The following is a 576,716-nucleotide window of genomic DNA, read 5'->3' as shown; positions in this document are numbered from 1 at the left end:
TATCTGCTATTTCTGGTTTCAATACACTCAACCTCAAGAAGCACAAACCAAAACACACCATGCAGTTCCGTACAGCAGATGTGTGTGTGTGTGTGTGTGTGTGTGTGTGTGTGTGTGTGTGTGTGTGTGTGTGTGTGTGTGTGTGTGTGTGTGTGTGTGTGTGTGTGTGTGTGTGTGTGTGTGTGTGTGTGTACTCAATAAAAGGAATGCCATTAGAGAAAAGCTCTCTTAGACTCCATAGCTCGTTATAATATAGTATTAAAGCTCTTCAGAGCTACGGATTGAATTGAGCACTAAATCAATGTAGGAAATATCTTTGTCCCAAATGGCACCCTATGCCCTTTATAGCGCACTACTATAGGCTTTGGTCAAAAGTTATGCATTATATAGGGAATAGGGTGCCATGCTACAGGTTTGTATATCAACTGAATATTTTCTACAGATGAAGACACAGCATAATAACACTGATTCAATATACCGTACAGTGCATTTGTGCACACCGAGAATAATGAATGAATCAATTCATAATCCAATCACTCCACTAGGAAATTAAACAAATCGGGCCTAAGGTGGAAGTGGCAATCTTTAGTCAAACAGCCCCCTTAAAACACACACATACTGGGCAGCTGGGCCAAGTCACAGTGCCAGGGTTGAGCGCTCTTTGCATTTCTCCCATTTCCCAATCTCAGACCTGCATTAACACAACCAGGAAGTCCATCTGTTAATAATGCACTCACCAACCACTCGACATTCAATACGCAGGAAATGTGAACAGCTGCCATTTTTGGAGTCCCATCTCATGGAGTCCGCTTAGTCTCTGGCCTGTTGCCTTAGTATAGAGCCAGACACACACAGATATAGGAAAGAGGGGGAAAAACACTGGGTATTTCTTGATTTCATGATACGATTGCCATGGAATATCTACTGTACTGCCATCTTGCAACAGTGAAATAGACATAGACAACATAAATGGAACTATAGTAAGCCTTAACAATAAGCCTACAATTTCTGAAAACGTTGAGTATCGTAAGTGCCTTGAAAATGATAGTGTATAAAATAAGTAGGCCTTGTCCGAGCCAGGCTCATAGAGCAGAATCCAGAATCTCCTGTTTCTGTAGTGTGAGGCAGCTTGTGTACAAGCACATCCCCTGGACAGAACGCTAGTCTGTCACAGGACCTAGTGTATAGTATACTCATGTAGAACCCCGAAAAGGAGTCAGCCACTCCTTATTTCCTAGCCCTACAGAAAGACACTGATAGATGTTGGTTCTGTGGCAACACATCAGCAGACCCTGTCATCAGAGAGGATGATCAACTAATCTCTTCATCTCCCTCCGTGTTCTCTCTCTAGCCAGGCTGCCCGGGACTGGGAGAGGCATTGGATCTGGCCCAAATGGCACCCTATTCCCTATATAGTGCATTACTTTGAACAGACATCCAGCTAGCTCCAGGTATTTACCAGCAACACCACTGCAGTACTAGGGAGGGCTCGCTGGAAGGCCTGGGATTTTTGTGGTAAACCTCAGGAAGGAAACGTCCGGAGCTCAAGTTGTTGATAGAACACTTGTCTTAATCAGGTGTACTCCTCTGGAGAGCCTGTAGAGTCCTGCCATTCCCAACTCTGTTCCCACTGATCCCCGGGCTTCCGGAGAAAAACGCCCAGCGGATTCCGCAGAAATCAGGCGGAGATGTTTAAGTGAAGAATCTAAACAGGGGCATGGAGGATGGGATGCCGGAATCAAAATACCAACGGAAGGTCCACAGCCCTGTGGAGGAGCACACAGCCCTGTGGAGGAGCATACAGCCCTGTGGAGGAGCACACAGCCCTGTGGAGGAGCACACAGCCCTGTGGAGGAGCACACACAAAGGAAGGGGAAAAACCCACTGAGCGAGAACCCAGATAGACCGTCATTCATGACATGGGGCTCTCAATGGGTAGTATCATGAGGACAACAGACAGGGAATGGAGGAGTGGAAGTGGATGTACTCTGTTTATTACGCATGAATACATTATTCACAATGATGTATGCTTTACATTGGCAATTTCCTTGTGTGTTTAAATGGCTTGGTCAAGATGCACATGTGTGGGTATGATTTAAGATGATTAATGTGACCCCATACTTGTATGGCTTTTAGGAATAGGTCAGAGAAATGGTTAAAGTAGCCTAACAAATGTTTAATCATAGGCTGCGTTCACACAGGCAACCCAATTCTGATCTTTCTTCCAGTAATTAGTATTTTGATCAATCACATCAGATCTTTTCACATCAGATATTTTTCAGAGCTGAGCTGATTGGTCAAAAGACTAGTTAATAAAAAAATATCAGAATTGGCTGCCTGTCTAAACACAGCCAAAGTGAGAAGCATGTTTCAAGAAGTCTGTCTTAGCATGATGGAGTATCTTCTGGACTGTGATATGCAGTGTCTTGAGGCAGACATTTGTGAGCTAATGGAGTACAGACAAAACATTTCCTATGCTTGATGGCATTTGTTTGCATAACCTAGAGAGTTTAAGATTAGCGTTAAGAGCTGTTAGGGGAGCAGGACATTTTGTAAATGAATGAGAGTAGGTGCCTTAAAAGCCGCCTAAAAGCATCTAATGCAAACTATATGAAGAGTATGATTAAAGGGAAAACTGTTAACTTAACGTATACTTCAATTACATCAGATATGGCATGCCTGGCATGTATGAAAAACCAAACATAGATTATTTGGGTTAACTTGGAACAATAGTGCAAGGTTAAGAATATAATTTCTGAAAGTGAGGCTCTACCCAGCTAGCAAATGTGGTTCGTTAGAAGTTGTGGGGATGTACAGTATGTGTTTGGTTTCACACTGGCTTTGGGAACGAAGCCATACGTTTCCTGACCGGTAAAACTGAATGAGAAGAGAATAAAACATGTAGCCTGTTCTGGAAATGTTTATTTTTAAATTGCAGGAAGGTTCTGAGAATACTTTACTCTGGTTCCTTGAAAGTTTTCCTGGGACGTTTTGTTAACGCCCTGATAACGGAAATTATATGTTATTTTGAGTTTTTTTAATAACTTCCTAAAACTTTCGCTGAATGTTTCAATAAGACTGCTAGCTTATTTGGGGTAAACTTTTCTGAACTCCAAGCACTGATATACATTAATTTAGGATTGAGAGTTGTGTTGATGCTGAGAACAGAATGTACGTTTTTAAATTACATTCTTACAACATTCTCTGAACATTACTAAAGTTTTCTTGTGGTTTTTATGGAAAGTTTTCTTAACGTCCTCGGAACAATTTGAGAACATGACTTTAAATAGAACCATGAGGAAACCTGTATGAAACATTATGCTGAACGACTTACATTTCCACAGAAGAGCATTGTTTCTTAAAACATTCTCTGAACAATTTGAGAACATTCCTAATGTAACCATGTTTGAACTTTTAGAAAAAGTTCTGTTAAAGTAATGAAATTCCCCGCAAAATATATATTTTTTGGTCAAGTTCCTTAAATGAGATGAGAATGTTCCAAAGCCAAGCAACTGTCCTGCACCATTCGCACAATGTTGTGGGAAGGTTGTATGCAAAATAACCATAGGACAACCACGCTCTCACCAACTTGGTTCTCAGAACATTATGTGCTAGCTGGGTAACCATCATTGAACTCCTACCTCGGCAGGTAGCCTAGTGGTTAAGAGCGTTGGGCCAGTAACCGAAAGGTCGCTGGTTTGAATTCCTGACCTGACAAGGTGAAAAATCTGTTATTGTGCCCTTGAGCAAGGCACTTAACCCTAATTGCTCCTGTAGATCACTCTGGATAAGAGTGTCTGCTAATTTACTAAAATGTACATTTTGTTTTTAAAATTGTTATTTGAGAAATTATCACATTAAATATACAAAAAGTATAACTTGCTCAACTATACATTTACCCCTGCTGAATACTGGCCGCAATCCAATGCACGTCTTACACGCTGCTTGTAAATGTTCATTGTATCTAAAACATTTAATCATGCATTTATGTCACAGTAGCACCATCCTCTATCTATCCTACTCAGAGGACAACAATTGCTGCTCACCCCACACCATAACAGGCCAGTCTGAGAACCCGCCTCCTGACCCTTACTGACCCCTATTTGTCAGGTCACACACCATCTGGACATGAAGCAGTCACCGGACGGGGGGCCCTCTGCTCCAACCACTCCATCTCTGACAGCCAGCCTAGCTGCCCTCTGCTCTGCTCCTCTCTCCCCCCCATGGATGCAGCATGGCCCTGCCTGCCGCTCCTCTCCCAGCCTCTCTCCTTCCTGCTGGGAGTCAACCTGCCCTGACCTGACCTGCATCGCTCCAGTGCTGAGTGAGCTGCAGCCGCTGACCACTGAACTGACCACTGAACTGACCACTGACCATCACTAATCATCAAGTGGTTTAGCTCGGCCAGCGTGCCAAGCACGGAGTTCAAAGATCTATGTCCCATTGAAGCCCTGTTTGATACAGTACAGTGTTAACACACAGCTAGTGTTACAGTATAGATGCTCGCTCCTCTCCAGGTCTCTCTCTATGCGACAGATGACAGGTGCCCTATAACGGGACCGGCGTTGTCAATGGTGACAGATAATTAGCTGTCTTTGTTCTGAGAGGAACCTGACGTGGTTTCTGATGGCCTGCTCCACTGTGGGAAGACTCAAGGCCCCAGCCTGGAACCATGCTGCTGGAGACTGCATTGTCCCAGTACCACCCAGGGAGACAGGGATACAGAACCGTGGAAGCGGCCTGCCGAACGCTCCCCACACGCAGACAGGAAGAGTTCATCATAAATAAACAAAGTCTGGAATGATAAAAGATCCGTATCGATATATGGCAGGACCATACACAAGGAAGAGACAAAAGCAAACAAAAAATGCCACACAGTTTAGAGAATGCAGACAGACAGCCGCATGTCATGACCTCACTCACTGGTACCCACAAAGGAAGGGAATAGAAAAAAGAATCAGCCATGTAATCTGCAGTACATATCTCTTCTGCTCTCTCTCTCTTTGCCTGCTGAGATCAGTCAGACCATTATTTTCAATCTCTTTCAATAATCACAACCAATAAGATGTAGACAACACAAACTGGACACGAACAGAAAACATATCAAGATAGGGGAGGTCCACAAGTTTCAAGAAAATATTATTTGAAACTATTTGTATTTGACATTAGCTTTTTTTATGGCATTATTTTTCGTAGAAAGCAAACTGAGAAAAAGGCCAGGAAATGTTTTTCCTTTCATGGTGTAACCGTGTCACAGTGGATGAGATAATGAGTGGCCAGTCTGTCTTTGTATAACTCTGTCATTTGTTGTAGTGGGCCTCTGGCTATGTTTAACATATAGTCTTCAGGAGTTTAGTTAATTCCTTGAGGAAGGCTTTCTGCAGCGGTTATACTACAGGCCAGCATACAGTACACCCTGATGAGGCAGATGAACTGACTGGGCTGACAGGAAACCATGAGAGGTAAACAACAGACACAAGTACACTACTGTTGGTGCTATTGTCTCTCACATCTATGTCTCATATCATGGGTTGCACATCTCCATTGAATCTTTATGAGATTACACTTTGAATTATTGGATGTTTGAATGACGTGATGCCATGTTGTCATTCTCCAGACCTCTGTGAAGGGAACTGTACTTGAGAGCTGTTCTTCTCTTGAAATGAAAGATGTATTTAATGTAAGAGGTTTGTTAGCAGCCTATGGGCCCTGGTAGAAAATTGGTGCACTATATAAGGAATAGGGCGCCATTTGGGACATATGCGAAGTCCCCAGCAAACATCTGAGTGGTGTGTGGAACTCTAATTACAGCTGTTAACGGGTTTCCTCCTATCTGCAAGTTCAGAATTAATCTCATAAAGAAACAATTAACAAGCTCTTCTTTGTCCGGACTAAAACAGCTGAAGACAGTGGCTGCATTGGTAAGGTTGACCAGTAGTGCCCTCTCAGTCAGTGTATTACATAAAACAGTTGTTTGGTTGGGATCGCTAGCAAACACCATTAGGTGAGGTTGGTTCCGGAGTTGAAAAAAGGAATATTGACATCCTGATGGATAGTAGAAGGGAATTACGTTAGAAGTAGCAATGGCAGGTGTCCTCCAGCTTTCCTCTGCTGTCCAGCTGCTGTCCTCTCAAACACATAACATACATATTATGCATGTGAAGTGAAGTAAAACCATATATTCGACTGAACATAGTGATTTTTTTGATGATAGTAGTTGAAACAGGGGTTATAGCATGGGTTGTAGCCTAACAAAAGCCCCTATACTGTGGACCTCCAGGAGAAAGAGTGAAGAACACTGGTAATTTTAAGTGCTAGTAATTTTTTCTATCAATCCAGTGACACACTCCCAGAGTATTTCCTGGATAACATCATGATCTTATAACATGAAGGCCATACTGATATCAAGATATGTTTTTTTTTAAATTTTACCTTTACTTAACTAGGCAAGTCAGTTAAGAACAAATTCTTATTTACAATGACAGCCTAGCCCGGGCCAAAGGGGCGGCAGGGTAGCCTAGTGGTTAGAGCGTTGGACTAGTAACCGAAAGGTTGCAAGTTCAAATCCCCGAGCTGACAAGGTACAAATCTGTCGTTCTGCCCCTGAACAGGCAGTTAACCCACTGTTCCTAGGCCGTCATTGAAAATAAGAATTTGTTCTTAACTGACTTGCCTAGTTAAATAAAGGTTAAAAAAAAAAAAAAATTGTGCATCGCTATATGGGACTCCCAATCACGGCCGGGTGTGATGGAGCCTGGATACGAACCAGGGACTACAGTGACACCTCTTGCTCTGAGAGGCAGTGCCTTAGACCGCTGCGCCACTCGAGAACTCTGTAATCAGAGTATTCTAATGCTGGGCTGAGGTTACGTCACAAATGGCACCATTTTCCCTATAAAGTACACAACTTTTGACCAGGGCCCATAGGGCTCTGGCAAAAATAAGTGCACAAAACAGGGAATAGAATGGAATGCACCCTAACAAATGCTGCCTCCCACAAACTGCTTATTAAGTACAAGTACTAATTGTGAAACTACACTTCCGCCACTACAGTGTGTTTGGTGTGTGTTAGGATGTCATGGAAACATGTTGAAGAACTGTGCAACAGTAGTTTATTCTCAGTGCTCTAAGGAGGCCCTTATAGTATACTGATATTCATTGAATTAGCGTTTTGAAGCGTTAACTACTAACTGTCTGTATAGGTTGAGCCATGGATCACTTTCCCCCAGCTGTTCTTTGGGGCTAATTTGTCCATTCAGCGAACATGGACATGGAATAGATTTACACATTATACAATTGATTCTTCTTCCAAAAAGTTTACCACAAGCATACATTACCTTCAGAAAGTATTCACACCCCTTGACTTGTTCCACATTTTGTTTTGTTACATCCTGCATTTTAAATTGATTAAATTGATCTACACACAATACCCCATAATGTCAAAGTGGAATTATATTTTTTAGAAATGTTTATAAATTAATTACAAATTAAAAGCTGAAATGTCTTGAGTCAATAAGTATTCAACCCTTTAGTCATGGCAAGTCTAAATAAGTACAGGTCTAAAAATGTGCTTAACAAGTCACATAAGTTGCATGGACTCAACTTGTCTGCAACAATAGTGTTCAACATGATTTTTAAATGACTACCTCAACTCTGTACCCCACACGTACAATTATCTGTAAGGTCCCTCAGTCGAGTAGTGAATTTCAAGCACAGATTCAACCACAAAGACAAGGGAAGTTTTCCTATGGTTTGCAAAGAAGAGCACCTATTGGTAGATGGGTAAACAAAATTGTCTTGAATATCCCTTAGAGCATGGTGCAGTTATTAATTTTACAGTTTGGATAGTGTATCAATAGACCCAGTCATTACAAAGATACAGGCGTTCTTCCTAAATCAGTTGCCGGAGAGGAAGGAAACCGTTCAGGGAATCCACCATGAGGCCAATGGTGTTTTTAAAACAGTTACAGAGTTTAATGACTGTGATAGGAGAAAACTGAGGATGGATCAACAACATTGTAGTTACTCCACAATAAATGATAGATTGAAAAGAAGGAACCCTGTACAGAAAAAAATATAAAAATAAAAACATGCATCCTGTTTGCAATAATGCAATAAAGTAATACTACCAAAGAATTTGCTAAGAAATTCACTTTTTGTCCTGAATACAAAGCGTTATGAATACAAAACCCATCACTGAGTACCACCCTTCATATTTTCAAGAATGGTGGTGACTTCCTCATGCTATGGATATAATTGTCATCTGCAAGGACTAGGGAGTTTTAAAAAATAAAATAAATGGAATAGAGCTAAGCACACGCAAAATCCTAGAGGAAACTCTGGTTCAGTCTGATTTCCAACAGACACTAGGAGACAAATTCACCTTTCAGCAGGACAATAACCTAAAACACAAGGCCAAATATACACTGGGTTTGCTTACCAAGATGACATTGAATGTTCCTGAGAAGCTTAGTTACAATCATCTTGAAAATCTATGGCAAGACTTCAAAATGGATGTCTAGCAATGATCATCAACCAACTTGACAGTGCTTGATACATTTTTTTAAGAATAATGGGCAATATTGTACAATCCAGGTTTGCAAAGCTCTTAGAGACTTACCCAGAAAGACTGTCAGCTGTATTCGCTGCTACAGGTGATTCCAACAATTTATTGACTCAGTGGGTTGAACAGTTATCTAATCAAGATATATTTTTGTTTTATTTTCCATTAACCAAAAAATATAAACATGTTCTTCCATTTTGACATTAGAGTATTTTGTGTATATCATTGCCAAAAAAAAAACACAATTAAATGAAGAGTAAATTCACAAAATGAACGTCCACTTAAATGGACAATAAAGTCATAGTATCCTATCGTATAATTCATTTTGAGCATGACTTACAGAAGATTTTTTTCTCTGAAGTAACTCATCTGACCTCTGCTTCAACTGTCTTGGAGAGCCTGCTGAAACTGTACCTGGTTCGCACATCTATTTAAACATTTTTGCTGAGGAGGTTGAAAGATGGTAGTCTCCTAGGTTAGTGCCAGACCGACCGGAGAAAACATAACACTGATTTACGTCTCTCCTTTGGCTGTAACTAGGATTTTTGTGCAAAAGTAAAAGCAATTAGGAACAACTTGTATTTGTTTTTACAACAACATTCCAGGTTGACAAGTGGTCCCTTGCTGAAAATGTGATCGCCATGTGTGTTTCTCAGGCTTCCTCTATTTTCACAGTCCCTTGGAACATTTGTATCTTTCTACAGACATATTTCACACGTGTTTGATTTATTTTCTTCACTCAAACATATGGAATAAGGTGATACAGTTCACGGTTGTAACTCCCTAACCTGTAAACGGGTAAACTAGTGAGGTAACGTTCTAATTCAGAATCTTCAACGTGCCCTACAATGTAGCATTCTGCATTAACAGGGCCATAACACATTGTTTGAGACACTTCCATCATAAGCTACAATAAGCGCTTAAACACACACACACACACACACACACACACACACACACACACACACACACACACACACACACACACACACACACACACACACACACACACACACACACACACACACACACACACACACACACACACACACACACACATATACGATTCCAGCCACAGCGTCACATTGTCACCCTTTCCCTTAGGAAGATCACTGCTGGTCTACCGTTCATCAATCAGCGATTCATCAACCTAACAGCTGATTCCAGTTTAGAAATTAAACTATACATCCTTCAGTGTCATTTTAGACAGTGCAAACAGCGGAGAAAAACTGAAGTAATAGTTTGTGTGGGCCAATTAGTCGAGTCATTTGGAATGAACTTGTCAAAACCAAAAGAAAACCCAATCATTTGGATAACTGTGCTGGTTTCACCAAGAACCCATTTCCAGCCAAACTGAAACAAAAAATTCACATTTCAATGTAAATCTGTGGAGTTTCCCTTTGCAGTACGCCAATCAGTCTGTTTGACAGACAGCTCTCTGGCTCTGAGCCTACCCACCCTCAAATATTTATCATACAAGAACCACCCGCACCACACATCCCACCCCCTTAAACCAACACTTTCAATCCAACAATGATGTCCATTAGCGAAGCCTTCATCAGGAGCCCCAGAGGACCTGAGTATGTCTAGCCTAAGTCCCCCTCACAGTGAGCCTCCATTTTCCTCCAAGCCCCAGGTACGCCAGAGCCACTTCACGTTGGATTGTAGGAGTTTAGAGAGGGGCTCGTAGAAGAGTTTAAGCCGCCCTCTCTCTCGTCCTGCTGATCCTTTGTGTGGAGTGCTGTTGGTGAGAGGCAGGGAGGGAGGGGCACCTCTCAGCCACTTCACCTCAGCAGAGAGTACATTCAACAAAAGGCTTTCACTACAGCTCTCAGGCTTCTACTTAAATAATTTAAAAAAATACTCAAATACACAAAAAATAAGATTTAAAATACAAATACTGTACTTAAATACACATTTATTTGAAGCAAGATCTGACATCTATTGTTTTTTATCAGAGAAAATGTTTTAACTTATAACTGTAACAGTATCATATCAAGGAGGATCATCACAAGGACAAAGAGCTAGACTACAGTATGAATAATAGCAACCAACCATACCCACCGTATCTATTCTTATCCATACAGCTGAAACAAAGAAGTTCTTCAAACTGGAGTCCAATTTCCATCTGGAACAAGATTAAATGAGCAAAGCCAGGTCAGCATCCCAAATGGCACCCTATTTACTATATAGTGCACTACTTTTGACAAGAGCCCTATAGGCTAGAACACTAAATAGGGAATAAGGTTCCATTTGGAACACTACCCAGACCTTTCTCCCAGTTCTCCCATTGTTGCTCTGTTCTTAGAAGCTCTACTACTCTGATTTCCTGAAAGGCGGAGAGAAAAGGTTTCAGTTTTCACTGGAGGCCCGGCCTGCCTGCCTGTGTGGTGCAGGTGTCCCTAAGATTCTGTTTCATCCTCTCTTTGCATACTCACCATCTGCTGAGAGACTTTTATGGAAGATCCGATGATTGGAAAGCAATCTTTCTTCCTCTCAACTTTACATTTTAGACTCATGTTTCTGCTCTTTTCTTTGTTTTGTGCAGTAGGTCTACATGGGAGGAAAACAGCCTTGAAAATGAACTGTCAAGTGACACAAAATGTACATTTATTTTAAGGTGGATTTTTTTAAAACTTATTGCAATATCCTAATTAGCAACCAAAATGTAGACAACAACCAAACTCTGACTTGGTTTGAGTCAAGGGTCAAGATATCACCTGTAGCTATGAACACTGACATTCCTTTGGTGGCAGGGTAGCCTAGTGGTTAGAGCGTTGGGCTAATAACCGAAAGGTTGCAAGATCGAATCCCCGAGCTGACAAGGTAAAAATCTGTCGTTCTGCCCCTGAACAAGGCAGTTAACCCATTGTCACTGAAAATAAGAATTTGTTCTTAACTGACCTGCCTAGTTAAATAAAGGTAGAAAAAAAGCTGAACTCTTAAAACTGTTCTCATAGGTGAGGAATTCAATGTATCCAGTCAGATATCTGTTGAATGTCTATCAAAGAACTCCCAGAGGAGTAGATGCCAAACAAACTTATTCCATTGTGTAATGTTGTACATCCCAAATAGCACCCTATTTCATACATAGTGCACTACTTTTGACCAAAGGCCTATGGGCACTGTAGTGCACTATATAGGGAATAGGGTGTAATTTAGGACAACACCATGGAGGTTCTGTTCCCTTCAGAATACAAAGCTGCCACAGATATCACATCAATGAACACTGACATTCCTCTGTCCAGTATTATTAAATAAACAGACTGCAAAGCAAAGTAATGCATACAAAGATACTTTACACACACAACACACACATGCGTATGCTCACCTATATATTATGCACACACACACACACACACACACACACACACACACACACACACACACACACACACACACACACACACACACACACACACACACACACACACACACACACACACACACACACACACACACACACACACACACACACCTTGCCCTGATTTACTGAATTATAATGCATTCTGAAGAGCAGGCTGGTAACAAGGCCCCATGAGTCAACTGGCTGCATGGATTACCTTCAGCAGCAAAACAACCATTCAGTTCTGAGACATAACCTTGAGTGTATCCCAAATGGCACCCTATTCCAAATACTGTATAGTGCATCACTGCTAGAGAACGATTTGAAAACATATCAACAACATCACTGAAAAATACGCTTTGTGACATATTACTTGTAGTACTTATATAAAAGCGTGTCTTTATAAGCGTTCACAAAAACATGGCAAACACACTTCACTCTCAGGAAAGTGATAATCACCAAACCCTAGTGGATCGTTTGGCTGTTGCACTTTTCCCTGTTTACTGCACTATAATGTTCACTAGCCGTGAAGGTTTGCTCTCTCCTTCCTTCCCTCTCTGTTATACATTAATGTAGTCTAGTATCCCATGCTCTTATATTCTCACACTGAGGCCATGTTTTCAATCTTGGTTTAGCACCAAGTGGCTCATCACTGGCTTGTCTAGGACCTTATGTGTTCAGTTAAATCTATGAAAGGCCTATTCATTCCAATAGGATACCCACAGTGCCAATTCATTTTTTTGTTGCCAATAATAGGGAATTTTTTTTATTTAGAGGAAAAGCCCTTTCCATGCACCACACTCAAACAACCTCACTGTGCAAAAAAAAGTAGGTAATGTGCTCATAAAATACCATAGGCTGTTTACATTGGATGTGTAAAGTGCACAGGTATTGTGCACTATAAATTAGCCAGGGCTGTTTTTATTAACAGGCTGCAACTGTTCTCGTCTGCAGTTCATTCCACGGGTCTAGTGTAGCATTGACATGTATTGGAAACGAGGAAAAACACACATTGAGTTTTCTCCGTACCCTTGAAACAACCTTGGGCTGTCTGACTAGAGTAGGTCCAGCTAATTACTGTTGCCATGTCTTAGGCTACAAACTGACATTTGTGTTGCTGACTGCACCAACTGACAACATGCCTCCAGTGCAACCCTGTTTAGTAATGCCCTGAGGTGCTTTATTTAGTAACATTGCAGTTTGTTTTGGTGCAAGAGACAATGCTTTGCTTATTATACGTAGTGGCAGTCAATGTATCTTTGGTTTACTGACCTTTTTCTTTACACTAGCAAGTGCTAGTTATAGGATCTATTGAAGATTTTCTCTCCAATTACCAGATATGAGCTAGATAACTGTTCAAGCTATCAACCCAACGCTCTGAGATATTTTATCCCATGTTGTTTCTTCAAGTTGTGTAAGAAATATGGCCTTCCATTTCTCATTGAGCCTGCGGGAAGGATAAGGACCGTTTTTATAGTGAGAGAGGTGAATAGGACACAGACTTGAGCCAGGCGGGTTCAAGAAGAAGGTGAAAAAAGCTCCACCATTTTGAATAAGTTATTCACACATGGGGACATCCATCCTCTTCACTGAAGCATTGCATCAATGTATACTATTATGATATAGAGCAGACCTGTGAATTATTCTATACATTTCACCTCCCCTTTCCATTTTACTGAGATTGGTGCAAAGTTCAGCTATTCCCCTGTGCTCTGTGGTTGCCCTTGACAGAATGAATGAGTCCAGATGTAAATTCATGGATACAGACAGGCCGATACCCTGGAGACCAATAAACACTGAACCACGAGCACCATTGATCTGCAACATCAGACAGGATCTCCGAGCATGAGAACGTAGCTAGCTTGCTCAATCAATACCATCAACCAGCAAATAATGCTTTAAATGCTGTAATTGAATGCAGAAAAGATTTAGAAGTTTCAAAAGTTTTAGAACACCTACTCATTCAAGGGTTTTCTTTATTTTGACTATTTTCTACATTGTAGAATATTAGTAAAGACATCAAAACTATGAAATAACACAAAGGAATCATGTAGTAACCAAAAAAGAGTTAAACAAATCAAAATATATTGTATATTCTCTCAGCCAGCTTCACCTGAAATGCTTTTCCAACAGTCTTGAAGGAGTTCCAACAAATGCTTAGCACTTGTTGGCTGCTTTTCCTTCACTCTGCAGTCCGACTCATCCCAAACAATCTCAATTTGGTTGAGGCCGGGGGATTGTGGAGGCCAGGTCATCTGATGCAGCACTCCATCACTCTTCTTCTTGGTAAAACAGCCCTTACACAGCCTGGAGGTGTGTTGGGTCATTGTCCTGTTGAAAAAAATAAAAATAAAAATAGTCCCACTAAGCCCAAACAAGATGGGAAGGCGTATTGCTGCAGAATGCTGTCGTAGCCATGCTGGTTAAGTGTGCCTTAAATCCTAAATAAATCACAGATAGATTCACCAGCAAAGCACCCCCACACCATAACACCTCCTCTCCATATTTTACAGTGGGGAAATACACATGCGCAAATCATCCATTCACCCACACCGCACCTCACAAAAACTTGGCGGTTGGAACCAAAAATCTCCAATTTGGACTCCGAATTTCCACCGGTCTAATGGCCATTGCTCGTGTTTCTTGACCCAAGCAAGTCTCTTCTTCTTATTGGTGTCCTTTAGTAGTGGTTTCTTTGCAGCAATTCGATCATGAAGGCCTGATTCGCAAGGTCTCCTCTGAACAGTTGATGTTGAGATGTATCTGTTACTTGAACTCCGTGAAGCTTATCCTATGCAGCAGAGGTAACTCTGGGTCTGGATTGACTGACCTTCATGTCTTAAAGTAAGATCCAGTAATTCTGGGTCTTCCATTCCTGTGGCGGTCCTCATGAGAGCCAGTTTCATCATAGCGCTTGATGGTTTTTGCGACTGCACTTGAAGAAACATTCAAAGTTCTTGAAATGTTCCGTATTGACTGACCTTCATGTCAGTAATGATGGACAGTCATTTCTCTTTGCTTATTTAAGCTGTTCTTGACATAATATGGACTTTTAACAAATAGGGCTATCTTCTGTTTACCCCCCTACCTTGTCACAACGCAACTGATTGGCTCAAGTGCAATAAGAAGGAAAAAAATTCCACAAATTAACTTTTAAGAAGGCACACCTGTTAATTGAAATGCATTCCAGGTGACTACCTCATGAAGCTAGTTGAGAGAATGGCAAGAGTGTGCAAAGCTGTCATCAAGGCAAAGGGTGGCTATTTGAAGAATCTCAAATATAAAATGTATGTAATTTATGTAATTTTAACCCCTTTTTATTCCCAATTTTGTGTTAACGATCTTGTCTCATCCCTGCAACTCCCCAACGGGCTCCGGACAGGCGAAGGTCGAGTCATACGTCCTCCGAAACATGACCCGCCAAGCTGCGCTTCTTAACACACGCTCGCTTAACCCGGAAACCAGCTGCACCAATGTGTCGGAGGAAACACCGTTCAACTGACCACAAAAGTCAGCCTGCAGGCACCCAGCCCTCCACAAGGAGTCACTAGAGTGCGATGAGCCAAGTAAAGCCCCCCGGCCAAACCCTCCCCTAACCCGGGCGACACTGGGCCAATTGTGCGCCGCTCTATGGGACTCCCGGTCATGGCCAGTAATGACACAGCCTGGGATTGAACCCCAGGCTTTAGTGACGCTGCAACACTGCGATGCAGTGCCTTAGACTGCTACGTCCATCGGGAGACCTGGCAATATCATTTTTATCCTAGCAATGGGCTGTTTCCCTAATGGCACCCTATTCGTTATTTATACAGTATGTTTAAAAAAAGTAGTACACTAAATACTGAATAGGGTGCCATTTGGGACATAACCATAGCCCGTGTGTTGGCAATATGGCAGTCTTGTTCCATGTGTGCAGAGAGCCAGCGAGGAGGGCAAGACGTCTCCAGGCATTAGAAGCCTGCTGTCTGGTCAGTGATTGATGGTGACTAGTGATGAGAGCTCCTACCACAGGATGCTAAGTGGCCTTGGAGAGCCTCAGCCTAATGCCTACACTACATTCAATTACACCACCACCCACTACACCACCCCTGTATACTGTGTCCCAAATAGCACTCTATTCCCTATGTAGAGCACTACTTTTGACCAGTAAAGATCAAAAGTAATGGTGACTAGTGACATAGGGAATAGGGTGCAATTTAGGATGCAGACTTGGTCATTGCCCTGCCAATTAAACCAGGAATCATTAGAGGAATTAGGGGGAGTATTTCTCAGGGCAGGATTGTTAATGCACTGAAAAAACGGGACAAGGTGGGCTGTCAGATTTACAAAAACATATTATGTGTGATTTACTCAAACATGTTTTGTTTCTCCTCTCAGCGCGATTTCATTGCTTGCAATCAATGCAACATGAAGCAAAATCAGATCTACAAGATTGAATCATGTAGGGGGACTGTGAACCAATAAAGTTAATTCATGATGAGTAACAATTCAAACCACGCGAGAGAAGCATCTTCCAGAAAGAATGCTGGCGCGTTAGTGGAGAAGACAGTACCTAGAATCTTGGTCAAGGTAAGCATGGTGCTAGATTTTATTCAACGTTTGTCTATGTGGTTGTAATCAGAATTGTAAGCAGTAATGTCATTAGTGATTGCTCCATATCCTCATTTTGTGCTCGAGCCTGAAACATACTTGCATGTCAGCTAAAGGTAAAAGACGATGTTGCCAGCTAGCTTCTATGACGAGTAAAACTGGACTAGGTCAAGATTTACATTTTTCAAGGAGGTAAAGTTAGTTGGCGAAATATCATGATGTTTACCTATTGTTCAAGAACTTAGAATTTACCAAGCCAAGAACTAATTAAGGTTTAAAGGGGAGTGCACACCGCTTGAGCTAGCTAACATGCTAGCTAACTTTCTAGCTAACTAATGCTTTGGTGCTTGTGCACGACATCGCCTGCAATCACTTTGCAGCAGCATTTAGTGCGCCATTTTTTTTCATGTGAGGTAAAAGTTTAAAAAAATTAAAGTTAATGTATTTGCATCAAACAGACATTTAAAAAAAAAAATACATATTTAAGATCTAATGATTATACACCTAATCCTATGAGATTGGTGCTTTCATGTAGTTCAACAGTTTGCCCATGGCTGCCTCCATGTTGCAAAATGTGGTGCAAAGGTGACTTATTGAAATGGGATGTGGAGCAAATTGTTTCACTACTTTATATTATCAGTGTCCATTTATCAATACATTTAAAATGATTTGACAAAAATAAAAACAATTCAATGTAGGTGCATATGAGTGGATGCATGCATAAATCCATAGATAATTGAATCAAGCATTTCATAATGAAACAAATAATAATTTCATGAACAAAATGTATATTTACAGGTCCATGGTGTTTTCCTACTACATGTGTGCTGCTTTGTCTACCCATTCAAATGCTATATAGTGTTGGTGAGTACTGTTATCAGAGGTTGTTTTAATACCACCCCAAAAATTGCTACGAATGTCAGTCTTTAGGTCTCATGGTACTTCTGTTCTATTTTTCCAGTGTTGTGCAAATGTGATGTCACGCCCTGACCGTAGATTGCTTTGTATGTTTCTATTTTTAGTTTGGTCAGGGTGTGATGTGGGTGGGTATTCTATGTTGTAGGTCTAGGTTTTCTGTTTCTATGTGTTTGGCCTGGTATGGTTCTCAATCAGAGGCAGCTGTCTATCGTTGTCTCTGATTGAGAGCCATACGTAGGTAGCCTGTTTTCCCACTTGTGTTTATGGGTGGTTGTTTTCTGTTTAGTGTATGTCACCTTGCAGAACTGTTCGTTTATCGTTTTTGTTGTTTTGTTCTAGTATTCGTATTCATTAAAAGGAATTATGAATACTTACCACGCTGCACCTTGGTCTTCTCCTTCTCCGCTATACGACGATCGTTACATGTGGAAATGTAAGAGGTGTTCAGAATTGGTTTCAAGTAGGTCCTAACTTTTGTATCATTACAAGTTAAAGCACCCACATTACGGCCATACTGTCCGTTACCCATGTACATACATTGACTGTCCATGCGCATTTAAGGCCTGGAATGCCTTAATTGTTCACCAAAGTAAAGTCCACTCAACAGAGGTTACTAAAAATCTGACTTAGAAATGTTCCTTCACTGTATGTGGAGGATGGAAAACCAGTTTGAAATACAAACTGGCAAACTACCGCACTCGCCTGAGAAGACTGGGATGTCCAGGGGTGACGATAAACTCCTTGAAACACAAACCTGCAGGGAAGTCAAGTGCAGCCTATGGTGTTAAAAAGCCAAAGAGAGCAGAAGTGAATGTTTGCCCCACATATCCCTCAGGAGAAACAGAAGAGAGCCTCGGGGACATGCGGAAGCTCTACTGTACGACGTGAAGAAAAGGAACAACAGAGACACAGTGAAGTTCAAAATGGAGAAGATGTTTGTATACAGGACACATGAAGTTGTCCATGACGCACCCATGGTAGAGGACTTCATGGCAAGATGGCCTGCGCTCTTTGAAGTCATTGAGATAAATTAGCCATGCGTGTCTTATTGTTGATGTACTGGGTATGTTATTTGGGATTTGTTGGTGAAGGTAGAAGATTTTTATCCCTCAGCTTGCCACATAAGTGAGCCTTATTCAGAGTTCTCACCATTTGTGCTGACTGCCTAGTTATTTCTCTCCCTGTAGAGAACCCTCTAGATTGCTGCTTGTGTGATCATCCTGTCTATTTTCCTTTCTGCAGTTTTTTATCTAATTTGTTGAACTACTATTTTCAGATCAATGTTGAGTTTAAGCGAATCACCACAACCCCACTCCAGTCCAAATTTCTTTCTCAACTTGATATACACTCAGATAACCTGCTGAAGTTGTTCTGAAGAAGAGGAGGACAGCTGGGCAGAAGACTCATATCAATCATGGCACCTGTGGCTGATGTAAGAATTCCTTATGCTTCAAAAACACATTCACATGTGGTTCTACACCAAAAGTTGACTGGGCTTCAAAATAAGACATACATTTCAAAAATCCTTCTCTTTTCTTAAAATAGCAACATAGATGTCGGATGAGAGTGCATCATAAAGGGAGTGTCTGTGTATATGGGTGAAGACCCAGAAAACCTTGTTTAGGAATGTTAATAGATTGTTAATAGATTGAAGTGTTTCCATCTTCTGTCCTTTTTTCTTTCTCTTCCTCTCCTTTTCTGTGCCACCATCATATTCTATCACTATTACTATGTCATCTCCTCTGTCTTCCATCTTATTTCATTAGCTGCGGTTAGATGCACTCTTTTTTTCCCTCCAGAATTGTATCATTCAGATTAAAGACTCCATGTCTTTTGTTTTTATGAATGCTGAATAATACAGTGATCAAATTGGTTATGTCTCAAATGTAATCTGAATAGAATGGAAATCTTGGTTAGAACCTGTCAGATGTGTGCGTACTGGTAGCGAAGTCAGGTGCAGGAGAGCAGAGATTTGTGAACAGGCGCACACTTTATTAGGCAAAAGTGCAAAATGCGCAAAACAGTCACAAGAATTATGTTTAACAATAAACATCTTCGTGAAAAATAACACGGAAAAAACAAGCCATTTTGGCGCGTCAACAATACACACGTAACAGAGGAATAAATACATGTAGATTGATTGGGGAATGAAAACCAGGTGTGCAGGGAACAAGACAAAACAAATGGATACATGAAAAATGAACAAGGAGAGGAGCCGACTTCGGCGGAAGTCGTGACAGAACCACTTAATTTTAACCTTGTAATAGGAGGTGTTCAAATATTACCAGCAGTTCTTGATTTAGTTGACATTTAAAAGGACTTCAGTCTTGACTTATTTCTGTCTGTATCATGCTCTTATGATTCACGAGCTGTACTTTTTGCATGGACAAAGTTCTACATAATTATGAGTAATATCATCAATAAAATAATGTTAATTATTAAGTAGTGAACAGGTATAGGGAACATGATCAAATCCATTTGAAGCTACACATTTAATTAAAATAAAATTAGCTTTACCAAATCATGTTCAATTGATTATGTTCCATTACAATGCATTTACTTCAACAAATTATATTTGCTTGACAAAAAGAAAATAAGTAAACTGAAAAATAAAAAATGTGTGTTTATCTAACATGTTTCATTCATGTGGAACCGATGTACACATTTTAATTAAGTAAATTCAAAGCACCCTTTTTTTCAGTTAATTATTTAGGTCTCTGGTGAACATGCTCCTTCATTTTCCTGCCTGGATGCCCAAGGGGAGTTTTTTCTGTGTTGACATCATGATACATGCTGGAAACACATGAGCTCCCTCTGAAACCATTGAAAGCAGTACACCATCATGTCTTCTCCAGCGTTGTCCTCTAATGATTATTACAGAAATGTGTCCCCTTCAAAAAAAATATCCATGTACGGCTTTGCCGATTTTTTTATGACGGTACTTTCTCATTTGAAAATAGCTTGCTTAAGAAATAAATGGACTAGAAGCAGGCCACACTTACCCATAATCCTCAATTTCATGTCGTGTGCCCAATGGTGTAGCGCATAAGATTTTTTAGTTTGGATATTTTTTTGCAATGCGACAGAGAGAACAATGTTTCTGTTTTAGAGCTCAGGGATTCTTGAAAGATGGGACAATCTCAACTTTTTTCCCCACAAATTGTCACATCTACTCCCCCTCTCCGGTGTTTGACGTCGTCGGTTTACTAATCACTGGCTTTGACAACCATCATTACGAATACCTGGCACAATCGTTACGTGCACCTGCGCCTCATCATTAGACACACCTGGACTCCATCACTTCACTGGGTACGGCTATGGAAGAGGTTCTTCTCAGTCTTCAATGTCTCGAACATACCTGAGAGCCGTTGCCTTCAACTAGCGGAGGATACTCTGCCACCAGTTGACCCAGCGAGCCAGCACACCAGTCCATTCAGCAGTCTGCCCAGGTCAGCGATGCCCGTTTGTCCCTCCCGGAAAAATATGACGAAACCACATCAAAATGCCGTGGCTTCCTACTCCAGTGCTCTTTCTATTTTGAGAATGAGAGATCCAAGGTTGCCACAGTTATTTGGGCGGGCTTGGGGTGGACTACGGCCGTCTGGTAGAGAAGAGAGGAGGAGCTGGCTTCGTATGAGTGGTTCTTTGCTCTGTACAGAGGTATCTTCGATCATCCACCGGAGGGCAGAGAGGGGGGTGAGCACCTACTCCAACAACATCAGGATGGCCAGACCGCTGCCGAGTACGTGCTCACCTTCCGGGCAGTAGCAGCATCCAGCGGATGGAATGAGCCGGCGCTCCTTATGCTATTCAGAAGAGGTCTGCGCGAGGAGGTCCAGACGGAACTGGCATGTCGAGATGACAACCTCTTCTTGGACGCACTCATCGCGACGGCCATCCGTCTGGATAACCTACTTTGGGAGCATCGGTACCCTCATCGCTTCTCTCCCTCCCTCAGTGAAAGCTCTGTATCAGAGCCTGAACTCACGGAGGTAGGGGTCACCCGCCTCCCTGCGGTGGAGCAACGCAGACGTAAACAGCTGGGGCTCTGTCCCTATTGTGGCCAAGGGGGGCACTAGCTTACGCCTCAACTCGGGATCCCTGAGAGCAGAGGGACGGTCACGTGATTTTCCACCTCCTGGGGCAGGTGTGAGTATCCCATCTTCATCACCCTTTTTAGTGTCGAGCACACTAGCTGACTGTTCCTCATGTATTGTTTCTACAGCGCTAGTGAATTCCAGGGTGCTCCAACGCCATAACCCCACCCTCTCATGGTCGAGGATGAAAATCACGATCTAGGCAGCCGAATGTCGATCTAGGCACCCTCTGTCGGTGGCTGAAACCAAGGTCATGGAGGAGTACATCTATGAGGCACTCCAACAAGGTTTCATCCGCACGTCCACGTCTCCTGCGTCAGCAGGCTTCTTCTTCGTGGCGAAGAAGAATGGAGGATTACACCCATGTATTGATTACCGAGGACTAAATTAGATCACCAAGTATTGTTGCCCTCTCCCGTTGGTGCCGGCAGCTCCGCGGGGCCCAGTTCTTTACCAAATTGGACCTGCGGAGTGCATACAATCTCATCCGCATTGATGAGGGGGATGAATGGAAGACAGCTTTCAGCACGATGTCTGGTCACTACGAGTACTTGGTGATTCATTTTGGCTTATTTTTTAAATCTATTTAACCTTTATTTAACCTGGAAAAGCCCATTCAGACCCAGAGTCTCTTTTTCAAGGGAGACCTGGCCACGAAGGTAGAAACAATCAATACATTACATAATTAAAACATACAACAATACAACATGATCCAGCCTAAAAAAAAGCATTTACACTCCTCTGTAACACAGTCTTCCATCAATATTTTAAATTCATTCAGTGGCACTAACATATCTTGATGAAGCATGGATTGTAGACTATTCCATGCCTCTGGTGCACAAGAAGAGAAGGCAGTCTTGCCTAATACTGTGAATGTCCTGGGGACTTTAAGTAGCAACCAACTAGCAGACCGGGTATGGTAACTTCTGGTGGTGAAGGAGACCAGACTACAGAGGTAAAGAGGGAGTTTGTCCAAAAGAGCTTTGTAGATGAACACATACAGATGTATCTTTCTGCACATATAAAGTGAGGCCCAACCTACCATTTGGTACAATGTGGAATGGTGGGTGAGTGACTAGGCATTTGTAATAAAGCGCAAGGATGCATGATAAACAGAGTCCAGTCTCTGTAAGACGGAGGAGGTTGCATGCATATACAGCAAGTCACCATAATCAATAACAGAGAGAAAAGTGGTCTGAACAAGCTTCTTTCTAGCCATAAGCGGCAAGTCTTATTACGAAAATAAAAACCCAATTTCAATGTAAGCTTTGTCACAAGATTAACCACATTAACTTTTTGTAGGATAACACTTTTTCAATAGATAAGCTACCAAATGTGACAATGCTAACGTTCTCTGGCAGAGTTCTAGCTCTGGTAAAGGTCAGGAATTTAGTTTTTTGTACATTCAAGACCAGTTTGAGACCATAAAGGAAGGCCTGCAGTGACTGAAAAGCAGTCAGGAGCTCTTCAACAGCCTGAACCAGAGAAGGAACACATGAATATATGACTGTATCATCTGGATATAGATGTAACTTTGCTGGTTGCATCCCATTTCCCAAATCATTAATACAAATTGAGAACAACACAGGAGCTAAATATATAGGTGTGCCCACACCTCTATTAATCTCAAGAAATATATACATTGTATATACACATTGTGTTCTGTTTACCAATTTACAGCCCCTTCACTGAGACCAATGTTTCTGAGTCTAGCTAGCATCAATTCATGGTCAACTGAATCAAAGGCCTTTGATGAATCCACAAACAGAGCAGCACAATGTTGCTTTTTATCAAGTGCATTAACGATGTAATTTGCCACTGCCATAGCTGCAGTTGTGGTGCTGTGCTCCGATCTAAAGCCAGACTGAACCCCGCTCAGTATGTTCTTTTCAATTAAGACGTTTTTTAACTGAGTTCATTAGGGATTCATAGACTTTGGCCAGGATAGGGAGTTTAAAGATGGGACAATAGTTATTAGCATCTGAGGGATCTCCACCATTTAGCAGCGGGAGGACATAAGCTTATTTCCAAATGCTGGGTATGGAATTGGTCAAGAGACACAAGTAGAAAATGTGAGCCACAGGTTCAGAAATAATACTAACTGCTAGCTTTAAGATGTACTGTAGGCATCCAGGTTTTCTGGATTTGCAGTCTTTCTAGTGTCTATAGCCTTTAGTGGTTTATAGACCTCAGTATAAGAAACAGGCTCAAAGTTAAAATGGTTCACATGAGGACATATTTTATAGTCGACTGTAACAGAGTTTACATTAGAGGCCTGGGCCCCACCAACTGAACCAGCAGATATGAAGTGCTTGTTAAAAAAAACTACAATATCTGCTTTATCTTTCACTTCATTAGAATCCATCATTAAATGGTCAGGAAGGCCAGAGGAGACATTAGAACCTGAGACTGATTGGATTAGCTTCCAGAACTTGTTAGGGTTGTTTAGGTTCTCTGTGACTGCATTTAAATAGTAATCTGATTTGGACTTCCTGATCAAACCTGTGCATTTGTTTCTTAGCGCTCTGACGGAGACCCAGTCAACAGGGGCATTTGTATGTCTAGCTTGAGCCCAAGAGATATTTCTCTTTCTAATTAATTCTGCCAAGTTATCTGAAAACCAGGGATTGTCCCTTCCACTGATTCAAAATTTCTTCACAGGGGCATGCTTATCACAGATCGAGACAAATTTCATATAAAATAGTCTCAGGCAGTGTCAACATGGAGAATCAGACTTACTCTGTCAGTATTATGGTACAAATTATGTAAGAACGCTTGCTCATCAAACTGTCTAAAATGTCTTTGGCTTTGGTCATTTTTGTATTTCTAACACAAGCAATTGCACAGTGATCACTGGCATCATTACAGAATATCCCAGTCGATGTGTATTTGTGAGGGGTATTCGTTAGAATAACGTCCAATAGCGTTGATTTGTTAGGTGTTCTGGGATTCGGCGTTGATTTGTTAGGTGTTCTGGGATTCGGTCTCTCTCTCTCAGAGAGTCACACAGTTCTTTAAAAGAGTCTGATACAGATGAAAGCATGTAACAGTTCAAATCTCCTAAAATAATGAATAGTCATTTAACTTGTGCAGGACATCAGAAAGAGAGCTTAGTGCGTCTCCCGAAGCCGAGGGCGGTCTGTAGCAGCTGACTACAGTGATGTGGGAGTCCTTATATACGTTCACTTTAACCACAAGTGGTTCAAAATGTTTGGCTTTGGTAATCGAGAGAATTTCAGAGGTGATAAACTCGGATTTCACATAAATTGCAACCCCTCCTCCTTTACTCATCCGATCCGTTCTAAAAACCGTGTATCGATCAATATAAATCAAGTTATTTGGCACAGATTTCTTTAGCCAAGTTTCTGATAAAACCATTACTTCTGCATTTGTCGTTTTGGCCCATATTCTAATCACGTCTATTTTTGGAAATAGACTTCTGACATTAACATGCAAGATGCCAAAACCTGCTCTGTTTTTAAAATCATAGGGAATCGGTATCTACCGGTATATACCGGCACAGGGTTTGGTCGCACATTACCAGAGATCAACAATAAAAGCATACAGTTGAAGTCGGACGTTTACATACACCTTAGCCAAATACATTTAAACTCAGTTTTTCACAGTTCCTGACATTTAATCCTAGTAACAATTCCCTGTCTTCGGTCAGTTAGATTCACCACTTTATTTTAAGAATGTGAAATGTCAGAATAATAGTGGAGAGAATTATTTATTTCAGCTTTTATTTCTTTCATCACATTGCCAGTGGGTCAGAAGTTTACATACACTCAATTAGTATTTGGTAGCATTGCCTTTAAATTGTTTAACTTGGGTCAAACATTTCGGGTAGCCTTCCACAAGCTTCCCACAATAAGTTGGGTGAATTTTGGCACATTCTTCCCGACAGAGCTGGTGTAACTGAGTCAGGTTTGTAGGCCTCCTTGCGCGCACACTCTTCTTCAGTTCTGCCCACACATTTTCTATAGGATTGAGGTCAGGGCTTTGTGATAGCCACTCCAATACCTTGACTTTGTTGTCCTTAAGCCATTTTGCCACAACTTTGGAAGTATGCTTGGGGTCATTGTCCATTTGGAAGACCCATTTGCGACCAAGCTTTAACTTCCTGACTGATATCTTGAGATGTTGCTTCAATATATCCACATCATTTTCCTACCGCATGATGCCATCTATTTTGTGAAGTGCACCAGTCCCTCCTGCCGCAAAGCACCCCCGTAACATGATGCTGCCACCCCCATGCTTCACAGTTGGGATGGTGTTCTTCGGCTTGCAAGTCTCCCCCTTTGTCCTCCAAACATAACAATGGTCATTATGGCCAAACAGTTCTATTTTTGTTTCATCCGACCAGAGGACATTTCTCCAAAAAGAACGATCTTAGTCCCCATGTGCAGTTGCAAACCGTAGTCTGGCTTCCTTTATAGTGGTTTTGGAGCAGTGGCTTCTTCCTTGCTGAGCGGCCTTTCAGGTTATGTCAATATAAGACTCGTTTTACTGAGGCTATTGATACATTTTTACCTGTTCCCTCCAGCATCTTCACAAGGTCCTTTGCTGTTGTTCTGGGATTGATTTGCACTTTTCGCACCAAAGTATGTTCATCTCTAGGAGACAGAATGCATCTCCTTCCTGAGTGGCTGCGTGGTCCCATGGTGTTTATACTTGCGTACTATTGTTTGTACAGATAAACGTGGTACTTTCAGGCGTTTGGAAATTGCTCCCAAGGATGAACCAGACTTGTGGAGGTCTACAATTATTTTTCTGAGGTCCTGGCTGATTTCTTTTGATTTTCCATGATGTCAAGCAAAGAGGCGCTGAGTTTGAAGGTAGGCCTTGAAATACATCCACAGGTACACCTCCAATTGACTCAAATGATGTCAATTAGCCTATCAGAAGCTTCTAAAGCCATAACATCATTTTCTGGAATATTCCAAGCTGTTTAAAGGCACAGTCAACTTAGTGTATGTAAACTTCTGACCCACTGGAATTGTGATACAGAGAATGATAAGTGAAATAATCTGTCTGTAAACAATTCTTGAAAAATGACTTGTGTCATGCACAAAGTAGATGTCCTAACCGACTTGCCAAAACTATAGTTTGTTAACAAGACATTTGTGGAGTGGTTGAAAATTGAGTTTTAATGACTCCAACCTAAGTGTATGTAAACTTCCGACTTCAACTGTAACAATATATCTCAGTTGCCCACAGAAAAAAAGTAATTCAATAGTTTGAGACTTTGGAAGTATGCCATCAAGTGTAGGTCCATTTGCGTTTGAGAGTGGTACAAATGCAATTGCAGAGAGAGACCAAGTATCTTGTGGTAGTGACATGATGGTCTCGTCGGAGTGTTTGCAAATTGTAGGGCATAAGGCGAAGATAATTCACTCACCCATTGATCATTCAGCCTATTAAATCCAGGATGGCATTGAGTAAAGAGCAGGCACAGTAACAGATACATAATGTCATTTTTTAGAGGTATTTCAGCACAGGTTTGCAACGTCCAGTAGACGTTGTGTAAAACAACATAGATTTTCCCACGGCCCACGTTGTTTCAGGTTTTCCAATCCGATAACTGCTTCTCCGCTCCTAGCCTTCAGTGCGCACCTGCGCTCGCGTAGCTGGCCTTGTGCGCAGACAGACACCTTCTCAATCAGAAATCTTTGTACAAGTAAATAATAGAATACAAATAATTGTTGTTATATACAGCATCCACCTTCACATAAAAATGTGTTCCTTCTTTGAACAGGATCAGGGTCATTAAAACATAAAAACATGGATCTCAAGGATCACACATACAAACGGACAGACTGATTGGCAACCATCTTGGATTTTCTGTGTGTTTGCCAATGCTCCATCAGTGTTCCAGGCATTCATCAACGAGGTGTTCCGGGACATGCTCGGATGCCAGGTGGTCGTGTAAATCGACGACATCCTGGTCTACTCGGCTACCTTGGAGGATCACAACGCTCACGTTCGAGTAGTCCTGGAACACCTCCTGGCCAACCAACTATATGTCAAGGCAGAGAAGTGCCAATTTCATCAGAAAGCTATCTCCTTTCTAGGCTACAAGATCAGCCCGCAAGGAGTGATGATGGACATTAAGAAGGTAGATGCGGGCCAGACCCCGTAGGTTGGTGTGGAGTCCAGCAGCTGACGAGGCCTTCCGCCTACTGAAGGGACGTTTCACCTCCGCCTCATTGCTCAAACACCCAGATCCTACGCTACCCCTTGTGGTGGAGGTGGACGGTTCAGAGGTGGGCGTGGGAGCTGTCCTGTCTCAACAACAAGGTAATCCACAAAAATGGTATCGTTGTGCGTATTACTCTAAGAAACTGTTTCTGCAGAGAGGAATTATGGCGTAGGCGATCGAGAGCTCCTGGTGGTGAAGTAGGCATTAGAGGAGTGGAGACACTGGCTGGAGGGTGCTAAGGATCCATTCGTAATCCTCAACGACCATCGGAACCTGGAGTCCATACGGACAGCGATGCGGCTGAACCCGCGCCAAACAAGGTGGGCCCTTTTCTTTACTAGATTTGACTTCACGCTGACCTATCATCCAGGTTCAAAGAACACCAAAGCCGATGCCCTGTCCCATCTCTACTATTCGGGAGAGGGTCCTGTCCTGAATGCATTCATAATTCCTCCCTCTCGAGTCGTAGCCCCTGTGGTCTGGGACGTAGATGTGGACATTCGCCAGGCTCTGGAGAGGGAACCCGCAACCACTACTTGTCCTCTTGAGCGCATTTACGTTCCCACGGGGATAAGGGATCGGCTGCTGACCTGGGCGCACACAACTGTCATCGCTGGACATCCAGGTATTACTCGTACTACTCAATCTATCTCCGAGAAGTATTGGTGGCCCACATTGAGTTGCAAAGAAAAAGCCATATCCCAGACTGGCCAATAAAAAGAAAGGATTAAGATGGGCAAAAGAACACAGACACTGGACAGAGGAACTATGCCTAGAAGGACAGCATCCCGGAGTCGCCTCCTCACTGTTGATGTTGAGACTGGTGTTTTGTGGGTACTATTTAATGAAGCTGCCAGTTGAGGACTTGTGAGGCGTCTGTTTCTCAAACTAGACACTCTAATGTACTTGTCCTCTTGCTCAGTTGTGCACCGGGGCCTCCCACTCCTCTTTCTATTCTGGTTAGAGACAGTTTGCGCTGTTCTGTGAAGGGAGTAGTACACAGCGTTGTACAAGATCTTCAGTTTATTGGCAATTTCTCACATGGAATAGCCTTCATTTCTCAAAACAATAATAGACTGACAAGTTTCAGAAGAAAGGTCTTTGTTTCTGGACATTTTAAGCCTGTAATCGAACACACAAATGCTGATGCTCCAGATACTCAACTAGTCTAAAGAAGGCCAGTTTTATTTATTCTTTAATCAGGACAACAGTTTTCAGCTGTGCTAACATAATTGCAAAAGGGTTTTCTAATGATCAATTAGCTTATCCAAGTTTATAATTTTAAAAGGCTAACACAACGTGCCATTGGAACACAGGAGTGATGGTTGCTGATAATGGGCCTCTGTACACCTATGTAGATATTCCATAAAAAAATCTGCCGTTTCCAGCTACAATAGTCATTTACAACATTAACAATGTCTACACCGTTCTGATCAATTTTAAGTAATTTTAATGGACAAAAACAAGGATATTTCTAAGTGACCCCAAACTTTTGAACTGTAGTGTATATCTTAAGGGGTTTAGTCATCAGTGACGGAGTTGACAAGTCATTGACGGAGTTAACAACAGATAATCAAAACAGACATATTTTTACCTTTAAAAATACAAGTTTGATACAAACATTTGTAAAACATGGAAAATTCTTCATTTGGAAATCCCCAATAAAACACTCTCAGATCTTTTAGCACTCTGAGTTTCACGTTAGACAAAAAAGAGTTAATGTTTTACGGAATTGACAAACATTTGGTATACATTCAAGTGGTATATGCAGTAGCAATTTTGTTTTTTTCCTCAGTTGCTTAATGACTATAAAACCAAATTAAATGTAACATATTTGAACCAAATATTCTATCGTAATCTATCATGCAGATGGAGTTGACGGTTTATGGTTGTGAAAATGGAGATTCTAATATTGTTTGTTTAAATCTATCAACATTTGAGAACTTTACAGACCATCAGTGGTCTTATTACACTTCATGTAATGAGAACATGAATAAAGAGTCCTTAAGGTATAGCTGACCCTGCTCATTCCTCAACTGTTCTGCCTGCGGCTATGGAACTCTGACCTGTTCACCGGACATGCTATCTTTTCCCGGACCTGTTGTTTTTGACTCTCTCTCTCTGTACTGCACCTGCTGTCTTGACCTCTGAATGACCCTGCTGGTCATCTATGAATGTTTGAACATCTTGAAGAACAATCTTGCCTTAATGGTCATGTACTTTCTCCACCCGGCACAGCCAGAGGACTGGCCGCCCCTCAAAGCCTGGTTTCTTCCTAGGTTCCTGCCTTTCTAGGGAGTTTTCCCTAACCATCGTACTTCTACATCAGCATTGCTTGCTGTTTGGGGTTTTAAGCTGGGTTTCTGTATAGCACACTGAGACATCTGCTGATGTAAAAAGGTCTTTATAAATACATTTGATCGATCGATTATTAATTTCGGGGGGGGGGGGGGGGCTATGCCAGTGTTTGTGCCTTAAAACCATCTGAAGAAAATTCCAGTAGAGATTTATCCATTGGCTTTACTTCTGTTCTTCTTATTTAGTTAGCATAAACTGACCCATAACAGTTTGAGGTGACATGCTACAAGGACACAAATAAGTTAGTATAGCACACATTTCTCACCTCTGGTGAAATGCACACCACATTCAAATATCTTAATTTCACCCACACATCAATGGATGTCACCCAAACCTGACAGGCATAGAAAGTACAGACATGAAACACTACTAACTCCCAACAAACGTACCCCCACTCTCTGTACACAATCACAGACATACAACCCATAGAAGACAAGGCTGGGGTCCCAGACCACCTCACCCTCATTCATGACAGGGGAGGGAGGCAGGGAGAGCAGAGCGGCCAAGGAGACTTGGTTGGCTGGGGCTGGAGGAGAGAGACTGGGCTGAGGAGAAAGGCTGGGGAAAGGTCTATGGGCTGGCTGCTGCCTGCAATTCAAACACTGAGTAAATTGGGCTCCCGAGTGGCGCAGTGGTCTAAGACACTGCATCTCAGTGCAAGAGGCGTCACTGCAGTACTTGGTTCGAATCCAGGCTGCATCACATCCGGCTGTGATTGTGAGTCCCATATAGTGGTGCACAATTGGCCCGGGGTAAGCTGTCATTGTAAATAAGAATTTGTTCTCAACTGACTTGCCTAGGTTAAAGGTTAAATTAGAAAATTAAATGGAACAGAGGAATCCATGCAGAAACCCAGAGAGAGCTTTGACTATGTACAGACTCAGTGATAATAGCCTTGCTATTGAGAAAGGCCGCCGTAGGCAGACCTGGCTCTCAAGAGAAGACAGGCTATATGCACACTGCCCACAAAATGAGGTGGAAACTGAGCTTCACTTCCTAACCTCCTGCTAAATGTATGACAATATTAGAGACACATATTTCCCACAGATCCACAAAGAATTTGAAAACAAACCTGATTTTGATAAATTCCCATATCTACTGGGTGAAATACCAGTGTGCCATCACAGCAGCAAGATTTGTGACCTGTTGCCACAAGAAAAGGACAAACACCATTGTAAATACAACCCATATTTATGTTGATATATTTTCCCTTTTGTACTTTAACTATTTGCATATCATTACAACACTGTATATAGACATAATGACATTTGAAATGTCTTTATTATTTTGGAACTTCTGTGAGAGTAATGTTTACTGTAAATTTTTGATTGTTTATTTCACTTTTGTATATTATCTATTTCACTTGCTTTGGAAATGTAAACATGTTTCCCATGCCAATAAAGCCCTGAAATTGAATTGAAAGAGAGTGTGTGAGGAAGAGAAAGAGATACAGCAGGAAGAGAGAACCCCCCCCCACCCGAGATCTTAAAACCTGAGAGTTACCTCTATTTTACCTCCACGCTGATGTTGACTTCTTTATAGCAGGAATTACACACCAAAAATTGGCCCCAGCTGAAAACCTCCCCTCCCACGGCCACTCTCTGTGGACCCAAGTTTATACATCATATTTCTGCCCCAAAGTAACCCATAATGGGGGCACTGTATTCTGGCTTCAATGTACCACTATCTTATTCTTCTACAATTCCTCATTAAATATAGCCGGGATACAGAGTACTCCATGTTTCAGGCAGCAGAAACCTAGTTACCACATCTAGTTACCACATTTCCTCCATTGCCCAGCTGATGAAAATGTGTAAGTGAAAAACAGAAAGTAATTGAATCTCTGTGCCCTTGTTAAAACTGCAGCTGTTGATGGCGAGGAAGTGTGTGAATTCTTGTGTCATGGTGCAAGTGGGGAGCTTGTCACATATGTCAGCTATCAGCACTCTACTGTATGTGTGGTCTCAAATAGCACCCTATACCCCTATATAGTGGACTACTTTTGACCAGGGCCCTATGCACAAGCAGTGCACTATAAAGCAAATAGGGTGTCATTTGGGATGCAGACTTGGCCTGTAGAGTATGGCTTTATGCATGTATGAACTAACAGCTCAGCAGCAAACCTGCCGGGCCAAAAGACAGACAGACAGAGAGGGGCTTGTGCATTACATCACCCTTTTATTAGGAACAGTCACAGGTCTCTGGTGACACCAACATGCAGCATTTGTTAAAGGGGCAATCTACATCCATAGAATATAACATAAATGCTGTCAGTCCTTGCATCCATAGCTCGGTCTATGAAATTGAGAATAGTTACATTTCTCCAGGCCCATCCCTCAGCTGTTTACTAAAACAGTGACTTTGTGGCTTAAATACTAAGTCTGAAAGGAGAGAAAAACTCATACCTTGGTTCGACTCCAGTAGGGTCTTGATTTTTTATATTCATATTTTATATTTATTTAATTAAAGACAGATCCAAATCCATTTGTCGTAAACACACAGGGGGAATAGAAACATTAAATGTTCACAGCTCTTGCCAAGACTAACATCCTTGGCTCAATCATCGACAGTGCCAGTTGGTCTGTTCTGTGGTTAAACTACCCAGGAGCCTGACCGGAACTCTGTCTGCGTCCAAAATGGCACCCTATTCCCTACATAGTGCACTATATAGTGAATAAGGTGCCATTTGAGATGCAGTCTCTGATATCATTCAGTCAAAGTGTATTGAGCCGTCAAAGTCAGCCTCCTCACAGCAGACGGACTGCTCCCAGGAGGAGCACCAGCAGTGCAGCAGATAAATCACTCCCTCAGCATCTACAGCATCAACAGCTACTACAAAGCTTAGACATTACAGGTCGCGTACACACACACACACAGAACATACACACACTAAAAAGCTTCTATGTTAAAGATCAGTGTCTCCAGGAGGAGCCAGGGGGCACAGTAAGTGCATAGACTTCATAATTGTTATCATTACTATAACTATGTATGACTGTGTGTGCGTCCCAAATGGCACCCTATTCCCTACCGTATGTAGTGCACTACTTGTGACCAGGGCCCATCAAAAGTAGTGCACTGTGTAGGGAATAGGGTGCCATTTGAGACGCAATGTTTGTCTGCATCTGGCAGACACCTTGGACAAGCATTTCAGTGAATGAAAAAGCCTAGCACAATGTAGAGAGAGAGAGGATAGGAATTGCTATGACTGCCAAGGGCCAAATGTCAGTGAATAAGCTGAACAGGAAATACTCAATACAGGAAACATCATATCCCTGTTGTAGCCAATCAGCAGAAGAGTTGATTATTAATCCTGGCATATACAAATAATTAATTGTGTTGATCAAATATAATTCAGTTATGTCTCTTGAGTCTCATGTTGAGTCCATCTCATACCATGTCTCATACCATCATATGAATCATAGGGTGCCAAACAAAAAAAGCCCCAAAACAAGTGCAGTGCAGTGTATGGTTAACAACACACATAGAAGCACACCAACACCTTTCTGCATTGAATGGTTTCCTTGTCTTTCTCTACTTAAACTTTGTGGAATTAGCAGCAGCATCAAGCTAAGGATCACCATGACAACTCTCCGCCAAAAATAATGGCTTTAGCAAAGAGCAGCGGAGAAACCAAAACATCCTGCACATACCTGCAGTGCATATTACATACACAAACAACTGGAGCCAGGTTCACTGGGAGAGTTTACACATTCAGTCAGTAGGGGATCTGAACAAGACAAGGATAGATAGCTCTCTTTTATAATCATTCTGTGTTTGTGATTTTACAAACATTCACTGCTTTGTTGATGTTGGACTGGACCTGCACACCGTGGAGACCTCAGAGTCAGCATGGAGTCAGCATGGAGTCAGCATGGTCTCCCAGTAGCTGGAGTTGTGGCTTCCTCTCACAATCTGCTGTGTTACAGAAGGTAGACCTGATCCCAAGGAACTTCCTGACCTCACCCTCTCAACCATCATCCATCATGGTTATCTTACAATGCCTCCAAAACCATCATCCACTGCTACTTCTCAACCTGTGCATTTAAACTGTCACAGTGCTGGAAACTCTGTATTCTGCCTCGTGACACAGCACATCCTCCTCCCTAGGAAGACTCACAGTGCTTTAAGTGAGATTTACAGTCCCTGTCCGATGACATCTTTATGCTGTGCAGAGACTCGACTGATAGCCACAGCCGTGGCTTTCCTACATGGAGGATGTCAGGGGAAACAAGCAAAGTGATCCAGGAACAGCTGTTTCTGTATGTGTATGCGCACAGTGCTTGCGTGTGTGTGTGTGTGTGTGCGTGCGTGCATGCATACATGCGTGCGTCCGTGTGAGTATGCAGCCAGGGACCTCTTCATCGTGTGTATGTGTGGTTTATAGGAGAGTGGCGTGACCTTTGTGCCCACAGTTTGTGTTGTCAGGGGGTGGGAAGGCAGGGAAAGGGGGGGGTCCGACCCCGGGTGGAAGGCCAGGAAGTCAGGGAGGTCCACTTGGCCATGAAATTAAAAAGCAAATGGAATTGGATCCAAGGTAAATAAACCCAGAGAAATGCCTTGACTCCATATGAACGGACAGTCCTAGCTGGTGATTATTGAATTGTGTTGATTGTTTCCTGGCTCCCTGACTTCAGGCTGAGACGAGCCCCCGTCTAGTGTCCTAGAAAGTGCGTAGAATTAGAGCTTGCACAGGAGATGTTTTGTCTATATCTACATTAAAGCTCCATAATACACACACACTTTGACACACATCAAAAAAATGTATACCTCTTCTTACTTTTGTGTCCACCAATGAATGTCTATGGCAGATGAGTTGAGCAAAGTAGCACTCTATCAGACACATACTGTGGTGCTTTTTTGGACTACAATGAAACACCCAAACTCCTGATCCTTAAAGCCTCTCCATTTCCAGCCAACCATGGCAGTGCAATCGCTGTTGCATCCAACCCAATCCCTACATCCCTACACAAACACCAGGAAGTCCCGTGCTCTCAGGAGATATCCTCCATCCTTCAACACAAGGAAAGACAAACAGATACCTTATTTAGAGCACTACTTTTGATCAGGTACACATAGGGCTCTGGTCCAAAGTAGTGCACTATAGGGAATAGGGTGCAATTAGGGACGAACTCTGAGGTTTTGGGTTGTCTTTTTAGTCTAATCTGGTAGCCTAGGTTTAGCTAAATGTTTAAACACTAATATCATGAGTTCATTGACATCAGTACTACAGCCTACAATTCAGCCATCTTTATGTATACTATACTGACTTTTTTTGGAGAATATATTGTATAGGCAACAAATTAGTCTATTACCCCTCTAGGTGCTCTAGGTGTGTCAAAAACAGCAAATCTCACCATGACCCTCACACAAGGTCAAATAAAAGCTGTCATTCCCTACCACTCACCAATCTCAGCTACTGGTTGGTTCATATTGGTGAATCAATTCTCAATGGCTTTTATCCTTTAAAGGTTGTTATCTGTTGACTAGGTATGTTGGGTATGTTGACTGGGTACTGTCTGACAGATAAATAGAGGTGTCAGGGCTGAAAGAGGTCAACTGAACAACAGCAGACCAGAAGATTCAGACAAGGTGTACATACTTTTACTAGTGCACTATATAGTGAATAGTGCCATTTGGGATGCAACCAAGAACTGCACAAATGCAACAGATACTTCTGTTTCTGACTCCCTCGAAATTCCCTCAAACAGCCAGCCAGTATTTCACTCCTGCTCATCTCTTTTTCTCCATCTCTCCCTCCCTGGGTCTCCAGTGAGTCTGCGAGCAAACTGGTATGGAAAAGGTTACGTTTGCCTGCTGCAGCCTGGCCTTAAATGGTAAGCGGGGCCAATGTAAGCAACAGGCCTTTCCTCAGAGAGCCTCGGAGCAAATTGGTCCTCAAGAGGAGGTGGTTGACTTTCTTTTCGTTCTGAGACCACACTATCCCACCCGCCTGCTCTGTGGCGGGTTTCCATACCAACAGAGGCCATGGCCAATCAGCTCTCTATAGCTACAAAATAGCTATAGCATAGTGAGTGTCTGTGGATTGGAATACAGACTTCATATGCCTCCAGCTGTGTTTGAGGTTACGATGCCACTCAAGCCTATCTACTTTTATTAAAGCAGCCTAAGAATGAATGGTGACATTCAACCACTTCAGAACAGCTACCACATTCATTTGAATTAAAAGTGACAAACCAATTATAAAAATAGGGGTAAATCAACACAAAATGGATTACCAGTGCACACAGTACACTTACATAGTCCTATTTGCACTGTAACTAACCTTGGATATAATATGAGGACATTGAAGAGTAAATGTGTGAAAATGAGTGAACACTTAAGCCTGTAACCTATGCACAGAGGGATATGAGACCAGCGATCTAACAGGAAATGTCAACAATACTGCAAAAGGCTCTTTGCCGAACAACAATGGCTGTCTTATCTCCTTCGTCAACGCTACTTGATCCTACCTCAAAGCTACTCAAGAGGATGACGCAGAGAAGTAAAAAATGTACATCAAAGCTGTATTAAACCATGTATGACCCTTCAAGGCAAGGCGTTGATGTTTTAAAGCGGCCTATACCATATGTTGTGATGAACTTGACTAGATGATTTTTCAACATAATTGTCAAAGCATTGTAAAACAGTCATGGAATATGACAGTAACAACTCAACTGAAAAGCAAATCAATGACAGCCAGAGTCAATGGAAATCAGCCTGAATCCTTCCAGTCCACATCTTTTGCTTGTTACAGTAGTGATGTGATACTTCCATTTGTACTCCGTTCGTACGCAGCCTCATTGCACATGCCCCTACAAAGTGCACTACTGTTTGACAAGAACCCTATGGGATATAGCACTAAATAGGGAATAAGGTGACATTTGGGACACTTCCCAGTTCTCTCATTGTTGCTTTGTTCTTAGAAGTCCTGCAACTCTGATTTCCTGAACAGCGGAGAGCCCATAGGCCTCTGGTCAATAGTAGTGCACTTTGTAGGGAATAGGGTGCCATTTGGGACACACAACAGGTATCCCTGCAGGCCTTAGGGGGTCCATACTGAGAGGCTGGGAGGGACGGAAAGAATGTATCAGAAGATACATACATTACTCCGATTCCAGCTTAATGTGTAGAGTGGCTGTAGCTGCACTCCACTCCAACAAGGTGGGAAAAATTCAACAAGACTAAAACGAGTCTTAGGATTTTCACAGATCTCATTGCTTTTGGAAGATAAGCGAGAAATTACCAGCCAGCTTCACATGAGAGAAAATTGCATGGGAAACATATCACCTTTGTATGGAAGATGTGGATCAGAGGAGGCTTAAAGCAGCAATCAGCAGATGAAACAATAACAAAGTGTACTCCCTGCCCCTGTTACATTAAAAAGCTGAGGGATAGGGCTGGAGAAATATAACCACTCTCAAATTCATAGACAGAGCTATGGATGCAAGGACTGACCATCCATGATATACAAATGATAGTTTTAACTATGTTTCGAGACTATATCGTGTTTGTTTACATTTACTTTGTTTACAAACATTGAAGTAAAACAGGCGTATATTTTGGGTTCTGATGGGGTACAACAGTTGAACTAAGCTCATGAGGCATTTATAAGTTATATTCTTCAAGAATCAATGTGTACATATCATTCATTTATAAGTCCAAAAATGTAGGTAGCAACTGCAGATTGCTCCTTTAAGAGGAGTGGAAGGCAGGCGAGGCTGTCGCCACAATGAGGAGAGGAGTGCTCTTGATCTGTGCGTTGTGTACCCTACTTTTGGAGCTGTATTGCAATCTATTGAACATTGATTTATATTTACTTCCAGTATTAGTATTACCATTCTAGCTAGACAAACAGGCTGGGTTTTAACCAATGGCCTCAATACAGACACAAAATTAAACAGACAACGTTATCAAAAATAATGATGATAAAATGAGACACAATCAACAACCTTTGCAATTAGTTGCCATTGTTTTTTAAACTAAGATACAAAACAGAAACATCTACTCTTACTAGGCTCATTGAAAAACTGTTCAGGGTGAAAATGGCGCCTGCTCTATAGTTTAGTCAACCACAGCAACACTAATATATTTGTCTATGCAAGATGAGTTAACATGTTCATTTTCAATGCTTTCAGTGCTTATAAGGCTTTTCATTATAACACAGCTGCGCAGAATGAATTTACCATCAGGTTTAATGGTCGTGACAGGCCATCCTGCAGTCTGCCGGGGTCCTTGAAGTAGGAAAAGTCTTTCCTGCTGCTCTGCTTTGCGCACGCACGCACATACACAGCTATTAATGAGAGTAGATTTCACAGTCTTCTAGGTCCTAGCACAGCCCGTCCGTACTTAAGTCTGAAGGTAAAAAAGTCCCACACTGCTCTTCCTTTGAGCGCTGACAGAAGTTTTTGACAGTGGCAGTAAATTTTGTTCCCAGACGTGCTGGGATGCAGAGGAACAGAGAGGAGCAGTGTGTGCGTGTGCGAAGCAGAGTAGCAGAAAAGCCTTTCTCTCTGTGTGTGTGTGTGTGTGTGTGTGTGTGTGTGTGTGTGTGTGTGTGTGTGTGTGTGTGTGTGTGTGTGTGTGTGTGTGTGTGTGTGTGTGTGTGTGTGTGTGTGTGTGTGTGTGTGTGTGTGTGTGTGTGTGTGTGTGTGTGTGTGTGTGTGTGTGTGTGTGTGTGTGTGTGTGTGTGTGTGTGTGTGTGTGTGTGTGTGTGTGTGTGTGTGTGTGTGTGTGTGTGTGTGTGTGTGTGTGTGTGTGTGTGTGTGTGTGTGTGTGTGTGTGTGTGTGTGTGTGTGTGTGTGTGTGTGTGTGTGTGTGTGTGTGTGTGTGTGTGTGTGTGTGTGTGTGTGTGTGTGTGTGTGTGTGTGTGTGTGTGTGTGTGTGTGTGTGTGTGTGTGTGTGTGTGTGTGTGTGTGTGTGTGTGTGTGTGTGTGTGTGTGTGTGTGTGTGTGTGTGTGTGTGTGTGTGTGTGTGTGTGTGTGTGTGTGTGTGTGTGTGTGTGTGTGTGTGTGTGTGTGTGTGTGTGTGTGTGTGTGTGTGTGTGTGTGTGTGTGTGTGTGTGTGTGTGTGTGTGTGTGTGTGTGTGTGTGTGTGTGTGTGTGTGTGTGTGTGTGTGTGTGTGTGTGTGTGTGTGTGTGTGTGTGTGTGTGTGTGTGTGTGTGTGTGTGTGTGTGTGTGTGTGTGTGTGTGTGTGTGTGTGTGTGTGTGTGTGTGTGTGTGTGTGTGTGTGTGTGTGTGTCATGGAGTATATCTCAGCATGACAGTTCACCGAGCCCTGATTCAGGCACAAAGACCCAATAGACACATTTCATCAACTATTCAAATTCTAATTTTCACTTACTTAGACCCAACTGCGAATGTTTTCCTCGTTTAGTGAAAGGCAAGGGTAAGACAGGTTAGTTATGAGATCATGGATGAGCTAATCTGTGTGTGCATACTCTCACGTCCTGCTCAGAGGCACCCAAACATAAAGGTGACAGGAGACAGAGCGACGACACTGGTTGCAGGCTCACAAAGGCCTGAACAGGCAGCCTCCATTCACATGGCTCTATTTAAAACCACCATGTGGTTTCCACTAGTGGCCCTGGCCTGAGTTGGAACATGACAAACCATTCACACGGGACAACGCTCAGAGAACGCCAACGCCACTCACAATGTCAAGGCATATAGGCAATAAAACGCTTAATATAAAAAGCCTTAACAAGAGGCTTTAAGGGTCTATAATTTATGGCCTGCTCAAAAGGCATCTCTCATGTATTGTTACTTACATAGGGCCGATGCTTTAATCCACAAGTCTTTAGAGAACTTGTAATCTATTCACAGTTACACTTTGTGTTCTTTACAATGATAGATAAAGGCAAGCAAGCGTATAGAGATAAAGACAAGCAAGCGTCTTCTGCACATCTATCACTTCAGTGTTTAATTGCAAAATTGTAATTATTTCGCCACTATGGCCTATTTATTGCCTTACCTCCCTAATCTTACTACATTTGCACACACTGAATATAGACTTTTCTATTGTGTTATTGACTGTACGTTTGTTTATTCCATGTGTAACTCTGTGTTGTTTGTGTCGCACTGCTTTGCTCTATCTTGGCCAGGTCGCAGTTGTAAATGAGAACTTGTTCTCAACTGGCCTACCTTGTTAAATAAAAGTGAAATTTAAAAAAATTAAAAAGAGAAAAAGAACATCACATTTGTCATGGTGTTGGGAAAAAAGTGAAAATAAAAGGTAAGCTACAGTAAGCTATGTAACTAACATTTCACAATACTCTAAGACCTTCAAACTCAACCCTGGACCTCAGTCAGTTCCACTGCATGTTTTCATTGTTCCCCTCTAATTAGGGACTGATTTAGACCTGGGACACCAGGTGGGTGCAATGAATTAACAGGTAAAACAGAAAACCAGCAGGCTCTGGACCTCGTAGGGTAAGAGTTGAATACCCCTGGTCTAAGATTAGTTAAATTGCATAAATTCAATTAGTTCATGTTAAATTGAATAACATCTTCTGAAAAGAGTGTCTCTCCAACCCTGTTCCTGGAGAGCTACCGTCCGGTAGGTTTTAACTCCAACCCTGTTCCTGGAGAGCTACCGTCCTGTAGGTTTTAACTCCAACCCTGTTCCTGGAGAGCTACCCTCCTGTAGGTTTTAACTCCAACCCTGTTCCTGGAGAGCTACCATCCTGTAGGTTTTTGCTCCAACCACAGTTGCAACGTACCTGATTCAGCTTTTCAACCAGCTAATTATTAGAATCGAGTGTGCTAGACTAGGGTTGAAGCGAAAACCTACAGGACGGTAGCTCTCCAGGAACAGGGTTGGAGTTAAAACCTACAAGAGGGTAGCTCTCCAGGAACAGGGTTGGAGTTAAAACCTACAGGACGGTAGCTCTCCAGGAACAGGGTTGGAGTTAAAACCTACCGGACGGTAGCTCTCCAGGAACAGGGTTGGAGTTAAAACCTACAGGACGGTAGCTCTCCAGGAACAGGGTTGGAGTTAAAACCTACAGGAGGGTAGCACTCCAGGAACAGGGTTGGAGTTAAAACCTACAGGAGGGTAGCTCTCCAGGAACAGGGTTGGAGTTAAAACCTACAGGAGGGTAGCTCTCCAGGAACAGGGTTGGAGTTAAAACCTACAGGACGGTAGCTCTCCAGGAACAGGGTTGGAGTTAAAACCTACAGGAGGGTAGCTCTCCAGGAACAGGGTTGGAGAGCCCTGATCTATCTGAAGTGATGTTATTTCCAATGTTGTTTCTCAGTTTAGTTTAGACAGTGATTAAGGAGTTGGCCAGCCAGGGCAGAAACAGAATGGCACCTACACTGGCTACACAAATGTTTGTCTGTGTCAAAAAGTTAAAGTGTGGCATCTGCTCTTGTCTGCCTGCCTTCTCCAAACATTTCTAACAACATTTCTCCAGTGTCTACTAACTTGCTGTTTTTGGCTCAACCTCTCCTTCCTGCTCCGAGCAGCTTCAGTTCAGTCCAACATCTGCTATTGGAATTAGAGAGAGAGAAATAAGTAATGTCATGGAACATTTATCTGTCATCCTAACCCTGCATCATGGCTGCTTCTGAAATGGCACCCTATTCCCTATGAGCTCTGCTCAAATGTAGTGCACTATCTATGGAATACATTTGGGACACACCCCACAAATTTAGATATTTCAAATATGTATGGTTGTGTGGATGATAATTGTCCAATGGGAAGCAATACAATCCCATCCAACGTTATCTAATGCATTCAAGTAAAAATAAATAAACATGCAACAATAGCATTATTATTATTTTTAAAGCTCATAAATGCACTCACTTTAAATGGCAACGCTTAACTGCACAAGGTTGTAGAAAGAAAAATAAAGAAATAAACATATAGCCAAGTGTCAGCTTGGGTCAGAACACACCTTTATTTAAACCCTGTCAACGCTGTCCCCTCCGGCCCTCCCTCTGACCCTAGCCCCTCCTCAGTGTGTAATGGAACAATGGCCCGCTGTGTGTCTCTGTTATGAGGAGCGAGCCTGGGAGAGTGCTGCACAGCCTCCACCACCGCTGCTAGCATTCAGGCCATGGAGCGAGGGGGCGAAGGGTCCTGAGTCCCAATTCGCACCCTCTTTTGACCAGCCCTGTAGGAGAGCCCTATGGGACCAGGTCAAAAATAGTGCACTATATAGGGAATAGGTTGCCATTTAGGACGGAACCGGGGTGTGTGGGAACGTAGCCTCAGCTCGCCTGTCGACTTGTGAAAGGCCACTGCTTTGCCCAATTTGCAATTCAGATTCAGTTTGGGCTTTGGGAGGGAATCAATGGCCGCGAATCAGGGCTGCTGATGGCAAATGTCATTCCCATTTTGATTCTTGACCCCCTTTTGAACTCTGCCGTCCCCCTGAAAACTCCCCTGCTATTGTCTACCAAGGCGCTACCGGCTTTCTGTTTCACTTCTTTTTTGGTAAATGTCCCACATTAACAAAGAAAATATATAATGAGTCTCAAATGGCACACTATTCCCTATATAGTGCACTCCTTTTGACCAGAGCACTATGGGGCTATGTAGGGAATAGGGTGCCATTTGGGACACATCCCAACAGTTCAGGGGGCTTTTCAGTTCAGGAGCAGTAATTGTCATTCACATTCAGCAGGTTGAAATATGTCACGATAAGAAAGAGAGAAAAGAACCATTGGAAATTCCCAACCTGTTAAGAAAAGTGGGCTATGTTAACTATCGCGGTCATTATCATTACCACTCTAATTTGTCAGTAAGCCATTTAGCGAGCCCTGCTAAATAAATAGATAGGTAACCAAGCAGGAGCAGGGCTGATATTGCTGGTAGAGAAAGAATGGGCCTTTCACACAGCATTTCTCCTGAAACGCAAATAAAAGGTCAAAATGGACAGGAGCTAAATCCCACTATTCCTCCTCTACACTACACAAGCATTTTCTCTGTCTGAGACACACACACAAATAATTCAACTCAGCTTTGAGTAATATAAAAATGTGTGATATAAGCTACTTCCCAACGAACATCAATGAAAAACTAAAAACAATGCAGCTAGCTAACATAGTAATTTCTGAAAAAGGCGCTGTTTCTAAGACCTACAGCTTTCTCACAATGTGCCAGTTATATTCAGAAATGTACTGCAGTCTAGTTTGTGCATAAGAGAAAGTATCAGTTAGATTAACCAAGTACCTCACTACCTGTCACGCCCTGACCTTAGTTATCTTTGTTTTCTTTATTATTTTGGTTAGGTCAGGGTGTGACATGGGGGATGTATGTGTTTTGTCTTGTCTAGGGGTTTTGTATGTTTATGGGGTGTTTACTAGTCTAGTTGTTTGTATGTCTATGGTTGCCTAGATTGGTTCTCAATTAGAGGCAGCTGTTTATCGTTGTCTCTGATTGGGAACCATATTTAGGCAGCCATATTCCGTTGGGTATTTCGTGGGTTATTGTCTATATGTAAGTTGCCTGTGTCTGCACTTGTTTAATATATAGCTTCACGTTCGTTTGTTGTTTTGCATAGTTTGTTAAAGTGTTCTTCGTTTCGTTAAATAAATAGAAGAATGTATTCTTATCACGCTGCGCCTTGGTCCTCCTCTCTTCTTCCAAACGATGAACGTGACACTACCTCTCTGGAGCTCCTACTGTATGTCTGTAGAGACACAAACCAGTAAGCTGGTATAAGAGTGTGGGCACCAAACCCTGAAAAGTAACAGTATAGTGAGCTGGGATAAGAGTGTGGGATAGAGAGGGGCTTCACAGAAAGCTGCAGACATGAGTCCAGGTCACCCCTGAGAACATGGTGAACACTGGTTGCCACATTATCCATTCCCTTTTTCAGAATGAAGCAAAGCAAGCATCTGAAACTCTGGACATCCTCAACACCACTGGCTGTAGCAGGCCACTCCAGAGTCTAGGAGCGCATCCCAAATAGCATCCTATTCCCTTTAAAGTGCACTTCTTTTGACCAAGGCCCATAGGCCATTTGGGACGCAACCTATAGGGTGGTTTGTTCATGGTCTAATGACATGTCTGTAGACATTTAGAATGCGACAAGTCAAAACTACATTTAATTTATATACCGGTGGAATGTCTGTAGACCGTCGGTTTCTTTGTTGCAGACATGAAAAAGGTTAATGTCTCTGCGACTGTCGCAATGTCCTTTGTCGTGGTTACTGGCCTGCTACAGCAACAAGACCAAATCCATCTGTGACAAGACTGTGCAGGAGTTCTACAATTCTCAGATAGAATGGCCTACTTTTATTTCGTCACACACACAACCTTAAGCTATTTTAAATAATGATGTGGTTGTGGTGGGTTTATTTTCCAGTAATAATGAATACAAAGTAGCCAAAGTTAAGACGTCAGCTATACTCTGGTCATTATTTGAGCTGACTAGCTAGCTAGCTAGCTAAGAAGCTAGCAATGAACCAAAACATTGCTTAGAAAATTGCTTTTAGTTGCCTGGCTTGCTAGGTTGACATTTATTAAATTCATTTTTAAACTGATGGGTTTATTGGTGTTAAAATGAAGCAAGTATGTTATTTGTAGCACAGAGATGCTGATGTGTTTATACTTTTTCTTAACGACAACGACAAGTTTGATGTCAGATGACAATAGAATGTTCATGATGTCACTGCGACAACTGTCTAGACATGTCGATAGACCAACTGTAAACCAGCCTTAAGGCTTTCCCTAGTGCTGGGTGTCCAACAAGTTACACCATTGCAAGGTGGGCGTGTAAAAAATGTGTAGACTAAGAGAATAGTAGATTAAGTTATACTGTACATGATTAGATAACGTTCGTTTTTTTTTCTCCTGAGTTTCTTTAAATTCTAAACACAAACACGGTATATTAGATTTTTTTGTGGTATAAAACTACTGGACTGTACAGACACTGAGGGAAGATTTATTTGCTTAGCTAGGAGTTTATATATATGAAAGGCTATATCAACAGGTTCTGTCATTGTTATTTCAGCACAGTTTAATTTGAATGTCCTTTCTCACCATGGAAACCAAGCTTTCCCAAGGATACATTACAGTACATGGCCTAAGCTCCTTTATTTTCATTTCAAACAGTTTAGATTCATTCCTTCTAAATCCCCAGAATTAGATCTCTGGGACAGAATCTAATCAATAAAAACATGGTCTGGAACCTGGGCTTCTCAGTATATTAATATATTCTAATATTCAAATTAATGATTTTAATAGATGCCTGGCGAGGATCATCATTTAACTAACATGAGTAGTGAGTATAACGTACATGTATAGGGTTCATTACAGAGTAAAGATACTGTGCTGTGTTAAATCATTATAGAAAATTTGATTAGTTTAAACTTTAAATTCCCACATAGTAATCACAAGTAAATGTTCCCGTTTACTCAAAGAATAAAGCATATCTAAGCACTGTCGGGCCACAAAGTCCTCTTTAGTCCCCTTTTAGATGTGCCATCTCATAGAGGGTGATGGTGGTACACATAAGCTGCGTCTCAAATGGCACAATATTCCCTATATAGTGCAATACTTTTGATCATGGCCCGTAGGCCACTAGAGTATATAGGGAATAAGGTGCCATTTTGGACACAACAAGCAGCACCCTGGTGAGAGTTGTGCTGTGGCTTGAAAAGCTGTTACCACCAGGAAGGAACTTTCTTTGCTAAAAACATTTCATCATTCCACTGCTTCATTATCATATTATTTTCCAGTGTTTGAGTCATTTCATGTTTTCCTTTGTTTACTTAAGTTACTCTCACAGCAGTGCCTATAAAGCAGCAGAGAATTGGTATGGTATTTTTAAATACCCTTTAGCATCTATAACAGCAGGTTAGATTTAATTATACTGAACAAAAATATAAAACGCAACATGCAACAATTTCATATAAGGTTCATATAAGGAAATCTATGGATTTCACATGACTAGTCAGAGATGCAGCCAAGGGTGGGCCTTGGAGGGCATAGGCCCACCCACTTGGCAGCCAGGCCCAGCCAATCAGAATAATTTTTTCCCACACAAAAGAGCTTTATTAGAGATAGAAATACTCCTCAGCACAAAACTGTACATTTTAAAGGGGCTTTTTATTGTCCACAGCACAAGGCACACATGTGTAATGATCATGCTGTTTAATCAGCTTCTTAATATGCCAAACCTGTCAGTTGGATGGATTATCTTGGTAAAGGAGAAATGCTCACTAACAGGGATGTACTGTAAACAAATTTGTACTCAACATTTTAGCGAAATAAGCTTGGAGTGTATGGAACATTTCTGTGATTTTTTGTTTCAGCTCATGAGACATGGGACCAACACTTTACATGTTGCGTTTATATTTTTGTTCAGTGTATATGTCTATATCAATCAGCAGACAGACCTGTAGCTGAGTCCAGGCTATCGTCGAAAATGTATAAATATGAAATAAAAATCATCCTTAAATCTATACTTGCCTTGTCAGTTCTCCCTCTTTCTCCATACTGGTTACTGGTTCTGAGTAAGGTACAGTAACTCATTATACAGTCATCTTGTCATACCCATAAAGTTTGAGTTAGAGTTAAGTGATAAGAGAGATTGAGACTTTACCGAGTAGCAGAGTCAAAATGCCTCTGCAGTAAATAGCTCACATACTTTACTTGTCTAACTCTTAATGCTACTGTGCTGCTGGTGTAACTCAATTAAGACAACATCTTTCTCCAATTCTACGCTTCAAATTGAGCATTTCCCCAGATATTCCAGGAAGGGGGAATAGTGTGGACTATTCAGTGACATCCATGTAATTTAGGCCTTGTGCATTGGGATCATGTGAGTGTTTGAATATGGGGTGGAACAAATCCAAATTGAAGCAAAAGGGGGGGTGTCATATCTCGGATGAGAGCACTAAAACCTGAAGCATTTGTCAAGCACACTGACATAATGGCCCTTTATGACCTCTTTAACAGGCGAATCACACTGGAGCCAGCAAGACAGCAGTAAAAGCATCAGTCTAGTAGGACAGACATGGATAAGTCAAGAATAGCATTGGAGAACCACAACCCTGCTAGAGGACTGGACACAGTCTCATCCCAAATGGCCCCCTATTCCCTATATAGTGTACCATTTTTTAAAAACCAGAATCCTATGTGCCCTAGTGGACTAAATAGGGAATAGGATGCCATTTGGAAAACAGCACTACTACCACAAAGAGAAAGCCACTGTCCTCATCCATGATGACCAATGAAACAAATTAGCAAATTCCATAAATTGTGTAGCAGCCAAAATATACTAGTATTGTTGTATCGCTATTCGTGCCATCAAATGACAGTAAAATATTCACACATTTTCACTCCAGACCCCAAAGTGTAAAATTTGTTTTAAATGGTGCCTTGTGTTCGATGGTGCGGATAACAAAAATAGCCCCGTTGGTAAGTGACAGCGATTTGTGTGTGGCTCATTTCTATGGCACAAAGTGACTATGTCTGCAAACCCAAGTGGCACCCTATTGCCTAGATAGTGCATTACATTTGAACCAGGGCCCATAGGGCTCTGATCAAGTAGTGCACAATGTAGTGAATAGGGTGCCATTTGGGATGTAGCCTGGGGCTGGCTTGTTCACAGGAAACTGGGAGTTCTCCCGGGCTTTCTCTGGTCCAAAATGAGGGAATACTGCAAGTCTGGAATAACAACCCCCTGATTTGATCCAAACAGCCAAAAATAATATGGTCACTGGGAACCTTGGCTGGCCTCCAATGCTAACAATTAAATTGAGCAATGTGTTAAAAAGCATACAGCAGGAGAGGTGGATAAGGCCCATCGATTTACAGTGACGTGAGCTCAGTTTTAAGGAAATCAAATATATAGCACAGGAGGTTGGTGGCACCTTAATTGGGGAGGACGGGCTCGTAGCTGAAGGCTGGATTGGAATTTGGGGAATTCGCTCCGTTCCAGACGTTATTATGAGCCAGCCTCCCCTCAGCAGCCTCCACTGATACACAGTCCCAGTCAACATTTTGGACACACCTACTTCTTCAAGGGTTTTTCTTTATTTTTACTGTTTTCTACATTGTAGAATGATAGTGAAGACATCAAAACTATGGAAGAACACATATGGAATCATGTAGTAACCAAAAAAAGTGTTAAACAAATCAAAATATATTTTAGATTCTTCAAAGTAGTCACCCTTTGCTTTGATGACAGCTTTGCACACTCTTGGCATTCTCTCAACCAGCATCACCTGGAATGCTTTTCCAACAATCTTGAAGGAGTTCCCACATATGTTGAGCACTGCTTTTCCTTCACTCTGCGGTCCAACTCATCCCAAACCATCTCAATTGGGTTGAGGTCAGGTGATTGTGGAGGCCAGGTCATCTGATGCAGCACTCCATCACTCTCCTTCTTAATCAAATAGCCCTTATACCGCCTGGAAGTGTGCTGGGTCATTGTCCTGTTGAAAAACAAATGATAGCCCCACTAAGTGCAAACCAGATGGGATGGCGTATAGTTGCAGAATGCTGTGGTAGCCATGCTGGTTAAGTGTGCCTTGAATTCTAAATAAATCACAGACAGTGCCACCAGCAAAGGACTACCACACCATCACACCTCCTCCTCCATTCTTCACAGTGGGAACCACACATGAGGAGATCATCCGTTCACCTACTCTGCGTCTCACAAAGACACAGCGGTTGGAACCAAAAATGTCAAATTTGGACTCATCAGATGAAAAGACAGACTTCCACCAGTCTAATGTCCATTGCTCGTGTTTCTTGGCCCAAGCAAGTCTCTTTTTATTGTTGGTGTCCTTTAGTAGTGGTTTCTTTGCAGCAATTCGATCATGAAGGCCTGATTCACAAGGTCTCCTCTGAACAGTTTATGTTGAGATGTGTCTGTTACTTGAATTTCTGAGGCTGGTAACTCTAATGAACTTATCTTATGCAGCAGAGGTAACTCTGGGTCCGGATTGACTGACCTTCATGTCTTAAAGCAATGTTGGACTGTCATTTCTCTTTGCTTATTTGAGCTGTTCTTGCCATAATATGGACTTGGTCTTTTACTAAATAGGGCTATCTTCTGTATACCACCCTACCTTGTCACAACACCCTACCTTGTCACAACACAACTGATTGGCTCAAACGCATTAAGAAGGAAAGAAATTCCACAAATTAACTTATAAAAAGGCACACCTGTTAATTGAAATGCATTCCAGGTGACTGCCAAGAGTGTGCAAAGCTGTCATCAAGGCAAAGGGTGGCTACTTTGAAGAAACTCAAATATAAAACATATTTGGATTTGTTTAAGACTATTTTGGTTACTACATGATTCCATGTGTTATTTCGTAGTTTTGATGTGTTCACTTTCAATTATTCTGCAATGTAGAAAATAGTAAAAATAAAGAAAAACCCTTGAATGAGTAGGCGTGTTCCGACTGTATATGTTTAGGGATATTGGGTATAGGTTTCGGTAACGAAATGCAATATGGCCCCCTGAATCGAATTAATGAGACACATACAGCTGACACAAATATCCCAATTAATGGACATTTTCATGCACGTTTGCTTTATTGCTTGCATGTGATATGTATTGAATATTGAATATCAGTATCACCTTCAAAAAATATTGTAGACCTGAAAATAAAACTCTGAAAGCTTAAAATAAACTGTTAAGATGTTACTTGACAGTCTCACCATGATATGTATATTGATTGGCTAGAATCGTGTGCGGTCAGAGAGACTTAGCTTTGAGGAACAGCGTTAACAAATTGATTCTAACTAAAAATGATGCATCATCAAGCAATATCCATGCATGTTACATGAGAAGTAAGAGGATGCCTTGTTTCGAGCTCTTTTAAGTATGGGAAAATGTATTTTCAAAACATATATCTAGGGGTGAGAGCATACAAAAATAAAAAATACAATAATCTCTTCTCGGTTTAGTGAAGAACCTTCACATGTCTCAACGCTGCACGAAGAAAAACAATACCACAAATAGACTATAGTGGATAGAAATGGTGCAACGTCAGCAGAATATGGGCCCTTTGACATTAAAGAGTCTTTTTGGTAGATCATTGACAATAAATTACGATTAAATACATTTTAATCCCACTTTGTAACACAATACAATGTGAATAAATCTAAGGGGGTGAATACATTGAGTAATGTCAATGTTAGAGGCTGTGCCAGTGCCAGATGGGTCTGTAGACTGGGGTTGTTGAGATACAGTATACAGGATCCTCTCTCCAGGTGTCTCTGTGTGCGTCTCAAAATGCACCCTATTCCCTATTTAATGCACTACTTTTGGCCATGACCCTGGTCAAAAGTAGGCCACTATATAGGGAATAGGGTGCCATTTAGGACTGACTGAGTACAGACATCTGTCTGGCTCCCAAGGCAACCAGCAGAACATGGAGACATGCCCAATGAAATATGCATGAAACACAAGCATGATACAGTGTCTTCGGAAAGTATTCAGACCCCTTGACTTTTTCTACATTTTGTTACGTTACAGCCTTATTCTAAAATTAATTAAATTGTCCCCCCCCCCCCCCCCCTCATCAATCTACACACAATACCCCAGGTTTAGAAATGTTTGCAAATGTATAGAAAAAAGAATGGAAATATCACATTTACATAATTATTCAGACCCTTCACTCAGTACTTTGTTGAGCGTTGCTGCACAGCTATTTTCAGGTCTCCAGAGATGTTCGATCGGGTTCAAGTCTGGGATCTGGCTGGGCCACTCAAGGACATTCAGAGATTTGTCCAGAAGCCACTCCTGCGTTGTCTTGGCTGTGTGCTTAGGGTTGTTGTCCTGTTGGAAGGTGAACCTTCGCCCCAGTCTGAGGTCCTGAGTGCTGTGGAGGTTGTTTTCATCAAGTATCTCTCTGTACTTTGCTCCGTTCATCTTTGCATCGATCCTAACCAGTTTCCCAGTCCCTGCCGCTGAAAAACATCCCCACAGCATGATACTGCCACCACCATGCTTCACCATAGGAATGGTGCCAGGTTGCCTCCAAACGTGACGCTTGGCATTCAGGCCAAAGAGTTCAATATTGGTTTCATCAGACCAGAGACTCTTGTTTCTCATGGTCTGACAGTCTTTAGGTGCCTTTTGGCAAACTCCAAGTGGGCTGTCATGTGCCTTTTACTGAGGAGTGGCTTCCGTCTAGCCACTCTACCATAAAGGTCTGATTGGTGGAGTGCTGCACAGATGGTTGTCCTTCTGGAAGTTCTTCCCGCTGCACAAAGGAACTCTGGAGCTCTGTCAGGTTGACCATCGGGTTCTTGGTCACCTCCTTGACCAAGGCCCTTCTCCCCCGATTGCTTAGTTTGGCCGGGCAGCCAGCTCCAGGAAGAGTCTTGGTGGTTCCAAACTTCTTCCATTTAAGAATGATGCAGGCCACTCTCTTCTTGGGGACCTTCAATGCTGCAGACATTTTTTGGTATCCTTCCCCAGATCTGTGCTTTGACACAATCCTGTTTCGCGCTCTAAGGACAATTCCTTCAACCTCGTGGCTTGGTTTGTCCTCTGACATGACCTGTCAACTCTGGGACCTTATATAGACAGGTGTGTGCCTTTCCAAATCATGCCCATTCAACTGAATTTACCACAGGTGGACTCCAAGTTGTAGGAACATCTCAAGGATGATCAATGGAAACAGGATGTACCTGAGCTCAATTTGAGTCTCGTAGGAAAGGGTCTGAATACGTATGTAAATAAGCTATTTGTTTTAAGTTTAATACATTTGCAAAAAATTATAAAAATCTGTTTTCGCATTGTCATTATGGAGTATTGTGTGTAGATTGCTGAGTAAAATGTTTTATTTAATCCATTTTAGAATAAGGCTGTAACGTAACAAAAATGTGGAAAAAGTCAAGGGGTCGAAATTCTTTCCAAAGGCACTGTATATCAAAATTGAGGGAGGATCACAGTCTACTGCCTAGCGCCTTACTGCCTTCCCTTCTTCCCAGCCACCTCAGCTGTTCATTCATTATGCATGTTGTTGCACTGTGCACTGCCAGTTCATGCATATATATTGATACTTACTGGTTTTCCACAGTGCAAAAAAATCAAGGGTGCATCCTAAATGGCACCATATGGGCAATAGTCAAAAATAGTGCACTTTGTATGGAATAACCCAAGAAACTCAAATGTCCAGAAAATGGAGTCTGTTTACATGGAAGACTATCCTCAAGCGTTTTTGTGTGTCTCTCCCCCACTAACCGTTTCTCTCGCTCCACCTCTCTCCCCCTCTCTCTCTCTCCATCTACATCCAATTAATTTCATAGAGAGAGGTTATACAAGATGCTATCTTACAACCCCAAGCAAGAACTATTTTACTGCAACTTTATCTTTCAATTAGATTTTTAATTTGTCCATTTGTAATGACTTTTGTCGGTGGAAAGAGAGGAGGACCAAAGCGCAGCGTGGTACGTTTCCATATTTATTGGAATACTTTTTCAATACGAACAACAACAATAAACAGACGAAAACCAACGAAGCTACAGTCCCGAACTAGAGAACACAAAAACAGATGAACGCAAGAACAATCACCCACAAACCAACAGTGAAAACAGGCTACCCTAATATGGTTCCCAATCAGAGACAACGTAAAACACCTGCCTCTGATTGAGAACCATATCAGGCCAATAAGACAAACCTAAACAAAGAAACACATAACATAGAATACACCCACCCAGCTCACGTCCTGACCAACTAAACAAAGACTAAACAAAGGAAATAAGGTCAGGAACGTGACACCATTAGGGTAAATAGGTAGATAGGAATGTTCCAGCAAAATGAATAAGACAAGCTAATCACTAATCTGACCGCTCAGGATGACTGTCAAATGTTGAGATGGAAATTAGCCAGTTCACGCACTTAGGCACCCCTTAATTTGATAACCCTGTTGTTGCAGGACATTTCCAGCATGTATTCAAGGTTTAAAAAGGCTTCTAAAGTTTGTAATTTCCACTCTAACATCTTAAACTTGATTTGCCCTAACAGAAAATGTATCAACCCCTACATAAATGTCCATTAATTATAATCCACACAATAATGTACATTTCCTGTTGCTGCAGGATTATTTTCCTGCTGTGAGACACTGGTCAAATTAAAATCCTACACCTTGAGTGTGTGAACTGGCAATTTTAGCATCCATTTCGTTTCATTATGGATTGATTTGAGACTGGTTAAACCAGCAAGCAGACGCTAACATTAGTTAATATTGGTGCACATTTAGAATTTCATAAATACTGATTCTGCAACCAGAAAACACTTTAGCTAGATGTAGAATTCGGTAGTGAAGACTTGCTACAGGTATTAGCTACAGGTTTATAGTTTTTTGGTAAGATTAACTTTTTTTGAGGATGAAAGGGATTTCAGAGGACGATGACGCCTTGGTAACATTTTCAAATGTTAGCACAACACAAACTTCTTTTTAGCTATCCCTTGACTGTTTGCGAGTTATCAGATAGATCAGTAGATCAGGGTTTTGTCAAGAAGGGATGCAGCTTTTTTTGCCAGTTACTTTTCGTAGTAGATTTAGGAGAACTTACACGGCAGGTTAGGATAAATAAAGTAGCAGGTTAGGATAATTGGGTTAGCATGCTAGTAGATACCCATAGACTTCCAGTCATTGCGCTAATGCCTATAGTGGACACAATCACATGACAATGGTATCCACAAGTTCAACTGACTCTGGGGAAATAGATAAAGGGCATCATTGCCAAAATCCTGAAATATCCCTTTAAATCTTCCTTTTACTTATGAAGTTGAAGAAGTCAATGGAAAAGTGTGTCTTCAGAATTTTGGGCAGCCCCCCCCCCATCTGTCATGTCATCATGTGTGATAGGGAATACGGAGCTTAAGCAAAGCTCTTCCTGTCATCGCTGTTGCTACGGTGAGATAACTGCCGCGTGGCCAGCTGTTGCCAGTACTCAGGGCCAGTACAATGGAGTCCTGTGTTGGTTGGTTGGAGAGCATGCGCACACACATGCACACACACACACACACACACACACACACACACACACACACACACACACACACACACACACACACACACACACACACACACACACACACACACACACACACACACACCATGGACACAGCTGTGCTGCACAGCAGAGCTAACACCATTTCATAACAGAAGGAGGGGATGTAAGGGGGCAGTAAGCTAGTAACAGAGATATAAAACGCTACATTAACAGATTTCTTCAATTGCAACGGCCAAAGCAAAGTGAGGGTTGTTATTGCATGTCTAGTTCACTTATGCATGCCTATTTTCTATTCCTAATCTAATGGCAATAACAGGATAATGTTTTAGACCACAGCATTAAGAACGTATTTGCCGATAGTTATGAATGGATGACAAATCGCTGCCAATTCTGATCACACCTAGCAGGACATAAAAAGCGTGGACTGTAACATTTGAATGAAAGGTTAATTCGCTTTTAAAAGCACCACTTAAAACATGTGTTTCTGTTAGAGTACTGGACATCAAGTTCACATGCACACATTTGAAAGGGTTATGAGAGGCCATAGGATCCACTCTAAATGTAAATAAGTGGTGTTTTAAATGGTCATTTACCCATGGTTGATGGAGAATGAGAGATACCCTGTTGGTAATGGGGTCAAGTCCTTCATTAACCCAAACGCTACAGTGATGACTGAAACTGCATCCCAAATGACACCCTATTCTATATACAGTGGGGAGAACAAGTATTTGATACACTGTCGATTTTGCAGGTTTTCCTACTTACAAAGCATGTAGAGGTCTGTAATTTTTATCATAGATACACTTCAACTGTGAGAGACAGAATCTAAAACAAAAATCCAGAAAATCACATTGTATGATTTTTAAGTAATTAATTTGCATTTTATTGCATGACATAAGTATTTGATACATCAGAAAAGCAGAACTTAATATTGGGTACAGAAACCTTTGTTTGCAATTACAGAGATCATACGTTTCCTGTAGTTCTTGACCAGGTTTGTACACACTGCAGCAGGGATTTTGGCCCACTCCTCCATACAGACGTTCTCCAGATCCTTCAGGTTTCGGGGCTGTCGCTGGGCAATACGGACTTTCAGCTCCCTCCAAAGATGTTCTATTGGGTTCAGGTCTGGAGACTGGGTAGGCCACTCCAGGACCTTGAGATGCTTCTTACGGAGCAACTCCTTAGTTGCCCTGGCTGTGTGTTTCGGGTCGTTGTCATGCTGGAAGACCCAGCCACGACCCATCTCAATGCTCTTACTGAGGGAAGGAGGTTGTTGGCCAAGATCTCGCGATACATGGCCCCATCCATCCTCCCCTCAATACAGTGCAGCCGCCCTGTCCCCTTTGCAGAAAAGCATCCCCAAAGAATGATGTTTCCACCTCCATGCCTCACGGTTGGGATGGTGTTCTTGGGGTTGTACTCATCCTTCTTCTTCTTCCTCCAAACACGGCGAGTGGAGTTTAGACCAAAAAGCTCTATTTTTGTCACATCAAACCACATGACCTTCTCCCATTCCTCCTCTGGATCATCCAGATGGTCATTGGCAAACTTCAGACGAACCTGGACATGCGCTGGCTTGAGCAGGGGGACCTTGCGTGCGCTGCAGGATTTTAATCCATGGCGGCGTAGTGTGTTACTAATGGTTTTCTTTGAGACTGTGGTCCCAGCTCTCTTCAGGTCATTGACCAGGTCCTGCCGTGTAGTTCTGGGCTGATCCCTCACCTTCCTCATGATCATTGATTCCCCACGAGGTGAGATCTTGCATGGAGCCCCAGACCGAGGGTGATTGACCATCATCTTGAACTTCTTCCATTTTTTTATAATTGCACCAACAGCTGTTGCCTTCTCACCAAGCTGCTTGCCTATTGTCCTGTAGCCCATCCCAGCCTTGTGCAGGTCTACAATTTCATCCCTGATGTCCTTACACAGCTCTCTGGTCTTGGCCATTGTGGAGAGGTTGGAGTCTGTTTGATTGAGTGTGTGGACAGGTGTCTTTTATACAGGTAACGAGTTCAAACATGTGCAGTTAATACAGGTAATGAGTGGAGAACAGGAGGGCTTCTTAAAGAAAAACTAACAGGTCTGTGAGAGCCGGAATTCTTACTGGTTGGTAGGTGATCAAATACTTATGTCATGCAATAAAATGCAAATTAATTACTTAAAAATCATACAATGTGATTTTCTGGATTTTTGGATTTTCTGGATTCCGTCTCTCACAGTTGAAGTGTACCTATGATAAAAATTACAGACCTCTACATGCTTTGTAAGTAGGAAAACCTGCAAAATCGGCAGTGTATCAAATACTTGTTCTCCCCACTGTATAGAGCACAACTTTTGACCAGGGCCCATAGGGAATAGGGTTCCATTTGGGATGCAGCCAGCCTCATCTCCTCACTCCATTATGTAGAGACAGACAAGTAGTTGTAATTCTGAATGACTTCTTAATAATTGTGAGTGCCTACCAGAGTTGGGGTCAATTCCATTTGAATTCCAGTCAATTCAGGAAGTATACTAAAATTCCAATTCTCTCTCCAATGTTTTTCAATGAGGAAAATGTGGAATTTGGTTTACTTTCTGAATTGACTGGAATTAAAATGGCATTGACCCCAGCCCTGGTGACTACAAGAGACAACACTTTGCTTTATCTGTTATTCATTCCTCTTGTTTTCCTCTCAGCAAAGTACAAAATAAGGCGAATAACATTATTTTAATGGCCAAGGCTGCGGGTCCGTAGGTAACCGCCCCGTCCCTCCCCCATGGATCCCTTTTCCCAGAGCTGAAGTTCTCAAATCACGTTCTGCGCATGTGTTTCTTTACCTCTTTTTTACACCCAAATGTTTGTGGTCACCCTCCCTTCACATTTCTCACTGTGAATTGTGAATTCTTCACGTTTTACCGGTGAAATATCCACGTAGCATCTGTATACCAACCATTTGATCTCAATCAGTTTCATGGGGATATGCATTAGATCTTGAGTTATACTGTAACGGAGACGCAGGGAGTCAGGAGGCAGGTGAGTTGAATAGGAACGAACATGGCATGAACACAAAACAGGAGTAGCGTCTAAACATGAAAACAGGAAACAATACTACCTAATGTGTGATACAACAGTGATAGATAAAAGCAGGGACGGAGTAAAAAACAGCCCTGGACTTTGATACAGACCGGCCCACCAGAACCAGCCCCCGTATACTCCACCATGGCCACCCTGCTAATGCACGTACGTACACACACGACCAGCCCCTAATATAACTGCCTAACTACATCACAACCATTGATCACTATTACAGTACTACTTTAAAAAGGCTGCAGAACACACACACAAACGCTGCACATTGTTATAAAACTTCTACAGAACACACTGAATTTGTCATGATTGAACTACCTCACATCACCTGAAGCCTAGAATGAAAAAGAGATTCTAAAATATCCATAATGCTCACTGACACAGAACTGTCGAACTGCTGCTCAGGGTCAGCTGGCTGGCTTTAAGTCATGGGAGTACACCTTCTAAAAAACAATGGTTGAGCACCTCTCCAAACATAGAACGTAACCTGTAAGAGAGCAGCACAAGCCATCATGAGTCATGATTCATCTACATCACCTGAATCCTGGCGTAAAAAAGAGATGCTATAATAACCACAATACTCACTGAGACATAGAACTGTCTAACTGCTGCTCAGGGTCAGCTGGCTGGCGTCACTCTGTCAAAGTACTGGACAGCAATATTACAGACAGGAAAAAGGGACATTAGAAATGTAGAAGTAAAATAATGGTAAGTAAGCAAGTTATAGGAAATATGTCGCAACTACCTGATTGGAGGAGCAATTTTCTCAACAGCTTGTTTTTCTCTTCAACTCTATGGATCCCCATGTCAGTATCCAGGACCATTAGGATGTCCTTCTCAGTAACCATGTCAGTATCCAGGGCCATTAGGATGTCCTTCTCAGTAACCATGTCAGTATCCAGGGCCATTAGGATGTCCTTCTCAGTAACCATGTCAGTATCCAGGACCATTAGGATGTCCTTCTCAGTAACCATGTCAGTATCCAGGGCCATTAAGATGTCCTTCTCAGTAACCATGTCAGTATCCAGGGCCATTACGATGTCCTTCTCAGTAACCATGTCAGTATCCAGGACCATTAGGATGTCCTTCTCAGTAACCATGTCAGTATCCAGGGCCATTAGGATGTCCCTCTCAGTAACCATGTCAGTATCCAGGGCCATTAGGATGTCCTTCTCAGTAACCATGTCAGTATCCAGGGCCATTAGGATGTCCTTCTCAGTAACCATGTCAGTATCCAGGGCCATTAGGATGTCCTTCTCAGTAACCATGTCAGTATCCAGGGCCATTAGGATGTCCTTCTCAGTAACCATGTCAGTATCCAGGGCCATTAGGATGTCTTTCTCAGTAACCATGTCAGTATCCAGGGCCATTAGGATGTCCTTCTCAGTAACCATGTCAGTATCCAGGGCCATTAGGATGTCCTTCTCAGTAACCATGTCAGTATCCAGGGCCATTAGGATGTTCTTCTCAGTAACCATGTCAGTATCCAGGGCCATTAGGATGTCCTTCTCAGTAACCATGTCAGTATCCAGGGCCATTAGGATGTCCTTCTCAGTAACCATGTCAGTATCCAGGGCCATTAGGATGTCCTTCTCAGTAACCATGTCAGTATCCAGGGCCATTACGATGTCCTTCTCAGTAACCATGTCAGTATCCAGGGCCATTAGGATGTCCTTCTCAGTAACCATGTCAGTATCCAGGGCCATTAGGATGTCCTTTTCAGTAACCATGTCAGTATCCAGGGCCATTAGGATGTCCTTCTCAGTAACCATGTCAGTATCCAGGGCCATTAGGATGTCCTTCTCAGTAACAATGTCAGTATCCAGGGCCATTAGGATGTCCTTCTCAGTAACTATGTCAGTATCCAGGGCCATTAGGATGTCCTTCTCAGTAACCATGTCAGTATCCAGGGCCATTAGGATGTCCTTCTCAGTAACCATGTCAGTATCCAGGGCCATTAGGATGTCCTTCTCAGTAACCATGTCAGTATCCAGGGCCATTAGGATGTCCTTCTCAGTAACCATGTCAGTATCCAGGGCCATTACGATGTCCTTCTCAGTAACCATGTCAGTATCCAGGGCCATTAGGATGTCCTTCTCAGTAATCATGTCAGTATCCAGGCCCATTAGGATGTCCTTCTCAGTAACCATGTCAGTATCCAGGGCCATTAGGATGTCCTTCTCAGTAACCATGTCAGTATCCAGGGCCATTAGGATGTCCTTCTCAGTAACCATGTCAGTATCCAGGGCCATTAGGATGCCCTTCTCAGTAACCATGTCAGTATCCAGGGCCATTAGGATGCCCTTCTCGGTGGCCATCAGCATGAAGGCCTCTAGGTGTTCTTGTGAGAGAGTGCTCCTGAGTCTGCTCTTGATATACTTTAAGGTAGAGAAACTTCGCTCACAAGCTACCTGGGTAACTGAGAGGGTGAGTAGGAACTACCTGGGTAACTGAGAGGGTGAGTAGGAACTACCTGGGTAACTGAGAGGGTGAGTAGGAACTACCTGGGTAACTGAGAGGGTGAGTAGGAACATGTATCCAAGGATATGGTATGCATCAGTCAGCAGCTGGTACATGTTGGACATTCTTTTCAGGATGAGCTGCATTTATTCTTCATTTCCACCTCATCTTCATTTACATCAGGGCCATCCTCCACTGTCCTGGTCATGTATTCTTCATTTACATCAGGGCCATCCTCCACTGTCCTGGTCATGTATTCTTCATTTACATCAGGGCCATCCTCCTTCTCATGTTCCTCCTATCCTGAACTTTTCAGGCTTTTCTACTGTACAGCGAGGCTCCTCAGCTCACACTGCAAATTGTCAACAGTTGCTTGGCTATCAAATCGAAGCAAACATTTGCTGATCTTTTGAAGGGCTGTCTCTGGAAGACCACTGGATGTTATTTGTGAGAAGTTTCTAGGGCCCAGAAGGGCTAGGTCAGCATATAGAGTGCCATGAGACAGAAATCGCCTGTGGATACTATCTGTGACTAACCATCATTTGATTATGGACTTGAACTTTATAGGCACTCTCTGCCTCTGTCAAAGCTTCATCTTGAGCCATCTCTCCAGACATGATTTTCTTCTTTCTTGCCCTTTTCTGTGGCAGAGTGGCTTCTACCTCCTCAAGCTCTGTGTCCTCATCCTGTTCTTTGATCTTCTTATTTGCAAACTGAACAAATGTGTCTGTAACTGCCTTAATGGTGTCAAAGTCTCTTGACATGCCTTTCAGGGTTTCCTGTGTAGCCACAACCATTCAATGGGCAGACAGAATGTCCATCCCACTTGTCTGCAGGTATTTGGACAGTGGTGACGTGTTCTCAAATATCAGAAGAAATAACTGTCAGTATTGTCTCATACTGGAGAAGAGCCTCAGTAAATCCTCTTGCCTTCACCCAAAACAGTTGTCTTCATGTTGGCCTGTCCTTGTATGGCTGATAGTGTGAGGAGTACTTCAACATTGAGACCCTGTACTGGTTTTCCAAAGGATCCAAAGACCTTCTTCAAAGCACTATCCTTAGCCCACCAGCGTGTTTCTCTGATTTGAGATAGGCGTCTGTGTTGCGTGTCCTGGCTCTTCTTCTCCCACACATCCATCCATTGGTAGGATTCACAGAGTAACACAGCAATGTTGTTAAGGAGAGCAAACAGTGACCCACTTGTTAAGACAATTTCAGTTGTGTCAGACAAAACCAGATTAAGGACATGTGCATAGCACCATACATGCACTTGATTGGGGGACTTTGAGGATAACAGAGTAGAGAAGCCCTTATATTTGCCCTGCATATTGGATGCTCCATCCGTAGCATTGCCAATGCAATTGCTCATGTCTAATTTTTGTTTATCCACAACATCTGTCAACAACTGGACAAAGTACTGTTCACTCTATGCCTCACACTCCACAACAGCCACAAGCCTCTCTTGTACAACGTCTGCACATATCTCACAATGACAGAACACTGGTCTTGAGTTATGTCCTGAGTTGTGTCAATCTGGACAGAGAACATTCCAGCATGCTCAATTTCACTTGACATGGTCTCTTGGATAATGCTCTGAGTTGTGTGAATGACGGTGTTGACAGTATTTTGAGAGAAGTGTGATTAGAGAACCTCTGCGTCTTGTCCCAGACTGATGTAGGTTCTTGCTTTTCTCAATGCATTCGGTGAGATGTTCTTTCAAGCAGACGTCATACTTTCCCAGCAGTATTATCATCTCCAAGAAATTACCATGAACATATTTCCAATCCATTATTCCACTCATAAAAATACTGCTGTCAATAGGCTTCGCAAATGCCATACAAATTGAACAGTATAACGCATGGCTTTCTTCATTGTATGACAGCCATTTCCGATTGGTGCCGTCTTTAAAACAGAAAACCCTCTGTACCACAGAGTTTTTTGATTCCTGCATAGGGTGGAAACAAAAAAATGTTTTTACGTCATCTGACTTGGGTCTCTTGAAATAATCAAAAGTTGGTCTGGCATCCTGGCCTTCCCTGACTCTCTCTTCCACTGAAACTGGACTGGGCCTGTCATCAACAGCCATGTTCACTTCCACTGAAACTGGACTGGATCTATCATCAACCTGGATATGAATAAAATAATATATAAATTAACTAATAAAGGCCTAATTTTGAAAACCTACAAAACACAGCTGCAGCCCCACTATTTCATATCAAGTAAATGAATGACAACACAACACGTTTTGTTGTGTGGCTTTACTTGCCGTTCACACCAGACTGTTGGCATGATGATGAGTTTCAATGCATTGTCTAGTAAGAGGCAAAGTGGTAGGAAACGTGGCGATGAGGATCATTGCTAGAAAATCACTGTAGCCATATTCTCCCGCACAAAATATGAATTTGAGAGGGAAAGGACTTGATTGGTTTTACAATATGTATACTATTTGCAACCACTGGCTGTATAGACATGAAATAAAATTAGCTAATTAACGTTTGTATATGTCTAATGCAATTTAGCGTTTAGAACGACAAGGCAAAAGCAATAAGAATCAAAGGAAAATGCTTATTTTAGTTCAGTAAAATTATACGACATTAAGTCACTGATACTCATGTGATTGCCATTTCCCACAAAATCCCCACAGGACGCTGAAATCTAGGCATTCAGAGCTTTGCTAGGCGTCAAGTTTGAGTTTTCCGCTAGCCGGTTTGAACACCCAGTAACTGTACATCTTTACCTCAATTCTTTCTTTATGGTACATTTACACAGCAGTAGCTGACCAATAGTATTTGCATTTCACTCATAAATTCTGTTATAACATGTTATATTTGTAACACATTTAGGCACATATCTACTGCTGTGGCTGCACTATTTTTGGCTTCGCTGTCCTCTCCGTGTACTCTTTTACCCGCCAACCGGGTTGTGGCGTCTTCCTCTTGCCGGTCTAGCACTTTGATGTTAGCGTCGGTGCCACTGGTACTAGTACTACTACTACCGAATAAGTTGGTTAGTTTTTTACATTTACTAGCATTTTAGTAAAGACTTTTGACTCTTTTGTCTCTTAACTTTTCAGCCCCACCCTTAGGTTTTTTACTCTGCTTTCCCATTTTCTATTGTAGCTAGTTTTCGAGCTGTCACTGTCAGTGTCAATGTGTGTGTGAGCGAGACAAAGGGGGCGGGGCTAAGGGTCGCATAGACGTTCGTTTGGAATAGACCAACAGGCCTGGGGGAAAGGGGGGGTTGGCCCGTGTCGCTCAACCTTCTGCCAACTTTTTTATTAGTAGTAAAAAATGTATAAGGCAGGCAGCCCACCAGCCCAGAGGTTGACCAGCCCACCAGGAATTCTCCCGATACTCCCGTTGGACAGTCCGCTACTGGATAAAGGGGAAGTAATCAGGGAGTGATGAAGTCCAGGAGTGCCTCATGATGGGGAGCAGGTGTGCGTAATGATGGTTACCTGGTGTGCGTAATGATGGGTTGTCAGGACCCGTGGTTAGTAGACCGGCGAGGTTGAACGCCGGAGTGGGGGAGTGGGAGTAGACGTGACATTTACAGTGTTGTTTTGAATTATGCACACTGAGCGATTTGTAGAGCAGATGATGTAAGCAAACTGTAGCATAGCCTACCTGTGTTTAGTTTCAATCAAAACACATACAATATTTGGCCACATGAGAGAAAAATGCGACCATTCGCACAATCATCTTAAAATCTCATAAAAAATGTGGTTGTATTTTGTGTCTTACAGTAATTTTATACTATGCTATTAAATGTGGTTCTGTTATGTAGAATACTATCATTATGTGATCTTGTAGACATTGATTCAACTTTGATCTAACTTTATGAATCGAGCACCATTTGCCAGAGTCACCTGTTCTCTATGAGTAGAGCAGAGACGTAAAGTAGAGAATCCTACACATGCTCAGAAGCTTTGGGACCTGTAGCTATTGGGAAGAGGGGTCCAGAAAGTCAGATCCGCAACCACTCGATGTTTTAATAAATGTAACCTACTGTTCAAACTGAGTATAAAAAACAGAGAGAACTTGATTAAATCATTCTGACCTGGAACTTCACATTTCATTCTCGTCTAGGATGTGGACTAATAGCATCAGGCCTTCAAGATTCTGAAAAACTATATAGGTTGTATAGGTTCAGCCTTCATCCACATTGGGTCACATGGCCCTCCCACAGTGGAAGTGTATCAGGGAGGTGAAAGGAAAAGCAAGGAGAGGAGAAAAGAGGTGAAACTAGGGGAGGGGAGAGGAGATGGGAAGACAGAAAAATAGGAGAAAAGGGAGGACTCGGAGAGAAGTGAGGAGAGGAGAAGAGGGAGAGGAAAGGAGAAGGAATGGTAGGCAGCAAGGAGGAGAGGGGATGGCATGCTGTGTTCTGCTACCTTACTGCTCTCTGCTGTTCCTCTCCCCATCCCCATGTAGTGTTCATTCTGCAAGCACAGTCAGGGGGAGATGAGCTGCTACGAGGCACAGTGGCCCCCAGTTGCAACGACAAGTTCTGTGGGCCTCCCTCTCAGTAGGGGTCTCTGCATCATGCGGCTCCCGACAGGCTCAGCATGGCCTGGAGCTAACACACACACACTACAGCGGCAGCCTGACAGGAACAAGCTGATGTCTGTGTCAAGGCCCTGTCTCCCTCTCTTCCCTCTCTTCCTCCCCTGCTCATCAGTATGACTAATGGAGTCCTTGCAGGAGAGAGAGAGAGAGAGAGAGAGAGCGATAGAGCGAGAGACAAAATACCACAGCGTGCAATCACAGCAGCAAGATGTGTGGTCCGTTGCCATGAGAAAAGGGCAACCAGTGGAGCACAAACAACATTGTGTAAATAGCACCAATATTTATCTGTTTATTTATCTTCCCCTACTATTCGTACTAAAACTATTTTCAATTTGCTTAAACACAGTACATACACTGAGTGCACAAAACATTAGGAACAGCTTCCTAATATTGAGTTGAACCCCCTTTTGCCCTCAGAACAGCCTCACAAGGTGCCAAAAGCGTTCCACAGGGATGCTGGCCGATGTTGACTCCAATGCTTCCCACAGTTGTGTCAAGTTGGCTTTATGTCCTTTGGGTGGTGGACATAAAAGCCAGAGTTATTTTTTTTTTCAACAGGCCCCTCCGTCGCGACGTCCCCTGAATTCCCATTTGTTAGCCTGCTAGCCACGGCCCTCTAGTTGTCTAGAGCATATTGGACTGTTAGCTGAAGAGATCCATCGGCCAATTTCTTGGGCCACTATACCTATTTTGACAATTGGACTGGACCCCGTTACTACACGGAACCCTACTAATCCATCACGACTGGTCTGCCGACGTAACCGCACGAGGAGGCTCCGCACGAGGAGGCTCCGCACGAGTTGGCTATAACAGACTTCTTCTGTCGCGACGTCCCTCTAAGGCCCTTCTGCTAGCTTGCTAGCCCCGGCCCGCTAGCTGTCTGAATTGTCGTGTCTCTAGCCAGCCTAACTACTCACTGGACCCCTATGATCACTCGGCTACGCATGCCTCTCTCTAATGTCAATATGCCTTGTCCATTGCTATTCTGGTTAGTGATTGTCTTATTTCACTGTAGAGCCTCTAGCCCTGCTCAATATGCCTTAGCTAACCCTTTAGTTCCACCTCCCAAACACGCGGTGACGTCACCTGGTTTAAATTATGTTTCTAGAGACAATATCTCTCTCATCACTCAATGCCTAGGTTTACCTCCACTGTATTCACATCCTACCCTACCCTTGTCTGTACATTATGCCTTGAATCTATTCTATCGCGCCCAGAAACCTGCTCCTTTTACTCTCTGTTCCAAACGTACTAGACAACCAGTTCTTATAGCCTTTAGCCGTACCCTTATCCTACTCCTCCTCTGTTCCTCTGGTGATGTAGAGGTTAATCCAGGCCCTGCAGTGCCTAGCTCCACTCCTATTCCCCAGGTGCTCTCATTTGTTGACTCCTGTAAATGTAAAAGCCTTGGTTTCATGCATGTTAACATCAGAAGTCTCCTCCCTACGTTTGTTTTATTCACTGCTTTAGCACACTCTGCCAACCCGGATGTCCTAGCTGTGTCTGAATCCTGGTTTAGGAAGACCACCAAAAACCCTGAAATTTCCATCCCTAATTATAACATTTTCCGACAAGATAGAACTGCCAAAGGGGGCGGAGTTGCAATCTACTGCAGAGATAGCCTGCAGAGTTCTGTCTTACTATCCAGGTCTGTACCCAAACAATTTGAGCTTCTACTTTTAAAAATCCACCTTTCCAGAAACAAGTCTCTCACAGTTGCCGCTTGCTATAGACCACCCTCTGCCCCCAGCTGTGCCCTGGACACCATATGTGAATTGATTGCCCCCCATCTATCTTCAGAGCTCGTGTTGCTAGGTGACCTAAACTAGAACATGCTTAACACCCCAGCCATCCTACAATCTAAGCATTGATGCCCTCAATCACACACAAATTATCAATGAACCTACCAGGTACAACCCAAATCCGTAAACACAGGCACCCTCATAGATATCATCCTAACCAACTTGCCCTCCAAATACACCTCTGCTGTCTTCAACCAAGATCTCAGCGATCACTGCCTCATTGCCTGCATCCGTAATGGGTCTGCGGTCAAACGACCACCCCTCATCACTGTCAAACGCTCCCTAAAACACTTCAGCAAGCAGGCCTTTCTAATCGACCTGGCCCGGGTATCCTGGAAGGATATTGACCTCATCCCGTCAGTAGAGGATGCCTGGTTATTCTTTAAAGGGCCTTCCTCAACATCTTAAATATGCATGCCCCATTCATAAAATTTAGAACCAGGAACAGATATAGCCCTTGGTTCACTCCAGACCTGACTGCCCTTGACCAGCACAAAAAACATCCTGTGGTGTACTGCATTAGCATCGAATAGCCCCCGTGATATGCAACTTTTCAGGGAAGTTAGGAACCAATATACACAGGCAGTTAGGAAAGCTAAGGCTAGCTTTTTCAAGCAGAAATTTGCATCCTGTAGCATAAACTCAAAAAAGTTCTGGGACACTGTAAAGTCCATGGAGAATAAGAGTACCTCCTCCCAGCTACCCACTGAACTGAGGCTAGGAAACAATGTCACCACCGATAAATCCACTATAATTGAGAATTTCAATAAGCATTTTTCTACAGCTGGCCATGATTTCCACCTGGCTACCCCTACCCCGGTCAACAGCCCCGCACCCCCCACAGCATCTCGCCCAAGCCTCCCCCTTTCTCCTTCACCCAAATCCAGATAGCTGATGTTCTGAAGGAGCTGCAAAATCTGGACCCCTACAAATTAGCCGGGCTAGACAATCTGGACCCTCTCTTTCTAAAATTATCTGCCGAAATTGTTGCAACCCCTATTACTAGCCTGTTCAACCTCTCTTTCGGCGATGTCATTTACAAAATAGCCTCCAACACTCCAACACTCAACAAACTGGATGCAGTCTATCACAGTGTCATCCGTTTTGTCACCTTAGCCCCATATACTACCCACCACTGCGACCTGTATGCTCTCGTTGGCTCGCTTCATACTCGTCGCCAAACCCACTGGCTCCAGGTAATCTACAAGTCTTTGCTAGGTAAAGCCCCGCCTTATCTCAGCTCACTGGCCACCATAGCAGCACCCACCCGTAGCACGCGCTCCAGCAGGTATATTTCACTGGTCACCCCCAAAGCCAATTCCTCCTTTAGCCGCCTCTCCTTCCAGTTCTCTGCTGCCAATGACTGGAACGAACTGCAAAAATCACTGAAGCTGGAGACTCATATCTCCCTCACTAACTTTAAGCACCAGCTGTCAGAGCAGCTCACAGATCACTGCACCTGTACATAGCCCATCTGTAAATAGCCCATCCAACTACCTCATCCCCATACTTGTATTTATTTATTTATCTTGCTCCTTTTGCACCCCAGTATCTCTACTTGCACATTCATCTTTTGCACATCTATCACTCCAGTGTTTAATTGCTATATTATAATTACTTCGCCACCATGGCCTATTTATTGCCTACCTTATCTTACCTCATTTGCACACACTGTAAATATACTTTTTTTCTACTGTATTATTGACTGTATATTTGTTTATTCCATGTGTAACTCTGTGTTGCTGCTTTGCTTTATCTTGGCCAGGTCGCAGTTGTAAATGAGAACTTATTCTCAACTAGCCGACCTGGTTAAATAAAGGTGAAATAAAATACGTAAAAATAAATTATTGATACATAGGGGAAACTGTTAAGCATTAAAAAAACAGCACCGTTGCAGTTCTTGTCACACTCAAACCAGTGCACCTGGCACCTACTACAATACCCCATTCAAAGGCACTTAAATCTTTTGTCTTGGCAATTTACCCTCTGAATGGTACACATACACATATTTCAATTGTCTCAAGGCTTAAAAATCCTTCTTTAACCTGTCTCCTCCCCTTTATCTACACTGATTGAAGTGACATGCATAAGGGATCACAGCTTTCCAAGAGTGTGCCAAGCTCAAGAAAAAAGGGTGGCTACTTGAAGAATCTAAAATCTAAAATATATTTTTTGGACACTTTTTGGGATACTACATGATTCAATATGTGCTATACAATGTATAAAAAATAAAGAAAAACCCTTGAATGAGTAGGTGTTCTGAAACTTTTGACCGGTAGTGTGTGTGTGTGTGTGTATATATATATATATATTTAGAGAGAGCGAGAGCGAGAGAGAGCGAGAGCGAAAGAGAGAGAGAGATGGATATATGGAGAGAGATGGAGATATAGAGAGATATATAGAGAGAGATGGAGATATATAGAGAGAGATGGAGATAGAGGGGAGCAGAGAGAGGGAGAGACAGAGAACATGAGACCAACAGAAACAGAGGAAGGGGGGCAGAGAGAAAGAGAGAGAAAAGCCTCCCAGCCTTCCACAGTGGCAGAGAGAGAGGTAGGGTGATGAGGGGCAATAGTGAGGGGCCCATACAGGCTTGTGTACATAGAAGATGGGTGAGGCAGACACTGAGTAAACACCCCCGCCCCTCCCCTCCCTCCTCTTCCCTTCCCCCCTGAAGAGGACAGGGCAGGGCTGTTTACCACACAGATAAAGCTTGTGTTCGTGTGTGTGTGTGTGTGTGTGTGTGTGGGGGGGGGGGGGGGGGGGAGGCTAAACCACTGAGAGGGGAATGCCAATTAACATTGACTCGATGCTTTCACACAGACCTGCTTTGGGTTGTGTGGACTTGAACCTGAAGAGGTAAGCCAGAGCAATGTTTTTGCCACTATTTCAGACTAAAGCATGCACAATCTGTGTCTAGGGCTTAAAAATCGGCTTAAAAATCGTTCTTTAACCTGCGTCTCATAGGGCTTTAGTCAAAAGTAGCAAAAAAAAGTAGGGAAGAGGGTCCCATTTGGGATGCAACCATAATTTCCTATTAGTGCTCTTACAGACCATGTCTGATTCTCACTCAGCAGCTCTGTCAACCCAACTGCTCAGCTCCTATCTGTCTGTCTGTCTGCCTGTCTATTTGCCTTTAGACAATGTGTTGTTTAAACCGGCTTCATCTGAATAGAATGCAGAACCTACCTCCGCTCCAGAGAGGGGATTGAGAAACTGAGATGGTCTGGATTAGTGCAGTGTGATGTATGCAGATTGTCTCCGGTGGGGTCTGGCTCCCACTTGTAATCTCCCCTGTCTGACAACGTGAAACTGTAGCTCAGCCCTCCATCCTTTTTAATCAGCAAATGGACAAATAATCCCCAATTTGCTTCTTCTCCTCCTGGACTAGGCTCCACCCTGAGCCATCTGGGCCTTTCAATGCAAATGGTGCCTAAACAGATGTGATTTGGCAAACAGAAAGAAGACCCATGTGTGGCTGCTGTTAAGTTATTGCAAAGGTGCAAAACACACACAACTCCTCAGACTGATTGGATTTTGAATGTGACCCACCACGTTGCCACATAATTGATTGGTTTACTCCAGACCTGTTTTAGGGGTGAAAGACAGTATTATCTTTGGCTAATGGAAAAGCTAGAGCATGGTCAGTGGTAAAGCTGTGGACCACAGGGTTTGAGATTTTTCGGTTTGAAAAAAGAAGTAGCCATCAATTTCATAAAAACTACTGCTTTCCACTAATACATCTCAACAACAGACTTCAGGAATCATTATACCTGTTTTCTCTGAAACACATGTCTGTCTGGCTGCAACTCAAAAACTCCTTCAAGCTCAAAACAAAAATAAGAAAAAACGAGGTTGAATCACACATATACACTGAGTGTACAAAACATTAAGAACACCTGCTCTTTCCATGACATCGACTGATCAGTGAATCCAGGTGAAAGCTATGATCCCTTATTGATGTCACTTGTTCAATCCACTTCAATCAGTGTAGATGAAGGGGAAGAGACAGGTCAAAGAATGATTTTTAAGCCTTGAGACAAATGAGACATGAATTTTGTATGTGTGCCATTCAGAGGGTGAAATATTTAAGTGCCTTTGAACAGGATATGATAGTAGGTGCCAGGTGCAGCGGTTTGTGTAAAGAAGTGCAACACTGCTGGGTTTTTCACGCTCAACAGTTTCCCGTATGTATCAATAATGGTTCACCACCCAAAGGACACCCAGCCAACTTCACACAACTGTGGAGAGCATTGGAGTCAACATGAGCCAGCATCCCTGTGGAACGCTTTTGTGGAACACCCTTGTAGAGTCCATGCCCTGACGAATTGAGGCTGTTCTGAGGGCAAAAGGGGGTGTTCCTAATGTTTGGTATACTCAGTGTACTACAAGAAACAATAAGAGTGAGCTGCACTAATAATGTGTATTTTGCTGATGCATGTTTCATACAGCAGCTAGTTTGTTTTGCAGCTGGTGCACCTTTAGCCAAAATAAATGCACCATGGGACGCGCATGCTGAGCAGTATCGACAGTGGTTCATGTAGAATGAATCCCCCAGAGTTTTATCTGTCTGTGTTTCTGTCTAAAATGGCACCCTATACCCTTTGTAGTGCACTACTTTTGACCAGAGCCTTATGGGTAGTGCACTATAAAGGCAGTAGAATGTCATTTGAGATGCAACCTGTCTCTCACTGACTGCAGCACCATCTCCCTAACACTGTCTCTTGGTCCCTGGACACTGAAGTACTGATGTACTTCACACAGGTAGGAGAGGAGGCCTGTTGTTGCTGGTCCTGATCTGCTTCATACAGATGGGATGGGGGATTGAATTATCATTTCAGTTTGGAGGGTTGGGGGATTCTTTCTCTCTTCTCTCCCTTCTCCTCGTACTGCCTCTTCCCCTCTCTCTTTCACTCCCTCTCTCCTTCCCTCATTCTTTTCTGCCCACTCTCTTTCTTTCTCCTTCCCCCACTCCCCCACTCGCCACATCCTTCATCCCACTCCCTCCTCCTTCTCCTCCTCTCTCTTTCCATACCCTATCTCCCCCCATTTTTCTCTCACCATTCCCACTCCCCTCCCCACCTCTCTCTCTCCCTCCCTCATTCCCTCCCTCCTCCCCCTGAGAGGCTGTGCCTCTGCTTTGTGCTGCTGTTCAGGGTCAGTGACATCACGGTGGGAGGCTTCAGTCTGAGTGTACCTGGCGGCTGGAGATGTTATTGGTTTCCCCTGACCTTTAAGACGTCCTGGCTACACTCCAAATGACAGTCTATTTCCTACATAGTGCATTACTTTTGACTAGGGCCCAAAAGTAGTGCACTGTGTAGAGAATAGGGTGGCATTTGGGAAGGAAACCTTCTCTCAGCAGCCCACCTCAGCCTCGGCTAGGCAAAGCCGTGAAAAGACTCTTCTCTCCGCGGCCCCTCACACACTGCAACTGAATTGAGACCGTAAGGAGAGTCCTTAACCTTACGGCTAATTAATTAATGCATTTTAAAAACGATGCAGTAAGGTCTTCTACCATATGGCTGGCTGACTGGCTGCTGTTACAGCTGTCTTTCAAGAGGGCTGGCTTAGCCTACTACTCCAAATATCCAACAACAGTGGGTGGCCAGAGCTCAGTTTTTATACAAAACAAGAAACATTTGCCAGTAGGAATTATTCAAGCAACGTACAGTGTTTGTGGCTCACGGTCTCATGTTTTTTATAATTTTTTGTGTGTGTTTGATAACTCAAATCAAATCAAATCAAATCAAATTTTATTAGTCACATACACATGGTTAGCAGATGTTAATGCGAGTGTAGCGAAATGCTTGTGCTTCTAGTTCCGACAATGCAGTAATAACCAACAAGTAATCTAACCTAACAATTCCACAACTACTACCTTATACACACACACAAGTGTAAAGGGATGAAGAATATGTACATAAAGATATATGAATGAGTGGTGGTACAGAACGGCATGGCAAGATGCAGTAGATGGTATAGAGTACGGTATATACATATGAGATGAGTACTGTAGGGTATGTAAACATAAAGTGGCATAGTTTAAAGTGGCTAGTGGTACATGTATTACATAAAGATGGCAAGATGCAGTAGATGATATAGAGTACAGTATATACATATGAGATGGGTAATGTAGGGTATGTAAACATTATATTAAGTGGCATTGTTTAAAGTGGCTAGTGGTACATTTTTACATAATTTCCATCAATTCCCATTTTTAAAGTGGCTGGAGTTGAGTCAGTATGTTGGCAGCGGCCGCTAAATGTTAGTGGTGGCTGTTTAACAGTCTGATGGCCTTGAGATAGAAGCTGTTTTTCAGTCTCTCGGTCCCTGCTTTGATGCACCTGTACTGACCTCGCCTTCTGGATGATAGCGGGGTGAACAGGCAGTGGCTTGGGTGGTTGTTGTCCTTGATGATCTTTATGGCCTTCCTGTGACATCGGGTGGTGTAGGTGTCCTGGAGGGCAGGTAGTTTGCCCCCGGTGATGCGTTCTGCAGACCTCACTACCCTCTGGAGAGCCTTACGGTTGTGGGCGGAGCAGTTGCCGTACCAGGCGGTGATACAGCCCGACAGGATGCTCTCGATTGTGCATCTGTAGAAGTTTGTGAGTGCTTTTGGTGACAAGCCGAATTTCTTCAGCCTCCTGAGGTTGAAGAGGCGCTGCTGCGCCTTCTTCACAACGCTGTCTGTGTGGGTGGACCAATTCAGTTTGTCCGTGATGTGTACACCGAGGAACTTAAAACTTTCCACCTTCTCCACTACTGACCCGTCGATGTGGATAGGGGGGTGCTCCCTCTGCTGTTTCCTGAAGTCCACAATCATCTCCTTTGTTTTGTTGACGTTGAGTGTGAGGTTATTTTCCTGACACCACACTCCGAGGGCCCTCACCTCCTCCCTGTAGGCCGTCTCGTCGTTGTTGGTAATCAAGCCTACCACTGTAGTGTCATCCGCAAACTTGATGATTGAGTTGGAGGCGTGCATGGCCACGCAGTCGTGGGTGAACAGGGAGTACAGGAGAGGGCTCAGAACGCACCCTTGTGGGGCCCCAGTGTTGAGGATCAGCGGGGTGGAGATGTTGTTACCTACCCTCACCACCTGGGGGCGGCCCGTCAGGAAGTCCAGGACCCAGTTGCACAGGGCGGGGTCGAGACTCAGGGTCTCGAGCTTGATGACGAGTTTGGAGGGTACTATGGTGTTAAATGCTGAGCTGTAATCGATGAACAGCATTCTCACATGGGTATTCCTCTTGTCCAGATGGGTTAGGGCAGTGTGCAGTGTGGTTGCGATTGCGTCGTCTGTGGACCTATTGGGTCGGTAAGCAAATTGGAGTGGGTCTAGGGTGTCCGGTAGGGTGGAGGTGATATGGTCCTTGACTAGTCTCTCAAAGCACTTCATGATGACGGAAGTGAGTGCTACGGGGCGGTAGTCGTTTAGCTCAGTTACCTTAGCTTTCTTGGGAACAGGAACAATGGTGGCCCTCTTGAAGCATGTGGGAACAGCAGACTGGGATAAGGATTGATTGAATATGTCCGTAAACACACCAGCCAGCTGGTCTGCGCATGCTCTGAGGACGCGGCTGGGAATGCCGTCTGGGCCTGCAGCCTTGCGAGGGTTAACACGTTTAAATGTTTTACTCACCTCGGCTGCAGTGAAGGAGAGCCCGCAGGTTTTGGTAGGGGGCCGTGTCAGTGGCACTGTATTGTCCTCAAAGCGGGCAAAAAAGTTGTTTAGCCTGTCTGGGAGCAAGACATCCTGGTCCGCGACGGGGCTGGTTTTCTTTTTGTAATCCGTGATTGACTGTAGACCCTGCCACATACCTCTTGTGTCTGAGCTGTTGAATTGCGACTCGATTTTGTCTCTGTACTGGGACTTAGCCTGTTTGATTGCCTTGCGGAGAGAATAGCTACACTGTTTGTATTCGGTCATGCTTCCGGTCACCTTGCCCTGGTTAAAAGCAGTGGTTCGCGCTTTCAGTTTCACGCGAATGCTGCCGTCAATCCACGGTTTCTGGTTTGGGAATGTTTTAATCGTTGCTGTGGGTACGACATCGTCAATGCACTTCCTAATGAACTCGCTCACCGAATCAGCATATTCGTCAATATTGTTGTTGGACGCAATGCGGAACATATTCCAATCCGCGTGATCGAAGCAGTCTTGAAGCGTGGATTCAGATTGGTCGGACCAGCGTTGAACAGACCTGAGCGCGGGAGCTTGTTGTTTTAGTTTCTGTTTGTAGGCTGGAATCAACAAAATGGAGTCGTGGTCAGCTTTTTCGAAAGGGGGGCGGGGGAGGGCCTTATATGCGTCGCGGAAATTAGTATAACAATGATCTAGGGTTTTTCCAGCCCTGGTAGCACAATCGATATGCTGATAGAATTTAGGGAGTTTTGTTTTTAGATTAGCCTTGTTAAAATCCCCAGCTACGATGAATGCAGCCTCAGGGTGTGTGGTTTCCAGTTTACAAAGAGTCAGATAAAGTTCGTTCAGGGCCATCGATGTGTCTGCTTGGGGGGGAATATATACGGCTGTGATTATGATTGAAGAGAATTCCCTTGGTAGATAATGCGGTCGACATTTGATTGTGAGGAGTTCTAGATCAGGTGAACAGAATGACTTGAGTTCCTGTGTGTTGTTATGATGATCACACCACGTCTCGTTAATCATAAGGCATACCCCCCCGCCCCTCTTCTTACCAGAAAGATGTTTGTTTCTGTCGGCGCGATGCATGAAGAAACCAGCTGGCTGCACCGACTCCGTTAGCGTCTCTTGAGTTAGCCATGTTTCCGTGAAGCAGAGCACGTTGCAATCCCTGATGTCTCTCTGGAATGTTACCCGTGCTCTGATTTCATCAACCTTATTGTCAAGAGACTGGACATTGGCGAGTAGTATGCTAGGGAGTGGAGCGCGATGTGCCCGTCTCCGAAGCCTGACCACGAGACCGCCTCGTTTGCCCCTTTTACGGCGTCGCACAGGGTCGCCGGCTGGGATCAGATCCATTGTATTGGGTGGAAGGCAAAACACTGGATCCGTTTCGGGAAAGTCATATTCCTGGTAGGAACGATGATGAGTTGACGTTAATCGTATATTCAGTAGTTCCTCCCGACTGTATGTAATTTTTACATTTACATTTAAGTCATTTAGCAGACGCTCTTATCCAGAGCGACTTACAAATTGGTGCATTCACCTTATGATATCCAGTGGAACAACCACTTTACAATAGTGCATCTAACTCTTTTAAGGGGGGGGGGGGTTAGAAGGATTACTTTATCCTATCCTAGGTATTCCTTAAAGAGGTGGGGTTTCAGGTGTCTCCGGAAGGTGGTGATTGACTCCGCTGACCTGGCGTCGTGAGGGAGTTTGTTCCACCATTGGGGTGCCAGAGCAGCGAACAGTTTTGACTGGGCTGAGCGGGAACTGTACTTCCTCAGAGGTAGGGAGGCGAGCAGGCCAGAGGTGGATGAACGCAGTGCCCTTGTTTGGGTGTAGGGCCTGATCAGAGCCTGAAGGTACGGAGGTGCCGTTCCCCTCACAGCTCCGTAGGCAAGCACCATGGTCTTGTAGCGGATGCGAGCTTCAACTGGAAGCCAGTGGAGAGAGCGGAGGAGCGGGGTGACGTGAGAGAACTTGGGAAAGTTGAACACCAGACGGGCTGCGGCGTTCTGGATGAGTTGTAGGGGTTTAATGGCACAGGCAGGGAGCCCAGCCAACAGCGAGTTGCAGTAATCCAGACGGGAGATGACAAGTGCCTGGATTAGGACCTGCGCCGCTTCCTGCGTGAGGCAGGGTCGTACTCTGCGAATGTTGTAGAGCATGAACCTACAGGAACGGGTCACCGCCTTGATGTTAGTTGAGAACGACAGGGTGTTGTCCAGGATCACGCCAAGGTTCTTAGCACTCTGAGAGGAGGACACAATGGAGTTGTCAACCGTGATGGCGAGATCATGGAACGGGCAGTCCTTCCCCGGGAGGAAGAGCAGCTCCGTCTTGCCGAGGTTCAGCTTGAGGTGGTGATCCGTCATCCACACTGATATGTCTGCCAGACATGCAGAGATGCGATTCACCACCTGGTTATCAGAGGGGGGAAAGGAGAAGATTAATTGTGTGTCGTCTGCATAGCAATGATAGGAGAGACCATGTGAGGATATGACAGAGCCAAGTGACTTGGTGTATAGCGAGAATAGGAGAGGGCCTAGAACAGAGCCCTGGGGGACACCAGTGGTGAGAGCACGTGGTGCGGAGACAGATTCTCGCCACGCCACCTGGTAGGAGCGACCTGTCAGGTAGGACGCAATCCAAGCGTGGGCCGCGCCGGAGATGCCCAGCTCGGAGAGGGTGGAGAGGAGGATCTGATGGTTCACAGTATCAAAGGCAGCCGATAGGTCTAGAAGGATGAGAGCAGAGGAGAGAGAGTTAGCTTTAGCAGTGCGGAGCGCCTCCGTGACACAGAGAAGAGCAGTCTCAGTTGAATGACTAGTCTTGAAACCTGACTGATTTGGATCAAGAAGGTCATTCTGAGAGAGATAGCAGGAGAGCTGGCCAAGGACGGCACGTTCAAGAGTTTTGGAGAGAAAAGAAAGAAGGGATACTGGTCTGTAGTTGTTGACATCGGAGGGATCAAGTGTAGGTTTTTTCAGAAGGGGTGCAACTCTCGCTCTCTTGAAGACGGAAGGGACGTAGCCAGCGGTCAAGGATGAGTTGATGAGCGAGGTGAGGTAAGGGAGAAGGTCTCCGGAAATGGTCTGGAGAAGAGAGGAGGGGATAGGGTCAAGCGGGCAGGTTGTTGGGCGGCCGGCCGTCACAAGACGCGAGATTTCATCTGGAGAGAGAGGGGAGAAAGAGGTCAAAGCACAGGGTAGGGCAGTGTGAGCAGAACCAGCGGTGTCGTTTGACTTAGCAAACGAGGATCGGATGTCGTCGACCTTCTTTTCAAAATGGTTGACGAAGTCATCAGCAGAGAGGGAGGAGGGGGGAGGAGGGGGAGGAGGATTCAGGAGGGAGGAGAAGGTGGCAAAGAGCTTCCTAGGGTTAGAGGCAGATGCTTGGAATTTAGAGTGGTAGAAATTGGCTTTAGCAGCAGAGACAGAAGAGGAGAATGTAGAGAGGAGGGAGTGAAAGGATGCCAGGTCCGCAGGGAGGCGAGTTTTCCTCCATTTCCGCTCGGCTGCCCGGAGCCCTGTTCTGAAATGTAATGAAACCTAAGATTACCTGGGGTACCGATGTAAGAAATAACACATAAAAAAACAAAATACTGCATATTTTCCAAGGAACGCGAAGCGAGGCGGCCATCTCTTTTCGGCGCCGGAATTTTCAGATGACCAACTCATAGAATCTCTTGCGAATATACTTTACATAAACAAAAGTATGTGGACACCTGCTCGTCAAACATCTCATTCCAAAATCATGGGCATCAATATGGAGTTGGTCCGCCCTTTGCTGCTATAACAGCCTCCACCCTTCTGGGAAGGCTTTCCACTAGATTTTGGAACATTGCTGCGGGGACTTGCTTCCATTCAGCCACAATATTAGGCCTGGCTCAAAGTCGGCGTCCAATTCATCCCAAAGGTGTTCGATGGGGTTGAAGTCAGGGCTCTGTGCAGACCAGTCAAGTTCTTCCACACCAATGTCATGATATACTGTAGCGTTAAGATTTCCCTTCATTGGAATTAAGGGGTCTAGCCCGAACCACGAAAAACAGCCCCAGAGCATTATTCCTCCTCCACCAAACTTTGGAGTTGGCACTATGCATTCGGGCAGGTAGCGTTCTCCTGGAATCTGCCAAACACAGATTTGTCCGTCAGACTGCCAGATGGTGAAGTGTGATTCATCACTCCAGAGAACGCGTTTCCACTGCTCCAGAGTCTAATGGCGGCGAGCTTTACACCACTCCAGCCAACGCTTGGCATTCCGCATGGTGATCTTAGGCTTGTGTTCGGCTGCTCTGCCATGGAAACCCATTTCATTAAGCTCCTGACGAACAGTTATTGTGCTGACGTTGCTTCCAGAGGCAGTTTGGATCTCAGTCGGCTGTCCAGTTCTGTGAGCTTATGTGGCTTACTACTTCGCGGTTGAGGCGTTGTTGCTCTTAGACGTTTCCACTTCACAATAACAGCACTTACACTTGACTGGGGCAGCTCTAGCAGGAAGAATTGACCTACTCTTCCGTGAGGCCATTCTACTGCCAATGTTTGTCTATGGAGATTGCATGGCTGTGTGCTAGATTTTATACACCTGTCAGCACCGGGTGTGGCTGAACTAGCCAAATCCACTAATTTGAAGTGGTGTCCACATACTTTTGTATATATAGTGTATGTGGTTCATAGAGATAGACAGAGGACTCATCTTTGTATCTGTGCCATTATAGCATCTGTGACAGCATGGGCAATGCCATTGAGGCTTTCTCCACTTCGAAATAGTACATTTTCTTCTTCACGATTGGCTGATCTCTCCTGATAACCCTGGTGGAACATGACTCCAACAGGGTCACCAGGAGAAATCAGCCAATGAAGTTGGAAGTCCCACACAGTTGACTATATTAAAATGGTAGACGCCCTCAATGGCGCTGCCCATGCTAACATGGCCTTTTGGTCACTAGAGCCTTCTATCATTCTCTATGATCTAGTTCCTTGACCAATGGAGTGGCAGAAATGCAGTAATAATTTAGTCGACTAAAATATTAGTCAAACACCTATTTTTCAGTGGCAATTGAAACTGACAAAAAATCTATTACTAAATGAAAATGAGACAAGACTAAATTATCTCTGTGACTAAAATCTGACTACTAAGGGGACTGGACAAGAGATTGAGACCTTTTCAGTGAATCACAATTAATATTAGCAGCACAGTTCTGTTCAGCAGCAGCACACACAGCCTACAACAGCTGGTGAGCTGGGGGAGCAAGTGATGTGAGTGTGCAGACAGGCAGGCAGACAGGCTCCGCCTCCGATTATACACATCGCGCAGGTCGACTCTCTTGCTTCTTTGTAGCTAACCATTAACAACCAGCCTTTTATTTAGCTACCTTTGGCCTGGTTAAGAAACACAAGCTGATTTACAATAGCAGCATTTTGTTTAATACTAAACCAACAGTCTAGCTATGTTTTTCTCTACCTTGAGGATAGAAAAGTAGGCTGTCTTTGAATTTGTAGTCTCGCTCAACCCTTCCACTTTCCCCACTGCATTTACTAGCCAGGTTCTGTAGCCAACATAGCCAAATAAGTCTCCCTATTTTCCTCAGAAAAAAATGTATGTTTCTAGCTCCTACCATTGAAAAGATATGAGCCATAATATCGGCACTACGTTTTTTTGGCAGGCTGCATTTTACATAAAAAAACTGGGCTACTTGCGGACCGGATCGTTAACCATTTGTTTGGGCTACACCTTGTTCAGTCATGTTACCTCATTAGCTTTCTATAGCTGACAACCTGGGGCACATTCAGTAGGATGTAACGTTTTGCAACATTCAGATAAAAATATGCTATGAAGAACAAAGATGCCTCTCTGACATGTTGAATAAGGAATAATGTAGGCTCTATTCATGGAATTTCTATCTGCAACGTTCGACAACGTTTTGCAACTGAACGTGGACCTGGTAACACTACCAGTAGCCTATATGCAAACATTTGGTGGCACAGAAAGAAAGGGAAAGAGATAGCAAACAATTTATTGACTAAATTCCTCTTGCCACTACACTATATCTGACTGGGTAAATACAGTTGAAGTCGGAAGTTTACATACACCTTAACCAAAAACATTTAAACTCAGTTTTTCACAATTCCTGATATTTAATCCTAGTAAAATTCCCTGTCTTCGGTCAGTTAGGATAGCCACTTTATTTTAAGAATGTGAAATGTCAGAATAATAGTAGAGAGAATGATTTATTTCAGCTTTTATTTCTTTCATCACATTTACATACACTCAATTAGTATTTGGTAGCATTGCCTTTAAATTGTTTAACTTGGGTCAAACATTTCGGGTAGCCTTCCACAAGCTTCCCACAATAAGTTGGGTGAATTTTGGCCCATTCCTCCTAACAGAGCTGGTGTAACTGAATCAGGTTTGTAGGCCTCCTTGCTTTCACACTCTTCTTCAGTTCTGCCCACAAATTTTCTATAGGATTGAGGTCAGGGCTTTGTGATGGCCACTCCAATACCTTGACTTTGTTGTCCTTAACATTTACATTACATTTAAGTCATTTAGCAGACGCTCTTATCCAGAGCGACTTACAAGTTGGTGCATTCACCTTATGATATCCAGTGGAACAACCACTTTACAATAGTGCATCTAACTCTTTTAAGGGGGGGGGGGGGATTAGAAGGATTACTTTATCCTATCCTAGGTATTCCTTAAAGAGGTGGGGTTTCAGGTGTTTCCGGAAGGTGGTGATTGACTCCGCTGACCTGGCGTCGTGGGGGAGTTTGTTCCACAATTGGGGTGCCAGAGCAGCGAACAGTTTTGACTGGGCTGAGCGGGAGCTGTACTTCCTCAGAGGTAGGGAGGCGAGCAGGCCAGAGGTGGATGAACGCAGTGCCCTTGTTTGGGTGTAGGGCCTGATCAGAGCCTGAAGGTACGGAGGTGCCGTTCCCCTCACAGCTCCGTAGGCAAGCACCATGGTCTTGTAGCGGATGCGAGCTTCAACTGGAAGCCAGTGGAGAGAGCGGAGGAGCGGGGTGACGTGAGAGAACTTGGGAAGGTTGAACACCAGACGGGCTGCGGCGTTCTGGATGAGTTGTAGGGGTTTAATGGCACAGGCAGGGAGCCCAGCCAACAGCGAGTTGCAGTAATCCAGACGGGAGATGACAAGTGCCTGGATTAGGACCTGCGCCGCTTCCTGTGTGAGGCAGGGTCGTACTCTGCGAATGTTGTAGAGCATGAACCTACAGGAACGGGTCACCGCCTTGATGTTAGTTGAGAACGACAGGGTGTTGTCCAGGATCACGCCAAGGTTCTTAGCACTCTGGGAGGAGGACACAATGGAGTTGTCAACCGTGATGGCGAGATCATGGAACGGGCAGTCCTTCCCCGGGAGGAAGAGCAGCTCCGTCTTGCCGAGGTTCAGCTTGAGGTGGTGATCCGTCATCCACACTGATATGTCTGCCAGACATGCAGAGATGCGATTCGCCACCTGGTTTTAAGCCATTTTGCAACAACTTTGGAAGTATGCTTGGGGTCATTGTCCATTTGGAATACCCATTTGCGACCAAGCTTTAACTTCCTGACTGATGTCTTGAGATGTTGATTCAATATATCCCCACAACATGATGGTGCCACCCCCGTGTTTCATGGTTGGGATGGTGTTCTTCGGCTTGCAAGCCTCCCCCATTTTCCTCCCAACATAACGATGGTCATTATGGCCAAACATTTCTATTTTTGTTTCATCAGACCAGAGGACATTTCTCCAAAAAGTACGATCTTTGTCCCCATGTGCAGTTGCAAACCGTAGTGTTTTTTTTAATGGCGGTTCTGGAGCAGTGGCTTCTTCCTTACTGAGCGGCCTTTCAGGTTATGTCGATATAGGACTCGTTTGACTGTGGAAATAGATACTTTTTACCTGTTTCCTCCAGCATCTTCACAAGGTCCTTTGCTGTTGTTCTGGGATTGATTTGCACTTTTCGCACCAAAGTACGTTCATCTCTAGGAGACAGAACACGTCTCCTTCCTGAGCGGTATGACGGCTCAGGAACCCCCACCTGTGGACGTCGGGCCCTCATACCACCCTCATGGAGTCTGTTTCTGACCGTTTGAGCAGACACATGCTGGAGGTCATTTTGCAGGGCTCTGGCAGTGCTCCTCCTTGCACAAAGGCGGAGGTAGCGGTCCTGCTGCTGGGTTGTTGCCCTCCTACGGCCTCCTCCACGTCTCCTGATGTACTGGCCTGTCTCCTGGTAGCGCCTCCATGCTCTGGACACTACGCTGACAGACACAGCAAACCTTCTTGCCACAGCTCGCATTGATGTGCCATCCTGGATGAGCTGCACTACCTGAGCCACTTGTGTGGGTTGTAGACTCCGTCTCATGCTACCACTAGAGTGAGAGCACCGCCAGCATTCAAAAGTGACCAAAACATCAGCCAGGAAGCATAGGAACTGAGAAGTGGTCTGTGGTCACCACCTGCAGAACCACTCCTTTATTGGGGGTGTCTTGCTAATTGCCTATAATTTCCACCTTTTGTCTATTCCATTTGCACAACAGCATGTGAAATGTATTGTCAATCAGTGTTGCTTCCTCAGTGGACAGTTTGATTTCACAGAAGTGTGATTGACTTGGAGTTACATTGTGTTGTTTAAGTGTGAAGGTGAACGGAAAGGCTCTGGAGCAACGAACCGCCCTTGCTGTCTCTGCCTGGCCGGTTCCCCTCTCTCCACTGGGATTCTCTGCCCCTAACCCTATTACAGGGGCTGAGTCACTGGCTTACTGGTGCTCTTTCATGCCGTCCCTAGGAGGGGTGCGTCACTTGAGTGGGTTGAGTTACTGACGTGATCTTCCTGTCTGGGTTGGCGCCCCCCCTTGGTTTGTGCTGTGGTGGAGATCTTTGTGGGCTATACTCGGCCTTGTCTCAGGATTGTAAGTTGGTGGTTGAAGATATCCCTCTAGTGGTGTGGGGACTGTGCTTTGGCAGAGTGGGTGGGGTTATATCCTTCCTGTTTGGCCCTGTCCGGGGGTATCTTCGGATGGGGCCACAGTGTCTCCTGACCCCTCCTGTCTCAGCCTCCAGTATTTATGCTGCAGTAGTTTATGTGTCGGGGGGCTAGGGTCAGTTGGTTATACCTGGAGTACTTCTCCTATCTTATCCAGTGTCCTGTGTGAATTTAAGTATGCTCTCTCTAATTCTCTCGTTCTCTCTTTCTTTCTCTCTCTCGGAGAACCTGAGCCCTAGGACCATACGTCACGGCAAACCGGGCATGATGACTCCTTGCTGTCCCCAGTCCACCTGGCCTTGCTGCTGTTCCAGTTTCAACTGTTCTGCCTGCTGTTATGGAACCCCTACCTGTCCCAGACCTGCTGTTTTCAATTCTTAATGATCGGCTATGAAAAGCCAACTGACATTTATTCCTGATTATTATTTGACCATGCTTGTCATTTATGAACATTTTGAAAATCTTGGCTCTCTCTAATTCTCTCCTTCTCTCTTTCTTTCTCTCTCTCGGAGGACCGGAGCCCTAGGACCATACGTCAGGACTACCGGGCATGATGACTCCTTGCTGTCCCCAGTCCGCCTGGCCCTGCTGCTATTCCAGTTTCAACTGTTCTGCCTGCGGTTATGGAACCCCTACCTGTCCCAGACCTGCTGTTTTCAATTCTTAATGATCGGCTATGAAAAGCCAACTGACATTTATTCCTGATTATTATTTGACCATGCTTGTCATTTATGAACATTTTGAAAATCTTGGCTCTTTCTAATTCTCTCCTTCTCTCTCAATTTCTCTCTCTCGGAGGACCTGAGCCCTGGGACCGTGCGTCGGGGCTGCCGGGCGTGATGGCTCCTTGCTGTCCCCAGTCCACCTGGCCTTGCTGCTATTCCAGTTTCAGCTGTTCTGCCTGCGGTTATGGAACCGCCACCTGTCCCGGACCTGCTATTTTCAACTCTTGATGATCGGCTATGAAAAGCCAACTGAAAATTATTCATGATTATTATTTGACCATGCTTGTCACTTATGAACATTTTGAACATCTTGGCATAGTTCTGTTATAATCTCCACCCAGCACAGCCAGAAGAGGACTGGCCACCCCTCATAGCCTGGTTCCTCTCTAGGTTTCTTCCTAGGTTTTGGCCTTTCTAGGGAGTTTTTCCTAGCCACCGTGCTTCTACACCTGTATTGCTTGCTGTTTGGGGTTTTAGGCTGGGTGTCTGTACAGCACTTCGAGATATTAGCTGATGTACGAAGGGCTATATAAAATAAACTTGATTTGATTTGATTTGTTCCCTTTATTTTTTGAGCAGTGTACATCCACAGGTACATCTCCAATTGACTCAAATGACGTCAATTAGCCTATCAGAAGCTTCTAAAGCCATGACATAATTTTATGGAATTTTCCAAGCTGTTTAAAGGCACAGCCAACTTAGTGTATGTAAACTTCTGACCCAGTGGAATTGTGATACAGTGTGAAATAATCTGTCTGTAAACAATTGTTCGAAAAATGACATATGTCATGCACAAAGTAGATGTCCTCGCTGACTTGCCACAACTATAGTTTGTTTACAAGAAATGTGTGGCGTGGTTGAAAAACGAGTTTAAATGACTCAAACCTAAGTGTATGTAAACTTCTGACTTCAACTGTAGTTTATTTTGAGGTAATGTGGAGCCAGTAACTCAGGCTTGAGAAGCTGGACCAGGACTCGAGCACTGGGGCTCGTACTTCAGCCATAGGGACTCTTGACTCGACTTGTGACTCGACCATTGGTGACTCGGACTTGAGCACAGGGGACTTAGTGACTTGACTACATCACTGGGCGAAACAGTCATTATCTCCCGTTCAAAGTCATTAGCCCCCGTTCTACTTCTGAACATCAATGTGGCTGCGGCGTCTGTGGAACATTGATAACAATGGCAATGAAGCTACCATACTTTGTGGCACCATCTGGTGATTGTACCTCTCTCTCTCTCTGAATGATGGAGGTGCAACCCATACTACTTTGCGGCACTATCTGGTGATTGTTTCTCAATTTAATTCAGTTAAATTTGTCTCTCTCTCTCCCACTGTTTGTTTTGTATGTAATGTGCGATATCTATGCAGGCTGAAATAGGAATGTACATGGCCAGATAATTATTGTATGTTTGTCATATTTTTGCTGTTGGGAAGAGAATAGGATGTTATGCTGAAAAATATGTTGGTAGGACTTGGCTATGTATGTTTGTGCACATGGAAGTGGCAGATCGATTTGATTGGTTTGCAAAGCTAGCTAGCTATAGCTAAATGTCTACGGTTAGCATTCAAAAGATGAATTCAGCACCGGCTTCTAGTTTCACCCACCCAAAGCGAGAGGACTGCAGTGTGGAGATGACAGAGGGTTCCCTAGTAGTGAGGGTGACTTAATTTATACACTGAGATTTTAGTGCCCTTATCAGCATCAGAAGAAGCATCACCATCACCATCAAATCTGCTCCTCCATCGTACCATCCAACTCGGCTTCCAGCAGTATAGAGGCCTTTACCAAGAGCAGGCACCACCCGAAGCTGTATATCTCCAATTTATTAATGTGAAAGCCTGCTCCTCCCAGTCTGGGATGGGATGAGATGGAGAGACAGCCTGTGGGTGAGTATTAGAGGTTATTTACTGAAAGCACTAATCTCCTGTCTGCTGGGTGGAAACTATGTTGGATCCTGCATCAGGTGCTTCCATAGAGACGCAACAACCCTGGTCACATAACTGTGTGGTCCTCCGCGGCTGGGGTTTTCTCCCTCTGTCTCAGACAGCTGAACTACGGAACGGAAAGTTCTGGCAGCAACGCTCTCCTCTCTAAACACAAGAAGCACAACCTACGGTCCAAAGAAAACGGCCTCTGTGTAACTGAAACCATCAGTCACAATCCCCCGAAGAGCCAGAGAGCAAAGTTATACAGAAGTTCCCCACAGTGTGCATTTTACTACCCAATGGAAGAGCATATTTGGGTTTTTAAAAAGTGCTATAGAAGACCTACAGTTGAAGTCGGAAGTTTACATACACCTGAGCCAAATACATTTAAACTCAGTTTTTCACAATTCCTGACATTTAATCCTAGTAATAATTCCCTGTCTTAGGTCAGTTCGGATCACCACTTTATTTTAAGAATGTGAAATGTCAGAATAATAGTGGAGAGAATTATTTATTTCAGATTTTATTTCTTTCATCACATTCCCAGTGGGTCAGAAGTTTAAATACACTCAATTAGTATTTGGTAGCATTGCCTTTAAATTGTTTAACTTGGGTCAAACATTTCGGGTAGCCTTCCACAAGCTTCCCACAATAAATTGGGTGAATTTTGGCCCATTCCTCCTGACAGAGCTGGTGTAACTGAGTCAGGATTGTAGGCCTCCTTGCTCGCACACGCTTTTTCAGTTCTGCCCACAAATGTTCTATAGGATTGCGGTCAGGGCTTTGTGATGGCCACTCCAATACCTTGACTTTGTTGTCCTTAAGCGATTTGCCACAACTTTGGAAGTATGCTTGGGGTCATTGTACATTTGGAAGACCTATTTGCGACCAAGCTTTATCTTCCTGACTGATGTCTTGAGATGTTGCTTCAATATATCCACATAATTTTCTTTCCTCATGATGCCATCTATTTTGTGAAGTGCACCAGTCTCTCCTGCAGCATAGCACCCCCACAACATGATGCTGTCACCCCCGTGCTTCACGGTTGTGATGGTGTACTTCGGCTTTGAAGCCTCCCCCTTTTTCCTCCAAACATAACGATGGTCATTATGGCCAAACAGTTCTATTTTTGTTTCATCAGACCAGAGGACATTTCTCCAAAAAGTATGATCTTTGTCCCCATGTGCAGTTGCAAACCGTAGTCTGGCTTTTTTATGGTGGTTTTGGAGCAGTGGCTTCTTCCTTGCTTAGCAACCTCTCAGGTGATGTCGCTATAGGACTCGTTTTTACTGTGGATATAGATAATTTTGTACCGGTTTCCTCCAGCATCTTCACAAGGTCCTTTGCTGTTGTTCTGGGATTGATTTGCACTTTTCGCAGCAAAGTATGTTCATCTCTAGGAGACAGAACACATCTCCTTCCTGAGCGATATGACGGCTGCGTGGTCCCATGGTGTTTAGGTCTTGGCTGATTTCTTTTGATTTGACCATGATGTCAAGCAAAGAGGCACTGCGTTTGAAGGTAGGCCTTGAAATACATCCACAGGTACACCTCCAATTGACTCAAATGATGTCAATTAGCCTATCAGAAGCTTCTAAAGCCATGACATAATTTTCTGTCATTTTCCAAGCTGTTTAAAGGCACAGTCAACTTAGTGTATGTAAACTTCTGACCCACTGGAATTGTGATACAGTGAGTTATAAGTGAAAAAATATGTCTGTAAACAATTTTTGGAAAAATTACTTGTGTCATGCACAAAGAAGATGTCCCAACCGACTTGCCAAAACTATAGTTTGTGGTTGAAAAATTAGTTTTAATGACTCCAACCTAAGTGTATGTAAACTTCCGACTTCAACTGCATATTTCATTGTTATTAATAACTGAAATTAGTGTCAATTCAGTTTCATTACAAAAGAACGGAAGAGCACATGGACATCTACAGTGCCTTCGGAAGGTATTCAGACCTCTCAACTTTTTCCATATCTTGTTTTTGTTACAGCCTTATTCTAAAATGGATTTAAAAAAATGTAATCCTCTGAAATCTACACACAATACCCCGTAATGACAAAGCAAAAACAGATTTTTTGAAATGTTTGCAAATGTATATAAAACAAACAGAAATAGCTTATTTACACACCTATCTATATAAGGTCCCACAAAACCAAGCCATGAGGTCGAAGGAATTGTCCATAGTGCTCCGAGACAGGATTGTGTCAAGGCACAGATCCGGGGAAGGGTACCAAAAAATGTCTGCAGCATTGAAGGTCCCCAAGAAGTGAGTGGCCTCCATCATTCTTAAATGGAAGAAGTTTGGAACCACCAAGACTCTTCCTAGAGTTGGCCGCCCAGCCCAAACTGAGTAATCGGGGGAGAAGGGCCTGGTTGTCCTTCAGGGAGGTGACCAAGAACCCAATGGTCATTCTGATAGAGCTCCAGAGTTCCTCTGTGGAGATGGGACAACCTTCCAGAAGGACAACCATCTCTGCAGCACTCCACCAATCAGGCCTTTATGGTAGAGTGGCCAGACGGAAGCCACTCCTCAGCCAAGCGTCACGTCTGGAAGAAACCTGGCACCATACCTACGGTGAAACATGATGGTGGCAGCGTCATGCTGTGGGAATGTTTTTCAGAGGCAGGGACTGAGACTAGTCATGATCGAGACAAAGATGAACGGAGCAAAGTACAGAGATCCTTGATGAAAACCTGCTGAAAGATCCTTGATGAAAATCTTAGGACCTCAGACTGGGGGTGAATGTTCACCTTCCAACAGGACAACGACCATAAGCACACAGCCAAGACAACTCAAGAGTGGCTTCGGGACAAGTGTCTGAATGTCCTTGAGTGCCCCAGCCACAGCCTGCACTTGAACCCTATCGAACATCTCTGGAGACCTGAAAATAGCTGTGCAGCGACGCTCCCCATCCAACCTGACAGAGCTTGAGTGGATCTGCAGAGAAAAATGGGAGAAACTCCCCAAATACAGGTGTGCCAAGCTTGTATCGTCACACCCAAGAAGATTCGAGGCTGTAATCGCTGCAAAAGACGCTTTAACAAAGTACTATGTAAAGTGTCTGAATACTTATGTAAATGTTATTTCAGTTTGACATTTTTTATAAATTAGCAAACATTTCTAAAAAACGAATTTTGCTTTGTCATTATGGGGTAATGTGTGTAGATTGATGAGAGAAAAAAAACAATTTAATCAATTTTAGAATAATGCTGTAACCTAACAAAATGTGGAAAAAGTCAAGGGGTCTGAATACTTTCCAAAGGCACTGTATTCAGCAGCTAGTTGTTAACATATTAGATAAGCTATGCGTGCCCTCAAAGGATAGTTAACCCAAATTACAAAATGACATATTGGTTGTCTTAGCAGTCTAAGGACAAGGTAAGACATCAATCCATGCTTTGGTTTTGTTTACCTGGCCACTGTTTCAAATGCTTTTTAGCATTTGTGGCACAAATCCAATGCAAGTCAATTGCATCTATATTAGCACTTCATGTCCCACACACACACGCACACACTTTAGCCTACTGTTTAAGCTATTATGCATATTTTCTCTTAAACACACAAGGACTAATTTGTTAGGGAGTGAAAGATAGTGCTGATGAAGATGGATAGCGATACTAAGGTTATACAGGCCTCCAGGTAATACTGCTGTGACAGATTTATATACCACAGACCAGGGAAATGAAAGGTGCACAACATGTTCTCTCCAGCTAGCCCAGGACATCAAGTCATTTGGAAGGAAACTCCCTCATACCATTAATATCATTCTGTTTTCAATGAACAGTCACTTAAAGTTACAAAGGCACATTTTTCCTAAACATTAAAATGTAAGTGCTCTTTGTTGGGGAATATTGTGCATTTGGACTGGTATGTTACCAAGAGATAAAAATAGAAGTCAGTGCTCTCTTTATGACCACAGCATTGAACACTAACATGACATTTGTTACTGGAATACTAAAAATAACTAAAATCACTAACATTGCTGTATTTCCCATTAGACTAAAGCCACACCCTAATGTGCTTGAGGGTAACAACAGAGACTACTGAAGTGTGCATGTGTGTGTGGCATATTTGCACATGCGCCTCTAGCTCCCAACAAGGATAATCAGAGGGACTTTTCATTATGAGAATATTCTCATCTGGAGCCTAGTAAAAACATGTTATTAAAGGGAACTGCACCCGCTGATTTGTCCTCGTTTTTTGGCTTGCTCCTCAAGAAATGCTGGCGGCCATGACAGAAGCCAAACATGAGATGGCTTGGGGGTGGGGTTGGATGTGGGTGTTTCTTGGGTGTTTCCTTGCCACCAACAAGACACACCAATCTGTCAGAACATTGCCCGCAGCTGTTTGACCCCGCTCAATCACAACAAACAAACCTCCTGCAGGTTGAGTTCCATAACTACAGACAGATGTATGGAGAGATGCCAAAGGAAGCTTTGACTAGGTCAGTAGCCTACAGAGCAATATGAGAAGAATGCTATTGCTGAATTTATGTGGATATTCTAAACTAAGTGATTTGATAACTTTTAAATGTAGTAACAGGTCCATGTAGAAACACAACCCTTTACATAATACCATAGAAGCAGTGTTCTGCTAATATAACAACGTGCACCTTTCATCTTTCATTGTCATTCCCAGCCGATACAGATACTCTGCCTATCGGCAGTTTGTCTGGTGGTAATGGAGCTACCTTGGCAAACATGTCAGAGTAGTCATACAGTGCATTCGGAAAGTATTCAGACACCATGACTTTTTCCATATTTTGTTACATTACAGCCTAATTTTTTTAATTAATCAAGTTACTTTTCCCCCGCATCAATCTACACACAGTATCCCATAATGACAAAGTGAAAACAGGTTTTTAGAATTTTTTTCAACCATTCCACAAATTTCTTGTTAACCAACTATAGTTTTGGCAAGTCGGTTAGGACATCTACTTTGTGCATGACACAAGTAATTTTCCAAGAATTGTTTACAGACAGATTATTTCACTTATAATTCACTGTATCACAATTCCAGTGGGTCAGAAGTTTACATACACTAAGTTGACTGTGCCTTTAAACAGCTTGGAAAATTCCAGAAAATGATGTCATGGCATTAGAAGCTTCTGATAGGCTAATTAACACCATTTGAGTCAATTGGAGGTGTACCTGTGGATGTATTTCAAGGCCTACCTTCAAACTCAGTGCCTCTTTGCTTGACATCATGGTCAAATCAAAAGAAATCAGCCAAGACCTCAGAAAAAAAGTCTGGTTCATCCTTGGGAGCAATTTCCAAATGCCTGAAGGTACCACGTTCATCTGTACAAACAATAGTACGCAAGTATAAACACCATGGGACCACGCATCCGTCATACCGCTCAGGAAGGAGACACGTTCTGTGTACTAGAGATAAACGTATTTTGGTGCGACATGTGCAAATCAATCCCAGAACAACAGCAAAGGACCTTGTGAAGATGCTGGAGGAAACAGGTACAAAAGTATCTATATCCACAGTCAAACAAGTCCTATATCGAGATAACCTGAAAGGCCGCTCAGCAAGGAAGAAGCCACTGCTCCAAAATCGCCATAAAAAAGCCAGACTACGGTTTGCAACTGCACATGGGGACAAAGATCATACTTTTTGGAGAAATGTCCTCTGGTCTGATGAAACAAAAACAGAACTGTTTGGCCATAATGACCATCGTTATGTTTGGAGAAAAAAGGGATGCTTGCAAGACGAAGAACACCATCCCAACCGTGAAGAACGGGGGTGGCATCATCATGTGGTGGGGGTGCTATGCTGCAGGAGAGACTGGTGCACTTCACAAAATAGATGGCATCATGAGGAAAGAAAATTATGTGGATATATTGAAGCAACATCTCAAGACATCAGTCAGGAAGTTAAAGCTTGGTCGCAAATGGGTCTTCCAAATGTACAATGACCCCAAACATACTTCCAAAGTTGTGGCAAAATGGCTTAAGGACAACAAAGTCAAGGTATTGGAGCGGTCATCACAAAGCCCTGACCTCAATCCTATAGAAAATTTGTGGGCAGAACTGAAAAAGCGTGTGCGAGCAAGGAGGCATACAAACCTGATTCAGTTACCCCAGCTCTGTATGGAGGAATGGTCCAAAATTCACCCAGCTTATTGTGGGAAGCTTGTGGAAGGCTACCCGAAACGTTTGACCCAAGTTAAACAATTTAAAGGCAATGCTACCAAATACGAATTGAGTGTGTGTAAACTTCTGACCCACTGGAAATGTGATGAAATTATTCAAAAATTATCTGCCGAAATTGTTGCAACCCCTATTACTAGCCTGTTCAACCTCTCTTTCGTATCGAGATTCCCATAGATTGGAAAGCTGCTGCGATCATCCCCCTCTTCAAAGGGGGAGACACTCTAGACCCAAACTGCTACAGGTCTTCGAAAGCCAAGTTAACAAACAGATCACCGACCATTTCGAATTCCACCGTACCTTCTCCGCTATGCAATCTGGTTTCAGAGCTGGTCATGGGTGCACCTCAGCCACGCCCAAGGTCCATCGATAAGAGACATTACTGTGCAGCCGTATTCATCGACCTGGCCAAGGCTTTCGACTCTGTCATTCACAACATTCTTATTGGCAGACTCAACAGCCTTGGTTTCTCAAATGATTGCCTCGCCTGGTTCACCAACTACTTCTCAGATAGAGTTCAGTGTGTCAAATCGGAGGGCCTGTTGTCCGGACCTCTGGCAGTCTCTATGGGGGTTCCACAGGGTTCAATTCTCGGGCTGACTCTCTTCTCTGTATACATCAATGATGTTGCTCTTGCTGCTGGTGATTCTCTGATCCACCTCTACGCAGACGACACCATTCTGTATACCTCTGGCCCTTCTTTGGACACTGTGTTAACTAACCTCCAGACGAGCTTCAATGCCATACAACTCTCCTTCCGTGGCCTCCAACTGCTCTTAAATGCAAGTAAAACTTAATGCATGCTCTTCAACCGATCGCTGCCCGCACCTGCCCGCCCGTCCAGCATCACTACTCTGGACGGTTCTGACTTAGAATATGTGGACAACTACAAATACCTAGGTGTCTGGTTAGACTGTAAACTCTCCTTCCAGACTCACATTAAACATCTCCATTCCAAAATTAAATCTAGAATCGGCTTCCTATTTCGCAACAAAGCATTCTTCACGCACGCTGCCAAACATACCCTCGTAAAACTGACCATCCTACCGATCCTCGACTTCGGCGATGTCATTTACAAAATAGCTTCCAACACTCTACTCAACAAATTGGATGCAGTCTATCACAGTGCCATCCGTTTTGTCACCAAAGCCCCATATACTACCCACCACTGCGACCTGTACGCTCTCGTTGGCTGGCCCTCGCTTCATAATTGTCGCCAAACCCACTGGCTCCAGGTCATCTACAAGTCTCTGCCAGGTAAAGCCCCGCCTTATCTCAGCTCACTGGCCACCATAGCAGCACCCACCCGTAGCACCCGCTCCAGCAGGTATATCTCACTGGTCACCCCCAAAGCCAATTCTTCCTTTGGCCGCCTTTCCTTCTAGTTCTCTGCTGCCAATGACTGGAACGAACTGCAAAAATTACTGAAGCTAGAGACTCTTACCTCCCTCACTAGCTTTAAGCACCAGCTCACAGATCACTGCACCTGTACATAGCTCATCTGTAAATAGCCCATCCAACTACCTCATCCCAATACTGTATTCCAGTGTTTAATTGCTATATTGTAATTACTTCGCCACCATGGCCTATTTATTGCCTTACCGCTCTTATCCTACCTCATTTGCACATGCTGTATATACATTTACATTTAAGTCATTTAGCAGACGCTCTTATCCAGAGCGACTTACAAATTGGAAAGTTCATACATATTCATCCTGGTCCCCCCGTGGGGAATGAACCCACAACCCTGGCGTTGCAAGCGCCATGCTCTACCAACTGAGCCACACGGGACCATATAGATTTTTCTACTGTGCCTATCGGCAGTTTGTCTGGCGGTAATGGAGCTACCTTGGCAAACATGTCAGAGTAGTCATACAGTGCATTCGGAAAGTATTCAGACACCATGACTTTTTCCATATTTTGTTACATTACAGCCTAATTTTTTTAATTAATCAAGTTACTTTTCCCCCGCATCAATCTACACACAGTATCCCATAATGACAAAGTGAAAACAGGTTTTTAGAATTTTTTTCAACCATTCCACAAATTTCTTGTTAACCAACTATAGTTTTGGCAAGTCGGTTAGGACATCTACTTTGTGCATGACACAAGTAATTTTCCAAGAATTGTTTACAGACAGATTATTTCACTTATAATTCACTGTATCACAATTCCAGTGGGTCAGAAGTTTACATACACTAAGTTGACTGTGCCTTTAAACAGCTTGGAAAATTCCAGAAAATGATGTCATGGCATTAGAAGCTTCTGATAGGCTAATTAACACCATTTGAGTCAATTGGAGGTGTACCTGTGGATGTATTTCAAGGCCTACCTTCAAACTCAGTGCCTCTTTGCTTGACATCATGGTCAAATCAAAAGAAATCAGCCAAGACCTCAGAAAAAAAGTCTGGTTCATCCTTGGGAGCAATTTCCAAATGCCTGAAGGTACCACGTTCATCTGTACAAACAATAGTACGCAAGTATAAACACCATGGGACCACGCATCCGTCATACCGCTCAGGAAGGAGACACGTTCTGTGTACTAGAGATAAACGTATTTTGGTGCGACATGTGCAAATCAATCCCAGAACAACAGCAAAGGACCTTGTGAAGATGCTGGAGGAAACGGGTACAAAAGTATCTATATCCACAGTCAAACAAGTCCTATATCGAGATAACCTGAAAGGCCGCTCAGCAAGGAAGAAGCCACTGCTCCAAAATCGCCATAAAAAAGCCAGACTACGGTTTGCAACTGCACATGGGGACAAAGATCATACTTTTTGGAGAAATGTCCTCTGGTCTGATGAAACAAAAACAGAACTGTTTGGCCATAATGACCATCGTTATGTTTGGAGAAAAAAGGGATGCTTGCAAGACGAAGAACACCATCCCAACCGTGAAGAACGGGGGTGGCATCATCATGTGGTGGGGGTGCTATGCTGCAGGAGAGACTGGTGCACTTCACAAAATATTATTGTATTATTGTATTATTGTATTATTGATTGTATATTTGTTTATTCCATGTGTAACTCTGTGTTGTTGTATGTGTCGAACTGCTTTGCTTTATCTTGGCCAGGTCGCAGTTGCAAATGAGAACTTTATTTAACCAGCCTACCTGGTAGTAAGCACTAATGGTAGTTTAACCAGCCTACCTGGTAAGTAAGCAGTAATGCTTCCCATCCAACCTGACAGAGCATGAGTGGATCTGCAGAGAAGAATGGGAGAAACTCTCCAAATACAGTTGTGCCAAGCTTGTAGCATCATACCCAAGGCTGTAATCGCTGTCAAAGGTGCTTCAACAAAGTGTTGAGTAAAGGGTCTAAATACTTATGTAAAAGTGATATTTCCATATTTTTCTAAAAACCTGTTTTTGCTCAGTCATTTGGGGTATTGTGTGTAGATTGATGAGGGAAAAAATAATTTGATCAATTTTAGAATAAGGCTGTAACGTAACAAAATGTGGAAAAAGTCAAGGGGTCTGAATACTTCCCAAATGCTCTGTACCTTCTTGTGTGGTGTCCCGTATACAATATGCGTTCCCTGATCCTGGTGCAGAATACACAGTGTTTCTCCCAACCCATATTGAGTGATACCATTCAATCATTTCAATAAAAAAATGACAATATAAGTCAAAGTTGTGTCTAGTAAACATTTTATGCAGAGTGCCCGGTTGTTTCTTTCCATTCAGAGACATCAGAATCAAGCCCGTCTGTCAGTCTGGACTTCATCACATCATCTTGCAAGTATTAATGTGCTGGCTCCATACATGTTTCTGTGAACACATACACACTAGGGTTGAATATTTTCCCGGTATTTTACAAATATTCCCGACCCGAGAATAAATCACTTTTCTCCTGGGTAACCCGGTATTTCCCACCAAAACCAGAAGTGTTATTCAAAAACATTATAAAGCACATACATAGACCTATGTCTGGATTTGATTAGAGCTTTGATCGAAGATTCAAGCCTGATGCTACCTGAGCCTGATGAGACTTATATTCAGCCCTACATTATAGATATTTAATGAGCCCAAGCCTAAAAAAGCCAAAATGATTGTGGGCCGTTAACCAATACAAATATGATATATAGGTTACTGCACATTACGCATGACAGAAAAACATAACAACCCATATACTGTATGTAGCTAGCTTTACGCTCTCTTGGGTAAATACATGAAACAAGCTCCAGTAGGCTAATCTTTTTGAGTGTGAACTGTATTACCGTACTCTATTGTATTATACTGTACTATATGGACTGGAATTACACACCTCATTCAAACCATGATAAAGCAGGGAGAGAACATGCGATTCTGGTGCAGTGGCCTTCAAATTTATAAGTACAGCCTTGCGAATTTTATTTTAATATTGAAATATAATTGGACGTATTTGTATAATTAGTAGGCTGACGCATATATACCTTTCATAATATTTCCCCTAATGTTATTAGCCTACCTCCTCCTTCTCTCTCTAGTGTTTCTTCAGTCCTTCCTCGCTTTCAACAGTTAAATGAAACAAGTTTTGTTGTCCTTATCTTCAGCATTCTAATGACATGCTTGAATAATATAGGACTTGAATTAGATGCAGAAGGCTGTCACTTCTCTTCATAAAGATTGAATGGTTATGGATAAATAACTGCTATAGCCTACCGCGATCGCGTATTTGCTCTTCTTTCAAACTACCTGTGAGTTCTATTGGCTTCTGTATTTAACATTCAGCTAGCAAGAGCTTGCATCCCTCTTCAAATAGTCTATTGGTATAAGAAATGCCCAAAAGATTATGTCCAGCAAGCTATTCTAGTCTAGCTTTTCCTGCATGGGACTCCAAGAGCTAAGTAGCGTTTTTTAAGGAGAGGCCAGTGAAGCGCAGGTGCGTGCGTATTGCGCAAGAGACAGAGGCTATAAGTTAGAAGCATATTATGCATTCCCTATCATTCATTAACTAAATATAAGGCTAAAACTGCATTGAATTTATTACCTGAAAGAGGTAGGCTAGGACATCTATATATAGGCCTATCAATCTTGAACAGTATTATCTATTTTGTATGCAATTTGAACAGCATTGATGGAGAGAAACACTGCGAGAGAGTGCTCATTTATGCACTGATTTAAAGCAATGATATTCTAGTGATAGGCTGTTTTAAAACTGTGCAGCTGCAATTAAATTTTTTAAAAATATCTTTACAATTAAAAAATAAGGTGACCCCTGAAATCCAGATTTGTAAATTAGTCGTGCATTCGGTCTTTATATTAATGTAGCATAGGCTATGCTGCAGAAAATGTAGGCCTACTTGCCTGTCACAATAAAAAAATGAGATGAGATGATAGGTCTACATGTATTGTGAACTGTGCGCCATACTGAGATGGGCTGTCTGTCACCACCCTGAGAGTTGGTGATTCATCATGCAGAGCAGAGAGAAGGCTGTAGAGAAGCTAGATATAGACATCACATATCATTTAAGTTCCATTCCATTTCACGTCATGCTTTTCATTTAAATAATTTATAATTACCGCTCTCCCTGAGTTATTTACAACGGGAAAAGGGAGTGGTTTTGGACGGTAAGTCTCGGTAACCGGGTTCCCGCCATTCAACCCTAATACACACATGGTCACTGTTCTATTACCAATGGCAGTTAGAATGGGTAATATCTGACATACAAACAGGTACTATGTTGAAGTTTGAACAGGTCAGATAAACCTACCCAATTATGGTCTCCCCATCAAACGACTGAGGCTGCCGCCTGGCAAAAGCATCTCCAGTCCATCTGTAGAAATAGGCAGAGTTCATCAGTGACACATGGAATGAAAAGGGTGTTGCTATTACTGGATATTTGTGCTGTACTATTAGTAATCACCTCATTGTGGATGTGTTGATTGGATGTGTTGAGTGCCAGGTCTCTCTGCATCTCATGCATCTGTGAACACATACACACAGTCACTGTTCTATTACTAATGGCAGTTAGGATAGGTGATATCTGACACACAAACATATACTATGTTGAAGTTTGAACAGGTCAGACTAAACCTACCTAATTCTGTTCTCCCTATCAACGACCATTGGAGTGCAGGCAAGAGGTGGGGCTGGAGGTGAGGTCTTTGCCATAAAATGTGAAGTGAAATAGAATGGGGAACACAGCGATCAGGCTGGTTCCACCAGACTAGGTTATGCCCTGGACATTATATGCCTCTAAGAAGTAGAAAATAAGCAACAAATAATGTCAGTTTACATAAATAATGTTTCCCATTTGGATTATCAAAGTATTTAAGTGGGTTACCTTCTGTATTTGATGATGAGCCTGTGGAAGCTGTTGCTGGCCAGATACTTGCCAACATGTGGCTAACTGTTCCATTCATAGGAATGCTCACAGGGAGGGCATGTCTGCATGATGCTGATGAGAGCTTACTTGCTGGTCTTCTCTATGCTGCATGTTTGGCTGCAAACTGGGCATCTCTTGAACACCTGCTGCAGGCAATCTTATGAGGTGGTGTTGACTGGGAGGGCCTGTGACAGGGTGAAAGACAGCTGAGTGGTAACTTGCATTTTGTTTTAAAGAAATTACAGCTTTTTGATAATGCACTTCACAACCAAAATTACTATCTGCTTGGCTGTATCTGCTTGGTTGGGGAATTAGTTTATCAAGCCGGGTATTATTGAACACAACTTTTCACATAACACACATTACCTGTCGTTGATGATGAAGCTGTCTGTGTCCTCAGGGCAGTAACTTGGGTCACTATCAGAGGCATCATGATGGCGTGTCCTTTTCATAGGAGTCGAGGGAGACTCTGGTAACAACGGAGGTGGTGTCACAAGGGTACTTGTGTCGCATGACACACTTTTATTGTAAGGTATTGCCTGACAAGCTGTGAAAATACCAAGTGAACAGTGAAATATATTATGTAGGTCACAAAACCATTTCAATCACATTACTGGACATGTTAAGATACCCACCTTTGCTCCTTCTGGTAGGCCCTGGGTTGTGTTGAGTTTGTTGCTGCTAGTTAGTACACTGTTGTAGTCAGAGATGAGTTAGCTAGTACACACCATAGCTGCACACAATATTTATTTGTGCCCTAGACATGGGTTGCATCTCGGAGGCTAATGTGACTGTTTCATCAAAATTACATTAATTTAGAGAGGCCTGGAAATACAATGACTTTGCTAAAGTAGGTCAATATTATTATGTCGTCAAATTTACTTTAGAGAGATGGCAATGTTGCCATTACTGTTACTAGCAAAGTTAATAAAAAATAGCTAGCAATGTTAATGTTAACTGGCTAAAATACAGCTATGCTAGCGATGATAGTGATAATAATTATAGAAATATACAATACCAGATACATAACCTGCAGTCTATTGTCTAGCTACCGGTATACTACAACACCACTTGGGACCAACGAACTCCAACCACCTATTTTGCATGATAGGGTCCTTTGGCAGGGCATGCAAACCAGTTGGTTGTGCATCCTGCTTGAACCATGCATTGCATGGTTAATCAGTATAGGGCTATTCAGTCTCAAACGTCCGTGATCCTTTGAGTGCGTTAGGGGCGATGAAACAATGAAGGAAAGCAAAGTGGGCAGAGGGGCAATTTGCACGTGGAGTTTGACAAAATGGGGCATGATTTCTTTACATAATTGTAATCCTAACCCAACCTTCATTTACTTGTTGTGATGCACTGAGGTTCCAAACTCCGTTTTAGACGAGACTGACCAAAATGATCCTATTTACACTTTGCAGTCAATTTCGACACCAGAATAAATGCTTCTGACTCATATTTATTTTTTCACCTTTATTTAACCAGGTAGGCCAGTTGAGAACAAGTTCTCATTTACAACAGTGACCTGGCCAAGATAAAGTCAAATCAAATCAAATCAAATGTATTTATATAGCCCTTCTTACAACAGCTGATATGTCAAAGTGCTGTACAGAAACCCAGCCTAAAACCCCAAACAGCAAGCAATGCAGGTGTAGAAGCAGTGCGACAAAAACAACAACACAGAGTTGCACATGGGATAAACAAACGTACAGTCAATAACACAATAGAAAAATCTGTATAATTACAATTTAGCAATTAACACTGGAGTAATATATGTGCAGATGAGGATGTGCAAGTAGTGTGTGCAAAAGAGCAGAAAAACCAAAACAAATATGGGATGAGGTAGGTAGCTGGTTGGATGGGGTATTTACAGATGGGCCGTGTACAGCTTCAGCGATCGGTAAACTGCTCTGACAGCTGATGCTTACAGTTAGTGAGGGAGATATTGATGCCACTTAGGCCGTTTTGAAAGAAATTCGTTGGTTTTTAGGGGCAGTCAATCTTTAAAAAGCATTCAGATTTAATTTGCAACATTTCATTTTACCTCCCAAATTGGCACTTACAGCTGAATAATAGTTATTCAGTGATTAATATAGTTGAAAACAAATACCAAGATCTGCATCCCAAATGGCACCCTATTTCTTATATGGTGCACAACTTTTGACCAGGGCCTACGATGCACCCATAGGTGTAGGGAAAAGCGTGCCATTTGGGACGTAACCACCATGTTTTTGAGGAATTAAAAAGTGTATAATATACACCTGTGTTTAGTCAGGAATTCATCCGCTGGTTTGTTTTCCCGGCTCACGCTGGCATTTTAGTCACATTCTTGGCAGTAGTACCACAACAGACAGACAGCTGCCTAGCTAGCTATGTACACCAGGATGGATTGAAACCTGCCCAGACATCTATCTAGACTACGTCCCAAATGGCACCCTATTCCATATACAGTAGAGTGCACTACTTTTGACCAGGGCCCAACTGGTGCAATATATAGAGAGAGAGAATAGGGTGACATTAGTGCCCTTTATAGAGTGCCATTTGGGATGCAAACTATTACCTTCAACAGAGATTGAAGACCTGACTTCAACCCAGCAGAGGCAAAACTCTCTGTTTGTCTGTATACTCTGCAACATATCATTCCCATGACACCTGGCATGATAGGGAGGTTCATGCTTAATCTGCCTCCGCAGCCACTTCATCTAACATCAGGATTAATTTCAATACAATGTGACTGACAGACAGAGGCGTGTGCGCAAACACGTACACACGTTGACAGACACACACACACACACACACACACACACACACACACACACACACACACACACACACACACACACACACACACACACACACACACACACACACACACACACACACACACACACACACACACGTTGACAGACCGACAGACAGACACAGACAGAATCATAGATGAGAGATGAGAGCAGTAGAGGTATTTCTTTGCAAACCTTAGATGATAATGACCACTTCTGACCACGATAGTACACCTACAATATTCAGTTGGACCTGGGAACATTTTCAGATATATTGTTATGACACCATTTTAAGATTCCACATCTAACACTTTCCAACAGCTCAGGAAAGTTTAGTTAATTCTATGTTGTTTTTCCTGAACTGGTTTCCACCCTGGGCAAATGTACAATGGCTGGGATCAGTAGCAGGACAGACCTCAGCCTCCAGCCCAGAGGGACCACATTACTTGGTGTTCTGGCTAGCATACAGTATAAGAAGATAAGTGTTAAATTGAAGCAATTTTTCTCTTAGAGATTTAACGACCTCTGGTTGAACTAAATAATCCAATGCTGATCTATCGGCTTGGGCCGATCCTGGTGGCGGTGCATTCAGAAGGTCTATGTGAATATTTATCCTGCACAAGGCATTGTCTGCACCCTATTTCCTATGTAGTGCACAAAAGTAGTGCACCGTATAGGGAATAGGGATTAATTTGGGACTTGTGGAGTTGAGCCCACTGTTAAAGACTGGATACAGATGGTGACATCATGCCCTGAGGTGAGTTGGTTACACACACTTCACTCTCCACTGCCAACAATTAAGACCATGTGGCTTCTGTCGTCAGGTAACAGATGAATGGTTGTACTAGTCGTGGCACGCTCCTGCCAACTCTGAGGGAGGACTATATTCAGTGTGTGTGTGTGTGTGCGCGTGTGTGTGTGCCTGCGTCCATGCGTGTCTGCTTATATTTGCATCCATGGTGAAGCTATGTGTTTTTGTTTCTGTTTGTCACATAAAGACATAACCTACTGTCAATGTGCCATGGAACCACTGCCAAGGACAAGGGAAAGGAAACCCTAAACAGCAGTACTGTTAAGGCACATATGGTAATTCCGTATCGAATGCCTCTTTCTCTAAACAGTAGAGTGAGTTAACCTATTATATGTGATGCTGACATGTCAAGGTAACTCTAAAAATAATATACTTCCAGGGACTGTCCAGTCCAGGACTGCATGGGTTATTGGGTTACTCCTCGGCAGACTAACGCGCAATATCCTCAGAGTGTATTTCATTTCCATTTCCCATTTCACCAGCAGTGTGATTAGGGAGAGGGGGTGGGCATGTAGCCAAGGGTTACCAGTTTCACAGCAGACAGACAGAGGCTGGAATACAGCTGCTCTGCAATACGGTAGGTGAGAAAAGTGCCAAAGCAGTTTCACTGAGGATCCGTCTCAAATGGCACCCTAATACCTATGTATAGTGCACTACATTTGACGTTGCCAAGTATTTATCCAGGGATTATTGGAGGCTGTTGAATTAAATGAATTCGGTATTCAATCTTTTTTTGCATGCAGGCGGGTTCTGTATGCACGTGGATTTTTCTTATGGCAGTGTGTTAGGTAAAGGGGGATAGCTAGTCAGTTGTACAACTGAATGATTCAACTGAAATCTGTCTTGCGCATTTAACCCAACCCCTCTGCCTTAATCGACATCCACGTCATCGGTGCCCGGGGAACAGTGGGTTAACTGCCTTGCTCAGGGGCAGAGTGACAGATTTTTACCTTGTCAGCTCGGGGATTCGATCCAGCAACCTTTTGGTTACTAGCCCAACGCTCCTAACTGCCAGGCTACCTGCCGCACCGTTAGTAGTCTGACTGCCGTTTGGGTTTGTACATGCATTAAATACACATGAAATTACGTGAATATTATCTAGTTAGTGCTCATGTTGATGTTTGGGCTTTACCGTGGATACTCTCTCAACAATCCTTAGGTCAGCGATGGACTGGGAATACAGATATGCATATGTTGGTCACAGACGCCTTAAAAAAACAAGTAGGGGCATGGATCAGAAAACCAGTCAGTATATGGTGTGACGACCATTTGCCTCATGCAGCGCGACACATCTCCTTCGCATAGAGTTGATCAGGCTGTTGATTGTGTCTTGTGGAATGTTGTCCCACTCCTCTTCAATGGATGTGTGAAGTTGCTAGATACTTGCAGGAACTGTCGTACACTTTGATCCAGAGCATCCCAAACATGCTCAATGGGTGACATGTTTCGTGAGTATGCAGGCCATGGAAGAACTAGGACATTTTCAGCTTCCAGGAATTGTGTACAGATCCTTGCGACATGGGGCTATGCATTATCATGCTGAAACATGAGGTGATGGTGGCGAATTAATGGCACAGGAGCTTCAGGATCTCGTCACAGTATCTCTGTACATTCAAATTGCCATCGACAAAATGTAATTGTGTTCGTTGTCCATAGCTTATGCCCGCCCATACCATAACCCCACCGCCACCACGAGGCACTCCGTTCACAACGTTGACATCAGCAAACCGCTCGCCAACACGACTGCCATCTGTCCAGGTACAGTTGAAACCGGGATTCATCCATGAAGAGCACACTTTTCCAGTGTGCCAGTGGCCATCGAAGGTGAGCATTTGCCCACTGAAGTCGGTTACGATGCCGAGGACGCAGATGAGCTTCCCTGAGATGGTTTCTGACAGTTTGTGTAGAAATTCTTTGCTTGTACAAACCCACAGTTTCATCAGATGTCTGGGTGGCTGGTCTCAGATGATCCCGCAGGTGAAGAAGCCGGATGTTGAGGTCCTGGGCTGTCGTGGTTACACCTGGTCTGCAGTTGTGAGGCCGGTTGGACGTACTGCCAAGTTCTCTAAAACGAGGTTGGCGGTGGCTTATGGTAGAGAAATTCTCTGGAAACAGCTCTGTGGACATTCCTGTAGTTAGCATGCCAATTGCAACTCCCTCAAAACTTGAGACATCTGTGGAATTGTGTTGTGTGACAAAACTGCACATTTTAGAGTGGATTTGTATTGTCCCCTGCACAAGGTGTATGTATGTAATAATGATCATGCTGTTTAACCTCTACGGGATGGGTGTCCACCCCACGGGACGGTTGAGCGAACGTGCCCAGGACATAGACATATCTGATATGGGCAGAAAGCTTAAATTCTTGTTAATCTAACTGCATTGTCCAATTTACAGTAGTTTTTACAGTGAAAGAATACCATGCTATTGTTTGAGGAGAGTGCACAGTTATGCACTTGAAAATGTATTAATAAACCAATTAGGCACATTTGGGCAGACTTGACACAACATTTTGAACAGAAATACAATGGTTCATTGGATCAGTCTAAAACTTTGCAGATACACTGCTGCCATCTAGTGGCCAAAATCTAAATTGTGCGTAAACTGGAATAATACACTGTGGACTTTCTCCTGCATTTCAAAGATGATTTTAAAAAAAACTTTAAAAATGTATGTTTTATCTTTGTATTATCTTTTACCAGATCTAATGTGTTATATTCTCCTACATTAATTTCACATTTCCACAAACTTCAAAGTGTTTCCTTTCAAATGGTATCAAGAATATGCATATCCTTGCTTCAGGTCCTGAGCTACAGGCAGTTAGATTTGGATATGTCATTTTAGGACGAAAACTGAAAAAAAGGGTCCAATCCTTAAGAGGTTTTAATCAGCTTCTTGATATGCCACACCTGTCAGGTGGATTGATTATCTTGCTAAATGAAAAATGTTCACTAACAGGGATGTAAACACATTTGTGCACCAAATTTGAGAGAAATATTATATTTGTGAGCATTGGAAAATTTCTGGGATCTTTTATTTCAGAAACATGGGACACTATACATGTTGCGTTTATATTTTTGTTCAGTGTATTTTTGTGGTTCACTCAAGTAGGACACACCAAACTCGATAGCATGGCAATGGCAACTGAAAAAGAAAGTCCCGAATATGGAAGGATGGAGGGTGAAATGGACTTGACGAACAGACTGGAGACTTCACATAAACCATTTCCCCAGCAGTTCTCAGTTAACTCTCACATAAGCCTTTTCTCCAGCAGTTCTCAGTTAACTTTCATCCTTTCTTTCTTTTCAGATGCTTTTACAGTGACGCTGTGAAAGCAGTCTTTGTTGCCACGGTCTGCAGCATATGAAAGGAGCTCGAACAAAACCCCAAGTGTACTGAGCCCCCAAGACTGGGCCTGAATTAAATTCTTCCCTTGACTTCTCTGCTCAGCCACACAATGAGAAAACACTCATTTTTTGTCAGCTTGCACTAATGGATAAGACAATATTTTCCAGAAAGGTGGGGTGGGACATGGGCAGGAGTTCACACTCATTTAGGCAGAGTGAATCTATTTGTTTCCAGAAATACACAAAAATAAAAGAATGCTTCAGTTGCATCTCAAGTGTTGGCCTGTTTTATTTTCCATTCCATTCTAAATGTGCCCTCTCTTCTCTATTCAATCCATTCTCAGATGACTTAGGCTCGATCAGACTGAGAAAACTAGAGCTACTTGAAGGTACATATCTCAATATCAGTGCCATGCAGGTGCACTCTTCAGATGGAAGACAAATTGTGTTTTATACAAGTGCACCAGGTGTTGTTTACTTCATGCAAGATTTGTTTGATGGAATTGTTTATGTCTTGCAGCTACTGATAGTATACACCATGGACTCCTGTGTGGCCTTATCCCATTTCACCATAAAAAAAGTAAAACTAGTCTCTCTGGCTAGGACCCTTCACAGCTGTCATGTCAAGCCATATTTTTTTAATTGACCAAAATAATCAACAACAAGAAATCACTTTCAGGAAAAGCCTCAGGCTAAAATTCCTCTTGCTCATGAGTGAGATCAATGCTCAGCTGCTTTAATAGAAAGAGCTTTGACTGAAAAGGGATCTGATGATGTTGGTGGAGGCCATCCCCATACAGAGTGATAAACATCAAATCTAGTATAGACATCTTTCCACAATATAATTTTCTTAAATTGGGTGTTATACAGTGGGGAGAACAAGTATTTGATACACTGCCGATTTTGCAGGTTTTCCTACTTACAAAGCATGTAGAGGTCTGTAATTTTTATCATAGGTACACTTCAACTGTGAGAGACGGAATTTAAAACAAAAATCCAGAAAATCACATTGTATGATTTTTAAGTAATTAATTCGCATTTTATTGCATGACATAAGTATTTGATCACCTACCAACCAGTAAGAATTCCGGCTCTCACAGACCTGTTAGTTTTTCTTTAAGAAGCCCTCCTGTTCTCCACTCATTACCTGTATTAACTGCACCTGTTTGAACTCGTTACCTGTATAAAAGACACCTGTCCACCCACTCAATCAAACAGACTCCAACCTCTCCACAATGGCCAAGACCAGAGAGCTGTGTAAGGACATCAAGGATAAAATTGTAGACCTGCACAAGGCTGGGATGGGCTACAGGACAATAGGTAAGCAGCTTGGTGAGAAGGCAACAACTGTTGGCGCAATTATTAGAAAATGGAAGAAGTTCAAGATGACGGTCAATCACCCTCAGTCTGGGGCTCCATGCAAGATCTCACCTCGTGGGGCATCAATGATCATGAGGAAGGTGAGGGATCAGCCCAGAACTACACGGCAGGACCTAGTTAATGACCTGAAGAGAGCTGGGACCACAGTCTCAAAGAAAACCATTAGTAACACACTACGCCGTCATGGATTAAAATCCTGCAGCGCACGCAAGGTCCCCCTGCTCAAGCCAGCGCATGTCCAGGCCCGTCTGAAGTTTGCCAATGACCATCTGGATGATCCAGAGGAGGAATTGGAGAAGGTCATGTGGTCTGATGAGACATTAATAGAGCTTTTTGGTCTAAACTCCACTCACCGTGTTTGGAGGAAGAAGAAGGATTAGTACAACCCCAAGAACACCATCCTAACCGTGAAGCTTGGAGGTGGAAACATCATTCTTTGGGGATGCTTTTCTGCAAAGGGGACAGGACGACTGCACCGTATTGAGGGGAGGATGGATGGGGCCATGTATCGCGAGATCTTGGCCAACAACCTCCTTCCCTCAGTAAGAGCATTGAAGATGGGTCGTGGCTGGGTCTTCCAGCATGACAACGACACGAAGCACACAGCCATGGCAACTAAGGAGTGGCTCCGTAAGAAGCATCTCAAGGTCCTGGAGTGGCCTAGCCAGTCTCCAGACCTGAACCCAATAGAAAATCTTTGGAGGGAGCTGAAAGTCCGTATTGCCCAGCGACAGCCCAGAAATCTGAAGGATCTGGAGAAGATCTGTAGGGAGGAGTGGGCCAAAATCCCTGCTGCAGTGTGTGCAAACCTAGTCAAGAACTACAGGAAACGTATGATCTCTGTAATTGCAAACAAAGGTTTCTGTACCAAATATTAAGTTCTGCTTTTCTGATGTATCAAATACTTATGTCATGCAATAAAATGCGAATTAATTACTTAAAAATCATACAATGTGATTTTCTGGATTTTTGTTTTAAATTCAGTCTCTCACAGTTGAAGTGTACCTATGATAAAAATTACAGACCTCTACATGCTTTGTAAGTAGGAAAACCTGCAAAATCGGCAGTGTATCAAATACTTGTTCTCCCCACTGTAGGTTCATAATAACACTCTGATAATTATCAGGGTGCTGATTATAAATGTAGCCATGTGTATGGATCGTCACCATAGAAATCTCTTCAAATGCAAATCTGTCATGACTGAACTATTGACTTGTACGCCTAGTCAATGCCTCAAATGAACTAAACATGAAAGTTGCAGATTACGGTATTAAAATGAATAGAATCTTTTGCTAGTCGAGAGTGTATTCACCTTCTAATGCTAAAGAGTAACTGGCGCACAAGACGTCGAAAAGTTTCAATTGCTGCTTTTTGTCATTGTGTTTTTGATGATGATCGGGAAAATGCTTATTATTAGTAACACACGTATCAAGGTGTTAGCTGCTGTTTTTGTCATTGATTAAAAAAAATGTCTGATACTCAGTATGTACCTGCTTTTAATGGAAGAGATGAAGCATGTTTCTTCATGTGTGGATATGTATGATATGGACATTCTTCAAGAATCTGTGTGGTTGTATGTGTGTGTGTGTGTGTGTGTGTGTGTGTGTGCAGTTGTTCATTACAGCAACTACATCTATCCCATCTGTTCTACAACTGTATTCTATCTCCAGTCACTTGCTCAACCCCTCCCGTAATAGTTTATCACTGGAAAATTCATAAATAAATAATTTTGCAGCTTAGCTCAAGTTCCCATTTGAAAAGAGCAACCAGTCAGTCATATTTTCAAAGAGATGATGAGAGGAGAACATCTCTGGAAAAATGTGTCAAACCTTGCAACCCTGGAAAACACATTCACCCACAGGGAAAGAAGTTACTTTTAGTAGAAGTAGCTATGTACATCTCTGCTGCATATCCACTCCCCTGCCATTTCACTGTAATTGTGTTAAATTACAGAAGCTTGCAGAATATAAACTTAACTGAATGGAATGTTCTGTCTGTTCTCTATGTTCAGAACCACCCTGATGTGTCTATATATTTCAATGCTCTGTATGTTGTTGTGTTGCTCTGTATGTTTTGCCTATAGATACTGGAAAGTGGGAAGTTAAATATCATACTTATCTGACATTTTCACAGAACTCTAACTGTCCAGGATCTCCTGGGGTCAAGACTCAAAAGCTTAGATAATCAGCAATGTAAAGACACTGTTCTCTAGAAAGGAAAAAAAAATCATTATATACTGGGGCGGCAGGTAGCCTAGTAGTTGAGTGTTGGGCCAGTAACCGAAAGGTTGCTAGATCGAATCCTCGAGCTGACAAGGTAAAAATCTGTCGTTCTGCCCCTGAACAAGGCAGTTAACTACTGCTCCTAGGCCGTCATTGTAAATAAGAATTTGTTCTTAGCTGATTTGCCTAGTTAAATAAAGAAATAAATATACATGGTTTGAACCTGAAAGATTATGCCTACAGTGTTGGCTTTTCATTGTGTCTCAATGTATACCATGATAACTATCAATGTATAAAATTAAGAGCTAAACTCTAGTCTCTGTGGTTGTCAATGACAAGAAGACAATGCCTTTAATTTTCTGATATAAAGTAATGGTACATGACATGTAACAAAAGATACAGACCTCAACACACCAGTCATACACACAGAGACACACACACTTTACATGTCACTCCTTTAATTACGTAATGATTTGTTTGACTCTGTAATTGAGGAGGACTTTGGGTGGTCTAGTCTGTGTGACTCTCTGCAGCATAATCATAGTCTGCTTCTCAAATTGCATCCTATTCCCTATATAGTGCACTTATTTTGACCCTGGGCCCTGGTCAAAAGTAGTACACTACGTAGGGAATAGGGTGTCATTTGGAACACATGCATAAGCACCCAGAACAGAGACCTGGGACATGAGTCACTCCAGTTAACATTCCAATCTAAAGAGCAAGTATCTGTTCTCTATACTGAAGAACAAACATGTCACCTTCAAAACCTCTCTTGTGATCATTGACACATTAGACATAATCAAGTCTTTCAAATGAAATGTCTTTATATATAGTATATGATTGGAGACCTATGGGCATCTTTGTCCAGTCAGTGAGGTTACACATGTAACAATGAATAGTAATGGGCCATGTCCAGTACTCGTAGGCATACTTGCATTCTAAATAGTAGGCATTTTGGGTATACAAAAATAGAATGTTGCATTTAGTATATTTTTGTTCAGTATAGTACACTATACAGTTGAAGTTAGAAGTTTACATACACTTAGTTTGGAGTCATTAATACTCGTTTTTCAACCACTCCACAAATTTCTTGTTAACAAACTATAGTTTTGGCAAGTCGGTTAGGACATCTACTTTGTGCATGACACAATACATTTTTCCAAAAATTGTTTACAGACAGATTATTTCACTTATAATTCACTGTATCACAATTACAGTGGGTCAGAAGTTTACATACACTAAGTTGACTGCCTTTAAACAGCTTGGAAAATTCCCGAAAATTATGTCATGGCTTTAGAAGCTTCTGATAGGCTAATTGACACCATTTGAGTCAATTGGAGGTGTACCTGTGGATGTATTTCAAGGCCTACCTTCAAACTCAGTGCCTCTTTGCTTGACATCATGGGTAAATCAAAAGAAATCAGCCAAGACCTCAGAAAATAAATTGTAAACGCCTGTAGGTACCATGTTCATATGTACAAACAATAGTACGCAAGTATAAACACCATGGGACCACGCAGCCATCATACAGCTCAGGAAGGAGACACGTTCTGTCTCCTAGAGATAAACGTACTTTGGTGCGAAAAGTGCAAGTCAATCCCAGAACAACAGCAAAGGACCATGTGAAGATGCTGGAGGAAACAGGTACAAAAGTATTTATAGCCACAGTAAAACGAGTCCTATATCGACATAACCTGAAAGGACGCTCAGCAAGGAAGAAGCCACTGCTCCAAAACCCCTATAAAAAAGCCAGACTACGGTTTGCAACTGCACATGGGGACAAAGATCATACTTTTTGGAGAAATGTCCTCTGGTCTGATGGAACAAAATAGAACTGTTTGGCCATAATGACCATCGTTATGTTTGGAGGAAAAAGGGGGAGGCTTGCAAGCCGAAGAACACCATCCCAACCGTGAAGCACGGGGGTGGCAGCATCATGTTGTGGGGGTGCTTTGCTGCAGGAGGGACTGGTGCACTTCACAAAATAGATGGCATCATGAGGTAGGAAAATTATGGGGATATATTGAAGCAACATCTCAAGACATCAGTCAGGAAGTTAAAGCTTGGTCGCAAATGGGTCTTCCAACTGGACAATGACCCCAAGCATACTTCCAAAGTTGTGGCAAAATGGCTTAAGGACAACAAAGTCAAGGTATTGGAATGGCCATCACAAAGCCCTGACCTCAATCCTATAGAACATTTGTGGGCAGAACTGAAAAAGTGTGTGCGAGCAAAGAGGCCTACAAACCTGACTCAGTTACACCAGCTCTGTCAGGAGGAATGGGCCAAAATTCACCCAACTTATTGTGGGAAGCTTGTGGAAGGCTACCCGAAATGTTTGACCCAAGTTAAACAATTTAAAGGCAATGCAACAAAATACTAATTGAGTGTATGTAAACTTCTGACCCACTGGAAATGTGATGAAAGAAATAAAAGCTGAAAATAAATCATTCTCTCCTTCAAACGAGTGGATTCGGCTAGTCCACCCTCACCCTTGGCTGACAGGTGTATAAAATCGAGCACACTGCCATGCAATCTCCATAGACAAACATTGGCGGTAGAATGGCCTTACTGAAGAGCTCAGTGACTTTCAACGTGGCATCATCATAGGATGCTGCTTTTCCAACAAGTCAGTTCGTCAAATTTCTGCCCTGCTAGAGATGCCCCGGTCACCTGTAAGTGCTGTTATTGTGAAGTGAAACGTCTAGGAGCAACAACGGCTCAGCCACAAAGTGGTAGGCCACACAAGCTCACAGAACGGGACCGCCGTCTGTCCTCGGTTGCAACACTCACTACGGAGATCCAAACTACCTCTGGAAGCAACGTCAGCACAATAACTGTTTGTCGGGAACCTAATGAAATCGGTTTCCATGGCCGAGCAGCCGCACACAAGCCTAAGATCACTATGTGCATTGCAAGCGTCGGCTGAAGTGGTGTAAAGTTCGCCGCCTTTGGACTCTGGAGCAATGGAAACGCGTTCTCTGGAGTGATGAATCATACTTCACCATCTGGCAGTCTGACGGACTAATCTGGGTTTGGCGGATGCCAGGAGAACACTACCTGCCTGAATGCATAGTGCCAACTGTAAAGTTTGGTGGAGGAGGAATAATGGTCTTGGGCAGTTTTTCATGGTTTGGGCTAGGCCCCTTAGTTCCATACAGAAATGGTTTGTCGAGATCGGTGTGGAAGAACTTGATTGACTGAGCCCTGACCTCAACCCTATCGAACACCTTTGGGATGAATTGGAACGCCCACTGCGAGCCATGCCTAATTGCCAAACATCATTGACTGACCTCACTAATGCTCCTGTGGCTGAATGGAAGCAAATCACCGCAGTAATGTTCCAACATCTAGAGGAACTCCTTCCCTGAAGAGTGGAGGCTGTTATAGCAGGAATGTTATTGCCAATGATTTTGGAATGAGATGTTCAACGAGCAGGTGTCTTTTGGTCACCAAGTGTATGTAGTATGATCAGTACATACACACAATGTCATTTTAGTAAGAAGTAGTCAAGACATATTTCGGACACAGCTATTTTGTTTAGGTTGCAGGGAGAAAGAGCTAGTGAGTGGAGGTCCCACAACTAGGTGGACAAAACCCTGGGGGACAGATAAACTTCATTACCTGCATTTTCCACTGATACCAAATATTTATTCAAAGTGATACAACATGATGTCAAAATGATTTCACCCGTTCTATCAGACAAGCATGCCAAACATTCACCCCGCTATCATCCAGAAGGCAAGGTCAGTACAGGTGCATCAAAGCAGGGACCGAGAGACTGAAAAACAGCTTCTATCTCAAGGCCATCAGACTGTTAAACAGCCACCACTAACATTTAGCGGCCGCTGCCAACATACTGACTCAACTCCAGCCACTTTAATAATGGGAATTAATGGAAATTATGTAAAAATGTACCACTAGCCACTTTAAACAATGCCACTTAATATAATGTTTACATACCCTACATTACTCATCTCATATGTATATGTATATACTGTACTCTATATCATCTACTGCATCTTGCCATCTTTATGTAATACATGTATCACTAGCCACTTTAAACTATGCCACTTTATGTTTACATACCCTACATTACTCATCTCATATGTATATACTGTACTCTATACCATCTACTGCATCTTGCCTATGCCGTTCTGTACCATCACTCATTCATATATCTTTATGTACATATTCTTTATCCCTTTACACTTGTGTGTATAAGGTAGTAGTTGTGGAATTGTTAGGTTAGATTACTTGTTGGTTATTACTGCATTGTCGGAACTAGAAGCACAAGCATTTCGCTACACTCGCATTAACATCTGCTAACCATGTGTATGTGACAAATAAAATTTGATTTGATTTGATTTGAATAACCAGATATCAGGCCACTGTCAAACCAGACATTCCCTTCCCTCTCTTCTTGTGTGGGAGATTGAGCCAGAGGAACCAGTCACAGTGAATGAATGTTAGCGTCACCACTACACTACGCAACCCTAGAGTCCTTCTCTGAGGGAGAGAGGCGGCTCCCCTCCCCTTGCTCCTCTGGTGCTTTGACTCCTGCCTGACTCTAGGCCGGCTAGTGTGGTGCCTCATTCCTGGGCCTGCCTGCACCAAGACAGACAGACAGAAGTCTTCCTCTTCTACACACACACACACACACACACACACACTCATGCATGCAAGCACACACACACACATGCGTAGACACAGATACCACACACACACACAAACACACTCCTCTATACAGCCTCACATCTGATTGGTCATGCACAGGCCAGATAGTCAGACTACATGCCCTGGAGGGAAGTGGCAGGCCATACAACTCACCACGCCTCACTGGCATTCTGCTCGTGGACTGAATGCTGATTTATATGTAACAGGGGTGATATTAGAAAGTATACATGTTCTATCTAACCAATGGCTTTCTGTAGGTTACCAAAATATAATGTGTCAACCACTACTTGGTTGGTTGGCCGGTAGTAGTTGTTGTTCATGTTGTTTGTCAGTAGGGGATGCTATACACTTCTTAACACAATATCCTTCAAACGAACAGCACAGTATTCTTCAAACGAACAGCACAGTATTCTTCAAACGAACAGCACATATTTTGACATAACGTTGCATTTCATCTATACATCCAGCTGTTGAAAGACGCATCACATTTACCAGGATTGTATTCATCAACAGTAGTGATTTTAGCATTTACATCTTGGTGGGACAAAAAAAATTATGTTAGATGCCAGCAAAGTCACTACACAACACTAAACAATACATTAATTGCACTATAATGGTGACAAACGGTGCCCACAAATCGTTAGGACCTACATAAAGCTGTCCCAACAGCAGAGCTTTCTTTTCAGCACCACTGCTACACCTGGCTATCAGCAGAGCCTTGTCTGGCGGCGAAACAGTTTAAACAAATGTGGTTTTTACTGACAGTTGAGATGTACAACCTATGGCATAAGGGGACGACAAGCGGATAAGAGGCAATCCGTAATTTCGATTAAGACATTAATGAGCGAGCGAGGATGGACGTAGTCAACGTAACTATTTGTTCAGCACTTTTGAAATGTGCAGCAACAGAATTCAAAACATGGACCGTTTTTACAGTATTCTCCCTGTACAAGTCAGAACCGTAGGATAAATAAAGGGGGCATATAAGCAGACAATGAAAGCTCTTACAATATTTGATTATGACATTTCTCTAAAACAGGCTATAGGCTACATTTGCAACACCAAGTCAGAACAGTAGGCTAAGTTATGAGATGGAAAGGGACCAAATTATTAGGGTGAGGCACATGGCCTACTAACAGCTTACTACACAACATACAGTTAGTATTACTTTCTTAGCTACAGTATACATATCTCCATGGCATATTACATAATTTATGCAGCAGCATACAATACATTTTTGGACTCACCTTGTTGTGCTGTGCTCACTTGAACAGAGAGGTGGCGTGGCGTTCCTTCTTGTGGGCAAACTTTGTCATCAAAGTCTGTCATTCTCTGGATTTATGGTGCTTTCAAGACAACTGGGAACTCTGAAAAACACAAAATCGAATCATGATGTCAGTGATCTTCAAGTCAGAGCTCTAGAAAGAGGCCAGAGTTCCCGACTTGGAATTCCGAGTTGGATGACCGTTCAAAACATATTTTCCCAGTCGGAGCTAATTTTTTTCCGAGTTCCCAGTTGTCTTGAACTCACTGAAGTCTGATATTTCCCAGTTCAGAGTTTCCAGTTGTTTTGAACGCAGCAGAAGTCATGCTGGATTGACAGCATGGCCAAGGCATTCAATATTTTCTGGCTCATGGTGTTGCATGTGAATGTTTATCCTTTTAAGCTTGGAAAAGAGACACCTAAACCCAGACTTGGACCACATACCCACCCCACTGAACAGCAGGCTAGTGATTGCTTTACAACACTTGCAGTTAGCTACTGATTCCTTCCAAACCACTCATTGTTGAATTTGCAATTTCCAACTTGTTGTGTAACTTGTTGTGTAATGTTTACGATGAGCACCGATACAGCATTGATCACCAACAACGACGAGACAGCCTATAGGGAGGAGCTCAACGTGATCAAGACAAAGGAGATGATTGTGGACAACAGGAAAAAGAGGACCGAGCACGCCTCCATTCTCGTCGAAGGGGCTGGAGTGGAGCAGGTTGAGAGTTTCAAGTTCCTTGGTGTTCACATCACCAACAAACTAATATGGTCCAAGCACACCAAGACAGTCGTGAAGAGGCACGACAAAACCTATTCCCCCTCAGGAGACTGAAAAGATTTGGCATGGGTCCTCAGATCCTCAAAAGGTTCTAAAGCTGTACCATCGAGAGCATCCTGACTGGTTGCATCACTGCCTGGTATGGCAACTGCTCAGCCTCCGACCGCAAGGCACTACAGAGGGTAGTGCGAACGGCCCAGTACATAACTGGGGCCAAGCTTCCTGCCATCCAGGACCTCTATACCAGCCGGTGTCAGAGGAAGACCCTAAAAATTGTCAAAGACTCTAGCCACCCTAGTCATAGACTGTTCTCTCTGCTACCGCATGGCAAGCGGTAACAGAGCGCCAAATCTAGGTTCAAGAAGATTTTAAACAGCTTCTACCCACAAGCCATAAGACTCCTGAACACCTAATCTTATGGCTATCAAACTATTTTCATTACCCCCCCCTCCTCTCCCCCTCTTTTACACCACTGTACTCTCTGTTTTTATCATCTATGCATAGTCACTTTAATAACTCTGCCTTCATGTACAAATTAACTCAACTAACCGGTGCCCCCGCACATTGACTCTGTACCAGTACCTCCCTGTATATAGTCTCACTATTGTTATTTTACTGCTGCTCTGAATTTACTTGTTGCTTTTATTTCTTATTCTTATCCGTATTTTTTTTTAAATGCATTGTCGGTTAGAGGCTCGTAAGTAAGCATTTCACTGTAAGGTCTACAACTGTTGTAGTTGGCGCGTGTGACTAATAACATTTGATTTGATTTGACCCGATGCTATGAGACTCGAAATTGAGCTCAGGTGCATCCTGTTTCCATTGACCATCCATGAGATGTTTCTACAACTTGATTGGAGTCCACCTGTGGTAAATTCAATTGATTGGACATGATTTGGAAAGGCTCACCTGTCTATATATGGTCCCACAGTTGACAGTGCATGTCAGAGCAAAAACCAAGCCATAAGGTCGAAGGAATTGTCCATAGTGCTCCGAAACAGGATTGTGTTGAGGCACAGATCTGGGGAAGGGTACCAAAAAATGTCTGCAGCATTGAAGGTCCCCAAGAAGAGAGTGGCCTCCATCATTCTTAAATGGAAGAAGTTTGGAACCACCAAGACTCTTCCTGGAGCTGGCTGCCCGGCCAAACTGAGCAATCTGGGGAGAAGGGCCTTGGTCAGGGAGGTGACCAAGAACCCGATGGTCACTCTGACAGAGCTCCAGAGTTCCTCTGTGGAGATGGGATAACCTTCCAGAAGAACAACCATCTCTGCAGCACTCCACCAATCAGGCCTTTACGGTAGAGAGGCCAGACGGAAGCCACCCCTCAGTAAAAGGCACATGACAGCCCGCTTGGAGTTTTCCAAAAGGCACCTAAAGACTCTCAGACAATGAGAAACAAGATTCTCTGGTCTGATGAAACCAAGATCGAACTCTTTGGCCTGAATACCAATCGTCAAGGCTGGAGGAAACCTGGCACCATCCCTATGGTGAAGCATGGTGATGGCAGTATCATGCTGTGGGGATGTTTTTCAGCGGCAGAGACTGGGAGACTAGTCAGGATTGAGGGAAAGATGAACGGAGCAAAGTACGGAGAGATCCTTGATGAAAACTTGCTCCAGAGTGCTCAAGACCTCAGACTGGGGTGAAAGCTCACCTTCCAAGAGGACAACGACCCTAATCACACAGCCAAGATAAGTCCCATCGTGCTCTAGCGACTCCTTGTGGCGGGCCGGGCACCTGCAAGCTGACTTTGGTCACCAGCTGGACAGTGTTTCCTCAGACACATTGGTGCGGCTGGCTTCCGGGTTAAGCGAGCAGTGTGTCAAGAAGCAGTGCGCCCGTGTTTCAGAGGACGCATGGCTCTCGACCTTCGCCTCTCCCGAGTCCATAGGGGAGTTGCAGCGATGGGACAAGATTGTAACTGCCAATTGGATATCACAAAATTGGGGAGAAAAAAGGGGTAAAAGTACAACACAAAAAAAAGTATAATTTCAGAGCGTTCCCAATAGATTTTGCGGTGACGTAGTATCCCCATGAGTGACAGAACACTGAGCCAATCACGGCGCAACTAAAGAACATTACCAACCCCTATGCGCCGTATTTCCCGCTTGCAGCCCCACCACCACAGAAAGGGCTGAGCTAGGCTGAAATACCTGCATTTTCAAACAGCAAAAAAAGAGACCATGTTTGTATGCATCTTTATCAACTCAATTTTTATATTGTTTGCAAACTGATATGTGACAAGTATTAATGCCAAAATAACATGCAAAACAGGCAATTATATATAGAGTGGGGAGAACAAGTATTTGATACACTGCCAATTTTGCCGATTTTCCTACTTACAAAGCATGTAGAGGTCTGTAATTTTTATCATAGGTACACTTCAACTGTGAGAGACGGAATCTAAAACAAAAATCCCGAAAATCACATTGTATGATTTTTAAGTAATTAATTCGCATTTTATTGCATGACATAAGTATTTGATACATCAGAAAAGCAGAACTTAATATTTGGTACAGAATCCTTTGTTTGCAATTACAGAGATCATACGTTTCCTGTAGTTCTTGACCAGGTTTGCACACACTGCAGCAGGGATTTTGGCCCACTCCTCCATACAGACCTTCTCCAGATCCTTCAGGTTTCGGGGCTGTCGCTGGGCAATACGGACTTTCAGCTCCCTCCAAAGATTTTCTATTGGGTTCAGGTCTGGAGACTGGCTAGGCCACTCCAGGACCTTGAGATACTTCTTACGGAGCCACTCCTTAGTTGCCCTGGCTGTGTGTTTCGGGTCGTTGTCATGCTGGAAGACCCAGCCACGACCCATCATCAATGCTCTTACTGAGGGAAGGAGGTTGTTGGCTAAGATCTCGCAATACATGGCCCCATCCATCCTCCCCTCAATACGGTGCAGTCGTCCTGTCCCCTTTGCAGAAAAGCATCCCCAAAGAATGATGTTTCCACCTCCATGCTTCACGGTTGGGATGGTGTTCTTGGGGTTGTACTCATCCTTCTTCTTCCTCCAAACACGGCGAGTGGAGTTTAGACCAAAAAGCTCTATTTTTGAATCATCAGACCACATGACCTTCTCCCATTCCTCCTCTGGATCATCCAGATGGTCATTGGCAAACTTCAGACGGGCCTGGACATGCGCCTGCTTGAGCAGGGGGACCTTGTGTGCGCTGCAGGATTTTAATCCATGACGGCGTAGTGTGTTACTAATGGTTTTCTTTGAGACTGTGGTCCCAGCTCTCTTCAGGTCATTGACCAGGTCCTGCCGTGTAGTTCTGGGCTGATCCCTCACCTTCCTCATGATCATTGATGCCCCACGAGGTGAGATCTTGCATGGAGCCCCAGACCGAGGGTGATTGACCATCATCTTGAACTTCTTCTATTTTCTTCTATTTTCTAATAATTGCGCCAACAGTTGTTGCCTTCTCACCAAGCTGCTTGCCTATTGTCCTGTAGCCCATCCCAGCCTTGTGCAGGTCTACAATTTTATCCCTGATGTCCTTACACAGCTCTCTGGTCTTGGCCATTGTGGAGAGGTTGGAGTCTGTTTGATTGAGTGTGTGGACAGGTGTCTTTTATACAGGTAACGAGTTCAAACAGGTGCAGTTAATACAGGTAATAAGTGGAGAACAGGAGGGCTTCTTAAAGAAAAACTAACAGGTCTGTGAGAGCCGGAATTCTTACTGGTTGGTAGGTGATCAAATACTTATGTCATGCAATAAAATGCAAATGAATTACTTAAAAATCTTACAATGTGATTTTCTGGATTTTTGTTTTAGATTCCGTCTCTCACAGTTGAAGTGTACCTATGATAAAAATTACAGACCTCTACATGCTTTGTAAGTAGGAAAACCTGCAAAATCGGCAGTGTATCAAATACTTGTTCTCCCCACTGTATATACAGTTGAAGTCGGAAAATTACAAACACTTAGGTTGGAGTCATTAAAACTTGTTTTTCAACCATTCTACAAATTTCTTGTTAACAAACTATAGTTTTGGCAAGTCGGTTAGGGCATCTACTTTGTGCATGACACAAGTAATTTTTCCAACAATTGTTTACAGATAGATTATTACACTTATAATTCAACGTATCACAATTTCAGTGGGTCAGAAGTTTACATACACTAAGTTGACTGCGCCTTTAAACAGCTTGGAAAATTCCTGAAAATTATGTCATGGCTTTAGAAGCTTCTGAAAGGCTAATTGACATCATTTGAGTCAATTGGAGGTGTGCCTGTGGATGTATTTCAAGGCCTACCTTCAAACTCAGTGCCTCTTTGCTTGATATCATGGGAAAATCAAAAGAAATCAGCCAAGACCTCAGAAAAAAAATTGTAGACCTCCACAAGTCTGATTCATCATTAGGAGCATTTTCCAAACACCTGAAGGTACCACGTTCATCTGTAAAAACAATAGCACGCAAGTGCAAGTATAAACACTATAGGACCACGCAGCCGTCATACCGCTCAGGAAGGAGACGCGTTCGGTCTCCTAGAGATGAATGTACTTTGATGTGAAAAGTGCAAATCAATCCCAGAACAACAGCAAAGAACCTTGTGAAGATGCTGGAGGAAACAGTTACAAAAGTATCTATATCCACAGTAAAACTAGTCCTATATCGACATAACCTGAAAGGCCGCTCAGCAAGGAAGAAGCCACTGCTCCAAAACCACCATAAAAAAGCCAGACTACGGTTTGCAACTGCACATGGGGACAAAGATCTCACTTTTTGGAGAAATGTCCTCTGGTCAGATGAAACAACAGTAGAACTGTTTGGCCATAATGACCATCGTTATGTTTGGAGGAAAAAGGGGGACGCTTGCAAGCCGAAGAACACCATCCAAACCGTGAAGCACGGGGGTGGCAGCATCATTTTGTGGGGGTGCTTTGCTGCAGGAGGGACTGGTTCACTTCACAAAATAGATGGCATCATGAAGCAGGAAAATGATGTGGATATATTGATGCAACATCTCAAGACATTAGTCAGGAAGATAAAGCTTGGTCGCAAAGGGGTCTTCCAAATGGACATTGACCCCAAGCATACTTCCAAAGTTGTGGAAAAATGGCTTAAGGACAACAAAGTCAAGGTATTGGAGTGGCCATCACAAAGCCCTGACCTCTATCCTGTCGAAAATGTGTTTATACTTGCTTACTATTGTTTGTACAGATGAAAGTGGAACCTACAGGCGTTTGGAAATTGCTCCCAAGGATGAACCAGACTTGTGGCGTTCTACAACTTGTTTCTGAGGTCTTGGCTGATTTCTTTTGATTTCCCCATGATGTCAAGCAAAGAGGCACTGAGTTTGAAGGTCGGACTTGAAATACATCCACAGGTACACCTCCAATTGACTCAAATTATGTCAATTAGCCTATCTGAAGCTTCTAAAGCCATGACATCATTTTCTGGAATTTTCCAATATGTTTAAAGGCAGTCAACTTAGTGTATGTAAACTTCTGACCCACTGGAATTGTGATACAGTGAATTATAGGTGAAATAATCTGTCTGTAAACAATTGTTGGAAAAATTACTTGTGTCATGCACAAAGTAGATGTCCTAACCAACTTGCCAAAACTATAGTTTGTTAACAAGAAATTTGTGGAGTGGTTGAAAATGAGTTTTATTGACTCCAACCTAAGTGTATGTAAACTTCCGACTTCAACTGTATATATTATTGCCCCACCTGCCCTGAATGACGGGTCGCCACTGTTCATTAGGCACCCAATGGAAGAAAACAGACTGAAACTGGGAGGGACTACCTGAGCTCCAATAAGAAACGCTTGTTTTCATATTCCATTGCAAAACATATTGTTTACAATTTGCAGTAATGAATACAGTTATGACATACATACAGTAACTAAGGCAACACATAACACATGTTTGGCTCTGTTCTGTCACATGTAGTCACATTTTCAATAATATTACTAAGCACTATAATGGAAATATAACCAAACTGTTTGTTTCCTTTACAATCTCTATAATGTAATTGAATACAGCTGCTTTAATAAGAGGGGGGAGTTGGAGCTTCCTTAAGTTTGGCTGTTTGTTCAGGGGCTTGGAGGAATAGTATTCAGTGTGAATGAGAAGTCAGGGAGAATCTGCTTACATTGGGGTCAATTAACAAGACAATGGGGAGGGATTGTAAAGAATCAATGAGGCTATTTGTCAGCACACATCTGATTTGTGTAAATTAGTTCCCAAACTATAATTATCACCTACAATTAGTGGGAGGAAATGTATGTTTAGATTGTTGACAAAACCGATTAACTGGTGAATTCTCCTCCAGTGCCACCCAAAGACAAACCGCTCTGTCTCCTGCAGCAAAGACCTAGCCTGTGTTCACAATGCACCCTATTCCCTATATCAGGGCTCTCCAGCCCTGTTCCTGTAGGTTATCTAGCGCACCTGATTCTAATAATTAGCTGATTGATAAGCTGTATCAGGTTAGTTACAACTGGGGTTGGAGCGGAAACCTACAGGAGGGTAGCAGGGTTGGAACAGGGTTGGAGAGCCCTACCCTATAAAGTACACCACTTTTTCTCAAAAGAAGTATGAAGGGAATAGGATGCCATTTGGGACACACAGCAAGAGTAGTCATTACTGCCCCTCCAATACACAGCCAGCCTTTAAGACTGCAGTAATACAGAACCAACTCTCCTATTCAATTCAAAAACACATGAGGACGAAAGGAAGAGCTGTAATGTCATATCGAATAGGTTACAATACATCATGCTCAACAATAACATACAGTTGAAGTCAGAAGTTTACATACACTTAGGTTGGAGTCAATAAAACTCATTTTCAACCACTCCACAAATTTCTTGTTAACAAACTATAGTTTTGGCAAGTTGGTTAGGACATCTACTTTGTGCATGACACAAGTAATTTTTCCAACAATTGTTTACAGACAGATTATTTCACCTATAATTCACTGTATCACAATTCCAGTGGGTCAGAAGTTTACATACACTAAGTTGACTGTCCCTTTAAACAGCGTGGAAAATTCCTGAAAATGATGTCATGGCTTTAGAAGCTTCTGATAGGCTAATTGACATCATTTGAGTCAATTGGAGGTGTATCTGTGGATGTATTTCAAGTCCTACCTTCAAACTCAGTGCCTCTTTGCTTGACATCATGGGAAAATCAAAAGAAATCAGCCAAGACCTCAGAAAAAAAAATGGTAAACCTCCACAAGTCTGATTCATCATTGGGAGCATTTTCCAAACGCCTGTAGGTACCGCGTTCATCTGTACAAACAATAGCACGCAAGCCGAGGCTTGCAAGCCGAAGAACACCATCCCAACCATGAAGCACGGGGGTGGCAGCATCATGTTATGGGGGTGCTTTGCTGCAGGAGGGACTGGTGCACTTCACAAATAGATATCATCATGAGGTAGGAAAATGATGTGGATATATTGAAGCAACATCTCAAGACATTAGTCAGGAAGATAAAGCTTGGTCACAAATGGGTCTTCCAAATGGACATTGACCCCAAGCATACTTCCAAAGTTGTGGCAAAATGGATAAGGACAACAAAGTCAAGGTATCGGAGTGACCATCACAAAGCCCTGACCTCAATCCTATTGAAAATTTGTGAGCAGAACTGAGAAAGTGTGTGCGAGCAAGGAGGCCTACAAACCTGACTCAGTTACACCAGCTCTGTCAGGAGGAATAGACCAAAATTCACCCAACTTATTGTGGGAAGCTTGTGGAAGGCTACCCGAAATGTTTGACCCAAGTTAAACAATTTAAAGGCAATGCTACCAAATACTAATTGAGTGTATGTAAACTTCTGACCCACTGGCAATGTGATGAAAGAAATAAAAGCTGAAATAAATCATTCTCTCTACTATTATTCTGACATTTCACATTCTTAAAATAAAGTGGTGATCCTAACTGACCTAAAACAGGGAGTTTTACTGGGATTAAATGTCAGGAATTGTGAAAAACTGAGTTTAAATGTATTTGGCTAAGGTGTATGTAAACTTCCGACTTAAACTGTACATAGGTAGTTGGCTGATGACAAGAGAAATCAAGAGGCGAAACTAGAAAATTAGATTAACTTTGCTGAAATCATCATAAGCTGTCACGCCCTGACCTTAGAGATCTTTTTTATGTCTCTATTTTGGTTTGGTCAGGGCGTGAGTTGGGGTGGGCATTCTATGTCTGGTGTTCTATGTTTTCTTTTCTATGTGTTTGGCCGGGTGTGGTTCTCAATCAGAAGCAGCTGTCTATCGTTGTCTCTGATTGAGAACCATACTTAGGTAGCCTTTTCCACCTGTTTGTTGTGGGTAGTTGTTTTCTGTTTTGTGTTGTTGCACCAGACAGAACTGTTTCGTTTCGTTCACTCTCTTTGTTGTTTTTGTTGTTTCAGTGTTCAGGTTATTTATTAAATTACAATGAACACTTACCACGCTGCGTTTTGGTCACCTTCTTTCCAGGACGATCGTTAAATAAGCCTATTCATGCACTGAAACTAAGTCAATTCCAGTGGTTACCCAAACCTGAGAGTGGACTAAAGAAACCCCAGGGCTAGTCAATGGCTCGCAGGCTGTGTACCAAATGGCACCCTATTCCCTATATAGTGCATTGCTTTTGACCAGAGCCCTATGGGCCATATGGTCAAAAGTACTGCACTACATATGGAATAGGGTGCCATTTGAGATGGAAGCACAGGACTACTTCCAAGCCTCTGCTTTGCGAGTGGGTCTTGGCTCTACTCTCAATATAAACCACTGAGGTCAGCTGGGTAAAAACATGGCAATGAAATGAGAGAATATGAATACACAACCTTTCCCAGCAGAAGATGCAGATCAAAATCTGCTCCAAAATGGCAATGTGGTAAACAGCATGGCAGAGTTGGATAGAGAGGGGAATAGAAAACTGATCTCACTTCACTTATCTTCCCTTTAGTTCCTCTGGTGTATCTTCGCAATATTTCTCAAATTCATAAATGAAAAACCTTGAAATAAGAAAATATCAACCCACACTGAATGTGAACCCTTCAACAAAGCTAGAATAAACAACTAGCTCTTTGAATGGAATAGTGGAGGGTAAAAGGCTAAATGAATTGGTATTATAACACTGTAGATAGACATTTATAAATACTATGAAACCCAAATAGATGTTATTACAAATGTTGTTAATTCTATGGATTAACACACTACTGTAAAACAAGCAGATAGTGATAAATAAATAGAGTTTATTTCCATTAAGTTATCAAATATTCATAATCATATTTTAGTTTTTATAAATTCCAGGTATTAAACTAACCTAAACCTTTGTTAAATACATATATTTACAGTACCAGTCAAAAGTTTGGACACACCTACTCATTCCAGGGTTTTTCTTTATTTTTACTATTTTCTACATTGTAGAATAATAGTGAAGACATCAAAACTATGAAATATCACATATGGAATCATGTAGTAACCAAACAAGTGTTAAACAAATCAAATAAATATTTTAGATTTTAGATTCTTCAAAGTAGCCACCCTTTGCCTTGATGACAGCTTTGCACACTCTTGGCATTCTCTCAACCAGCTTCATGAGGTAGTCACCTGGAATGCATGTCAAATAACAGGTGTGGCCTTGTTAAAAGTTCATTTGTGGAATTTCTTTCCATCTTAACGCATTTGAGCCAATCAGTTGTGTTGTGACAAGGTAGGGGTTGTATACAGAAGACAGCACTATTTGGTAAAAGACCAAGTGCATATTATTGGCAAGAACAGCTCAAATAAACAAAGAGAAACGACAGTCCATCATTACTTTAAAACATGAAGGTCAGTCAATGCGGAACATTTCAAGAAAAGGAAGACCCAGAGGTACCTCTGCTGCAGAGGATAAGTTCATTAGAGCTACCAGCCTCAGAAATTGCAGCCCAAATCAATGCTTCAACAAACACATCAACATTAACTGTTCAGAGGGGACTGCGTGAATCAGGCCTTCATGGTCGAATTGCTACAAAGAAACCACTACTAAAGGACACCAATAAGAAGAAGAGACTTGCTTGGGCCAAGAAACAAGAGTAATGTACATCAGATTTTTGGTTCCAACCGCCGTGTCTTTGTGAGACGCAGAGTAGGTGAACAGATGATTTCCGCATGTGTGGTTCGCACCATGAAACATGGAGGAGGAGGTGTGATGGTGTGGGGGGGCTTTGCTGGTGACACTGTCTATGATTTATTTAGAATTCAAGGCACACTTAACCAGCATGGCTACCACAGCATTTTGCAGCAATAAGTCATCTCATCTGGTGTGCGCTTAGTGGGAATATAATTTGTTTTTCAACAGAACAATGACCCAAAGCACACCTCCAGGCTGTGTAAGGGCTATTTGACCAAGGAGAGTGATGGAGTGCTGCATCAGATAACCTGGCCTCCACAGTCACCAGACCTCAACCCAATTGAGATGGTTTGGGATGAGTTGGACTTCAGAGTGAATGAAAAGCAGCCAACAAGTGCTCAGCATATGTGGGAACTCCTTCAAGACCATTGGAAAAGCATTCCTCATGAAGCTGGTTGAGAGAATGCCAAGAGTGTGCAAAGCTGTCATCGAGCAAAGGGTGGCTACTTTGAAGAATCACAAACATAAAATATATTTTGATTTGTTTAACACTTTTTTGGTTACTACATGATTCCATGTGTGTTATTTCATAGTTTTGATGTCTTCACTATTATTCTACAATGTAGAAAATCGTAAAAAATAAAGAAAAACCCTTGAATGAGTAGGTGTGTCCAAACTTTTGACTGGTATTGTATATATGGGGTGTGAAGACTGTGTGACTGTTACATCACTAGAAAGAGGGAAGGCATAATTTTATGGGTAGGCATAGTTTGATGGAACAGCTATGCTGATCAAAACAGTAATTTAGCCGGTGAGATAAAATAGACAGATGTTGCAATTAATGAACGTGCCTCTATAACAACATATATTGAACGAGGTTCGAAGAGTACACCAAAGACAATTACCAAAATAATGACAAATGAGCAAATAACTGATGCACTGAAAAAATATATAACGCATTGTATTTACCAGCTACTAATGAGGGGGTCTTTGTGAAGACACATTCAAGATACACGTTGTTCAGATATGGTAGGAAGTTTGACTAAGCTAATGAAGGCTCTTTAAGTCCACATCTCTCCATCTAATGGTTCTTAAATGGAGACACCCACCACCCAACACCCGTCCCCACCATGTCTCTATACACATTCCTTGTGTTTTCGACAATGGCAACACTTCCTTTTTGGCCTAACGGGCAGGGAGTCCCAGCCATTGTGGCCTGATTAAGATGGCCCATTCCAGGCCCAGCCTCTCTAATTGCTGTGGCTTTGTGTGGCTCCGCTACTGTAAGAATGAATGAGACACAATTAATCACCCTACAAGTCCTGGGCCTCAGCAAATCCCTGAGTACCCCCATGAAGAGTGGAGAGTGGAGGGAGAGAAATGAGAGGAGGGGAGAGAGAGGAGAAAGAGGAGGGGAGACAGGAGAGAGGAGGGGAGAGAGGAGGGGAGAAAAGAGGGGATAGACGAGGGTAGAGAGTAGGAGGGGATATGAGGGGAGAGAAGAGAAGAGGAGATGGGAGAGAGGAGGGGAGAGGACGGGAGAGAGGAGGGGGAGGGGGAGGGGGAGAGGAACGGAGAAGCTCAGACCTATTGTCCAAAAAAGGGCTGTGCCGGTTTCTTTCTTAGTAATATAGGTGTTTTTACTCAAAGTCGCTCATAATTAGGCGCATGAGAGAGGAAGAGAAAAGGGGGTGAAAGGAGAAGAGGAGGGAGGGATAGGGGTGTTCAATAGGCAATTGCAAAAGGCCTGTAGGTACAAAGGCAAAATAATGACATGTCAGATGACCGGAGGAGAGAAATGAAGAGAGAGAGAGTGGTGGAGGAATGAGAGATAGAGAGGATAGGGAAGAAAGGGGACAAATAGATAGAGAAGTGAAAACACACAGCTAGCCAAAAGGAATAAAACCCTGACAGGACCTTTCCTCTTTCTGCGCCCATTAGGATATGGGAATGCCCTGACATTGAGTGATATGTATTCTGAGAGTGAAAGAAAGGCTGAAGTAGACAGCATGTTAAAGGGACCTTTGAGACCAGCCCATAGTCTGACTCAAGAGGGAAATGTTCCTGTGTTCTCCAGGCAGGAGCACGGTGTGGGAAGCAAGCTAGGCTGGTGCTGAGGAGGAGTTGGAGCATTGCTTCCAAATGGCACTCTATTCCCTATTTAGTGCACTACTTTTGACCAGGGCACATAGGGATCTGGTCAAAAGTAGTGTCCTAGGGAATAGAGTGCCATGTAGAACACACTCACATCTTTACAGAGGAGCTCTTGACTAGGACAACTCACAGCAGTGTTCCCCTGGCTGAAGTTATAATGTTATTTTTCTCTGTCATTCAAGACTGGCGATTTTGAACAGTTCTTGTGTGAAATATACATAGCTCTTCCACTGTCTGGTGGCAGACTGAGACTCCTGAGAATGACACCTGTCATTGTTAGACTTTCTGTCTATCAAATTGTATGCAAAATGCCTATCTGCTTGAAAAATATCCAGTGTCACATGCATTCTTAATCTACGTGAACAGCAAATCTAAATAATATATACAGTGGGTATCATAAGTATTCACCCCCTTGGATTTCTTCACATTTTATTGTGTTACAAAGTGGGATTAAAATAGATGTAATTGTCATTTTTTGTCAACGATCTACACAAAATAATCTAATGTCAAAGTGGAAGAAAAATCTAAATAAAACACTACTATACCTTGATTAGATAACTATTAGCCCCCCTGAGTCAATACATGTTAGGAACAGTTTTGGCAGCAATTATAGCTGTGAATCTTCTTGGGTAAATCTCGAAGAGCTTTGCACATCTGGATTGTGAAATATTTGCCCATTATTCTTTTCAAAATTCTTCAAGCTCTTTCAAGATGTTGGGGATCATGGCTGGACAGCAATTTTCAAGTCTTGCCATAGATTTTCAAACATATTTAAGTCAAAAATGTAATTTGGCACATCAGGAACATTCACTGTCTTCTTGGTAAGCAAGTCCAGTGTAGATTTGGCCTTGTGTTGTAGGTTATTGTCCTGCTGTCCTGTCTGGAACCAACAGGACCCTGAACAGCTTCTAACCCCAAGCCATAAGACTGCTAAATAGTTAGTTAAACAGTTAACCAATAGCCACCCGGGCTATCTGCATTGACCCTTTTTGCATTAACTCTTTTGCCTCATCATATACGCTGCTGTTACTGATTATTGTCTATCCTAGTCACTGTATCTCTACCTATATGTACATATCTAACTCAATTACCTCGTACCCTGCACATAAAGCAGATTGAAGCAGGTTTTCCTCAAGGATTTTTCCTGTGCTTAGCTCCATCTCATTTATTTTAATCATGAAAAACTCCCAGGTCTTTGCCGATGTCAAGCATACCCATACCTTGATGCAGCCACCACCATGCTTGAAAATAGGAAGGCATTTACTCAGCGATGTGTTGTGTTGGATTTTCCCTAAACATAAGGCTTTGCATTTAAGCCAAAAAATGTATTCCTTTGCTGTGTTTTTTTGTAGTATTAAATCAAATCAAATTTTATTTGTCACATACACATGGTTAGCAGATGTTAATGCGAGTGTAGCAAAATGCTTGTGCTTCTAGTTCCGACCATGCAGTGATAGCTAACAAGTAATCTAACCTAACAATTTCACAACAACTACCTTATACACACAAGTGTAAAGGAATGAATAAGAATATGTACATAAAAATATATGAATGAGTGATGGCCGAACGACATAGGCAAGATGCAGTAGATGGTATAGAATACAGTGTATACATATGAGATGAGTAATGTAGGGTATGTAAACATTATATAAAGTGGCTAGTGATACATTTATTACATCAATTTTTCCATTATTAAAGTGGCTAGAGTTGAGTCAGTATGTTGGTAGCAGCCACTCAATGTTAGTGATGGCTGTTTAACAGTCTGATGGCCTTGAGATAGAAGCTGTTTTTCAGTCTCTCGGTCCCCGCTTTGATGCACCTGTTCTGACCTCGCCTTCTGGATGATAGCGGGGTGAACAGGCAGTGGCTCGGGTGGTTGTTGTCCTTGATGATCTTTTTGGCCTTCCTGTGACATCGGGTGGTGTAGGTGTCCTGGAGTGCAGGTAGTTTGCCCCTGGTGATGCGTTGTGCAGACCTCACTACCCTCTGGAGAGCCTTACGGTTGTGGGCGGAGCAGTTGCCGTACCAGGCGGTGATACAACCCGACAGGATGCTCTCGATTGTGCATCTGTAAAGGTTTGTGTTTTTGGTGACAAGCCGAATTTCTTCAGCCTCCTGAGGTTGAAGAGGCGCTGCTGCGCCTTCTTCACCACGCTGTCTGTGTGGGTGGACCATTTCAGTTTGTCCGTGATGTGTACGCCGAGGAACTTAAAACTTTCCACCTTCTCCACTACTGTCTCGTCGATGTGGATAGGGGGCTGTTCCGTCTGCTGTTTCCTGAAGTCCACGATCATCTCCTTTGTTTTGTTGACATTGAGTGTGAGGTTATTTTCCTGACACCACACTCTGAGGGCCCTCACCTCCTCCCTGTAGGCCGTCTCATCGTTGTTGGTAATCAAGCCAACCACTGTAGTGTCGTCTGCAAACTTGATGATTGAGTTGGAGGCGTGCATGACCACGCAGTCATGGGAAACAGGGAGTACAGGAGAGGGCTGAGAACGCACCCTTGTAGGGCCCCAGTGTTGAGGATCAGTGGGGTGGAGATGTTACCTACCCTCACCACCTGGGGGCGGCCCATCAGGAAGTCCAGGAACCAGATGCACAGGGCGGGGTTCAGACCCACGGTCTCGAGCTTAATGACGAGTTTGGAGGGTACTATGGTGTTAAATGCTGAGCTGTAGTCGATGAACAGCATTCTTACATAGGTATTCCTCTTGTCCAGATGGGTTTGGGCAGTGTGCAGTGTGATTGCGATTGCATTGTCTGTGGACCTATTGGGGTGGGTAGGCAAATTGGAGTGGGTCTAGGGTGTCAGGTAGGGTGGAGGTGATATGGTCCTTGACTAGTCTCTCCAAGCAGTTCATGATGACGGAAGTGAGTGCTACGGGGCGGTAGTCATTTAGCTCAGTTACCTTAGCTTTCTTGGGAACAGGAACAATGGTGGCCCTCTTGAAGCATGTGGGAACAGCAGACTGGGATAAGGATTGATTGAATATGTCCGTAAACACACCAGCCAGCTGGTATGCGCATGCTCTAAGGACGCGGCTAGGGATGCCGTCTGGGCCTGCAGCCTTGCGAGGGTTAACACGTTTAAATGTTTTACTCACGTTGGCTGCAGTGAAGGAGAGCCCGCAGGTTTTGATAGCGGGCCGTGTCAGTGGCACTGTATTGTCCTTAATGCGAGCAAAGAAGTTGTTTAGTTTGTCTGGGAGCAAGACATCGTGGTCAGCGACGGGGCTGTTTTATCTTTTGTAGTCCGTGATTGACTGTAGACCCTGCCACATACCTCTCATGTCTGAGCCGTTGAATTGCAACTCTACTTTGTCTCTATACTGACGCTTAGCTTGTTTGATTGCCTTGCGGAGGGAATAGCTACACTGTTTGTATTCGGTCATGTTTCCGGTCACCTTGCCCTGATTAAAAGCAGTGGTTCGTGCTTTCAGTTTTGCGTGAATGCTACCATCAATCCACGGTTTCTGGTTGGGGAATGTTTTAAGAGACGCTGTGGATACAACATCACCGATTCACTTGCTAATAAACTCGCTCACCGAATCAGCGTATTCATCAATGTTGTTGTTAGACGCTACATATATCCCAGCTACGAACATATCCCAGTCCATGTGATCGAAGCAATCTTGAAGCGTGGAATCCGATTGGTCGGACCAGCATTGAACAGACCTGAGCACGGGTGCTTCCTGTTTTAGTCTCTGTCTATAGGCTGGGAGCAACAAAATGGAGTCGTGGTCAGCTTTTCCGAAAGGAGGGCGGGGGAGGGCCTTATATGCGTCGCGGAAGATAGAATAACAATGATCCAGGGTTTAGTTACTTTAGTTTAGTTCTTTGTTGCATACAGGATACATGTTTTGGAATAGTTTTCTTCTTTGTATTGTTCATCTTCTTTTCATTTAGGTAATTATTGTGGAGTCATTACAATGTTGTTGATCCATTCTCAGTTTTCTGCCATCACAGCCATTGAACTCCATAGCTGTTTTAAAATCACCAATGTCCTCAGTGTGACATCCCTGAGCAGTTTCCTTCCTGTCCTGCATCTCAGTTCAGAAGGACTGTATCTGTCATATGTCTGAGTGGTTAAATACATCATCCACAGTATAATTATTTACTTGACCATGCTTAAAGAGATATTCAATGTCTGATTTGTTATTGTTACCCATATACCAATCACTGCCCTTCTTAGGCATTCGAAAAGCTCCCTGGACGTTGTAGTTGAATCTGTGCTTGAAATTCAATACCTGAATGAGGGACCTTACAGATGTTGCATGTATGGGGGACAGAGTAAGGGGTAGACATTAAAAAATATTGGCAACCAGGGCCTAAAATTAATGTTTTGGTCCACCAGCCACTGTGGCATGTATACTGAACAAAAATATAAACGCAACATGCCACAATTTCAACGATTTTACTGAGTTACAATTGTTATAAGGAAATCAGTCAATTGTACTGTTAAATTCTCTAAAATGACGTTTTAGGCGGCTTATGGTAGAGAAATTAACATTAAATTATCTGGCAACACCTCTGGTGGACATTCCTGAAGTTAGCATGCCAATTGCATGCTCCCTCAGAAGTTGAGGCATCTGTGGCATTGTGTTATGTGACAAACTGCACATTTTAGAGTGGTCTTTTATTGTTCCCAGCACAAAGTACACCTATGTAATGAGCATGATGTTTAATCAGCTTTTTGATATGCCACACCTGTCAGGTGGATGGATTATCTTGTCAAAGGAGAAATGCTCACTAACAGCGATGTAAACAAATACCCTTTTTGTGTGTACGGAACATTTCAAGAATCTTTTATTTCAGCTCATGGACCAACACTTTACATGTTGCGTTTATATTTTTGTTCATTGTAGATTAAAAAAAATCTACCAGCCAAAATCTCCCAGAATCTCAGTTAAAATATTACATAAAAAAAACAGAAGACCACGCTTTGGAATGTTTCTAAAACAAGAGATGCATTAGTAAGAAGTAATGTGGTATATTTAAGCAATAAGGCCCGAGGGGGTGTGGTATACGGCGAATATATCACGGCTGAGGGCTGTTCTTAGCACGACGCAACGTGGAGTGCCTGGACACAGCCCTTAGCCGTGGTATATTCGCCGTATACCACACCCCCTCGGGCCTTATTGCTTAAATATACCACATTATATTCGCCGTATACCACAAACCCCCAAGGCTACCAACGTATTTAGAGCAGTAAAAATAAATGTTTTGTCATACCCGTGGTAAACGGTCTGATATTCCACAGCTGTCAGCCAATCAGCATTCAGCATTTCCTTTAACCAAAATATCAGAGAGAAAATGTTCAGCTGACCCTTTAAGAGTGGGGGTTACCATGGTAACGGAGCCACTCGGGTCATGTCATTGTGTCTGCCTGTGTGAGATTTTGGATCTTACTAGTAGACAGTGTCTCTTCGCTATCAGTTGAAGAAGCAGCAGACTCAAACTAACATTGAAAAACAACTGAGCTGTGAACAAAACACGAAGACGAAGTCTCACTGTTGACTTTTGAGTAAATTAGACCAAACTTTTAAGCCTGTGCGCAGCGCAGAGTCCTTGTGATTATGTTCTTTGTTAAGCCAAATGTTACTCCTGAACTAATTTAGGCTTGCCTAAACAAAGGGGGTTAATACTTATGCAACAACTATATTTTAGTTAGGTCCCATTTAATTTGATTCATTTTATATATGAAAAAAATATTTTCACTTTGACATTATGAGTAGGCAATTTTGTGTAGGTCAATGACAAAACAATCACAATTAAATATATTTCAATCCCATTTAGTAATGCAACAAAATGTAAAAAAATCCAAGGGGTGTGAATACATATGATACCAGTATGAATCAGTATGAAATCAATCCAGATTCTCCTCAATAAGCCTCTCCATTCAACTATTGTCCTTTATTTAATCATGAATTACCACAGGATATATTAGATTAGAACTATTTTAGAATTACTAATGATAACTGAAGTGAGGAGCTGAAGGATTTCAGGGTGGTATTTTTTTTACTAGCTTGGCAATGCAGTAGAGTAGAGTCATTTATTATTTTGTGTGTTAATCCCAAGACATTCAGGAAAGTAATTTCAGTCTTCTGGCTGTTATTTTATCTCAAACCCTCTCAGTCACATCTCTTGCCTTTGGCTGATCGTAACAGCGAACAAGACAATGATCTCAGTGAAAGTTCAGTCTGTCTGCAGCTCTCGCAAAAAAACACACTAGTCCCTCACACACCTTAGTGTGCATCCCAAATGGCAGCCTATTCCCTATATAGGGCATTACTTTTAACCAGAGCCCTATGGGGCCTGGTCAACAGCAGAGCCCTATGGGGCCTGGTCAAAAGTAATGCACTAAATAGGGAATAGGGTGCCATTTGAGACGTACCTTAGTGCCTGGCCAAGTTCTTTTAGTGAGTATTACCTCTCAACTCCTGACTGAACCCCCTTTGTTTCTCCTGTGGCCCTCTTTAGTGTAGGCTGCAGCCTGCAGCCATTCCACTTTGGATTTGGACCCTATCATGTATCACACTGCTAAGTAGACCAGGCCTGGGCCTCACTCCATTCAGCCAGCCAGGATGGCCAGTCAGTGCTATTAGTCTGTGCTGTCCTCCCCATACCTGTCCAAACGGAAGGGAACACTACCACTACCTCGCTCTCCAGCCAAGGTGAATTAAATGAGGAGAAAACTGAAGCGAAGAGGAAATTCAGCAACTCTTGGAGGACAGTGGAAGTGGATAAATGTGTGTCTTTATTGTTAAAGGTTTTAACAACAAAGAAGCTGTTTAATCCACTGCCACTGTTCTCCAAGAGTTGCTGAATCTCCTCTTCACTCCACATACCTGTCATCTTATTACTGCTGCCTGCCTGCCTACCCTGTCTACTCTGTCTTCCCTGTCTTCCTGCCTGCCATGTCTTCCCTGTCTACCCTGTCTGCCAGCCTGCCCTGCCTCCCCTGTCCCCCCTGTCTGCCAGCCTGCCCTGTCCCCCCTGTCTGCCTTGTCTGCCTGCCTGTACTGTCTCCCCTGCCTGCCCTTACTCCCCTGTCTGCACGGTCTTCCTTGTCTGCCTGCCTGTCCTGTCTCCCTTGTCTGCCTTGTCTGCCTGCCTGTCCTGTCTCCCCTGTCTGCCTTGTCTGCCTGCCTGTCCTGTCTCCCCTGTCTGCCAGCCTGCTCTGTCTCCCCTGTCTGCCCTGTCTTCCTTGTCTGCCTGCCTGTCCTATCTCCCCTGTCTGCCTTGTCTGCCTGCCTGTCCTGTCTCCCCTGTCTGCTCTGTCTCCCCTGTCTGCCCTGTCTTCCTTGTCTGCCTGCCTGTCCTATCTCCCCTGTCTGCCAGCCTGCCCTGTCTCCCCTGTCTGCCTGGTCGTCCTTGTCTGCCTGTCTGTCCTGTCTCCCCTGTCTGCCAGCCTGCCCTGTCTCCCCTGTCTGCCTGGCTGTCCTGTCTGCAAAACATGGCTCTCTGTGTCTCTCGCTGTCCTAGTGAAGGCCCGTCAACACAGCAGTCTGTTCACACCAATTTCTCCTAGTTATAATGTTTGAATAGTACTATTGCTTTGCTACAGTTGTGTGTCTCATTGCATTTATCCTAGTTATATTGTTTGGTTGATACTTATTGCTCTATAGTTGTGGACAAAGTGTTATTCGTCACATGGTCTCTCCTCTGTTATTGGCAACTATGATACAACAACAGTGTAGTAAATATGGCCATAAAACATCATGGCTTTTATATGTGTGAAATGACAAGCATGCCACGCTGCATAATGGTGTAATCATTAACTAAAATAAAAACATACTCTATTGTTCAAGTGCATGGATACTGTCATCTGTCACTTTGTCATGCCCTGACCTTAGAGAGCCGTTTTATTTCTCTATTTGGTTAGGTCAGGGTGAGTGTGGTTCCCAATCAGAGACAGCTGTCTATCGTTGTCTCTGATTGGGAATCATACTTAGGCAGCACTTTTTCCCACTTTCTGTTGTGGGATCTTGTCTTTTGTGTTGCAGGTTGTTGCACGCCTAGCTTTACGTTCGTTGAGTTGTTTATTGTTTTTTTTGGTGGAACATTTATTTAATAAAGAAAATGTACGCCTACCACGCTGCACCTTGGTTCATTTATGACGGAGGACAGCGAGCGTAACACACTTTCCCTGGCTGACAATGATGTACCATTTAAAAATGTGTTAACATTTACTGTTCTGTTGTTGCTTCCTGCAAATCAGGAATGCATCCCAAATGGCACCGATATAGTGCACTACTTTTGACCAGTGCCCTATGAGCTCTGGTGAAAAGTAGTGCACTAAAAAGGGAGCCATTTAGGACACAAAGCCAGTTGGTGATAAAAATAGTAGATTTACATTATGATGCACATGCATCAGAATCCAGCCACTCTATTGGACACATACAGATTTATTGCAGTTTCTGGAATTTTTAATAAAGAATTTCTTCATGGTTTTATTAGCATGTATTTCATATCTTTATATTCTTTATGCAAAGTGTTGTAAAGTTTGAAGAGCTCAACGGGTCAATCTCTATAACAAAGTGTATTGTACAAAACCTCCCTCAAAATACCATGTGTTTTCACTGCATGAGTACACATTGTACAGTATGCAAGAAAATATTTTTGCATGTGTCTGACTGCAGGAGATGCCTATCTAGTAAAACATGGACTCTCAACAGAAGCACGCGTGGACACTTAGCAAGGCAGCCACAGACAGTCATGTGCAGGACTTTTACAGGCGTACCTTCCTGGCAGGCCCAGAGGGTCCACTTTGTGGCTGAACAACATGGGCAATAAGAACGGAGTTGAGTTCTTACTACTGGCTCAAAGGTCCTTCTATAAATGCCATAAACCAAAATGACACCCACTTAATCACAGCGTGGTGTTGTTTACAATCCCTCACAACTGTAAATCTATATTGGAATATATCACACAATGATAAACCACATTTAGATGTTTTAAAGACATGCTGAAGTGTGACTGCTGAAATGGGAACTGCCTAATAATTGGGTGTTAAGTAAAAATCAGTGTGACACTAAAAATATCTATGACATCTCACAGAGGACCACAGGGAGTAATTGCATAGTTAATGTATGTTTCAACCACAGGCAGTCCAAGTCAATAGGTGTTTCTATCAGAGGCCAGAAAAGGTATTCCCTACAGGTTATTTTTTCCCTTTCTCTCTCCCTCCCCCCTCCTATCTATTTAGTCCATTTTGAATTCAGCCTGTACCAACAAAATGTGGAATAAGTCAAGGTGTGTGAATACTTTCTGAATACTATCTGTTGATAGTTTCATGGACAGTGCATTATGCTACTGAACGTACATAGCCTATGTGGAACCAGCAATAGTACTATCAACATATGACCAGATTGATTCTCTCTCATTCACAATGGGCAACGATCACTTTCAGAGTGAACGTCAAACATATGTATCTATTTCTTGGACAGTAAACACCACGTTACATCCTTATGTCAAGGATAAATATAGCACCCACTATAGAATAACAGAAACAATATCTCCATGGTAATGAAACACAGGATAGAAGCATACAGGGCTTCTCAGATTAGTAGGTACAGGCAGTATGGAATCAGACTGTACTGTATAACTTTGCAATATAATAGTTGATGGTACAGTACCAGTCAAAAGTTTGGACACACCTACTTAGTCCAATTTAAAAAAAAATATATTTTCTACATTGTAGAATAATAGTGAAGACATCAAAACTATGAAATAACACATAAGGAATCATCTGGTAACCATAAAGGTGTTTTATATTTGAGATTCTTCAAAGAAGCCACCCTTTTCCTTCAAGTGCAGTCGCAAGTACACACTTAAAAATAATCTGTCGCAATACTCCTGACCTTTGACCTAGTCTTGGGAACAGCCTCCTCATACCTTGTCTTAATGCCTGTATTGTAGGCCTACAGCCATCTCCCTCTCTCTTCGTTAGCCTATGACAACACTAATGTTATCTCACTAATGCAGGTTCTGGCATCAGAGGAAACTGCACCCTTTATTGACACTTTAACACAGCGATAGTAAGGCCTATTCTGTGGTGAGATAGCTTTAACGACTGAGCTAATGAACGCTGGACGTGTACTTAGTCATTCCTAGACTGACAGACACGTCTCTCTCTCTCACACACACTGCTCTGTGTTGGTTTTTCTAAAACACAAATTCTGTCACACTGGTTTTCATTTATCCCCTCTCCTCTGCTCCCTCTCTCTCTCTCTCTGCTTATTCTCCTGTTCCAGCCACTAGAGCCTCAGCCGTGCTGTCTCAGGCTGGTTAAGCAGGTATGCAGAACTACAACTTTTTCCAGTTTATATTAACACTTCATGATAGGCTTTCCCTTTCCTTTCCCTCTCTTTCTCTCTCCCCCAGTTCTCCCTCTCTCCCCCAGTCCTCCCTCTCTCCTCATGCTCGTCTGGGGAGGTTGGTTCTGGAGCTCTCGGTTCAATGTGAAGCTGTCAGTGTGTTAGTCTGTGGGTGTGTCCCAAATAACACCCCATTCCCTATATAGTGCACTACATTTGGCAAATGTGGTGCACTCTATAGGGAATAGGGTGCCATTTGGGACTCAATCGGTGTGTCAGGATTATTTCTCCCGTGGACCAAGGGGCTTGGCCCACAGCCGGGGCTGCCCGGTGCCGTCTGGCCTGGTCGGCTTGTCACGGCTGTGTGGAATGTGTCGAGTGGGTGCAACCCATAGGTCCCTGCACCGTGTACATGCTGAAGTAGGGCTGCTGTTAGGATGCTGTTTGGACCCTGACATGGGCAAACATAGCAGGACATCGCTGAAGGTTAAGCTGCTCGGTCAACGCCCTGGACTGCACTACCGGGGTGGGGCGTTTGTGTGCGTGCGTGCGTGTATGTGCACGTTTGTGTCTAGGTCAGGATTTTTCAACTCTTACCCTATGAAGTCCAGAGCCTGCTGGTTTTCTGTTCTACGTGATAATTAATTGTACACACCTGGTGTTCCAGGTATAAATTGTTCCCTGATTAGAGGGAAACAATTAAAAAATGCAGTGGAACTGGCTTCGAGGTCCAGAGTTGGGTTTGAGGGGTAATATGCTGAGCATTTTGATTTGCAATCTTCTCTCATGTTGTTACATATGATCTGATAACCATCTTGAATGAGTTTTCCAGTCCTGCAGCATTGGAAACCAGGGGTTGCATCCCTAATGGCACACTATTGCCTATATAGTGCACTACATTTTACGTAGTGCACTAAGTAGGGTATTGGGTTTAATTTAGGACTCAGCCCAGAGGTAAAGGGGGCAATAGGTTCACTAGTGGTAAAAACCCACAATCTACACAGAGGGCATGATGCCAACTCCCCACTTGCCTGAGAGGATGAGGGCAAGGCTTTTTTAGTTCTAAAGTGATGGGATGCTACAAATCTCCTCTTTAACCATAAAACAAAATGGCTTCCGGAGTATAAAGAGTATAAAGATTTTCCAATAGCAGTATTTACTAGTACTAACTCCATTTATCAGAAATCTGCTGTAATAAATCACATTGACTTTAGAGACTGAGGGGGCACATTATCCCAGAGGTCACTACTGTTAAATCAGGACAAGATATACTGTAGTTTAGGATCCCATTATTACTGAGCTCCTAGTCTCTCGTGGCCATCCTTCCAAATCTTGCCTCATTGACTCCACAATTCCGAACAGAGAGTGAGAAGCCTGGGCTTTCCGAGGCAACTGAAATGTAACCCTGCATAGACATTGTGTGACACAACTGTATCGTGTCCAGAACATTTTAGTTCGATTCCAAGCTGGCTGAAATCTCTACCATGCTGGGAAAAGAGAAAAGTTACATTACAAAATGTCTTCCTTTTCCACAGTGGCTTTGCCTAATTACTCAGAGAAATTATCTCAGTGAGCAGTCAAACTGCCTCCAAAATTTGACCCTATTTGCTATATAGTGCACAACTTTTTACCAGAGCCCACTCTATTCACTATATAGTGCACTACTTTTGACCAGGGCTCTGGTGAAAAGTAGTAGTGCACTATATAGTGAAATAGGGTGTGTTTTGGGACTGAGGGCCACTGAGTAGTCTAGCCCAGGCATTCCCTCAGATGAGAGGTTAGCAATAAACCATCATGAATAGCTCAAAGTGCACCAGCTAGTAGGATTCCAGCTTGTCGTCACAGTTCTAATGAATCCCTGGTTGTGTGAAGCCGGACCGGCCCTATTTACCTTACTGAGGACGTCATAGCAGCAGAAGAAAGAGTATAATTATAAACATGGCATAAATGTTTCCAGTTGTTCCCTTTAAAATAGCCCCATGCTTCAGGGTTTATTGACGTTTAGAGAACAAGTGTTAATTTAGAAGGGCACACATGGCACCCTAGGTGTGTTGGGCTCACATGTTACTAAATTAACTATGTAGACTAGGAACAGGTTCTTTATTTTTCTCTCAGAGATCCATCATTCGCTTTCCAATGGATTTGTTTATTAGCTGTTATTAATGTACCTGTTACAGTATGTTTTTCATTATGTACTTCATTATCATGTTTACCAGCCAGGTACTTTCAGAAACTACATTCACAACAATCCCATCTTTGTAAAAGGCAATGCATGCTGGCCAGCTCTTATACAATCCTACTATGTGAGCGAGCGCTAGGCCTACTCAGCAGAGTACTGTGTTCACTGACCTACTCTGCTCTGCTCCTCTCAGCACTAGATTGATTGGAGGGGTGGGCCTTCTTTGTTAAGGTAACATGCTGGAGGTAAGCTCATTCAATAGATACAACCTTTGTCACCTCAGGGCTACTGGGGAGGGAAGTGTGTGTGTGCGTGTGTGCGTGTGTGCGTGTGTGTGTGCGTGTGCGTGTGTGCATGCGTGTGTGTGCGTGTGCATGTGTGCGTAGTTGGGGGCCCAGATACACCTAAAATAAAATACTATTTTATTTGTCCCATGCACCAAATACAACAGGTGCTTACTCACAGGCTTTTTTCCCAACGAGGCAGAGTTAAATAAGAAAAATAGAAAACACATGAAAAATAAAACTGATTAGCAGCAAATCTCTGGGTATATAAAACAGACAGTCTGCTACAACTACAGGTTGGGGAGTGAATCAGCACTTGGAAAGTGTTGGTGTTGGGGGTGTAGGGTGATGTTGACCTTAGACACTGATCTTGGGTCAGTATAGCATTTTCCCCACTAATGGTTAAGGTTTTGGGGGAGGGAAAGCTGATCCTAGATCTGTACCTAGGAAGAACTTCACCCTGAAGCGAGGTGGGCAGTACTGAGAGGCACAGCTCAGTTATGTTTGTAAATTGGTTATTCATTGGGTGCAAAGAACTCAGCAACAGGGCAATATCCCATCAGAGATGAAGGGTGGCATCCTAAAGACTGTGTGTTCAAACTAAAGTTAACATTGTTTTGAGAGAGAGGAGGCTCAATCTCTTTTCAGTCCTAAATGAGATCTAGTTACTGTCAGCCCACTTTCCTAATACACATATGATTCCGCTTTACCTTAGGACCAAAATTACACGTTTATTTACTTTTTCCAGACTTCAAAAGATATTCTGAAACCTGATTTAGTTAGAAAAATAGGCCAGGATGCTCAGTTGAAAAATCCAGAGGAAATGCTAGACTAAGTGCTACAGAAATCAATCATAAATTGTGTATTTATAAATCATTCGTAACACAACAATCGCAAACAAGTATCATCCTTGTAAAATGGTCCAAATATCCAATATGTTACAAATAACTGTCATTGAGTACGGTTACATGCACAGTAATATTTCGATATAAAACTGATTATGGCAGTGGGCAGATTATGCAATAGTCATGTAAACACCTTACTCGCCTCCTTTTAATGGGCGTAAGGTCAAAATCGAAGTACGCATACACCGATTAAAACACCTGGTTTTACGAGCAATCTTTCAAATTATTAGGACATGTAAACACCTTCATCTGAGTTCCAGTTGTGTATTTGATCTGCGCTGGTGCTACCACTATCTGAGCGAGCCTCCCTCTTTAGCGCGAGTTTGGAACAACTGAATGTATGCGTCTTAGAAGTCGTTTTTGCATAGAAACTTTATATGTCCAAACTCAGAATCAAATATGCTTCCCAAAAAGAACATGGTCGCTGTGGTCTATATGTGTCTCAAATTAGTCTTATTCCTCTCTCCCCTCCCCCTCTCTTTCTCCAGTTCTTTATATGTGCGTCTCTCCCCCCTCTCTCTTTCTCTAGTTCTCTCTCTCATCCACCTCTCTTTCTCCTCCACTTCTCTCTCGTTCTCTGTGTCTCTCCCTCTCCCTTCACCTCTCTCTCTCCTCCACCCCCCTCTCTCTCTTTCTGCCTCTCTCTCTCTCCTCCACACCCATCTCTCTCCTCCACCCTTCTCCCTCTCCTCCACCCTTCTCTCTCTCTCCCTCTCCCTCCACCCCTTTCTCTCTCTCTCTCTTTCCATGTGTGTCTCTCCCTGTCCCTCCACCCCTCTCTCTCTCTCAAATCAATTCAAGTCAATTTGCTTTATTGGCATGACATAACAATGTACATGTTGCCAAAGCTTACTTTGGATATTTACAATATTAAGATAATAAGAATCAAAATTGTCAACGGGACAACAGTAACAAAAATAACCAAGGGTCAAAATAACCATACATTGAACAATAACAATAAGCATACAGTAGAGGACATGTGCAGGTTGATTGGTCTGTCAGACACTGTCCCTCATCTTATGGCAGGCAGCAATGTAGTGCGCTGCCAACCAACAGCTCTCTGCATCCTCCCTCAACAGGGCGGGTAGCCTACACTCATCAGAGAGGTCTTTGAAATCTTTGAATAAGGGTTTCAAGTTTGGGGAAATGACACTAATTGTTTTATATTTTTTTACATTTTGTCAGGAAATGCAGCTCTGTCTCAGGTTCTGCTGTTGTGCAGTGGTTGCACAGCCTTTCTTCTACAGGGGGCCAGGTTTTCCTGTGACTACCCTTCTCAATGGCAAGGTGCTCACTGAGCCTGTACTTTGTCAAGGTTTTTCTAAGGTTTTGATCAGTAACCATACTCAAATAGTTAGCCACGGTGTACTGTCGATTTAGGGCCAGATAGCACTGCATTTTGCTTTGTGTTTGTGCTTCCCAATAAGTAATGTAGTTTTGTTTTGACTGTGTTGTAATTTGTTTTATTCTGATTGATTGGATATTCTGGTCCTGAGGCTTCAGTGTGTTAGTAGAACAGGTTTGTGAACTCAGCCCCAGGACCAGCTGGATGAGGGGACTCTTTTCTTTGCTCGGCTCTTGGCAATGCAGGGCTTAGTAATGAAATGAGAGGGGGTTCACTGTATTTTAGATGTTTCCAAAACTTAATTGCTCTTTTTTTAGTTTTTATTATTAGTGGATATTGGCCTAATTCTGCCCTGCATGCATTGTTTGTAGTTTTCCTCTGGACATGTAGGAGAATCTTACAGAACTCTGCATGCAGGGTTTCAATGGGGTGTTTGTCCCATTTGGTGAAATCTTGTTTTGCAAATGGACCCCACACCTCGCTGGCATAAAGTGCAATTGGTTCAATAACACATTCAATTAGTTTTAGCCAAATTTTAATTTTAATATGTTTTTTATTGGTGTAGAATGCCTTGCGTACTTTCTCTCTCAGTTCATTCACTGTATCATTAAGGTGTCCAGTTGAGCTTATTTTTAAACCTAAGTAATTGTAGTGTGTGCAGTACTCTATATATTTTGTACCAATTGAGAACTTTGGTCTAATTCCCTGAGATCTGGATCTTCTCTGGAAAAATATTATTTTAGTATTTTTGGGGTTTACTGCCAGGGCCCTCTCGCTCTCTCTCACCCCCCCCCCCCTCTCTATGTGTCTCTCCCTCTCCCTCCACCTCTCTCTCTCTCGGTCTTTCTGTGTCTCTCTCTATCCCTCTCCCCCCACCCCTCTCTCTCTCTTTCACCTCTCTCTCTCTTCCACCTCTCTATGTCTCTCCCTCCACCTCTCTCTCTCTATGTGTCTCTCCCTCTCCCTCCACCTCTCTCTCTGTCTTTATGTGTCTCTCTCTCCCTCTCCCCCACCCCTCTCTCTCTCTTTCACCTCTCTCTCTCTGTCTCTCCCTCTCACTCTCCTCCACCTCTCTCTCTTTCGGTCTCTCCCTCTCCCCCCACCTCTCTCTCTCTCTCTCTCTATGTGTCTCTCTCTCTCTACCTCCACCTCTCTCTCTGTTTTTCTGTCTCTCTCTCCCTATCCCCCACCCCTCTCTCTCTCTCTCTCTCTCTTTCACCTCTCTCTCTCTGTCTCTCTCTCCTCCACCTCTCTCTCTTTCGGTCTCTCCCTCTCCCCCCACCCCTTTCTCTCTCTCTATTTCTATGTGTCTCTCCCTCTCCCTCCACCTCTCTATCTCTCTGTCTTTCTGTGTCTATTTTCTCTCTTTCACTTCTCTCTCTCTCTCTCTTCCACCTCTCTCTCTTTCTATGTATCTCCCTCTCGCCCCACTCCTCTCTCTCTCTCTCTCTCCCTCTATGTGTCTCTCCCTCTACCTCGCTCTCTCTCTTTCTCCTCCACCTCTCTCTCTTTCTATGTGTCTCTCCCTCTCCCCCACCCATCTCTCTCTATGTGTCTCACCCTCTCTCCCCACCCCTCTCTCTCTCTCTCCTCCACCCCTCTCTCGCTCTCCCTTTCTCTAGTTCTTTCTCTCCTCTCTCTCTCTCTCCCTGGCATCATTAACTGTGAGAGCCCTGGGAGAACAGGCCAGAGAACATAGAGTAGAAATTGAGTTTTAAACAGATGCAGTAATTCAATTTCCACCCTTTTAAATTTGGAATGCAGGGGGCCATATGTAACCCAACACTTGCTATCGCAGTTACAAACAGGGGGGCGTTTCAACAGTTGGTGGCTGGACTGCACCTCTATCTGTCTTTTAATCAATACAGGCCCTATGACTCTAATATACACAGGTTGCATCCCAAATAGCACCCTATTCCCTATTTAGTGCTCTACTTTTGGGTGCCATTTGGGATGCACACACAATCAGAGTAACTGATGCTGATCCTCATCTGATAGTCTCCATTATGTTGGCCTTTGGCCCTGAGACTGGACACCTGTTATGTTCTGCAGCTTTCACCTCCAGTTCACAGCTTGTGTGCATCCTAAATCGCACCCTATTCCCCATATAGTGCACTACTTTTGACCAATGCCCATAGGGCTCTGGTTAAAAGTACTGCACTATGTAGAGATTTGGGTACCATTTGGGACACAACCCTTGTAATGGGGGCAGGGAAGGAGGTGAAGCACTCACAGAAATCTATCAAAAAATGTCAATGCAGAGTAGCCAGTGGCTGGCGTTGGAAGCACGGCTCTGGCAGCTTTCCTTGAAACAAAATGCATGAAGACCACATAAGCGCCATACCTCAATGTTTTAAATGATGTGCATGTCCTCCTCCATTCTATGATGATAGTAGCCTATTGGAGAATGGTGGTGGAAGAGAGGAAATATGTAGATAAGACCAGGAGACTTGGGCAGTTGGTCACTGTAGTAAAATAACATTATGACTTTGCTTGAGATTACCCTAACCAATTAGTGCACCAACTGAATCACGTTAATGGCAGCCATCACATATATTTCCAATCTATCAGCTTTGTTAATCTATTTCCCCATAATCCATCTACTTAGACTATTGACACATAACCTCAGGAAGTTTGTTGGGCGTTGGCAGGCATTTCGGTAATCACCTCCTCAGCATGGGGCCTATACAAACACTAAATGAAACATTGGCACCACAATTAAGACCTCTTTCTTTAGTTTTGGACAAAGCCCTGGGGTCACCTAACTATCCCACATTAACCCCCACTGTCTCCACACTGCCCCAAAGTTCGATTAAATGTGTTCCTTGGGTCTATACCTAGCACAGTGTTAAAGGTTTCCAGGTAATGTGTTCCATTTAAAATCACAGATATGCCACACGTCATGAATATCTCCATATTTCTCAAATTGCATCCATGATTGACTGAAATGTAAATATCCTTTTGAGTGTGTAAAGGCGTCAGCATGCTTCAGTTGGGCTAGCGCCTAGCCGAACCCATCTAGCAGACCGAACGAGTGTGCTGGCATACTCCCTTAAAAGACATTTGCTATTTTTTCAAGAGAATGTATTTTCAGGGAGTATGCGAGCACACTCATTTGGTTCGGCTAGGCGCCAGCCCAACTGAAGCATGCTGACGCCTTTAGGTGTGCCTAGTACAGTGTTTCCCTGATTTGAAAATGGGGTCACATAAAAACTCTGGGTTTTGTCAGTAACATCCAGAGAGGTTTCTGTTTTCTTCCTACAAATGTGGCTCTATCTTTTGAATGGTTTAAGCTACAAAATAGTATGACCCCATAACTGAAAGATAAGACTATCTGGAACACGTGGACACGACCAGGCACTAAATGTGATGGGGGAAAATAACACCATCTCAATTATGTTCTTTTCTACACAGAATATCATAATACATTATTGCCTGATGATCTTCTGAACTTCCCAATACCTTTCTGATGCATTTCAGTCACTTCAAACCATACTTCCTTCAGATTGAAATACTTTCAAAAGTACTGTCAGAAGGATATGCAATCATCATAGCCCCAATTAAAAAAGTACATTGACCATTGATTACATTACTTTTTTTACATGGTGGGTCGTGATTTGTTTTTATACATCAAAATGGTGTCGCAGATCAAAAACGTTTTGGAACCCCTGGCCTAGTGCATGATTACACTGTAACCTAATAAGGACCCTGTCAAAGAGGCCTTCATTTACCTAACAATTATTGCAATGCAACAAATCAAACAGCAAAAATGTTTCTATTTCGGGAAGCGTAGGCCTGTGTTAGTTAATTTACCCATAACACAAGTTCATGTAAAGGTACAATTAAATTCACTGCATAACGAGAAGAATAAACAAAGACAAAGTCATTAAAAAATATTATTCTATGGAGGGGAACATGTAAACAAACACCTTTGAGAAACACATGATTGATTTACGCTAGTTCCCCGCCCCCGTCGCTCTGTGATTAGGCGCTCCAATAGAGGGAGTGACTTCGCCTCCCTCCATATATATCCCATTCAATGCATCCGCCAACAACAGAGCACGCAGAGCGATCAAAAACAATGGTGCCATTTACAAACACGGGGAGAAACCGAATGGTATCGGCGCGTAAATTATAGTCTGGCAGTCAATAGCAGACGGAGAAGCGTGGTCGATTTTTACAGAATAACGTCAAATCAATATATAATAAAGCGGGGTGCTGTGTGGATTCCCTACCATTTTATCAGACAGACACCCACAGGCTACTACTACCCAAGAACACCGTCTGCGCCAAGGATGAGTTTACCAGCATCTCTGGATTAATCGGACTTCACAGCCTACTTGCAAGCGCAAGTTCGTTGGCACTTGGAAGCAGACGAATTCAACAGTGAGTGATGATGGAGTGTAACTTGCTGGGTTTGGGGTGGTGCATGTTTTTTGCACTCGTTCTACACAGGTCGAGCTGCGCCGCGGCGAAGGAGCTACAATGTCAGGAGATATCCGTGCCCTTATGCAAAGGAATCGGATACAACTACACCTACATGCCCAACCAGTTCAACCACGACACACAGGACGAGGCAGGGCTGGAGGTGCACCAGTTTTGGCCCCTGGTGGAAATCAAGTGTTCTCCGGACCTGAAGTTCTTTCTCTGTAGCATGTACACTCCTATTTGCCTGGAGGACTACAAGAAGCCCCTGTCGCCTTGTCGGGGTGTCTGTGAGAGAGCCAAGGCAGGCTGTGCGCCTCTGATGAGACAGTACGGGTTCCCGTGGCCAGACAGAATGAGATGCGATTTATTACCAGTGCAAGGTAACCAAGATACACTATGCATGGACTACAACAGAAGTACGACGACTGTTTCTCCAGTGGTTGCAAAGCCCACACATCGTCCTGTTAAACCAGTAAACCCACGAAAGAAAAATGGACAAGGCCGTTCTAACGACCCCCGTAAACACAAACCTCCGAGTTCTCCATGCGAACCCCAGTGTCACTGCCGCGCTCCCATGGTTCCAGTCAGCAACAGTAATCCTCTATATAACAGAGTTAAAACAGGACAGATACTCAACTGTGCCATGCCTTGCCACAACCCTTACTTCTCCCAAGACGAAAGGACATTTACTGCATTCTGGATAGGACTATGGTCCGTGTTATGTTTTATCTCTACTTTTGCAACAGTGGCAACTTTTTTAATCGACATGGATCGTTTCAAATACCCGGAGCGACCCATTATATTTCTCTCTGCTTGTTACATGTTTGTCTCGGTCGGCTACATTGTCAGACTAATTGCTGGACATGAACAAGTGGCTTGTAACATGGAGCATGATACCGAACACATCCACTACGAGACCACCGGCCCTGCGCTTTGTACCATTGTATTTCTACTCATCTACTTTTTCGGCATGGCAAGTTCTATTTGGTGGGTCATTCTGTCTCTTACCTGGTTCCTGGCTGCGGGGATGAAGTGGGGAAATGAGGCCATAGCCAGTTACTCTCAGTATTTTCATTTAGCTGCCTGGTTAATACCCAGCATGAAATCAATAGCTGTCTTGGCGTTGAGTTCAGTGGATGGTGACCCTGTGGCAGGAATATGCTATGTTGGCAATCAGAATTTGGATAATCTCCGGGGCTTTGTTTTGGCTCCTTTGGTTATCTATCTTTTCATTGGAACTATGTTCCTCCTGGCTGGGTTTGTGTCACTGTTTCGGATCCGGAGTGTTATAAAGCAAGGAGGGACGAAAACAGACAAGTTGGAGAGACTGATGATCAGGATAGGTATTTTTACAGTGCTTTACACTGTCCCCGCCACGATTATAGTAGCATGTTACTTCTATGAGCAGCACAACAGACAGACTTGGGAAATAACCCACAACTGTTCATGCTTATCGGAGCGTGAAATGCGGAAGCCGGACTATGCTGTGTTCATGCTGAAATATTTCATGTGCCTTTTAGTTGGCATCACGTCCGGCGCGTGGGTCTGGTCGGGAAAAACTCTAGAATCCTGGAGGACTTTTTGTACCCGCTGCTGCTGGGGCAGCAAGGCCACGAGCGGGTCAATGTACAGTGACGTTAGCACGGGATTGACGTGGAGGTCCGGTACTGCGAGCTCTGTCTCTTGTCCCAAACAGATGCCATTGTCACGGGTTTGAAAAGGAAGAATGGACCACTAATTGTGTTGGGATTGACCATCAGCGTGTTCCAATTAGCACATTAACGAGCACCTAATGATTTTTCTTGCACAATGAGACCCGCATCCAGTTTAGAACCATATAATCAGAAGAATTAGAGGCTTTGCCTAATTTTTACGTACAAAATGAGCTTTTCACCTACAAAATGAGCTTTTCAAAGATGATTTGAAGTAGGCAATGCCTTAATGTCATACGGGTTTCGTTGGTGCTTAATGTATTTATATAATTATTGATGTACAAACATTGTAAATTTGTATATACAATTTATACGACATTGAATATATGTACAATTCACTTTGATAGAAGATCTTTATTTTGGTAATAAAAGTACTTGTATTACATTTTTACCTGTGCGTCGGGACAGTCATTCTGCGCCAAAGCTGCGCACCACTCCTATATTTTGAAATGTAATTTTTGCTTTTCTGTCTTCATGCAGTGATACACGATTTGTGGATAAGTAGAACCCCCTATTCATATTTGTCAAATAGTGATCTAATGCTTAATGAATAGAAACGTAATAGGCCTACACAACAGTTGGTTGTTGGGTTCCTTTTGGGTAGCATTCGTGGAAAAAAGTACACTACACATTGTAAAGAACAGTGGTGGTTGGCTGTTGCGTTCCTTTTTGTTATGGTGGGTATCACTGTTCGGTATTCTAGATGCGACCACAAGCAGTGGGGTACGAGGAGGATTCATAAAAACGTTGAAATGGCAGTGAAAGCCCTACATGTGGTCTGTTCGAGTAATCCTCTCTCGGGGAACCCCTCTGTGCAACAATTATGTTACAAACGCTGCATAATCTGCCCCCAATTAATACTGATGACCCAGTGAAACATGTCACACACTGACCTGCATATGAATATGAAGTCATAGGGATTCTACTACTACTCCTATTAAGGTTTGTGTGGGGGGTAGAGTTCTGAATACTCACCCTTCTTACTGTCAAGATGTCATAGGCCTTATAATTAAGATGTCAGACAGCGAGGAAGGGAGGACTGGGTTGCATCCCAAATGACACCCTATTCGCTATATAGTGCACTAGTTTTGACCTGAGCCACATGGGCCCTGGTCAAAAGTAGTGCACTATATGGGGAATAGGGTGCCATTTGCGACTCAGTAGGTGACCCTGCCCAGACTCACTAGGGGACCCTGCCCAGACTCACTAGGTGACCCTATGTGTTCCCAGTCTGGTCTCATAGATTATTCATAGTGCACGTAAATCCGAGACACTCAAATTAGTATGATATGTTACATTTGGTATGGTTTTATTTAACTAGGCAAGTCAGTTAGGAACAAATTCTTATTTAGAATGACAGCCTACCCCAGCCAAACCCTTCCGTAACCCAGACAACGCTGGGCCAATTGTGCGCCGCCCTATGGGACTCCCGATCACGGCCGGTTGTGATACAGCCCGGGATTGAACCAAGCTCTACAGTGACGCCTCTAGCACTGCAATATAGCGCCTTAGACCCCTGTACCACTTGCAAGCGATTATGGTTACATAAGACAGATGGTTACTTGTCCGGGTGGTTGGTTAGGTGTATAACAAGAATGTCTAGCAACCCAAAGGTTGTGAGTTCGAATCTCATCACAGACAACTTTAGTATTTTAGCTAAGTAAGAACTATTCAACTACTTACTACTTTTTAGCCACTTTGCAACTACTTAGCATGTTAGCTAAACCTTCCCCTAACCATAACCTTAACCCTTTTAGCTAAACTTTACCCTAACCTTAAGCCTTTAACATAACTCCTAACCTTAACCCTAATGCTTAGCCTAGCTAACTTTAGAATTCATAACATATTATATGTTTTTCAAATCTGTAAGATATTGTACATTTTGCTAATTTTTCATATTGGTACAGAATAACACAAAATGCTCTGGGACCAGGCTGCAGCTCATGGTTAAAAGGTAATTAAGACTCAGTGTGTGGTCGGTTTACTGTGTATCTGACCATAAAAGCGCTTAAACACCTGGATTATCTTCTTAACAAGCATAAAGAAACTATTGCATTTGAAAACTGCAAATAGGACCACCGCTTGTTGCGAACACACTTGTGTTTTAGAGGCCCAAGCCTTCAAAATGAGGCCTGTGTTTACTTTATCAAAGTTAAACAGTGTGTTTACCGTTTAGCCAATACCCAGATATATAATAATACCAAATAAAAATGTATTTATAAATAAATTAAAATGTTCTTATCCATTTTGGAGATTTAGAAGAGGTCATGTCCATCACAAATCATTGGCTTACCTCTTAAAACTGTCCAACCAAACAGAGACTTTACAGCATGATGTTGTTGGGACCCAGTTGTAATTGCTCTCATCCTAGTTCATAAACTGCAATCCTGACTTAATTTGACATTTATTTAAAAGATAGACTGTATCAACTTGGCTACTTCCGTCAGTGATATCATACTGCCACCTTGTGGACAAAGAATATCCACATGAGTTACAAGCTTTCAACAAACCTGTAACAAGCACTTAATAAACGTTATTTAAAAATAATACGAATGTATTAAATATGCACAATATCACATTATCAATTTAATACATTTAATTATTTCGTTTTTTCAATACCTTTTATAAAGTAATTGACGTTCCAATAAAATATAAATCAATTGGTAGGCCCATATGCTATTCTTAACAATGTATAGTGAAAAAACAGGTGGCTACAACTATGCTTCAGCTCAGAGACAAAGTTATATGTTGCTTCCCAAATTGCACCATATTTCCTATATAGTGCACTACTTTTGACCAGCCCTAGTCATTTGGGACGTAGCCAGAGATTCTTCCAATCCATCAATGGTCCTGGGGGTCCAGAGTGATGCAGAGAGGTCAGGGCACGTGCGTGTGTGTGTGTGTGTGCAGGTCAGGCTGTGTACACTCTAGGCTAAAATCAACAGAGGAAATGAGATCATGGAGGTCACGCCAGATCCACCTCCTGCCAAGATAAACAGGAAGTTTACTAGTGGGTACAGGAAGGGCCCATCACTTAGAGGACATCCATAGCATGCATCCCAAATGGGCCAGGTCAAAAGCAGTGCACTACATAGGGAATAGGGTGCCATTTATTAATAAGGGCACATTGAATGGTGTCTTTGTCTACTGATTGATTGAGAAACATCTGTTGAAATTGAATACAGAAGTAAGATGGTGCCACAGTTAAAAACTGACAGAAAATCCAAATGTATATAGAACATTGTACATCAATGTATACAGTACATTGGCTAACATCGAGATAATTCCATAAGGATTCTGCAAGGAAAATGTCAAAGCAAGTGTTTTATTCAGTTTTAGATTAACTGATTTCAGCCAGAGGGACTGCTGGCCACCCCTCGGGTTTTACTAGGATCTGTGTCCCAAATAAAATTGTATTTGTCACATGTAAACAACAGGTGTAGACTAAGAGTGAAATGCTTACATACGGGCACTTCCCAACAATGCAGAGAAAAAAATATGAAAGAAAAATAATAACACAAGGCATAAATAAACAATAAGTAACGATAACTTGGCTACAGACATGGGGTACCAGTACCGAGTCAATCCGCAGGGGTACGAGGTAATTGAGGTAGGTAGATATATGTACATATACAGTACCAGTCAAAAGTTTAGACACACCTACTCATTCAAGGGTTTTTCTTAATGCTTTACTATTTTCTATATTGTAGAATAATAGTGAAGACTACAAAACTATGAAATAACACATATGGAATCATGTAGTAACCAAAAAAAGTGTTAAACAAATCAAAATATTGTATATTCTTCAAAGTAGCCACCCTTGCCTTGATGACAGCTTTGCACACTCTTGGCATTCTCTCAACCAGCTCCATGAGGAATGCTTTTCCAACAGTCTTGAAGAAATTCCCACATATGCTGAGCACTTGTTGGCTGCTTTTCCTTCACTCTGAAGTCCAACTCACCCCAAACCATCTTAATTGGGTTGAGGTCAGGTGATTGTGGAGGCCAGGTCATCTGATGCAGCACTCCATCACTCTCCTTCTTGGACAAATAGCCCTTACACAGCCTGGAGAGGTGCTGGGTCATTGTCCTAGTGGGACAAATGATAGTCCCACTAAGTGCAAACCAGATGGGATGGTGTATTGCTGAAGAATGCTGTGGTAGCCATGCTGGTTAAGTGTGCCTTGAATTCAAAATAAATCACAGACAGTGTCACCAGAAAAGCCCCCCACACCATCACTCCTCCATGCTTCACGGTGGGAACCACACATGCGGAGATCATCCGTTCACAAACTCTGCGTCTCACAAAGACACGGCGGTTGGAACCAAAAATCTCAAATGTGGACTCATCAGACCAAATGTCAGATTTCCACCGGTCTAATGTCCATTGCTCGTGTTTCTTGTCCCAAGCAAGTCTCTTCTTATTATTGGTGTCCTTCAGTAGTGGTTTCTTTGCAGCAATTCGACCATGAAGGCCTGATTCACGCAGTCTTCTCTGAACAGTTGATGTTGAGATGTGTCTGTTACTTGATCTCTGTGAAGCATTGATTTGGGCTGCAATTTCTGAGGCTGGTAACTCTAATGAACTTATCCTCTGCAGCAAAGGTAACTCTGGGTCTTCCTTTCCTGTGGCGGTCCTCATATTAGCCAGTTTCATCATTGCGCTTGATGGTTTTTGTGACTGCACGTGAAGAAACTTTAAAAGTTCTTGAAATGTTCCGTATTGACTGAACTTCATCTCTTAAAGTAATGATGGACTGTCGTTTCTCTTTGCTTATTTGAACGGTTCTTGCCGTAATAAGGACTTGGTCTTTTACCAAATAGGGCTATCTTTTGTATACCACCGCTATCTTGTCACAACACAACGCATTAAGAAGGAAATAAATTCCACAAATTAACTTTTAACAAGGCACTCCTGTTAATTGAAATGCATTCCAGGTGACTACCTCATGAAGCTGGTTGAGAGAATGCCAAGAGTGTGCAAAGCTGTCATCAAGGCAAAGGGTGGCTACTTTGAAGAATCTAAAATATTAAATATATTTTGATTTGTTTAACACCTTTCTGGTTACTACATGATTGCTTGTGTTATTTCATCGTTTTGATGTCTTCACTATTATTCTACAATGTTGAAAATAGTAATAAAAAAAACTAAAAAAAACTTGAATGAGTAGGTGTGTCCAAACTTTTGACTGGTACTGTAGGTAAGGATAAAGTGACTAGGAAACAGGATAGATTATAAACAGTAACAGCAGCGTATGTGATGAGTCAAAAGAGTTAGTGCAAAGCAGGTCAATGCAGATATTCCAGGTAGCTATTGCGGTGATGCAGCCAGTCAAGATGCTCTCAATGGTGCAGCTGTAGAACTTTGAAGATCTGAGGGCCCATGCCGAATCTTTTCAGCCTCCTGCGGGGGAAGAGGCATTGTCGTGCACTCTTCATGACTGTGTTTGTGTGTGTGGACCATGATAATCTTGACACTGAGAATCTTGAAGCTCTTGATCTGCTCTACTACAGCCCCGTTGATGTGGATGGGGGCGTGCTCGGCCCTCCGATTCCAGGCCTACCACCATCGTGTCGTCAGCAAACTTAACAATTTACATTTAAGTCATTTAGCAGACGCTCTTATCCAGAGCGACTTACAAATTGGTGCATTCACCTTATGATATCCAGTGGAACAACCACTTTACAATAGTGCATCTAACTCAAACAATGGTGTTTGAGTCGTGCGTGGTCACGTAGTCGTGGGTGAACAGGGGGTACAGGAGGGGACTAAGCACGCACCCTTAAGCACGCACCCCCGTGTTGAGGGTCAGTGTGTCGAATGTGTTGTTGCCTATCCTCACCACTTGGGGGAGTCCCGTCAGGAAGTCCATTGATTGTGGCCTGTGGAATATTGTCCCACTCCTCTTCAATGGCTGTGTGAAGTTGCTGGATATTGGCGAGAACTGGAACATGCTGTCATACACATTGATCCAGAGCATCCCAAATATGCTCAATGAGTGTCTGGTGAGTATGCAGGTCATGGAAGAACTGGGACATTTTCAGCTTCCAGGAATTGTGTACAGATCCTTGCGACATGGGCCGTGCATTATCATGCTGAAACATGAGGTGATGGTGGCAGATGAATGGCACGACAATGGGCTTCAGGATCTCGTCACGGTATCTCTGTGCATTCAAATTGCCATTGATAAAATGCAATTGTGTTCGTCAGTCCGTAGCTTATGCCTGCCCATACCATAACCCCACCACCACCATGTGGCACTCTATTCCCGATGTGATGTTGACATCAGCAAACCGCTCGCCCACACGACGCCATACACACATCTGCCATCTGCCTGGTACAGTTGAAATCGGGATTCATCCGTGAAGAGCACACTTCTCCAGCATGCTAGTGGCCATCGAAGGTGAGCATTTGCCCATTTAAGTCGGTTACGAAACCGAACTACATTCGGGTCAAGACCCTGGTGAGGACGACGAACACGCAGATGAGCTTCCCTGAGACTGTTTCTGACAGTTTGTGCAGAAATTCTTCGGTTGTGCAAACCTACAGTTTCATCAGCTACCCAGGCGGCTGGTCTAAGACGATCCCACAGGTGCTGTACAAATCTTTTTGCCCATGCTGGCGCTACAGACTGCTAATACATTACTATTAAAGGCCCAGTGCACTACTTTTGTGAGAAATGTTTTTGTTCTATTAATATATATATTTTCTTCCAATCTTTCAGGTGTTGCTGCAGAACCCTCTGCACTCATACCTCTCATGGCTATGGCCACACCTGTCAGGTGGATGGATTATCTTGGCAAAGGAGAAATTCTCACCAACAGGGATGTAAACAATTTTGTGCACAAAGTTTGAGAAAAATACGTTTTTTGTGCGTATGGAACATTTCTGGGAAATTGTATTTCACGTAATGAAACATGGGACCAACACTTTACATGATGCGTTTAAATGTTTGTTCAGTGTATGTTCAGTGAAGCAGGCTCTCTAATTCCTTTACCACTATATCTTCAGACAGGGTTGTACATCGTTCCTTCATCACTCAAAATTAGACTAGAGGTGAGGGTTGCAAAGGTCAACGGTTATGGCTATATCCGTCAGTCCATGTTCGTGAAAGTGTGTATGTATGAGTTTGTAAGTCAATGCATGACATTTCCATTTCCATATACAGGAAAAACAACAATTCTGCATATCTATTCTATGTTGCCTCTACTCTGACAGTGTTTTCTAATTCTTCAATACACAGACAACACTAATAGCCTGTATACTGTCTCTCCACTTATTTCCCTTACACAACAGAGTCATATTCACTAGGCCCCAAACAAAGAAAACATACTAAAACAGGAAGGGACTTCCTGACTTTGTCCTGTAAGAAACGTTTGTTTCGTTTTCTGTTGCAAAACAGTTTGCTACGGTTCGCAATAATGAATGGGAATAGTCCATTCATTGTATGTAGTGATCTCTACATTTTCTCCGACATCAACATCCAAGGAGTGAGAATGGATTTTTCTGTCACCAGGGACAACAAACATATAATCCTACTGAATTCTCTACGCAACATGCAATCTGGTTTCAGAGAAAGACGTATAATACTATATGTCCTCCAAGTTGTATTATAAATTACATCATCCAATTCGTATGCTATTTATTGTATGATCAGGTAAAACATATACTATACGTCCTCTCATTCCTATGATATTGTACAACTGCTATTCCATTCATAATGTAACCTAACGTAATGTATCATACTAAATGAAGGAGAACGGATTTTCGTACACAATCTTATAAATTTGCTTTGAGGCCAGGTTGATATTTGATATATATTTTTGATGTTCTCTTATGCTCAATGCTGAATTCTCTACCTAAATTGATCTATCATTAGTTTCTGTCAACCATGAGATCTGAGTACTGTACCAATAGCATATAGGGCCAGTGAGGGTTGGATCATTTTCAGATGAACAGGGCTCTGGTCAAAAGTAGTGCACTATTTAGGGATAGGGTGCCATTTGGGATGCATCTGAACAGTGGATCAATAAGGTTGAGTAGGAGCTGACTCATTGTTGTGGTTTTCCCATGTGAACACCAAACATCATGCTTGCAAAACAAATTCAGAAAATAAAATGATTTAAAATCTAAAAATATTTAAATTACAATTTACAGTAAGGAAAAATATCTACATACAGTATGTATAGGTATTTTCAAATGGATTAAGAATTTCTAATCTCTGCCAGAGTGGTTCTTTCTTGTATCTGCACTTTCATTTATCTACCAGAGGAGGACAGTAAAGACAATGGCATACACTTATTCAGACGTTACGCGACCCTGTTGTTTCAATGGATTTAAAACAAAAATATTATTTAAATAGGCAAGTCAGAACAAATTCTTTACAATGACAGCCTACCCCGGCCAAAACCAAACGACGCTGGGCCAATTGTGTGCCGCCCAATGGGACTCCCAATCACAGATGGTTGTGATACAGCCTGGAATTGAACCAGGGTCTGTAGTGATGCCTCTAGCACTGAGCTGCGCCACTCGGGAGCCCTAAAACAAACAAGGTAATGATTATGACAGCCCCATGTGTACTTAAATGTTTAATAGTCTATACAATTACTTTAAAAAAGGAATTATATAAATGCAGAGAACTTGTCTACGAATTGAACAATGAAACAACATCCCTGTCCCAGACAATGAATGAATGTAGGCATACATTTAAGATGCATATACCACAACCCCGTTCCTTTAATTAACCTTTGACCTACCAGCATCATCACCCACTTACCCGGGGTAAGTTGTTCCAAGAGACCACTTTCTTTGGACAAGATACACTACAAAAGTATGTGAACGTTCTTTATACCACTCCAGCCGACGCTTGGCATTGCCCATGGTGATCTTAGGCTTGTGTGCGGCTTCTAGGCCATGGAAACCCATTTCATGAAGCTCTCGACGAACAGTTCTTGTGCTGATGCTGCTTCCAGAGGCAGTTTGGAACTCAGTAATGATTGTTGCAACCGAGGACAGGCGATTTTTACCCGCTACGCGCTTCTGCACTCGGCGGTCCCATCCTGTGAGCTTATATGGCCTACCACTTCGCGGCTGAGCCGTTTTTGCTCAGACGTTTCCAATTCACAATAACAGCACTTACTGTTGACTGGCGTAGCTCTAGCAGGGCAGAAATTTGACGACCTGACTTGTTGAAAAGATAGCATCCTATGTAGCTTAGTTGGTAGAGCATGGCGATTTCAATGCCAGGGTTATGGGTTTGATTCCCACGGGGGAAAGTATGAAAATGTATGCATTCACTACTGTAAGTTGCCCTGGAAAAGAGCATCTGCTAAATGACTAAAATGTCAATCCTATGACGGTGCCATGTTGAAAGTCACTGAGCACTTCAGCCAATCTACTGCCAATGTTTGTCTATAGAGATTGCATGACTGTGCGCTTGATTTTATACAGCTGTCAGCAACGGTGTGGCTGAAATAGCCAAATCCACTAATTTGAAGGGGTCCACATACTTTTGTATATATAGTGTATGTTTTCAAAACTGTTTTTTAAAATTATTTCCAGGGATACACAACATACTGAAATATATGTAAATATCTTTGTTAGAAAGAAAACTATATTTCCCTTGACAGAGTGATGCTGAATGTAACAAATGGCTCTCCCCTACACTCAAAACCACATGAAGGCTTTGGCCAGGATTCATTCCAAGGCACGTTGTAGAGCAGCACATTGTGTTTGACTTTTAAATGTAATTTACACTTGAGCTAACATCCACAGCATTGTTGACAGTAGGTGGGCTTGCATTCACCTCAACTTTTCCATCACTGGCCTCCTGTAAAGCCTCTCCTGACATTTACAATTTATTAATTTAGCAGACACTGTTATTCAGAGTGACATACAGGAGCAATTTGGGTTAAGTGCCTTGCTCAAGGGCACATCAACAGATTCTTCACCTAGTCGGCTCAGGGATTCGACCTTCGGTTACTGGCCCAACGCTTTTAACCGCTAGGCTACCTGCCACCCTGGTAGAGGAATAATGTTCCTTTGTTACCCTCAGTTCTCCAAGTGGTCTTAGCTTCTGATGAGTCGGGGCATGTCAGTCTTGTCTGACTGTTGTTTGGGAACCCAATGAAAGACCGTGTGAGCTGAACAACAGCGGAGTGCGGCCATCATTGCTCTTGAAGGTCAACTAACTGGCATTAATTGGATCACCCATTCTAATTCTGTTAGCTAACACATACAGTGAACACATTCTGTTTGTAGAGCTGAAAGTGTGAAGTCACAACAGCAAAATGCAATGTAGCCTATTATTACAATTTGGGGAAAAATGAATTTAAGTGTATGTAAAGAGTAAATCATCAGAGTTGTTGAACTAAAAAAGACAGCTCTCCCATTGTTGTGTTGCTGCCTTGCATAGAATTACATAGGTCTAAATAAAACAATCTACTTTACTGAGCATCTGATGAGGAAGAAGAATCACTGGAAGAGCTTGAGGAGCCCCTTACTTCCTGTAGGTTGACGTCGTCCAGGAGCCTATCACGGGATTCTGCGCTATCATAATGCTGCTCCAGGAGTGTTGCGTCTACCATGGTGGACTGGCCATGCCTCCGACCACTGTACATTGGTGAGGGTGTAAATTGGCGTGACACTACTACTGGGTCTCTCTCTAACCGCTGGGAGAGAGGGACGGAAGATGAATGGGAGATGTGGTTTGGATGAACGAAGCACCCGCTCCATGGAGCCCCCATAGGAATGGGGTGAAATGGCGGTTCAATCTTTGCATCCCTCCGCGGCAGCCTGCTCCCCTGCAGTGGTTGGGCAGCCACCCTAACGCGAGTCTCATCATTTATTCGGACTCTTCTGTGTGAAAGGTCACCGTTTGGGTTACATTTCGAGGTTGGTTTGTCAATGTGACTTTGTCCTCTCTTGAGGACAGTTTTGGGGGTGTTGTGGTTCTGGTTGTACAGGACTTCCATGTCCTCCCCAACCCCACCATTCATCAACCGTCTGCCCTTTCTCCTGGTCCTCTGTGTCACCATCCATTGCACAGAGCACACAATATCTGCCAAGTTCAGTAGCAGAGACAGGGAGGCAGACCACAGCATGAAGTTGAGCATGATGGTCTTCTCTGTGGGGCTGGATACATAGCACTCCACCATGGACGTACAGGGGAATTCATAACACTGGAAGCTCCTGGGGACAGAGAAGCCATAGAGGTAGTACTGGCCGGCACTGAACGCTGCCTCCAGCAGAATCCGCAGTATCACATCCAGAAGATAGGCACTAACAAAGTTAGGTGTTCCTTTTGGTAGAGCGTGTAGAGGGGTGCACAGAGTGCCTGCTCCGGTCTGACTTCTGCTTCCAGAGAAATAGTTCCCTCTGATACGGAGAGTTGACGATACTTTGTGGATGATATAAGAGATGAACATCAGGTGAGGGAGACAGAGCATGATCAGTTGGAACAGCCAGAAGCGGAAGAGGGAGAGGGGAGCAAAACTGTCGAAGCAGACGTTGGTACAGCCTGGCTGGATGGTGTTGCACACAAAGTGCTCCTGCTCGTCCCGGAAGAGGGGATAGCCAGAGAACAGGAGGATGAGTAACCTCAGGACCACCATCAAGATCAACCATGTCTTCCCTGCAGTAACAGCAAATCAATTAAATATTCACTCACACACATTTAAACATTTACATTTTGGTCATTTAGCAGACGCTCTTATCTAGAGCAGCTTCTAGTCAGTGCATTCAACTAAGGTAGGTAAGACAACCACATATCACAGTCATTGCAAGTAAAACAAACATTATTTTAGTGTTAGATACTCTTGAAAAAAAGCTTCATGTTAGTAACATTAACTATCCCATACATACAGCATCTACAGGCTCATTTACATACAGAACAGTATGTCCACATGGAGGAAAGGGAAACCTACCCAGAAAAGTGACGTTGTGATTGAAAGTAATGAAGAGTATTTCCATTAGGCCCGTCTTCTCCATGATAAAAACAACAAGCAGCTCATCCCATTGAGATCCTGTCTGTATACCTTGATCCAATCCAGATTACTCAGCAAGGGTCCATTTCAGTCCAATCAATCCAGTTCAACTCAATTCACTTTGATTCAATTCAGTCCAATTCAAATCCAAGTACCTCATTTGGTTGTAGAGAAGTGGCTCCAGAGTAAGTTCTCAGTTCCCCAGAGTGTATGTCTACTAGACTATAGATCTCTCTCAAGTGTTATAAACAGCTCAGTGATGCCAGGCAGGGTCCTCTCTCTGCTATTATTATCACATCCAAATCATGTTACCATCAAAGCATTGCTAGGATATTTCAACAAAATACACTGAGCTCAGACAACTGGTCGGGTCTACATAAAAGAAGCATAGTGATTATAGAATGTTATTCGAATTGAGGTTACCAGGTTAAAGGTTATAGGACAATAATGAGAATTGTAGCTTTGTGCCCAAATGGTGGTGATCTTGGCCTCCTGTCCATTAACCTCAATATCCAGGCTTCCTCACATTCGTTCGGAAATAGCAGAGTGATTAATGATACTTGGTGTGCATCCCAAATGGCACGCTATTTCCTATATAGTGCACTGCTTTTTACCCGAGCCGTATGGGCCATAGTCAAAAGTAGTGGACTACATAGGGATTGGGTGAGTATGGTAACGTGAGACTACATCTCCATGAAGCCATTTTAATGGTCATGTCAAGACAACAGCTGCTACATGTTGTATATGTAACAGTATGGCTTCTGTCCCTCTTCTAGCACACAGCTAACTAGCTCGCAATTCCACATTGGCTACAAATAGACTGCTAATAGGGGGATTTGGTGATTAGCATACACACATGATCTAACAAGTTCTCCACATATAAACATAAATTAATACAACAGTCAGACAAACGCTTTGGAAATAAGTGTATTTTATACTTTCATGTGTTGTCCTCTTGGATTTCTAAACTGTACAAATAGTTTTCACCCAAAAATAAATGAATCAAAATCAAAATACATTTTCTTTTATTACAAACATGGATCAACGCCTCCATATAAATATTTCAAAATGAAGTTAATGATCGCATCATCACTTTAATACTTGATTATACACTGTACAAAGTTTACTCTCTAAATAATTCATACAATTGTAGTGCTTCAGTTGTCAGTAGGGTCTTCTTGACAAATGATAAAAACACAAATAAAAGTTGATCATGAATATAACAATATTAATATATTTATAAGACAAAATCAAACTGTATAATGTTTGGAGGAGCTATGTTATATAGAAGTTGGCTCAGTGTTCAGGTTTTTGTTCTTAAACAAATAAAGAAACATTGTAGTTTAAAACATCGAGTTCTAAAACAAAAAAGTCATGCTTCACACGGTGTATCAAGTATGATAACTCATTTCTATCCTTTCATTGGTCAGCTTCTTGTCAATATAACCTACTTTGAATCCTGTGGATGACACATTCACAGTAGATAAATCACTCACATTTACACTACATGGCCAAAAGTATGTGGACACATATTAATCATGGGCATTAATGTTGGTCCCTGCTTTGCTGCTATAACAGCCTCCACTCTTCTTGAATAGGCCTGGCTCTCAGTCGGTGTTCCAATTCATCCCAAAGGTGTTTGATGAGGTTGAGGTCAGGGCTCTGTGCAGACCAGTCAAGTTCTTCCACACTAATCTCGACAAACCATTTCTGTATGGACCTCGCTTTGTACACGTGAGCATTGTCATTCTGAAACAGGAAAGGGCCTTCCCCAAACTGTTGCCACAAAGTTAGAAGCACAGAATCGTCTAGAATGTCATTGTATGCTGTAGCGTTAAGATTTCCCTTCACTGGAACTAAGGGGCCTAGCCCGAACCATAAAAAACAGCCCAAGACCATTATTCCTCCTCCACCAAACTTAACAGTTGGCACTATGCATTCGGGCAGGTAGTGTTCTCCTGGCATTCGCCAAACCCAGATTCGTCCGTTGGACTGCCAGATGGTGAAATGTGATTCATTCCTCCAGAGAACTCGTTTCCACTGCTCCAGAGTCCAATGGCGGTGAGCTTTATACCACTCCAGCCGACGCTTAGCATTGCACATGGTGATCTTAGGCTTGTTTGCGGCTGCTCGGCCATGGAAACCCATTTCATGAAGCTCCCGACAAGTTCTTGTGCTAACGTTCTTCCAGAGGCAGTTTGGAAATCAGTAGTGAGTGTTGCAACCGAGGACAATTTTTACGCGTTACGCGCTTCAGCACTCAGCGGTCCCTTTCTGTGAGGTTGTGTGGCCTACCACTTTGTGGATGAGCCGTTGTTGCTCCTTGATGTTTCCACTTCACAATAACAGCACTCAAAGTTGACCAGTGCAGCTCTAACAGGGCAGCAATTTGACTGAATTGTTGGAAAGGTGGCTTCTTATGACGGTGCCACATTGAAAGTCACTGAGCTTTTCAGTAAGGCCATTCTACTGCCAATGTTTGTCTGTGTGCTCGATTTTATACACCTGTCAGCAACAGATGTGTCTGAAATAGCCGAATCCATTAATTTGAAGGGGTGTCCACATACATTTGGCCATGTAGTAAATCATTGATGAATTTAGCTGCAGATCTGAATATAACATTCTGAGTAACTAGGGAGATATACTAGTGGAAAGGTACCCACTGGGCACAGACGTCAGTTCAAAGTCTATTTCTTATTTACATAAAAAGTTTCGGTTAAAAGTTCAGTGAAAAAATACATTTTTCACATCCAATCAGTTTTCCACATTTATTTTGTTGAAATTATGTGGAAACAACGTTGATTCTACCAGTTTTTGCCCAGTGGGTAGTAAAGTAATATGGTCAACTTGTTTGAACATGAACAAAATAATTGTGTTCATTAAGAACTAAATGTTTCTGGAATTTGAATGTAGATCTCCAGTAGAAACGCCTGCACATCTAGAATGCTGTTTTACCTGATCAAATACTGTCTGCAGGTACTTGGATTTGTCAGGTTATAGCAGTAGGCAGTGAAAACAACCTTATGAACACAAAATGAATAAAAACCCTTTCACCAAAAGCTACAGAACCATCTCCAAAGGCCACCTGTCTGTCGTGCCACGCCAGCTTGGACAGTCTAGGACCCATGATCGTATTCATTAGTGCACGCCATAGCAAAACATTTTCAACGGAAACCGGATTTTTTTTCTTAATGGACAGGTTCAGGTCTTCCACCCGTTTCAGTCCTTTTTCTTTCGTTTGGTGCGACCCAGGAAAAGAGGTCAAATGTCACTGAAATGTTGTTTTCTGACAACTTCTCTGTTGGTTTGCTGCTACAACGCATAAAGCTAATGTTGCCACAGTGATGGTTGGCTGGCTACTTTTGATGGTCTTGATAGTCACCTGGCTGCTTCTGTCCACATGTCATGAGATCTCTTAACAGTCATCTTTATGTTGTATCACAAAGAAGCTTTCATTTTTCTTACTCTTAACAGTCAGTGAACTACCAGTCCTGTAGAGAGCTCTTCCCTGTGTTACAGGAGCGGAGGCACTGTGAAGGCATCTATCTGTGACAGGGACAAGGTCGGTCTGTCTATCCAGGTTAGGTTTGCAGAATACGGGTAACCTTTCCAAAATTCCCAGGAATCCAGATTTGATGATTCCCGGAATCAGCAGGAAATCCCGGAATCCTCCAATCAGGTATTCTGGAAAACCTGGGAATTTTGGGAAATTTACCATGCTGGCCTCAGGCCCAGCCTCAGGCCCAGTCTCAGGCCCAGTCTCAGGCCCAGTCTCAGGCCCAGTCTCAGGTGTGGTCTATGTTCCTGGTTGTTAGGAAAGGATGGCAGGGACCCATCGCACCCCGACCAGATTGTCCACGCTCGCTGAGCGCTTCTTGGCAGCTCTCCTGGCATCCTTGTACTTGTCATCACATAACCTTGAGATCGCCTGCAGGAGCAACAAACATGATGAATCGATAAACAAACTCGCTTGAACGGAATTGTTACTGCCCTTCAGGCATAGACTAAAAGATGTAGAAGATGTAGTTAAAGTGTTAAACCAAGACTATTCAGAGGATCAGCTGCCATCAACACAAGCCATTTTCAGATCAGCCGTTGACACAAAGTGCTCTATAGTAACCCGGCCTACCCTCTACTGCATAGCCTCTGCTTCTCTTTCGGTCTTGGCCGGGCTACTGTAAAATCACCTTGTGACAGCTGCTAATGTAAAAAGTGCTTTCTAAATAAATGTAGTTATTGATAGATTAGATTGAGTAGATTGATAGATTAGATTGAGCTAGATTGAGTGGTGTCTCACCTCTAGTCTCTGGGCTTTGTCCCGGCTCAGGGGCTCCAGAGGGAAGCTCAGGTTGTTAGTCTCTGACAGTGAGCGCAGGTCAAAGTAATACTTGGCATAAACACTTGACGGAACGTTGATGTTGAACTGCAAAAGCTCCAGAAACTGACGCTCCAGCTCGTTCCTGTTGAGAATATATGTTTTTCACAACAATTGATGGCACTCATACAGACAGCTCACTGTCCTAGAGATCGACACCAACATATTAGGGGCACGTATCCAAAACATCAGTGTAAAAACGAATTGTTGAATGTACAGTACATGGTTTTGATTTCACAATGTGGTCTAGTGTCAGACCTACAGTAAGTCAGTAAAGCTTTAAGTCTGAGATTTCCAGAAAAACTGTGTACACACTAAATGTGAGCAGCAAAACAGGTCAGCTACAATTAGCCAGCAGAAGAGTCCCTGATTTATTTTCTTCTTACATGTCCTCCACGGTGATGTCTTTGAGGATCTGGCAGTAGTCTACATTCCAAACAGCCTGGTCGTCCCAGACCTTAGAGGCCAGCAGAATGGCTCCCAGTACCATACGCTTCCAGTTCTCTGGGCCAATGTCTATCTCGGCATACGTCAGCAGCCTCTCAACGTACACCTGAAAAACACAGTGGGAAAATGAATACTAAAGTCATGAGGTAATTGTTGTGATATTGGCAGCTTCCCAAATAACACCCTATTGCCGATATTGTATGTTCATCTCCGGATCATTCGTGGCACACACAGAGCCATTTAAAAATCTGACCAGTATCTGAAGCTTGATTCATACAGTAACCTCCTGTGAACTCCCTCTTAACCCACCTCTTCTCACCCGAGGCACACCCGCCCCCATCCCTCCTCCATCCCTCACCCCTACAGCCCCTATCCCTCCCTCCCTCTCCTCACTCCCACATAGCCCCCCCCTAATCGCACACAGCCCGCCCATCAATCCCCCCTACTCCCACACAGCCCCCCTCAGTCCCCAGGGCCATCCTCCCTCCCTCCCCTACTCCCCCTCAGCTCCCAGGGCCCTCTCAGGATGATCTCCTGAGAGAAGACAAGGATGTGTGTAAATTGAAGACAAGGCCACAACGTTGGTGCATCGAAATGTCACTTGTTGTGTGGAGAATGTGCTTCTGTGATGCTGACGTTAGCTCTGCTCTGGCTGCAGACCATCTGTGTGTTCCTCTGGCAGTAGAATAGTATACCCAGACCTTTTACTGTACGTTCGTGCAACAGAGGACACAGTGGCTAACTGGCTTTGGCCCCTGGCGGTTGGCCTAATTTTCCTCCACTGCTGCTCATGTCAGTGAATATCACAGGCTCTGAAACTGGCTGCCAGCCACACACAGACACAGGCTAGTTAGGAGGCTTCTTCTGACAGAATTGGCCTGCATCCCAATTCCCTATATAGGCCTTGGTCAAAAGAAGTGCACTAAATAGGAAAAAGGGTGCTATTTGGGAAGCAACCACAGGCTAGTTAGCAGCCTCTGACAGACTGACTCGCATGGTGATCAGCCTGAGACAGGAACACTCCAAGCCCGTGTCTGACCGAGGATAGACAGACAGGCAGTAACCAACAGGACACCAGTTGATCAAACATAAAAGCCTATAGCTAAAGGGGAGAGAATAACTTGATGGAGAGGAGTTCTGTCTGCCCTGTCTGAGAAGGTGTCAGACGAGTTGAGAATTAACTTTTCTAAACATATATGGGTCTAATTTATGACACCTCTGATGAAACAAGTGTCCCATTGGTAAGCTACCCCATCAAAAGTAGTGCACTATGTAGGGTATAGGGTCAGGTGCCATTTGGGACGCAAACAATGGAGTCAACCAGTCCCCCTCCTTTACCAGTGTAACAATGGCACATTCTGCAGTGAGCTGAGCAGCGCTGAACAGCATCCGGACGAAGCGGTAGATCTGTTTCTGCTCGGGGTCGTGTTTGTCATAGTCAGACGGCACTTCAGATTTCTGAGAGAGTAGAAGAACATGAAGGCTTTATGAACATGGTCACTGTATAAAACTAAATGTATAGATTCATACATAAAGGGATACACACACACACACAAACACACACACACACACACACAGTGGGTCAATATGAACACAGGAACTGATTGCATTGGCTGTTACCGAGAGAGGGTGAAGCTTCTCGTCAAAAATGTCTTGCCGCATTCCTCCATCTGTGTCCCTGAAACAGGTCATTCAGGAACGCTCAAATGTCAAAGGTCAAATGTTTTACTGGACTGTTACACTAGCTAACCAAACTCTCCATTCAAGGCATTGCTTGCTCACAGTGATAGGGTATTCTTACCTATTCTTTATATGGTAATATATTGCAAGAGATACACTGAAAGAAAGAAGGGTATTTGTTAAAGCATTTGTCACAACCAGTACTTTCTGTCTGTCCCATAGGTCAACCCATGTAAACGGAACTGGGACATACACTCACCATTTAATGGTGAATTTAAGATTGGGCTGACTGACTGTGTTGTCATCCAGGAAGATGGTGGAACAGGAGCTGTGTTTTCTTCTAGTTGATCCATGCTATAATAATGAAATAGAATTACAAATACACATCTCTATATTGCTGCAATTATAAAAGCTGACCATTAGTCGAGGGCATATTGATACATTAAATAAGGTTTCTACTGAAGCTACCTCCTCAAATGTAGCATGCGATGGACATGCATGGCAAATTAAGACATACTTGTGTATTCACTATTTAAAGATTGCTAATCATTGTCAATAATGCAGAGGGTCCTTCACCCCTAACATGTTACCATGAATGATGCAAGTCAGCCCTAACTATATGAATTTAACATGATGTCACTTGAGTAGCAATGAAATGGATCCATAGAGGACACACATAAATAATGTTGTACCTTACCTTTGACTCGCCAATGTGTGTTAACTTGTAAAACAATATAAAGATTTACCATGGGTAATTCATACATTATTATCAATCAGTTACAAAGACTAACTGTCCAATATAAGGAAATAATATATTAGCCTGAATCTATATTTAATACGTATTTAATACTCACATGATTGATGAAGAGGCTCTTTCTTTTTTCACGCACTAAACAGAGATAAAAAGAGAAAGATTGCGAAAGGCTTTAATCCGTTGTTATCAGCATTGTCCTAGAGCAGCGGTATTCAAAGTCGGGGTCACGAACTGCAGTGGTGTCGCCAAAATTATAATATTTTGTTTTTACAAAAAATTAAGAGTACAGGTTATTTTATAGCAAAAATGGTGAGACAATATACAAATGTTTTGAGAAAGATACATTTTGATGAAAGATATGAAAGAATGAAAGATACATTTTGAAAAATAAAATGTTATTGAGTAAATGTATTTATTGGATGATAAGAGATGAAAATGTAATGAGTTGAAGGTTATTTGTTGATGTAAAAATCTAAATGTACAGATTTGAAGGTTTTGTCATTAGATTTGGGGTGGGTTTGCGAGAAATTCGTGCCCAAAAAAATGGGGTCCCCAGAAATTCTGGTGAAAAGAATGGGGTCCCCGCTGAAAAAGTTAGAATACCACTGTCCTAGAGATTGCGTAAGCAATAGAAAAAAGCACAATGGTAGATGAGAGTTTCAGCATGATCAGCAAGACATTCTGCAGTGAAACAGCAACGCTTCTATGGACCCTACATACGTTAGTTGCAACATACTGTACAGCGAGAAGCGTATCAAAGTGTGCACAAAAAGGACAAAGTGGTTAACATCACACTATCAGAGATGATTCATTATGGTTAGGGCTGGTTACTGGTTATGAACAGAGAGCATTAGACACACACATTACTCCACAGCTAGGGGGAAACAGAAGCACTCAGTATTACTGTACATATACACTACTCACCATTTTTGCTAGACAACTCCACTGAAAAACAACCAAAAGCCGTCTACTTAATTTACCTGTTCAACTCAAACACACAACTATCACTGGCTCTCACTTTAATACAATAGTATGTATCAAATGTAGCTTATATCCTGGACAATTGTGTTACTTGCTAACCTGCTATGCTAATAGTGTCTTGTTACAGTATAACATAGCTAAGCATGACTCAAAGTTCCTAGAATCACTGTGTTGTTCTAAAATCCTTCCTAGTAAAATGGAAAGATTTATCAGCGAAAAACAGTGTGATAGGATGAGAATCCCAGAGGCTGTAGATACTGTAGTACTTCTAGGGAAACACCCCAGGGCAAGGCATACATTACCCCACAGAGCTGAGCTGTCTGTGTTCACTGGAAGCAGTCTTGTGATCTGGGAATATCCTACTTTATAACATAATACAGAGGTTATACTGTATTGCCAGTATCCATGAGTTTTCCCTGATAAACCTGTGTGTTTTCTTGGTCAGGTCACATGGTCAGGAAAAAACCCTGTTCCGTCCCCAATGGCACCCTGTTCCCTATATAGTGCACTATTTTTGACCAGGGTCCATAGGGCTCTGGTCAAAAGTAGTGCACTATGTAGGGAATAGAGTGCCATTTGGGATGCAAACCTGGTTTTAACTAAAGGCCTGAACGTCAAAGATTCATAATTTTTTATTGATTGATTGAGAGCCACTCACCATCAGTCTGAGATTTGCTGAGGAATATTGTGCTGGCCCGAGGATGGTCAGAGGGGTTGTACTCCATGTTCAGCTCTGAGAAAACAAAAACAATTATCACTCTGTCAGTTACTGAATATAACACCCTATTCCCTTCACTTTAGGGCCCCGGTACAGGGAATAGAGTGCTATTTGAGACACAACCTAAATACACTGCTCAAAAAAATAAAGGGAACACTTAAACATCACAATGTAACTCCAAGTCAATCACACTTATGTGAAATCAAACTGTCCACTTAGGAAGCAACACTGATTGACAATAAATTTCACATGCTGTTGTGCAAATGGAATAGACAAAAGGTGGAAATTATAGGCAATTAGTAAGACACCCCCAAAAAAGGAATGGTTCTGCAGGTGGTGACCACAGACCACTTCTCAGTTCCTATGCTTCCTGGCTGATGTTTTGGTCACTTTTGAATGGTGGCGGTGCTCTCACTCTAGTGGTAGCATGAGACGGAGTCTACAACCCACACAAGTGGCTCAGGTAGTGCAGTTCATCCAGGATGGCACATCAATGCGAGCTGTGGCAAAAAGGTTTGCTGTGTCTGTCAGCGTAGTGTCCAGAGCATGGAGGCGCTACCAGGAGACAGGCCAGTACATCAGGAGTCGTGGAGGAGGCCATAGGAGGGCAACAACCCAGCAGCAGGACCGCTACCTCCGCCTTTGTGCAAGGAGGTGCACTGCCAGAGCCCTGCAAAATGACCTCCAGCAGGCCACAAATGTGCATGTGTCAGCATATGGTCTCACAAGGGGTCTGAGGATCTCATCTCGGTACCTAATGGCAGTCAGGCTACCTCTGGCGAGCACATGGAGGGCTGTGCGGCCCCACAAAGAAATGCCACCCCACACCATGACTGACCCACCGCCAAACCGGTCATGCTGGAGGATGTTGCAGGCAGCAGAACGTTCTCCACGGCGTCTCCACACTCTGTCACGTCTGTCACATGTGCTCATGTGCTCAGTGTGAACCTGCTTTCATCTGTGAAGAGCACAGGGCGCCAGTGGCGAATTTGCCAATCTTGGTGTTCTCTGGCAAATGCCAAACGTCCTGCACGGTGTTGGGCTGTAAGCACAACCCCCACCTGTGGACGTCGGGCCCTCATACCACCCTCATGGAGTCTGTTTCTGACCGTTTGAGCAGACACATGCCCATTTGTGGCCTGCTGGAGGTCATTTTGCAGGGCGCTGGCAGTGCACCTCCTCGCACAAAGGCGGAGGTAGCGGTCCTGCTGCTGGGTTGTTGCCCTCCTACGGCCTCCTCCACGTCCCCTGATGTACTGGCCTGTCTCCTGGTAGCGCATCCATGCTCTGGACACTACGCTGACAGACACAGCAAACCTTTTTGCCACAGCTCGCATTGATGTGCCATCCTGGATGAACTGCACTACCTGAGCCACTTGTGTGGGTTGTAGACTCCGTCTCATGCTACCACTAGAGTGAGAGCACCGCCAGCATTCAAAAGTGACCAAAACATCAGCCAGGAAGCATAGGAACTGAGAAGTGGTCTGTGGTCACCACCTGCAGAATCACTCCTTTTTTGGGGGTGTCTTGCTAATTGCCTATAATTTCCACCTTTTGTCTATTCCATTTGCACAACAGCATGTGAAATTTATTGTCAATCAGTGTTGCTTCCTAAGTGGACAGTTTGATTTCACAGAAGTGTGATTGACTTGGAGTTACATTGTGTTGTTTAAGTGTTCCCTTAATTTTTTTGAGCAGTGTATTAACCTGTCAGATCAGATGTGTGGAGTTCCTCAAGTTACAACACAAATGTTTTGCAAGAGAGAGAAAAACACCCTCTTGTTGAATATGAAAACATTTCATTGTAGACAAACACATGCAACTTACAACTGACCGAGAAAACATAGGGGTGAGATGACATCATTTCAAAGGTTACATTTATACCCAAAGTTTCTCTCACATCCATGCTTTAGCCTCATTGTTAACTTATCCAGCCAGTATATGGCATCAGACAGAACATAGCCACATGCCTAATTCACACAATAGGGCCAAACCGAGCCAAACCAAGCAGAGCTGTACTGGCCTGATTACACATCCACGATAGTTGCTGGAAGCGTACTGGAAAGGACCGTGTGAAAAGAAAATACCCAAACCAGCACAGTACAGCTCAGATGGACTCCGTAGACAGACAGGAGGCTATATGTGTCATACATATAGAGCTGTTGTGAAGGAAGTTGTCAAGGAGATGAGTCTTTGTTTATACAGGACCTCCTGCCCTCACCTACCGTCAACCAATCATGTCAATGTGGAGCTATACGGAGCCCTCTGCATTGTTACACATTTTGAGAGGCACACGGTAGTGCGGTATGAAGCTCAATTTGGCCTCTGCATGCCTCCGGAGGCTTCGCAATTGCGTCATACCATCAATACAGAGCGTCCGACCACATTTTCGGATCAAGCGTAAATTGGCTCTTACCTGCCGACGGTGATTAATAATAATAATATAATTAAAACACTAATTAATAGCTTTTCTGAAAAGCACAGGGGACATAGTCACACAGGCTATAGGAAATGAAAGAGTGAGCAGCCTTAACAGTGAAGCGCCATAGGATGCGTCCCGAATGACAGCCTATTCCCTATTCCATAGTGCACTACTTTTGACCAGAGCCCTGTGTGTTGTTTTTGTTATCTGCTGTTCCCTCTAGTACTCATATATAAATTGTTGTTTGTTTCTCTTCACTCTCACAGAGACATTGAAGAATGATTCATGCTTTGTGATTCAGAGCATTATCTACATCACGGCCTGGGTATATGAGCTACGGATGGGCGTTCATGTCTCACATCAAACAAATAGTTACACTCATATGCTATACATATGCTATAGTATGGTAAATTACCATGATGGAGAAAAAGGTACTGAAGGATATTAATAAGCCACTATAGCTACCATTAATTTGGACTGTGCATCATAATGAAGTCTCCATGATAATGTCTGCAATGTGTCAAAATATACATTTGATACCATTGAACGCTACTCAAGCCCTCACGGAGTCACTTTTCCAGAGGCAACATCACCTCAACAACAACACCTCAACACCTCAACAACACCACAACAACACCACCAACACCTCAACAACACCTCAACAACAACACCTCAACAACACCAACACCTCAACAACAACACCTCAACAACACCAACAGCTCAACAACAACAGCTCAATAACACCTCAACAACAGCTCAACAGCACCAAAACAACAACATCACCACAACAGCACCAGGAAATGGGGGTTTCATGCTCAAACAACTGGAATATAGGTACTACCTTAAATAATAGAATAGAATAAACTCAAACCACAAAGCTAAGCCAACTTCACACTCAAGAGTGAGAAAAGTCCCTCGAAGATAGGTACTCCATTTCAGTACAAGGCTATGTGTGAACGGAAATGGAGAGCCTTTTTTGGTCAATTCTGAATAAAGAACTGCCAGGAATGCAGGGAGGTCCTCTAACTCCCACAGTGGCCCAAACAGCACCCTATATAGTGCACTATTGGGCCCTGGTTAAAAGTAGTGCACTATAAAGGGAATAGGGTGCCATTTGGTATGCACACAGCCCTACTGTATCCCTTCCCCTGGCAGGCAGACCCAGACCCAGCCAGTAGATTACAGAACAATATACCACAGAACTGGACAGTCAATGACAAGCTGCAAAGGAGTTGCTATGAGGGGTGTTAAAAGGAAAAATATTTTGTGTCATTTATTCATAGTTTTTTCTTATCATCTTGTTTGAATACAACAAATGGCTACTGTGATGGATGGAGAGACCTGGGGGTGCTGTTGCTGCTGATGAAGAGGTCTGAGGTGTTAGTCAGCAGCAGAGGGATATGACCTGGCGGCAACCCAGACAGAGGGCATGCTGGGCTGGCTGTAGGCCAACTGACCCGGAGGGGTGTGCCAGAGCTGAGAGAGGCCCTTTTGGTTATAATTTTCATTAGCTCGCTGAGACGTGGGGCAACTCTAAATGGACTGACAGTGTGGATTAGTCTTGCATAAAACACGGCCATTCCGTCAATTTAGCACACTTATGCAACAGAAGCCCAGGTTGTGTCTAAAATGGCATCCTAATCACTGTATATTGGACTACTTTTGACCAGGGCTAACAGGGTCAAAAGTAGAGCACTAAATAGGGAATAGGGTCCCATTTTGGACACAGACCCATAGTATTACAATGAGAGACGTTTCAACACATTCAGAAATTAGAACCAGGAGCTATTCAGAGGCAGAGGTCACTTGAACACAATTAGCGAAAGGGGGTCAGGCAATCCTCTGACAGAAACAAATACCCTGCAGTTCTGCACCATGGACAAGGTACCAACATGTCTCTTTTCTGTAGAGCAAAACTGTTTTTAAATAGATTCAAGTACACAATACAGTAAATCCATTGACCTTAATCCATTCATTTTATATGTAATCAATAATTTCAATAAAAGATCATTCACACTTAATTTCCCCCTTTCACTTTGCAGTACACAGTGGGTTGCATCGCAAATCCCTAGTGCACTACTTTTGACCACAGCCCTAAGTGCCATTTGGGACATATACCAGTGTAGATGAATTGGCATCATGCAGACAGGAAGGATATGAGAGCTCAGCCTTTTAATCCATGCCTGTTGATGCCCACTCACTACTACAGAGCACCACCACAGAGTATAGAACCGATCTGGGACTCGAGCGGGTCCGGATCCAGAATTCTAAATAATGTCACAGGTCTGATCTGATTGTCACGGGTCTCGGGTATGTGTAATTTTAACTGACTTGTCCGGAAGGGACCGTACAGATCAGAACGAGACTGCTGCAGTGTATAAAGAAAGAGATATTTTATAATTTATGCTGCTCCTCTTGCTTTTCACGAGAGTGGAGCGTGGCGCGTGTAGCTTGTTGTTGACCAATCGTGAGTCATCAAAGCGGCAATAGGCAACGGTCATAGAGCCTCGCTCAGTGTGTGGCAAAAATTAGGAGATATCTAATCAATAGAAGATGGAATTAAAATGATGGAATTAGAAGTTAAATGGAGGCTACAACTACCAGGAGCCAACAGGTAGGCTGCTACTTAATATTCTGAATGGAGTTGTTGTTATTTGTAACTGTAGGATGAGAAAGCACATGAACTACAGCCTCAGTTAGCCTAGTTAGCTAGCTTAACTAGCTTCTCACGGTTTGATGCAGTCCAAGACAGGTACTAGGTAAATAGTATTTGATGATAAATAACCTAGCTATGGCAGCGATTAGTCTACTATAGCATCTCACTCCCTCCTCCCCGTGTCACTCGCTCACAGTAAGGTCCCTCCCTGCCTGCTGGAGCGGCACCTCTCTCCCTCTCGCGGGTCTCTATATTTAAAAAATGTATTTATGCATATCTGGTCCAGGTAGGAAAGCCCCAGGTCCATTACGGAACGGATCCAACTTTTTGGACCTATGAAGACCTCTACCACAGAGCACCACTACAGAGCACTACCACAGAACACACTACAGAGCACCACTACAGAGCACCACTACAGAGCACTACCACAGAGCACTACCATAGAGCACCACTACAGAGCATCACCACAGAGGACCACCACAGAGCACTACCACAGAGCACTACCACAGAGCACTACCACAGAGCACTACCACAGAGTACTACCACAGGGCACCACTACTGAGCACTACCATAGAGCACTACCACAGAGCACTACCATAGAGCACTACCACAGAGCACCACCACAGAACACTACCACAGAACACTACCACAGAGTACTACCACAGGGCACCACTACAGAGCACTACCATAGAGCACTACCACAGAGCACCACCACAGAGCACCACTACAGAGCATCACCACAGAGCACCACCACAGAGCACCACCACAGAGCACTACCACAGAGCACCACTACAGAACACTACCACAGAGTACTACCACAGGGCACCACTACAGAGCACCACCACAGAGCACCACTACAGAGCATCACCACAGAGCACCACCACAGAGCACCACCACAGAGCACTACCACAGAGCACCACTACAGGGCACCACTACAGAGCACCACTACAGAGCGAGGGGCAGAGAGAGGGGAACAGCAGCCTATGCTATCACAGAGTATGCAGCCACACCTGTCTCTGGGCTCCATGAGAGAGAGTCACCTGAGACATGGCTCAACACCACTGACAACTGAACTGACAGAGAGATAATCAGCATTGTAGGTCTACCTCTTTCCCTCTGTCTCAATCTGACACTGTCCTTCCTTTCTTACTCTGAGTATAATTCTGTTGTCAGACAGCAGGTTGTCAAGCAGTAGGATGGATCTAATGCAGCTGAGACACCATCTGTGGCCAGCCTGCTCCTTCTACAGCAAGGAACACATTTTTTTTGACAAGACCTTGCAACCATGGCGAGGTAAATACCTGTCTACTTACTAAAATTACACTGATTAACACTTTAGTCATATCACTGTTTACTTATTTACTTATGTCGCTACCTACTCCAGACGACTCATTTTTTAAATTATACTTAACAAAAACATAAACCAACATGCAACAATTTCAAAGATTTTACTGTTCATATGAGGAAATCAGTCAATTGAAATACATTCATTAGGCCCAAATCTATTGATTTAATGACTGGGAATAAAGATAGGCAACTGTTGGTTACAGATACCTCTAAAAATAAAATGGGCCTCACAATGGGCCTCAGGATCTCGTTGCGGTATTTTTGTGCATTCAATTACCAAGCGATAAAATCCAATTGTGTTCGTTGTCCATAGTTTATGCCTGCCCATACCATAACCCCACCATGGGGCACTCTATTCACAATGTTGACATCCGCAAACCGCTTGCCCACACGACGCCATACACATGGTCTGCGGTTGTGAGGCCGGTTGGACGTACTGCCAAATTCTCTAAAACAACGTTGGAGGCGGCTTATGGTCGAGAAATTAACATTCAATTCTCTGCCAACAGCTCTGGTGGACATTCCTGCACTCAGCATGCCAATTAGACGCTCCCTCAATGAGAGACATCTGTGGTATTGTGTTGTGTGACAAAACTTCACATTTTAGAGTGGACTTTTATTGTCCCCAGCACAAGGTGGACCTGTGTAATGATCATGCTGTTTAATCAGCCACACCTGTCAGGTGGATGGATTATCTTGGCAAAGGAGAAATGCTCACTGACAGGGATGTAACAAACAAAACGCTTTTTGTGCCTATGTAACAGTTCTGGGATCTTTTATTTCAGCTCATGAAACATGAGACCAACACTTGACATGTTGCGTTTATATTTTTGCTCAGTGTATATAAGCAAAACATATTTATCTTTATTTGGAATGGTTAGCCAGACAAAATTAAAATGTGCTGATTTATATAATGATTACGAGTTTGGGGGGATAAAAATGATTAAATGTTAAAGCATTAAACCTCTCACTAAAAGCTTCAGTTATACTAAAGTTATACTTAAACCCAGGGGTGCATGACCCCCCCACATTCTGGGTAGGCTGTTTTCCAGTTTTAGCCAGTGGATTTAGGACAGTACAGTCACCATAGAGCTTGCAGACAGGCTGTGTGAAGGAAAAGCTTCTGAAAGGCTGGCGTATAGGACCAGCACGGGAGAGATGAACAGAGGCAGCTGCTGTTTGTGTTGTGCTTTTTCTCTGAGTTGGAAAAGAAAGCAGAGCAGAAAATGGCTACTCTTTAGTTGACTAATCTAGCTGGCAAAGTAACTGCTGTTTGACAGAAGAAGAAAAACATATTCCTCGTTCTGAGCTAGTAGTGTAACTGACATGTTACGTTAGATAATGTTTCATCACCTCTTCACTGAAGTTAATTAACTACTAGCAGCTAGTTAGCTAACTAGTAGCTACCACAGCCAGTTCAGCTTTAGCTATCTGTCAGGTAGCAGTATCTAACAGCTGTTGTTGTATGGAAATGTTTTGTAGCCTTTGTTTTGTCCCGTTTCAACAGAAGTAAATTTGATGATTTACCATTGTACCATTAGCTAGCAGAGCCAGCCAAAAGATGGCTAATGTTAGCTAGCTAGCAAATTTGAGCTATTTTTGCCTCAATCACACTAGACCTGAATCAAACGCCGCCAAACGATTAAAGACCGATATTCTGACATTTTTTTTGCTTGACAAAGAGGCACTGAGGCATTTTCATGGGAAAATCAAAAGAAATCAACCAAGACCTCAGAAAAAAAATGTAGACCTCCACATAACAATGGCTCACTGTGAACATGGGTTAACACCTTTCTATAATTAAAACATCACAAAGCAACTGTCTTGATGATGCAGGGGTTGTTTATTCTGCTCTTTGCAAATCGCCAGTAGTTTATTCTTCCCCAAGTCTTTAGTGTCCCACTCCTGATGGAAACAAAATAACACTAGAGCTAACATTAACATAAACACTGGTGACACACTGGTGCTGGGTAAGTCTCAGGTGGAAAATCACCAAATATTATGTAGGGAATATGGTGCCATTTGGGATGCAGCCTGTGTAAGAGAAGGCTAATATCGGCTGTAGCGTAGGCCTGCTGTTCTCTGATAGGCTTTATGAATTAAGAATGGGACTGTTAAACAGTGCTGTGAACAGACAGAGAGAGAGAGAGAGAGAGACAGAGAGACAGAGAGACAGAGAGAGAGAGAGAGAGAGAGGCTGAGAGCTTGGCATAAAGGAGGAAAGAACAGAGGCTGGGGCTACCACAACACAGGCCACATATCACAGTCACATGTTTGTTTGGAAACACTGGATGCCTGCAGGTGACTAGTGACAGGGGCAGGTGACTGGGGCAGGTGACTAGTGACAGGTGACTAGTGACAGGTGACTAGTGACAGGCAGGAGGGAGGGGGACATTTGTATGTTGTTTCTGTTAGACTTAACAACAGGGATTGAATAGATTTAAGGATTCACTACAGCAACAACACATTTAGATTTGGTCCAAAACAATCAACTTTCAGTTTGAAAATATTGGTATGAAGATAATGGGAGAATAATAGAGCAGTCAATAAAACAAAGTAAGCTGTAAAATACTTGTAAATGTGATTTGCGAAAGGTCTTAAGTGTGAGGCAACGCTAGAAAATCCCTGAAGAAATAACAACAACTTGTTTCCGCTGCTCTCTGTCTCTGTGGCATTTGATACTTTACAAGAGGACTCCTAAGGATCTAGTCCGGTGATGTCAACATGAGTATTTACAGTGTTGACCAGATGACTACTGCCTTACATTCTTTTGTGTGGCTCTCACTACGCTAAAAGGATTCTCTTAATATTACTGACTGATAGTTGCTGCAACTACTTTGCACATAAATGCATCTTTGTGTCAACTGAACAGAATAATTGAACAGAATGACACTTCCTTTATAAACTCCTAACCCAAAGCAAAACATGCAAATGTCAGAAGAGAGAGAATTAACAAAAACAGCTACTGCTCCTGTTACACCCCTGAAAAAGGGTAGAAAGAATCACGATAGTGATACGGAATGTTTACTCATTGAACGTTTAGTGCAATCATTGTACATAAATAACACATTTTACAGAACAACAGATCTACAGGAACGATAGGTTTTGTAGGGTACAAGGCTTATTCAAATCATAACAGTATACACTGTACATCACTGAAACAAATACTGTTTTCAATATAACTGTCAAGCAAAGCTTTAACTCAGTAAACCATAACACAATTCATCAACAGGCAACAAAGTGTTTGAAAAACAACCACACAAATAACGCCGCAAAACATCTTACCAACAGCGCACACGTTCATTCACAATCGACATAAAATGGCAGCTACGTAGCAGTACCTAGCAGTACGAAGCTAGCTGCAACCGAGCACGGCTCACATTACTCTCTGCAAACCCAACCAACTTCCTCAACATGTTACTAAACAAACCTTAAACACTCTTGACATGTTATCAAGTTATTACATTTAAATTACTCTTTTTAATCATCAATAATGTACCTGAAAAAGGGTAGAAAGAATCACGATAGTGATACGGAATGTTTACTCATTGAACGTTTAGTGCAATGAGAAAAAGACCGCGAATTCTCCGTGAACTTGAGTGAAGACCAGAGCAATCGATCTCAGGCTCATAGATTAAGAGCATTTAGTAGATCACAGATTAGCACTTTTATCCACGACAACATAAAGGAATCAACATAACGTTTACACATTCCTCTCACAATTCGTACCCTTTGTATGCTTGACGGATTTTAACAGAATTATATAAATGTTATCAATCTATCAACTAATACTGACTGCATGATCTTCTTAACCTTAGATGTTTTAAGATCCTCACATACTATGAATTTACTAATACTTTTTAATGTATAACAGGCTATTAGTATTTCCTTTAACCTGTCACACTCTCCCCGACAAAATAAATGTTGTCCCAACATTACCAACATTGTCTTCTTCAACAGTCTGTATGCACTGGACCTAGAAAATCCTCTTCTGTAAGGTAGTACTTGAGCAGAGGTCAAGGGTCACAGTTCAAATATAACTAACAAGTTATTCACAGTCCATATCTGTTGACCAGCTGTATAACATAAACAGTCCTTTCTCATACTATTGATCAACAGTCCATCAATTTTAATGATCTAAATGCATAGTCTGCAAATTGTCTCTTGTGACAGTCTGTGAAATCAGTCAGTAGTCCATGGTCAAACATGTCAACTCTGTAGCCTCATGTTTGCTGAAGCCCATACGTGTAAGGTGGCTGAAAGTAACATTGCTGTAGTGATGGCAGCCGTGGAACCAGTCCTGGTGCAGAGTAGACAGGGAACAACTGTGGCTGGATACTGTAGCAGGAAGGGATACCAAGCTGATCATAGCTGATACGTCTTGGAGGCTGTCTCTCTCTTTGTGGCAGCTGGTAGGCTGGTTCCTCAGGTTCAGCAGCATCAGTTAATGAAGGAAAGGCACTTGGTGGACGATCATCACGCAAATTTTCAGCAGGCAAGTTCATCTCCTCAGCAGGCAGGTCTTGAACTGTTGTTGTCTCCTCCAGCCGCTTTTCAACAAGAGGCTGTGCTGGTAGCGTATCAGGGACTGGCACCGCAACTGTCTGTTTCACTGGTGGGGGCCTGTGTTCCCACCCTCTCGCTGGTTCAGCATTCCTCTCCTCAGGTACTGTAGGAGATGTGGGAACCTGTAGCGGCTCATGAAGGTCATATTCATCCCCGCTGTCTTCATCAGAATCTAGAGGATGTGATGCAGGCTGATGTCTCCTTTTTTTCTGACTTTTGTCATCTTTGGTCATTTCTGGTTGCGTCTCAAAAGGTAAGTGGTCACAGGACATGAGCAGGTTTCTGTGCAGGACCCTGGAGCGTCCCCTACCCTTTTCTGGTCTCAATTCATAAATCGGCAGGTCTGAACCCATTTGTCTCACTACTGTGTGAATTGTATCTTCCCAATAGTTACGGAGTTTGCCTGGTCCTCCTCTTGGTGTCAGGTTTTTAATCAGAACTCGCTCACCAGGCTGTAGCACTGAACTCCTAACTTTAGTGTCATAGTACTTCTTACTTCTTTCAGCAGCTTTCTGAGCATTTTCATTTGCAATGGCGTATGCTTCTTCCATCCCTCGTTTCCAGTTCTCCACGTAGTCTCGATGGTTACTGGAACCTGCCTCTGAGCACAATCCAAAGAGCATATCAACTGGAAGCCTGGGTGATCTCCCAAACAGAAGATAAAATGGTGAATAGCCAGTCACTTCGCAACGGGTGCAGTTATAGGCATAAACCAGTTTGTTCAGAGACTCCTTCCAAATTTACTTTTGTGTCTCAGTTAGTGTCTTTAACATTTGCAACAATGTTCTGTTCATGCGTTCCACTTGACCGTTCCCCATCGGGTGGTAGGGTGTTGTTCTGGACCCCGCCATGCCACTGAGTTTCTTTAACTGATGGAACAACTGATTTTCAAATTCTCCCCCTTGGTCATGGTGGATGCGGGACGGGAACCCAAACTTCAGGGCAAAGTCATTGAAGATGAGATTTGCAGCAGTTTTACCTGACTTTGATGTGGTGGCGTAGGCTTGAGTGAAACGTGTAAAATGATCAACAATCACGAGGATGTACTCATATCCCCCTTTGCATCTGTCGAGATGAAGGAAGTCTATACATACCAGTTCAAATGGCTGTGTTGTCACAATGTTTGTCAGAGGAGCTCTTGCTTCATGGGCTGGCTTTTTCTGCTTGACACAGCTACAAGTTTTAGTCACATAGTGCTCGATGTCAGATTGCATATATGGCCAGAAGAAGCGGTCACGTACTAGTGATACAGTGCGGTCAGTACCTTGGTGTCCCATGTTATTGTGCAACTCTTCCATCACTTTACCTTTGTACTGCTCTGGTAGAACTAACTGCTTGCGGGCTGTAGTGATTCTGTACAGAATGCCATCACTGTCTATTGTCAATTTGTCCCATTCTCTGAATAGGCATTTTGTCTTTGGACTGAATTCCTTTTGCTCTTTAACTGGTGGTTTGGAACCAGACAATTTGAAATTGAGCACAGGACGGATGACCGGATCAGATTCTTGTGCTTCTCTTATCCCATCTTTTGGGATCGAGCTGGTTGTTGCAGTGGTTGTCTCACCTTCAGCTGACACTGACATAGCTGCAGCTGAAAGTGACCAAGGTACAACAGCCTCTTTCTGTACCTCAACTGCTTGTATCGTGGCGGCAATGGTGTCTGGTGGAAGCTCCTCAGAACATTCTCTCATCAGTGACTCTACATCCAGTGGCATCCTTGACAACGCATCTGCATCACCGTTCTCTCTGCCTGGCCTGTACTTTATTGTAAAGTGGAAATCAGCCAATTCTGAAACCCACCTGGAAGTGGTTGCGTTCAGTTTCGCAGTAGACAAAATGTAGCTGAGCGGGTTGTTATCGCTGTATACAGTGAAGGACGGAGCATAGTACAAATAATCATGGAACTTATCAGTGATTGCCCATTTTAGAGCTAGAAATTCTAGCTTGCCCGAGTGGTAGTGATAGTTCTTCTCAGCTGCTGTTAAGGTTCGAGAGCCATAAGCAATGACCCTAAGCTTCCCATCTTGCTTTTGGTAAAGAACTGCTCCCAAGCCTTGGTGTGACGCATCAGTGTGTACAACAAATGGCTGAGTGAAATCAGGGAAACCTAAGACTGGTGGGTGAAGCAAACACTCAATCAGCTGTTCAAGAGCCTGTTGATGCTGGTCAGTCCACAGGATTGGCTTGTTTGAGGGCACCACACGACTTAGTTTCTTTGTTTTTGTTTTCCGTGGGTGGTCAGGTAATTTCTTTGAATCTGCTTTCAGGAGGTCATACAGGCAGCTGGCCCTCCTAGAAAAGTCTTTGATGTACTGTCTGTAGTAAGTGAGTAAACCAAGCATTTGTCTGAGCTGGCCCACAGTCTCTGGTCTGATTTCTTTCAATGCTCTTACTGCTTCAAAATCGGCTGGGTCAACTCGGCTGCCCTCTGCAGACACTACTCTGCCCAAATAACGGACCTGGGGTTTAAAGAGATCACACTTACTTGGTTTGAGTTTAATGCCATACTCTCTGAGACGCTGCAAAACTTTTCGCACATCATTCACATGGCTGTCGAAAGTTTTACTGAAAACAAGCGTGTCGTCCAGATAAGGAATGCAGATGTCATCCCGGAGCCCTTCCAAACACTCCTCCATACACCGCTGAAAAGCTGCAGGAGCGTTCATGAGGCCGAATGGCATCCGTATCCACTCATAGAGTCCCCACGGGGTCACAAATGCTGTCAGTGGTCTGCTTTCTTCAGAGATGAACCCCTGGTGATACGCTTTTCCCTGATCTAAGAGGGAAAACCAGGAATTACCACCTAAACTGTCCATGATGTTTTGGACCCGAGGGATGGGCTGGCGGTCGGGATGTGTCTTTCTGTTCAGGTCTCTGTAATCTATACACAATCGGAGGGTCCCATCCTTCTTACGAACACACACGACAGGTGAAGAATATGAAGAGTTTGACTTCCTAACCCAGCCCTGGGCTATGAGGTCATAAAGGTAACCCTTCATCTCCTGATACAGTGGCCTGGGCACTGACATGTATGTGCGCTTGACTGGTTCAGAGTCCTTGAGAGAAATAGTCATTTTCAATCGTTCAATGCAGCCAATGTCATTGTCTGATCTGGAGAAGGAGTGACACTCTTCTCTAAGCATTTGCCTAACAACCTCTCTCTGCTCTTCGGTTAGGTGAGTTAAGCCTACTGGTGGATCCCACTGTTCAGTAGCAGTACATGGGGTTCGAACGCTGGTGTGATTCACTGTGGCTGGGGTGACAGTTTTTTCAAAGACTTGGGCAGGTAACACAGTCATAATGGTTTGTACTGTACCGATTATTGTGCGTCCTAGCAGGGCAATGTCGTGGTCAGTTGGGTTAGAGACATCAAGCCTGATAACTGGAAAAGCACCTTTCCTGACTCTGACTAGTGTGTCAAAGAACTCAAGGTTGTCTGGCCACTGCGGGTTCAGGTCTGGCTGGAAAAGCATTGTCATGTCCTCTTTGAAAGGCTGGGAAGCTACACGGCACTCAATCTGAATGCTACTGTGTTTTGGTACAGCAACCTTCTCTTTCTTGGTTTTCACTGCGTATTCATCTGTCTGTTCTGCGCTAACAGCCTGTATAAAAGCACTCACCTTGTTTCTTTTGAGGCTTGGGAAAGCTGTTTTTATTGTACTGTATCGTTTAGTCTTTTCGGTCATTGTCAGGATGTGCTCGATAACATTGAAACCTATGATGGGATGAGATAGGTGACAGCCTTTCATTACCAGCACTGGGATGATCAGTTCCTTTGTTTCGTCAGTTTCAGAGGCTAGCCGAAAAGTTGTTTCAATCCATCCCAGGTACGGCATTTCAGTCCCATTTGCTGCAGTCAACCTTAGATCAGCAGGTGAGTCCAGGATTTCTGAAACATCTCTCAGCCTTGCGTTTGGGAGAGATTCCTCTTTCCATCGTTCATCAATGACCGATACCTGAGAGCCTGTGTCCCATAGAGCTTGGAGGTGGTGGCGATTCAGGTGACACTCAATAAGGCACTGTCTGCCGACTAGCGACGTGACCTTACGGGGGTGGCGACCTTGAGCTAGGGATGGTAAGGAGTGGGCATTTTCCTCTGTGCAGGAAAACCTTTCACTGGTAGAGTTAATTTTCAGGTGAGTGCATTTTTCCTTGTGTTTAATCCAATGTTGGTTTTGACATACTTTGGAACAGTACAGTGTCTCTTTACATGATGAACATTGTTTCAGGTTCTCAAATGCATCTTCTCTGGCACAATTTGCACATTTCTGGGACTTTTTGGTAGCTACGGTTAACACTCGTCCCTCAGCGGTAACCTTTCCCCGTTTAAATGGGCCTCCCTTGATGGTCTGACTCCCCGGATTTTACATCCAGCTTGAAAATGTTCTCCACTCCCACATCGGAAGCAGTGGGTGCAGCGTGCATCTGTTCTGGCCTGCTGGCAGACAAAACACCTCCTTGGAGCTTGAGCAGAGCGGTTGGCATACCGGTTAGGTGCATATTGATGCTGCACAGGGTCAGGTGCTTGGGACTGACTGTAGTTGCTGTAATACTGCTGCTGGGACACAGGTGGCTGGGGGTCCCTATCTGGCCTCCTAACTGGAGGTGGGGCATAGCCACAAGGCGGTGACCGAAACATAGGCTGCTGTAATGTCTCCTTAATCTGAGCAATCTCTGCACTGAGACCTTTTAGAGAAGCTACACCTGTCTTAAGTTCAGCTAACTCTGTTAACAGTTCTGCGGGTATCTTAGCTTTGGCTTCCTTCATAGGACACTTTGTGGATGGCGTATCTTCAAACTGGACTACACTTACAGTTGTAGCAGGCTGTGGGGCATGAAACCGCTTTTTGTTTCGTCTTTCTATCTCATTAGCACAAGCAATGTTAAGCTTCTCTAGCAAAACCTCATCTGATGTTTCGCTATCTAGCAGGAGAGGCTGCATGTCTATCCTGATACTGTCACTCTGGAGACCTGTAAGGACTGTGTGTAAACACATGCGCTGGACTAGAGCAGGGTCATACTTAAGCCCTGATTCTGACTCCTGGGATGCAAACAGTACTTTTTGCCTCAAATCTAAGACGCGCATCAGGAAGCTTTGAGGGGTCTCCTTGCTATGCTGTGCTTCTGAAGCTAGCTGTTTGTAAAGCTCTGTTGCACTCTTCTCTTGGAAGTGGGAACGCAGGATACATCTAAGTGTGGTAAGCGTTAGCTGGGGTTTACCTTCCAAGTAACTGCGTAGCTGTGAGCCTGGAGAAATAGCCCTGACTACTGCATCTACTATTTCTACCTCAGGATAGCCTCTGTTAAGTCCGCTCTCGATCTGATGGGCAAGGCTGGAAAAAATCAGTTTATCTTTCTGGCCCGGTTCACCTATCTGACCAGAAATTTTAAACTCTTTGCGCCAGTATGAGCTGGGCTGTGCATTGGGTGAGAGCGGCACGCTCCCCTGAAGATTGGCATGGGGTTGGGGCTGACGCAGGGAATCACTGGCTTTGGCTGCAGTAATCTGCTCAGTTCCCACCCTTTGTTGTGGGGTTACAGTTCTCAGTTCTTCTATTCTGTGATGTATTCCGGCTGTTTCAATATCATGGTCAGTTTGCCATGTTTTGTTATCTATGCCACTGATCATATCTGTCATTTTGTCTTTAAGTAGCAACAATTCTGACATGCCGCCATCTTCTAACTCTGCAATTTCCTCTCTTTCAAGGAACATCATAATGTGAGTCATCAGTGATATGCGGGATTTGTCTTGAACATCTCTTCTCTGTTCGCCTGATATGTCAAGGAAATCACATATCTCTAGTAACTTGTCTTTAGTCAGGGTGCGCAATTCTCCTACTACCTCTTCCTGTAGTTCTTCCAAGGCGGTTGTCATCTTGACAGAACAGGAGGAACTTTTACTGTGCAGGAGTTGACTCTGAATTAGATGGTCCTTACTGTCTCTGATGGTCGATCAATGGCCTCAGGTGACACGTACTTAACCACCAACTTCCAGCTCTCCTCGAACAGCAACACTTTCCTCACTGCAGCCTGCCTGAGTTATTATGTGGGGATTTAGCTGGCTCGGAATTCAGCGACCAGGATGTGGAAACTGGACATCTGAGCAGCTATCTCAGCGGAGCCTCCAAAAATGTTACACCCCTGAAAAAGGGTAGAAAGAATCACGATAGTGATACGGAATGTTTACTCATTGAACGTTTAGTGCAATCATTGTACATAAATAACACATTTTACAGAACAACAGATCTACAGGAACGATAGGTTTTGTAGGGTACAAGGCTTATTCAAATCATAACAGTATACACTGTACATCACTGAAACAAATACTGTTTTCAATATAACTGTCAAGCAAAGCTTTAACTCAGTAAACCATAACACAATTCATCAACAGGCAACAAAGTGTTTGAAAAACAACCACACAAATAACGCCGCAAAACATCTTACCAACAGCGCACACGTTCATTCACAATCGACATAAAATGGCAGCTACGTAGCAGTACCTAGCAGTACGAAGCTAGCTGCAACCGAGCACGGCTCACATTACTCTCTGCAAACCCAACCAACTTCCTCAACATGTTACTAAACAAACCTTAAACACTCTTGACATGTTATCAAGTTATTACATTTAAATTACTCTTTTTAATCATCAATAATGTACCTGAAAAAGGGTAGAAAGAATCACGATAGTGATACGGAATGTTTACTCATTGAACGTTTAGTGCAATGAGAAAAAGACCGCGAATTCTCCGTGAACTTGAGTGGAGACCAGAGCAATCGATCTCAGGCTCATAGATTAAGAGCATTTAGTAGATCACAGATTAGCACTTTTATCCACGACAACATAAAGGAATCAACATAACGTTTACACATTCCTCTCACAATTCGTACCCTTTGTATGCTTGACGGATTTTAACAGAATTATATAAATGTTATCAATCTATCAACTAATACTGACTGCATGATCTTCTTAACCTTAGATGTTTTAAGATCCTCACATACTATGAATTTACTAATACTTTTTAATGTATAACAGGCTATTAGTATTTCCTTTAACCTGTCACACTCCCAAACTACTGTCTGTATCATCCATCCTGTCACTTAGCAAACACAGCATGTGTCCAAAATAGCGCCCTATCCCTTATATAGTGCACTACTTTTGACCAGAGCCCTATGGGTGAGAAAAGTAGCACTGACAGAGCCAGACTGAGGCCAAAGCACCATTAGTATGTCAATCAGATATGTAACTAATTGCTTCAGTCTTCCCCTGAGAATACTATTTCTCTGCAACTAAATAATCCAAGAATCTTACTCAACATCAGACAGGGATGTCAACTCAGATTTGTATAATTGCATTATTTGTATAATGGCAAGTGAAAATCAGATTGCCAGTAAATTATTTCCTCTGAGCACATTATTGAAGGCCAATGAGACCAATGCTTCTAAAGGGGTTATTCATGTGATGAGATGCTCACTGATGGGAATAAATGATTCTCCCTTTACTGGTCAATAAATCAATCAACCACCTCACGTACTCCTGCCAAGGCTTAATCTGCTAGAAATGATTCATTAGCAGTAAAGGGGAAGACAAAACAGTAACAGTAAGCGGGAATTTAACTTCTCTCCTTCCTGCAAACTTTGGACATTTCTTTTTGGACAGACATCTTCAATGGTTTAAGGCACACTAATTCCAGGTATAGAGATGATTGGTTTGTGATTACAGCCAATATTTAATGTAAAAATGCTTACCTTTTCTTCTCTTCAAAACCACCAGTTTTAATAGAGGGGGTATTAAAAGGAAATAGGACAGCGTCTGAGCGTCTCTACATTTGCATAATTTCAGATGAGGCCGGTGTCTACAGACAGAGAAGTAGGAAGGAGGAGACAGGAGGGGAGGAATAGGGAGCGAGTGATGGAAGAGAAGAAGAAACAGAAATGGAGTTGAAAGTGGTGGAAAATGTATGAAAGAACAGTGAGATTGACACAGTAGGAGAAACGGGGACAGACAAACTGTAACATAACAGCTAACTTATACAGTTTAAGTCGAAAGTTTACATTCACTTAGGTTGGAGTCATTAAAACTAGTTTTTCAACCACTCCACAAATGTCTTGTTAACAAACTATAGTTTTGGCAAGTCGGTTAGGACATCTACTTTGTGCATGACAAAAGTAATTTTTCCAACAATTGTTTACAGACAGATTATTTCATTTATAATTCACTACTTATAATTCACTGTATAACAATTCCAGTGGGTCAGATGTTTATATACACTAAGTTGACTGTGCCTTTAAACAGCTAGAAAAATTCCGTAAAATGATGGCATGGCTTTAGAAGCTTCTGATAGGCTAATTGACATCATTTGAGTCAATTGGAGGTGTACCTGTGGATGTATTTCAAGTCCTACCTTCAAACTCAGTGCCTCTTTGCTTGACATCATGGGAAAATCAAAAGAAATCAGCCAAGACCTCCGAAAAAGAATTGTAGACCTCCACAAGTCTGGTTCAACCTTGGGAGCAATTTCCAAACGCCTGAAGGTACCACGTTCATCTGTACAAACAATAGTACGCAAGTATAAACACCATGGGACCACGCAGCCGTCATAACGCTCAGGAAGGAAACGCATTCTGTCTCCTAGAGATGAACGTACTTTGGTGCGAAAAGTGCAAATCAATCCCAGAACAACAGCAAAGGACCTTGTGAAGATGCTGGAGGAAACCGGTACAAAAGTATCTATATCCACAGTACAATGAGTACTATATCAACATAACCTGAAAGGCCGCTCAGCAAGGAAGAAGCCACTGCTCCAAAACTGCCATAAAAAAGCCAGACTATGGTTTGCAACTGCACATGGGGACAAAGATCGTACTTTTTGGAGAATGTCCTCTGGTCTGATGAAACAAAAATAGAACTGTTTGGCCATAATGACCATCGTTATGTTTGGAGGAAAAAGTGGAAGGCTTGCAAGAAGAACACCATCCCAACTGTGAAGCACGGGGGTGGCAGCATCATGTTGTGAGGGTGCTTTGCTGCAGGAGGGACTGGTGCACTTCACAAAATAGATGGCATCATGAGGTAGGAAAATTATGTGGATATATTGTTGCAACATCTCAAGACATCAGTCAGGAAGTTAAAGCTTGGTCGCAAATGGGTCTTCCAAATGGACAATGACCCCAAGCGTACTTCCAAAGTTGTGGCCAAATGGCTTAAGGACACCAAAGTCAAGGTATTGGAGTGGCCATCACAAAGCCCTCACCTCAATCCTATAGAAAATGTGTGGGCACAACTGAAAAAGCATGTGCGAGCAAGGAGGCCTACACACCTGACTCAGTTACACCAGCTCTGTCAGGAGGAATGGGCCAAAATTCACCCATCTTATTGTGGGAAGCTTGTGGAAGGCTACCCGAAACATTTGACCCAAGTTAAACAATGTAAAGGCAATGCTATCAAATACTAATTGAGTATGTAAACTTCTGACCCACTGGGAATGTGATGAAAGAAATAAAAGCTGAAATAAATCATTCTCTCTACTATTATTCTGACATTTCAAATTAAATGTGAAATAAAGTGGTGATCCTAACTGACCTTAGACAGGGAATATTTACTAGGATTAAATGTCAGGAATTGTGAAAAACTGAGTTTAAATGTATTTGGCTAAGGTGTATGTAAACTTCCGACTTCAGCTGTATATCTCAACAGGCCTGAAGCACACAGAGCTTGTGACACATTACAAGACATTTTCTTCAAGGCATGAGCAGTGAGCAGCATCTTATATCTGATAATAAACCAGTCTATTTGACATATATAGGCAGTGATAAATGTAAGAGAGAATAAAGACAGTTGAGGAAAGGGTTTCTAGTTTTAAAAATGCTGCATCTTACTTCCTGTTGACTACTCCATGTACAATGCACACGCTAGTCACAGGGGGGGAGAGAATAACATGGCAAGGGACTCATGCAGAGTCATAATAATATATAGACAGTTTCTGACCATATAATCAATAAAGGATGTTCCTTCTGCACCAAATAATTAGTGCAATAAATGGTATCTAGCCACTACATTGATAAATACAAAGGAGAGAACATGTTTAGAACACCCCCAGAAGGCTACAGGAGTTCTTCCCCATTACATTCAAGATGATGTCACTCATCATCAATTACCTCCAAGTAATGAGCTATAAGTCGACTTCAAAGCACCCAGCATGTTAGGTCAGTGCATCCCAAATGGCACCCTATTCCCTATATATTGTGCTACTTTTGACCAGAGCCCTATGGGGAATAGGGTTCCATTTGGGACGTAAGCCGTGTCTTAGCTCACTCAACCCTGAGAGCCCATTATGGACTTAATAACAAGATACCATTACACAAACCTCAGAGAGAGAAGAGAGGAGAGACTCCCTGCATCTATAAACTTAAATAGGAGCGTCAGCTGATGCCTGCCTGGCGCCCTGGTCTGCAGAATGAACAATCATCTTAAAGCAGGATTCAGGAACACAGTAAGCTTTGTGTGACAGAGAGAACATAAGACTGCGTTGTCTCCCCCCCCCCCCCCATCTCCCTCTGAGAGTGTCTCTTTCTTTGTGACCATCTCTCTCTCTCCCTACCTCTATCTCTCTTCCTCTACAAAATAAGTTTTCGCTCAAAGATATTATTCAAATTTTAACTAGAGAGAAATTATATTTATTCTAGAATATTTCCTGAATATAGGACACAGGATCTTTGGTATTGAACATGTTGTCTTCTATACTCAGGTAATGAGAAAAAAGGGCCTTGCCAGTCGGCACCATTCTCAACAGAATAATTGTGTCCCAAATGGCATCCTATTCCCTATTACAGTGAACTACTTTTGACCAGGGCCCAGACACTTGTGAAAAGTAGTGCACTGTAAGGGGTGCGTACTGGCGGCAGAGAAGTCAGGCGCAGGAGAGCAAAAACTGTGTTACAACGGCGCAGTATAATAATAAAATCACTGTAAACAGAACAATCAATACAATGGGTACAAAACCCGTCGCACACCAGAATAACGTGCACAAGCACTTACAATAAACAATTCCGGACAAGGACATAGGGGGGAACAGAGGGTTAAATACACAACATGTAATGATGGAATTGAAACCAGGTGTGTGGGAAGACAAGACAAAACAAATGGAAAATTAAAAGTGGATCGATGATGGCTAGAAGACCGGCAATGCCGACCGCCGAACGAACAAGGAGAGGAACCAACTTCAGCGGAAGTCGTGACAGTACCCCCCCCTTGACGCGCGGCTCCAGCAGCGCGCAGTCACTGGCCTCGGGGACAACCCGGGGGGCGAGGCGCAGGGCGATCCGGACGAAGACGGTGGAACTCCTGCAGCATTGAAGGGTCCAACACGTCCTCGACCGGAACCCAGCACCTTTCCTCCGGACTGGACCCCTCCCACTCCACGAGATACTGAAGGGCCCTCGCCCGACGCCTCGAATCCAGTATGGAACGAACGGAGTACGCCGGGGCCCCCATGGGCCGCTCCTCTGTGTCATACAGCCGGGACAATGCGTCTGCCTTCACGTTCTGGGAGCCTGGTCTGTAGGAAAGGGTAAACACAAAACGGGTGAAAAACATGGCCCACCTTGCGTGGCGAGGGTTCAGTCTCCTCGCTGCCCGGATGTACTCCAGATTGCGGTGGTCAGTCCAGATGAGAAAAGGGTGTTTAGCCCCCTCAAGCCAATGTCTCCACGCCTTCAAGGCCTTGACGACAGCCAACAGCTCCCGGTCAAATCAAATCAAATTTATTTATATAGCCTTTCTTACATCAGCTGATATCTCAAAGTGCTATACAGAAACCCAGCCTAAAACCCCAAACAGCAAGCAATGTAAATGTAGAAGGGTCCCCCACGTCATAGTTTCGCTCCGCCGGGCTGAGCTTCTTCGAGAAGAAGGCACAGGGGCGGCGCTTCGGTGGCGTACCCGAGCGCTGAGAGAGCACAGCTCCTATCCCAGCCCCGGACGCATCCACCTCCACTATGAACGCCAAAGAGGGATCCGGACGGGCCAGCACGGGAGCCGAGGTAAACAGAGCCTTCGGTTGACCAAAAGCCATGTCCGCCTCAGCCGACCACTGCAAACGTACCGTGCCCCCCTTCAGCAGTGAGGTAATGGGAGCCGCTACCTGACCAAAACCCCGGATAAACCTCCGGTAGTAGTTGGCAAACCCTAAGAAACCCGCTGCACCTCCTTTACCGTGGTGGGAGTCGGCCAATTACGCACGGCTGAAATGCAGTCACTCTCCATCTCCACCCCTGAGGTGGAAATGCGGTACCCTAGGAAGGAGACTTACTGCTGGAAGAACAGGCACTTCTCAGCCTTGACGTACAGGTCATGCTCCAAAAGGCGACCAAGCACCCTGCGCACCAGGGACACATGCTCGGCGCGTGTAGCGGAGTATATCAGAATGTCATCAATATACACCACTACACCTTGCCCGTGCAGGTACCTGAAAATCTCGTCTACAAAGGCTTGGAAGACTGATGGCGCATTCATCAACCCGTACGGCATGACGAGGTACTCATAGTGCCCTGAGGTGGTACTGAAAGCCGTCTTCCACTCGTCTACCTCCCGGATACGAACCAGGTTGCAAGGGCTCCTGAGATCTAGTTTGGTGAAGAAGCGCGCCCCGTGCATTGACTCAATCGCTATGGCTATGAGCGGTAGCGGGTAACTATACCTCACAGTGATCTGGTTCAGACCTCGATAGTCAATACACGGGCGCAGACCTCCCTCCTTCTTCTTCACAAAAAAGAAACTCGAGGAGACGGGTGAAGTGGAGGACCGAATGGACCCCTGACGCAGAGATATGTTTCCATAGCCGCCGTCTCCGCCTGTGAGAGGGGATACACGTGACTCCTGGAAAGTGCAGCGTCTACCAGGAGATCTATCGCACAATCGCCGCGTTGATGGGGTGGTAATTGAGTCGCCTTCTTTTTAGAGAAGGCGAGAGCAAAATCGGCATATTCAGGGGGAATGTGCACGGTGGAGACCTGGTCTGGACTTTCCACCGTAGTAGCACCAATGGAAACCCCTAAACACCTCCCCAAGCACTCTCACGACAACCCTGTGAGAGCCCTCTGTTGCCATGAAACAGTGGGGTCATGACAAGCTAACCAGGGTAGGCCTAGCACCATGGGAAACGCAGGAGAGTCAATAAGGAAGAGACTAATTCTCTCCTTGTGACCTCCCTGCGTCACCATGCCCAGAGGAGCGGTGGCCTCCCTAATCAACCCTGACCCTAATGGTCGACTATCTAAGGTGTGAACGGAGAAAGGCACAGCCACGGGAACAATGGGGAACCCTAAACTGTGGGCGAACGATCTATCTATAAAATTCCCAGCCGCGCCTGAATCGAAGAGCGCCTTATGGTGGGAATGCGGGGAAAACTCAGGAAAAGTGACATACAAAAACATATGTGCAACAGAGGGCTCTGGGTGAGAATGGTGCCGACTCACCTGGGGTGACGCCAGAGCACCCTGCCTGCTGCCTCGATACCCAGAGAACCCATCCGGCACCGACCGGCAATGTGTCCTCTGCGGCCACAGATGGTGCACGAGCTGGAACCCCCTCCGGTCTCCCTGCGCACAGCCCCTCCCAGCTCCATGGGTATCGGAGAGGGGGTGCGGGGGGATGGAACCAACAGACCCCGATCTGAACGTCCGCGGGTAGCCAGCAGGTTATCCAGCCGGATGGACACGTCCACCAGCTGGTCGAATGTGAGGGTGGTGTCTCTGCAGGCCAACTCCCGACGGACGTCCTCTCGCAAACTGCAGCGATAATGGTCGATCAGGGCCCTGTCGTTCCATCACCCGCCGGCAGCCAAGGTCCGAAACTCCAAGGCGAACTCATGGGCGCTCCTCGTCCCCTGCCTCAGATGGAAGAGGCATTCACCCCCCGATCTACCCTCGGGCGGGTGAACTCCTCAAACAGGTCCAACGCCGCATCTCCCTTTCTCCACACGGCGTTGGCCCACTCCAGGGCTTTCCCGGTGAGGCACGAGACGAGGGTGGATTCCCTCTCACGGCCCGAAGGACCCGGGTGGACGGTTACCAGGTATAAGTCTAGCTGCAACAGGAACCCCTGGCAGTTCGCAGCCGTCCCATCGTATTCCTGGGGAAGGGAGAGACGAATCCCACTGGGACCAGGAGGAGGGGCGAGTAGTGGAGACACCGGTTGTGCTGGTGGAGGCGCTGGTAGAACTCCCTGTCTCTCCCAGCGGTCCATTGTCTGGACAACGCGGCCCATGGCGGTGCCAAGATGGTGGAGCATTGCTGCGTGCTCCCGGACGCGCTCCTCCGGGGTATCTGCTCCTGCTGACTCCATAAGTTTGGTCCGGAATTCTGTAAGGGGTGCGTACTGGCGGCAGAGAAGTCAGGCGCAGGAGAGCAAAAACTGTGTTACAATGGCGCAGTATAATAATAAAAACCACCGTAAACAGAACAATCAATACAATGGGTACAAAACCCGTCGCACACCAGAATAACGTGCACAAGCACTTACAATAAACAATTCCGGACAAGGACATGGGGGGGAACAGAGGGTTAAATACACAACATGTAATGATGGATTTGAAACCAGATGTGTGGGAAGACAAGACAAAACAAATGGAAAATTAAAAGTGGATCGATGATGGCTAGAAGACCGGCGACGCCGACCGCCGAACGCCGCCCGAACAAGGAGAGGAACCAACTTCGGCGGAAGTCGTGACAGCACTATAAAGGGAATGAGGTACCATTTGTCATGTGCATATGTGAGGCAGATCCACCCAGGAGTCATCTCTGGACAAAGTAAGACATGCTCTGAATTTCTTCAAAAGCAGCCTGCCTGCCTGGCCCGTCAGTCTGAAATCTACTCTTAGTATCAGCCAAGAGATCAGTTCATACAGGGCAAGCATGGGGTTTGAAATAGTGTCGTGATGACCCCTGCTTAAAAACACAGGATGGAGAGTCACTTTAGGAAAGGGCCACAAAGCCATAAATGGGATGTGACATAACCCAGGCTGCCTGGGTCAGACATAACATAACCCAGGCTGCCTGGGTCAGACATAACATAACCCAGGCTGCCCGGGTCAGACATAACCCAGGCTGCCCGGGTCAGACATAACATAACCCAGGCTGCCTGAGTCAGACATAATATAACCCAGGCTGCTCGAGTCAGACATAATATAACCCAGGCTGCTCGAGTCAGACATCACATAACCCAGGCTGCTCGAGTGAGACATCACATAACCCAGGCTGCCCGAGTCAGACATCACATACCCCAGGCTGCCCGGGACAGACTCAGGCTTCTCATTCAAACAGAACTAGATCCAACCTTATACAAACCCAACTTTTATGGCTTGATAAGTCTTCATAAGTCCTTTATAGACGAATTCTTCAGAAGTTGTCGGGTCGTTTTACGAAGAGTACATTTTAAGTGTCTGTAATATTTTAAGTAAAAATGTGCAGCACCAATATTAAATAAAACAATTATGTTATATTAAATGAAGTTTACTAATTATACCACGTGGAAATTCAATGAATCAATTGATTTAAATCAAATCAATTTTGTATTTTTTTTTAACACACTTAACGCCAACATTTCTTCAAGTTGTTACCATCATTGCAAAGCCCTAGTTATGTTCTTGCTTTGACAGTCATTTCTGAAGATAATTATTTATTTAATATGATTAGTGAATAATTTACATCTGTCCCTCATTTTAAGGTCAACCCTGTTATGTGAACAGAACTCTCGTTTTATTATGGTGAAACTATTCCATTTTAAATTATTTTTTCAAAAGAAAAATAGTTTAAAAAAAATGTTTTTATTTTTTTTATTTCACCTTTATTTAACCAGGTAGGCAAATTGAGAACACGTTCTCATTTACAATTGCGACCTGGCCAAGATAAAGCAAAGCAGTTCGACACATACAACAACACATAGTTACACATGGAGTAAAACAAACATACAGTCAATAATACAGTGAAAAATAAGTCTATATACAATTTGAGCAATTGAGGTGAAATAAGGGAGGTGAAGGCAAACAAAATATATATATAAATAAAAATATAAAAAAGGCCATGGTGGCGAAGTAAATACAATATAGCAAGTAAAAAAAAAACAACAACACTGGAATGGTTGGTTTGCAGTGGAAGAAAGTGTAAAGTAGAGATAGAAATAATGGGGTGCAAAAGGAGCAAAATAAATAAATAAATACAGTAGGTAAAGAGGTAGTTGTTTGGGCTAAATTATAGATGGGCTATGTACAGGTGCAGTAATCTATGAGCTGCTCTGACAGCTGGTGCTTAAAGCTAGTGAGGGAGATAAGTGTTTCCAGTTTCAGAGATTTTTGTAGTTCGTTCCAGTCATTGGCAGCAGAGAACTGGAAGGAGAGGCGGCCAAAGGAAGAATTGGTTTTGGGGGTGACCAGAGAGATATACCTGCTGGAGCGCGTGCTACAGGTAGGTGCTGCTATGGTGACCAGCGAGCTGAGATAAGGGGGGACTTTACCTAGCAGGGTCTTGTAGATGACCTGGAGCCAGTGGGTTTGGCGACGAGTATGAAGCGAGGGCCAGCCAACGAGAGTGTACAGGTCGCAGTGGTGGGTAGTATATGGGGCTTTGGTGACAAAGCGGATGGCACTGTGATAGACTGCATCCAATTTATTGAGTAGGGTTTTGGAGGCTATTTTGTAAATGACATCACCGAAGTCGAGGATTGGTAGGATGGTCAGTTTTACAAGGGTATGTTTGGCAGCATGAGTGAAGGATGCTTTGTTGCGGAATAGGAAGCCAATTCTAGATTTAACTTTGGATTGGAGATGTTTCATGTGAGTCTGGAAGGAGAGTTTACAGTCTAACCAGACACCTAGGTATTTGTAGTTGTCCACATATTCTAAGTCAGAGCCGTCCAGAGTAGTGATGTTGGACAGGCGGGCAGGTGCAGGCAGCGATCGGTTGAAGAGCATGCATTTAGTTTTACTTGTATTTAAGAGCAATTGGAGGCCACGGAAGGAGAGTTGTACGGCATTGAAGCTCGCCTGGAGGGTTGTTAACACAGTGTCAAAAGAAGGGCCAGAAGTATACAGAATAGTGTCGTCTGCGTAGAGGTGGATCAGAGAATCACCAGCAGCAAGAGCGACATCATTGATGTATACAGAGAAGAGAGTCGGTCCAAGAATTGAACCCTGTGGCACCCCCATAGAGACTGCCAGAGGCCTGGACAACAGACCCTCCGATTTGACACACTGAACTCGATCAGAGAAGTAGTTGGTGAACCAGGCGAGGCAATCATTAGAGAAACCAAGGCTGTCGAGTCTGCCGATGAGGATGTGGTGATTGACAGAGTCAAAAGCCTTGGCCAGGTCAATGAATACGGCTGCACAGTACTGTTTCCTATCGATGGCGGTTAAGATATCGTTTATGACCTTGAGCGTGGCTGAGGTGCACCCATGACCAGCTCTGAAACCAGATTGCATAGCGGAGAAGGTATGGTGGGATTCGAAATGGTCGGTAATCTGTTTGTTGACTTGGCTTTCGAAGACCTTAGAAAGGCAAGGTAGGATAGATATAGGTCTGTAGCTGTTAGGGTCAAGAGTGTCCCCCCCCTTTGAAGAGGGGGATAACCGCAGCTGCTTTCCAATCTTTGGGAATCTCAGACGACACGAAAGAGAGGTTGAAAAGGCTGAAATCCGGTGATGAAGTAGAAAAAAATCCGGTGATGTGGTAGAGAAAAAGCAGTCCTATATGCTCTGGGTTGATATCGCGCTTGCAGACTGTCAGGTATTGGCCCGAGCTGAAGCTGGCTGGTGTCCGAGTTAAGGGTGAAGACCGCAGCAGTGGCTAACTGACTACTAGCTAGTAGCTAGTTATCTGGCTAGCTTCTGATTGGGGTTACGGTTCTAAAGTATAAAAAAAATTTGCAGATCCGTACCACATTGGGTGAGGCGGAATGTATATTCAGTTCCTAAATGGAAAGTGAAATTAAAATATATACGAAATGCATACGAAAAATACGAGGACTATTTACGCGGGACAAGACGGGACAAGACAAACACACGTCCGACTGCTACGCCATCTTGGATATCTAGAATACACTAAATACACTTCTACACTAAATAATAGTGTAGAAGCTGGTTCTACTATTTTTTGCCATTTTCTGGTGTTTGAGCTGAGCGAGTTGAGCATAACACATCAACCCTGTTACCCATAGATAGGCTAGAAATATTTTAACAATGTCATTTTTGGGGTGAAGCTTGCATTCAATTGCTACTCCCGGTTGCCACAACAAGCTTCCATCTCCCCTGTCACAAGGAGATTTATGGCTGATTAAGATGAAAACCTCAACTCTGTTACCGTCAACCCTGTTAAGTTCAAACCTCGTACGTTCAACCCTGTTACGTTCAACCCTGTTACGGTCAACCCTGTTACTTTGTTGGCACTTACTATTGTCACTTTTTTTTATTCAACGCCTTGAGATGGGAAAACATGTTTTTTATGAAGTTGTGCTCATTACTTCAGAATGTTAAAATTAGGTGAAATTACGTATATTATTTTTTACCAAGTTACACTACACAAAATGTACTCTATTCGTGGAACGACCCTGTAGTTCTTTTAAAAGAGGGACCCAGAACTATTTTTACAAGAGTATTCTAATAACAAATACTGAGATTTAGTCCATGAGAGTCTTGGGGTTAACAGTCCATCCTTTCAGAAGCGAATAACCCTCTTTATAGTGTCTCATAAGACTCCCCATCTAAATGAAGGCATTAGTTTGTCTCTCTCAGTAGTGATTTGTCCCGCTGGGCATGTAATTTGCATCTACAGGCTTCAGCTGCTGCTGTGGTAAGACAGCTACAGATAACACACACACACACAACTGCTGTGGTAGGACAGCGACAGACAGCCCCGCTGATCAGTCTGCCGTTCAGAAGCACATCGCCATCCTGTCTATGACCTCACTTGCAGACCTCGTTCCAAATAGCACCCTATTCCCTATATAGTGCACTACTTTTGACCAGGGCTCTGGATGCTCTCCGACAGACACCCAACATTGTATAAACTGCCTTAATTTTGCTGGAACCCAGGAAGAGTAGCTGCTGCTTTGGCAGCAGCTAATGGGGATCCATAATAAATACAAACACATTCACCTATATGCTCCTTTCAAATCACAAAATGAGCAGTCCACAGTATCTCTCTCTGTCAGTCTCTTCTTTAATCTCCCTCCCTCTTTTTCCCCCTCACCATCCATATGTGTAGTAGAGGGATACTCTGTGTCACATTGCTCTCGTCTTCAAGCTAAATCTCAAAAGCAGAGGTGTTATTGGTGGTGTTTCTAGGGACTTGCAAGGCTGCTCCAGAATAACATGCTGGGTGCATTAAACCCACACCACCAGATTATGGGCTTGCTGTTCTGTCCATTCCAGCTCTCAGAAGTAAGAGCCAAGGCAGAGTGAGACACAGCCTATAATTAAAACTGTACAGACAGTCACATATTCTATCCACCACTGTGGGTTCACTGTGGCTTGGACATACCCAGTGTTTGAATTGGACCGGTACACACCGGTACCACCACCTCAAAATATTCTACTGCTTGAGTAACAGAATATCTTATAGAATATTGGATCAAATATTGTGGAGTACTGTCACCTAAATATATACAATACTGGGCTAGACACAAAGTGAGTACCGGCCTATATTTAAATCCACTATAAGCACTGGACATGCCCATAAGAAATAGTGATGAATCTTCAGTGGCCTGATGTCATGATAGGGAATGGTGGAAACCCCAATAGCAGTTGATGTCAAATGTGCAGACTTTGCAGTTCATGGATTTTCAGACATGCATGTTGCTGAACAGACCTTACAATATCTCATTTCAGAGAATTTAATCTCTACGGTCGGTCCAGCTTGAGTAGGTTATACCCATTTAGTAGACACTTTGAGAGTAAATTTATCAATTTTTAATATATGTTTCAATAAAGAGTGCTATACCATGCCACCGTTGGTGTGTCTTTCATGCTCCAAGTGAAAACAAAGAGAAGCATTTATGAACAGGATGTTGTCTGTTCTGGTGCACCAAGGCTGTCCCCCCAAATGGCACATTATTCCCTATAGTGCACCACTTTTGACCAGGACCTACAAGGCTCAGTCTCCGGTCAAAAGTAGTGCTCTTTAATGGGAATAGGGTGCTATTTGGGACAACCCATATTTCAACATGTCACATGGGACTGAGAGGCAGACTGGATGCCCATGCTGCCTGCCCCCATGTATAGAAATACCTATGTAATAACATTCAGATAATCAGGCTGGCCTAATATATGCATTAAGTCAATCACAGAGATCCATTGCCAGGGGGAGGAGAAAGCCCTGCATATATTATAAATGACCAATAAAGGTCCCACACTAGTAAATGTTGCCGACATGCAGCCTGGTCTCATACACTAGATGTAGCATAGTAAATATAAATCCTGGATACTAAAATTAGTATGGTATGTTACATTTGGTATGGTTATATAAAACAGCTGGTTACTTAAGGCAACAAATTAAGTAGGGTGGTTGGTCAGGGTGGATGGGTGGGCATATTACACTAACGTCTAGCAACCCAAAGGTTGCGAGTTTGAATCTCATCACAGTCAACTTCAGCATTTTTGCTAATTATCCAACCTTTCAACTACTTACTACTTTTGAGCTACTTTGCAACTACTTACTGTGTTAGCTAACCCTTCCCCTAACATTAACCTTTTTAACTAACCCCTCCTCTAACCCTAACCCTTTAGCTAAACCTTCTCCTAACTCCTAACCTAGCTAACGTTAGCCACCTAGCCAGAATTCCTAACATATCATACGAAATGGGTGATGGACATCTACAAATTAATGCATACCATATGAAACTTAAACTATATTAAATGGAGTGTCTTGGTTTCCGTACAGAATAATACGAAATACTCTGAGACCAGGTTGCAGCGACATGTTATATTTATAGCCTACTTGGCAAGCCAAACCAATAAAACATTCAGTGTGAACTTCAAAATGTTGAGTCGTGTTTCAAAACACTCACAACCATCACACGAGAACATTAAACATTAATAGGTCTACATTTGGCAATTATTTTATACTTTACCGTCGACATTCTCTCGGTCGCTGATGTGCTGCAGGTTGCAGCCCGTATCCTCCCTACTCAACTCCGGCTCCGTGTTGTACGACTCCAGCCTCGAATGAGCATTTCTTCGGAGCTTCGGACTTGAAGACACACAGCAAGAGGTCGTGCTCCCCATCTTTCCAATGCGTTACAATGTTGCTATTACCTATTGGAAGAATGACATCGGTAGTTCAAATCGCTACTGAATCGGGGAGGAGGATCAAAGCAACGAGGGTGAAACCACCGCCGCAACCAGCACATGAATACACTGTCATTGATAAATCCTCCAACAACATCTGCGACTAAGCAGAGAAATGTTTCGCATTTTACACTGTAAACTGTTTTTAGCCAGCCTACCTTCTTCTAAGTAAATCAACTAAGCTTCCACAGTCGGCCAAGACAACGCATTAACCATGCTTTTGAACATGACTAACGTTAATTTCTAAATCATCCATGCCTGATGAGGAGGAGACATCGTCGTTTTTATCAGTTGTAAAGGGAATGTAAATGGAGCTCTGCGATACACATGATCGTGAAGGCAACACAGTTGTAGCTTGAAAAGGTTCCGGTTCAAGTGGGTGGTTACAAATTAGCTCAGAACCTCCTGTCATGATCACATCAGAGACACATATTCCCAGATCACAAAGACCCACAAAGAATTCTATAAACTCCCATATCTTTTAGGCGAAATACCGCAATGTGTAATCACGGCAGCAACATTTGTGGCACGTTGCCATGAGAAAGGGACAACCAACGGAGCACAAACAACATCGTAAATACCACCAATATCTTTCTGTTAATTTAATTCAATTCAAAGGGATTTATTGACATGGGAAACATATGTTTACATTGCAAAAGCAAGTGAAATAGATAATAAACAAAAGTGAAACAAATAATTTAAAAAAATTATAATAAATATACTCAAAAGTTCCAAAGGAATAGACATTTCAAATGTCATATTATATTATACTGTGTTGTAACGATGTGCAACTAGTTAAAGTACAAAAGGCCAAATAAATAAACATTATTTATCTTTCCCCACTATTCTTACTACAATTATTTACACATTGCTAAAACACTGCACATAGCTGATATTATAAACTGTGTGGTTCAAGCCCTGAATGATGATTGGCTGACAGCCGTGGTATATAAGAACTTATACCAGGGGTATGACAAAACATTTATTTTTACTGCTCTAATTATGTTGGTAACCAGTTTATAATAACAATAAGGCACCTCGGGGGTCTGTGGTATATGGCCAATATACCATGGCTAAGGGTTGCGTCGTGCATAAGAACAGCCCTTAGCAGTGGTATACTAGCCATATACCACACCCCCTCGTGCCTTATTGCTTAAATATAACACTTGAAATGTCTGTTTTTAAACTTTTTTGAGTGCAATGTTTACTGTTCATTTCTAATACTTTGTGTGTGTGTGTGTGTGTGTGTGTGTGCAGGGGCGGACTTAGCGATTTGGAGTCCCCAGGCAAATAAAAAAAGACCAAATCAGATGTGGCTTTGTGTCACTACAATATAACAACAGTAGTATGGATAACTAATTATTCCAAAAGCCTTATACAGCCTGGAATGGATAGGTGAGGTGAGGATTGGCTCCACAGAAATCTGTCTTGTAAATCATAAACTCACTGCCATGAAGCTCGGGAACTTAAAAATATACCCATGCACAGATAAAGGATTAGACAAAAGTAACCTTATACATTTGAAGTCGGAAGTTTACACACACTTAGGTTGGAGTCATTAAAACCTTTTTTTCAACCACTCCACAATTTCTCAAAACTATAGTTTTGGCAAGTCGGTTAGGACATCTACTTTGTGCATGACACAAGTCATTTTTCCAACAATTGTTTACAGACAGATTATCTCACTTATAATTCACTGTATCTCAATTCAATTCCAGTGGGTCAGAAGTTTACATTCACTAAGTTGACTGTGCCTTTAAACTGCTTGGAAAATGCCAGAACATAATGTCATGGCTTTAGAAGCTTCTGATAGGCTAATTTACATAATTAGAGTCAATTGGAGGTGTACCTGTGGATGTATTTCAAGTTTTACCTTCAAACTCAGTGCCTCTTTGTAGACCTCTACAAGTCTGGTTCATCCTTGGGAGCAATTTGCAAATGCCTGAAGGTACCACGTTCATCTGTACAAACAATAGTACGCAAGTATAAACACCATGGGACCATGCAGCCGTCATACCGCTCAGGGAGGAGACGCATTCTGTCTCCTAGAGATGAATGTACTTTGGGGCGAAAAGTGCAAATCAATCCCAGAACAACAGCAAAGGACCTTGTGAAGATGCTAGAGGAAACAGGTACAAAAGTATCTATATCCACAGTAAAACGAGTCCTATATCGACAGAACCTGAAAGGCCGCTCAGCAAGGAATCAATCAATCAATCAAATGTATTTATAAAGCCCTTCTTGCATCAGCTGATGTCACAGAGTGCTGGACAGAAACCCAGCCTAAAACCCCAAACAGCAAGCAATGCAGGTGTAGAAGCACGGTGCCTAGGAAAAGCTCCCTAGAAAGGCCAGAACCTAGGAAGAAACCTAGAGAGAAACCAGGCTATGATGGGTGGCCAGTCCTCTTCTGGCTGTGCCGGGTGGAGATTATAACAGAACATGGCCAAGATGTTCAAATGTTCATAGATGACCAGCAGGGTCAAATAATAATAATCACAGTAGTTGTCGAGGGTGCAACAGGTCAGCACAGTTGGCTTTTCATAGCCGCTCATTCAGAGTATCTCTACCGCTCCTGCTGTCTCTAGAGAGTTGAAAACAGCAGGTCTGGGACAGGTAGCACTTCCGGTGAACAGGTCAGGGTTCCATAGCCGCAGTCAGAACAGTTGAAACTGGAGCAGCAGCACGGCCAGGTGTACTGGGGACAGCAAGTAGTCATCAGGCCAGGTAATCCTGAGGCATGGTCCTAGGGCTCAGGTCCTCCGAGAGAGAGAAAGAAAGAAAGAGAGAACGAAAGAGAGAGAGAGAGAATTAGAGAGAGCATACTTAAATTCACACAGGACACCGGATAAGACAGGAGAAATGCTCCAGATATAACAGACTGACCCTATCCCCCCAACACATAAACTACTGCAGCAAAAATACTAGAGGCTGAGACAGCAAAGCACCCCCACAACATGATGCTGCCACCCCCGTGCTTCACCGTTGGGATGGTTGGGAAGGAAGAAATCACTGCTCCAAAACCACAATAAAAAAAGCCAGACTACGGTTTGCAACTGCACATGGGGACAAAGATCATACTTTTTGGAGAAATGTCCTCTGGTCTGATGAAACAAAAATAGAACTGTTTGGCCATAATGACCATCGTTATGTTTGGAGGAAAAAGGGGGATGTTTGCAAGCCGAAGAACACCATCCCAACCGTGAAGCACGGGGGTGGCAGCATCATGTTGTGGGGGTGCTTTGCTGCAGGAGGGACTGGTGCACTTCACAAAATAGATGGCATCATGAGGTAGGAAAATTATGTGGATATATTGTTGCAACATCTCAAGACATCAGTCAGGAAGTTAAAGCTTGGTCGAAAATGGGTCTTCCAAATGGACAATGACCCCAAGCGTACTTCCAAAGTTGTGGTCAAATGGCTTAAGAACAACAAAGTCAAGGTATTGGAGTGGCCATCACAAAGCCCTGACCTCAATTCTATAGAAAATATGTGGGCAGAACTGAAAAAGCATGTGCGAGCAAGGAGGCCTACAAACCTGACTCAGTTACACCAGCCTGTCAGGAGGAAGGGGCCAAAATTCACCCATCTTATTGTGGGAAGCTTGTGGAAGGCTACCTGAAACGTTTGACCCAAGTTAAACAATTTAAAGGCAATGCTACCAAATACTAGTTGAGTGTATGTAAACTTCTGACTCACTGGGAATGTGATGAAAGAAATTAAAGCTTAAATAAATCATTCTCTACTATTATTCAGACATTTCACATTCTTAAAATAACGTGGTGATCCTAACTGACCTAAGACAGGGAATTTTTACTAGGATTAAATGTCAGGAATTGTGAAAAACTGAGTTTAAATGTATTTGCTAAGGTGTATGTAAACTTCCGACTTCAACTGTACGTTTCAATACGAAAGTGTGAACGTGATAGAGAAGTGCAGGTGTTCCCTCATTCACAGACAGAATGTCATTCGAGATGCAATCAAATATAGATGCAATATCTGTTTTAAGTTGTGACATATCTCAACCAGAGATGTTTTATTGTTATGTATGTTACAGCCCTTGTAAGTAGTTTTGGCTCAACTACATTTAAGATATTTAATGTAATAATACCCTCTGTCCACAAGAGGCCAGTGTTGATCAACTATCAGTGAAGGTAGTGACTTCAGGATTAGACCAGTGTATAACTACATTATTGACCGCTGGAGGGCGCCTTTTCCTGTAGTGGAAATTTCCACTTCAACCAGACAGGATGAACTTCAGGAAGATGTTGCAATGCTGCTAATAAAATATTAAACATACACCCACCTCAAGTTGTTCAACTTCTCAGTTTTGATAGGTCCTATCTGACGGGTGCAATCCTCATATAGTAAGCATTGTAGGCAAGCTGCTAAATATACAGTAGTTGTTGATTTTCCGTATGACAATGAAACCCTCATCTACGCTCGTACATTCACTCTTCAAATGAGCACTTTCTGTGTAAGTGAGAATTGGACATCAATTCTGAGAGAATCTATTCACATATAATCCTCTTTAAAATAACCGATCTCAGACCTTTTTAAAGTGAACTCTGTGGTAAAAATAAAAAAACTCAGTTCTCTTTGTATTCACACTGCTCTTAGCTTTGAATGAGGACTCAACTCTTATGCAGGTTCACTTCACCTATTTTGTGGTCAGAGTTCTCTTTGCGTTCACATTACTATGTTTAGAAAGGAACCAAGATCTTTTTCCAACATTCACTCAATGCATTCTGGGTTTTTACAAAGTGCAGGACCAGCCATTCCATCAGAACATGTAATCAGACAGTTATATACACCTACTTACATTTTGGAAGCGAATAGATTGCATTTAGTTAAAATATGACATAATAATTGTAATCAGAAGATACTATTAACATGTAAATATTATTGGTAACAGAATAAATAGCAGAAGAATAACTATAGATTAAATAATGCTGTAATTGAAAATTGTACACCCGATGTAGGCTACTGCCCCTTTAAGAGCTACAATAGATTGTGTATCCTATGTTGTGATTCTCACCAAATACACTACATATGCAAAAGTATTCAATTAGTTCAATTAGTGGAATCGGCTATTTCAGCCACACCCGTTGCTGACAGGTGTATAAAATCAAGCACACGGCCATGCAATCTCCATAGACAAACATTGGCAGTAGAATGACTCGTACTGAAGAGCTCAGTGACTTTCAACGTGGCGTTGTCATAGGATGCCACCTCTCCGACAAGTCAGTTTGTCAAATTTCTACCCTGCTAGAGCTTCCCCGGTCAACTGTAAGTGCTGTTATTGTGAAGTGGAAATGTCTAGGAGCAACAACGGCTAAGGTGCGAAGTGATAGGCCACACAAGCTCACCGAATGGGACCACCGCTGAAGCGCATAAAAATTGTCTGTCCTCAGGTGCAACACTTACTACTGAGTTCCAAACTGCCTCTGGAAGCAACATCAGCACAAGAACTGTTCGTCGGGAGCTTCATGAAATGGGTTTCCATGGCCGAGTAGCCGCACACAAGCCTAAGATCACCATGCACAATGCCAAGCGTCGGCTGGAGTGGTGTAAAACTCACTGCCATTGGGGCAATGGAAATGCGTCCTCTGGAGTGATTAATCACGCTTCACCATCTGGCTGTCTGGACAAATCTCTGTTTGGTGGATTCCAGGAGAACGCTACCCGCCCCAATGCATAGGGCTGTTTTTCATGGTTCAGGCTAGGGCCCTCAGTTCCAGTGAAGGGAAATCTTAACGCTACAGCATACAATGACAGTCTCGACAATTCTGTGCTTCCAAGTTTGTGGCAACAGTTTGGGGAAGGCCCTTTCCTGTTTCAGCATAACAATCAATGCCCCGTGCACAAAGCGAGGTCGATACAAAAATGGTTTGCCGAGATTGGTGTGGAAGAACTTGACTGGCCTGCACAGAGCCCTGACCTCAACCCCATCGAACACCTTTGTGATGAATTGGAACACCGACTGAGAGCCAGGCCTAATCGCCCAACATTAGTGCCCAACCTCACTAATGCTCTTGTGGCTGAATGGAAGCAAGTCCCCGCAGCAATGTTACAACATCTAGTGGAACGACTCCCCGGTAGAGTGGAGGCTATTATAGCATCAAAGGGGGACCAACTCCATTTTAATGCCCATGATTTTGGAATGAGATTTTTGACGTGCAGGTGTCCACATACTTTGGTCATGTATGTTGTAGTTCTCACACTATTCATACCCCACAATCATAAAACAGCTTATGAAGCTTTCTTAGCCTATAGATCACATATTGGAAAACAAATAATCAGAACTAAAAACACATATTTAGGAATTTCTGTGCATCCTTGACAATCGCTAATCAATATCCAAAAACAGCACACGTTGTTTTCAGCGAACCTACACATGATCATCTTCTCTTGTGGCACCAATGTGAGGGGTTATGTCAGGGGAAACGCTGTTGCAGTAGTCTAGTGTGTGGTGCGGAAATAATGACAAGCGAATCTGGGGAGCTTTGTGTTCACATTGCCCTAGAAAAGGGAACCGAACCAAGGATTTCAAGTGAACTGAACTCAGACCACCTCTTGAATTGGTCAGTTCGGTTCAGAGCCTCTTTTGAGGGGTCTGAGTTCCTTTGGAGTGTTCACACTGGACAAAAATAAACACACTGAGTTCAAACATTTGCTGAAAGGTGTGAAAACACCCGAACACATTGTACTAGATAGGCACTTGTACATTGTGTTGACATCACAGAATATAGTGGAGGGTCACAGATTGTCTTTACAATAACAGAACAGTGAGGAAAAACAGAAGTTGTTTTAATGTTTCATTCCAAAACCCCTCTGTTCACGGGTCCAGCCCATCCACTCTGCAGTGTCCACAGACCTGAACAGGAGAGAATAATGCACTACACCTTCACACTAATACTTCCAGAGAAATTAGAAATCCAAGGCTTAAAATAACAAGAAACTTGAGGGCAGTTAGAGCAGAAACAAGGTATACAACAGTATTGTTTCCTAGCTATACTATAAAGCACTAAACTGTTCTTGCACTTGAGATAGTCTGTATCAAGGCACAGGGCGAGACCCAGATGCAGACACAGGAGGCAGATGGTTGGAGTCTTACAATGTTTAATAATCCAAAGGGGTAGGCAAGAGAATGGTCGTGGACAGGCAAAAGGTCAAAACCAGATCAGAATCCAGGAGGTACAGAGTAGCAGACAAGCTCATGGTCAAGGCAGGCAGAATGGTCAAGCAGGCAGGTACAGAGTCCAGAAACAGGCAAGGGTCAAAACCAGGAAGACTAGAAAAAAGGAGAACCCAAAAAAAGAATACAGGAAAAACACACTGGTTGACTTGACTAAACATACAAGACAAAATGGCACAGAGAGACAGGAAACACAGAGATAAATACACTGGGGAAAATAAGCCACACCTGGAGGGGGTGGAGACAATCACAGGTACAGGTGAAACAGATCAGGGCGTGACAGTCTGTGTGATATCTATATTATATATATAAGAAAATCTATTTCTTATATGCATTTCTGATGCCTGGAGTATCATAATGAATTATGTTAGAGCGTCATGAGGATCTAAGGTGTCTGGTGTAACACTTCTGTTATGAAATGTTGTGATGTCAGAGTTAAGGTATTTGAGGTGAAGAGAAATGATGTTGGTTAGTATTTGTGTTCATTCTTGTGCTTGTTATTTCAGAGGTGAGCCCAAAGGCATTGTGTGGTACAGACTTCAGTCCATATAGTGTGTCGTTTTCTGACTGAGGATTCATCTAACAAATCATTTCACTATAATTCATACTGTGGTATGGACATTTTATTAGAAATAGTATATTTTGACAATCTTCAAACATAAGAGGGATCAATACACATGAGGTGAACGTCTGGTTTTAAGAGCTTACCTGTTTGACATACTTTTCAATTCTATCCAAAACTTTTACTGAGATCAAATGTATTTTACATCTCACCTGAATTATATAACCACTGGCCTGACAACAAACATACAAAAAGACATATACCTGTAAACAGAAAGGTTATCTGGAAATTGAAAGCAAGCAGAACTGGTGTGAGGAAAGAAAACGAAGCTGCATCATGATCATCATAGTCAGGTCTGTGCTCTCATGGCCATACCTTTCAAACAGAGCAGTCATGAACTCTATTTTTACATGCCAACTGGCACACTATTACCTATTTAGTGCACTAATTTTGACCTGGGCCCATAGAACTCAGGTCAAAAGTAGTGCACTATAAAGAAAATAGTGGGCCATTTGGGACATATCATATCTGTTATGATCAACTAATTCATATAAAACGTTTATAACGAGTATCAAAATACCCAAACGTCAGCTTATCAGCACTTTCAGTGGTTCTTTTGTACAGTACACTGGCACAGCACAGTACTGTTCCGAGACACAGACAAAGGGGACAACGACTGGTGAGATTCAGCAAACATCAAATGTAGCAATTTTGTGTGGTAAAGCAGTAGTCATTTCAAGATGGTCTTGGTGAGATAAGATTCCTCCAATGGCTAGAAATATATAATTATTTAATATACACTCATCCGAGGGCCACGCCATGTTAATTTTACATTTTAAATTGAACTGTGTTGTTTGAAAAGAGACCAAGTGAAAGGCTGGGTCTTACACATTGATTCAGGTAACACGTGAAGTCATTAGACAACCCCGATTGACACTCAAACGGACAAATAAAGAATTTCAAAACTCAAATTATATCGGAAAGTGTCACACTGTCCTGTCCTGAAAGAAGAAGTCCATCTGATTTAACAAAAGGTATGTTGACAACAGCCAAGGTGAGCAGAGAAGTACAGTAATTTAAGGAGAACAACTGTAGCTAGCAGTGACAAGTAAAGATATATAGGTTTAGCCTTGTCCCAGATCTGTTTGTACTCTTGCCAACTCAAATGCTTTCATTGTCAAGCCAAATGTGATAAAAAAGTAACAAGGATTTGGCATGACAGCACAAACAGACTGGCACTCAGGCTAAGGTAGGTTGGCTTGCTGGTGAGTCTGCGTGCACTTAATGTGAACTTGCTGGCTGATAGTGAGGCTCTTCCGCAGCTTCAGCTTCTCCAATGCGGTGAGCCAATGGTGGTGAGCGGTGTGCCTTCAGGAAGCATATCTACTTCCTCTTCCTCTGCAGGCTGGCATCTCATTGGCTGCCTCCCTGCAAACAGCAGAAGCAAACGCGGCTGGGCGTCACTTGTGTATTCACATACAAGCGCGAGGACAGACAGGGGTCCTGTCCGGAGCAGGACTTGACTTCAGCCCGGAGAGCACAAGCCTATGGCCACCTAACAACCTCCGGTGCAGCATCAAATTGACTGGGCCCAAACAAGCGGAGTAAACGAGAAACAAAGACAGTGAAAGTAGTTTTTGTCCCAGTCTTTTTTTTACAGCAGTCAATCTGTAAACTCCACTCTGTGCTTTCTCAGTAGGATCTCTCTCTCTCTCCTGGCACAAGGCTGAGAGCAGCTACTCATTCTTGTGGCAGTAAATGTCCTTTAGCGCTTTGAGTTCCTCAATGAGGGTCTTGTTTTGGTTTTCCAGCACGGCCACACGGTTCTCCAGACACTTGACATACTCTTTCTTTTTCTTGCGGCACTCCCTTGCAGCCTCCCTAGAGAAGACAGAGTAAGAGACGGTCAGTGGGAGAAATCCCAGCTCTAAGCACCAATCAAAAACACTTTAGAGACTTCCCATAACATCCAGTCAACCTTTATAGATCATCAATTATCAAAGGGGTGCTTTAAAATCTACAGGAAACTGAGAATGAGGACCATGAATGATTTCGAAATCTGTTCCCCTTTTGCAGTTGTTGACCAAATTCAGAGCAACAGAGTAAAACTAGTATGTGTCCCAAAAGGCACCCGACTCCCTATATAGTTCACTACTTTTAATCAGGGCCTCTGAGAAAAAGTAGTGCACCATGCAGGGAAGAGGATGCCAATTTGGGACGCAACCTGTGTCTGTCTCACCTGTTCTTCATGAGGCGGACCTCCCTTTTGCGTGTTACCTCCTCAGTGTGCATCGGGGGATTGTGCATGGACAGGGATCCTGGGGACGCAGCCATCACCAGACCCTGGGGTAGGCCCGACGAGGTGGGCGAACGGAGCTGGTATGCTGGCATATCTCCAGTGGCAGCTAGGGGACACAGACAGAACACCAGGGTTCATTTTAATAGTACTTCTTTTAACCAAGTTTATCATTTGCACAGACAGACAGGACATCAGAATTGGAAGTGATTAAGTAATTTATTCAAACAAGGTGGTCACTGGAGAACAAATTATCACTTGCATTGACCACTTACCTATATTTAGCTCACTGGGGCAAAAACCAAGTGCTGTATTTTTTTACTCCAGCCCTTCAATCACACAGATTTCTCATCTTCTATCCACTTAGAGGATAAGCGACCATAAATTAGACATAAACGCTGAACACAAATCATGTAGATGGGTCCATTTAATAACAAAAAACAACAACTGACCACTTGTTTCATGTTTTTTCTGTTAAAACAACCAGACAAGCCCAGATTCCAACGGACCGTGAATTAAGCAAACCAAACCTCATTTAAATGTTATTTTTCTACAGACAGATTTAAGATCACAGCACAGATGCCAAATTAGGGGAAGTAGGCGGTGGGGGTGGGGTGTGGATTACTACAACTACCTCCTTGACATGTCTTTGTCAGACGATGTTAAGACAATCGTCTTTCTGGTTACTGAGTGGATAACTGCCATCCAAGTGAAAGAGAAAAGACAGTAGCACTGGCTGTAGCCTACGTTTCATTATTTGGTGATGATTCACTATTGATTCATTCATTTTTGGGTCAAACAAATCTTGTACTTGGAATGTGGTTCTGATCTGACCACTAGTATGTTGATAAATGTCTCTGACGTTTTCTGATACTCCAAAGTAAATACAGGAGAAAACTATCATCCTTATATGGCAAGAATAAACACTTATTCAAAACAACTATATTTTCACAACAAAACATTTTACTATTTTTTTCATTTATGAATTTATAATAGCCCAAATGCCACCACTGCACTTGTGTTTTAACGCAAGAGTGAGCAAGTAACAGCTTGCAGATCTAAAGGGATAAACAAGGCTGAATTCTTCTCTCTCCTGTCGTTATCGGAGTGGATGACTAAGCTGGTAGCGCTGAAGCTGTGATCACTGCTCTTTCACTGCTCCCACAGAGGGCTCTGTTCTGTCTGGAATCACAGTATGACTCCCAGCTGACGTCAATGTGAGTCTCACTCGACAGTTAGCATTTTCATTTGCCTGGCCCCATCTGGTTCCAGGAAACCGGAGTGACGTCAACGTCACCCCTCCCCCTGGCTGCTCCAGAGAAGTGTTCTGTTTTGAGTGTTTTAGGGTGCAAGCAGACAGACAGGAACTGGGTTGAGCAAGCTAACTAAACACTTATTGCCATGTTCGGTTAACATAATGTCTAACTTTTCACTACAGGAATGTTGAATGGTAATTATACAGTACTCTTGTAATGTTTTCAAGTCTCAGAGAGAGAGAAATGTGGGCAGGATGCCTCTGTAGTAGCTATCTATTAACCTGAATTAGTTAGTCAGTGCACGTCATTCAGTTTGCTATTGGTTTCCTATGCTCTCTTAAAAATACAGTATCTTGATAAAAAATACTCTGAAACACAGCTTTTGAGGCTTCCAACTAAGCCAACTGCTATGACTTAATAACTATGGTAGACTACACACACTTTTGAATAAATTCTAAAAGTTCTGTAAAGACACTTAACAATCCAAACTTTCATGTAATTACTCACAAAAAAACATGTATTTAGCCCTCTAAATACAGAAACAATGCAAGTACATCTCTGAATTGAACAACAATGCAGGTATACATTGTCTATCACTGCCAGCATGATACATTTAACTTGCTATAAAAATAAAAGTGAGAAATACTGAGAAAGGAAAACAGACTAAAAGATAGTTACATACCTGATTCAGTCTCATCTCCAGTAACAGCCATATCTTCTACTCTCTAACAATCTGGGATCCACAGTATTACACACTTTCTCTCTATCTGACTGTGTGTCTTTCTCTCTCCCTGCCTGCTCTCTACATGGAGTGGACACCCATCAACTTCGCACAAAATTACAATTAAGGACACTGATATCACAATGACATCACTGGACCTGCTGATGTCAATAAGACACCCTGCCTCTAGGCCCCTCCCCTGCTCTGCTCCTGGATCAAATGCTAAAGTGGAGCAACACAATGCAGCAAGATAGGGGAGGGAGGAAGGGTTAGCTGGATATTTTTAGACCATATGACGCAACTAGGCGACGTAGAACAAACATTAGGATATTGTGCCCAAGTGACAGCAGCCGTACTAATGTGAGCACCCTGATTGAAGCATTCCCTGGGGATTCACTTTTACTACTTGATATTATTATATGATTATTAAGCTTTTCATAAATTTCTCTGAAAAATAAGGTCAATAAATTCAGCATAATAAAGAAGTAGCCTAACAGAGAGGTTAATTAAAGGCAGAAATGTTCCAGTTATTGGATTGATAAAAATACTGACATTTTACTGAAACCCCTCATGGAAAAAAAAGTGTACATTACTCTGGTGGATATTACTCTAACTAACATAATTTGAATATATTCTACTGTTAAATCATAACACTGGTTCCATAGTAACATTACAGGGTCAACCAGTCAAACTTGACACTTTTTAGAGACAAACTAGTCAAGCTCCAGCCATTTCAAGAGCTTCCTTTTGTTCATTTACCAAATTAATGCAAACCTATACGTTGATGAATCACACTTTTCCCTACATAGTGCACTACTTTTGACCAGAGTCAAAATGGAGTTCATTTAGGTACAGTTGTTCCTACCTTGTATCACCACCTGGCCACCTTGTACAGAGAAGAACTGCTGTCCTGAGTCCCCTGCCTGGGTTGCATACTGCAGGATCTGGGGGGTACCAGAGTTGGACATGGCCAGAGTCTGTACGCCCTGCAGACCCTCACTGCCTGGGCTGGCTATCTGGATGGCTCCCCCCTGGGTGATGGCAACTGAGGAGGGACACACATTTTTAGAAGTGATGGGTTACTCAGAGGTATATTGTGGATGTTTGTGTGAATCTTATTAAAAGTTATCTGACTAAAATATAAATAGTAAATATACAGAGCTAAAATGGAGTGTGCATTTCTGACCACTGCTACAAATAGCTGATTATCAGCTGCTTCTAAGCAAGACGTTTTGGTCCATTAGATTAGATGTTTTTCTTGAAATATAGGAAAGTACTGTACTTTATGGAAGGTAAGGTCACTGGCTTATTGATGCACAACTGTAACCTGGAGAATTTGGCCTCCACAATGAATCCTCTGTTTAAGATCTCTTACACAATAACACAAACTGGATATAAAAATGAATGTCAGGGTTCTCCCCAGGATCTTTTCAGAAGGTGGTGCTGTGGAGTACGGCGCGGGGGAGGCCCCGAAAAGGGCCAGTGTCACTTTTGAGTCCAAAGCATGTGGACACCCCTTCAAATTAGTAGATTCGGCAATTTCAGCCACACCTGTTTCTCTAAGAACGGGATCGGCTAGTGCTGAAAAATCGTCTGTTCTCGGTTGCAACACTCACTACCGAGTTCCAACGTCAGCACAAGAACTGTTCGTTGGGAGCTTCATGAAATGTGTTTCCATGGCCGAGCAGCCGCACACAAGCCTAAGATCACCATGCACAATGCCAAGTGTCGGTTGGAGTGGTGTAAAGCTCGCCACTGGACTCTGGAGCAGTGGAAACGCATTCTCTGGAGTGATGGATCACGCTTCTCCAACTGGCAGTCCGACAGACAAATCTGAGTTTGGCAGATGCCAGGAGAACACTACCTGCCCGAATGCATAGTGACAACTGTAAAGTTTGGTGGAGGAGGAATAATGGTCTGGGGCTGTTTATGGTTCGGGCTAGGCCACTTAGTTCCAGTGAAGGGAAATCTTAACGCTACAGTATACAATGACATTCTCAACGATTTTGTGCTTCCAACTTTGTGGCAACAGTTTGGGGAAAGCCCCTTCCTGTTTCAGCATGACAATGCTCCCGTGCACAAAGTGAAGTCCATAGAGAAATGGTTTGTCGAGATCGGTGTGGAACAACTTGACTGGCCTGCATAGAGCCCTGACCTCAACAACTTTGGGATGAATTGGAATGCTGACTGCGAGCCAACCCTAATCGCCCAACATCAGTGCCCAACCTCACTAATGTTCTTGTGGCTGAATGGAAGCAAGGCCCCGCAGCAATGTTCCAACATGTAGTGGAAAGCCTTCCCAGAAGAGTGGAGGCTGTTATAGCACCAAAGGGAGGACCAACTCCATATTAATGCCCATGATTTTGGAATGAGATGTTTGACGAGCATCACGTAGTGTATTTACACTACCGTTCAAAAGTTTGGGGTCATTTAGAAATGTCCTTGTTTTTGAAAGAAAAGCACATTTTTTGTCCATTATTATAACATCAAATCGATCAGAAATACAGTGTAGACATTGTTCATGTCGTAAATGACTATTGTAGCTGGAAACAACTGATTTTTATGGAATATCTACATAGGCGTACAGAGGCCCATTATCAGCAACCATCACTCCTGTGACTCCTGCCTAGAAGGCCAGCATCCCGGAGTCGCCTCTTCACTGTTGACGTTGAGACTGGTGTTTTGCAGGTACTATTTAATGAAGCTGACAGTTGAGGACTTGTGAGGTGTCTTGTCTATAATTAGATACATGCATTAGCATTCTCTCAAGATGCTGAAAGAAAGAAATCCTATTTTTTCACTCCTGTTTCCAAGTCAACATTTAGCCTCCATTTGGTTTATAATTTTCCTGCAAGAAATGCTTAATTCTGCAGGAGTTATTGTTAAGGCTGTGTGAGAGGTTATAGACCTACAGTCAGTGTCCAGATTTCAGTTTCCATTTAACCCATCTGAACACTAGGTTACAGTTCCCTTGACATGCTATCATCACACATAACATAACACTGCTATCATCCTCTTTTACCACTTCACCAAATCTTTACCAAACATTACTTTTCTGTCCCTCCCTTCTCTTTATTTTCAACTCGTCATTTTGCTGCTTTTCTCTTATTTAATTAAATGTCAATATTGTCCTTTTTGCATCTGTGGATCGACGTTAACATTTTCTGCCCGTTCCTAAAAGCATTTGGTGATAGGCGTGTAGTCTATTTGGTACGTGTCCAGTTTGGCCCTAAAGGTTAGGCTTACGCACTAATACCAGATAGCCTAAAATAATTTAAGAAAAACCCAAATTTAGCCTATAGATATAATTTGCACACAAATTATACATTTATGTATTTTTTAAGGTATTGTTTTCACTTTATTCAACCACACAATATTTAATAACCCTAAACCCGCCCACCCCTCAGATATAACTGCGGTTATGAGTCAACCCGTGCGTCACCAACTCTTACATTCTTTGGGGAGAACCCCGAATGTCACAATAGTGAGTGCACGTCAACATTTTGACCATAGTTGCGTCCTAACTATGGCAACCTATTCCCTGTATGGTGCACTACTTTTGACAAGAGCCTAATGAAACTCACTGTATTGGCCGCTGCTGGTCTGATAGATTGAAGTTGGCACTTGAACTGAAGGCACACTGGAGGATGGAACCTCATCTTCAGGTTTCTCTTCCTCGATTCTCGGAATTGAGGAGGAATCTGATGATAGTTCATTGAGGATTTTTCTGAAAGAGGAAAGCACGTAATAAACTACTCTGCTTCGATTGCTTTGAAATGTCATTGCTTGTTAATCAAATTACATCTTGTTCCCTTTATAGTGCACTACTTTTAACCATGGCCCATAGGTCTCTGGTCAAAAGTAGTGCACTATATAGGGAATAAGGTGTCCTTTGGGGAAAAAAATGTTTGTTTCATATTTGCAACGTTTTTATGTCTACCAACCGATAAGATGGGCGTCTTGAGAGAATCTCTCTTCTTTTCTGTGTGTCTGTGACTGCTGACTCCCCATCTTCAAGCCCAGCTATGGAGGTTATCTGGAGCAAAGAAAAACACTATGAAGTCTTAAAGTAATGCATAGATATGATCCCTGTGTACAGTCACCTCCCTCCATTTAAAATACCTTACTGAATACTGAAAAATAAAAGTCATTCCCAGTGCCGAAAACAAATTTGGACAATAGTAGAAATCTCAGGTTGTTTCCTAAATGACACACTATTCCCCCACAGGGCTCTGGTCAAAAGTAGTACACTATATAGGGAATAGAATGCCATTTGGGACATATTCTCTGTAATTTAGAGAATAAAGGACAACTAGGGTGACATCATGTGCTGATTTGTCTAATGAAAGCAAACAGTGTGTTGTCTTAGAGACAGTCAGACACAATACAACATTCTGTGTACATGAAGGTTAAACTTTGTGCTTTTGCTAACTTCAATGCTGTCATTGTCAAGCCAAGCATGTTTGGAATGACAAAGAGTGACAAGATTTTGGCATGATGGGACAAACAGACTGGCACCCAGGCTAAGAAACTACAGCTACAAGTACATAAAACCATTCTTTGGTTTTTCTATGGGGAAAAATAACTACTCAGTAAAATAACACAATGCAGATTTGACTGAATTTAGCCAAGAAGGAGTGACTTGAGGCTGTATCCCAAATGGCATATATTCCCTATATAGATCACTGGTCAAAAGTAATGCACTATATAGGAAAAGGGAAGGGATGGAGCTCTATTAGCTACCTGCACATTCTGCATCTGTGGTGACTGGATGACAGAGGCCTGAGGAGCCTGGATGACACCCTGAACATGAACTGTCTGCCCACTAGGTAACTGCACCACTGTCATGCCAGCGGAGTCTCCTGTTCCTGAAACCTAGAGGAAGATGAGAGATGTCCAATTGTTTTACAAGCAATTTAAACAATATTTGAGAAATATTTGAGGAAAGTAAACTCTATCATCAGTACGTCTAAACTAGCTTGAGTGCCAGTCCGTTTGTGCCATCATGCAAACGCCTTGTCATTTATTGTCATGTTTTGCTTGACAATGAGTTATGGAGTTGGCAAAAACACAAACAGATCTGGGACCAGGCTATTTAGACCCCGATACACATCTGAATTATAAGAGTGATGATGAGTGACATTGGCCACAACACACACTTCACAAAGTATCTACCTGAGTGATTACTGCAGTGGGTGAGTTGGATTCACTCTGACTTGGATCTTCATCAGACAGAGAGTCATCAAAACGTCCCTCCTGGTTTGACGACGCAACCGCTGTGTCCATGGTCATCGGACTGGAAATGTCAGGAAATTAGGCTAAGCACAATTAGTCTACTTCGCTTGTTTTTATAAGTTTAAGGTTATTTTAAAATACAGTGAGCTCCATAATTATTGGGACAGTGACCATTTCGTTTTTTTGACTTGGATTTGGATTTGACTTGGATATGAAATTATACAATGACTATGAGGTTAAAAGTCAGCTTTAATTATTTGAGGGTATTTTCATCCATATCGGGTGAACCGTTTAGAAATTACAGCACTTTTGGTACATAGAGGACCAAAAGTATTGGGACAAATTCACTTATTTTTTTTATTTAACTAGGTAAAGAACAAATTCTTATTTACAATGACGGCCTACCCCGGCCAAACCTGGATGACGCTGAGCCAATTGTGCGCCGCCCTATGGGACTCCCAATCACGGCCGGATGTGATACAGCCTGGATTCGAACCAGGGACTGTAGTGACACCTCTTGCACTGAGATGAAGTGGCTTAGACCGCTGCGCCACTCAGGAGCCTGCCACTCGGGAGCCTATATGTGTATTAAAGTAGTCAAAAGTCTAGTACTTGGTCCCAAAGTACACAAAGTTAGGTATTCTCCTGTGCTGTAACCATACTTTGTAACCATCATTGTAATGGTTGAAATGGAACAGAATCAAACATGTGGTTTCCATTTATTTGATACCGTTCCATAGAATCCATTCACACCATTACAATAACCCCGTCCTCCTATAGCTCCTCCCACCAGCCTCCTCTGATATGCCATCAAAGTTCCAAGAACTCTTCATAAAGTTTAAGTCAAGTGGCCTTCAAGTCAAGCATTACAAGAACACACTTAAACCAAAAGGTTGATGTGATTGTGAATCAAATGAATGTATTCGATGCAATGTAGTGTTAAATATGGCAGTTGCTATTGCTTGGACCTTGGTTCATATTTTCACTAAACTTTCCCCCCCATGGAGCAAACAGGTGCCTGTCTGAATTCGAAATGGGAGGAGTCTTGTTTCTAAGCTGTCTGAACTGGTTAGTTTGTACCTGTAGCGAGGTTGTTACATATGAAACTTTCTGCTACATCTGTAGCCATATTCAGCACCTAAAGAAGATACATTGGGTACATTAAAAGGTCTTGCTGACAACCACAATGTATTTTCTTCAGTAGCTGGCTAACGACAGAGAACGCGAATGGAGTTGCGTCGTTTAGCTATGCAGCTGTTCGATAGAAATTGCGACTCGCACCGAAAAGCATTAGGGGTGGTAACGTTAGCTTTAGATAATGTGACTAGCAGCTAGCTAGTAGAAGGGAGTTACAGAAAAAGTTAAGTAATAATATACGGTCACTGGTTGGCAAGCCAATTATCGCTGTATACCATGTCAGCTAGCAAGCCAAACACTGTTGCATTTGTTTTTGTGCATGAAGTTGTTCAGCTGGCTAGCAAGCAGGAAGTAGATTCGACTGCGAATCGAAAGTTTGTCCATGCGTCAGTGTAAACCGTGAACGTTCTGTCTGGTCTCTCCTTTTTTTCTGGGCTTGTCCCGCGAGTAGGCTACAGTGTAATAACTTACCAAAGTTATAAATTACGTAGTCAGACTCGTCACTAATTATGGTAGGAGTGGATGGCTCGAGCCACGTAGTCCCCACGTCAGTCCTGATGATGCAGCGCTAAAATGTCGACCAAGCACTCGTCCCCTCCAACTGAACACTACAGAAAAACACTACACGTGGGAGGAGCTTCACAGATTACTGTACTCTGCTACTGTAGCTAGATTGAGGGCAAATCATTCTGTTCATATTTAATGTTAGACAACAATGCACTGAATAAACTAATAATAATCTTATGATTAACCTTTGATACTGTATATTACTAGCAATACTGTGAGTTAAAAATAGTATAATAGTGTTTAGACCTACTCTGAAGTTTAAAGAGTTAGCCTAAACATTGTCATTATATTTTCCTTCTATCCCATGTGCACAGTGAACACTTAACATTGATACATTGTTCTTATTTTTTTCAGATCATGTTGTAACTTGTAATGTAGGCCAAGAGTTGCCTGGCTGCCCAAACTTCAGTTTGAGTAGTCAGGCAAAGTTTACAGTATTTAAATTTTATCTGGATGTGCTATCTAGTGGTTGTAAATGGGAAAACAACTCTGGTTTGAAATGTATCGATTTAACCTTTATTTCGACAGGGACTCATGCTGAGAGCAAGGTCTCTTTCTCAAATGAGCCCTGCATACACATAAAACACATCAGTACACCAAAAGAAAAACAATAATAGAAACAAACACATTCTTATGTAAAAAAATATATATTTCTTTGAGCTCAGCAGACTTGAAATTTGCACAGTGTTGAAAGAATTGAGAGAACATTACATATGGCTATTTAAAAATATATATTTATCCTTTATATTTAACTATGCAAGTCATTCTTAATTACAATGACGGCCTAGCCGACGCTGGGCCAATTGTGCGCCACCCTATGGGACTCCCAATCATGGCCGGATGGGATGCAGCCTGGATTCGAACCAGGGACTGTAGTGACACCTCTTGCACTGAGATGCTGGCCTCATTTACACTATCCTTCTTAATCTGGTTCCGGCAAAAGGCAAGTTTCCTCAGTACATTGTTCGTTGCAACGTCATCTCACAAGTTACATTTTTTTTTGTGTAAAGTACAACAGTAACATAACACTCACAGGAATGAACTGTTTTACATTTTGCCCATAGATAACAAAAAAATACTTCAAATGTTTTACGAAATATCCTTACATAATGGAATTTTGTACTTTGTCTCAAGAAATGGATTGGTACATTTTGTGTAGCGGCATATCTCAAAATACTAGTAAAACAAACAGTATAGTATAAATACAGTATAATGGGCCTATATTTATAAAGGCTACCATTCAATACATAGCTATACAAAGAATATGGGTATTGAATGAAAGTTTGTCAAATGGCAACGGTTTTTTCATAATAATTTTCCAAACTTACTTAGATCTGCATTTCAGCCAAAGCAGTACTGCAATTATCAACAATCTGTTTATTAGGTGGAACTGTTGAAATAGAATAAATGGATGAAAAAAAACTCCAAAACATCTAAAATACACTGCTCAATAAAATAAAGGGAACACTTAAACAACACAATGTAACTCCAAGTCAATCACACTTCTGTGAAATCAAACTGTCCACTTAGGAAGGGTTAGCCTTAGGAAGCAACACTGATTGACTTAGGAAGCAACACTGAATGACAATAAATTTCACATGCTGTTGGAAATGGAAATGGAATAGTGCAAATGGAATAGACAACAGGTGGAAATTATAGGCAATTAGCAAGACACCCCCAATAGTGGTTCTGCAGGTGGTGACCACAGACCACTTCTCAGTTCCTATGCTTCCTGGCTGATGTTTTGGTCACTTTTGAATGCTGGCGGTGCTTTCACTCTAGTGGTAGCATGAGACGGAGTCTACAACCCACACAAGTGGCTCAGGTAGTGCAGATCATCCAGGATGGCACATCAATGCGAGCTGTGGCAAGAAGGTTTGCTGTGTCTGTCAACGTAGTGTCCAGAGCATGGAGGCGCTACCAGGAGACAGGCCAGTACATCAGGAGATGTGGAGGAGGCCGTAGGAGGGCAACAACCCAGCAGCAGGACCGCTACCTCCGCCTTTGTGCAAGGAGGAACAGGAGGAGCACTGCCAGAGCCCTGCAAAATGACCTCCAGCAGGCCACAAATGTGCATGTGTCTGCTCAAACGGTCAGAAACAGACTCCATGAGGGTGGTATGAGGGCCCGACGTCCACAGGTGGGGGTTGTGCTTACAGCCCAACACCGTGCAGGACGTTTGGCATTTGCCAGAGAACACCAAGATTGGCAAATTCGCCACTGGCGCCGTGTGCTCTTCACAGATGAAAGCAGGTTCACACTGAGCACATGTGACAGACGTGACAGAGTCTGGAGACGCCGTGGAGAACATTCTGCTGCCTGCAACATCCTCCAGCATGACCGGTTTGGCGGTGGGTCAGTCATGGTGTGGGGTGGCATTTCTTTGGGGGGCCGCACAGCCCTCCATGTGCTCGCCAGAGGTAGCCTGACTGCCATTAGGTACCGAGATGAGATCCTCAGACCCCTTGTGAGACCATATGCTGGTGTGGTTGGCCCTGGGTTCCTCCTAATGCAAGACAATGTTAGACCTCATGTGGCTGGAGTGTGTCAGCAGTTCCTGCAAGAGGAAGGCATTGATGCTATGGACTGGCCCGCCCGTTCCCCAGACCTGAATCCAATTGAGCACATCTGGGACATCATGTCTCGCTCCATCCACCAACGCCACGTTGCACCACAGACTGTCCAGGAGTTGGCGGATGCTTTAGTCCAGGTCTGGGAGGAGATCCCTCAGGAGACCATCCACCACCTCATCAGGAGCATGCCCAGGCGTTGTAGGGAGGTCATACAGGCACGTGGAGGCCACACACACTACTGAGCCTCATTTTGACTTGTTTTAAAGACATTACATCAAAGTTGGATCAGCCTGTAGTGTGGTTTTCCACTTTAATTTTGAGTGTGACTCAAAATCCAGACCTCCATGGGTTGATAAATTTGATTTCCATTGATAATTTTTGTGTGATTTTGTTGTCAGCACATTCAACTATGTAAAGAAAAAAGTATTTAATTAGAATATTTCATTCATTCAGATCTAGGATGTGTTATTTTAGTGTTCCCTTTATTTTTTTGAGCAGTGTATATAGAATGCATACAGTTGCAGTCGGAAGTTTAAATACACTTAGGTTGGAGTCATTAAAACTCGTTTTTCAACCACTTCACAAATTTCTTGTTTAGAAGCTATGGTTTTGGCAAGTCGGTTAGGACATCTACTTTGTGCATGACAAGTCATTTTTCCAACAATTGTTTACAGACAGATTATTTCACTTATAATTCACTGTATCACAATTACAGTGGGTCAGAAGTTTACATACACGAAGTTGACTGTGCCTTTAAAGAGCTTGGAGTATGTCATGGCTTTAGAAGCTTCTGATATGCTAATTGACATTATTTGAATCAATTGGAGGTGTACCTGTGGATGTATTTCAAGGCCTACCTTCCAACTCACTGCCTCTTTGCTTGACATCATGGGAAAATCAAAAGAAATCAGCCAAGACCTCAGTTAAAAATTGTAGACCTACACAAGTCTGGTTCATCCTTGGGAGCAATTGCCAAACGCCTGAAAGTACCACGTTCATCTGTACAAACAATAATACACAAGTATAAACACCATGGGACCACGCAGCCGTCATACCGCTCAGGAAGGAGACGTGTTCGGTCTCCTAGAGATGAACGTACTTTGGTGCGAAAAGTGCATATCAATCCCAGAACAACAGCAAAGGACCTTGTGAAGATGCTGGAGGAAACAGGTACAAAAGTATCTATATCCACAGTAAAACGAGTCGACATAACCTGATAGGCCACTCAGCAAGGAAGAAGCCACTGCTCCAAAACCGCCATAAAAAGGTCAGACTACGGTTTGCAACTGCACAAGATCGTACTTTTTGGAGAAATATCCTCTGGTCTGATGAAACAAAAATAGAACTGTTTGGCCATAATCACCATCGTTATGTTTGGAGGAAAAATGGGGAGGCTTGCAAGCCGAAGAACACCATCCCAACCATGAAGCACAGGGGTGGCAGCATCATGTTGTGGGAGTGTTTTGCTGCAGGAGGTACTGGTGCACTTCACAAAATAGATGGCATCATTAGGGAGGAAAATTATGTGGATATATTGAAGCAACATCTCAAGACATCAGTCAGGAAGTTAAAGCTTGGTTGCAAATGGGTCTTCCAAATGGACAATGACCCCAAGCATACTTCCAAAGTTGTGACAAAATGGCTTAAGGACAACAAAGTCAAGGTATTGGAGTGGCCATCACAAAGCCCTGACCTCAATCCTATAGAAAATTTGTGGGGAGAACTGAAAAAGCGTGTGCGAGCAAGGAGGCCTACAAACCTACCAGAAATGTTTGACCCAAGTTAAACAATTTAAAGGCAGTGCTACCAAATACTAATTGAGTGTATGTAAACTTCTGACCCACTGGGAATGTGATGAAAGAAATAAAAGCTGAAATGATTAATTCTCTCTACTATTATTCTGACATTTCACATTCTTAAAATAAAGTGGTGATCCTAATTGACCTAAGACATGGAATTTTTATTAGGATTAAATGTCAGGAATTGTGAAAAACTGAGTATTTGGCTAAGGTGTATGTAAACTTCCGACTTCAGCTGTATATTTGATTTACAGTGGAACGCAAATTAATCTTTATCTCACCCTGATCGATCTGTAGAGGCTCGGGTAGACTGCTGTGCTCCACGCAACATAATTAGTTGTGTTTTGAACCAGAGATGAAGATGGTTTTATGCAGTTGGTAAGTCAAATCATGATTAGGTTTGATGTCTGTTGTCACATGTAGAGAGGTTGGTTTCCCATCCAGCTCCCATTTAACAAAGATGTCCTTGGGGTAGAAACCAGTTACCAAACAAATAATGACCCGGTCTTCTCCAGTTCTAGGTCTAATGACCACTTCAGGATGAACTGTCAATTCAAGGACAGAACATTACAATACCAAATGCCATGCACTCTGCAAGACAAAGTGAACTTCCAAATCATTTATTTCTACAATCATCAGTTTTGTACACTAACCATTGCCCACCTGCTTATAATTGTGGGTACAATACAGTACTATAGTATACTGTATTGTACTATACAAATCAGGAATTAACTTCAAATTTGGCCTAAATAGCCACATTCATATACAACAAATATTAAGTAAGATATATTGCAGTGTGTATGTACAAAGGTTGCCAATGCTGCCAAACGGGTCATACAAGAGAGTTTTTTGTTCCTACGTTGTTCCGGTGTCATTCCACTGAAATGTGGTTGGACCATCATACATTGTTATGTCTCTGATTATTTGATTAGCATCATACAGTACAGTTTGTTTGAATGCCATAAGACAACAGTTGGTATAACTAGGCCTATGATTGGAGATGGGCAAAGATACATCCAATGTGTCTTGTTACAAAATACCCTAAAGGCCAACATATCAAAATAAACTACAAAATACGGGTTCCAAAAAAATATTATACAGGAAATACATTTATAAAAACAACCTGTCTATGACCCTTGGCTAACATGCTGAACACTACCAATAGCCCAGACAATTGGCACAGTTCATAGTGTTTTGTGGCCCCTATTACTCGAGATTTGCTGCATTGGTCTTAGAATTGTAAAAAATAACTCAGTCCTTTTTAAGTACAAAATGACAAAATACAAAAAAGTTAGTATAGTAAGTATTTCAAATACATCTAACAGAAAAACTGCCTGTATTTGATCAAGCCAAAACTAGATCATATCTGCATGTGAAGACTTGCTGAACTCTTACGTAATGTAATGTACAATAGCTCTCTATATATTAATATCATGCAACTAATATTAAAAGTTGATAGCTGGAAGAGGATTTTTTATATCTATATCAATTGAACCAATGCATGGTCAGAGCCATAACATTTAATAAGTGATCTTACCTTTTCTGTTGATGGTCATCTTACTTTGTGTGTAAAAGTTCTTCAATCTTGGAACACAATCACGTTTCACATACGGCAAATTACTTTGGTTCTAAAGTTTATACCCATCCAGAATGGTCTTAATTGCTAATGCCATTGCATGGGGAACTGAGGGGCTCCAGAGCATGCTGTCATCATCCAAAGAGAGAGAGTGTATTTCCCATTGACAGAGAACTTGTACAGTTCCCTCTGGATTCCATCATGGTCTAATTCACAACCATATATTAACTGAATATGTGGACCTTAAGATAAAAAATGTATGTACATACTACATATCAATAACCTTTCATACATGACACATAGGCTGCATTCCTGAGTCATCTGTTTATGTTCTTACTGTGACAAAAATACAATATAATATGCCTATACAATGTGCAGTATATGTAATCAGATAATTATTGTGAATCTACCATTTAGTAAGGCGATGGATTGGGGCTAAGGCCCTGCAGCCGACTAATGTCCTGTCCAGGGAGTGTACTTGTACATCAAGCTGCCTCACGCTACAGAGGCCCTATGGGCTGTTCTGGCACAGACAAGGCTTACTTCTCCAAGGCTTACTTGCTTACCATTAAATCCTAGAGTGGCATTTGCATGTCTTGTGAAGGATTGAATGTAGCCAGATTTAAAACGAGTGCAGTCCTTAAGGTCCCTCCAGACAGAGGTTGGAGGAGCAAAGTGTCTCAGGTGACTGGAAAAGTTTCTTACATTGCTGTTATAACTAAACACTCTTCGGTCATCCAGCATTTCATAAGAGCTGTACTCTGGTAAATATCGGTGGCCGGGTGCAAACATCACATATATAATCAAACTATGGTTTCCTAGATGAGAAGGGTGAACATGTTTGTCATCAATATTCCAGGGTCGTGGTAGCACAATATGATCTGTCAATGCACTAGCAGGATCATGCCGTTAGTCAAGATTAACGGACAGGCAAATTGCTTCATGCTTTTTTTGTATGTAATTTAAATAAGTGCTCTCCAGTGTACAACTACAAAACCAACCTGAATAGTCATTCGTCTCTACAATGGGGAAAAGGCACATGCTAATGCCTAACATTACCTGTTGGTTTCACAGAACAACAGCTTATTAATAACCACTTTATGATTGTTCTCAACAGAATTTCTCTAAATACTGTTATAATAATAACAAAATACATTTAATCCAATATCTGTTCGGTTTAGAAATTATATCAAATAGCCCCCCCAAAATCCTAACAAATTACTAACCAAAACCTCAACGATCAGAGAAGCCATGTCTTCAACTTGTTTGGCGGTGTCGGGAATTCACTCAGAGAGAAATGGGCGTTGTCCGACATGTGACAGAGTGAAAGCAGAGAGGAAGAGGTGAAGCGAGAGGCTTTACTCAGCCCAAAATCTGTCGATAAAAATAAGCCCACGCCGTGACATATTTTCGAATGGAGGTCAATACAAGTGTCGAATTTAGTCAACAAAATGTTTTATTAGTAATTTGCTACTTGCTTATTTGATTGAATAGAAGTTTCATAATGGTTACATTGTTACAAATGCACTGATATGGGGCTCTCGAGTGGCGCAGGGTCTAAGGCACTGCATCTCAGCGCTAGAGGCGTCACTACAAAAATCCTGGTTTGATTCCAGGCTGTATCACAACCAGCTGTGATTGAGAGTCCCATAGGGCGGTGCACAGTTGGCCCTGTGGTAGGCTGTCGTTCTAAATAAGAATTTGTTCTTAGCTGACTTGCCTAGTTAAATAAATATCAGTGGCACTTTGAAAAAAAAAAAGTATTTTTTTTTAATTTAACTAGGCAAGTCAGTTAAGAACAAATTCTTATTTACAATGACGGCCTACCCCAGACAAAGCTGGGCCAATTGTACTCTGCCCTATGGGACTCCCAATCACAGCCAGATGTGATACAGCCTGGATTTGAACCTCTTGCACTGAGATGCAGTGCCTTAGATCGCTGTGCCACTGGAGCCCAAACTTTATATTGGAGTTGTGCCTGTTGGATATAACCCATTTTAGCATGGACATTGAGTGCTTACACAATTTTAAAGTAGGCCTAGTGAACTGGGTGAGTATTCCTATTAGTTGGGAGCAATCATCCAATGAAGAAGATGCCATGATGGCACAGATACTGGACCAACTCCAATTCACGTACCGCCCCAAAAGATCCACAAATGGCACAATCTCTATTGCACTCCACACCGCCCTTTCCCATCTGGACAAAAGGAACACCTTCATTGACTACAGCTCAGTGTTCAACACCATAGTGCCCTCCAAGCTCATCACTAAGTTAAGGGCCGTTGGACTGAACTCCTCCCTCTGCAACTGGATCCTTGACTTCCTGACGTGCCGCCCCAAGGTGGTGAGGGTAGGCTACAACATATCCGCCACGCTGACCCTCAACACTCAGAGGTGCTTGCTTAGTCCCCTCTTGCACTCCCTGTTCACCCATGACTGCATTGCCGAGCACAACTCCAACATCATCATTAAGTTTGCCGTCAACACGGCGGTGGTAGGCCTGATCACCGACGATGATGAGACAGCCTATAGGGAGGAGGTCAGAGACCTGGCAGTGTGGTGCCAGAACAACAACCCCCTGTCAAAGTCAGCAAGACAAAGGAGCTTATTGTGGACTGCAGGAAATGGAGGGCCTAGCACGCCTCCATTCACATCGACTAGGCTGTAGTGGAGCGGGATGATAGAGTCAAGTTCCTCTGGGTCCACATCCTTAAGGACCTACCATGGGCCAAACACACCAACACAGTCGTGAAGAGGGCATGACAACATCTCTTCCCTCCCTGGAGGCTTAAAAGATTTGGCATGGGCCCTCAGATCCTCAAAAGGTTCTACAGCTGCACCATTTAGAGCATCTTGACTGGCTGCATCACCGCTTGGTATGGCAACTGCTTGGCATCTGACTGTAAGGCGCTACAGAGGGTAGTGCATACAGCCCAGTACATCACTGGAGCCGAGCTCCCTGCCATCCAGGACCTCTACACCAGGTAGTGTCGGAGGAAAGCCCTAAAACTGTTCTCTCTGCTACTGCACGGCAAGTATACCGGAGCGCCAAGTCCACGACCAAAAGCCTCCTGAACAGCTTCTACCCCCAAGCCATATGACTGCTGAACAGTTCATCAAATGACTACACTGACTATTTGCATTGAACCCATTTTATTTGCACTGACTCTCTTGCATAGCCGAGGGACATATAATCCCTAATCTTACTACATTTACACACACTGTATATAGACTTTTCTATTGTGTTATTGACTGTACGTTTGTTTATCCCATGTGCATCTCTGTGTTGTTGTTGTTTGTGTCGCACTGCTTTGCTTTATCTTGGCCAGGTCGCAGTTGTAAATGAGAACTTGTTCTCAACTAGCCTACCTGGTTAAATAAAGGTTAAATAAAAAAATTAAAAACATCTAAATAGACACACACTACATGCGCTCAAACACACAAAACACACATGCATATTGACGTTACACACATTCACAAAGAGACACTTTCCCACCCTTTCACACTGCTGCTGCCTTGTTTACTATCTATCCGGATTACCTAGTCACTTTTACCCCTACCTACATGTACATATTCTTCTGTAACAACCAGGGGGTGGCGTATTAGCATACCTCTTGTACTATCTCATCACATGAACACTTACAAAAAAAAGACTTCTACATGTTGTATAGGTATAAGGCTACATGATGAAATAAGTTATATTGATTGTGCATTGTTATACAATGAAAAACTAATAAAACATTACATTTATTGCATACACACACACACACAAAGATGCCTTAGTACAGAGGCCAGGATGCAGCGCTTTTAGACTCAGCTTGAAATGCCTCCACCTGTGGCATCAAATGTTTATCTTCTTTGTGGAGCAGTTGTCAAGAGGGCAGCCACCTATGTTTGCGAGATAGGATCCAATATTGAATACCAGAGTGGGCTGGTGAGGAAGGAAACAGTACTGTTATTAAGCAAGCTGTGGGCTATCTGTTACATTTGACTCCCCATAAAGATGTTCATTTGTGTCTGACTGTCAGGATTAAGCCTTAAATGGTGACATGATGAGTTGTGTTGCCCAGGGCCCTAGCTGGCTGAGTTAAGGATGCATCTTAAATGGCACCCTATTCCTTATGTAGTGCACTACTTTTAACCAGGGTCCCCAGCTCTGGTCAAAAGTTGTGCACTATATAGGGAATGTGGTGCATTCTGGGACACAGACAGTGTTATGAGTTTGTTGTGATGGAGAAGCCAAGTTGCTATACAGCCCACCAGACCCTCTGGCACTGGGAGAGAATCCTGGGATGAGCCAGGCTGCTGTTTGAACATGCCCAGAGATGGCATATGCCTTCATATTGAGATGTCATCCCAAACTGATGAGAGAGAGGCCGCAACTGGAAAAACTTGCCCTGAACAGTGTGATAGAGGACATTCGGCCTATGCTTCTTACAGGTCAAGTAAGCCAAATGCAGTACGTAAGCATTCCACAAGGTGTCGCCCAAAACCTGCATGTTGACATTGCAATAAAAACAGTAAAAAACGGAACATTCAAGATGTGAAGAGTTCATTGACCCATTACAGTTATTAGTACAATTCTGTCAGGCAAACATTATTGAGTAAATGTATATCATCCCATTAAGAAATAAAGAAAAAAATATTTGAAGGTCATTTTAAAGCATTTGCACCAGTTGGCCTTTGTCAAGATCTTCTATCAGGTGGTCAATGTTGATAAATATTTACACTTTATAAAGTGTGTACAGAGATAAACACATTACTGTTTGTACTGTAAGTCCATGAACCAGTGTTAGGAAAAGTCACAAGATATTGTGAAATAGCTTGGTTTTCTGCTTTAGCTCAGGCTTTTGGGGCACGAAGTTATGCTCATCAATTCTGTGGCATAGCATGGTAGGGTTCAATTCGAATTGAAGGTAGTCAATTCAGAAAGTAAACTAAAATTACAATTAAATCATTGAAAAAATTGCATTTATTTTCAGACTTCCCAATAAACTGAAAAGTAGAAGCTAATTATTACGGTTTTACATTTCTTTATGTTAAATTCTAATCCACTTCCTGAATTGACTGCCTTCAATTTGAATTGAGCGCAACCCTGGGGCATAGGAAGATATAAAAAAGCATGTCCATGTAAGTCATATTGTAGTTAGTAGACAAATTGCCTTGTATTCAGTAACTCTTTGGTTTTCTGCCTCAGAACATGTGTGACTCACCCATGAGCCCACGCTTTTGGGACAGCACTGATCATGGAGCACAAGCCCATATAAAAAGTTAATATGGGTTACATCCCAAATGGCAACCTAATCTCCCAAATGGCAACCTAATCTCTTTATAGTGCACTACTTTTGACCAGGGCCCTATGGGAAAAAGGTCCCATTTGGTACACAGCCATGGTGAGAGCAGGTTCCTCACACACATACAGTCATGTTCTGTGGAACTGTAGCTATGTGTCAAGTCAAGGCAGCTGTTCCACAAGCTTCACACATGGATTTGCTCTGGTTTTCATTGGGACTTGGTTTCAGTTTTAGGTTAGGACACTAGAACAAAGCACCAAAATAGCATCAGGCAGGTGGAGATCAAGGTTTTGTGGCCAGAACATGTCCTTGAGATTTCTGTTATGCAATAAAACAAAAATAACTATATTCCTAAGTGCTGGATATCTTTGTTTAAGTTGGATTCATCAAAATAGGCCTACACGTGTTTATAGCGTTTGAATATATTTTTATGTTGCAGAACGCACATACACACGTATCAGAAATAAATAGTTGATAGAACAGCAGATTGATCTCCTGGAGGGTTCCTGTGATATGTCTACTACTAAAGTAGGCCTAGTTTACTGTTTAGGGACTGGGAGTAGTGTGCCATTTGTAGGGATATCATTCAATAATATTGCATGTTAAAGAGGTTCCTTTGCAGGATATATTTTTTACATTTCAAAATATTATTAAGATCTCATATATTTTTCGAAATCACCCAACTGTTCACGCACACATGGATGCAATTGCTCGCGCGCGCCATATATCACCTTCGACAGTTCCAATCTTGACCGGCGTGTGGAGGCCGTTCCCCAATCGAATCCTGATGGAGCTGTTGCTCTCTGCACTAGTCTGGGAACGTCGAAACAGAAGGAGAAAGACTAAACAGGTGGTCAGAAACACACAGCTAACAATGTCGTCCCTGGATAAAATGTGAAAGATATTTTGGTCTCATCTCTTTTTAAGGATACAAGATTCAATAACCAAAGATAATTCATGTTTCGGCTGACTTTCAAAGGGAGAATTTATCCTCGGTTTTCCTCCGAATCTGGGCAAGATCTATCGGATATTAAACTATGAAAGTGACTGTGTGTTTTGGAAGGACTAGGGTGGTGGTACCGTGCGGAGATGGAAATATCAAAATCCATATTCTCATCCAGCAAGCCGTCATGAGATACAAAAAAGCCATTGCAAAGGTAAGTCGCGTTTACTTTTGTATGGCGTGTTTGTTTCCAGTGTACCATTCGGTCTGGAAACAATGTTGCAATGCCTGGACTGGACGTGAGGCTCGCGCAAATATGGCGCAAAATTGTAAGAGATTAGCTAAAAGGAAAAATTATTGAACATTCCTTTCGTTTTATCCTGCTGACTAAAATAAACAATGCATGTTAGGCTGAGTTGATGATACATCACCATAGTTGTTGGCAAAGTCTTGTGTAAATCCAATAACTTAATTTGGGATTTCACCCTTTCCCAACTGAAGTGCATGGAAAGATGGCACATAACGCTAACTTAAGTATCTAACTAACTAACTAACTAGGATATAATATGCAAACCTATTTAGTTCTAGAAGTAAAAGGATGATATCTACCAACCCGAGATTTGACTCCTTGGAAGCTGTCAGCTGGATGCTTGCTAGTTAGCTGACTGTTTTATAGCTAGCTAGTTAGCTGACTGTTTTATAGCTAGCTAGTTAGCATCAGCAAGCTGCAGGATGGCATTCTGTTTTTGAAATGGTGATAACGTTACTGCCTAACTTAATTAAAACATTACATTTTTAAAAATCGTAACATTTCCTATCGATGTCATGCCGATTGTACCTTTTTTATTCTTATGCTACCAAGATGTCTATACTACATTTTCACCTGCACACGAGTTTGTTGACTTTGTTACCCCTAGCTAATTAGCCTATTATGTTGTTGGCATAGCTAGTTAGCTAAGAAGCGGTACCTAGCTTGCTAGCTGGGTCTGTCCTAGGTATGCGGTGCCTTTTCTGTCCCCAGGAAATTTCACTTAGTGTAAAATGTAGATTCCAAAATGCTTTAAATATAAAACCAGCTGTCATTTTACCTTAAAAACAAAAATATGGACCTTGAAAGGGAATTATATGCATTTGGAACACTTTTTTCCCCTCTCCGTAGTGGATGTAGGCGTTTTTGCCATGTCCCCCGGTGTTATTAATCCACTTCCACGAGAAATATTAATACATTTAATGTCCCATGTTAGTCTGTCACACTCATAAATGTCCACTCTGTTAGGCTAAGTTATTGAGAAAATTAACCAAATTTCAAAATATGTTTGATAGAGAAGTTAAAATCCGATTCAAGTTTTCACCGTTATGCTAGCTCAATCTTGCACACTCACAGAGCTATGTCTAATTTAGGCTCCAGATTTCCACCCTGTTAGGTTCCATCCTGTTAGGATTATGCAACTAACAGGTTGGAAAATGCACCTAAAAACAAATGTTTAAATTGACCAAGTCAATGTCTAAGTCAATGATGCCCCTTTTTCTGATAGAAATACAATTTAAAATTATACCCAGCTAGGCTAGTATCAATCAAGGAAGAGGGCTTCAAACAAAGATTGTATCTCGGGTCTCTCACTTCTACTCACATCAAACTTCTAGAATGATGCATGGTGGAAAGTCAGAATGTTTCCCAACTTGGTTTGTTTCCATTCTGTCTCAATTGTTTGAACTGGAAGTGGGGAAGAATCTTTCTTGAGCCACATGCTTCCTGAGAGCAATTTGCCCTTGAGGAGAGAGGGGAAACAGCATGTGCCCTGCATTTTTAAGAGTCGACTGAGGACAGGAGAACCTTCATTGCTGGACTTTCTTGGGCGCCCTGAAGCCTTCTTCACAACAATTGAACCGCTCTCCTTGAAGTTCTTGATGATCCGATAAATGGTTGATTTAGGTGCAATCTTACTGGCAGCAATATCCTTGCCTGTGAAGCTCTTTTTGTGCAAAGCAATGATGACGGCACATGTTTCCTTGCAGGTAACCATGATTGACAGAGGAAGAACAATGATTCCAAGCACCACCCTCCTTTTGAAGCTTCCAGTCTGTTATTCGAACTCAATCAGCATGACGAGTGATCTCCAGCCCTGTCCTCGTCAACACTCACACCTGTGTTAACGAGAGAATCACTGACATGTCAGCTGGTCCTTTTGTGGCAGGGCTGAAATGCAGTGGAAATGTTTTGTGGATTCAGTTAATTTGCATGGCAAAGAGGGACTTTGCAATTCATCTGATCACTTTTCATAACATTCTGGAGTATATGCAAATTGCCATCATACAAACTGAGGCAGCAGACTTTGAGAATTTATATTTGTGTCATTCTCAACTTTTGGCCACGACTGTACTCTGGTCATTACTTGAACTGGCTAGCAAACTAGCTAGCAACAAACCAAAATATTGTCTAGAAAATTGCTTTTATTTGCCTGGCTCTCTAGGTTGACATTTACTGAACTAATTTTTAAACTGATGGGTTTATATGCCTTGCCATTGTGATATATAGGCCTAAGGCTGAGACAATAAGAAGTGGCAGAATAAATTCAACTACACCTTTCGTTTCATCACAAAACCGAAGGGGTGCTGTTTCGCTCGCTCGGATGCTTTCTCTGGTGAGATACATTCAGCCTCGTGCGAAATGAAGGAACACTATGAAACTCGGAGACAAAATAATGTCATTTATTGGTACATTTTTGGGCGACGCCTGGCTTCCCCCATGAATACACACCACTGCTTCTAGGTGTAAATTAGGCTCAAAATGAACCCATGTATGCATTGAGCTTTGATCTGAATACCCAGAGCTTCTTGTGAACTTCTCACCCACAACATAACTTTAAAACAAAGAAACCCACTAAAGTCGTTTGCTAGTTATTGCTGCTCTCGTTGCTCCCCCACCCTGGCATTTAAAAAAAATATATTCTAGAGCAGAGTGATGTCAAGTGATCGTGTCACAGCTCTTTGATCAAATTTTATTTGTCACATGCATCGTATGTAACGGTGCAGACTAACATCGAAATTCTTACTTGTATAGTGACACAAGGAATAAATAGAGTGAATAACGAAAATAAATTAAATGACTATATAGGGAGTACCAATCCCGAGTCGATGTGCTATGAGGTAGTTATGTGCTGTACATATAGGTAGGGATGAAGTGATTTGGCAACAGGATGGATAATAGACAGTGGCAGCAGTGTGTTTGTGGTGTGTGCATAGTCGGTGCAAGAGTTAGTCCATAAAAGGGTCAATGCAGGTAGTCCGGGTAGCTGTTTAGCAGTCCTTGTTTAGAAGTCATATGGTTTGGGGGTAGAAGCTGATCAGAGTTCTGTTTGTTCTAGACTTGGTGCATTGGTAACGCTTGCCATGTGGTAGCTGATTTTTGGGGGCCTTCCTCTGGCACCACACTGCCAGGCCACTGACCTCCTCCCTATAGGATGTCTCGTCATCTGTGATCAGGTATACCACCGTCACATTGTTGGCAAGCATAATGATGGTGTTGGAGTCGTGCGTGTCCACGCAGTCGTGGGTGAACAGGGAGTACAGGAGGAGACTAACCACACACACCTGAGTCCCTGTGTTGAGGGATGTGTTGCCTACCTTCACCACCAGTCCAGGATCCAGTTGCAGAGGGAGGAGTTTAGTACCAGGGTCCTTAGCTTAGTGATGAGCTTTGAGGGCACTATGGTGTTGAACGCTGAGCTGTAGTCAACGAACAGCATTCTCACATAGGTTACTTTTGTCCAAGTGGGAAAGGGCAGTGTGGAGTGCAATAGAGATTGTCATCTGTTGGGGCGATATGCAATTTGGAGTTGGTCTGGGATGATGGTGTTGATGTGAGCCATGACCTGCCTTTAAAAGTATTTCATGGCTACAGATGTGAGTGTTACGGGCGGTCGTCTTTTGAAAGGCATTCTTGGGAGCAGGGACTATGGTGGTCTGCTTGAAACATGTAGGTATTACAGAATGGGTCAGGGAGAGTTTGAAAATGTCAGTGAAGACACTTGCCAGTTGGTCAGCACATGCTCGCAGTACACGTCCTGGTAATCCTTCTGGCCCTGTGACCTTGTGAATGTTAACTTGTTTTACATTGGCTACGGAGAGTGTCATCACACAGTCGTCCGAAACAGCTGGTGCTCTCGTGCATAGTTCAGTGTTGCTTGTCTCAGTGAGCATAGAAGGCATTTAGTTTGTCTGGTAGGCGTGTGTCACTGGGCAGCTTGTGGCTGGGTTTCCCTTTGTAATCCGTGATAGTTTGCAAGCCCTGCCACATCTGACGAGCATCCAAGCCGGTGTAGTGGGATTTGAACTTAGTCCTGTATTGAAGCTTTGCCTGTTTGATGGTTCATCGGAGGCAGTAGCGGGATTTCTTATAAGCATTCAGGTTAGTGTCCCGCTGCTTGAAAGCAGCAGCTCCAGCCTTTAATTCACTGCGGATGTAATTTATGGCTTCTGCTTGGGATATGTATGTACGGTCAGTGTGGGGACGACGTCGTCAATCCATTTATTGATGAAGCCAGTGACTGATGTGGTAAACTGGTCAATGCCTTCGGGTGAATCCCGGAACATATTCCAGTCTGTGCTAGCAAAACAGTCCTGTAGCTTAGCATCCGCTTCATCGGACCACTTCCAAATTAAGCGTGTCACTGGTACTTCCTGTTTGACTTTTTGCTTATAAAGCAGGAATCACGAGGATAGAATTATGGTCAGATTTGCCACATGGAGGGTGAGCGAGAGCTTTGTATGCATCTCTGCGTGTGGAGTAAAAGTGATTTCCCCCCCCCCCCTCGTTGGCTATTTCTCTCTCTACCATTTGTATTTCATATACCTTTTGGATGTTCTTATAGGCACTTTAGTATTGCCAGCTTAATCTCGGGAGTTGATAGGCTTGAAGTCAAAAACAGTGCTGTGCCTCAAGCATTGCTAAGAGCTGCTAGCAAATGCAGTAAAGTGCTGTTTGAATGAATGCTACCGAGCCTGCTGCCGCCTACCACCACTCAGTCAGACTGCTATATCAAATCAGACTTAATTATAATATAGTAAACACAAATACGAGCCTTTGGTCATTAATATGGTCAAATCCGGAAATTAACATTTTAGAAAACAAACATTTATTCTTTCAGTGAAATACGGAACCTTTATGTATTTTATCGAACGGGTGGCAACCCTAAGTCGAAATATTGCTGTTACATTGCACAACCCTCAATGTTATGTCATAATTATGTAAAATTCTGGCAAATTAATTACGATCTTTGTTAGGAAGAAAATGTCTTCACACAATTTGCAAGGAGCCAGGTGGCCCAAACTGCTGCATTTACCCTGAGTCTGCTTGCACTGAACGCAAGAGAAGTGACTATTTCGCTAGTTAATATTGCCTACTATCATGCATTTCTTTTAACTAAATATGCAGGTTTAAACAAATATACTTGTGTATTGATTTTAAGAAGGGCATTGATGTTTATGGTAAGGTACATTTTGTGCCTTGATTGTGCTTTTTTGCCACGCAGTCTCCTCGTAGATTGCAATGAAATCGGCCATTTTTAAATGATTTTTGTTAAGAACAATTGAAATCGGTCGACCTCTAGTCTAGATTTAAGCCTAGTTTGGGTGTTCCAGCATGTCTACCATCTAGGACCCCTGTCATTATAGTGGAATGCTTCCTGCAGAGAGAAAAACACCAGGCCTTAAATCACAACTCTGTAGATGTATCCTAAATGGCACTCTATTCCCTATTAGGGCTGACCCCAGTTAGTCCACTGGTCGATTGTTTGGTTGACAGGCTGTTGGTCGACCAATATTTTTTTTGTTGTTGAGCAGTTATTTATATATATATATAACACAAGACACATGTCTTTTTCGCGCCCATCTCAGTGAACTAATCCATTGTGGCGGCTGTGGGCATGGCACACTCCAAGAAGGGGAGTGTGGCTAAGATGCACAATGCACGTCTCTCTCCAGAATGCTCTTTCTCCCTCCAATTTGGGCACATTCTTTGTTCATAACTTAATTGTGAATTGTTTGTTTGCTTGTTAGTCTATCAATTCCCCATTACATATATAACCAGTAGTACATTTACCGTTAATTTCAATTATTTCAAATCTACAATGTTTGTTTACTGTAATTTCCGTTAATGCAGTCTATTATTCCAGTCTTTACCGTTCTCATTGTTCTCATTGGTCTTTCTCAGGTATATATATATAATTCCATTACACAAATTAATATTTTGATTAATGTGAAACTGCCTTTGATCTGCAATGCCTCAGGATGGGCATGTGAGAAGAAAGTGTTGATGCTATGGTCATTAGTATGGTGCAGTGCATCACATGTGCGGGCTACTGCTCAGCAACACTTAACTTCTTATGATCAGAGTCTATGCGGTCATTCCAATCACCACTCAAACAAGACTTTCCAAGGAAATGGCTCAGTTATGGACTTGTCCAATTTCTTGTTATGTTCAAAAGGACTATCTGAATACAATAGACACTATGGTCTTCACTTCCTACAGTACGTGCAGAATGTAATCATAGAATGAGTCCATAGAATGTTGCTAGCCTTGGTACCAGTCTGTTTGTTATCATGCCACTATTTGCCATGCCAAACAAACATGCAAGGAGTGGCATGATAGCACTAACACTGGTAACCAGGCTATAATATTGTACCTTTTGCTGCTGAACAGTGTTTGATCCTGTCACAGGGCTGTGTGAGACAGTGGCTTGGCTTCGTGCTCCAATGCTGGATTAAAAGCTAATTTGATCATGTGTGATGATCCCTCTGGCAATGACTGGGACCTTGGCTGAGGCCCAAAAGGCACTATATTCACTATCTAGTGCACTGCTTTTGACCAGGGCCCTTTTGGGTTTTGCATCATACTGATTTACACCGCAACGGCCTTGCATAAGCCGTCAGATTTGACATCTTAATGAAAAGGATACCTAGTCAGTTGCACAACTGAATGCATTCAACCAAAATGTGTCTTGCAGCTTTAACCCAACCCCTCTGAATCAGAGAGGTGTGGGGGCCTCCCTTAATTGACACCCATGTCATCAGCGCCCTGGGAGCAGCTGTTGGGAGTTAACTACCTTGCATAAATGTGTTCTTGTGCAGCCATAATCATAAAACATCTGGAGTGCTGAGCTAGGATCAGGTTTCCATTCTTTTCATTATGATTTAAACTGCAAAACTTGTCCTAGATCAGCACACTGAGACGATTTATGAATACAGGCCCTGCTTTTAAATCATTTCTGACTGCCATTTACAGGCATGTTACAGGAACTGACACAGTAGTAGGGATAAGTAGGTCTACTCCAGGGGATGGCATCTCTAAGGGCAGCAGTAGTGGCCTCTTGGAACCGAGTTAACGGGAAGTTAAATCATAACACTTCATGACATGGTGTGCTTAAGTGGTTTACAGAGTGCTATGCAAACAGATTACTTGCACCCTGGCAAAGATCCAGTCAGCTGAGTGTTGCCTACATCTACTGTATTTCACTATATATTGATGCATGGACAGGTTTGGGTTTTTACTTTACCTTGTATAGCAGTATTTCAGTGTTTGTTAAATGTTATGCCACTCTGCCGCGTGTAATGTCAGTTTAAAAAAAAAATTTGTTTACTCCGTTTGCTGCTTGTCGACTCTCTCCTTCCACACAGCCCCACCCACTGTCACTCAGAGAGCAGTTTTTGGGCTCTACCACGAGTCACAACCACTTGGAGTCTGCATGGTCAATGCTGCAGATGCAACAAGATGTTGGTGACAACGTTGCTGCTTTCCACTTTGCTTCTTTATAGAAAGTGTTATTAATATAAATCCACACTATCTTACTGTCTGCAAACATTTAGCATGTTGTGGCTAAAATAAATTGTTAGCCACTAATGCTAATCGCAAGTTAGCTGGCAAGCTAGCTAGGTAAATGTTCTTAGTCAGAGAACGTCGCTAGCTAATACAGCCTGATACCAGTGCTGGTGTAAGCCTAGATCAGAATGTTATTTTTTTTAATTTTTTTGTGCAATGGCATATTCTAAATCATAAAGGAATAGGTGATGCATGAATATTTTAGCTACATCAAGGCTGCGGTTCAAACTCAAAGCAGACAGCATCCTAAACCCTCATCCCTTGAATTACGTTTATATCGTCACATCCAGTTGTACCTTAAATGCCCCTTGCCCAAGCGAGGGGGGAATGATGATCGGAGAGTGTTGATAATTGGATATGGAGAAGGGTGAGCCGGTCAAGGATCGATTCAGACAAGGTGGTAAATTGTATGACAAGCGACAGCTTTATTTAAGAGTAAAGATATCTGGTACAAGCGTATACGGTCTCGTTCCTTCGGCTCATAGAGAACCTCCAGAAAAAGCCCAGATAACAGAGTGCATAGACATTTTATACACCACAGAAAGTAGGTTGAGTCTGGAAGTTCTGGTCCTTTGGTTGGTTCTGGACAGGTTGTTGTCTTCTCAGATTGGTCCTGATGAGCTGGGCGTCATCCTTCTGAGTCTTATAGCAAAAGTTCTTTGTTACCAAATGTTCAGCTAAAACAGGAGATTTTGTGTGTGCGTAGTCAGCCCCCTGTCCTTGGGTATGCGTGTGTGTGTCTTATTATCTCGTGAAATGCAGACCCAAGCACTCTTTTGATCAAGGCCTTTCCTGCCTTATCAGTGTTTATGAAAGGTCTGTGCCAGCCATCTGTCTTTGGGTGTGTGTGTGGTTCTCTGTATCTGTTTATGAGTGTGTGAGAAACCCTGCTTAGAAAGAAGTTAGTTATAACAATGTAATAGCAATATGCTTGTGTTATTTTAAATGGTATTTATTACAAGAGGCAATGTCCTTGGTGGAAATCTTGCAGTTGAGCTTAAAAACAACCAACCTTAAGCTATTAATGTACCTAGTAAGCTAACATATCTAGCTAGCACTACTGTCAGCTAGCTAGCTAGTTTTATAGTTTAGCCGTTTTTATTCCAATACATTTCCGGAATCCCCAAAATATGTTTATCTAGCTAAGTTTTATTGGCTCCTCACTAAAATATTAAGCCAATTTGCCAACGACAAAATATTTTTTGGGGGGTTGTTTTTAGCAAGCTAGCTTTTTTCTAACATGCTGAAAATGCAGCCTTGTTGATTCAATTTGACACTTCGCGATCACCAGAGTTTGACATGACTAGAGTTTGCATTGAATTGTGGGTCATATCAATCTCAAGTGACCAAAGTTGTTGACTCGCTCCCTCACGCTAAATCGAGGGTCGATGGGGCAACGTTAGTAAATTTGACCTCCACTTAAGATGGCAATCAAACTGCATCCGGTTTTGACAGGGATTCCCCCGGAGGGAAAGTGGCTAGCTTAAGGGCTGAGGGGGTAAATGTGAGGGGGTAATGTGTTTGGACTGCAGGACAAGTAAGAACATTTAATCTAATATCTAATTAGGGTCCACTGGGAAACACTGACCAACACTTTGGTTCATGCTGTGTCACAATAACCCCTCCCTGTTTTTTCCATTCATTGACATGTCAAACAACTCTATTCAAAGTGCCCACTATATTCCAAGTTTGTTTTATACTGTTCAATCAATCAGAATGAAAGCCCCCAAAAAACACGTAGGGTAGCAACACATACATTTTAAGGCCATACACTACTCATAAAACATATTTAGAACTTTTATTTAAAAAAATTAAAACATCATCAAATGTGTAAAATATTATGATATTTAGACCATATTGCCCAGAACTAGCAACATCCATGGCCGCCATATGTGAATCAAGCCTAGTTGCATAGCTACATATGGTCCATGCTCCCATGAGAAAACAGGCCAATGAGTGACATATCTTTTCATGTGTGCCTATGTCTAGCTCACGGGACACCAGAGGTGGCTGGTGGCACATTTAAAATTGGATCTTCGGCTCATGGTAATGGCTGGAAGGTGAATAAATGGGATACTTTTCCCATTGTTTCCAAGAGTTTGATACCGTTGCATTCATTACATTCCAGCTGTTACTATGAGCCTTCCTCCCCTCACCAGCCACCACTACGGGACACTTAACACTTTACAAGGCTTTGATGAGGTCTTGGGATGGGATGTAGGCCTAGTTTTTGGTTTGAAGTCTAATTTTTGCATCTGCTGAGAAGCTCTAGCTTAAGGTCTTCTTCCATAAACTGAGGAAGCGCCTGCATATAAACTGGTCATGACAGGGTGAGGCAGCCTTTTTTAATATTTTTTTTTATAGCTTTTATGATATCCGCTCCCTGCTTTGCTCTGAGTTTATTGCACGTCTTTGTCCACCTTTGTCAGTCTGCAGAACTTTCTTATACATGGTTGGGTGCTCAGCCTCAGATGCTCTGACCTGAGTTTATTTATAAATAAGTCATGGGTGTGTTCCTGAAGCTGGTGGTCTGTTTGGCATAACCCTGGCAAGCAGAATATGGCCATTGTAGATGCTGAAGAAACTCCCAAATGTGGCTTCTCTGCAGGGTTATTTGGTCTCCTTGAAGCATAAGCAGTGGTGTTTTTTCTAGTGTTATTTCTTTATCAATATCTAGGACTGGCCATTGGTGTTGGAGCCGGTCTCCTTGCTGACAGAAGTCTCCATCTTGAGGTTCTAAGAAATGCAACCTGAGTTTGTTGATAGAGGATCATTGTGGTTTAAGCCTCAAGAATATTCAAATTGTTCTCGAACAGTTATCTATTCTGAGGTAGCCACGTATAACTGGATAGCAGCAGCAGCATACAGGGTGTGTCCCAAATGGCACCCTATACCCATTAGGCTCTGGTTAAAAGTAGTGCACTATGTAGGGAACAGGGTGCCATTTGGGATGAACAGTTTTCCCAGAATTCACCAGAAACTTGGTTAAATATTGTATCAATGAGACCATTTTTATGAACAATGCACACGGTTGGACTCTACTTGTATCTGTGGTAACATTAAGCCAGTTTACTCTAATTAAACCAGGTGTCAGTTTGGCTTGTTGCAGCATAGGACCCTCATGAACATGTATATTGAAGACCACATTTGAAATAAGCCTTTGGTCTTTGTGTGTAATCCTCGATAATGTTAGGTTGCGCCACACTAACAGTACTATGTAGGCTAATTTTAATTATCAAATAAATTGGATCAAATTTGATCCGTTTCATTCTCCATCTCTGGTTTTGTTCCCCAGCTCCATGGCTGTGTCCCAATGGCACCCTATTCCCTATATGTTGCACTTCTTTTGACTATTATCCTATGGGCCCTGGTCAAGAGTAGTACAATATGTATAGGGAATAGGATGGCATTTGGGATGGAACCCATCTTTGGTTTTGTTTCCCCAGCTCCATAAATGTGTTCTTCTCCTCAGACGCACGTTTCTGTGGGGAGGCTGGCCTGTTCAGAGCTCTCCATAACTGAACACTCTGAAATGTCAAGGCCTGTGTGGAACACTGAGCACAGGGAGAGGATTGTTTCAGAGGAATGTCTGGCCATTAAATAAACATCTTTCCGTGGCTCAGATGTAATGTACGAATGACTCCACTCCGCAAAAATGCATTGACTCATGATATTTAATTGTTTAATTTCAAGACCCTTTGCACAGACATCACGTCTTTTTACTTCTTGCATAGACATCTTTATTCTTGCACCGTTCAGGCTAGTGCTGTTTGTTTGAGCAATGCTAGGCTACAATCAACATTCCACAACCAGTTAAGTGTTGTCTGTGTTGTGTGAAATGTGGTGCTTTAGTGATACAAATATCCAATAAGAAACCAGTGCTACAGCTAGCCTGTAGGTCCTACCACTACCAAAAAGCTTTTAAGACTGTGCTGGTTAATCTACTTTCTTTGCAAAGTAATTTTATTGAGTAATAAATAATTATGCCCTTTGAAATTGATGTCACTGCTCAGGCTGATTAGACCTTGGTTTGCATCCCAAATTCCACCCTATTCCCTATATGTTGCACTGCTTTAGACAAATTTATGGATCCTGGTTAAAATTAGTGCACTGTATAGGGAATAGGGTGCCATTTGGGACGCGCACAATATTTATCTGCTATATATAGCAGGATAACTTTTTTCTTTTCTTTTTATATAAAAAGAGCTCCTCTGACAGATACTTGATTATTAGCCTATTAAAGGGAATAGGGTGCTCTTTGAGATGCAGCCATGTAGATTTGAGATTCGGTACCCTGTTGACTGCACCTCTAAGTTTGAGTCAAGACTGCAGGTAGTAAAGCATAGCCTAACCCAGACATCTGTACAAAACCATAAATGCATGTTGATATCTGCAGAATGGTTTTCAGTGACGGTTTGTTAAGTATTAAATCTGATGTCAGGCTCTCTGAGCTAGTGAGTGCACAACAGAACAGGGCCCGGCATATTCACAAAGCGTCTAGGATCTGGTCCGCCGTTATCCATATAATCTTATTCCTTGTGATTTAAAAGGTAAAACAGACCCTAAATCAGCACTCCTGCTGTGAGATGGTTGACATACAGCCTTGATGTCCTCACCAGTGAGGGTGTACCACAGAGCTCTAGCACTGGTTGTCCTCCGTTGGGAAATGCTGTGTAAAGCATATATTCAAATCAAATTTTATTGGCTCAATACACGTGTTTAGCAGATGTTATTGTGGGTGTAGCGAAATGCTTGATGTTGAACAGGAAAAGCTGCTCCCCTACTGTTTGACCATGAGATGATGCAATGGCACATTTCCAATGAGGATTTACCTCCGTGTTTTACCCAAGGCTCAGACTTTTCTGTTTCCATCTACTCAGGCCGGCACCCGTGTTTCACTGGGCCATGGCTCCGGCTGACCTGCTCTAACTTGGAGCCAAGGCAAGACCCTGGGTACTTTTCAGCTTGCATTTACAAAACAATGACTAACTGAACTTTAACACGTTCTCACAAAACAACAGTCTTGAATGATGCAGAGGTTGCTGATTTTGCTCACCACAAGTCTGTCCATCCAGAATCACAACAACACACGGCCTTCTGCCCCATTTGAAGTGCGCACATCTTTTTCGTGAAGTTGTCAGAAGGGATCCCCCCCCAAGGCAAAAATGAATCCATGAAGCAGTCAAACTCTGTAGTCCTTGAAAAACCTGTTATATGTAAAAAAAATATTGTGCGCGGTAGCTTGGAAAATAAAGTGACTCTGGATGACAACATAATGTTTGTTTCCAACATTAGGGCGGTTTTCCTAAAGAAGTTACGTTTTTTTTTCTTTGCCATGATACTAAGGAGTATTGCAATACTACTATTGTCCTGGCTCTAGTTGTCAGCACCCAGTCTATACTTAACCACACTAACGATAGTTGTAGGTGAGTTTTGAGCAAAGGAGAGACTGAGTCTAGACACTATAGAATGTTCTGTTAATAGGCATGCTAGTATATTTTCATACAACTCTCCATTGGACAGTTTCACATATGGCCACCTACGTCACCGATGGTCATAATATATTTATTATATGGCAACTTTTGTTTTTATAAATATTTAGTTCGGATTCGGAACCGACTGTCGTCAAGTTCGCCAGTCATGAATATTTTGACCACCTGCCCCCTGGAAGGTCTGTGCATGGCCCTGAGCAAGGGACAAATTGAGCTCTCTGTATTAGCAATCCCTGGAGTGCTGTTGAGTTCGTGCTGAGGAAATGCTCTATCTCAGCTGGGGAATCGAAGTTGTGCCCCTTAGCTACCAGCCCTGGCCTGTGTTAACCCAGCCTCTGACTCCTGCCTGCCTCTCCTCTCTTCCTGACAAGATAATGACCTGTTAAGGTCTGCTAATAGCAGCTGTTTAACCTTGTGTGGGTGGAAGGAGGACTGTCAAACAAGAAACACAGAGGAAAATGCTTGTTTGGAGCAAGAGTCCTTTTTTTCCAGAATATGAATAGTTTAATTGAAGTCTAAGCTGCAGTAGTGATATGTTTTATTTGATTGATGCTATCTTACTGTGCTGCTTTATAATAGAGGCATGTTTGAGTGCAATGCAAAGTGAAACTTGGGAAGGACATTGGAGTTGTGTTAAGAGGAACATGTGTAGTGGTGTCACCAGCCCAGACTGGGAAATGATTCTTAGTCTGTCCTTGAAGCTCCTACAGATCTTTGTCCTAAATGGATTATACAAATAAAATCTAAATGTATGGGTTGCGTACACAGATTTGCAGGTGTTATAGCAGATGCAGCTAAATGCTTAATGTTACTAGCTCCAGCAGTGCAGGAGGTACATGTATGACAATGTCACCTCAATCATTCAGCCAAGGCTATTGGTGCCCTCAAAGTCTGCATCCATAAGGAGACCCGCATATATGTTTTTATTTCACCTCTCAATTCAACCCCTCACTATTACATACATGCACACTGTTATAGTCTACCTTCAGTGTATTTCACAAGCCTTTTCAATAGTCTCTGTACTACAATCTCTCAAAACACCATGCTTGTTGTAACAACAATATTCATAGCATGTAAATACTGTCTTGGCCACCAAGAAAGTACAAGGCACCAGAGCACATTCCTGGGGTTTGACCTCTGGTTTGTCTTTCTGTGAACGCCTTCTAGGATGCCCTGTAGCTACCGCTGTAGTCGTGAACCCATTAGCATCTCTTGACTAAATAATTCCTATACTGTCAAATTCTGCCAAGTGTTAACTGACTGAACAGTCTTCTTAGAAAATAGAAAGGCCCTTTTTATATACAGTATTTCTATTAATTGGCCCGGTCAATTTGAAATGGAAATCCTGACTAAGAACTGTGATGTTAAAAGTGAGATGAAGTGTTTGGTTGGAGTTGGACAGCCCAGTTATCAGTCAACATTTTACAGATGTCCTCCGAGGCTGTTTGACAGGCTTTGTATTGCAATGTTGTAGTAAGAACACTGTCCTTTTCTACCCAGGCTGCCTTTACAGGGAATGGAAAATGGCACATTCATGCCAGTGAATGCAAGACCTAGCTGTCTTACTACAGCTGGCATTAAATACACCGCACATACAGGCCCGGTGTTATTTTTTTGCTCCCGCTATTTTTTTTGTTGGTGAGGATTACGTGAACTCCAGAAAAAACTGCCACTTTGTCAAATTTGACATGGCCATAGTATAGCCTAGTACATTGTCGACATCTCTAGTTGTGGCCTTGATTTCCATGTAATTAACCATTTATGCCTCACGCATGATTATATAAAGGTTTGGCCTCAGATATGAGCTGCCTCTTTTTAGTTCCAGGCCAGTTTTCCATATGGTTTTTATGATACATTTCAAGGTGAAATTGTAGGTGACATCACCAAATGAAATTTTGGCAACAGTAGGCCTACGTCTTTTTTGGTCATGAGAAGAATATCCTTATACCTCGGGTTATTTTCAAACCCAACTACAGTTTGCTATTGAACCTGACAGTGTGAGAGACATAAAGAAGACTGGTCTGTGTAGCTAACATCCTCTGACTGTGGGCAGTATCACTCATGAATGTTAATTTATCATTCTCCTCATTCCCCTACTCCCCCCTCTCTTCTTCCAACACTACTCCATCTCCCTACTCTCTTCTTCTCCTCTCCCAGCCCTCTCAAGCTGAACCTCTGAAAGAACACACTGCAAGTGTTCATAGTAAACAAGTGTTCTCGTTAACTCCTCTCCACATAAAGATGTTCTGAAGGTCTGTGTTCTTTAGATATCAACATAATCTCCTTCTAATGATTTACACTGAAATATTGGATCTGCACTGAAATAAGCAGATTAATTTATCCGTCAATGTTAATTGCAGCTCCATGTAGCTTTAGGCTCCCTCCACTTAATGCGAGTAAGAGAACCATTACTCTCCATAGTGGTCACTTTGGCTACATCCCATTTGGGATTCAGACTTAGGTTAGGTATGAACTTTCCAATTTGTAAGTCGCTCTGGATAAGAGCGTCTGCTAAATGACTTAAATGTAAATGTAAATGTATGCCTGAGAATTTCACTTTTCTAAAACTAATGTGGAATGCCTCTCCGGGAGCATTGTGTTTTCAAAATGTACGCAGATCATTGGTTCCTTGTCTCTGGATTAAGACAGATATTTAAAACTACAAGATGTATATTTTTGGGCGACCTGACCAAATTCACATAGACCTGTCATTCTCATTGAAAGAAAGTCTGAGGGGGTAGATTTGTTCTATGTGTGCTATTACTATGCTCCCGTTAAGTTTCGTTTTTGCTCTTTTACTTTCGGTTTTGTACACCAGCTTCAAACAGCTAAAAATACAATGTTTTAGGTTATGGAAAATATATTTCACAGCGGTATAGATGGTACTGTGATTCTTTATACTAGCTTGCTAAAATTCTAATAGTTTGCCTAATTTCAGTTTGTGACAAAATAAGCATCTTTGAAGAAGGACTGTCTTAACGGCATAGGATGACTCTTGATGTTTCCCTTTTAAACTACTGGTTATAGGTTTAGAGATGTGCAATAGGTTTTCTTTCATGTACTCTGGTGGTGTGGTCTCTGACCTCATTTGAGACTGTCCTCTTGGCTGCATTTCGTGCCATTTCTTATGCTATCTGAGAGACTCAAACACTGTAACAAAATCAATGGGAGGCCCATTCAATGACGTTTTGGGAATTTTAGATTCTCCCTGATTGGGGGGGGGTATAGATTTTTATTTATTACGGTACATTGTATCGATTTTTTTTAAATATTTTTTTATTTTTTACAATATCACAATATTATTTTCGTGGTAGTTGGCTGTACCTGCACCAAAACTCCTGTATTTTTTTTCATATCTTGTTCTCAATATTTTTAAGTAGGGAGCCAATTTGTTTACAGCACTTCTATTTCCATGGCTGATCAAAACAACTTGTTTTCTCTTGTCCTTCTGCAGCAGTTATGTGAGCAATGGAGTCTTAATAAAATCAGTTTTGAATCACAATACATAAAATCCTGACAATCGCAATAAATCAAATACATTTTTGTCACATGCGCCGAATACAACAGGTGTCGACCTTACCGTGAAATGCTTACTCACAAGCCCTTAACCAACAATGCACTTCAAGAAATAGTTAAGAAAATATTTACTAAATAAACCATAAAATAACAATAACGAGGCTATATGTAGGGGGTACCGGTACCAAGTCAATGTGCGGGGGTACAGGTTAGTCAAGGTCATTTGTACATGTAGGTAGGCGTAACGTGACTATGCAGTGATAATAATAAACAGCCAGTAGCAGCAGTGTACAAAACAAATGAATTCAGTCTTATGGCTTGGGGGTAGAAGCTGTTAAAGGGCCTTTTTGTCCTAGTCTTGGCACTCTGGGTCTTTGACAATTTTTTGGGGGCCTTCTGACACCGCCTAGTACACACATTGTATCAGCACCTAAGTAAGGCTGTATGTATTGTGATATTGTTTGGTGAGGTACCTGGCAATACCCAGCCCTACTGCCTGTCTGTCTACTTTTTATAGTTTGGATTTTGTTAGTTCTCAAATAGGATCTTATAAATAAACTCCATTATCTGTTTTACATACATACTTTATCTGATTTTAGTCGTTTAAGTTTACACTGAGTGAGAGCATATGTACCATGTTGATAGATTTAAATGTACTTGTACTTTTGTCGGCCTGAAAGGAAGCAGAGTGTAGATTAGAGCAGCTGTCAAAGTAAGTACATTGGCCTGTATGTAACGTCTCAGATTAGGAGTGCTAATTTATGATCAGTTTGGCCTTTGTGATCATCATGAATAAGATTACATACAGGGGGGACCTGATCCTAGAACAGCACTGAGCTATTAAAGGAAACTCTGCCAGGACTGAGGCGTAAGCAGCAGCACAAAGCAGAATCTGAAGCAAGGCTGGACCCAGCTGTCTGTCAGTGACTGTACATCTGCCTGTCCAAACCGGTCTGTGTGTACGTCTGTCTCTACATGCTGTACAGTCAGTCTCTCCTGAATGATGCCGGCACCTGGGTCCACACCTTAGTGCTAATATTCAAAGTCTTGAGAAGAAAAACAACTTCTACAGGGAGGGCAAGCCTCCAGTACTCTGGCACAGGGACGTTACCACTGCTAATATAGAGTTATTGTTTTGGCTGTTATTGGTTGTTATTTTAAGGCCTGTCTCGGTTGTCATAAACATGTCAGTTAATATTCACTTGACCATAATGTACAATGGTAGTTATGGATTGAGCATTGAACTGCATGTAAAGGCTGTAAAATAAACCTATTATTAACATGTTTTCATATGAAGATGACTAGAGGAAGCTGTAAGGTGTTGGGATATGGACTGTCTGTCTGCAGCAGCACCTCAGCACTCAATGAAATTAATTGTGACACATCTCTCCACTTCCCAATGACCTTTCCAATGGTGAAATATTGTAGTTTGAGTCAGTCTGAGTGGATGGAGCTTGTCCGGGGGGAATATAGTGTACTATATCGGGAATAGGGTGCCATTTGGGACACCTCCTCAGTTGACTCTCCATACTGACATCCTGGCCCTGGGCCCAGGCACTCACAAAGGGAAATCACGGCCAGCGTCCTTAGGATCCAGTCTCAACACGATCTTAGATCTGTTGCAGGCGCTGGCGTTTCTCACTACATTATATACAGTGTCCTCAATGGCACCCTATTCCCTATATAGTGCACTGCTTTTGACCAGGGCCTTAAATCTCTGTCAAAAAATAGTGCACTATGTAGGGAATACGATGCCGTTTGCGGTGCACTCTCTTCCTGAGTGGTAAGATTTTAACTTTGATCCTTGGGAGAACCTTGTCAACCGCTAACATGTTTAGCTTTGTCTGTCACCGCAGCAAAATATTCCTAGTTTAGGCTACTCTTAACAGAATGATCGGTTGCTCTTATGAGTCTGCACACATGGAAATGGGCTGTGTACGTAACTGTCTGCTCAGCTGCAATTGAACTGATTTTAGCGTTTTCCAGTTTTGGGGAGTGGCACCATGTATTTCCCTGTTCCAGTCCTGTTGTTTTTACTTTAATTTGTTTGAGGGGAATATATTGAACAGAGTGAGCTCATCAGATACGCCTGGAGCACCTTTGGCAGGCTCTGCACTCTCTTCACTGGAGGGAGGTGGAGGAGAGAGGAGGGTACCCACCAAGGATGTGTCCCAAATACCACTGTATTCCCTATATAGTGCACTACTTTTGACCAGGAATTGAGTGCCCTTTGGGACAAAGCCCAAGCCTCTGCATAATCAGCTCAACACAAGTTAAATGACACCAGCTGTGCTCCGGGGCTCGACGCTGTTATTCTCTGGCCTGTGTCCCCCAAATGGCACCCTATTCCCTATGCAGTGCCTTGCTTTTGAATAGAGCCCTGGTCAAAAGTAGTACACTGCAGGGAACAGAGTCTAATTCAGACAACTCTGTTATCACCTCAGCCACCTCCGCAGCATTTCCTCAAAGGGATAGTTCACCCAAATGACAAAATTACTTAGACTGCTTACAGGGCAAGGAAATCAATTTGACAGAAATCCATGCTTTGGTTTAGTTTCCCCGGCACTGTGAAAAGATGTCATCAAGATGTCAGTACAGCCCATCTGCCAACTTCTGTCTGAACAGTTTGGGCTACACACTAATATGACCCCTCTGTGGAAAGGTGTACTTGTTCGTAAGAAATTCATGTCGGTTGTTAGGACACCCACAAGCCACTCGTCTGAAGACCAGAAACAAATAACTTTCTACTGAAACTCGTCAGTCTATTCGTGTTCTGAGAAATTGCCAAGAAACTGAAGATCTCGTTCAACGTTGTGTACTACTCACTTCACAGAACAGCGCAAACTGTCTCTAACCAGAATAGAAAGAGGAGTGGGAGGCCCCGGTGCCCAACTGAGCAAGAGGACAAGTACATTTGTGTCTAGTTTGAGAAACAGACGCCTCAGAAGTCCTCAACTGGCAGCTTCATTAAATAGTACCTCCAAAACACCAGTCTCAACGTCAACAGTGAAGAGGCAACTCCGGGATGCTGGCCTTCTAGGCAGAGTTCCTCTGTCCAATGTCTGTGTTCTTTTGCCCATCTTCATCTCTTTTCTTTTTATTGGCCAGTCTGAGATATGGCTTTTTCTTTACAACATTAACAATGTCTACACCGTATTTCTGATCAATTTTGTTATTTTAATGGACAAATAATGAGCTTTTCTTTCAAAAACAAGGACATTTTTATGTGACCCCAATCTTTTGAACGTATGCATAATTTTTATTGATCTTATCGCTCAGATAAAGGACATACACTTCAGAACAAACCTATTTTAGAATTTGTGGGGGGACTGTTCCATGTAGTGAATCTGTTATTCAATGAGCTTTGGCTAGTAAGCAGTAAGGCCAAATAACAAATGTTAATCAAATAATTGTTTTTAATATTTTTTGTTGATACTTCAAGGGGTCTTAATTCAAAATCAAATAGCTAAATCATCCTTGGTAGGACCTTCTTCTTGATAATGATGATTAACTGAAGCCATCACCCTATAGACTTTCCTTGCACATATGAAGAGATTGTCTTGGTGTACTATCTCTGATCAGATTTACTGATTTGAACTATTGTGTGTAGAAACACTAAAGGTGCAGGGGGGTTGCTTTCCTTCGCACAAACTGTTTGAGCTTGCTGAATGTTTCGTCTGAGTGTCTTCCACCAGCTACAGATGGATCTCCACCTCAGACACTGAGAATGCATCCCAAATGGGACCCTATTCCCTAATATTGCACACTTTTGACCAGGGCCCATGGAATAGGGAATAGGGTGCCATTTGGGACACAGCCTCTGACCACCTGAAGTCACTGGAGATCAGATCAGTCATTATGAAGTTGACAGCCTTAAGAAATATGAGAGGAACCCGTCTTCTCATTCTACTTGAACAGAGGGTTAAGAATCCAGGATGAAACCTGAAGAGGCCCAGAATGAAACTGCTCCGGGCCGGCACCGAACCCCTCCAACGCTGATCTCAGGTCTGCCAAAGCTTTGAGCTGCTGCCTCTTGAGCCTCACTTTGCTGAAGGTCTATAAATGTAATCCAGTTCATTGATCTAGCAGCCAGCTGTGTGTGTGTGAAAGCCATACTTGCTCTCTCTCCTCTCAGCTCTGTTCTTACTTACTTCCTGAAGTTCTTCCCAATCACTTTCATTGCTTTGTATTCTGTACTTTCAGTCAGTCTTTCAGGTATTTTTCTTTGGTGCATCTAGTTTGTTTAATGTGCTGCTATGTTGCTGCAAACTGTATCAATAACCAATGAGACTGGTGATATGATACACTACTCTATCTAATGTAGCAAGAAGATGGGGTGATTCTCAAGTTGCAGTGTGTGGCCTCATTCAGAACCTCGGGGCTACACCCCCCCCCCAATAGGAACATAACCCATGTCCCAGGAGAGCAGTACATCAGCAGACAGCAGGTGTACTGTGTGTAGAATAACAGCAGGTTGATGGGCTGTGGAAGCACCACTATGCCCTGAAGAGGGTGGAGACATGTCGGGCCTACCAGGTAGTAGTCGGTCTGTCCTTCCCCCAAATGGCACACTGAGCCCTGTTTTAAAAGTAAAAAGTAGTGCTCAAAATAGGGATAAGGGTGACATTTGGGACTCTGTGTGGCACTAACTTTTTAAGTTGGTTTTGTTTTGATTGATTGTTTTTGAAGAAATACAAGAAATCAATCTGACATAATAAGAATGTTATTTTTTTTAAAGCGTGATTAAATGCTTTAATCTTGAACAACTCAGTCCTGGGGTGAAGACGGGCGTGTATCTGAAGATCTAGCTTGACTTTTCTAGTTTGTTAATTGTAAGCTCTGTAAAATTGTGTGCAGAATAGATTGGCCTAAAGTACACTGAATTCCTTTTTGTGTAGCTTAATTTTTTAAATAAAATAAAAAATAATAATGTTTAGTGTTCTCTGCACTCTAGTCTATACACACACACATTTGTAAGTGTCGTCTTCATTTCCAGTGGATCAGAACTTTGTCTGTTCTTCTCTCTCTACTTTTACACTGAGCAGACTGTGAGCTCTGCTCGCCTGTTACTCGTCAGAGGTCATGTCCTGTCGGCGGCGACAACACGCCCACCAAGAATTATGTTCCCTGTTGAACTCCACATGACTGAATTCAGAGTGCGAATTATATAGTACTGTTCGGGTAGGGCTGGGCGACGTATATAGAATTAATTTAAATGTATGTTTTAGCGCGATGTTCCAAATGCCTGTATCGCAAGAATCAAGGTGTTCATATATTTTTATTTTCATGAGCGTTGTCTCGTCTCCTTCGCTCCTTCTGTGCTGTGTGCACTGTGCACCTTCCCAGTCACACAGACACCAAGCCCATTCCCCTGCCACTCACAACAACAAAAGATGGAAAATAACTACTTCCTCTCTGACAACAAGCAGTTTAAACTCGCTGTTTGCGTTTCGTGTTTGGTCCAACAGAATCGGTCATATGGACACCAACTCGCTTAAACATTATTTGACTGTAATAGAGGAAAAATGAACCTTTCTAACGATACCCTTTTTATGTATCAACTCAAAATGTAGAACAGAGCAGACCCCACTAAACCGAGAGTATCAATGAACGTGATTGTGGAAAATGAATGTGCCGTTTCTGTTGCGAGTGTCATTGCGGGTACTGCTAGCAGCATTTTAGCCACAGACTTATGTGCTAGCTGTCTAGTCTGTGTTTTATAAATGTGCACAAAAAGACACATTTATATAAGCAATTGGCAACTGGTTCTCATTCTGAGAAATAAGTGTCTTATCCAGGTAGGTTACCTGATTTCAATATTTTAACAAAGTAAACTGGGCACCCTATTTGATTTATTTTATTCAATTCCATCTGGTACGAGAATGGTAGTCTGGAAAGCTGAGTATATTGGCTATTGATCGGTGCCTTCAAATCTTTGGTATGTCTTACCGTATATATGGGCATACAAATTTATGAGGGCTGGCCGAGCCGCTGACTTAATTTCAAGATGGCTGCTACCTGAATTCCGGTTAGAGTTGTGAAGCCTAAACACGGAATACGTTGATGCACACCAAAAGCCGGGACTCCACAGATCATGAGGATATCTTATTTGTCTGCCTGAGACCTAACGTTATTTATCACCAGCCCCAAGAGTCAAAATGTTTATTTTACACAGCGTTTTCACCAAACAGCAAACATCTTTCAAGGCAGCTTCCAGTTGGTCTGTTTGAGCTATAGCTAAATGGGGATATGAAATTAATCATTAGGTTGGTAGGAACACATCTGGCCTATTGCCTGCTTATGCTCTGTAGGCATCCTTATCCCCTGTATGTCCCCTGACAACACCACAATGTTTGAGAGAGTTTGGTGTTATAGAAATGTAGTTTTTATAATGAACAATAACTTTTGTTAGGCACGTCCAGTGTGCAAAAACAGTGCAATTTAGGTCTCTCTTTATGTAGTGTTGTCTCGTCGTGGTGTGGTCCTTTATTTTTAATCCCAGCCCCCATCCCAGCAGGAAGCCTTTTGGTAGGCCGTCATTGTAAATACGAATTTTTAACTGACTTGCCTTGTTAAATAAAATAAATTACCACATTCAGACACTTTGGAGAAGTTGAAAGGACACTTGAATGATACCCCATAACACCCTCACAATGTTTTGAGGGAGGTTGATATTAGAGGTAGACCGATTATGATTTTTTTAAATATATATATTTGTGACAATTACAACAATACTGAATGAACACTTATTTTAACTTAATATAACACGTCAATAAAATCAAATTAGTCTCAAATAAATAATGAAACATGTTCAGTTTGGTTTAAATAATGCAAAAACAAAGTGCAATATGTGCCATGTAAGAAAGCTAACGTTTAAGTTCCTTGCTCAGAACATGAGAACATATGAAAGCTGTTGGTTCCTTTTAACATGAATCTTCAATATTTCCAAGTAAGAGGTTTTAGGTTGTAGTTATTATAGGAATTATAGGACTTTTTCTCTCTATACCATTTGTATTTCATATACCTTTGATTATTGGATGTTCTTATAGGCACTTTAGTATTGCCAGTGTAACAGCATAGCTTCCGTCGCAACTAGCCAGGCGGCCCAAACTGTTGCATATACCCTCACTCTGCGTGCAATGAACGCAAGAGAAGTGACACAATTTCCCTCGATAATATTGCCTGCTAACATTAATTTATTTTAACTAAATATGCAGGTTTAAAAAATATATACTTGTGTATTGATTTTAAAGAAAGGCATTGATGTTTATGGTTAGGTACATTGGTGCAACGACAGTGCTTTTTTTCCGCAAATGCCCTTGTTAAATCATCACCCGTTTGTCGAAGTAGGCTGTGATTCAATGAGAAATTAACAGGCACCGCATCGATTATATGCAACGCAGGACACGCTAGATAAACTAGTAATATCATCAACCATGTGTAGTTAACCAGTGATTATGTTAAGATTTTATGTTTTTTTATAAGATAAGTTTAATCCTAGCTAGCAACTTACCTTGGCTTCTTGCTGCCCTCGCGTAACAGGTAGTCAGCCTGCCACGCAGGCTCCTCATGGAGTGCAATGTAAGGCAGGTGGTTAGAGCGTTGGACTAGTAACCGGAAGGTTGCAAAAACTAATCCCCGAGCTGACAAGGTAAAAATCTGTCGTTCTGCCCCTGAACAAGGCAGTTAACCCACCGTTCCTAGGCCGTCATTGAAAATATGAATGTGGGCCTCCCGGGTGGCGCAGTGGTCTAGAGCACTGCATCGCAGTGCTATGCTGCGCCACCAGAGTCTGGGTTCGCGCCCAGGCTCTGTCGCAGCCGGCCGCGACCGGGAGGTCCGTGGGGCGACGCACAATTGGCTTAGCGTCGTCCGGGTTAGGGAGGGTTTGGCCGGTAGGGATATCCTTGTCTCATCGCGCTCCAGCGACTCCTGTGGCGGGCCGGGCGCAGTGCGCGCTAACCGAGGGGGGCGGGTGCACGGTGTTTCCTCCGACACATTGGTGCGGCTGGCTTCCGGGTTGGAGGCGCACTGTGTTAAGAAGCAGTGCGGCTTGGTTGGGTTGTGCTTCGGAGGACGCATGACTTTCGACCTTCGTCTCTCCCGAGCCCGTACGGGAGTTGTAGCGATGAGACAAGATAGTAATTACTAGCGATTGGATACCACGAAAATTGGGGAGAAAAGGGGATAAAATTAAAAAATATATATATATATATATATATATGAATGTGTTCTTAACCTTTCACGAGCCTCTACCCCGGGTCCGGGATCACCCCCCACCCCCCCCACACACTGATTAGCATAGCTAGCATAGCTTCACAAGTAGATAGTAGCATCTAAATATCATTAAATCACAAGTCCAAGACACCAGATGAAAGATACAGATCTTGTGAATAAAGCCACCATTTCAGATTTTTTAAATGTTTTACAGGGAAGACAAAATATGTAAATCTATTAGCTAAACACGTTAGCAAAATACACCACTTTTCTAACTCCATCAGTTTCTTACTCCTTCAGGTGCTATCACCAATTCGGCTAAACTAAGATATTGATAGCCACTAACCAAGAAAAAAACTCATCAGATGACAGTCTGATAACATATTTATGGTATAGGATAGGTGTTGTTAGAAAAAAGTGCATATTTCAGGTAGAAATCACAGTTTACAATTGCACCGACCATCACAAATCGACTAGAATTACTAGATAGAGCAACGTGTATGACCAATTTACTCATCATAAAACATTTCATAAAAATAGACAAAGCATAGCAATGGAAAGACCCAGTTCTTGTGATTTCAGACCATATTTCAGATTTTCTAAGCGTTTTTCAGCGAAAACACAATAAATTCGATAAGTTAGCATACCACATGTGCAAACGTTACCAGAGCATCGATTCCAGCCAAAGAGCGCTATAACGTAATCACCGCCAAAATATATTAATTTTTTCACTAACCTTCTCAGAATTCTTCCGATGACACTCCTGTAACATCATTTTACAACATACATATACAGTTTGTTCGAAAAGGTGCATATTTAGCCATACAAAACCGTGGTTATACAATGGAAATAGTCACAACTCAAGCCTCAAAATGAGGAACGTCAGCTTTCAGAGTGATCTAGTTTAATCGAAAGCTAATCATATACTTGACTAAAAAATACAGGGTTGACAGGAATCGAAAGACAAATTAGTTCTTAATGCAACCGCTGATTTACATTTTTAAAATTATCCTTACTTTTCAATACAGGGTTCGCCAAGTGAAGCTATACCAAACAAAATGGCGAAATATGCGTTTAAAATATTTCGACAGAACAACGATTTATCATATTAAATATTGTCCAATTTGTAAGTCGCTCTGGATAAGAGCCTCTGCTAAATGACTTAAATGTAATGTAAATGTTTACTTTGAGCTGTTCTTCCATCAGATTCTTGGGCAATGTATCCTTTCTATGTTATAAACGTCTTTTGGTCGATAGATGTCCTCTGTCCTTCGAAATGTCCACCACCAACGACCGACACCCCGAAACGTTTCCAAAGCTAAAAAGTGCACGACAAAGAAATTCCTCAAAATCGCACTAAACGGATATAAATTGCTATAAAACGGTTCAAATTAACTACATTATGATGTTTTTAACAACTATAACGACTGAAAACATGACCGGAGAAATATAACTAGTTAAACAACGATTTGGAATGAGGCAGGTCCGATGTCCATCTTGCTTGTGGCGCGCGGAGAAGAGAGAGAGGTCCTCCCACGTTTTGTGGTTTTATATGGGCTGGGATTGTGCAATAGACTCCATTCAAAACGTGATGACGTACAGACACCCAGAGGAAGACGTAGGCAGTGTCGGTTTCTTCATAGCATTCACTGTCGCCTTAAAAACAGACTCCAGATCAGGGGTAAAAATTTCTGAAATCTGACCCCTGTCATGAAAAGTGCTGTAGATATTGTTCTGTACCACTCAGAGACAAAATTCCAACTTCTATAGAAACTAGAAAGTGTTTTCTATCCAATAATAACAATAATATGCATATTGTACGATCAAGAATTTAGCACGAGGCAGTTTAATTTGGAGACCCAAATATGCTAATGCAGAACAGCACCCCCTATAGTCCCAAGAAGTTAACTGACTTGCCTCGCCTATAAAGGTGTAAAAAAAAAAATGTCCAAAAATACCGAGTTGTTATGAAAACTTGAAATCGGCCATTCCGATTAATCGGTCGACCTCTAGTACGGACATTGAAATTTATTGCCCTGGCCACATCTGCAGTCCTCATGCCTCCGTGCAGCATGCCTAAGGCACGTTCACGCAGATGAGCAGGGACCCTGGGCTTCTTTCATTTGGTGTTTTTCCAGTCAGTAGAAAGGCCTCTTTAGTGTCCTAAGTTTTCATTTACATTTTACATTTACATTTAAGTCATTTAGCAGACGCTCTTATCCAGAGCGACTTACAAGTTGGTGCATTCACCTTATGATGTCCAGTGGAACAACCACTTTACAATAGTGCATCTAACTCTAAGGGGGGGGGGGGGTTAGAAGGATTACTTTATCCTATCCTAGGTATTCCTTAAAGAGGTGGGGTTTCAGGTGTCTCCGGAAGGTGGTGATTGATTCATAACTGTGACCTTAATTGCCTACCGTCTGTAAGCTGTTAGTGTCTTAACCTATTTAATCCCATCGGTCACAATAGTGACCGTAAAAAACATTTTCAGTTATAAGGCTCTAAAAATTTTACTGAATGATCTATCAACGCATTCCCAGCAAATATTGAAATAATAAAGGGTCTCAATGAAAGATGTGCAGTGTCACATGTTTAGTGTGAATTGTCACATGACCAGAGCTGTTTACTTCCTGGTTGCACCATGAGAAGAGGATGGCTGCATCAAAGCTCCCAAACAAAAGGTTAGTAAAGTATGTTAACATAAAGATAGGACAAAGATTTTTGGTACACATCGTCTTTAAGGTGTCTAGTATTGATACATTAATTTGCAATTACTCAACTTTGTTCAGTGTGGTCATAGAATGTGTAAACATGTTGACGGCAACAATAGTGACCGGCGGGATAACACAGTGCGTCTAGGTATACACATAGTTATACACATACATAGTTCTTGTTTTACCTAACTTTCTACTCTGTTCTTTCTTTTAGTTTCACTTTGAGTCAAGTTCTGGATATGTTGGATCTAGGTGACTGCCCAGACAAGGCATGCAACATTGCAGTTATCCCTCAAAATGAGAAAGATGCTGTCCTGAGTGATTGTGATAGAGATGGGTGTTGAATGCATATGCTGAACATATGCAAACAGATCATGACAGGAACAACGTTATCAGTGATGATGACCCCCCCCCCCCCATCCACAACCTCCCCCACCCCCCTCCATTGTTGATAATGAAGAGCCAAGGGCCTCTACCCGCCAGAAGGTCCAGTCAGAAGAGCCAAGGGCCTCTACAAGCCATAGGGGTCAGCCAGAAGAGCCAAGGGAAAAGCTGCAGGTGTTCAAAAATAAAGATTGAATGTTCAAACGATTGAAGAGGCCTGCCACTGATGTGATTCCAAAACACATAGTATACAGCCCAAATATGCAAAAGTTTGTCACGAAACCACTGAGCCACGGAAGGAGATCTTTACTGGCTGCTACTGTTGAAGATCAGGCAAGATATGACAAAACTTCTCACTGGCCAATCAAGACGATGCACCGGTTCCAGAGAAGTCGTCATTGTAAGTCGCCCTGTTCCGCCCTGTTCTGCCTGTTGTTTCCTATCATCTCATGCTAGGACATGTCCCCCTAGCCCAACAGGCTTCCAGACAGACAAACGAATCCATATAGAAGTGATATGGTCTCAAACTGTTATCCATTCAAAATGGCCTAATCCCCTCGACGGAAGAGTGACTAAAGAATAAAGGATTTGTTTGGGTTATCACTAAAGCAGTCCCAAGTCTGCTTTCCTCTTTTTTGGACTTCCTCTCCATTCAGTTAGGTTAACGCTCTCTACCTCTTATCCACAATTTGTGAAGTTCCACTGGATTCATTTGTGTGGAGGGGAATTTTTCCTATTTATTGAACTGCCATTCAGGCTTATGAGTGTTTGCTGAATTCTGGGCTCTGGCAAACCCCTTTCTCAGTTCTGGGATAGTTTTTCTTCCACTTAGACTTCAATCTTCTTTTATTCGCCAACATCAAGCGGTCTAAGTAAGGGGTAGTGTTGGCAGTGTGACAGCCAGTGTAACTGAAGACTTTGACGTGTGTCTCCAATTTCCCTCCCATTTCTCTCTAAAAGGATTGACCTTAAATAGAAATTCTAATTGTCAGTATTTTTTTCTCTGCTCCGCTCTGCTTTCCTTTGCTGTCTGCGAAAATGTTTACATTTGAACTTACATTTTTCTGTAATTGAAAGGTGATTGCAGACTTGTCGTTGTTCGGAAGGTACTCTCCGGCTTTGGCAGTAATATTCCATAACATCAATGCATATTCGTTTTGACATGGTTGAATGAATAGCGGTAGGAGGAAACCCTGATTTTCCTTGCTGAAAGGCACTGTGCTGAAATGTTGCTTTAACAGTCACTGTGTCTATACAAATCTTGGAGTATAATACTGTACATTCCCTATCAATTTCTCATGACTGGGTTTCCTGAAAAGCAGAAATGTTTGCCCACAGGACGTTTTCTGTCTCCATACTATTCCACAATATGCTTTTGGTTTGGCTGCTTCATTTAGGGGATCGGAATGCCATTTAAATGCGTCCCAAATGGCACCCTATTTCCTATATTAAAAGTAGTACACTATATAAGGAAGGGAATAGGGTGCCATTTTGGATGCGCCTTTGTTAAAATGAGCTGTTGGCTGTGTTATCTTTCAGAGTAGGTGTAATGGAATGAAAATGTTGTCTGATAATTACGTTGACTTTAATTCATGAACATTATTGTGATTTAGATTTTGCTCATATGCTTTAATTGCTGTTCTTGCCAGTGGAAATACCATAGACTTATATAATTGCGAAATACCAAACTGCAACTTGAATTTTAAGTCTAGAATCCTAGTAGGTGCGTATAGCTTACAACTGTAGTAAAAAAAAAAAGCCAAAGCAGAACTCTGTAGGCCTACTTCAATTGCGCCATTAACTTATTTGTGGTAGGGGGCAGTATTTTCACGTCCGGATGAAAAGCGTGCCCAGAGTAAACTGCCTGCTACTCAGGCCCAGATCCTAGGATATACATATTATTAGTAGATTTGGATAGAAAACACTCTGGAGTTTCTAAAACTGTGTGAATGATGTCTGAGTATAACAGAACTCATATGGCAGGCAAAAACCTGAGAAAAAAATCCAACCAGGAAGTGGGAAATCTGAGGTTTGTAGGTTTTCAACTCTTTGCTTATCCAAGATACAGTGGAAATGGGGTCATATTGCACTTCCTAAGGCTTCCACTAGATGTCAACAGTCTTTAGAACCTTGTTTGATGCTTCTACTGTGAAGTGGGGGCGAATGAGAGGAGATTGAGTAAGGTCTCTCCCAGAGTGCCACGAGCTGACCATGCGCGTTCATGTGAGTTAGCTGCGTTCCATCGCATTTCTGAAGACAAAGGAATTCTCCGGTTGGAATATTATTGAAGATTTATGTTAACATCCTAAAGATTGTTTTTATACATTGTTTGACATGTTTCTACAGACTTTAACGGAACTTTTTGGACTTTTCGTCCGTACTTTCCGCTGGACTTGCGCGCGCGTCGTGAGTTTAGATTGTGAACTAAAAGCGTGAGGAATTTGGACATAAATGATGGACTTTATGGAACAAATACATTTTTTTTGTGGAACTGGGATTCCTGGGAGTGCATTCTGATGAAGATCATCAAAGGTAAGTGAATGTTTATAATGTTATTTCTGACTTCTGTTGACTGCACAACATGGCTGTTATCTCTTTGGCTTGTTTTGTCATCTGAGCGCCCTACTCAGATTATTGCATGGTTTGCTTTTTCTGTAAAGTTTTTTTTGAAATCTGACACAACGGTTGCATTAAGGAGATGTGGATCTAAAATTCTATACATAACAGTTGTATCTTTTAGCAATGTTTATTATGAGTATTTCTGTAAATTGATGTGGCTCTCTGCAATATCACCGAATGTTTTGGAACCACTGAACAACGCGCCAATGTAAACTCATATTTTTGGATATAAATATGAACTTTACCGAACAAAACATACATGTATGTTTTGTAACATGAAGTCCTATGAGTGTCATCTGATGAAGATCATCAAAGGTTAGTGATTAATTTTATCAATATTTCTGCTTTTTGTGACTCATCTCTTTTGCTGGAAAAATGGCTGTTTTTCTGTGACTTGGCTCTGACCTAACATAATCGTTTGGTTTTCTTTTGTCTTAAAACCTTTTTGAAATCGGACACTGTGGCTGGATTTACAACAAGTGTATCTTTTAAAATGGTGTAAAATACATGTATGTTTGAGGAATTTTAATTATGGGATTTCTGTTTTGAATTTGGCGCCCTGCAGTTTCACTGGCTGTTGACGAGGTGAGACGCTACCGTCCCACATACCCTAGAGAGGTTAACTTCTTATGGCTGCAGGGGCAGTATTGAGTAGCTTGGATGAAAGGTGCCCAGAGTAAACTGCCTGCTCCTCAGTCCCAGTTGCTAATATATGCATATTATTATTCGTATTAGATAGAAAACACTCGGATGTTCCACTTCCTGTTTGAATTGTTTCTGAGGTGGCAGATTTTCAACCAAGCTCTCATTGAAATTACAGCGAGATATTGATGAGTTTTCACTTCCTACGGCTTCCACTAGATGTCAACAGTCAAAAGAACTTTGTCTGATGACTCTAATGTGAAGGGGGGCCGAAGGAGACAGGAATTAGTAATCACTGCCATGAGGTGACCATTCATTGAACACGCGCCTTCACATGAGGAGGCCCTCCGTTCCACCGCTCTTCTGAAGTCAATCTAATTCTCCGGTTGGAACGTTATTCAAGATGTATGTTAACAACATTCTAAAGATTGATTCAGTACATCATTTGACATGATTCTACTGACTGTTATGGAACTTTTGGACATTTTGTCACGTTATAGTGGATGCGCTTTGTGACTTTGGAATTGTTTACCGCTAACGCGCTAACCAAAGTAGCTAATTGGACATAAATAACGGACATTATCGAACAAATTAAGCATTTGTGGACCTGGGATTCCTAGGACTGCATTCTGATGAAGTTCATCAAAGGTAAGGAAACATTTATCATGTATTTTCTGGTTTCTGTTTCTGTAATTTGGCTATTGTTCTGAGCTCCGTCTCAGATTATTGCATGGTTTATTTTTCCATAAGGTTTTTTTGAAATCTGACAGCGGTTGCATTAAGGAGAGGTATATCTATAATTCCATGTATTATCATCTACATTTATGATGAGTATTTCTGTTGAAACGATGTGGCTATGCAAAATCACTTGATGTTTTTGGAACTAGTGAATGTAACACGCCAATGTAAACTCAGATTTTTTTGATATAAATATAAACTTTATCAAACAAAACATGCATGTATTGTGTAACATGAAGTCCTATGAGTGTCATCTGATGAATATAATCAAAGGTTAGTGATTAATTTTATCGATATTTCTGCTTTTTGTGAAAGCTATCTTTCGCTGGAAAAATGGCTGTGCTTATTGTGGTTTGGTGGTGACCTAACATAATCGTTTGTAGTGCTTTCGCTGAAAAGTGTATTTGAAATCGGACACTTTGGTGGGATTGACAACAAGATTACCTTTAGAATGATAGACACATGTATGTTTGAGGAATTTTAATTATGAGATTTCTGTTTGAATTTGGCGCCTGAATTTGGATGCTGTCATATCGATCCCGGTAGCGGGATGCAGCCATAAGAAGTTAACAACTTTAGCTGCTGCGAGGAGCAAAATGGCCAATTTGTGAATGGCGTATGGGTTACGGCGGGTTGTGGTCAAAGTATGTGCTTGCGTGCCTGTGTAGTGCTTACGCTGACCTGCACAGATGAGGGTCTAATGGATGAATGATGGATGAATGGTGTAGGTTTACACACTAGCCCTAGCCTGCCGTCTGAGCTGGGTGTCCTGTGGCACCATCTGGCCAGCTGTCTTTCACCCACACCAGACCCTGGGTACAGATACTATTTTAAATCTTTCAAATACTTTGAGTGTTTGCCCTAGCCTGCCTGGAGTTCCACAAGATGGGCTGTGTTTGGGTCTATTCGTTAAGTCAGGAAAGTTCAGTCGAGCACAAAGTATGTGAAATTATTTCATATAGCATTTAAACCAAGGTCTGACCCACACTGGCTCAACTAGAGAAAGGGATCAGTGAGAAAGATGCCCGTCCCTCCTCCTCCCTCGTTAACACTGGGTTCCCTGTGTCCTCGCTAGGCCTCTAGGGAACACTCCTAATCTCAACACCCACACGAGGGGAGAGGATACTACTGTCTCTCTCTCTCTGTGGCTGTCTCTCTGTCTACACCTCCTTTGCTCTCACATCGTGGTGTTGAGAAAAAGCCTCCGCTGTGAAGTGCTGCTGGTTGACAGTTAATTGATTTAGCGTTCCAGGTTAGTCCCCCTGAAGGTCGTAGTGGCAGTGTGTGCTGCTCTCCAAGTCCCGTTCATCTAAAAAGCTTTTCACGTGGCCTGGTTAAGCAGATTATTTCTTTAGGTGGATTGAGATCAAATGGAGCGACAGAGGTAGACCTAGCTACTCCTCATTGCCAAGCCTCTCTTGCCCCCAGTTCAAACTCAGCAAAACCTTGCCACTATTATTGGTCAAACCATTCCAACCTGATGTGAAATGAGTAAACATCCAGTCCAAGTAATTACAGATATTTTTAGAATCTACTTTGCCTCCTGTTTTTAATCTTTTCATTCTCGATTGGATCAGAGATCCACAATTGCACTTCATAAATCTGAATGTAACATTGTGTGTTGAGAGTGGGACCCCATTCCAGGAAGGGTATGCTTGGCCCTGTGGCCGGGGGCTGATGAGGGGGGGGGGGGGGGGGAGTAGGTTTGGACTAGAGGGGCTGGCTCCTGGCTGTATGTCATGTGGATGAGGAAGCCTCTGAGATAAATAGTCCTGTCTGATGGGGCTCTGAGGATGCATTCCAAATGGCACCCTATTCCCTACATAGCAGTGCACTATATAGGGAATAGGGTGCAATAGGAACGCACAAATGAATCCTTTGTACATTACAGCAGGGTTGGCGTGCTGCTAGGACAGGAGGAAGAAGTATGTAAGGGGATTTCTCTGGATTGTATTATGTTGTAATGTTTGTTAATTTCCCCCCAGATAGTTGCAGTAGCTTTGTCTTCATTTTGTCAGCTCCCAGCCACATTGCCTAAGTAACTTACTGTCCTCCATCTGCCAACGCAACACACGGAGAGGCTCTCCCTCCATGCTTAATCCTAAATCTACAGTCACTTAATTATGCTCTCAGATGTGTGTCTGTGTGTGTGTGTGTGTGTACACGCACGTGTGTTTCCCCCTCCAATTTGTTCTCTGCATTAATTCAGACCAGAAAGAGAGCACTGCAGCAAAACTAGTTCTCATGGCTATACTAAAACCTCATGGCTATACTAAAACCTCATGGCTATACTAAAACCTCATGGCTATACTAAAACCTCATGGCTATACTAAAACCTCATGGCTATACTAAAACCTCATGGCAGTGCAAGTTTTAGTCAGTCATACAGTAAACTACATGCAAATGAGCCTACATGACCGAGGAAGGAGGGGAATGGGTTTGGCTACTAAACCTGCCTTGGTGTTATCCGCTGTAGGGATAGGGAGAGATTTGAAGAAGGATGAGTTTGGCTCTTAAACCTGCATTGGGGCTGCTGAGAGGCTGTGTTGTGAGGATGACTTCTGCCTGAGCGGAACAAATGCAGCATCAGTACTTTAATATTAATGAAGTTTAAATATACAGTGCCTTCATAAAGTATTCAAACCTCTTGACTTATTCCACATTTTGTTGTTGCAGCCTGAATTCAATGTATTAAATAAGAATCTCACCCATCTACACACAATAGCTCATAATGACAAAGTGAAAACATGTTTTTAGAAATGTTTGCAAATGTATTGAAAATTAAATACAGAAATGTCATTACATAATATTCACACTCCTGAGTCAATACATGTTAGGATCACCTTTGGCAGCGATTACAGCTTGAGTCTTTCTGGGTACGTCTCTTAAGTGCTTTGCACACCTGGATTGTACAATATTTGCATATTTATTCTTAAACCTCTGTCAAGTTCGTTGTTGATCATGGCTAAACAGCCATCTTCAGGTCTTGCCATAGTCTTGAAAATCTAAGTCAACTGTAACTCAGCCACTCAGGAACATTCAATGTCTTCTTGGTAAGCAACTCCAGTGTATATTTTTGGGCTTGCATTTTAGGTTGTCATCCAGTGTCTGTTAGAAATCAGACTGAACCAGGTTTTCCTCTAGGATTATGCCTGTGCTTAGCTCTATTCCGTTTCTTTTAAGCCTAAAATCCCTAGTCCTTGCCGATGACACGCATACCCATAACATGATGCAGCCACCACCATGCTTGAAAATATGAGGAGTGGTACTCAGTGACATGTTGGATTTGCCCCAAACATAATGCTTTGTATTCATGTAACGGCATTCATCGGAAGAAGGTGAGGACCAAGGTGCAGCGTGATACGTGTTCATATTATTTATTCGAAACTGAACACTAAATACAAAATAATAAAAGGAATAACCGAAACAGTTCTGACAGGTGATACAAACACTAAACAGAAAATAACCACCCACCACTACCAGTGGGAAAACAGGATACCTAAGTATGGTTCTCAATCAGAGACAACGATAGACAGCTGCCTCTGATTGGGAGCCATACCAGGCCAAAACATAGAAATACAAAACCTAGACATACAAACATAGAATGCCCACCCACATCACACCCTGACCAAACAAAAAATAGAAACATACAAAGCAATCTACGGTCAGGGCGTGACAATTCAGGACATAAAGTTAATTTCTTTGCCCAATATTTTTGCCGTTTTACTTTAGTGCCTTAATGCAAACAGGATGCATGTTTTAGAATATTTGTGTTCTGTACAGGCTTGCTTCTTTTCACTCTGTCATTTTAGGTTAGTATTGTGGAGTAACATCAAATAGGGTTGGGTAATATATCAAATTAGTTTAATTCTGTGTGTTTTAACACAATGTTCAAAATGTCTGTATCGCAAGAATCAATGTTTATATATAGTTTTCGTATTTATGAACATTCCAAAACTTTTTGCTCTCTTCGCTCCTTCTGTGCTGTGTGCACTGTGCACCTTCCCACTCACACTCAGACACCAAGCCCATTCCCCTGCCACTCACAACAACAACGAAAGTTAACTTCTTCCTCTCTGACAAGCGGTTTGAACTTGCTATTTGCATTTCAGATTTGGTCCAACCGAATCGGTCGTATGGACACAAACGCTTAGACATTTATTTGACTGTAATAGAGGAGAACTCAGCCCTTCTAACGATACCCTTTTCATGTCTCAACTCCCAAAATGTAGAACAGAGCAGACCCTACTAAAACGAGAGTATCAATGAACGTGATATTGGAAAATTAATGCTCGGTTTGTCAAGTGTGGCATTGCGGTACCACGTACCCGCTAGCAACATTTTAGCCAGACTTATGTGCTAGCTGTCTAGTTTGTTTGATTCATGTGCAATAAGCATAAAAAGACACATTTTATATAAAGAATTGGCAACTCGTTCTCATTCTGAGAGATAAGCAGCATTTTTATCCAGTTAGGCCACTTGATTTCAACATCTAAACAAAGTGAACAGGCTGTGTTTCAAACAGTTGGAGATGGAAAGGAGTGTGTTCATAAGTTCCACTGTTTTACGTTGTTAGCAAGCAAATAGATCCAAGTTGGCTAGACTTGATATTTAACGTTTAGCTGGCTACTCACTAGCACGTGGGCTTGTGCTTCAGAGATTGAGACCTGTGTTAATGTTCTGTAATGCCTGCTACCAGAAGTTAGTCATTATTAGTGAATGTGCCTTATGCATGTTTCTGGTTTAACAAAAAGGGCATTTTCATAGACTTGAAATCCAGATCAGTTATCATTGCAAAAAAAGCAGGTTAAACTATTTTGATAAAATAATGAATTTATTAGTGTGTCTTATTGTTGTGGAAGGCTTATATTTAGCCTAGGTATAGTTGTACATGCAATGTTTTGACCTTTTTTCATTGTGGAAAAAATATTATTTTAAAGAACGTTAAAACATTTTGAGCTGTATCGTGAATTGCCCATAAGTTTGAAAAAATCTAGATTTTTAGGCCATATCGCCCAGCCCTAACTGTCGTAGATCCATCTGCAGTTTTCTCCTATCACAGTCATCAAATTGTAACCATTTTAAAGTCACCATTAGCCTCATGGTGAAATCCCTGAGCGGTTTCCTTCCTCTCTGTTAACTGTTAGGAAGGATACCTGTTTCTTTGTAGTGACTGGGTGTATTGATACATCATTCAAAGTGAAATTAATTACTTCACAATGGTCAAAGGGATATTCAATGTCTGCTTTTTTTTTTTACCCATCTACCAATAGGTGCCCTTTGCGAACCATTGGAAAACCTCAAATCTGTGTTTTGAAATTCACTGCTCGACTGAGGGACATTACATATAATTCTGCGTGGGGTACAGATATGAGGTAGTCATTTAAGTCATGTTAAACACTATATTGCTCACAGTGAGCCCATGCAACCTATTATGTGACTTGTTAAGCACATTTTTACTCCTGAACTTATTTAGGCTTGCCGTAACAAAAGGGTCGAATACTTATTGACTAAAGACATTTTAGCTTTTCCTTTTTTTATTAATCTGTTAACATTTCTAAAAACAAAATTCCACGTTGGCATCATGGGCCATTGTGTGTAGATCAGTGACACAATCTCAATTTAATCTATTTTAAATTCAGGCTGTAACAAAATGTGGAAGTTCTGGAAGAGTGCAAGGGAGCGTGAAAGAGGGGAGAGAGTGAGACATGCTGGGAGCCAGAGATGCTGGGAGCCAGCAAGGCAGCCAGAGATGCTGAGAGAGGGGGAAAGTGGTATGCTTAGCCTTTTCACACAGTCCATCCTCCCTCCAGCCAGCCTGTTCCTACAGTACAACACTGGTCTTTGTGCATACTGCTCTTAGTGCTCAGCAGTGCATGGCGATTCAGCACACGTCATTGACAGAGTGGCCTGTCTGTGCACTGAGCCAGAACCTCCACTGCCTGTTTGAACTGCGCCCAGAACCCATGGTGCTCTGCATTATCCCAGGTAGAGGTCTACCGATTGATGATTTCTCAACGCCGATACCGATTGGAGGACCAAAAAAAGCCAATACCGATTTAATCGGCCGTTAAATTTTTTTTTTTTAATAAATAATATAATGTATATATTTTTAAATGATATATATATATATATATATATATATATATATATATATTTTAATCAAAATCAAAAATAATATATATTAAAAATAATTTTTAAGTGGCGAATTTGCCAATCTTGGTGTTCTCTGGCAAATGCCAAACGTCCTGCACGGTGTTGGGCTGTAAGCACAACCCCCACCTGTGGACGTCGGGCCCTCATACCACCCTCATGGAGTCTGTTTCTGACCGTTTGAGCAGACACATGCACATTTGTGGCCTGCTGGAGGTCATTTTGCAGGGCTCTGGCAGTGCTCCTCCTGTTCCTCCTTGCTCAAAGGCGGAGGTAGCGGTCCTGCTGCTGGGTTGTTGCCCTCCTACGGCCTCCTCCACGTCTCCTGATATACTGGCCTGTCTCCTGGTAGCGCCTCCATGCTCTGGACACTACGCTGACAGACACAGCAAACCTTCTTGCCACAGCTCGCATTGATGTGCCATCCTGGATGAGCTGCACTACCTGAGCCACTTGTGTGGGTTGTAGACTCCGTCTCATGCTACCACTAGAGTGAAAGCACCGCCAGCATTCAAAAGTGACCAAAACATCAGCCAGGAAGCATAGGAACTGAGAAGTGGTCTGTGGTCACCACCTGCAGAACCACTCCTTTATTGGGGGTGTCTTGCTAATTGCCTATAATTTCCACCTTTTGTCTATTCCATTTGCACAACAGCATGTGACATTTATTGTTAATCAGTGTTGCTTCCTAAGTGGACAGTTTGATTTCACAGAAGTGTGATTGACTTGGAGTTACATTGTGTTGTTTAAGTGTTCCCTTTATTTTTTTGAGCAGTGTATATATTTTAAAAAGTCGGCAAATCGGCGCCCAAAAATAGCGATTTCCGATTGTTATGAAAACTTGAAATCGGCCCTAATTAATCGGTCGACCTCTAATCCCAGGACACATCCTCGTAGAGAAGGGCTTTAACTACGGCTCTGGGCAGGTCTGGAGTAAGGCAACATGCAGCCAAGCTAGGTGAACCAGGGGGAACCCCAGGATCAGATCAGCAGTCTTAGCTATAGCATGCAGAGTTTTAGACTTCTCATGGAACTCTACACATATTCCCATAAGCGTAATATTACTTTCTGTACATGTTCGAGACCAGTAGGGTGTTCCTGCAGCCATTCTGACTCCAGGCCTGTTGCTGCTAGAGTCTGTTGATGAGGACAGAGCTGGAGCCTATCCGAGATGTTCCCACCGTGTGTGTGTTGAAATAAGATGCATTTTGAGTCAAGCGACTAATTGTCTCCCTATTTAGAATATGGAGAACAAGCTATGAAGGAAAAATACTGCTGTTTTGGTGCCGGTACAGCTAACAAGCGCAAAAATTCTATTGGGATATTGTCAAAAACGACACGACACGGGTGATGATTTAACAAGGGCATTTGCGAAAAAAGCACTGTCGTTGCACCAATGTACCTAACCATAAACATCAACTTCTTTCTTTAAAATCAATACACAAGTATATATTTTTAAACTTGCATATTTAGTTAGTATTGCCTGCTAACATGAATTTCTTATAACTAGGGAAATTGTCACTTCTCTTGCGTTCTGTGCAAGCAGTCAGGGTATATGCAGCCGTTTGGGCCGCCTGGCTCATTGCGAACTGTGTGAAGTCCATTTATTCCTAACAAAGGCCGTAATTAATTTACCAGAATTGTACATGACATTGAAGGTTGTACAATTTAACAGCAATATTTAGACTTAGGGATGCCATCCGTTAGATAAAATACGGAACGGTTCCTTATTTCACTGAAAGAATAAACGTTTTGTTTTTGAGATGATAGTTTCCGGATTCGACCATATTAATGACCTAAGGCTCGTATTTCTGTGTGTTATTATGTTATAATTAAGTCTATGATTTGATAGAGCAGTCTGACTGAGCGATGGTATACACCAGCAGGCTCGTAAGCATTCATTCAAACAGCACTTTCGTGCGTTTTGCCAGCAGCTCTTTGCAATGCTTCAAGCGTTGCGCTGTTTATGACTTCAAGCCTATCAACTCCCGAGATTAGGCTGGTGTAACCGATGTGAAATGGCTAGCTAGTTAGCGGGGTGCGCGCTAATAGCTTTTCAAACGTCACTCGCTCTGAGACTTTGAGTAGTTGTTTGCTCTGCATGTGTAACGCTGCTTCGAGGGTGGCTGTTGTCGATGTGTTCCTGGTTCGAGCCCAGGTAGGAGCGAGGAGAGGGACGGATGCTGTACTGTTACACTGGCAATACTAAAGTCCCTATAAGAACATCCAATGGTATATGAAATACAAATCATATAGAGAGAAATAGTCCTATAATTCCTATAATAACTACAACCTAAAACTTCTTACCTGGGAATATTGAAGACTCATGTTTAAAGGAACCACCAGCTTTCATATCATGCTAAACCCTAAACGTTAGCTTTCTTACATGTCACATATTGCACTTTTACTTTCTTCTCCAACACTTATTATTAATTATTTAAACCAAATGGAACATGTTTCATTATTTATTTGAGGCTACATAGATTTTATTGATGTATTATATTAAGTTAAAATAAGTGTTCATTCAGTATTGTTGTAATTGTCATTATTACAAGTAAATAGAAATCGGCCAATTTTTAAATCGGTATCGGCGTTGAAAAATCATAATCGGTCGCCCTCTAGTTTCCAGCATGCTACACCACCACTACTGTCCTTGTTTACTCCAGATCCAGAAACCCACTGGGAGATGTGGTGTGTTATTTACACTATGCTGTTTTTACTGGATGGACTGTGGCTTCTAGGAATGCATTTTACACACTGCTCTCTGTGTCTGACCCTGTTTAACCAAAGAAGATAGTATCCCCTCAGCAGACTACTACACAGAACACTTGCTTGAGGCCAAGCACCCTGGGTAGAAATACAAACTAGACATGGGCCAATATTCACTGAAAATCACTGATGGCTCTGGTTCAACCAGGATATGACTGCTCTGAAGCTGTGTATATAGGTGTCCTTGTAGGCAACTGAATGGCCACATTAAGGGGAATAGTAGGCCTTTTTTAATACTTTAGCCTTGAACAGACCATAAAAGGCCATACCGTTGAAGTGAGAGGCTGACGTGTGTTGTAGAAGGGGTCAAAGTAGCCTACTAGCCCCAGGGCCAGTGTGCTTACTGTGGATCATAGATCAGTTTGTACACTCAGTGTTTTAGAAAATAAATGGGCCACTTGGCCACCCACCACCTCACTCTCTCCCCCATTGTGATTTGTTTGTGTACACTCTGTGTTTGCACCCTGCCCTGAGCCATCTGACCACTAAGGGACAGGCTCTTTAAGGATGCACCGAGTAGGTCCAGCTTGTCAATTTAACTGGTTATGTTAAGGAATCCATTGGTGTAAATGTGCGCTCTGCTCTCCACTTTTTCCTGTAGTCCACTCCCTCTCTCCCTCTGACAGACTGTCATTCTGGCTGCACCCTCATTTGGAGTTACCAAGGTCGTGTTCATTAGGCACCAAATGGAACAAAACAGACAAACATGGCGGGATGATCTGGTCCAATAAGAAACACATTTCCAAACACTCAGTTTACCGTTGTATGCCCTAAGGAACAAATCTCAGTGTTTTATTGCCATCTGAGACGGGTCCTCTTTAATATGTGATTGATTGACCATAAACCGTTCCTTCAATGGGATATCAGTGGAGAGGTGCCTGTCCTGATCTTACAGTGATCCTAGATCAGCACTGCTACTTTGAGATGCTATATGAATACTGGCCCAGATGGTATCTCCAGGGGTCCAGTACTGCCTAAATGTGGTGAGTGACTTGTCTGTCAGAGTCGTAATGATCTTAATGCTATGCGTCAGCTCCAAATGGTCTCCTCCATTGTCCCTCACTGTCAGGGTTTAACACCATGGGGACACATCAGTCACGGTTACAGCATGCCGAATATATTACAGTGCCAGCCAGCCATATTCATCACTCTCTGTATATCTCTCTGCTCTCTCTTCTGTCTCTCTGTGTAGGCCTACCTCTTGGTTTTTCTCCCTCGCACTTTCTCCGTCTCCTCTCTTGATGTTTCCCAACACTCTTATTGTTGATTCTGTGGACATGTTGACAGTTTGAGAAGATACGTATCTGTTGTGTTATGGCCCTAGCCGGGCCATTTCTTGTAAATGGAACCAGAGTGTAATGCAGGTCATCCTCCCAGTATTGTGAAAGATTGTCAGTCTGTACAGTATAAATGGTATAATGTGGCTACCCTCAGGGCTGTCTTCACGTCGCTTTGCTCTTAAACCGTCTCAGCCCTGTCAAGACTGGCCCTAAACATCTCTCCCTCCTTTCTCTCATCTCCCTCCTCCCTCTCGCTCAGGCCGTCCCTCTCCTCTCCATGTATTGTATGGGTATGTTTACCAGAGACAATGGGATATGTAAAAGACATAAATGGACAATACGTGAATCTTCTTCTTCTTCTTCCCCTAGGATGCCAGCTACTGGTTACAGGTGCACCGGTTGGAGCATGGGGACGGAGGTATCCTGGACCTGGATGACGTGCTGTGTGATGTGGCTGATGACAAAGACCGGGTAAGGGAACTGAAGCATGGGGTGATCTAGCGGTTTGAGAGAGTGGGTTTGAGTCCAACCCGCTGTTTTCTAGCACTGTCTCCTGCCTGTCCTGTCAGTTGTTCACTGTCCTATAGTAAACACGTGGTTGGAAATGCTACCTCAAGCAAGGGCCATGTGTCATCATGTATAAAGGATGACATGAGAGCAAAAACTCCGGGCATAAGTAGGTGCAAAAAAAAAAGAATGCCTACACTGTACATGAACAACCCTTTTGGCAACAACACTGGTTATCTGGTTAGTGCTTGGCATTTGTTGTTTGATACAGGTAGCTAGGTAGCTGCCAAAATAATGGAAACGCATGTTCTGGGATTCATCCATTGGCATTCAGGAGTATACCACCTCAGTCACTGGCTTCATCAATAAATGCATCAACGACGTCGTCGTCCCCACAGTGACTGTACGTACATATCCTAACCAGAAGCCATGGTCTACAGGCAACATCCAGTTCTAGCTAAAGGCTAGAACTGTCGCTTTCAAGGAGCGGGACACTAATCTGGATGCTTATAAGAAATCCTGCTATCCCCTCAGATTAAACATCAAACAGGCAAAGCGCCAATACAGGACTAAGATTGAATCCTACTGCACCGGCTCTGACGCTCGTTTGATGTGGCAGGGCTTGCAAACAATTTCGGACTACAAACGGAAAACCAGCCGCGAGCCTACCCAATTACCTAAATGCCTTTTATCCTCACTTTGAGGCAAGCAACACTGAAGCATGCATGAGAGCATCAGCTGTTCCCGGACAACTGTGTAATTGCGCTCTCTGTAGCTGATGTGAGCAAGACCTTTTTTAACAGGTCAACATTCACAAGGCCGCAGGGCAGATTACCAGGACGTGTACTCAGAGCATGCACGGACCAACTGGCAAGTGTCTTCACTGACATTTTCATCCTCTCCATGACCGATTCTGTAATACCTACATGTATCAAACAGACCACCATAGTCCCCAAGAAAGTGAAGGTAACCTGCCTACATGACTACCGCCCCATAGCACTCACGTCAGTAGCCATGAAGTGCTTTGAAAGGCTGGTCATGGCTTACATCAACACCATCATACCGCAAACCCTAGACCCACTCCAATTTGCATAGGGCCCCAACAGATCCACAGATGACGCAATCTCAATCTCACTCCACACTGCCCTTTCACACCTGGACAAAGGGAACACCTATGTGAGAATGCTGTTCCTTGACTACAGGTCAGTGTTCAACACCATAGTGCCCACAAAGCTCATCACTAAGCTAAGGACCCTGGGACTAGACACCTCCCGCTGCAACTGGATCCTGGACTTCCTGACGGGCTGCCCCCAGGTGGTAAGGGTAGGTAACAACACATCTGCCACGCTGATCGTTAACACAGGTCCCCCCGGGTGCGTGCTTAGTCACCTCCATTACTCTCTGTTCACCCACAACCCCAACACCATCATTAAGTTTGCTGACGACACAACCGTAATAAGCCTGATCACTGACAACGACGAGACCGCCTCTAGGTAGGTCGGAGACCTGGCAGTGTGGTACCAGGACAACAACACCTCTCTCAACATGAGCAAGACAAAGGAGCTGATCGTGGACTACAAGAAAAGGAGGGCCAAACACGCCCCCATTCACATCGAGGCTCTAGTGGAGCGGGTCGAGTGTTTCAAGCTCTTTCGTGTACAACAAATTACCATGGTCCAAACACACCAAGACAGTCATGACTGCACGACAATACCTTTTCCTCCTCAGGAGACTGAAAATATTTGGTATGGATCCCCAAATCCTCAAAAGGTCCTATGGCTGCACCGCCTCAAGCATCTTGACCGGTTGCCTCGCCGCCTGGTATGGCAATTGCTCGGCATCTGAACTTAAGGCGCTACAGAGGGTAATGCGTACGGCCCAGTACATCACTGGGACCAAGCTTACTGCAATCCAGGACCTATATACTAGGCGGTGTCAGAGGAAAGCCCATAAAATTGTCAGGGTCTCCAGTCACCCAAGTCAGACTGTTATCTCTGCTACCGCACGGCAAGTGGTACTGGAGCTCCAAGTCTAGGTCCAAAAGGCTCCTTAACTTGTTTGGGATAGGGGGCAGCATTTTCACTTTTGGATGAATAGCATGCCCCGAGTGAACTGCCTCCTACTCAGTCCCAGATGCTAATATATGCATATTATTATTAGTATTGGATAGAAAACACTCTGAAGTTTCTAAAACTGTTTGAATGATGTCTGTGAGTATAACAGAACTCATATGGCAAGCACAAACCTGAGAAATCCAAACTCACCCCTATCGAATACACAGTGGGATGTGGGTTATTTTTCACTTCCTAAGGCTTCCACTAGATGTCAACCGTCTTTAGAACGTGGTTTCAGGCTTATGTGAAGGGGGGCCGGATGGAAGCTGTTTTACTAAGGGGTCTGCCTACAGCCTCGTTCTCAGTCACGCGCTTTCACTTGAGAGGTTGCTCTCGTTCCAGTGCGTTTCTACAGACAATGGAATTCTCCGGTTGGAACATTATTGAACTTTTATGATAAAAACATCCTAAAGATTGATTCTATACTTAGTTTGACAAGTTTCTTCGACCTGTAATAACTTTTTGAACGTTTCGTCTAAATGGACGAGATCGCGCTTTTGGATTGTTTACCAAACGCCCTAACAAAAGAAGCTATTGGACATAAATTATGGACATTATCGAACAAAACAAGCAATTATTGTGGAACTGCGATTCCTGGGAGTGCATTCTGATGAAGATCATCAAAGGTAAGTGAATATTTTTAATGCTATTTATGAATAATGTTGACTACCCAACATGGTGGAATTTCCCTGGCTGGTTTGGGCTCTGAGCGCCGTTCTCAGATTATGCTTTTTCTGTAAAGTTTTTTTGAAATCTGACACAGCGGTTGCATTAAGGAGAAGTGGATCTAAAGTTTCATGTGTAATAGCTGTATTTTCATCAACATTTATTATGAGTATTTCTGTGAATTCATATGGCTCTCTGCAATATCACTGCATGTTTTGGAACTACTGAATCTAACACGACAATATAAATTAAGATTTTTGGATATAAATATTTACTTTACCGAACAAAACATACATGTATTGTGTAACATGAAGTCCTATGAGTGTCATCTGATGAAGATCATCAAAGGTTAGTGATTCATTTTATCTCTATTTGTGCTTTTTGTGAATGGCTGGGTTTGTCTGACTTGGTGGTGACTGAAAATAATCGTTTGTGGAGCTTTCCCTGTAAAGCATTTTTGAAATCAGACACTGTGGCTGGATTAACAAGAATTGTATCCTTAAAATGATGCCTAATACTTGTATGTTTGAGAAATTAGATTTATGAGATTTCTGTTGATTTGTATTTGGCGCCCTGCAATTTTATTGGCTGTTGGCGAGAACCCCAGTCCTAGACAGGTTAACAGCTTCTACCCCAAGCTCTTCTTTGAAAACCATGCATTTCTGTTGAAACGATGTGGCTATGCAAAGTCACTTGATGTTTTTGCAACTAGTGAATCTAACGCCTCAATGTAAACTCAGATTTTTTTGATATAAATATAAATACGTATTTAGTCAAACAAAACATGCATGTATTGTGTAACTTGAAGTCCTATGAGTGTCATCTGATGAAAATAATCGAAGGTTAGTGATTAATTTTATCTCTATTCTGGTTTTTGTGAAGCTATCTTTAGCTGGGAAAAATGGCTGTGATTATTGTGGTTTTGTGGTGACCTAACATAATCGTTTGTAGTGCTTTCGCTGAAAAGCCTATTTGAAATCGGACACTTTGGTGGAATTAACAACAAGATTACCTTTAAAATGATATAAGACACATGAATGTCTGAGGAATTTTAATTATGAGATTTCTGTTTTTTGAATTTGGCGCCCTGCACTTCGACTGGCTGTTGTCATATCGATCCCGTTAACGGGACTGCAGCCATAAGAAGTTTTAAGGTCTACACCTGTTGTATTAGGTGCACTTGACAAATACGAATTTAATTGATTTGACTTTTTATTTTATTTATTTTATTTAACCTTTATTTAACCAGGTAGGCAAATTGAGAACACGTTCTCATTTACAATTGCGACCTGGCCAGGATAAAGCAAAGCAGTTCGACACATACAACAACACATAGTTACACATGGAGTAAAACAAACATATAGTCAATAATACAGTGAAAAAAAAAAAATAAGTCTATATACAATGTGAGCAAGTGAGGTGAGATAAGGTAGGTGAAGGCAAACAAATATATGTATAAATAAATAAAAATATAAAAGGCCATGGAGGCGAAGTGAGTACAACACAGCAAGTAAAATAAAAACTAAAAAAAACAATGGAATGGTTGGTTTGCAGTGGAAGAAAGTGCAAAGTAGAGACAGAAATAATGGGGTGCAAAGGAGCAAAATAAATTAATAAATAAATACAGTAGGTAAAGAGGTAGTTGTTTGGGCTAAATTGTAGATGGGTTATATACAGGTGCAGTAATCTATGAGCTGCTCTGACAGCTGGTGCTTAAAGCTAGTGAGGGAGATAGGTGTTTCCAGTTTCAGAGATTTTTGTAGTTCGTTCCAGTCATTGGCAGCAGAGAACTGGAAGGAGAGGCGTCCAAAGGAAGAATTGGTTTTGGGGGTGACTAGAGAGATATACCTGCTGGAGCGCGTGCTACAGGTAGGTGCTGCTATGGTGACCAGCGAGCTGAGATAAGGGGGGACTTTACCTAGCAGGGTCTTGTAGATGACCTGGAACCAGTGGGTTTGGCGACGAGTATGAAGCGAGGGCCAGCCAACGAGAGTGTACAGGTCGCAGTGGTGGGTAGTATATGGGGCTTTGGTGACAAAACGGATGGCACTGTGATAGACTGCATCCAATTTATTGAGTAGGGTTTTGGAGGCTATTTTGTAAATGACATCACCGAAGTCGAGGATTGGTAGGATGGTCAGTTTTACAAGGGTATGTTTGGCAGCATGAGTAAAGGATGCTTTGTTGCGGAATAGGAAGCCAATTCTAGATTTGACTTTGGATTGGAGATGTTTGATGTGAGTCTGGAAGGAGAGTTTACAGTCTAACCAGACACCTAGGTATTTGTAGGTGTCCACATATTCTAAGTCAGAGCCGTCCAAAGTAGTGATGTTGGACAGGCGGGCAGGAGCAGGCAGCGATCGGTTGAAGAGCATGCATTTGTTTTTACTTGTATTTAAGAGCAGTTGGAGGCCACGGAAGGAGAGTTGTATGGCATTGAAGCTCGCCTGGAGGGTTGTTAACACAGTGTCAAAAGAAGGGCCAGAAGTATACAGAATAGTGTCGTCTGCGTAGAGGTGGATCAGAGAATCACCAGCAGCAAGAGCGACATCATTGATGTAAACAGAGAAGAGAGTCGGTCCAAGAATTGAACCCTGTGGCACCCCCATAGAGACTGCCAGAGGCCCGGACAACAGACCCTCCGATTTGACACACTGAACTCGATCAGAGAAGTAGTTGGTGAACCAGGCGAGGCAATCATTAGAGAAACCAAGGCTGTCGAGTCTGCCAATGAGGATGTGGTGATTGACAGAGTCAAAGGCCTTGGCCAGGTCAATGAATACGGCTGCACAGTATTGTTTCCTATCGATGGCGGTTACGATATCGTTTATGACCTTGAGCGTGGCTGAGGTGCACCCATGACCAGCTCTGAAACCAGATTGCATTGCGGAGAAGGTGTGGTGGGATTCGAAATGGTCGGTAATCTGTTTGTTGACTTGGCTTTCGAAGACCTTAGAAAGGCAGGGTAGGATAGATATAGGTCTGTAGCAGTTAGGGTCAAGGGTGTCCCCCCCTTTGAAGAGGGGGATAACCGCAGCTGCTTTCCAATCTTTGGGGATCTCAGACGACACGAAAGAGAGGTTGAAGAGGCTAGTAATAGGGGTGGCAACAATTTCAGCAGATAGTTTTAGAAAGAAAGGGTCCAGATTATCTAGCCCGGCTGATTTGTAAGGGTCCAGATTTTGCAGCTCATTTAGAACATCAGCTGACTGTATTTGGGAGAAAGAGAAATGGGGAAGGCTTGGGCGAGTAGCAGAGGGGAGGGCAGTGCTGTTGTCCGGGGTGGGGGTAGCCAGGTGGAAAGCATGGCCAGCCGTAGAAAAATGCTTATTGAAATTCTCAATTATAGTGGATTTGTCGGTGGTGACAGTGTTTCCTATCTTCAGAGCGGTTGGAAGCTGGGAGGAGGTGTTCTTATTCTCCATGGACTTTACGGTGTCCCAGAACTTTTTTGAATTTGTGTTGCAGGAAGCAAATTTCTGCTTGAAATAGCTAGCCTTGGCTGTTCTAACTGCCTGTGTATATTGGTTTCGGATACAAAGTATATAGAAATTCCATCATGCATAAGGTCATTTATAAAAATGCTGGGGAGGCCATTAGTTTTGGCTAATGTGGCTATACTCCCATGGGATGACAATTTCCCCCATCCACTGGGCACGAGTGGTCACTGATTGGTTTAATGAACATGAAAATTATGTAAGCCATATGCCATGGCTGTCTGTCACCTGATCTCAACCCAATTAAACACTTGTGGGAGATTATGGAGAACTATGCCAAGGTCCATTGCAGCTGTTCTGGTTTGTAGTGCCCCAACGCCCTATTAACAAGTTATGTTGGTGTATCCTTTATTTTGGCACTTACCTGTATCATGTTAGAACAACGGGAAAAATGAGTTTTTCCTCCCAATGACCATGTAGGTCTTTCTACTTCTTGACCTGTCCAGATGTGTGAATCCATATGTTTGTTTTTCATCAATAACATAGATGCATAAATAGATTAGGCAAGCAGTAAACTGTCTGTCTATTTAGAAAAGGCTTGGGCTACTTCACTCACCCCTCTCCACAGAATAGACTATGACCGCACCCAACCCTATTCCCTATATAATGTACTACTTTTGACCAGGGACCATATGGCTCTCTATAGGGAATCAGGTGCACTTTACGACAGACAGTTAGGTAAAACCCCAGAGTACAGAGTTGTAAGCTGCGTCCATTGCCCTCTGGCCACTCGTCTCATTTCCTCATCTCTCACTGTTTCTCACCATTTTTTAAAATGAGTCTGATGGAGAGCGAATCCTCTGAGTGAGGGACAGCAGGGCTCAGAGGTCACCAAGGGTCACATTCTCAGCTGGGTCTGCTGTGCGCCAAGGCCACTGGGCTATATCAGAATCCGTGTTACCGCAATACACTGGACTGAATGTGACCACAGTAATGTTAACATTAGGATGCTGTAATGAGTTGCAGCCGGGATTTAATATGGGAATCCATGTAGGAAACCTCCACCAGATGTAGGCTTGGTACAGTGTGTATTGCATATACAAGTGATTCAATTTTAGACTAACGTTCTGCTTACACAGTGGATGTAGCAATACTGCTTAGTGTGAGTGACTCTTACCAGAGTTTACAGTCTGATTCGGGCTCTATCCAGACCATGGTGTGGGTTTGTTTGAGAGTGTATGCATGTTTCCAATCCAATTGGAGACAGATTTTCATGCAAATATTCTCAAATATGCATAAAAATAGTATGCACATTTTGCCACCAGAGATGTTACTATCAAATTGACTTGTTGAGGATAAAAGGCTGTGTGTGATGACATGGTGCACATAAAAATACCCTTTGCAGTTAATTAATAAGACCCTCTATTTATTGGAAAGGATCACCTAGCTCATAACTGTGCACTTTAATAGATGTCGACTGATTTATGATTTTTCAACACCGATACCGATTCATAGGGGGACCAAAAAAAGCCGATACCGATTAATCTGCAATTTTTTAAATGTATTTTATTGTTTTAATATGTGCAATAATGACAATTACAACAATACTGAATAAACAATGAACACTTATTTTAACTTAATATAATACATAATTTATTTGAGACTAAATTGATTTTATGAAACATGTTCAATTTGGTTTAAATAATGCAAAAACAGTGTTGGAGAAGAAAGTAAAAGTGCAATATGTGCCATGTAAAAAAGCTAATGTTTAAGTTCCTTGCTCAGAACATGAAAGCTGGTGGTTCCTTTTAACATGAGTCTTCAATATTCCCAGTTAACCTTTTCTCAATACAGGGGGTGCTGTTTCCACTTTGGAAAATATCGTCTCCAAATTAAACTGCCTCATACTCAATTCTTGCTCGTACAATATGCATATTATTATTACTATTGGATAGAAAACAATCTCTAGTTTCTAAAACCGTTTGAATTATGTCTGTGGGTGAACCAGAACTCTTTCTACAGCGAAACTCATGACAGGACATGCGAAGCTCTGAAAAATAGTCTCTGATCTTTCATTAGCTGTCCAACCTGTATTTTTTTTGTCAATCTAATCGATAAATAATCGTAAACATAGGTGCCTTTCCAAGATGGCGCCTGCCCTAATGCATGCCATGTTTTGACAGATTACATTGCATAACCACGATTTGTGATGCTAAATATGCACATTTTCGAACAAACTCTATATGCATTGTGTAATATGATGTTACAGGACTGTCATCTGAAGAATTCTGAGAAGGTTAGTGAAAAAATTAATATATTTTGGTGGCGATAACGTTATCGCCCCCTTTGCCTTGATTTAATGCTGGTGTGATGTTAGCTCATGTGGTATGCTAATATAACGATATATTGTGTTTTCGCTGTAAAACACTTAGAAAATCTGAAATATTGTCTGGATTCACAAGATCTGTGTCTTTCGATTGCTGTAGGCTGTGTATTTTTCAGAAATGTTTTAGGATGAGTATTTTGGTAATTGACGTCGGTCTCTGTAATTATTCCGGCTGCTTCCAACGCTATTTCAGATTGCAGCTGCAATGTACAACTGTGATTTATACCTGAAAAATGCACATTTTTCTAAAAAAACATATCCTATACCATAAATATGTTATCAGACTGTCATCTTATGAAGTTGTTTCTTGGTTAGTGGCTATATATATCTTTATTTAGTCGAATTAGTGATAGCTACTGATGGAGTAAAAAACTGGTGGAGTAAAAAAAGTGGTGTCTTTTGCTAACGTGGTTAGCTAATAGATTTACATATTGTGTCTTCCCTGTAAAACGTTTAAAAAATCAGAAATGATGGCTGGATTCACAAGATCTGTATCTTTCATCTGGTGTCTTGGACTTGTGATTTAATGATATTTAGATGCTTGTATTTACTTGTGACGCTATGCTAGGCTATGCTAGTCAGCTTTTTTACTGTGGGGGGTGCTCCCGGATCCGGGATGAGTACCAAGTAAAAGTTAAGAAGTTATAGGTTGTCATTATTATAGGAATTATGACGTGTCAACAATTTCTCTCTACCATTTTGTATTTCATATACCTTTTGACTATTGGATGTTCTTATAGGCACTTCAGTATTGCCAGCCTAATCTCGGGAGTTGATAGGCTTGAAGTCATAAACAGCGCTGTGCCTCAAGCATGGCTAAGAGCTGCTGGCAAACGCAGTAAAGTGCTTTTTGAATGAATGCTTACGAGCCTGCTGCTGCCTAACACCGCTCAGTCAGACTGCTCTATCAAATATCAAATCATAGACTTAATTATAATAAACTCATTAAAAAAAGGGTTCTGAAAAAGGGACGTTTCTCTCTTTCAATGATCATTTGTAATAATCAAAATATCTTCACAGATCTTCATTGTAAAAGGTTTAAACACTGTTTCCCATGCTTGTTCAATGAACCATAAACAATTAATGAACATGCACCTGTGGAACGGTCGTTAAGACACTAACAGCTTACAGACGGTAGGCAATTGGGTCACAGTTATGAAAAGTTAGAACACTGAAGAGGCCGTTCTACTGACTCTGAAACACCAAAGGAAAGAAGCCCAGGGTCCCTGCTCATCTGCATGAATGTGCCTTAGGCGTGCTGCAAGGGGGCATGAGGACTGCAGATGTGGCCAGGGCAATAAATTGCAATGTCCGTAGTGTGAGACAGGATGGACAGCTGATCGTCCTCGCAGTGGTAGACCACAGGTAACACCTGCACAGGATCGGTACATCCGAACATCACACTTGCGGGACAGGTACAGGATAGCAACAACAGCTGCCGGAGTTATCCCAGGAACGCACAATCCCTCCATCACTGCTCAGACTGTCCGCAATAGGCTGAGGCCTTGTAGGCCTGTTGTAAGGCAGGTCCTCACCAGACATCACGAGCAACAACGTCGCCTATGGGCACAAACCCTCCGTCACTGGACAAGACAGGACTGGCAAAAAGTGCTCTTCACCGACGAGTCGCGGTTTTGTCTCACCTTGGGTGATGGTCGGATTCGCGTTTGTCGTCGAAGGAATGAGCGTTACACCGAGACCTGTACTCTGGATGTTCATACAAATATTTACACATGTTAAGTTTGCTGAAAATAAATGCAGTTGACGGTGAAAAGTCAAATCCGGAGACTATAATTTCGAAAACAAACATTTATTCTTTCAGTGAAATACGGAACCGTTACGTATTTTATCGAATGGGTGGCAACCCTGAATCGAAATATTGCTGTTACATTGCCCAACCTTCAATGTTATGTCATAATTATGTAAAATTCTGGCAAATTAATTACGGTCTTTGTTAGAAAGAAATGGTCTTCACACAGTTCGCAACGAGCCAGGCGGCCCAAACTGCTGCATATACCCTGACTCTGCTTGCACAGAACGCAAGAGAAGTGACACAATTTCCCTCGTTAATATTGCCTGCTATCATGCATTTCTTTTAACTAAATATGCAGGTAAAAAAAAATACTTCTGTGTATTGATTTTAAGAAACATTAATGTTTATGGTTAGGTACATTTGTGCAGTGATTGTGCTTTTTTTCGCGAATGCGCTTTTGTTAATTCATCACCCATTTGGCGAAGTTGAAGGAAGCTGTGATTGGATGATAAATGAACAGGCACTGCATTGCATATAATCAAAGCAGGACTAGTTAACCTAGTAATATCATCAACCATTTGTAGTTAACTAGTGATTATGTTAAGATAAGTTAAATGCAAGCTAGCAACAAACCGTGGCTACTTGCAGCCACAGGTCCTTCTGTTGCTGCTCTCACATAACAGGTGGTCAGCCTGCCACGCAGTCTCCTCATGGATTGCAATGTAATCGGCCATAATCGGCGCCCAAAAAGGCCGATTACCAATTTGTTATGAACACTTGAAATCGGCCCTAATTAATTGGCCAACTTGTCTAGCGTGTTTTGTGAACATTTGAAAAGTTTACTGAAAAATGTTATGTTTCCATCAGGCCTGTCGTGAATCTATTTCGCTGACATGTACTTTACTTGCATAAAAAAGCTGAATGGAAACTTGGAAAGGGGGATCAGTTGTACAACTGAATGCCTTCAACTTAAGTGTGTCTTCCGTATTTAACCCCTCTGAATCAGAGGTGCTGGGGGCTGCCTTCCTCGACATGAACATTTTCAGAACCCACTGTTCCCCGGGTGAACTGCCTCACTGTTGTCTATTAGATTATGGCCTATGCCTGATTTTTAAAGCCTGTGATTCTGTTCAAGGGGGATGGATGATGAATGAGACTAGGATTGGAAGTGAGTGACAGATTTAATTAATCTGTAGAGGGAGATGGGCGGGGGGAGAGCAGCTTCGAGCAGTTATGGGTGTAGTTAGTAAGCATACGGTTAGTGGCTGACTGAAGCTTCTCTCCACAATAAATGGTTGGAGTCAGTGGATAAGCTTCTCTACAATGAAGGGGGTAAGTGAATGCCGTGACCTTAGTGCTGGCACAATTACCATATAGCTGTGTGACTGACGGTTATGGATGAAGACAGTCATGAAAATAAAATGTCATAACCATAAATTAAACTACAATTCAAATGAATAGCTGACTGAATGACCACAATGCTGCTGCATCAGCAGCAAACGTAGAGGGAGAGAATGAATAGAACATACTTGGAACCTCTAACCCTGTCAATTTGACTGGTAAACTCATGGGTACACTCAATGGACACCTGGTATTGTCATGCAATAATTCCATGGTAATGTCATGTTCATTCAAGTGATGTTAACCCTTTAGTCCCCAATATAATTCTCGAACGCTGCTGTAGACTTCCAAAAACAAAGAACTTGTAATTGTCATTCGTTAACTTAGTTTTAAAGAGCACAACCACTTCTTTAATGACACAACATTCATGTCGATATGAATAACACTCATTATGTCTTCCATTGTGTAGACACTCACTAACACTCAACACAACAATAAACAAGAGTATTTAAATTGTAGTACATTTTGAGTGAGTAATTTAGTCAAATTTACTAAGTATAATCTATTATACTTATAAATATGTGAAAATGTAACCGGATGACAATATTCAGAAAGTATTTCAAAACCCACACAAAGTAGGCTATTTGATTGACAACGATTCTTACTTCTGTAACAATGTAAAAATACAAACAACCATTCAGACTATTTCAAAATATAGACACCCTCAATAAGATTTAGTACAAACCAGGCCTGAAACAAAATGTAGAAGTAGTAGCCTACTTTGACAACAATTCAGTGAATGCAGACAGAGATTTCAGAGAGTAGTACAATTCTAAAAAGTACACAATTTCCCTAATACGATTTGGAGGACAAATTCATATTTCACACTGTCAAATGTTTGCATTTAGCCTACAACATGTCATGGAACTTCTGGAAGCACAGCCCCATCCTGCAAAGTGGCACAGAACACGTAGCACACTGAGGAAGTTACTAGATATCTCCAACTCTTTGCCCAGCATCCACTCTGGATGCACACCACACACTGTCTCCTACGTCCTTTAAACTTCACCAGGGAGTGGCCTGCTTTCAAATGATGAATAACATTTCGGTCGACACCCCCGAGTGCCACACTCTTGGCTCCCCGCTTCCTGCCACTGTAGCCAAGTGAATGCACAAGCTGCATTTTGAATGCCTTCAGGGGTGAGCGCATGCGCTTTCTGGGAAGGGGCCTTTGCATGGTCCCCCACACTGGTCTACTGACGCCGCCCTCAGGACGCCCTAGATGGGTAGCAATATGACACGCCACCGCTTTGAGCAGCTGTGTAGGTACATGCACTTTTCAGATCCCAATTCAACAAATGAGACAGACAAATTGCACAAAGTAAGCTGTGTGCTACAAAGGTGAATGTTAAGATTTGGGGCAAACACATTCCATGGAAACACAGGCTCCCGTCTCTGGTGCCCTTCCTCCTCCTCTCCATGTTCCTCTTCCTTGCCATGTCTCCCTCGCACCCTATTCCCTGTGGGCCCTGGTCAAAAGTAGTACGCAGTATAGGATGCCATTTGGGACACACATTACGTCTGTATACATTGATGTGCCGGTCAGTTTAGTCTGTTACTCTACAGCCATAGAAATGGAATAAGTGGACTTGAATGAATAGAGTTAATTGTGGAATCCCGTTCTACTCATTCCAGTTCTGTGGCTACAGCAGTTCTGACCTGGAGTTAATTACATAGCTGTATGATGCCATAATCGGCTACTAGCCCAATAACCACTCCACTAAACATGACTCCACTCTCCTGGCAACTCGCTCTGCATCTCTGACATGTGTGAGATGCTTTTTAAAGACTGTGGAGAAGGATTGTGTGGCATGGTGAGCGATGTGGCTTTTATTGGGTTACAGTGTGTCATCGCTGCTGCCAGGAATGGTGGCTGACAGCTCAGGGATTCACTGAGTGTTTTTTCAGATGCTGTGTGTCTTTTTGTCTGTCCCTCCCTCCATGTCCTCTTTCTTGGCCTACAGTCCAGCCTTGAGCCTTGATGGCATTCCCGTCTTTAACGGTCAGTCAATGCCTGCCCTGCCTAGTAATAATTACCCAGAGATGGAGGATAGTAGGACATTCAACACACACACACACACACACACACACACACACACACACACACACACACAACCTTGGTGTCAGGTGACTGGCGTGTCCCTGCACCCTCCTGGGGTCATGAACTCTTCAGGGCTATGCTGTTTCAACCCCACATTCTCCATGTGTCTGGGAAAGACACGCGCGCGCGCGCGCGCGCACACACACACACACACACACACACACACACACACACACACACACACACACACACACACACACACAGTGGACTCCGTGTGTCTGGGCAGGGCAGACAGCTGCACGGTCCATCTCCACTTAATCACTTCTCGACAGACACACACACTTCTGTGTAAATACATTTAAATTCAATCACTTTTTGACAGCACCCCCTTTGAATTGAACTAAACCTTTCCGTACATATTTACCCATTGTAGCGGTTCTCAGAAAGTTGCTTTTTGGACCTGAATGCCAAAACATTCCAGCGATAAAGGGACTCAAAGTTGACCTATTTTGCATACCCCAGCCCACCATACCATGAGACATCCATGTCTTCATCACTGGAATAGATAAACGCTTGTGATTAACATCTAAAAGCTGACAAACAGACTTGTAAAACTATTTTATTCCTTGAAAAGAAAAAAACATTTTCCTTAACATGAATGTTTTGGCATTCAGGTCCAAAAAGTCATTTTCTGAGCACTTCTACAAAGGGAAAATAATTGTTGAAGGTTTTGTTCAAATCAATATGGGTGCTGTCAAAAAGTGAGTAAATCCATTTTAAATTCAATCAAACACGTACATGGATGGATGAGGGCTAACCTGTCCTTCTGTCAGTGTGGTGCATGGAGGATGCTTCCCACAGTTGTCCTTTGGGTGGTGGACCATTCTTGATACACACAGGAAACTGTTGAGCGTGAAAAACCCAGCAGCGTTGCAGTTCTTGATACACTCAAACCGGTGCGCCTGGCACCTACTAACACCCCGTTCGAAGGCACTTAGATCTTTTGTCTTGTTCATTCACCCTCTGAATGGCACACATACACAATCCATGTCTCACGACTTAAACATCCTTCTTTAACCTGTTTCTACCCCTTCATCTACACTGATTGAGATGGATTTACCAGGTGACATCAATAAGGGATCATAACTTTCATCTGGATTCACTCGGTCAGTCTGTCATTGAAAGAGCAAGTGCTCCTAATGGTTTTTACACTGTGTGCAGTGCACTACTTTTGACCAGGGCCTATAAGGATAGTCATTTAGGACACACACCAGCAAGTCAAACCACTCATTGGACCCAGTGAAACCACTGTCAAGTGTTTCTATGACTGGAATCCCTGTCTGAACGTTACATACTGATTCCCTCTCTATGGCATGCTGGTCTGGATGGAATGGGGTAGGACTGACTCACTCCTGCGCTGTCCTGAATTACAGGACACCTTGCGGTGGAAGGCAGGGGCTTGGCTTCAGTGTTATTAACTTATTGAGACCGATGTGGAAATGAGCAGGGGGACAGTGGGGTAGGGAGATGCTGAGGTAGCGGTGGCGCCAGGATACGTACTCACGTTGAGGGGTGACCTATCAGGCCAATGTGCTGCATCGGGTGGTGTTACCTGCTATACCAGACTCAGGGTTTGGGCTCAATTGTACACCTGCTGAAACTGAAACAAAGTGGGCTTGTGCTCCAAAGAGAACAAGGATGGCGAGTTAACAGCCATTTGTGAAATCAAACAAATCCACGTTTATCGACAAACCCTGCAGTGTTCCCCTTTTGGGAGGGTGCTGTTCAATTGTGTTATATCCACGAAAACATAAATGTTTACATGTATTGATTTTGGGGCCTCTATATTTAGCCTGCTTGTTTGTCTGCCAAGTACATTGATTTTTGGAGCACACAGATGTTTTGATGCTATAAAAATGAGTATTGACCCCATTAGAATACATACTGGTACGTATGAGGAATGTCTTATGTATTCTAAAGCATTAAATATAAATACAGTTGTGCGGATAGAAAAACACTTTTATTTTAAAACATGGTTCAAACTGGTCATGAGTCGACTTAGACAATGCATCTGGGCTGCTTTTATCACTTTCATTAAATCGTCTCTGAAGCCATAGAGAGAGCAGGGATGCCCTAGAGCAGGGATTGGCAACTGGCGGCCCGCCAATTTATGAAATAAATAAAAATGTTAAAATATATATATATTTGAAGTTGGTCGGGGTCTCAACTTACTGTTGAGAGTTAGAATAATATTCCAAATTTGGTTGTGCATCAGTCACTCAATTAGTCTGTCAGCAATTTTTATTTTTACTTGTAAGTTAGCGACCAGCTATCTAAACTTGTAGTAAGCATGGCTGAATTACCGACCGGGGTAGGGCCCATTTCTTTATCAGTTATCATATTAAAAACGGCAAACGTTTGCCCCCCCCCCCCCCATGTCAAAATGTGTAGAATTGAAGGAAATTAAATTTAAAACGTACATTGTTTTTTCTCTTCACTGTCACAAGGGGGGGGCACTAAAATACTTTGCTTGCACTGTTGGGGGGGTGTATGTATGTGGGTACGCAGAACCACGAGCCAATGCGGCCCCTCGTGATGACTTGTTTTTTTGTGGGCCCCCACCCCCATCAAATAGTAGGTATACCTGTCCCCACCCATCACTACATAACCTAGTGGTGACCTGTGTGTGTGATATCCTTCATCTGCCTCTCCATCAAAGACCTTCAGAGGAGAGCTGTTAAATAATGACCTTCTATTCCACGCTCCTCCTGCGTCCCGCCTTAATAGGAACAGCATGGTGTCTGTAGGTTGATAGAAAGGTCTATAGATGAGGTTAACACACACTAAGGTACCATGCTTTTCACATCCATGGTGCTGGGTCTTACTGCCCGCGCGTGCACACCATTTTTACCGCTGCACATGGATTTGCTGACTTTTTTGCTGCAAGACCTTTTTGAAGACCGGGTAGAAAGGTCTAAACTCTGTTTGAGCCCCTGTAGTGGTAGACCAGAGAGTCTACTGGCTAAGACCAAGTCAAGAACATGATTCATATGATATGTAGGTAGCTGCTGCTAATCACAAGTGACCATTTAAACACTTGAAGGGGATTTAAACTGAATGGAAGCGGAAAACTCAATATTAATTATGGTTAATTGCTTCTAATGAGGTTAGAGTGGAATGTTGTGAAAGGAAGCTGTCACTGGGTATTCATCATTTGGGCACTACTCATTAAGTGTGACGCACATTTGTCAAGAAATTCACTGTACATTGACCTAGAAGTAGGCCTGTATACAGAAAAATATATTGAGTGTTTCCTTCTGTTAAGACTGACTATACCTTGTGTTTTACAAGCCACATGTTGTACTTCCCAAAAAGTGGGTGTAGTTGGTGAGTTAATGAAAGCCAGCCTTATGGGAGCACGAACGCACGCACGCACGCACAGCCTCTTATGGGAAATACCTTGCCAGTGCTCTGTGGCTCATTGGTAGCCTTCTACTGCCTTGGTGACAGTATTCCTTGTTAGCCTAGGTTTCCATGGAGCTATGATGAACCACATAAAGCAGTGTATTGTAGCAATGGTGTGTGTAGGCTACCGTTGAGTCTCACCTTCAGTCAGCCCATCCCCCATGAGAGGAACACACCCACATTTACATGAGTGAGTCATGGATAGTCATACAGTCAGGGAGATGGGGAGCAGTTGCAGGACTGTAGAGAGCGAATGAGCGAAGCCTTTGATCTACTTTGTTGTGAAGAGGCTTTTGGTTGGCTCTCCTGCTCTGTCATGGGTCTGTGGCCAGGACTGTTTTTGATAGTGTTGCAAGCCTTTTTAGGTGCACACTCTGAGACGAGTGGGGATCTGTACATGGGGGCAAGACACAGTAAGTCAGAGAATGGCTTAAGACACAAGTTTTTCTTTTGCTCCCTCTTTAAAGCTGGGATCCAAGGTGAAAAAGCGCCCCAGGCACACTAGTTTTTGTTTTTAACCAGAGGAGATGAGCATCATATGTGCGACGTCCAAAGGAAAAAATGATTTGTTGTAATATCGCAAGCGGACGTGGCCGTTTCACCGCTGAGGATTCCAGCTTTAAGTTAACATTTGTATCTCTTTCTTATACAGCCTGCTCGAGTAGGCTACGTCTAATTTGTCATCAGGATCATTGTGTGAAAATCATACCAAGATATTCAAGCAGTTTGTGATTTTCCTGACATTTACCGAGCCTTCAGAAATTATTCACACCCATTGACTTTTTCTACATTTTGTTACAGCCTGAATTGAAAATGGTTTAAATTGAGAATGTGTCACTGATCTACACACACACACACACACACACACACACACACACACACACACACACACACACACACACACACACACACACACACAATACCCCATAATGTCGAAGTAGAATTATGTTTTTAGAAATGTTGAAATTTTTTAATGGCTGTGATAGAACTGAGGATGGATCAGCATTGTAGTTACTCCACAATACTAACAAATGACAGAGTGAAAAGGAAGCCTGTACAAAATAACATATTCCAAAACGTGCATCCACTTTGCAATAAGGCACTAAAGTAGTACTGAAAAAATATTTGGCAAAAATTAACTTTCTCTCCTAGATACAAAGTGTTATGTTTGGGGAAAATACAAGACATCACATCACCAGGGATGGTGTTAACGCAGGATTTTGCCATTTTCATGCAGAAAAGGAAAGATAAAACGCAGAAAAAATATCTTGCTGGGTTTAGTAAATGCAGATCTAAAATGCTTCTTATTGTAAATTCTACTCGGCTTCAGCCACGGTCAAAATCATGCATGTAAAAGGATAATTTCCTGCTTCAGTTGTACTTCTCCACTTGGATTAAATATCTTTGCTCCCCTCATTGGATCACCAGACCAAGTTCTGACACGATCTGATGTGTGGACAACTTTTCTCCGGTACTTTCCTCCAGTGTAGTTCTTTTTAGACTGCAATTTAAAATGCAAGTTTAACTTCAAGCAAAACATTAGGGAATTTTGCTGGCTGCATTCTCTGACAAAAATGCCTTGCTTTTTCATTGTAAGCTAATGTACCTAGCTATTTGTGGCTGCTAGCCAAATGGCGTTGCACTTCTGTTATCATATGAAAACATTTTCTGCTGAATGTGTTGCACGTGTCTTACACTTGTTACAGGTTTAGGTTTTTCCATTTGTGTTTTGAGGTTGGACTTTAGCACGTATAGCTCGTTAGCAGGTAGGGCTCACTGTGTAAGTCGGTATGTGTTACACATTCGGGTGTCATTCGTGGGAAGGTGTTTCACCTGTGCTGACCCATGTGCTATTTAAGAGTGGCTGGCTCAGTGCTCCAGTTATCTTGATAGATGCGGAGGGTTAACTCCTTTTAGTTGACTACCTATTTTGATTTCTAGACAATCCTTTCTGATGTCCTTGTTTTTCGTTTTGCTCCACCTTTTTGGTTTGTTTCCTGTCTTTAAGTTTGGTGTGGATTTTTCTTTTGTTTGCTTCTTCTTGGGCAAATTTAGTGGTCGCTCATTGTGGGTGTCTTTTAGGTCCCGGTTGTTGCTAGTCAACTGTCAGTGAACACCCCCATGAGTGTCTTTCAGAACCCCTCCTGAAAACCCACCTGTTGCGTTTTGGTTGTTGGTCAGTGACTTTGTTATTTCCCTCTTCTGTTTGAGCGACATTTTTGGTTTTCTTGCTGGGGAACTATTGACGCAAAAACCCACTGTAGACTTTCAATATAAAACACAGGTCCCAGCTAGCACAGTGGATCTGGGCCGATTTCTGGCTGAGAGTCGGGGCACTCGGCTGAGAGTCGGACTCGGCTGATGTAATGTATTACTTATGTCTAGGATGTGGGAATTGTGCTCGGGCCGATTCCAGTGTGAGTTATCTGGGCCAAAGGTATTACTTGAGGTTTGGGCCGAGGCTACTCTGGCAGATGATTACACGGGCTGCTTTATATAATTAACATTTCATTATTTATTTTTACATTTTTTCTCATTGTTTCTGTGATCAAAAAATACAATTAACATTTCAATTAAATTCTTTAAGAGTCCTGTGTAGTATTGTAGTTTTTTGATACTTTGTGCAAGGCAATTGATAAGCATGAAAAACTTTGTACATGGAGCCTCCTGAGTGGCTCAGCAGTCTAAGACACTGCATCGCAGTGCAAACTGCATCGCTACAGATGCTGGTTCGAGACCCATGAGGCGACGCACAATTGTCCCAGCGTCGTCCGAGTTAGGGGAGGGTTTGGCCGACCGGGATGTCCTTGTCCCATTGCGCTGTGGCAGGCAAGGCACCTGCACGGTCACCAGGTGTATGGTGTTTCCTCCAACACAATGTTGATTTGTGGATGGGTATAATTTGTACGTGTATAATAGTCATATTTAAAATGACTGAAATCAGGTAATTCCGGTAGACTGAAACGGCCCGACATGCTTGGGCCGATTCTGGGCAGTCATTCATTTTTTTCCCGGGCCGAGTCTGGGCTGCTTCTGGGCCTATTCCTCATTGCTAGCTGGGGTGTAATGGTTTAAAACACAGATTTATTTTCAAGATACAGTATATTAGTGTTTTCCATACATTCTAACGTTTTTGTGAATTATTCTTCTACTTTGACATTAGAGTATTTTGTGTATATTGACAAAAAACGACACTTAAATCCTTTTTAATCCCCCTTTTGTAACACAACATGTGGAGAAAGTTAAGGGGTGTGAGTACTTTCTACCAGACAGTGTGGGTTTATGTCTGCTGTATGAGGCCACAGGGAAAATCTGATTATTTGTGTGTGAAGTCCACAGGAGTCCATATTAAACAGGGTGCACTATAAAGGGAATTTGGTCCCTTTTTGGACACATCCAGGCTGTAAAAGATGAAGAGCAGATGTTAATCAGATTGGAACCTCCCTTCTCTCCATCTCCCAGCTGAATATTTTTTTTATGCTCTGAGGGAATTTGGGGTAAAGGACAAACTTTTCTCCTGTGTTTCCTGAAAATTAAGACTGATTTCTTAGTAAACTCTTCAACATAAACTATTGGACATACCAGTAGTAACAATTAAACAGATATTTTTGTGTGTGCTTGTCAAGTTGACATAGTATCACTACAAACAGATCCTTAGCCAGCATGTAGTAAGTCCAGGGTCAGTACAGAGGAACAACGCTGCCCTCCTGAGGTGTACATCTGTAAGTGCAACATGTCTTTCCTTTTTCCCCTCCACTGTTTCATCTCAACTATAGCTGAATGCGCATTTCTCTTCTGGCTGACTGTGCAATTCTCACCCTGGCTGACTGTAATATCTTAAGCTTTTCAGTGATAATGTGTTGCCTTTTGAAACGGTATATTCACGTTTGTGAGAATTATTGAAGCTTGGTGTACCTTAATGATTTCCCCCTTAGCTAGAAGTCCATGAAGGAACGTAGGCCTGCTGTTCAGTTATCATGCAGTAATAGTAGTGCCTGGAAGATTATTAATATTTCTAACCTTTTGTTGACAGTTTGTGTGAATGAAAGTTTGAAAGTGTTTTATGCTGTTTTCTTAACGTAATAATAAGTGATTATTGGCACCCAAAGACCTTGACAACTGAGACTTCTGTTTTTTTAAGAGCAGCCACAATGAGCTGTTATTGGCCTACATGTTTTTGGAGCCACGACCACAACTACCCAGCAACTGCTATAAAACCAGATACGCCAACACACAATACAGCCATGGAGATGGGCAAACACTTCTTCTCCAATAGAAGTCTCTGATCACACTTGTAGGCGATGTCATGGTTACATTGGCTAGCTAAGCTCATGCGCAGAAACACTTCTTCGGGTCTAACGGCCGTTTCATGCCGAACTACGCATGTAAAAATCAAATCAAATCAAATGCAATCTTTAGATATAGTTTTTCACTAAAATGAAAACGTGTCAGTTTGTCACTCTCACGAGGTTGTAGTAATGACATGTTCGACTACTTAAGACATTAGCTCAAATCTAGGTTGTCCCTTTAGATTTGGAGAAAATTAACTAAGGAATCATTTTTCACTTCTCTCATTGACTTCTCAAACCCTAAACGCCGTCCGGGTCTTCTTGGTCTATTTCACAAGAGGTCCCGGAAGTCGTGATTTTGCAGCTGTGGGTTTAGAAACTCTGTGATACCGCTTTGTGTTGTGTTCTCAGCTGGATCCTCATCTCAGATATGGCTTAGTTACATATGAACTGTGGGATGTTTTGTTACATGTACTGTAGCCTCGCCTCCAACCGAAGGGGGTTGGTGAAAGAATGGTAAACTAACCAAAAAAATCTAACTGGAGACATTTCGTTCGTCCCCACAAGGAAAAATGCTATTTCTATGGGGATTAGGGTTTGGGGATAAAGGCTAGTGGTTAGGTTTCCTGAGTGTGAGAGATGTCTGTCACTGCAAGACACATACTGTGTCGTTGATGCTGTTTTAGGTAGAGGTGCCATCCTTGTACCTGTCTAATCGATCCAACATAAAGGAATAAATCCTTTGAATGTTCAGGCCCATTCATGAGATTAAGGTCTGTATTCATAAAGCATTTCAGAGTAGGAGTCCTGCTCTAGGATCAGTTTTGTCTTTTAGATCAGAAGGAATAAGATCATAAGGACAGGGAGGGGACCTGGTCCTAGGTCAACACTGTAATACTGCCCAGTTTTGTGTTCTCTGTTCTCTCTCTGTCAGGACAGTCTAACTTTGACCAACAGAGGTCTCCCTTGGTACATAGTCATTGAGATTGTCCTGCTCTGACATTGCTGGACTAATGTAGTCATTAGTGGCAGAATCTGTACGCGCTTTCATCGTTACATGTAACAGCTCATTGAAATGTCTCGCCTAGTAAAACAGGAAACCACTAACCCTGGGGGTTGGCTCTGTTTCCCACACTTGGCCAGTACTTGTCTGCATCACAAATGGCACCCTATTTCCTATATAGTGCAGTATTTTCTGACCAGAGTTCTATGGGCCCGGGCTGAAGTAGTACACTATATAGGGAATAGGGTGCCATTTGGGACACGTCCTTGGTTTTATGACACAGCAAACACTGGACCCTCCATGTTAATCCCAAGAGGCTGCCCTGCCCAGAGAGGAGGGCTTATTGCACACACACGCAGTGCCGTCTAGCCACCTGGGTTCCCACAGTGAGTCACCAGTGCCAGCCAGCTGTGGTTGGTTTGTGGGAAGAAATGGCTTGTCAGTGCAGTGAGGATTCAGGAAGTGGTAGCTAGGCCTACATGGCACACAATAAAATCAAATCCTAATTAAAAATGTATTTGTCACATGCTTGGTAAACAACAGGTATACACTGAGTGTACAAAACATTAACACCTGCTCTTTCCATGACAGACTGACCGAGTGAATCCAGATTAAAGCTATGATCCCTTATTGATGTCACCTGGTAAATCCATCTCAATCAGTGTAGATGAAGGGGTAGAAACAGGATAAAGAAGGATGTTTAAGTCGTGAGACATGGATTGTGTGTGTGTGCCATTCAGAGGGTGAATGAACAAGACAAAAGATCTAAGTGCCTTTGAACGGGGTGTTAGTAGGTGCCAGGCGCACCGGTTTGAGTGTATCAAGAACTGCAACGCTGCTCGGTTTTTCACGATCAACAGTTTCCTGTGTGTATCAAGAATGGTCCACCACCCAAAGGTAATCCAGCTAACTTGACACAACTGTGGGAAGCACTGGAGTAGTGCTTCCCACAGTTTCAACTTCCGGCGCCGACCGAGATGGCCGCCTCGCTTCGCGTTCCTTGGAAAATATGCAGTATTTTGTTTTTTTATGTGTTATTTCTTACATCGGTACCCCAGGTAATCTTAGGTTTCATTACATACAGTCGGGAGGAACTACTGAATATACGATTAACGTCAACTCACCATCGTTCCTACCAGGAATATGACTTTCCCGAAACGGATCCAGTGTTTTGCCTTCCACCCAATACAATGGATCTGATCCCAGCCGGCGACCCTATGCGACGCCGTAAAAGGGGCAAACGTAGCGGTCTCCTGGTCAGGCTTCGGAGACGGGCACATCGCGCTCCACTCCCTAGCATACTACTCGCCAATGTCCAGTCTCTTGACAATAAGGTTGATGAAATCCGAGCACGGGTAACATTCCAGAGAGACATCAGGGATTGCAACGTGCTCTGCTTCACGGAAACATGGCTAACTCAAGAGACGCTAACGGAGTCGGTGCAGCCAGCTGGTTTCTTCACGCATCGCGCCGACAGAAACATACATCTTTCTGGTAAGAAGAGGGGCGGGGGGGTATGCCTTATGATTAACGAGACGTGGTGTGATCATCATAACAACACACAGGAACTCAAGTCATTCTGTTCACCTGATCTAGAACTCCTCACAATCAAATGTCGACCGCATTATCTACCAAGGGAATTCTCTTCGATCATAATCACAGCCGTATATATTCCCCCCCAAGCAGACACATCGATGGCCCTGAACGAACTTTATCTGACTCTTTGTAAACTGGAAACCACACACCCTGAGGCTGCATTCATCGTAGCTGGGGATTTTAACAAGGCTAATCTAAAAACAAAACTCCCTAAATTCTATCAGCATATCGATTGTGCTACCAGGGCTGGTAAAACCCTGGATCATTGTTATACTAACTTCCGCGACGCATATAAGGCCCTCCCCCGCCCTCCTTTCGGAAAAGCTGACCACGACTCCATTTTGTTGATTCCAGCCTACAAACAGAAACTAAAACAACAAGCTCCCGCGCTCAGGTCTGTTCAACGCTGGTCCGACCAATCTGATTCCACGCTTCAAGACTGCTTCGATCACGCGGATTGGAATATGTTCCGCATTGCGTCCAACAACAACATTGACGAATATGCTGATTCGGTGAGCGAGTTCATTAGGAAGTGCATTGACGATGTCGTACCCACAGCAACGATTAAAACATTCCCAAACCAGAAACTGTGGATTGACGGCAGCATTCGCGTGAAACTGAAAGCGCGAACCACTGCTTTTAACCAGGGCAAGGTGACCGGAAACATGACCGAATACAAGCAGTGTAGCTATTCTCTCCGCAAGGCAATCAAACAGGCTAAGTCCCAGTACAGAGACAAAATAGAGTCGCAATTCAACAGCTCAGACACAAGAGGTATGTGGCAGGGTCTACAGTCAATCACGGATTACAAAAAGAAAACCAGCCCCGTCGCGGACCAGGATGTCTTGCTCCCAGACAGGCTAAACAACGTTTTTGCCCGCTTTGAGGACAATACAGTGCCACTGACACGGCCCCCTACCAAAACCTGCGGGCTCTCCTTCACTGCAGCCGAGGTGAGTAAAACATTTAAACGTGTTAACCCTCGCAAGGCTGCAGGCCCAGACGGCATTCCCAGCCGCGTCCTCAGAGCATGCGCAGACCAGCTGGCTGGTGTGTTTACGGACATATTCAATCAATCCTTATCCCAGTCTGCTGTTCCCACATGCTTCAAGAGGGCCACCATTGTTCCTGTTCCCAAGAAAGCTAAGGTAACTGAGCTAAACGACTACCGCCCCGTAGCACTCACTTCCGTCATCATGAAGTGCTTTGAGAGACTAGTCAAGGACCATATCACCTCCACCCTACCGGACACCCTAGACCCACTCCAATTTGCTTACCGACCCAATAGGTCCACAGACGACGCAATCGCAACCACACTGCACACTGCCCTAACCCATCTGGACAAGAGGAATACCTATGTGAGAATGCTGTTCATCGATTACAGCTCAGCATTTAACACCATAGTACCCTCCAAACTCGTCATCAAGCTCGAGACCCTGGGTCTCGACCCCGCCCTGTGCAACTGGGTCCTGGACTTCCTGACGGGCCGCCCCCAGGTGGTGAGGGTAGGTAACAACATCTCCACCCCGCTGATCCTCAACACTGGGGCCCCACAAGGGTGCGTTCTGAGCCCTCTCCTGTACTCCCTGTTCACCCACGACTGCGTGGCCATGCACGCCTCCAACTCAATCATCAAGTTTGCGGATGACACTACAGTGGTAGGCTTGATTACCAACAACGACGAGACGGCCTACAGGGAGGAGGTGAGGGCCCTCGGAGTGTGGTGTCAGGAAAATAACCTCACACTCAACGTCAACAAAACAAAGGAGATGATTGTGGACTTCAGGAAACAGCAGAGGGAGCACCCCCCTATCCACATCGACGGGTCAGTAGTGGAGAAGGTGGAAAGTTTTAAGTTCCTCGGTGTACACATCACGGACAAACTGAATTGGTCCACCCACACAGACAGCGTTGTGAAGAAGGCGCAGCAGCGCCTCTTCAACCTCAGGAGGCTGAAGAAATTCGGCTTGTCACCAAAAGCACTCACAAACTTCTACAGATGCACAATCGAGAGCATCCTGTCGGGCTGTATCACCGCCTGGTACGGCAACTGCTCCGCCCACAACCGTAAGGCTCTCCAGAGGGTAGTGAGGTCTGCAGAACGCATCACCGGGGGCAAACTACCTGCCCTCCAGGACACCTACACCACCCGATGTCACAGGAAGGCCATAAAGATCATCAAGGACAACAACCACCCAAGCCACTGCCTGTTCACCCCGCTATCATCCAGAAGGCGAGGTCAGTACAGGTGCATCAAAGCAGGGACCGAGAGACTGAAAAACAGCTTCTATCTCAAGGCCATCAGACTGTTAAACAGCCACCACTAACATTTAGCGGCCGCTGCCAACATACTGACTCAACTCCAGCCACTTTAAAAATGGGAATTGATGGAAATTATGTAAAAATGTACCACTAGCCACTTTAAACAATGCCACTTAATATAATGTTTACATACCCTACATTACCCATCTCATATGTATATGTATATACTGTACTCTATATCATCTACTGCATCTTGCCATCTTTATGTAATACATGTACCACTAGCCACTTTAAACTATGCCACTTTATGTTTACATACCCTACAGTACTCATCTCATATGTATATACCGTACTCTATACCATCTACTGCATCTTGCCTATGCCGTTCTGTACCATCACTCATTCATATATCTTTATGTACATATTCTTTATCCCTTTACACTTGTGTGTATAAGGTAGTAGTTGTGGAATTGCTAGGTTAGATTACTTGTTGTTATTACTGCATTGTCGGAACTAGAAGCACAAGCATTTCGCTACACTCGCATTAACATCTGCTAACCATGTGTATGTGACTAATAAAATTTGATTTGATTTGATTTGAGTCAACATGGGCCAGCATTCCTGTGGAAAGCTTTCGACACCCACCTTGTAGATTCCATGCGCCGACGATTGAGGCTGTTTTGAGGGCAAAATGCGGTGCAACTCAATATTAGGAATGTGTTCCTAATGTTTTGTACACTCAGTGTAGACTAACAGTGAAATGCTTACTTACGGGCTATTCCCAACAATGCAGAGAGAACAAAAAGGAAACAACAACTTGAGGAATAAATACACAATGAGTAATGATAACTTTGCTACTGTATATACACGGGGTACCGAGTCGATGTGCAGGAGTACGTGGTAATTGAGGTAGATATGTACATAAAGTCACTAGGTAACAGGATAGGCAATAAACAGTAGCAGCAGTGTAGGTGATGAGTCCGGTAGTTAACTATCACACTGGCAGCACGTTCAGTTCACACACCCACACACTGAGACGTCCTGACTGGGTATTCTCTTCTATTACTGTACACTAGAGGACATAGTTAGCCCTCAGTTGCCTGTTGTGACAACATATCACATTGAGGAATTGTGATAGAAATCTCTTTTGTCATACGACAGTTCGTTGGTTTATTCATATGACAGTTCATTCGTTCTCTCCCCACCTGCTTTTTCTCTGTTCTCCTGATGGAAGGCCCCCCCCCACACACACACACACACAATGAATACTCTTAACTTCCAGAAGGGGACACTGTGGTGTTAGCATTGAGATGGCGCTGGCCCTTTCTCTTCTCTGGGAGGAGAGCACAGACTCTAAACCCCCATAGACTTGCATCATGTCTTGTGTGTGTGCTGTGCAGGACAATAGAATACAGGTAGTCAAGCCATTGTTATGCTGCGCCTGCATGTACCGGTCATCCAAACAGTAGCAGTGTTGTGGTCTTGCCTGTGCCTCCCTGCGACGATGACTTCCTGCATTCTCCCCTGTCGCTGCGGAAATGCCTTGGACAGGAAGGGATAGAGCAGGAAGTGTATACACGCAGGTCAACAGGATGTGGTGATGTGATGGAGGCAGTCAGTCAGAAGTGCTGACTCGATTCCAGAAGAGGTTCCTTCCACTCTGGCTTTACTTTAATGACTGGGAAATCTTTAGAATGGGTCAGTATGGATTTTCCGCCCGTGTCAGGAAACGGAGCCTCTCGTGCCAGCCTTTCGAACTGTCATAGTGTGGTAAATGCAGTACCTGGACGCCGGTGTAAAAATAACCATTTGTGAGGTGGGTCTGAACCCACAGGTGAAAGCTAATCATATCAGAGTTAGAGAGGAGCTCCAGACCGGATTGTCCTTTTAAAGGAGAATGTATATATATTTTTTAACCTTTTTATTTAACTAGGCAAGTCAGTTAAGAACAAATTCTTATTTACAATGACGGCCAAACCTGGCTGACGCTGGGCCAATTGTGCGCCGCCCTATGGGACTCACAATCACGGCCAGATGTGATGCAGCCTGGATTTGAACCAGGTACTGCAGTGTCTTAGACCACTGCACCACATGGGAGCCCAGGATTAGGACGATCTCATAAAGCTCCATCTAAACACCATCCCCTCCAGCCAGAGAGGAAAGACCACCGCTGACCCAATCACACCAAGGAAATCTTATTTAGCCTACACACAGCCTGAGGAGGAACAGGAGAGGAGAGAGGCACTATGAACTAACCCAATACTGTACCTCCACCCACCAACTGCTGGGGCCCCTTCATCTTCATTAGGCTGCCAAGAGGAAGCCCAGCTCTGAAGTACACAACAACCCTCTAAGATGTTTTCTGGTGTTGTGATGGTAGCTACAGTAACATTGCTAGCTGCTCATAGCATTTCACTGTAAGGTCTACACCTGTTGTAGTCAGCGCATGTGACAAACAAAATTAGATTTGATAGTTCACCATCACATGTTAATCCCATACAAACAGGGAGATAAAACATGCATAAATGCTCTTAAGTTGCTGACATCAACGCAGGCTGCAGCCGCATAGGTGAGAGCCGGGACAAGAGCATTGGTTGGTAATGAGGTCAATGGAGAGGAGAAGCCAGCCAGCCACCATGGCTGTGTGGCGTGAGCTACGTACTCACAACATCCTCATTAACCAATTCTGCTTCTGTCTCTGCTCTCGCTGTTGTGGCAACCATACCTCAGAAGGTGCTGACGCCCAGAGAGGGAGAGCTGGGAAGATCTAAGGGTGGAGGCCGTGGACACGCCGCCCTACCGGATGAGCTAAACACCTTTTTCTCACGCTTCGAGCATAGTGACTCTGAGCGAATGCGGAGAGCCCCTGAAGACAACGAGGGCTATTTGCTTACGGTCTCCAGAGGACATACAGTTGAAGTTGGAAGTTTACATACACCTTAGCCAAATAAGTTTTTCACAATTCCTGACATTTAATCCTAGTAAAAATTCCCTGTCTTAGGTCAGTTAGGATCACCACTTTATTTTAAGAATGAAATGTCAGAGTAATAGAGTGATTTTATTTCAGCTTTTATTTCTTTCATCACATTCCCAGTGGGTGAGAAGTTTACATACACTCAATTAGTATTTGGTAGCATTGCCTTTTAAATTGTTTAACTTGGGTCAAACGTTTCAGGTAGACTTCCACGAGCTTCCCACAGTAAGTTGGGTGAATTTTGGCCCATTCCTCCTGACAGAGCTGGTGTAACGGAGTCAGGTTTGTAGGCCTCCTTGCTCGCACACGCTTTTTCGGTTCTGCCCACACATTTTCTATAGGATTGAGGTCAGGGCTTTGTGATGGTCACTCCAATACCTTGCCTTTGTTGTCCTTAAGCCATTTTGCCACAACTTTGGAAGTATGCTTGGGGTCATTGTCCATTTGGAAGACCCATTTGCGACCAAGCTTTAACTTCGTGACTGATGTCTTGAGATGTTGCTTCAATTATATCCACATTTTCCTGCCTCATGATGCCATTTATTTTGTGAAGTGCACCAGTACCTCCTGCAGAAAACAACCCCCACATGATGCTGCCACCCCCGTGCTTCACGGTTGTGATGGTGTTCTTCGGCTTGCAAGCATCCCCCTTTTTCCTCCAAACATAATGAATGGTCATTATGGCCAAACAGTTCTATTTTTGTTTTATCAGACCAGAGGACATTTCTCCAAAAAGTACGATATTTGTCCCCATGTGCAGTTGCAAACCGTAGTCTGGCGGTTTCGGAGCAGTGGCTTCTTCCTTGCTGAGCGGCCTTTCAGGTTATGTCGATATAGGACTCGTTTTACTGTGGATATTGATACTTTTGTACCTGTTTCCTCCAGCATCTTCACAAGGTCCTTTGCTGTTGTTCTGGGATTGATTTGCACTTTTCGCACCAAAGTACGTTCATCTCTAGGAGACAGAACGCAGCTCCTTCCTGAGCAGTATGACGGCTGCGTGGTCCCATGGTGTTTATACTTGCGTACTCTTGTTTGTACAGATGAACGTGGTACCTTAAGGCGTTTGGAAATTGCTCCCAAGGATGAACCAGACTTGTGGCGGTCTAAAATAAAATATCTGAGGTCTTGGCTCATTTCTTTAGATTTTCCCATGATGTCAAGTAAAGAGGCACTGAGTTTGAAGGTAGGCCTGCCTTGAAATACATCCACAGGTACACCTCCAATTGACATCATTTATCAGACGCTTCTAAAGCCATGGCATCATTTTCTGGAATTTTCCAAGCTGTTTAAAGGCACAGTCAACTTAGTGTATGTAGACGTCTGACCCACTGGAATTGTGATACAGTGAATTATAAGTGAAATAATCTGTCTGTAAACAATTGTTGGAAAAACTGACTTATCATGCACAAAGTAGATGTCCTAACCGACTTGTCAAAACTATAGTTTGTTAATTAACAAGAAATTTGTGTAATGGTTGAAAAACGAGTTTTAATGACTCCAACCTAAGTGTATGTAAACTTCCTACTTCAACTGTATGTAAATCATTCAAATGTGTTAACCCTTGCAAGGCTGCTAGCCCAGACAGCATCCCTAGCCGCGTTCTCGGAGCATGTGCAGACGAACTAGCTGTTTTGGGACATTTTCAATTTCTCTCTAGCTCAGGCCGTTGTTTCCACCTGCTTCAAGATGTTCACGATCATCCCCTTGCCCAAGAATGGAAATGTAACTGAACTGAATGACTACCGACCTGTAGCACTCACTTCCATCTTCATGAAGTACTTTGAGAGGCTAGTCAGACTAGATCACCTCCTCCCCCACCGAAACACTCAACCCTCTCCAATTTGCCTACCACGGCACAATCGCCATTGCACTGCACACTGCCCTCACTCACCTTGACGAGGAATGCATATGTGAGGATGCTGCTCATCAATTACAGTTCGACGTTCAATAACATAATGCTCTCTAGGCTCACATCCCTTGGACTGAACTCCTCTGTATGCAACTGGGATCCTGGACTTTAAGTTCCTCTGCATACACCTCTCAGAGGAGCTGGAATGGTCAAACCACATGTGAAGAAGGCACGACAGCGACTCTTTAACCTCAAGAGCCTGAAGGAATTCGTCCTGTCCCTGATGGCCCTCAGTGTTCTACAGGAGCACCATCGGGAGCATACTGTTGGGTTGCATCACAGCCTGGTACGGGATCTTCACCGCTGCTGACTGCAAGGCACTACAGAAAGTGGTACGCTCAGCCGAACGCACCATTGGGTGCACACTGCCTGCCCTCCAGGACACCTACAACACCAGGTGTCGCAGGAAGGCCAAGAAGATCATCAGGGACCAGAGCCACAGCCAGTTTTCCCCGCTTCAACACTTAGACGCAGGCAATACAGGAGCATCATAACTAAAACGGATAGACTGGCCAATAGCTTCTACCCCCAGACCATCAGGCTGCTGAATAGCCACGACTAGTCGGTTACCTGCCCCCGCTGGCCCCCCGGACTTCCTTAACCCACCGCTGCTCCTCTTTTGGACCCCCCTCTCAACAGACGTCTACCCTGCCCCCAACCCAATGGACATTTATCATGCTGAATAGCCAACCGCTACTCCTACCCCCACCTGCAATGTTGGAGCTGGGAGCTTAAGTATTTCACTGTACATTGCAACTACATCTGTGACCCTGTGCATGTGACTAAATGATATTTTGAATCTAATTTAACCGTATTTCATGTCATAGACTTTCTTACCATCTAGGCTAGTCATATAGACTAGCATCCTGTCCAGGGGGTGTACTTGTACATAAAGCTTCCTCACGCTACAGAAACAGGAGATGGCTTCTTGCACTATGGTCCATTCTGGCTCAGACAAGGCTTACTTAGTCATACAGACCCATATTTATGTTTTTATGAGTCCTGGTTTTGATCTGACAACACAGGCATGGGCAGTGTTTTGGCTGATAGTCAATCTGCTGCTTGTTTTAAGGATTATGAGAAGTGGACAGTTTCTCTGCTCTGTGGGGGAGAAGAAAAACAAACCCACACTTCTCGACAGACAGACAGCGACAGAGATCCTGGCATGGACTGATTTAGGTCTAATGGTTTTAACATGGGAAGACCAAGTCAGGTGCACAACCAGCCAACCACTAATCACTGCTCTCACCACCCAATGGGACTAAATGGGTCTGTATCTGTGCTCTCTATCTGTGCCCCTCAATGGACTGCAGGCTACTCGCAGATGGATTGGATCGCTGGCCGAGGCCGTTTCTCTACAATGCTGTGTCGCGCTGCGTGCATTAGCCAGTCTATGTAAAAGACGGAATTACTGGAACAGACCACAGACAGCCAATTTGATCATTTACGTCTGGTGTTTTGATGATGATGGGTATCTTGTCTGGGAAACCTCATTTTAATCCGTGTCCTTACTGTAAGTGTGTGCTGAAACTACATTTGGTCTAGTCTACTGTAGACTAGGCCCTATCATATTAAGCATATTCAATGCCTTGTTGATAAAAAAAAAAATGTAAGTAATGACTATAATGCTGACGTGATGATCATGCAATCTTTTCAATAGGAGATTGATTGGGTCTCTTCTCTTGCAGTCTATCAAAAGTGTGGCACTCATTTTGATCACAAGGGTTGTCAGCGATTTGCTGTGCGTGGTTACTGCTCTTGATACATTTTCTTAGAAGAAAATAAGGCAATTTCACTTTGCTTGTCCTTGAAACAAGGCTTCTGATTTTCAAATTGCCTGTATAGCATGTCAGCCTTTCATCAGGAGTTGGAGTGTCCGTGAGAGAGAATTTGAGATTTAGGAGGGGGTGAACTGGCTGGGGTGTTGGGCAGACCAGGGCACGTTTGACCCTTAAAATAGAGGGTGTGGATACGGACCTCTGGTCCCCACCCTCCCTGGCCATAGTTATATTTGAGCTCGCTGTCAGTATCACTTATTGCAGAGTGAGTCAAGGTACCTCTAAACATTCCCTCTCCTTTCTCTCTGGCTGTTTCATGTTGGCAGCTAGAAATTGAGGTGTCCAAGGAATTCAAGAAATGAAGAGAAATAATTAAGACATTCTAGAGCAAATATGGACCGTTTTCAGTTTCAGACCAGCTAATAATTTATAACTATTTTCCTCAACCCATGTCAACGGTATAGTACATCTGTTATTTGTTTCATCTCTGCAATAGTTCTACTGTAATAATATCACTGAAGGACAAAACTATTTCCTCTGTTTCGAGATCCCTTTTGGAACTGTAAATCGTAACACCATCATGATTGGTCCTGGACTCAATTGAAAGGATTTCTTGGAGCAATTTAAAGTAATATTTGTCTGTCTCAAAAACCTGTATTACGAACCTGCATAATGACCAATTTCTGTCAGCTTATGTCCAATTTATGACAGGAAATGTTGGTAGAAGCCAGAGATCTCCAGTCTTAATGGGCTTTAGAGTAATTTCTCACTTTCTAGAATAGGTGTCTTCTGCAGATAGTGACCCATATGAACAGTACTATGAATGGCAATCTATTCCCTTTATAGTGCACTACTTTTGAACAGAGCCTGGTCAAACAGTGCACTATACATTGTATTCGTAAAGTATTCAGACCCCATGACTTTTTCCATATTTTGTTACTTTACCACCTTATTATAAAATTGATAAAATTGTTTTTTTCCACCTCATCAATCGACACAATACCCCATTATGACAAAGGAAAAACAGGTTTCTAGAAATGTTTGCAAATATATGAAAAATTAAAACTTTAACACATTTACATAAGTATTCAGACCCTTCACTCAGTACTTTGCTGAAGCACCTATTGCAGCGATTACAGCCTTGAGTCTTCTTGGGTATGACGCTACAAGCTTGGCACACCTGTATTTGGGTAGTTTCTCTCATTCTTGTCTGCAGATCCTCTCAAGCTCTGTCAGGTTGGATGGGGAGCGTTGCTGTACAGATTTTTTCAGGACTGTCCAGAGATGTTCGATCGGGTTCAAGTCTGGGCTCTGGCTGGGCTACTCAAGGACATTCAGAGACTTGTTCCGAAGCCACTCCTGCATTGTCTTGGCTGTGTGCTTAGGGTCGTTGTCCTGTTGGAAGGTGAACCTTCGCCCCAGAGGTCCTGAGCGCTCTGGAGCAGGTTTTCATCAAGGATCTCTCTGTACTTTGTTCCGTTCATCTTTGCCTCAATCCTGACTAGTCCCTGCTGCTGAAAAACATCCCCACAGCATGATGCTAACCCCCACCATTCTTCACAGTAGGGATGGTGCCAGGTTTCCTCGAGACATGACGCTTGGCATTCAGGCCAAGGAGTTCAATCTTGGTTTCATCAGACCAGAGAATCTTGTTTCTCATGGTCTGAGAGTCCTTTAGGTGCCGTTTGGCAAACTCCAAGTGGGCTGTCGTGCCTTTTTACTGAAGAGTGGCTTCCGTCTGGCCAACTTACCATAAAGGCCTGATTGGTGGAGTGCTGCAGAGATGGTTGTCCTTCTGGAAGGTTCTCCCATCTCCACATAGGAACTCTGGAGCTCTGTCAGAGTTCCTATCAGGTTCTTGGGCACCTCCCTGACCAAGGCCCTTCTCCCCCCGATTGCTCAGTTTGGCCGAGCGCCCAGCTCTAGGAAGATTCTTGGTGGTTCCAAACTTCTTCCATTTAAGAATGATGGAGGCTGCTTTGTTCTTGGACCTTCAATGCTGCAGAAATGTTTTGGTACCTTCCCCAGATCTGTGCCTCGACACAATCCTGTCCCGGAGCTCCACGGACAATTCCTTCGACCTCATCGCTTGGTTTTTGCTCTGATATGCACTGTCAACTGTGGGACCTTATATAGACTGGTGTGTGCCTTTCCAAATCATGTCCAATCAATTGAATTTATCACAGGTGGACTCTAAGTTGTAGAAACATCTCAATCATGATCAATGGAAACAGGATTTACCTGAGCTCAATTTCAAGTCTCAAAGCAAAGGGTCTGAATACTTGTGTAAATACGTACTTTTCTTTTTTTATACATTTGCAAACAATTCGAAACTGTTTTTGCTTTGTCATTATGGTGTATTGTGTGTAGATTTGAGGGGGGATTATTTAATCTATTTTAGAATAGGGCTGTAACGTAACAATGTCGAAAAAGGGAAGGGATCTGAATACTTTCCGAGTGCACTGTAGAGTCCCAACAGACAGATCTGTTGGCGGTAGCTCTCTCTGGTCGGGACGGACAGTCTGCCTGTCATTTATTTATGTGTATAGGGACATCATACACGCATGTTGAGTTTATTATGGAGTCAGACTGAGAAATGTACTGAAGCTATGGCCAGTATGAAAATAGTAAAATACTGTAGGCCTGGTGAATTCTTGCTCAGCCTTTTAACTGTGCTTTAGTAATGCCACTCTAGTCCAAAGCAGTAGTACGGATGAGCATCTACATGCTATTTATTGAGTGAAAGGATGTAAAAATCATTATTTTTGTGTACAACATGTATATGCATTGTAAAGCAGGACTTGGAGATGTTTTCTTGTGAATGTGCTGTAATATCTCATGTTGTACAGCATTTACACAGGCATCCTTTGTCACTGCAAATTAGTTCCTTTTCTCAAGTTTTTCCACAGCTTGTTCTATTCTTTGGGACAATGTGTATTGTATCGTTAGGATCTTCTGCTGTCTTTGCTATACGTAAACGTGCTTATTTCATGCAGTACAAGGCCAGCCTTGTGTGCTGCTGTGTTCCTCTTCTTCCCCAGACACTGAATAAAGTATACGTTTCCTCTTAATATGCACGTCTCCATGGGCAAGCCTGAATTCCAGTTCTACTCCCTATTTTTTCATTTGGTAATTGGCAATAGTCTCTAGTTTAGGCTGTATAGCTTTTCCACTTCCGCTGTTGTACTATGGTAGTAGTGCCGCGGTAGTACTCTGTGTTCTTGTAAGGGAGCAGATAGTGATTGTGTTCAATTTGGGTGCAACGTATTGGCATTCCTTGTTAGTCTGTGTGTGCATGTAGTATGAATAATATTAGCAGCATCTTGCTTTAAACACCTTTTGACCTACGAGGCACCCAAAGCTAAGCATTATCAGTAACATAACGTATCATTCAATGATTGAGCCTGGCCTTCAGTTGACCTCATTGTGGCAATTCAGCATCACCGTTAACAGATTCTACAGTGTGTCTGGGTGAATATGTTTGTGGTGGTTTATCTGTTAGACTGAATTCTCCTCTACTCTCTTTGGGTCTTTGTGTTTTACTGTGACTGTCACCTCACAGTACACTGTAGGTTATGTGTGTGAAGGTTTAGGCTATCCATTGGACTTAAGTCTCCTCTCGGTCTTTGTGTTTGGTGTGGCTATTTTCTCTGGGATCTGATGTGACCATGCAGGTAAGTAATTTCCCAGTCCTCGTCAGACTGGCAGTCAGTCTCTTATACTTTTCCACAGTCTCCACCTTACTCCAACTGCATCGCATGTGACTGTATTGTGCTCTAAACAATTTTCACATGTCCATTGTGGGTACTGCACTGACCTTCTAGAAAGTTCTGTCAATATTGAACTACGGTAGCAACCTGTACTTTTTATTTTTTTTAACAAATTGAATTTTGACAGTGTCTGACTTTGGCACGGCGGTGGTGATCAGCATCTAGGAACACACTGGGAACTGACCACCTTGTTGAATTACTCAATTTGGGTCAGGGCATCTATGGTACTGTAAATGGCAGAAGATCACATATAATTAAAGTCACAAGTCATTGTCATAAGGACATGCTAAAATGTGAACAGGGACATTATGCCCTTAGTTCTAGCAAAAGGGCGAAGTGGGAACTGTGATTTGTCCCTGTGTGCCACAGTCAGTTTTGTGTCATACCCCTTCCCCAGTGTCGTCATACCCCTTCCCCAGTGTCGTCATACCCCTTCCCCAGTGTCGTCATACCCCTTCCCCAGTGTCGTCATACCCCTTCCCCAGTGTCGTCATACCCCTTCCCCAGTGTCGTCATACCCCTTCCCCAGTGTCGTCATACCCCTTCCCCAGTGTCGTCATACCCCTTCCCCAGTGTCGTCATACCCCTTCCCCAGTGCCAGAACAGCAGACTGTGCCCAGGCAGGTAAGCACACACTTAAACTGATGACTCCTGTGAAAACCATGTCTTGCGCTACGCCAGTGTCACCGGGGAGTCTTCATGTCTCAAACTTTGTCCCAAATGACACCCTATTCCCTACATAGTGCGTTACTTTAGACCAGTGCTGGATAGGGCACTATATAGGGGAAAGGGGTGTCATTTGGGATGCTACCGGTCTGTCCATCTTATTTTGATTTGTGCCAAACTCCCAAAGACATGACTTTGATTTGACAGTTTAATTTGTGCTTATTGGAGTTTAATTAGGTTTTGTGGCTTAGCTCTGGGAGGTTAGGATGGTGAAAGGAAGAGCGATGTGATTAAGTACGTTGAGGGCTCGCATTGCTCCTAGTGGTCTTCTAGCAGAGAGAAGGAAGAAAACAGAGAAGCAAGACGACCTTTGGCAGAGAGAGACAGACTGAAGAAAGAGAGCAGGAGAATTACCTTTTGCGCAGAGAGTTGTTTTTTTGGGGGGTGGGGTTCACATTTGAGTCAGAACCCAGTGCAAAATGAAATGGAGAATTTGCTGAGCAGTCTGAAGTGGACAATATGGAGTTGGCCCTCTCTTGGAACCTCTTGATAACCTAATGCATTTATCATGGTTTGTCAAGACCTTCAATGAGCGCTAATCTCCACGGATATTTCCATGTATTTGAAGTGTAGTATTTTTTTATCCAAATCCCGCCCAATGTAATGAATCCAAGGGGATACGTATACTTATCAAACTGGAGTAGGACGGTGTCCTATTTCTGACGGCATCAGCAGAACTATAATTTCTCATTAACAAACTGTCACTCCACCCCCTCAAATGTGCACTCCACCTCCAATTACAGATAAGGGTGTTTTTACACTTGGTCCCTTTCAGCCAATTTTTGTGAACTCTGTGCGGTTCTCTTAATTTTGTGTTCAGTGTGAACACTCCAAAGGAACTTGGACTACTCAAGAGCCCCTAAGCGAACCGAACTGAGACCATTCGGTTTGATTGAATTCCGGGGTCCGTTTCCCTTTTTTAGGACAATGTGAACATAAAGCTCCCCAGGTTCACTTGTCATTATTCCTACACCACACACTAGACTAGACTACTGCAACACTGTTTCCCTTGACATAACCCCTCACATTGGTGCCAAAAGAGACAAGATGATGTGCAGGTTTGCAGAAAAATAGGTGTGGTGTTTTTGAATAGGCCTATTGATTAGAGATTGTCAAGGATGCATAAAAATGTCAAAATGTATGGAGTTTTTAGGTAAGATTATTTGTTTGCAATGTGATATATAGGCTAAGAGAGCTTTATAGGCTGTTTATTTGATTGTGGGGTTTGAATAGTCTGAAGACAACATATTTGGTGAGAATCACAGTACAGTACAAAATCAATACTAGCTCTTAAGCATGAGACACACCACGAATCTCACTGCCGATAGACTGCCAAATAGATACTTATCACAGTGGGAGGCCTTTCTTTCTTTTGCTGGAACATAAGCGGTACCTGCTGCGTGCTGACCTGGTAGCGACCAACCAATCGCAATGCTCGTCAGTGGCCAACAACTTGACTTTGCGCCAATCAGAGAGCACGAACCTCCACGTGGGGGAGCCAACGTAAAAAAAAAAAAGAAAAAAGTCACATTTCATATGCCATGTAGGCTATGGGATGGGAGCTAGCTAAGTGCACAGATGCAATGCACACAACACTAAATATTTCCTCCAAGCTAGCTAACCACTGTAGCTAGTATTGACGTTTAAAATTAAATCACAATGGATTAGCTAGTTTCCATGAAACAGCTGCCTGTGTTAGCTGCCGAGTTAGTGCAGTGTCTTTTAACCAGCTAGTTAGCTACTTACAGTACCTTTCAAAACACCTACTCATTCAAGGGTTTTTCTTTATTTGTCCTTTCTACATTGTAGAATAATAGTGAAGGCATCAAAACTATGAAATAACATATTGAATCATGTAGGAACCAAAAAAGTGTTAAACAAATCAATATGTATTTGAGATTCTTCAAAGTAGCCACCCTTTGTCTTGACAGCTTTGCACACACTTGGCATTCTCTCAACCAGCTTCACCTGGAATGCTTTTCCAACAGTCTTGAAGGAGAGAATTGGCTCAGCTTTAAGTGACTATCTCACCACAGAATAGGCCTTACTATCGCTGTGTTAGTGTCAATAAAGGGTGCCTCTGATGCCAGAGCCTGCATTAGTGAACATTAATGTTGTCAAAGGCTAACCAAGAGAACGGGAGATGGCTGTCGACCTACAATGCATGCTTTGAGACAAGGTATGAGGAGGCTGTTCCCAAGACGGGGTCAAAGGTCAGGAGTGTTTTGACAGCTTCTTTTTTAAGAAGTGTACTTGTACACTTCCTGCCATGGATTAACAAGCATTGGATTGCTGTAATCATTGACTAGCTAGAGAAGAGTTTCCACCATCGTTAACTTCATGATCGGAGTTAACGGAAAGGGTGGACAATTGGGAAAAGGGTGGAGAATCAGGATGTAGACTTATGAGACACTCGTTTAACTCAGTTAGCATGGAGCCAATGCATAATTCTATATACAGTACCAATCAAACGTTTGGACACCTTTTATTTTGAGTATTTTCTATGTTGTAGAATAATAGTGAAGACATCAACTATGGAATCATGTAGTAACCCAAAGTGTTAAACAAATCAAAATATATTTTAGATTCTTCAAAGTTGCCACCCTTTGCCTTGATGACAGCTTTGCACACTCTTGGCATTCTCTCAACCAGCTTCACCTGGAATGCTTTTCCAACAGTCTTGAAGGAGTTCCCACATATGCTGAGCACTTGTTTGCTGCTTTTCCTGCGGTCCAACTCATCCCAAACCATCTCAATTGGGCTGAGGTCTGGTGATTGTCGAGGCTTGGTCATCTGATGCAGCACTCATCACTCTCCTTTTTAGTCAAATAGCTCTTACACAGCCTGGAGGTGTGTTGGGTCATTGTCCTGTTGAAAAACAAATGATAGTCCCACTAAGCGCAAAACAGATGGGATGGCATATCGCTGCAGAATGCTGTTGTAGCCATGCTGGTTAAGTGTGCCTTGAATTCTAAATAAATCACTGACAGTGTCACCAGTAAAGCACCCCGACACCATAAGACCTCCTCCATGCTTCACGGTGGAAACCACACATGCAGAGTTCTTCCGTTCACCTACTCTGCATCTCACAAAGACACGGCGGTTGGAATCAAAAATCTCATCTGGACTCATCAGACCAAAGTATAGATTTCCACCAGTCTAATGTCCATTGCTCGTGTTTCTTGGCCCAAGCAAGTCTCTTCTTATTATTGGTGTCCTTTAGTAGTGGTTTCTTTGCAGCAATTCGACCATGAAGGCCTGATTCAGTCTCCTCTGAACAGTTGATGTGTGTTATTTGAACTCTGAAGCATTTATTTGGGTAACTCTGGATCTTCCTTTCCTGTGGCGGTACTTATGAGAGCCAGTTTCATCATAGTGCTTGATGGTTTTTGTGACTGCACTTGAAGAAACATTCAAAGTTCTTGAAATGTTCCGTATTGACTGATCTTCATGTGTTAAAGTAATGATGGACTGTTGTTTCTCTTTGCTTATTTGAGCTGTTCTTGCCATAATATGGACTTTGGTCTTTTACCAAATAGGGCAATCTGCTGTATACCCAACCCTACCTTGTCACAACACAACTGATTGGCTCAAACACATTAAGAAGGAAATAAATACCACAAATTAACTTTTAACAAGGCACACCTGTTAATTGAAATGCATTCCAGGTGACTACCTCATGAAGCTGGTTGAGAGAATGCCAAGAGTGCAAAGCTGTCATCAAGGCAAAGGGTGGCTACTTTGAAGAATCTCATCTCAAATATGTTTTGATTTGTTACTACATGATTCCACGTGTTATTTCATAGTTTTGATGTCTTTACTATTATTCAACTTTATAGAAAATTGTAAAATTAAAGAAAAACCCTTCGCTATGGGCTGGCACTGGCAGGATTATGGAGAGTCAATAAAACATTTTCTTCATCTTGCTAGGTAGTTATCCAGCTGTGGCCATCTGGCTAGTAACAAGGGCTTTCTACAAAATAGCAACATTAGAGCAGATAGCTTGGAATCTAGACCGTAAGCAATACGTACGGATATACATTGCCAATCGACGCTACTGTCACCTGGTTTGGAGTATTTTAAAAAGGCTGAGTGGCTGATGACTTCCAAGGTCTATGCTGTGTGAACACAAAAGAGAGTACGAAACAATTACAACTACAGAATTATTTAATCTGCAGTTATTCTTCAGCTATTTATTTTCTTACCAATAATTTGTGCATGTTAATAGTGTCTTCTGATATACAATGATTATGGAATGGCTGGTCCTGCACTTTGTAAAAACCCAGAATGCATTGAGTGAATGTTTGGAAAAAGATCTTAGTTCCTTTCTAAACATAGCAGTGTGAATGCAAAGAGGACTCAGACCACAAAATAGGTGAAGTGAACCTGCATAAGAGTTGAGTCCTCATTCAACGGCAAGGGCAGTGTGAATACAAAGAGAACTGAGTTCTTTTGGTTGTTCTTTTTTTACCCCAGAGGACTGAGATTGGTTATTTTAAAGAGGACTATGTGAAAAGTCTAATTCCCCAAAAAGTCTCCATAGAGTGCCAGTCTCAGACCCCCCATTTTGACCTGTTGACGGGGTTAAGTGTTGGCGCTCACCGTCAGCACTCATCAATAACACAGCGTTGATCTCTTCCAGATGCATCGTGGGTCAGGACGGGGACTTATTCATCCGCTCGAACAATGACCATTAGCTGCTGTCAGCTCACTTATAAGAGGTTACGTCCCAAATGACACCCTATTCCCTACATAATGCACCATAGGGCTCTGGTTGAAAAGTAGTGCACTGTAGGGAATAGGGTGCCAAATTGACTGTTGTAGCTTAGTTGGCGTATGATGTTACTCTTTTAAGCCATAGCTCTAGCTGATTCTTCTTCATTAAGTGTGTACTGGTGTAGGCCTTGGCCTTATCAGGGGCCCTGTTACTGGATGAGTTGAGAAAAGCAGAGCCGTTGAGAGGTTAAGAGAGGCTCTGAGGGGATCCCTACTCTGCATCCCAAATAGCACTCTGTTCCCTTATTATTCCACTACTTTTGACCAGGTTCCATAGGGCTCGGGTCAAAGTAATGTACTACATGGGAAATAGCGTGCCATTTGGGACAAAGCCCTTCTTTACTGGGGGAAACGCTGACCTGGCCTCACAGGATGGGAAGTATTGGACACCTGGGACTCTTCCAGACGCTGTATGATGAAACATTTCTACTTCAGTCCTTTTTCACGCTGCTCACTTTTAATTGTACAGATTTATTGCGAAAAGCAAGGGAGCTCTTGTTTTCTTTCCTGAGTAGCCTAGTGGCAGGTAGCCTGGTGGTTAGAGCATTGGGCCAGTAACCAAAAGGTTGCTGGATCAAATCCTTGAGCTGACAAGTTAAAAATATGTCGTTCTGCCCCTGAACATGGCAGTTAACCCACTGTTCCCTGGTAGGCCGTCATTGTAAATAAGAATTTGTTCTTAACTGACTTGCCTAGTTAAATAAAGGTTCAATTTAAAATAAGTTCCACATGTTGGCTCGTCGTGTTGTGAAACACAATATAATTGCTCAACATTGATCAAGTTGAGCTTAGCCAGCTGTATCGCAACGAACGATGCAACTTCCCTTCTACTCAGCTGGCCAGGCCAGTGAATAACAGTACAGTCAGAAGGCATCTGACTGCCACTTGGAGAAAGTCATAACTTTAATTCAAAGTGTAATGTTCTCTGGCCAGACAGACACTATGGAGAAAGACTTTGGCATTGTTTAGAACACCATTTATTACTGTAGGTTTTGCAAACGTTCTCTCGACATGAGGTTATCGAGAGGAGGGAGCTCAGGATGTCTCAAGCTCCTTTTTGGAAGATGTCCCTTTTTCCAAGGAGCTGGCTGGAAAGGGCAGTCACACACATGGCATTTACCTCACTGCAGGAAAAGCAAATCGCCTTTCCTACAGTCCAGGCTAGATGTTGCACCACCTAAGAAGTGCCATGTTCTGGTGGCAGGTTCTCTCTCAAATGGCTACAACTAAGGCCCAGTGTCTCTTTGTGCAGGAAAACAAGCTACACAGACAGAATGTGTGTTGATTAACGATCCGACGGTAGCGCAGACACCACCTCATAAAAATGTTGTGGACTCACCGTGACTTTTATGAGAGGAATTGAAAAGCTATTGCTGTCGAGAATCGCCTAGCAACATGAGGGCAATGGCAGCACCTGCATACTCAAAGATCCGTCTCTAAGCTCTGTTCTCTTCTTGAACCATAGAAATAGAATGCGTAGTGTTCTGTGTCTAGAACACCTTGGCCCATGCTGGGAGTGTGAAGTAACAAACTGGCTCCATGTCCTCTGCTCTCTTGGGACTCCATAAACCTAGTTAATAACCAAACACCCACCAAATGGCTGCAGTTAACCTAAGACCTGGAGAAACAATACACTGCCGCGCTACAGTCACCATGTGAAGTTATTTACTGCCGTTTCCTTCTTCCTGTGTCTGCCAAGTGGACCGTATTATCAGCCAAGCTGCGGGGGTTCTACTGGATCTGTTTTGATGTAAGAGTTGGGTGAGATACTGTATTTTTAACAAACATCTCCATGGTGCAGCGGAAAGCACGCCGGGATGCCATTCCGACATTCGGCCATAGATGTTGTCATTGAGCCTTTTCAAACAGCCTCCTTTAAGCGCATCCTTCTCTGCCGCGACGCAACACAAATCGTTCCCAGCTAATTGAACACCCGCATTGTAAAATAAGCCCATGATGTCTGATTAAGTGTTGATTGGCTTGAGAAGCTGTTATTGCAGGCCAAACAGGAAAAATGTACCTTCAATGTGATTAAGGGTGATACTGTGTGATGCATGATTCTCATTAACTGTTCTCCCACCAGGCTTAGGAAGTTAGTTGCTCCTAATTCTTCAGACTATACTGAGGTGCTTAATTGGATGGTATTCTGTTGAATTAACCAGTAGGCCTAAAGCAATACACATGGCATAGCTCTTACTTAATGTTTTAATTTTTTACTTTTTTTTGTCTACTTGGTAAATTTTTCTTAACCAACAGTGCAGTTCAAGAAGAATTAAGGGCTTGTAAGTAAGCATTTCACGGTAAAGTCTACACTTGTTGTATTCGGCACATGTCACGTTTGATTTAAGTAGGCCTATTGTTTGTGGAGCCTGTTCTTGTTTGGTCTTTGTTCTCCAAGTCTTCTATGTGAGAATGTTAACACAAGCAGCACATGTAGGCTAGTACAGTAGTTCATGTGAGAACAAACCTTTTCAGGTCTCACGTATCTGAAAGATGTGGACTGTAGTTGAGGTTTACGTTTTTGTTTCAATTTCCTACAGCTTATGTGTAATTTCACTTTGCTATAAATGAAAGCTGTAACATAGCCTTTATCCCATGAAATGATTTATCTGATTTTTATACATTTGCATTACTATAGCTCTGTCCTGTATTACGATTCCATTATATCCCTGTAATTCAATGTACACTATATACACAAGTATGTGGCCACCCCTTCAAATTAGTGGATTCGGAAATTTTAGCCTCATCCGTTGCTGACAGGTGTATAGAATTGAGCACATAGCCATGCATTCTCCATAGACAAGCATTGGCAGTAGAAGGGCCTTACTGAAGAGCTTAGTGACTTTCAACATGGCACCGTCATACGATTGCCACCTTTCCAATAAGTCAGTTTGTCCAATTTCTGCCCTGCTAGAGCTGCCCCGGTAAACTTGAAGTGATGTTATTGTGAAGTGGAACAATCTAGGAGCAACAACGGCTCAGCCGCAAAGAGGTAGGCCACACAAGCTCACAGAACGGGATCGCCGAGTGCTGAAGCGCGTAAAATTTACCTGTCCTCGGTTGCAACACTCACTACTGAGTTCCAACCTGCCTCTGGAAGCAACGTCAGCACAATAGCTGTTCGTCAGGAGCTTCATGGAATGGGTTTCCAAGGCTGAGCAGCGGCACACGAGCCTAAGATCACCATGTACAATGCCAAGCGTCGACTGGAGTGGTGTAAAGTCGTCGCCGTTGGACTCTGGAGCAGTGGAAACGTGTTCTCTGGAGGAATGAATCACACTTCACCATCTGGCAGTTTGACGGACAAATCTGGGTTTGGCGGATGGCAGGAGAACGCTATCTGCCCTAATGCATAGTGCCAACTGTAAAGTTTGGTGGTGGAGGAATAATGGTATGGGTCTGTTTTTTGTGTTTTGTCTAGGGCCCTTAGTTCCAGTGAAGGGATATCTTAACAGCATACAATGACATTCTAGACGATTCTGTTTCCAAATTTGGGAAAGGCCCTTTCCTGTTTCAGCATGACAATGCCCCTGTGCACAAAGCGAGGTCCGTAAGCAAATTATTTTTCGAGATTGGTGTGGAAGAACTTGACTGGCCTGCAGAGAGCCCTGACCTCAACCCCATCGAACACCTTTGACGAATTGGAACACCAACTGCATGCCGGGTCTAATCGCCGAACATCAGTGCCGACCTCATGAATGCTCTTGTGGCTGAAGGGAAGCAATATTCCAACATCTAGTGGATGTTAGTCCCCCCTTTGCTGTTCTAACTCCATATTAATGCCCATAATTTTGGAATGAGATGTTTGACGAGCAGGTGTCCACATACTTTTGGTCATGTAGTGCAGGTCTTATTCAGATAAACCTTTTTCCCAGATATTTTCTATTGTTTCCATTAAGTGAAATGGATAGGGGGTTATTACAGTCAAACTGCTTCGTCCATTCTAGTCACAATTGTTCTACACTTGAACATGATTCTACATTTCGAGTGGGTTGTACGCTCTCTCTCTGACGTGTGTGTGTGTGTGCGTGTGTAAGATTTGCGTCAAGTGTGATTGTACTGTACGTCTACATTTACAAGCCATCTGTCAAGACACTGTGATTTAATGGGTGGATTAGATCAAATTGATGCCTGACTGTTTGTGTGATGTTGACCATGACTTGTCTATAGCCTATTATTATAAGACATCTCGCCCCTGTCATGCCACAAATCAAACAAAACTCATCAAATGGGCTAGGCACAGTACGTATCTCTCCAGTGTCCGCTACTGACCCTCGTGGGTTGTTTTCACCACATCATTTGAGTCTTGTTATAAGCTATTTATTTTCCTATGTTATTTTCCTTGTCTGTAGACAGTGTTTAATCAGCTACTTATGAGCATATTATTGGCCTGGTTGGGCTCATACATATTGGGTGTTGGCTTTAGACACGGCGATGGTTGGTGTTATGGGTTGCAGATGTTGACAGGGACATGGCGTTTAGTGCTGGTTGTTGACTGCTATGTAGGCCAAGGATCTGGGCCATTCCCTCCACTCGCTGACAGCTCTGCTATCTAGCCTCTAGTATTTACCTGGCATACAGGGTCTAGCCAGACAGGTCCTACTTCTACGGGTAAAGTGTGACACCTGCCTGCTCCCAGTTAGCCAAAGAACACCGTGGACTGCTCTAAGAGAAGTGGACATCTCCTGTTTGGGTTGGTTTCATTTGCAATGTCTACTGAGTCTATGTAAGTAAGCCTTGTTAACGCCAGAACGGCCCATAAGGCAGGAGCACATGTCTGTAGCATTTAATTTTTACCTTTATTTAACTAGGCAAGTCAGTTAAGAACAAATTCTTATTTACAATGACGGCCTAGGAACAGTGGGTTAACTGCCTGTTCAGGGGCAGAACGACAGATTTGTGCCTTGTCAGCTGGGGGATTTGAACTTGCAACGTTTTGGTTACTAGTCCAACGCTCTAACCACTAGGCTAGTATGAGGCAGTTTAATGTACAAGTAGACTCCCTGGACCCTGTATTTCAGATGGAGAGAAGAGAATATTAACTTGATGTTTATGGTATGATTTTAATGTGTGTCCCAAATGTCACCCTATTCCCCGACTAGTGCGTTACTTTTGACCACAACCCTATGGGCTTTGTTCAAAAGTAATGCACTACATAGGGAAAAGGGTGTCATTTGGTTTGTAACCAATAAATCACAGGGATATATCATGAGGCATTGGGAAACTCACTAGAACATGACATTGAAGAATGAAGTATATTGTAACCGAATGAGTGAAATTTGATAAAGACCTTGTTATAAAGCACTCCATATGCCTCTATCCATATGTGATTTAGTAGACAGAGTTGAGGATGGTATAAAGATATTTTGCGAGTTCATTGCTGTGTCCATTGTGGTGTTCGCTATCCTTTAGGGATGTGTAGAACCTGTGTTCAAACTGGGTAACAGAGAATTACACACATGCATGCACACTAGGGACGGGATGATACCAGTATCACTATTTTTTCCATGGCAAAAATAAACTAACACGATGCAGGCAACTTTTTGGTCCTACAAATATCTGCTCTATGTAAAATTGTGTGCTATATATTTATTTATTTTACCTTTATTTAACTAGGCAAGTGGTTAAGAACAAATCATTTTTTTCAATGACGGCCTAGCAACAGCTAACTGCCTTGTTCAGGGGCAGAACGACAGATTTTTACCTTGTCAGCTCGGGGATTCAATCTTGCAACCTTTCGGTTACCAGTCCAACACTCTAACCACTAGGCTACCTGCCACCCCTATAGTTTGGAAAATCAATAAATATGACTCTTGATGACAACAATGATATTTTCTAACAACACTGTTGTTTTCATAAAGCAGTGAAGTGGTGCTTAATGTTTTGTTTCCTTGCCATGATACAAGTATCACGGTACTGGTACCTTCCTGTCACACGCAGACACACATGCACGACATAGCAGACACACACACACATACACTCATGCATGACATATCAATCATGTAAGTGTGTGCAGAAACACACGTATACGGTCTCTCAGGGCAATCAACACACATTTGAAGTTGAACAGTTATTGTGTAGTCATCCTCAGGGAAGACCACCCCTGTTGATTGTGTGTGTGCGCGCATGTGAGTGAGTTATCTTGTGGTGGTGCCAAGTATGTGCTTGTCAACAAATGTAGCAATTAGTACCGAGGGGGAGTTTCCTGCTGTGTAGATTGCTTCACCGCACACGCGTGTGAAGTCGCCAAATACTCTGCTGCAGTTTACTGGAGAATTTGAACCATTCCATTACCTAGTTGAGGTCAGGAAAGGCAACTCTGTTCTCTGATATCGAGGCGGAGTTGCATATTAATAAGTGGTCGCACGATTTGCTAGCAACAAAATGGAGTCATCAGTCAACACTAACAATATTCTGCGGGGTGTTGAAATAAATAGTTTTAATAAACTTTTAGCGAATACAACCACCAATTGAATCTCAACTGATGTAGTATGTCAAGGCCGCTACGTATCCAGACGAGTAACACAAATGGAGAAAAAGTTGGTGGTATTGTTTTTTAACATTTTATTAAAAGTAGGTATTTCAGCACCCCGCGGAAGGACCGCAGTTGTTCAGGACACGCACAGGTGAAGATTTGACATTTTTACAAGTGTCGACTGATGGTGACTCAATGTTGTTGTTAACAAAACGCTTGACCAGTTATACTCAACTCTGCATCAATATAAGAGAACGGAGTTGAGCGTTCCTTAGCTATCCATTGACCACAAGCATGTAGAACGGAGTTGAGCGTTCCTCAGCTATCCATTGACCACAAGAATGTTTATTTTTATTTTTTATTTCACCTTTATTTAACCAGGTAGGCTAGTTGAGAACAAGTTCTCATTTGCAACTGCGACCTGGCCAAGATAAAGCATAGCAGTGTGAACAGACAACACAGAGTTACACATGGAGTAAACAATAAACAAGTCAATAACATGGTAGAAAAAAAAAGAGAATCTATATACAATGTGTGCAAAAGGCATGAGGTAGGCAATAAATCGAATAATTACAATTTAGCAGATTAACACTGGAGTGATAAATCATCAGATGATCATGTGCAAGAAGAGATACTGCTGTGCAAAAGAGCAGAAAAGTAAATAAATAAAAGCAGTATGGGGGGTGAGGTAGGTAAATTGGGTGGGTAGTTTACAGATGGACTATGTACAGCTGCAGCGATCGGTTAGCTGCTCGGATAGCAGATTTTTAAAGTTGTTGAGGGAGATAAAAGTCTCCAACTTCAGAGATTTTTGCAATTCGTTCCAGTCGCAGGCAGCAGAGAACTGGAAGGAAAGGCGTCCAAATGAGGTTTTGGCTTTAGGGATGATCAGTGAGATACACCTGCTGGAGCGCGTGCTGCGGGTGGGTGTAGCCATCGTGACCAGTGAACTGAGATAAGGCGGCACTTTACCTAGCATAGCCTTGTAGATGACCTGGAGCCAGTGGGTCTGACGACGAACATGTAGCGAGGGCCAGCCGACTAGGGCATACAGGTCGCAGTGGTGGGTCGTATAAGGTGCTTTAGTAACAAAACGAATGGCACTGTGATAAACTGCATCCAGTTTGCTGAGTAGAGTATTGGAAGCTATTTTGTAGATGACATCGCCGAAGTCGAGGATCGGTAGGATAGTCAGTTTTACTAGGGTAAGTTTGGCGGCGTGAGTGAAGGAGGCTTTGTTGCGGAATAGAAAGCCGATTCTTGATTTGATTTTGGATTGGAGATGTTTGATATGAGTCTGGAAGGAGAGTTTGCAGTCTAGCCAGACACCTAGGTACTTATAGATGTCCACATATTCTAGGTCGGAACCGTCCAGGGTGGTGATGCTAGTCGGGCGTGCGGGTGCAGGCAGCGAACGGTTGAAAAGCATGCATTTGGTTTTACTAGCGTTTAAGAGCAGTTGGAGGCCACGGAAGGAGTGTTGTATGGCATTGAAGCTCGTTTGGAGGTTAGATAGCACAGTGTCCAAGGAAGGGCCGGAAGTATATAGAATGGTGTCGTCTGCGTAGAGGTGGATCAGGGAATCGCCCGCAGCAAGAGCAACATCATTGATGTATACAGAGAAAAGAGTCGGCCCGAGAATTGAACCCTGTGGTACCCCCATAGAGACTGCCAGAGGACCGGACAACATGCCCTCCGATTTGACACACTGAACTCTGTCTGCAAAGTAGTTGGTGAACCAGGCAAGGCAGTCATTAGAAAAACCGAGGCTACTGAGTCTGCCGATAAGAATATGGTGATTGACAGAGTCGAAAGCCTTGGCCAGGTCGATGAAGACGGCTGCACAGTAATGTCTTTTATCGATGGCGGTTATGATATCGTTTAGTACCTTGAGCGTGGCTGAGGTGCACCCGTGACCGGCTCGGAAACCGGATTGCACAGCGGAGAAGGTACGGTGGGATTCGAGATGGTCAGTGATCTGTTTGTTGACTTGGCTTTCGAAGACCTTAGATAGGCAGGGCAGGATGGATATAGGTCTGTAACAGTTTGGGTCCAGGGTGTCTCCCCCTTTGAAGAGGGGGATGACCGCGGCAGCTTTCCAATCCTTGGGGATCTCAGATGATACGAAGGAGAGGTTGAACAGGCTGGTAATAGGGGGTGCGACAATGGCGGCGGACAGTTTCAGAAATAGGGGGTCCAGATTGTCAAGCCCAGCTGATTTGTATGGGTCCAGGTTTTCCAGCTCTTTCAGAACATCTGCTATCTGGATATGGGTAAAGGAGAAGCTGGGGAGGCTTGGGCGAGTAGCAGCGGGGGGGGCGGGGCTGTTGGCCAAGGTTGGAGTCGCCAGGAGGAAGGCATGGCCAGCCATTGAGAAATGTTTGTTGAAGTTTTCGATTATCACGGACTTATCAGTGGTGACCGTGTTACCTAGCCTCAGTGCAGTGGGCAGCTGGGAGGAGGTGCTCTTGTTTTCCATGGACTTTACAGTATCCCAGAACTTTTTGGAGTTAGAGCTACAGGATGCAAATTTCTGCTTGAAAAAGCTGGCCTTTGCTTTCCTGACTGACTGCGTGTATTGGTTCCTGACTTCCCTGAACAGTTGCATATCGCGGGGGCGCTTCGATGCTATTGCAGTTCGCCACAGGATGTTTTTGTGCTGGTCGAGGGCAGTCAGGTCTGGAGTGAACCAAGGGCTATATCTGTTCTTGGTTCTGCATTTTTTGAACGGAGCATGCTTGTCTAATATGGTGAGGAAGTAACATTTAAAGAATGACCAGGCATCCTCAACTGACGGGATGAGGTCAATATCCTTCCAGGGTACCCGGGCCAGGTCGATTAGAAAGGCCTGCTCGCAGAAGTGTTTTAGGGAGCGTTTGACAGTGATGAGGGGTGGTCGTTTGACCGCGGACCCGTGGCGGATACAGGCAATGAGGCAGTGATCGCTGAGATCTTGATTGAAGACAGCAGAGGTGTATTTGGAGGGCAGGTTGGTCAGGATAATGTCTATTAGGGTGCCCATGTTTACGGATTTAGGGTTGTACCTGGTGGGTTCCTTGATGATTTGTGTGAGATTGAGGGCATCAAGCTTGGATTGTAGGACTGCCGGGGTGTTAAGCATATCCCAGTTTAGGTCACGTAACAGAACAAACTCTGACGCTAGATGGGGAGCGATCAATTCACAGATGGTGTCCAGGGCACAGCTGGGAGCTGAGGGGGGTCGGTAGCAGGCGGCAACAGTGAGAGACTTATTTCTGGAGAGATTAATTTTTAAAATTAGAAGTTCGAACTGTTTGGGCATAGACTGTTTGGGCAATGTAGAACGGAGTTGAGCGTTCCTCAGCTATCCATTGACCACAAGCATGTAGAACGGAGTTGAGCGTTCCTCAGCTATCCATTGACCACAAGAATGTAGAACGGAGTTGAGCGTTCCTCAGCTATCCATTGACCACAAGCATGTAGAACGGAGTTGAGCGTTCCTCAGCTATCCATTGACCACAAGAATGTAGAACGGAGTTGAGCGTTCCTCAGCTATCCATTGACCACAAGAATGTAGTCTGTCACATACCTGGGGCACTCCGCATAGGGCTGGCACAATGCAGCAGCACACATAGCAATATAAATAATAGAACGGGCTTGGAACCTCTAACCCTGGCAATTTGACTGGTAAACGCATAGATGTGGTAAAGAGGTCAATCGAACTCGACCAAAACAATGGAATTGCCATTGAGTGGGGGAAGGGGCCGTGCGGGAAAGATTGCGAGTCTCCTCAATGCCTCCAACAAAATGATCATACATTTAGACTATGGTTTATATGTATTTCACATTATGTTGAGGTCAAAATCTGAGTATAATGCTTGTATGGATGTTAAGCCCAACACATGTTAGTCATCGTTACCAATCAACTGCATTAGTTAAAATGTACTTTGACTACCACCACTGATTACCGTATGCTTGCTATGCTACCAGTTTGTACAAACGGGACTTGAAAAGGGACAATTTCTACATGTTATGCAGCAAAAACTGCCAAATATATCCAAATTGGACTTAAGTCATTACCTTTCAAGCTTGCAAGAAAGCCATTGCACTGTAGTTGTGCATGTGACGACATTTAAAACTTGAAAATTGTGGGCCTGTTACAATCGATAAATCATGATAGATTTGACAAATATCCACTTTGTTAGATTTGTTGAATATGCCCAAACTCCTTTACCACATCTATGGGTACACTCGCAATGGCTGCCTGGTATTGTATGTTCATTCTAATTATGTTAATTTATGTGGCTCATGCTAAGTTGAATAAATATAGGTTAAGACAACCTGGTCACTAATCTGGGACCAGCGCTGCTGCTAACTAGCATAGCTGGTCCCATTGTTGCACAGAGTTCTATGATATTAGAATCCTGTTGTCTTAACCTTTTTTTGTTTTCTTTAACCTAGGGCTCATGCATTGGCATGTATTTTCTGTAATGTCAGTTGAGTTGAATCAACAAATCACAGCACATCTTGAGTACACTTCCTGTTTCTACTTCCTGCTTTGCTCCTATGGGTACACTCGCAATGGCCGCCAGTTCACCCAACTATGCCATCATTAACTTAAATGGGGACATGTTCTATTCATTTTATTTCTTTAGCAACACATGCAGTCAGGAGCATAGCGTTTGCTATTTGAGCGGTTATTACGGAGACCGCGGTCATTCGGCTGGCCAATTACCATCATCCAAAATTCAATGACAGTCACCCTAGCTCCACGCACTCGACACTAGTAGTCCCCTACCTGGAGATACAGTGAATGTGATAAGAGTGAAACGCAATACAAACAACCTGAGAGACAGTGTTGTGATGTAGTGATTATTATGTTCGTGCATCATTCTCATCCATGTAACTTACCAGTAGATATTAACACGGATCCTTTATCATAGGCCTGAGAGTGACACATTCTGGAGACTAGGGCCCTTGTCTAAACACCCACACCGTATCCATGTACCCAGTATATAGTGCATTCAGAAAGTATTCAGACCCCTCTTGGGTATGACGCTACAAGCTTGGCACACCTGTTTTTGGGGAGTTTCCTCAAGCTCTGTCAGGTTGGATGGGGAGCGTTGCTGCACAGCTATTTTCAGGTCTCCAGAGATGTTCGATCGGGTTCAAGTCTGTGCTCTGGCTGGGCTCCTCAAGGACATTCAGAGACTTGTCCCAAAGCCACTCCTGCATTGTTTTGGCTGTGTGCTCAGGGTTGTTGTCCTTTTTGGAAGGTGAACCTTCGCCCCAGTCTGAGGTCCTGAGCGCTCCAGAGCAGGTTTTCATCAAGGATCTCTGTTCTTAGCTCTGTTCATCTTTGCCTCGATCCTGACTAGTCTCCCAGTCCCTGCCACTGAAAAACATCCGCACAGCATGATGCTGCTGCCACCACCATGCTTCACCATCGGGATGGTGCCAGGTTTTCTCCAGACGTGATGCTTGGCATTCAAGCCAAAGAGTTTTCAATCTGGGTTTCATCAGACCAGATAATCTTGTTTCTCATGGTCTGTGAGAGTCCTTTAGGTGCCTTTTGGCAAACTCCAAGCGGGCTGTTATGTGCCTTTTACTGAAGTTTGGCTTCCGTCCGGCCACTCTACCGTAAAGGCCTGATTGGTGGAGTGCTGCAGAGATGGTTGTCCTTCTGGAAGGTTCTCCCATCTCCACAGAGGAACTGGAGCTCTGTCAGAGTGACCATCGGGTTCTTGGTCACCTCCCTGACCAAGGCCCTTCTCCCCCAGTTTGGCCGGCGGCCAGCTCTAGGAAGAGTCTTGGTGGTTCCAAACTTCTTCCACTTTAAGAATGATGCGAGGCCTCTGTTCTCGGGGACCTTCAATGCTGCAGACATTTTTTGGTACCCTTTTCCAGATCTGTGCCTCGACACAATCCTGTCTCGGAGCTCTACAGACAATTCCTTCGACCTCATGGCTTGTTTTTTGCTCTGACATGTACTGTCAACTGTGGGACCTTATATACAGTGGGGAGAACAAGTATTTGATACACTGCTGATTTTGCAGATTTTCCTACTTACAAAGCATGTAGAGGTCTGTAATTTTTATCATAGGTACACTTCAACTGTGAGAGACGGAATCTAAAACAAAAATCCCGAAAATCACATTGTATTATTTTTAAGTAATTAATTAGCATTTTATTGCATGACATAAGTATTTGATACATCAGAAAAGCAGAACTTAATATTTGGTACAGAATCCTTTGTTTGCAATTACAGAGATCATACGTTTCCTGTAGTTCTTGACCAGGTTTGCACACACTGCAGCAGGGATTTTGGCCCACTCCTCCATACAGACCTTCTCCAGATCCTTCAGGTTTCGGGGCTGTCGTTGGGCAATACGGACATTCAGCTCCCTCCAAAGATTTTCTATTGGGTTCAGGTCTGGAGACTGGCTAGGCCACTCCAGGACCTTGAGATACTTCTTACGGAGCCACTCCTTAGTTGCCCTGGCTGTGTGTTTCGGGTCGTTGTCATGCTGGAAGACCCAGCCACGACCCATCATCAATGCTCTTACTGAGGGAAGGAGGTTGTTGGCTAAGATCTCGCAATACATGGCCCCATCCATCCTCCCCTCAATACGGTGCAGTCGTCCTGTCCCCTTTGCAGAAAAGCATCCCCAAAGAATGATGTTTCCACCTCCATGCTTCACGGTTGGGATGGTGTTCTTGGGGTTGTACTCATCCTTCTTCTTCCTCCAAACACGGCGAGTGGAGTTTAGACCAAAAAGCTCTATTTTTGAATCATCAAACCACATGACCTTCTCCCATTCCTCCTCTGGATCATCCAGATGGTCATTGGCAAACTTCAGACGGGCCTGGACATGCGCCTGCTTGAGCAGGGGGACCTTGTGTGCGCTGCAGGATTTTAATCCATGACGGCGTAGTGTGTTACTAATGGTTTTCTTTGAGACTGTGGTCCCAGCTCTCTTCAGGTCATTGACCAGGTCCTGCCGTGTAGTTCTGGGCTGATCCCTCACCTTCCTCATGATCATTGATGCCCCACGAGGTGAGATCTTGCATGGAGCCCCAGACCGAGGGTGATTGACCATCATCTTGAACTTCTTCTATTTTCTTCTATTTTCTAATAATTGCGCCAACAGTTGTTGCCTTCTCACCAAGCTGCTTGCCTATTGTCCTGTAGCCCATCCCAGCCTTGTGCAGGTCTACAATTTTATCCCTGATGTCCTTACACAGCTCTCTGGTCTTGGCCATTGTGGAGAGGTTGGAGTCTGTTTGATTGAGTGTGTGGACAGGTGTCTTTTATACAGGTAATGAGTTCAAACAGGTGCAGTTAATACAGGTAATGAGTGGAGAACAGGAGGGCTTCTTAAAGAAAAACTAACAGGTCTGTGAGAGACGGAATTCTTACTGGTTGGTAGGTGATCAAATACTTATGTCATGCAATAAAATGCAAATGAATTACTTAAAAATCATACAATGTGATTTTCTGGATTTTTGTTTTAGATTCCGTCTCTCACAGTTGAAGTGTACCTATGATAAAAATTACAGACCTCTACATGCTTTGTAAGTAGGAAAACCTGCAAAATCGGCAGTGTATCAAATACTTGTTCTCCCCACTGTAACAGGTGTGTGCCTTTCCAAATCATGTCCAATCATTAAATGTACCACAGGTGGACTCCAATCAAGTTGTAGAACATCTCAAAGATGATCAATGGAAACAGGATGCACCTGAGCTCAGTTTCGAGTCTCATGGAAAAGGGTCTGAATACTTATATAATGTTTTTTTTAAAATATATATATATACATTTGCAACAATGTCTAAACCAGTTTTCGCTTTGTCATGATTGGGTATTGTGTGTAGGTTGAGGGAGGAAAAAAATTATTTAATACATTTTAGAATAAAGCTGTAACGTAACAAAATGTGGAAAAGGGAAGGGGTCTGAATACTTTCCAAATGCACTGTACCTCTGTATAATCACCACCAGATTGATCCCAGAGGGGGACAGTCTTATTCTATCTGGCATATTATTATGGTGCCCAAAGGGACCAGACCTTGGAATGAGTTTCACTGACTCCACTATATTGGGCACAGTTAAATATAACAACTACACTTAGGAGTTATTAGAAGGGTTATTGCATAAATATGCACCACAACGCACACATGCAAACTCACATCCTTGTCTGTCTTTTTATAGAATGGTCTGTCGGGCTACTCTAAACTGACGGTTGACCCCTGGCTGGTTTTACCAGTCATATGTGTCTGTGTTCTCCCCACGTCACAGAGACATATACTAAGGAATGTTGGTTCAGCTCTGCCGTTATTAATTAGGGTGCTGAGGAGATTGAGGGAGAGCGGGACCGTGTCCACATGGCACCCTATTGCCTAAAGTGCACTTCATTAGGCTAGAGCACTGTGGGCCCTGGTCAAAACTAGTGCGCAATATAGGGACTAGGGTGCCGTTTGGGAAGCAACCAGGGAGGGCCTATGCCCCCTAGGGGTAGTTAGTGTCTCTGCTCTCTGTTCTCATCTAAATGCTATAAAACCACAGGCTCCCAGGCTTTAGCTGCTTTAATACACGGGAACAGACCAGGGCCAGTGCCAGAGTGTGCTCTATACAGCCCACAACAATCAGATGTTCAGAAAACAAGGCAATTCAGTGGGCTTATGCCTAACGGTGCCCTATTCCCTATATAGTGCACTACTTTTGACCAGAGCTCTGGTCAAAAGAAGTGCACTTTACATTGAATAGGGTGCCATTTGGGAAAAAGACCATATACCTCCAGTGGACAGATACTGGCAGAGTGTTATTGTGCCCTCAAACTCTGCCTGACTCTGTCTCTGTTGTGGCCAGTAGGGGATTGGAGTCAGACGGACTACATTTGGTTGCCTTTGGGCCTCTGCTGTACTGCATGGTGAATAAGATCTGTTTCTAATGTGGCTGCCTGCCTGTGTGAGTGTGACTGTACTGTTAATGGCCTTTTGAACTATTTTGATCCTTCCTCACAGCACCGAACCAATAACGCAAGCCAGCTGAACACACGTGGCCTGGTGGACATCTTAGTGACGGCTTGAATGTCATATTCAATTAACTGCAAGGGTACTTGTCCTTGGAATTAATAAGGCCTCCGTACGATAGGAAGCCTGAATCATACAGTAGATAAAATCATTGGTGGGATCCATATCGACTAGTCAGACGTCAACTTGAATTCTTAACAGTCGTGTTTCTTTTTCCTCCTTTCTCTCTTTCTCTCTCCTTTCTCTCTCCTTTCTCTTTTCTCTCTTTCTCTTTTCTCTCTTTCTCTCTCCTTTCTCCTTTCTCTCTTTCTCTCTCTTTCTCTCCTTTCTCTTTTCTCTCTTTCTCTCTCCTTTCTCTCTCCTTTCTCTTTTCTCTCAATTTCTCTCTTTCTCTCTCCTTTCTCTTCTCAATTTCTGTCTCACACATTCTTTCTTGCTCTTTGTCTCTCCTTCCTGATGTATTCCCTCCATCTCTCTCTCGCTTCTTCCCGACTTTCTATTACTCCTTCACACCACACACACTAAGCTTTTCACTATTAGATACAGTACCAGTCAGTAGTTTGGACACACCTACTCATTCAAGGGGTTTTCTTTATTTGTACTATTCTACATTGTAGAATAATAGTGAAGACTTAACTATGAAATAACACATGGAATCATGTAGTAACCAAACCCTTGAATGAGTAGGTGTCAACTTTTGACTGGTACTGTATGTCTTGCTCCCAGATACAGTATATGATTTACAAAAGATAAATGTCTGTATATAATGTAATGATTCCAGGAAGAGTAGCTGCCACTTCTGCATATGCTAATGGGGATCCAAATACATGTAAATGGTCAATAAAGTAATCATCTTTTTCCCTCTTTCCGTCAGCTGGTGGCGGTGTATGATGAACAGGAACCTCACCATGGTGGCGACGGCACCAGTGGCAGCTCAACGGGCACCCAGAGTCCCGACCTGTTTGCCACCGAGCTCAACACAAGCACCATGTCTGCTTTCCAGCCCTACCAGGCCGCCAGCGAGATAGAAGTCACTCCGTCCGCCCTCCGAACTAGTAAGTTCACAAATCAAACACCCGGGTTACGTAAAACCAGCATGCTTTTCCGACATGTAGACCAAGGAATCATGTCTGCTCTATTCATGGCATTTGTCTGCAACGTTCGACAACATTTTGCATCAGAACGTTGCACTGGGTCCAAGGAGCATTAACCATTGATGGGAATTATGTAGCATACAGATATATCTACTGTGGCTATGCAGATATTTTCCTATGTGGGAGGAATCTAGTGCAGTCAGTTCTTTAGCCACATAAAATGATCACATTAAATGTTTTGGCCCGCTGGTCTTGAGTGGTTACAGAACATCAGGAAGATGCCATTAACTAACATCAGTCTAGGTGGGCTTTTGGTTGGAAACTGTTTTTGAGTGGGAGTTCTGTAACAGAATAGCAGTATGTCATCAACAGCAAACAAGACTGTGCTACAGTATATACATACATTAGTTGTTGTGTGCAGCACAAAAAGAAAAGCAACAAAGTTAAGCTCCATTCATTTTCAGCGTTCTTCTCCAAACTATGTCAGAAATCCCAACGGCTTATTTGCTGCTCCACTGAGTCCAATAAATGGACCACAACAGAGAGCGGAGCCCTGGACAAGCTGTAGCTAAGACACTGTTTTAATAAAATACCTCTCCAAGGCTTTTGAAGACGCCAAGTGTCACATTCCCATGTTCTGACCGATGGGAACGTCTCCACTATGCTGCGACTCCTCAGTGCTACTTTCAATGGCTCCTCTCCCCTGCATGTCTCCCAGAACGTTCAGTGACACATCACCACAGAGTTCTGTTTATGACTAGCTTTTTCATCCAAACTGGAACACTGAGCAGGAGTCACATGATGCTGCGCTGTGAAAGCGGACGCCTGTTCACCAGGAGCGTGAGAGACGTGTCTCTGCCTTAGTCATGGGACAGAGCATTACAGGGAGGGAGGAGAGAACTCTGTCCTAACAGGTCTGGCCTCCCCAGACTCAAACTCCCAGAGGCCTCTCTGTCTAGCTGCCTACTGGAATCAAATTGCTGTAGACAGCATTCCATTAATTGTCAAGATTATAATTAGGAATAAGAAGTTTACTCTCATATTATTCTCATTTTATTTTGAGTCCCTCCCCTATCCAGTCTTGTTAGCTGTGTATTCTTTATATTTGAAAACTGGCCAAGAGCTAATTGTCCAAATGATTCTACTGGCAAAATGTCATCTTCCATTAGAAACTGTTCCAATTACATAGAGGACTCTGTGCAGAGTCATTCAATTTATACCAGTTTTGCAAGATATAGAAATATAAAGTTAGGTCCTTTTTTTGTTGGCTGAAGACATTTTATACCGTCAGTTAAATATAGTTAGAAGAGGTTAGAAAGTATATTGCTCTAAAAGGTTATAAATTAGGAACCTGCTTGGTCTGATTATGCCGAAAATGTGTCATTATAGCATATTCACATCTAATCTCAAAAATCCAATTTAGTTGACTGACCTGCTTAGTACAATCTAATGTGAAAGCCCTCCGATGTGCGGTCGTCTGATTTTAAAATGGGGTTGCGAGAGAATTTGCGCTTGTTTCACAAACCTTCTGGTAGACGCTAGATGCCGTTGTAATAAAGAGGTTTCTGTTTTTCTTCCTACAAATGTCTCTATCCTTTGAATGGTTTAAGCTACAAAATATTATGACCCCATCACTGAAAAATGACTGTCAGGAACACGTAGGTACATAATGTTTCCCTCTACTATGCCCACAAGCCGTTAGAACCGAGTGGACAAGACCAGGCACTAAATTAGACTGGGGGGACAAGAACATCAATGTTATTTTCTACACAGAATATAATACATTATTGCCTGATGGTCTTCTGAACTTCCCAATACCATTCTGATGCATTTCAGTCACTTCAAACCATACTTCCTTCAGATTGAAATACTGTGGGACTGATTTGTAGTGTCATAGCCCAAATAACAAAAGTAAACATTGGCCGTTGATTACATACCTTTTTTTACATAGTGGGGTCACATTCTTTTTTGTATGAAAATGGGCCAAAGGTTTTGGAACCCCTGCACAATATTTTTTATGTAACCTTTATTTAACTAGGCAAGTCAGCCTAAACCAACCTCCGATAATTACTGAGCATATGCATAATAGTGGGCTCCAGAACACCAATTTACAGCTGATATTGGTGAACTCTGAATTCTAATTTTTGTTATTTCTATTGCTGATGTGTGTATTGACACAGCACTGGGTAACCCAGACTGTAATGGCTTTATAAGAGACAATCACCCACACTGCTCAGGTTCACATTAAGAATGGACTAATTACTATTGTGAGAAGGGAATTGGCAAGAACTGCTGCTGAGCATCATAGTCTGTTTGATTTGGACTACTACACACCAACAGATTCAAACACGTGTCCTTGCTGAAACTAAGGTCCTGATTAGGACCAATACACAAACCTAATAAAGTGACATAAAGCGGACATCAATATGGAGGAGCCTGGAGAGAAGGTCAACTGAATGAAACCCAGCTGTTTGCTGGAGCGATGGGCCAAAGTAAGGAAGTACATACTTTCCCAAATAAACTCATTTTGACCTTCTCTGCTGTCTCTCCCTCCTCTCTGTCGTTCACCATCTCGCACGGTCTCTTGCTCTCCTCCAGATATGCCCCTCCATGTGCGTCGCAGCAGTGATCCAGCACTGGCAACGGTCAACGGGCCATTCAGCGACCCCCGTGTGACCCTGCCGCCAGAGGAGCCGTCCAGGAAGAACCCCACCCGCTGGTCCACCACAGCTGGTTTCCTCAAACCACAACACTCTGTTGGAGACACCAGCACTGACGCCAACAGCCTGGAGAGAAAGGTTGCCAACGATCATACAACTCCCCTGTACACTATCTAAAGCAGGGGTGGGCAAACTATGGCCGTTCAATCTGACCCGCAGGAGTAAAAAAACGATAATTATTTTGGGTTAAACCACTCCAGTCCACTCTTGAACATCTACAACTAGATGGAAAGTATGTTAAATTATAATGGCCCTTTTATATTCAAATAACTTACCTTTTTTTCCTCTTCTGGCCAGCAAATGTGTTTTGAAAGAAGTTAGTGCGGCAACTCAATTTCGAAATCCCGACATGACCCTCAAGGCCAATAAATTGGCCACCCCTGATCTACAGTGTATGACATTAGCTACTTGTGTCCTCTAATGCTCTCCCCTAAGTGTACTGTATGTAGGCGTACTTAGCAAGGACCCCCTATGCTATATATTACTAATGTCTGTCAGTTTGTGTTGTAAAACTCAACTATGTTTATAGCCTTTATCTTTAAAGTGATACTTTTATCTACCTCCCCAGAGTCAGATGAACTCGTGGATACCATTTTTTTAATGTCGTTGTGTGCAGTTTGAAGGAAGTCGCTTTCTAGCTCTAGCGCAATTGCTAGCTAGCGTTAACACAATGACTGGAAGTCTATGGTATCTGCTACCTCCCTTCATACTGGACATACAAATAAAGTGATATGCACGAGTTCATCTTACACTGGGGAAGTACATAAAAGGCCTCATTGCCAAAATCCTGAAGTATCTCTTAAAGGGATGGTTTCCCAGACCCAGATTAAGCCTAGCGTATAGTAGGACTAAGGATAATCTGTGTCTGGGAAACCAGCCCTAAGATTCTTCTTTGTTCCTTTGTCTGTCCAGGGTAAGGTTGTGGACACGTACCGTAGTCTCCCCCGTGACTCAGGGACCTGGGCAAACCAGAGAGAGTTCCAGAGAGAGACGGCCCGGTCCTCCCTGAGTGCCAACCACCCCATGGTAGACCGCTGGCTGGAGAGACAGGAGCAGGTAGCACCACACACTGTACTGTACATGCAAACCTGGTCACATTAACATTACAAATATTTGAGTCATTTAGAAGACTGTATTATCCCTTGCTAAGTACGTCCTGCGCTCTCTGCGCCCTCGCTCTCTGCGCCCTCGCTCTCTGAGCTCTCTGCGCCCTCGCTCTCTGAGCTCTCTGCGCCCTCGCTCTCTGAGCTCTCTGCGCCCTCGCTCTCTGAGCTCTCTGCGCCCTCGCTCTCGGTGCTCTCGGTGCCCTCGCTCTCTGCGCCCTCGCTCTCTGAGCTCTCTGCGCCCTCGCTCTCTGAGCTCTCTGCGCACTCGCTCTCTGAGCTCTCTGCGCCCTCGCTCTCGGTGCTCTCGGTGCCCTCGCTCTCGGTGCCATTGCTCTCTGAGCTCTCGGGGATCTCTGCGCTCTCTGAGCTCTCTGAGATCTCTGCGCCCTCGCTCTCTGTGCCCTCGCTCTCTGTGCCCTCGCTCTCTGTGCCCTCGCTCTCTGAGCTCTCTGTGCCCTCGCTCTCTGTGCCCTCGCTCTCTGAGCTCTCTGTGCCCTCGCTCTCTGAGCTCTCTGCTCTCTGAGCTCTCTGCTCTCTGAGATCTCTGCTCTCTGAGATCTCTGCGCCCTCGCTCTCTGTGCCGTCGCTCTCTGAGCTCTCTGTGCCCTCGCTCTCTGAGCTCTCTGTGCCATCGCTCTCTGAGCTCTCTGTGCCATCGCTCTCTGTGCCCTCGCTCTCTGAGCTCTCTGCTCTCTGAGCTCTCTGCTCTCTGAGATCTCTGCGCCCTCGCTCTCTGCGCCCTCGCTCTCTGCGCCCTCGCTCTCTGCGCCCTCGCTCTCTGCGCCCTCGCTCTCTGCGCCCTCGCTCTCTGCGCCCTCGCTCTCTGAGTTCTCTGCTCTCTGAGATCTCTGCGCCCTCGCTCTCTGCGCCCTCGCTCTCTGTGCCCTCGCTCTCTGAGCTCTCTGTGCCCTCGCTCTCTGAGCCCTCTGTGCCCTCGCTCTCTGCGCCCTCTGTGCCCTCGCTCTCTGAGCTCTCTGAGCTCTCTGAGCTCTCGGAGCTCTCTGTGCCCTCGCTCTCTGAGCTCTCTGTGCCCTCGCTCTCTGAGCTCTCTGTGCCCTCGCTCTCTGAGCTCTCTGTGCCCTCGCTCTCTGAGCTCTCTGCTCTCTGAGATCTCTGCGCCCTCGCTCTCTGCGCCCTCGCTCTCTGCGCCCTCGCTCTCTGTGCCCTCGCTCTCTGAGCTCTCTGTGCCCTCGCTCTCTGAGCTCTCTGTGCCCTCGCTCTCTGAGCTCTCTGTGCCCTCGCTCTCTGAGCTCTCTGTGCCCTCGCTCTCTGTGCCCTCGCTCTCTGAGCTCTCTGTGCCCTCGCTCTCTGCGCCCTCTGTGCCCTCGCTCTCTGTGCCCTCGCTCTCTGAGCTCTCTGTGCCCTCGCTCTCTGTGCCCTCGCTCTGTGCGCTCTCTGTGCCCTCGCTCTCTGCGCCCTCTGTGCCCTCGCTCTCTGCGCCCTCTGTGCCCTCGCTCTCTGTGCCCTCGCTCTCTGAGCTCTCTGTGCCCTCGCTCTCTGCGCCCCCTGTGCCCCTCACCCTCTGCGCCCCTGGTCTCTGCGCCCCTGGTCTCTGCGCCCCTGGTCTCTGCGCCCTCGGTCTCTGCGCCCTCGCTGCTCCCTCTCTCTCCTCCATCTAAACCATGGCATTAGCTGTCAGAATGAGTTCAGAAGTTCATCTGTCTGTGGGCGCTGGGCCGACTGAGCTGCTCTGCTGTGGAGAAGCTACATTGACGACAACTGGTGGGGCTGTGTCCAAAATGGCACCCTATTCCATATAGTGGACTACTTTTGACCAGCTCTGGTTGAAAGTAATGTACTATGTAGTGAATAGGGTGCTATTAAGGACACAAGCCGGAAGTTCATAGCCTAGGATGTTTCTCATAATAGTGATCATCATGTAACTTCTTTCTTCCGACCGTTCATTTATTTTCTCAGCGCCATGAGATATGAGCTGATATTAAAAGGACATGTGGAGCCATGAACGATTTAGTCACTCCATTAATCAGACTGGATTGGAGAGGCGTCTCCCAACAGATGTCTGTATTGCAAAGGGCTGTAGCCATCACCGTGAAGGGTCAGTGGTTGTATCACAAATGGTACCCTATGCCCTATTTAGTGTACTTCTTTTGACCAGAGCCTTATTAAGGGCCCTGTCTAAAGTAGTGCACTATATAGGGAATAGACTGCCATTTGGGAAGAATCAAGTGGGTCTGCTTTCTCACTGCTGTAAGTGCTTGTTCAGATTTTTTTCAGAGGAAGGATGGAGGGATGTTGAAAGTTGGGTGAAATGTCTTGTTTGTCCAGTGATGGAACTCCGTGAAAGTCATTGAGGTTCTGAGAATGCTCTGAAAACTCTAACTGAGTTTGTGATGTGAATCCTGAAATGTTTACTCCTTCATCTGCTCTAGCAACAGGTACTGTTGCTGTGGCAACATGAGAGCGCAGAGATCTGTGTGTGTGTGTTCATAAATCTGTCATGTGTTTTAATGAGCCACAGCTGGCAGTGCAGGGTGTAATGATCACTTCTCTTGCCAATCTGAAGAAGGACTACATGGGCGACAGTGTGTAAAAAAAAAAAACACTTTGTAGGGTCTGTTTTTGTATGCTTGAATACACTTGTAGGTAATGACCGACCACTTCTCACAGCAGACAGAGTATCTCACAGCCAAGCTGATGGGGGATCGCTCGGATGGCAGTGTGGAGAAAACACTATGGTTGTGTCTTAAATGACACCCTATTCTCTATATAGTGCACTACTTCTGACCAGGACTCATAGGGCTTCAATACACTTTTTGGTATGCTTGAATACACTTACTATCTATAAAGTATGGGTGCATATACGTTATTGTGTGTGTGTCTGGCTCAACATAGATAGCGGAGAGTGAGACTTTCAATTCAATTAAAAAATGACATTGAACACCATCATGCAATGTGAACTGTCTCTTTGGCCGGAGTATTGCAGTAACAGCTAGTCCCCCACCCCACACACACACACACACACCCCTGCAGATGAAAGAGGAGATGCCTGTACAATATCCAATGCCCACCCATATCTTGTTCGCTGCTGTAATTGGAATTCTTTAGAAATGAATAATATAAGGAATAGGCTTTGGCCTTAATTCTCACTTGTATCAGTATTGCCTGAGGTTAGCGTGGATGTGCTTGGTTGCCCCTGGCTGTATATGCTTCACGCAGCTGCTGAATGAATGTTACACATGCAATCCATGTCAGGTGAAAAAAGATACCACCACCGTTCCATGGATTTACCTTGAATCATCATTCTGTCCGGTTTGTCCTTGTCCATTAGGCCATTGTGTGTATCCATATCCTTTGTCATGGTTGGACTTGGTTTAGTGATCGGTGCATTAGTTAACCACAGGGGAGATGAGAAGCCTGTTTCACACAGCCGTACAAACAGTAGGTTAATCATCACTGCTGGCTAACTACATGCAGTAGAAACTGCTAGCTAGGGTCCCTCCAGCACTCCCTGATGTCCTGCACACTACAACAAAGATGAGGAAGTCCCTCAGGTGGCACTGGTGCAGAACAGAAGCCTACAGTCACCTGGTTTAGTATGATGAATCATGTGAAGCTAGGCCGTGGAGCCATAAATCATGGCTAATGGAGCTGCTTCAGGAGGATGTGCTGCTGGCTTCCTGGTAGCTAGCGGTGGAGGTGTTTGTATGAGGCTTAATAAGACAGTTGCTGGTGATTGGTCGACTTCTTGTCTTAGCCACTGGGGACCACAGCTCCGTAAGCCCATACAGATACTAAAGAGGTACTAGAGTTCTTCTCCGTACGCCCATAGAGCCCAGGGCTCTTCTCCGTACGCCCATAGAGCCCAGGGCTCTTCTCCGTACGCCCATAGAGCCCAGGGCTCTTCTCCGTACGCCCATAGAGCCCAGGGCTCTTCTCCGTACGCCCATAGAGCCCAGGGCTCTTCTCCGTACGCCCATAGAGCCCAGGGCTCTTCTCCGTACCAGTAGATGCTGCTGTGGCCTCAGGATTGTGGAGAAGTACCTAATGGGGGAGTGGTATTATTTGTACTAGGTTACTCTCACTCTCTGACTCTCTCTTTTTCCTTCTTACGCTCTCACTCTCTATACTGTCTCTCTGTTCCGTGCTGCATCTCAACCCTTGCTTTTCTCTCAGAGAACCTCTCATTCGCTTGCTCCTCTTCCCCTCTCCTACCCTCATCTCTCTATGGTCTCCATGGCTGCACCGACCGTACTAGCATCTCACCGTCGTTCTGTCTCATCTTTATCTTGCTCCTCTCCCTGTGAGCTTTGTTCTCTTTTGTTTTAATGTGACACCCCCGCTGAGCGAGATGGGAGTTCCAAGGCTGGTCTCTCCCTCAGGGTCCACTTCTAGCAGAGAAAGACACCTGGGAATTTCTCCCTCCCAGAGGCATTGTGCATATTGTCGCGGCATTCAACCCCACAACACTAATTAAACCCCCTAGCAATCAATACACGGTTAATGATTTCCAGAAACCATTCTTCAGATTTGTGATTATCAATACTTGAATGAGAGGAGAACAGGACACTGTTAAATGTGAACAGGGGAACGAGAGCAGGACACTGTTAAATGTGAGCAGGGGAACGAGAGCAGGAGAACAGGACACTGTTAAATGTGAGCAGGGGAACGAGAGCAGGAGAACAGGACACTGTTAAATGTGAACAGCGGAACGAGAGCAGGAGAACAGGACACTGTTAAATGTGAACAGGGGAACGAGAGCAGGAGAACAGGACACTGTTAAATGTGAACAGGGGAACGAGAGCAGGAGAACAGGACACTGTTAAATGTGAACAGGGGAACGAGAGCAGGAGAACAGGACACTGTTAAATGTGAGCAGGGGAACGAGAGCAGGAGAACAGGACACTGTTAAATGTGAACAGCGGAACGAGAGCAGGAGAACAGGACACTGTTAAATGTGAACAGGGGAACGAGAGCAGGAGAACAGGACACTGTTAAATGTGAACAGGGGAACGAGAGCAGGAGAACAGGACACTGTTAAATGTGAACAGGGGAACGAGAGCAGGAGAACAGGACACTGTTAAATGTGAACAGGGGAACGAGAGCAGGAGAACAGGACACTGTTAAATGTGAGCAGGAGAACAGGACACTGTTAAATGTGAGCAGGAGAACAGGACACTGTTAAATGTGAGCAGGAGAACAGGACACTGTTAAATGTGAGCAGGAGAACAGGACACTGTTAAATGTGAGCAGGAGAACAGGACACTGTTAAATGTGAGCAGGAGAACAGGACACTGTTAAATGTGAGCAGGAGAACAGGACACTGTTAAATGTGAGCAGGAGAACAGGACACTGTTAAATGTGAGCAGGGAACGAGAGCAGGAGAATAGGACACTGTTAAATGTGAACAGGGGAACGAGAGATGTCCTTTATCCTTTTGTGTTTTATCGTTGGTTTAAACATGAGTAGTGCTATCAAAGGTAGCGCCAGAATGCCATCTATATCATTAGAACTAATACACACTTTGACACGATGCAGTGCCCTGGCATGATACCATTTAGTATGGGCCCCTGACTGTGTAACACAAATATAAAAACATTGCTTGCCGTTCTGTCCTTCTGATTTCCATTCTTACAAGAGCATTGCCAGTCGTCAGACTGTGTCTCCCCACAGACGGGACGAGCCCAGTAATATCTGTATCCATCCCAAATTCAATCCGCAAATGCTGGTTTTTATCCCAAATGGCACCCTATTCCCTTTAGAGTGCACTACTTTTGACCAGGACCCATAGGGCTATGGAGGGGTAGATGGCTGAGGGGGGGGCTGCTGAGGTTAAAGAGCTGCTGTCGTACCTTCACCATGGTGGGGGTCGAGGTGTAGTCAATAAACAGCATCCCTCTTGTCCTAGTTGAGGGCAGTGTGCAGTGCATTGGCGATTGCGTCGTCTGGATCTGTCGGGCGGTAGGTGAATTGGAGAGGGTGTGTCAGGGAGGATGGAAGTAATGTGGTCTTTGACTAGCCTCTTGAAGTACTTCATGATGACCGAAGTGAGTGCTACAGGTCGGTAGTCGTGCAGTTACTTCCCCATTCTTGGGTACGGGGATGATGGTAAACATCTTGAAGCAGGTGGAGACAACGGCCTGTGCTAGAGAGATTGAAAATGTCCTAAATCACAATACCTAACTGGTCTGCACATGTTCCAAGGGCGCGGCTAGGGATGCCGTCTGGGCCGGCAGGCTTGCGAGGGTTAAGATGCTTGAATGACTTCCATACGTTCTCCGTGGAGACCGTAAGCACGTAGCCCTCATTGTCTTCAGGGGCTCTCCTCGGCAGATCAGTCGTTTTTGTTCGAAGCGTGAGAAAAAGGTGCTTTGCTCGTCTAGTAGGGTGGCATTGATGTCCACGGCGTGACTGGCTTTCTTTTTGTAGTCTGTGATCGTTAGAAGCCTTGCCACATATGCTGAACTGTCTTGGAGTAGGAGTGCTGATCAAGGATCCGAGCCCCCCGTCTATGTATTCGCTACAATCTAAAAGGCACGTCTGATCCTAAATCCTAGCACTCTGAGTCTTTATGGACTCTTTGATGCTATAGCAGAACAGAACCAACTCTATTGAAAAGTGGGGAGCCACAAAGGTGAAATTCCTTCACCTTTAAACAAAGCAGATGGTACCATTATAAGTATACTATCATAAACTAGGATAAATGTGACTCCACCAGCCTTCTCTCTAATGAGGAATAAAGCTGTAGTTTCTCTATCTTCTGCTAGCTCCAAGACTGCCATGCGTCTTCCCTGCTAGCTCCAAGACTGCCATGCGTCGTCCCTGCTAGCTCCAAGACTGCCATGCGTCGTCCCTGCTAGCTCCAAGACTGCCATGCGTCGTCCCTGCTAGCTCCAAGACTGCCATGCGTCGTCCCTGCTAGCTCCAAGACTGCCATGCGTCGTCCCTGCTAGCTCCAAGACTGCCATGCGTCGTCCCTGCTAGCTCCAAGACTGCCATGCGTCGTCCCTGCTAGCTCCAAGACTGCCATGCGTCGTCCCTGCTAGCTCCAAGACTGCCATGCGTCGTCCCTGCTAGCTCCAAGACTGCCATCTCACAGGACTAGTTGTGTAAATTTGTTAGCTTTTTCTTTCTTGCGATCCCCCCCAGCTTTCAGTTGTCACCATTTATGTAGGTCTCTTATTAACCTGACATTTTTTGTTTTATGTAACATTTTATTTAACAAGTCAGTTAAGAACAAATTCTTATTTACAATGACGGCCTAACCCAGACGACGCTGGGCCAATTGTGCGCCTCCTTATGGGACTTATGGGACAATCACGGCCGGTTGTGATACAGCCTGGATTGAACCAGGGTCTGTAGTGACGCCTCTAGCACTGAGATGCAGTGCGTTAGACCGCTGCGCCACTCGGGAGCTTGTTCCTGCCTGTAACACAATGTTATTCTGATATACCACTGCAATCGACCTTTAGCAAGTGCTTTATGTTAACCAACTAACACTGAAGTGACCTTCGCTGCTTTACGGCTAATCTGTAGATTAATTTCTTAAACATGCAGGGGCAATTTCTGTTGCAGAGATCAACTAGATTCAGCCACGGGACAATTTTTGTCTTGAGCGGATTGTGGGGCCGGAACATAATTACAAATCATTTGTAGACTGCAAATAGACCACAAGAAGCCCAAACAGATATGTTTGACTAAAACATAGTTTTAAACCTTATTTACATTTTGAATATGGTCATGCGTGTGTCTAATATCCGTGGGAATACTTGGCAACAGATTTCTTCAATTTAAGTCACTTGGAGCTGATTTCCTGGTGTTTTTATGGAATTGTATGTCCAACAATGAATATTTGAAAAAAAGCAGAACTTGGGCCAAATAAAGGCCCACGGGCCGCCAGTTGGGGAACCCTGTTCTATTGTCACCTCACTGTAGTGTGTGTATTCTGTTTACATACATTTATTCCTCCTCTCCATTGTGTGAAGCTATGCATTCATTGTTCTCAGTTTCATCTTCACCTTGGCTGGCACACACAAGCCTGTTAATTCCTGTTCAGTGTTGTCAGTGTGTTCGATGTGCTCAGTGGAGTGAGAAATGGCTCCCTCCATGCAAACAGTCTCACACCAGCTTCATTACCCCTCCAGCGAGTCACAGTAGAGACACTGCATGGGTCCCAAATGGCACCCTAATCCTTTTATTGTTCACTTCTTTTGCGTAGAACCCTACAGGCCTGGTCAAAATTTGTGCACTAAATACAGAATAGTGTGCCATTTGGGACGGAGGCACAGCGGACTCGGAGACCGTAATCACTTCTGGAATTCACACATTAACAGGTGGAAACAGTGCAATACTACATTTAGCCAGGTCTAAATCAATACAGCTCCAAATGTAAACACATGATTATGGTATTTCTTTGTACTGCGCATATATAACTACATAGAGCCATGATTACATGGAACTCTATTCCACATCAAGTAACTCATGCCAGCGGTAAAATTAAAAAAAACAGATAAAACGTTATGGAACAGTGGGGACTGTCAAGCAACACAAACAGGCACAAACACACAGACGATAACATACGCACTATACACACACGTACACATGTATTTTGTGTTGTAGAGTAGGGGCCTGAGGGCACGCACTTAATGTGTTGTGAATGTATTGTATAACAGCCTTAACAAATACAAATATGTGTGTGTGTGTGTGATCCCACCCAACTTTCAGAGATGATCAAGAAGCTCATATGAAGGATCCCACCTTCCTTCTGCTCAGACTCATTAGTACCGTGTGTGTGTGTGTGTGTGTGTGTGTGTGTGTGTGTGTGTGTGTGTGTGTGTGTGTGTGTGTGCGCGCCGTGTGTGTGTGTGTGTGTGTGTGTGTGTGTGTGTGCGCGCCGTGTGTGTGTGTGCGCGCCGTGTGTGTGTGTGTGTGTGTGCGCGCCGTGTGTGTGCAGATGACATGTGTGTGTGTTCCAGCTCCTGCAGTGCCCCATGTCTCATATGTTTCCAATTACGCTGTGTCTTGTACCCCCCAAACACAACATAAACCGCTGCTATGTGTTGGACCAATTACGCTGTGTCTTGTACCCCCCAAACACAACATAAACCGCTGCTATGTGTTGGACCAATTACGCTGTGTCTTGTACCCCCCCAAACACAACATAAACCGCTGCTATGTGTTGGACCAATTACGCTGTGTCTTGTACCCCCCAAACACAACATAAACCGCTGCTATGTGTTGGACCAATTACGCTGTGTCTTGTACCCCCCCAAACACAACATAAACCGCTGCTATGTGTTGGACCAATTACGCTGTGTCTTGTACCCCCCAAACACAACATAAACCGCTGCTATGTGTTGGACCAATTACGCTGTGTCTTGTACCCCCCAAACACAACATAAACCGCTGCTATGTGTTGGACCAATTACGCTGTGTCTTGTACCCCCCAAACACAACATAAACCGCTGCTATGTGTTGGACCAATTACGCTGTGTCTTGTACCCCCCAAACACAACATAAACCGCTGCTATGTGTTGGACCAATTACGCTGTGTCTTGTACCCCCCAAACACAACATAAACCGCTGCTATGTGTTGGACCAATTACGCTGTGTCTTGTACCCCCCAAACACAACATAAACCGCTGCTAGGTGTTGGACCAATTACGCTGTGTCTTGTACCCCCCAAACACAACATAAACCGCTGCTATGTGTTGGACCAATTACGCTGTGTCTTGTACCCCCCAAACACAACATAAACTGCTGCTATGTGTTGGACCAATTACGCTGTGTCTTGTACCCCCCCAAACACAACATAAACCGCTGCTATGTGTTGGACCAATTACGCTGTGTCTTGTACCCCCCAAACACAACATAAACCGCTGCTATGTGTTGGACCAATTACGCTGTGTCTTGTACCCCCCAAACACAACATAAACCGCTGCTATGTGTTGGACCAATTACGCTGTGTCTTGTACCCCCCAAACGCAACATAAACCGCTGCTATGTGTTGGACCAATTACGCTGTGTCTTGTACCCCCCAAACGCAACATAAACCGCTGCTATGTGTTGGACCAATTACGCTGTGTCTTGTACCCCCCAAACGCAACATAAACCGCTGCTATGTGTTGGACCAATTACGCTGTGTCTTGTACCCCCCAAACACAACATAAACCGCTGCTATGTGTTGGACCAATTACGCTGTGTCTTGTACCCCCCAAACACAACATAAACCGCTGCTAGGTGTTGGACCAATTACGCTGTGTCTTGTACCCCCCAAACACAACATAAACCGCTGCTATGTGTTGGACCAATTACGCTGTGTCTTGTACCCCCCAAACGCAACATAAACCGCTGCTATGTGTTGGACCAATTACGCTGTGTCTTGTACCCCCCAAACGCAACATAAACCGCTGCTATGTGTTGGACCAATTACGCTGTGTCTTGTACCCCCCAAACACAACATAAACCGCTGCTATGTGTTGGACCAATTACGCTGTGTCTTGTACCCCCCAAACACAACATAAACCGCTGCTATGTGTTGGACCAATTACGCTGTGTCTTGTACCCCCCAAACGCAACATAAACTGCTGCTAGGTGCTGGTCCAACACATATGTCAATTCAGGAGGAATTTGTGTGATTGTTGTAAAAATAAGCAATGCAGGTATCAGGGAAGGAGTGTATACTATAGCAGGGGCTGTCTTGTGGTAGTCTGTCAGAGGAAACCGTTAAGCTGGGTTTATGTATAAACGAGCTCTCTCTACAAGGAACACTTGCATGTCGTGTCTCTCTCGTTGCAGTGTTTTCTACTTTCTACGGCCATTAAAACAGCATTTAAATCAAATTGTATTTGTCACATGCTCTGAATACCGTGAAATGCTTACTTTTACAAGCCCTTATCCAACAATGCCATTTAAGAAAATAGTTAAGAAAATATTTACTAAATAAGCTAAAGTAAAAAATATATTTTTTAAAATAAGTATCACAATAAAATAACAATAACGAGGCTATATACAGGGGGTATTGCTATGCAGATTCATATCCGGTGTGTCATGTTGGTATTTAGTCCGTCCCTCCTCTCCCCTTGCTCCGTCAGTGATCGTATGGATATCTGAAATGGATGTTCGTGAATTAAGTGGATTTACCGACAGAGTAATTTTGAGAGTAGAGACTGGAAATCAAATTTTGCGCCTCCGTATTGTTATTGCTCTGCTGCTGTTGCTCTGAAAAAGGCTTAGCTGGGTGTTTTATCTTTTGGCTGGTCCTCTCTCCACTCTCATTGCCTGTTTTATATACAGACAGTACACCAGGCAGTCCTTTGCTTTACACTCTACCTCAGACTGGGTGAGTGGGGCATTGTCCTGTCAGCCTCAGCAGTTTTAACCATCCACCAGGAAAGTGGTTTACGTGCCTAGCTAGACACTGACAGTCCTACTACACTTAGACTGCGTATCTTAAATCTCTCCCCTCTTAATTCTTAGACCGTTTATGAGAATAATTTAATGACGTGGTAGGTGTCGTTGAATGACGTGGTATAGGGCTCCTGTATGATCCTGTGGGCACCTGGGACTCTGTGTATACATATCACATTTTCCCAGAAATGGAACCAAATCTATCCTTGAGGGGTTTCCTGAGAGGGGTCACCCAGCCACTGACCCAGGACCTGTTTGTCCGGTGTGTCTCTGCCAAGACTCCGATTGTGGATGAGGAGCATTGTGCTCGCCCAGTGTTTCCTCCTGTTATGAAAACATGGCAGTGAGGCAGGATGGACATATGGGTCTCTGGACAGGACAGAAGATGTAATGGGGTTAAGTGTAAAGGACATTCAGGATAGTCACCTGGGCTAAGAGCATATGTCCAAGTTCCACGTTTACTCCATGTATTAGTCTTTCCTGTAGGTAATGTATGGGTGTTGTGTTTCTTGTGTCTGTGTCCGTAAACAATCAGCTGTCCGTTTCCAGCGGGAGCACACTTCATTAAAGTGCACTTTGGCCGTCTGCTACACGGTCCACTTCATTCACACTGAGATGGATTTTACTATTAAAATGGAATGAACCCACAGGCCCGAGTGCCATTGTGGCCAAGACGCTCGCACTAAGATGAGGAAACAAACAATGACTCAGCTGAAAAATAAAATGTGTTCTGTCCTGTGGCTTTCTCAAATGGCACCCTATTCCCTATATAGTGCACTACTTTTAACTAGAGCACTACTTCTAACTAGAGCAGTGCACTATAAAGGGAATAAAGCAGTGCACTATAAAGGGAATAGGGTGCCATTCGGGCCACAGCCTGCCCTACCTACCCGCCTGTAGCCTGTCTTCCCAGTAGCCATTAACTCCAAGCTCAGCCCTGAATTATAGATGTGATGATCTAACCACTTGGTTAGAATAGGAGGATATGTACAACCTGATGTCACAGGAGGGGGTAGTGCCATAGTGCATTTAAGTGACTTTTGAATGGTTATTTTGTTGATGTTATATTAATCAAATGTGAGATCTTCAAAGCACATCTTGTACTGTAGCTGGCTGTGTTGTAGGGGCATTATTGAATGTGTTTTAGTGCAAGCAAAACCATTTGATTCACTCAAGTCACTCCAAACCAACATGAGCTAGAATAGGCAGTTTGTGTTCGTCATGAGGCCCTATTGCCCCGAGCCAGTAGTTTACTGATGGAAAACTGCCACTGTCCCCTCAACATTTTCTGTCACCTCAGTGTCCCTGCGCCTTGCCTGGGGGGAGAGACACTGCTGCATCCCAAATGGCACCCTATTCCCTTTATAGTGCACTTTCTAGGGCGCTGGTATATGGTGCTGGTCTAAAGTAGTGCACTATAAATGGAATAAGGGGCCATTTGGGACTCAGACTGTGATGTTGGAGAGCCAAGTCGAACCCCACTGTGCAATTCAGGAAAATGGAATTGTCACTCAATGAATAAAACAAAAGTCCTTAGAAGGAGCTACTATTGAAATGTGCCAGTGTGACTTTCCTCCTGTATCTGTGGTGATGAATGTGATTCACATGCTCTTCAAGGAGCATAGTGTTGTCTTGGGGAATAGAATGTGAAGATTGTATTTTTCTTGACCTTTTCATAAATATCTCCCTTTCTATGTCCACACCATGCAATAATTGTCATGTACGTGTAACCCACAGTGTCCCAAACCGTTCTCCTCTTGTTTAGAAACCCATTCACAACCCATGACTCCTGTTAAGCATAGGACACGATTCCTATGAGACATGCTCTGTAGCCACTGTGATCCCGTTGTGAAGGAGACCAACAGGACTGGATTACCGGTGTACTGCAGCCCTCCACTGTACGCCCCCCCCCCCCGCAGCAGCAAACAGTGCACTGTCATGGCAACCGTACAGGAAACTGCGGCGATGTGTTAATTTTCATACTGATGAGGCGAGCTATTGCTGCCGTTGCCGTGGCTTCTCTGCCTTCTCCAGTATCACCATGAAATTTTAATGACCCTGTCTGGTCCACCCTCTCTTTTTCTCTCTTACTCCTTGTTCTCTCTCTTTCTCTCGCTCTCTCTTTCTCTCGCTCTCTCTCGCTCTCTCTCGCCCTCTCTCTCGCCCTCTCTCGCCCTCTCTCGCGCTCTCACAACAGGAATCAGTCCTGGACATTTTTTCAGGTTGTAATAGTTGCATAGGCTGTAATGGGTGCTCATATGTAGGACACCCTTATGTCATGTCTGCTTACCATTTTTTTGTGACTCATTTCAGCCCGTGTGGAATGGACCATCTTTCAATGTCTGTTGCGTATGAGACTCAGGGGGCTTGGTTTGATAAGATGCCCATGTTGCAGTCAGAGATCCTAGAAGTCACTATAGGAGTTCTATATGTAATTCTATGGTTGTTGTCTTGTTTTGCAGGAGGAGGGGGGGCATGGGGAGGAGGAGAACGGCAGGATCGAGCCGGTTGGCCGAGCTGACTCCTGTATGGCCCACACCACTGTGAGGTCACTGGAGTAAGTCGTCTCTGAAAGGGTCGTCCAATTAAAGATAGAGGACTACGTCCCAAGTGGAACCCTTTTCCCTTTTATAGTGCACTACTTTTGACCAGAGCCTTGTGGATCCTGGTCAGAAGTAGTGCACTATATAGAGAATAGGGTGTCGTTTGGGATTCAACCAGAGCTTCTGTCTCAACGTAACCACCTCTCTGATCACCTGACATTGATCCCTAACAAGTACAGGAATAACATTCATCTATAGCAGGAGAATGAGTACCAGTTAACTACCTACCTCTAAGCTGAACCTAACACTTCTGATATTATATTGTATTCTCCATGTAATCATTTATTGTAAAGAGTCTTCTTAGATTTAGGCCCATAAATATTGCATTCCACAGGTTTGGAGAAAATCTTTTTAAACCCCTGGCTAATGTTCTTTTAAGGAACTCAAGCATAAACCAAACATCATCATAACCATAAAAGGTACCATGTACTGATCCATTGTCATGGTGATAGTAATAACACTCGTTTTCTAACTGTCATCTCTTGCATGCCATCAGTCTAATCTTCAGGTACAGTATGTTATTGATATTATTTCACCCAATAAGGAAGGCGTCCTCGCCTCCCAATAGAATACAACTATGTTTTTATGCATATAACCTTTATCCTAAAGGTAATAGAAACACAACTACTAAGCGCCAATCTATGGAAACTCAAGGGGTTAGAGGTCAAAGAATACAAGTATAGCACTATTTTTTTTAAAGGAATGTTATACAGTTTACTTGTCTCAGATTTCCCTATAAAAATCCTATGTGATAGACTGTCTGAAGGTCTAGACATAAGATATGATATGTATACGTAGTGTGTATGGAAACCTCCCTTGACGCTCCTTAGAACTGGGTTCTGAATGATGTGTTTCTGTCACCTGGGATGTTGGGAGAAAACCTGACGTAATGCTCATCCCTAGTGGTTTATTCATTTCTGCCTGCTCTTTGTTGTTGTTTTTCTCCCCTTCCTGATTTCCACGTGGTTTCACCCCCCCCCATCCATCATTGTCTCACAGTGACATTGTAAAGCTGGTAGAAGTGTCCAATGACGGCGGGCCCTTGGGGATCCATGTAGTGCCTTTCAGTGCCCAGGACCGCAGGTAAAGCCCTCCCACTACAGCCACCACTGGATAGACAGGCAGCAAGCTACTTACGCTACGCAGGCATAACACTGCCACGATTAAGGAGAGGGGAGTAGAGAGTGAGAGGGAAGGAGGGGGGAGAGAGAGAGCTTAGTCTGCTATGGCATCTGCATCCTCATGTGACCCAGTAAAACAAACACACACACACACACTCCCCCTACACATGGACCTACGCAACATACATGTCATGCTCACATCATGAAGTGATTAGCTAGTTTACAGTGATCAATCATGATTGTTCAGTGCTTGCAGGTGACTGTCATGTTCCTCCATCACTCCTGTCTCAAGTATTTACATGATGTAAAGGTTGTACTCAGCAGTCCATATACACATTTACAGTCCACACACGTCTCCGATAGAAGATGTAATGGAATAATTGATTTAATGGTCCAGCTCTTTCACATGTCCACTAGCACAGAGCTAGGTTTACTATTCCTAGCCTGGTCCCAGATCTGATTGTGCTGTCATGTCAACTCCTTGTCATGCCAAACATGACAAGGTGTGGCAAGGATTGGAATGATGGCACAAACACGGGTACCCAGGCTAGCTTATTCGCTACTGATTCAGAGGAACTTCCAACTAGAAGTTCTGGAAAACTTGGGGATTTTGGTATAATGCGTCTGTGTTTTAACATACCTGTGAACAATAAGTACTATTTTAATAGTTCTAGCACTTTATGGTAATTTGGATGATTTTGGATGATCTACTCTGTATTTCAGTGAAGTCAGCATTGTGCAGCAGTCAGGAAGCCCGAGGCGTCTTGCTACTGTATGGAGGGTTACTGCTTTCTCTGACAGCCGTCACAGCTGAATGCTTCCCAAACTCAAATGTGATGGAGCAGCATTTCTCTAATTCCTACACGTTACTGTAGATTTAACCGTTTTCTCTGTCAGAATGCTAATGGTCTCTGTGTTTTGCATAAGGCAGCTCAGTCAGGGGTGAAACTTCGCATTCAGGTAGAGAGAACGGGCATACCTAGAGAACGGGCATACCTAGCTACAGAAACTAGACCTATGCTGTTTTAGAAGACGGACACTTTCATCTAGCCACCAAAATTACTACTGACAAACATAACGCCACCAACTTAATAATAATTGATTTGAATTTATGTAACGCTTTTCTACCAACTGAGGTACTTTAAGCGCTTTACATAATAGGGGGAATTTCACCTCATCCACCCCCAATGTGTAGCACCCACCTCAGTGATGCACGGCCACCATTTCTGTGCCAGAACGCTCACCACACATCAGCTATCAGGTGGAGAGATGAGGAGTGACATGCCGATTAGGAATGAGGGGGATGACTAGGTGGCCAGAATGGAATGTGGCCAGGTTGGGAATCTAGCCATGACAAACACAAGTGTCTCATATCTCACATCCACTTTGCACTTTGTCATGAATTAAAACCATACACCAATCAGTGTTAGCCTGTGAACTAAGTAAGGATGCAGATGACATGGAGGACATGTTGCTTATCTCTTAGTTATGAGCCTATGCATGTATCCAAAATGGCACCCTATTCCCTATATAGTGCACTACATAGGGAATAGGGTGCCATTTGCGATACACCTTATTCATGTAGAGCCTAGGTGTTTGCTGGAGCTTCAGTAGTCCTCCCCTTTCCAGGCCTGCTCTGTCTACCACAACAGCCATATTGAACCCTATGGCCTCTTCCACAGCTGCCAGCCGTATTACACCAACGTCTGCTTCTGAATGTTTCCAGGACTCTCGGCTTGTTGGTCAAGCGCCTGGAGAGGGGAGGCAAGGCGGAGCAACATAGTCTGTTCCAGGAGAATGACTGCATCGTACGCATTAATAATGGAGACCTGCGAAACATCCGCTTCGAACAGTAAGACGCCTGTACCTACCGAACGGGACCACCGGTCCTGAGCCCCCCTCCGCTCCCTGCCAGCCCTCCCCTGCTCCTCTCCCTTACTCTCCACTGCCATGTCTTCTAACTAAAGCATGGCCTCTGCTGCTTTCTGTTGCTAAGCTAACCCCATTCCTGTTTGATGATTCCTAGGTCGATCCTACTGTAGGATCTTGGTAAAATGGAGGCTGCCTGCCATTCCTCTCAGCCTCTGTCCTCTCCATACTTGCAATCCTTTCTATACCTCTATGTATCTAGCCGCTCCATCTGTTGCTCCTGGATGCTAACATCTTCCTATTTGACTCCTAGGTCAAACCTACCTCTGCTCAACTTGCTTGGCTTCTGACTTTCAGGGCATCCCCCGCTTTGATCTGTCTCTCTCCCTCAGCTCCTCAGTCTGAGCAGATCCTAGCAGTCTAGCTAACTGCTGCTGCCTCCCATTGTTCTCTGCTGCAGATACTGTTCCATAGAAATAGAATGATGGCTTCCTGCTTCATTCCTATTTTGTATGCTCAAAATGGCTGCCAGGCAACCCATTATGGTGTCATTGACTTGAATGGGGGAGGCCATTCTATTCATTCTAGTTCTGTGTTGCATGCCATTCTAGAATCCAGCTAATGCTTTTGAATACAATGTTACATTACATTCCTCATCATGCTTTATGTAATGTTCTGTATAAAGTTTGTCAGCATTAACGGGCTGCACGTGCTTTTCAGAAGCATAAACACTGGTGTACTGTGAAAAAACAGCTGTCATTTGTTTTGTGTGCGCACTTACACACTCACAATAACCTATGGCTATAGTGTAGCCTAGAGGTTGAACAGGATTCCCACGGGATTCTGGGAAGAATGGGAGTGAAGTTCTAGATTCAAGTTCGGGAGCAACAGTTTTATTATATATATTTTTTGGCGGAAATGTCATGTGGAGTACATGACATTTCCATCAAAAAAAATTATTATAAAACTCAGTTTTTAACTATTCTTGTAGACCAGTGGTACTCAACTCCTACCCTAAGACTTCCGGAGCCTGCTGGTTTTCTGCTCTACCTGATAATTCATTGCACCCACCTGGTGTCCCCACGTGGTGTCCCAGGTCTAAAATCAGCACGAAAACGACTGTAGGCTAGGCCTAATATAGTTTACTTAATAAAAAAATTGGTAATTTCCCTCCCCCTTCTGCCGGGGTCACTCCCATAGTATTACATTTGTTGTATAAAATGCTGCGGTTGAATCAAATAGGTTACCAGCTGGAGAGTGGGACAAGCAGCATTGCTGCTCTACTCACTTTACCATCAAGCCCAATTGTTTACCTATTTAACTAAACCCGTGCCATCTGAGGTGAAGAGTGACATAAAAATAGATAACCTGAGCGGCAGTACTGCATAAGTCTATTTTAAAATGTTCACATTGGAAATGTTCACGTGTGCAGTGCTCAGCTGTAGGCTACAGATTTGTGCTGTTATGTGCAACCCATACCTGCTGGGCTCTCTGCCCTCATCCTTCAGCCTTAATCGATATACATTTAGGTCATTTAGAATATGCTCTTATCCAGAGCAACTTAGGCCTACAGTCAAATTTACCAAATAAACTAAAGTAAAAAATTCTAAAAGGTAACACAATAACAAGGCTATATACAGGGGGTACCGAGTCAGTGTGGGGGGGTACAGGTTAGTTGAGGTAAGTTGTACATGTAGGTAGGGAAGTGACTATGGATAGATAATAAACAGCAAGTAGCAGTAGTAAACAAATGGGGGGGGTGTTGTCCATGTTAATTGTTAATTGTTTAGCAGTCTTATGGCTTGGGGGTAGAAGCTGTTAAGGAGCGTTTTGGTCCTAAACTTGGCGCTCCAGTACTGCTTGCCCTGCGGTAGCAGAGATAAGTCTGACTTGGGTGCCTGAAGTCTCTGCCAATTTTATGGGCTTTCCTCTGACACCGCCTGTTATATAGGTCCTGGATAGCAGGAAGCTTGGACCCAGTGATGTACTGGGCCGTACGCACTACCCTCTGTAGCACCTTACGGTCAGATGGCGAGCAGTTGCCATACCAGGCAGTGATGCAATCGGTCAGGATGCTCTCGATGGTGCAGCTGTAGAACTTTTTGAGAATCTGGGGACCCCAGATTTTCAGTCTCCTGATGGGGGAAAGGTTTTGTCTTGCCTTCTTCATGACTGTCTTGGTGTGTTTGGACCATGATAGTTTGTTGGTGAAGTGGACACCATGGAACTTAACTCTTTACCCGCTCCACTACAGCCCCGTCGATGTTAATGGGGGGGTGTTCGGCCCTCCTTTTCCTGTAGTCCATGATCAGCTCCTTTGTCTTGCTGATGTTGAGAGAGGTGTTGTTGTCCTGGTACCACACTGCCAGGTCTCTGACCTCCCTAATGGCTGTCTCATTGTTGTCGGTGATCAGGCCTTCCACTGTTTTGTCATCAGCGAACTTAATGATGGTGTTGGAGTCGTGCTTGGCCACGCAGTCGTGGGTGAACAGAGAGTAATGGAGGTGACTAAGCACGCACCCCTGAGGGGCCCTAGTGTTGAGGATCAGCGTGGCAGATCTGTTGTTGCCTACCCTTACCACCTTGGGGCAAACTGTCAGGAAGTCCAGAAACCAGTTGCAGGTGTTTAGTCCCAGGGTCCTTAGCTTAGTGATGAGCTTTGTGGGCACTATGGTGTTGAACACTGACCTGTGTTCCCTCAGGGAGACGAAAATGTCAGTGATGACACCAGTTGGTCCTGGCAACAGATATTGCGGAGCTATTTCCCAATTTCAGGCTATATCAATTCCCAGACAGGATGTAATAGGTTTCCCAACCCAGGTTACTTACTGGTGTTGAATTAAATATATAAAAACAGACAGAGTTTTCACACAAGCTAAATGGCAGAAAAGCTTCTCTGTTATATTTTTGAGGAACTGGTGGGAGGGCTACATCAGAGGTTGACATGGGAGTGAAAATTCATTCTTGTCCTGTCATTGTTGGTAATGGGCTTATAAGTACGCATTTCACTGTAAGGTCTACACCTGTTGTATTCGGAGCATGTGACAAATAACATTTGATTTGGGAATATTATTAGTGGCTGGGAATAAGGCTAGGAATTTTGGCAAGGAATTGCAGGGTCGTTGGGAGTGGGGTAATGTCTGTTAATCTGTTTTGAGAGAGGAGTTGCCTGTGTGCATCCCATATGGCAACCTATTCCCAATGTAGCACTCATTTTGATCAGAGCCCTAAAGTCCCTGGTGAAAAGTAGAGCATTATATAGGGAATAGGGTGCCATTTGGGACATATCTGAGATGTCTAGCAAAGTCAGCTTTAATCTACTGTAACAGGTGTGGCTAACAAGACTACTGCTATGGCAAGATTACACTAAATAGATGGTTTCAGTTCACATCTACACCACCTGATGTTGAAGGGGTTTAAAATGATTTTTCTCCAAACGTGCTTCAGAAAACCCATTCCGTTCATCTGAGCCATATGAGGGATTACATGATGAAACTGGCAAGCCTATTCTAAAGCTATACATTCTTATTCTCTACAAGCTTTAATCACTATGCTGTGCAGGTGGCCTACCAGTAGGGTTGATAACCACAACTAATGTAATGTGTGCTTGAGTCATAAATTGGCACCAAATAATTATTATCGAGCACTACTTTTGACTAGGCCATTTAGGACACTCCTCCTGTGCCGTTTGAGATGCAGACTATGTTGGATCCAACATCTGTGTTGAGTTGTTTTGCTTCTCCCTCCTTTCTGTCCTCAGAGCCCAGAACATGTTCCGCCAGGCCATGCGTTCACCAGTCATCATGTTCCATGTAGTTCCCAACCTGATGAAGGCCCAGTACGAGCAGCTGTCACACAGCGAGAGGAACCTCAACGTGGCCTACTCATCTGGAAGCTTCAGCCCTGACTCCCTAGCCAGCGAGAGAGGCAGCACAACCTCAGGCCTGGACCACACCCCACAGGTCTCTCTACGTTTTGTATATTGTCTGTCGAGTGTCCAGAGTGCCGCAGCGGTCTAAGGCGGAGCATCTCAGTGCTACAGGCGTCACTACAGACCCTGGTTTGATCCCGGGCTGTATCACAACCGGCCGTGATCGGAGTCCCATAGGGCGGTGCACAATTGGCCCAGCGCCGTCCGGGTTACGAGAGCGTTTATGATGCAAGGCACATTTCTTTCAAAACTGATAATGAAATGCTGTCTTATCTTATATCACAGAGGATGTCCCGTGGTCCCCACCCTCACCAGCACCCCGAGCAGGGTGACGCCTACACCTCTCTACCTCACCTCCATGGGCTTGCCCATGGGGGCTCCATGGGCAAGCCCCCATTAGGCCATGCCCCTCCAGGCCGCACCCCCTCCCCTCATAGGGTGCTAAACTCCACCCCCACGGCGGGCTTCACCAAAAAGGTTGGCCGGAGACTGAACATCCAGCTGAAAAAAGGTCAGACGACACACATACACTCCTAAAAAATACAGAAAAAGCATTGATCTAATCCTCTCCAGAACATCTAATCCTGGCCAGCGGTCTAATAAAATTGTCTTAAGGCGTTAGCATGCCTCAGTTGGGCTGGCGCCTAGCCGAACTCGGCTAACCGAACGAGTGTGCTCGTAGACTACCTTAAAAGACCATCGCTTTAAAAGAAAAGCGCCAATAGTATACACTTCCTCAAAATAGTCAGAATGAATCTAAGATAACTCGAGATGTCTATTAATTTTGATGTTTTTGCCAAAGAAATCTTACTCGCGCAATTTTACTCCTAAGATGTTTGGTACAGTATTTTTCAATAAAAAAATGTGCATGAAAATGAGTTGTTGACCAATCACCGACGAAGGGACTTAGACTTTGGCTCCAAACTTCGGCTTCGCCTCCAGAAAATGTGTGTGCCCGAACAACTGGGGGAAAAACTCGCTTAACTCCAAAACTAACAAAAACACTGCACCAAATACCCTAGTTTCAGACTCTTAATTATCCTTACACCTCTGAAGACTAGCCACTTCCATGCCAGGCAGAAGAACTTAGGTGTTTTATCTCCGAACACTCAAACTTGTTTCTCCACCGACTGTGGGATAAGAGGAACCATGGGGTGTTCAGATCCTGACTGCACGTTTGTCCATCCTGAGACATACCATGTGGTTAACCTGACACTCACACCTCACCATTGTTACAGCCCCCCCCCCCCCCCCCCTGCATTTGTTTGTTAAAAAATAACAGGTGTTCAAAGGTCAAATTATAAAATGCAACATCTCTAATGAAATAAAACGTTAGAAAGAGTGTACAAGATAAGCCAAGACGTACATAAAAAATAAAAATAAATCCCAAACCCTCTTCCAAAAAATAATTAATGAAATAAGCTAAATTAAATACCCCCCCAAAAAAGAACAAATGGCGGTTTAAAATGCAGTTTGCCACGACTACAAAGACTGTAATTGTGGTAGTACCAGTTTCAAGTAGGCTGCTTTTTAGGCATTAGGCTACTTGAAGGTGAAACTATGAGAAATCAAGGGGCCTACTGTAGCATTTGGAATTTGACAACAAAGCTTTAGTTAATTTCTTAAATTATATCAGTAAAAATGGTTTAATTATTCATCGTTTGTATCATACTTATGTTTTTTAAGTACTTTGCGTTGTACTGTGAAACTGCTTGAGGTGTTAGAATCCCTTTAATCAATGATGCCTTTGTTTTGATTATTTTATTGTTTTAAGTGTGTTGCTATTTTAAATACATTTAAAATAAAGTTTGAATTGAAGTTTGATATTGGCTCTTTAATTGACGATTGTATGAGTATAGACTCCATTAACTAAATAGTCTGTCATTCTTATTAAGACATTTTTAGAACTCGGTTATATGCCTACTAAATAAATATTTGGCGTAGGTTACCTACTGAGCTGAACTGGGCCGTGATATGAGGACAATAGACAAGGTGTTAGGGGCTATTAGTGTAAATATTTAGTGTAACGATCATGACCTTCCAGAGCCAACTAATCAAGACTGGTCAAGCTCTGATTTCTCAATACTGAGCTTCTACTTCTTATCATTACAGGTATTCTGACTGACTTGTACACACTTGGAAACAGGCCATTTTACTCAGTGTTACTTTCCCTTAGTCTAAGAATTTAGCCTCCTGGACTCTACAAATAAAATGCTGTGTTTAGGTCTGTGTGATGAGGTTGGATAAATAAATACTTGTTCTGTTTAGCAGGAACGTAGCAAATGGTTTGGGTGGAAATATATAATTATTACAGTAGCTTCCAAATAAACATATGCCAGTCTCATCTCATTGATTTATGAAGAGATGCACACTTCAGAATCATTCGATCTAGCCATAGACTTGAATAAAGATGGCCAAACAACTTCACACTTTTGCCTGAAATGGTGGACAGAAAATGTGTTACAGATTTGAGATTGAGCCATAAATTCCTAATGAAACACATTTCAGGGGTGTATGCAGTGACTGACAGCTGGACAGAGTTGGCACGACACAGGCCTCTGCCATAGGAGACACACACATACCGGTCTCTGCCATAAGGACCAGGTGTGTGTGTGTTCCTGCCAGGTGTGGTGGGCAAGAGGGCTTGTTGCTAAGCAGCCACTCTGTCTGTGTAGTGTGCACTGTGTCAAAAGCAATGTTGAAGATAGAAGGGCCCAGTCCATATGGCACATCAGCACTGTGTTGGGATGTCTCCACTGTCCTGGACTCCTGGCCTGGAACCAAGCCAGTGTACTGAAAGGCCCAGGCCAGAAATTGTGGGTGCATCACAAACGGCACTCTATTCGCTGTATTATAGTGGACTGGTCAAAATGAGTGCACTATATAAGGAGTGCTGTAGGGTGCCATTTGAAAAGCAGCCTGTAACTCCCAACCTGGTTGATTCCTGTTAATAAGATCCCCACTGACCACATCCAGGTGTCTATCATTCCATTTAGTAGGAGGACTACGTAAACGTAGCTCTGTTAATATCATCCACCAGGTTCTGGAAGACATTTCTCCTTCCATTCCTTGTTTGCTTTGGTTGAGTACCGTAGTTGCAGATTAACATTAATTTATGAGACTTGGCCTGGCTTGTTATGTTTCGAGTGCAGACTAAACCTTATTTGGATGATAGATTTACTTGGTTGGTTTGCTTGGTAACTTCGACTCACTGGCCTCTTCACAAAACCCAAGCTGTAACACAATCAATCTGGAATTAGACTCTATAAGAAATTGAGCAGATTTTTCCTAATCAGGCTAATGTGTCTTCAAAGATCCTGTGTACCATGTGAAGTACAGCGATGGTTAAGCCATTTACTGGTAAGTGTAATACGTGCTCATACTGTGGTGGGAAGTTGATTGGCTTATTGACATGGAAGGGATTTAGAGTGTTCTGAAACAGAATCCTCTGAGCATTCTGGAATCCTCTGTTTGCGTTCTGCCTTGCTTCCATTACCGTACACAGCTCAGACAGTCAGACAGAGGGATTAGGCTGGGCAGACATTCTACTGAGACATTCTGAATGTGGTGCCGTCTGGGAGAGAAGCGGTCCGATCCCCATCCTCTACACTCAGATTGAGTTGGTCTCATTAGGCCGGAAGGATTCTGCAGGTTCAACACTGCGTCTTGTCTCAACATTCCATACTAGTCGTTCAGAATCCTTCCCATGTTCCATTTTCCTCTTGGAATGCCTGTTTTGGTTTTCTATGGCCATTTGGACTATATGTTTTGTTGCTGTGTACGTCCTAATGTAGCTGTGATATGAGGGCAAGTTAAAATATAGACCGTCTCACACTGTTTCACACACTTCCATCAGGTCCGGAGGGTCTGGGTTTCAGCATCACATCGCGTGACGTCCCCATCGGCGGCTCGGCGCCCATCTACGTGAAGAACATCCTGCCCCGAGGAGCTGCCATCCAGGACGGACACCTTAAGGCTGGAGACAGGCTGCTGGAGGTGAGACCCGAGATGAAGGGAGTAGCACTCACTGCCTGATCACCCTTCCTAGATCTCTGTTTGCATTGGTTTATGTTGTGTTGGCATCATACAGTGTTACGTCTGCCACATAGACATGTTTAGGCTGTAAGGATCATATTAGTGTTCTCAGTGGGGTTTAGCGGTCTCAAAATGAATGTGAATCTGTATGTTACTAATTGCTGTTTGTCTTCCAGGTGAACGGAGTGGACCTGGTTGGGTTGACCCAGGAGGAGGTGGTCTGTCTGCTGAGGGCCACGCCCATGGGAGGGGCTGTGAGGCTTGTGGTGTTACGACTGGAGGAGACCTTCCTGCCCAGAGAAGTGGTATGTCTCTCTGCTCCCATATCACAGCAAACTCTACTTCCCTCCTCTCTAGGACCCTTAGAAAGTAGAGTCCCCATTTGTCATATGTCCCCTACTCTCAGGAAAGTCTGTGTGTGTTAGTATGTATGTATGTATGTTGTTAGGTCCTGTGGTTGTATGTGTTAGTGTGTTGTTTGTGTGTCTTATACCCTGTTACAGATCTAGTTCATCTCCCAGTTCTCCAGCAAGTCTTGTTCTCCTAACACATGACCGTTCAGCGCGCTGATTGATTGTGCTGCTCCGGCACCGCACTACTCTTTATCCTGGGGTTGCGTCCCAAATGACACCATATTCCCTACATAGTGCACTACTTTTGACCAGAGCCCAAAAATCTTGGTCAAAAGTAGTGCGCTATAGGGAACAAGGTGCCAGTAGGCTGCCATTCGGGACGAAACCCCGGATCCAGTTATTCTCAGTGGGAACCTGTAGCGCTCAGCTCCCTCAGAACAGATTAGAAAGGTGGATGGATGGATGAGGTAACAGTCAGGCCAGGGACAGACTGAGAAATACACGTTGTGTGGATTATCAATCAGATTGAGCAAGCAGCACCAACACACTCCAAACCAGTAGACCTGGGAGTAATGTTTCAGTGACATGAAATACCTCCCAAATGACCCCCTATGCTGCACTACTTTAGACCAGAGCCCAATGACACAGCCATGGTATTGTCTAGAGGGTGACTACACTGTTTCAGATTGACTCATGTAAACATTAACAGTCAAATGTAATGTACATATCATATACATGTATTGTGTGTACATAGACATTCAAGGGGTTTAATTTGTTTTAATTAAAAGGTTTTATACATACAAATGTTTCTTAAATAATACAACACATCTGGACTTTTATTAGTGTCTGAAGAGTGGGGCGGCAGTGTAGCCCAGTGGTTAGAGCATTGGACTAGTAACCGAAAGGTTGCAAGATCGAATCCCCGAGCTGACAAGGTACAAATCTGTCGTTCTGCCCCTGAACAAGGCAGTTAACCCACTGTTCCTAGGCCGTCATTGAAAATAAGAATTTGTTCTTAACTGACTTGCCTAGTTAAATAAAGGTTAAAAAATAAAAAGAGCGTTAATGCTGGAGTTATTTGTGAGGTCGAAGTCAGTTTATACGTCTCAAATGGCACCGTATGCCCTACATAGTGCACTACTTTTAACCAGAGGCACTATAAAGAGAATAGGTTATCTCCCAACTCAACCGCCAGTGTCCTTAAACACCTGTCGAGTACTGAGCTTAGTTATTCCCCCTGTTGTCATAATAATGGGAAGTGGTTTTCTCCTCTCCATTAGTGGAGCCCAGCCTTCACCACCACCACCACCCAACAGCAGGTTCAATCAACCTCACCACCCTCTGTCGATGAGTTATTACAACTGAAGACTCGCACACCATATTGGCTGGCTGTCACTCTGGGTCTATGGCTGTTCATCAGAGCCTTATCGGGATCAATACTCATCCTCTGAATAGACCAGGACCTTTCTTTTACTCAGTATTTATCCAAATGCCTCCCTATGTAGTGCACTACTTTTGACCTGGGCCCATAGGGCTCTGGTCAAAAGTAGTGCACTATATAGGGAATAGGGTGCCCTTTTGGGACGCAGACTCAATCTATTCATCTGTCTGCTGCCGTCTCATCTGACACATGAAAGGAGAGAACCTCTTCTACCCCCAGGGTTAGGGTTAGTTAAATTACACATGGGAGAGAGAACCTCTTCTACCCCTAGGGTTAGTTAAATTACACAGGGGAGAGAGAACCTCTTCTACCCGCAGGGTTAGGGTTAGTTAAATTACACAGGGGAGAGAACCTCTTCTACCCCCCGGGTTAGGGTTAGTTAAATTACACAGGGGAGAGAGAACCTCTTCTACCCCCAGGGTTAGGGTTAGTTAAATTACACAGGGGAGAGAGAACCTCTTCTACCCCCAGGGTTAGGGTTAGTTAAATTACACAGGGGAGAGAGAACCTCTTCTACCCCCAGGGTTAGGGTTAGTTAAATTACACAGGGGATAGAGAACCTCTTCTACCCCCAGGGTTAGGGTTAGTTAAATTACACAGGGGAGAGAGAACCTCTTCTACCCCCAGGGTGAACATGGGCCTGGTTCTTCTTACTCTGTAGTTGTGGGTTAGAGCGCTGGAGCAGGTCATTCCTCGCCCTAGGCAATGATTACTGATATAATGATATCTATAGAGGGCCTGTAATGGTGCGTGTAAAAGTGCAGTTTGGTAAAGAAATGCTTTCTCTATTGGTATGTGAAACACTGGTTACTGCTACCACTGTACAGTCCAGATTAATGCATGTTACTGTAGATACATGGATCATTATTAGACATTTTAGTGGTATTCAAATGAGCCTGGAGGTCCAGAACACTGCTGGTTTTCTCTTCTACCTGATGTTTATTTGCACCCACCTGGTGTCCCAGGTCTAAATCAGTCGTTGATAAGAGAGGAAGAATGAAACTCAGCAGTGGAACTGGCTTCAAGGTCCAGATAGGAATTTGCCTGATGTACTCTGTAGATGCTCCTCCCTCAGTTAGTTAAATTTGATGTACAGTGTTGCTGCAAACATCTGTCATTGACTACAGTTCTTCTATCCCTTGTCTCCCCTAGAATGCAGAACCCCAGATGCAAAGCCCCAGAGATTTGGTAAGTCATCTAAACTCTACATATACCTGTCGCCTACACTACACAGTGGAGGCTGGTGAGGGTAGGACGGCTCATAATAATGGCTGGAATGGAATGGCATCAAACATTTTATTCTGTTCCAGCCATTACAATGAACCAATCCTCTGATTTAAAGTGCTACCACTGTCCCTGGCCCACCCACCCCTGGCTGCTGCTGCTCAACACCCTGCCTGGGTCCTGCAGCATGTTATGAGCTAGCCTGCAACACTGCCAATTAGGGCTGCATGATTATCCACATTGTTATTGAAATTGGGATGCACAATATCCATATCGGAAGAGGCTGTGATATTTTGAAACGCCACTGTAACGTACTTTTTCCATTTTTCCCCCCCAATTTCGATTTATTACTCGAGTTGACAGAGTTCTCTACTCCGTCTTTCCTCTTTAGGCAGCTTCACAATCCCACCGCCCCCTGTCACTCAAGCAGGCAGTTCCTCATGCTCCAGATTCACTCAGCCTGTCACTCAGCCTGTTGCTTCCAGAGGAAGTTTGGAACTCGGTAGCGAGTGTTGCAACCGAGGACAGACGATTTTTACGTGCTTCAGCGGTCTCGTTCTGTGTGCTTGTGTGGCCTACCACTTTTTGACTGAGCCATTGTTTCTCCTAGACGTTTCCACTTCACAATAACAGCACTTACATTTGACCGAGACAGCTCTAGCAGGGTAGAAATTTGACTTACTTGTTGGAAAGGTGGCATCCTATGACGGTGGTGCAACATTGAAAGTCACTGAGCTCTTCAGTAAGGCCATTGTACAGACAATATTTGTTTATGGAGATTGCATGACTGTGTGCTCTATTTTATACACCTGTCAGCAACGGTGTGGCTGAAGTAGCCGAATCCGTGTGTGTGTAAACACACACACACACACACACACACACACACACACACACACACACACACACACACACACACACACACACACACACACACACACACACACCTACTAGCGTACCATAGATTCTAGTCATTGCGCTAATGCTAGTTAGCATCTTCCTTCAAAATGAACACAGAGACAAACATTTTCTTATCCCCAGACTATACATGTCACTTCTTGTCCAGTTCAGATTGTCCTCTGCTTTGCTGTTAGTGATGTGGTAGGTAGTTTCAGGTTTGTAAATATTGAGTCAACCATCGTCAACATTTTATTATTGATGATGGTATGCAATGCAGCCCACAGACAAATGCAATTAACTTTATTGCACAATGTCCATAAATTCTGCATGTCCAATTGTGCGCTGATTAGAAATAAATGTAATTCATTCAAGAGTTCAGTAGGGTTCTATAGAGGGAGATGTATTTTCACTACTTAAATAATTGGCTCAGTGAATGAAATGATTCAGTGGCATTAACAACCTGGCCAACTCATAATTTTACCAATCTGGGCGGTAAAGTCGTTAAAGCGTTCAATAATTAAGCAGTGTATTTCAGATGGAATCAATGCATTAGAATATACTTTGTTTTGAAATAAAGGCGATCCATGATTAACTATACTGTATTAGTCAGCCATTCGGAAGCATTATTTATCAGATAAATTTGGTGCTTCTGTGACCATTTCAGTTCGCTCCTCAATTCATACGCCTTGGTTGGAGAGCGAGGTAGCAGTCTAGAGTGGTAGTTCCCTGTGCTCCTGTGATACCTGACAGCTGCCTGCATTCATGGTTCTTATCGCAAGCGTGGTCTGTGGCCAAATGGAGAACAGTCTTGGTTATGATCCCAGCTGGCATATCGAACCAATCTTGCCTGATTATCTGACTGATAATCTAAGAATAGGTTTAGTTCAGGGTGGTCCTTCTCCAGTAAACCTGTCATACCAGGACCAGGAGATGTGTAATGGTGGTTGTTAGAATTGTCTTATGTGGAAATGGCCCGGTAGTGTGATTTTCCTCAATAACATTTTACTGGAAGTTATCGTGGTGCCTAGATGAGACACAATCCAGAGTGGGTGGCACCTTGGATCTCAAAGCAATCTCTCTCCTGTGGGATTTTACAAGCCCTCGTCAATGAATCCCCTTCTCTCCTTCCTGGCATGTTCCTACCACAATGTGAACCTACACGTTATACACCTTGGACTCATAGCAAGCTCTCTTTCGCTCTCTTTCTCGCTCGTTCTCTCTTATCTTTCTCAGTTTCTCTTTCTCTCTACTTCCTGAAATATTACCTCCATCTATCTCTCTCTCTCTCCCCTTCCCGATATATTGCATTACCATCTCATTCTCTTTTTCTCCCTTTCTCTCTATCTATTTCTCTTTTTCCTGCTCTTTCTCCTTCCGACATACTGTGTTATCTCCATCTCATTTTCTCTCTCGCTTTTTCTCCTTTTTTCCTTTCTCCTCCCCAACATTCTCTCCATCTATTTCTTTCTTTTGATCTCTCTCTCTCCTTCCCAACATATTCTCTCCATCTTGCTTTCTATATATTTGTCTTTCTATCTCTCCTTTCCAACATATTCTCTTCATCTCTTTCTATTTTTATTTCTCCTTCCTGACATACGTATTACCTCCATTTCATTCTTTCTCTCAATCTCTCCTCTTTCTATCTTTTCACTCTTTCTCTCTCCTTCCCAACATTCACTCCATCTCTCTTTCTCGACTCTTTCTATATTTCTCTCTCTCCTTCCCGACAGAGTTAACTCCATCTCATTCTCTCTTTCCATTTCTATTTCTCTCTCCTTCCTGACATATTACCTCCATCTCATTCTCTTTTTCTTTCTTTCTCTCTCCTTCCCAACACGTTCCCTTCATCTCTTTCTCTCGTGTATGAATTTACAAGCCTTGCCAATGAATCCTTTTCTCTCCTTCCCAGCATATTCCCTCCATAATGGGCTCAATTATAAACAGCAGATGTTATCTATTGTTAGAGGCTTTGTTCCACATGACTCTCAACAACACATGAACTTGACTGTTCTGTTGTGGTGCCAGGCAGACAGCAAGCAGCATTAAGGCTCTTATACCAATACAGCCAGAATATCTTTGTGCGTCTCAAATGGCACCATGGTCTCTATATAAAGCACTACTTTTGGTCAGAAGCAGTGCACTCAGGGCTCTTAATTAGAACATTTCATTGGTAGCACTGGTGCATTACATAGGGAACAGGTCAAACACTCAGACAATAGGAAACACCACATAGACCCTCCACAACAAGTGAATCAGAACTTTGCCAATGTTAATCATTAATCATCGTGTAATTGTTGGTAGTAATAGGTTATTTATCTTTGAGGCAGGAGGGGTGTTAGCCTGAGGACACAATGGGGACAGTTGCCACACATGGAATGTGTTGCAAATGGCACCCTATTTCCTATATAGTGCACTACTTTTGGTGCCTGGTCAAAAGCACTATATAGAGAATATGCTGGCATTTGGTACTGTGCCTTGGTTTACAGTGACTTGATGCTGCTGCACTTCTAACATGTTTGGCGCTGTTGCTTGAGGGGCGTTGGCAGTACCATGGCATATTGGGCCTGTGGTGATCTCTGGGAGGTGTGTGTGTATGGGGGGTAACTGTAACCGTGGGTCTGCCTGTTCCCTTCCTCCAGCGTCGCTCGGTGAGGGAGGCCGTGTCAGCCATGGAGCCCCACTGGCTGACTGAGGTAACCGCCCCCAACAGTGTCTGTGTCCCAAATGGAACCCTATTCCCTTTAAAGTCCATTACTTTTGACCAGGGCATAGGGCTCTGGTCTAAAATAGTGCACTATAAAGGGAATAGTGTGCCATTTGGGGGACAGTCTGGGTCAATCTGGTACCATGAAGCAATCAAGTAACACTGTTTGGACTGTTGTGCAGACTGAGTGAAGGTCGATTGAGCTGTTCATTGGGAATGCCTAAGTAACAGTAAAGTGAGTAGCTATGTGACCCTGAGTACAGATTACAGGTCATATTACCGTCTGTCACTCTGTACTGATCATTGATGAAGTTACTGCCTTTCACCTACCATCGCAGAGCAACACAACGTAATTATTTAATATACAGTGGGGAGAACAAGTATTTGATACACTGACGATTTTGCAGGTTTTCCTACTTACAAAGCATGTAGAGGTCTGTAATTTTTATCATAGGTACACTTCAACTGTGAGAGAAGGAATCTAAAACAAAAATCCAGAAAATCACATTGTATGATTTTTAAGTAATTAATTTGCATTTTATTGCATGACATAAGTATTTGATACATCAGAAAAGCAGAACTGAATATTTGGTACAGAAACCTTAGTTTGCAATTACAGAGATCATACGTTTCCTGTAGTTCTTGACCAGGTTTGCACACACTGCAGCAGGGATTTTGGCCCACTCCTCCATACAGACCTTCTCCAGATCCTTCAGGTTTCGGGGCTGTCGCTGGGCAATACGGACTTTCGGCTCCCTCCAAAGATTTTCTATTGGGTTCAGGTCTGGAGACTGGTTAGGCCACTCCAGGACCTTGAGATGCTTCTTACGGAGCCACTCCTTAGTTGCCCTGGCTGTGTGTTTCGGGTCGTTGTCATGCTGGAAGACCCAGCCACGACCCATCTTCAATGCTCTTACTGAGGGAAGGAGGTTGTTGGTCAAGATCTCGCGATACATGGCCCCATCCATCCTCCCCTCAATACGGTGCAGTCGTCCTGTCCCCTTTGCAGAAAAGCATCCCCAAAGAATGATGTTTCCACCTCCATGCTTCACGGTTGGGATGGTGTTCTTGGGGTTGTACTCATCCTTCTATTCCTCCAAACACGGCGAGTGGAGTTTAGAGCAAAAAGCTCTATTTTTGTCTCATCAGACCACATGACCTTCTCCCATTCCTCCTCTGGATCATCCAGATGGTCATTGGCAAACTTCAGACGGGCCTGGACATGCGCTGGCTTGAGCAGGGGGACCTTGCGTGCGCTGCAGGATTTTAATCCATGACGGCGTAGTGTGTTACTAATGGTTTTCTTTGAGACTGTGGTCCCAGCTCTCTTCAGGTCATTGACTAGGTCCTGCCGTGTAGTTCTGGGCTGATCCCTCACATTCCTCATGATCATTGATGCCCCACGAGGTGAGATCTTGCATGGAGCCCCAGACCGAGGGTGATTGACCGTCATCTTGAACTTCTTCCATTTTCTAATAATTGTGCCAACAGTTGTTGCCTTCTCACCAAGCTGCTTGCCTATTGTCCTGTAGCCCATCCCAGCCTTGTACAGGTCTACAATTTATCCCTGATGTCCTTACACAGCTCTCTGGTCTTGGCCATTGTGGAGAGGTTGGAGTCTGTTCGATTGAGTGTGTGGACAGGTGTCTTTTATACAGGTAACGAGTTCAAACAGGTGCAGTTAATACAGGTAATGAGTGGAGAACAGGAGGGCTTCTTAAAGAAAAACTAACAGGTCTGTGAGAGCCGGAATTCTTACTTGTTGGTAGGTGATCAAATACTTATGTCATGCAATAAAATGCAAATTAATTACTTAAAAATCATACAATGTGATTTTCTGGATTTTTGTTTTAGATTCCGTCTCTCACAGTTGAAGTGTACCTATGATAAAAATGACAGACCTCTACATGCTTTGTAAGTAGGAAAACCTGCAAAATCGGCAGTGTATCAAATACTTGTTCTCCCCACTGTACATAAACTCAAAAAAAGAAACTGACCTTTTTCAGGACCCTGTCTTTCAAAGATTATTCGTAAAAATCCAAATAACTTCACAGATCTTCATTGTAAAGGGTTTAAACACTGTTTCCCATGCTTGTTCAATGAACCATAAACAATTAATGAACATGCACCTGTGGAACGGTCGTTAAGACACTAACCGCTTACAGACGGTAGGCAATTAAGGTCACAGTTATGAAAACTTAGGACACTAAAGAGGCCTTTCTACTGACTCTGGAAAAACACCAAAAGAAAGATGCCCAGGGTCCCTGCTCATCTGCGTGAACGTGCCTTAGGCATGCTGCACGGAGGCATGAGGACTGCAGATGTGGCCAGGGCAATAAATTGCAATGTCCGTACTGAGACGCCTAAGACGGCGCTACAGGGAGACAGGACGGACAGCTGATAGTCCTTGCAGTGGCAGACCACGTGTAACAACACCTGCACAGGATCGGTACATCCGAACATCACACCTGCGGGTCAGGTACAGGATGGCAACAACAACTTTCCGAGTTACACCAGGAACACACGCTCAGACTGTCCGCAATAGGCTGAATCCATGTAGCAGGTCCTCACCAGACATCACCGGCAACAACGTCGCCTATGGGCACAAACCCACCGTTGCTTGACCAAACAGGACTGGTGAAAAGTGCTCTTCACTGACGAGTCACCATTGTCTCACCAGATGGTCGGATTCACGTTTATCGTCGAAGGAATGAGCGTTACATCGAGACCTGTACTCAGGAGCGGGATCGATTTGGAGGTGGAGGGTCCGTAATGGTCTTGGGCGGTTGCAGGCAATCTCAACGCTGTGCGTTACAGGAAAGACATCCTCCTCCCTCATGTGGTACCCTTCCTGCAGGCTCATCCTGACACGATCCTCCAGCATGACAATGCCACCAGCCATACTGCTCTTTCTGTGTGTGATTTCCTGCAAGACAGGAATGTCAGTGTTCTGCAATGGCCAGCGTAGAGCCCGGATCTCAATCCCATTGAGCACGTCTGGGACCTGTTGGCTCGGAGGGTGAGGGCTAGGGCCATTTCCCCCCAGAAATGTCCGGGAACTTGCAGGTACCTTTGGTGGAAGAGTGGGGAAACATCTCGCAGCAAGAACTGGCAAATCTGGTGCAGTACATGAGGAGGAGATGCACTGCAGTACTTAATGCAGCTGGTGTCCACACCAGATACTGACTGTTACTTTTGATTTTGACCCCCCCCCTTTGTTCAGGGACACATTATTCCATTTCTGTTAGACGCATGTCTGTGGAACTTGTTCAGTTTATGTCTCAGTTGTTGAATCTTATGTTCATACGTTAAGTTTGCTGAAAATAAATGCAGTTGACAGTGAGAGGACGTTTCTTTTTTTGCTGAGTTTATATACTGTATATGCCATTAAGCAAATGCTTTTATCCAAAGTGATTTAGTCATGCATGCATACATTTTTGCATTGGATGGCCCCAGCAGAAATCAAACCCACCATCCTTGGCGTTCCAAGCACCATGCTCTACCAACTGAGCCACACAGGGCCACTGATCTCATACATTACAGTAGTGCAAATCCACCGCTTATTATATCCATAATGGTTGATATTGTCACAAACTTCGTTACAAAAAATTACAACAAGTTGAAATTGAAAAACCATCAATGGCAGTTACCATGTAATGGCAAGCCACATTGATCTATGATCACACAGACACATTCCCTCTCCCTCGACTCAGTAAGCCATCTCTGATAAAGCATTAACAATAGAATGCAGTTCAGTGCAATTAATTACTGTTGAGGCTCTTTCTGTCTTTCCCCCTCTCACTCACTCACACACAGTACTATTTGTTCCGTAGTGCAGATGCGGCTGCATTCATGTCTCTCGTGTGTGAATGTATGCACTTCAGAGGGCCCAGTGAATGTAGAACATAACAAGCCCTTGCCTTAAAGGGATGTTTCAAGATGACACCTGTTCCTACACATAAAGCACACAGTGACTGCATCAGCTGCTAGTACAGGGGGGGATGGCAGTACGGGGGGGTATGGATGGCTGTGGAGTTTCATTCTAATCTCAACTAATTATAATCTAGTGGACCAACTTCTTAGGCCATCTGTTGTGTGTAATGCACCATCTGAGAGGTGGTGTGTGTGTTTAGGAGGATTTGGTAGGGAAAGTTGCTATTTGTGAATATGCCTTGAAGATGGAGATATTAAAAGACACGTTACTTGCATGTTAGCATCACATAATTCATTATGAGAGGTGATCCTTGTCTTTGCTCACAGTTCCACTGTGTTTAATCACTCACTGGCTTGCTCCATGTGTGAGGGAGTGTGTGCAGTTTGCAGTTTGTACTCCATGCTGTGAGTTTCTCTTAGTGAGCACGCATGCAGACACACGCCTCCATGTCAGTCTGCCTGGACTGCTGTCTGTCTTATCCTAGGTGTTTGATATTCATGCTCTATCAGTGTGCAGTCTCAGGCAGAGAATGAGAGAGCTGCTTTAAAAAGGGCAGCCAACAGTGCTCTCCACGCATGGGCTCGCTCCAGCAATTACATCCTCCAGTGCCTTCTCTCCTCGCTGCGCTTTTAATTTGTTTCAAGTGACTTTACAATGTCATCAAATAGACAGGTTTGTGGGAAAGTTGAGAGCGCCTCTCTAATAGCTTCAGGTGATGCTGTTCAGAGCGACCAGGGGTGAGGCCAGGGGTGTAGCGGTTGAGATTAGCGGGGGGGTGGCCTTTTATTCTCCCCCTGCTTAAGGTTGATTCACCCTGTGGAATACAAAGCAGCATGCAGTCTTGGAGGGGGGAGGAAGAGGAGGGGAGGAGAGGCAGTTCTGCTGTTGTTCAACCTGAATTCATTCTCACTCCTCCTCATCTTTCTCTTCTCTCTTGCTCTTTCCTCGCCCGCTCTCTCCCTCTCTCCACAAAGTAATCCGATCTCTCTCTGCAAACAATGGAAGCTAATGAATGTCTGACACTGAGCTTGATTATGACTGCATTCATTACACATGCACATAATTGCCAGTAGTTAAGTGTGCAGATTTATTCAAAGGACAGCTGTCAATTGACAAGGCAGAGAGAATAGCTTTTTTGTTCAATGAGGTTCAAGCACCTGTTGCATTTTGTGATATAGTGTCTGTTTCTGTGTAGGAAAAGCACTGTGTACAGTATTTAGTGCTGTGTTGGGGCCTGAAAGGTGGTCACAGAATTGATTTAATGTACACTCCATACCTATATTCTTCTGTCAATTGTGTTTCATTATGATAGCCAATGGAGCCACTGTGCTGCTACAATTGTTCACAGATGACCTATCATAACGTTAGTATGTATCCTTGGCCCAAAGAACTCTCACTGTCACATCTGTATTGTACATTTGTATCCTCTCTTCTGAAACTAACTTCATAGATGTAAGCAGGGCTTTCCGCTGCTTCTGTGTTTCTAATAGTAGATTGCACAGTAGCAACAATGACCAGTAACACTCCTCCCTCCCTCTCTGTTCTAGAAGGTTGAGGAGGATGACCTGGTGTTGACCCCGGATGGTACCAGGGAGTTCCTGACCTTTGAGATCCCTCTGAGTGACTCCGGGTCGGCGGGGTTAGGGGTCAGCGTCAAGGGCAACCGCTCCAAGGAGAACCACTCTGACCTGGGCATCTTTGTCAAGTCCATCATCAACGGGGGAGCTGCCTGCAAGGTGAGTCATCTCTCACCTTTAATTTGAACTAATGTGCAAGTTTTCATGCTCATACAAGTAATCAATAATATGGTATTTTTGGGGATAATAGAGGCCGATATTGCCACTCCTATTTGCCATATCGTTAATCTAAGCTGACTATGTATGTGCCTGCAGGGAAGCTAAAGTAATTCCCCTACCCAAGAATAGTGAAGCGCCCTTTACTGGCTCAAATAGCCGACCAATCAGCCTGTTACCAACCCGTAGTAAACTTTTGGAAAATATTATGTTTGACCAGATACAGTGCTATTTTACTGTAAAGATATTGCCAAGACACTTTCAGCACACTTATAAGGAAGAATGTTCAACAAGCACGCACTTACTCAAATGACTGATTGGCTGAGAGAAATTGATGATTAAAAGATTGGGGGAGCTGTTTTGTTAGACTTCAGTGCAGCTTTTGACATTATCGGTCATAGTCTGCTGATGGAAAAACTTGTTATGGCTTTACACCCCCTGCTATATTGTAGATAATGAGTTACCTCTCTAACAGAACACAGAGGGTGTTCTTTAATGGAAGCTTCTCCAACAAAATCCAGGTAGAATCAGGAATTCCCCAGGGCCGCTGTCTAGGCCCATTGGGGAAAAAAGTAATCTTTACTAATAACATGTCACTGGCTTTGAGTAAAGCCAGTGTGTCTATGTTTGCGGATGACTCAACACGATACACGTCAGCTACTACAGCGAGTGAAATCACAGCAACACTTAAAGAGTTGCAGTTAGTTTCAGAATGAGAGGCAAGGAATAAGTTAGTCCTAAATATTTCAAATTAAAAGCATTGTATTTGGGACAAATCATTCACTAAACCTCAACAAAATCTTGTAATAAATAATGTGGAAATTGAGGAAGTTGAGGAGAATAAACTGCTTGGAGTAACCCTGGATTGTGAACTGTCATGTTCAAAATATGTTAATACAACAGGGAGAAGTCTGTTCATATTGAAGCGCTGCTCTGCCGCCTTAACAACACTATCATTAAGGCAAGTTCTACAGGCCCTAGTTTTGTCGCACCTGGACTACTGTTCAGTCGCGTGTTCAGGTGCCACAAAGAGGGACCTCGGGAAAATTAAAATTGTCTCAGAACAGGGCAGCACAGCTGTCCCTTAAATGTACTCTGAGATTTAAAATGAATAATATGTATGTACATCTCTCATGGCTCAGTGGAGGAGAGATTGACTTCATCACTACTTGTTTTTATAAGAAGTTTAAACAACTAGCACATAGCTCAGACAGCCATGCATACCCCACAAGACATGCCACCAGTGTCTTCACGGTCCCCAAGTCCAGAACAGTCTATGGGAGGCACACCTTATGGAACAGTGGGTACTGTGAAGAGACACACACACAGGCACATACACATAAGACACTCACTCTACACACACATACACATGTATTTTGTATTGTAGAGTAGTGGCCTGAGGGGACACGCTTAATGTGTTATGAAATGTAATGTCATGTAATATTTGAAATAGTATTAAACTGCCTTAATGTTTCTGGACCCCAGGAAGAGTAGCTGCAGCCTTGGCAGCAGCTAATGGGGATCCTTAATAAATACAAATATACCAGACTAACCATCCTATTAGCATCTTATGTCTAGCAGTTCTGATAGCTGTTCTGTCTAATTTGACAGAGATACAACTTCATTGCTTTTTCTGCTATTCATTATTCTACTGCCAGTACAGTAGCCTGTTTCTGAGCTCTTGCCAACTCCTTATGGAATTAAGTGACCTGGGTGTCACTCGTTGTTTGGTGTGACAAGGAGTTGGCAAGAACACAAACAGATCTGGGACCAGGCTAACATTATAGTGCTAATGCATTGAACAGCCTGATTGTGCATGTTGACTGATTCTCATCCTACGTGTCATATCCTGCGTGAACAGGATGGAAGGCTGCGGGTCAACGACCAGCTGATAGCGGTGAACGGGGAGTCGTTGCTAGGCAAGACCAACCAGGAAGCCATGGAGACGCTAAGGAAGTCCATGTCGGTAGAAGGCAACAAGCGGGGGATGATTCAGCTGATTGTGGCCAGGAGGGTCACTAAACGCAATGAGGTAGGCCTAACCATCGCTTTATTAAAGCTGTGGAGATTATACGACTAACACCAGCCGTGGGCGGGCTCATAGTAATGGCTGGAACAGAATGAATGGAAAGGTGTCAAACGCATAAAAAACATGCATTCCTTTTTATTCCTTTCCAACCATTACTATGAGCCGTCCTCCTCCCACCAGCCTCCACTGACTAACACGCTTGTATGCTGAAATAGGTTTTTTAACCCACAGGGTGTCTGTGTGATGTTAGTCTTGTTGAAGGCTTTGGAGGCAGCGTCTGAGAGCAGTGTGGCTCCATTCTTCTTTCCTCAGTCACTGCCATTGCTAATGTATTGTTTGTTTTTTCACGTTCAATTGTCAAATTAAAGATTCATGTTTTTTTTATGACTGCATTCTGTTTTCTATATGCATTTCTTTAGCAGAAAATGGTTGTAATTTTTATTAATGTACAATATTCCTAAATAAGATAGACCACCTGTCACACTGTCATGATACCTTTTGACATTTTTCAAGACTGGTCTTTTTTTAAGTATATTTTTTTACACTTTTTCAAAAACACTTGATAGTTGTTCAGTTACCATTAACACGCACCCTCCCACATGTAGTTTCCATGTTAAATTCCAAAGCCAGTGACACATTGCCTATTCTGGACTAGAGAGCTATGTTAGGAATATGATGCAAGATCAGCTAGTCGGGTTGGGTCACAGCAGTTCACATGACATGAACTGCATCCCAAAATGGCTCCCTATTTAGTTTCCCAACTCCAGTCCTCCAGTACCCCCAACAGTACACGTTGTTGTAGCCCTGGACAAGCACACCTCATTCAACTTGCCAAATAATCATCAAGCCCTCAATGAGTTGAATCTGGTGTTTTTGTGCCAGGTTAAAACAACAATGTGTGTTGGAGGACTGGAGGTGGGAAACACTGAGGTAGTGAATAGGGTGCAATTTGGGAGACAATTGCCTCCATGTCCCGAGGCATGTTGGGGGAATTAGTGACGACTGGCCATCGAAGTTACACATTACTTTTTTTTTCATTAAAATGTTATGTTGATACACTGCAGACTCGCTCTCTGTCCCTTGCTCGCTCCCTCTCTCTTTCTCTCTACCGCCTTCCCTCTCCACATTTCAATGTCATAATATTGCTGCATGCTCCATCCTGGCTTGATCACTTATCTATTGGAGAGCTGTGTCTACTCTACAACGGTGGATTTGGTTGTTGTAGTGTGTACTGTGTGCCTCTTACTACAGTACATGTCAGACCTGTGATTTCCCATGGTGCAGCTGGTAATTGGAAGCAGAGCGGGGGCTAAGGGCTAAGCCATGCGCTACCGTTAGGTTGCAGGCTGTGCTGTGGAGAAGCCAAGGGTGAGAGCAGAGCAGAGAACACTGGCTATGAGGTACACACACACGGGAAGACTCATCAATATCTGCATCACGGATACAGCTGTGTAGGTGGCTTAGACTAGAGCATTATGGTTCTAGGTGTCTATATAGAAGGATACTTTATTGCTACATTTTTCTTGCAGTCCACTGAATGTGTGATGTATGGAACTCGACCAAGGTCATAGACATTCATGTGGCACAGCTTGATGGAAAGGTTGTACTCCTGTCTCCCATCAACTCACACCATCCCTCTCTTTCTGACTTATCCTCCTAACTTGACCTCTTTAGGGTAATAATCAGTGGCAAACTATTCTGAATCTGAACTGCTATTTCCTCAGTACTAAACCCCCACGCAGGGCTATTCTATTCAGACAAATGCCTAAATCACATTTCTGACCCAATAGAGTTCAGCCTAGCACCAGTTTAATTATAGGATGGACTATGCAATGAGTAGAGCAGTGATTTGTTGACAGGCACACACGTACAAACGATATGCCCTCCACTCTGCAGCCGGTTTCATTAACCATCTCATTTAAAGTAAAGACAGGCTGACTTCCAACAGTCTGTAGGCATTTGGCCTGTAGAAATCATTTTCCAGATCTCCACCCCCAGTCATTTGGTTCTACACCTGTTTTTACTTCTACACCTGTTTTTACTCCTACTTCTACACCTGTTTTTACTCCTACTTCTACACCTGTTTTTACTCCTACTTCTACACCTGTTTTTACTCCTACTTCTACACCTGTTTTTACACCTACTTCTACGCCTGTTTTTACTCCTACTTCTACACCTGTTTTTACACCTACTTCTACGCCTGTTTTTACTCCTACTTCTACGCCTGTTTTTACTCCTACTTCTACGCCTGTTTTTACACCTACTTCTACGCCTGTTTTTACTCCTACACCTACTTCTACGCCTGTTTTTACGCCTACTTCTACGCCTGTTTTTACGCCTACTTCTACGCCTGTTTTTACGCCTACTTCTACGCCTGTTTTTACGCCTACTTCTACGCCTGTTTTTACTTTCATTTTACTGGCTGAGGTAGCAGCCAGGTCTGCTTGGTGAATGTTGAGCAGTTTCTGCATTAAATGAACTGAACCTGTCTGTATCACACCTGTCTCTGTTATCAGCACGTCTATCAAACGTGGGAAATGAAGGCGCTGTGGGTTGATTATTCACTGATGACATTTCCTCTTGTTGTGATGCACATCAGTCTTCATGCTAATAAGTAATTTTCTTCACCTTGAGCCATGAATACAGAAACCGTTGCACTTCTATGGCTGGTTTCCCAAACACATTAAACTAGTCCTGGAGTAGGAAGTTCTTTAAATTAAGAGTCTCTCCACTGAGAATGCTTTTTACACTTGGACTAGGCTTAAAATGTGTCAGGATATCAGCGTGTATAGTTAAAATCAGTGAGACAGGAGATTCTAAGTGCAAACAATGAGGGCATCCTCACCATAGATTCTATTGATTCGATGTAATTTTATGGTCCACACACATTCAACCCCACTTCATCCCCAGCTCCTCAGTCATGTGTGTTTTAAAAGTGTCCAAGGCAGTAAATTACCTATTTGGCCAATAAACAGTGGTGTGTCAGATAGCCCCTTGAGGAAAGTGGCACCTTGCTGCTCTCCTGTGGGGGAAGGTTCTCAGCAGGCATCTTAACAGCTATTGAAAATCCATAGTCATTTATCAAGCTATCCTAACCATGGTCGTGGTGGTGCTGTGGATAATGTTAGCATGAACCTAGCCTGCCTCTACAGGTCTGTCATGTATCTAGCTAGCCTAGCTGTGGTGGTGCTGGGGCTATGTAGCATGAACCTAGCCTGCCTTTACAGGTCTGTCATTTATCTAGCTAGCCTAGCTGTGGTGGTGCTGGGGCTATATAGCATGAACCTAGCCTGTCTCTACAGGTCTGTCATTTATCTAGCTAGCCTAGCTGTGGTGGTGCTGGGGCTATGTAGCATCAGACTTGCCTGTGTCTACCGGTCCCTCACAGACGGGGTGATGGATTATCTCTAGGTTTAGCTGTAATCGCTGCTGCAATCCCACAGTGAGTGAAATAGCCATAATGGGGTTGTGGCTTTGAGCTAGAATGACAAAACACGAGCTCAAATATAAAGATTTAATCCAAATGTACTTAAGGGAGAATTTCTGTCTCATACTACACATTTCCAATATAATGAGGATTCCTTCATCCAATGTATTGATTGTGCCGGTCTTCCCAATGCCTCTGTATGTGTAGCTGGAGGCCTCTGGGAGCCCCCTGGGACCGGAGCAGACCCTCAACTCCACCCTGCTGGACGACCGGGAGCGTCGTATCTCCCACTCCCTGTACGGAGGCATAGAGGGCCTGGACGACAACCTGATGCCACGGCAGACCCTAATGGGCCGAATGATGGGTGAGTCAGGTCCCCCCAATAGCTTCTCACAGCCTTACTGCTGGGTTAGCACCAGATCTTCTCACAGCCTTACTGCTGGGTTAGCACCAGATCTTCTCACAGCCTTACTGCTGGGTTACCGCCAGCTCTTCTCACAGCCTCACTGCTGGGTTAGCACCAGATCTTCTCACAGCCTCACTGCTGGGTTAGCACCAGATCTTCTCACAGCCTTACTGCTGGGTTAGCACCAGATCTTCTCACAGCCTCACTGCTGGGTTAGCACCAGATCTTCTCACAGCCTTACTGCTGGGTTAGCACCAGATTTTCTCACAGCCTTACTGCTGGGTTACCGCCAGCTCTTCTCACAGCCTTACTGCTGGGTTACCGCCAGCTCTTCTCACAGCCTCACTGCTGGGTTAGCGCCAGATCTTCTCACAGCCTCACTGCTGGGTTAGCACCAGATCTTCTCACAGCCTTACTGCTGGGTTAGCACCAGATCTTCTCACAGCCTTAGTGCTGGGTTAGCACCAGATCTTCTCACAGCCTTACTGCTGGGTTAGCACCAGATCTTCTCACAGCCTCACTGCTGGGTTAGCACCAGATTTTCTCACAGCCTCACTGCTGGGTTAGCGGCAGCTCTTCTCACAGCCTCACTGCTGGGTTAGCGCCAGATCTTCTCACAGCCTCACTGCTGGGTTAGCGCCAGATCTTCTCACAGCCTTACTGCTGGGTTAACGCCAGCTCTTGTCATTCACACATCACACTCTACAAACTGTTAACTAACAGGGTTGATAAGAGCCAATTTACACCTGAGCCAAGCTGAGATGCTGTGTTACTTTAAAGAAAGCCCTATTAATTCAAACAGAACTAATAGGACACAATTTGATTATTCATATGGCTAAAAAAGTATTCACTTCTAACCATGGATAATATTAGAAGGCAATTCCACGGTAACTGACATTGACTCAGATCTTTGACTTTAAAATGTATGTCAAACAAAAAACAATGATTCCAAAGTTAAACAAACCATACAGCTCTGTGCACAAGGACTACTTTGAACAATTTCCATCGAAAATTGCAACGTTTGCAAACAGAATGGCGGTTTGTACTGTTTGTGCCTTCATTCTGTTACCAAACTGGGTTAGACTGGAATAGGTGCAGCACTATCTTCTGTTGTAACATCTGGCCTAGCGGTTGGTTGGCTGGCTGGTATCTAAAACCTGTGATTGATTGAATCTCTGTGGCGCAGTTGTGACTGAACCATTTAAAAGCTGTCCTCCCGTCAAACTGCCTGCCGTCCTGTCCGTCTGTCAGCCCAAGGCCATCACACACACACACACAGTACGGACACACACAGTATGGTTACACAAACAGTACTGTGCCTCTCTTTCAGGGTCAGCCTGAGGAGCTGACAGAACAGGCAGACTCCAAACAGAGAGCTCAGGGATTCACAGAGCACACACACCACTGAATCAATCAGAAGGTCTGCACTACACCATACAAGGGCCCTGAGCTGTAAATTCTGACCTTTTCTCGTACATTTTCCGAGACATTAAGATCCACTGAAAGTTGAACTCACAGCACAGTCAGTTACTCCATTTCCTGTGTTGGCAAACCAGGTGGTCGCAGATAATTGAATCTACTGTAAACACACACATTGCGGGCCGCAGGGGAATGTACTACTTTCTCTATTGGAGTAGCCCTAAACTCATTTTCTTAAAGGAAAGGTTCACCCATTTTGAATGTTATATATTGTTTCAGTGCATTTCTGAGTGATGTACTATCAATTTCCTGGGTAATTCAATGTTTTCATGTGTATCTGAGTTGTTGGCCTTCAAGCAGGGAGAAATCCGTCCTGTATGACGTAGCACTGTGATAGTCGCTCTCACTATACTGGAAGTTAATAGGAATACGACTTTTAGATCGCAAAAACGTCTATCATAGATTTCAATACTGACTGATGTCATAACTCGGGAGGATGTCTTCTGTCGAATGAGCTATTGATCATATTTTTTGCAATATTTGTCTAAAATTTTTCCCGTTTTGTCTGCCTCTTTAGTCCAGGATGCATTGCATGGTGCCGATGCCAGAGATATTATAGAAAAGAGATAGGAATCCAATGAATAAAGGAACCTATAACGCTCCACCCAGTAGACTGTCAACGAATTGTGTTCACGTTGTCATGCTGCGTCACGTGGTTGCTACGCTAATCGTTACTCAATCCCTTCTCAAAGTCAGTGTATATGTCAAGAAACGTGCCTATTTTCCTTGGAAGTACGTAATGTCATGATAGCAAGTTAATTATCTCACATCTTGGAAAAGATTTGTAATGTTTTACTTCTTGTTGATGAAATTTGTGCTAATGTTGTGTCTTTGAGCTAGTGCTCAATAGACTCCCATTCACTCCTTGAAGGAGAGTGCTCCTTGTACCAGAATCATCCAGAATGCACCGTGCAGCTCATTGACGTAGCATGGGCAGCATTTCCCATCTCCTCAAAAGTATAGATTTTCATCTCTGTTGTGTGCCTTAGAAAAGCACATGTTTTACTTTGACTTTGATTCATAGCGATGCTTATTTAGCTAAGCTTATTTCTCCATGTGTCTTGGCAGGCCTAGAGTTAGGAATTGCCAGTGAGGCTTTGTGTCAATGTCATATTGAAAGTGGTTGGAATAGAGTTAAAGCCCTTTATAAGCCAGTATTTGATTCACTGGCGTTGTTTAACAGAGATGGGATGAAGGACGATGTTTGTCTCAAATGGTACCTTATTCCCCCCAGTAGTTCAGTAGTAGTCTATGGGCCAGGAGAGACTGTGCTGCGTTCAGATTAGTCAGACCAGGCAGCAGGAATACGTGTGGACTAGCTAGTTTTAAAAAAACAATGCGTCCAAAATTCTAAACTGAATAAATACATATCATTTTGTACCTCAACACTTCTAAGCTCGACTTGATGATATTGCTAAATATATCCTGAGAATACAATGGGAAAATGAGTTAGTTGTATTGTTTTAGTTAAGACTTAACACCCGGTTTGGCTTCGCCTGATTTCTCTGATCATTTTCCCATTGTTGTGCAGGCCTACCCCACTGCTATGACAATTAGAGGATTAGAGATTTCTTAAGTAAATTATTCTCATCTTTAGGCAACGGCTCGTTCTTCAAGAAGTGGACCAAAGGCAATTTCCCTGCGTATGCTAATTATGCAGATGGACTTGGACAGTAGCAAAATAAAACCCTCCTTTTCCTGCATCCCTCGCCCAATTATTCTCACCTCCCGACTCTATCTCCCATTTAATCTGGCCTGGCATTCCTCTCAGCTATTAAATCCTGCTCCTCTTCAGTATTCACCGGCATGTTGCCACATAAAGTATCTGATAATTGCTTTTACTGAAGACGAGACAATTCTGTAAAGACGCTGCAGCTTTTGTTCCTTTGTCGCAATGTCTATTTTTATTAGGGCTACTGTAAACTGTAATGAAAGTGTAATAAATAAATCCCACCGAGTCAGGTGCTTTGAGTTCTGCTCACCATTGTTGGTAAAATAGTGACCTTGGATTGGTCTACAAAAAAATAAGTACGTCTCAAACGCCACCCTATTCTCGATATAGTGCACTACTTTTGACCAGGGCCCATAGGGTAGTAGTGTACTATAAAGGGAATGGGGTGCCATTTGGGACTCATAATAATAACATTCTTACGTATGGATGGATGCCTGCCCAAAAAGTTGATTGCTTCTAGAAAAAAGCATGAACAGAAGTAGATTTATTCATTGGTCTACTCGGTGCCTGCCACCTTCATTCCTACTCACCTACAGTCGCATTTCATTACAGAGCCATTGAGCCTTGTCAACTAATCAGCAAGCCCTTGACTAGGTGAATGAGCTAGTTCAGGGCTACAACAAAGTTGTGGAACGTCTGGGGGTCCGCGAGGAGAACGTCTGGGGGTCCGCGAGAACGTCTGGGGGTCCACGAGGAGCGGTTTTAGACCCACTGCCTTAGAAGACCAATGTACACTGCTTTAGGGCTCACGCACACCAGAGTTCCCCGAAAAGACACACACACACACACACACAGCAGGGATAGAGACGACAGGAACAACAACACTCTGAATTTACGCAAGCATGCACAAACACACACACAGTCCCTCTGCTCTATTTACATTGTAGTCATTTAGCAGACTCTCTTATCCAGAGGGACTTACAGGAGCAATTAGGTTTCAGTGCCTTGCTCAAGGGCACATCGACAGATTTTTCACGTAGTATGATCGGGGATTCAAACCAGCGACCTTTTGGTTGCTATTGAGACTGGTCAGTCTATGAACTTTCAGCACACCACGGTTCATCAATCCAGCCATGCTAGCTGGCCGGGCAGTGTGGAACTGTGGTTATATTTAGTACCACACAGATTCTCAGTGTGAAAGGATATGGGTAACAAACACTAACCCTGGCGCAAGGCCTCACGTCCTGGGTGGAAAGTCCTGTTTTCCTGCCATGAGACCCAAACAGATTCCTAACACAAACTTTTCTCTCCGTCATTGTGGAGTGCTATTATACAGCATAGAAACCACCCTTCTTCAGATGCTCAGTTACCCCCAAAGACAGGATAGCGTCATGCATTGCATAGCAATGTGTTTTTAAATCCCTCTATTGGACACAAAGAAAGGGGAAGGTTTTTTGACTTGCTCGGTGAGCGTGCCAAAGTCAATAGTTTTCTGTTTTTCACAATGCCACAGCTTGCATTAAGCACACTATAATGACACTTGACAATGTCATGCCAGATGCTGCCAAACACAGCATGGTGATTTAAATTGGAACTGATTGAGAATTTCACTCTGGGTCTGCTTTTAAATTAAAGCATGTATTGTGGTAAATTAGTTATGTGTTATATCAAAGGATCAAATGTCCAATGAATATTAAATGAGAGGATAGCGTCGTTTAAATGTGTTTATTGTGTAATGTATATCAAAGCCTTCTCCAATCATGCTCCTCCGTTTTGTCCTACAGGTAACTACCAGCTCTCCCCTACAGTCAACATGCCCCAGGACGACACAGTCATCATCGAAGACGATAGGCTGCCTGTACTTCCTACCCACCTCTCTGACCAATCGTCTTCCAGCTCCCATGACGACGTGGGGTTCCATGTGGAGGTCCCTCCCCCCTGGGCCAAAGAGATTCAAATTCAGAATGAGAGGTGAGAGGACAAAGTCCCAAATGGCTCCCTACATAGTGGCCTATGGTCCTTGGTCAAAAGTAGTGCACTACGTAGGGAGAAGGGTGCCATTTGGGACGTATTTCAGCACTGGCTCATTACCTTCTGTTACCTCAGTCAAACACACGACACACATCTAATCTCCACGAACACCGCAGAGGGTTTCTGTGTTTATCAGCTGTTAGTGTGTCACGCTTAACATTTGTTTTGATAATTGGGACCATGTTTTGCTAAGGTTTCGCAATGGAATCCTAGTATTATTTCAGTTGTAGCAATTTAGACCTAGTACTGTGTGTTCAAAAGATTCCACTGTTTCTTTCTACGCTGAAATACACTGTAGGTATATCTTTTCTTTATACTGTATGTTGAAACATAAGGTCAATGTGTCTCCTATGTTTGCTGAATCATCTGATTTTTTAAGGAAACTCAGGCACACCTACCTGCTGCCCACTTAATTGGGACTGCATCCCAAATGACACCCTTTTCCCTATATAGTGCACTACTGCCCAATGACCCTGGTCAAAAGTAGTCCTGTAAATACGAATAGGGTGTCATTTGCGTAGTAGCCTGGACGTGAAGGGCTTTTGCCACGATGTGATGAGGAGGCCCAGTCAGTCCCCATCAGTGGGGCTGGGCTGTTCTGAGTGGGTGGTGATTGTAACTGGGCCAGCCCAGTCAAATTAGTCTCTGCTGTAATCAGTTGCTCCTCAGGTATGGTCCTGACTCGAGGAGCTGCAGTGGCTTGATTTGATGATGGGAAGACATTGATGCTGACTGTTTAATTTGCACTAGAATTATCTCATCCTGTCCTTCTCTTTCTCTCTATCCTTTCTCTCTCTCTTTCTCTATCCTTTATCCTCTCCCACACCTTCACTTACTCTCACTCTTTGTCTGTCTTTGTCTCCATCACTGCCTTCCTTCCCTCTCCTCCTGTAGCCCTCTGAGCCCTGATGACACCGACCCAGACGGAGCCTTTCAGAGGGAGGGCTTCGGCAGACAGAGCATGTCCGAGAAACGGACAAAGCAGTTTGGAGATGCCAGTCAGCTGGAGATCATCAAGACACGCAAGTCCAAGAGCATGGATCTAGGTACTAACCCAAACAACCACCCATGACCCTTTCCTCCCTCTCATTGACACCCTATAGGTCAGCCCCTCCTGGAACCAATGGCACAATGTTTTAGGTCGGTTTACCAGAGAGATTCATCCCTAGTCCTCTGTGTCTGTGAAACCAGCCTTCTGAATGGTTAGGAATACCCAAATTAGGCACATACATTACATGACCAAAAGTATGTGGACACCTGTTCGTTGAACATCTCATTCCAAAATCATGGGCATTAATATGGAGTTATTCACCCCTTTGCTGCTATAACAGCCTCCACTCTTCTGGAAAGGCTTTCCACTAGATGTTGGAACATTGCTGCGTGGACTTGCTTCCATTCAGCCACAAAAGCATTATTGCGGTCAGGCACTGATGTTGGGCGATTTGGCCTGGCTCTCAGTTGGTGTTCCAATTCATCACAAAGGTGTTCGAGGGGGTTGAGGTCAGGGCTCTGTACAGGCCAGTCAAGTTCTTCTACACTAAATATGACAAACCGTTTCTGTATGGACCTCGCTTTGTGCACGGAGGCATTGTCATGCTGAAACAGGAAAGGGCCTTCCCCAAACTGCTGTAAGCACAGAATCGTCTAGAATGTCATTGTATGCTGTAGCGTTCAGATTTCCCTTCACTGGAACTAAGGGGCCTAACCCGAACTATGAAATATAGCCACAAACCATTATTCCTTCTCCACCAAACGTTAGTTGGCACTATGCATTGGGGCAGGTAGTATTCTCCTGGCATCCGCCAAACCCTTCTGGCAGATGGTGAAGCGCGATTCATCACTCCAGTTCAATGGCGGGGAACTTTACACCACTCCAGCAGATGCTTGGCATTGCGCATGGTGATCTTAGGCTTGTGTGCGGCTGCTCAGCCATGAAAACCCATTTCATGAAGCTCCCAACAAACAGTTATTGTGCTGACGTTGTTTCCAGAGGCAGTTTGGAACTCGGTAGTGAGTGTCGCATCAAGAGGACAGACGATTTTTACGCTCTACGTGCAGCAGTCCTGTTCTGTGAGCGTGTGTGGCCTACCACTTCGACTGAGCTGTTGTTGCTCCTAGACGTTTCCACTTCACAATAACAGCACTTACAGTTAACCCGGGGCAGCTCTAGCAGGGCAGAAATGTTACATACTGACTTGTAGGAAAAGTATCATCCTATGACGGTACCATGTTGAATGTCACTGAGCTCTTCAATAAGACATTGGCAGTAGAATGGCCTGTCTATGGAGATTGCTTGGCTCTGTGCTCGATTTTTAATGGCTGTGGCGTAAATTGCAGAATCCACTAATTTGAAGGGGTGTCCACGTACTTTTGTATATTTACTGTAAATACAGTGCCTTCGGGAAGTATTCAGACTTTTCCCACATTGTTACGTTACAGCCTTATTGTAAAATAAATTAAATAAATAAAAATCCTCAACAATCTACACACAATACCCCATAATGATAAGTGAAAACAGGGTTTTAGACATTTTTGCAAATTTATAAAAACAGAAATACCTTATTTACATAAGCATTCAGACCCTTTACTATGAGAAACAAAATTGAGGCAGGTGCATCCTGTTTCCATTGATAATCCTTGATGTTTCTACAACTTTATTGGAGTCTACCTGTGGTAAATTAAATTGTGGCCTCCATCATTCTTAAATGGAAGAAGTTTGGAACCACCAAGACTCTTCCTAGAGCTGGCCGCCTGGCCAAACTGAGCAATCGGGGGAGAAGGGCCTTGGTCAGGGAGGTGACCAAGAAAACCCGACGGTCACTCTGATAGAGCTCTAGAGTTACTCTGTGGAGAACCATCTCTGTAGCACTCCACTAAGGCCTTTATGGTAGAGTGGCCAGACGGAAGCCACTCCTCAGTAAAAGGCACATGACAGCCCGCTTGGAGTTTGCCAAAAGGCACCTAAAGATTCTCAGACCATGAGAAACAAGAGTCTCTGGTTTGATGAAACCAAGATTGAACTCTTTGGCCTGAATGGCAAGCATCACGTCTGGAGGAAACCTGGCACCATCCTTACGGTGAAGCATGGTGGTGGCAGCATCATGCTGTGAGGATGTCTTTCAGCGGCAGGGACTGGGAGACTCAGGATCGAGGCAAAGATGAACGGAGCAAAGTACAGAGAAATCCTTGAAGAAAACCTGCTCCAGAGCACTCAGGACCTCAGACTGGGGCCAAGGTACACTTTCCAACAGGACAACGACCCTAAGCACACAGCCAAGACACCACAGAATTGGCTTCGGGACAAGTCTCTGAATGTCCTTGAGTGGCCCAGGCAGAGCCTGGACTTAATACCGATCGAACATCTCTGGAGACCTGAAAATAGCTGTGCAGTGACGCTCCCCATCCAACCTGATCAATCTTGAGAGGATCTGCAGAGAAGAATGGGAGAAACTCCCCAAATACAGGTGCGCCAAGCTTGTAGTGTCATACCCAAGAAGACTCGAGGCTGTAATCGCTGCCATAGGTGCTTCAACAAGGTATTGAGTAAAGGGTCTAAATAATTATGTAAATGTCATATTTTAGTTTCTAATGACAATGCAAAAAACTGTTTTTCCTTTGTCATTATGGGGTATTGTGTGTAGACTGAAGGAAAAATTACATTACATTTTAGCATAATGCTTTAACGTAACAAAATGTGGAAATAGTCAAGTGTTCTGAAAACTTTACAAAGACACTACATACCCACTCATTGTTAATTGCATCTGTAAGACTTGTATTGCACACCCTGATATTTGTGATATTTTCTAGTCTATGTAATCCAAGTGTGACGCATTTCTGTCTTTTTTATGTGACATCAAACAGGCTGATACACTGTGTCTGCCACACCTCAGAATAAGGTTTCAGCTCACTTCAGATGACATTAAACCATCCTGATCGCTTTGGCTGACAGTCTTCCCCCTCACCCACACTATGTCTGCGTCCCAAATGGCACCCTGTTATATGTGTGTGTGTGGTGCACTACTTTTGACCAGTAATGCCCTATCAAGAGAATAGGGTGCCATTTGGGACACAGCCTATATCTATTCTGCTTCTGATCCCCACTGAATTATTGTAGTCCTGCACTGTTTATATCACAATAGCTCTGATTGCTATCCTAAACCCCTCCATTTCCCTGTCTTTCTGTCTCAGTGTCTCGCATGGTGTCTGATTACCCTTGAAGTTGCCCAAAGATGTACGCACTGTACAGTAACATTGCTGGAATGTTTGCATGTGGAATGTGCTCACTAACAAATCCTAAATGTTTATTGCCCCCCTTTAACAGTAGCCGACGAGATTAACCTCACCCCTCGCAAAGAGAACACGCCAGGTAAGGAGTGACACGTCACGGAGGGAGAACGGACACCTCATCCAGTCCAGTTGCTACCCACATTCCATCCTGCAAATCCAGACCTGCTTTAGAATCTACCACCTCACTATGAGAAGAGAATAGAATACAAAGAACCTTGAGACAGTTTGAGGTCATTGCGGTGGAATTGTGGGTGGGTGAATATGGACTTGGCAGTGATTTTTCTTAAGACACGGTAGCACTGCTAATTGTTCTGTGGATGGGAATGTGAGGAGGGCGAGAGACCGAGAGAGCGCGATAGATTGAGAGAGAGAAAGAGAACGCTCTGTCCTTGGCTGGGCTACAAACTGACAGCAAGTCATCCGTCATTGTCAGCTGTGTGTTTTTACAGCCACCTCTAAATAGAAGTTCCTTCGAAGGATGGGATTTAGCTGAATGGCACAGTGAAAGCAGGGGAGAGAATTGGGTTTAGCAGAATGTACGCCACAGTGAAGCAGGAAAAAGGAAGGGAACCATCAGGAAATAGAAGCAGTCTGGTAGAACTACTGTACACATGAACGAGACTAAATATATCATTAATTGTTTTCTCCAAACATTGTCTGAGCAGTCACTTGCAAGAGAAATACCTGGTTTGCGTCCAAAATGGCACCCTATTCCTATTTAGTGCACTGCTTTTGACCAGAGCCCTATGAGTCCTATATGAGTCCTATTTCGGGAATAGGGTTCCATTTGGGAAGCTGCCCCACGCTTCAATGTGGGTGGCCGTGGATATTGTGGCTGCTTGGCTGGGAGTGAGAAGTGGAGCGAAGGAGGAAGGCGGAAAATTGAATACATTGCAGCCTGAACAAGCAGGGCTGGTGCCTATTCATTTTCATCAGGCTGTCCTGTCCTCTTAACGTCTCACTGAAGCAGCGGCTGATGGGCTTTCATGCATCAAACCACATTCATTTGGTTTTAGCGTTCAGTCAGCAGCCGCACCGCACGCCTCCCAGTCACACCTCGGTGGTAGTCTTAAAAATGACATGAATTCAGACCTCTGACAGACGGCGTGAGTCAAGAACATCAGCCAGCGGTTTGTTTGAGATGGAGCTATTGGAGTTTCAGATAGTCTGACCTGGCAACCTCCAGCCTTCTACATATCTGTACTAGGCATATTTATACAGACTGCCACCCTATTCAAACTGAAGATAACACGGGTCGTATAGAGATCGGTGGTGCTCCCTTATGATAATAAATACAGGTATCAATCACCCTGCAGTCAGGAGGAATGTCAAACAGGGAATACCCTGGAATAGTTCCAAATAGCACCCTAAACCTTATATAGTGCACTACTTTTGACCAGGGCCCATGGAACTCAATGGAAGTAGTGCACTATGTAGGGAATAGGGTGCCATTTGAGATGCAATCCCTGTGTGGCTATAGGACCCACTGGAGTTGCACGTATAGGCACGTAATTGACTGGAAACGTCTTGGAAAGTTTGAAGGAATGACTGTTGCTATTGGCCATTAGGGAGCTGTATAACAGTGGGCAAACACCTCTGCATTGCCCTCTACTAACCTAGTGGACAAACATGTGGATACAGTCTGTGTCAAAAATGTCCTATAGCCAATCAGTGGAGGAGTGTGGCCCTCTGGCCCAGGCTATTGTGTCCCACCTCTCATAGGCTACGTCTATTCCCTATAGTGCACTACTTTTGACCAGAACTCAATGGGACGTCACTCCCTCTCCCAGGCTGTCACTGTGATCATTTTCCCAGGATTTGGGATTTGTTTTGGGCCTGCTAAATGGACCATGCCTCATTGCTGCTTTAGCTCGGAGTGAATGTGTAGATTAAAGGAGGAGAGTGTAGCACTGAAACGCTTAAGAAAATAGCCTGAAATCTATTAGCCTATAATAACAGTTATTAGGGTGAAATTACATTTCCACAAATTAAATTGTAAGTGGGTGGTTATCGTGCAATGTATTTTTCCAATGAACAAAAATCGTGTTTTTCAAATATTTAGTGGATGTAGTCTTGAACTGGAGGCCAGAAACAACAGGATTGCGTCCCAAATGGCACCCTATTCCCTATAGAAAGCACTACTAGTATTAGCTACCCGGGCCTCTTGTTTACCCAGTTCCAGTAGCTCTGCTACAGTATACTCTGTGGATTAGAGGGCTGTAGAGTCAGCTGGGCTGTTCCCCTGAGGTAATCCATCCCACTCTCTGGTTGCAATGCACATAGCACCCTATTCTGTGTATAGTGTACTACTTTTATAAGGGCCCTGGTCAAAAGTAATGCACTACATAGGGAATAGGGTGCCATTTGAGACGCATCCTCTCTACACCTCCATACCACTCTACATTTTATTTATCTACAATACCCCCTCAACCTGTGAGTGATGGACAAGAGATGTACTGTACACCTACAGGGGTACTCAACTCTTACCCTACGAGGTCCGAAGCCTGCTGGTTTTCTGTTCTACCTGATAATTAATTGCACCCACTTGGTGTCCCAGGTCTAAATCAGTCCCTGATTAGAGAGGAAAAATATAAAAAAGCTTTAAGGTCCAGATTTGCATTTGTGGTACTTACTCTTATCTAGGCTTTAGCCAAAACACTATCATTTGTAAAAGTGTATCCACTTTCTTCTCAATGCAACACAACCCGTTTTGGTTACATGTTACAGTGTGAGCTCCATCCAAGTTTTCATTTCAACTCACTGGTAGTCAAGTAAAATAACAAGGTGCTTTAGTTGAACACAGCCCTGCATAAAAAAAATACAAAATATCCTTTAGTTCCCTCACAGCTTAATCAAATAAGTAAGTTTGGATACTGTTGCTCCTCCCTAGGGTCTTCCACCAGGGACGTGGGTCCTTTCTTAGGCCTCAAGAAGTCCAGCTCTCTAGAGAGTTTACAGACAGCCGTTGCCGAGGTAACGCTGAATGGTGACATGCCCTTCCACAGGCCACGCCCACGCATCATCAGGGGGCGGGGCTGCAATGAGAGCTTCCGGGCTGCCATCGACAAGTCATACGACAGGCCAGCCGCTACAGAGGATGACGATGAGGACATGGAGACATGTAAGAGACTTCTGTTGGACAAATCTCCATAAGATAGACTTCTGTTGGACATACACTGCCGTTCAAAAGTTTGGGGTCACTTAGAAAAGTCATTGTTTTTGAAAAAAACGAAACATTTTGTCCATTAAAATAACATCAAATTGATCAGAAATACAGTGTAGACATTGTTAATGTTGTAAATTACTATTGTAGCTAGAAACGGCAGATTTTTTATGGAGTATCTACATAGGCGTACAGAAGCCCATTATCAGCAACCATCACTCCTGTGTTCCAATGGCACATTGGATTAGCTAATCCAAGTTTATAATTTTAAAAGGCTAATTGATCATTAGAAAACCCTTTTGCAATTATGTTAGCACAGCTGAAAACTGTTGTTCTGATTAAAGAAGCAATAAAACTGGCCTTCTTTAGACTAGTTGAATATCTGGAGCATCAGCATTTGTGGGTTTCGATTACAGGCTTAAAATGGTCAGAAACAAAGGCTTTCTTCTGAAACTCATCAGTCTATTCTTGTTCTGAGAAATGAAGGCTATTCCATGCGAGAAGTTGCCAAGAAACTGAAGATCTCGTACAACGCTGTGTACTACTCCTTTCACAGAACAGCGCAAACTGTCTCTAACCAGAATAGAAAGAGGAGTGGGAGGCCACGGTGCACAACTGAGCAAGAGGACAAGTACATTAGTGTCAAGTTTGAGAAACAGATGCCTCAAGTTCTCAACGGGCAGCTTCATTAAATTGTACCCGCAAAACACCAGTCTCTTCAACAGTGAAGAGATGCTGGCCTTCTAGATCTTCAGTTTCTTGGCAATTTCTCGCATGGAACAGCCTTAATTTCTCAGAACAATAATAGACTGATGAGTTTCCGAAGATAGGTGTTTGTTTCTGGCCATTTTAAGCCTGTAATCGAACCCACAAATGCTGATGCTCCAGATACTCAACTCTAAAGAAGGACTGTTTTATTGCTTCTTTTAAAAGAACAACAGTTTTCAGCTGTGCTAACATAATTGCAAAAGGGTTTATTAATGATCAATTAGCCTTTTAAAATGATTAAATTGGATTAGGTAAGACAATGTGCCATTGGCACACAGGAATGATGGTTGCTGATAATGGGCCTCTGTACCGTTATGGTGATATTCCATATAAAATCAGCTTCCAGCTACAATAGTCATTTATGACATTAACAATGTCTACACTGTATTTCTGATCAATTTGATGTTATTTTAATGGACAAATAATGTGCTTTTCTTTCAAAAACAAGGACATTTCTACGTGACCCCAAACTTTTGAACGGTAGTGTACCTCCGTAAGATAGACATCTATTGGACAGATCTTAGTTCAGGAGACATGTAAGGTATAATTATATTGGATAGAAATATTAGCTAACCAAAAGCCAAATACTTTCACCCATACTCTATCTTCCATTGATATCTACACACAATTAATGCTAAAGTTCAGGTTACCGGTGTGTATTAAAAGTAAGGATTCAAGATCAAAGATTCAAAGACATTTCTTCTTTAAAGATTCCGGCAATATAAAACGTTCTGTTACTATCTGTCCAGTGGAGGAGGACACCGAGGAGAGCTCTCGGTCCGGGCGCGACTCTGTGTCCACCGTGGCAGATCTGACGCCACTGCCTAACACCGAGAGACCGCTGGTCAACGGCAACCGCACCAATGAAGACGAGAAGGACAAGGGAGGGACTGACAAAAGGAAACAGAAGGACAAAGAGAAGGACAGCAAGAACAAGGCTAAAAAAGGCATGCTGAAAGGCCTGGGAGACATGTTCAGGTAGGACACGTACACACACATACACACTGTCCATCCTCCTCTACCAGTCTTTTACCCACCATTTATAAGTGGGTCATGCCTTTCATCTGATTGTCTGAGATGGTCTCTGAGATGCCAATGATGCATACATTATATATTCCTAGTGGTTTTGGCAGAGGTTATATCCCAAATAGCACCCTATTCGCTATATATAGTGCACTACCTATTTAGTAAAAGTAGTGTACTAAAGTGGTTCTGACAGAGAATGCCGATAGTGTAAAATAATAAGGAGCTCCTGTCAGACATGCAGATCAGATGTGTTTGGCCTAAAGGTTTCTGGAAGCTTGAATAGTTTGGCTGCTATAATTGCAGGGAACTTTAGAATCATTATTGACCTGAGCACTGTCAGTAGTTACACACACAAACACACACACTTTAATCAAGCCCAGATGAAATATTTGAAATTACTTTGAATACTTTTTAAACCCAGGTCTGGTTGGAGTGTGTTGCTAGTCGCTCTCTAAACAGAGACACCAGACAGAGGCTAGTCGGTGCTGACCCTCTCAGTTCTCTGGGCTCCACGCACACGCACACACACACACACACACACACACACACACACACACACACACACACACACACACACACTGCAGCCCAATCAAAGCCTCATTACCATCAGACCACAGCATCCTCCCTCTCCTACTCTACACCAATCAACAGTTGGACTCAAAGCAACACCCAATCTGCTCGCTTTGCAGCCTCCTCAAAATGGCCACTGACCAGACACACACACACACACACACACACGCGGCATTGTCAGTACGGTTGGTTTTTCAATGCTACGGTGTAGTAAAATGAAGAACTGTAGTACTGTAACTCATGAAAGGTTTCGAGCTGTGCTGTAGTCAGTGAGACTGTCAAGCCAGACCTTATCACATCAAGATGAATTTGAAATGCGTCTGTTACGTGATTGCAATGCATCCTGTCTGTCCATCTCATATCTCTGTCGTTTGATGTTAAACTGCCGTGGCTCATCGTTATCTTCTCATGGACATTCTTTATCTGAGGAAATAACTTGACCGCAAATATATAAAGCAATGCAGTCTCTCCCTTTCTCTATCTTTCTCTCGCTCTCTTTCTCTGTTGAGGCTTTTTCTCAGAACCGTTGAACTTGAAGTCTCAAGTCGCCTGCTTCTTTAGTTTAAATATCTCTAGTAAATTCCAATCTTATCAGTGGTGTTGAACTCGTGAGCAGAGAAGTGATAAGGGTTCTGTGGGCAGAATATTAAGAATATTAATGCCCTTCTGTCATGATGAATGTCCTCATCTCAAAGTTTCACTAGTGCCTCCTGTCATAAATCTCCTCTGTGTCCCAAATGGCACTTTATTCCCTATATACATAGGGGCTCCGTTTGAAAGTAGTGCACTATAAAGGGAACAGGGTACCATTTTGGAGTCCCAATTAATATTGGGACGTGGCTGGTGTTTAAGGAGACTTAATGGAAGCCACTGGCGTGGAAAGAGAAACTGTCACCCGCTGTCTCTGTGATAGATAGGACAATTCTCAATATTAACACCTACACATCACTGTCAACCACTTTATGCTACAATTGAGGCCATTTGTTGATCAATTAATCAGGTAATAGACCTCCCCCTGCTGTATTTCGCTCCACTCTGTTTCTCGCTCTCTCTCACTCTCTGAGACTCTGCAGGCCAATTTCCCTCTGAGTTAGCCTAGGAAAACTCAGTCAAGTAGAATGTAAAAGTTGAGAGCTAAACATTTTGAGTTTTTATCAGAAGAGAGTTGGAGAGAATGGCAGAGTTGATCACCATTAGTAGTTTACTAGTTATTATCTCTGGGGGAACTGTTTGAATGTGTCCCAAATGGCAATATATTACTACTTTTAACCAGATCCAATAGGGCTCTGGTTAAAAGGAGTGCATTAGGGAATAGGGTGCCATTTGGGATGCACACGTAGAAATACCCAAATCGAAGCCATTTTGGTAAAATTGTCTGCTGATCCCATTTATATTTCAGGTTTGGTAAACATCGCAAGGACGGAGAGAAAATTGAGCGTAAAGTGTCAAGCAAGTGGAGGCCGGAAGAGCTGCACGCCTCAGAGGAAGAAACACTGAGGATGAGACTGGAGCAGGAGAGGTCAGTGTCTGTCTACACACACCATTTTGTAATAGATGTTTTATTGGTATAGAGACTGACAGGACAGTTAAAAAATAGATGTTTTGTGGTGGGACTGGGATTCAATCCCACACGAATACAAGCGTAATGTGCTGAAAGGCATTGGGAGGTGCTACCCACTAGACCAACCCCAGGACACGAGCTACACTCAGTCTAATGAAGGATATGGCAGGAGGGCAATGTGCCAGTCATTTGGGCACCAGGTTATAAATGCCGAAGCGTATTACTGAACAAACACACATACATACAGTTTAAGTCGGAAGTTTACGTACACTTAGGTTGGAGTCATTAAAACTTGTTTTTCAACTGCTCCACAAATTTCTTGTTAACAAACTATAGTTTTGGGAAGTTGGTTGGGACATCTACTTTGTGCATGACACAAGTAATTTTTCCAACAATTGTTTACAGACAGATTATTTCACTTACAATTCAATGTATCACAATTCCAGTGGGTCGAAGTTGACACTGCCTTTAAACAGCTTGGAAAATTCCAGAAAATGATGTCATGGCTTTAAAAGCTTCTGATAGGCTAATTGACATAATTTGAGTCAATTGGAGGTGTGCCTGTAGATGTATTTCAAGGCCTACCTTCAAACTCAGTGCCTCTTTGCTTGACATCATGGGATAATCAAAATAAATCAAGTCTGGTTCATTCTTGGGAGCAATTTCCAGACGCCTGAAGGTACCACGTTCATCTGTACAAACAATAGTACGCAAGTATAAATACCATGGGACCACGCAGCCGTCATACCGCTCAGGAAGGAGACGTGTTCTGTCTCCTAGAGATGAGCGTACTTTGGTGAGAAAAGTGCAAATCAATCCCAGAACAACAGCAAAGGACCTTGTGAAGATGCTGAAGGAAACAGGTACAAAAGTATCTATATCCACAGTAAAACGAGGATATATCAACATAACCTGAAAGGCCGCTCAGCAAGGAAGAAGACACTGCTCCAAAACCGCCATAAAAAAGCCAGACTACGGTTTGCAACTGCACATGGGGACAAAGATCGTACTTCTTGGAGAAATGTCCTCTGGTCTGATGAAACAAAAATAGAACTATTTGGCCATAATGACCATTGTTATGTTTGGAGGAAAATGGGGATGCTTTGTTCCCAACTGTGCTTCACAGTTGGGAACACCATCCCAACTGTGAAGCACAGGGTTGGCAGCATCATGTTGTTGGGGGTGCTTTGCTGCAGGAGGGACTGGTGCACTTCACAAAATAGATAGCATCATGAGGGAAGAAAATGATGTGGATATATTGAAGCAACATCTCAAGACATCAGTCAGGAAGTTAAAGCTTGGTTGCAAATGGGTCTTCCAAATGGACAATGACCCCAAGCATACTTCCAAAGTTGTGGCAAAATAGCTTAAGGACAACTAAGTCAAGGTATTGGAGTGGCCATCACAAAGCCCTGACCTCAATCCTGTCGTAAATTTGTGGGCAGAACTGAAAAAGCGTGTGCGAGCAAGGAGGCCTACAAACCTGACTCAGTTACACCAGCTCTGTCAGAAGAAATGGGCCAAAATTCACCCAACTTATTGTGGAAGGCTACCTGAAATGTTTGACCCAAGTTTCACAATTTAATGGCAGTGCTACCAAATACTAATTGAGTGTATGTAAACTTCTGACCCACTGGGAATGTGATGAAAGAAATGAAAGCTGAAATAAATCGCACACTACTATTATTCTGACATTTCACATTCTTAAAATAAAGTGGTGATCCTAACTGACCTAAGACAGGGAATTTTTACTTTGATTAAATATCAGGAATGGTGAAAAACTGAGTTTAAATGTATTTGGCAAAGGTGTATGTACACTTCCGACTTCAACTGTATATGTGTTTTAGGTGCATGATCACTGCCCCTAAAACATGGTATTTAACACTTGTATTTCACATTATTAGAAAGTTCAGATATCGGTTTTGAGGGCGATTATTCACATTGTGATAACACCCTATAATGTTGAGTAATAACTGGTTTGACAAAATGCAACTGAATATTGCGATGTTCTCACCTATTTATGACATGTTGTTGTGTGCTTACGCTGCTTCCTCTCCTCTCCAACTACTGCATTTGGGACACAACCATGGATTCCTCAAAATAAAAATGGTGTTTTTAGTAGTACTTAGGCCCCATACAGTAAATTATACTACTAGAGGTCAAATAGGTTTTTGCACAAGACATGGCTGTCACTGAAATGTACCATTGATGCAAAACTAAACTAAAGCCATTAACAGGGCTTTCTGGTCAGTCACATAGTATTTTCTGTTTCTACCAGGAGCCAAAGAAAGTTCAAGGGTCAACATATTGGGAAGCCTCACTGAAAGAGCCTGCTCTGTCTTGGTTCCCCGGCCTGTCTTACTTTGCTCTGTCTCAATGACTCCATCCTTTTCTGTGATCCCACAAGTCAACTAAAAGCAACATCCACACATACGCAAGAGACCGGGTGAGAGTCCCAGTGGCACCCTATTCCCTATATAGTTGCCCTGGTCTAAAGTAGTGCACTATATTGGGAATAGGGTGCTATTTGGGATGCAACCAAAGAATAGAGAAAGGGAGTGTGTTGTTGGTGCTTGATGTACCCTACTGCAGCACTGAGTGTTTCCTTTGATTTACCCTCTATTAAAGGACTGAAAGTTTTGGGGGCAATCATTGACATGAGAGCTTCTTTTGAAGCCCAGATATTTAGTGCCCTGGCTGTGGGTGATAATGATCACACTCATCACAACACTTCCATTTCTACTTATCATGTCATTACAGTGCTGATGCACAGCCAATCACTTGGACATGGAGACCAAATCAAAGGAACTGCCATTATAAATTCACATCAACAAAATAGCTCCCTCTGCTTTGGGCTCTCGGCTAATAAGTGTTGCAGATTATGGATTCAGAAGGAAATATACTGCAAGGTGAATCGATGCACAATTTATTTAGATCATAAGCAATGGCTATACTTATGTTAATGATCTTGTCATGAAATACCGAGAGTTGAGACACCCAGAAATCATTATGATCAGACCTATAGGAAACACTTGTATGAATAAATCTGGCGTGACTTACTGTCAATTCAGATTTACTGTAGTAGCCATTATTGAAGATAAACTATATATACAAAAGTATGTAGATACCCCTTCAAATTAGTGGATTTGGTTCTTTCAGCCACACCCGTTGCTGACAGGTGTAGAAAATCGAGCACACAGCACGCAATCTCCATAGATAAACATTGGCAATAGAATGGCCTTACTGAAGAGCTCAGTGACTTTCAACATGGCACCGTCATAGGATGCAATAAGTCAGTTCGTCAAATTTCTGCCTTGCTAGAGCTGCTCTGACCAACTGTAAGTGCTGTTATTTTGAAGTGGAAACGTCTCGGAGCAACAACAGCTCAGCCGCAAAGTGGTAGGCCACACGAGCTCACAGAACGGGACCACTGAGTGCTGAAGCACGTAGCGTATAAAAATCATCTGTCCTCGGTTGCAACACTGATTACCGAGTTCCAAACTGCCTCTGGAAGCAACATCAGCACAATAACTGTTCGTCGGGAGCGTCATGAAATGGGTGTCCATGGCGGGGCCGCACACCACCATGCGCAATGCCAAGTGTCAGCTGGAGTGGTGTAAAGCTCGCCGCCATTGGACTGGAGTGATGAATCACGCTTCACCATCTGGCATTCTGACGGACAAATCTGGGTTACCTACCTGCCCGAATGCATAGTGCTAACTGTAACGTTTGGTAGAGGAGGAATAATGGTCTGGGGCGGTTTTTCATGGTTCGGGCTAGGCCCCTTAGTTCCGGTGAAGAGAAATCGTAACGCTACAGCATACAATGACATTCTAGACAATTCTGTGCTTCCAACTTTGTGGCAGTTTGGGGAAGGCCTTTTTCTTGTTTCAGCATGACAATGCCCCTGTGCACATAGCGAGGTCCATACAGAAATGGTTGTGGAAGAACTTGACTGAACTTGACTGGCCTGCACAGAGCCCTGACCTCAACCCCATCCAACACCTTTGGGATTAATTGGAACGCCGACTGTGAGCCAGGCCTAATCGCCCAACATCAGTGCCCGACCTCACTAATGCTCTTGTGGCTGAATGGAAGCAAGTCCCCGCAGCAATGTTCCAACATTTAGTGGAAAGCCTTCCTAGAAGAGTGCCTCTTATGGCAGCAAAGGGGGAACCAACTCCTTATTAATGCCCATGATTTTGCAATAAAGATGTTCGACAAGCAGGTATCCACATACTTTTGGTCATGGAGTATATATCTGCATCACTGTGGTATATAGGTCTCTGCATTAAACACAAAATGTCCTCTGTACATTTTTGATCACATTCATTACTAATCTCTAGATGGATCTCAAGTTACAGTAAGTCAGTGTGAGTGTTTCATCAATCATGCTTCATTTCTTATCCAGATGAAACACTTGTATTCTCAGTGTGATATCTACCTACTCCTCCACCCCTCTCTCTACAGACCATTCCTTGGTGAACAGCTAAGGTATTCATTTTAAGTGCAAGGAGGGAGTACCTCAACGAGCACATAATTACAGCTACGCCAATTATCAACCTTTAAACTAGCAATTATCATCCCCTTGCTTCTCTCTGGGCCTCTTTACTGCCGGGGAACGAGGGAAAGAGAAAGGAGGACAGACAGGTTTGTCTCGTCTAGCACTCAACAGGGAAATCTAAATAATTATGCCTCAAGAAATGTGCATAATGAAATGGTAAGTCAAAAGGGTTTTCCATTTAAGTGTGAAATAAAATAGTCATTATACGGGGAAAAATGTCTCCATAAAGGCAGTAATATTTCCCTGATGAGCTTGAAAAGAGCTCATCACATATTCCAGGCAGTCGCTGAGATGAATAGACTATGCAATCTTTTGAATAATATTATGTTTAGGATTTTTTGGGGGGAACACAGTCCTCTTATAACACATTAGCACTGTAGCCTGCCCTGAGTGAAGACACGCTAAAGCTTGTATGTAGACTCAGCGAATATCTACATTACCAGAAGGAAACGGGCTCTTGAGAGATCTTTCTTTAAACCGGGAGAAAACAAGGTTTGTGTTGGGAGTGTAGTAAGCTAGTGATGGGAAACACTGTGCTGCTGATGAGGGCAGACATGGCAATCTGCTCCCTCAGAAGCCTTTCCATGGAAGGGAGGTGGAGGGGTCACCAATGCTATGTTCTTAGCAGGCTAGCTACACCGACGGAATGAATTTGTCTCCTTACAACAGCAGCTGCCTTGACATGAAAGCCTGTACAATTTCAATCCCTACATCTTCTGAAAGAACCACTACAGCAGAATTGGCTTCCTCAAATTCAAGCTCTGTTTACCTTGTACCACAAAAATGCTAATTGTTCCCAAATCCATTCAAATGAGATATTCTATCTAGAGAATAGCAAGTGCCAACACATGTCATAATCCTGAGCCTCTATCCAAATGGGCCAGCCAGAAAGAAGGACTGAGTTAACCGTTGGACCAAACAATGGCCTCAGCCCTGACATGTTTCTGTGAGGAAACCCTCCGAGGTCTTAATGATTGGCCTTGATGAGAGATGGAAATATCTCTACTTGGCAAAGAGTAGGTGGCTAGGAGCTATAATGGGTTCTATACTAGGGAAGGAGGGGGGAGTAGATGGAATAAGAACCAGGGTTGGTGAGAGGCCTTTCCTTATTTTCCACCCAGAACACAATGTTCCATTGTGTTCACTGTGTAACGATAATGTGATGTCCCTTGGTGACAGCAGTGGAAAAAGTACCCAATTGTCGTACTTGAGTAAAAGTAAACATACTTGAGTCATTTTCTATAAAAAGTAAGTCACCCAGTAAAATACTACTTGAGTAAAAGTATTAGGTTTTAAATATACCTAGTTGCGCTAAGTAGAAATAGTTCTGCCATATTATGGTTACTAGAACTCTAGTAGTTTGCTAATTTTAATTTTGTTACAAAATAAGCTAGTATAGTGTAGAGAATCATTGTACCATCAATCACTGTGAAATATATTTTCAAAAACCAAAAATGTTGTTTTAGCTGTTTTGAAGCTGGTGTACGAAACCAAAAGTAAAAGACGCAAAACTAAAGAACGGGAAGCATAGAAATAGTGCACATAGAACAGATATACCCCTTCTTAGACTTGTTTTCAAGTAGTGATCAATCTATAACTCACATTGCTCTGTGAATTTTGTCTGATCGCCCAAAAAGTTACATATTGATTTAAGTATCAAATGTTAATGTCATTGCTAAAATATACTCCAGTAAAAGTATAAAAAAATTAAAATTGCTTATTAACCAAACGGCACTTTTTTTTCTTCTTTTTTTTTTATGGATAGCAAGGGGCACACTCCAACACTGACATAATTTACAAACAAAGCATGTGTGTTTAGTGAGTCCGTCGGATCAGTGGAAGTACAGGTGTTCAGGGATGTTCTCTATAAAAGTGCGTGAAATGGACCATTTTCCTGTCCTGCCAAGTGTTCAAAATGTAACGAGTACTTTTGTGTGTCAGGAAAAATTTATAGAGTAAAAAGTATATTTTCTTTAGGAATTTAGTGAAGTAAAAGTTGTCAAATATAAATAGTAAAGTTCAGATACTCCCCAAAAATAGCTTAAGTAGTATTTTTACTTAAGTACTTTACACCCCTGCTTGGTGGTAAAAGCTACACAATAATGATAAAACATACTGAATGAAAGGAATTTGGGATTAGATGTATACATAATATATTCCTGACAGTTGATTCACCAGACAGAAGCTTGTCGGTGTCCCAAATGGTACCATATTCCCTATATTGTGCACTACTTTTGACCAGGCCTAGTGCACTATATGGGGAATATGGTGCCATTTAGGACTCACTAAACAATTCCGTTTTTTCTGTCTAGCTGTGAAGAGAAGGCCCTGACCCTCACCTGAGGAGTAAATTCATACAGGCAGTCAATTAGAGGTGGATTTTCTCTAGCCTCTGGCCTTGACCAATCAATATGTGTTTTACCGGAGGAATTGCAAATCCCAACTGATCCTTGGGAAAGGAACTGCCATTACAGATCAGACATTGATTAGGTTAAAGTTTCTGCTTCTCCACCCTTCCCAAGGTAGCCTACTCAGACCGCCACAGAATTTCTAACTATTTCACTGCAGCAGTGGAAAGTTTACACGAGGGTTTAAAAATACATAAGTGTTATAGAAAGAAGGGCAGCCGCCTTTTACAATAAGGATGTAAAAATGTTTGTCTCAAATGCACCCTATTCACTGTATAGGGCTCTGGTCAAAAGCTGTACACTATATAGGGAAGCCTACCAGACAAGCTAAATTCCTTCAAAGCTCGCTTTGAGGCAAGCAACACTGAACCATGCATAAGAGCACTAGCTGTTTCGGATGACTGGGATCACGCTCTCCGTAGCCGATATGAGTAAGACCTTTTAAACAGGTTAACATTCATAAGGCCGCAGACCCAGACTGATTACCAGGACTGCGTACTCAAACACACCAACACAGTCATGAAGAAGGCACAACAATGCTTCTTCCCCCTCAAGAGGCTGAAAAGATTTGGCATGGGCCTTCAGATCCTCAAAGTTATACAGCTGCACAATGGAGAGTATCTATTTTATTTTTTATTTTATTTCGTGGTATCCAATTATTAGTAGTTACTGTCTTGTCTCATCGCTACAACTCCCGTACGGGCTCGGGAGAGACGAAGGTCGAGAGCCATGCGTCCTCCGAAACACAACCCAACCAAGCCACACTGCTTCTTAACACAGCACGCATCCAACCCGGAAGTCAGCCACACCAATGTGTCGGAGGAAACGCCGTACACCTAGCAACCTGGTCAGCGTGCACTGCGCCCCGCCCGCCACAGGAGTCGCTAGTGCGCGATGAGACAAGGATATCCCTACCGGCCTAACCCGGACGACGCTAGGCCAATTGTGCGTCGCCCCCATGGACCTCCCGGTCGCGGCCGACTGCGACAGAGCCTGGGCTCGAACCCAGAGTCTCTGGTGGCACAGCCTTAGACCACTGCGCCACCCGGGAGGCCCACAATTGAGAGTATCTTGACTGGCTGCATCACCGCTTGATATGGCGACTGCTTGGCATCCGACCGCAAGGCACTACATAGGGTAGTGCGTACGGCTAAGTACATCACTGGGGCCAAGCTCCCTGCCACCCAGGACCTATATGCCAGGCGGTGTCAGGAAGGCCCTAAAAATTGTCAGACTCCAGCCACCAAAGTCATAGACTTTTCTTTATGATACCGCTCGGCAAACGGTACCGGAGCGCCAAGTCTGGGACTAAAAAGGCTCCTGAACAGCTTCTACCCCCAAGCCATAAGACCACTGAACAGCTAATCAAATGGGCTTCCCGGACTATTTGCATAGATTTTTTTTTTTGTACTGGCTCTATGCACTCTGACTGGACTCTACCCACACAGTCACACATTCTACACAGTCTACATAGATACTACATATGCTTACACACACAAAACATACACATGCATATTGACTCCACACAGACACTTTTTAAAACTCTTTCACACTGTTCACACATGCTGCTGCAACTGTTTATTTGTTTATAATCTATCCTGATTGCCTAGTCACTTTTACCCCTACCTACATGTACATATTACCTCAATCACCTCAGCTACCTTGTACCCCAGCACATTGACTCTGTACTGGAAGTCCTTGTACACTGAGTATATAAAAAATGAAGAACAACTGCTCTTGCCATGACATATAGACTGATCAGGTGAATCCAGGTGAAAGCTTTGGTCCCTTGTTGATGTCACTTGTTAAATCCACTTCAATTGGTGTAGATGAAGGGGAGGAGACAGGTTAAAGAAGGATTTTTAAGCCTTGAGACAATTGAGATATGTGTGCCATTCAGAGGGTGAATGGGTAAGACAAAAGATTTAAGTGCCTTTGAACAGGGTATTGTAGTAGGTGACAGCCGTACCGGTTTGTGTCAAGAACTGCAATGCTTCTGGGTTTTTCATGCTCAACAGTTTCCCGTGTGTATCAAGAATGGTCCACTACCCAAAGGACATTCAGCCCACTTGACACAACTGTGGCAAGTATTGAAGTCAACATAGGCCAGCTTCACTGTAGAATGCTTTCGACACCTTGTAGAGTCCATGCCCTGACGAATTGAGGATGTTCTGCGGGCAAAAGGGGGGTGCAAATGTTTGGTATACTCTGTATATAGCCTCATTATTTTATTGTTACTATTTCCTTTTGTGCTCATTTTCTTTTTAATTTGGCATTGTCTGGAAAGGGCTCGTAAGTAAGCATTTCACAGTAAAGTCCTACACCTGTTGCATTCAGTGCATGTGTCAAATACATTTGATTTCAATAGGGTGTCATCCACAGTTTTCCTTTTGAATCCATAAAGAAACATTCCCTGTCTCCTTTCCTCCAGGATCCAGCTTAAGACCCAGGAGCTACGGGAGCGGCAGGCACGGGAGAGGGACTACGCTGAGATCCTGGACATCAACCTAAGCCGAGACGAGGAGCACCCCTATGCCGGCATCGGGCCCCTGGACACGTCCCTGGGCAGCGGGCACAGCCATCCCCAAAGCCCCCGAGACAACGACCACCACCACCAAGACTCGTCCCTCTACACACAAGTCGGCAAGGCCCGCAACGCAAACGGACGCCCTCCCTCCGCCGACAGGTAGGGGGCCGAGGGTCGGTCCTACGCTATGAGGGACAGAACTGGGTTTAAATACTTTGGTCATTTGCTCAATCCTACCAGGAGTGGCAGATGGGCAGGGTTGGTTTTTGAACCCGGGGCTGATGAAGAGAGGTAGTAATACCACTATCAAGCACTATTAACTAGCACTTCTGCCTGGTACATTGTTTTTATGGACCAATTCATCGTGCTAAAGACCATCGTTCAAGCCTCAGTGGTGTTGAAGAACTCATTCCGTTATAGGTAAAATAGTATCTTGCTGTGCCTAAGTAACGCTAGGCCAAACACTGTTGCACTGAAGTGTCTTAGTCCAGTCAACACACCTCACCCCAGGAAAATAACCTCCGCAATGAAAGGCAGTTAAATATCACCACTCTACTGACAGGGACTCACTGGTGATTACCTTGGTCCTGGGGGGAAGGAAGGCAACATTTCTACATTTTCACTTACATTTTCACTTCCTGTTGCATGTTCATAAAATGCGTCCCAAATGGCACCCTATTTCCTACATAGCTGCGCTTTTACTTTTATAGGCCCTGGTCAAAAGTAGTGCACTATATAGAGAATATAGTGCTGGTTTAGGACTCAGCCATACTGTAGATAAACCGTTTGGGACTCAGAATCGAAGTCTGGTCCTCAGGCTGATCCGGTTTACTTTCCTTTAGGTTTGGCATCTGTCAATCATCTCACACCATTCCCTAGACTGTTGTGGAATGGAAGATATTTTCATTTTACCAACTTCAACTTTCAACTTAATTGTCCCAGATTGGTTTTACAACAATACTCCAACATATAATCGTACATCAATGATCTGTATTCATTCATACTCAGTGTGACAGTACTGTACATCACACATGAAGCTATGAGAAACCATAAGCCTGTGTGCCCTCTGTCTACAGCAGTAGTCAGTGTCTGCGTCCCAAATGTTACCCTATTCCCTATAGTGCACAACTTTTGACCAGGTATTTGTGCACTACATCGGGAATATGGTACCATTTGGGACGCTGACCCAATATTACAGTGCCATTTGGGACGCAGCACCAGTATTAAATTGTAAGTCTGTATGGCCTGAAGCGTATTACAGAATGAATTATGTGATTTCTCTAGCCAAAGAGAATACAGGGTGTTATTTCACATGTTCCTATACTCACAGCAGTGTGTATATTATTAATGCTGTATGTAGTATTGATTTATAAATGATTGTGCTGCCACAGTATTAGTGTTCTGTTATACAGGTAAATGCCAAAATAAAGGAAACATAGTGTCAACATAGTGTCTTCATTGGGTGTTGAGCCAGAACAGTTTCAATACACCGTGGCATAGTTTCTACAAGTGTCTGGAACCCTATTGGAGGGATGCGATACCATTCTTCCACGAGAAAACGCTCTCTCAGGCACCGCTCCAGAATCTCCTATAAGTGTTCAGTTGGGTTGAGATCAGGTGACAGATGGCCATAGCATATGGTTTACATCCTTTTCATGCTAATTAAACCATTCAGTGACCACTTGTGGATGGGGGCATTGTCATCCTATGGGGGCATAGCCATGGTACCCAAAATAATGGCCTACCCAGCATTTTTATACATGACCCTAAGCATGATGGGATGTTAATTACCTTAGGAATCACAGCTGTGTAGAAGCACTTGCTTTCAATATACTTTGTATCCCTTATTTACTCAAGTGTTTCCTTAATTTTGGCAGTTACCTGTAGTTCTAGAGCGAGGATGTGAGAAGAAGTGAATAGCATTACCATGCACTGCTGCTGTTGAACGAGACTAGCAATATCATAGAGCACTTGTTCAATAAACAGTCAAGGACTTCATGTTTGTGTTCATGATGCACCACAACGATTCAGCTCCATAGAGAAAGGTGTAGAGTTCCGGGAAATTCTCTACACCGCCAATGTGGGGGCCTCTAAAATGTTATCTAAAATTCCACCAGGCCGACCGCGCCCATTGCCACGCCCACCTACTAAGCCCTTTTTTGATCGAGGAAAAAACCCTGACTTCTACTATGTAGTTCAGGGCTAATGCTATGATTGAGAGACTGATTTAGTTATTGATATGTGACCCACAATATATCTACTCATGTCCATGGCACTAATACCTACGGTATGTGTTACTATGATAATGGTGGACATTGGACAGTCATACCCTGTATTACAGTGAGGGGTGATGTGCTGTCTAAACTGCCCTTGTCCATCTCCAAATGTGAAAGCCAGAATAGTGCAGCTAGGGGCCTAGTCTCCTCCCTCATTCATTCCTCTTAGAGCTAGAACATCACCCATTGCCCTTTTTGTCTGCTTGGCAGAGAAGGAAAACAAACCTGCAGCTGCATAAATATACAGTGGAATTCATTTTCTAATTGCCTACAGTAGTTGCTTGCAAAACTACGGACCATCAGAACTTTCAATTTAACTGTGCAGCGTAAAATTAGTCTGCCAGGAGCTTCATGAAACCCAGAGGAGAAGTCAGCCATTTCCTCCACCCTGAGAACCATGACTGACTTCTGTCAACTCAATCATATTGTTGCAACAGGCGGAGTCTTAAATGGCACCCTATTTCCTATATAGTGCACTACTTCTGACCAGGGCCTGGTCAAAAGTAGTGCACTATGGTCAAAAGTAGTGCACTATATAGGGAATAGGGTTCCATTTGAGACGCAGCCATACTGGTGCAACATAGTTGAAACAGCATAGAGCTTTTTTGTGGAGTTCATAGGCATTGGTACTGTGTATTAGCCTACAGTATGGAAGTGCAACATGGCTGGGCTAGTATGAGCTGCCTGGTAAAGGATTTATAGAGTGAGTGAAAGAAAATTATTTATGTTGAATTTACTCTGTTTGTTGTGCAGTAATTGTTATTTTGGTAGGGGTCGTATATTTATTGTATTGGCGGTACCGTAGCTGTAAGTTAAGAATATTCTCTCTCTGTGAGCTAGTCCTTCATGGTCCTCTGCCAAATTGCATAACCTCTCCTGGATATTGTGGTTGGTCCTACTTGCCCTCTCCGTCTGCCAAAGAAAATATTGTGCAAAGCCCAAACTTCTCAGTAACCTTTTCCCACAATTACTGTGTATATTTCACAAGGTCTTGAGTTCAAATTTGACATCTGGTAACATTTGTCATAACCTTGTAAGTCCTAAGCCCCCAAATAGACTGAAAATGCAATTATGTACTTGGCAACAACTGTGTTGGCCATAACAATGTAGTCTACTTTAGTGAGAACCACAGAGCACTGGGAGAATTCTGGGATTTGAACAGCAACAAAGCGGTCACCCAACACTTTTTTTGGTAAACAGCTGAGGAACTGGGCTGAAGTAATGTAACAACTCTCAAATTCATAGACCATCCATGAGATCAAAAATACCCCATGTCCAAAAAAAGGATGTTCCAATCCCTGTTTGCCCCTTTAATGTGTTCAAGAGAGGTGGGCTTTCATTGGTGTATATATCGTGAATTCCTCAAATGCAGTGTTCCATCACATGATGGAGTTTAAACTAGTGAATTATCTCCTGTATCTGTATTGTGTTATCCCCTCCAGGAGAATAGAGACCCTGGTTGAATGCTCCCTCCGTGGGATTTCATGTGATTTGATTCCCCTTCTCTGTGGCTGTTATTATTGAATCTGCTCTATTATGTTCATTTAGGCCTGTAAGAAAAAGCCCTTGGAGCAAAGCAACATATAGGAGTGGTCACATCGAGTCACAAACACACCCAAAGCATTATATGAAACAGCTAGCCAAGCAGCATCTGTGAGGCAGTCACAAATGGCACCCTATTCCCTATATAGTGTCTGGTCTAAAGTAGTGCACTAGTGACATTTGGATTGTATAATGAGGTTCTGGGAGCCTGATAAGGCCCTACACTGAGTAACATCACACCACGGGGGACACTTCAACCTTGATCCGACTGCTCAGCTTTGCAGATGAATAGAAAAGGCAGTTGAATGTGGGACCACTCAGGGGGGTGTGTGTGTGTGTGTGTGTGTGTGTGCGCGCCCGCATCAGAGGGCAATTAATTCCCACATAAAACGTGGGTAAACACACTGGTAATCCCCCTTTATTCAGACAGAGTGCTTTCAGATACCCAACAGGAGTCCCTCAAGTCTCTCTCTCACACACACACATACACGCCACAGATTCTACCACCTACGATGATGGGGAAAGAATGGGTGTTGTGGAAAACCAAACTGTTAAGAGAAACCGTGAAATCGGTAAGAATGTGTTGAGAGAAAGTCACTGTAGTTGAAATAGTGTTACTAAAACAGCAGGCTGAATAAGCTGTAGACACTACACACAAACCTCATCTGTCATTTAAAACGATACGTTCATTTGATAAACTATAATCCAACGTTTGACCTCTTGCTAATGTCTTTATCTGCTGATTATCAATCTGGTTTTTACGAACGTTCCAAATGGCATGCTATTTCCAATATAGTGCACTACTTTTGCCGTGCCCTATGGGGTCTGGTCAAAAGTAGTGCAATATATTTGAAGTACCGGTGGCATTTGGGACGCAGACAGAATATATAGCTGATGTACTCTTGGACCCGTTACTGTAATTAACGGTTTATTACAGAGTCTTTACTCAGTAAACCATCGTGTGATGTATTAGGTAATATCAGTGACTGTTGTTTAAATATGTGGCTGCAGATTTTAACGATCAGCTACTATCATCTCCCATCTGCTCTTCTGTGACAGTCATCCCTTAGTTAATCTATAGGGGAGACATGCCATTCTGTTCTCTGCCTAATCCAGGGCTCCTTCCTGGCCAACAACCTCTGGGGAGGCAGGACTGGACTCTGTATGATTCTATAGAAATCCTGTCTAGGTTTGCAAAATCCTGCTTACTTTCCCAAAATGCCTAGGTTTTCCAGAAATCCTGGTTGGAGGGTTTTGGATTTCCTGCGGTTTCTCTCCTGATTCCGTAAATCTTCCAACCGGGATTTAGAGAGAACCTGGGAATTTGGGAAAAGTTACTGGAATTGTGCAGCTCTAATCCTGTCTGAATGTGGGAGAGTATAACTCTATGGCCATTGCCTTCATCTCGTTTGTTTTCACTGTTCTGGCTAGGTTGTTGGTGTTTTCTACAGCTTAGTGCCAGTACTAAAAAGGTGTCGATGCTCTTATTTACCTTGACAACATCAAGGTCTAAAGCTGAAGAGAAGGCTGTGTGAATGTGAGTGGGATGGGTGAGAATGTCACACTATTCCCTATACAGTTCACTTCTTTTGACCAGTAGTGGCACCCTATAGGGAGTAGGGTGCTATTTCAGGATGCTGCCTGTGTCTCCTATCCTTCCCTACTAACATATGATAAGCCTCAAATCTGTTTACTGTATCTGTCTGTCTGTTTTCATGCTGGATCAGAATTACTCCTGTTTCTATCACACACACAGTAATGTACAGTAAATCAGGTTAGAGCCCTCCAATATGCTGCTGTTTAGTCAACCCTGAGGTTTTTTTTTAGGATGATCATGTTAAAGGACTGGTGCTTTCAGTAATAGCCAGCTAAATTAGGACATCGCAGACAGCAATTTTTTGTATTATTTATTTAATCTAGACTTTATTGAAATGTATGGAATACTGAGATGAGTACAGTTTACCAAAATGATTTTATTATCCTAATGAAATGTAGGCTTAAGGGATGGACGCTAAAGCCCCACTGAAACTAAATGGTGGAATACCATTACAGTATGTATTCCCTCAGTGCCCGTGGATTTTCTATCTTGTCATTTTATTTGAAGGCTGCTCCATTTGTGAATGATGTGGCTTACTGTTCAGTGCAGGACCCTACCCAGAGAGACAGAACTCCTCTGGGGGTTGGATAATGCATCTGAACCCAGACATCTGATTATCAAAGAACCTTTGGCTCAGTGTGGCGTGTATACACACACACACACACACACACACACACACACACACACACACACACACACACACACAGCACAGAAAATGTTCTGGTCATTCAGGGACAGTTAGATGGCCAGCTGTACTGCCCAGTGTTGACCCTGTCTGATGTCTGACAGAATGATGTAGTCCTCTCTCCTCTCATATCTGGTTCCAGGTGGACGGAGTCCTTATTCGTGCAATAATAGGGGCTTCCCTCTGGGGTCACTGTCTGAAGGCCTATTCCACTGACACGCTAGGCTGGTGGAATAGCAGCAATATTATTACACTACTATGTTCATGGTATATGTATTTGAATCCACTTGTTTTTGATCCATCCTAAAAAACAATCCGTAAGTGGTTTCAACATTTGCATTTCCAACGTCCTAGCTGTCTTTCATGCCACTGGCCTCATTATTACTTCTGACATTATTTCCTCTTGGCTCCATCACTTCTGGATCCATCCAGCTAAAAACACATTTGGTTTGAGTTCTCCTGTGGACTGCCTGGGTTCACGTCACACACCACCACTGACCATGTAACACTGAAGCCTGCCGACCCACATTTACACCAATCACCAGTCGTTGGTGTTTGGATGCTTTTTCTATAAAGTCTGCATCAAATGGTACCCTATTCCCTACTCCTCACCCTATTCCCTATGGGCACTGGTCAAAAGTAGTGCCCTGTATAGGGAATAGGGTGCCAATTGAGATGCAAAAAGAATCCACCGCTGGAGGTTCAGTGCCCAGGCTAAAGCAAACCCTCAAAGGGAGGCTAAAGCAAACCCTCAAAGTATGTAATAGATTTCAAATACTATTTGAACCCAGGTCTGCTCTCTCCTCTGGCTAGATGTCTGGGTCTGATCATAGGGAGAGAGGAGGAGGAGGAGGTTGTGAACACAGAGTTTTTGATGGTGACACACAGTGGTATTTACCTATTTGGGTGTGCTGCAATACTGTAGAGATGAAGAATCCAAGGAGAGGGAATCTCCCTATACAATCCAGATTTGATTCCTGTTGAGAGGAGAAGGATGTAGACAGAGAGAGGCTACTGTCTGGCTTTTAAGGTGGCCTGGTCTTTTTTAGAATCCTTGATCCCATGAAGGCCTGGGCTGTATCACAAATGGCATCCTATACCCTATATAGTGCACTAGAGCCATATGGACCCTGGTCAAAAGCCGTGCGCTATATAGGCAATAGGGTCGCAGCCATTGTGTGAGTCTGAGCTTTGGAGCATGGACAGACAGCCCTTGGATGAGCACTGTTCTGAAGGTCATACTAACAAGATTATAGATTAAGTTGTCCAAATGGACACGTTTTTAAAAATCACGCAAAAATCACTATCAAACAATTAGGCTACTCCGATCAGAATTGGATCAAAGTGACCTCCGGATGCGATGTGCTGCACACTGTCCCACCAATCTCTGCAGAGCGCATTGTATAACAACCAATGCTGCAAACTATGGTTGTAAACCGTCTCTCAAGCGCTCACAATTTGCTAGGATTTTCCTCTATTCAATACTAGCCATGTAATTCTGACAAAGTAAAAACAAAAATTATTAGATTCCTAACTCCTGTGCTGTCAATATCTCCCTGGCCATCCACCAGGAGATGGGTGTGCAGGCTTTTGCTCCAGCCCTGCTCAAACTCACCACATTGTAAAAAATCAGCTGCTCAACAGGGCCTTGATAAGCTGACTAGTGTGTTTGAGCAGGGTTGGGTCAAGAGCCTGCACACCCAGTGTCTCTCCAGATGGAGGGTTGACAGATCACAAGTGTTTTGTACAGTAGCCTATTAGTGCAGTATTTTACATTATGGGGGGTTAAGTGCCTTGCTCAAGGGCACACCGGCAGATGCGTGGGATCAGAGACCAGCAGCCTTATATTTTCAATACCAGTGATAATAATGCATGTTATTTTGTGGTTTCTTGCATCATATAACACAATTTTCAGTCACCTTTTTTACCCATGGTGTTACAGACCATGAAAAAAGCTGTCCTACTTGTCCAAAGGACAAGTGTCTAAAAAGGTTCATGTCAAGCCCTGCATTGTTTGCTTATCCCTGCCGCCCGCCCAGCCGTCAACAACACTCTGCATGAATGTGTTATTTGTGGTTGTTTTCCCTCTTCTCTCCAACATGCTGCGTAATCTTTCAAATGTTCTCAGTTTCCAACTGAGATACCTGGAGCGACAGGGAATTAGAAAATCTTGCTCGATTAAATCACTGGCTGACAGGCAGGCGGTGACAGTTTTGAAAGATCACCAGTGAGAGAAACTATTATTATGCTGTTCCTGCTTTGGCAGGAATCCCCCTTCATTCTCAATGCTTCTGGGACCATGGGAAATTAAAGAACACAACCAAATCTGAGTATGAAACACCAACTTTAATCAGCTACTGTTATCAGCCATTCCCTTTCAACTGGATGTGTTACCATGTTGGTATTCCCTCAGGAACGCAGGTAGGAAATACTGAAGCAAGGAAGTTCTGTGGTAGTTTCACTCAACTCATCTTTTCATGTTTTTGTATTCAAACCTTCTGGTCTATATGTCAAAATCAGTACAAATGTTGGTTACTTTCCCACCAACAAACAATATAAAAAATGTATCTACTACACTTTTAATACTGCTAGTCTGTGACATTTATTTATGGATTAAAGTGTATTCATTAGTACAGTAGCTTCCGGGCTATTAAAATAAATAAAATGTATCTCTGTTTGAAGTGTTATGAGAAAATAATCAATGACGCCATCTCGTTAATCATTAATGATAGGGCCTCTTTAAATGAACAGCCCGCCGAGTGTTCCCTCTCTCTCCCTCCACAACATGTGATGTCTTCTGCTGCCCCAGGCCTTGTAGATAATACCAGCTGTGCCATGATGCCTCACTCTGGGATGGGAAAGATATCTTTGTAAGATATTAGAGTTGGTGACATTAGTAGCCTACATTGTATATCTTTTTTTAAATGGGACTGGCCCGTGTTTAAACCCAACTAGAGTATTGCGTTGTTTCCTGCCGCCTGTACTTTACCCAATGGCTTGAATCCATACAATGCCTCCCATTTGCAGTGATACAACAGGAAACATTCATTTCCTGCACTGCAGGTTAACGCTGTCAGGATCTTTTGACTGATGTTCCGATTCAATGCTCAAGGATACAATTTGCCCAACCTGACTATGGAACTGTAATTCTGAATTCTATCGTCAATATTTCTGGGCGTGCTGCAACAATGTTTGGCACACTGCTTGTACCAGTGATGTGTATTATGTTGTGTGCTGGACGCTGGCACACAACATAATACACATCACTGGTACAAGCAGTGTGCCAATCATTGTTGCAGCACGCCCAGAAATACTGACGATATAATTCAGAATTAGGTGGTCAGGTGACATCAGTGAAGCTGGGCAGCCAGAGTGAGATGGAGAGGAGCGCCATCTCAATTAGTCTTTCCACAATTCCTTACATCTGCCTTCTCAACCCTATTGGAAGAGAAGGTCCAAGGTCCCTCCCTTCAGTCTTTCTCCAATGCGTTTGAGACGTCGACGAGGAGAGAACATACAAGTAATTGAGGAAAGATTAATTGAGAAAGAGCCAGGGAGGGCACTGTGTGTGGTGTCCCCTTACAAGAAATGAGGAGCAGATCTGTGATCCCAGTGCCCAGTATAGCCTCCCTCCCTCCCTAGCCTCAGTTTTAACCAGGCAGGGAAGAGGGGACCGTAGTGCTACAGCTGTCATTAGCAGTCGGACAATAAAAAACTGTGAAGACTACAGCCAAAAACGCATTAAAGAAGCATTTTTATTGACTTCCACTGTCCTCCAAGACTGTCTGTGTTTCCTCTTCACATCAGCAGTCAGAAAGCAGGCCCTGCTTCTGGACCACACATTTTAATTCACCCTCATCTTCCCAACTCCTGGCTGTGACAGAGAGGGAGAACAGTCTGATGGAATCAGTCTGAATATTACTCACTGGTGGAGGAGAAATGTGTCCCGTATCTCTGCCCCAGAACCAAATCAGCTAAGACTGCCACAACTCCCTAAACCACATTACATTTCGAAAAGTACTTTGTATTTGTAAAATGTTCCCCCATTTACCTTGGTCCCCAGTAAAAAAAAAAAAAACATTTTACAGACTCAAATTCTGCTATTTGGCTCAGACTGTCATTTGAATATTAATAGTTGAGGAAAATAATGGCGCTGAAGATATTATCTATCTTATTATAATTCACTGATTATTTAGACACAAAAAAAATCAGCTTAATGAAAACTCCCTCCCAAAGCAGCCTCTGTGCTATTTGGTGTATTTCACTCACCACGGCAGAGCTGTGCAAAGCAATCAAGTCGAACATGTGAAATTAGTTTTCAGGTTTACGCAGTGGAGATAATTCACATCAAGTTTTCTTCCAAATTGAAGTGTTTACGTGCGTGTGTCACTTTTCATCCAAACTGTATTGAAATGAAATGGCCCTGGTGGTAGTTTGCATTCACAGAGCCCTCCTCTAATGAAAATAAGGTTGCATCCCAAATGGCACCCTATTCCCTATATAGTGCACTGGGGTGCCATTTGTGATGTAGCTGAAACTGTTGTGGGCTTAGGGGACCAACGTTTCACCCACTCACTTCAGAGCAATTACTTCTGTTGCCCACACAAGTTCCCTCAAAAAGTTAGTACAAAAAGTCCCCTCTTTATTTAATTAAATGAGATGATTTAACTGAAAAGGCAATTTGGTTAATTTGGAGCTGAAGTCAGAGGATCTAAGGCCCAGTGGGTTTTCATTCACAAGATTGAATACATAAAAGAAGTGCATCTGGCGTAGCAAGCGGGTTTTGGATTTTGACTTGAAGAATGTTTGACTTGAATTTCCATGTATTGATATCTGACAATCTAGTGCTTTCTTTTTGTGAGGCCATAGAAATTAGTTAGCACAAGGTTTTATGAAACTAGCATCTGCTGTTTGGAGATTGCTGAGGCAATAATTGTATAGAGCACAACCCAATCACTCCTTTCAAAACCAATCATTTTTGCTATGCTAATCTGGTATTGTATAAAGTACAGTGCCTTCAGAAAGTATTCATACCCCTTGACTTCCACATTTTGTTACAGCCTTAATTGAAATGGATTAAGTAGGGGTTTTTCTAACTCATTTACACAAATACCCCATAATGACAAAGTGAAAACATGTTTTTATTTTTACTATTTTCTACATTGTAGAATAATAGTGAAGACATCAAAAGTATGAAATAACACATATGGAATCATGTAGTAACCAAAAAAGTGTTATTCAAATAGCCACCCTTTGCCTTGATGACAGTTTTGCACACTCTTGGCATTCTCTCAACCAGCTTCATGAGGTAGTAACCTGGAATGCATTTCAATTAACAGGTATGCCTTGTTAAAAGTTGTGGAATTTCTTTCCTTAATACGTTTGAGCCAAACAGTTGTTGTGACAAGGTATGGGGGGTATACAGAAGATTGCCCTATTTGGTAAAAGACCAAGTCCATATTATGGCAAGAACAGCTCAAATAAGCAAAGAGAAACGACCGTCCATCATTACTTGAAGATATGAAGGTCAGTCAATACGCAAAATTTCAAGAACTTTGAATGTTTCTTCAAGTGCAGTCGCAAAAACCATCAAGCGCTATGTGGACCGCCACAGGAATGGAAGACCCAGAGTTACCTCTGCTGCAGAGGATGAGTTCATTAGAGTTACCAGCCTCAGAAATTGCAGCTCAAATAAATGCTTCAGAGTTCAAGTAACAGATGCATCTCAACATCAACTGTTCAGAGGAGACCTTGTGAATAAGGCCTTCATGATCGAATTGCTGCAAAGAAACCACTACTAAGTGACACCAATAATAAGAAGAGTCTTGGTCCAAGAAACACGAGCAATGGACATTAGACCGGTGGAAGTTTGTCCTTTGGTCTGGAGTCCAATTTGGAGATTTTTGGTTCCAACCGCCTTGTCTTTGAGTGATGTGGTGTGGGTGAACGGATGATCTCCGCATGTGTATTTCTCACCGTAAAGCATGGAGGAGGAGGTGTTATGGTGTGGGGGTGCTGTGCTGTTGACACTGTCTGTGATTTATTTAGAATTCAAGGCACACTTAACCAGCATGGCTACCACAGCATTCTACAGCAATACGCCATCCCATCTGGTTTGAGCTTAGTGGGAATATAATTTGTTTTTCAACAGGACAATGACCCAACACACCTCCAGGCTTTGTAAGGGCTATTTGACCAAGGAGAGACCTGCCTCCACAATCCCCTGACCTCAACCATATTGAGATGGTTTGGGATGAGTCGGACCGCAGAGTGAAGGAAAAGCAGCCAAGTGCTCAGCATATGTGGGAACTCCTTCAAGACTGTTGGAAAAGCATTCCAGGTGAAGCTGGTCATCAAGGCAAAGGGTGGCTATTTGAAGAATCTAAAATATATTTTAATTTAACACTTTTTTGGTTACTACAGTTTTGATGTATTCACTATTATTCTGTAATGTAGAAAATAGTTTTAAAAAATGAAGAAACCCTTGAATGAATAAGTGTTCGAAAACTTTTGACCTGTAGTGTATGGAACCATTTTAAAGTAACTGTTGGCCTCATGGTGAAATCCTTGAGTGGTTTCATACCTCTCTGGCAACTGAGTTAGGAAGGATGCCTGTATCTTTGTAGTGACTGTGTATTGGTATTTTATTAGCATCCTCATTAGCTGTTGCAAAAGCAGCAGCTACTCTTCCTGGGGTCCACACAAAACATGAAACATAATACGGAATGATATACAGAACAGCTCAAGGACAGAACGACATACATTTTTAAAAAGGCACATGTAACCTACATATCAGTAGATACACACAAACTATCTAGGTCGAATAGGGGAGAGGCATTGTGCCGCGAGGTGTTGCTTTATCTGTTTTTTGAAACCAGGTTTGCTGTTTATTTGAGCAATATGAGATGGAAGGAAGTTCTATGCAATAAGGGCTCTATATACGTAATAATGTACGCTGTGAATAGACCCCTGGTGGCCTGTCTGGTGGGATAAGTGTGTGTGTGTGTGTGTGTCAGAGCTGTGTGTAAGTTTACTATGCAAACAATTTGGGATTTTCAACACATTGTTTCTTATTAACAAAATGTGTTGCAGTCAGTCTCTCCTCAACTCTTAGCCAATAGAGACTGGCATGCATAGTATTTATCAGCCCTCTGATTACAATTTAGATCAAAACGTGGCACTCTGTTCTGGGCCAGCTACAGCTTAACTAGGTCTTTCCTTGTCCACACGACTGGACAATAATCAAGATTAGACAAAACTAGAGCTTGTAGAGCTTGCTTTTTGGAGTGTGGTGTCAAAAAACAGCATCTCTTTATTACTGCTAGACCTCTCCCCATCTTTACAACCATTGAATCATTTTTTATTTTATTTTATTTTTCACCTTTATTTAACCAGGTAGGCCAGTTGAGAACAAGTTCTCATTTATAACTGCGACCTGGCCAAGATAAAGCAAACCAGTGCGACACAAACAACAACACAGAGTTACACATGGAATAAACAAACGCACAGTCAATAGGAAGCTGATTCTAGATTTCCTTTTGGATTGGAGATACTTAATGTGAGTTTGGAAGGAGAGTTTATAGTCTAACCAGACACCTAGGTATTTGTAGTTGTCCACATATTCTAAGTCAGAACCGTCCAGAGTAGTGATGCTAGACAGGTGGGCAGGTGCGGGCAGCGATTGGTTTTTATTTTTACTTGCATATATGAGCAGTTGGAGGCCATTTAAGGAGAGTTGTATGGCATTGAAGCTTGTCTGGAGGTTAGTTAACACAGTGTCTAAAGAAGGGCCAGAAGTATACAGAATGATGTTGTAGAGGTGGATCAGAGAATCACCTGCAGCAAGAGCGACATCATTGATATATACAGAGAAAAGAGTCGGCCCGAGAATTGAACCCTGTGGCACCCCCATAGAGACTGCCAGAGGTCCGGACAACAGGCCCTCCGATTTGACACACTGAACTCTCAGAGAAGTAGTTGGTGAACCAGGCAACGCAGTCATTTGAGAAACCAAGGCTGTTGAGTCTGCCCATAAGAATGTGGTGATTGACAGAGTCGAAAGCCTTGGCCAGGTCGATGAATACGGCTGCACAGTATTGTCTTTTATCGATGGCGGTTATGATATTGTTTAGGACCTTGAGCGTGGCTGATGTGCACCCATGACCAGCTCGGAAACCAGATTGCATAGCGGAGAAGGTACGGTGGGATTCGAAATGGTCGGTGATCTTTGTTAATTTGGCTTTCGAAGACCTTAGAAAGGTAGGGTAGGATAGATATAGGTCTGTAACAGTTTGGGTCTAGTGTCTCCCTCTTTGAAGAGGGGGATGACCGGGGCAGCTTTCCAATCTTTGGTGATCTCAGATTATACGAAAGAGGTTGAACAGGCTAGTAATATGTTTTGACCATGACAGTTTACAATCTAAGGTAATGCCAAGTAATTTAGTCTCCTCAAATTGTTCAACAGCCACACCATTCATTACCAGATTCAGCTGAGGTCTAGAACTTAATGAATGATTTGTACCAAATACAATGCTCTTAGTTTTAGAGATGTTCAGGACCAGTTGATTACAGGTCACCCATTCCAAAACAGACTGCAACTCTTTGTTAAGGATTTCAGTGACTTCATTAGCTGTGATTGCTGATGCATATATGGTTGAATCATCAGCATACATGGACACACATGCTTTGTTTAATGCCAGTGACAGGTCATTGGTAAACATAGAAAAGAGTAGAGGGCCTAGAGAGCTGCCCTGTGGTACTTTACATGTTTGACATTAGAGAAGCTTCCATTAAAGAAAACCCTCTGAGTTCTATTCGAAAACTCTGGATCCATGACATGGCAGAGGTTGAAAAGCCATAGCACATATATTTTTTTCCAACAACAGGTTATAGTCAATAATATCAATCTTCTTATCAATTTCTTTCAACCAAAGTCTGTTAATTTGTTTACAGGGAAATAGCATTGTATTTGGTCAAACACCATTTTTTCCAACAGTTTGCTAAGGGCAAGCTTACAAGTCTACTGTTAGAATCAGTAAAGGCAGGTTTACCACTCGTGAGTAGCGGAATTACGTTGGCTTCCCTCCAGGCCTGAGGACAAAGACTTTCCTCTATGCTCAGATTAAAAATATGACAGATAGGAGTGGCTGTAGTCAGCTACCATCCTCAGTAGCTTTCCATCTAAGTTGTCAATGCCAGGAGGTTTGTCATTATTGATCGATAACAATCATTTTTCCACCTCTCCCACACTAACTTCTTTCATGTGTTTTTATGCATGACTACAATTGCTCACTGTTCGTTGTTGGCATTTCCTGCCTAAATTTGCCCACTTGGCTAATGAAATTATCATAAAAATAATTGGCAACATCAAATGGTTTTATGATGAATAAGCATCTGATTCGATGAAAGATGAATTTGTCTTTCTGCCCATAATTTCATTTCAAGAACAAGTTTTTTCCCATCATTCTTTATATCATTGATCTTGGCTTTGTAATAGTTTCTTCTTTTTGTTGAGTTTAGTCACATAATTTCTCAATTTGCAGTAAGTAAGATGTGCAGCTCCTGCTCCTTATTAGCCACTCCTTTTGCCCCATCTTTCAACCATAGTTTTTCAATTCCTCATCAATCCATGGAGCCTTAACAGTTTGAAAAGTCAGATATACCAACCAAAGTGTAATTAATAATTTCATCATGCTCAAATGGATATTCAATGTCTGCTTTTTTTTAGGTGTTCTTCTTTGCGAGGCATTGGAAAACTCCCAGGTCTTTGTCGTTAAATCTGTGCTCCACTGAGGGACCTTACAGATAATTGTATGTGTGGGGTACAGAGATAATCATGTTAAACACTATTATTGCACACAGAGTGAGTCCATATTTTTACTCCTGAACTTTAGGCTTGCCATAACAAAGGGGTTTAATACTTAATTACTGAAGACATTTCAGCTTTTCATTTTTAATTAATTTGTAAAAAATTCTAAAATCATAATTCCACTTTGACATTATGGGGTATTGTGTGTAGGCTAGTGACACAATCTCAATTTTTTAAATTTCAGGCTGTAACACAACAAAATGTTGAAAAAGCCAAGGGGTGTGAATACTTTCTGAAGGCACTGTATCTGACTAGTTCAAAGTCTGTTTAAGGAACCTTTTTTACATTGAAACATTAAATGAATATAACCATGACAAAGTCAGTGACACAACTGATAAGCTGTGTGTCGAGTCACTTGTAGTTTAGTAGCTAAGAGGTACGGATGCTGATGTTACGTTCCTTTACAGAAGGATTTGTTGGGATGAAAAAACAGGACCTGACATACTTGAGGAACCAAGTCTTTGATCCATCTGTAGCATGTACAGTAAGGGATGTGTTCCAAATGTCACCCTAGTCCTTATATCAAGCACTACTTTTGACCAGGGCCCATCGGGTTGCCATTTGGGATGCTATTTAGATGTCCAGGGGTGGTTGTAGGGGAATGTATAACAGATGACAGGTTGTCATGGTGTATGGTTATGGTTGGAGCCATTTAACTCCTTTGACAGTCAGCTTAAGGTTACAGAGCCACATCTAAGGAACATAACTTCTCTTAGAACAGAACTGAACCATTTCCCCCTGGCTTTGTAAAAACTGCCAAGCCTTGGTCACTTTTTCTTAATCTATCCCTGATGAGAGGAGAGAAGTGTGTGTGTGTGCGACAAAAGATGTATGGCCAGACCTATCCTCGATATTGGCTCTTTTGAAATGCATGCTATTCCCTATGGGCCCTGGTCAAAAGTAGTGCACTATTTAGGGAATAGGGTGCCATTTGGAACACAGACCCAGACTTATTGATTTTTTATATTTTTTCCCCCTGAGTAATGGATGGCCACTGGCCCCCACCCCTGTTCTGTTAGCACAAATAATGACTAATCAATATGTACTGGAGTCCTGGTGATCATCCTTTTAACACATGATTTATACCACACCAGCACAGAGCAGTTAGTCACTCTACTACCAGCCAATCAATTTAGCCAATCAACTAAGGGGCCCTTCATCATATCCATTATTTAAGATGCTCCGTGGGTTTTTATTGGTCCATTTGCGATTCCATGGCTCGTATCCGGGCAGATGTGACCTCAGAGACACCTTCTGATTGGGGCATATTATTTCTCTATTCTCCTATATGATATGTGTGCTTATTGAATATTAATAGCTCACTGTAGTCAGCAAGAGAGTGCTAGAGACAGAGTGGTGTATCAATGTGTCCTTTTTCTGCTAAGTACCCATCAGTCACTGTCTGTTTATCTGTGTCTGAGTGATGCTGCAAATTGGACTGTATATGTATTCTCCCTCAGTCAGAGGCATATTATAGAGTGGGTGTGAGGGGGGTGACTGCGTCTCAGCCCCAAATGGCACCCTATTCCCTGTATAGTGCACTACCCTATGGGCCCTGGTCAAAAGGAGTGCACTACATAGGGAATAGGGTGTCATTTGAGACTCAATATCTGAGTGAATGAAGGGGATATGATACCTCTCCAGAAGGGTGTCCCGGTGACTATTAGCCTGCTCAAAGGGAACGGGGTCATGCAGAGCTACTGGAGGCTACCCTGGCCTTCCCCTCTGGGCTCTGGTTCCATAGGCATATACAGGAAACCACCATTAAAACCAAGCATTTGGAAATCGCCTCTGTGTGAATTGCCCAGTTTTTGCCCAGATGAAATATTATGTGTCTATCAAATGGAACTTACAACAGTGACTACTAATAGTTCAGTAAAACTTTATGACAACGGAAAGAAACTTCAACAGAGCTTTGGTTGGTTTAGTTCTGTAGTTTTGTGTTATTGTGAGATTTTTTTTATATCTCTTTAAGTTAACTACATGTTTCTCATAGGCTGCGTTTACACAGGCAGCTCAATTCTGATATTTTTTTCCACTAATTGGTCTGGTCATTGGAATGCATGTGTAAACGCAGCCATAGTGATTCTGGCCACTAATCTTTAATAAAAGAGAAGCTTACACCTTTTTATAACATAGTTTAGGACTTTAATACCATATGTATTAGGTGACTACTTTTCTGGATAATCCTTCCAAGAAGGAAAGGATTTGGGTGTGATTGAACAGCCATTGGCTTTACTAATCCTTAAAACCTTTATCATATCCCCCCCGGTTTCTTTCTTAGTGTTATTTGTGTGGGATTTGTGTCAATGTTGCCCTAAAGCTTAATGTCAATCGGAATAATAACACTTGTGTTGGTTTACCCCCCATTTCCCTTGTGGCTTTGCATGCTGCTTGGACTTGACAACTCAGTGAGACAAAGAAGGTATTGTATGAGTACTGTAGTAGGATTGTATGAGTACTGTAGTAGTATATGAAGAGCATGTGTAGTGTGCTTTAGTTCCTTAGAGTTACTATACAATCCACTTCATGGAAATAGTAATACTGCACATTTCCAGTTTTTGACTATTTCCTTAGTGTTCCCTTTTCTACCATATCCTGAAGGCTAGTGAAGAGTGAATAAATAATAAGATACTTGTGCATGCATCACTGATTTAATGTATCTTACTAATTAATGCATTATCAATGCATTATTGTGAATAGATATGAAATATCCAGGTATTCCTCATAGATCAGGGGCATCTCTGAGTAGGAATGCTGATCTTTGATCCGGTTCTCCCTGTGTATATAATTGTATTCATTATGATCTAAAAGGCAAAAATGAACCTAGATCAGTACTCCTACTCTGAGAGAGTTTTAGGAATACAGACCCTGGGAAATAAACGGATGTGTTATGCTATGTTCTGTAATGTTAGTTGTATTGTTTTGCTGCTGTCTTGTGTGGCTGGTGGGTGGGTGGTCCCTTAGGTGTTGGAAGCTGACAGCTCAATAAGGAGGAGTAATGGGGGTGATCACAAGAGAGGGAAGGAGAGCGAGGGAGAATGGGGAGGGAGAGAGAGAGGGATGGGGTTGTATGTTCCAGGGGTTTCCTGTGGGCCCTGGTCAAAGGTAGTGGACTACATAGGGAATAGGGTCCCATTTGGGATGCTGTCTGGGGCCTGGGCTGTGATCCCTGGGCAGGGGGCCTGGGCTGTGAACCCTGGGCAGGGGGCCTGATTGGCCCCCGAGGGCCTGTGACTTATACCTGGCCCAGTGTCAGCGTTACAGGCCTACCCTAGGCCCTCCAGGTCCACACCAGGCTGGTCTGTCTGCACTTCAAATGCCCTGGACTTAGGCTACTGTGCCCCAAATGTTACCCTATTCCCTACATATTCCCCCAATGGGCTCTGGTCAAAGTAGTATATATAAAGGGAATAGGGTGCCATTGGGGACGCAAGGAGATGTAATGACAGTGGGTCCTTTGAAAGTGGCACACTTAAGAGCACCACAGAAGCTCCTCATAGTAAGGGTGTTATTTATGGGACCCTGTAAGTGCTGTATGAAACAGGCCTGTGTCAGCTGCCCTGAACATCCTCCATGGGTTAGTCCCCAGGTCTCCCCTCACCCCACCTCTCCATCCTCCCTTTTACTGACCCTTCCTCATCTTTTCACCCCAGCCCTGCCTCCACCGACCCTCTCTCTCTCTCATCTAACCTCAATCTCTCCTCCCTCTCTCTCTCAGCCTTAGTCTCTTCCTTCAAACTCTCCATTCACTCCAACCTTACCTTCCCTCCACTGACCCTCTCTCCACCATCCCAGCCCTACCTCCACTGACCCTCTCACCCCCACCCCAGCCCTACCTTCACTGACCCCCTTTCTCCCCTCCTCCCTCTGTCCTGCTACCCCCCACACCCCAGCTCTACCTTCAGAAGGGAGTCCTGTCAGGCCTCTGTTTTTTTGGAGAGTTTTGAACCGTGGAGACATGCGATGTGTGTCTGCCAAACATTTTTAATAACCTGACATGATTTCTAGAGATTTCCAGTCGTGGTGTTTGATGCTCTCCACTTGTCTCGTGTCTGTCTGGTGGGCTTTGAGTCCAGGCACGCACGCACACACCGCCTAGCCCTCTGACCTTTCAGATACAGAACAGCTGTGCTCAGGCCTAGTTTGGAGATATTTTTTAGAGGGGTCATAGAGGTGAGTCTGTGAAAAGACCAGGGAAGGTTTTTGGTTGGCTATGTTCTTAATTTATCCCCTACCCTTTCAAGGTGGTGGTGTGATAGCTAGGCCTATACCTAGTTCACCTATTAACCTACATTTAGACGACTGTTCAAATAAGATGTCCCATCATGTTGCTTTTAACATATAGCTAAGCAAATGCATCTCTATGGCTACTATATATTGCTCCTACAGTAGGACAGCCATGTCTGCTGGACAAGTATAGAATACTGTAATACATGGTTTACATCGGGAGGGGAATCTTAGTGCAGAACATCTGTACAGGCAAGAAGCAGTCAAACCCAGAATGAACAGCATAATGAACTGTATGTATGAATGGCATTGGGTTGGAAGAACCAAGGCCCTATCTCTCGACACAGCAGCACAGAGAGCAGAGCATTCCATCTTATGGCAGTCCCTGTGGGCCAGCACAATGAGAGAATAGAATGGTAGCGATGCCTTTAAAGACAGGAAGGAGACTGGTGTGGGGGAGGAAACCGCTCTACCCTACTGATGTGGTGGGTATTTTGATGGCCTCCTTTTAAAATATTTGTCTTGAGAAACTAAGGCAGGAAAGTCTTTGTGCTGTGTCCTGTGTTCAGTCCTCAGCACCTGGTTTCCCCTCTAGGCCAAGGAGAGGGTGCCTAGGATATCCTCAAGCCAAGCACTGCTCCTGGATCGAAGCTCTCTGGTCTGGTGGGATATACAGGAACTACATCCAAAATGGCACCCTATACAGTATGGGGCCCTGGTCAAAAGTAGTTTACTATATAGGGTGCCATTTGGGACTACATCTGTTCGCTGTCTGTTTTAGAATAGATGTTCATATGTGTTGTATTTGATCTAATACAGATTAGTGATCTCTAAGCTTCAGAAATGATTTGATCAAAATCACCCTATGAGCCCTTGTCCAAACAATTTAACTAATGTTTTGTCCCATACACCTGATAGGTGCAGTGAAATGTTTTGCTTCACAGGGTCAGCCATAGTAGTACGGGGCCCCTGGCGCAAATTAGGGTTTAGTGCATCGACAGATTTCGAGTATTCGAACCAGCCACATTTCGGTTGCTGGTCCAACGCTTTAACCGCTAGGCTACCTGCCGCCCTAAATAAAGTGTGCGCTATAAAGGGAATAGGGTGCCATTTGGGATGTAGCCGTTGTGAGAGAGCCAGTTGCCTCATTTCTCCTTGGAGTTTCCTAAGCAGGATGTTCTATTGAAGATTGTCCTCTTTCATTTTTGGTCATGTTTTCATTTTTATTTGATAAATGTCCATTGGATATTGTGTGAACGTGGGGTATTAGGCTTACACTGAACATTCCAATGGTTTACGTCTCAAATTCCCTATATGCTGTAGTGCTCATAGTGCTCTGGTCAAAGGTAGTCCACTATAGGGAGTAGGGTCCCATTTGGGTCAGATCCATAGTGTGTTTCCCTGCAATGCCCTCATAAAATTGACACCCCAGTCAGAATGTGTATCTTCAAAGTGTTAGGAAAGTCCATGGTTCCAGTAAACCCATGGGAACCTACACCAGGGTGAATTGAATACAGACGTTGTTTTTGTTCTTGTAGCTATAGATAATCCATCTAAAACAGCAGGCACAGCTAGGCTTTACTTTGGTTGTCTCAAATGGCACCCTATTAGCTATATAGTGCACTACTTTTTGGCCAGAGCCAGGAAATAGGGTGCCGTTTGGGACGAAGTCTGACTCTGAACTGTTCCTGTGGGATGCTGGACATACATTACCATAGCAATCATACAGCATAAAAATATGAGTTTTCCAAAAACTCACTGCACTCCCAGAACAAAGACCTTGTCTACTTTTCTACCTCCATTTTCACCTCAGTGAGAAGTCCTAGTGTGCTACCCAAATGGCCTAGATAGTGCACTAGTTTTGACCAGGCCCCATAGGGCTCTGGTCAGAAGTAGTGCACTCTATAGGGAATAGGGTGCCATTTGGGATGCTGTCCTAAACAGAGCATGCCCTGCCTGCTTCGTGATGATAATGGCCTCTAATTTGACTAAATTGTGATTTTTATCAGATGCTAGCCAGGCTTCCTCCAACTCCACAGACATTAAAGCCTCTGAAATGGGAACTATTACCTCGAAAGTGCCATCAGTCACTCCCAGTGTTTTGGACAGAGAAACACAAAAGCCATACGCCTGCTCAGATCCAGCTTCGAAATTGGACAGCTCCAATTCCATTTCCCCCTTCCACCAACCGCATGCTGAAGTTATCAGTGGGCATTAGAATTATACCATCAGTCAGGGCCTTCCCCCATCCCATTCCAGAATTCACATTATAATTATATTTATCCTCCGTCGTCGCTTATTTAACTATGGCTTCTGTCGCCTTAGCCCAGCCACGGGCGTCTTATCTGTTTCCTGTTGCTGCTTTGGAAAGGATTCTCTTTCATTGCATAGTATTGATGACTGAAATCCGCTTTTCATTTATGTGAGTAATGTGTCCCTTATTCAGAGTATATCCAGATATGCTTCAGCTAAAGCTCAGATCATGATGGATGGCTAACGCTGGCTTCATACCCTGGCTGTGGATCCTCTTCCTTTGACTGTCAGACCCTGCCGCTTGGAATGTTCACTTTGAGTGTCCACTTGGGATGTCCACCTGACCTGATCACCTATTGACTTGTCCATTGAGTCCTATATGCATCCCGTGATCCAGTGGAAGAAACATACATTTATGCCCCTGTACCCATAGTCATTTACTAAATGACCTGCGAGTAACACCTAACTGACCAGTGATCCTCTCTCAATCCTCTCACCCCTCTCTTTCTCCTCTCTCTCTGTGTGTGTCTGTCTCTCTAGTGCACTATATAGGGAATAGGGTGGTATTTGAGATGCAGATTGTGTGGTGTTCTTTTGAATCATATGTGGTGGTCAGTGTATGGTGTAGGGCATTAGAGCCCTCCTTTACTCCTCTCTGGACATGGTGAAAGAATCAGCCTGCTGATTGAGGCTCATTTCCTGTCTGAACAGTCCACCCATACTGTATGCTGCTCCCTCCAGCTGCTGAATAACCTGAAGCTGGACATGGCCCATAGACTACGTAAATGGAATCTCATTCTTTGACCTAAATGGATTAACAGTATCTGATTAACTGAAAAAAGACCTGGGTAGAACAGGGGAATATTGTATGAGAACGGGCGAGCATTGTATGAGAACGGGCGAGCATTGTATGAGAACGGGCGAGCATTGTATGAGAACGGGCGAGCATTGTATGAGAACGGGCGAGCATTGTATGAGAACGGGCGAGCATTGTATGAGAACGGGCGAGCATTGTATGAGAACGGGCGAGTATTCCATTGGGACTCACTGTGGGGTTTGGTGGTTATCTACCTCATCAGAGAATAATCATAATGTGAATTTGTAATAAAATCATTGAGTTAATGCTTAATTCAAAATCACCATTTTAATTAAACATTTAATTAAACAGATAAATTCTCTGTGATTTATACCCAGCGACGTGACTGTTTTGCGAACTACAATACGAGTATTGAATAAACATTTGCTGATGTAGTTACTGATATACCCGGCTGATGAGGAAACCGGATAGGTCCCAAAGAGATGTCATCCCCCAGCCCAAACCAAAGCCAGCAGCAGCTGTAGCTGTTGGTTGAAAAATGTTATCAGATTCATGGAGAGAAGCACATCATCTCACAAAGACAACACAGCAGCTGGTAGCTAGCTAGAGCCTCTCTCCACAGTGAAAAATGAGGCTAGCTGTTAAAACTGATAATCCAGTTGTATTGATTGAGAGCTACTCAAAACATCTACTGAGAGACTCACTGACTGCTGCTCAGTATGTTGTAGTCAGGTGCCTGGCTACAACATACTGGTTTTCTGGTTTTCATCCTCTCCTAATCAGGGACTAAGTCAGACCTGGGACACCAGATGAGTGCAATTAACTATCAGGTAGAAACAAAAAACAGAAGTGTTTCTCCAGGACCGGAATTGAACAGACTCGTTTTAGATGCTACATGTGCCTCTGTCTGTGTTCTACATGATGTCGCTAAAAATGTCATTTTTGACATTCATTAGGTCTCAGTTTACTACCTGGGATTAAAGGTAGTCTCAGGATTATCTGGGATTAACAGTGATCAAATTGCATTGATTCTTCATTTGCAGTAGAGGCTGATCAATACCAAAGTCATCACACACAGGTTTAGACTAGTAATTCAATGAAATGCAGGACATTTGAGGTAGAAACCCAGATCATACTGTGCCTGGTCTAGTTCTTCAGTGAGAGGAAAGTAGACATCTTTATTTTGATCTACAGTATATCTATTTACTCAGGGGGTCAGAGGACCTAAGGCTAATGGATTCACATACTGTCTATGACCCGGGCCAAATTAGACTCTGTATGCATGTTCCAAACCTTCTCAGGCACGACTCAAAACACACTCTCCTCAAAGGGCAGTGCCTCTGGCCCAGAGCCAACACACACTGCCAGCTCTGTCTCTCTGTGTACATCGGAACAAACACGGAGAGGGCTTACTCACAAGGATGAAACATCATGTGCATTCCAAATGGAATCCTTTTCCTTATATAGTGTCCATTGGGCTCTGGTCGAAAAGTAGTACACTATATAGGGAATAGGGTGCCATTTGGGACATAGGCTCTGCAGACATTGGCAGAACTACCAGCCAGCTCCACAGCAGCTCCTTCAAAGATTCAAGGGAGGACAATTTCTTCCCAACAACATAAATCAGGAATTCATAAATCAAAGTGATTTACTTTTAGAATTTTGTGTTTATTTACTCAACTGTATTAAATCAGGACATGACAGAATGTCATATTTTGCTTCATCACCTCTTTGATGTCATAGGGCCAGGTTTGGCCAGTGTAGGCAGTCATTGTAAATAAGAATTTGTTCTTAACTGACTTGCCTAGATAAATGAAGGTTAAATAGAAAAGTATATAGATATATAAAATAAAAATTCAGTCCGGTGAAAAAAGGATTCTGTTACAATTTCAAAGATTTGAGTGAGTTACAGTTCATATAAGGAATTCAATCAATTGAAATAAATTCATTAGGCACTAATCTATGGATTTCACATGACTGGGAATACAGATACATATGGATCTGTTGGTCACAGATACCTTAAAAAAGGAAGGGTTGTGGATCAGAAAACCAGTCAGTATCTGGTGTGACCACCATTTGCCTTATGCAGCGCAACACATCTCCTTCACATAGAGTTGATCAGGCTGCTTACTGCGGCCTGTGGAATGTTGTCCCACTCCTCTTCTTGTGACATGGGGCCATGTATTATCATGCTGAAACATGAGGTGATGACGGTGGATGAATGGCCCGACAATGGGCCTCAGGATCTCGTTACGGTGCATTCAAATTGCCATCGATAAAATGCAATGGGGCACTCTGTTCACAACGTTGACGTCAGCAAGCCACTCGCCCACACAACGCAATACATGCTGTCTGCCAACTGCCCAGTACAGTTGGTTCATCTGTGAAGGGCACACTAATCCAGCGTCAGTGGCCATCGAAGGTGAGCATTTGCCCACTAAAGTCGGTTACGACGCCAAACTGCAGTCAGGTCGAAACCTTGGTGAGAACGATGAGCTTCCCAGAGACGGTTTCTGGCAGTTTGTTACGAAATTCTTTGGTTGTGCAAACCCATAGTTTCATCAGCTGTCCGGGTGACTGGTCTCAGACAATACTGCAGGAGAAGAAGGCAGATGTGGAGGTCCTGGGCTGGCGTGGTTACATGTGGTCTGCGTTTGAGAGGCCGGTTGGTCGTACTGCCAAATTCTCGAAAACAACATTGGCGGTGGCTTATGGAAGAGAAATGAACATTCAATGCATTCCTGCAGTCAGCATGCCAATTGCATGCTCCCTCAATTTGAGACATCTGTGGCATTGTGTTGTGACAAAACTGCACATTTTAGTGGCCTTTTTATTGTCTGTTGCACCTGTGTTATGATCATGCTGTTTAATCAGCTTCATGATATGCCACACCTGTCAGGTGGATGGATTATCTTGGAAAAGGAGAAATGCTCACTAACAGGGATGTAACAAATTTGTACACAAAATGAGCGAATAAGCTTTTGGTGCATATGGAACATTTCTGGGATCTTTTATTTCAGCTCATGAAACATGGGACAAACACATTACATGTTGTGTTTATATTTTTGTTCAGTGTGATTAAGAAATGGCAAAACAAAACAATGTTTACAGAACAAAACAATGATCCAAAACGCATGTAAATGTCCAACGGTAGCCATACACAGCCAAGCTTTCCTTTGCTCCAATAGCACTATGTTAAAGTAATAGCCATTCCATGGGATGCAACCACATGTGTAACATCCTCCACAGTAAACATTGGAATCCACAGACATAATGGATTAGATTTAATTGGCTTTTCAGTTTTACAATGTCGCCATATATTTCCAGAGACACTGCTGTCAGCAGAGACTGTAATGCGATATTTGCCCGATATTTACTCACACTAAATTGTACTGTTATGGAGAGATGGTTTTTGATTTCAAAGTATGGCGCCACCAGTAGTAATAATGCGTGTAACATGGTATAGGCCTGCTTTTAATATCTGGACAATTTCATGCTTTACTAACCAATATATCAATTGTGTACTAGGTTACAACCAGCAAATACGTTGAACTGCTTGTCCTTTTGTAACAGTCTCTCCTTTTACTAGGAAGGGAGCTTTCTAAGCATGCCTTGCTATCTGTCATAAGTGCCATATCTCAAATCCTTTCTGTACCATACAGACAGTTCATCTCATGCGTACATCATTGTACTTTATAACTTCTGTTTCACCAAAGCCAGACAATAGTGAAATATCTAGGCCTCCTGCAAAATCCTTCATAGAACAGTAGCCTTCAGGCACTAGGAATCTGTTACACATCACTACATAAATACACTGAAAGCACAGACAACATGCAAAATGATAATGTGAATACTGTATTAAGTGTTCATCCCCTAGTCTACACCATCACAGAGCTCTGACATAATGTCCTGCAGTCAAGGCCATGATCGACTGGTGATGGATGGCGGTTGGGTGGCTATGAGGGGGTTGTAACAGAGAGATAAGGGTTGCGTCCCAAATTGCATTATAAAGGGAATATACTGCACTAATTTTGAACACGGCCCATAGGGCAAAAGTAGCTACAGACTGCTATATCGGTCCGCTTTTTTAAAATTCCGATTTTTCAGGGGGTGCTACAGCACACCTGGCTCCCCTACTTCCTGCGGCTATGGCCTCCATACATCACGTCAAATCATTCAATCAGTCAATGGACCAATCACAGCTGTCAGAAAGAGCACTTACTGAAATATATCTACAGCCCCTAAATATGGTTATGAACCCACCAATCAGATCTAAAGCTCTGCGCGAGTTCCAATCATAATTGCCATGCACTTCACAGCTGATCAAAAGGATTACATTTATTTAATTAACTGTATAATCTGCAACAGCTTTGTAAGGGTTTTTGGTTAACCATGTTTTTCCATTTCTAATTTCAATAAATAAATCGTCAACATCACCAACTTGTCTCTTTAAGGCCGTTAACTTGTAAGGGTGCTGTAACATGTCATAGAGAGAGCAAAATGCAGAACTGGGCTGCTTGTGTAAATGCTGCCTTTGAGATGTGTTCTCTACCTCTCAGCTTAAAGGGGCAGTGCAGTTGAAAAATGTGATTTCCTTTCTTTAAAAAAATATATATATATAGTTCCACACTATGATGTCAAAATAATACTCTGAAATTGTTAAATTATAATAATGCCCTTTTTGTGTAAGATGTTTGAAAAAAAATAGCTGGAATTTCAGCCTGTTCAGGTAGAATGTAGCATTTGTCCCACATGATGTCAGAATGTGATCTGATTATAATAGACCAATGACTGTTCATTCTTAGGTTGGGGACCCCTGCTCTAGACCATCTTGCCAGCCAACCAGGGCTGTGTATGTAAGTCTTCACATTTGTTTCCTAACGCCCACATGATCAGACTGAGCATTTCAAGGGCCAATGGAGGCTCAGGGGGAAAAAAATGTTATTTTCATTATAAATAAACACAGTGATTTTAGACAAACAGTGACGATTTAAAAATACAATTGCAAATATTGCATGGGGGCTTTAAACAGAAATGCTACTAGTGCTTTCCCCTTAAACCAACGGTACACCACTCACCACAAGGGTGTTCATCACAACAAAAACGGTCTCCATCCCAATGATCATATAATCATGTGTGACTCCTTTTGTCTGGTTTTATTTGATTGATTTATCCAGGGAAGCCACATTTAGTTGAATTATTTATTCCAAATGAGCCCTGGCCAAGAAAGCAGCATACGTTTATTTACACAATATAGACTAAAACAACATGAGTCAGTGCAGTGGTCAAGTAAAAATAGTGCAGAGAAAGGCTGGCTGGTGACATTGTCAGAACAGCAGCTGGCTTTTACAGCCTGGGATTGAACAGGGATGAACTGCTCATTCAGAGATGGATTCGTAAAGCCTCAATCACTCCCAGTGGTACTCTTCTCTTCCCTCTGGAGTCCAGTAAGAACGCTGGTCTCCAACCCCCATATTAATATGACCAGAATGGGTGTTTTCAATTTATGCTGTGTACCAATCAATCTGTGAGGTGCTCCTGTTGTGTCCTGAGGCTGGGAAGGAAGAGGAGCTCTGAAAGAGGCCATTCAGATGTAATCCAGGGGATCAGGAGCCTTTGGATCAGCTGCTCCTGTCACGTACTGTAAATTCTACTGTAGGGGGTTCCCCTATAGACAGCTTTTGGATTAGCTGCTACTGTTACTGTACGTTCTACTGTAGGGGGTTCCCCTATAGACAGCTTTTGGATTAGCTGCTACTGTTACTGTACGTTCTACTGTAAGGGGTTCCCCTATAGACAGCTTTTGGATTAGCTGTTACTGTATGTTCTACTGTAAGGGGTTCCCCTATAGACAGCTTTTGGATTAGCTGTTACTGTACGTTCTACTGTAGGGGGTTCCCCTATAGACAGCTTTTGGATTAGCTGCTACTGTTACTGTACGTTCTACTGTAGGGGGTTCCCCTATAGACAGCTTTTGGATTAGCTGTTACTGTACGTTCTACTGTAGGGGGTTCCCCTATAGACGGCCTTTGATTTGGGGTGGGATGATTAATAGGGACTGTAATGTGACAGTAGCCTGGTTTCTAGATCTCTTTATAATGTCTAGCTCCCATAGGAGTTGGCAAGAACACACAAACCGATCTTGGACCAGGCTAATGTGACGGCTTCCAACACCATCGGCATGAAGATGAGTTTTGGTCAAGGACTCAAAGTTTGACCCACCACTTTCTCTTTACCGCTCAAACCTGAGCTTCAGATTTTATATTTATGGCAGCAAACATCTGCTGTCGATTTTGAGGGGAAATAATGAAAGCATTGTTAGCCTTTACATCCCCCCAGGGACACACAGACGGGAGTCGGCATCTGGGGGACAGATCCGCTGTCTCCTCCAGGTCAAGGCCGGAGACGGCGCTGTGGCCCCATTCCACGGCTACTATTCCCTCAACTGGTGGGCCTCCAAGCACTTTTTTAAGTAGTTTTGTTTGGTTGTGGTTTGTTTGGTTCTCGGCTGACATCGTGTTTTGCTGACAGCCTCTTTGTGTCCTGACCAAGCTATAAGCCACAGACAGAACTCAAATGGCACATCCTATCATAACATGAAATAAATAGCTTTCCAGGCTGCCCATTCAGCAGCCAGGCCAATTCAATGTCCCAAATGTCTCCCTATGTAGTGCACTACTGTTGACCAGGGCCTATAGGGCTCTGCAAAGAAACTGAGGAACATTTGGGATGCAGCCCAAGTCTGAGCCCCAGAGGCTTAAGTCTGTAAACACTGACCTATCAGGCCAGACACAGCAGCAGATATTGAGGGAGCTTGTCCATATGATGAAACTCATCTGTTAAATCTCCCTCACCACACTGCAGGGGACTTTCTTAACTCCTTCTATATTTTTTTTGTTCCATTTTATCATTGATCTTAGAGTCTAGGCAGACAAGAATAGACTGAGAATCTCTCGATCCATGATAATTGAAGTCCCCTTTTTAAGGCTATTTGATGATAGAGTGGTACATTGAAACTTCCAAACGTTTCTGTTCCATTTCATACACAGTGTTGTGATGAAGGAAGGATAGGGCACGCTCACTTTTTCAGTTCATTAATAGCCTGCCCTAGGAGTATGAACAATGACTGTCCTCTTAAACTGTCATTCTAAACAATGACTGTTCAAAATAAAATGATTCTACAGGACTGCCAAATGACACACTATTCCCTACATAGTGCACTATGTTTGACCAGAGGCCTATAGACCCTGGTTAAATAGTGCACTATAGGGAATAGGGCGCCATTTGCGAGCAGCCCAGTGCTCTGTTGAGAGCCAACTGTTCACAGGTTGCATGGCAGGCTAATATCTGCTAATAAAGGGGTTCTGTTGCTGTGACCCCTGATGGGGCTGTGACCTATAGGCAGGAGGCACACATGGTGCCCCAGGTTCATATGTGTTCAAAGGGTATATGGCTGTGTTACATATCACAGGGATTAGACAGATCACGCATGACAGTTTCCAACCCTATATAGGTTGAATGGGTTTGTTCTTTGGTTATGGAACCAATGTTTGTCTGTAATGATTTAGCTATTTATCCAATGCTATGTTGTTAATGATTGTGAAAACATATGAGGCTATTTAATAGATTATCAAACAGCCTTAGATGGGTCTGTTTTTGATCTTGTATTTAAGCTAGTTCAAAGATCCTCCTTTTAAAATTAGAGGAGACAGGATAGTTTTAAGAGATCATAAAAGGATGTCCAGAAAAGTTACTGGCTGTGTTTGAAAGTTGAAAAGTAAACTTGGGATTTCTCTACTGGTGCTGCTCTCTAGTCGCCTGTCCTGACATGGCTGTTCAGAGTTGGAGTCTAACAGTGGTTTTAATTAGCTTCATTCTATGGGAACACAGATGACCTCCACCTGTCTGTCCTCTCACGTACGTCTAGATAGCCCACCCCTCCCCCTCTCTTGCTCTCTCTCCCCCTCTCCCTCTCTCTCCCCCCCATGTAATCTTCATCAGTGCTTCTGGGACGAGGTCTGCTCCATTGGATAATGCAGAGACTTCCGCCCTCTTTCTCTCTTGTCAAAGTCAATTCAATAATTAGTCAGGCGAGCCAGGTGACGTTTTAATGGCTTGGTTGTTATGAGCGGGACAAAAGACAATGGATGGTGAGTGATGAGTGACCTGAGGATGTAGCTAAACTAGTTACTATTGTTCATTACTCTGCTTTGTTCGTCTGCTTCCCAAATGCACCCTATTCCCTTTATAGTGCACTGCCTTTGACCGGGCACCCATTGGGCTGTGGTCAAAAGTTGGACCATTTGGGATGTACCCCATGGTTATAAATAAAACATGATTATGTATTAGTTTGATTCATGTCTGAGGCGCTACTGTGTATTACAGTCCCTTCACTTATCATAAAAATACATTGTATTTACCCGTTTCTGGACCATTTCCCAGCTATGCTGACAAACAGCATTCTAATTGGCACTCTATTCCCTAACGTAGTGCACTATATTGGGAATAGGGTGTCATTTGGGATGCATATTGGCCCACCACCCCGCTCATCTAGTATTTCCTCTCTCTCCTCCCTGCAGCAACAGACTAGCGCCTAGCAACCACGACCGGATACAGCGGCTGAGGCATGAGTTCCAGCAGGTCAGGGGGGATGATGACCCAGACGACCGGAGACGCACCTATAGCTTCGAGCAGCCCTGGGTGAGTGTCTGAGACCGGGCTGAGAACCAGGCCTGCCTGCCTCTCCATGGACCAACCCCTCACTAACCACTTCCACTGCCAGCCTGGGAGGGCTGCTAACACCCTGGCTGGCTGGTTATACTTGCTGGCTGGCTGGCTGCACCGTGGAGCCTCCCATTACCACTAACCACACAACCACTGGGCCTGGCCTGAGCATGGACTGTCCAGTATGACACTGACTGAACGTCAGCCCATGGAGCCTCTTCTCTTTAACTCCTCTATAGGCCTCCCACCTAACCCAGGCTGTGTAGCTCTGATAACTCTAACACTGCTTGTGTCCCAAATGGCACCCTATTCCCTATTTAGTGCACTATTTTTGACCAGAGCTCTATGAGACCTGGTTAAAATAGTGCACTGTGTAGGGAATAGGGTGCCATTTGGGACACACACAACCTCTCCACCGGCATGTGTCCTGGAGCATGTGTCCCTCTGGCACGCTCACCTGACCTCTAACCCCCCCCCCCCCCCCCATCACCACCACCACTCCCGTCATACCACCCTTGTCATCCAATCTGCCATCAGTGCCATTTGTTGGTCTGTCTGTCTGTCACTCACAACACAAGGATCCCCCCCACCTTCACATGGACCAATGGACTCCTATCTGTGTCTGTGGGTGTCTGATTGTGTTTCCTTGTTGGGGGTTTATTTTGTGTGTGTGAAACGTGGCTTTCTGGTTTTAACTGTGCCTTTTTAGAATAGGGGTTTAGATGTGGTTTTCTCCCTTTTGATGGCATGGCTGTTGGCCACCAAGTTAGAATGAGTGCGAATTCAAACCGAACAAAATTGGAGACCATTCTATGACCTAATTGAAGGTATTTGGTCCCTCGATAAAGACGGCACTATGTCCCATTCTTCCATTGCACCAGCAGTATGCCTTAAGTATACATTTTACAGTCTGTCAATTATGATGTAAAAATCTGAATTATCAACAAAATGATTTGCCTAATGTTTGAAAGTCGCTATTTTAATATGTCTGTTGTTGTATGATATTGTTTTCCTATAAGCACTAATGTATTTGACTTTTGTTGTATTAATCCTATACATTTACATTGTCCATATGACGTACATTTCTACTAATTCAACTTTCATCATATAGACCTGTAATTTGTGGTGACTGTCAACATGTAGTAGTTCATCTTTATATGGTGATTATATTGTGTTGTCTAAGGATTGATTTGAATGAATTTTCCAACATTTGTAAACTGATAGCTAATGAACAGACTCCATTGACATCTGGGGCTGTATGTATCGGGTGTCTCAGAGTAGGAGTATGGATCTAGGATCGTTCATTGTGATCTAAAAGGCAGAACTGATCCTAGATCGGCATGCCTACTCTGAGACGCCTGATGCATACTGGCCCTGGGCTTCTCTTATAGGTGATGATAAATCAAATAAAAGGCTTGGTCTTGTTTTGAGTTCTGTTTGATATTAGTACCCTATAATTGAGTAAGTTGTGTGCAATGTGTGGGAAAGAGCTTTCCAGCCCCACTCTGTTTCTCTGAACAGTCAACATGCATATAAAGTGCCTTGCAAATGTTTTCAGACCCCTTGGATTTCATCACAGTTGGGATTAGTGTTATTAAAATGGATTTAATTGTCATCTTTTTGTCAACAATCTACACAAAATACTCTGTCAAAGTAGCCGACGCAGTTTATTTTTTTTAAAGATTAAATATAGTGGTTGCATAAGTATTCATCTCCCTGAGTCAATACATGTTAGAATCACCTTTGGCTTCCATTACGGATGTGAGTCTTCTTGGTTAAGTCTAGAAGAACTTTGCACACCTGGATTGTGCAACATTTGCCCATTATTATCTTTTAAATATTCTTTCACTTTGTCAAGATGTTGGGGATCATGGCTACACAGCCATTTTCAAGTCTTGGTATAGGTTTTCAAGGAGATGAAATGGCCACTCAGGAACATTCACTGTCTTCTTGGTAAGCACGTTGTTGATCCATCCTCAGTTTTCTCCCATCACAACCATTGAACTCTAGCTGTTTTAAAATCACCAAGGGCCTCATGGTAACATAACTGAGCAGTTTAATTCCTGTCCTGCAGCTCAGTTCAGAAGGAAGACTATCTTTGATGTGTCTGGGTGGTTTAATACATCATCCACAGCATCATTAACTTGACCATGCTTAAAGAGATGTTCAATGTCTGATTTGTTATTGTTACCCATCTACCAATCACTGCCCTTCTTTATGAGGCTTCTCGAAAGACCCTGGTCTTTGTAGTTGAATCTGGGCTTGAAATTCAATACTTGACTGAGGGACAGAGGAAGGGTTAGTCAAATAAAAATCATGTCAACCCCTATTATTTCACACAGAATGAATCCATTTAACTTATTATGCCAAATGTTATTCCTGAACTAACTCGTCTAAACAAAGGGGCTGAATACTTAAGCAACAACTATTTTGGTTTTATTTATCTAAAAACAACTTCCACTTTGACATTACTGAGTATTTTGTGTAGATTGTTGATAACAATTACATCAATTTTAATCCCACTCTGTAACACAATAAAATGTAAGGGGTCTGAATACTTCTGTATAGGATGTCTCAAATGTTACCTTATTCTCTAATTAGTGCACTACTTTTGAACAGAGCCCTATTTGGGAATCCGCCTCAGTAATTAAAGTCCTTGACAATACCACTGCATTGTTTGTTTACATTACTGATAGAACGTAATGTTCCCATGACAGCAACATTGAAGGGAGAGTCGGACATTATTGCAATCACAATTTATTTCTAAATAACAGAATAACCAACCTCTTACAGAATCGTACAGAAGTCTAGTCATTTTGTGTTATTTTTTCCCTTCCATACTAATTGCCACATTATGGAAAACAGGAACATATATAGCTGGCACCCTTTTCCCTATATAGTGCACTGCTTTTCACCAGAGCGCTCAATCAACATCATGCCTTCTGTAGTGGCCACAGTGCCTGATCTAGACTAATGTCAAGTCCAAAGAAATAGAATCGCAGTGGGTTACCTCTATGTCCGCTGGCCCACCCATCACGGAACATACACAAGGTGAATAGAATTCTGGGAATTCCATTCCAGGGCCCATTAGGGTAAACAGTGAAGGTAGAGTATAGGTGTTACAGCCATGTGGAAGCACTGACCCTGTCACTGTAAGTGTTCTTAGCAGGTCTTGATATCAAATCAAATCAAATCAAATTTTATTAGTCACATACACATGGTTAGCAGATGTTAATGCGAGTGTAGCGAAATGCTTGTGCTTCTAGTTCCGACAATGCAGTAATAACCAACAGTAATCTAACCTAACAATTCCACACTACTACCTTACACACACACACAAGTGTAAAGGGATAAAGAATATGTACATAAAGATATATGAATGAGTGGTGGTACAGAACGGCATGGCAGATGCAGTAGATGGTATAGAGTACGGTATATACATATGAGATGAGTACTGTAGGGTATGTAAACATAAAGTGGCATAGTTTAAAGTGGCTAGTGGTACATGTATTGCATAAAGATGGCAAGATGCAGTAGATGATATAGAGTACAGTATATATACATATGAGATGGGTAATGTAGGGTATGTAAACATTGTATTAAGTGGCATTGCTTAAAGTGGCTAGTGGTACATTTTTACATAATTTCCATCAATTCCCATTTTTAAAGTGGCTGGAGTTGAGTCAGTATGTTGGCAGCGGCCGCTAAATGTTAGTGGTGGCTGTTTAACAGTCTGATGGCCTTGAGATAGAAGCTGTTTTTCAGTCTCTCGGTCCCTGCTTTGATGCACCTGTACTGACCTCGCCTTCTGGATGATAGCGGGGTGAACAGGCAGTGGCTTGGGTGGTTGTTGTCCTTGATGATCTTTATGGCCTTTCTGTGACATCGGGTGGTGTAGGTGTCCTGGAGGGCAGGTAGTTTGCCCCTGGTGATGCGTTCTGCAGACCTCACTACCCTCTGGAGAGCCTTACGGTTGTGGGCGGAGCAGTTGCCGTACCAGGCGGTGATACAGCCCGACAGGATGCTCTCGATTGTGCATCTGTAGAAGTTTGTGAGTGCTTTTGGTGACAAGCCGAATTTCTTCAGCCTCCTGAGGTTGAAGAGGCGCTGCTGCGCCTTCTTCACAACGCTGTCTGTGTGGGTGGACCAATTCAGTTTGTCCGTGATGTGTACACCGAGGAACTTAAAACTTTCCACCTTCTCCACTACTGACCCGTCGATGTGGATAGGGGGGTGCTCCCTCTGCTGTTTCCTGAAGTCCACAATCATCTCCTTTGTTTTGTTGACGTTGAGTGTGAGGTTATTTTCCTGACACCACACTCCGAGGGCCCTCACCTCCTCCCTGTAGGCCGTCTCGTCGTTGTTGGTGATCAAGCCTACCACTGTAGTGTCATCCGCAAACTTGATGATTGAGTTGGAGGCGTGCATGGCCACGCAGTCGTGGGTGAACAGGGAGTACAGGAGAGGGCTCAGAACGCACCCTTGTGGGGCCCCAGTGTTGAGGATCAGCGGGGTGGAGATGTTGTTACCTACCCTCACCACCTGGGGGCGGCCCGTCAGGAAGTCCAGGACCCAGTTGCACAGGGCGGGGTCGAGACCCAGGGTCTCGAGCTTGATGACGAGTTTGGAGGGTACTATGGTGTTAAATGCTGAGCTGTAATCGATGAACAGCATTCTCACATGGGTATTCCTCTTGTCCAGATGGGTTAGGGCAGTGTGCAGTGTGGTTGCGATTGCGTCGTCTGTGGACCTATTGGGTCGGTAAGCAAATTGGAGTGGGTCTAGGGTGTCCGGTAGGGTGGAGGTGATATGGTCCTTGACTAGTCTCTCAAAGCACTTCATGATGACGGAAGTGAGTGCTACGGGGCGGTAGTCGTTTAGCTCAGTTACCTTAGCTTTCTTGGGAACAGGAACAATGGTGGCCCTCTTGAAGCATGTGGGAACAGCAGACTGGGATAAGGATTGATTGAATATGTCCGTAAACACACCAGCCAGCTGGTCTGCGCATGCTCTGAGGACGCGGCTGGGAATGCCGTCTGGGCCTGCAGCCTTGCGAGGGTTAACACGTTTAAATGTTTTACTCACCTCGGCTGCAGTGAAGGAGAGCCCGCAGGTTTTGGTAGGGGGCCGTGTCAGTGGCACTGTATTGTCCTCAAAGCGGGCAAAAAAGTTGTTTAGCCTGTCTGGGAGCAAGACATCCTGGTCCTCGACGGGGCTGGTTTTCTTTTTGTAATCCGTGATTGACTGTAGACCCTGCCACATACCTCTTGTGTCTGAGCTGTTGAATTTCGACTCGATTTTGTCTCTGTACTGAGACTTAGCCTGTTTGATTGCCTTGCGGAGAGAATAGCTACACTGTTTGTATTCGGTCATGCTTCCGGTCACCTTGCCCTGGTTAAAAGCAGTGGTTCGCGCTTTCAGTTTCACGCGAATGCTGCCGTCAATCCACGGTTTCTGGTTTGGGAATGTTTTTATCGTTGCTGTGGGTACGACATCGTCAATGCACTTCCTAATGAACTCGCTCACCGAATCAGCATATTCGTCAATATTGTTGTTGGACGCGATGCGGAACATTTTCCAATCCGCGTGATCGAAGCAGTCTTGAAGCGTGGATTCAGATTGGTCGGACCAGCGTTGAACAGACCTGAGCGCGGGAGCTTGTTGTTTGAGTTTTTGTTTGTAGGCTGGAATCAACAAAATGGAGTCGTGGTCAGCTTTTCCGAAAGGGGGGCGGGGGAGGGCCTTATAAGCGTCGCGGAAATTAGTATAACAATGGTCTAGTGTTTTTCCAGCCCTGGTAGCACAATCGATATGCTGATAGAATTTAGGGAGTTTTGTTTTTAGATTAGCCTTGTTAAAATCCCCAGCTACGATGAATGCAGCCTCAGGGTGTGTGGTTTCCAGTTTACAAAGAGTCAGATAAAGTTCGTTCAGGGCCATCGATGTGTCTGCTTGGGGGGGAATGTATACGGCTGTGATATTAAAGATCTGGCCAGCTCTGTGCATTATCTCCTCTACAGCCTGCCTGTTGAGGCCTGCTGTCCAATTTCTCCTAAGTCCAGCCTGTCTAATTTCTGTGGGCTGCAGAATAATTTCCCCAATTATCCGGTTCTGCATGCTGTTTAGTTAGGTGTTCCTGGTTAGCTGAAGTGCAGTTCGACAGCTCTACATCCCCTGATTGGTACCCCTGTGGATGGTATATTTCTCACTGTAGAGGAGAGCAGAGAAATCTAAGTTCAGTAGGTAGAACATGTTTTGGAACTGGGTACTACCTGAACTTGTTAAGTAAGAACACCGATTTTTCACTTTCCGTTGCAAAGAGTTTTGCTATGGTGTGCCCTACAGAACACGACTAGTTTCCGTGGGCTAATTCCATCACAGTGACTGATGGATAGATATCCAATCTGTGTTGTGGTTGCATTGGGGAACCTTTATTGAAGTCATTTACCACACAGAGCAGTGCATCGACTGGCTGCTTCCGCCAGCAGCGCTATATTGCCACACTGTATTGTTCATTTTAATACCTCCATTAGCTTTAGGTCTTCTGGGTCATGTTTTATCTACTGGTGTTTCCTCATGTTACTAAGGTATTATTTCAAGACACTAAAGGGATCATTCCCCAATACGCCCCCATATTGCAAATTGTATTTTACATGTACGTGTATAATCGCAACGAAATTCATATCTGAAAATGACAGAGCTAGTGACATGGATGGAGGTGAGCTGCCTTTACGTATCCCTGGCCTGTCCCATGGTCTGTCTGGTGTCGCCATGGCAACAGATACAGCACAGCAACAGCCCAGGTTATGCCAATCAATCCCAGATGATTGCAGGGATTCATTATGTATAATGTGCATGTCTCGGAGGTCCTCTCAGCGATGACAAGACTAATCTCTTTATGGCCCTCCCACCACTAGTGTGGCACTGTATGAATACTTGGCATTGCCCATAAAAATAATTAGATCGCCTTTGTATAATGACTGATCGGCAGCCATTACACCCACCTCATGGCTAATGAAAGATGGGGAAGAAGAACAAAGGCGTGGTCGTTAGTAGTTACGCCGACATGTTCCAGGAAGGATATGGGATGTCTCTCCCAAATGGCACCCTATTCCTTATATAGTGCACTACTTTTGACTAGGACCTTACTTTTGACTAGGACCTCCATTTTTACACTATTTAGGGAATAGGGTGCCATTTGTGATGCAGTCATCTGCCAGGAGGGGCTGGAGATAATTAAATGATGATGCTATTCCAAGGTGCCTTGCCGTATGGTGGTGTACGCTCTGTGTGTTCAGGAGGGTTAATGACCTGTGCTAGGGAGGAGGGAGGAAGCCCTGTCACGATGTCAGCGGAGCAGCTACTTGCTTCTTTTAAGGCCCAGTGCAATCAAAAACGTGATTTTCTTGTTTTTTATATATATTTCCATACTATGAGGTTGGAATTATACTTCGAAATTATGATAATGCCCTTTTAGTGTAAGAGCTGTTTGAAAAGACCGCCTGAAATGTCAACCTGTTTTGGTGGGTTGGAGTCTAATTTAGTTATTAGACCAATAAGAAAGAGTTCCAACTCTTTCTGCCCTTCACACTCAGACCATTCCCAGGCTGTCCTAGCAAAAAATCTTGCTTGAGAAATTACTCTTTGTTTGGTTATTTTTCTTTTTAATTAAAAAACAATCACAGTATGGTACTTAATAATTGTTACCCAGAAATGATTTAATATTGAGATAAAAACGTCTGCATTGGCCCTTTCAACATCTACTTAACATTCATCACATCTCATCACATCTCTCTTGTCCCTACATCCCCAGCATGGTCCTCCGTCCTCCCTAACCTCTCTGTCTCTCTGTCCGTTTTACCTGAGCACTATGAAGGACAAGGACAGGTAATGTAATCTCTGGATGCCACCTGGTAAGTGTACTGCAGAGCTATATATTTAGATAGTTCGGCCAACTTTTAGAATGGACGCCATGTTTGTGCCCTTGAGCATTCCATTTATCCATAGGTTCATGTCACAGAACTAAAGTTACATTCAATTTATAAGGGTTCATGTACTGTAAATGCATCATAATACATAATAACTCAATGACCAAACACTAAATACATGGCTCTGGTGTACAGTACGTGTCTGTGAAAGTTGTGTGTTGAATAACCAGGATGTTGGCCCATCCCTCTTTCAGCAGAACACCACCAACACAGGTCCAGGCCCGTACCAGACAGACAGACAACAGACAGGCCGACACTCTGTGTCTGTAGAGATGCAGATACAGAGGCAGGAGGAGAGAGACGCCTTCCAACAGGCGCAGAGACAGTACAGCTCCCTGCCACGGTAAGTGTGTATGTGTGTAACACATAGAGAGAACACCCATAGTCCCTATTTTGTTTTCCCAGGTCAAGGTAACATTACATATTAATGACCAATTGGCCATGGTATTATCCATTCATATGGATGACATCAGCCTGATATCAGCCGGAATCTACAACCAGGTCATTCCTGTCTGGAGTCCAAAGCACCAAACCCACAGCCACATCTCAGAAGAAGCTCAGTAAAACCACAGTCTGGGACTGCTTCCTAAATGGCCACCTATACCTTACATTGTGCACTACTTTTGACCAGAGCACTATAGGCCCTGGTCAAAAGTAGTGCACGAAATAGGGAACAGGGTTCCATTTGGGATGCAACAAGGGTCTGTCACGTTACCCACCCCAGTAATCTGACATGATTGCACTAATCTGAGAATGAAGTTACCTTTGAACTACATGATCTGTGTTATTACAGGAAGTGGTGTGTCTGTCTGTGGCCTTACATGCTGACGAAACCACACGCGCACAGGTTGATTTTGTTCACCCACACCAGATGCAATCAGGACACGCAGATTGAAATATTCAAACAAACTCTGAACTAATTATATTAATTTGGAGACAGGTCAAAAAGCATTAAACATTTATGGCAATTTAGCTTGCTGTTGCTAGCTAATTTGTCCTGGGATATAAACAATGAATCCACAGATAAAAGGGTCAATCAAATTAGTTTCTCGTCATCGCTCCTCCCTTCAGGCTTCTGTTTCTTTGGACTGTATATGGCGATTGGCAACCAACTTGACGGTGCATTACCATAAAGATGACCTGAGTGTGGACCTCCGTTCATCTTTCAATCACCCACGTGGGTATATGCGCCTTAAAACAATGAGATGGGAGAGGCAGGACTAGCAGCGCTTTGAGCGTCACAAATAGAACCAAGTTCTATTTTAGTGCTTGGCCACGCAGACGCGCATGAGCAGTGTGGGTGCAATGATTGAATAACACGTATGTGTACATTTATTTTGCGACGCAAGCGGTGTGGTCAGCATGTTATTATTGGCCCAGGTATAGTTCACGCTTCTGATTGGCTCAGGGATTAGAGCAGGGTTTCCTAACCTTTTTCACTCAGCCGCCCCTTCCAACATTAGAGAACATCCCGTGCCCCCCCCCACGTCTATTTCTATGGGTACAAGTTAATGACAAAACTGTTCACACCCCTCTTGTTGGCGGAGATAACATTTTGCAGGTTTAAAGCTTATTTCCTGCAATTCTACACATTTTGCCATGGGATGGATATATTTTTTTAACATTATTTTTAAAGCAAATTTCCTGCAATTCTACATATTGTCTTGTGTGTTCATGTGATATTTGAGGTACTCAAACGTTACAACAAAATCAATGGGCTAACAAACCTAGATAAACGTTGGCTGACATGGGCGAGTTGATCTGGACATTTCTGACAAGTTCTAAATAGCTCTCTAAGGTCTGCAATGACTGACATGGCAAGGAAACCTGCTGATGCATTACCCGATTTCAATATGTAACCATTAGAGGATTGTTCATGCTTGTTTAGTGGGAAGCTAAACATTGGCGCCGGAGGGAATGGCTGCCGTCTTATCGGCTCTTAACCAACCATGGTTAAAATCTGTTGCCTTTTGAGGATCAGGCGACGAGTAGCTAATCTGCCAACGTTCAATCGCTGAAAAAATAAATGGGACGAACTGAAAGCACGTACACTACCATTCAAAAGTTTGGGTTCACTTAGAAATGTCCTTGTTTTTGAAAGAAAATCAGTTTTTTTTGTCCATTTAAAAGAACATAACATTTATCAGAAATACAGTGTAGACATAGCTAATGTTGTAAATGGCTATTGTAGCTGGAAACGGCAAGATGTTTTTTTTGTAATGGAATATCTACATAAGCGTACAGAGGCCCATTATCAGCAACCATCACTCCTGGGTTCCAATGGCACGTTGTGTTAGCCAATCCAAGTTTATAATTTTAAAAGGCTAATTGATCAATAGAAAACCCTTTAGAAAGCAATTATGTTAGCACAGCTTAAAACTGTTGTTCTGATTAAAGACGCAATAAAACTGGCCTTCTTTAGACTAGTTGAATATCTGGAGCATCAGCATTTGTGGGTTTCGATTACAGGCTCAAAATGGCCAGAAACAAATAACTTTCTTCTGAAACTCGTCAGTCTATTCTTGTTCTGAGAAATGAAGGCTATTGCATGCAAGAAATTGCCAAGAAACTGAAGATCTCGTACAACGCTGTGTACTACTCCCTTCACAGAAAGCACAAACTGTCTCTAACCAGAATAGAAAGAGGAGTGGGAGGCCCCGGTTCACAACTGAGCAAGAGGACAAGTACATTAGAGTGTCTAGTTTGAAAACAGATGCCTCAAGTCCTCAGCTGGCAGCTTTATTAAATAGTACCCGCAAAACACCAGTCTCAACGTCAACAGTGAAGAGGCGACTCCAGGATGCTGGCCTTCTAGGCAGAGTTGCAGAGAAAAAAACATATGTCAGACTGGCCAATGAAAGAAAAGATTAAAAAGGACACTGGACAGAGGAACTCTGCCTAAAAGGCCACCATCCCGGACTCGCCTCTTCACTGTTGATGTTGAGACTGTGGGATAATACTTTTCGAACGGTCATCCAACTAGGAATTCCAAGTCGGCAACTCTGGCCTCTTTCTACAGCTGCGACCTGAAGATCACTGACTTCATGATTCGGCCTATTTTTTTCCCCAGCGTTCTCAGTTGTATTGAAAGCACCATAAATCCAGACAATGCCATACTTTGACAAAGTTTTATGACAAAATTTGCCCACAAGAAGGACCACCGCGGTCTCCCACCGTCATGGAGAGAGGCCATCATATATGTAATCCCAAAAGAGGGTAAAGATAAGAAAGAATGCAGTTCATATAGACCTATCGCAATTCTTAACACAGATTATAAACTATATGCATCAATAATAGCCAAAAGAATGGAGAACATAATCCCAGAATTGATTGACGGAGATCAAACTGGTTTCATACAAAATAGGCAGACACAGGACAATATAAGGAGAACACTACATGTCATGGACCACATTACTCAGAATAAGACAAGTGCAATATTAATCAGTCTAGATGCAGAAAAAGCATTTGATTCAGTGGGATGGGATTACCTATTCCAAGTTATGGAAAGATTTGGTTTCAACAAAGAAGTGATACAGTGCATCAAAACACTGTATTCATGTCCGACCGCTAGAATAAAGATAAATGGACATTTGACACGAACGATAAAATTAGAGCGAGGGGCAAGACAAGGCTGTAATCTTTCACCCATGCTCTTCTCCTTGTACCTCGAACCATTAGCACAGGCAATAAGACAGGACCCAACCTTAGAGGGAATAACAATAAGAGACAGTGAACATAAGATATGCATGTATGCGGATGACATTCTGTTATTCCTTAAAGACCCAGGCTCAAGCGTACCTAGATTGATGGATGTTCTACAAACATTTGGAACATATTCAGGGTATGTGCTTAACGTACACAAGACCCAAGCCCTAGTATATAATTATACCCCACAGGAAGAGCTGAAGAGTAGGTATAACTTCACCTGGACCTCTTCATCCATTAAATATCTTGGAGTATACCTACCAAAAGATACACCCAAACTTTATTGCATGAATTACGATCACATCAACAAGAAAATATATGATGACCTAGACAGGTGGAACTCACTTCCCTTAGATCTTAGTAGTAGAATTGAAACAATCAAAATGAACATCCTGCCGAGGTTATTGTATTTGTTCCAATCACTGCCCATAGAAATCCCACCTAAACAGTTTAGGGAATGGGATAAACGGATATCAAGGTTTATCGAACAGTAAGAGATCAAGAACTAGATATACAACATTACAATTACCAAAAAACTGTGGGGGTATGGCCTTACCAAACCTAAAAGATTATTATGTGTCAGCCCAATTGAGACCCCTGGTTTGTTGGTGCAATTCAGAATACGAATCCAAATGGAAAGACATCGAGACTACTTTGACAGGGATACCCATACAGTCAGTTTTGGGAAATAAGGACATGGTAAAAGAAATATACAATAGACAAAATCAGTGGATTAATTTCTCTCTGTAGACATGGTTTAGGGTAGTTAAGCAAAATAATTTAGACAGAGAGATCAAACTGCTGAGTTGGCCCGCATACGACCCCAGCTTCATCCCTGCAACTCAGGACAGCAGATTTAAACAATGGACGCAGAAAGGCATCACATCATTCAGTACAATTATAAGGAATGGGAACCTAGATAACTTCCAGGACTTAAGTAAAAAAACATGGCTTGGATAAACAAGATTTTTACAGATACCTACAAGTCCGACACTATTTCTTAAGGGAGATAAAAGTGACTGACCCTCGAGCACCTCCAAAATTAATCCAAGTATTCACTAACGCATACAACTTGGAGTAACAAAAAAACGATTTCAAATCTCTACTTGGGTATTCAATCCTCAAAGAAACATTCTACAAACTATATTAAAAAGAAATGGGAGGAGGAACTTAACATTGAAATAACTGATGAAACATGGTTGAACATATTTGTGTTCCTACAATAAAAACAAAGTATAAAAAAAGAAAAGAAAAGAAGGACCACCGCACCACCTTCCTGTTCAAGTGAGCACAGCACTACAAGGCGAGTCCAAAAATGTATTGTATGATGCTGCATAAATGATGTAATATGCCAGGGAGATATGTATACTGTAGCTAAGAAAATAAAACTCCCTAGAAAGGCCAAAACCTAGGAAGAAACCTAGAGAGGAACCAGGTTATGAGGGGTGGCCAGTTCTCTTCTGGCTGTGCCGGGTGGAGATTATAACAGAACATGGCCAAGATGTTCAAATGTTCATAGATGACCAAGAGGGTCAAATAATAATAATCACAGTGGTTGTCGAGGGTGCAACAGGTCAGCACCTCAGGAGTAAATGTCAGTTGGCTTTTCATAGCCGATCATTCAGAGTATCTCTACCGCTCCTGCTGTCTCTAGAGAGTTGAAAACAGCAGGTTTGGGACAGGTAGAACGTCTGGTGAACAGGTCAGGGTTCCATAGCCGCAGGCAGAACAGTTGAAACTGGAGCAGCAGCACGGCCAGGTGGACTGGGGACAGCAAGTAGTCATCAGGCCAGGTAGTCCTGAGGCATGGTCCTAGGGCTCAGGTCCTCCGAGAGAGAGAAAGAACGAAAGAGAAAAAGAGACTTAGAGAGCGTACTTAAATTCACACAGGACACCGGATAAGACAGGAGAAATACTCCAGATATAACAGACTGACCCTAGCCCCCCGACACAAACTACTGTAGCATAAATACTGGAGGCTGAGACAGGAGGGGTCAGGAGACACTGTGGCCCCGTCTGACGATACCCCCGGACAGGGCCAAAAAGGCAGGATATAACCCCACCTAATTTGCCAAAGCACAGCCCCCACACCACTAGAGGGATATATTCAACCACCAACTTACCATCCTGAGACAATGCCGAGTATAGCCCACAAAGATCTCCGCCACGGCACAACCCAAGTGGGGGCGCCAACCCAGACAGGAAGATCACGTCAGTGACTCAACCCACTCAAGTGATGCACCCCTCCTAGGGACGGCATGGAAGAGCACCAGTAAGCCAGTGACTCAGCCCCTGTAATAGGGTTAGAGGCAGAGAATCCCAGTGGAGAGAGGGCAACCGGCCAGGCAGAGACAGCAGGGGTGGTTCGTTGCCCCAGTGCCTTTCCGTTCACCTTCACACTCCTGGGCCAGACTACACTCAATCATAGGACCTACTGAAGAGATGAGTCTTCAATAAAGACTTAAAGTTTGAGACCGAGTCTGCGTCTCTCTACATGGGTAGGCAGACCATTCCATAAAAATGGAGCTCTATAGGAGAAAGCCCTGCCTCCAGCTGTTTGCTTAGAAATTCTAGGGACAGTAAGGAGGTCTGCGTCTTGTGACCGTAGCGTACGTGTAGGTATGTACGACTGGACCAAATCGGAAAGATAGGTAGGAGCAAGCCCATGTAATGCTTTGTAGGTTAGCAGTAAAACCTTGAAATCAGCCATTGCCTTAACAGGAAGCCAGTGTAGAGAGGCTAGCACTGGAGTAATGTGATCACATTTTTTGGTTCTAGTCAAGATTCTAGCAGCCGTGTTTAGCACTAACTGAAGTTTATTTTGTGCTTTATCCAGGTAGCCGGAAAGTAGAGAATTGCAGTAGTCTAACCTAGAAGTGACAAAAGCATGGATTAATTTTTCTGCATAATTTTTGGACATTAAGTTTCTGATTTTTGCAATGTTACGTAGATGGAAAAAAAAGCTCATTAATGTCTTAATCGAATTATGGATTGCCTCTTATCTGCTCATTCTTCCTTTATGTCATAGTTTGAACATCTGAATTGTCAGTAGAAACCACATTTGTTTAAGCAAGTCATCCATATCAGCTATATATTTTTAAAAAGGCAGTAAATGAGGCAGAATTAACTGTTTAGCTGCCAGACAAGGCTCCTCTGATAGCCAGGTGTAGCAGTGGTAAGGATTCACTCCATGATGCTGAAAAGAAAGCTCTGCTGTTGGGACAGCTTTATGTAGGTCCTAACAGTTTCTGGGCACTGTTTGTCACTGTTATAGTGCAATTACACACCAAGACATGCTATAATCGCCACTGCTGCTAGCTAGTACTTCATCAATTCAGCTTAGTCATTGGTTGCTGATACAGATTCCCGCTTGATAAATATTTGAAGAAGCAGCTTTGTTTACGGCAGAGATTTATTGTATAAATGTCTCCGATTCCTGGTCAAAGAAACATCCTGTGGCTTTGTGGTGTCATTTCATTGTAATTCTATCAAGGCCAGTTGTGTTTGGATAAACCTGTTTGTTTAAACAGTCCATTGTATGACTAGACCATGGACTTGGAGTAATATGGGGCCTGGTATCAGCTTGTGCAATCTTGATTGATTTCATATGGCCCCTTGCTTCTGCAGCGCAAAACTCTCCAACACACACACACGCTGCCATTGGTTGAATGGATGAATCATGGCCTATTTGTGATTCATGTTAGTGTGTTCATAAACAGCCTTTTAGATAAAGTTCCGTTTCCTCCTGGTGAACCTTTGCTAAACAAGGGGTTCAAGTGAAAATAGGCCTTGAACAATGACGCTTGTTGAGAGCCCATATTCATCATTGACACACAGTATAGATCTCACAGCAAAAGTCTTGTCATTTACATCAGGACCAAAGGGCTTCGGTCTCTGTAGAGAGGCTGTCTAAGTGCTTCCCAAATGGCACCCTATTCTCTAAATGGTGCACTACTTTTAACCAGAGTCCAATGGGCCCTGGTCAAAAGGAGAGCACTATGTAGGGAATAGGGTGCCCTTTGGGACAGACACAGATGCCATCCATAAGAGAATGCTGGTTTACATTTATTTACAGAGAAACTGTGTCTTACATTTCAATGACTGTATCCCAAATGGCACCCTATTCTCTATTTAATGCTCTACTTTTAACTAGAGCCTTATGGGCCCTGGTCAAATGTAGCGCGCTATAGGGAATAGGGTGCAGCTCACATGTACAGTACTGGCATAATATCTAATGGAAAAGAGAATAGATAGCTGGTTTATATGTATTTACAGAGAAACAGCCCAAGTGTGTCTCTTGTGTCAATGTATGAAATATAATCAGATATGGAGTCGTGGAGCCCCATCTTTTGAAATTGGAATCATTGAAGCATAGGTTTAAAATAAACAGCTGGGTTTGTGTTTCTGTTATTGGTTGAAAGGCGAGCATTTCTGTATCTAACCGCCGGTTGTCTTTACACAAAGTTACATTTCTCATTATCATTTTTCCTTCAAATACAGAAATAATACAGTTTCTTCACAGCTGGTTGATAAACCTGCTAATTATGCATGGCTCTGAGACAGAAGCCTGTTTGTTTCAGCCCTGGCTTCAAATACTATTTGAAATCTTTCAAATACTTTTTGAGCATTTGCTCTAGCCTGCCTAGAGTGCCAAATGGGTGGGGTTTACAGTTTTGGGACTATTCTATTGGTCCTTTAGGTCAGGCAAGCACAATCAAGCACAGATTAAGTATTTTTTAAATGATTTAAAATAGTGTTTGAACCCAGGTCTAGTTGGTTGATGTTAATGTGTTTGTTCCATTTGTCCTGCCCCTGCGATAAGCAGGGCTCAAGGCCTGAACACTCATGCATTTCATAAGGGCTGAACACAGAGAGGTCACAAAGTGCCCAGTCAAGCATGAGTCTGGGTGATGTCACGCACGCTCACTCACTCATATACACACACACACATATACAGTGGGGAGAACAAGTATTTGATACACTGCCGATTTTGCAGGTTTTCCTACTTACAAAGCATGTAGAGGTCTGTAATTTTTATCATAGGTACACTTCAACTGTGAGAGACGGAATCTAAAACAAAAATCCAGAAAATCACATTGTATGATTTTTAAGTAATTAATTTGCATTTTATTGCATGACATAAGTATTTGATCACCTACCAACCAGTAAGAATTCCGGCTCTCACAGACCTGTTAGTTTTTCTTTAAGAAGCCCTCCTGTTCTCCACTCATTACCTGTATTAACTGCACCTGTTTGAACTCGTTACCTGTATAAAAGACACCTGTCCACACGCTCAATCAAACAGACTCCAACCTCTCCACAATGGCCAAGACCAGAGAGCTGTGTAAGGACATTAGGGATAAAATTGTAGACCTGCACAAGGCTGGGATGGGCTACAGGACAATAGGCAAGCAGCTTGGTGAGAAGGCAACAACTGTTGGCGCAATTATTAGAAAATGGAAGAAGTTCAAGATGACGGTCAATCACCCTCGGTCTGGGGCTCCATGCAAGATATCACCTCGTGGGGCATCAATGATCATGAGGAAGGTGAGGGATCAGCCCAGAACTACACGGCAGGACCTGGTCAATGACCTGAAGAGAGCTGGGACCACAGTCTCAAAGAAAACCATTAGTAACACACTACGCCGTCATGGATTAAAATCCTGCAGCGCACGCAAGGTCCCCCTGCTCAAGCCAGCGCTTGTCCAGGCCCGTCTGAAGTTTGCCAATGACCATCTGGATGATCCAGAGGAGGAATGGGAGAAGGTCATGTGGTCTGATGAGACAAAAATATAACTTTTTGGTCTAAACTCCACTCGCTGTGTTTGGAGGAAGAAGAAGGATGAGTACAACCCCAAGAACCCATCCCAAACGTGAAGCATGGAGGTGGAAACATCATTCTTTGGGGCTGCTTTTCTGCAAAGGGGACAGGACGACTGCACCGTATTGAGGGGAGGATGGATGGGGCCATGTATCGCGAGATCTTGGCCAACAACCTCCTTCCCTCAGTAAGAGGGGTTGAAGATGGGTCGTGGCTGGGTCTTCCAGCATGACAACGACCCGAAACACACAGCCAGGGCAACTAAGGAGTGGCTCCGTAAGAAGCATCTCAAGGTCCTGGAGTGGTCTAGCCAGTCTCCAGACCTGAATCCAATAGAAAATCTTTGGAGGGAGCTGAAATTCCGTATTGCCCAGCGACAGCCCCGAAACCTGAAGGATCTGGAGAAGGTCTGTATGGAGGAGTGGGCCAAAATCCCTGCTGCAGCGTGTGCAAACCTAGTCAAGAACTACAGGAAACGTATGATCTCTGTAATTGCAAACAAAGGTTTCTGTACCAAATATTAAGTTCTGCTTTTCTGATGTATCAAATACTTATGTCATGCAATAAAATGCAAATTAATTACTTAAAAATCATACAATGTGATTTTCTGGATTTTTGTTTTAGATTCCGTCTCTCATAGTTGAAGTGTACCTATGATAAAAATTACAGACCTCTACATGCTTTGTAAGTAGGAAAACCTGCAAAATCGGCAGTGTATCAAATACTTGTTCTCCCCACTGTACATACATACATACATACATACATACATACATACATACATACATACATACATACATACATACATACATACATACATACATACATACATACAGTGGGGAGAACAAGTATTTGATCCACTGCCGATTTTGCAGGTTTTCCTACTTACAAAGCATGTAGAGGTCTGTCATTTTTATCATAGGTACACTTCAACTAAAACAAAAATCTAAAATCCAGAAAATCACATTGTATGATTTTTAAGTAATTAATTTGCATTTTATTGCATGACATAAGTATTTGATACATCAGAAAAGCAGAACTTAATATTTGGTACAGAAACCTTTGTTTGCAATTACAGAAATCATATGTTTCCTGTAGTTCTTGACCAGGTTTGCACACACTGCAGCAGGGATTTTGGCCCACTCCTCCATACAGACCTTCTCCAGATCCTTCAGGTTTCGGGGCTGTCGCTGGGCAATACGGACTTTCAGCTCCCTCCAAAGATTTTCTATTGGGTTCAGGTCTGGAGACTGGCTAGGCCACTCCAGGACCTTGAGATGCTTCTTACGGAGCCACTCCTTAGTTGCCCTGGCTGTGTGTTTCGGGTCGTTGTCATGCTGGAAGACCCAGCCACGACCCATATTCAATGCTCTTATTGAGGGAAGGAGGTTGTTGGCCAAGATCTCGCGATACATGGCCCCATCCATCCTCCCCTCAATGCGGTGCAGTCGTCCTGTCCCCTTTGCAGAAAAGCATCCCCAAAGAATGATGTTTCCACCTCCCTGCTTCACGGTTGGGATGGTGTTCTTGGGGTTGTACTCATCCTTCTTCTTCCTCCAAACATGGCCAGTGGAGTTTAGACCAAAAAGCTCTATTTTTGTCTCATCAGACCACATGACCTGTGCCCATTCCTCCTCTGGATCATCCAGATGGTCATTGGCAAACTTCAGACGGGCCTGGACATGCGCTGGCTTGAGCAGGGGGACCTTGCGTGCGCTGCAGGATTTTAATCCATGACGGCGTAGTGTGTTACTAATGGCTTTCTTTGAGACTGTGGTCCCAGCTCTCTTCAGGTCATTGACCAGGTCCTGCCGTGTAGTTCTGGGCTGATCCCTCACCTTCCTCATGATCATTGATGCCACACGAGGTGAGATCTTGCATGGAGCCCCAGACTGAGGGTGATTGACCGTCATCTTGAACTTCTTCCATTTTCTAATAATTGCGCCAACAGTTGTTGCCTTCTCACCAAGCTGCTTGCCTATTGTCCTGTAGCCCATCCCAGCCTTGTGCAGGTCTACAATTTTACCCCTGATGTCCTTACACAGCTCTCTGGTCTTGGCCATTGTGGAGAGGTTGGAGTCTGTTTGATTGAGTGTGTGGACAGGTGTCTTTTATATAGGTAACGAGTTCAAACAGGTGCAGTTACTACAGATAATGAGTGGAGAACAGGAGGGCTTCTTAAAGAAAAACTAACAGGTCTGTGAGAGCCGGAATTCTTACTGGTTGGTAGGTGATCAAATACTTATGTCATGCAATAAAATGCAAATTATTTACTTAAAAATCATACAATGTGATTTTCTGGATTTTTGTTTTAGATTCCGTCTCTCACAGTTGAAGTGTTCCTATGATAAAAAATTACAGACCTCTACATGCTTTGTAAGTAGGAAAACCTGCAAAATCGGCAGTGTATCAAATACTTGTTCTCCCCGCTGTATATATACAGTGGGGCAAAAAAGTATTTAGTTACCCACCAATTGTGCAAGTTCTCCCACTTAAAAAGATGAGAGAGGCCTGTAATTTTCATCATAGGTACACTTCAACTATGACAGACAAAATGAGAAGAAAAAAATCCAGAAAATCACATTGTAGGATTTTAAATGAATTTATTTGCAAATTATGGTGGAAAATAAGTATTTGGTCAATAACAAAAGTTTATCTCAATACTTTGTCATTGCCAACAAAGGGTATATAACAGAGGTCAAACGTTTTCTGTAAGTCTTCACAAGGTTTTCACACACTGTTGCTGGTATTTTGGCCCATTCCTCCATGCAGATCTCCTCTAGGGCAGTGATGTTTTGGGGCTGTTGCTGGGCAACAAGGACTTTCAACTCCCTCCAAAGATTTTCTATGGGGTTGAGATCTGGAGACTGGCTAGGCCACTCCAGGACCTTGAAATGCTTCTTACGAAGCCACTCCTTCATTGCCCGGGCGGTGTGTTTGGGATCATTGTCATGCTGAAAGACCCAGCCACGTTTCATCTTCAATGCCCTTGCTGATGGAAGGAGGTTTTCACTCAAAATCTCACGATACATGGCCCCATTCATTCTGTCCTTTACACGGATCAGTCGTCCTGGTCCCTTTGCAGAAAAACAGCCCCAAAGCATGATGTTTCTACCCCCATGCTTCACAGTAGGTATGGTGTTCTTTGGATGCAACTCAGCATTCTTTGTCCTCCAAACACAACGAGTTGAGTTTTTACCAAAAAGTTCTATTTTGGTTTCATCTGACCATATGACATTCTCACAATCTTCTTCTGGATCATCCAAGTGCTCTCTAGCAAACTTCAGACGGACCTGGACACTGGCTTAAGCAGGGGGACACGTCTGGCACTGCAGGATTTGAGTCCCTGGCGGCGTAGTGTGTTACTGATGGTAGGCTTTGTTACTTTGGTCCCAGCTCTCTGCAGGTCATTCACTAGGTCCCCCCGTGTGGTTCTGGGATTTTTGCTCACCGTTCTTGTGATCATTTTGACCCCACGGGGTGAGATCTTGCGTGGAGCCCCAGATCGAGGGAGATTATCAGTGGTCTTGTATGTCTTCCATTTCCTAATAATTGCTCCCACAGTTGATTTCTTCAAACCAAGCTGCTTACCTATTGCAGATTCAGTCTTCCCAGCCTGGTGCAGGTCTACAATTTGGTTTCTGGTGTCCTTTGACAGATCTTTGTTCTTGGCCATAGTGGAGTTTGGAGTGTGACTGTTTGAGGTTGTGGACAGGTGTCTTTTATACTGATAACAAGTTCAAACAGGTGCCATTAATACAGGTAACGAGTGGAGGACAGAGGAGCCTCTTAAAGAAGAAGTTACAGGTCTGTGAGAGCCAGAAATCTTGCTTGTTTGTAGGTGACCAAATACTTATTTTCCACCATAATTTGCAAATAAATTCATAAAAAATCCTACAATGTGATTTTCTGGATTTTTTTTCTCATTTTGTCTGTCATAGTTGAAGTGTACCTATGATGAAAATTACAGGCCTCTCATCTTTTTAAGTGGGAGAACTTGCACAATTGGTGGCTGACTAAATACTTTTTTTGCCCCACTGTGTATATATATACACACCTACAGGACTGACTGTGTTTTGTAGGGAAGGGAGCGAGCTGACAGTGTGTGGCTCAGTTGGTGGAGCATGGCGTTTGCAACGTCAGGATAGTCGGTTCGAGTCCCATGGGGGACCAGTATGGAACAAAAATATGAACTACTGTAAGTTGCTCTGGATAAGAGTGTCTGCTAAATGACTAAAATGTAAGATACCATGTCACATGTCTATTGTCAAACCGCCACAGACACATAGTGGGCCGAGTTGAGTCTCATCTGCAACAGGGCTGCTATTACTGCCTATCAAACCCAATGGGCCGGTCTGTCCTTCACAACAGGGCTAAATGGATGGGAATGGCTGTGTCACTGTCCCTCTAGGTGTATGTGTTTATTTCTGGTTTATCGTGTGCTAAATTGCCTATTGGTCATGTGTGGCGCTGTGCCTTGTCTGCCCCAGCCTCTCTCTGTAGAATCTCCTCTCTTTCTGAACTCCTTCTCTTTAAAACCCTCTTAATCTCTTTACTCGTGTCTCACCCTGCCTCCTTGTTATTCTCTCCCTCCCTCCAGACAACCCAGGAAGAACCCTAGCTGCATCTCTCAGGACTCCTGGGTCAAGGTCTACCCGCCGGGCGAGGGCTTCCAGACGACCAAGGAGAACCCTCGCTACTCCAGCTACAAGGGCTCCAGGAACGGCTACCCAGCGGTGAGCAGTGTGAATGCCCGCGTCTTGCTGGAGGCCCAGGAGCTGCTGAGGCAGGAGCAGAGACGCAGGGAGCAGGAGGCCAAAGGGAAGCAGCTACTACTAGCACCCCCGCAGGAGCACCACGGGAACAAAACCTACAACGCCACTCCTTCATACTCGGCTCACAAGGACCCTGTGTCGCCTAAGGGCCCCTATAGACAGGACGTACCCCCCTCGCCCTCCCAGCTGGCCAGGCTCAACAGGATGCAGGGGCCTGAGAAGGGGAGGCCCTTCTACTCCTGAGGAGATAGGGGCAGGAATGGGGAAGGGACAGGGCAGCCAAGAAGAGGCCACAGTTGGTGGCGACTACTTCAGGAGCTGATTAGCTATAGAATGGGGAGGCCCTTCTACTCCTGAGGGGATAGGGACAGGGTGGGCCAGAGGAGCCATAGTTGTGGAAGATGTGGACAATTTGAGTAGGGAATGCACAGTGAGTGTTAGTATTAATGGCTTCCCCTGGATGTGACCTGTTAGTCCTCCGTTCAGTCCCAGTCAGTCCTTTTCCCTCCCACAGACTGTTGTCAAATGAGACTTTCAGTGCCTCCTGTATTCATGGTCATGATGCTTTCTGGGGTAGTAGTGGTGTTGTGGGATTCATAGACATCTGTCACCCTCACGCTCTGACAATCATACAGGCAAACAGATGTTTTTTCAAACAATGGAGAAGTGGTGTGTGTGTGTGTGTGTGTGTGTGTGTGTGTGTGTGAGAGAGAGAGACTGTCTTAATGTGTGTGTGTGCTTTATGCTAGTGTGGTGTGGACACTTACAAGGTCGCCTGGTTTTGTTAAACCATGGCTCCTACTTGACCTGCCCTCCCCTGGACATGAACCTCCCCATAGTTGGTAGTACACTAACACGTCCAAACAACAACGCTGAGCTCTCACTATTCTATTTCTCTGTTTTCATCATTTTTTTCTTTACTTCACCAGTGGGCTAGAGAAAAGAGACGGAGTGTGTAAAAGGAGGGGGAGCATAGCACTGGTTATTAATGAAGGACTCTCATAAATTATTCATGTGTGTGCCATCTCCACGGAGAGAGAGAGAGAGAGTCTCTGATCTACCGCCTGGCCTCTCTGCTCTGGGCACGGCTACCGCCTGGCCTGCCTTCCTCCTCTCCCTCACCACCACTTCCTCCTCTCCCTCAACACCACTTCCTCCTCTCCCTCACCACCACTTCCTCCTCTCCCTCACCACCACTTCCTCCTCTCCCTCACCACCACTTACTCCTCTCCCTCACCACCACTTACTCCTCTCCCTCACCACCACTTACTCCTCTCCCTCACCACCACTTCTTCCTCTCCCTCACCACCACTTCCTCCTCTCCCTCACCACCACTTCCTCCGCCCCCATCACCACCACTTCCTCCGCTCCCTCACCACCACTTCCTCCACTCCCTCACCACCACTTCCTCTTCTCCTCTCCCTCACCACCACTTCCTCCTCTCCTCTCCCCCACCACCACTTCCTCTTCTCCACTCCCTCACCACCACTTCCGCCTCCCCCTCACCACCACTTCCTCCTCTTCTCCTCCCCCTCACCTCTTTCACCTCTCCTCCTCCTCTTCCCCATCACCACCTATTTCACCACCTCCTCTTCCCCGTTCCACTCCTAGTCCACCTCTCCTCTTCCCCGTTCCACTCCTAGTCCACCTCTCCACTTCCCCGTTCCACTCCTAGTCCACCTCTCCTCTTCCCCGTTCCACTCCTAGTCCACCTCTCCTCTTCCCCGTTCCACTCCTAGTTCACCTCTCCTCTTCACCGTTCCACTCCTAGTTCACCTCTCCTCTTCCCCGTTCCACTCCTAATTCACCTCTCCTCTTCCCCGTTCCACTCCTAGTCCACCTCTCCTCTTCCCCGTTCCACTCCTAGTTCACCTCTCCTCTTCCCCGTTCCACTCCTAGTTCACCTCTCCTCTTCCCCGTTCCACTCCTAGTTCACCTCTCCTCTTCCCCGTTCCACTCCTAGTTCACCTCTCCTCTTCCCCGTTCCACTCCTAATTCACCTCTCCTCTTCCCCGTTCCACTCCTAGTCCACCTCTCCTCTTCCCCGTTCCACTCCTAGTTCACCTCTCCTCTTCCCCGTTCCACTCCTAGTTCACCTCTCCTCTTCCCCGTTCCACTCCTAGTTCACCTCTCCTCTTCCCCGTTCCACTCCTAGTTCACCTCTCCTCTTCCCCGTTCCACTCCTAGTTCACCTCTCCTCTTCCCCGTTCCACTCCTAGTTCACCTCTCCTCTTCCCCGTTCCACTCCTAGTCCACCTCTCCTCTTCCCCGTTCCACTCCTAGTCCACCTCTCCTCTTCCCCGTTCCACTCCTAGTTCACCTCTCCTCTTCCCCGTTCCACTCCTAGTCCACCTCTCCTCTTCCCCGTTCCACTCCTAGTCCACCTCTCCTCTTCCCCGTTCCACTCCTAGTTCATCTCTCCTCTTCCCCGTTCCACTCCTAGTCCACCTCTCCTCTTCCCCGTTCCACTCCTAGTCCACCTCTCCTCTTCCCCGTTCCACTCCTAGTCCACCTCTCCTCTTCACCGTTCCACTCCTAGTTCACCTCTCCTCTTCCCCGTTCCACTCCTAATTCACCTCTCCTCTTCCCCGTTCCACTCCTAGTCCACCTCTCCTCTTCCCCGTTCCACTCCTAGTTCACCTCTCCTCTTCCCCGTTCCACTCCTAGTTCACCTCTCCTCTTCCCCGTTCCACTCCTAGTTCACCTCTCCTCTTCCCCGTTCCACTCCTAGTTCACCTCTCCTCTTCCCCGTTCCACTCCTAGTTCACCTCTCCTCTTCCCCGTTCCACTCCTAGTTCACCTCTCCTCTTCCCCGTTCCACTCCTAGTTCACCTCTCCTCTTCCCCGTTCCACTCCTAGTCCACCTCTCCTCTTCCCCGTTCCACTCCTAGTTCACCTCTCCTCTTCCCCGTTCCACTCCTAGTTCACCTCTCCTCTTCCCCGTTCCACTCCTAGTTCACCTCTCCTCTTCCCCGTTCCACTCCTAGTCCACCTCTCCTCTTCCCCGTTCCACTCCTAGTTCACCTCTCCTCTTCCCCGTTCCACTCCTAGTCCACCTCTCCTCTTCCCCGTTCCACTCCTAGTTCACCTCTCCTCTTCCCCGTTCCACTCCTAGTTCACCTCTCCTCTTCCCCGTTCCACTCCTAGTTCACCTCTCCTCTTCCCCGTTCCACTCCTAGTTCACCTCTCCTCTTCCCCGTTCCACTCCTAGTCCACCTCTCCTCTTCCCCGTTCCACTCCTAGTTCACCTCTCCTCCTCTCCCTCACGTCCTTTTCCAACTCTCCCCCGTCAACCCTGCACTGAATTTTGCATCACAAGCTGTCTGCCACAGCCAAAGAACAGAATACGGCACCTAGAGGCTGCTGTGTAGTGGAGGGCCACACCACAGTTTCTCTCTGTAGAGAGACAATCGGAGTACCGACGCAAGATTTAGGTTCAATCTTCCCTTGTTCATAAAAAATAAATAGTGTTTGAGTGGTAATTGCTTTCAGCTGCCGTATAGCGGAGTACTAGTGAGTCGCTCTCCTCTTGTAAATAATGGACCTTTAATGTAACGATGCGCTGATGTCTATGAAATGTACCAAATGGTGGAGATGAATTTCAACCGAACAAAGGAGAGCACAGAAAATATAAAAAATATAATGACTGTGGTACGTACTCTGTGTGTCGCCTCGTGGTATACTATAACAGAAGTGTCTGGCACCTCGCTGCTTTGGAGATGTGCTTCAGTGTTCTCCCTATGCCAATTACAGCCATACGAAATGCATTACCTTCCATTTGTGAGTTAATACTGTGTCTGTGTCCCAAATGGGACCCTACTACCTACACAGTGCACTACGGGCCCTGGTCAAAAGTAGTGCATTAAATAGGGAATCAGCTGTTGAACACGTCTAACATGGAAATAAGACTGTGTGTTCTGTCGTCTGGCAAGGTACTGCAGTACAATGTCTGCAGTCTGGTTGGAATCTGTTGTAGGGTGTCCATTGCTAGCCTAGTTCCAGATCTGTTTGTGCTATCTTGTTCATTTCTGTGGTAGTTATAGTTAACAAGGGTGTAGGCAGAAGTTCCTCTGGCTATGTTGCTGATCTTATGTCCGTTTTTCATTTCCCACACTAAATGGTTAAGGTTAGGATTGGGGGGAGGGGAAGCTGATCCTATATCTGTACCTAGGGGAAACCACACCACAGAGTAGTAAATAAGACAGGGCAAATAGATCTGGGGTCAGGTGGACCACCTGACCACCACTGGCTAAGTTGAGAGTTCAATAATAAGTGCCTGAGATGCCATTCCTGAATAGGGAAAACAATGTGAATTGTTCCTTGCTGTAGCTAAATAGACACAACACCATTACATCATGTGTTTTTAACATAATATTATCATCTCTACAGCACAGTATGTGTTTTGATTGTTTTGGGGCTGAAAAGCATTCATTGTTTGTTTTTTTACAGTGAGAGTTGAAATAAGCCTCTGCACAGCTGATCAGTGTATTTACATCCTGTCTGTTTGACATTGCCTTCACAATGCTGTACGTATCATGATGTTTAAAGTGTAAAGCTATTGTAAGCACAGTGCAATTTGTTTTTCAGACTTTTACATGATATGTTTAGACATGTATACAGACACTTTTCCTGTACGTATCAAATTTAGAATAAAAGGAAGGCTGTTTCATCCTGTTTACAACTATCTCTGGGTTATCCTCGATTTGTCATCCTCTCCTTTGAATAATGAACTGGCAGTGATATCAGGTTATATCCTCATTAGTAGCAGTGAGTGTGGTTTGATCCACTTTTGTATCTTTTTATATGCTTTTGCCTTTTCTATCAATAGGTTATTGTAGTTCTAGCTTCACATCTTTCATGTAAACAGCTCTACGTGTGTGTGTGTGTGTGTGTGTGTGTGTGTGTGTGTGTGTGTGTGTGTGTGTGTGTGTGTGTGTGTGTGTGTGTGTGTGTGTGTGTGTGTGTGTGTGTGTGTGTGTGTGTGTGTGTGTGTGTGTGTGTGTGTGTGTGTGTGTGTGTGTGTGTGTGTGTATCCTTGTCTCTGTATCCTTGTCTCTGTATCCTTGTCTCTGTATCCTTGTCTCTGTATCCTTGTCTCTGTATCCTTGTCTCTGTATCCTTGTCTCCGTATCCTTGTGTCTCCGTATCCTTGTGTCTCCGTATGCTTGTGTCTCCGTATGCTTGTGTCTCCGTATGCTTGTGGCTCTGTATCCTTGTCTGTATACGTGTGTCTGTATACGTGTGTCTGTATCCATTTGTCTGTATGCTTGTGTCTCTGTATGCTTGTGTCTCTGTATGCTTGTGTCTCTGTATGCTTGTGTCTCTGTATGCTTGTGTCTCTGTATGCGTGTCTCTGTATCCTTGTCTCTGTATGCTTGTGTCTGTATCCCTGTGTCTGTATCCCTGTGTCTGTATCCCTGTGTCTGTATCCCTGTGTCTGTATCCCTGTGTCTGTATCCCTGTGTCTGTATGCTTGTCTCTGTATCCGTGTCTGTATACGTGTGTCTGTATACGTGTGTCTGTATGCTTGTCTCTGTATCCGTGTGTCTGTATCCGTCTCTCTGTATGCTTGTCTCTGTATCCGTGTGTCTGTATCCGTCTCTCTGTATGCTTGTCTTTGTATGCTTGTCTCTGTATGCTTGTCTCTGTATGCTTGTCTCTGTATGCTTGTCTCTGTATGCTTGTGTCTCTGTATGCTTGTGTCTCTGTATGCTTGTGTCTCTGTATGCTTGTGTCTCTGTATGCTTGTGTCTCTGTATGCTTGTATCTCTGTATGCTTGTGTCTCTGTATGCTTGTGTCTCTGTATGCTAGTCTCTGTATGCTAGTCTCTGTATCCTTGTCTCTGTATGCTTGTCTCTGTATCCTTGTCTGTATCCGTTTGTCTGTATGCTAGTCTCTGTATCCTTGTGTCTCTGTATCCTTGTGTGTGTATCCTTGTGTCTGTATCCTTGTCTCTGTATGCTTGTCTCTGTATGCTTGTCTCTGTATGCGTGTCTCTGTATGCGTGTCTCTGCATCCTTGTATCTGCATCCTTGTCTGTATACGTGTGTCTGTATACGTGTGTCTGTATCCGTGTGTCTGTATGCTTGTCTCTGTATGCTTGTGTCTCTGTATGCTTGTGTCTCTGTATCCTTGTGTCTCTGTATGCTTGTGTCTCTGTATGTTTGTGTCTCTGTATGCTTGTGTCTCTGTATGCTTGTGTCTCTGTATGCTTGTCTCTGTATGCTTGTCTCTGTATCCTTGTCTCTGTATCCTTGTCTCTGTATGCTTGTGTCTGTATCCCTGTGTCTGTATCCCTGTGTCTGTATCCCTGTGTCTGTATCCCTGTGTCTGTATCCCTGTGTCTGTATCCCTGTCTCTGTATGCTTGTCTCTGTATCCTTGTCTCTGTATCCTTGTCTGTATACGTGTGTCTGTATACGTGTGTCTGTATACGTGTGTCTGTATGCTTGTCTCTGTATCCGTGTGTCTGTATCCGTCTCTCTGTATGCTTGTCTTTGTATGCTTGTCTCTGTATGCTTGTCTCTGTATGCTTGTCTCTGTATGCTTGTGTCTCTGTATGCTTGTGTCTCTGTATGCTTGTGTCTCTGTATGCTTGTGTCTCTGTATGCTTGTGTCTCTGTATGCTTGTGTCTCTGTATGCTTGTGTCTCTGTATGCTTGTGTCTCTGTATGCTTGTGTCTCTGTATGCTTGTGTCTCTGTATGCTTGTATCTCTGTATGCTTGTGTCTCTGTATGCTTGTGTCTCTGTATGCTAGTCTCTGTATGCTAGTCTCTGTATCCTTGTCTCTGTATGCTTGTCTCTGTATCCTTGTTTGTATCCGTTTGTCTGTATGCTAGTCTCTGTATCCTTGTGTCTCTGTATCCTTGTGTGTGTATCCTTGTGTCTGTATCCTTGTCTCTGTATGCTTGTCTCTGTATGCTTGTCTCTGTATGCGTGTCTCTGTATGCGTGTCTCTGCATCCTTGTATCTGCATCCTTGTCTGTATACGTGTGTCTGTATACGTGTGTCTGTATCCGTGTGTCTGTATCCGTGTGTCTGTATGCTTGTCTCTGTATGCTTGTGTCTGTATGCTTGTCTCTGTATGCTTGTGTCTCTGTATCCTTGTGTCTCTGTATGCTTGTGTCTCTGTATGCTTGTGTCTCTGTATGCTTGTGTCTCTGTATGCTTGTGTCTCTGTATGCTTGTCTCTGTATGCTTGTCTCTGTATCCTTGTCTCTGTATCCTTGTCTCTGTATGCTAGTCTCTGTATCCTTGTCTCTGTATGCTTGTCTCTGTATGCTTGTCTCTGTATCCTTGTGTCTGTATCCTTGTCTCTGTATCCTTGTCTCTGTATCCTTGGCTCTGTATCCTTGTCTGTATACGTGTGTCTGTATGCGTGTGTCTGTATCCTTGTGTCTGTATCCTTGTGTCTGTATCCGTGTGTCTGTATGCTTGTCTCTTTATCCTTGTCTCTGTAACCTTGTGTCTGTATCCTTGTGTCTGTATGCTTGTCTCTGTATCCTTGTGTCTGTATGCTTGTCTCTGTATCCTTGTGTCTGTATGCTTGTGTCTGTATGCTTGTGTTTGTGATTATGTGTAAGTGTGCATGCTTCAGTGCCTGCGTGTCGGTGTTTGTATAGTCAATGCAGTCAGAATGTTGTAGAATTTAAGGCTGATGTGTTTCCTGTTGTTAATTGCACTCACATTCCCATTGTCTCTCATACGGTTGGTGTTAAATTACTCGGGCTACTGTGTGTGTTCCTAGGGTTAAAGTTGACGTTCTAAGCAAATACCATTAAGCCGTTTCAGCTACCGAGGGGGGGGGGGGGGCTCTCTTGAAAGGAATATGAGAGAGGAGGAAAAAATATGTTGAAGGAAAGAAATCCTTTCATCTCATCCTGTTCTTTTATCTTCATAGCTTTGTCTGCTCTTTCATCAATTTATAAAAGAATGCCTCACAGCGAGAGAGGCGTCTCTCTATGCTGTTGGCAAAGCCTCCGGCCAGAGGAGGATTGTCTTTGATTTCTGACTCGTAGATAGTCAATGACCTTCAGGCTTTCCTCTATGGCACAACCAGAAGAACCAGAAATATGTATTATTGCGTAAGGCGTGTCCGTTTGATCCCGTGCTCTAGATGTTTAACTACTATGACTGACTTGGTGCTTAGTTTGAGTTAGGAAATGTGACACTCAACCATTCTTTTGCTTTCTTGCTGTGTCTTTTCAAACACATGACTACTGGGTCGTATTCACTTGGAACCAAACGGAAGCAAACAGGCCAAAACGGGGAGGGACCTATTTTAATTTTTCCATAAAGAAACATTTGTTTTTTGCTTTCCATTGCAAAACGTTTTTCTATGGTGTGCAATAACTGATATGACCCAGATGAAAGACAGCTGAATGACGAGGGACCTTGCATAATTTTTTTTAATCTATCACAGTTTCCAAACCTACAGTAGATTTTGCCCTTACACATTCTTGTTCATGATAGTAAAAACACATGTCCACATTTCTCTCAGAACAGCGTGTTGGTGCTGCGGAGGCCTTTTCCTGAGTTTCAGCATTCCGGGCATCGCCCGACATCGCCATGCTGATGTGAAGGTCATCCAGGGTCACGGAGAGGTCAGTGTTCACCCTCAGCTGGTGCTCAGCTCACAGGATACACAGCCTGCTTTGAGTTAACTACATACATACCATACATTTAACACTATGGATATCACCTCTTCTCATTAGTATATAAATATATGTATGATATAAACGTGCATATATGGCGTGTATATGGTATAACGTTATTTAACACTGGTTTTCAGCTTGCAGCTTAGACTGGCATTGATTAACAGTGTTGACCTCTCCAGGACAGTTTCCATGGGATCAGTATGAAGATAGGAGGATAACGATCAGAGGTCTTCATCTGCTTGCCTAGTGATGGAGAATTGGATACATTTTAGATGGGACATAAATATAAAAAACACTGCATCATGTAAGACAAGCGATGATTAATTTTACAATAGTCTAGAATCCATATTCTAGGGGCGGCAGGGTAGCCTAGTGGTTAGAGCGTTGGGCTAGTAACCGAAAGGTTGCACGTTTGAATCCCTGAGCTGACAAGGTACAAATCTGTCGTTCTGCCCCTGAACAAGGCAGTTAACCCACTGTTCCTTGGCCGTCATTGAAAATAAGAATTTGTTCTTAACTGACTCGCCTAGTTAAATAAAGGTAAAATAAATAAATAAAATATGTAAGGGAGCATCCGACTGGTCGATCTCAGTTTTTTGTTGTGTTTTTGAGATGTTTTCAGCCCAGGCTCACGCAGCAGCAGCAGTCTGGTGTGGACTGAGGGTAATAAGTGTTTGTACCCCAGCCAAGCCAGGGCTGCCATATCATTACTCATACTCTTAACAGCTACCTCTGAGCTTGTAATGCTCTCCTCTCTCCATAACCCCCAGCCACACCACGGATCACTTCCTCAAAGGCCTTTCTCTATGGAGAAATGAATAACAAATACTGGGCTTCATAACCGCCTATTTCACTGTTGTTATCACGTCATCGTAGAGTTAGTGGGGTTCATTATACCCCATCATTCTATATTGAAACGCAATCAAGCTCATGACCACGTCAGACTTTGGTTCATATACTCTTCAAAATCATTTCAAATACTGTATCTGTCCTTGATTGTGCTTACCTGTTGCAATGGAACCAATAGAAAAGTCCAACATTGCAAGTAGAAGTAAAAATATTTATTCTAAGTATTTGAACACCGGTCTGGAACACGTTTGGAGATCGGGTGGGTTGGTACAGTGAGGGCTGTTGTTTCTGAGGTGACGCCTGTTTCTGCTTGCTTGCTGGTTTCCCTGTATTTACGCTGTATTCTCTGGGATGGATGGAGTCATTAAGGGTGTTTCGAGAGGACGCTGTGCTAGTCACAGAGAATCTGAAGCATAAATCCTGAAGGAGACAAAGGAATGGCCCCAAATGGCACCCTATTGCCTATTATAGTGCACTTATTCTGACCAGAGCACTATGGGCCCTGGTCAAAAGTAGTGCACGACATAGGGAATAGGGTGCTATTTGGGACTGAGACAAAGGAAACCAATAGGAGGAAGTCCCCCAGGTCTAATCTTAACCCTCTGCTGTTGGAGGAACCTCTGGTGGGGTTTTACTATGGATAAACATAGACCATAGTGTTGTCTACTTATCTAGCTACCTACCACACACAGACAGGTTGACAGGCACCACAATCCTCAGCAAACTGTTTCATCACATCCACATTGGTGCAGTTTTCTATGCTCTAAGGTAATCTCATGTCTGTGGCCTGTCATGGAACACCATTAAAAAGGATTGTGGCACTCCTTTGTGGAAGCTTTATATAAACAATCTCAGTATTTAGTCTGTACAGTATAATTTGTAGCTACTGCTCTTGACTTGTTGGGAAGTAAGAAAGGCAGCCTGGCAGCACTAGCTGAATACAGCAGGATAAATGACTCCGACCTGACTCCTAAAGGCATTTATACTCCAAACAGAATTCACCCAGCTTCTCTCTTTCAAACGCACCCTGAAATGGCTCTAACGTGCCTTATTCCCTATGTTTAACCCCAGTTAGCCATACAATCATTCTCTGCTGCCTGCTGGACAGATACTGGCTGGCATGTTCTCTATGTTCAAAATATACCATATTCCCTACATAGTCCCTCTATATATCCCATTTGGGATGTCAGGCAGTCTGGAGAGTTTGTGCCTATAGATGGTTTCCCTTCCAATAAATGACTAGTTTGTAAACTTACTGTAAAAGTTATGGTCATGCTCTCTGTGACGGATATATTTCATATGCAGGAAGTGGCTTCCCACTAGGCGCAAACTGGTTGAATCAACATTGTTTCAATGTACTTTGTCAATGTTTTGTGATGTGGATTCTACATAGAAAATACATCAACATAAACTGTTGTTTTGAGGGTAAAATGTCTACCACAGGATTATGATTACCAAATTTCAACATAGACAAACCTTGTATAAAATATGTTGAATTTGTACCTTTTCAAACAACGTCAGATCTTCAGTGTTATATCCTATACCAGAAAAAACAAACAATAGGCTGGGCAGCACCTCCTAGAGAATTGATCTATCTACAGCTGTCCCTTGGTCTCTCATCCAGGGTTTTAACCAAGCCCAGCCCTTTTTAGCTATGATTTTTGTCACTGACTATTACCAATGTGCTATCGTGAGAATCATTGTTAAGCAATCTCCGCTTAAAAACTAAATAAGATATACTGTTGCTTTTAAAGTCATTTAAAAGGGTAGGTTTAACAGAGCAAATTAAATGTGACCATACTTTATCATTCAAATATCATGATGCTGTTTAGGCCTAAATAGCATTTGCAAAGTCATCAACAGCTTTCAACCCAGGATTCAACTAAAAATTGGCAATACATAAGGTATAGGGTTTCAAACTCTGGTTGATTTTACATTGAATGATTTTTGTGATATTGAATTGTGTTTGGTTGTCAATGCAACCAAATATCAATATTTGAAGGATATTTATCTTCTGCATGGATAGTTCCATCTGTAGCACTGACTTAGTATGGCTTTAATTCCAGTTTGTTTTCAAATGAATAATTGCTATGTTCAGGTATCCATCTCAACCAAAAATCTAAGTTAAATAATTTTATTTAAAGTGCATTTCAAGTTTGATTTTATTTTATTTAGTCCAATTCTTTAAGGTTATTTATTTATTTGGGGGGTGGGGTCGAGGTGAGGAGGGGGATTATTTAAGATACTGTTTGAAGATGTAGGGTTTCAGATGATTTCAGAAGATGGGCAGGGACTCTGCTGTTCTAGCTTCAGGGGGAAGCTGGTTCCACCGTTGGGGTGCCAGGACAGAGAAGACCTTGGACTGGGCTGTGCAGGAGCTGCCTTCCCGTAGGGAGGGCCAAGAGACCAGAGGTGGCAGAACGAAGTGCCCGGGTTGGGGTGTAGGGTTTGAGCATAGCCTGAATGTAGGGAGGGGGGGCATGGGGGAGAGTGTGAGGTGAGAGAGGGGGATACCCCAACACCTGTAGTGGGAGCTGCCCCCAGTGCATTACCATCTGGCTCTGTCTCTGGGATTGGACTGGGCTCTAATGGCCATAGATATTTGCATACACACACAAACACACTTTCTCTTCTTTTTGTTCTCTTTCTCCCTGTAATTTTAGGAGGTCCAGATAATTTATTTATTCTTCTGCTTTTATAGAGCATCTCCTTTACATCCAGTTGAATAATGAGTCTCTTCATTTAATTTATGTGTAATGTCATATGCCCTGCCGTGCCACACTGTTACAGTCTCTGTCGGTGAGTCGCTATTAAAGGTTCATATTCCCTTTGAGACAGTGGGAATATGGTACATTTCTACATTACAATGTATGTGTCCCAAATGGCACCCAATTCCAGATTAAGCGCACTACTTTTGACCAGGGCCCGTGGGGCTGAATGTTTATTAGAACCACCTCTGGTGATGTTGCCTTTTTAATTACTCTGTATTGCCTATTGGCTGTACCTACAGATGAGCCAAAATGGACCCAAGCATTGCACAGTAACACAATCACAAATTGAGCCAGTGGTACTGTTGTGGCTCTAGTTCCCCAGCATATTTCCCCCTCCTTTCTTGTTATTGACAGTGACCTGCAGATGAGCCTGTTGCTGGGAGGAGAGAGGGAGTGGCACCCTATTCCCTATGTAGTGAATTATTTTGACCAGATCCCTATGAGTAATTGTCAAAAGTAGTGCACTTCATAGGGAATAAGGTACCGTTTGGGACGCACCCTGGGTGAATGAAGATTAATGACACCACCAGGACCGTGTCTCCTGTTAATAATGCTTATTCATCACTGTCCCTGTCTGCCTCTGGACGCTGTAAACACACACACACACACACACACACACACATTTGTTTTATCCTTCTTGTGGGGACCAAACAATTGCTTCCCATTCTAAATCCTATTTTCCCTAACCCCTATGCCTAAAATTGTCTCAAGAAATGAATGCTTATTGGGTAACAGTACCTTTAACAGTATGTGTTTGTATGATGTTGATGTTCCTTCCATACAGTTGTGAGTGTGTTTCAATTACGTCCTATGTGAATACTCTTATGTCCACTGTGTGTGTATTTTAATATATAATCCTATCAAAGAGTCTGATAGCTGAAGAGCACGTAAAACATATTTTATTTCATTTGAAAGCACTGCACAGTACACACAACCATATGCCTTAGCCAAGATAACAGAAAGACCATGAAATAAAAGGAGCTACAATTTAAGAAATGAAAGGGACCCCTGTCCTCAAACTACTGCTTGATAGAAACCCATTTCAGCTCTGGCATTTCTGCCCATAATGGCAAATAAAGACTGGAGAGTGTCCAAGATGGGGTCTCTAAATGAAAAAACATGGAGGCTCTGACCTAGGGCCAAGAGCTGTCCATCTCCTCAGCCTAGTACAGCTGCTGACCAGGTCTGCGTCCCAAAAGGCACCCTATTCCCTACACAGTGCACTACTTTTGACCAACATCTTAACCTTCATCATCACAGACCATATGGACATCTGAAGATATTATCATTGTATGATTTCATATTTCAGTGGATTGTGTACCGTTTTATTTTAGAAATAAGACATAGACATTAAAATTAGTTAGCATTTTAATGAAAATTACAATGTTATTACATGATACCATGGTACACATGTCATGCTAGATCCAGCTACATTATCTCAGACATGATGCACCAGCATGGAGAAAGGAGCTCAATGGGAATATGAGTTAAAATGGTGAGTATCATATTTGATCTAATTTCGTTTTATTAGCCACTGTAGTCAACTCAGTAACACTGGCCACTGTTTTCCAGGGGGTCCATGCTCTGTGGGATAAATCCCAACCAGCTCAAACCTGACTGGCTGCATCTCGAGGAGTCACCTGCTTCTATTTCACTGTTTAGGATTAGCCACCAGCGATAGGGGGGTGGTGGCTAGGAGAGGGGATGAGCTATGTACACACATCCTTCCTTCCAACTTATCAGTGACCACTGAGACCAAATTAAGCAAAACACAAGAGCACATTGAGAAAGAGCTGTATGTTCCAGCAGCTAGCACCTCAGAGGATCCCATGCCTTGAGCTGTATGTTCCAGCAGCTAGCACCTCAGAGGATCCCATGCCTTGAGCTGTATGTTCCAGCAGCTAGCACCTCAGAGGATCCCATACCTTGAGCTGTATGTTCCAGCAGCTAGCACCTCAGAGGATCCCATGCCTTGAGCTGTATGTTCCAGCAGCTAGCACCTCAGAGGATCCCATGCCTTGTCCATCCAGACCGAGGAAGATGGAGTTTGTGTCCCAAATGACACCCTATTCCCTTTATAGTGCATTACTTGTCACCTGAGCCCTATGTAGGATAAAGGTACCATTTGGAAGGCGGAGACTGTTAGTTCCATGCAGCGCTGGGCCCCTGGTCTGGTCTGATGCCAACAGCTGCTTCTCTCTGAGCCAGGCCCAGCTGTGGACTAGGAAGAAGACGGGTGGTGGCAGTGGGGGGTTATCAAAGGAAGGCAATGGAAACAAAATAATAGGGCCAAATCAATTAGTGCCACAATCACTGCAGCCCAGGACTGTGACAAATGTCCCTCTGATGCCATTGTTTTGTCCCAACTTGCAACCAATTCCCTTTATAGTGCACTACTATTGACCAGAGCCCATAAGTCCCTGGTCAAAATAAATGCACTTTATAGGGAATAGGGTGCCATTTAGGACACAGTACATCCCAGGTCGGCCCATTGTGCTTGGGGCAGAACACCTAGGGAACCAATGACTCCTTGAATGCATGAATTGTATGTAAATCGTATGTAATTGTATTCTATCTTGTGCTTTTCAGCACCTGGTTCATGATGTGATGAGAAGTCTCACAAAATGACTGGAATATAGATGTAGGATCTTAATCTGGTCACGCTTTTGTCACTGAGAATATTCCTGTACCGCAGGAAATGCACTAACTAATTTCACTGAAAACCCGCAGTAACACAAAGTTATATTATCAGTATTACACTTTTCATGTAGCATACTTTAGGCCAACTAAAAGCTAACCACCAAACAAGCAACATTATGGACTAAATGACAATACTTCATCTGTAAGCATGAGGAAAAACAATGGTAAGATCTGTTGAATTTATATGGATAAAAGCATTACAAGTGAGGGAAATTATAATCTATGTATGTGTTATGAAGGGAAATTATTTATGGTAGGATGCCCTTCCTACTTATGTGTTTATTAACATGAAATGTGTGCAGGGCAGGCAGTTCAACCGTTGTAATTTTAATGGGATTTCTATCATTTAACCCCATGTTAATGTGAGACAGCCACACATGTTGGTTCATTGTGTCTCCCTGACCTGGTGTCTGTGCCATCACCAGAACAATTACACATCTTCTGGTTAGACACGATTGTAAAATAGCTAATTATTGTGTCTACTGCCGGCATGCCAGCATTCAGATGAGCCAATTGTGTGACAATAAACTAACAAGCCAATTCAAAAGCAGCCATAAAGGAATGATGTTTCGGGAGCATTGTTGGTACATTCAATGAACATTCTGCACCACCATTCAACTGTGTATCTTTTGAAAGACATTCAGCTTTTCAATTCTCACACAGAGGCTCACAGTAGTTCAATTAGGTTTTATTCTGTTTCCAATTCCAGTCCCGCTGAATTTACGAGATATGCATGTTTTCCAGAAAAGGAATTCCACATAGTGGATTGTGGGAAGAATGTTCAAAGAGGGATGGAGAATGTGGCGTGATTATTGGACAGTTAAGGTTTGTTTCCTTTCATGTCCAGCCCAGTAAACAAAGCTGCCAAGCCGCAGTGCCTTTTTAAATACTTGCGTATTTTTATTTCACCATAACATTTTAAAGGCGCTCTCACTTAGCTAAGTGCTTCCGGTAACACCTTACTTGACACCCAGCATCATGACACATTATGACACGGTCATAACCATGTCCTAATATGTCATAACAGCTAACATATCTTGTCATAACCTGTTATAATATGGTCATAACACTGTCATAACACATGTTTAGACCTGGCTGGTTATGACACCTACATAAGTGTAAAACCCCACAAAACCTACCACTGTAGTTATTTTATGGCTGCTTATAACACCTACATAAGTGTCAAAACTCGCAAAACTTACCACAAGGCAAAACATTCCATTACACCATAGCCTACGTGTCAACAGTATGTTTATGTTCCATAACATTTTCTGAAAATGAACATATTAAATTATGATTGTAATTGCGCACACATTGATGTGACACCTGCACCTTTCCCAATGTTCTGCTGCTGATGAATGCAGGAGCAGATTTCAGGAGCAGGACAAGACATCCTCTTTTTGACTGATGACTGATATAAGGGCATATAAATGATAGGCCTATCTGTCTTATATGAGTATGATGGTCATGACAGTGTCATACAGTGTTTTTTCTTAGTCCAAGTAAAGTGACACAGGATGGTCATATTGCTTCATGAAGTGTATTTCCTACAGGTTATTTAAAATATGATGAAAATAAACATAACTGTCACGCCCTGACCATAGTTTGCTTTGTATGTTTCTATGTTTTGTTTGGTCAGGGTGTGATCTGAGTGGGCATTCTATGTTGTATGTCTAGTTTGTCTATTTCTATGTGTTGGCCTGATATGGTTCTCAATCAGAGGCAGGTGTTAGTCGTTGTCTCTGATTGGGAACCATATTTAGGTAGTCTGTTTTGTATTGTGGGTTGTGTGTGATTGTTCCTGTTCGTGTGTTCGTGTTAACTAAATGGGACTGTTTCGTCTTCGTTCATTTGTCAGTTTATTGTTTTTGTTCGTTGTTTCAAGTATCCTTATTAAAATCGATAATCATCACGCTGCATTTTGGTCCTCACTTTCTCCCGACGAAGAACGTTACAATAACTGTAAAGAATTCATTACAACAACAAATGATTTAAGAAACAAACTTCAAACTTAAGGAAACTTCTTGGCAGGGAAAAACTAGTTTTAATAAATGTGGTTTTTGACTCTTATGTAGGTGTCATAACCAGCCATAAAATAACGCAAGATATGTCACAACAGGTGTAAATATATGGATCATGACAGTGATAAGATGATATGACAAGTGTAATGACACTGGGTGTCAAGTAAAGTGTCACCGCGCTTCCTTACGGAACTATGTAGAATTCATTCACTTAGTGCAGTGATCTAAGGCACTGCATCTCAGTGCAAGAGGCGTCACTACAGTCCCTGGTTCGAATCCAGGCTGTATCACATCCGGACGTGATTGGGAGTCCCGTAGGGCGGCGCACAATTGGCCCAGCATCGTCCGGGGTAGGCCGTCATTGTAAATAAGAATTTGTTCTTAACTGACTTGCCTAGTTAAATAAAGGTTACATTTACAATAAATAAAAAAACAGGGAATAAAATCTCATGGTGTTGACATATTGAAAAACTGTCAGTTCACACATCATAATATGATGGACATTAATTGCATTACAGTTTATATGGGATGGGATCCTTATGCATTACAGATCCTCTAAAATATGACTTTGTTTTCCACTGACCTGCTTTACAGCACTCAGATGACGTGACAACGCCATGGTACGATAGATTTCCAAACCAATGGCAGTGTGATCTCTGATGCTTTCTACCATGACCTTTGTTTACATCTCGTTAAGTCCATGGAGTGTCAATACTATTGATTTCTTGCACATGTAACTATCCTACCTCTCTCTACCATGGATCTGACTGTCTGTGTCTCAAATGACTCCCTATTCCCTATATCGTGCACTACTTTTGACCAGAGCCCTATGGGCATATACTGGGTGCCATTTGGGATGTAACCTGTGTGTCTATTGACATGCAGGCTGGTGCCTGACAGAACCCTGGATCCTTCCTTGGTCTGTTGGAACCCAATGTTGCAGTCAAAAGAGGGTGCTTCTACACATGCATTGCTTGCTGGTTGAGGTTTTAGGCTGGGTTTCTGTACAGCACTTTGAGATATCAGCTGATGTAAGAAGGGCTTTATAAATAAATTTGATTTGATCTTCTCTTTAAGATATGTAAAGAGAATGCAGTGGTGTGTGCTATCTGGTATGTAGAAATAATGAAACAGTTGAACACATCTGTTCAAAATCCATGTCATTCCATCAGCCTTCAGAATAATGTCACAGGTTTCTAATAGTTACTAAACCTATGTATTTCCCGTTACATGTTCTAGGATCCTGGGCCACACCAACACAGACACCAGAGAGTCAGAGGTAAAGACAAAGTGACCATTTTTATTTTAAGTTGAATCGACAACTTAAAATCTATTTTTAAATTGACACTTGCCAGAGCACAATTCACAACTAAAGAAAAACAATATTCTGTAACAACATTTTCAGAATTCAGTTGAAAACAATAGCATGTGTTCAGAACCCACTATGTTATTCCTATTGTAATGCATGTAGGTGGCAGCCAATATCAAATTCTTTCCACCACTCAGTCAACACCATTTTTCCACTGTTTCTGTTCCCTCTTTAATGCCACCTATTTAACATGCATCAGACGCTATTGTCCACGATGCCAATCTACCTTCAGCATAACACATCTCAGATACGTATGAAAAGGTGTGGAGTCTGTCTGAAATGACTGGCCTTTTGTCCTGTCTGAATAGCTGCAATTTTCCTTTTCAATCATCCCTCCATCACATTCAGAAAATGCCCATACAAAGAAGTCCTGCTATCATTCCTTCTGCAACGCCAGATGCATACTGATCAATAGTCGTATTCTCCCCTTCTGATTCTGATGAAAGCCATTGACGGCCAAAATGTCATGATTTTAGCTTGAATTCGATTTTTGTAAAGCATCAAGATTTTAATTGTGAGTGAGAGTTGTGCCTATTCCTTTCAAATGCTCTTATGTCTCAAGTTGGTTGAGCACCTTCTACTCTCCACTCTTTAGTTCTGCCCATTCCTCGAGTTTCCCTATTAAATGCTTAGACAGGAGTTACAGACCATTCTATCATTTCCTCTTCTGTTAACTAAGATTATGAGGGACGGTTCATTGTGTCTTTATTGAGGGGAGAAGAGGTTGACCCCTGGGGTCACACACTCAGGCTCACAGAGGGAGATGTTACATCACGTCTGCGTCCCAAATGATGCTCAATGTCCACACTACTGCAGTACTTTTGACCAGAACTCTATGGGCCCTGGTCAAAAGTAGCACAAAGAGGGAGATATTACATCATGTTTACCGAGGCTGGGAGGGCTGAGGCTCATCTCATCCCCGACCATATGTGCCAGTGTCCAGAGAGAACGACCTTGATCTTGACTGCTGACATTTCCCTTCCCCAGGGACAGATATGAGCGGAGCCTCAGAACTCACATAAGATTAAGGGCAGTGGCCTCCGCTAGAGCCAAGCCCATTGGCTGACCTATGACCTGTGTGTGAACTTTCTCCCACGAGGGGAAAAAATCTAGGAGGGTAGAGACAACTGCATCTCTCTAACACCAGATATAAAATAATCTTTGGCTGTGTTGGAAATGGTAGTGTAGTATATAGGGAATTGGGTGATATTTCTGACTCAGTCTCTGTGTTTAGCTTTCTTCCTCCTGTTTTGTTATCTTAGTGCCTGTCCCCTTCACCACACTACACACAGTCAATGCTACAGTGTTACCAGCAAACAGAGAGGGGATTCAGAATCTCAAGGTCAAGATCAACTGCCTCGCATTCTGTCCATTCTGTCTACCTGTTGCTCGACTCGCTCCCCTAAAGGTGGGCACACTAAATCCATCCAACCAATTATCCTGGAAAAGACTTATTAATTCCAACAGATTCTTTCCTTCCCTCATCCATTCTTCCTCTCCATGGTAACGGAATTATGCTGAGGCTCAGATTTATTTTAAAATGTATACCCCCCCCAAAAAACATTGATTTCAAAGTTTATCATAACCATACAACTCTATGAACAAGGACTACTTTTGAAGGTCCAATGCAGCTGTTTTTATCTCAGACTTGACGCTCCGGTACCGGAGCGTCAAGTCTAGGCTCCAAGAGGATTCTAGACAGCTTCTACCCCCAAGTCATAAGACTCCTGAACAGCTAATCAAATGGCTACCCAGACTACTTGCATTGCCCTCCCCCCTACGCTGTTGCTACTCTCTGTTATTATCTATGCATAGCCACTTTAATAACTCTTCCTACATGTACATATTACCTCAATTACCTCGACACCAGTGCCCCCCGCACATTGACACATTGACTCTGTACCGGTACCCCCTGTATGTAGCCCCGCTATTGTTATTTACTGCTGCTCTTTAATTATATGTTATTTTCTCTTGCTTTTTGAGGGATTTTGTTAAAACTGCATTGTTGGTTAAGGGCTTATAAGAAAGCATTTCACTGTAAGGTGTTTCACTGTAATACCTGTTGTATTTGGCGCATGTGACAAATACAATTTGATTTGATTTATTTTCATTTAATATGGTCTAAAATAAAATGGCTTCTTAGCAAAGGGCAATTTCTCAAGCAAGAATTTTGCTCGGACTGTCTGGGAGTGGTCTGATTGGAGAGGGGAAAACTGAAAACTAGCTGTTATTGCCAGAGAGGTTTGGAACGCTCTTTCTTATTGGTCTATTAACTAATTTACTGTATGGTGATGTCACCATGGAAGGACAAAACTCCATCCCACCAAAACGGGCTCAAATTTTCAAACAGCTCTTACATTAAAAGGGCATAATTTTCACAATTTCACAGTATTATTCCAACCTCATAGTTTGGACATGTATATAAAACATAGGAAAATCAAGTTTTTCGAATCCACTGGGCCTTTTACAAAAACACATTTACAGGAAGAACAATGTGAATACAAAGTTTCCATCTGCACTGTTTTTTCAAAATAGTTGTTGTGCATAGAGTTGTATGGATTTGTTAAACTTTGAAATCAATGGTTTTTGTTTGGTATATACACTGCTCAAAAAATGGTGTGGGGTAGGGTGGCATTTCTTTGTGGGGCCGCACAGCCCTCCATGTGCTCGCCAGAGGTAGCCTGACTGCCATTAGGTACCGAGATGAGATCCTCAGAGTCCTTGTGAGACCATATGCTGACACATGCACATTTGTGGCCTGCTGGAGGTCATTTTGCAGGGCTCTGGCAGTGCTCCTCCTGCTCAAAGGCGGAGGTAGCGGTCCTGCTGCTGGGTTGTTGCCCTCCTACGGCCTCCTCCACGTCTCCTGATATACTGGCCTGTCTCCTGGTAGCGCCTCCATGCTCTGGACACTACGCTGACAGACACAGCAAACCTTCTTGCCACAGCTCGCATTGATGTGCCATCCTGGATGAGCTGCACTACCTGAGCCACTTGTGTGGGTTGTAGACTCCGTCTCATGCTACCACTAGAGTGAAAGCACCGCCAGCATTCAAAAGTGACCAAAACATCAGCCAGGAAGCATAGGAACTGAGAAGTGGTCTGTGGTCACCACCTGCAGAACCACTCCTTTATTGGGGGTGTCTTGCTAATTGCCTATAATTTCCACCTTTTGTCTATTCCATTTGCACAACAGCATGTGACATTTATTGTTAATCAGTGTTGCTTCCTAAGTGGACAGTTTGATTTCACAGAAGTGTGATTGACTTGGAGTTACATTGTGTTGTTTAAGTGTTCCCTTTATTTTTTTGAGCAGTGTATTTTAAAGTGAAAAATCAGAGTCAGCGTAATTCTGTTACCATGGAATTGCCCTTCTTTTGATGAGTTTAAACATTGTTTCTTCAGCCAGGTGTGATAAGGCAAACTTGACCTCGACACACACACACACACCTAGATAATGTTCCTGCAATCTCCTTTAAGGTGGTGGGGTGAATGTGAAAGTGTGGATAATCACCCATCTTCAAGCCCCCCAATTGGTTAGGGGTCAGGAGAAGTCCTGGTTGCCCTCTGCATTATTACCTGGTCACTCTTTGATGTCCTGATCCACGGCTGTGTCCCTGATTTGAATGGTTAGCCGCTAGAGGATTCAAATATTTTTGGAGGTCCCAGGAGGACAATGTGGGGTCTATTGCAACATCACAAATGTCAATCACTCACTTTAGTGTTTGTTCTCATCAACACTGGAACTAGAACACTGAAACCTGAACCCATAATAACAATTAAAGTAGATGTTATGTAATGATTGGCTTGTGTCTGACTGGGAGGTATTCAAGGGAGTCAATGTTATTGGTTCCTTCAAGTTCCCCAACTGAAGTCTGGGTTAGGAGTTCACAGCAACTTTTAACAAGATGGCTACCAAACAACACCTAGTCTGTGTATCTTTAAACTGAACATCCCTTGGCAGTGGATCCGGTTACACTTTATTTGGATAGTCCCAAATAGATTGTAGATAATTTGTAAATGTTCAGTAGATGTTCAATTACTGTCAACATTTCAACTAACTATCCACTAACCCTAACCCTTAAAGCTCAAACACACCGGAAGGATTGTCAAACGTTTGCCTGACAGTACTTAGCACCTCTGAACAGTGTCGGCAGTCGATCTCTTTTGTGTTCACACAGCAAAGACCTTGGACATCGTCAGCCGCTCAGCCTTGTTAAAATACTCCATATCAGAAGGCGGTAGTAGCGTTGTTTGGCAATTCATATTTGTGCATATTGCTTATGGTCTAGATTTCAAGCTATCTGTTGACTGCTGGCTGGCTGGTTGACTGCTGGCTGGCTACTGTGTGCCAGATACGCACGCTATCTAACACCTCAGATTGCCGGCGGCTGTATTTTCCAAACACAGCTATTTAATTTCGGTGGCAGGTATAAATCAGGCCTCCCAGGCTTCAGGGAGAAGGGTAAACAGGCTTTAAAGCCCAGCAGAAGTCTCAGACTGACCTGATGTGGAGCAGAACTCATTAGTTACACACCAGGCTATGGCTGTGTCATGGCATTGCATGGCTGTATCTGGAAGGATTACACCACACATGGTGCCATTCATATAGCAGCCTACGTGCATGGTGTGGTATAGAGATTATTGGATTAACGTGTGAGAAATAATGTTCAGGGTGAGGGTCGCAAAATTCCAGTAACTTCTGGTTACTTCCAATCAAATTAATTAAAATTGTATTTATTACATGCTTGGTGAACAACAGGTGTAGACTAACAGTGAAATGCTTACTTAAGGGCCCTTCCCAACAATGCAGAGAGAAAAAAAATATATATAATAGAAATATAATAACAAAAGCAATAAATACATGAGAAACGACAACTTGGCTATATACACAGGGTACCAGTACCGAGTCGATGTGCAAGGGTACAAGGTAATTGACGTACTGTAGATATGTACATACAGTGCCTTCAGAAATTATTCATACCCCTTGACTTATTCCATATTTTCTTGTATTACAGCCTGAATTAAAAATTGATTAAACATATTTGTTTCCACCCATCTATACACAATACCCCATAATTACTTTTTTCCACTACATTACCGGATTCCTGCTTTTTTGCCACTACATAACCGGATTCCTGCCGCAAGCTCTGGACCATCACACCGGATCATCACAGCTAGCCAGCTGCTACCAAGTGGCTATTGTGGCTAACGCCCTTGTCCAGAAGCAAGCACCAGTTAGCCTCGAGCTAGGCCCATCTCCCGGCTAGCAAATTAAGGACTTTTCTTTTTTTCCCCCCACCTTTATTTAACCAGGTAGGCTAGTTGAGAACAAGTTCTCATTTGCAACTGCGACCTGGCCAAGATAAAGCATAGCAGTGTGAACAGACAACAACACAGAGTTACACATGGAGTAAACAATAAACAAGTCAATAACATAGTAGGGGGAAAAAAGAAAAAAAAGAGAATCTATATACAATGTGTGCAAAAGGCATGAGGAGGTAGGCAATAAATAGGCCATAGGAGCGAATAATTACAATTTAGCAGATTACTTGCACATGATCATCTGATGATTTATCACCCCAGTGTTAGAGATACTGGTGTGCAAAAGAGCAGAAAAGTAAATAAATAAAAACAGTATGGGGATGAGGTAGGTAAATTGGGTGGGCTATATACCGATGGACTATGTACAGCTGCAGCGATCGGTTAGCTGCTCAGATAGCAGATGTTTAAAGTTGTTGAGGGAGATAAAAGTCTCCAACTTCAGAGATTTTTGCAATTCGTTCCAGTCGCAGGCAGAAGAGAACTGGAAGGAAAGGCGGCCAAATTAGGTTTTGGCTTTAGGGATGATCAGTGAGATACACCTGCTGGAGCGCGTGCTACGGGTGGGTGTTGCCATCGTGACCAGTGAACTGAGATAAGGCGGCGCTTTACCTAGCATAGTCTTGTAGATGACCTGGAGCCAGTGGGTCTGACGACGAACATGTAGCGAGGGCCAGCCGACTAGAGCATACAGGTCGCAGTGGTAGGTGGTATACGGTGCTTTAGTAACAAAACGGATGGCACTGTGATAAACTGCATCCAGTTTGCTGAGTAGAGTATTGGAAGCTATTTTGTAGATGACATCGCCGAAGTCGAGGATCGGTAGGATAGTCAGTTTTACTAGGGTAAGTTTGGCGGCGTGAGTGAAGGAGGCTTTGTTGCGAAATAGAAAGCCGACTCTAGATTTGATTTTGGATTGGAGATGTTTGATATGAGTCTGGAAGGAGAGTTTGCAGTCTAGCCAGACACCTAGGTACTTATAGATGTCCACATATTCTAGGTCGGAACCATCCAGGGTGGTGATGCTAGTCGGGCGTGCGGGTGCAGGCAGCGACCGGTTGAAAAGCATGCATTTGGTTTTACTAGCGTTTAAGAGCAGTTGGAGGCCACGGAAGGAGTGTTGTATGGCATTGAAGCTCGTTTGGAGGTTAGATAGCACAGTGTCCAAGGAAGGGCCAGAAGTATACAGAATGGTGTCGTCTGCGTAGAGGTGGATCAGGGAATCGCCCGCAGCAAGAGCAACATCATTGATATATACAGAGAAAAGAGTCGGCCCGAGAATTGAACCCTGTGGTACCCCCATAGAGACTGCCAGAGGACCGGACAACATGCCCTCCGATTTGACACACTGAACTCTGTCTGCGAAGTAGTTGGTGAACCAGGCAAGGCAGTCATTAGAAAAACCGAGGCTACTGAGTCTGCCGATAAGAATATGGTGATTGACAGAGTCGAAAGCCTTGGCCATGTCGATGAAGACGGCTGCACAGTATTGTCTTTTATCGATGGCGGTTATGATATCGTTTAGTAGCTTGAGCGTGGCTGAGGTGCACCCGTGACCGGCTCGGAAACCGGATTGCACAGCGGAGAAGGTACGGTGGGATTCGAGATGGTCAGTGATCTGTTTGTTGACTTGGCTTTCGAAGACCTTAGATAGGCAGGGCAGGATGGATATAGGTCTGTAACAGTTTGGGTCCAGGGTGTCTCCCCCTTTGAAGAGGGGGATGACCGCGGCAGCTTTCCAATCCTTGGGGATCTCAGATGATACGAAGGAGAGGTTGAACAGGCTGGTAATAGGGGGTGCGACAATGGCGGCGGACAGTTTCAGAAATAGAGGGTCCAGATTGTCAAGCCCAGCTGATTTGTATGGGTCCAGGTTTTGCAGCTCTTTCAGAACATCTGCTATCTGGATTTGGGTAAAGGAGAAGCTGGGGAGGCTTGGGCGAGTAGCAGCGGGGGGGGCGGAGCTGTTGGCCAAGGTTGGAGTAGCAAGGAGGAAGGCATGGCCAGCCGTTGAGAAATGTTGTTGAAGTCTTCGATTATCACGGATTTATCGGTGGTGACCGTGTTACCTAGCCTCAGTGCAGTGGGCAGCTGGGAGGAGGTGCTCTTGTTCTCCATGGACTTTACAGTGTCCAAGGAACTTTTTGGAGTTAGAGCTACAGGATGCAAATTTCTGCTAGTAAAAGCTGGCCTTTGCTTTCCTGACTGACTGCGTGTATTGGTTCCTGACTTCCCTGAACAGTTGCATATCGCGGGGACTATTCGATGCTATTGCAGTTCGCCACAGGATGTTTTTGTGCTGATCGAGGGCAGTCAGGTCTGGAGTGAACCAAGGGCTATATCTGTTCTTAGTTCTGCATTTTTTGAACGGAGCATGCTTGTCTAAGATGGTGAGGAAGTTACTTTTAAAGAATGACCAGGCATCCTCAACTGATGGGATGAGGTCAATATCCTTCCAGGATACCCGGGCCAGGTCGATTAGAAAGGCCTGCTCGCAGAAGTGTTTTAGGGAGCGTTTGACAGTGATGAGGGGTGGTCGTTTGACCGCGGACCCGTAGCGGATACAGGCAATGAGGCAGTGATCGCTGAGATCCTGATTGAAGACAGCAGAGGTGTATTTGGAGGGCAAGATGGTCAGGATAATGTCTATTAAGGTGCCCATGTTTACGGATTTAGGGTTGTACCTGGTGGGTTCCTTGATGATTTGTGTGAGATTGAGGGCATCTAGCTTAGATTGTAGGACTGCCGGGGTGTTAAGCATATCCCAGTTTAGGTCACCTAACAGAACAAACTCTGAAGCTAGATGGGGGGCGATCAATTCACAGATGGTGTCCAGGGCACAGCTGGGAGCTGAGGGGGGTCGGTAGCAGGCGGCAACAGTGAGAGACTTATTTCTGGAGAGATTAATTTTTAAAATTAGAAGTTCAAACTGTTTGGGCATAGACCTGGAAAGTATGGCAGAACTTTGCAGGCTATCTCTGCAGTAGATAGAACTGCCAAAGGGGGAGGAGTTGCAATCTTGACGGAAAGTGTTATAGTTGGGTATGGAAATCTCAGAATTTTTGGTGGCCTCCCTAAGCCAGGATTCAGACACGGCAAGGACATCAGGGTTGGCAGAGTGTGCTAAAGCAGTGAGTAAAACAAACTTAGGGAGGAGGCTTCTGATGTTGACATGCATGAAACCAAGGCTTTTTCGATCACAGAAGTCAACAAATGAGGGTGCCTGGTGACATGCAGGGCCTGGGTTTACCTCCACATCACCCGAGGAACAGAGGAGTAGTAGGATGAGGGTGCGGCTAAAGGCTATCAAAACTGGTCGCCTAGAGCGTTGGGGACAAGGAATAAAAGCAGCAGATTTATGGGCGTGGTAGAATATATTCAGGGCATAATGTGCAGACGGGTATGGTGGGGTGCGGGTACAGCGGAGGTAAGCCCAGGCACTGGGTGATGATAAGAGAGGTAAGAGAGGCCTCAATTAGAGGCAGCTGTTTATCGTTGTCTCTGATTGGGAACCATATTTAGGCAGCCATATTCCTTGAGTATTTCGTGGGTGATTATCTATGTCTATGTTTAGTTGCTTGTGTCATCAATATTATTATATAGCTTCACGTTTGTTTTGTTGTTTTTGTATAGTTCGTTCTGTGTGCTTTCTTTATTAAAGAAGATGCATTCTAATCACGCTGCGCTTTGGTCTCATCGCTATAACGAACGTGACAGACACTGTAAATTCCATGGACAATAAGAGCACCTCCTCCCAGCTGCCCACTGCACTGAGGCTAGGAAACACTGTCACCACTGATAAATCCACGCTAATCTAGAATTTCAATAAGCATTTCTCTACGGCTAACCATGCTTTCCACCTGGCTACCCCAACCCCGGCCAACAGCTCTGCAACCCCCCGCAGCAACTGGCCCAAGCCAGACAGCTCATCCAGACAGCTGATGTTCTGATAGAGCTGCAAATGATGGATCCCTACAAATCAGCTGGGCTTGACAATCTGGACCCTCTCTTCCTAAAATTATCCACCGCCATTGTTGCAACCCCTATTACTAGTCTGTTTAACCTCTCTTTCGTATCGTCTGAGATTCCTAAAGATTGGAAAGCGGCCGCGGTCATCCCCCTCATCAAAGGGGGAGACACTCTAGACGATATCATAACTGCCATCGATAATTGATAGTACTGTGCAGCCGTCTTCATCAACCTGGCCAAGGCTTTCGACTCTGTCAATCACCGTATTCTTATCGGCAGACTCAACAACCTTGGTTTCTCTAATGACTGCCTCGCCTGGTACACTAACTACTTCTCTGATAGAGTTCAGTGTGTCAAATCGGAGGGCCTGTTGTCCAGGCCTCTGGCAGTCTCTATGGGGGAGCCACAGGGTTCAATTCTTGAACCGACTCTCTTCTCTGTATACATCAATGATGTCGCTCTTGCTGCTGGTGAGTCTCTGATCCACCTCTACGCAGACGACACCATTCTGTATACTTCTGGCCCTTCTTTGGACACTGTGTTAACAACCCTCCAGACGAGCTTCAATGCCATACAACTCTCCTTCCGTGGCCTCCAATTGCTCTTAAATACAAGTAAAACTAAATGCATGCTCTTCAACAAATCGCTGCAACATCCAACATCACTACTCTGGACGGTTCTGACTTAGAATATGTGGACAACTACAAATACCTAGGTGTCTGGTTAGACTGTAAACTCTCCTTCCAGACTCACATCAAACATCTCCAATCCAAAGTTAAATCTAGAATTGGCTTCCTATTTCGCAACAAAGCATCATTCACTCATGCTGCCAAACATACCCTTGTAAAACTGACCATCCTACTGATCCTCGTTTTCGGCGATGTCATTTACAAAATAGCCTCCAATACCCTACTCAATAAATTGGATGCAGTCTATCACAGTGCCATCCGTTTTGTCACCAAAGCCCCATATACTACCCACCACTGCGACCTGTACGCTCTCGTTGGCTGGCCCTCGCTTCATACTCGTCGCCAAACCCACTGGCTCCAGGTTATCTACAAGACCCTGCTAGGTAAAGTCCCCCCTTATCTCAGCTCGCTGGTCACCATAGCAGCACCCACCTGTAGCATGCGCTCCAGCAGGTATATCTCTCTGGTCACCCCCAAAACCAATTCTTCCTTTGGCCGCCTCTCCTTCCAGTTCTCTGCTGCCAATGACTGGAATGAACTACAAAAATCTCTGAAACTGGAAACACTTATCTCCCTCACTAGCTTTAAGCACCAGCTGTCAGAGCAGCTCACAGATTACTGCACCTGTACATAGCCCATCTATAATTTTGCCCAAACAACTACCTCTCCCCCTACTTTATTTATTTATTTTGCTCCTTTGCACCCCATTATTTCTATCTTTACTATATTGTACCCCCTGAGCCAATACATGTTGGATATTGTATATTGTATTTACTTCGCCACCAAGGCCTTTTTTTGCCTTTACCTCCCTTATCTCACCTCATTTGCTCACATTGTATATACAATTTTTTTCTACTGTATTATTGACTGTATGTTTGTTGATCCCATGAACTGCTTTGCTTTATCTTGGCCAGGTCACAGATGTAAATGAGAACTTGTTCTCAACTAGCCTAGCGAGTAGTCGCATTCCGAGTAGTCGCATTCCGCTTCGCTCCACAGGTAGTATTACATTTAATTTAATTTCATTACAGTACAACGGTTTGATTTGTTTGATCTTAGCTAGCTACATAGCCGTCTTTGTATCAAAGATAATTGTGTAGTTTAGAGTAATTATCGAGGTTCGCTAGCCAGCTAGCTAGCTATTTTCGTCCTTCTAACGTAACGTAACGTAGTCAACACTGCTAGCTAGCCAGCTAGCCAGCTAGCCACCGAATAGCAGCACTGTAGAAACTATTACATTACAACGGAACAACGGAACGACTTGATTAGTGTAGTGTTAGCTAGCTACATAGTTGTCTTTGCTGTCTTTGTATCTAAGATAATTGTGTAGTTTAGAGTAATTATCGAGGTTAGTTAGCCAGCTATTTTCGTCCGCCGCACTGCCGTTCTCCTACCTAGTCAACACTGCTAGCTAGCCAACTTCTACCGAATAGCAGCACTGTAGAAACTATTACATTACAACGGAACGACTTGATTAGCGTAGTGTTAGCTAGCTACATAGTTGTCTTTGCTGTCTTTGTATCCAAGATAATTGTGTAGTTTAGAGTAATTATCAAGGTTACCTAGCCAGCTACACTTTCAAACAAAGTCAACAACGCAGCCACTGCTAGCTAGCCTACTTCACCAGCCAGCAGTACTATATCATTTTAGTCAATAAGATTTTTTGCAACGTAAGCTTAACTTTCTGAACATCCGAGACGTGTAGTCCACTTGTCATTCCAATCTCCTTTGCATTAGCGTAGCCTCTTCTGTAGCCTGTCAACTATGTGTCTGTCTATCCCTCTCCTCTCTGCACAGACCATACAAACGCTTCACACCGCGTGGCCGCTGCCACTCTAACCTGGTGGTCCCAGCGCGCACGACCCACGTGGAGTTCCAGGTCTCCGGCAGCCTCTGGAACTGCCGATCTGCGGCCAACAAGGCAGAGTTCATCTCAGCCTATGCTTCCCTCTAGTCCCTCGACTTCTTGGCACTGACGGAAACATGGATTACCACTGATAACACTGCTACTCCTACTGCTCTCTCCTCGTCTGCCCACGTGTTCTCGCACACCCCGAGAGCTTCTGGTCAGCGGGGTGGTGGCACTGGGATCCTCATCTCTCCCAAGTGGACATTCTCTCTTTCTCCCCTGACCCATCTGTCTATCGCCTCCTTTGAATTCCATGCTGTCACAGTTACCAGCCCTTTCAAGCTTAACATCCTTATCATTTATCGCCCTCCAGGTTCCCTTGGAGAGTTCATCAATGAGCTTGACGCCCTGATAAGTTCCTTTCCTGAGGATGGCTCACCTCTCACAGTTCTGGGTGACTTTAACCTCCCCACGTCTACCTTTGACTCATTCCTCTCTGCCTCCTTCTTTCCACTCCTCTCCTCTTTTGACCTCACCCTCTCACCTTCCCCCCCTACTCACAAGGCAGGCAATACGCTTGACCTCATCTTTACTAGATGCTGTTCTTCCACTAATCTCATTGCAACTCCCCTCCAAGTCTCCGACCACTACCTTGTATCCTTTTCCCTCTCGCTCTCATCCAACACTTCCCACACTGCCCCTACTCGGATGGTATCGCGCCGTCCCAACCTTCGCTCTCTCTCCCCCGCTACTCTCTCCTCTTCCATCCTATCATCTCTTCCCTCTGCTCAAACCTTCTCCAACCTATCTCCTGATTCTGCCTCCTCAACCCTCCTCTCCTCCCTTTCTGCATCCTTTGACTCTCTATGTCCCCTATCCTCCAGGCCGGCCGGCTCGGTCCTCCCCTCCTGCTCCGTGGCTCGACGACTCATTGCGAGCTCACAGAACAGGGCTCCGGGCAGCCGAGCGGAAATGGAGGAAAACTCGCCTCCCTGCGGACCTGGCATCCTTTCACTCCCTCCTCTCTACATTCTCCTCTTCTGTCTCTGCTGCTAAAGCCACTTTCTACCACTCTAAATTCCAAGCATCTGCCTCTAACCCTAGGAAGCTCTTTGCCACCTTCTCCTCCCTCCTGAATCCTCCTCCCCCTCCTCCCCCCTCCTCCCTCTCTGCGGATGACTTCGTCAACCATTTTGAAAAGAAGGTCGACGACATCCGATCCTCGTTTGCTAAGTCAAACGACACCGCTGGTTCTGCTCACACTGCCCTACCCTGTGCTTTGACCTCTTTCTCCCCTCTCTCTCCAGATGAAATCTCGCGTCTTGTGACGGCCGGCCGCCCAACAACCTGCCCGCTTGACTCTATCCCCTCCTCTCTTCTCCAGACCATTTCCGGAGACCTTCTCCCTTACCTCACCTCGCTCATCAACTCATCCTTGACCGCTGGCTACGTCCCTTCCGTCTTCAAGAGAGCGAGAGTTGCACCCCTTCTGAAAAAACCTACACTCGATCCCTCCGATGTCAACAACTACAGACCAGTATCCCTTCTTTCTTTTCTCTCCAAAACTCTTGAACGTGCCGTCCTTGGCCAGCTCTCCTGCTATCTCTCTCAGAATGACCTTCTTGATCCAAATCAGTCAGGTTTCAAGACTAGTCATTCAACTGAGACTGCTCTTCTCTGTGTCACGGAGGCGCTCCGCACTGCTAAAGCTAACTCTCTCTCCTCTGCTCTCATCCTTCTAGACCTATCGGCTGCCTTTGATACTGTGAACCATCAGATCCTCCTCTCCACCCTCTCCGAGTTGGGCATCTCCGGCGCGGCCCACGCTTGGATTGCGTCCTACCTGACAGGTCGCTCCTACCAGGTGGCGTGGCGAGAATCTGTCTCCGCACCACGTGCTCTCACCACTGGTGTCCCCCAGGGCTCTGTTCTAGACCCTCTCCTATTCTCGCTATACACCAAGTCACTTGGCTCTGTCATATCCTCACATGGTCTCTCCTATCATTGCTATGCAGACGACACACAATTAATCTTCTCCTTTCCCCCTTCTGATAACCAGGTGGCGAATCGCATCTCTGCATGTCTGGCAGACATATCAGTGTGGATGACGGATCACCACCTCAAGCTGAACCTCGGCAAGACGGAGCTGCTCTTCCTCCCGGGGAAGGACTGCCCGTTCCATGATCTCGCCATCACGGTTGACAACTCCATTGTGTCCTCCTCCCAGAGTGCTAAGAACCTTGGCGTGATCCTGGACAACACCCTGTCGTTCTCAACTAACATCAAGGCGGTGACCCGTTCCTGTAGGTTCATGCTCTACAACATTCGCAGAGTACGACCCTGCCTCACACAGGAAGCGGCGCAGGTCCTAATCCAGGCACTTGTCATCTCCCGTCTGGATTACTGCAACTCGCTGTTGGCTGGGCTCCCTGCCTGTGCCATTAAACCCCTACAACTCATCCAGAACGCTGCAGCCCGTCTGGTGTTCAACCTTCCCAAGTTCTCTCACGTCACCCCGCTCCTCCGCTCTCTCCACTGGCTTCCAGTTGAAGCTCGCATCCGCTACAAGACCATGGTGCTTGCCTACGGAGCTGTGAGGGGAACGGCACCTCCGTACCTTCAGGCTCTGATCAGGCCCTACACCCAAACAAGGGCACTGCGTTCATCCACCTCTGGCCTGCTCGCCTCCCTACCTCTGAGGAAGTACAGTTCCCGCTCAGCCCAGTCAAAACTGTTCGCTGCTCTGGCACCCCAATGGTGGAACAAACTCCCTCACGACGCCAGGTCAGCGGAGTCAATCACCACCTTCCGGAGACACCTGAAACCCCACCTCTTTAAGGAATACCTAGGATAGGATAAAGTAATCCTTCTAACCCCCCTAAAAGAGTTAGATGCACTATTGTAAAGTGGTTGTTCCACTGGATATCATAAGGTGAATGCACCAATTTGTAAGTCGCTCTGGATAAGAGCGTCTGCTAAATGACTTAAATGTAAATGTAAATGTACCTTGTTAAATAAAGGTGAAATAAAAAATAAAATAAAATAAATTAAAAAATGACAGTGAAAACATGTTTTAAGAAATTTTAGCACATTTATTGAAAATGAAATACAGATATCTAATTTACATACAGTTGAAGTTGGAAGTTTACATACACTTAGGTTGGAGTCATTAAAACTTGTTTTTCAACCACTCCACAAATTTCTTGTTAACAAACTATAGCTTTTGCAAGTCGGTTAGGACATCTACTTTGTGCATGACACAAGTCAGTTTCCCAACAATTGTTTACAGACAGATTATTTCACTTATAATTCACTGTATCACAATTCCAGTGGGTCAGAAGTTTACATACACTAAGTTGACTGTGCCTTTAAACAGCTTGGAAAATTATGTCATGGCTTTAGAGGCTTCTGATAGACTCAAATGATATCAAGTAGCCTATTGGAGGTGTACCTGTGGATGTATTTCAAGGCCTACCTTCAAACTCAGTGCCTCTTTGCTTGACATCATGGGAAAATCCCAAAAAAATCTGCCAAGACCTCAGAAAAAAATGGTAGACTTCCACAAGTCTGGTTCATCCTTGGGAGCAATTTCCAAACGCCTGAAGGTACCACGTTCATCTATACAAACAATAGTACGAATAAACATAAACATAAATACGTATAAACACCATGGGACCACGCTGCCGTCATACCGCTCAGGAAGGAGATGCGTTCTGTCTCCTAGAGGTTAACGTACTTTGGTGCGAAAAGTGCAAATCAATCCCAGAACAACAGCAAAGGACCATGTGAAGATGCTGGAGGAAACGGGTACAAAAGTATCTATATCCACAGTAAAACGAGTCCTACATCGACATAACCGTAATGGCTGCTCAGCAAGGAAGAAGCCACTGCTCCAAAACCGCCAAACCAAAACTGAAAAAGCGTGTGCGAGCAAGGAAGCCTACAAACCTGACTCGGTTACACCAGCTCTGTCAGGAGGAATGGGCCAACATTCACCAAACTTATTGTGGCAAAATTGTGGAAGGCTACCCAAAAAAAATTAATGGCAATGGTACCAATAACGATTTGAGTGTATGTTAACTTCTGACCCACTGGGAATGTGATGAAATTAATAATTCTCTCTACTATTATTCTGACATTTCACATTCTTAAAATAAAGTGGTGATCCTAACTGACCTAAAACAGTTTTTAGGTCAGCAACAATTTTTCTTGGATTAAATGTCAGGAATTCTGAAAAACTGAGTTTAAATGGATTTGGCTAAGGTGTATGTAAACTTCCGACTTCAACTGTAAGTATTCACACCCCTAAGTCAATACATGTTAGAATCACATTTGGCAGAGATTACAGCTATGAGTCTTTCTGGGTATGTTGCTAAAGGCTTTGCACACCTGGATTCTTTCTAAATTCTTCAAGCTCTGTCAAGTTGGTTGTTGATCATTGCTAGACAGCCATTTTCAAGTATTACCATAGATTTTAAAGCCAATTTACAGTAAGTCAAAACTGTAACTAGGCCAATCAGGAACATTCAATGTCGTCTTGGTAAGCAATACCCGTGTGTATTTGGCTTTGCATTTTAGGTTATTGTCCTGCTGAAAGGTGAATTCATCTCCCAGTGTCTGGTGGAAAGCAGACTAAACTAGGTATTCCTCTAGGAGTTTGCCTGTGCTTAGCTCCATTGTTTCTTTTTTTATTCTGAAAAACTCCCCAGTCCTTAACGATTACAAGCATACCCATAACATGATGCAGCCACTACTATGCTTGAAAATATGGAGAGTTGTAACGGATCTCCTCTTCGTCTGAGGAGGAGTAGGAAGGATTGGACCAATGTGCAGCGAGGTAAGTGTTCGTCATTTTATTAAAATGCACTGAACACTAAAATACAAAATAAACAAACAAAGAACAACCGAAACAGTTCCGTCTGGTAACTAATACAAAGACAGAAAACAACTACCCACAAATCATAGTAGGAAAACAGGCTACCTAAGTATGGCTCCCAATCAGAGACAACGATAGACAGCTGCCTCTGATTGGGAACCACGCCAGGCCAAACACATAGAAACACAACAACATAGAAAAAGAACATAGACTGCCCACCCCAACTCACGCCCTGACCAAACTAAAATAGAGACATAAAAAAGGAACTAAGGTCAGGACGTGACAAGAGTGGTACTCAGTAATGTGTTGTATTGTATTTGGCCCAAACATAACACTTTGTATTCAGACCAAAAGTTAATTGCTTTGCACATTTTTTTGCATTATTATTTTAGTGCCTTCTTGCAAACAGGATGCATGTTTTGGAATATTTGTTATTCTGTACAGGCCTTCTTTTCACTCTGTCAATTAGGTTAATATTGTGGAGTAACTACAGTGTTGTTGATCCATCCTCAGTTTTCTCCTATCACAGCCATTAACAGTTTTAAAGTCACCATTGGCCTTCAAAGTCACCATGGTGAAATCCCTGAGCGGTGTCCTTCCTCTCCAGCAACTGAGTTAGGAAGGACGCCTGTATCTTTGTAGTGACTGGGTGTATTGATACATCATCCAAATTGTAATTGATAACTTCACCATGCTCAAAGGGATATTTAATGTCTGCTTTTTTAATTTTTACCCATCTGTCAATAGGTGACCTTCTTTGCGATGCATTGGAAAACCTCCCTGGTCTTTGAATCTGTGTGTGAAATTCACTGCTCTACTGAGGGACCTTACAGATACTTGTATGTGTGGGGGACAGTGATGTGGTAGTCATTCAAAAAAAACTCACAGCTGTAATCGCTGCCAAAGGTAATTCCAACATGTATTGGCTCAGGGGGTTGAATACTTATCAAATGAAGATATATTAGTGTTTTGACAGAGTATTTTGTGTAGATCGTTGACAAAAAAACTTTAATCTCATTTTGTAACACAACCAAATGTGGAAAAAGTCAAGGGGTGTGAGTACTTTCTGAAGGCTCTGTATATGTCCCCATAGTATGTCATACCAAGTGACCGACTGAAAGGGAACGTACAGTAATGAATATAACTACTGTTCCCTGAAGGAGGGATCAGGGCATTACATATTTTGGCCCTGCGTCGTCATGGGGTTTGGGTTCAATGAAGAGCAGTATTGAATTGAGGATATTAATGGAGCCCCGGCGTTATAGCCAGGAAGGCGGGGCTTCCGAGGGCGGGCTCTGCATTCATTGGCAATTTGGGTGTGTTTCTAGTTTTTTTTCCAGGTGAATGTGATTGGTCGTTGACTCCCCATTGTATGTTATACCTCGTTCCCCCCTTCAGGGAACAGTAATTATACTCATATTTGTAGGTTTTCAAGAAATTCTGAGAATACCCTATTCAGGATAGCAACTTTCAGACACTCAGAGAACCCTTAGTTTCTGAAAAAGACAGCACACGTGAACTTATAGCTGCTTGCATGTTAAACAATCATAATTTAGATTGTGACCTGCTATTTTTGTCAACCTGATTAGGTACAACATCTGGCACAATCGTGGGCAGCCACCACAAATTATTTGTCAAATTAACCATTATAAACACAACCGATGGCCTCACTGCACTGCAATCAGTGCAGATTCTAGGTTTTAGAATACTCGATGTTAGAACATACTCAGTAACTGCTGTATGTGTGGGGGGAAAACATGACTGTGATATGAAATACAGTGGTGATTGAAAAGCTGAAGGTCTTGTGCTGTGTCCCTCCATAGCTGAAGAGGCCTGGGTTAGGTCTCAATTGGCACCCTATTCCCTATATAGTGCACTCCTTTTGGCCAAAGCACTATGGGCCTCTGGTCAAAAGTAGAGCTCTATGTAGGGAATAGAGTGCCATTTGGGACACAGCTCTGAAGTTGCAGTAAAACCTATCATTTCCTGCGTGGGGGTTCTGTTGCGGTCATCTGATGATTGATAACCAGGCAGCAGATGTTTCAGGAAGCAGACCATTGATGACAGTCCTTGAAGGAGGAGCACGATGATTCGGGTTCATCACCATCACACACCATCTAGTGCACATCCACACGCACATACACACAAGCAGACACACACACACAAGCACACACACACAGGCACTATCTCACCATCCATCACAACAGTAAATAAGAGGCCTCGTTCTCAGGCCTTTCACAGAAACACATAGAACCGGTGATGATTAATTAAATTATAAGAAATAGATGATTAGAGACACTGATCTTACAATCTTATACGTCCAGGGGCAAGGATGATTGCGTTTGTAATTATGGACGACAACAAGACACATTACATGTATTTTTTTATGGAGTGAGGATGGTTGTATATCATGGATGTATGTCTGGGGCTTTGATTCAATCTCAAGATACCATATGAACTTGAAGCAGAGATCGCTTCTGGAATTAAATGAAGCGACATTGCTTAAAAAACGCACGTGGAATAACTTTTGAGATAATGACATTGCATATGTAAAACTGCAACCTGATGGGAAAAGTTGCATTGATAAGCGAGCAGAGAGGATGGAGAGAGAGAGAGTGCCCAGGGAACTGGCAGTGTATTGTTGTTGTGCGTTTTTTCTTACCCACAGTCAGTTTGAGCTTCAGAAGCCTGTCTGCAGGGTAGAAACCCATTCAGCTCTGAGGGATTTGAGAAACAATGCAATCGTCCTGAATGTAAATGGGTTCAATGCATGGCATACAGATTGCTCTGAGTCTGAACACATTCACATATAGTATTCGTTAGTTCAAAAAGCTTTCTCTCTCTTTCACTCTCTTCTTTCTATCTCAGATTTCAGATTTCAGATTTGCCCTTACGAAAACGGTATCAACCCCGACAAAAATGTTCATTAATTATAATCCACATAATAATCCAAATTTCCTGTTGCTGCATGATTATTTTCCTGCTGTAGCAAACTGGCTCAAATTTAAATCCTGCGTCTGGACCTAGCATTTATTTTCTCTGTTTCTCATTGGGGACAGTTTTCAGACCATGGAGGGAGAGAGGGGGAAAAGTTCACTATCTGCTTAACCAAATGTGTGAGTGTGTGTGTGTGCGTGCGTGTGTCAAATTCTGCCTAACCAAGTCTGACATCAAAAAGTCCCCTTCTTCAATGCAACCTTAACAATAAATAACAGAATAATCAAATGTGGACTGGTGAAGACTTCCAGACGCCTCCCCATGTCTAAACCCTGTGGAAGTGTCTGATGTGTGGGGCCTGGCCCGGCCACCCTAAAACCAGATGGTGGACATTTATAACTTTTGAGGAGGAATTCCATACCCGCATGTAGGATACAATGCCTCTGGGAGCAAATCCCACCTCAATATCTATTCCTCGTTGGTTTAACGTAATTTCATTGAAATGAAAACAAAGGGACTTTAGAATGTTAGAAAGTAAACTAATGGACTTTAGAATGTTAGAAAGTATACTAATGGACTTTAGAATGTTAGAAAGTGAACAAATGGACTTTAGAATGTTAGAAAGTGAACAAATGGACTTTAGAATGTTAGAAAGAAAACAAATGGACTTTAGAATGTTAGAAAGAAAACAAAGAGACTTTAGAATGTTAGAAAGTATACAAAGGGACTTTAGAATGTTAGAAAGTATACAAAGGGACTTTAGAATGTTAGAAAGTATACTAATTGTCTTTAGAATGTTAGAAGTATACTAATTGTCTTTAGAAAGTAAACTAATGGACTTTATAATGTTAGAAAGTATACTAATGGACTTTAGAATGTTAGAAAGTATAGTAATGGACTTTAGAATGTTAGAAAGTAAACTAATGGACTTCAGAATGTTAGAAAGTAAACTCACACTCCTTGACGTGCTACCAGGTGCATGGAGAGAAAGGTATACTGTACTAAATAAAAAATATAACTCCACCACTCCAGCAGTGTGCTAGAGTTTTTCTTATTTTTATTGACTTTAGTATGCTACCCAGCATTTCATCCATAATTTACAGTAATAACCAGTTTGTTAATAACAAATAGCTATTGATTCCTATGTTGAGCACCTTACGGGTTCTCTTTTGTCTTGCAATTACACTGCATTCTTGGTGGTCCATTTGGTTTGTTTTTTAATTGCCTTGCAGGGAGATAAGGGAAGACATTTCATCCAAACAAGTTAATTAGCCAGGAGATTGCATCAGTGCAAATGAGGATAATGAAATAAACACTGTCCTAACGTAACTGATTAGCAATTAAGCTATTAGAATTGAACAAATGGCATTGTTTTATGGTTTGTTGTTTGTTTTATAGCCCTTGCCTTCAGTCAATTACAAAAGTGCCCTCTTTGGCCTCATGGGTGGAATATTATTCATATTTTTCAGAATTTCAGAATGAAAAAAAGAGTTGTTTTTTTCCCGACAAAAATCCGGTGTTTTTATGCCAAACAGTTTTGTTATATTTCAGTCTTCTGTGATGTATATAAAGTGTAATATTGGGATGAAAACTCAAATTTGAATACGTTTCAACTCTGTATCTGACATGGTACAGGTGTCTTCTTTTTTAAAGCCCATAACCATGTGTGTAAGGTGTATACTTTTGTTTCAAAGTAAATTTGTTTAAGACTACCAAGAAACACTGTGTGACCCTGATTTTAGCCCACTGCAGTAAAAGGTTTATGTTGTGCAATATTGCAATACATGCGAAGACTACAGTACCACGGATGTGTTTTTACTGTAGCACACATACCAATGTTTTTAGGACACAGTATTTCACCAGGAATAAGAAAGGAAGTACAATATGGATATCATCTTCTCAATAGATACAATCTTGACTCTGTGTACATACAACATTAAATCTTCCTGCATCTGAGAGAACACTATTTACAATTTTTGTATAAGTTAAGGGTTACTTTTCAGGAGGTTTATTGTTACATTCATTGCTGTTAGTGAAATGTGTATATATTTTAAACATAGCAGAGAAATGTGTATACTTTAAATGACACAGATCCATTAATTCTGAGATGCTCCACATTCCATTGTTTTCTTCGTTTTCTCACAGAATAATTGAGATCAGCAGTATAACTTGGCTTGTACTCAAAAACACCATACAGATATGGCAAAAATATATTTATGGTGTGTGTGTCTACTGGGTCCACCTGGTCCTTTCTCTGAGAGGGCAGGCCCAGGCAGGCCCAGGGAGGCCCAGGCAGGCCCTGTATGCCTGATGGATGGAGGGCTGAAGGGTTTATAGTCATTGTGACAGAGGAACTACACGTCTAGTTTATCTCCTCCACCAACATTCATCTTCACACACGCACACGCACACTGTACTGTATCTGGGCCTAGCCAGATAATATAATTAACCCACAGTCCTTTGTTTCTCTCCACCACTGCCCAGCCCCTGTATCAGTGCAGAACAACCATTTGAAAGAGGATCTCTCATTTCCATCCTTAACAATGGGCTGATAGTGTGATCATGTGACGGATTCAATCCAGCTTGGTAAAATAGAAAGGCGATGAAGTGGCAGCATCATTAGCTATTATGGCTTCATTTAGTCCCACAAAATTGTTTTCATCATTGGCAAACAGTCTCTGATGGAAAGTATTTGTAAGGATTTATAAGGCATCATGTTTGAAGTGTTTGAATGGGCACACAAACAATCAAGCTTAAGACAAAATGATGGTCTGTTTGGGTTGAGAAAATACTGCTCGGAGTGGTTGTGAACTGAAATAGCAACGTGTTTTCACACAATAACACTAAACGCGCATGGACTAGGGATAGCAAGTCAAGCTCATAATGTTGAGCAATAGTCCCCTTTGACTGCCTTGGATGGTGGCAGTAGTGTTTGGCCAGCGTATGCGGCATGATGTCATAGCTCAAGGTCTCAATGTCATTACTGGAACACTGAGTCACCTTTGCCCGAGCACAAGATGTCGCAGAAGGACTCATCACTTGTCATATTGTATTAGAAGAATTCTCCAAATACAGCCAAGCTGTTAGACTTTGATTCACATTTATGCGACGATGTCAAATGAATGAGCTCATGCTGTGTGAGCTAACCCCAATTACAGTAAATGTAAAAGTAAAGGACTTTGCAAAAACAGAATAATTACATTGAAAAAACTTGGGCAAACTTTCCTGGTGGTCAAGGTCTATATTGGAGGCTTTTAAGTAACTTCCGGACAAGCTGTACTTTGTGATTAATGACTCTACTTTGTGAGGCTCTCTATGGAACAAATAACCACCATAGCAAGAGGCAAGCAGTCTACAGTAAATGCTGTGAATTGTGCTTCACAGGGCTGAAAATGAACCAGGGGTCCCAAGAGGTTTGCCTAATGGGAATAGGATGGTAAGGTCACAACATAGAGTAGACATGAATTGCTGTATGTATTATGTGTATGACAGCTACTCTGCTTTGTATTGTAGGTCCATTGTGATCCACTTAATGAAATATCATCTTAGGAGCCTGAAAAGATGAGCCCACCTGAGCCCAGGGGGGCCTATCTCTCTGAATGAAAAGTGGGTGTTCGCATCTATTGAAATACAGTGAAGCCATTTTGGATCTGGTTAAGCATGTGTGTATGGGGTAGATGAGGCAGTATAGAGCCCCACAGTGGAGGTGTCATTATACCCATAAAACCTTGCGGTCAAACAGGGAAATGGTTCCAATTATTTTTCCTCCATTAATTTTTCCCATAGCGAATTTTAGAAACACTTAAAATAAGGAATGTGTTTCGTGTAGGCTTATCCTGTTGTGATGTTTTAATAACCATGTAAATCTCTCTCGGACAAGGTGACTTGTATTAATATATTCGGCTCTATTTATTCTCAGATTTAAAAATTATAATCCGCATAAAATCCCTGCAATCTCCTGCACGTAATCTGTAGCTGGCACCTATGCTAATAGGTACATTTAAAGAAATTATTAATCCAGAGATTCTTACCTTTGACTCAATTTGGCAGTCTTGTCCAGTTCATCATGGTTTTTGTAGTTCTTTGTCATAGCCACATAAGCAGCTAAATAGCATTTAATTTGTTGAGGATAAATACAGGCAACTATTTTGATATAAGTCACCTTGTCCGAAAGGGATTTACACGGTTATCAAAACGCCACGCCAGGGAAAGCCAACACAAAACAAAGCCCTTATTGTAAGTGTTTCTAAAATCACCTATGGGAAATATTTATGATGGGAAAACTATTGGAACCATTTCCCTTTTTGACCGCTAGGTTTTATGGGTATTATGACTCATACTGTGGTACTCTATACTGTCTGACTGGAATAGAGAAACTAAGGGAGGCTGTTTGACACTTCCCCACCTGTGGTGCTGTGCATGGACTCCCATCCAACCGCTGCATAAAAACCTCATCTGAATCCTGCTCTGCAGCCAAGGCCCATTTGATTAGGTCTGCATCTGCGTCCCAAAATGCACCCTATTCCCTATTTAGTGCACTACTTTCGATCAGGGTCCATAGGCTTCTGGTCAAAAGTAGTGCACTACCTGTATATTGGGGTTAGGGTGCCATTTGGGGGTGCAGATGAGTTGCTGATCTCCCCCCGTGACAGAACATCAGTTTAATGTCCCCTCTTTCATTTTGTCCATCGAATCAAATGCTATTTGTCACATGCTTGGTAAACAACAGGTGTAGAATAACAGTGAAATGCTTACTTATGGGACCTTCCCAACAACGCAGAGATAAAGAAAATAGAGAAATAACAGAAAAGTAAAAACACAATAATACAAAGTAATACTAAATACACAATGAGTAACGATAGCTTGGCTATATACACAGAGTACCGAAGTCGATGTACTGGGGTACGAGGTAATTGAGGTAGATACAAAAGTATGTGGACATCCCTTCAAATTAGTGGATTCGGCTTTTTCAGTCACACCCATTGCTGAAAGGTGTATAAAATCGAGCATACAGCCATGCAATCTCCATAGACAAACATTGGCAGTAGAATGGCCTTACTAAAGAGCTCAGTGACTTTCAATATGGCACCATCCTACGATTGCCACCTGTCCAACAAGTCAGTTCGTCAAATTTCTACCCTGGCAGAGCTGCCCTGATCAACTGTAAATGCTGTTATTGTGAAGTGGAAACGTCTAGGAGAAACAATGACTCAGCCGCGAAGTGGTAGGCCACACAGGCTCACAGAACGGGACTGCTGAGTCCTGAGGCGCGTACCGTGTAAAAATTGTCCGTCCTCGGTTGCAACACTCACTACCGAGTTCCAAACTGCCTCTAGAAGCAGCATCAGCACAATAACTGTTCGTTGGGAGCTTCATGAAATGGGTTTCCATGGCCGAGCAGCCACACTCAAGCCTAAGATCACCCTGTGCAATGCCAAGTGTCGGCTGGAGTGGTGTAAAGCTCGTCGCGATTGGACTTTGGAGCAGTGGAAACGGGTTCTCTGGAGGTATGAATAACGCTTCACCGTCCGACAGACAAATCTGGGTTTGGCGGATGCCAGGAGAACGCTACCTGCCCGAATGCATAGTGCCAACTGTACAGTTTGGTGGAGGAGGAATAATGGTCTGGAGCTGTTTTTCATGGTCATGGTTCATGGTCCATACAGAAATGGTTTGTTGAGATCGGTGTGGAAGAACTTGACTGGCCTGCAGAGAGCCCTGACCTCCCCAACGAACACCTTTGGGATGAATTGGAACGCCGACTGTGAGCCAGGCCTAATCGCCCAACCTCACTAATGCTCTTGTGGCCGAACGGAAGCAAGTGCCCACAGCAATGTTCCAACAGCTAGTGGAAAGCCTTCCCAACAGAGTGGAGGCTGTTATAGCAGCAAAGGGGGGACCAACTCCATATTTAATGCTCATGATTTTGGAATGAGATGTTCGACGAGCAGGTGTCCACATACTTTTGTGTATGTACATATAGGTTGGGATAAAGTGAAAGAGGGTAAACAGTTGCAGCAGCCACGGAATCGTGGCTGAATGACGACATGGATATTCAGCTAGCGGGATATACGTTGCACCGGCAAGATAGAACAGCACACTCCGGTAAGACGAGGGGGGGCGGTCTGTGCATATTTGTAAACAACAGCTGGTGAACGAAATCTAAGGAAGTCTCTAGATTTTGCTTGCCTGAAGTAGAGTATATTGTGATAAATTGCAGGCCACTACTTGCCTAGAGAGTTTTCAGCTATACTTTTCGTGGCTGTTTATTTACCACCACAGACAGATGCTGGCACTAAGACCGCACACAGTCAGCTGTATAAGGAAATAAGCAAACAGGAAACCACTCACCCAGAGGCGGTGCTCCTAGTGGCTGGAGAATAAAATGCAGGGAAACTGAAATCAGTTCTACCAAATTTCTATCAACATGTTAAATGATCACCTGTACTCCACACACAGACGCGTACAAAGCTCTCCCTCGCCCTCCATTTGGTTAATCCGACCACAACTCTATCCTCCTGATTCCTGCTTACAAGCTAAAATTAAAGCAGGAAGCACCAGTGACTCGGTCTATAAAAAAGTGGTCAGATGAAGCAGATGCTAAACTACAGGACTGTTTTGCTATCACAGACTGGAACATGTTCCGGGATTCTTCCGATGGCATAGAGGAGAACACCACATCAGTCACTGGCTTTATTAATAAGTGCATCGAGGACATCAGTGGTGTACTGGGCCGTACGCACTACCCTTTGTTTTATTTAATGAGAACACATTCTCATTTACAGCAACGACCTGGGGAATAGTTACAGGGGAGAGGAGGGGAATGAATGAGTCAATTAGTAGCGCCTTGTGGTCAGATGCCAAGCAATTGTCATACCAAGCGAGGATGCAGCCTGTTAAAATGCTCTCAGTGGTGCAGCAGTAGAACCTTTTGAGGATCTGAGGGCCCACGCGGCCATGCCAAATCTTTTCAGCCTCCTGAGTGGGAAAAGGCGTTGTCGTGCCCTCTTCCTGACTGTGTTGGTGTGTTTGGACCATAATAGATCCTTAGTGATGTGGACACAGAGGAACTTGAAGCTCTCATCCTGCTCCACTACAGCTATGGCAATGAAAATGGGGGACTGCTCGGCCCACCGTTTCCTGTAGTTCACGATCATCATGCAACAGAATGCACAGTAGGAGGCTGATGGAATCAGTGTGGTTGAACATTAAATTGCAGTAAGAGAAAACACTCAAATAGAATTTGCTAGAAATATAATAATAATAATATAATATTAAATTTAGCAGACACTTATCAAAAGCAACTTACCGTAGTGTGTGACATGCATTTAGAAATCTAGAATATATACCTCAGATTCCCTATTTAAGATGCAAAGTATTTCTGTTACTGTTAAACGCTAGAATACAATTCCTTTAGTGAGCCTGACATGTTGATAGTGTGTGTTTCCATGACAACAGCTACCTTCCATGGTCTGGAATATGAATATTGACAGAAGGTTATGGGTTGAAGGCGTTGACTTTTACTCTCCCTGGGTGTAAATAAGACAAATAGTAAGGCGCTTGGCAAGAATACATGTAATATATTCTCTACCCTGTCATAAGGCTCCATGCCCATGGCTGGTTTACCTTGAGATGAAAAAGATAATGATCAAAGTATTTTAATTGCTCTCTTTTTTCCCTGATCCAAGCATATGGCACATTGATGCTGCAGTTAATGTGGGCTCCCAGGCGAGAGATGTCTTCTGAATGCTCCGTACACACTAACTAATGAACACGTCTGTGATAGATTACAGCGAGTGAACTCTCAAGGGGGTGATAAAGAAAGACTTACTTAAATAGGACACACTGTGTCTAGTTCTACTATCTATCCATCTACCTCAATATACCCACTGACTGAATGCATGGGATTCCCCTTTAGAGAGATGATGCAAGGTCAAATCATGACAAAAGATCTATGTGATGTACAGTAACAACAAAGCATACTGTAATGGAGGCAGACAAACATTAACTGTCTTTTTGTCTCTTACAAAAGAGAAATCTGTGAGTCCTCCAGTGAGGAACACAGCAGAGCCGAGCATCATGAGTGTGAGAATGATGAAGGTACCAGATTGTGTGATGTACAGCTGAGAGCCCAGCCTGTACGGCCTCTCTGTGATGTGCAATCTGTTACCTGGCTTTGCCCTTCACACACTGGAAGACACAGAGTAACACTGTTTGATGCTGCAAGTTTTCCACCTTTCATTTTCAAGAAGCATATTTCCCGACGCTTCACAACACAAAGGCTAAATCGGATGAAACACAGGAGTTGGTATGATGACATGGATGGGTTGATTCGTTCCTATTGTTTATGAAAAGGCGTGGAGGCCCATATTAGCTTGATGCTAATTCAGAAGACAAGCTGTTAATTTATCCCATGCAGCAAACTAAACCAATGACTTCTTTCACATGGTTACACATGGCAATACACCAAGCCATAACATTAGCTGACTAATTGCCTCATGAATTCCCGTCTGGGTGAGTGAGTGTAGCCACAGTGTAATGCCTAGTGACTAAGCTGATTTAAACCAATAAAGAGGCACTAGGACTCTAATGAACAAGCTCAACAAGTGATGATTCTTTTGTATGACACTGGCCTTTTTCACACCTCCTCCCATTCAGGCATGAACCTTAGCATCAGGCAGTGTTATGACTGATGACTGACCACCAAGTTAGAATTTTGCCACCCAATTCGCTTTTACTCTATGCTTGCGTGTACCGCATGCTGTGTGGCTGTGTAGGGTAAACCTCTGAGTTGTCGGTAGTTGGGACTGTCGTTCAGACGCGTGTGTATTGAAATTCAGCTTTAGAAGCACTGCTGTGGGAAGAGATGCATGACCCTCCACCAAACCCCACCCCAGCTACCATGAGAACCCTGCCCCATCTCCCATGTTGGCCAGTCAATAGTGGGTGAGTCATCGCCCATTTTTAGTTTGTTGAAGATCAAATGTCTCTCACATTGGAATCCATTAGTACATGGGGCAGTGGCTATTTTTTGAAGACTTTAATTAATATTTAAATACATTTTGTTGAATCAATTTAATAGGATCTCTACAGTATCGCCAATGTCTTCTTTTCCACACAGTCAATTTTAACTGTGATCTTGTGCCAACTGTAGCAATTAGCCACACACCAAAAATACTGTAATGCTAGAACTTGATTCAGACACTGCTCTTCAACAATTTGCTACATTATTTCACATGTTTTTTTGTGTTCATTAAATAAATGTGTAGCCCTGATGAATTGGTTCCTTTGTATTTTAAATTGCAGTTAGTTGATTTCAAACTGCATTGCAATGCTTAAACAGATTATGCAAATGTTTTGTGCTGCTGCCTTTATTTTAATACCTGGAATAATGTGAGCGTTTACTTCTATGGAGGTTAGAGTGGATCTAAGTTGTTTATGTGCTCCTTCTTTGCACATTACATTATCATAGCATAGTGCTCCGCTGCCTCTTACTCTAACTAATCCTAAAGACTAATCCTGTTGTAAATCATTAGTATTTTAAAGATGCACTACGCAGAAATCGATCCGCCATTTCCTGGTTGCTAAAATTAGAATAGTTTGCCTAATTTCGGTTTATATGAAAAAACAGGCAAGTATAGTGTAGAGAATCATTGTACCATCTAAACTGCTGTGAAATATACTTTCCACAACTAAAAACATTGTATTTTCAGCTGTTTGAACCTGGTGTACAAAAGGAAAAGACAAAAAAATATATACTATGAGAATGACAGATCTAGAACCCGTTGCTATGTGAATTTGGTCGGGTAACGCAAAAAGTTACATATTGCAGCTTTAACTCTGTTGGTCTGACATGACTTGGTTATTTTTTAAATTCTTACTACTTTCAAGTGATGGTGGTTTTATGCTAAACCAGGCTACAAGTTCTCAGGCTGCCTGCATGTGATTTCTTCCAATTGAAAATGTGGATCTAACCAATCTCCTTGGTTAGATATCAAAGAACACTATTTATCATTCAGATGTTTGCCCCGCAGAGTTGGTGATGCTTGTCACATTATAATTTATGTATGTATTTGTTATTTATTTATAGTACTTTATTGCTAGTTTAATGTACATACAGTTGAAGTTGGAAGTTTTTAAATGCACCTTAGCCAAATACATTTAAACTCAGTTTTTCATCATTCCTGACAATCCTAGTAGAAATTCCCTGTCTTAGGTCAGTTAGGATCACCACTTTATTTTAAGAATGTGAAATGTCAGAATAATAGTAGAGTGAATTATTTCAGATTTTATTTCATCACATTGCCAGTGGGTCAGAAGTTTAAATACACTCATTTAGTATTTGGTAGCATTGCCATTAAATTGTTTAACTCGGGTCAAACATTTTGGGTAGCCTTCCCACAAGCTTCCCACAATAATTTGGATGAATTTTAGCCCATTCCTCATGACAGAGCTGGTGTAACTGAGTCAGGTTTGTAGGCCTCCTTGCTCGCACATGCTTTTTCAGTTCTGCCCACACATGTTCTATAGGATTGAGGTCAGGGCTTTGTGATGGTCACTCCAATACCTTGACTTTGTTGTCCTTAAGCCATTTTGCCACAATGTTGGAAGTATGCTTGGGGTCATTGTCCATTTGGAAGACCTATTTGCGACCAAGCTTTAACTTCCTGACTGATGTCTTGAGATGTTGCTTCAATATATCCACATCATTTTCCTGCCTCATGATGCCATCTATTTTGTGAAGTGCACCAGACCCTCCTGCAGCAAAGCACCCCCACAACATGATGCTGCCACCCCCGTGCTTCACGGTTGGGATGGTGTTCTTCGGCTTGCAAGCCTCCCCCTTTTTCCTCCAAACATAACGATGGTCATTATGGCCAAAAAGTTCTATTTTTGTTTCATCAGACCAGAGGACATTTCTCCAAAAAGTACGATCTTTGTCCCCATGTGCAGTTGCAAACCGTAGTCTGGCTTTTTTATGGCGGTTTTGGAGCAGTGGCTTCTTCCTTGCTGAGCGGTCTTTCAGCTAAAGTTGATATAGGACTCATTTTACTGTGGATATAGATACTTTTGTACCTGTTTCCTTCAGCATCTTCACAAGGTCCTTTGCTGTTGTTCTGGGATTGATTTGCACTTTTCGCACCAAAGTACGTTCATCTCTAGGAGACAGAACACGTCTCCTTCCTGAGCGGTATGACGGCTGTGTGGTCCCATGGTGTTTATACTTGCATACTATTGTTTGTACAGATGAACGTGGTACCTTCAGGCGTTTGGAAATTTCTCCCAAGGATGAACCAGACTTGTGGAGGTCTACAATAATTTTTTCGGAGGTCTTGGCTGATTTATTTTGATTTCCCCATGATGTCAAGCAAAGAGGCAGTGAGTTGGAAGGTAGGCCTTGAAATAAATCCACAAGTACACCTCCAATTGACTCAAATGATGTCAATTAGCCTATCAGAAGCTTCTAAAGCCATGACATAATTTTCAGGAATTTGCCAAGCTTTTTAAAGGCGCAGTCAACTTAGTGTATGTAAACTTCTGACCCATTGGAATTGTGATACAGTGAATTATAAGTGGAATAATCTGTCTGTCAACAATTGTTGGAAAAATTACTTGTGTCATGCACAAAGTAGATGTCCTAACCGACTTGCCAAAACTATAGTTTGTTAACGAGAAATTGGTGGAGTGGTTGAAAAACGAGTTTCAATGACTTAAACCTAAGTGTATGTAAACTTCCGACTTCAACTGTATCTACCTTAATTACCTCGTACCCCTGCACACCGACTCGATACTGGTACCCCATGTATATAGTAAAGTTATGGTTACTCATTGTGTATTTTTTTACAGCTTTTATTATTAATTTTCTATTGTTTCTCTATTTTCTTTCTCTCTGTATTGTTGGTAGGGGACAATAAGTAAGCATTTGACTGTTAGTCTACAACTGTTGTTTACAAAGCATGTGACAAATAACATTTGATTTGATTTTTGATTTGATTTTGTCCATCACTTCCCATTTCAGTTTAGTTTCTGGGACCAATGAGTAACACATAGCCAAGTCCCTTATGGCAACCTATTCCCTACATAGTGCACTACTTTTGATCAGGGCCCTATGTAGGGAATAGGGTACCATTTGGGACACAGTCCCATGCCAGGTGGACACGTGTGTGCCATTTGGACAGACTGATGCTAAGTGGCACTCTAAAACGATCCAGACGGAAATAATTGTAACTTATGTCGACAGAAAATCGGACTCATCAGGGGTCTACACCCTTCTTCTCCCCCCCTGTTCCTACCCTTATGTCTTCTCGTGTTACCCACGGCGCTGCCAAAATGGGATAACAGGCATCATTTTGTTGAGGTTTTTATGACGGACATGTTTGTTCCCCCAACCATTCAATAGAGTAATGAATTTAATAAGCAACAGCCTCCTTCCCCTAACGCTGTATACGCTGCATGGAAGCCCCCAGTAATGAAGGTTTATGTGATGTGCTAAACAGCCTAACGTCCTTTGCTCTCATTACAGAGGCTTTCACAGCCTGCTAACAGCTCCTCAGTCAAGCTTGAATAACAGGCCAAGATGAGGAACTACGTCCCAAATGGCACCCTATTTCCTCGGGCTCATAGGGCTCTGGTCAAAAGTAGTGCACTATGCAGGGAATAGAGTGCCATTTGGGACGTAGTCAAGCTGTACACAACTTCCACTGAATGGAAAGAGAGGCTTTTAGATTGGGTTTATTACACCAAATATCCTTGAATGGAAGGTAGACTCTATGTCCAGGTTAGGACAAGGGATACTTTTGGAAGTAACGATGACTTCCATATAATGTGCAAAGGATGTGCTTTATTGATTTTTACTAAATCATATTTTCCTGGTTCCATTGTGAAATAGCATACCTTACCGATTGTATCCTTAGATGTATTATGAATACGTTCCAAATGGCACCCTATTCCTTTTATAGTGTACTACTTCTGACCAGGGCCTATAGGTAACTATTAAGGGATTGTGCCATTTGGGAAGCAATCACTGTGTGTAGTCAGGTGAGTAGACATGAGCTCTTAGTAGCAATGTACTAGTGCTTATGTGGCGACGATTATCGCTGTAGTGGCTTGATGTCCACCTATGAGCCTATTTCAATAATTTACTCGAGATTACATTTAGCCATGACTGGTTGTTCGCTGCTCTGAAGTGGCATTGAACAACAAACTGTTCATCTTTGGAAAATAACTGGATTAAACACAGAGGAGGCTTTAGAAAGGCTTGGACTGTGAAAGCAAGCCTGATATGTAAATGTATAGTTATTTTCCCCATGACAATCTAATAGCCTGCTGCACATGCTATTTTATGTATGCATGTGTTCAGCCTAAACACTACATTACTGGTTTTTACAAAAATACACCATTAAACATCATATTATACTGGAAGGGTTACCATTACAGTGTCTATTCAGCTTCCACTCCACACTGATACTCTACATATTAGGAAAAAAACACTCACCGAAAAATGTCAATTTCCAAATTCACCCGATTTCAGCACTAAATAGGTCAGCAGGCCTGGGGCCATAGGTTTCAAGCGTCTCAGAGTACTAGTTTTGCCTTTTAGATCATAATGAGTAACATGACATGGACAGGGGGACCTGGGGCCTTAGTTATCAAGAAATTGGTCCTAACTGCCCGAAAATTCTCAGAATTTCGCAAATTTGGTCCTAATTTTACGCATAGGAGTAAGAGCATGTTATCAACATTCTTATGACATAAAAGTAGTCTACTCATATCTCAGGGTGTATTTAAGAGAGCTCAAGAGGTGTCTTAACTGGTTAGGAGTTGCCAGACGACGGCAAGCACACGCATTTAGGGAGAGGTGTGTTTTAAAAACATTTGATAATGACAATTTAATCAAAAGATATCGGTTAGCATCACGGACACGGTCAGTCTATTTATCCATCTATGGGATGAGCGTGTGCTCTCTCCATAGAGATCAAAGTTATCGCCACTTTATGCTTCTTGGCTACAGAAAAAAATGCAGCTGTGTAACCGCGATGATTTGGGTCCATCACAGACTACTATCAGCAAAGCAATCTGTCAAACCCTGATGGCATTTACGGCTCCTCAAATCATCGAAGGTTCATTGATTTTCCCATCAGTCAACGCCAGATTATTCAAAAACAAGCTGTTTTAATGCAAATCGCTGGTTTTCCGGGAGTTGTTGGCGTCATTGACTGTACTCACATTAAAATCATTGCCCCACACATGGATGAGGACACGTTCATCAATCGAAAGCTGTACCACAGTATTGGGCTGCAGTATATAGTGTACTTTATTTCAGCATAATTAACATATTAATCTATATAAAATGAGATGTACAATTATTTTATCTGAAGGGCTCACAAGATCACAAGGAGCGTGGTATAAATGCTCCATGGAGGGATGCGTCACAGCCCAAGGATAGTCTGCCGCATAATAATGGATTGAGCAATATTGCAGGACATCTACAAACTACGGCTGATCCCTCTACCTTCCGACGATGGAAACCCAGAAACTGATAGTGACGAAAGTGATGGAGACGATGATAATGCGCACCCCAGTGCCACAGGTGAAGAGGGAACTCTTTTCTGCCAGCTGATGGCCGACCTTCACTTTAGGTAGGCTGACACAGCAATCTCCATACTTCGTTTGGCGCTGTGTGAGCACAGGAGAATGGTCTGGCAGAACCCAATATCTAGCCACTGATAAACATTAAGCTATTGGAATGAAAAAGTGTCATACAGATATGCCATAGTGGACTAACATGTAAGTATAGGCTAGATTTCTGTGAACAAATAAGCACACCATATTTTTTTAAGCGTTTTTATTGCAAGAGAGTAATATTCCTCCTACAAATGCAAAACTTGTAAAAATGTTTTGTTTTCTCCAGTTGCGTCTGAGCAATGTCGGGTGGCAGTGGTTAGAGCGTTGGACCAGTAACCGAAAGGTTGCTGGATCGAATCCGCGAGCTGAAAAATCTGTCGTTCTGCCCCTAAACAAGGCAGTGAACCCACTGTTCCCCGGACGCCGTTATGGCAGCCCTCCGCACCTCTCTGATTCAGAGGGGTTGGGTTAAACGTGGAAGACACATTTCAGTTGAATTCATTCAGTTGTACAACTGTCCTCCTCGGGGTTTGATGGAACCAGACCTTCTGTGGATCTGCTGGTGGATGGGGCATCCTGCAGCAACAGCGAAGTGGAGATCCCCTCAGACGCTGTGCCAGACGCTAGAGATGCGCTGCAACAATATAATTATTGTTTTCAGTTTAGCTTACCAATAAAACTTCTACTTTTTTAATCAAAATATCATGTGAAGTGTTTTAAATTCAACATTAAGCTTAAATCCTACTTATCCCACTGCACATTGGCCCTGAAAAGCGCAGCGTCTTGGCCCTCTCCAATACCGGAGAGGGTCACATTTGAGCACCCCAGGTACATTCAGCTATGGCACTGGGGGGTTTAGGTGGAGGGCCACCTCCTGAATGCAGAGAATACCCATTAGACAACAAAATAGTCTACTTTACAGTGTGGATAACATAGCAACTGAATTTAGGCCTATCTGTTTTTTTCCGTTTGCCTGCAGAAGTTGGCCGCCTACAGTTTGATAGTGTGAGTGTGAAGGTGAACGGAAAGGCTCTGGAGCAACGAACTGCCCTTGCTGTCTCTGCCTGGCCGGTTCCCCTCTCTCCACTGGGATTCTCTGCCTCTAACCCTATTACAGGGGCTGAGTCACTGGCTTACTGGTGCTCTTTCATGCCGTCCCTAGGAGGGGTGAGTCACTTGAGTGGGTTGAGTCACTGACGTGATCTTCCTGTCTGGGTTGGCGCTCCCCCTTGGGTTGTGCCGTGGCGGAGATCTTTGTGGGCTATACTCGGCCTTGTCTCAGGATGGTAAGTTGGGGGTTGAAAATATCCCTCTAGTGGTGTGGGGGCTGTGCCTTGGCAAAGTGGGTGGGGTTATATCCTTCCTGTTTGGCCCTGTCCGGGGGTATCATCGGATGGGGCCACAGTGTCTCCTGACCCCTCCTGTCTCAGCCTCCAGTATTTATGCTGCATTAGTTTATGTGTTGGGGGGCTAGGGTCAGTTTGTTATATCTGGAGTACTTCTGTCTTATCCGGTGTCCTGTGTGAATTTAAGTATGCTCTCTCTAATTCTCTCTTTCTCTCTTTCTTTCTCTCTCTCGGAGGACCTGAGCCCTAGGACCATGCCTCAGGACGACCTGACATGATGACTCCTTGCTGTCCCCAGTCCACCTGGCCGTGCTGCTGCTCCAGTTTCAACTGTTCTGCCTGCGGCTATGGAACCCTGACCTGTTCACCGGACGTGCGACCTGTCCCAGACCTGCTGTTTTCAACTCTCTAGAGACCGCAGGAGCGGTAGAGATACTCTTAATGATCGGCTATGAAAAGCCAACTGACATTTACTCCTGAAGTGCTGCACCCTCGACAACTACTGTGATTATTATTATTTGACCATGCTGGTCATTTATGAACATTTGAACATCTTGGCCAAGTTCTGTTATAATCTCCACCCGGCACAGCCAGAAGAGGACTGGCCACCCCTCATAGCCTGGTTCCTCTAGGTTTCTTCCTAGGTTTTGGCCTTTCTAGGGAGTTTTTCCTAGCCACCGTGCTTCTACACCTGCATTGCTTGCTGTTTGGGGTTTTAGGCTGGGTTTCTGTACAGCACTTTGAGATATCAGCTGATGTATGAAGGGCTATATAAATACATTTGATTTGATTTGATAGGATGGTGTACCAGCGTTTTTCACATTCTTCAGGAGCTCTTATAGAAAAATGAAATGTGCTGTTTATTAATTCAGAGATGGCTCTCCACGAGTCATTCTTGTGCTGGCTGGTCAATGTAGGATTACATTTGCCCTTGATAATAGTTTTGTATTTCTCAACTTGCTTTGCAAGTAAAATATTGTACTTTCCTCCTCCCACCAGTTCGGTTTTCTATTTATTTCCAACAATATGACGATGTGTTTAAAAAAGCTAGAAACTGAAAAGGGATTTGTAGTTCTACAGTATGTAAAGAGGGTAATGTGAGAGCTGTTCATAATGTCCTCTCAAACTCATTTGGTGAGTTAGGCTAATCTATCTCTCACAACAGTGCCAACCTTTCATACGCTGGTGTGCCTGGGATTATTATTTCATCTAAATAGGCCTAATAACCAATGTTATATTGGCCAACACTATTATGATTATATTTTATGATGATTACATTTTAATATAACAATAAAAAGAAGAAATAATAGCATACAAAACAAACATCGTAACACTATGTTGCTAGGCCTATAATTGGTTTGATATTAATGTTGCTTAAATGTATCAGTGTTTTTGGAAATGTGGAATCCACTCAGTGTGCCCTTTTTCTACTCAAACTACAAAATGTCATCACACTTTCACTTAACGGCTCTTCTCATGTCATAAAAACGTGCTGAGATCAAGTCATACGACTGAGTCCTACTCATTGCTGGGAGCAGGGGAGAGATGCTTGATAACTACCTTTTAGGTCCTATTCTGAGCGGTGAGTAAATTAGGTCACAGTAATACTTTTAGCGCAATTCCTAGGAGTAATTCTGAGACGCTTGATAACTACGGTCCCTGATCCTAGATCAGCACTCCTACTCTCAGATGCTTTACAGGCCCTGAGCAGCTGAAGTTCCCATGATACACATGCAAGCCAAGGAGGTACTGGCACACTCTATTACCTCTGGAATGGCACGGCAATTGAATTATCCCAGCTAGGGTATAGGCGTCAGCATTTTGTCTTTGGAGGACCTGTTAACATGAACAGTGTCAGTGTGAGTGAATCATCTTTCACAATCAGCCATCTGTGTGATGTACCCTGGGCTGGGAAATGGGACTACTGCAGATGGAGAGATGTCTCAGCTGTGAAAGGATTGGCTGGGTTTACTTTGGACCGTATCATGCAGATCCAGAAGGAGCTAGGAGCTGGGCGCTAGCAAGAGAGCATACAGCTGTAGGATCTTAAACCTCTAAAAGTCTAAGCTGTATAGGAGATATAAGAAATCTCAGGAGATTACACATATTTAACCCCTTATATTTGATGGCACCAAACTACCTCCATACTTCCATTAGTTTGTACGGGTTACCTTCAGACACTTGTGGGGGTCATAGACCAAAGAGTCTCCCTTTTCCATAGAGTGGTCATATTAGTTTGTAGACCGTTCAGACGCTTTCGTGAGAAGATCAATTTTCGGGATGTCTCATGGTCTGACAAACATCGCTGTAGCTCGGCCACCTTTCATCGCAGATGCGGAAGGCCGGCATAGGCGGGTGCAGTGGATTGTGCCCATGCAAAAAAATATATATCTCTAGCTTAAACTGTCAGATTTTGATGCAAATGTTTTTATTATGTTACTTAGATTGATGCACAGATTTTTTATGCAATCACTCTTTTGTTGCTGCACAGCAGGAAATGCACATTTATAGTGTATTTGAGATTTTAAAAAGCTTATAATGTTTGTAATTTCCACTTTGAAATTTCAGAGTTAATTTGCACTAATGAAAAATGTATCAACCCCTACAAAAATGTCCATTCATTGTAATCCACATAATCATTCAAATTTCCAGCAAACTGGCTCAAATTAAGATCCTACATCTGTAGTGTAGTTTGTACATGTTTCACTTTTAGATGTTGCTATTGCTTTCTTATTGCGTTTGTTTGTTTTCTAAATGGTGGTGTTTTAGGGGAAGTCTAACAGTCCATCACTTTGTGTTTGCAGTTTGTTTAAAAAAAGGGTATTTGCAGTGTGTTTAAAAAAAAGTATGTTTGCCGTGTTTGCAGTGTTTTCCTCTTTATCAGTGTGCTTTCTTAAGGTGACATTTGTGGTTTCTTCAATGCTTACGAAAACTGATACTAAAGTGTTTAAAGGGCATTGGGGACTTTGTTGCTGTTTTCTAGGAGTTTGACCCTGAACTATGTGTAAATCTCAAAGGCTAGTTGACACACACAGGTAGGGTTAAAGTGCATAGTCACTTTACCCCTACCTACATGTACATATTTCCTCAACTAACCTGAACCACTGCACATTGACTCGGTACCGGTACCTCCTATTGTTATTTTGTTACTTTTTTAGATTTTTTTTTTTTTTAACTTTAGTTTATTTAGTAAATATTTTCTTAATTCTTATTTTTCTTAAAACTGCATTGTTGGTTAAGGGCTTGTAGGTAAGCATTTCACGGTAATGTCTACACTTGTTGCATTCAGCGCATGTAACAAATACATTTGATTTGATATTGCCTTGAAAAGTTATGTTTCAGACAACATACATCTGTGTGATATTTTCAGCTTGATCTTAGGAAACACTGAGTTGCAAGGCAAGGCGGTCTTTAAGAAGGAAGCTTTCATGCTGTTGTTGACAATGTTATCATCTCGTTAGTTCAAGAAACTGTCACTTAAGCAGCACTAGTAAATAGACCAGCAGCTAGCCATATCTCACTGTTCCCATTGGACCCTCAACAGCCTCTCATAACTCTGAGTAGCCCACTGCAGAAACTGCCCTATCACAGGACCAGTCTTACTAATGTCATGTAGGCCCATTTGATATGTCTGAATTGTATTACTAGCAAAAAATGTTTTGAATTTAAATCATTTCAAATTATTTCTCAATAAAGATTTGAACTGTTCGTTAGAAATCCTGAATTGCCTAATGCTTACCTCTTAGAAGCAGTTAAATAACAAATATTTGAGAATATTACAATTGTATATGGATTGATTTGCCCATCAGAAATGAGATGTCTAGCCAAGAAAACCGTTGCTACGGTGTCCATATTAGGACAGCCTCAGTCTCAATGATTGCAGAGTCTGAGGCTGTCCTAATATGGGCACCACATGTGTTTATCATATAAGATGAATCTATCACTGTGTTTGTCATCTTATAGGAATCTATCACTGATTGGCTAATGACCAGGGAGTCTTCCAACAGCAGCTTCCTGTGTGTACATATTGTGAGCCCAGTGTGATATCACAACTGGGATGGATCCTAATCCCTCTCCTGTCCCACCTATCAGCAGACATAATTACTGACTCTATAGTAGACTCCAATCTAGGCCACTTTCTTTTCTTCTCCTTATGGGAATGTTGCTCCTGATGAAACCCTGATAAAGGCAGCATAGCTGTCAAAACGTTCGTATTCATTACATGTATTGCATCGGAGCCATGAGAGTTGATGAAAAATAGGGATAGGGTTGTAAAGAATCGAAGTTGCAACTGAAGAACAAAATGAGTCGAGCAGAAATTACAATAAGAGGCATTTTAGATCTGCCTTTACAAAACACAGCAAGATATTTCTTATGCCTTTTCTAAAAAGATTCTGTGTGGAAAACGCTGATTTCTACATTAACATGACCACTAACTTTAACTTGCTAGTTATCTAAAACAGGGCATCATATACTGTAGCTTTCTGCCGTGTTTGAGAAAGCTGTACAGCTGCCACTGCTGTCTTGATTTCCTTGTGTTATTTCTCCTCTCAATTCTCAGCCTGTCTGCTTCCCCGGCCACTTCCCAGTCAGAGGAGGCAGGCCCGTTGCCCTAGCGACTCCAGACTCCACACAGAGCCAGTACTGTTCTTCCTTCACACAAGTATGCATCAAAACTTTGTTGATCTGTACAATGTCTTTCGTTAGCAATCGCTTGTAACTGTCCAAACTCACCAAAAACGACATTCGGTAGCTCCTACCTACGGTGCATTCGGAAAGTATTCAGACCCCTTGACTTTTTCCAGACTTTGTTACATTACAGATTTATTCTAAAATGGATTAAAAAAAATATTAATCAATCTACACACAGTACCCCATAATGACAAAGCCAAAATAAAAAACAGAAATACCTTTTTTACGTAAGTATTCAGACCCTTTGCTATGAGACAGAAAATTGAGCTCAGGTGCATCCTGTTTTCATTGATCATCCTTGAGATGTTTCTACAATGTGATTGGTGTTCAATTGATAGAACATGATTTGGAAAGGCACACACCTGTCCATATAAGGTCCCACAGTTGACCGTGCATGTCAGAGCAAAAACCAAGCCATGAGGTCGAAGGAATTGACCGTAGAGCTCCAAGACAGCACTGTGTCGAGGCACAGATCTGGGGAAGGGTACCAAAAAATGTTTGCAGCATTTAAGGTCCCCAAGAACACAGTGGCCATCATTCTTAAATAGAAGAAGTTTGGAACCACCAAGATTCTTCCTAGAGATGGCCGCCCAGCCAAATGGGGGAGAAGGGCCTTGGTCAGGGAGGTGAACAAGAACCCGATGGTCACTTTGAAAGAGCTCGAGAGTTCCTGTGTTGATATGGGAGAACCTTCCAGAAGGATAACCATCTCTGCAGCACTCCACCAATCAGATCGTTATGGTTGAGTGGCCAGACGGAAACCACTCCTCTGTAAAAGGCATATGACAGCCCGCTTGGAGTTTGCCATAAGGCACCTAAAGGACTCTCAAAACATGAGAAACAAAATTCTCTGGTTTGATGAAAACAAGATTGAACTCTTTGGCCTGAATGCCAAGCGTCACGTCTGAAGGAAACCTGGCACCCTCCCTACGGTGAAGCATTGTGGTGGCAGCATCATGTTGTGGGGATATTTTTCAGCGTTAGGGAGACTAGAAGGTTCACCTTCCAACAGGACAACGACCCTAAGCACACAGCCAAGACAATGCAGGAGTGGCTTCGGGACAAGTCTCTGAATGTCCTTGAGTGACCCAGCCAGAGCCCGGACTTGAACCTGAACGAATATCTCTGGAGAGACCTGAAAATATCTGTGCAGCGATGCTCCCCATCCAACCTGACAGAGCTTGAGAGGATCTGCAGAGAAGAATGAGAGAAACTCCCCAAATACAGGTGTGCCAAGCTTGTAGCATCATACTTGAGAAGACTCGATGCTGCCAAAGGTGCTTCAACAAAGTACTGAGTAAAGGGTCTGAATACGTACAGTGGGGAGAACAAGTATTTGATACACTGCCGATTTTGCAGGTTTTCCTACTTACAAAGCATGTAGAGGTCTGTAGTTTTTATCATAGGTACACTTCATCTGTGAGAGACGGAATCTAAAACAAAAATCCAGAAAATCACATTGTATGATTTTTAAGTAATTAATTTGCATTGTATTGCATGACGTAAGTATTTGATCACCTACCAACCAGTAAAAATTCCGGCTCTCACAGACCTGTTAGTTTTTCTTTAAGAAGCCCTCCTGTTCTCCACTCATTACCTGTATTAACTGCACCTGTTTGAACTCGTTACCTGTATAAAAGACACCTGTCCACACACTCAATCAAACAGACTCCAACCTCTCCACAATGGCCAAGACCAGAGAGCTGTGTAAGGACATCAGGGATAAAATGGTAGACCTGCACAAGGCTGGGATGGGCTACAGGACAATAGGCAAGCAGCTTGGTGAGAAGGCAACAACTGTTGGCGCAATTATTAGAAAATGGAAGAAGTTCAAGATGACGGTCAATCACCCTCGGTCTGGGGCTCCATGCAAGATCTCACCTCGTGGGGCATCAATGATCATGAGGAAGGTGAGGGATCAGCCCAGAACTACACGGCAGGACCTGGTCAATGACCTGAAGAGAGCTGGGACCACAGTCTCAAAGAAAACCATTAGTAACACACTACGCCGCCATGGATTAAAATCCTGCAGCGCACGCAAGGTCCCCCTGCTCAAGCCAGCGCATATCCAGGCCCATCTGAAGTTTGCCAAGGACCATCTGGATGATCCAGAGGAGGAATGGGAGAAGGTCATGTGGTCTGATGAGACAAAAATAGAGCTTTTTGGTCTAAACTCCACTCGCCATGTTTGGAGGAAGAAGAAGGATGAGTACAACCCCAAGAACACCATCCCAACCGTGAAGCATGGAGGTGGAAACATCATTCTTTGGGGATGCTTTTCTGCAAAGGGGACAGGACGACTGCACCGTATTGAGGGGAGGATGGATGGGGCCATGTATCGCGAGATCTTGGCCAACCACCTCCTTCCCTCAGTAAGAGCATTGAAGATGGGTCGTGGCTGGGTCTTCCAGCATGACAACGACCCGAAACACACAGCCAGGGCAACTAAGGAGTGGCTCCGTAAGAAGCATCTCAAGGTCCTGGAGTGGCCTAGCCAGTCTCCAGACCTGAACCCAATAGAAAATCTTTGGAGGGAGCTGAAAGTCCGTATTGCCTAGCGACAGCCCCGAAACCTGAAGGATCTGGAGAAGGTCTGTATGGAGGATTGGGCCAAAATCCCTGCTGCAGTGTGTGCAAACCTGGTCAAGAACTACAGGAAACGTATGATCTCTGTAATTGCAAATAAAGGTTTCTGTAGCAAATATTAAGTTCTGGTTTTCTGATGTATCAAATACTTATGTCATGCAATAAAATGCAAATTAATTACTTAAAAATCATACAATGTGATTTTTGGGATTTTTGTTTTAGATTCCGTCTCTCACAGTTGAAGTGTACCTATGATAAAAATTACAGACCTCTACATGCTTTGTAAGTAGGAAAACCTGCAAAATCGGCAGTGTATCAAATACTTGTTCTCCCCACTGTATGTAAATGTAATATTTTTATTTTTTATTTTTTATAAATTAGCAAAGAATTATTGGGTAGTGTGTGTAGATTGATGAGGGAAAGAACTATTGAATCCGTTTTAGAATAAGGCTGTAACGTAACAAAATTTGGAAAAAGTCAGGAGGTCTGAATACTTTCCAAAGGCACTGTATACTGCTGGAACAGGTTTATCTATTTTGGATGCAATTTGAATGGAGTTGATGGTGAGAGAGAAAGACTGCAAGAGAGTGCTTGATATTTGAGTGTTAGGCTGTTTTAAAACTTAGCCGCTGCAACAAGAACAACAAAAAATTACTAAATCTTTACAATTACAAAATAAGGTCAGATGGTTAAATTAGAAGCATATTCTGTCTTTATATTACTGTAGCATAGACTATGCTGCAATGTAGGCCTACCTGTCACCAGAAAAAAAGTTTAGGGGAAAAGGGAGCGATTTTGGGCAGTAAATCTCAATAACCGGGTTCCCGCCATTCAACCCTAGCCTGGTACCTACTACCATACCCCGTTCAAAGGCACTTAAATATTTTATCTGGCCCATTCACCCTCTGAATGGCACACATACACAATCCATGTCTCAATTGTCTCAAGGCTTAAAAATACTTATTTCACCTGTCCCCTTCCCTTCATCTAAACTGATTGAAGTGGATTTATCAAGTGACATCAATAAGGGATCATAGCTTTCACCTGGTCAGTCTATTTCATGGAAAGAACAGGTGTTTTTAATGTTTTGTACACTCAGTGTATGTATAACTTTCTGAGCTGGATTGCCTGTCTTTGCAATTAGTTTATTTTCGTTTGCGCTCATTAGCACATTTAGCTATCAGCCTCCATGGAAATTCGCTATTACTTGTGCTAATTTTGTTAGCATTCTGGTAACAGACTCCCAATGTTGTTTTTTGCTTTAAACCGGTAATTCCACAAATCCAGGATGAGAGAACGATATGAAAATCTGGATACTGATCAACCCTACTATTTGGTTTAAATCTGACTTCAGACCAAAGCTCTCCAACTCTGTTCCTGGAGAGCTACCATCCTGTAGGTTTTAACTCCAACCCTGTTCCTGGAGAGCTACCATCCTGTAGGTTTTAACTCCAACCCTGTTCCTGGAGAGCTACCGTCCTGTAGGTTTTAACTCCAACCCTGTTCCTGTAGATCTACCGTCCTGTAGATTTTAACTCCAACCCTGTTCCTGTAGATCTACCATCCTGTAGATTTTAAATCCAACCCTGTTCCTGTAGAGCTACCGTCCTGTAGATTTTAAATCCAACCCTGTTCCTGGAGAGCTACCGTCCTGTAGGTTTTAACTCCAACCCTGTTCCTGGAGAGCTACCATCCTGTAGGTTTTAAATCCAACCCTGTTCCTGTAGATCTACCGTCCTGTAGATTTTAACTCCAACCCTGTTCCTGTAGATCTACCATCCTGTAGATTTTAAATCCAACCCTGTTCCTGTAGAGCTACCGTCCTGTAGATTTTAAATCCAACCCTGTTCCTGGAGAGCTACCGTCCTGTAGGTTTTAACTCCAACCCTGTTCCTGGAGAGCTACCATCCTGTAGGTTTTAAATCCAACCCTGTTCCTGTAGATCTACCATCCTGTAGATTTTAACTCCAACCCTGTTCCTGTAGATCTACCATCCTGTAGATTTTAAATCCAACCCTGTTCCTGTAGATCTACCATCCTGTAGATTTTAAATCCAACCCTGTTCCTGTAGATCTACCATCCTGTAGATTTTAAATCCAACCCTGTTCCTGTAGATCTACCGTCCTGTAGATTTTAAATCCAACCCTGTTCCTGTAGATCTACCGTCCTGTAGATTTTAAATCCAACCCTGTTCCTGTAGATCTACCGTCCTGTAGATTTTAACTCCAACCCTGTTCCTGGAGAACTACCATCCTGTAGGTTTTTGGCTCCAACCCTAATCTAGCGCACCTGCTTCTAATAATTATTTGATAAGGTAGGTAAACTGAATCAAGTTAGTTCCAGGATGGAGTAAATCAGATAAAAGTGACAGCAGCTCCTCCAACCACCATGGAAACCATGGGAAACTCCACTGCCTGTGTGATGTAACCATGTACGTATGGGCATACATACATACATATGTAGGATCTTAATTTGAGCCAGTTTGATACAGCAGGAAAATAATCCTACAGCAACAGGAAATGTAAATTATTATGTGGATTATAATTAATGCACATTTTTGTAGGGGTAACGGAAAATCAAGTATTGCATTTCAAAGTGGAAATTACAAACTTCAGAAGCCTTTTTAAACCTCAAACACACTAAAACTTAAATGTCCTTTATTGCAGGGAAGTTCTACACAGGGTGATCAAAGTAAGATCCTACATCTGTACCATCTAGAGACCATCTCAACATACATGTATACATCGTTTTGGCTCAGACAAGCTTACCCCCTTACTATCTCAACATATAGGACCTATTAACATTCCAGTGCCAATGCACTCAATGTCGATGATATGAGACCAATCTTAGTGGTAGCACGTTCTTGACTTCAGTAGGCTACAGACTTAAAGCCTAACCTTCCTCTCTTACTCCAACATTTCCTGTTTTATCTGCCTCCTTAGAGTCATGCTGATGGGACGGACTAAAGAGTGATGGTGTTGTTTTGAAAAAAAACTCAACTGTGACACAACACTAGCTAATTCCCCTTTTGACGGCCTAGGAACAGTGGGCTAACTGCCTTGTTCAGGGGCAGATATACAGATTTTTACCGTAACTCTAACCACTAGACTACCTGCCACCCCTGTATGTGTGTATGCCATGAATAGATTTGATTAGAGTTTTAGTGCTCTGAACTCGTTGACAGTGGACTAATGACTGTTGCGTCCTCCTGACTGTTCTTGCAAACAGCCATATAAATTATCCAGCGTCTTCTTCTTTTCCTGACCTGTTAATTGATACCATCAAATGCTAGCATTGCATCCTTGCAGGATGACTGGGATTATGGAAGTCAACAGATTCTTGATTGATTGCAGAGAAATCAAACTGAAGTCTCCTACAGACGCACAAGGCAACAGTCCCACGTCTAGTGCTGGTGAATTGTGATTGATGACAGCATTCCCCGTCTTCAATGTGTTTAGTTTCAGCTACTGAATACAAAGTGAAAGAACCAACTATATGCTCAAGTTCCTCTCTTGTTCTGCTGACCATCAACCATGGAATCAAGTTCTCCAGTATTAGTTCATCAAAAAAACACTACAGTATAAATATTTCTGCACACAGTACCATCAGTAATGTGTTATATCTACACACTGTTTGTTTAATCAGAGCAGCTAGCTCCTGTATGCTCACCTGTTGTTCAGAACCCAGTCCTCAGTGTATTGGGACTGTCACACAGCAGTCTAGCTTCACTAAAGTACAGTCCTGTCCTCCTGCGCACTGGCTCACAGCCTGTACACAAACATAAAGCTGAGCTACAGAGGAGCAGTGTGCAGCATGGGTAGACCAACAAACAGTTATATAAATATATCACATCCAGTGGTTCAATGAGTTCAGTATCACACTGTGCGTCCAAAATGGCACCCTATTCCCTATATAGTGCGCACATTTTTTACCATGGCTGGTCAAAAGTAGTGCCCTACATAGGGAATAGAGTGCCATTTAGGATGTCTCTCCATAAAGTTGATAAACTCACAAAACCTTTCCCTTCAGGAATGAACTCCATCTTCATCTGTACTTCCAAGGTTTCCTGTTATTTCAACATAGTTTCTTATAGCTGTCATACCCCCCTCAGTCAACATGAACCCTTTATCTCTTCTGATGTGACTGTGTGCATCTAAATATCTGTCTTCTCTCCCTCTCTCTATATCTCCCTCTGTCTGTCTCTCTCTCTGTCTCTCTGTCTCTCTGTCTCTCTGTCTCTCTGTCTCTCTGTTTCTGTCTCTGTCTCTGTCTCTCTCTCTCTCTCTGGACCAAGGGTAATATTTGCTAATGAGTGTCCCACTGCTGCTATGGCAACAGGCCCAGTGAGGCAAGTGCCTAGTGGAGCTCCACTGAGCCCAAATGTCACCCTATTCCCTTTATAGGGGTTAAGGACACTGGAGGCTATTGGCCCTGGTCAAAAGTAGTACACTTCATAGGGAATAGGGTGTAATTTGGAATGTACATGATTCCACCAGCAGCCAGGCTGTACAGCTACAGTAGCTGATCACTGGTCCGCTGCCTACCACTACCGTGATGATGCATTATGCAGCGGTACCATTCACCACCCCATCCCTCCCCAGTCAGTCATCCCATCTGTTTTAATCAACTCCACTGGTCCTCCAGTGCCGGTACGGAGGGAGGGAGTACTAGCCTCGCGAAACACCCTGATACAGTCAAACTGAAATTTGCAGTGCAAAATAATCAGATCCTAAAGCAGGCTGCGGTTATCCTTGATGACAAATGGCTGAGTGAAGGAGGCCTCATTGAGATGAATGCTTGACTGTTGATAATTATTTTCATTAGGTTGTTGGCTGTTACCCAGCTGTAGCACAGCAGGTATACAGTAGCAGTGTAGCTTAGCCCAAAGCCTCCATCCCCCATCTGATCACGTGAAGGTTACGGTTGAAGGTCCCTGTCTGGCTGTTTCACCCTCAGCTGCCAAAGTGACCAGGTGTCATGAGCTACTCTCCCATCTGTTTCACCCTCTTGACACGTGGCAGAGCAGAAGCAGCACAGATTGTGGCTCCTGAATGACTTCACAGGCCCAGCACTAGAGGATGGACTCTGGGTGATCATGATGACTAGTCACAAATGGCACCCTATTCCCTACAAAGTGCACTACTTTAACCAGAATCCTATGAGCCACGGTCAAAAGTAACCATTTTTAGGAAATAGGATGTTATTTTGGATGTGGACACTGTAGTCTCTCACCCATAGAACAATGACTGGTCAGAGTAGAGCAGTGTGTGGATGCTCTGTTTTCAGACTTTTCAGGCAGGAAACAACTGCCATATTTCACTGTAAGTGTGACTTCATCAGATTATTTAAGCATGTGACATTTTTCGTTGCAATGTGATAAAATTAATGACAAAATAACAACAATTAGACACTCAGTTGTTTAATTACAAACTATTCATATTTCATCATGGGACATTGTTTTATTACATATAAAACACTATTTATCTTAAGCCGCTACAAGTTCCATTCTATGGTTCCCTCCCTCCATGTTTAATCTCTCTTTCATTAAGACCATATAACAACACCGTGATACAGTACAATCACTATGGCAAGGATCATAAAACACAAGCATGTAGGGTATTAATGAGGATCTGCCCATTAGTAGAACCTGTTGTTTAATGACATGGAAGACCTCCCTATAACATGCCATAACCCTGCTCATATAGCCTTTAACTTGCCTCAACCCTGGAGCAAAGGACTGTATCTACCCTAAGATGTTAGGGACCCCAGGAAGACTAGGGGCTCGATTAGATCCGTATCATGGAAGTTCAGCGCTATAGCGAGATTGAAATGTAAAGGGTAATTTCAGATTGAGCCGACATATGCAGCGTTTACAGTGAATGCAGCCTCCACAAACGCGGGAACATTGCCTTTAAATTTAAATCGCGCTATAGCGCTGAATTTACGTAATGAGGGTTGAATTCGAGCCCTAGCTGTCTCCATGGCTTCAGCTAATGGGGATCCTTGATGTCAGCTAAAGGGGAAACAGCGGGATGCTTGGAGGATGATACTGAGCAGAACCTCTGAAAAACATACAGAGAAATGTATCAACTAGACATCCAAGAGGAATATCAACCCATCAAAGTCCTTTGTGGGATTTTTTCATCAACAGAAATAGGAGAAAAAGCTCCCATTAGCCAAAGAGAGGAAGAAGAGATGGAGAGGAAGGGCTAGAGAGGAAGGGCTAGAGGAAGAAGATCTAGAGAGGAAGAAGGGCCAGAGAGGAAGAAGGGCCGGAGAGGAAGAAGGGCCGGAGAGGAAGAAGGGCCGGAGAGGAAGAAGGGCCGGAGAGGAAGAGAGGAAGGGCTAGAGAGGAAGTGTTAGAGAGTAAGGGCTTGAGAGTAAGGGCTAGAGAAGATGGGCTAGATAGAAAAATTGGAGAAGAAGAGCTAAAGAGAAAATTAGAGAGGAAGAAGGGCTAGAGAGGAAGAAGGGCTAGAGAGGAAGAAGGGCTAGAGAGGAAGAAGGGCTAGAGAGGAAGAAGGGCTAGAGAGGAAGAAGGGCTAGAGAGGAAGAAAGGCTAGAGAGGAAGAAGGGCTAGAGAGGAAGAAGGGCTAGAGAGGAAGAAGGGCTAGAGAGGAAGAAGGGCTAGAGAGGAAGAAGGGCTAGAGAGGAAGGGCTAGAGAGGAAGAAGGGCTAGAGAGGAAGAAGGGCTAGAGAGCAAGGGTTAGAGAGGAAGGGCTAGAGAGGAAGGGCTAGAGAAGGAAGGGCTAGAGGAGAAGAGCTAGATGAAAAGAAGAGCTCTAAACACATTGTCCTTAAGCCACTATGAAACACTTCTATCTGTATGTACAGCTGGTTATATGATTGGAATTCCTAAAGTATACCTAAAGTAACACCTACGATGTTAATCTGGCTGGTAATGAAATAGTGTTCATTCTAAATGAGAGAGTGAACTAATGAAAAATGTAGAATGACATTTCAGTGTGACATGTGTGACTGCTCAGTGCCGTGACATTTAGAGAAAAGCCCGGTAGACAGCCTGGGAGAAGGGCCTTATTGGTGTGGGATTGTACAGAATGAGAATGTGAAGCCTATCCCACCATGACTCTTTCCTCTCGGCTCTGGCTCTCTCGCCGCATGACCTAGCTATCTCTCATTTCTGTCAAGGCCCAGTATGATAGGACAGGATTGTGTTTCACGGTGTGGAAAAGGCTATATTGTCATGAAGGAGTGTGATGGAAGGGAGGCAATAGACTGAACTGAAAGGCTAGTGTGTGCGTGCGTGCGTGCGTGCGTGCGTGCGTGCGTGCGTGCGTGCGTGCGTTCGTTCGTGATGGACAGAGGTTCAGCGGATACAGACACAACAAAAAGGTTGTGGAGAGGTCTGTCACATGGGGGGTACAGACCCCGAGGAGAGGTCTGTCACATGGGGGGTACAGACCCCGAGGAGAGGTCTGTCACATGGGGGGTACAGACCCCGAGGAGAGGTCTGTCACGTGGGGGGTACAGACCCCGAGGAGAGGTCTGTCACATGGGGGGTACAGACCCCGAGGAGAGGTCTGTCACATGGGGGGTACAGACCCCGAGGAGAGGTCTGTCACATGGGGGGTACAGACCCCGAGGAGAGGTCTGTCACATGGGCGGTTTATCCAGACACTCTACAGGAACCGTTTTGAAAGGTGTGTCCCGGCCTGCTACAATAAACTCGCCTGCATCTCTCTGATGTCTGATGATAGGTAATAACCATGTAATGACACTAGAACACAGTCAGATGTGAAATATGTAACATATGTTTCATATATCATTTGTTTGGATTTTCAACACTGTCATATCGGGGTCATGAAAATACATGACTGAAACAGGTTGATAAACTGGTTACATGCACTTTCTCAAGATTGAGTGAGAACGATGACTATTGCATACAATGTTCTAATGTGATACATTTGAACCACCTGTTTTTATCACAGGGCACAAACTTATCATGATTTAAGTCATATGTGATAAACTTCCAACCATTTTATACATTTGGTGAAAAAAAATCTAGTCTTCTAGCTTGGCACTTTTCACAACATTGTCTCTGAGGAAATAAAAGAGAGAAAAGTGAATTTTGTATTGAGGTTTTATTTTGAGCGATGACTTGTTGGTTTATCTCTTTCTTTCTTCGTGTCCATTAATTTGATGGATGAGAAATACGCTGCTGTTACAGATCCTGTCTGAACTCAGGGGTAATGTCTCTGTGTTATTGTGTCATGAGTCATGTTGTCTGTCTGACAGAGGGAAACGAGGAGCAGTGAAGAAATGGTTCCACGGCTATTCATGCCTCAATATACCCCCGACACACACACATACACACATGCACCCTCCACATGCACACACACGCACACACACGCGCATGCACACACCATCCACACACACACAAACACCTCTCCCCCCACACACACCCTCTCGACTAAATGAGTCATCTGGTGGGCTTCATGTTTGCCCAGAGAGAGCAGTTTGCTGCTGTTGCATTCTGGAGCTGAGAGGATGAGAGGCTGAGAGGGGCAAAGCCTCTCAATCCTCCTCTCTGTACCAGAAACCCATTTCAAGGTCCCCTGGTCTTAAACACCACAGGCTGGCTGTCTGTCAAATAGATATGCTGAGGTAGGGTGGACTGGAACAGGGCCGTGTCTCAAATGGCACCCTAGTGCATTATAAAGGGAGTAGGGTGCCATCTGGAAGGAAATAGGGTGCCGTTTGGGACACATCCCATTGTTTACTAGAACAACGGCAAGATGACACACAGACATGTTGACACAGGAGATTGGTTGACACACTCACACCCTCTCACTCGTTTTCTGTTCTCCTCTCTCCATTTCTCTCTTTCTTCATTTCTCTCCCACTGAACTAGGAAGGGATGGTGTATGTTTCATACATAACAAAATTGACAGAATATTTGTAACCTTTGAAAGTAACAATCACTAAAACCTGAATAGTGGATTATTTTCCAGGTGAATTTTGCTAACAAGATGACAACCTTCACAATGTGTGTGTCAGATCTAGTTTATCTATGTTCTTAATGTAGACATCACAATGTGTGTGTCTGATGTAGTTTATCTATGCTCTTAATGTAGACATCACAATGTGTGTGTCTGATCTAGTTTATCTATGCTCAATGTAGACATCACATTGTGTGTGTCAGATCTAGTTTATCTATGCTCTTAATGTAGACATCACAATGTGTGTGTCTGATCTAGTTTATCTATGTTCTTAATGTAGACATCACAATGTGTGTGTCTGATCTAGTTTATCTATGCTCAATGTAGACATCACAATGTGTGTGTCTGATCTAGTTTATCTATGCTCAATGTAGACATCACAATGTGTGTGTCTGATCTAGTTTATCTATGCTCTTAATGTAGACATCACAATGTGTGTCAGATCTAGTTTATCTATGCTCTTAATGTAGACATCACAATGTGTGTGTCTGATCTAGTTTATCTATGTTCTTAATGTAGACATCACAATGTGTGTGTCTGATCTAGTTTATCTATGCTCTTAATGTAGACATCACAATGTGTGTGTCTGATCTAGTTTATGTATGCTCTTAATGTAGACATCACAATGTGTGTCTGATCTAGTTTATCTATGCTCTTAATGTAGACATCACAATATGTGTGTCTGATCTAGTTTATGTATGTTCTTAATGTAAACATCACGGAGGTGGACGGAAATGTCAAGTAAATGTCACAGGCATGATGTCATGCACACGGCAGCCTACAAGTGGATACTGATAAAAGTGATTTAGGGCTGTCGTGTATGGATGCAAATTTGGCACAAGGGAAAGTTATATATTTGAATTGGGACTGGTGAGCTGACATAATTAGAGGCTACATTTATCCAATGTGCACTTAGCTCCACTGTATGAGTGTGTGAGCTTATACCATCTCACGATAGTTTGCCTTCCTGATGATAGAGTACAATAAGCTTAATGGTGAGATGTCCTAACACACCCCTCATCATCCATTCTGAATACAGATGAAGACCTCACTATCTCAGGGTTTTCCTGACTGGGACTGTCTGGACTCCAAACCAGTATTAACCCTGAACCCTGCCCTTCTGGGCTCCTGGTATTGAGGTCCATGTTGTCTCTGTGTTGAACTGTCAGTGAGGTGGTAAATAGCCAAATAACATTCTAATGTTCTAGAAGACCATCTGCTTTCAGAATGGAGACGGTCCTTTCCACAAGCCTTTACTGCTTGGCCGTCATTGCCAATGCATTCATAAGTAGTATAGCAGTATGGTCCATAGAGGAAATGTACACTTAAATGTCCAGTCAATGACAATAGCATCACCACAAAATGAGTGTCAATTTGCTTTTGTTAAGAGGTGCGGCAGAAATTTGCAATGGCCATCTTAAGTAACTGTAAATGTCTTTCTCCTCAATGTTGAGGATGAGTGTGACAGACAGGCAGAGGTGATTCTGCAGTAGGCTATAATGAGAGTGTTTGTGTCCCAAATGAGTCCCTATTGGCTATGTAGTGCACTATCTTTGACCAGGGCCTATAAGGCCCTGGTCCGAAGTAGTGCAACAGATAGAGAAAATGGTGCCATTTGGGATGCATCCAATCTGTTCTCTTCCCTAGTCTGGTGTGTCTAGCTAGGTAATCACACTAATGCAACAGCCATGTACATACCTGTCACGTTGAGAAATCTTCCATTACATTTTTCATTCCATCATTCCTCCACTCTCATCAGTGGTCTGAGCGCTCCTGCATAATCCCCAGAAATGGGAAGAGGCAAAGGCTTAGTCAAACGATAGGGACTGTCATTATCACTTGTGACCAAGGGGAGATTGTGTGTGTGTGTGTGTGTGTGTGTGTGTGTGTGTGTGTGTGTGTGTGTGTGTGTGTGTGTGTGTGTGTGTGTGTGTGTGTGTGTGTGTGTGTGTGTGTGTGTGTGTGTGTGTGTGTGTGTGTGTGTGAGAGACATTGACAGTGGAGGATAAACTCGTGAGGGTTATTGATTGGAGGCCAGTAGAAGCTAGTCAATCACCAGTGGCCTAGATAGTGTTAGCGAAGCAGACTGTATTAATAAGATATCGGTCTTCTACTTTAACCACCTTGAGATGAGCGCTTTAAGTTGATTAAATACTCTTAAATTCAATCAGGGGTATTGATATTCTATATCATTGATGTAAGGTTTGAAATGAATGTTTTTTTTACCAGAAGAATAGGTTGGACTATGGGAAGTAAGAAAGAGAGCAGCAAGAGAAAAATAATTAACAGACAGGTGGACGGACGGACAGACAGACGGACAGAGAAAAGACCTGCAGTAGACATAAGACATAAGGGGAGAGACAGAGAGGCAGTGAGTTGGGTGAGCAGGTTGAGTGAGAGGGCTTGAGTGACAGATGCTCCCTGAGGGCAAAGCTGGAGCTGGTGTGTGTTAACGCTAGCAGATGATAGCACTGAGTGAGCAGACGGAGGGTGTGTGTGTGTGTGCGCGCATTTGTGTGTGTGTCTGTGTGTGTGTGTGTGTGTGTGTGTGTGTGTGTTTGAGTGCATGAGCGTGTGTCTGCTCATGTGTGTGTGTCTGTCTGTGTGTCTGTTTGTGTGTGTGTAGGAATATTATGAAGAAAAAGACAATTCAAGGGGTCTGAATTCTTTCAGAACGCACTGTATCCCTACTATAGACATACAGACCTACTATAGACATATAGCCCTACTATATATACATATATTCCTACTATATAGACATATAGCCCTACTAAATAGACATATAGTCCTACTATAGACATATAGCCCTAATACAGACATACAGCCCTACTATATAGACATATATTCCTACTATAGACATATAGCCCTGCTATACAGACATATAGCCCTACTATAGACATACAACCCTGCTATAGACATATAGCCCTACTATAGACATACAGCCCTGTTATAGACATATATTCCTACTATATAGACATACAGCCCTACTATAGACATATAGACATACAGCCCTGCTATAGACATATATTCCTACTGTATAGACATATAGCCCTACTATAAACATATATTCCTACTATATAGACATATAGCCCTACTATAGACATATAGCCCTACTATAGACATATATTCCTACTATATAGACATATAGCCCTACTATAGACATGTATTCCTACTATACAGACATATAGCCCTACTATAGACATATATTCCTACTATACAGACATATAGCCCTACTATAGACATATATTCCTACTATATATCCTGCCTGTTTGGCCCTGTCCAGGGGTATCATCGGATGGGGCCACAGTGTCTCCTGACCCTTCCTGTCTCAGCCTCCAGTATTTATGCTGCAGTAGTTTGTGTCGGGGGGGCTAGGGTCAGTCTGTTATATCTGGAGTATTTCTCCTGTCTTATCCGGTGTCCTGTGTGAATATAAGTATGCTCTAATTCTCTCTTTCTCTATTTCTCTCTCTCGGGGGACCTGAGCCCTAGGACCATGCCTCAGGACTACCTGGCATGATGACTCCTTGTTGTCCCCAGTCCACCTGGCCGTGCTGCTGCTCCAGTTTCAACTGTTCTGCCTGCGGCTATGGAACCCTGACCTGTTCACTGTGATTACTATTATTTGACCATGCTGGTCATTTATGAACATTTGAACATCTTGGCCATGTTCTGATATAATCTCCACCCGGCACAGCCAGAAGAGGACTGGCCGCCCCTCATAGCCTGGTTCCACTCTAGGTTTCTTCCTAGGTTTTGGCCTTTCTAGGGAGTTTTTCCTAGCCACCGTGCTTCTACACCTGCATTGCTTGCTGTTAGGGGTTTTAGGCTGGGTTTCTGTGCAGCACTTTGAGATATCAGCTGATGTAAGAAGGGCTATATAAATAAATTTGATTTGATTTAAACAGCTTGGAAAATTCCAGAAAATTATGTCATGGCATTAGAGGCTTCTGATAGGCTAACTGACATCATTTGAGTCAATTGGAGGTGTACCTGTGGATGTATTTGAAGGCCTACCTTCAAACTCAGTGCCTCTTTGCTTGACATCATGGGAAAATCAAAAGAAATCAGCCAAGACCTCAGAAAAAAAATTGTAGACCTCCACAAGTCTGGTTCATCCTTGGGAGCAATTTCCAAATGCCTGAAGGTACCACGTGCATCTATACAAACAATAGTACCTAAGTATAAACACCATGGGACCACACAGCCGTCATACCGCTCAGGAAGGAGACGTGTTCTGTCTCTTAGAGATGAACTTACTTTGGTGCGAAAAGTGCAAATCAATCCCAGAACAACAGCAAAGGACCTTGTGAAGATGCTGGAGGAAACAGGCACAGAATTATCTATATCCACAGTAAAACAAGTCCTATATTTTTATTTTATTTTTTTATTTAACCTTTATTTAACCAGGTAAGCTAGTTGAGAACAAGTTCTCATTTACAACTGCGACCTGGCCAAGATAAAGCAAAGCAGTGCGACACAAACAACAACACAGAGTTACATGGAATAAACAAGCGTACAGTCAACACAATAGAAAAAATGAAAGTCTATATACAGTGTCTGCAAATGGCATGAGGAGGTATGGCAATAAATAGGCCATAGTAGCAAAGTAATTACAATTTAGCAGATTAACACTGGAGTGATAGATGAGCAGATGATGAGCAGATGATGGTGTGTAAGTAGTGATACTGGTGTGCAAAAGAGCAGCAAAGTAAATAAAACAGTATGGGGATGAGGTAGGTAGATTGGGTGGGCTATTTACAGATGGACTATGTACAGCTGCAGTGATCGGTTAGCTGCTCAGAAAGCTGATGTTTAAAGTTAGTGAGGGAAATGTAAGGCTCCAGCTTCAGTGATTTTTGCAATTCGTTCCAGTCATTGGCTGCAGAGAACTGGAAGGAAAGGCGGCCAAAGTAGGTGTTGGCTTTGGGGATGACCAGTGAGATATACCTGCTGGATCGCATGCTACAGGTGGGTGTTGTTATCGTGAGCTGAGATAAGGCGGAGCTTTACCTAGCATAGACTTGTAGATGACCTGGAGCCAGTGGGTCTGGCGACGAATATGTAGCGAGGGCCAGCCGACTACAGCATACAGGTTGCAGTGGTGGGTGGTATAAGGCACTTTGGTAACAAAACGGATGGCACTGTGATAGACTGCATCCAATTTGCTGAGTAGAGTATTGGAAGCTATTTTGTAGATGACATCGCCGAAGTCTAGGATCGGTAGGATAGTCAGTTTTACAAGGGTATGTTTGGCGGCGTGAGTGAAGGAGGCTTTGTTGCGAAATAGAAAGCCGATTTTGGATTGGAGATGTTTGATATGAGTCTTTACAGTCTCGCCAGACACCTAGGTATTTGTAGTAGGTTAGAACCGTCCAGAGTAGTGATGCTAGTCGGGCGGGCGGGTGCGGGCAGCAAACCGTTGAAAAGCATGCATTTGGTTTTGCTAGCGTTTAAGAGCAGTTGGAGGCCACGGAAGGAGTGTTGTATGGCATTGAAGCTTGTTTGGAGGTTTGTTAACCTTTTCTCAATCTAGGGGGTGCTGTTTCCACTTTGGAAAATATCGTCTCCAAATTAAACTGCCTCATACTCAATTCTTGCTTGTACAATATGCATATTATTATTACTATTGGATAGAAAACAATCTCTAGTTTCTAAAACCGTTTGAATTATGTCTGTGGGTGAACCAGAACTCTTTCTGCAGCGAAATCCATGACAGGAACTGCGAAGGTCTGAAAACGAGGCTCTGTTCTCAGATCAGTTTAAAGCTCTGTATGTATCCTATGGGTCGACATGAACTGCACCCGCCTTCCCCTGGATGTCAGTAACCAATGAGAAGTGGAATGGAGTGTCTACGTAGTTCTCAGAGCTTATAAAAGGCCAAGGAACGAAGTGAGCTCTCTTTTCGTCGTTCGTCATTGCGCAAAGCAAGACCTCAAGATGGCATTTTGAAACGCTCAGTTATCGGCCTTAGCTATATCCGTCTGTAATTTAATTCGATATAGGTGTTAGAAACATCATAACGAAGTTATTTTAAACCGAGTTATATCAGTTTATGCGAGTATATTGCTATTTTCGGCATTTCCTTAGTATTGCGTTTTGGGGATTTGGGCATGTTGTGGCCACATAGCTATTGTTAGCTGCTAATTCCGAAGTTGAAGACGACGTTTTACAACCAAGCAACGATTCTTTTGGACAAAGGACACCTTGCCCAAGATTCTGATGGAGGCTCGTCCAAAAGTAAGAGCTATTTATGATGTTATTCCGTATTTATGTGGAAAAATGTAAACGCATTTGTCCGCCATTATTGCGGCACTAGTCTGGCTGTAGCGCACACTGTATGTCTAGTAACGTTAATTTTAAAAATCTAACTCAGCGGTTGCATTAATAATTAATGCATCTTTCATTTGCTGTCCAACCTGTATTTTTTAGTCAATCTAATCGATAAATAATCGTAAACTTAGGTGCCTTTCCAAGATGGCGCCGTCCAGAATGCATGACCTGTTGCCACTGATCACATTGTATAGCCACGATTTGTGCTGCTAAATATGCACATTTTCGAACAAAACCTATATGCATTGTGTAATATGATGTTACAGGACTGTCATCTGACGAAGTATATCAAGGTTAGTCAAAAATTATATATCTTTTGCTGTATTGTTACGATCGCTAACCTGTGCTGCTGGTAAATTGCTTGTGTTTCTGGCTATTGTGCTAAGCTAATATAATGCTATATTGTGTTTTCGCTGTAAAACACTTAAAAAATCTGACATATTGGCTGGATTCACAAGATGTTGGATTTTCATTTGCTGTACGCTGTGTATTTTTCAGAAATGTTTTAAGATGAGTAATTAGGTATTTGACGTTGGTCTCTGTAATTATTCTGGCAGCTTCGGCACTATTTCAGATTGCAGCTGCAATGTAGAACTGTGATTTATACCTGAAATATGCACATTTTTCTAAAAAAAACATATGCTATACAATAAATATGTTATCAGACTCTTATGAAGTTGTTTCTTGGTTAGTGGCTATTTATATCTTTATTTGGTCGAATTAGTGATGGCTACTGATGGAGTAAAAAACTGGTGGAGTAAAAAAAGTGGTGTCTTTTGCTAACGTGGTTAGCTAATAGATTTACATATTGTGTCTTCCCTGTAAAACATTTTAAAAATCAGAAATGATGGCTGGATTCACAAGATGTGTATCTTTCATCTGGTGTCTTGGACTTGTGATTTAATGATATTTAGATGCTAGTATTTACTTGTGACGCTATGCTAGGCTATGCTAGTCAGCTTTTTTACTGTGGGGGGTGCTCCCGGATCCGGGTTTGGGAGGAATTAGAGGTTAACACAGTGTCCAAAGAAGGGCCAGATGTATACAGAATGGTGTCGTCTGCGTAGAGGTGGATCAAGGAATCACCCGCAGCAAGAGCGACATCGTTGATGTATACAGAGAAAAGTGTCGGCCCGAGAATTGAACCCTGTGGTACCACCATAAAGACTGCCAGAGATCCGGACAACAGGCCCTCCGATTTTACACACTGAACTCTATCTGCGAAGTAGTTGGTGAACAAGGCGAGGCAGTCATTTGAGAAACCAAGGCTATTGTGTCTGCCGATAAGAATACGGTGATTGTCAGAGTCGAAAGCCTTGGCCAGGTCGATGAAGACGGCTGCACAGTACTGTCTTTTATCGATGGCGGTTATGATATCATTTAGCACCTTGAGCGTGGTTGAGGTGCACCCATGACCAGCTCGGAAACCGGATTGCACAGCGGAGAAGGTACGATGGGATTCGAAATGGTCAGTGATCTGTTTATTAACTTGGCTGTCAAAGACTAGAAATGCAGGGCAGGATGGATATAGGTCTGTAACAGTTTGGGTCTAGAGTGTCACCCCCTACTATACAGACATATAGCCTTACTATAGACATGCCACTACTATACAGACATATAGCCCTACTTTAGACATATAGCTCTACTATAAAGACAGTCTACTACAGACATATATAGCCCTACTACAGACATATATAGCCCTACCATAGACATATATCCCTACTATACAGACATATAGCTATACTATAGACATATAGCTATACTATAGACATATAGCCCTACTATAGACATATAGCCCTACTATAGACATGCCGCTACTATACAGACATATAGCCCTACTATAGACATATAGCCCTACTATAGACATATAGCCCTACTATAGACATAGCCCTACTATACAGACACATATAGCCCTACTATAGACATATAGCCTTACTATAGACATATAGCCCTACTATACAGACATATAGCCTTACTATAGACATGTCGCTACTATACAGACATATAGCCTTACTATAGACAAAAAGCCATACTTTAAAGACACATAGCCGTACTATAGACAGTTTTCTCTATTATAGACATATATAGCCCTACTATAGACATATATAGCTTTACTATAGACATATATAGCCCTGCTATGGACATATAGCCCTACTATAGACATGTATAGCCTTACTATAGACATGTATAGCCCTATTATAGACAAGTATAGCCCTATTATAGATATATAGCTCTACTATAGACATATAGCCCTACTATAGACATATATAGCTTTACTATAGACATATATAGCCCTGCTATGGACATATAGCCCTACTATAGACATGTATAGCCTTACTATAGACATGTATAGCCCTATTATAGACAAGTATAGCCCTATTATAGATATATAGCTCTACTATAGACATATAGCCCTACTATAGACACATAGCCCTACTATAAAGACACATAGCCCTACTATAAAGACACATAGCCCTACTATAAAGACATATATAGCCCTACTATAGACATGTATCCCTACTATACAGACATATAGCCCTACTATAGACATATAGCTCTACTATGGACATGTATAGCGCTATTATGGACATGTATAGCGCTATTATAGACATGTATAGCCCTACTATAGACATATGTCCCTACTATACAGACATTTAGCCCAACTATAGACATGTAGCCCTACTATAGACATGTATAGCCCTATTATAGACATGTATAGCCTTACTATAGACATATAGCCCTACTATAGACATTTAGCTCTACTATACAGACATATATCCCTACTATAAAGACACATAGTCCTATTATAGACATGTAGCCCTACTATAGACATGTAGCCCTACTATAGACATGTAGCCCTACTATAGACATGTATAGCCCTATTATAGACATGTATAGCCTTACTATAGACATATAGCCCTACTATAGACATACAGCCCTACTATAGACATATAGCCCTACTATACAGACTTATAGCCCTACTATAGACATATAACCCTACTATAGACATATATCCCTACTATACAGACATATAGTCCTACTATAGACATATAGCTACACTATACTATAAACAGGAAACATTACTGATACAGACACTCGACTGTTGGTCCATTGTGGCTTGAGATGAAAAGTAAAGAGTGTAAACTTTCCCCTTCAAAAAACATAGTGACGTTGGTAGACTTAGACTTATCTGTAAATAGGGTTTATTACCTTGAAGACAGTAGTCAAGCTTTAAAACCACATTGCAATTCTCCAATAAAACAAAAGGAATCAAGTAGATTATCAAAGCATTTGCTTCAGACTCAAGAGGAGTTCCTTCCTCCTCTTATTCCTCAGTTCTAAGAATAGAGAAATCGAAGAATTCCCAATCGCCCCAGTTTTTGCCAAAATGTAATGACTTTCCTTTCCAGGTGACCTTTCAGCAGTGGCTAATATTAGCGATGTGCTCAAATCTCTGCAGGCCTCTTTAGAGAGGGGGGGGGGGAGATACCTCTTCTCTCCCCGTGGAGCATCTGTTTGAACCAGACACACAGCAGGGGATAATGGCACAATGCCACCAAAACCAGGGGGATCCTTCCAACCATGGGTATCATACTGTATATCTGCCATTGTGCCCCTCAATACCCAGTAGTTATTGGTCCAATTTTATGTTAATATTGTGGCAGACGGCAGGGAGAGGTGAGGGGAGTTGTTATTGAAGGGAGATATCTGGCAGCCTGTTGACTCCACCCCCGGTGGGGGAATTCCTGCCCTAACGAGGCAAGGCTGTGATCGTGAAGCCAGGGAATGCTTGGGGATAAAAGGGGCAGAGCCTGCACAAAGTGGCAGAGTAGGAGAGAGCCAAGTGCGTGATGAAGAGTGGAAGAAGAGCAAGCAATACCTGTGTGATTACCCGTTGTGATCCCAACTTGGCCAGCAATCTCCAGCAGGTGACCGTAGTAGACGGAAAGCCCGTGGAGGGGGTAAGTCAAATAACCTATCCCCATTTCGCTATAAAGTAGAAGTTGCTGTATCAGGTCATGAAGAAAAATGACAAATGTCTGGAGTTGTTGTTAGTGCCCCGTCCCTTTGTACATCTGTCCTGCAGTTTATGCACTCCCACCTTCTTGTGGCTCACCTAGAGGTGGAAAATACCGAATCAAGGCATGATTTTACTGGCCAGGGGTGAAGAAAGCAGTGGAGGAATACTGCCACAGTTGCCCGGAGTGCCAGCAGGTGGCTCCAAAACCAAATTTCCGCAGTCCCTTAATTCCTCTACCCATTATTTCAGTTCCTTTCAGCAGGATCTCAATGGACCTGGAGGGACCTCTACCCAAGAGCAACCGAGGGCACCAATACATTCTGGTGATTTTGGATTATGCCACCCAGAAGCCATTCCCCTGCGCACCATGGCCACCAAGGGAATCGCACATGAGTTGGTTATGCTGTTCTCCCAAGTAGGCATTTCCGATGAGATATTGACTGACCAGGGCACCCCGTTCATGTCACGAATCATGAAGGATCTATGCAAGCTAATGAGAATAACCCAGTTGCGCACCTCAGTGTATCACCCTCACACCGATGGATTGGTGGAAAGATTCAATCAAACCCTGAAGCAGATGCTAAAGAAGGTGATGGAGGCAGACGGAAAGAATTGGGACCAGCTGCTACCCTACCTGATGTTCTCGATCCGAGAAGTGCCCCAAGCTTCAGCAGGATTCTCTCCCTTTGAACTCCTGTATGGGAGACGACCCCGAGGACTGCTGGACGTGGCTAAAGAAGCCTGGAACAGCAACCATCACCCCACTGAACCTTGGTGGAGCACGTGGGAGAAATGAGAGATTGCATGGCAATCCTGTGACCCCTGGTACGGGAACACATGCTGGAGGCCCAGGAGGCCCAAGCAACAGAGGGGCACAATGAAGGGACTTTCAGCCAGGAGACAAAGTGTTGGTGTTGGTCCCCACCTCAGAATGTACGTTTTTGGCCCGATGGAACGGGCCATAGGAAGTCATTGAGAAGGTGGGTGAAGTTAACTATAGGGTCAGACAGCCGGGACGTAGGCATCTGACCCAGATTTACCATGTGAATCTGCTAAAGAAATGGAATGCACGTGATGTACTCTACTCTATTTCCCAGAAGAAGGCTACCACAGAGACCGAGCCGGCGGAGGTGACAATGGGAGAGCAGCTGAGCCAAGCCCAGAAGCAGGAGCTGAGGGAGTTGGTCAGCCGAAACCAGGATGTGTTCTCCAGTGAACCAGTAGACAATGATTTGGTACAGCACCGCATCATCATCGAACCTGGGAAAAAGGTGAAGGTGAGACCCTACCGCATACCAGAAGCAAGGAGAGAGGCTGTCAGGACTAAGGTAAAAACGATGTTGGAAGCTGATATAATCGAAGAGTCGAATAGTGAGTGGTGCAGCCCCATAGTGTTGGTGCCAAAACCAGATTGCACCATTCAATTCTGTAAGGATTTTAGAAAAGTAAATGAAATCTCAAAGTTCGACACCTACCCCATGCCCCGATTTGATGAATTAATTGAACGGCTAGGGACTGCCCTATTTATCAGCACGCTCGACCTGACAAAGGGTTCCCGGCAGGTGCCGAGGCATGGGAGAAAACTGCTTTCGCCACCCCGGATGGTCTGTTCCATTGCAAGAAGCTGCCCTTTGGACTGAACAGGGCCCAGGACACCTTCCAGAGAGGTTGATGGACCGGGTTCTCCGACCACATCGGAAGTACGCGGCGGCATACATTGATGATATTGTGATCCGTGGGAGACCCATCTAAACAAGGTGAGCACAGTAGTGCAGGCCTTACGGGAGGCGGGGCAAACAGCAAACCCAAAGAAATGTAGGCTTGGCCTGCGGGAGGCTGAGTACCTGTGGTACATGATTGGGAGGGGATGTGTCAAACCCCAGGTGTAGAAAGTGGAGGGGATTTGGGAATGGCCCCACCCCCTCACCAAAAAGCAGGTGCGCATGTTTGTGGGGTTGACTAGTTACTACCAGAGATTTATTCTCCACTTTGCCTCCTTAGCCAGCCCCCTTACAGATCTGACCAGGAGCAGTCTGCCCGCCCAGGTGAAGTGGACCGAGGAGGCAGAGAAAGCCTTCCAGGACCTAAAGGGAGCACTGTGTTCTGGACCTGTGTAGGGTGACACCGGACTTCTCCAAACCACTGGTGGTTCAGACCGATGCATCTGAAACAGGGGTGGGTGCCCTTCTATCACAGCTCCAAGAAGGTGAGGAACACCCAGTCATGTACATTAGCCGGAAGCTGTTGCCGCGGGAACAAAGATATTCCCCGGTGGAGAAAGAATGTCTAGCAATCAAGTGGGCTCTAGAAACGTTGAAGTATTACTTATTGGGACGGCACTTCACCCTCGTATCGGACCATGCACCACTGATTTGGATATCATGGAATAAGGACAGTAATGCCCAGGTCACCCGCTGGTTCCTATCCTTTCAGCCCTTTGCTTTCTCTGTTGTCCACAGATCAGGTGCAACCCATGGAAATGCCAATGCCCTCTCCAGGAGGGATGCTCTAGGGAGCTGGACCGCCCCTCCCGGGAGGGGGGTGGCAGATGGCAGGGAGAGGTGAGGGGAGTGGTTATTGAAGGGAGATATCTGGCAGCCCATTGACTCCAACCCTAGGCCTTATATGGACGAGGCAAGGCCCCAACGAGGTAAGGTTGTGATCATTAAGCCAGGGAGTGCTTGGGGATAAAATAGGAGGTAGTCTGCACAAAGGAGCAGAGTAGGAGAGAGCAAAGTGCGTGATGAATAGTGGAAGAAGAGAGCAATACCTGTGTGATTACCGTTGTGACCTGGACTGTCGGACTACCTCCCTTGTGTACCGGACCGGATTGTCTGAGAACCCGAGTGTGAGGATTACCCCTGGAAAACGGAACGGACAACGTGAACAACTTGTGGACTGTGAGGTAATTGGTGAATTCCCTCTTCTTCCCCGTGTTAAAAAATCCGTAATCAACTTTCCATTTGCATTCTATTTGTGCTAATGGTGCATGTTTTGGTATTGAACTTGGTGACAATATAGTATGGATGGATACAAAATGATCATTGTGTAAATCAACATGAAAACATTTGAATCAACTACTATTGTAGTCATACTGTAGCACAGAAAGCACACTTGGAGTGAAGAGCTTTGCTCTATGTGTAACAAGATGCTTGGAATGGAAGCACTGTGGTTATTTCTCGTCTTGAGGCAACAGAGGACTTTGAATCACCGAGAAGGCCTTCGCTCTATCATTACTCCCTTCTGTCCAATCAGCAATCAACAGTCAGGCTCTAGTAATATGCTTCCCAAATGGGACCCTTTTCCAACATAGGGCTCTAGTCAAAAGTAGTGCACTGAAGGAAGAGGGTGCCATTTTGGACGCATACGTAGTGTACACGGTCGCCATGGAGCCCCCTCAGCTCATGGGGAGCCACAGCCGTGTTCCAACGCCAGGCAGAAATTCCCCATCGTCCTTCACGCCATGCAGTGTTAATCCTTAGAGCAAACTTCCATATGTCTGGACAAACTTAATTAACACCAATCACTTCCTAACAGAGCTGCATTAGTCTAAGCTGTTTTTTCTTCTAATTAGATCATTTTTACACGTGCGACAATGTTCAGGCGATGTTTAACGGCCATTGAATACTACTAACATATATTGTGGTCTTCATTTCAATTCCTCCTCTGGCTTTTGCATCAGCCATCAGTCATCAGCCATCAGCCCAAGTGATGCAAAGCCACAGCACCAAGGCAATTAATCACTAGGTCATTAGCTATGCATCAATTACTCAAGACGCCTGCCACGTTTTTGATTAGAGTGAACGAATCATGGAAGGCTGACTAACTGAATATTTAACAGTCCGCTCCAATACGCTCTTTAATCCCTCTCTGTCTGACGACCCCTGACAGAAGGCAAAGCACATCTGTCCATGATGCAGGAACTTATTGATCAGAACAACCCTATATCGATAGATTGATACACATATGGTGGGTTCCCCAATTCCTTTTGTCAGAAACTTAGTCCACTTGCTGCATGGTGCCCGCTCAGTGGAGTGGCTGTATACCTGTCTGCCAGATGACTATATGCTACTTCTTGTAGATTAAATCATAACTTTAGTTGGACAATAATCAGATCTGTAGCCCGTAGCCTGTATGGTTCAAGTATCATTGCCCCTCCCCTGAGATGTGTGCTCACTGTGCTGCTATGGGCTGTGGTGCTATGGACCCACTCAGTACTCAATAGTGGTATGAAACATAACCCTGGGTATTAGTGAATAATTGTTCACTAGCCAGATGATAGGAAGTCATTGCTCATCAGTAGGGCCATAAACAGATACATTAACAGTTGTCACGAGAATTTTCATCCCAATGTTGTGAACTCAACTATCACTTTAGATATGAATCATTCCCAAGGGTTGTAAATCCCTGGTTAATGAAGAATTAGACAAAGTCCCAGTCTGCAATAGGTCAAAAGTTTATTCAGAGAACGTTCTGAAAATCATACTATGCACATAGCCTTTTGTACCTCACATTTGGTCATACCATACCCCTTATAAATGCCCCTCCTCTTCTCTAACACTGTCAATGCTATTTCCAAGAATTTTCCAACAAATACATTGCTTCAATATATTTCATAATCTACTGCAAGCATAACGGTTTCACCCCTCCCTGGGTGGGGAGACCTCTTTTCCTGTTATCAGTTTCACAGTGGTCACAAGTTGTCTGCCACAGTTCCTTGTCTGTTAACAGTTCCTTTTTTCCTATGCACACACTGTCTTGCCTATACTGCTAAATGGTAAAGTCTTAACTTGTCCTATGAAAGAATTCTAGTCTTATGATTCAAATACATTTCACTCCATTATACAGTGACAGGGTAGAATACTTTTAGTCATTATCTTAACATTACCTTAAACATATAAATAATTTAGTCATTATCTTACCATTACCTTAAACAAATAAATCATATGAATTTCTATTATATCAACAGTATGGCTACATCCCTGGCACCCTATTCCCTATGTACAGTGGGGAGACCTGACGATTTTGCAGGTTTTCCTACTTACAAAGCATGTAGAGGTCTGTAATTTTTATCATAGGTACACTTCAACTGTGAGAGACGGAATCTAAAACAAATATCCAGAAAATCACATTGTATGATTTTTAAGTAATTCATTTGCATGACATAAGTATTTGATAACCTACCAACCAGTAAGAATTCCGGCTCTCACAGACCTGTTCGTTTTTATTTAAGAAGCCCTCCTGTTCTCCACTCATTACCTGTAGTAACGGCACCTGTTTGAACTCAACCGTGACCCATTCTGTGTCACTCCTATCTTGCTGATTTCCTGGCCCCCCTTCCCCACCTTCTCCTCTCTGCTCCCAAACCTTTATCTATCTATCTGTCTGTCGCTCTTTCTCATAATAGTCAGTGTCTCACTGTCTGAACTCATAAATTTTGGAAAAATGACCTGTCTATGGTGGCCATCTCAACCTTAATCAACCTATGTAATTACTTTAATCTCGGTGTTCTCAATAATTCTGAATCACCACAGATGTCATATATCCCTGTCCTGTTAGTCTGGATTAGGTTCTAAATACTTAACCTAAGTCTACTGCCATTTCTTTCTTCTCATTGGTTAAAATTACCACTATGTCAAAGAACTATCTATAAACTCGTTCATAATTATCAATTACTCAATTTACCTTAAAATCAGTACCACAAATGACCTTAAATTCGTTATCCAAATGGCCCTCCCATGAGGCTGATCAGACCACAAAGGAAAAAGCCATGATAGAGGTCAGGATTCATGCCACCCTTTTACAGTCGTGTTACTCAATTTATATTATACAAATTAAAGAAAACCCCTCAAACATTTTCTACATCTTGTATCCCAGATTCCCAGAACACTCCCTTATCAAAAGAATTCACGTGTTTAATTAAAACTCAGAAAATAAAACTTCTGATATTCCACATGTGTGTACCCCTTTAAGATATCATGTCTCTAGGAAAATGGAAATCTCCTCAAGCCCCGGAAAACATTTCCAAAGAAAGACAAGACAATGAAGCACTCCTTTTCCCAGAAAAAACACTTTGTCAGACTACCCGGATTCAGAAATCCAAACGTTGACTTACAAACAAAACCTAATAATAATGATAATTCCATTGTACTCCCTCCAATCATTAGTTTTAAATTTCCTCAATGGTTCATTATACTTAATTGAACATGCGGTCCAAGCTTGTTTTACAATATAAAATTAACCCAAACTGCAATCCCCTTTACCGACCTAACATGGTTCCACGTAATGGAAACAGATTATAATCCTAGTATACCTTAACTTCCTGTTCAATTTCACTGGTGTTACCTAAACCATCAAACCAATAATCAATAATCGGAAACTATCACAACTTTTACGATTCAACTATTCAGACCTGAATCTCTTACAGCCAAATATAGCCCAGCGCGCACAACCAACCAGTGAAAGGTGACTCAAAGCTATAATGCAAATCATCTGGGGACATTTTTGTGGGACCCGATATTACATAATCTGTTTGTTCTATTAAAGCTTTGGGTATGTCGGTCAAACCTCCCCTCAATAAGTCCTGACTATACCAGTAATACGGATCCCCTTCCCCACAGATTACCATGTTATTTTTGACAACCTGGGCTTTCATACCTTTGTCTGTTGGTGTTACGGCTATATTCAAGAGTTTCATTACGTCTCTCCAATAGATTAACAGGACACCCCGAAGATTGAATCCCTTTCGGTGCGTCCTCACTGCATATAGCTGTCCTGCATGCCCCCGTATCATACAGAAATGTAATTATTTTTCCCATGACCGTCAGCGTCAAGAAGGGTTTCAATTCTTGAGCGAGAACAAAGTCTACTGTTGCTAATTCAAACACCTCAGTCTCCGCGTCCGTCTTATCCAAAATGTCAAGGACTAAATTGTCATCAATAGAGTCACTGTCATGTTCGCCGTACCCGTCTACTAACTCCTTCCTGACTATTTTAGCAGTATCAGTTTCCAGTCAGGATTCATCATCGTCATCCTCTAAGTCAGGTTTTGGGCGCCTTTCTCTCTTTTCCTTTTTATCCTTTTTGCAATCTCTGTGATTATGTCCCTTCTTATCGCAATGTTTGCATGGGGCCTCACATTCATTAGCAAAGTGTCCGTATTTCTTACAATTAAAACATTTTATGTCCTTCTTTTTCTTTTCCCCTGCCTTCCTCTCTCTCTCTCTGGCTTCTGAAAGCCAGACTCTAGCTGTGTTTAAACCTTGTTCCCTCTGCTTATTCTCATCCTTTCCACATTCCTTATGTATCTGTTTTATAAGCAATTCTAGCTTTTCGTGTCTCTATGTCTGTGCTTTTTTACCATTATCCAATTACTATAGTTTTGTCCCGCACAATCTATGTGTGTGTCTCTTTCCGTGGAATGGTCAAACCTATTTTGCGCGCCTCCGGTAGTTCTTGCCTCCCTTCCTACTAATATACTTTAGATCAATTACTTCAACCAATTTTACTTTTAGGTCTTACTGTTAGATCTTAGCCAATTTAACGTTTAGGTCTCAACATGAGATAGTTTCCATTGGTAGTGCGTGCAGATACCTTCGTGCCATTCCGGAAAATCTATGTGTATGTAATGTTTGATGTGTGTTTCTCCTTTCTGGAAACTTTATCTATAGAGTTGACTGTCGATCAGACATTAGGTCTCAAAGTTAATATCTCGTATCTCACTCCGCTATATTAGGCTTCCCTCTCCTCCTTTTTGGACTTTATTTCAGTACTGTATAGGTTAAGTTATCTTGTTCGCATAGAATTACCTCCCTCTCTCACCAAGCCTAGTCTATATCCTCTTAGGACTTTATTTAGGGATGTTTGTTGAATTGGATCTATGGCTAATCTACCCTGTGTTTAATTAGCCATATGAGTTATCCTATTTGTACAAGATCACCGTCCTCAGCACCACTCAGCATCTCACAGCACCTATTTAATATCCCCCCTTAATAACCCCTCTGGCCACCAAGGCACCCGGATCTATTAAGCAAATTTTATTTATGGTAGTGCACCTTACCTCAGGTCATTTCGGACCTGCCCTGTTATCGATATTGGTTAAAAAAAAACTCCTGGTGAATCTGTTTGGAATACCCAAGCTCCTATTATTGATAAATTCTAAACATTTTAGAACATCAAATCAAAGATATCTTAAATCATTCCCCCCAAATTCGTAAATAAAGATTTACTGACCTGTCTTGTAGACTGGGAAAAGCAATGTAGGTTGGATCTCGTCACCACCTCTGTCGTGTACCAGTTCACCACTGCCCTGAAATAAACCCTCAATTCAGAGGTCAGGTCTTTGTCTTACGGATCCTGGATCCGCCCGTGCACGGTTTTCAGCAGTTCCTTGGGACGACAGAGGCAGATATTGAGATCCGGCTCGAAGGACCAATTGTCATGAGAATTTTGTTCTCAATGTTCATAAACTGAACTTCAATTAAAATACTCTGTCTGTTACTAAGAATTTGTAAAGTTCTTATTAAAATGAAAAAGGCCAATCCACCATAGTCAGCATGTTTATTTACGAGAGCTCTGCTTATCATTTCCTGTACATTGGTCTTTCTACCTCACATTTCGTCATAAATGTCCCTCCTCCTCTCAGAAACAATGACAATATAGTTCACAAGTCTTCTCCTTCTCATACATTGTCTGCCACCTGTTATACAATCTACTACAAGCCCAAGGTCTCTCCCCTCCCTGGGTGGGGACATATTGTCCTGAAAGGAACAGAGTAGTACAGCTTGTCTGTCGATAGCTCCTCTTATCATTTGTTTCACACTTGCACCCTGCTTACATACTAAAAAGGAACAAAAAGTCCTTGTTCTAATTCTGACTAAAACTACACACATCAGATTTAGATTTATGATTCTAATAAATTTCATACAATCATACAGTGACAGGGTAGAATTCTGTTAGTTATAGTTCTACGTTAAATGTATACATCATTTAGTCATTATTCATAAAAATCATAACAGTAGTTCACTACTTTGGACCAGGGCCCATAGTGGGGTGCCATTTGGGACACAGTCATTGCTCACCAGAAGAATTCATTGCTCATCAGTAGGGCCATAAACAAAAACAGATACATTATATTACAATTTGATAATAGGACTGGTCCCTCATGAAATGGAATCTTCAACACCAATGGCTTTTGCAGACCAAAATACTCATGTATCCCCCAAGGCCAGTGATATCCAAGTAGTGGTCCAGTGTAGATTGGATGAAGGGCACCTTCAGGGTGAAACACAGTTGGCGTCTGGGAATTGTCTTGCTTGAAGGCTTTAATGAAATTGATGAAAAGTACAGGCTACAGTTCAGAAAAGTGTTTTTAATAAATAGAGCAATGGTTGGATGCTCACATGAAAAAAGGTTCTCAAATATTAATTGGCACTCCCAGGTCTATTAAATACGTGGCAATAGCCGGGTGTAATTTCTCTCCATCACAGGCACTCAATACACTGAGTTCAAAGTGATTGCAGACGTTAATTATGTTCAAAAGAGCTGTGTTGTTTCATCACACTAGATTGCAGGCAAATTAATGGCAGCAGGGGTGGAAGGAAACCCTCATAGAAGCATCATTAACATTCTCCTTTGAGATACTCATGCAGGTTCAGTGTATTGCTCAATAATCACCGCATACTCTCTGTTCATCATCATAGTCACTTTAACCATATCTACATGTACATACTACCTCAATCAGCCTGACTAACCGGTGTCTGTATGTAGCCTCGCTACGCTGTATATAGCCTGTCTTTTTACTGTTGTTTTATTTCTTTACCTACCTGTTGTTCACCTAATACCTTTTTTGCACTATTGGTTAGAGCCTGTAAGTAAGCATTTCACCTGTTGTATTCAGAGCACGTGACAAATAAACTTTGATTTGATATTACTCTTCTCAATACAGAACATGTAATTCCCTCCCAACGGGAGAGTATTTTGTATCAGTGATATGAAGGACAAAATAGTTTTGATGGAAACTTGTGAATCAACATTTTTCTGTTTCACCAAGGGTTTTTTGTAACTCTATATAGCTACAGTATCTCTCTCTCAGTATCTTACTCAGAAATGTACAGTTATTAATTTTGCAGTAGGTACCTGTTATTAGCTATTGTAACAGGGGAGATTGATTATTTGGTTGTCTTCCAGAAAGGTAGCAGGATCACATTGCTGAGAATGACACTGCTTGTCTGGTTGAACAGACCTTGCAGCAAAGCTCAGCCCCCATGCCTGTACCTCCTTCCCCCACCTCAGACACATTTCTGAAGCCCTGCATCTTTCAGAGCTGCACCAGGCATTGCTAACGGTGCTCAGGCATTCGCCTCTCTCCTCCCATGTGGTGTTCAAGCACTGAAAGGCTCCTCCTCTCATGTTAAGCTCTGGGCTAATTTTATCTATATTAATTAGCATAAATATATTTTACCAGACACTCTTATCCAGAGTAAGTTACAGGAGCAATAAGGGTTGAGTTTCTTGCTCAAGGGCACATCGACAGATTTTTCACCTAGTCAGCTTGTTAATTCGAACCAGCAACCTTTCAGTTACTGGACCAACACTCTTAACCACTAGGCCACCTATATGTATATGAGTCCTCCTCCCCCCTCTCCTCAACCAAACTCCCATGATCCAATATGCAAATGTAATTGCAAATCAATGTATTTCGAAGAAGCTCTATCGTAATGATATCCCTGGGGTACCTGATGGTGAAACTGTAGACTAAAGATCCTACTGAAGCATCACTGTAGGGCCTCTTGAACAATAAGCCTTAACAAATGTAGAAGGCACTCTCAACCAAAGTCATCTACCATGCTTATTAGAAGCCAAGTGTTGACTCTGAGATATAGTGTGATTTACATTTCCGACAACTGTTATATTACTGTTGCAAGTTACATTATGGTTAGTAGCCTATTATTTTCCCCTTTCCACTGAACTGACTTAATTCCTGATCAATGAAATAAAGACACAGTCGATACACAGTCGATACACATTCACTGATGAATGCTCCTGCAGTTTCAACCCGAACGTGTTCGTCAGGCTTTAATGATGAAGACCTCGTCAGTTTTTTTATTATAAAGACCTGGTGGTCGAAATGTTGTCTAATAATTTCACATGGTAGCATAAAACAAGCTGCCATAATGACAGTAACTGTCTGTTGTGACACATAGGTCTGCTGTGAATGAGAACCTACATGGTTATGTGTCAACAATTAGGGATTCTTGTTCACACTTTGCATATTGTATGTTGTGCCGCAGCTGTCACCATCAAACTAATGGAAATGTCACTCTGAATGACACATGACAAATTTAATCTCTTGACAATTTGTTGTCCACTAAATGGAGTCTCTGGCCTCCATATCTGAAATAAATTAAATGCTTTTCTAGGATACATCAATACCTGGTCAAGCCAGGTTGATCTGATAAGGACTATGTTTGCATTCCAAATGGCACCCTGTGGGCCCAAGTCAAAAGTAGTGCACTATATGGGGAATAGGGTGACATTTGAGAAGAGCCCTAAAACTAACAGGGTACATGTTTGACACCAACCTAAATACAGTGTAATTTTATCGTTTTCACCCAAACCCAGACAATCAGGGAACTGTATATCCTAGTACTGGATCTGATCTGCTAGCATGCAGCACTAATCATGTTAGAAACCAGTGCCCACAGAAAGACAGAAAGACACCCATCTGGTAAACACTTCGACTGGAACCATGCAAATGAACTCTGGATGATTATCAGTTTGATGGATAGGGCGGGGAGGTGACAAAATTACAACTCACCTGTTGATGCTGTTGGGCTAAGTGATGAATATCGATATCGCCATGGAAACGGCAGGTTGTGTGTTTACTGCGCTGGAACTGGAATGTTAGGTGTGGAGGGGGTGCTGGGTGTGGAGGGGGTGCTGGGTGTGGAGGGGGTGCTGGGTGTGGAGGGGGTGCTGGGTGTGGAGGGTGTGCTGGGTGTGGAGGGGGTGCTGGGTGGATGTTTCAGAGAGAGGTGGCATAGCAGCATTGAGGGTGTCAAGGATTTGTGCATCCCAAATGGTTCCCTATTCCCAATATAGTGCACGGCCCTGGTCAAAAGTAATGCACTACATAGAATAAGTTACCATTTGGGACTGAGCAAGGGTGTCAAGGATTAGTGCTCCAACCTGCCGGTGGTAAATAACATGGGCATGCTGATATTCCCCTGCTGGAAACCCCTCATATTTTCAGTGGTTACCTAGGAAACCAGAGCGAAAGAGAATGCCCCCTAATTTCATGTTGGACTCTGAGACAGATGAGCTCTTGAGTGCACAGGGTGGGTGGATGGGGAGAGGTTTGTTTTGTGGACATGTCTAGTATAGTTACAGTAAAATGCTTGCAAAAGCACTTCATATACAGACAATCAATATAGGGCATAATAGCAACATAAACATGCTGTAATGCTCCTGTATCATAGCTACAGCTACGGTAAATGACGTACCTCCTCAAACTCTGCATAGCGGTCAAATTGAGTCTTTGAGATTGAGAATCAATCTACAGAGGATGATGTATTGTACAATGTCTTTCTTTTTCTCATTCAATAATTCATTTGCCATTAATGTTCATCAAGAAATGACCTTGGCAAGTTTAGCTATCTCTAATTCTTAAAAGCGACCGCTTAATTCTCTAAATATTGAACAACAGCTTACAGCTTTAGAAAATCACTCAGGACTTGGAGGCATTCCATAATGAGAAGAAATCTCCCTGGTTCAGTTTCTCTTTACACGGTATGTTCTACAGCAGACTAGAAATCAATACTGTATCAGTGGGAACGACATCTGTGGGAAGGCTAGGGAATCAGTACCTTTAGACAGAGAATGTGGATATCGGGAGACATGTTATCAAATGATCAAATAATGAGCATCTCCAAGAAATGTGAGTGTGTGTGACAGACGCAAAGAGAGTTCAGTGGATTAAACGTCAAGTTGAATCCATTGAAAAGGTGCGTGCGTGCGTGTGTGTGCGTGTGCGTGTGCGTGCGTGTGCGTGTGCGTGTGTGTGTGTGTGTGTCTTGCAACGTGCGCGTGTAAGGTTTTGGCTGGATTTCTGGGTTCATTCATAATGTATCAAGGAGAGTGCTCATAAAGTATTACCACGCTGATCATCTCTCGAGAGTCGTCTGGCACTGATCCCAGCGCTGCCGTGGGCAACACAGGGCAGGACACACTAGGGAGGAAACCAAAGCACTTCTATTCAAATATTGATCCAACGCCAGCGGCTCCCACCCAGTCAGACTCAAACTTCTGAAATCCACATTCACTTCTTACAGCACGACAAAGAGAAAAACAGTGGCCCTATAAAGTGAACTGTATCAATGGAAAGGGCTAACGTCTATATCAATGGAGAATTGAGATGACAATAACATTTTACACACCCGAAGGTATAGGCTGCTATGAGTTGGTTTGTTTTGTTTGATTGTGTTTTTCTTACCTTGAATTTATTAATTTTTAAACACAATTCTATATAATCAATGTTAACAGTTCTCTAGTCAATGTTTTCTCTCTGCAGACCTACCCAGCGATGGACTGGGATCAGAAATTCGCTCTGGCGTTTCTTTTTTTCTTTCTTCAATTTAAAGTTTTATTAAGTTTTCTTGTTTTTCAATCAACCAACAAAACACATTCCACATTCACAGATGTGACAGACTTAAAAAAATAAAATAAAATAATAATATATCAAAAATAAATTATAATAATACAAATTATTGTAATATACAGTACATACACAAAGAATAATTATTACAACATTTAAAATATAAAACTTGCAGCAGCACTATCAAGGTTCTTATTAGCTATTTCCAGCCTTAGCTGAGACAACGAGCAAATAATTAGTTTTTAGATTTTACAGCACCTTACACAACATGCATCTGCTCATCTCCCTAATCACCCCATTCACTCTGTCCAATTTGAAATATAGTTGAGTAGTGGAGACCAGAGTCTGTCAAACTTGGACTGTCTCTTGCGGAGGTCATACGTGAGCTTTTCAAGAGGGAGAAAGTCAACAATCTGGTCAATCCACATTTTAAATGTAGGAGAGGTATTAGAGGCCCACAATAGAAGAATAAATTTCTTAGCAAAGTATGTAATAGTCATAAGCAAATTTTCTCTGTCAGGATCAAGAACAAAGTCCTGCTGGGCATTAAGAAGATAGATACACGGGGTCATATCAAACTGTACATCTAGTATTTTCTGTGCAGCAGTATGTATAGATTGCCAAAATCTGGCAATCTCTCTACAGCTCCAAAATACATGCATATAGGTTCCACTTTCAGAGGTACATCTTTTACAGTTAGGAAAAATGTCTGTTTTCATTCTATGGAGTCTCAAGGGAGTGTAATAAAATTTGTACAAAAATTTGTAATTAGATTCTTTCATTTTTACATTAGTAGAGGAGCAGTATACCCTGTCGCAAAGCTCCGCCCATAACTCATCACTGATAGTCAGACCAAGGTCCTTTTCCCAGATTATTTTCAAAGGAGTAAAGGAGGAGCCCCCTTTCTCAGAAAGGAGTCTATAGATATAAGATATTTTGCCTTTAATGGATTGTGCTGTGACAAGAAGGGTTTCAACTTCATTCAACTGAGTTCTAAACCTCCTCTTGGAAGTAAATGAGGAAATGACATGTCAAATCTGAAGATATTTTAAAAAAATGGGATCTTGGCACATTGAATTCACTGCAGAGCTCTTGAAAGGATTTCAGTGTAGTGGTCTTCTGATGAAATAGGTCTGCTCTGGCGTTTCTAACATGAACCATTTCTATCCTCAAGGCCCCCACACCGGCCCATTTCTTTCCTCAAGGCCCCCACACCGGCCCATTTATTATCCTCAAGGCCCCCACACCGGCCCATTTCTTTCCTCAAGGCCCCCACAACGGCCCATTTCTTTCCTCAAGGCCCCCACAACGGCCCATTTCTTTCCTCAAGGCCCCCACACCGGGCCATTTCTTTTCTCAAGGCCCCCACAACGGCCCATTTCTTTCCTCAAGCCCCCCACACCGGCCCATTATTATCCTCAAGGCATCGACACCGGCCTATTATTATCCTCAAGGCCCAGACACCGGCCCGTTTCTTTCCTCAAGTCCCCGACACCGGCCCTTTATTATCCTCAAGGCCCCCACACCGGCCCATTTCTTTCCTCAAGACCCCCACACCAGCCCATTTCTTTCCTCAAGGCCCCCACACCGGCCCATTTCTTTCCTCAAGACCCCCACACCAGCCCACAGCCTCAAGACCCCACACCGGCCCATTTCTTTCCTCAAGGCACCCACACCAGCCCATTTCTTTCCTCAAGACCCCCACACCGGCCCATTTCTTTCCTCAAGGCCCCCACAACAGCCCACAGCCTCAAGACCCCACACCAGCCCATTTTCCTCCTCAAGGCCCCCATTTTAGCCAAATAATGATCACTCTTCACACCAAAAAATATATATATTTAGACCGGCCCACTGGGCTAAAGATAGGGACCAGCCCATCTGGCATTTGCCCAAACTACCCTATTTCTGGATCTGGACCTGCCCCCAGTGAATCAGTAACTAAGTGAGTAAGTGAAGCTCCACCTGTTCAACCCTCCATAGCCTAAAGAGTAGAAGACAGATGAGTGGCCTGAAACGGTCTGGTCCTAATGGACTGTGTGGATACAGCGTAATGAGCCGATGTGTCTTCTGTAAAGGAGGGAGTCTATGGCTGTTGTCTTCATTAACCCCCAACACTGGGCTTGTGTTACATCATTCAGTTACAAAGCAGTAGGGAGAAGGTAGAGTACAGAAGTATTCCTAAAGGAGTTCTGTTGCTGGTAAATGTAATGAACCACAAGGGATTTTTAACACTAAACTCCTGATGGTCTGTGGGTTAAACCGAACAGAATGGAAAAGCTGTGTAGTGTGTCTTAATTGTTTAATGGACTAATGCTTGAAAGTGGACGTTAATGATTTGACCTATTCTCCATGTATTGTTTTAACGGAATAGAAACATGCATGTACAGCAGATGCTTCCACAAGACATTTCTGCTTCCCTGAAATTCCGTCTCCCAGTATTACTGATTGAGGTGTAGACCCAGGCTGAGTCTCAAATGGCACTCTATTTCCTGTATAGTGCACTACAGTAGAAAGGGAATAGGGTGCCATTTGGGACACACACCCTGTGAGCGAACTCACCCTCTCACCACCTGGAGAGCAGAGCTGAGCTGAGACCATCTCAGAGAGTGAACAAATGTGCTCCTTCAAAGCCCATTAAACCATCAACTCAGAAACCACTGGAGCCAGTGGAGCAGGAAAGATGCATGGTCCTTTAAGCCATTCCAGCTCTCCTGTCCATGTGGTGAGACTGTAACCCGGCACTACGCATCACATTCAGAATAAAAATGAGGTGAGGCAGCACAAAAATTGAAAATGTTGTCAGCTGGGAATGGCCGTTCTGGGTGATTTAGTAACTGTGCTGGAGTCCATTACTGCCATTTATTACGCAAATGTAAATACTATGGCAAGGTTGGTCAGGTGGTTGGCTAGGGCTACTTTTAGAACTGTTGAGGGTACTAAACTGAAGTGAATGGGAGGTGTTATGGAAAATAAAGTGGGTTACTCCCATTTTCTGTTTTATGAAATGTATACCAACTGCTTTTAATATTGTCTGAATGGTATTAGATTGAAATCAAGTAGCATTGAGTCACTCTATCTATGGCAAGTTGGCTTTGAAATGTAGATCATTTTTTGAAAGATCTGTTAGTTTCCACATTGAATTCATACAACATGATCCAGCAGCAGCAGGAAATGTGAATTATCGTGTGGATTATAATTAATGGACATTTCTGTAGGGGTTGATACATTTGTAGTTAGGGCAATCAAGTCTGACATTTTTAAATGGAAATCAAACTTTAGAAGCCTTTTTAAACTTTGAATACACATACCAGTTTGAATTTCCTGCAACAACAGGGTGATCAAATGTAACCCTACACCTGTACACTGTGCAAGATGTTTGTGTCTTGCAACTTGTAGAGCAATACAGAATCCCAAAAAATATATAATAATTCAAGATCAGAGTTAAATCCTTTGCTTATAAAGAAGTATTTGAGCGTAGATCAGAATCAGTACATTTTTACTCAGTCACTCAGTACGAGAGCATCAACCAGCTGCCTTATCCCTTTGATAATAATATATCCCTTTGATAATAATATATCCCTTTGATAATGATATATCCCTTTGATAATAATATCATGCATTGTGTATCAATAACAACCATGAACTCTAATGGAATCAACAATCATCTTATCTTGCTACATAAAACTGAATTTCAGAAAAGAGGTTAAAGTTACCTCCTGATGGCAAATGGAGCCGTATTAAAGTCTCCTCCTCCACAGTTTCCAGATTTGACACAAAGGGACACACTACAGATTATCTTAATACTCTGATATAGGAAGTAGTGATGCTGAGGATGCTGCAGCACCCCTTGAAAAATCTGAATTCAAAAAATATAGTAATATAAATGTTTTCACAAAGTACTACACTGGGGCTTTACTAGTCCCAGTCGATCAATATAGCCGTCTGTAGCGTGGATCCCCCAAAAATGTAAGCATCCCCCACCCCCAAACTTCCTGCCGTGGCTATGTACTCTGAGCCAAATATGAGCTACTGCCAAATAGTCTTGATCTTTTTATATCATCCAGCTGTCTGGGTTTAATATGGAAAATAGATGGCTATGATATTCTGGGAGTGATGAATAATGAAAACTAATGTCAAGATAGGCCTAAACTTTTAATATATATTTTCAAATGTCGCCTTAATAAATTGAAGGCATTTGGTCACTAGTAATTTCTGGATTGTTAAAGGTTGACATTTTATTTCTGAACTCTGTTCGCTTGGTGATTGTCAGGACATGTTTTGAGGGGACAGGCATACAGGCCAACCAACAGGCCAGTAAGGCCACACTATCTGACCAGGGTAAACCCGACCAACAGGCCAGTGAGGCCACACTATCTGACCAGGGTAAAGCCAACCAACAGACCAGTAAGGACACACTATCTGACCAGGGTAAACCCACTCAATTAGGGTCTCAGGCAGTCAGACGCCCAGGCTGTGTCAGATCGCTGACCTCTGCCTAACTGATTACACTGTCATCTATTAACTTGAACCTTTGAGCTAGAAGCTGCTGGAGCTTTTTCTCCCATTATATTTAAGAGGAGACTTTTCGATTAAAATCATTGTCGAACCAGCACAAAAAGCCAGTTTAGTCCTCGAATTCAGGAACTTCATCCGAATGAAGTTACATTTAAACTAATTATAGGCTTCCTCTTTCTCAGGGCAGTCTTATCCTTCCTGATGCTTTCAATCTAACAGGTTAGTTAGAGGTAACATGATCAATATGGATGGTATGATTTGTAGAGGCAGAGTGTATACGCTTATCTGTTGTTCTTTTCTCTAATACAGAGTTTTATTTCGAAACATGTGTAGGCCTTTAGAACTTGTGAGACACCATACGATACCCTAACCTTTCAGAGACTTCAGAGCTATAGGTCCCTCTAGTGAGGGACTTAACTTTCAGAAAGTTTCAGCCTTCTCAAACAGAGGTAATTGCAGACAGGCGATTTGCCAGCAGCCCCTTTGAAACCGGCACTAATACACACACAAACACACACAATTTCAGGATTTTGGGGGGAGTAAAAATAACCCTAACTTTAACCCCAAAACCCTAAACCTAACCCTAACCCTAAACCTAACCTTAACCCTAATCTTAACCCTAAACCTAACCCTCAACCTCAAACCCTAAACCAAACCCTAAACCTAAACCTAAACCTAACCTTAACCCTAACCTTAACCCGAAACCTAACCCTTAATCCTAAAATAGCATTTTAACAAGTTCAGGACTTTTCAAAATGTTTCTTGTTTTTCTACCTTGTCAGGACATTCTGGTGACTTGTCAGGACATTGTGGTCCTGATAATGTAGGAAAACATTTACACACACAAACGCACACATACACACTCCCCCATATGTAACAGTATAACTTTAGTCCGTCCCCTCGCCCATACCCGGGCTCGAACCAGGGACCCTCTGCACACATCAACAACTGACACCCACGAAGCGTCGTTACCCATCGCTCCACAAAAGCCGCGGCCCTTGCAGAGCAAGGTGCAACACTACTTCTAGGTTTCAGAGCAAGTGACGTAACTGATTGAAACGCTACTAGCGCGTACCCGCTAACTAGCTAGCCATTTCACATCCGTTACACTCACCCCCCTTTCAACCTCCTTTTCCGCAGCAACCAGTGATCCGGGTCAACAGCATCAATGTAACAGTATAACTTTAGTACCGTCCCCTCGCCCCGACACGGGTGCGAACCAGGGACCCTCTGCACACATCAACAACGGTCACCCACGAAGCGGCGTTACCCATCGCTCCACAAAGGCCGCGGCCCTTGCAGAGCAAGGTGCAACACTACTTCTAGGTTTCAGAGCAAGTGACGTAACTGATTGAAACGCTACTAGCGCGTACCCGCTAACTAGCTAGCCATTTCACATCCGTTACACATACATAATCTCTTCTCTGAGTCTGTCTGTCTCTGTGTGACTAGGACAGCAGAACTATCTTCATTAACATCTCCCCTGATCACCAGGGATTGGATCCGGGACGATAGACATAGAGCTCTAGTCAAAAGCAGTGCCCTATTTAAGGAATAGGGTTCTATGTGGGACCCGGGGCCAGTCATGGTGTGGTGTATGAGGCTACTGACACCATGCGAAGGCCTTCGATATATTTGGGCATGCTGTGTCAACCCTGATAGTTTGTTTGTTTCTTTGGATCCCCATTAGCTGTTGCTCATGCAGCAGCTACTCTTCCTGAGGCCCACACAAAACATAAAACATAACTAATACAAAAAATGAATAGACAAGAACAGTTCAAGGACAGAGCTACATACGTTTTAAGTAAGAATAATAGAAGATACACATAAAAAGTCCTGTACTGACAAAATACTAAGGCCTATTGTCAGGACCCGGTGCGAGAAACAGTCACTAATAATCGTCAGAACCCAGAAGATGAGGCAGACACAGCAGTACTAGCGATAGTGGTTTAATAAAGAACAAAATCTCCAGGCAAAGAAACTAAAACCACAATGTCCAAAAATCAAGCCAAAAGGCACAAAAATGGAAATCCTCCAAAATACTAAAGAAACTCCACAAAGTGGTAAAAAACAGCAGGGAAAAACAAACCTCAAGACTACTCAAATAATACACAAAACTAAACCAGAGAACCTCTGGAAAATCCAACAAGAGAAAACACTGAATAAAACAAGGCTTGGGCTGGGGCTGGGTGCTAACTTACAAACACAGAGCAAGGAACTAAGGAACACACAGGGATTAAATACTAACAAGGGAATGACCTACAGGTGCAAACAATAATTGGAGCAAGAAAAACAAAAGGTACAAAAAAGGTGCAATGGGGACATCTAGTGACCAAAAACCCGAACAGTCTTGGCCAAAACCTGACAGAATCCCCCTCCTAGGAACGGCTCCTGACGTTCCTACCAGCCTTCTCAGGGTGGAGGGTCCTGAACTGACGAATGAGGTCAGGGTCCAGTATGTCCTTGGCAGGAACCCAGGAGCGCTCCTCGGGACCGTAGCCTTCCCAGTCCACCAGATACTGCCAGGACCGCTGCACCCGGCGGGAATCCAGTATCCGGTGGACGGTATAAGCCGACTGGCCACCGATGACACGGGGCGGAGGGGGAGGTCTGCCTGCCGGGATAAGGGGAGAAAAAACAACAGGTTTTAATAAAGAGATGTGAAATGTTGGATTGATCTTAAGGGATCTGGGTAAGTGCAGGCGAAAAGTAACGGGATTGACTCTCCTGGCAATCTTAAAGGGACCGATGAACCTCTGGGACAGCTTGCGAGACTCCACCCGTAGTGGTAAATTTTTAGTTGAGAGCCATACTCTCTGGCCGGGGTACAGGGTAGGACCGGGACGGCGACGTCTGTTGGCTTGTCGTTGGTACTGCTGAGAGGAACGCAGAAGATTAAGACGTGCCTTCTTCCACGTAAGCCGACAGCGTCTGATGAACCTCGAGGCTGAAGGCACTCTGACTTCTGCCTCCTGGTCCGGGAACAATAGAGGCGCATAGCCAAACTGACACTCATGCGGGGATATACCAGTGGAGGAGGAGCACAAGGTGTTGTGCGCGTACTCGTTCCAAACAATGAATGATGACCATGTGGACGGGTTGTTGGAAACCATGCATCTGAGGGTGGTTTCCAGCTCCTGATTCATCCTCTCAGTTTGGCCATTGGACTCCGGATGGTACCCTGAAGATAAACTGGCCGTGGCCCCTATGAGTTGGCAGAAGGCCTTCCAAAACCTTGAGGCGAACTGGGGACCTCTGTCGGAAACCATATCTTGCGGAATCCCAAAGACTCGGAACACATGGTTAATCACCAACTCAGCTGTTTCCTTGGCAGAAGGTAATTTGGTCAAGGGAACAAACCTGGCCGCCTTAGAAAACCTGTCGATGATGACTAGGATCGTAGTATTACCATGGGACGGAGGAAGGCCAGTAATAAAGTCCAACGAGATATGGGACCAGGGTCGGTGGGGAATAGATAGAGGGTGAAGGAGTCCTTGAGGGCGGAGGTGAGAAGATTTGCCCTGGCAGCACACGGAACAGGCCTTGACGAAAGTGGCAACGTCTTCTTTTATGGTGGGCCACCAGAACTTACGCTGGATGAACTCCAAGGTGCGACCTACGCCCGGGTGACAGGTGAGGCGAGAGGAGTGCCCCCACAGAAGGACTTGGGACCTTGCTGCCTTGGGAACAAACAACCGATTAGCAGGACCTCCTCCAGGGCCCGGTTCGATGGCTTGAGCTTGTTTCACGGTATCCTCCACTTGCCACGAGATCGGAGCCACGATCTTAGCGGCCGGAAGGACAGTCATGTCAGTATCTTCTCGAATGGCAGGAGAGTAGATTCGTGACAAGGCGTCCGGTTTGAGATTCTTCGACCCGGGTCTATAGGTGAGGATAAACTGAAATCGGCTGAAGAAAAGAGACCATCGAGCTTGTCTGGAGTTCAACCGCTTCGCCTGCTGGATATACTCCAGATTTTTGTGGTCCGTAAGCACTTGAAACGGTTGAGAAGCCCCCTCGAGCCAGTGTCTCCATTCCTTCAATGCCATCTTAACCGCTAGGAGTTCACGATCCCCCACATCGTAATTCCTCTCGGCCGGGGTAAGCCGGTGAGAGAAGAAGGCGCAAGGATGAAGCTTCTTGTCTTCACCCCTCTGAGACAGGACAGCTCCAACCCCAACCTCTGATGCGTCTACCTCCACCACAAAAGGTTCATCCGCCGTTGGTAGTGTCAGGATGGGAGCAGAGAGGATGCGCTGCTTGAGTCCTTGGAAGGCCGTCTCAGCTTCTCTTCCCCACAGAAACCTTGTGTTGCCACCCTTGGTTACAGCTGAGAGAGGGGCTGCCACCGAGCTGAAGTTCTTGATGAACTTGCGGTAAAAGTTGGTGAAGCCCAGGAAACGCTGAACTTCCTTAACGGACTTGGGGGTGGGCCAATCCGCTACCGCCCCTACCTTCTTGGGGTCCATCTGGACTCGACCGGGTTCCACTATAAATCCCAGGAATTGTACTCGAGAGGAATGGAATTCACACTTTTCCGGCTTAACGTACAAATGGCTGTCTAGGAGGTGTTTGAGCACTTGTCTGACATGCTTAATGTGTTCTTGAAGGGAGCTCGAAAAGATGAGGATGTCATCCAAGTAAACAAACACAAAGATGTTAAGCATATCCCTAAGCACATCGTTTATGAGCGCTTGGAACACAGCCGGAGCGTTGGTCAGGCCGAAGGGCATCACCGAGTATTCGTAGTGACCAGTAGGCGTGTTGAAAGCGGTCTTCCACTCGTCCCCGGGTTTGATCCGCACAAGATGGTATGCGTTCCGCAGGTCAAGCTTAGTGAAGACAACTGCTTCCTGGAGCAGCTCAAAGGCTGTGGCCATAAGGGGTAGCGGGTAGCGGTTACGGACGGTTATGGCATTGAGTCCCCGGTAGTCGATGCAAGGTCGTAATCCACCGTCTTTCTTGGCCACAAAGAAAAACCCTGCTCCCGCCGGCGAGGTAGATGGACGCATGAGGCCTGCTGCCAGAGCGTCCTTGATGTAGGTATCCATAGCAGCTCGTTCGGGAGGAGAAAGGGAAAAGATCCGACCCCTGGGAGGACAGGTCCCCGGCAACAGGTCGATGGTGCAATCGTAAGATCTATGGGGTGGTAGTTTGGTGGCCCTCTGTTTGCTAAATACCAGTTTGAGGTCATGGTAACACTCGGGAACTCGGGACAGGTCGATGGATTCTAGAGACTCGGAAGGGGAACTCTGGGAACTCGGGAAGATACAAGTGGCTTGACACGTAGGACCCCACTGCTTGATAGTGCCCACAGACCAGTCGATGTGAGGGTTATGGCTGTGAAGCCAGGGATAACCAAGGACGAGAGGGAACTCGGAACAGGAGATCAGATGAAAGTTCATCACTTCCTGGTGTTGGGAAACTGAAAGTCTCAAGGGGGTAGTGGCACGAGTGACAAGTCCAGATCCCAAAGGACTTCTATCCAACGTAGTAACCCTTATGGGGTCACTTAGAGGTTCAGAAGGAACGCCATTCTCCTTCGCCCAGACTCCATCCATGAAGTTACCTGCGGCTCCAGAGTCTACCAAGGCTTGAAGAGAAAACTCGTGGTCGTCCCAGGAAAGGGTAACTGGAATGAGCAGGCGGGAGTTGGATGGATGGGAGGAGGTTATGTTTCCCGTTACAGTCCTCCCAGGCCTGCACGGGAGAGTGCGTTTCCCTGGAGCCCGGGACACGTGGAGCGGAAATGGCCCGGTTTGCCGCAATATAAACAGCATCGCTCCCTCATCCGGCGGTCTCTCTCAGCCTGGGAGATGCGTCCAACCTGCATGGGTTCTGGTGGAGCCAGCGAGGATAAAGGTGGAGACTCGGAGCTGGAACCGATAGGAGCTAGGGTGAGCGGTCTGCGGTTGAGTTCTCTCTCTCTCAGACGCTGGTCTATGCGTGAAGCCAACTTGATAAGGGACTCGAGGTTGTCCGGTGGTTCCCGAGTGGCCAGTTCATCTTGGATGGTGTCAGAAAGACCCTTCAAAAAACACACTGTGAGCGCCTCGTCGTTCCAGCCACTTGCTGCTGCCACAGTGCGGAACTGGATGGCATAGTCCGTCACGCTGCGCCGACTTTGGCGGAGAGTCAGGAGCTGTTTGGCTGAGTCAGGGCCGTTGGTAGGACCTTGAAACACTCGCTTGAATTCTTCAGCAAAGGTAGAGTAGCTGGCACAGCAGGGACTTTGGGCATCCCAAACAGCAGTAGCCCAGGCTAGGGCTTTTTCCGACAGCAGGGTGATGATATATGCTATCTTGGACCGGTCGGTGGGAAACGACGATGGTTGCAGCTCAAAGGAGAGAGAACATTGGGTGAAAAACCCCTTACAAACACTCGGATCCCCTGAGAACCGTTGGGGAGGCGGTAGACGAGGTTCAGCCAGGGGGTTAACTGCCAGGGGTACTTGAATCTGATGAACTGGAGCAGAAGCGGTTGCCGGGGAAAGTCGATCCGAAATCTGCTTTATGGAAGTCAGCATCTCTGACAGAAGTTGAGAATGTCTAGCCATTAAGGCCTCTTGCTGAACCAGAGCAGCTTCGTGGCGTTGGACAGTCCCCTCGTGGTGGGACAGCATGGAAAAAAGATCCTGGGTACTGGCTGCCTCTGGGTTCATTATAATGGCTCTGTGTTTCTGTCAGGACCCGGTGCGAGAAACAGTCACTAATAATCGTCAGAACCCAGAAGATGAGGCAGACACAGCAGTACTAGCGATAGTGGTTTAATAAAGAACAAAATCTCCAGGCAAAGAAACTAAAACCACAATGTCCAAAAATCAAGCCAAAAGGCACAAAAATGGAAATCCTCCAAAATACTAAAGAAACTCCACAAAGTGGTAAAAAACAGCAGGGAAAAAACAAACCTCAAAAGACTACTCAAATAATACACAAAACTAAACCAGAGAACCTCTGGAAAATCCAACAAGAGAAAACACTGAATAAAACAAGGCTTGGGCTGGGGCTGGGTGCTAACTTACAAACACAGAGCAAGGAACTAAGGAACACACAGGGATTAAATACTAACAAGGGAATGACCTACAGGTGCAAACAATAATTGGAGCAAGAAAAACAAAAGGTACAAAAAAGGTGCAATGGGGACATCTAGTGACCAAAAACCCGAACAGTCTTGGCCAAAACCTGACACCTATCTACAGTATTCACTGTTAATTATATACTGTACATGCCTATATACATATCAGCATACGTATCCATACATACACTAGAAAAAAAGGTTATCTAGAACCTAAAAGGGTTCTTCAGCTGTCCCCATAGGTGAACCCTTTAAAGAACACTTTTTGGTTCCAGGTAGTACCCTTTTAGTTCCAGGTAAAACCCTTTCCACAGAGGGGTTCTACATGGAACCAAAAAGAGTTCTACCTGGAACCAAAAAGGGTTCTCCTGTGGGGACAGCCGAAGAAGCCTTTTGGAACCCTTTTTCTAAGAGTGTATCATACATATCAGCATACAAATCAGCATATACTGTACATATCAACGTAAAAAAAAGAGTTCTACCTGGAACCAAAAAGGGTTCTCCTGTGGGGACAGCCGAAGAAGCCTTTTGGAACCCTTTTTCTAAGAGTGTATCATACATATCAGCATACAAATCAGCATATACTGTACATATCAACGTCCTCTCACTCTGAAAACCTATGACACATGCTGTATTTCTGGAGACACTTTTATAAAAAAAAAAGAGAAAAAAAAGAAGTTTTCATGCACATATGTCTTGAGCATATCATTAATCATATCATAGAAAGGTGGGTGTTTAGAGGTGTTGGTTGGCAAATACAGAGTACTGTAGTAGGAAAATAGTTAACAGATGTACAATCTTAAAAGGGTTACAAAAGGGTTCTGTCCCCATAGGAGACACCTTTTGGGTTCCAGGTAGAACCTTTCTGAGTCCTGCAGAACCCTCTATGGAAAGGGGTTCTACATGGAACCCAAAACGGTTCTACCTGGAACCAAATGTGCTCTACTTGGAACTAAAAAGGTTTCTTCAAAGGGTTCTCCTATGGGGACAGCCAAAGAACCCTTAAAGGTTATAGATCACAGGAGGCTGGTGGGAGGAGCTATAGAAGGACGGGCTCATTATAATAGCTGGAATCACATGTTTGAGTCCATTCCATTTATTCCATTACAGCCATTACAATCAGCTCGTCTTCCTATAGCTCCTCCCACCAGCCTCCACTGTTGTAGATTGCACCTTTTTTTCTGAGAGGGTAGCGTGCTTAAGCTATCGTACACACCAGCAATGTCATATAAGACTTTATAATAAATTCACCATACAAACGTTGATAACCAAGGCTCTGAGGAGGAAAATGAACATTTGAAACAGCAACAGCTGTTACTTAAAATATGTGAGCTGACTTAAATCTCCCACAGGAATGTGTCACAGACATGAGAAGTGTTAATATATCACCATGTAAGACCTGTCATGTAAATTATGTGAGGAAAGAAATCGTCAGTGGTGGTGATAGCTGAAATGACTGTATTTACAAAATATTTGGGATTAATTCACTAATTCAGCAACACCCTCAATGGTATTAGACAACATTTTGAAAAGGTAGGCTGTGGCCCAATGGCACTAGTATTCTCTACACAGCAGAGGAGAGAATAGACTCATATATCTACTTCACATTCAAATCAAACTGATGAGACAACAAAAAGACAGGAGCCAAGGAAAGATAGTCGCAAATGAACTGTAGAAGGGTGCCTGGGTCAATGATAGAGATTAGACAGTGAGCTAAACCTGGATCCTGTGACAATGGGTCTTTTGGCCTGAACAGGAGGTTGCTTCCCTATCTGATCCCCTCGCTGGTCCCTGAAGCACTAGGCTGCGTCCCGCATGGAACCCTGTCCTCTGTGTATTGCATTACTTTTCACCAGAGCCTTCATCAAAACTAGTGCACTACATAGGGAATAGGGTGACATCTGGGAAACAATCCCTAGTATTGGCAGGGCGGTTCACCAACAGACAGCACCGCTGGCAGCTTGGCCTTTGTCTAAGCTGGGTGTGAAACGATGACAGTTCCCTGGATGAAATCCACCTCAAACACTATGTTCTTATCACGGCTATATGACCTCATGATGTGTCCAAACATATAAATAGAATGACTATTATTTCAATGTGTCCAAATGTCTTCCTCTGCTAGAAATGTTGTGTGATTTGACTAGGTTAAAGGAGATCAAACGAGGTGGTTTTGGCAGTAGCAGAAAAGGCTTCTTCCAAGGTAGAACTTGTGTGATTTGCTCCATGTGTACAGGCGTGAGTGTAGATATGTGTGTCTACAGGGCTATACACCACTATGAGCGGTACCTTCAAGATGGCGTTCCACCTCAAGTCCACCATAACTGTGTAATGCATCACTGTCCCTCAGCCTGTAATAATGGTGATATGAATATGTAATTACAGAAACTGCTCCTCTCCTCCATCATTCCTGGCTTATTACCTGGCAGTCATTGAAAAATGCACACACACACACACACACGTCAACATTGTGAATGTATTCAACCTATAGTTCAACCCACATTATCAGGAGGATTGACACCAACGGCATAGGTGTCCCAATGACTGACCATGTGGAAATACTATGAAGAACCCTCACAAGAGCCTTAACATCCCATTATCAGTGTGCTAACATGTGTGGCCCAAATGGCACACTGTTCCCTGTATAACTAGTCCACTATATTTGACCAGGGACCACGGCTCTGGTCTAAAGTAATGGATTACATAGTTAATATGGTGACATTTGGGACACACACATTGTGTAATTACCGTTAAAATATGACGTTGGGGACAGAGTCGAGCTGTCTTGTGTGCGTGCGTGTGTGTCTTTCGTAAATCAGTGGGGCCTAAAACATAAATGATGCAATTTATATTGATGACGTTCTGCCACCATTGAGGCCCTCGTGGCTTTGATCTACTCTCCCCAGAGAAAAAACCCCTCTCTCCCTCTTTCTGTCTTTCTCTCACTCTTTCTCTCTCTCTCTCTCTCACACTCTTTCTCTCTCTCTCTTTACTCTCTCTCTCAGTGCTCTGCTGTTGGCTGGGTAGGGGGTTGGCTATTTTAGAGCTACGCTAGCTAGCTACAATAGCGAGCTTCTTCTCACACATGCACATCCCTTGTTATCTCACTCTCTCTGTAAATCTCTCTCTCTATCTCTGTAAATCTCGCTCTCTGTAAATCTCTCTCTCCCTCTAAATCTCTCTCTCTATCTCTGTAAATCTCTTTCTCTAAATCTCTCTCTCTGTAAATCTCTTTCTCTCTCTCTGTGTAAATGTCTCTCCCTCAAGCTCTCTCTCTCTCTCTGTAAATCTCTAACTCTCAATATCTCTCTCTATAAATGTCTCTATCTCTCGCTCTCTGTAAATCTCTCTGTAAATCTCTTTCTCTTTCTCTCTGTGTTACTACTCTCACACACATACACACACACATACACACACACACACACACACACACACACACACACACACACACACACACACACACACACACACACACACACACACACACACACACACACACACACACACACACACACACACACACACACACACACACACACATAAACACACACACACACACACACATAAACACACACACACACACACACACACACACACAAGAAAGACAGGGCCATGCACAGACCTTTTGGGGGGGGCAGGTGCTCAAATTTTTAAATAGGCCACCCCCCCCAAAGAAAAATTGGCAACTGCGGTCACAGACTCATTGAGCAATTATGACTTTGATGATGTAATTACATAAAAGCAATAGATGGTCACATCTTAATGGATAATTAAATTACACATTTAAAGCTAATTTAACAACGTCTTGCGTCTAACGTCTAATTTAACAACGTAGGTTCAGGACAAAAGCGATAAGAAGTGTATACAAATAAATATATATACAGTATACTGTATATATATATTTTTTTTACCCATAACAAAAGGGCACTTTGGAGACTGGTAGGGCAAAAGGCATGTGCTCTTCTCAGGTAGAGCCCTATCTGTGCATGTGCCTGATGGTATTCTACAGCTACCATTAATCTTGTGTGAAACAACAGCGGGTTCAAATTACAGCAAAACCATATAATCTACTCGTGACTGCTGCTGCTTTGGTCATGTTTAGGATTATGATGTGTCTTTCAGTTGTGCATGATTCACTCTGATACATAGGAATGTTAAACATTTGAAATCCCAAGGTAAGATAATTTTTCACCGTACACACGCGTACTTTCACGCACGCACGCACGCACACACACACACACAGTGTAATTCTGTCACGTAAAATGTGTTACAGTACAATGACATGCCTTTCACTCAACATACTCAGTCCAGAATGACTGGCATTCAGAGATAGAAACCATGCCATCCTCTGCAGAAACTGACCAACCTCAACCCAGATACACAGAGTCAATGGTGCATTCTTCCACATAAGGCATCTGAGTTCATTATGAGTCTCAGAGAAGGAGTACTGATCTAGAATCAGTTTTCCCTTTTAGATCATAATGAATAAGAATATATGAACAGACAGGACCTGACACTAGATCAGCACTCCTACTCTGAGACATTTTTTAAATTCGAGCCCTGAGTCCTTCCACTGTTCCATGCATCCTTGCTGCCCTATGTAAATTGAGTAATTGAACACTAGTCACTTTAATCATGTTTACATACTGTTTTACCCACTTTATATGTACATAGTGTATTCTAGTTGTCACACCCTGGCCTTTGTTATATATATTTTCTTGATTAGTTTAGTTAGGTCAGGGTGTGACATGGGGGATGTTTGTGTGTTTTGTCTAGTTTAGGGTGTGTGTAATGTTTAGGGGGTTTTGTAGTATGTATGGGGTTGTGTTCAGTGTAGGTGTTTAGGAAAGTCTATGGTTGCCTGATTTGGTTCTCAATCAGAGACAGCTGGTTCTTGTTGTCTCTGATTGGGAGCCATATTTAAGGCAGCCATAGGCTTTAGGTGTTTGTGGGTAATTGTCTATGTGGTACGTTAGTAGCTTGTGTGTGCACTTTCGTTGATAGCTTCACGGTTGTTTTGTTTTGTAAAAGTGTTTGTTTTCGTGTTTCGTCATCTCTATTAAAAGAAGATGTACTCATATCCCGCTGCGCCTTGGTCCGCTTATTATGACGATCGTGACAGAATTACCCACCAAACCAGGACCAAGCAGCGGGGTAGAAAGCAGCAGCAGCGATGTCAAGACTCCTGGACGTGGGAGGAAATCCTAGACGGGAGAGGACCCTGGGCACAGCCAGGGGAATATCACCGCCCCAAGGCAGAGATGGAGGCAGCACGGCGACACGGTAGGAAGCCCAAGAGACAGCCCAAAATATTTCTTGGGGGGGGGCACTTGGAGCAGTCGGCGAAGTTGAGGGGTGAGTCTGAGATGGTCGAGGAGTTATTGGACAGATTGGAGGAGAGTGAACGAAGGGGAGATTATGAGACATTCGAGGAGTTGTTGACGAAATTGGAGGAGAGTGAAGAGAGAGAGCTGTTGGTTTGGCAGAGTATGCATGGCATTCTCCCTGAGGAGCGTGTTAGCTGTCCTATGCCACCTGTGTCAGTTCCTCGTACTCAGCCTGAAACTTGTGTTAAAGTTCCGGAAGATTTGATGCCGGCTATACACACCAGGTCTCCAGTACACCTTCACAACCCGGTGTGTCCTGTTCCTACTTTTTGCACTCATCCTGAGATGCGTGTCCCCAGCCCGGTACCACCAGTTCCGGCACCACGCACTAGGTCTAATGTGCGTCTCCAGAGCCCTGTACGCACTGTTCCTGCTCCCCGCACTAGCCTTGAGGTGCGTGTCTCCAGCCCATTACCACCAGTGCCTACACCACGCACCAAGCTTCCTGTGCGTCTCCAGAGCCCTGTTCCTCCTCCACGTACTAGCCCTGTGGTGCGTGTCTCCAGCACATTACCACCAGTGCCTACACTACGCACCAAGCCTCCTGTGTGTCTCCAGAGTCCTGTACGCACTGTTCCTGCTCCCCGCACTAGCCCTGAGATGCGTGTCTCCAGTCCGGTACCACCAGTTCCGGCACCACGCACCAGGCCTAATGTGCGTCTCCAGGGTCCAGTATGCCCTGTTCTTTCTCCCCGCACTAGCCTTCAGGTGCGTGTCCCCAGCCCGGTACCACCAGTTCCGGCACCACGCACCAAGCCTCATTCCTAATCCAAGGTGGCTTAGCAGTTCAGACGTCTTTTTCTGTTCCGTATTGTTCGTGTCCTGTATATATATATATTTACACCTTTCTTCGCATATCTTTTATCTATTTTATTATCCAAGAACTCAACTACAAAAGCTTTCCTGCAAAAGCTTTCCTGCAACCCGCTTCACCAATTACAAAAAGTATTACTTACCTCAATCTGAAAATCCATCGTGGAAGCTAGCCAGGGGCTAATTCAGAAGCTAGCCTGAAAGCTTAACCAGAAGCTACTCCGATAGCTAGCCAGAAGCTAATCTGTAGCTGCCCCGAAATTAGCCGGTTTGCTGGCTAGCGTTGGTGTTTCAGCTGCCCACGTTTAGTGGTCATCAGCTATTCCTTTAGCTCGATAATCTACCGGCACTTTTGTGCAACGCGACTCGGACCGGAGCATTCCGGGACTCTTTTTTTCTCTCAGTTTCCCCGGATTCCAGCCGCAGGCTCTGGACACTTGTACCTTGATTTCGCAGCTAGCTAGCTGCAAACCGTGTGACTATTGGCTTACGTCGACCCCGGAGCAAACTCTAATCATTCTGGAGCTAGCCAGCTGAGGAGTTCCATCACCATCCGGACCCGTTTCTTTTGTTGCTGCTGCAGATACGGAACCCCACCGGGCCTTCACGACTGACTGCCGCGACTGACTGCCGACGTTATCTGCCCGAGGGATTTATCCAACTGGCACCTCCGTCCCGACGTTACCTGAACGCTCATCTGAGGCCCGCTAATCGTTAGCTGTCTTATCGGCTGCTATTTGAACAAGTATATTGGACAACTATTATTATTATTATTATTTATTTATTTTATTTTTTCCTTGGGTCACTATATCTATTTTGCCAATTTGGATTGATCCCCTCTACCACACGGAACCCCACTACACGGAACCCCACTAACCTACCGACGGAAACGCACGAGGTATCTACAAACAGACCTCCATCCTATGCTGCTACCGATAGCCATATACCCGGCCAGCTGTCTGGATCGCCACGACCCCAACCAACCTCTACTCACTGGACCCTTATTGATCACTCGATTAGCATGCCTCTCCTTAATGTAAATATGCCTTGTCCATTGCTGTTCTGGTTAGTGTTTATTGGCTTATTTCACTGTAGAGATTCTAGCCCTGCTCTCTATACCATATCCAACCTCTCAGTTCCACCACCCACATATGCGATGACATCACCTGGTTTCAATGATGTTTCTAGAGACAATATCTCTCTCATCATCACTCAATACCTAGGTTTACCTCCACTGTATTCACATCCTACCATACCTTTGTCTGTACATTATTCCTTTAAACTATTTTATCGCCCCCAGAAACCTCCTTTTACTCTCTGCTCTAGTAGCTCTAGGCGACCAATTCTCATAGCTTTTAGCCGTACCCTTATCCTACTCCTCCTCTGTTCCTCTGGTGATGTAGAGGTGAATCCAGGCCCTGCAGTACCTGGCTCCACTCCTATTCCCCAGGCGCTCTCTTTTGATGACTTCTGTAACCGTAATAGCCTTGGCTTCATGCATGTTAACATTAGAAGCCTCCTCCCTAAGTTTGTTTTGTTCACTGCTTTAGCACACTCTGCCAACCCGGATGTTTTAGCCGTGTCTGAATCCTGGCTTAGAAAGACCACCAAAAATTCAGACATTTTCATCCCCAATTACAAGATTTTCAGACAAGATAGAACGGCCAAAGGGGGCGGTGTTGCAATCTACTGCAAAGACTGCCTGCAGAGTTCTGTTATACTATCCAGGTCTGTTCCCAAACAATTTGAACTTCTACTTTTAAAAATCCACCTCTCTAAAAACAAGTCTCTCACCGTTGCCGCCTGCTATAGACCACCCTCTGCCCCCAGCTGTGCTCTGGACACTATATGTGAACTGATTGCCCCCCATCTATCTTCAGAGCTCGTGCTGCTAGGCGACCTAAATTTGAACATGCTCAACACCCCAGCCACCCTACAATCTAAGCTTGATGCCCTCAATCTCACACAAATTATAAATGAACCTACCAGGTACCACCCCAATTCCGTAAACACGGGTACCCTCATAGATATCATCCTAACAAACTTGCCCTCCAAATACACCTCTGCTGTTTTCAACCAAGATCTCAGCGATCACTGCCTCATTGCCTGCATCCGTAATGGGTCAGCGGTCAAACGACCTCCACTCATCACTGTCAAACGCTCCCTGAAACACTTCAGCGAGCAGGCCTTTCTAATCGACCTGGCCGGGGTATCCTGGAAGGATATTGATCTCATCCCGTCAGTAGAGGATGCCTGGTCATTTTTTAAAAATGCCTTCCTCACCATCTTGAATAAGCATGCCCCATTCAAGAAATTTAGAACCAGGAACAGATATAGCCCTTGGTTCTCTCCTGACCTGACTGCCCTTAACCAACAGAAAAACATCCTATGGCGTTCTGCATTAGCATCGAACAGCCCCCGTGATATGCAACTTTTCAGGGAAGCCAGAAACCAATATACACAGGCAGTTAGAACAGCCAAGGCTAGCTTTTTCAAGCAGAAATTTGCTTCCTGCAACACAAATTCAAAAAAGTTCTGGGACACCGTAAAGTCCATGGAGAATAAGAACACCTCCTCCCAGCTTCCAACCGCTCTGAAGATAGGAAACACTGTCACCACCGACAAATCCACTATAATTGAGAATTTCAATAAGCATTTTTCTACGGCTGGCCATGCCTTCCACCTGGCTACCCCTACCCCGGACAACAGCACTGCCCTCCCCTCTGCTACTCGCCCAAGCCTTCCCCATTTCTCTTTCTCCCAAATACAGTCAGCTGATGTTCT

At 43.4% G+C, this 576,716-nt stretch overlaps 6 protein-coding genes and 3 long non-coding RNA genes across 21 annotated transcripts; 2 read left to right on the top strand and 7 right to left on the bottom strand.

The window, feature by feature from the left end:
* Positions 1-146,282: 146,282 nt before the first annotated feature.
* LOC139560313 (frizzled-8-like) lies at positions 146,283-148,758 on the top strand. Its single transcript, XM_071376970.1, has one exon. It carries the CDS (start codon positions 146,621-146,623, stop codon positions 148,370-148,372), a length of 1,752 nt encoding a protein of 583 aa, XP_071233071.1. The 5' UTR covers positions 146,283-146,620; the 3' UTR covers positions 148,373-148,758.
* Positions 148,759-155,248: 6,490 nt separating this feature from the next.
* LOC139560314 (gap junction Cx32.2 protein-like) lies at positions 155,249-161,158 on the bottom strand. Its single transcript, XM_071376971.1, has 2 exons — positions 160,293-161,158; positions 155,249-160,000 (listed from the first exon to the last, which is right to left on the bottom strand). The coding sequence occupies exons 1-2, from the start codon at positions 160,354-160,356 to the stop codon at positions 158,814-158,816; spliced, it is 1,251 nt and encodes a 416-aa protein (XP_071233072.1). The 5' UTR covers positions 160,357-161,158; the 3' UTR covers positions 155,249-158,813.
* Positions 161,159-161,360: 202 nt separating this feature from the next.
* LOC139560315 (cyclin-Y-like) lies at positions 161,361-202,079 on the bottom strand. 6 transcript variants are annotated; one of them, XM_071376972.1, is made up of 13 exons: positions 201,792-202,079; positions 201,417-201,600; positions 169,248-169,322; positions 168,533-168,553; positions 167,709-167,743; positions 167,552-167,575; positions 167,114-167,208; positions 166,976-167,011; positions 166,795-166,852; positions 166,513-166,632; positions 165,114-165,280; positions 164,650-164,812; positions 161,361-164,280 (listed from the first exon to the last, which is right to left on the bottom strand). In XM_071376972.1, exons 2-13 carry the CDS (start codon positions 201,568-201,570, stop codon positions 164,164-164,166), a joined length of 1,065 nt encoding a protein of 354 aa, XP_071233073.1. In that variant the 5' UTR covers positions 201,571-201,600; positions 201,792-202,079; the 3' UTR covers positions 161,361-164,163. The 6 variants fall into 6 exon arrangements, with proteins under 6 accessions (XP_071233073.1, XP_071233077.1, XP_071233075.1 ...); XM_071376976.1 differs by lacking the exon at positions 201,792-202,079 and adding an exon at positions 188,045-188,151 and having other exon boundaries at positions 201,417-201,439; XM_071376974.1 differs by lacking the exon at positions 167,552-167,575 and having other exon boundaries at positions 201,792-202,077.
* A 7,360-nt stretch (positions 202,080-209,439) lies between these two features.
* Positions 209,440-220,650, bottom strand: LOC139559604 (cAMP-responsive element modulator-like). Of its 2 annotated transcripts, XM_071375746.1 has the most exons (8): positions 220,510-220,650; positions 218,842-218,962; positions 218,410-218,541; positions 217,611-217,702; positions 217,251-217,393; positions 214,532-214,711; positions 211,633-211,798; positions 209,440-211,274 (listed from the first exon to the last, which is right to left on the bottom strand). In XM_071375746.1, the coding sequence occupies exons 2-8, from the start codon at positions 218,956-218,958 to the stop codon at positions 211,130-211,132; spliced, it is 975 nt and encodes a 324-aa protein (XP_071231847.1). In that variant the 5' UTR covers positions 218,959-218,962; positions 220,510-220,650; the 3' UTR covers positions 209,440-211,129. The 2 variants fall into 2 exon arrangements, with proteins under 2 accessions (XP_071231847.1, XP_071231848.1); XM_071375747.1 differs by lacking the exons at positions 214,532-214,711; positions 217,251-217,393; positions 217,611-217,702; ... (1 more) ...; positions 218,842-218,962; positions 220,510-220,650 and adding an exon at positions 213,628-213,785.
* Positions 220,651-229,835: 9,185 nt separating this feature from the next.
* On the bottom strand, positions 229,836-234,558 carry LOC139559761 (uncharacterized). The gene is made up of 3 exons (XR_011671820.1): positions 234,422-234,558; positions 232,579-232,660; positions 229,836-230,484 (listed from the first exon to the last, which is right to left on the bottom strand). It is a non-coding gene; the product is annotated as an uncharacterized lncRNA (long non-coding RNA).
* On the top strand, positions 232,647-464,005 carry LOC139559760 (partitioning defective 3 homolog). 7 transcript variants are annotated; one of them, XM_071376094.1, is made up of 27 exons: positions 232,647-233,004; positions 275,563-275,664; positions 334,406-334,586; positions 337,224-337,423; positions 338,258-338,401; positions 352,281-352,375; positions 353,421-353,504; positions 355,269-355,394; positions 359,172-359,373; positions 359,628-359,853; positions 363,199-363,338; positions 363,554-363,682; positions 366,324-366,359; positions 369,932-369,985; positions 375,478-375,666; positions 377,585-377,755; positions 381,387-381,543; positions 386,521-386,707; positions 387,662-387,813; positions 391,089-391,133; positions 393,945-394,175; positions 395,735-395,963; positions 397,981-398,100; positions 407,546-407,800; positions 439,489-439,609; positions 447,819-447,964; positions 461,745-464,005. In XM_071376094.1, the coding sequence occupies exons 1-27, from the start codon at positions 232,885-232,887 to the stop codon at positions 462,160-462,162; spliced, it is 4,260 nt and encodes a 1,419-aa protein (XP_071232195.1). In that variant the 5' UTR covers positions 232,647-232,884; the 3' UTR covers positions 462,163-464,005. The 7 variants fall into 7 exon arrangements, with proteins under 7 accessions (XP_071232195.1, XP_071232194.1, XP_071232196.1 ...); XM_071376093.1 differs by having other exon boundaries at positions 447,816-447,964; positions 461,745-464,004; XM_071376095.1 differs by lacking the exon at positions 391,089-391,133 and having other exon boundaries at positions 447,816-447,964.
* Positions 338,491-340,066, bottom strand: LOC139559541 (retinitis pigmentosa 1-like 1 protein). The gene is made up of 2 exons (XM_071375627.1): positions 339,592-340,066; positions 338,491-339,548 (listed from the first exon to the last, which is right to left on the bottom strand). Exons 1-2 carry the CDS (start codon positions 340,064-340,066, stop codon positions 338,491-338,493), a joined length of 1,533 nt encoding a protein of 510 aa, XP_071231728.1.
* Positions 464,006-514,773: 50,768 nt separating the features above from the next.
* LOC139560092 (uncharacterized) lies at positions 514,774-526,963 on the bottom strand. The gene is made up of 3 exons (XR_011671865.1): positions 526,848-526,963; positions 515,300-515,428; positions 514,774-515,188 (listed from the first exon to the last, which is right to left on the bottom strand). It is a non-coding gene; the product is annotated as an uncharacterized lncRNA (long non-coding RNA).
* A 1,618-nt stretch (positions 526,964-528,581) lies between these two features.
* On the bottom strand, positions 528,582-549,464 carry LOC139560261 (uncharacterized). Its single transcript, XR_011671900.1, has 3 exons — positions 549,150-549,464; positions 533,837-533,911; positions 528,582-529,240 (listed from the first exon to the last, which is right to left on the bottom strand). It is a non-coding gene; the product is annotated as an uncharacterized lncRNA (long non-coding RNA).
* Between the last annotated feature and the right edge of the window lie 27,252 nt (positions 549,465-576,716).

Source organism: Salvelinus alpinus, chromosome 30, assembly GCF_045679555.1.
Source record: "Salvelinus alpinus chromosome 30, SLU_Salpinus.1, whole genome shotgun sequence".
NCBI classification, from domain to species: Eukaryota; Metazoa; Chordata; class Actinopteri; order Salmoniformes; family Salmonidae; genus Salvelinus; species Salvelinus alpinus.
The sequence above is the reverse complement of the archived record's forward strand: the minus strand, read 5'-3'. Positions and strand labels throughout refer to the sequence as shown.

Coding starts and splice junctions, on each gene's coding strand:
- LOC139560313 (XM_071376970.1), top strand. CDS start 146,621: ATGATGGAGTGTAACTTGCTGGGTTTGGGGTGGTGCATGTTTTTTGCA.
- LOC139560314 (XM_071376971.1), bottom strand. CDS start 160,356: ATGGAGAAGACGGGCCTAATGGAAATACTCTTCATTACTTTCAATCAC. Junction 160,001..160,292: donor TCACAACGTCACTTTTCTGG/GTAGGTTTCCCT, acceptor CTGTTACTGCAG/GGAAGACATGGTTGATCTTG.
- LOC139559760 (XM_071376093.1), top strand. CDS start 232,885: ATGAAAGTGACTGTGTGTTTTGGAAGGACTAGGGTGGTGGTACCGTGC. Junction 375,667..377,584: donor ACGGGGGAGCTGCCTGCAAG/GTGAGTCATCTC, acceptor CTGCGTGAACAG/GATGGAAGGCTGCGGGTCAA. Junction 395,964..397,980: donor GGCCTGGGAGACATGTTCAG/GTAGGACACGTA, acceptor TTTATATTTCAG/GTTTGGTAAACATCGCAAGG.
- LOC139560315 (XM_071376972.1), bottom strand. CDS start 201,570: ATGGGGAGCACGACCTCTTGCTGTGTGTCTTCAAGTCCGAAGCTCCGA. Junction 167,744..168,532: donor GGAGTTGTCTAGCAAAAATG/GTGAGTAGTGTA, acceptor ATCTCTGTTTAG/TGCGTGAAAAAAGAAAGAGC. Junction 164,813..165,113: donor GACATCACCGTGGAGGACAT/GTAAGAAGAAAA, acceptor TATTCTCAACAG/GAACGAGCTGGAGCGTCAGT.
- LOC139559541 (XM_071375627.1), bottom strand. CDS start 340,066: ATGGAGGAGAGAGAGGGAGCAGCGAGGGCGCAGAGACCGAGGGCGCAG. Junction 339,549..339,591: donor AGAGAGCGAGGGCGCAGAGA/GCGAGGGCGCAG, acceptor CTCAGAGAGCAG/AGAGCTCAGAGAGCGAGGGC.
- LOC139559604 (XM_071375746.1), bottom strand. CDS start 218,958: ATGACCATGGACACAGCGGTTGCGTCGTCAAACCAGGAGGGACGTTTT. Junction 218,542..218,841: donor CCACTGCAGTAATCACTCAG/GTAGATACTTTG, acceptor ATCTTCCTCTAG/GTTTCAGGAACAGGAGACTC. Junction 211,275..211,632: donor GTCCGCCTCATGAAGAACAG/GTGAGACAGACA, acceptor TGTCTTCTCTAG/GGAGGCTGCAAGGGAGTGCC.